Source organism: Cavia porcellus, unplaced genomic scaffold (assembly GCF_034190915.1).
Source record: "Cavia porcellus strain 051 isolate PalLab524CR breed Dunkin Hartley unplaced genomic scaffold, mCavPor4.1 scaffold_12, whole genome shotgun sequence".
NCBI classification, from domain to species: Eukaryota; Metazoa; Chordata; class Mammalia; order Rodentia; family Caviidae; genus Cavia; species Cavia porcellus.
The window spans coordinates 81,574,717-82,147,316 of NW_026947495.1; the positions used below are offsets into that span (position 1 = coordinate 81,574,717).

At 48.3% G+C, this 572,600-nt stretch overlaps 4 protein-coding genes and 6 long non-coding RNA genes across 19 annotated transcripts in view; 6 read left to right on the forward strand and 4 right to left on the reverse strand.

Annotated features, from left to right (window-relative positions):
• Positions 1-1,392: 1,392 nt before the first annotated feature.
• Positions 1,393-49,677, reverse strand: Rftn2 (raftlin family member 2). The gene is made up of 9 exons (XM_003463362.5): positions 49,099-49,677; positions 23,179-23,362; positions 21,907-22,021; positions 19,156-19,450; positions 16,267-16,470; positions 10,822-10,943; positions 10,020-10,123; positions 4,443-4,521; positions 1,393-2,792 (listed from the first exon to the last, which is right to left on the reverse strand). The coding sequence occupies exons 1-9, from the start codon at positions 49,235-49,237 to the stop codon at positions 2,532-2,534; spliced, it is 1,503 nt and encodes a 500-aa protein (XP_003463410.1). The 5' UTR covers positions 49,238-49,677; the 3' UTR covers positions 1,393-2,531.
• Positions 49,678-59,259: 9,582 nt separating this feature from the next.
• Mars2 (methionyl-tRNA synthetase 2, mitochondrial) lies at positions 59,260-100,106 on the forward strand. Of its 5 annotated transcripts, XR_010050958.1 has the most exons (3): positions 59,260-61,391; positions 64,902-64,943; positions 97,284-100,106. XR_010050958.1 is itself a non-coding variant. In XM_005000715.4 (2 exons), exon 1 carries the CDS (start codon positions 59,275-59,277, stop codon positions 61,186-61,188), a length of 1,914 nt encoding a protein of 637 aa, XP_005000772.3. In that variant the 5' UTR covers positions 59,260-59,274; the 3' UTR covers positions 61,189-61,212; positions 97,284-100,106. The 5 variants fall into 5 exon arrangements, 1 of the variants encoding a protein (XP_005000772.3); XR_010050955.1 differs by having other exon boundaries at positions 59,260-64,943; XR_010050957.1 differs by lacking the exon at positions 64,902-64,943.
• On the reverse strand, positions 66,881-110,427 carry Boll (boule homolog, RNA binding protein). The gene is made up of 11 exons (XM_063259506.1): positions 110,313-110,427; positions 107,203-107,340; positions 105,302-105,393; positions 103,494-103,548; positions 101,773-101,848; positions 96,672-96,799; positions 92,792-92,863; positions 89,542-89,589; positions 88,546-88,674; positions 79,442-79,540; positions 66,881-72,430 (listed from the first exon to the last, which is right to left on the reverse strand). The coding sequence occupies exons 1-11, from the start codon at positions 110,319-110,321 to the stop codon at positions 72,407-72,409; spliced, it is 870 nt and encodes a 289-aa protein (XP_063115576.1). The 5' UTR covers positions 110,322-110,427; the 3' UTR covers positions 66,881-72,406.
• A 16,681-nt stretch (positions 110,428-127,108) lies between these two features.
• On the forward strand, positions 127,109-366,358 carry Plcl1 (phospholipase C like 1 (inactive)). Of its 3 annotated transcripts, none has more exons than XM_063259513.1 (7): positions 127,881-127,901; positions 322,707-325,181; positions 327,256-327,459; positions 335,821-335,896; positions 337,454-337,563; positions 364,437-364,505; positions 364,879-366,358. In XM_063259513.1, exons 1-7 carry the CDS (start codon positions 127,896-127,898, stop codon positions 365,059-365,061), a joined length of 3,123 nt encoding a protein of 1,040 aa, XP_063115583.1. In that variant the 5' UTR covers positions 127,881-127,895; the 3' UTR covers positions 365,062-366,358. The 3 variants fall into 3 exon arrangements, with proteins under 3 accessions (XP_063115581.1, XP_063115583.1, XP_063115582.1); XM_063259512.1 differs by lacking the exon at positions 127,881-127,901 and adding an exon at positions 205,861-206,266; XM_063259511.1 differs by lacking the exons at positions 127,881-127,901; positions 364,437-364,505 and adding an exon at positions 127,109-127,436.
• LOC134478351 (uncharacterized) lies at positions 314,461-317,977 on the reverse strand. Its single transcript, XR_010050960.1, has 3 exons — positions 317,496-317,977; positions 316,957-317,150; positions 314,461-315,794 (listed from the first exon to the last, which is right to left on the reverse strand). It is a non-coding gene; the product is annotated as an uncharacterized LOC134478351 (long non-coding RNA).
• A 100,492-nt stretch (positions 366,359-466,850) lies between the features above and the next one.
• Positions 466,851-471,876, forward strand: LOC134478352 (uncharacterized). Its single transcript, XR_010050961.1, has 2 exons — positions 466,851-467,005; positions 469,987-471,876. It is a non-coding gene; the product is annotated as an uncharacterized LOC134478352 (long non-coding RNA).
• A 19,732-nt stretch (positions 471,877-491,608) lies between these two features.
• On the forward strand, positions 491,609-498,248 carry LOC134478354 (uncharacterized). 2 transcript variants are annotated; one of them, XR_010050966.1, is made up of 3 exons: positions 491,609-492,280; positions 493,047-493,709; positions 494,606-498,248. It is a non-coding gene; the product is annotated as an uncharacterized LOC134478354 (long non-coding RNA). The 2 variants fall into 2 exon arrangements; XR_010050965.1 differs by having other exon boundaries at positions 493,047-493,158.
• A 10,344-nt stretch (positions 498,249-508,592) lies between these two features.
• Positions 508,593-558,749, forward strand: LOC134478356 (uncharacterized). The gene is made up of 2 exons (XR_010050968.1): positions 508,593-508,708; positions 558,154-558,749. It is a non-coding gene; the product is annotated as an uncharacterized LOC134478356 (long non-coding RNA).
• On the forward strand, positions 518,027-541,142 carry LOC134478355 (uncharacterized). Its single transcript, XR_010050967.1, has 3 exons — positions 518,027-518,235; positions 538,226-538,309; positions 540,837-541,142. It is a non-coding gene; the product is annotated as an uncharacterized LOC134478355 (long non-coding RNA).
• Positions 521,053-572,600, reverse strand: part of LOC134478353 (uncharacterized) — a 54,738-nt gene continuing 3,190 nt past the window's right edge. The window contains exons 2-4 of one of the 3 annotated variants that reach the window (XR_010050964.1): positions 570,181-570,267; positions 543,008-543,381; positions 521,053-528,486 (exon numbers count right to left, since the gene is read on the reverse strand). This is a non-coding gene — a long non-coding RNA (uncharacterized LOC134478353). Of the gene's footprint in view, positions 537,216-543,007; positions 543,382-570,180; positions 570,268-572,600 lie in introns of all 3 variants that reach the window. The other 2 variants (XR_010050962.1, XR_010050963.1) reach the window with 2 other exon arrangements.

Consider the following 572,600-nt stretch of genomic DNA (forward strand, 5'->3'; position numbering starts at 1 on the left):
CCCGCTGTTCACAAGGTGCAGTAGGGCCCTGGAGTGACTCAGCCTCCCTCCCCCTGGCTGGCCCACCACCTGAGTCCTTCCTCACCTCTGCCCGGTGGGGGAGGTGGGGACCATGGTGGCAGCCCCCATAGTCCATGAGGAAGCAGCAGCTGAACGACTAAGTGAGACCTTGTCTCAAAAATAAAGAGGCCTGACAGCTAGCTTAGGTCCTTGCCTTTAGTGACAATGGAAATTAAAACAAAAGCCCAGGGTTGCAAGCGGAGCTTTCACTGGGAGGTGAGGGCTCCTCTGATGGGGTAGCAGGAGGGGTGTGCCTGGCTCAGCCTGCAGGGGCTGCTGCTGGGTGGAGGGTCCCTCTGACTGGGCGCCAGGGCCTTGGTGCCTGGAACAGAACTGGACAAGACATGAAAAAGGCTCAGAAGTATCCATCTGCAGAAGGCAGAGCCAGCCAGGCATGGGAAGACACCCCAGCCCCCAGGGGCGGGAAATGGGTCTTTTGAACCTAAAATCCCTAGGTCATCTCCTCATGCAAATGAGGCAAGGGGACACTGTCCAGTCAGACACTGGCTTGGTGCTACAGCGTGTAAAGCACCCACCAAAAAGCTTGCTTGGCTTCACAGGAGGCGGACTCAGAGTGCCTTCTGATTGGTTGTGCCCATGTGCAGAAGAAGAAGTAAGTGAAAGGTCTTGGGCACAGCGCCAGCGAAAATGGGGAAGCTGAGGCAGAACCATCGCCAAGTTCAAGGCCAGTCTGGGCAGTTTTGTGAGGTGGTTGCTCTGAATAAAAAGGGCGGAGGCCATCCCTCAGCAAGCAAAGCTCGGGGTTCAGGCTCTGATGCCACACACACAAGGCATCCCGGAGATCCTTCATGAAATTCGACCTTCTCTCTTTTTCCTGACCAACAGGACCATAAAGGATACTCTGCGCCTGCTATCAGCACGGGGAAGCTGATCTTTCTGGGTCTCCTCCTTTTGTTTCAAAGTGTCGTGGTGAGTTTTGTGGACTCTGGAAGTAATGGTCATTTTTATCCCCAAAATGAAGTCTTCAGTGTAGAATTCAAGTTTGTCTAAAAGTCACAAAAAATTTCTCAAATATTGGTAACTATTTTCAGAGTAAGAGTGAACAGAAAGTCCTTAAGGTCCCTTAAGTTGTAAAGGTGACATCTTTGAAGGACCAGAATTGGTCCAGTTACTCCCACCCAGAGTCCCCTTGAGAGCAGGTCAGCGTGATTACACCATACACTCCATGACACGTGTGCCACGCCTGTGTGAGGATTGTTTCCATAACATGGTGTGTGTCACATGTACACACACATGAAGATCAGTCTCCATAATGTGTCTGTCACATGCACACCACTCGTATGTGAGGATTCTTGTTGCATAAAATGGCAGTGCAATAACAAATGACATTTTATTATTCCAAAAATCTTACAATGTCAACATCAATGCTAATAAAAATATATAACGGGACCAGCTGTCGTTCACGGGAAGGGGCTGCTCTGCCAATCAAGCCTTCCGGACATCTCAGGAAAGGTGTTGCTGCATCCCGTCAGACCAGATGAGGCTGGGCTTCTGTGGACAGGCCTGGGAGAACACTGTCCTCACCTTGAGGGGGACTGAGACATTCCCTCCCAGGACTCGAATCCCGGACCTCTGTCACTAGGTGTTAGCAAATCCAAAGAGAGGCCGGCACACATCTAGGTGGAAGAGGAGACTCAAGTTTCCCCTTTGCAGTGTTCATGGTTTAAAAGAGGAAGTCAAATCCTTCTGTGGACCGCAGTCTTTACGTCTGTCTGTAAGGCTTGGGCTCTGTGCGGTGTGGGCTGTGTTCCTGGTCCTGCGGCTTGAACCAGGGCTTTGCACAGAGCTCTGCCCGCAGCCCTTTTGAAAATGTCTGTAGGGTGCGCTTTGCACACAGATGTGCCTTGTGGGCACTGTGCCACCGAGGCTGGCACCATGGACGCACAGCATGTCAGCATCGGGTTGCACACAGAATGACCCTTACAATCCAAGGCACACAAAAAAGATTCTGGCTCAAAGAATATTTTAACAAATCAGGGCTTGCTTTGTACATACATGCCATCATCAAAGGCAAAATCTGGGCTGTTATGTTCAGAGAATAGTTATTTACTTTCACTAATCATCAGTGTGTGTGTGACAGAGATGGGGAGGTGGGGGGCGGAGGAGGAATGATTCACTTTTAGCTTAGGACGGGCTCATCCACGCTCTCATGGGTGGAAGGCTGTCCAGAGCAGCCCGGTTGGGATGTTCAGTCTTCTTAGTAGGGTGAGGAAGCACGTTGCGGGTGGACCCGGTGAGAACCGGAGAGGTTACTGCTGCCCCCAGTGGGTCTCCTGCTGGACGTTTTAGTTGGCGGAGTGTAAACGTGATTCTAAACATACGAACACCTTGGCTATTCCTCTTTTCCTGGGAGCTCAAGCCCCAGCTTACACGGACTGGAGGAAGGACCTGGCGAGGCCGCCGGCAGAGCCCACAGGTCCCGGGAGGCCCAGCCCTGTCCCACATCCCTGTCACATGCAGGTGACCTGCATCAGTCCATCCTCAGGGTCACCCTGGCTGTCGTCCAGCTCCCGGAGGGCACTGTGGCCCTGGCCGGGGCTCCTCTCCTTGGCCCAGTCCTCCCCAGACAGGGATGGTGACAGGGATGAGGGCTGAAGGCCACCCTGGGCGGGGGACCTGCCCTCTTGTGGTGGCTGTGTGCACCCCTTGGAGCCAGGGCTCCCGCTGCAGGCCTGGTTTTGGTTCTCGCCTCTCAGGATCCGGCCTTCACCCTGCAACACAGGTGACAGTGAAGTTAGGACACAGCCATCTGACACAGCGACAAGGGGGCAGGGGTGTGGCCTGGCGGGGGGCCACGTGCTCAGGTGTCCAGGGCTTGGAGCCACTGTGACGCAGGCACGGAGAATTCAGCCTGGTGTGCCCCTCTGCACCAGCAATCCCCTGCCCGCTCTCTGACAGCCTGCTCTGCTCACGGCCACCTGGCCAGGCCCCAGCTCAAGCATTACCCAGGGCTGGCAGTGGCCCTGGGGCAGAGGCAGGGCTAAAAGCCTGGTCTCCGCCAGGGGACTGTGCCACTGTGGACTTCCCTGAGCTCAGAAGGGAGGACGAGCAGCCCCTGTGGGGTCACAGACTCCCAAGTGACCTCGCCGCGTACGGCCTACACAGCAGATGAGACCCCACATGCTGGAGTAGGGCCATGTGCTCTCGGGCACAGATGTGTTTTGTCTTTTTGAGACCGAGGTCTCGCTATGCAGTTCAGGCTGGCCTTGAGCTCACTTTGCAGCCCAGGCTGGTCTCCCAACAATCCTCCTGCCTCAGCCTCCCAAGGGTGGGACTACAGGCGTGCGTCACCACACCCTATCAGTTCACTTCTTGTTGAGCATTCCTAAGTGAACAGCCGCCTGTGGTAGACGTTAGATCACAGGACATTTAGCCCTGCTGCCCTGGAGAATTTCCTACCAAGTACACACACACACTGTATTCTCTTACCCTGTGATACTAAATTTAATAAATACCTCGTGAGCGCTGCTGCTGCTTCTTCCACCCACCCGCATCCCAGGGAGTGACAGCTCTCCCAGCACGCAGTTTGCCTTGTCCTTGGGACTACGCTTCGGCTGGGTCGGTAGCACTCCGACTCTGGGAGGCCGTGGCCATCAGCCGGGTCTGGAGGAAGCCAGGGCTTGTCCAAGTCATGGCACTGGCCCGACCCCTCACTCTTTCCCCACATACAAGAAGACAGATTTGTGCTAAGTGATTGTGTTTCCTGAATAAAACTGTCTTTCAATTACAAAAATAACACATAGAAGACTCGGTAAGCCAGGCATGGTGGCACACACCTGTAACTCCAGGACCCGGAGGCTGAGGCAGGAGGATGGCCGTGAGTTTGAAGCCAGCCCAAACTGCAGAGTGAGACCCTGTCACAAAACAAACACCACCCCCATCCTCACCCCAAAAGAAAAGAAAACCTGGTAAAAAAGCAGAGAAAAAAGCAAAACTCATCTGTATTCCCGTCTCCTGGAAAGTCAGTATTAAAATCTTGATATAGTTTCTCCAGGGCTCTTCTGTAAATGTGCACGTGTTTGCATGCACACGAGGGCAGGGACGCTAAAGCAAAGGCTGGACAGCTCACGCTGGCACTGGGCACACCGTGGACTCCTCTGTGGGCCAGTCCCAGCCGTGTGCGCTCGGCCAGGGAGGGTGCTGGCCCACCGTCTACAGCTTGAGACCCCTCCCCAAAGGGACAGCAGTTTTGTGACCTGGCCGCTTACACCCGGTCACTCACAGCTGTGTGCAGGTGCCCAGTGGCGGCCCCTGCTCAAGTCGCCAGCTGCTCAGTCGCCAGCTTCCTCCCCACTCCCAGCGGTGAGAGTTTAGGTTAGCGATTTGGGCCTGACCAATTCACAAAGGGAGTGGACACTCACCTCCAGGCTCCGGGCCACCGAGCTGCGCAGTGCTGGCCTCTGCAGGAAGACGACCTGCTTCGTAGCCAGGTTCCCGTCCCTGCAGGTAGAGGGCAGCGTCAGCATCTGTGAATCGCGAGCAGCCACCTCGGCTTGCAGGCACCCTGGCCCCCCAAGCTGTTTGCAAAAGACTCCTTGCGCCCCGAACTATTTATGGAATAGGACCACCGCAAGCTGCAGCTGGAGATGGGGAAAATCCTCATTATGAGGGAAAACAACCCACCACGCTCATGTAACTCAGCTTCCTTTGGGGTGCTGGGGACAGAGCCTGGTGCCTGCACGCTGGCAAGCGCCCCACACTGTGCCCTGCCTGTCTTCACCCTCGTCCCCTGCTGGGTTCCGCCACCTGGCATGCATTCCCAGTCTGTGTAGCCAGGGCCTCATCTACGGCCAGCAGTGGCTTCCAGAAAATCCTCAGCAGGCAGCCGGGGCAGGGGCCGGGCTCCCGCAGATCCACGCCTGAGTTGAGGGGTGGGAGGGGACAGGAAATCCAGGCTCTGCACCCCCAAACCCTACAGGTGGAGGGCGGAGGAGACTTCACGAGTGACTTTTGGCTCTCCTCCTCCTGCCCCTCCTCCTCTTTGCTATTCTGACACAGGGACTGACCCCGGCCCCACTGAGCTGCATCCTGGCCTTCAGCATTTTCCTTGGCGGCAGGGTCTCCCTAAAGTGCCCGGTCACTAATCGCCCCAGGGGGATGGAACCTCTCCATCCTCCTGCCTCAGCCTCCAGAGTACAGGATGACAGGCATACCACTCTTAAACCACCCGTCTCACCCCACCTGACCAAGGACTCCAAGTAAGTGAGGCGACAGCAGCCTTGGGGGGCTGCAGGGACTCCCTGCTTTCACCATCTCTAGGATCAAGAGCCAGGCTGAGCTCCCCAAAACCACCTCCCTGGTGCAGGGAGCAGAGCCCCACCGAGCTCCCCGGGATGAGTCCCTCCCCACAATGGTATCCCTCTGAGCCAGAGCGATTGCCTCACAGGCCCTACTGTCCCTGAGGCTGAGGACCCCGTTAGGGCCGGGACCAGGACCGGGACCAGGACCGGGCACATGGAACCACCACCACTGACCAAGCTGCTGCCCGGGCCTTGGGGAGCTCAGGGCGAACCCCCTTCTGATGCTCCTCCAGCCCTCTGTCTGCCTCCAGCCCCGCCCACACCTCTCATGGCCCGCCCTGCATTCTTCCTCCACTGTGAGTCCCCAGCAGCCTCTGTGGGCCGGTTGGGGCCCCTCCTCTTTGCGGGCCTCCGTGGACTCTGTCCAGTGACAGTGCCGCTCCGCATCCCCCTTTCTCGATTTCAACCCCGGGCTGAGCTGGGCTGCAGCCCAGTCTGTGTTTGCTTCAGTGACTCTCCTGGAACCTGCTTTCTTGAGCTGCACACACACTTTTTGTGGCTGTATAATATACTAGGCAGTGATGCACCAAGGGTTTCCTTTACTTCTGAGAACATAGGTTGTTCCTGGCTTCCTGCTGGTTAGGATCCTGCTGTTATAGAAGCTTGCCTGGTCTCCCTCTTATGGGTTACTTCTTAGGAGCAGAGTTATTGGGTAAAGTCAGTTAGTTATTGGCAGGCACTGTAGGTTTGCCTTAGCAAGAAACAAAACAGCAGAAAAATAAGAGACCGAGTGGGCTCCGCGCGGGCAGAGCTGTGCGCATGTTCCCAGGTGGGACCCTGTCACTCCCAGCCATCTCTGCGGCCGCCCAGTGTCCCTGCGGGTGAGGGCAGCGAGACCGGGCTCTGCTTCCCAGGAAACCCCTGGCACCAGGGCCATGGGAATGGCTGTGGCCAGTGTTGCTGAGTAACGACTTTTGTTATGCAAAGAGCCTCCAGGAAACCACAGCCCTGCCCACGGAGCTCTGCTCAGACTCTGCCTGAGTGGTTGCCATCCCACTCGCACCATGGAAAACCCAAGGCCACGATGCCAGGGAGTTCTGAGAATATCGTGTCTATCCCTGAAGTGGGAACAGGAAACGGCTTCTATTTTATTTCTTTTTGAGGAAGGGTCTTGCTATGTAGTCCCGGGCGGCTTTGAACTCACTGTCATCCAGGTTGGCACTAAACTCTGGTGATCCTCCTGCCTCAGCCTCCTGGTACTTTTATTTTCAAACACTCCTGTATCTCCTTCATTGTGTATGACGTGTAATGTGACCCTGGGGACAGCTGTCTCCAGTGCCTGTGGCTGGATGAGCAGCGGGGAGACACTGGGAGAGCAGTGACTACAGAGCCGGGAATCCCTGGGTGCAGCCCGGCTCTGGGGAGCACTAGAGCCCACACTGTGGGTCTCTGGCTCATTCTTCTATTGGGGAGCTTTGGAGAGAAACAAGTCTCTGTCCGTGGTGGCGGTGCCCCTCCACCCCTGCGCCTGCTGGAATGGTCCAGTACCCCCTTCTCTGTCCAGCCTCCAGTTAGTGGACCACGGGGAAGACAGGTCAGAATAAGGGCTGTTGGGGCGGAGCCCGTGAGGGCTAGGGGAGGAGCTGGGGGAGGGGCGGTTCCGGCCCTGCTCAGTAGAGAACCAGAGCCGCCTCAGCCTAGGGCTATCCAAAGATAGGGCTGGGGCGGACTGATTCCTGGACAGACCGGAAAGGCAGCCAGGCTGGCTTGGCGATGCACACAGGTGTTCCCAGCGCTGTGGGAGGCTGAGGCAGGAGGAGTGCAAGTTCTAGCTCCAGCTAAACTTATCGAGACCCTGTTTCAACCCCAAAACTAACAGAAACGGCAGGGACGTAGCTGGTGTGAGGCCCTTGGGGATTAGGAAAGCAGGAATGTCCCCACGGCCCCAGGAGTTTTATGCCAACTTTCGCCTTGACTTCTTGTGGGGAGCAGGATGGCCCCGCTGGCAGCACTGCGGATGACAGGGGAGGAAGGCACCTGGCACCAGCTCCTGCTGAGAGCAGTCACCCTGGGTAGGCAGAGAGGCGGGACTGTGCACCTGATGTTTCCACGGCAACCGGTTCAACCTTGGAGACGCCTAGGCCTAGGGACAGGGATCAGCACCCTGCACCCAGAGATGCACTGGGCACAGGCCAGGGCACCGTGGTGACAGGACGCGTGTGAGTGACAGGCGGGCCCACCGCACAGACCCTGCCAGGAGGCCCACTGAGACCACGCTGTGCCCATGGGGCGAGCTTGGAAAGGAGGGCGTTTGCTCCAGCCCAGGTTCCGGTGGCTCGGGCTCCAACTCGGGCTCATCTTCCAGGCCCAGCACACATCTGTGCGAGGTCCTTATTTCCTTCTGTGGCTTTCTCGTCTTCTCATCCCCAGCTGATTAGGTACCCAGTGCCCGGGCTCAGGGCACCTCGGCTTAGGACAGACTCAGCGACTATGCCAGAATGACAGCCTCCAGCTTTCTAGGGATTCTGGTTCTGCTGAGGGACGGGCCCCCGCCCACCCCCATCACAGCCTGCACCCACTACCCTAACAGCTCTGTGTGGGCAGCACTTTCCCACAGTCACTCACTCAATCAATCAAAATGACAGTCCATGAAGCTTGGTGTTACCGCCTCACACCCCAGAGAGGAGACTGAGGCACACAGAGTTGTCCAAAGCCGCGCCGCCAACACAGTGGAGCAGAGTTGCCATGAGATGAGACCTGTTCAGGTCCAAGGCCGAGCTTGCGGCTCCTCTGGCCTTGGAGAAATTCCTCACTGTCTTCCCCCTTGGCTAAGGTCAGCTGGAATTTCTTTCCTTTAAAGATGACCTGACTGCCAGCAGTGACCCCTGTCTGGACAGGGCAGTGTGACAGTGAGCAGGACAGTACAGTAGGGCGAGAGCAGGCAGGCAGCCGACTGACAGTCGTCTTCACCAACAATCCACCTCGGCAGGTGGCGACACAGACCTCAGACTCCGGTCCACTCAGGCAAAGGGACAGAGGACGGTCAGCGCCGCAGGGGGCCAGGCTGCCTAAGGCCATTTCTGTCCAAATGCGTTTTGCACTCTCAATACTCCAGGCTCCTAGCTGATGTGGAAGCAGGGATCTGCCACTCGGTGCCTCCGCCCTCTGCTCGCCCAGTGCCTGCAGGTCCTTTCCGTGTGACGGCGTCATCTGCGAACATCTCTGCGCACTTTCAAGGGTGCGTTGGTCCCAGAGCTGCCCGCTGAGACAGCACTTTTGAGACCTGATGGACAGCCCCGAACCTGTGCTTTCGTCTTCTGGATCACTTTTCCGCGGTGATGTTCTTGGACCTACTGCAGTGGCTGACAGAGCCTGACACAGCCCCCGGGCAACCGGCAGAGGGACAGAGCCCCAGGTGGCCTGAGGGACAGGCCTGGCCCTGCCATGGGGACAGAGCAGGACTCTTCCCCTTCACGACACCCGCGAACCTTCCGCAAGAGTGATGTGTTTTAGGAGCTGTGACAGCACAGGCCCCAGCCCCTCCAGCCTGTGACCGTGTCCCCTGGGGTGGCCAGAGCTGACCGTGTCCTGCTGGGATCTCTCAGCACTGGCTGCCTGGCTCCAGACCCTGTCTCAGAAGCACCACTGGGTGCCATTTGACAGGGAGCTCCGGGGGGCAGCACTGGGCAGCAGCACGAGGGATCAATTGGGCACCGTGAGGACGGTTTGTGTAGAAGGGGACCCAGGAGTCACCTGGTCTCCCTCACCTCGGTCCCTGGGACTGGGCTGCTATGTGCTGCACCTCCCCAGGGAGCTGGGGCTTGAGTCCAGGTGTGGAGGAGACACGGCCCATATGGATGCATTAACCCACGGATTGTTAGGAAGCAGGCTGCGGGTCACTGTGGGCGTGTTTGTGGGGTGCACCTTGTCCCCGCCGTGCCAATCCCCTCTCTGCTTCCTTCCTGCAAAGAGCTGAGCAGCTATGCCCACCACACCGTTCCCATGACGTCCACCCTGCCTCAGCCTACAGCCACAGAGCCGCCCATCATGAAACTGTAAGCCCAAATAGCGACTTCCTCCTCCAGTCCCCTTTCTCAGGCATCCAGTCACTGATGCAGAGCTGCCCACCACCCTGGGATGCTGACAGGGCTGGGCCACCACTCAGGGATGGCAGGGAGGCGGCAGGGACAGGTGGGCTGTCTGCCTGTCACCCTGATAGCAGTGCCGGTCATTTCCCGGTCCCACAGAGGATGAGAGCACGTCCAGGCCGAGGGGAGGGCAGAGCCGTTACATAGAGGGTTAATTGGCTTCTTTAAAAACTGAGTAACTATGCCAGGTGTGGTGGTGCAGCCTGTAATCCCAGCCCTTGGGAGGCTGAAGCGGGAGGTTCACTGCTGGGCTACTAGAACAGAAAGAAAATAATAGCAGGTAACACACAGGGCGAGAGGTTTTCCTTCCTAGGAAAGTTAGTGCAGGGAGAAAAGGAACCAGAAGTCAGGCGTGAAGCATTGGTGTCGGCGCTAAGGTAGTGTTTGCCATGGTGCAGGCTGCAGGCAAGTCGGTGCCCCAAGGGAAACTGAGGCAGGCACTGTGGAGGCGGAACCGGGCTGCTGCTCCCCACCCAGGGTCCCTGTCCCCAGCCCGCCTGAGTTCTGAGTGCACCTTGAGCAGCGGAGGCCACGCGGTCCTTGGCCTTACCTGTCCTGTCTCAGCACAGGCGTGGGCAGCACGCTGGTCAGCAGCCATCCAAACTCTGCCAGGGTGTGCAGCAGGGGGCCATAGTCTGCCTTCACTGAGGCGCCCTGCGGGACAAGGCGTGGGCTCGTGGGTGGAGGCAGGGGTGACCGGTGGGGGACCGGCTAGAGGGCAGCAGACAGCCCAAGAGAGGACAGCTGCCCCTCCTCCCTGGGGACCTGAGCCCAGGGCCCGAGGGCAGCGAGGTGGAGAAGCTGTCAACCTACTTTCACCTGGAACTTCACTTCTCCCCAAACCCCTCCCTGCCCTTCTTCAGGCTGGTCACCTCTCCTGTCCACTGCAGGCCAGCGAGGCACAGGACAGCCTGCAAGGCCCTAAATCCCATGGTGAAGACACCAGCATCAGCTCGACCATCCCCCCTCCCACCCCTGGGCTGTCCACGGGTGACTACGCAGCAGTGGTGTCTTCTCTGGTGGCAGAGGACAGTGCCAGTGCTCACATCAGGCCAAAGGTGGCTCAGTGAGCCTGGGGGAGGGGGCGGGTGGTCAGTGGAGGACCGAGCAGGACCGGAACTCAGCATTACCCTCACTGCTGGGTCTTGGGCAGGGATTTGGAATCTCCGTGCCGGGGACTGTGCTTGGGGCTGGGGTCCTGAGCTCTCCCGGAACCCGCACAGACAGGAAACGTGTGTTCTCCCGCATCAGGAAGGAGCTGTAGCTCACCAGGGCAAGTCCAGCCCTGACCGTGTGTGGGCAAGGGTGCTGCAGGCTGGGTCCCAGACCCACAGTGTCCCCTCGTGGCTCACCTCGATGACGGTCCACTGCTCCACCACAATGGCGTCGTGTCCCCTCCTGGGAGCTCCCGGAACCCCGGAGCCCTCCTCCTCGTAGATGAAAAACCCCTCCAGAGACTTCGGCAAGGGATCCCCTGCGAGGAAGAGAGGGGGTCAAGGAGGCCATGGCTCGGGTCTTTCTAAAGATCAGGATCAGACTCAGACACCCAAAGAGGAGGCTGGGAGAGGACACCTCATCCAGACATGGGCTCTGCCTGGGCGTGACACCAGCCTCACCCCAAAAGGTTTCTTTCCCTTTAGATGGCAAACCAGGATGTCAGGCTGCCCGTGGGCAGGCAAACACTGCAGGAACAAGACTGCCATGAAGGACACGACTCAGTGAGAGGAGTAGGTGGGAACCCAAGAAGCTCCGCGAGCCACTCTTTAGCTGGAATCAAAGTCTGGTTTCTGTTCTGTGTGAAAATGTTAATTAAATCATTAAGGGAAACAACATAATAAATGTTTAATCTTTAGCCAGAGGTGGCGGCGCACGCTTGTCATCCCAGTGCTCAGGAGGCTGAGGCAGGAGGACCACCTTGGGTTGGAGACCAGGCAGCTACATAGTGAGTTCAGGGCCAGCCTGAACTGCACCATGAGACCCTGTCTCAAAACAAAACCAGCAAGTTCCATCCTTGGAGTTCCAGGTGGGCGGTTACAGTCAGTGGGAGGTAAGGTTTGTAAACAGCAGTTCTTTCTCTGAGATGCACTTTACCTCCAGCCCCCATGAACAGTTTCAGGAAAATCCTAAACTGATGTCATTGTCTGGAGAATTCCTGCAGGAAGGAAGTTTTAGGGGCAGCGGGGCCTCTGGGGCTCTTTCTGGAGTAGCTGACAATTGCCAGCCAGGCCACATGGCATCCATTTGTGGAAACTCTTTTGTCTTCTCTGTCCAACGAGAACATTCTTTCCCATGGTCACGGTGACACATCTTTTATGTAGTACAATGTGACTTCAAAGTTTCTGAGGCTGCGGTTCTCTAAGTAACAAAGGCCCGGGAAGTTGCAGAACCATGTTTTACGCTGAAGAATTACAAAAGACAAACGTAATTTCAATGTACCTTTCGGTTTTAATTTTTATTTGTAGGCTATGAAGTCCTGCTTGTTATGTTAGGCGAGTGTTCAGGCCCTGGGCTGCAGCAGCTGTTAGCCAGCTGTTTGACTTAGGGACACGCGCATGCTGAGCTGCCCAGCCGGCCTCGAGCCTGTGATCCTCTTGGTTTGGCCTAAGAGGACAGACGCCCAACGCCACACTCGCAGAGTGTGAAGTTAAGCGCAAATCATTTCTACCATCTTTTTGTTGACGTCTCTGGTCTTCAGGGTAGGACATCACAGAGAGCAGATAGCTTTTGGTGTGGCTCCGAGGACAGTGACCTTGGGCTGCTGCTGGCCCTGGTTCCCTGCTCTGGGCACAGCCTTCGCCTCCTTTAGACGTGCTTTTTCCTGTGGCTCCAATGACGGAGACAAATCCTGCACCAGCTTTAAGACCATCTGCACCACAAGTCGGTGAGTGTGTCAACAACAACTGGCCAGTGCCACCGTGCCACGCCGTGCTCTCCAGGTTCTGGGACATGGAGGCCACAGGTGCCGTGCCCTGGGCTGCATCCCTGTCCAGGCCTCAGCGTTGCTGGCTGCCTCACCTTGGTGGTGTGAAGGCAGGAATGCATGGCAAATTCACACACAGGGTCAGAGGCCCACTGATGAGAAGCCACGGTGGCAAAGGAGCCGGCCAGCCACGGACACGGGGTGCAGGCCTGGGGCAGGTGGTGTGGTCAGGGCCGCCAGACCAGCTCCATGAGGCTGGTGGGCAGACATGGAGCCCAAAGTTTGTCCTGCTTGCTGTGTGGAAGTGGACCTCAGTCCTCTCACAGATTCTCCCTCCTTGCTGGGCTCTCAGAAGCTTTTGAGGTCTGACCAGGCGCGGAGGCAGGTATCCTTGTGTCTTTGGAACGTCCTCCTCACAGAGGTGACAGCCAGGGAGGGGCCAGGGAAGGCCTGTGGCCAAGTAACCAGGCGGTGCTTAGCAGTTAGCCTTTGAGGTCAGGGGTGAGGTGAGCACAGTGGGCCATTGCCCAGGAACTGTCCCTCTGTTGTCACCTCTGATTGCTGCACGATCAGGGCTTCCCAGCCATGGTGCCTGGGGTCTGTGTACAGAGACCAGGCCTGGCCACACTGAGATGGGGAAGTCCTCCTGCCGACCACCTTGTCCCAGCACCAGGCCCAAGAGGGCATGCTGTGTGGTGACCTAGGACAGAGTGCGGCCTGATCCTTCATCCTGACAGTGTTGGGGCTGAACCCCAACAGCAAAGCCAGCACACCTTTACCCCCAAGACGAGCTCCAGGGCAGGAGAGCGGCTCCTTCAAAACAGATGCGCTGTGTGATGCTTCTCTCAGGACCTGGCACAGATGCTGATGACCCAGGCAAGGCATTGCAGGAATCCCCAGCACGCATGGCACAGACGTGTGTGGTAACGGGTTCTCCTCCAAGTGAAATCCAAGCGCTCGGAGAGACCACAACCCGACACGGCCCCTGCTACTAAGTTTATATGCTGGTGTGGCGGTTCCAAAATGGGTGGTCAGTTTAACACCACCAAACTGCACTGGCGTGGTGCTGAGCGTGGATGGCCCACCTGAGGATGCTGCCAGCCTAAGGAGGAGACCTGGAGAGGAGGAGTAGCCTGTGGGTTCTCCTAAGTGGTGTTTGGAGCCCTTGTCATGCTGGCTCCCCTAATACAAACTCAGCTGCTATCATTGGAGGCACTCAGGACCTCACTGTCACTGAGGGTGGTTTTGGGGGGAGCCTGCTCCTTATTTTGAGCATTGCTTCCTGGCTCCAGAGCAGAACCCCCAACCTGTTGGCACAGCTCCTTCACCCTGCTGGCACAGACTTTCTAGCTTCTACTGCTGACCTTTGGGCCTTCCCAGTGCAGATCCATGAATAGATTTGCGTGAGTCATTGTTGTGGGCTCTAGGCCCCCAGTTGGACTCATGGGAGGCAGTGTCACGGGCTCTAGGTCTTCAGCTGGACTCATGCAGGACACTGCTGTGGGACCCAGGCCCCTGGCTGGATTCTCTAGATCTTTGGGTGTGGACAGATTTCCTGCATTTTCTTTGTATTTGAGTTCTTGGGTGGCCATGATAAATAACACTATAAATTACGCGTCTTATAAATGTTATAGTTCTCCTTGCAACCCCTGACCACGACTGCTGGGAAATGTTTTCATTACACGTACACAATGAAGGTATCAGACACTTTCACTGTGATCATGTGAAAAGTGTGAGTGCGTAGATTTTCCTAGTTTTCAATTCTATGAAAACGCGTGTGGGCGTTGTCAGCGCACGATGGCCACACAGGCATGTGTGTGCTTCACCTGTCTCTCTGTGCATCACGGTCCGGTCAGCTCGAGGCTCTTGACACAGGTGACAAACTCTGTTGACAGCCAGTTCCAGGGCCCACAGCTTAGCCAGGAGCATACTTGTCCCTCTCCCGCCTGCATTCCCACCACCTGCTCCGTCCTGAGGGTCACTGGAGCGGGCAGGGATGAGCCCAGCTCTGGGTGTCCCTCTGTTGTGAAGCTCGGGCTCCTTGGAGGCAACTGCTCAGGTAGGGGCTGTCACCTGGTCTCTGCCACACACCTGCTCTCAACACGCACCTTGGCAGCCCACTCTGCTCGTAACTCTGTGCACTCTCTCTCTCTGGCCCGCAGCAAGAGCAACGTCCCATGTCCCAGGTCCTAAAAGGGACAGGGAGGAGCCGGAGCACAGGCTGGCATGCGATTTGCCATCTCCTGCCTGGTTTCCTCTTAGGAGAAGGGAGCAGTCGCACCGCCACCCAGGGCTGCTTTGGGACGGAGGAGGCTGGGTGCAGGCCCAGGGCGCAGCATCGTGGGGTCCTGATCGTATGCCAGCCCCGGCCGGGCTCTGTGGGTCTCTCCCTGTCCCTGACCTGCCAGGCTGCTGCCAGGGACAGCACCTGGCTGTCAGCGACTGGGACCTGCGGCCTCCTGGGCCAGCACCAGTGACCCCTGCCATGTGGGAGCTGCTGCCTTTCAGGGGCTCCCTCCTGGACTGTGGCCCGTGGGTGAGGCACAGCTGCGATTCTGAAGCTCTCCCAGCCAGGCCACTGGCTCCTCAGCACCCAAGGGTGGGCAGACACCTGCGTCACTCACAGGGCGATCCCCTCGGCACCCGCCAGGAGAGCCTTAAATGACACACCCAAAGCTTACCCACGGACCAGCTGCTCCTGGGGGCCCGGTGACGGTGGCAAGGGTCCGGGGGACACATACACAGAGTCCCTGGCTTATCACAGGCCAGGCCTGTCTTTCATCGACTCCTTCATAGGCTAAGATTCACCAAAGTGAGGACATGGCGCCCAGAGCACAGAGTCACCAAGCAGTGTGGCAGGGAAGAGCACCCTCGGCTCTGGGAGCTCCTCTCTCGGGTCCCAGCCCCGAGGCCCCCTCTTCCCTTTAACCCTCGCTGCTTCCAAGGCGCACTCGGAAAACATTTCTGATGCCCCACGTCCTGAGAAGGGACCACCAGGACCACCCCAGGCCACCGTGCCTGGAGCTCGGTCCCCTCGCTGGGCAGCAGCACACAAGGGCACACACACGTCCTGACTGTGGCCATCAGTAAGGGACGGTGCCGGTGGACACCAGGAAGGTGCTCCGAGACCTCGGCTCTTCTGTCCTCCGCCTTCAGGGTTCGGGTCCTTAGGTTCCTGCTTTCATCACCCCTCTCCTCGTGTATTTTTGTCCTCTAGTTTCCTTACTATCTCTTTTCTTTCCTTTAAATTTTCCCCTGGCCTTTTTTCTTTTTTGTCTTTTTGAGACAGGGTCTCTCTGTGCAGTTCAGGCTGTCCTTGAATTCATTTTGTAGCCCAGGTTGGCCTTGAACTCACAACAATCCTCCTTCCTCAGCCTCCTGAGTACTAAGATTATAGGTGTGCACCACCAGGCCTAACAAACAGCTTTTCTTTTAATACTAATCTTTCTTTTTTAAAAAGCAAATATTTCTCCTATAAAGGCATTTTTGGGACATTTTTGTCATTTTTCTGAGAGACAAGAATTGAGTATGTATTCAGCTGCAAGTGAAGGAGAAGGCTGGAGAGAAACAGACCAGACCACCAGGCAGCAGCACCTCCTGGACCTGAGATCCCCACTGCAAAGCTGTGGTGGTGGCCGTGACCGTACTGTGCAAACCTCAGCGGAGAGATGAATGTGGACGTGGGCTCAGGGCGCTTGCTGCGTCCCACAGGTTCTGTGGGTCCGTTTGCCTCGCTGCCTGCTCCCAACCAGGCATTGCATCTCTGGGTGTCCCTTCCCTCAGCAGGACTCAGCTGCAGCCTGAAGCCGTGAGCTAAGTGACCACTGAGCGGTGCCCTCGTCCTCGGGGCTCAGAGGGCAGCTCACACCACGCTTACCTCTGGGCGGGTCCCAGCACACAAAGGCGTCCGTCAGGGAGAAGCCTTGCTTGTAGTAGAAGGTGGTCAGCTCCAGCCAGTCGGCGTCCAGCGAGCTGACGACGGCCCCCTTCCTGGTCACCTTCATGGACAGGGCGCCCTCCTGGTAGCTCCAGCAGCCTGCATCGTCCTCGAAGGCGTTGAAGGCCGCGTACAGCCTGGGGTCTGGAGGCAGCATGGGGAGGCGAGTTAGGACCGGAGGCCAGGGGCTCCGGACGCTGGGAGGATCACTCAGGTGACGGAGAGGGCCTCGGAAGCACCCGGCGCCCCAACCCCGCGGCCACCTCATGCCATTCACAGAGCTAGGGCCACGGAGGTGACAGTGCAGAATCCTAGCAAATGCGGTGGCAGTTAGTGTCTAAAGCTGCTGCCGACTGGTTTCATGAAAACTGTGACTCTGTTTATTTATTTGTTTTTTAAGACAGTTCAGGCTGGCCTTGAACTCACTTTGTACCCAGGCTGGTCTCAGTCTCCCAAGTGCTGGGATTACAAAAAACTGTGATTCTTTAATACACATTGTGCACCCAGATATAACACATACTGTTTTGCGTTCTATTAGTATCATGTTCTTATGCATCAATTTATAAATTAATTTTTTTTGGATGGTGCTGGGTTTTGAACCCAGGGCCTCAAGCATGCTATATAAACACTACCACTGAGCTGTCCCATGGGCCCTATAAATTGGGTTTTTTGTTTAAAGTTATGCCTTTGAGATCTAAGTAGTTATATAGATCTTACTCATTTATTTCAAGGACTGCATGGTACTACAGTTAATTGTTCCCCTTTTGATAGACATTTGATAGTCATTTCTAGATTTATTTACTATTGGTTTTCTGAAACAGAGTCTCTCTCTGCAGTCCAGGATGGTACTGAACTTGAAGGGATCCGCCTGCCTCAGCCTCCTGAGTGCCAGGGGACTGTGGGTGTGAGCCACCTCACCTGGTTTGCTTCCATTTTTTTGCAAATTATTTTTCATGTCTCCCTGGAATGTGTGCGAGGACACTGGAACCACACATGGACATGGAAACGCCAGGCAGTATCTTCTGCTTGGCTGGAAATTGGTGAATTCTCACCCTAGGGGCCAGGGACCCGCGGCCGTGACTGTTCCGGGAAGCAGGCTCAGCAGCGTCACAGACAGAGTACCCAGGACCTGTGAGCTTCAGCATCCCGGGTCTCCCTCCTCCATCCCGGGGTGGGGGCGGTTCCGCTGCGAGAAAGTCACTACCAAGCAGGTAACTTAAGCAGTCAGCACCACAGCTTGAGCCTGAGGAGAGGGGATCGCCTTGCTGACTGGGCCTTGGGGCTCAGGGACATTGAGGGGGGCCAGACCCACAGGCCACCAGGGCTCTGCCCTGCATTGGGAGGCTAAGTCAGGAGGATTGCTGTGAGTAGAGGCCAGCCTGGGCTATGTAGTGAGACCCTGACTCAAAAACAAACAAACAAACAAACCAACAAACACTGTAAAGGTGTCAGAAAACCTGAATGGCCCCAAATAAACCAGTAACTACTCTCAATGGGGCCCTGAGGAAACCTGCACCTAGGCAACCAAGAGCCAAGCCACTGTCTGAGTTACTTCCTGCTCCTGTGGCTGGGATAACTGCTGCCCTCGAGTTCCGCCTCATACTCTTGCTGAGGGCAAAGAAAGCCAGTTAATCTCCCAGGTGCAAATGATCCAGGGGCTGGGACACCCACACAGCTTCCGGGACAGGGCAGGGTGCCCGGAGGAGATGCCTGGCTGTGACACTGCTCCAAGGGGCCGGGACTCCTGGAGAATCAACCTTCCGCCCTGGAGACCAACAGTGACCTCCAGTTAGAGGAAGATTAAACAGGATTTACCAAAAGATCCTCATGAAAGAAGGTAACAGTTCAAAAGCCAAAACCACAGTCATGTTTGCTGATAGGACAAAGGAGAATTCAACGCTGAATTCTTTCTTTCTGTCTTGTTCTTCTTGTAATTCACAAATGAGTCCCCAAGCCTGAGTTCAAAAAATGAGGCAAAAACATATTTTAAAAAAGCAGTGCTGATTTATTTTATCCTGGGCCCAGCGACACAGGGCAGCTGGAGACTGCCAAAGCTGTGCGTTACTTGCCGCTTTTAAGTATATATCACAATTTACAAAGTAAGGGGGTTGTGGGCGTGGGTCAGGAAAATTGTTAATGAGGAAGACCTTTGTTTTCCTTAGGAGAGCATGGAGCAGTCTACAGTAATTAACAACCCCTGTTAACTCATTTTAGCAGCACATCTGTTATTTGTAGAGGGCAACAATGGTTAACATATCATTTAGGTAAGATTTTACAATTCTTTACAGAGGAGAGCATTGATTAACATATCAATTAGGTCACCCAGAGGGAGAAAGAAAACACATACACAGTAAGGCCAGGTTACAGGTATTTTGGTATAATACAAACATAATAAAGGTCTCTTTTCTAGTGTACAACAGTTCTGAGGTGGGGTCTCACCCTGTTCCCCAGACTGGCCTCAACTGATCCTCCTGCCTCAGCCTCAATCCAGTTTCAAAACGTGGAGAGCCCTGTGGGACCCACTAGTGTGGACTGCAGTCTGAAACTTTTCAGATCGCCTCCTGTTGTGGTGATCTTAAAATTAAGCACAATTTGGATTAATTCATTAAATCTTCATAATCTTTAGCCATTTGCTTTGAGAACACCTTCAAAAATGTATTTTGCTAAATTGAAATTAGAACCATATTCTCTTGTTTGTTTTGTTCCTGAGACAGGGTCTTCCTGTGTGGCCCAGGCTACGCTAGAACTCAGGGTGACCCTCCTGCCTCGGCCTCCTGAGGGCATCTGCCACCACACCAGCCCTGTGTTCCCCACCCAGCACAGGCTTACCTTCTCCCTTCCTTGGCTTGGTGGGGCTGGGGCTGCCCTCAGGCTCCCCCTGGGCCCGGCTGCCCTCCTGGTGGGGCTCTTCCCCGGTGCCTCCTTCCAACACTGGCCCGCTGCCACTGCCCGGTCTCTTGTCTGTGCTCCTCCAGCTGTCGTCGGAGCCTGGCCTCGCACCCGCATCTGCGGGCTCCATCCCGACACCCTGGCCAGTCTCGGTCCCGTTGCAGCATCTGGGCGGTGGGCAAAGCTGCGGGACGAAGCCGATGAACCTCATGCCTGCCCGAGCCGCGGCGTTGACCTGCGGTATAAAGCAAGATCAGAGCACGTGTGGCTCGGCCACTGCAGGTCCCTGTGCTGTGTGGAGATCCTTCCCCTTCCCGGGGTCCTGGGGGAGTGAGGTGCAGACTTCTTGGGGCAGGAGCTCACTTGAGCTGGGCCGGCAGACAGGCTTGGCCTTAGTTGAAAGCTGTCGCCTGAGAGGTGACAAACACAGCCCCGGTGTTTTCTGGGTTCCAGGCTGGAGATTCTAGACTGACGACCATGAGGGGGAGCCTTACTTTATTATTATTATTATTTTTTTTTTTTTGTCTTTTTCCTTTTTATCTGTACCAGGGATCGAACTCACGACTGCCTGCTTGCAAGGCAGGCGCTTATGCCGCTGAGCTAAATCCCCAGGCCCCTTACTTTATTATTTTAGTTTACTTTTTAGTACTGGGAATCAAACTCATGACCTCACACTGCCAGGCAGCTGCTGCCCCGCTGAGCTGCCTCCCGCCCTGGTGAACCTGAGTTTAAAAACAGCCCTGGGAGCCTCGGGGGCAGCTCAGGGGGCAGCGGGGCCACCTCAGTGAGCGCCCGACATCCAGGCTGTGCTTCCTGTGGCCACACCCGCCCGTGGAAGAGCCTGTCCCTCTGCCTGCTGAAATAACGGTGCTTTCCTGTTTGGTGGATGTCTCACCAGGTCCAGGAAGCCGGATGCCGGACAGGGCTCTGCAGGTGACCTCTAGCACTAAGTGAGCAGCTGTGTTTGTTCTTTTGCAAAGAAGCTTTCTGGACTGAATGCATCGAAAAACATCGCAGCTCCCAAAACAGTGGGGGCGAGCAGGGCCTCAAAGGCAGATCTGATCCTGCTCGGGCCACGGCTCTGTCGAAGCCGGGAAGTGTCCTTGGCAGCTCTGACACGAACCTCAGCTAATCTCACGCGCAGGGTTATTAGAAGTCCAGCAGCAACAGCAGACACCAGCGAACAAGTCTCACGGTGTCTTACCTGGCAGGAAATACCAGGTTCTAGGCTGCAGCCTTTCATAAAGCTCCAGGTGCCAATACAAATAAACCCAAATGGAAACAAACAAAAGCCTCCCTGTAAAACCCATCCTCCTGGGCTGTTGGTGAATATCCCATTTTCCTGCTTTGATTTAGTCTATACACAGCGTCCAGCTTTAGGTCCCAGCTGACTTCTGCTGGACTGACTTCTGCTGGACTGACTTCTGCTGGACAGCTCTTGGCTGTCAATCAGCTCTTGTGCTGAACACTCGCACAATTTTTGATTATACTGATGACCACTGTCTCTTTCAAAGACTCCAGTTACTGGAGACTTGGTTTATTATTCACTGTTTTTTTTTTTTATTCACGGTTGACGGAGTATCTCTCTATAACAATAACCTTGTCTCTTTTTATGTTATTTTTGGGAACAGACTGCTAGAGAGGAGATTGCTAGGTTACAAAACTACCGGGGACCGACCGGGATCTGTCTCAATCGGCACCAGGAGCCTGTGCTGTGTGTCATGAGGCCAGCCGCAGCATGCATGGCAATGTACCTTGAAGCTTTGGATTTAATGATTTCAGTTTTATTTCCTGGGTTAACAGTGGAGAGGCGTTAATTCCGTTTCATTTACTTTAAAAACTACAGGGCCTGCTATCTCCTTAGCAGGTGTTCTTTTTGTACCTGCCGTCCAGGCCTCCACTGTTTAGGGCTGGACACTGCAATCCTGTCTCTCTATTCATTTTCTGTGTGTTCCCTGCAGATGCCTCCGCCCCTTCTTTAAATTTATTTTTCTAGTGCACGATTTATGTTTCTATCCTCAGTTGCCTTGACTTACTCATAATTCAATATGCTCACTGCTCCGTTTTCCCTTGGATCCCTTACAGTTCAAAAAATTATCTCCACACTCTCTGAACCGTGTGGAGCCCGATGTGTTTCCTGGAGAACAAGTGGCCACTTTCCCCACAGTGTTTGTTAAGTAATGGTTATTCCTCCATTTTGTCTTATCAGGGTGGCTATTAAACTTTCTCTACGTGGCCATCTCCATCCTGTTTCCTTGGCCAGCTTTTCTCGTGTGTGTGTGTGTGTGTGTGTGTGTTAGTGTGTTCTGAGACACGGTCTTGCTACGTAGTCCAGGCTGTATCCTCCTGCCTCAGCCTCCAGAGTGCTGGGATTACAGGTGTGTGCCACCATGCCTGGCTCTGTTTTTGTTTTAATATTTATAGGCATGAGCCACCACACCGGGCTTCAATTGTTTTTCTGTTTCTAAAGCTGTACAATTTGGGACAAGTGTTTCTGTGTTCTAAAGCTGGGTGGAATAATTCACCTATTGCTTTCTTATGCCCTTCTTTTTGGTATCAGGAATCACACTCAGCACCTTACCCTTGCCAGGCGGGCACTTGTGCCACCCAGCTACACCCCTGGCCCCTCCTTATTCTTTTTAAAGAAAAACAAGAGCTCATTTCTTGGTCACCCCGGAAGCAAGCAGGTACCTTCTCCATCAGCTCCTTCGCGATGTCGCTGGTCTGTGCATCCCCGGGCACTGGACACTCCTCGATGACCAGTCGCTGGCACCTCTGTGTGCTGGGCACTGCCTGCTGCTTGGGGCTGCAACAGAGAGCATATTCACGCGTGCGGCTCCTCTGTGACAAGGTCACGGGGAGGGGTGAGCATGGAGCCAGGACCAGGGAATCTTTTTTTTTTGTCTTTTTGAGACAAGGTCTTGTTATATAGTCCCGCTGGCCTTTAACTCAGTAGCCCAGCCTGGCATTGAATTCACAGCGATCCTCCTGCCTCAGCCCCGGAGGGACAACATGCCTGGCTCACTTAGATTTTTCTCCTCCTCCTCCTCCCCTCTGTTTTTGCATGGTGCTGGGGCTCAAACCCGGGCCCTTGGGCCACTGCGCCACAGCCCCAGCCACACCTGTGATTCTTTTTCGCTGCCCTTCCTAATCCTCCAATTTGCCTATTTTCTCACTCTTTTCCACTTAGTTCATCGTCTTCTCCCTTTCACAGTTAAAGTCGTTGACCCATCACTGCGGAGGTGGAGATGAACAGTTTGCACCTGCTCTCTGGGATGGTTTGGGAGAGATTAAAGCTTCGTTTCAACTGTTTTCATTCCCTGCTGGAAAGGGCCAGGCCTTTTACCATAAAAGCTGCCAAAGGTGTGGTCTGGGCGTACAGGGGTATTTGCAGTGCTGTTTAGAAAAGCAGCTATTAATTTTAAAAAGCTGCTCAAGGGGGAGCTGGGCATGGGGCCCACGCGGTGACCTCAGCTCTAGGAGGCAGAGGCGCAGGGTTGAAGGGTCCAGGCTGTGTCACAGGAGGGCTGCGTGTGTGGCCGGCTGGGCGAAGGTGGGAGGCTGAGGGCTGCCGAGATGCCCTCGGGGTTCTGACCCCCATCACAGCTGGGCTGCTGTGATGCACTCTGGGGAGAGGTGGACGTGGGTCTGTGCAGTGTGGGAGCCCAGCTGTCTGCTGCCCACGTCTGAGGGCGCAGTGCTTTCGCAGTGTCTCGGGCTCCTGAGGGTGATGCTCTGCCCTCAGCTGCTGGGCTGTACCGGCCCCACCGGCCTCAAGTGCTGTCCCTCGTCTCCAACCCCTGCCACCCTCGCCCGGCCCGGGTCCACAGGGAGCGTCCATGCTCACAGAGCAGGAATCAGCTTCTGCTGCCCGCTGCCCACTGAGGCGCAGCCGCGACCCCCATCCTCTGTCCCTCCCACCTGTCCCCCCATCCCTGCCTGACACAGCCGCCCGCAGCTCACCTGGCTCTTGGCCGCAGCAGTACCGCTCGGTACAGGTGGCTTGCAGGCAGGGGCGCCCGGGGTCCCGCGGGGTGCAGGATGGGGTGCAGAGCCCCCACCACGTAGCCCTGGAGGTAGTAGGCCTCCACCTGGGCAGGGATGTCGGTGACCGAGTGTATCCGGATCACTTCTGGGTGGGGCAAGGCTGAGAGCAAAAGCAAAGAGAGGGTCACACGTGTGCACATCACCGCGCGTGACTGCCCCTGTGATCCCCACCCCGCCCAGCGAATCCCTGAGCCAGGTCTCAGACCCCCCACGCTAGCCTGTGTGGTATCTTCTGGGGGGATCGAAGCCAGGGCCACGTCAAAGGAGCTCGCTGGGCACTGGGACTGACCCACATCCCCAACCCTTTTGGTTTTATTATTTTGAGACAGGGTCTCACTCAGTGGCTGAGGCGATCCTCCTGCCTCAGCCTCATGAACTGCACATGTGCAATATTACCAGTGTCCTCAAAGCGGAAACACAAAGCTTTTATGCTTTTTTTTCCCAAGTCAGGCAGTTTTAAAGATTCTGAGGATATTTAGGATTTTCACTAAAATAGACTGAAGACACAGGAAAGAAACAATCTGCAGAGCCAACTGTGTGTATGACGAGATGCACAAGTCCTTAAAAAGGAAACCGATACAGTGAAAAAGTAGGAATGATTTGGAGAAGCGGCCTTCGTGAGGCCGCAATTATCACGTGCTCTAACGGGTCTTCAGAACCACCCTGTTTTAAGTTTCTTCTGAAAGCTTAAAGTATGCTTCTCACGGTACGAATATAAATGCAGGAAAGGAATTGAGACAGGGAGGTTATCCAGGAGTCCTTTTTAATAAACAAAAATTCTAGGCGGAGGCGAAGTTTAAATGGGAAATCAGTGTGCAGTTGAGCCAGGCCATGAAGGAGACTGCCGGAACACAGAATCCAGGGTTTGTGCACAATGGGAAGAGAAAGCGATGTGCTCGCTAAGGAAATATTATTGATTTCTAGAGTATTAATTTAAAGAACTATTTTCCGTGGCAATTTTTGTTTTTCACTTAATGAGAAACAATCAAGAATTATTATCTAGCTGGGTGTGGTGGTGCATGCCTGTGATCCCAGCCCTCAGGAGGCTGAGGCAGGATGATCCCCATGAGTTTAAGGCCAGCCTGAACTACACTGTGAGACCTTGTCTAAAAAACACAAAAAACAAAAAATCAAACCAGGTCTTTTTGTTTTTTGTAAGGGGATTGAACTCACAACCGTGTGCTTGGCAGGCAGGCTCTGTGCCACTGAGCTACATCCTCAGCCAAAAAAAATTCCAAACCAAGCAAACAGAAGGAGTGATCATCTAGAGCAGGCTGGAACCCCATCGTGGCTGGAGTAAGGGGTGTGCTCAGCGCCCGCCTGGCCGGGCGGGGGTCCCCAGCAGATCTTGTGCCCTGCACCTCATGCTGGCAGCCAGCAGGGGTCCACCAAGTATCTGCCAGCACCTGGGCCTGGTCCTCCCGCCTGGAAATGACACGAGGCGGCCAACCTGGGCCTGGGAGCTCCCGGTCAGGCTGCTGGGCTGTCTTTCCATCCATGACACCTTCAGCATTGTCTCCGTGGCTCTTGGCCTCCAACCCTGCGTTCTCCTTTGCTCTGCGCGGCCCAAGTTCCCGAGGCACCGAGCCGACTTCACCCTCCCAGAGCACTGTCCACCCCCGTGCTGCCGTGGGCCATGCAGGTCACGCACCTCTGAGCTCACCCCTACTTCCCCAGCCTCCAAGATTCCTTTTAGTTTCAAGCAACCTAAAGTCACTCCAAAACAATCGTCATCACTCCTACAACCCAGAGGCAGACTCCTTCACCGTGCAGCGTCTTACAAATAAACGACCCGAAGAAAACTGCGCAGGTCCACTCACTGCAGGCTTGTGTTTTTTGGCTCGCTGTTGAAAATGGACCCTGGCGCACAGAGGTGTGACAGAGGCGTGAAGCTTTTTCACTGCAAAGGGAAGGGGTCTGCAGGGGGCCAGAAAGGTGGCCTTTCTGCCCCACACGCACCTCCTAACTCCCTGTGTGCACGGCCTCAGACACCGCTTGCCCAGGGCCGAGCCACCTGGGGGGCTGGTTATGGGTAGCAAGAGAAATGTCCATGCAGGGCACACCCATGCAAGAGAGCTCCAGATGTTATTAATATTTTTCCAAATCCATTTTATTTCAAGGATAAAAAGAAAGAAAGAAGCTGGGCGTGGTAACTCACACCTGCAATCTCAGCACTTGGAAGGCTGAGGCAGGAGGACTGTTTTGAGTTGGAGACCAGCCTGGGCTACAAATGGAGCTCAAGGCCAGCCTGAACTGCATAGCAAGACCCTGTCTCAAAAAGACAAAAAGACAGGAAGGAAGGAAGAAAGGAAGGAAGAAAGGAAGGAAGGAAGGAAGGAAGGAAGGAAGGAAGGAAAGAAGGAAGGAGGAGAAGAAGAAACTACAACAAAATTTCACAACACATCAATCAGGGATCAACAGTGGTGCACAGACTGCCATCCAGACGTATAAATCACACCAGAGAACCCCAGAAGCTCTAAAGGAGAAACAATCAACGGCCTCCGCACTGTTTGAGCACACATGGGTGCAAAGGTCGCATCCTTAGGGCCTCTGAGACTCCTCTACACCGACCCCACCCGTCTGCATTCTTTCAAAGGTAACAGTTAAAATAGAAGTAATAAAAGGTTGTTCTTTCAGAATAAAAAAGTTTACTTCCTGGGCCTGTGTCTGATACACATTCAGGCCCTGCGGCAGCGCCCCCTGGAGGGCAGCGGCAAACTGGACCAAGGTGAGCGGATCCAGGTGAGGGTCCCAGCCCCAACTGCCGCCCTGCAAGCCTCTGCTCTGAGGCTCGGTCTCTGCAGCTGCACAGTGAGCAACTAGAGGCGTCCTCCCTAACGTGCAGTCAGGGACAGCACCTCAGGAGGAGCCTGGCTGTCGCAGGTCGCCCTCCCGCAGTGCATCTTGGCTGTCAGAGTAAAGCATTCTCTACACCACCTGTCCAGCCCTGCTGCACCACCTTCCAGCAGTGTGACTTAGAGAAGCCCCTGCACCCCTCTCTCTGAACCTCGGCATTAACCCCGCAGACGTGCCAGGGTGGTGGTTACAGGCGGGAGTCTGGGCCTGCCGCTTAGCAATGGATGCCAGTGACATGCTTGTCCCTAGGTGTGTGACTCTGGGGACAGAGTTGAAAGTGCCATTTGCGCCAAGAGGAAAGGCATTGTGGGTCTGAAAAGTCTCCAGGGATTCTGGTGTGGAAGCACACATTGTAACTGAAAGAGTTTTGGCCCAGACAGGACACTGTAGCCGGTAAAGCCTCAGGTGGAACCAAGAAGCTCCATCTTCCCCACCCCTAGGAATTTGTCCCTGGTGCCAAAGAATACCAATGGGCTACCTGTGCATCCCTAATGCCCCTCAGGCTCCACCTCCAACCTAAGCTACATGTATGCCCCCACTCCACGTGTTTCATGGGGAGATCGCTGACCGGGGAGGGGGGGGATGCTGCATCCCTGGGGATTGGGGGTCTCTCCCCACATTCTTAAAATAAAGATCATTTATATTTCATACTTATCTTTTCAGCCACCGCCCCCACAGTTCTATCATATGGTTCCCTGACCGGGAACGGCAGACGAGAGACTCCTGGGATCCTCCTGTCTGAGTCCCCTGACGTTCAGGACCGGACTGCATCCTGGATGGTTCCCTAATTCCTCACTTCTACACCTGGGAGCTGTAAACTTGTCGCTGCTGGCTCACAAACAACACCGGCCCATTTTATCACAGGTGAGCAAACTCTGGAGAATTCTTCGGCGCTGGGCCAGGCCCCACGTGAATTTTCTCCCCCTTTCCGTGGGTTCTCGTGACACTCTCACGCCCTTAGACAGCCCAAGGCAGAGTTTTTCTGGACCAACCTGGGTTTACACTGAGGAACTCTCACATCCTTTAGAGCTTTTTAAGTTCTCATGGGCAGAGCTGTTACTAAAACCCATGATAAATCCACTCGTGGATCTCAGTGATCACTGAGAAATACGAGATTTGGAACCGTAATTGCCATTTGTTCCAAAGGACGGGTGATGGCTCAACCTTTGGACCACAGTCCATTTCTCACCTGAGATTTAGCCATAAAAAAAATACCTTTTCTACTTCCCAAAAGATCACACCTTTGCTATGGTTGATTTCTAATCTGAGTACTCTTAAAATTAAAAAAAAAAACAACATACCTATCTATAGCTTATCATACTGACGACAAGTTTACAAAACTCTTTATCTTTAAGCCTTTGTTTTGGGAATGTGCGTCCTTTCCCCCTCTTCCAGGATCCCTACCCCTCCCCCCACTTAGAGAGATAATAGTGTCTTTCTCTGCAGCCTTTCGGAGCTTTCTCAGAGTCTCCTTTCCTCCCTGCTTCCCCTGCGCACTGACCCATTCCCTGCCGAGATGGGAGAGGTGTGCCCAGTGTTGAGAGATACTGCTGCTTTAAGCCTTCACGCCGTGCCCCAACTCCGCGCAGTGTCTCAGCTCTCATGCCGCGCTCCAGCTCCATGTGGGTCCAGCTCTAACGCTGGGCCCTAATCCACGTGCCCTGTGAGCAGTTCCGGCTCCACGTGGCGGCTCAGCTCTGCGTCGGTCTGGCTACCCACCATGCCTCTCGAGCAGCCCCAGCTTCACGGGGTGCCCCAGCCCCGCGCAGGGTCCCAGTGTGCAGGATCCCAGCACACCGCGTCCCAGCTCTGCCTCCCAGCTCTGCCCCCCATGCTCCACGTGCCCACCATCACTGCGCCAATGCCTCCCCCCGCCTTGCATGCGTTTCCAGGGCAGTTCCAGCCTGACCGTCTGGGCGCTTGCCCCGCCTCCACTCTGCGTGTCCAGCCCCCACGCTGGGCATGCTCTATCCACCTGCCGCGATAGTCCCCAACCCCCAAGCACAAGCGCCGCTCTGACCACAAACACAGAAAAACACAGATAAACCTCCTCGGCTCAGAGATGCTATTTTTTACATTCTCAAACCACTTAATCAAGGTTAAATAAGCCGACAATAGACAAGACTTTGGCTGATAAACGGGGAAGTGGCCACCTGATAATTTTACCAGCCTTATTTATCAATTAAAGCCTTCAACAATTTCCTAAATGTTTAACAACCAAAATTAAGAGGTAATTATAAATTCCTTTTGCTGTAAACCACTAGTAATGTTTGATATTAAGCTCACTGCCTATATTGTACTGTACTGTTAAAATTAAAAAATAATTATAAATTCCTTTCACTAGGAACCACTAGCTTTTTTCCAAAACAAGGGTTACATGATATATGCAAAACAACAAGACCAACACTGCAGCAGAAGCCAACTTAAACCTTTCCCAGCCTGTCTGCCTGCCCTGGCTCAGCCCTCCACCGAGCCATAATTAACTATATTCAACTGATATTAAATAACACTGTAGCTGATTTCTCTCCTAAATAAAAAGGTAAAAATTAATTAAACAGGCCATTCTCTAAAAATCAGATGGCATTAAACATTTTAACAACATAAAGAGATACTTATATATGACATAAATTACATGTCAGTTCCTAAAATTCTCTGGACTTGTCCTCCTTATGGGAAGCCATTACTAAAGTCATAAATACCCTGTTGATTATATTTGACTCCTGCATATTTACTTAATTCTACAGATACCTTCTACTGTATACCAAATCCCAAACAAAAAGGCAAAACTTGACCTTCAAACTCCACAGAGACCTTCTTAATATGGCTTTTCATGTTTTCAACAACAGAGATAACAGTGACACTTGGAGTTCTGAGACAGGTAAACCAACACAAGGTGGAGCTCCCCCCCCCCCCCCACTGTGGACCATGCCTCAAATGCAGCAAAAGACATTGGGCAAGAGAGTGCCCCATCCTGGCGTTCCTATGAGACCTTACCCCAGGGCTACTGGACTGTCCTAGCCAACAGAGTGGGTAAGCCATCCTAACTTCCAGCCCTCACAGGAAAAGCCAACACTGCCAGATTCATCACCAACAGATCTGCTTAAACTTGCTGCTGAAGACTGACTGGGCTCAGGGCCAATAGCAGCCCACTTGGACTCTGTCTCAGAGTCCAAGTCCCACTAAAAGTCTCAGGTAAGACATTCTCTATACTTCTGGACATAGAGGCCATATTTACAGAGTTCTTCCTAAGTTTTCAGGCTGCTATAGTAAGTCCTCAATCTCTATGATGGGATATTGAGGGTCAACCTATGGCATTTATAAACAGGGCCTATTTTGTGCAGGTCCCAGACTGCTTCTTCCCAATCCACCCAGTGGTGCCAAATCTTCCCTCCACCACTCACTCTCCAGTCCTAAATCTTAAAAATGCTTTTTATTCCCTTGTGTTTATACAGGCTGACCCAGACACTGAGGCCTCAACAGCTTAACACCTGTTATCGCTAGTAAACCTCTCCTCAGTGATATAAACCACCCCCTTCCTTATTCACCAATTTCTCAGGAAACCTGGTAAGGCTGACAGATAAATTTTGCCTTCTCACCTTTGTCTATACTTTTTCAGGATACATAAAAGCCTTTCACACAACCAGGGAGACTGCTGATATACTTGCTAAAGTCCTGTTACAGCAAATCATTCCAAGGACTACAACCAGGTAACAGCGACCCATACCTGATATTCTTGGCACCCTCACAGTGATCAGAGTTGCTAGACTGCCATCCTGGTTTCACATCACTCAGGCTAAGTGGTGCCCTTCCAGCCCGAGATCTAACCATCCTGTTGCCTACTCATCTCTGCCTTACCAAGCCCTCGCAGCCACAGTTCACAGGCTAAGTCATGTTTTGTTATCCAGTTTGGTTTCTAATTTCTTATTCTTTTTACAGCAAGACTCTTAACAGTATTTCCAAAAGACTCCAATGTCATGCATACCAGAGACTAGCCTTACCTACCTACCGTCTTAACTTTTACCCTTTCAGATGGGGGAGTAATCACCTCTCATAACTTCACTCCTCCTAACCCCACATTTATTTTTCAGAATTCTGCCTTACCATGGAAATGTTTCTATCTCAACATGGTCCTGATATAATGACATATCAAAATCAAAAGCACCTTTCCTTCTACCTCACCTGGGGCCTTAAATATGACAGTGCCATGCCTCCTCATAACATCTTGTCTCTTTGTTTTTCCAGTCTAACATACATGCATTCACCAGTGACGTTGTCCTGGCTAAAACACCTGGCACCAGCTTCTACATGGGCATCAATTGTCATCCTGTCAACTCCCCTAGACCCCAGTACAGCGCCCCCTTCCAGCAGGAAGCAGTAAAAAAAGAAATTTTCACCTCTTTTCATAATAATAATCATAAGATGGGATATGAAAGAGTTTTGGCCCAGACAGGACACTGTAGGCGGTAAAGCCTCAGGCGGAACCAAGGAGTTCCATCTTCCCCACCTCTAGGAATTTGTCCCAGGTGCCAAAAGAATACCAATGGGCTACCTGTGCATCCCTAATGCCCCTCAGACACCACCCCCAACCTAAGCTACATGTATGCCTCCACTGCACGTGTTCCACGGGGAGATGGCTGACCCCAGGGGGAGATGCCACACCCCAGGAGATTGGGGGTCTCTCCCCGCATTCTTAAAATAAAGGTCATTTATATATCATACTTCTTATCTTTTCAGCCACTGTCCCTCACAATTCTATCAGTAACCCCAGCACTTGGGAGGCTGAGGCAGGAGGATGGTGGCTCTTGAAGAAAAACAAAACACACATTTCCTGTAAAAGCTGATGGCAGGGATTTGGGTCTATTCCCAAAACAAGCCAACCCAAGGACTCTAGGTGAGGATCCTGACCCAGGTTCCCAGCTCACCACTCTACCATGTCATGTCTGAGAGGCCAGGCTGATACAAGGAAGGGAGCTCCCCACACGCCCTAGGGACGCTCAGAGAGCACGGGACTAGTCCCGGGGTGTAGTCAGCAATGCTCAGACTCCCCTATTACAGCTTAAATATGCAGTGACCCCAAAGACCCACCTCCTGAGGCAAGGTCCTGGGTGCAGCAGGGCTCTGCAGTGCCTGGACCTTGAGGGTACCGACCTGACCAACTTCGGAGCCAATGGGAGGTGACCCAAGTGAGGAGGGAGCTGTCTTTCCGTGAGGGTCCAGCATGGCCTGGCACCCCCTCACACTCCCACTCCATCTCTTCCTGCTTCCTGGCTGCTCTGAGCTGCTTCCCTACCCCAAGCCCTTCCAGAAGGACATTTCTGCCTCACTACTGGCCTGTGCAGCCCGGAGACCATTGACTGAACCTCTGAAACCGTCAGCCACAATAAATCTTTCTTCCCTGAAGAGATCAGGTGTTTGTCCCCGTGACAGACAGAAAACTGACAAGTGCACCTCTCCCCCAACCTAGATCCTTCTGTAATGGTTCCCAGTTACTAAAAATGTTAACAAACTGAGGCTTTTCAGCACTGTCCACTCTGAGCAAGCCCTGTCCGAAGGCTGACGCAGCCTGTTTCTCACTGGTTTGTGACTTCACCTTGGACCACCCTAAGGATTCTCTGGGTCAGAACCTGCTCGGGTCCAGGCTGGCCACCTAGGTCACGGTGTGATCCTTCCTCGCTAGTGGGGTGGTGGTGGTGAGGGGGTGGAGGCTGGTGGCTCATCAGTTGTCCTCACTGGGACTTGGGTGACACAAGACCATGGGCCTTGCAGAAACACACCACTGATGTGAAGCAAGGCGAGCTGGCAGGGATCTAGGCCACGGCCTGGGCTGGGAAGCCCCTCTGTGTAACCCCAGCTCTAGTGTTGGTAGAAGCCGTGCTCAAGTGAGACCGGAAGTGGGTCAGCAGCATCCGAGAGGTGCTGGGACAGAGCCGTGCTCCCCAGGGAGAGCCTGCGTCTGGCAGCAGTGCTGGTGCAGCCGGCTTGGCCCTGTATCCCCACCCTGGCGCCCAGCACCAGCAGCTCAGCTCCCCCCCAGCATGGGGAGTCTGTGGGGTTGTGGGGCTCGGGCTGGAGTCCAGCAGCTGCGAGCCTCCTGCCCCGCTCTGGGTTCTTTGAGACATGGAACAAATGGTGCTGTTTACAGCTCTGATGGCTATGGCTGGTTACTCTTACATCAATGCTCCCGAGATTTGTAGACGCTTTAGTGTATCTTCCAGGGCTATTGTTAGGAACCGGGAAAGAATCTGCAATTGCCTTGACAACTATACAAATGCAAAGTGGGTTTTTATTATTAAAATGGAATGTGTCAAAGGTTAAGCAACAGTTGTTCATTCATTTTTATAGTCTCTAAAAACAATATCCACAGATTTAAATTTGTTTTTGTTTTGCCTTGTACCTCCTTTAATGTAGAATTTTTTACTTAAAATCTGTATTAGAACGTGTTTGCAGTACACGATTGCATTCTTTGTGTGGAGCTGGCATCTGCAGGCTGTGCCGCGGCTCCATTCCTCTCCCAGCCCCCTTTCCATTTTATTGATTACGCGTGTTTGTGATGCAGACAGCGGTGTCTGTTTTGGGGACTGCACGTGCACGTAGCAGTGTGGACCATTTTCAGCCTCTTTCCCTTCCTCTCCTTTTCCTCTCGCCTTTCCCATCTCCAGAGTCCGGCTGCTCAGTCCTATTACCCTCCTCTAGCTTAGATTTCTCATGTAAGAGAAAATGCAATTCTTAATGTTCTGAGTCTGGGTTACTTTGCTGAGCACGGTGGTCTTGCGTGCGCCCGCTTCCCTGCAGGTGACATGACTGCACTTCTCTCTGCAGTGCAGAAGAACCCAAGGTCCCCATTTCCAGGCGTCTGCTGGCAGGCACTGAGGTCACCTGCAGAGCTCAGCTGTTTTGAGTGGTAGTGCCTGCTGGAAACGTGGGCATGCACGTGTGCTGGTAGTAGCAGCCTTTAACTCCTGCAAGGACACACTCAGGAGCGGAATAGGGGGTCAGGTGGGGTTTCAGTGTCAGGGTCTTGAGAGGCCCCATGCTGATTTCAGTAGGGCTGCACTAGCTGGCATTCCCACCACCAATGCCGGAGGGGTCTCTCCCCTGAATTCCTGTGTTTCTTGGTCTTTCGTGTTCTGAGTGAAAGCATGAGATGGAATCTTACTTTTGATTTTCATTTTTCTAATGGCTAAAGATGCCAACTATTTTTGCATCTAATTATTGCTTCTTCGTACTTTTTTTGACACGTGTCTACTCAGTTCATTTACTCGTTGTTTTTGACTCAGTCATTGGTTTTTTTGGGGGTTAATTTTTTGAGTTCTTTACATGTCCTGGATAGTTGTCATCTTATCGGAAGAGTGGTTGGTAAAAATTAGCTCCCATTTTTTTAGTTTTTTTTCACATTATTGATATGATTTCCTCTGTTTTAAGAAGTTTTGTAATTTGACATAACCTCCTGTGTTGACTTGATAATTTTTCTTGCACTTTTGGAGACCTATTTGCAGAATCTTTGCCTGTACTTCTGGCTTCAAGTGTTTCTCCTGGTGTCTCCAGTGATTTTAAAGATTCTGTTTTTATATCTGATTAGATTTTAGAATAGAGAAAGAGGCAGGAGCCCCACTTTGGTTTGCAGATGGATACCCAGTTTCCCAGCACCACGTGCTCGTGAGGCTGTCTTCTCTCCATCATATGTTTTTGGCCCCTTTGCCAAAATCATAGCCATGGGTGTCTTGGTTACTTTATTCTTATCATGGAGACAAAATAGCCAACACCCAAATTAAGGAAAGACAGGTTTATTTAGCTCACTGTTCGCGGAGGTTTCCGTCCATAATCAGCTGGCTCTAAGACTTGGTGCAGGCTCATGGCAACAGTTCAAGACAGCAGAAGACAGCAAAAGCAGCCAGAGCAAAAGGGGGGACCCGCAAGCCTCTTTTCCTCCCTTACATTGTTAGCAGGCTAACTGCTTCCCCCAGGGCTGGTGTAGCACTCATACATCTCCTGTTCTCCTTTTGCACAGGATGAGGATGTTTACAAAGTGAGGGCCCTGGCTCCCTGCAGAGTTGCTTAAACTGCTACATTTCTCATTGACACAATGTATCAACCATAACAATTCACCCTTTGTCAAAGGTATCTTGGCAACCAGACACATTCCAGGTTTCCAGATATAAAAACATCCTTCTTATTCTTACCATTTCACAACTTGAACATTGTAACACAGGCTTAACAATTCTTAAGAACCAGTATTAAATCTATCAACATTGTATTATATATTAGAATCATAATATTCTTCCTAAAGACTCATGCACATCCCTTTACACAGAAGGGATTTGGTCCATCTGCAAGAGTTGCCAAAGTTCTAACAGTTTCATCATTGCTGAAAAATCCAAGTCCCAAGTCTCCAAGTTGCAAGGCAAAGTCTTAGCTGTGAGCCCCTGTGCAAATGAAAAGTTAAACACTTCCAACATTCAATGGCACAAGATAAACATTTTCATTCCAAAAGTTACAAAAAGGTGGGTACAGAGGATTGGAACCAAAGCAAGACCAAAATCCAGCAGGGGCCCTAAACATTAAGTCCTGTAGTTCCAAGCCCAGCACCTGAAGCGATCTGTGGCAAAGTGTGAGCTCCAAAGGGCTTGAGTGACTCCACCCCATGGCACTCCTGGTGGCTGTGGCTCTCTTCTTTTTTTGTCAGTCCCAGGGATCAAACTCACAACTGTGCACTTGCAAGGCAGGCACTTATGCCGCTGAGCTAAATCCCCAGCCCCTCCATGGCTTCTTTCTTAGGGGCCCACTTTGCTTTCTCCTTGCAACTTTCCTTAAATGATCCAGGATCCTGGCTTTTCCAAACTTCTGGGGACACCACTGCACCTTTGGCTTCACACTCACAGCTCACACCCTGCCCTCTCAGGGGCACATTCCTGGGCTCCCAGGCCTTCTGAAATCGGGGTGGAGGCCTTCTTAACCTCATCACTCTTGCATTCTGCATGCATCTACAACCAGCGCCATGTGGGTGATGCCAAGGTCTGCTGCCAGCTAGAGCAGAAGCCAGGCTTTCTTCTCTCTTGGCTGTGGGAGTTGAGTGCCTGGATTACTGGGCACTCTGAATCCAATTCTGAGGAACACATTCTCTACAGTGCTGCCGTTCTGAAACACGGCACATTGCAGCTTTCTCCTTGAACCAACGTCTTTCAGTTTTGAGGCTGCAAAGAGAGGAGACTTGTTTTTTGTGTTTCCCACGTGCCATCATGTCTATTCTCCTGTTCCTCCTCAGCAACCGAGATCTCCTCAGCTCTGTCTTTGCAGCCCACAGATTTACTGGAGCTTCCTTTTTGATCAAACTCACGATGTTTTATATCATCTTGCTGGGCTCTTTGCTCTTGATTCACAACATAAATCTGGCTAAAAGCCCCCAACAATAGCTATGCCATAGCCTTAACATAAGACTGCCTTGAAATTTCTTCAGCCAGATTAATTAGCATGCCACCCTTAATCCTAGTCTTAAACAAAGTCTCTGAGCAAAATTTAGGAAACCTTTTGCAAAGCCAAAACACACATCGGGAGTCCAGCACTCCTTCCCACCAGAAACCTCCAGATGGTTTTCACCAGCAGGATTTCCGTCAGCCTTCTGGTCTTCTGAACACTGACCAGAATCTCCACACAGAACAGGTAAGGCAATTCCAGAGCTACTCCTTCAGGCAACATCTCCAAACTTTTCAAAACTCTTCCCACAAACCATTCCCAAAGGCTCTTGAGCCATATGGTCAGGTATATTCACAGCGATGATCCCACTTCTCTGGTACCAAATTCTGTCTTGGTTACTTTCTCTTGTTGCTGAGACAAAATATCTGACCCCCAAAATGAAGGAAGGAAAGGTTTATTTAGCTCACAGTTTGTGGAAGTTTCAGTGTATAATCAGCTGGTTCCAAGGCAGAGTGACATGGCATAGCGGCAACAGTCCAAGGTGACAGAAGACGGCAAAAGCAGCCAGAGCAAAAGAGGGAAGCCAAGTCCCTTGTCATCCCTCAATGTTATAAGCAGGCTACTCCCCACTCCAAGGTGGGGGCAGCGCTCACACCATCTCCTGCCCTTTTCCTGCACAGACTGAGGATGTTTACAAAGTGAGGACCCTGGCTCCCTGCTAACTTAGTTAAACGTCTAAACTTCTCAAATTGACACAATGTATCAACCCTAACAGTGGGAGTATGGCGGTTGTTCTTTGGTTTTTGTTCTGTTCCTTTGGTCTGCATGTCTGTTTCTGTGCCAGTTTCATGTTGCTCTTGTTACTGTGGCTTTGTGGTATGATTTGGAGCCAGCCCAGTGTTAGGGTGCCTCCAGCTTTGCTCGAGATTGCTCTGTTCATTCTGGGTCTGTTTTGATTTTTAGTTCTGTGGAGAATGTTGTTCATATTTTAATAGGGATTGCATCACTTTTGGTGGTGATATCACTATTTTCATAGTATTAATACTGGTGGTCCCAGACAAAGGAGTCTAGGGCAGCCCACTGGGGACCCCTTCTGTCTCTCTCTCAGACAGAAGCTTTCTTTCTTTCTCTCAATAAATATTTCTGCTCTAAAACAAAAAAGACGAAGGAGGCTTTCCATTTTCTAATGACCCATTCAACTTCTTTCTTTGGAGTTCTATATTTTTCATTATAGACGACTTTCATCTCCTTGGTTAAATTAATTGCTAGATATCTAAAATTTTTGGATAATATTGTGAATGAAACTTCTCCTGATTTCTTTCTCAGTGGGTTCATTTTCACCGTATAGGGATGCTATTGATTGACGCGTGTTGATTTTGTATCCTACCACTTTTCTCAAATTGCCAGGCCTAAAAGTCTTCTGGTGGATTTTTTGGGCTTCTATCTACAGCATCATTTTATCCATAACTATGAGACTTTGGTTGCAGGGGATTTAGCTCAGCGGCATAAGCATCTGCCTGGCTAAACATGGTCGTGAGTTCAATCCCTGGTACCAAATCAACAAATGAATAAAAAATCATAATTTGACTTATTTTCCTGTTTGTATCTGTTTTGTTCTTTCTTTAGCCTGGTTGCTCTGGCTGAAGTTTTGAGGGTTTTTTTTTTTTTTTTTTGCTTTTTCGTTTTTACCAGTACCAGGGATCGAACTCACGACTGCCTGCTTTCAAGCCAGGTGCTTATGCTGCTGAGCTAAATCCCCAGCCCCCTGAAATTTTGAGTTTTGAACATGGGTGGTAACAGTGGACAGCTTCATCTCATTCCTGATTAGAGGGATGCTTTTGGTTTTCCTCATTCAGTGTATGTAGGCTCTGGGTCTGTCATATATGCCTTTTATCAGTTTGAGGTTAAAGACTTCTATACCTGTTTTTTCTTTCCTCTTTCTCCTCCTCCTGTTTTCCTTCTCCTCCTTCTTCTCCTTCTCCTTCTCCTTCTTCTTCTTCTTTTGAGACAAGGTCTTGCCCTGTAGTGCAGGCTGGCCTAGAACCCACAAGCACCCTCCTGCCTCAGCCTCTCACCTACTGAGAGTATGGGCATGTGCCCCCACATCAGGCCCCATACCTATTTTCATCATTTTTTAAAATCAAGGGTTGTTGGATTTTGTCAAAGACACATCTTTTTTGTCCTTGATTCTGTTTATTCAGTAAATTACTGTTACTGATTTAGGTATGTTGAACCATCCTTGCATACTTGGGATGAGATAGTGCTGTATGGTTTTTTTCTTTTTTTTTTTTTTTTTGGTACTGGAAATTGAACTCAGGACCTCGTGCTTGCCAGGCAGGTACTGTGTCATTGAGCTGTATCACCGGCTGTGTGATGTTTCTAATGAGTTGTTGAATTCTGTTTGCAAGGACCTATTCAGGATTTTTTACATGCATGTTCATCAAAGATATTGGCCTGTAGTTTCCTTTTATTCGTGGATTCGCCTACCTTTGGCATCAGGGTAATGCTGGCCTCACAGATGGTTCTGGGACACTTTTTCCGTGTTACACAGAGGAGCTTGAGGAGCAGTGACGTCAGCTCTTCTGTAAAGACCTGGGAGAACCTGGGTAAAGCTTATCTTGGCCTGGGCTTTTCTTGGTTGGTAGAGTTTTTATTGCTATATAAACTTCATTGCTTGTTATCGATCTGTTTAGATTTTTTTTTGTCTTTTTGAGACAGGGTCTCTCTGTGCTTTTCAGGCTGGCCATGAGCTCACTTTGTAGCCCAAGCTGACCTCAAACTCATAACAATCCTCTTGCCTCAGCCTCCCAAGTGCTAGGATTACAGGCGTGCACCACTATGTACAGAAGATCTGTTTAGAGTTTTATACCTTAACTCAATTTTGGTAGTTTGCATATATCTACAGGTATAGCATTCCTTCAAGATTCCCCAATTTACTGGAATATAAGTTTTCAAAAATAATTTCTAATAATTCTGTGGATTTCAGTGATGTCTGTTGTGACTGCACTTTTTTTTTAATCTCTAATTCTGTTAATTTGTGCTCTGTTATGTATTAGAAACTGGTGGTCAACTTAACAGCAGCTGAATTAAATCAGCATGGTGCTGAGGGTAGATGGTCCACCTGAGGAAAGCTGCCAGCATAAATAGAGATGTGGAGACGCTGAGTGAGGTGTTGTGGGCGTCTCTAAGTGTTGCTGTTTGAGCCGTTGGTTCTCTTGGAGCTGCTTCTCTGGGAGGAGCTTGTCATGATGGACTTCCCCAGTGTGAGTTTAACCATTGTCATCAGAGGAGCTCAGGACCTTGTTGGTGAGAGTGGCTGAGGTCCACTTTGGGGGAGCCCTGGTTCTTACTTTGAGCATCGTTCCTTGGCTCCAGAGGGGAAGATGTGAGCTATTTAATCTGCAGCAGGAACTCGTCACGCTGGCTTCCTGGCATGTACTCAACTGTTCTTATTGTCGGAGGAGCTCAGGGCCTCCGTGTCACTGAGGATGGCTGTGGTGCTTTTCAGGGCAGCCCTGGTCCTTATTTTGAGTGTGACTTCTCAGCTCCCATCATCACAGCTCCCTCCCCCTGCTGGCACAGACTTTCTGGCTTCCATCACTGACCTTTGGGCATTCCCAGCACAGATCCATAGAACAGACTGGCGTGAGTCCTTGTCATGGGCTCTAGACTTCCCGGTGGACTCATGGGAGCCCACTGTCCTGGGCTCCAGGTCTTCATCTGGACTCACCTAGGCCAGTGCTGTGGGATCCAGGCCCTGGGCTAAATAGTCTGGGTCTTTAGTGTTATGGACAGATTTCCTGCACTTTTTCCGTTTAACTGGGTGATCATCATAAAATAATATTACAAGTTCTGTGTCCTGATTCTAATTGTTCTCCACACAACAGAAATTGGTACCGAGAGGGCGGGGTCCTTGCTGTTCTGTTGCCTGGCCACGTGACTCAAGAGCCTTGGAAATTAGTTTGGAGAGTTTTTGAGAGACTGGCCGAAAGACAGCCCCTGTATGCTGTGACCTATGTTTGAGACTCTGGTCGGAGCCTGGAAAGTCAGTACAATGGAAACACTGCCGGTTAAGATGAAGCTCGGGAGGCTTCTGTCGAGAAGGACTGCAGCGGCTGCTGGAGTCCAGGTAGGATACTGTGCTTCGGCCTTCATTTTGATTGTCTTTAGAGATACTACCTGGTGGCAGGACAATTTCAGTGCAGGCTACTGGGGGGACGGTAGCACAGTTACTTCTGAGGGCTTTTGACCAGATCTGTGTTGGAAATTGAGAGCAAAGAGTCAGTAGAATAATTTAAAACACTTGGCCAAGAAGAAGGCTCCTTGGAACTGTGGGTTGCAAAGATGAAACAGGCAAATATAGTTATTTAGAAGAACAGGGCAATGGAAAAATGAAGAGTACATTTGAATTGCAGGAGATCCTTATATGCCATGTTAAAAGTTAATGGGAAGGGGCTGGGATTTAGCTCAGCGGCATAAGCGCCTGCCTTGCAAGCAGGCAGTTGTGAGTTCGATCCCCGGTACCGATAAAAAGAAAAAAGACAAAAAAAAAAGTTAATGGGAAGCAAGAACCGTGATTGTTCTTTTAGTGTAATTTCAATGCTTTTATATGTTTGTAACCAGGTTAATTAATCAAAGTATTGTGTTTTAATGTTGAACCTTGGTCACCCTTTAAATGTTTTGCTTTTGGTGCAGGAATAAAAATAGTACATAATTGTTGCAGCAATGTAAATCTGAATAGACTAAGATGTGTTAACTTTTACAAATCTGCCACTAAAGATTGGTTTAAGGATATACATGTGGGTATTGAGTTGACCGGGAGTGGATTATTATGGATTAAAAACTGGTGGTCAATTTAACAGCAGCTGAATTAGGTCAGCATAGTGCTGAGCATAGATGTTCCACCTGAGGAAAGTTGCCAGCATAATTCAGACTTGGAGGAGGTGAGTGAGGCACTGTGGGCTTCTCTAAGTGTTGCTGTTTGAGCCGTTGGTTCTCCTGAAGGAGCTCGTCGTGACTAGCTTCCCCAGTGTGAGTTCAATCATTGTCATCAGAGGAGCTCAGGACCTTGTTGGTGAGAGTGGCTGTGGTTCACTTTGGGGCACTCTGGTCCTTACACTGAGCATCACGTCCTGGCTCCAGAGGGGAAGACGTGTGCTGTTTAATCTCCAGGAGGAACTCGTCACGCTGGCTTTCTGGCATATACTCAGCTGTTCTCATTGTTGGAAGAGCTCAGGACCTCTTTGTTGCTGAAGAAGGCTGTGGTATTTTTCAGGACATCCCTGGTCCTTATTATGAGCGTGACATCTTGGCTCCCATGTAGAACCCTCAACCTCTTCACAGCTCCTTCACCCCATGGCATAGACTTTCTAGCTTCCACTACTGACCTTTGGGCCTTCCCAGCACAGACCCATAGAACAGACTGGCGTAAGTCCTTTTTGTGGGCTCTAGACCTCCCAGTGGACCCGTGGGAGGCACTGTCATGGGCTTTGGGTCTTCAGCTGGACTCACGCAGGACATTGCTGTGGGATCCAGGCCCTTGGCTGAACATTCTGGGTCTTTAGTGTTGGGGACAGATTTCCTGCCCTTTCTTGTGTTTAACTCTGGGTGACCATCATAAAACAATACTCTAAATTCTGTGTCCTGACTATAATCATTCTCCTCACAGCCCCTGACTACAACAGACCCTGTTTATTTCTTTTGGTAAGTCTGGCTGAGGGTTCATTGTGTTTAGTTTTTCAAAGAAAAACTAATTCATTGATCCTTTGTATTTTTAGTTTCAATTTTATTTCCACTCTAATTTTTATTCATTTTTCTACCACTTTTGGGATTAATTGTCCTTGTTTTCCAGGTTTGAGATAATCGAGCTATTTATTTGGGATTGATGTTTTAATGGTGTAGACACTCATGGTTATAACTCCCCTCTCAGAGCTGCTTTTATTGTGGCCCACACAGCCCGATATGCTGTTTCCATTATCATCTGATCCTAGAAATTATTCTTCCACTTTATTTTAATGACTCACCGATGGTTCAAGAATGAATTATCAATCCATGAGCTTGTGTAGTTCCTGTGGTTATTTTTGCTATCGGTTTCTAGTTTCATTCCATTATGATCTAATAGGACGCCTGAGAGTATTTGAGTTCTTTTGTATTTGACGCTTGCTCTGTGGTCTGAAATATGGTCTACAGTGCTACCTTGGTTCACAAACACTTCTGTTTGCACACCGAATTATTTGCAACCAGAAGCATCTGGCAAAATTTTACTTTGGTTTGTGAACTCTGAATTGGGTGACAAATACAAGCATGTCCACAACTATGGTCTTCTTCTCCAAATTTATTCCAAAAGGAATAAATTAAGTCTGTGATAAATTAAGTCTGAAGTACCATTGTGTTTTGGAGAAAGTTCCCTGAGCTGCTGAGAAAGTATGTGTATTCTGCTGTTGTTGGGTGAAACACCCTATCAACATCTGTCAAACCTATTTCATCTATTTGTAGTTTAATGCTGGTGTTTCTTCACTGATCTTTTGTCTGGCTAACTTGTCTATTTGTGACAATGCGGTGTTAACTGTGTTGGGGCTTATCTGTCCTTTTATGTCAAGCATTATTTGCTTTATGAAATTGTACCACTGTTTGGTGCACGTGTTTATAATTGTTGTCTCCTCTTGGTGGATTGTTCCTTTCTATATGTTGCAAATTTCCTTGTTTCTTCTGATTAGCCATTGCTGAAGCCAATTTTTGCTACTCCTGCCTGCTTTTGGGCTCCAGCTGCCTGGAGTATTATTTTCTATCGTTTCTCCTTCAGGCCATGTTTGGGCCTTTGCAGACAAGTCGTGTCTCTCTTGCTGGGAATGAATGCATTGATGGCCTTGGTTTTGATTTAGTTTGCCAGGCTGTGTCTTCCTTGGAGAGCTGAGACTATTTACATTAAATGTTACTATTGAAAAGTATGTACTGATTCTTGTCACTTTGCTTGACCTTGGGCTGTGCACGGAGCCTGTGTGGCCAGGCCTGCAGTGGGCTCTGGGCCCACAGAGTGTGGAGACCCAGCCGGCTGGCCTGGCTGCTGTCCTAACCTCAGTGCCCCGGCAGACCCAAGGGGCAGGAGCAGGGACAGGGTCTGGGTGGGCACCAAACTCCTCCCACTACAGCACCCTATGTAGCCGAGCTTGTGGCCCCATGCAGACAACCCACCACTGCCCTCCAAGTCTGTGTCCTGGGTCCCGTGAGCTGGGGTTGACGTCGCCTCCCGATCTCATGGTTTTGGTTGTAGCTGGGCTCATGCTTTTGGGGGAGGGTCCACTTCGCCCTGTGTCATGATGTGTTGGAGTTACAGGACAGTTGGGACTTCTGTGCCTTGGTGGAGGGCTGAGTCGGGAAGGTCTCCCGGCCTGCTTCCAGCCCAGTCTGTCTCCTGACCATTCCACAGAGGCAGAGGGCACTCCTTCATTCAGTGGGAAGTTTTACTCCACTGACCAGCTCTGAGGATCAGGCCAAGAGGTGCTGTTTCTCACCCTTGAAGACGGGTGTGTATTTTTGCAATATTTATCAACCACTGTTCCCCAAAACCAAAGTAAAACATGCAAACCCTAGCAACTAATTTTGTCACATGTCACATGTCACATGGAAGCTGACGGTTACCCCGCTATTTATCCACCGACGGCAAGAGCAGTGCATAACATCTGGTGTGTCCCATGTGCGCCCCGTTCGAGGGCTTGGCGCCCAATTCTTAATGTCATGAAGACTCAGCCGGGGCAGGGATTACCATGACTTTCCTGTGCGCACACTCGGGGGGAGAGGGGTGAGGTAATCTGCCAGCGTTGGTCCCAGACCAAAGGACACTCCGGTGCCCACAGGAAAGTGGAACCTCGTCGTACGGGTCGCCCTGTGCCAGGATTTGTGCCAATTCAGATGCGAGACAGGCAGAGCTTTCAGACTGGGACAGACCGCCGAGCGCTTCACGGCGTGGGCACCTGAGGGGAGGAGGATCCGATCTGCTCTCCTGTCTAAGTGACCTGGAACACAAAGGACAGGACAAGGAGCGTCTCGCAGTGTTTTTGTTCTCAGGGGAGCTGCATCCTCTGTGGGGGCTTGTGGTGTGTTTTCCTGAAGAAACATCGCTGCGGTTCTAAGGAAGCTCCACGACTCACGTGGGTCCTTGTGCAGGTGGGCATGGTCGCCTGTGTTGGTTCCAGCCCAGAGCCTCGGTCTCCTGCCTCCTCCCTCGAGTGCTCCACGCTGTCCACGCCTCCACCGCCCGAGTCCCACGCAGTGTCCAGGCGGAGCAGAGCCCCCTACCCCTGGGCTCCAAACCCAGCAGACAACACTCCCTTCCTGTTCCTGATCTCAACCTTTCCTTTTGGGGAGGAGGAAACGTCACGCACAAAAAGGAAGAAAACACACAAACAAAACTACCGACCCTCAGTGACAATCACTTGTCCTGAAATGAGGCGGACGCCGTACGCAGAGTCCAGGCTGCTGGTTTGGCCCTGCAGAGTCGATCCCCAGCACCACCACCTCCAAGCCTCACTGCCGCCGTGTCTGCTGAGCCCTGAGCTTTGTGTGGAGGCACTGCCATCGGTGTGCACTTGGGTGTGTCCTCAGGTGACGTGCATGTGGGTCCGCCTTGTACGTGTGCAGCTGTGTGGTGCGTCTGTGCTGGTCCTGTGCCGTGTGTGGCCGTGTCGGGTTGGAGTGGGCCGGCCAGCCTTTCCAGAGCCCAGTGCTGATTCTGCGCCTCTCTGAGTTCACCACAAGCTACTTTTCCTTGTCCTTGGAGCTCTGGGCAGGGTGTACTCAGGTGTGCAAACATGCACACGTTCTTTTGAGTGGCTCTTCTGCCGAGTCAAGGGCGCCATGTGGTTTCCCCAGAGTGGGTGCCTCGATGGAGCCTGGGGGACAGTCCTTTGACCTTTAAGCATGTCCCATGACCTGCAGTAGCTCCTTGCTGTGCTCTTCACGTGTGCTTCCTTGTTTGCTTGTGAGCTGGACACAGTGTCATGCATCTCTGTCCCCTGGGCTTCCTGTCCCTCCTATCCACGCCTCGTCCCTGCTCTGGCTGGGTTTCCATCTCCTGGCTGACCTGGGGTTGTGTCCTGCATGCTCTGGACACTGCCTTTGTCTGAATGTCCTACACCCTCTCCGTCCTGCTGGAGAGCCTGCCGTGCAGGTCCGGCCGTGCTTCTTTGGCCTCTGGAATGGTGGCCGGTGGGAACAAGGGTTCCTGGGTGTGCTGTTGGTCTTGTGTCCTAGCTCTCTGTGCTGGGCACAGCAAGCATTCACTCAGGAAAAGACAGATGTCTCCTAGAGAGTCGGGGCAGCAGGGGCCACCTCTCCAGGGTGGACAGAGGGGGCAGGAGCTCATATGTAGTGGTTTTTACATCAGTGTTTTTAAAAAGCCGCTATTAGAAGTTGCTTTCTCTCAGCTCAGAATGGTGTTTCTTTCCCACCACCGTCTGGATTTGTAATTTTTCTCAGCAAAATATCTCACGCTTTCCAACCTAAGGGACTTCCTGTCCCCCGGGGGCGCAGTGGGCGCAGCACGGCAGCGGGGTTCGTGGGTACGTAAATACATCCAGATGTTTTTACTGATTTCTTGGCGTGTGGTGCCTTACGCTGGGGCTTCCTCCTTCCTTTCCCCCTAACCCCACTTCTGCTCCGTTATTTGTCTCTCCGTGATGTTTAAGTACATTCTCTCTAGTGCTTTGTCTTTCTTCCTCTTGAATGTTCCCTAAAATTATCCACAACTTGTGTTTCAAAACCCCCCCTTCCTATGTTCACCACAGCACCAGCCTTTCTCTCTAACATGTTTGTGGGGTTTTTTTGTTTTGTTTTGTTTTTTGTCTTTTTCCTTTTTATCCGTACTGGGGATCGAACTCACGACTGCCTGCTTGCAAGGCAGGCACTTATGCCACTGAGCTAAATCCCCAGCCCTGGTTTTTTTTTTTTTTTTTTTTTTTTGTCTCTCTTTTAAAAAAATGATACGAGGTCTCACTGTGTCATCCAGTCTGGCCTCGTTGACCTTGGCCTCCCACTCGGTGATCCTGTCTCAGCCTCCCAAGACTGGGGTTGCAGGTGTGCACCACCTCGCTGGGCAGTTCATCGGGCTGCGTCCTTTATGGCGGTGCCCAAACCTTCACCAGGACACTGAGCACTGTGCTCAGCCCGTGTTCTTTCTCTTAAAGACAAAGCAGATGCACTTACGCATCCTCAGCCACTCTGACAGGGACGTTCTGGCCACCCCACCACCAGCCTGCAGCTGAGCTGCTCTGGCCACCCAGAGGTCAGGGCCTCGAGATTCCTGCAGTCCCTGGGGCCCTTCCTGCCTGGCCCCCACAGCTGGCTCCGCCTCAGGGACACCTGTTTCCCTCCTCTGCACCCCCTCTCCACTGTACCCCATGCGGCCTTCTTCAAACAACTTTGCCCCCTACCTCTTTGTTCAAAAAGCCCTCGTCATTTATTCTTTGCAGACTGCATCTCAACCCTTCACCTCTCCTGAGTCTTCTGCTCCACAGGTTCCCAGCCGCACTGCCCCCTCCCCAGCCCCTGCCCTCCCCGCCGGGTCCAGGCCTCACGCGCCCTCCCCGTCCATGCTCCTCTTCAAGGTCATTAGAGCCCACTGGGTCCTCCTCGACACTTGGGTTCATCTGGTTCCCCGTGCGCCTTGCCTCGTGGTTGGGCCCCCTCCCCACACCCGTCCCCTCCCTGGCTTGGCTGGCTCTGCTGGCCACGTGGTCAGCGGGTCCCTGCCCCAGAACTTGGGGCCAAAGCTGTCCTTTTCCTCGCTGCATTTCCAGTGTGAATCGGTGCACAGAGGTTCATGCTGCTGCCCACAGAAGTAGCGAAAGACACACAGTTCCTTCTCAGAACACTGAAGCAAGGCACGGAACCAGCAGAGTCCTGCTCAGCTATCCGTATGTGATTGTGCCAAAAATTCAAATCAAAGCTACCACCTGCCCTTCCGGTGGGCGCCAGGGCTGCAGGCCTCCTTGGAAAACCACGGAGGCGGGCCACCCTCGGGCTGCTTTCTGCGGCTGTGTAAGAAGATGTGACCTTGGATTGTTTATGGAGCTAACATAGCTTTCTGTTGAGGGACTATTATCTCACTCTAACCCTACACCCATCGGGCACACACTGAGGCACACGTGGGCGGCATCTTGGGATAACTTCCCGTTCTCATTGAGCCAGTGAATTGCTGCCTGACCACGATGTGGTGAGAGGGGTCTGAACAGTAATCCAGAGAACGTTGCCCAAACTGCCCCGAACCCTCTAGCACGTGGTGGACTTGTGTGAAGCCCAGGAAACTGCAGCCTGATGGACGGGGCTTCAGGGTTCCCGAGGGAAGCAGCCATAGTCTCAGTTTCTGCCAGGGTGCTCGAGACGCTCACCACAGCCCTGTGCACAGCACCCTCCATCCAGTTGCAGGACACAGAAGAGGACCTGCGGCCGAGTTGGGGAGCGGGGCACAAACCCCAAAGACAGGAGGTTGGCCACCGATAGCTGTCATAGGCGGAGGAGCCTGAAGGGAGCAGAAAGGGCCCCAGGGCTGCAGACCGTGGGACTCCCCGGGGAGAGGACAGCAGCCACCTTGCCCGGGGGAAGGCCGGGGAGACGGGTGACGCATCTGCGCTGGGTGAGGCTCAGCTCGTTGCCTTTGGGTGGAGCAGCACTGCCCTTTCGTACGACCTGTAAGTTTCGTGCCACACAATCCGAGGCACACTTGTGGCACTGTGCTCGGGGGAGACAGTGTGGGGCTGGAGGGAAAACAACACACTCAGGATAAAGGGGACCATCCAACGTGCACCTCCACAGGCCCTGTTGTCTGTCTGGCACAGAGGAGACCAGTGACAGGATTAGAGGGGAAACACGCTGTCACCAGGAGCTGCCAGCAGGCCCTGCTCCTCCCAGTGATGCAGGAGCTGCCTGGGTCCCCCAGGATGCCAGGTGCAGGCCATAGTTACCCCAGGGCGCCAAGTACAGGCAGATGGACCTGGGCCGTGGGAAGAGGCTGGAGCTGGGAGCTGGGCAGCCTGTGGGGCAGGCAGGTGAGCAAAGCCTGGAGCAGAGCTTCGGGGAGGCCAGGCAGCCCCGCCACCTGGGGGCCTGTCAGCTCCGAGGACCAAGCCTGCCCTGTCGCACACCCCCTGCATACCTCTACCAGTGCAGCCCCACAGCCCCCATGGTCCCGGGGCCCCGGCTGGAGGGCGCTGGAGAGGCTGCCCGCTGTCCCCACCCAGGACACCTGGCACACACACCTGTTCCAGCTGCTGGAAAGAAACAAGCTAGGAAGACTTCGGTCCCCAAAATCCATGGCCCTAGGGTGGTGGCCTGGCCAGGGTGGCTCAGCCTAGATTCCAGGGCTGGGCCAGGGTTCCAGGTTAGAGTTCCTGAAGTGGGACAGACTTTTGGAAAAAGTGCAGGAAAAATTCATGACTTTGGTTGCTTCTCCTGCTATAACCACTATCTTAACTCAGTTCAGACTTTGGATTGGAAAGAAAATTGAGGATCTTAGCGTTGTTTCTTAGCTTAGAGGGTACGTGGGGTCGTGTGGACGTGTGGTCCTGTGGGCGGCAGATGTGTGGCCCGAGAGGGTCCCGGGGAGGAGCCATGTGCCGCCGGCTCAGTGTTTGACAAAGAAAAATGGGTGGTGCTGGCTCGCACAAAGATGCACTGTCTCCACAGCAGGGCAACCAGGAGAGAGGGAAGGGGAGAGCCGGGGAGGAGGAGGAGGAATAAGACAGAATGAGTGTTCACGCCGGGAAAGCGTCCAGACCCTCCCCAGCATGACGGTTCCATCAGTGTCCTGGCCCAGGGCGAGACTTGGGAGTTAAAACTGTCCCCTCGCAGTAGTGCTTAAAATCCTGGGAGTGGACACTGGGCAGCAGGCGAGCCCTCTAAACTGCGTTCTTAGCACACAAGGGGCGCCGTGGTCCTCCCTGAAAGGGGTTTTGTCCGCGCAGCGTCCACTCACAGTTTCCAGAGGAAGCCAGCCGAGGTCTGTGGCCATCTGGACTTGTTTATGTGCCGCCCAACTTTCTGGGACAGAGCTCCTCGGTGAGGGACGGCGCCGAGCAGCGGCTGCGCCTGGAGCAGGCTGCCTCCCCTGTTCTTCCCGAGCCAGAGTTTTGGGCTGAAGTTTAGATCGGTCCAAAGTATCACAAAACCCCGCGGGCTGTGGTCACCAGAGACCCGCCCCGCGGCTCCTGAGTTTGGCACCAGGGGCCCAGCCGCCTCCACCACCGCTTTGTGCCTTTTGAACCTTTTTTCAGTCACAAGCTGTCACCGAGGCCGGTGCCCTTCGGCCTGCAAACCAAGCATCCTACAAATCCTCCCCCTGACCGCTTGCTTTTGGAACGAAACAAGCTCCCGAGAGATTTTCCTAAGTGTGTAAAATGCCCACGAGCCGTGGCACAAAACAAAACCCCTGCCCACTCGTAGAGGAACAAAGCGTGTGTCAGATGGGCTTTCCAATCCGATCCGGACAGGAGGGCAGCTGGGGGCTCAGGCAGCACCTACAGAAACAAGCGGCTCCTGACTGTGGGAGCAATTAGCACATCAAAGGGGCACCGTTACCTTGCAGGCAGAAGTCCAGCAGCAAGTACTCGTACGCCGTGTCCGTCTTTGTCTCCACTTGCGGTCTCTTGAGGGTGGAGAAGATTTTCCCAGGACTGCTGTCCTCGGGGTCCGAGAGCTTCCTGAGCCCGCACCCCATGGCCACGTCTGCGGGGCTAAGCGGCCGGGGAGGGGACCAGGAGCCGCGGGTCCCCCTGCTGCAGCCGGGCGAGCAGAGGCACGGACTGGGTGGCCGGGACTTGGCGTCCAGCTACACCGTGGACAGGAGGAAGAGCACGCCGGGGTCCAGAGACAGGGGCTGGGGGCCTTTCCTGTCCATCTTCCTGCCCAGCCTCCGTGCCCATGCTGCACCCAGCAGGGGCTGGGTGGGACCCGGAGCTGCCACCGGTGCCACGTCGTCCCCGGGGCCAATGCCCGGCCCGGGAGCGTCTGGGGAGGACGCGGGGCCGGTCCACGAGTGGGAGCCCGGGCGCCCGTGGACAGCCTGCTCCGTCCTCTCTGTCCTGTGCCCGTGTCCCCTCCTCCCGGCCAATGCGGGACCCAGGAGGGGGAGCGGGAGGGGCGGGGGGAGGCTGAAAAGGAGGGATCCTCGCCCAGCTGGAAACGAAAGTCCCTTCCAAAAAGGTCGCTCCTCCTCCGGAGCTGGTCCCCAAAGAACACAGTAAACAAAACTGCTGCAAGACCGTGTAACTCTTTAAGTTTGAAAATTTCCTTCCACACAGTGTCTGTCTTGTTTTTTTCCTGGAGAAAAATAGATTTTTAATGTAAATCTTATGCTGCCTAAAACCTTCAGGTCTGAGAATTACTTCAGTCTCTGCGTGTGCCGCTTGATTAGGGACACAGAATGTGTCCAGCCAGCAAAGCGCACCGCGGAGTCTCAGACGTGAACCTCGCTAACCTGCTGCTACTTGAAATGGAACCTTCTCTCTCGCCACTGCTGCTTCCCAAAATGGCTAGTTCTTAGCATACGGATCATAAAATGGCCTTTTCTACTCAGAAATAGTAATCAGAGAGGAAGGCCGTGCTTTCAACTGTTCCCTTTCCTGGAGGTGCCAGCCGTCAGACCCAGGGCTAGACCAGATAGGCCCTGAGCTTTTCACAGATAGCAAGTTATTTAACGTTTAAAATCCTTTAGTTTAAAATTCTTTTCTAAGATGAAATAAAATGTTATGACCAGAAAAAAAGAGTTTGATTAATTTTTTTTTGGTCTTTTTGAGACCGGGTCTCCCTATGCAGTTTGGGTTGGACTTGAGCTTGCTTTAATAGCTCAGGCTGGTCTAAACCTTGCAAGGATCCTCCTGCCTCAGCCTCGTGAGTGCTGGGATTATAGGCACGAGCCACTACAACCCGGTTGAGTTTGTTTAATTGCCAAGGAACGGAAAGCACGCAGACGATAAGCTTCTCCAGCACCTTAGTTAAAACACAGTGCTTTTCCAGCTGCCGCAGGCTCCAAAGTACCCTTCCTTAGACAGGCAGAGACACAAACGAACAGAGTCACCCAAATGAGGGAAACCGGCCATCTGACGCCTTTGAGCTCCTAAGTTGCCCTCAGTGGGGGTCAGGCTCAGCTCCCCAAGACTGCAGGGTGTAGTAAGGGGGGCAGGTACTTGCTGGAGTCTTGCATGGTCAGCTCAGAAGCAGTTCAATCCCGTTCCTGGACTGCAGACCTGACTCAGGTGATTCATGGACCCTCCCGTTTCCATGTCCTCTGCTCTGAGGTAGTGACAGTGCTTCTCGTAGGCCCACTCTGAAGGCCAGGCATCTCTGCCTGGACACCAGGGCTGGGGGGGACACAGCACAGCTGGCTGGTGCTTTGGCCTTGCAGGTTATTTTTGGTTTGTTTGTTTTTTCTTTTTCTGAGGCAGACTGGCCTTCAACTTGAGAGCTTCCTGCCTCAGCCTCCCAAGTAGTGGAGATTACAGCCCTGCACCACTGTGGCCAAACGCAGGAGTATTTCACACAGGACAATCCTAGTCCTCGTGTCCCAGAATGAGTGCGGCTGGTGGTGACCAATTTTGGAGAGAACCTGGTCCTCAAGGTAGCAGACCTACCAGGCGGCTCTGATTTCTGAGCTTCAGGCCGTCGGTTCTCGTCCTCTGTTGTGGGTCTCTGGGCTGTGTACTCCTGTGTGGCTCAAGCAGGGCCTGCTCAGGGGACAGTTATTTATTAGTCATTCATCACGCCCTCTCCTTCACTTCTGCTGTGCTCCAGCGCCCAGCCAGAGGCTTGATGAGAACCTTAGAGTTTCAGTGAAATGCAGCAAACTTCAGAGAATGATTCACAACACATGTTATTGTTTTTAAGTTAAAAATTCTTATTTTATTTGCCGGAGTCTGCTGTATATAATGACCCCAGGCCTGCTGGATGTCGGCAGGGACAGGACCATCACCTTGACCTCGTCCTCCCTCTCTGCTTGGCCACCTGCCTTCCTCACCCTCAGCTTCCTCGGACCAGCCTCCTCCTGGGGGAGAAACCCAGCCCTGTTCCGGCTGTCTGACCCAAAGACCTGGAGTGGCCGTGGGGACCTGTGGGACCAGTGTCCAGCTGGTGCTCACAGGCACGGGGATAGGACAGGGTGGCCAAGGGCAGCTGAGAACCAGGCATGGGACAGGAAGGCAGTGCTGAGCCCTGGCTCCTGGAACCTTGGGATCTCACATTGGGGACCCCCAGGTGCTCCTTAGCCAGCAAGAGTGGCCAGTGGGGAGGGAAAGCCCTCAAGAGCCATCCACTTGGCCGGGCAATGCGGTGTATTCTGGACTCCCACTCTCTGGGAGACTGAGGCAGGAGGGTCTCAAGTTCTATCCCAGCCCCTACAACTTAATGACGGAGACTCTGTCTCACAACTAAAACAGATACAAATTTAAAAGACCTAGGGGAATAGCTTGGTGCAAGGGCCTGGGTTCAATCAGTACTAAGAAACACAAGAGGTGCTGGTGGCTGCAGGGATGAACTGTTTTATCTTCGATAAAAGGAGCCGAGGTCTCTCCAGTCCACAGTTTAATAATCACTGGAGTGATTTTCTTTCCTAAATTTAAACATGATAAAAGCTCGCCTGACCTCAGGTGTATTCCAAAACCACACTGTCTCTCAGTGGGACAAGCTTCTGCTTAGCTGCTGCTGCTGGTTCTCCTCTGCAAGGAGGAAACATTGCACCTGCATTGATTATGTGTACTAGCTAGCTAGCTTGCTCTCTCTCTCATTTGGGTTTTTGAGACAGAATCTCTATGTAGAACTGGCAGCGATCTTCCTGCCTCAGCCTCCTGAGTGCTGGGGTTACAGGCGTGAGCCACCGTGTCTTACCAGATTTTTGCGTGTTATTTTTCTCTGAATGACACAATACACAAGCTATTTACACAGCTCTTATCAGTGATAAGAGCCTGCAGTGGCGGGGAGGGCTCCGCAGGTCGTGTCCAAGCCCTGCACTGGGACGTGCGTGGGCCTGAGCACCCCTGAATTCCGGCATCTGCGGGTCCTGAAGCTGCCCCCTGCCCCTAGGGTCCACATGCTGGGTATTCCCTTGCATTCAAGCAACACTTAACAAGAACACTTTGGTTATTTTCACGCTTTTACTATGAGATTGTTGTAAAGATTGCCCTCTGTTCCCCGCTTGGGGTTATCTCCTACATGCTTGGGTTCTACGCTAAATGGTCAGAGAGCTTACACACAGGGAATCCACTGGTCAGTGATGAGCGGGGAAAATGCATCTCATCTCTTACTGGGCCACGTCTGCTGCTGTAGTGAATGCAAGGCTCGTGGGGAGCTGATGCAGGCACCCCACGACCCAGACCTTGCTGAGAAAATGCATCCCAGCGATAGCTCCTCCCCCAGCAGGTGTCTGAAGGGCTAAGCCCGCATAGTTTGGGATGGTGTTGGCTGTTTCCCATCTTACTGTGTAGTTTTTTTTTTTTTTTTTTTTTTGCCTTGTCGAGACCCTGTGTCTCAAAAAGCACAGTTCAGGCTGCCTTGAGCTCACTTTATAGCCCAGGTTGGTCTTAAACTCACAACAGTCCTCCTGCCTCAGCTTCCTGAGAATTATTGCATACTTCTTAATGCCCATATATTTTTTATTAAGTTTACTGGTACATTTAGATGCACATAATCAGCACGTTAATCATTGGGAATTTGTACCTGTACACGACATAACTTGATCTTTTACGCTACTTTCCTCCCCTCCTGTCCACCCTTCTTCCTTTCCTTATTTACAAAAGCTTTGTGTTGCTGAGCCAAAATCCCCCACAGTCCACGTTAAGAGAGCAGAGGCGTGTTTGGCTCCGAGTGTGCAGAGGTTTCAGCCCACAGCTCCGAGGCTGGGTGCGTGGAGAGGGAGGACGGCCCCTCTCCCCTTACCTTGTTGGCATAGCCTCACACCCGCGATCGCAGCACTGAACCAGGAGTCGGTCACAACCTCCGCACTCGGCCACCCCGAGGATTCCGCCCTCCCGGTGACGGCACTCAGCTCTGGGCCTCCAGACACAGCGCGGGCACTGTCCCGCCTTCCCGTCTTCTCATTTGCCTTTCTTTTCCCTTTTTCCCCTTACCCTTCCTCCTCCCTAGTTCCTCTTCTCATTTGAATATTTTCCTCCTATTTTGCAACATACATTTTGGTCCTTATTTACAGCTTTGGTTTCTCACACCAGAGACAGTGTGGTGTTTACACGTGTGTGTCTGACCTACTTCACTGAAGAGTGTGGTCTCAAGGTGCATCCATTTAGCTAGAAATGCATGTCCTTCTTTATGGCTGAGTAGTACTCCACAGCAAGGACCGCCCCCCTTCTTTACCCATCACCACAATGCCCACATATTCTTATACAAACACTTTCAGTCAAAGATTTTTCAGTCTTCATTTTGTCTCCAGTAAGAGTTCGCATTTCGGGGCTGGTGGTTTGGCTTAGCAGTGTAAGTGCCTGCCTCGCAAGGGTGAGGTTGTGAATTTGATCCCCAGCACCAAAAAAAAAAAGCAAAAAACCTAAAAAAACCTCTTGCTGGTATTCAAATCATAATTTAGGGGCTGGGGATTTAGCTCAGCAGCATGAATTCCCTCTTGGCAAGTGTAAGGTCATGAGTTTGATCCCCGGTACCAAAAAAAAAAAAAAAAAAAAAAAAAGAATTTAATACGTTAGAGCTGGGTGTGATGTGATGCACTCCTATAATCCTAGCACTTGGGAGGCTGAGGCAGGAGGGTCATTGTAAGTTCAAGACCAATCTGGGCTACAAAGTGAGCCCAAGGCCAGCCTGAACTGCATAGTGAAACCCTGTCTCAAAAAGACAGAAAAAAAAAAAAAAAAGAAAAGTGCTTGCATTTTTTCAACAGTGTATCTTTCCATTTGGAACAAATGCTGTGTTTTCTGCTTTTTAAAAACCTTATTGAGAGGCACAGCCTTGTTCCGCTTCTCGGGCTGGCTTTGCTCTCCTGGCCTCAGGGGACCCTCCTCTGTCTCAGTAGCTGAGCTTTGCCCGAGCTGCTCAGCTTTGTTTCTTCCCTTAGTTTAAAGAAATTAGTAAGCTTTACGGTTGTGGAGCAGTTTTGTGCTCCCAGGGAAGTGGAGCAGGAGCACAGAGATGTTATCAGCTGGTGACCCCAGCCTCACCCAAGCGTCCACCTGGAACCCGGAGCCGCAGTTAGCTCAGCCCGTGGGGTGCAGCACGGCTTCCCCACTCAGATCCTCTGCGACCAGCCTGTGTGACCTCGGCAGCTGCAGTCGGAAAGGTCAGACAGGAATCCCGGGGGTTTCCCACTGGGGATCATGACCATGGGGGAGCTGTCACCAGCACTGCTTACCGAGAAAGTGCTTCTCTGCCTTGGGATTGGAAATGCTATATCCTTGGTTATGGTTTAAATGAAGTTTGCCACAAAGAGAGGCATACATCGGGGGTGCATACGCCGTTCCCACCAACAGGTCGACCCCTGAGGAGCTTGTGGCCCGTGGGCCGTTAGGAGGTTTGCTCCCGCTCCTGTGGGGCAAGAAGGTCGCTGGGGTGCCTTGGAGGGTGGCGCCTTTCTCCATGTCTTCCTCCCTTTCTCTGGGCTTCCTGGCTGCCAGCAGTCTCCTCTGCCCTGGAGTCAGCAGACCACGGACCAAGACGTCTGGAGCCGAGAGCCAAAAGGAACCTTTAAGCCTCTGAACTGCCATCTCAGCAGCAGAAGTGACTAATACACTCTTCATGCCCTTAACAGTCACATGAGTTACCCTTGGCCTGCTTTCCTCTGGTGGCCTGGCTTCACAGCAGTACACACTGAAACATCTTTATGGCTTTGTAAGTTTCCAGCGTCTCCTCACTTACTGGTCTTTTTTTTCTTTTTGGGCGTGGGAGATCGGACCCAGGGCCTGTGGTGCTCCGCCTGGCTCTCCTCTGAGCTGACCCAGCTCAGTAGCCTCTTTATTCTTCTAGGTCAGCAGCTCTGAGCTGTGTGTGGCACGGCCCTCTAGCTCTAAAGCAGTGTGAACTCTGGGGAGAGAGAGGAGCTCTGGTCTCCGAGGGGGCCAGGCAGGCAGGGCTCTGGGGACCCCCACCTCTCTCCTAGCAGGTGACTTAGCTGTTATTGGTTCCGTACAACAGAAACAAACCCACGATCTTCAGAAAATGATGCCATTTACAACACTGTAAATGAACTTCTGTACGTGGTTTCCAGTAGTAAACTTAGGGAACTATTATGCCAGACTGATGTGTAGAAAGTTATAAACTTTACTGAACAACACCCAATGAGATCCAGGGAAGTGGAAGGACGTTCGTAGCTGCTTCGGAACAGCCAGCACGGTGGGCGCACCACCCTGCTGGCCCTCGGTTCTGGCACAGCTGTGGGTTTAATCCGATAGTGACCAACAAGCCTTTCACCTGGAACCTGTCGGGTTGGTGTTAATGGTTTTATGTAGCAGATGGAGGGCTAAGAGAGATGATTTCTCTGTGTACTGAGTGTAAAGCTGTAGGAATCAAGGTTTTTAGCAAAGTGCAAATAGGCCGGCGTAGCAGACTAGAGAGCGCAGCAGCGGACGTGGTGTGCGGTGGTTCACCGCGTCGTGCAGGGGGAAGGGGAACTGGACAGCTGCTTGGTCACTCGGGGAAAACCAGATCCCGACCTGACACAGAAAAAGTCAGTTCTAGGGCTGGGCTGGATCAGCGCACAGAGAGAGCTTCCCTAGCTTGGGTAACACCCTGGTTTCATTTCTGTTCTCAGAAATGAAAGAATGTTTTTAAGACAAAAATGACAATCTTAAATGATGATAAATTCTACTGCACTAAAGTTAAAATCTACTTATTAAGATTTCTGAAAGTGGAGCCAGGTGGGGTGGTGCCTGCTTGTAATCCCAGCACTCTGGAAGGCTGAAGCAGGAGGGCGATTACAAGTTCAAATCCAGCCTGGGAATCTTAGTGGGATGTTGGAGACCACTACGCGGCAGCTCTGAGCAGGATTTAAATTTACTAACTGGCTTCTATGTTTAACTGTGAGTCTGTCCTAGGCTTAGGCCCCTCGCCTGGCTGCGGGAGCAGATTCATAGTAAGTGAACCTCTATGTCCTTGCTGGGGCCTGTAGTGGCCTGTGAGGCCAGAGATACCTCAAAGGGCAAGATAAGGCCACAGCTGTGGACACTCTGGCTCCAACCCCAATTAACTAGGGAGAGATTGCAGCTATAACAATTACTCCTACAGTCTCACTTCTACCATGTCTTCGTGATAAGACAGTGCTACTGAATTGACTTGATTCATGACTTGGGAGACGTCCTGGAAGTGACTCCCAAGGTCCTGCTCATTGCCTGCGCTTTCCTCAGTTTCTCTGCCCTTTGTCCTTGGTCCTTATGTAGTGGACTGACCCAGAAAATCCTTTGTCTTTACCCTCAAAGCTTCAAGCTTAATTAAAGGGTTTTGAGCCTCCCAGAGCCCTAAAAATCATACAATTTGTCTCTTTTTATTTAACCTCCACCGTACACTTGTTTTGGAGATCAGGGATCTAGGACAAACCTGATAGTGTGGGATGCTGTCTCAAAATAAAAATTTAAAAGGGCTGGAGATATAACTCATTGCAAAGGCCCTGGGTTCAATCCTACCCCGTCCAATTCTACCTCTGAGGCTTTTGGGGAACATTGTATATCCAAGGCATAAAACATATGTACAGTTCACTGATACAGGAAGAGATGCCCAATTTTACTCATACTTAGAGGAGTGCAAATCAAGACAATAGTGAAATACCATTTTTAAAGAACTGTGGCAAAATATAAAAAATATAAAATTTCCCAGTTGAGGTATTTTAGAGTACAATTTAGTGAGATTAGGTACATTCCCTATGTTGCACAATAATCATCATCACTTAGGTCCAGAATCTTTTTGTTACTTAAAGAAGGAGCTCCAGACCCATCAAGCATTCACCCTCCATTCCCTGGTGTCTGGCTTCTTCTATTTAACGTAACATTTTATGTACGCATATGGTAGCATTCTGTTCCATAAGGCTTTCAGCTTGCAGGGAGTGTTACGTACCTGGCCTCTCACATCTTAGCTACCCTTTCCCTGCCCTTCTCAAGCTGCCCCACCAAGCAGAGCCCATCCACTAAACACACTCGGTGGATGTTTGTTTTCCATGTGCCTTCTGTGCCAATTGGCCCATCTGTGTCACCACAGAGTCATTTGCCTTCGTCATACACTACACAGCAGCCAAAATGAGAGCATGGTTACCCACGACAGAATGATGACCTTGGTCACAAAATGTTGAACGAAGAAGGATAACTTGAAGGAGAAACAAAGTGTCACACCCTTTTTGAGAAGGTTCAAATACAGGTGAAAGTAAGCAACATGTTACTGGGATGGAGCAGGAGCAGGGGACTGAGGATGCACAAGTCCTCAGGTCCACAAACTTCAGGTCGGCGATCACCTCTGAGAGAAGACAGATGGAAAAACCAGCCCACACAACGGAATCCCTGCTAATTGCTCTGTTCAGTGGTCCTTATACTTCATTGTGATCAGAATCACTTGGAGAGCTGCTTAGAGCCTACATTCTGGGGCCAATCTCAGATTTCTGTCTCAGTAGGTGACACACGGGATCTAAGAATGTGTGTACTGTTCTGGGCACCACACTTTGAAAACGTCTATTTGCACTAGGACTGTTGTGGATTCACAAGGGCTCCACCCCATTATATCTGCATTGATTTTTCTTTTTTTTTTGGGGGGGGGAGGTCAACTGTAGATCAAAGATGAGAGTGAGATATGAGCCAGGGATTATTAGTAATCCAGTTCTAAGCTCCTGGGTTCTCTCCCTGAAAGTCAGACTTCTGCTCTGAAAGAAAACTTAAAAATAACAGTTTTGGAAGAATTTCAAGACCATTTAAAAAAGAAAAAGAACGTGATTGCAGAGTGTTGTGGTGCACATCTGAATTCCAGCATTGTGGAAGACTGATGCAGGAGGATTACAAATTACAACTCACAACTCAGCCTAGGCAATTTGGCGATTTAGTAGGAACTCAATTTAAAAAAACGTATATATTAACAGTTGCTTTTTTTTGGTTCGGTGGTATTGCGATCAAATTCAGGGCCTCTGCACTAAGACACACCCCAGTTGTTTACACAATTTTTTTTTCTGAGATATGCTAATTCACTAAATCGCCCAGGCTGGGCTAGAATTTGTGACACTTCTGCCTCAGCTTTACAGAGTGCTGGGATTACTTGTGTGTGTTACTACTGCTGGTTTAACAACTGCTTTTAAGAGATGTCTAACAAAAAATAATTCTCCCTTTGTGCATCTCCCTGAATATCATTAACCTTTAGGAAGGGCTTGGCAGATCACAAATCTACTTTTGTGGATTCAGCACAAATTGTATTCAGATAAAACATCCTTCCCACTTTGGTTCTCAGCCTTCCCTTAAGTGGTCTAGGTAATTATCTTTCTTCCTCCCCACCTGATCTGGTTGAGATAACACAGAGGACCAATGTAGAGGTCACATTCTACAGTCTGTAGTGTGCCGTCCACCCACGGAATTCTGCGACCTGGTTATCATCGCACACAAGCAGCTGGTACCCACAAGCAGCTGAACGCAGAAGAAACGCCCTCAGCCACAGCCACAACTCCAGGGCGGAAGTTTGTCTTGCCAGAGCCTCCTAGCTTCCCCTAGTGCGGCCCCTGGGACTTCCGCCAGCAGCATTCCCGCGGCCGGAAGCAGCGAAGGAAAGTGCCGGAAGTCACCGCCCAGCAGGATGCCATTGGCTGTCTGCCGGAAGCTGGGCGTGCCGGAAGCTGGGCGTGCCGGGAGCTGGGCGTGCCCCCTGCGCATGCGCTGTTCCCACGTGCTTCCGAGACGCCATGGACCTCTGCTGAGACCGGTGAGCACCATGCTGCGAATCTCTGTCTTTCAGGCTCTGAGGCTCCTGGCGGCCTCTAGGGTCCCTCTTTTGGGGGGCCCCGGCGCGCGCTGTTACGGCTCGGGTGGCCCGACTGTCGGCAGCAACGCGGCCCACCCGCACGACTTCTTCACCACGCCTATCTTCTATGTGAACGCGGCGCCGCACATCGGGCACCTGTACTCGGCGCTGCTCGGCGACGCCCTGTGTCGCCACCGCAGCCTTCGGGCTCCCAGCGGAGCCGCCGCGCGCCTGTCCACCGGCACTGATGAGCACGGCCTGAAGATCCAGCAGGCGGCGGCCGCCGCGGGCCTGGCCCCGCGCGTGCTGTGCGACCGCGTCTCCGCGCAGTTCCGCCGGCTGTTCCGGGACGCGGGCGTCGCCGCCACCGACTTCTTCCGCACCACCGAGGCGCGGCACCAGGAGGCCGTGCAACACTTCTGGGAGGTGCTGGCGGCCCGGGGTCTGCTTTACAAAGGGCTCTACGAAGGCTGGTACTGCTCCTCCGACGAGTGCTTCCTGCCCGAAGCCAAGGTCACCCGACAGCCGGGCCCTTCAGGGGAGTCGTGTCCTGTGTCCCTCGAGAGCGGGCACCCCGTCTCCTGGACTGAGGAGGAAAACTACATTTTCAGGCTGTCCCAGTTCCGAGAACCTGTCCAGCGGTGGCTACGAAGCAACCCGCGGGCCATTGTCCCCGAGCCTTTCCATCGTTTGGTCTTGCAGTGGCTGGAGGAGGAGCTGCCTGACCTCTCAGTGTCTCGCAGGAGCAGCCACCTGCACTGGGGCATTCCTGTCCCTGGAGACGATTCGCAGACCATTTACGTGTGGTTGGACGCGCTGGTCAGCTACCTCACTGTCATTGGCTACCCGAACGCAGAGTTCAGATCTTGGTGGCCGGCATCCCAAGTCATAGGTAAGGACATTCTCAAGTTCCATGCCATCTATTGGCCTGCCCTCCTCCTTGGAGCTGGATTGAACCCTCCACGTCGCATCTACGTCCACTCCCACTGGACAGTGTGTGGCCAGAAGATGTCCAAGAGCTTGGGCAACGTGGTGGATCCTGTGGCCTGTCTGGATCGCTATACTGTGGATGGCTTCCGCTACTTTCTCCTCCGGCAGGGCGTTCCCAACTGGGACTGTGACTACAACGACGAGAAGGTGGTTAAGCTGCTGGACTCCGAGCTGGCGGATGCGCTGGGGGGCCTTCTGAACCGGTGCACCGCCGGCAGAATCAATCCCTCTGGCACCTACCCGGCTTTCTGCACTGCCTGCTTCCCGACTGAGCCAGGGTCGCAGGGGCCGGCAGTTCGCGCGCAGGCAGAGGACTATGCTCTTTTGAATGCAGTGGCTGCTTTGCCTGAGCAAGTGGCCAACTACTATGATAACTTTCAAATCTATAAAGCCCTGGAGGCGGTGTCCAGCTGTGTTCGGCAGACCAACGGTTTTGTCCAAAGGCATGCTCCGTGGAAGTTGAGTTGGGAGAGCCCAAGGGACGCTCCTTGGTTGGGGACAGTACTTCATGTGGCCTTCGAGTGTTTGCGAGTCTTTGGCACTTTGCTTCAGCCGGTTACCCCAAGCCTAGCTGATAAACTGCTGTCCAGGCTGGGGGTGTCTGCCGCAGAGAGGGGCCTTCAGCAGCTCTTTTTCCTCCCTCGGTTCTATGGACGACAGTGCCCTTTTGAAGGGAGGCGGCTGGGTCCTGAAACTGGGCTTTTGTTTCCAAGGCTGGACCAGTCCAGGGTTCGGATGGTGAAAGCTCAGGGGACATAGAGACTCAGTTCTTCCTGGTTTGTGGTAAAATTCAAATGTTTTTCCTTTTAGGAAAGTTTTACTCGTGTTTTCTAAAGTGTTGCATCAGATGAGCACACAAGCTGTGTGTTTCCCTGTGACAGGGCCTCCAAGCACCTGCCCTGGTTCATTTCTCTTTGGCCATTAACAACTGGCTTTGTCCCACAAGTCTGCAGGAAAGATGGGTAAGAGATGGGGGTGCTGATACTGTTCCTCTCATTGTACCCTTTTCCAGCCAGCGATTTGTGCAGTCTACCTCGTAGGGTGTCCGCTTGTCAGGCTAATTAGTACAGTGACATCCTTGTGAGTAGGGTTTGGAGGTCCCCAGCCCTAGCTTCTGCCTACTTTGGTAGATGGTTAACCCTACTTTGTTATGTGTAACTGGGTCTCCTGTTAAAAAGGAATTCTTTTACTTAAACTTGAAAACCTTGTGTCCTAGACGAGATGAGTTTTGCTTACGTTCATCCCTATTTAAATTCCTGCAGCCAGGACACTCTTAGTCCAACAGTCCTGGTCTAACTAGTAGGTGGCTGTGGTCGCACACAGTTAAGATTGAGGTTTCAGAATATTTAAAATAAATTAGTTTCTGCTTCTTCACCTCTTGGGTCTTTCACTTATTTTAAGGGGTAACTGCAACCACTGTTGTTTTAACAGAAAGCAATAAAGTAGAATTTTCAGTTTCTTAAAGACTACTGAAAAATGACACTTGCTACTATGCTAGTGTTTCACATTGTTTATGTGATAAACTATGAAACTTGAGGCACTTGATGTTAAAAATTTCCAACTTTAATAACAAGTATGACTAATTTGTAGACTTCAAAAGAGCAATACTCTATTTGTTCTTAATTTTGTTATTCACACACATAATTTACCTCATGATTCCTTTTGGTCAATTGAGATGTCATGTAGAAATTGTGTAATAGTTGCTGAAAATATTAATACTTGAATTCAAGTTTTTTCTGATTGTTTTGCTCTTTTAATTTATTAAAGTTTAAAGGTTCTGAGTGCCTTTTTTAGATCTGTTCTGGAGAATTTGTTGAGGTGAGGGTGGAGGGAAGAACTGATCAGTGCTCCAGGAGTCTCCGACTGAACTTGGAGATCTCTCCACGGCTCCCCAGGAGAACCTCCCAGAGGAGATTTTTAAGTTATTAGTTTATACAATGGCTCAACCTAGGAAACCAGAATGATGTAGGTGACTGTAGCTGTGAGGAATCAAATGCAACTTCCCTCAGAAAATCAGAAGTGTGGTAGCAGGCAAAAAGTGTGTTAGCAGTTCCCCTGGAATCAGCAAGGCAAAGGGATTCCTAGTTGCTGGGAAAATAATGCCTAGAGGCATTCTGACGTAGAAGGACCATTTCTGAAAACTGGTCCTCTGGGCTGGCTGGCACCCTGTTGGTTACTGGGGGCTTTCATATGACGCACGGTGTTACAGGGATGGGCAAAGCAGGAAGCGTCTCCCAGGGCTGGAAGGAGCAGAGGCTGGTGAAGATGGCAAGTGTGAATACAAAGGAAGGGACACATTTGGACAAGTAGTGAGGCCATGACCTCTGTGTCCTTACAGCTGCAAGACAGTTCCTGCCAGGGCTGGAGACACAGTGTCTTTCCCTTGAAACTTTCTGTGGCTTGCAGTGGTCATGCACAGGTGCGTGGCTTGCTGATGGATGTGAGTGGAGTTCGTTTTGTGCAGCCTGTCACAGGTGCAGGACTTAGCTGGCCTCTTGGATGTGTGGTTAAGGTACTCAGAAACACCCAAAACAGACAGCGCAGTTATCCCAGAAGACGGGATGCTCTGAGCAGAGCCATTGTCGAATCTGGTTGTGATCATCAGTTGGTTGTAAACACGCTGCTCTGGACCAGCTGGACACATTGGACCTGACTTTGTGGTGCTATGAACAGTGACCCAGGTTCTCTGGAGTGCCAAAGCACAGCATGGAAAACAAATATTTTTTTAAAAAAACTTGTTTTATAAAATGCTAATGCTAGAGTTATTCAAGCTTGACAGCTGAGATCATCCTTCCTGTGTTGGGGATGGGAGCAGGGGGCCTTGTGCTGGACAGGTGCTCTACCACTGAGCCATATCGCCAGCCCAGCAGCAAGGTTTCCCTAAAGTTAAAAGGGCCTAAAAAACACATCTTTGGTCCCTTGGATCATTAATCCACACTTTTCCATCACATTTTCTGACCTTTTTTCTCCAAGGCTTAGAACTGTGGGGATAGTCATTGGTGTAGCCTCTGCTTTTAGGTATCTGGGGCCACATTCTCAAGCCAGCAATTTTAGAGGAACAGTCTAAAGAACAAATGAATGATGCGTGTTATCTACATTCCGGACATGAGGTTAGAAATCTGCTTGGCAGCGTTAGGAAGTTTTCCACTTGGTTCCAAACTTGGAGAAATACATTTTGGAAGATGAATTGGCTGTCTATGGTGGTTCTGTTTATAGCCTCCTATTCCTTGAGCCCCTTGACTGGAGCTTTTCAGTTACATTTAATTATATGTATGGAGGTTGTAACTTCTTGATAACAAGAGACTGATAATCCTAAAAAATGCCCTCTGCAGTATACAGTGGATCCTTGACTTGGAAACTCAATGCATTTCTGTGGGCTGGCCATAACTCCTGTTGGGGATTAAAGTCTCCTGTACACAGGCAGACCTTAATGTCCATTCAAACACTGGTCCAGAATTTCTCACTCCACACAGGAAAGGAGGTTGTAATGTTCCTTCCAGACCTCTTTAAGGGTTAAACCTGGATCTGAGACCATCTGGATGGACAGGCAGCCTGCATTGAGCTCATAGCTCAAGTCTCTCAGTCGTAAGCTAAAACAAATCCTGGTCATAACCCAAGTTGTTCGTATGTTAGGCAGGATGTAACTCAATGGTCCACTGTATTTTAGAATAGCTTTAAAAGTCACCTAGGAATTTTAAAGGGTCTTTGGTTACATTTTTCTTATTACTGAGATAAAATACCTGACACCCAACATTAAGAAGGAAAGGTTTATTTAGCTCACAGTTTGTGGAGGTTTCTGTTCATAATCGCTAGCTCCCAGGCAGGATGGCATGGCACAAAGGCAACTAACTGTTTATGACGGTGGCAGATACGAAAAGCGGCAAGAACAAAAAGGCAAAAGAGGGAAGCACGCCTCTTGCCCTCATATGTATGCCAGCTCCCTGCCCCAGGTGGGTACAGCACTCACACTAGACAACAAACCAATCACAGAAGCTAGATTCAGCCATCTTTGAAAGGCTTACTGCCCATGACCGTATGAGGCTTTGGGGAGACATTTAGACAGAAGCCATAACTGCCTTTGAAGTAAAGAATTTAATAAATTGGATTAAGTTGCTATAAAACTTAGCAGAAACTCTATGTAGGTTATATAAGAAGCAGAACTTGTAGCACTGAGCTTTTTTTGTCAGTGCTGGGCATTGAACCTAGGGCCTTGTGTTAGGTAATTGCTGTACCACTGAGTTACATCCCCAGCCCAGGTTTTACTTCATTCCTAGAATGCAGTTAAGTAAAATTATAATGCATAAGAATCCTATTTTAATACTATAGAAGAAAACTACTGACATAAAGTTCAGTGTTAAAAGTATGTATGAGTAACATGAAAGCTGACAGCTGGGTTTTCTTTTTTTTGTTTTGTCTTTTTCCTTTTTATCGGTACTGGGGATCGAACTCACAACTACCTGCTTTCAAGGCAGGCGCTTATGCCACTGAGCAACAGCTGGATTTTCATGCCAGTCGTAAGTATTGGAAGGAGTACTTTTTTGCTTGGCTGTGAAGTACTTTTAACATTCATTATAACATTGTATGACCTAGCTGGGCATGGTGGCACATGCCTATAGTCTCAACACTTGAGAGACTGAGGTAGGAGGATCCCTAGGAGTTTGAAGCCAGCCTGTGCTACTTGTTGAGTTCAAGGCCATTGTGTACTACATAGTAAGACCCTGTCTCAAAAACAAGTAACATTGTATTACCTAGTATAAAAAAGTGATTAATCCTCAAAGTCCAGGATATATTTTTTAATCAAGGAATTTGTCTTGATGTAGATTGGTTCTTTGTTATAGGTTTTAAGTCTACATAAGTGTATAAAATATGATTTAATTCAGTACTTTCAGTGTTCTGGCTAAGATTTAATTCCCTTTAAAAAATAAAATATGTAACTGAACATTCCAAGTCTGTGGGCCAACTATTTCCTATGGCTGGGTAAAATAGTTATCCAAGATTCTAATCAGCAGAGGAAGGTACAATAAGAATTGAATCCTCACAGGCTGGGTGTGGTGATGTATACCTATAGTCCTAGCATTTGGGAGGCTGAGGCAGGGGGATCTTCATGAATTTTTGAGGCCAGCCTGGGCTACAAAAGTGCATTCAAGGCCAGCCTGCACTAGGGAGTTATAGTGCAGTTAACAAACAAAAAAACCAAAACCAAAAATACACTGCTGTGAAATCTTTTTTAGGTGCTAGAATACTGAGGTTTCAAACCTATAAATGAAAGTTGAGAAAAGCTCACAGACTGTAACCTGGGTTCCTGTTAAAAGATTTAAAGAAAGTTAAGGTTTAATGTATTTTAAATGGTTTTAATTTTATAATTATTTAAGGGAAAGATTTAAAAACAAAAAGATTCTTAAGTGGGCCTGGATTCAAAGGGGAAAAGATGTGTTAGCAAGTGATCACGATATAAACAGCAGGTTACTTTGGGACTTGTTACTGGATAGGAAGGCATCCTAAGCCTATAAAAGAGGCCCATTAGGGGGGCTGAGAAAAGCCATATTCAATGATAGCCTTCTGAATTACCAGTTTTGCTGTTTTTATCTTATCCCTACTCTGACAAAAGATAGAAGTTACATAGTATCAAATGTAACATCAGAATCCAGTCCTATTGGTAGGAAAGCAACTATTGAGACAGAATCCGGGAACTGTGAGTGTGCCGCACCACAAACTATGAGTGATCCTGTACCCTGCTACGATTTCAGAGGGGCTGGGGATTTAGCTCAGTGGCCTAAGTGCCTGCCGGCAAGCGTGAGGTTGTGAATTGGATCCCCGGTACCAAAACACAAAACAAAACAGTGATACTGTACGTTGCTGCGGAGTACAGCATCCAGGGACGCTGCTGCAGCCCGGGTTTCCACTCACCTGCTGGTGAACACTAGCACTGCAGGATGCACCCCTGGTGGCGCCTGGTGGCCCTCCCACGCCCACTTCACCGGGTCACTGGGAGCTCCTGAGCTTTCCCCTGAAGTCTCATCCCTTGTTCTGCTTACTTTAAATGATTTGAGTGAATACTGTGATTCAAGAAGACTGAAAGTATCAAGAAGGCACAGTGTGTCCTAATGCTGAATTATTTTGAAACTGGGTATAGACGTTTTTATTAGTTCTTTTAAACTCTTAAGAAGTTAAGAGTTAAGAAAAATGAACTACGGTGTCTTAAGATTAAAAAGCGAAACTTTAGGGGCTGGGGATTTAGCTCAGCGGCATAAGCGCCTGCCTTGTAAGCAGGCGGTCGTGAGTTCGATCCCTGGTACTGATAAAAAGAAAAAGACAAAAAAAAAAAAAAAAAAAGCGAAACTTTAGAGAAGCCCGCTTGTGATTTCCTTGGTAACGAACAGGCAGTGCTAAAACAGGTCAGTGTCAAGAGTAAGCCATAAAAACAAAGAGTAATTTTTGAAATGGGTACATCAGATTTAGTTGCTTCTAGAGTTAACAGTGTTTCAAACTTCAATGAACCAGACAGTGTTACTACCACTTCAGGATACTTTGTTAAGTTACAAAAGTCTTCTGTCTCAAAAGGAAACACTATCAGTACTGTAATCATTAAAGACAGTTTATTGAAATCAGTGTTGTGAGAAAATTGTGACAGGTTATATTTAGCCTTAGTCACTTACAATTTTTGAGCTAAGACATAAGTAGACAATTATGATAATGACCACTGTATTTTAGAATTGCATCAATTATACAAAATAAACTGACATTGATATCTATATATCTATATATCTATTTCTTGAATAATCCCTGCCAAAAGTAGCAAATGTTACATAAATTCTATACAAAGATGGATAAATGCCTACATTGTAGCTATGAAGCAAGAATGGAGAACAAATACATTTTTGTTGGACTTTGATTTTGAAAACACATAAATATGCCGTGTTCCCAAGATTAAACAGCACAGGCTATAGACATCTTTTGCTATTGAGGGTATTACAAGTTCCTGAGGTACATGAGAAGCTCTTTTTTCTCACTTTATGTTCCATAGATTTCTCAGAATGCTTGACTTGCTCAGTGGTTTTAAGGAAGAATTTCCGTGGGCAATCTATAAATTTAAATTCTGTATTTCCACAATATGATTAAGGAACTGGCTTATTCTTAGGTTATTGATAAACATGTAATTAAATGTTTTCATGCTTATTATAATGTTTCCTTATTTTAGAACTGAAATATTTTCTGATTCAGACTTCCACTACTTAAGAGATTGGACATTTTTGTTTAGTTACTAAAATGTCTACATTTATTGGTGAACACAAATTATTTTCACAAAGTACTGTTTTTAAACTCTTATCTCTCATCCCACCCCTACTTCCTGAGAGCCTGTGCCTCCTTCCTTACAGGTGATCAGCTGTTAGTGGTAGAGGTTTGATCTATTAGTTACACGTGGGGACTTAGCAGTTGCTTGTTACTTTTTACAAAGCATAACAGCTGTTGGAGCTGCGAAGATCCATTTGCTAAAAGCCGAGCACATGTCTCAAGGACATGTCTCGCCTGAGTGCTCCAGCCCGGACACCTGGCAGTGGTGCACATGGCTTGCTAATGAGGCATGGCACCGTTTTAACGGGCGGTTCTGATTTATGTCCACTTGCTTGCTCTATTTTTATACATGCATGCATGCACACGCATATATGTGTATGATAAAAGTTCTATCAGCCAGGCATTTCTATAAATGGTCTTCATTGTAGATAACCACAGAGCCTACTTTCAGGTGATCCAGACTATATTCAAATGGATGTAACAGAACAAAACAATGGTACAGTGGAGTGTCTGACAATCAAACAGTGTAAGATAATGAGCCTAGAAATTTTTTATTTAAAATGTGTCATGAGTGAAAGCTGATTAAATACCACAGGGCCCAGACAGAGAATATACTTGGCTAACTCTCGGCTGTGACAGACCCAGTCCTCCCAAACACACGCCTATCCAAGAACAGCATGAAATGTCTGAATTTCATCATTAGCTAGGGTTGTAGCTGTGACAGCCTTTAGAGGAAACATGACAGCTCTTTTAAACTAAAAATACACAAAAATTATGTAAACAGTCTTCCTAATTCCACTAGTTTTTAGGGTTTAATCACAAAAAATACTTTTCTGCCTGTCACCTTTCAAATTTATCTCAATATATAATCTATAGAGCAAAATTAACTGAGGATTAAAGGCTATCGTATGAACTCATGTTCAAGCAAACGTGGCTTGGTTCTCTTCCATACTTCCAAAATGCTGCTGCCATTATTAGAAACCATCGTGGACATACTTGAAGGTTTAGCATCAATGGGTTCAGAAATGGAAGCAGCAGCAAGAAGCTGTTCACTCAGAGTGGTATTCTGAAGTCTGAATTAGAAGCATTGAAGCTGAGTGAATTAAGCCAAAATCTCTGCCCATATTGCCTGCGGTTTATCATGTTACCTTATAGTGTGAAATTCTATCAAATGGGATTAAATCTTTTGGGTAACGATATGGTTTTGAATCATTTTTTTAGGGAAGCTGTGCAGGGTAAGATACTTTTTCTCTTGCTTTTGAGAAACTTTCCAAATTAGAATTCTATTTATATAGCTCAATATCAGCATTTTTTTTCCCATAGAGAGACCCTGGGAATTTCAACGCCATTTGTACTATGGTTGGAATTGGGTAAAGCGCTTACAAAATTAAGCATTCCTAATTGCAATTTTTAGCTTAATGCTTTATTTGAAAATGAAAGCAGAAATGGGTATATAGTAAGTATCTTTAAACCCTATCAGTTTTCAACTGAGGTTAACTGAACTTGGTGAATGAGAAAAGTCTAGAGTGATAGGGAGGTGATTACAGAACGTTGAGTGCATGTATGAATCTGAAAAAATGGAACTCGTTAATCTGCATAACTAATATCCACTAACAAAAACGTGCCAAAAAGTTGTTTTTTGAAAAATCGAGAAATCCTATCAAAACTGAAAACAGATCCCTCAGAATGCTAGTAACCAGAAATGAAATCCCGAATGAAGGGGAGGCCTATCTAAATGTCAGCACATTCAGATATTTATATATTTTTTCCAACTGATCCGAACTAGGGGGAGGTATGTAGAGAACAAGCTGAAGAGGAGATAGGCGGGTAGGTAGGAAATGTCCCCAGCTGAAAGAGCCGACTAGTAGGCTCAGGGGTTTATGAAACAGAAGGTAAATACGTAGTTTCATTTCTATTTTGAAACTGCCAATGGGAAAATGCCTTTCCAAGAACCAAAACTCATCAGTGACAAGGATCTAGATGGAATGCCATAAAATTTGTCAGTGTAAGTCATGGGAGAAAATAAATGCTAAGACATTTGGGAAACTTATTTTGAAGCCTGTGTACTTCAGGAAAGAAACTTGACTCTTTTTAACAGAACAAAATAATACAAAAACTACCATCTCCTAAGATTTCCCCCTAGTAGAGATGTTTTATCATCACTATTCCACAAAGAAAGGAATGGAGAGGAACCTAAAAATCCCCTAAATTTTTTCTGGTGAGCCACCAAGTAAAGGAGCTGATCTGGGAAGACTGGTAGAAGAGGACGGAGGGGCTTTGGTCTCTAAGTGTACCCTGCTTTCCAAAGAGAAGAAGCACACCAAAAAGATATTTATGACCAGTAACACCTTTATAGAAATACTAAATGACAGTTATCTATAGGTACACACCTTGATAGAAACGCAAACCTGGGATTGACATACTAGCTTCACTCAGAAAATTATCAACAAAACATCAAATCATCAAGTTCTGGGTTCTGTTCACTAAGAAATACATTATCAATGAGGAAAACAGACAAATCAACAGATGGAAAATCTATAAATTGGATGTTTTTAAAAAAGATGTAAGTATGGTATCACTTACTAGTGATATCTTAAATAAAATGTCTTATCTATTTAGTCTGTTACTGTGCACTTTAATTATAATCAGGTTTGGTATTACATTAATTGATACTATCTTAAGCGGCATGCTTAAAAAGAATGATAAAATTGCAAATCCATAATTTATTAGTTTACTAGTTTGAAGTTTTGTGTACTAAGTAAAAGCTTTTCAAAATTACTGATTGAAGATACACTACAAAATAGAAAAAATAAAATGGGTTACACTTCTTACATGTAAGGAAAAATTTTTTTTCTAAATTTATCTTGTTTGTACTATCAAACCAGGCCATAAAGAAATAGATATTACCCACACATTCAGATTGTCAATAAATCCAGTTTTATGAGCTAAACTCTAAAAGTACACGTGTGAATTATACGTATATATAATGTATATAGAATACACATATAATCTATATATGTGTGCATATACATAATATAAATGTGTGAATGCATATAATCTATGTAACTGTGGAATAAACACACTTCAGTATTAATTATTATCAAAAATCCTTGCCCAATAATACATCACTTTTATTAACACTTCAGGATTTGTTTAGCATCATGTTGAATATCTGAATATCAAAACAATCAACTTTTTTATTTTCAAGGATATTGCTTTTAAAAGATGATCTCTAACATCTGTGGTTAATAATTTTTTTTAACTTACAGAACGAAAACTTGAAATTTCATTGTGGGACTTAGTCTATTTATAGTTCGATAAATGAAAATAATTAATGCACATGAGGTTCTTGTATATGCTAGTATACATCTACAGGTTCCTGCCATTCTCATGAAACCATCTGACTGGCAGATGGGCTCATGGTTTCAAAGGAAAACACCCTATCTGACACATTTGGAAAACCTCTGGGGCCTATGTCCTGTTTCGGCTGCTGCTGCTGAGTAGGGAACACATCTGCAGTTTGAACAGGAGAGGGAAAAGAGATTTATTAAAGTAATGCCAGTGGGGGATTTCCCTCTCTTCTAAAAGTTAGTGGAAGAACTGCAAATGATTAAAAAGGGGTATTTCTGCTACCACAGAAATCTTAGTAATTAAAAGCTCTTATTGGTTTGTTCTGCATCTTCTGAACAACAGTTCTGCCATTTTCCAATTTTATAATGTGGATTGGCTTTAGAATCAGAATCTTTTTCCTTTGGTATAAGAAATAATTTTGCATTTTATAAAAACAATTATATTTTTAACAATCAGTCAGATATGTAATTCAATATACTGGTAAAAAAATAAGGGAAGGCTGAAAGATGAAAGCATTCCAGGCACCCTACTACAGTGGAATGTCAGTTAATGTTATGGGATCGTATCAGAGGAAAGCCCTTTTACTAAAATTCCACGAGGTAGCTCTATATTATATAAAAATAGTACCAAATGTATGATATTGTAGGTTATGTTACTGTTAGCATTAGAGAAAAATTTAATAATAGTCAAAATTAATCACATGAAGAAACAAATATGTTGATCATGTGTGATATTTTTCATATTTGGAAGATATAAAATATAAATACTATCTAAAGTCTAGTAACTGGCAGAAATAAAATTAAGTAGCAATAATGAATAAATAAAAGATTAAACAAAAGCATATTCAATGACAAAATAGCAAACCAGTAACAGTAAATCATTAGGGCTAAATAATATACTCTAAAAGGTACAGAAATATTAAAAATTCTATTAGAGTTGAAATGATTCTTATCCAAAATATTAAAATAAAAAAGAATATGAAACATAGTATTTAAAAGTTAAGAACACAAAGCAGAGAAAATAAAAGACACCTCACTATTCCCAATGTGGTTGTTATTTAGGAATGGATAAAACATGTAAAAAATGTCACTACAGTTAGGTTAACACATAAAAAATCAACATGCCACATCTACCTAAATAATTTTTGTAAAACAGCTGAAAAAGCAAATTTCATAAAATTTGAGACAGCTTACAGTGGAATAAGTATGCTGAGGCATTAACTAATCCTAAATTTCACAATGGGCAGCTTCTAGCCAGTCCCTTGCAGCAGGATCTTGGTCATTCAAGGATCACTGGACAAGAAATCAGTTGAGCTGGATTAGAGCCACCATTCTTAATAATGAATGCTCCACACTGTCTGTTAAGCAAAGAGAAAATACAGATCAAAAAGAGAAAAGGAAAAAACAAAGTAAGAGTAGATAAGCATACAACATTAGTCAACATTTACTAAATATTTGCAGAATGTGGTATAATTAGAGTGCTATGAAGTGGGAGGCTAGCAATTAGGAGGGGCCCAGAATGCAAGAAAGGCTTGTTCTCTGATTTCTGAGAGCTTAAAATCTGTATTACACAATCTCTCATGTCCTAGTGTTAAGTGTTCAGTACATAAAAGCATAAAAGGAAGACTATGCCAGTAGGAACTACAAATGAGTCACAATATTTTCTTCTAGGTGGGTTTAAAAAAAATTTTTTTTTTGTCTTTTTCCTTTTTATCAGTACCGGGGATCAAACTCATGACTGCCTGCTTGCAAGGCAGGCGCTTATGCCGCTGAGCTAAATCCTTTTTAAAAGGGGAATGAAGTTTGGTAAAAGACTATTTAGAAATGTCTAAAACCCCCAAAGTACCCTTTGAGTTGGCCTCAGCGGAGGCATAGGTACTCATGCTGTGTAATCTAGAGGGTTTCCATACACCTATGCCGTCCTGGAACTTTTCTGAAACTATTACTAGTTGGATGCTGACCTGGACATATTGCTCAAGCAAGATCCCATGTAAGGTGTACCCAAACAGAATCATTAAGACAATAATGAACTTGATTTTAAGTTACAATTAAGTAGAGAAGCTACACAGCATCAAGAGGTCAGAAACATCATTGGTAGTGTTTTCATTTTAGAAGAGCTAAATGGGGAAACTAGTGAGGGTTCTGAAAAGAAAGTGTAAGAAACTGTATACACACAACTGTCTGAGGAGGTTGTGACCATTCAGAGGATAATGTTTTAGAATTATGTTAGGAAGCAAATTAAGGCACTGGCATCAAATTCAAACACTGTAAAAATAAAAGTGATAGGGGCTGGGGATTTAGCTCAGTGGTGTAAGCGCCTGCCTGGCAAGCATAAGGTTGTGAGTTCAATCTCCGGCACCCGTCTATACCCCCCAAAATAAAGAAAACTGGAAAACAGCGCAGTGGGCAAAGAGAACTGTGCGTATCAGCAGTTGTTAATGAGGAGGAAATATATTTCTGACAGTAATGCTGAACGTTCAAACTGAATGCAAGGAAAAGGAGCCACATCCTAGGATTAATGAAACTGGAGGACAAGCAAGCTGGCAGAATTGAGTAAAGAGAATCTACAAGATGAGGACCAGCACTAGACCTAGGGACTTAAAGAACCCTTGGGATAAGAAGGTACTGGATCTTGGCAATATTCTTCAATGAGTACAGTTGTCCTACCTTATCTGCAGTGTAATGCCTGGTTTTTTCTTTCCTTTTCCACTGAACTTCATGTCTGTTTTTGTGTCAGCATTATGCTATCTTATCAACGAAGCTCTGTAATGTAACTTCAACTTCAGGACTGTGCTCTGCTCTTTACCTTAGACTGTGCTTGCTATCCTGAATCTCTTTTGATTCTGTATGAAACTTGTGCAGTTCTGTGAAGAACGCTGACGGTATTCTGATTGTGACATTAAATCTGTGCATCAGTTTTGCAAGTATGGCCATTTGAATTACGCTGGTTCTGCCTAACCAGGATTAGGGGATGTCTTTTTCATTTTCTGGTGTTCTCTTTGATGTTTAGTTTTCACTGTAGAGGACTTTCCCTGTAGAGGAGCTAGGTTAATTCCTAAGTATTTAAATTTTTCTTGGTGCTATTGTGAATGACAATTTTACCTAATTTCTCAGTGGATTCATTATTAGTGAACAGAAGTGCTACTGATTTTTGTGTGCTTTGTATCATGCTACATTACTGAATCTGATTATTAATACTAAGAATCTTTGGGTGGATTCTGAATCTTTTATGTGGTGAATAATGCCATCTGCAAATGGTAATTTGACTTCTTTCCTATACTTACTTTTTTCTTGCCTTTAATTGCTCTTGCTAATGTTCAAGTACTATGTTGAGCAGAGGTGACGATAGTGGGAATTTTTCTGTTCTTCCTGACTTTAGAGGGAAATCTTTCAGTTTTTCCCCATTTTGATGTTGGCAATAGGTCTGTCATAAATAGCTTTTATCAGACTGAGATAAGGTCCTTCTATATGTATTTTCATTTTTTTAATCATGAAAAGATGTTGGATATTGTCAAAGAACTTTCCTGCATTAAAAATGATCATGTAGGGGCTGGGGATTTAGCTCAGCGGCATAAGCACCTGCCTTGCAAGCAGGCAGTTGTGAGTTTGATCCCCAGTACCGATAAAAAGGAAAAGGAAAAAAAAAAAAAGAAGATCATGTGACTTTTGTCCTTCCTTCTGTATTATATGGTATATTTATGGATTTGCATGTGTTGAACCATCTTTACATTTCTGGAATGATGTATGATGTTTTTGATAATATGTTGCATTGTTTGCCAGTATCTTGTTGAGGATTTTAATATCTGTATTTATTAATGAAATTGGTCTGTAGTTCACTTTTTTATTGGACCTTTGTCTGGTTTTCAAATTAGAGTTATACTAGCTTTCAGGACTGACCTCAGGAATTTCTTTCAATGTAAGCGAGCTTGAGGAGGTGTTAGATCTTCCCTGATGTTTTTGTAGACTTTAGCAATAAATCCATCCAAATCTGGCCTTTTCTCAGTGTGGGTTTTCTATTACTGTTTCAGTTTCATTGTGTGTTATTGTATTATTGAGGGTTCAGTTTTGGTAATTCATATGTATGTACAAATCTGTTTTTTTTTCTGTATTCTGAAATTTACTGGTGCACAAAGTAGTGCTAATAATCTGACTTTGGCACTGTCATCTGTGATTTCACCTTTTTAATTTCTTATTACTTTGTGTTTTCTCTCCTTTTTTTGGTTAGACTGGCTAAGGGTTTGCCTATTTTGCTTATTCTTTCAAAGAACCAATTCTTTGATTCACTGACCATATATGCTTTTTGTCTCTGTTTCACTGCTTTATGCTCAATCTTTTTTTTTTTTTTTTGTGCCAGGAATAAAACTCAGGATCTTGCACTTGCCAGGTAGGCTCTTCTGCCACTGAACTATATCCCTGGCCATCTGCTCTAATCTCTATCTTTATTAGTTTTGAGTTTGGACTGTTCTTGTTTTTCTAGGACCTTGAGAATTGTTAGGTTATATATTCGAGCTTGCTCTGTTTTGTGACATGGGCATTCATAGCTATAAACTTTCCTCTTAGAACTGCTTTCATTGTCTCTCATAAGTCCTCGTGTGTTGTACTGGCATTATCATTTGGTTCTAGAAATTGTTTTCTTTCTTCTTTGATTTCTTCTGTAACCCACTGTTTATTGAAAGTATACTGTTTAGTTTCCATGCATTTGCATAATTACTGTATTTTGTTGTTAAAATTCTAGTTTCATTGTGCTATATGATGTGATAATATGTACCATACAATTTCAATTCTTTTACGTTTACTTAATTTTGCTTTCTTGGCTATTTTGAACAAAGTCCCATGGGCTGCTGAGAAAAACGTGTACTCTGTTGGGCAGAACCCTCTGTAGAGATCTATTAAGTTCATTTGCTCAAGGACTGTATTCAACTCTGGTACTTTTTGTCTAGTTGACCTATTTGTGACAGTAGGTTACTGTGGGCCCTCCACTATAATTGTGCTTATTTGCTCTTTTAAGCTCAGTAATATTCATTTTATGGAGTTGGTGTACCATTTTTTTGGTAAATACATGTTAACAGTTGTAATCTCTTCCTTTTGGATTGTTCCCTTGACCAATATGTAGTGACCTTCTTTGCCTCTTACAATCAGTTTTGCCTTGAAGTCCACATTTGCTGAATATAGGATAAACTACACTTGCTTTTTTTATAGGTTTCCACTGAATGGAATACTGTTCTTCCATCCTTTGGTTTTAATGTATGAGCTTCTTTGGGGTTGAATGTGTTTCTTCTATATAAAGAACATTGATCCATTCTGCCAGGGATTGTACCTTTCAATTGGGGAATTGAGACCATTCACATTGACAGTTATTCCTGACAGGTAGTGACTTATTCCTCTTACTGCCTTATTTTCCTGTTGCTAGTTCTGTATGTCTCCCTTCTACTTAACTGCTCACCCTACCTGGCAGACCTTCTATGAGACCTTTTGTCATTTTTAGCTTGTCTTTTTTTCCTTTTGGTACTAGGGATTGAACTCAGGACTTCCACTTACCAGGCAGGCGCTGTGCTGCTCAGCTGTATCCCCAGCCCCACTGTCTTTTTCTATGATATCCTTCAGAAGTTTATGGAGTGCTGATTCAGTGCTCATGGATTTATTTAGGTGTTCTTTATCATGAAAATATCTTTTCCATTAATTCTGAAAGGTAGTCTTGTGGGTTATATCAGCCTGAGGTGGAAATTATTTTCTTTTTGGGCTTGAAACACTTCACGTCTATCTCTGCTGGCCTTAAATGTTTGTGTTGAAATGTATCTTATAATTTTATGATGGTAAACTTTTTTTTTGGGTACTGGAGGGTCGAACTCATGACCTTGCACTTGCCAGGCAAGTGCTTATGCTGCTGAGTTAAATCTCCAGCCCCTCTTATAATTGCAATAAGTTTACCTTTATAAGTAATTCATTGCTTTTCTTTAACCACTTTAAAAGATTCTGTTCTTGTGGACTTTTGACAATCATGACATGGAGAAGTTTTTTCTAATTCCGTGCTTCATTTATCTGTATATTAAATTCTTTTTCTTTACTTGGAAAGTTTTTTGCTGTTATTTCAGTAAACAGATTTTTATTCTATTTGTGCTGTCTTCTGATTTTTCACTAACTTCAATTAACCTTAGTTTTCTTTGCATCAGCTAGGAGCTTTTGGATTCATTTTTCATGTTCTCTTGTCACGATGAAGGTTCCTCTCATTAATCATTCATGGACAACAGCTATATCTTACAGTTCTGATACACTTTTATGACATTGTTCACATATGCTGCCCAAACTTTTTGACACAGGTTTTAGTCTCTGAATTTCTACTTGGAGAATTTTTATGGACTTTTAATTCTATTCTATGCTGGTCATTCATGTTTTGCATTGGTTTAGGTCTGCTAGCTTTTTTTAGTGCCTTCTGTAAACTCAGTGATTGTTTTATTTGGCCCAATATCTTATTACTTACATCTTTTGTGAGGCTGCCAAATGCCTTATTGATTTGTTTTGTTATCTCCCTTGATGTTATTTCAAATAATTTGCATTGTATGGCTTTTGGTTTCCCCCTGTGGATCAGTTGGAAGCGTTCTGTTGGCTTGTCTTTTCATGCTTCTACTTTTGTTTTCAGGGTTGCAGGCTGACTGTAGTAGAAAGCTTGGTTTCTAGTATGGAGAGCTCTTTAGTTAATATTTACTTTTTAGTGGTATCCTCTGGTTGTGGCTAACTACTGGCCTTTGCCTCTGTCCCAGGACCAAGCCAACTACATTTACCTGGGATGGGAGTCTGCAATATATTTGACATGGTACTTAGTTCTACAGGAATGGACTACAGTACTGCTGATGACTCCAAGGCAAACCAGATGCTGGCATCTACAGAAAATCAATTAATAGCAACAGCTATGTCATCTTTCTGATAAAATCAGCATTGATTATAGCATCAAGCACAGACTGAGTACCTTAAGGGTGGTATATTATTGGTCCTTAAGTTTGTAAGTACTCAGTTTGTGTTTGATGCTATAACTGACAGTATACAATATAGAAAAGGGATCTTTTTTCTATACTCTTAAACTGGAACAATTAAAATTATAAGTTAAGAATGCTCAACATTCTCCTCATCTATACTACCTACCATTCTATTCTCTTACTTGTATTTTTCAATGAGTATATTTTCATTTATTTGTGATTCTCTTTCTTACTAAAAATACTCCGTAGCCATTTATTACACCATAGCAACATCACCTATCTCTACAGATATGTATTTGGAGAAAATGTTAACAGCAGAGGAACACTTAAAAAATTTTTGTAACAATGCTCAAATATGAAGTCTCTACAAATAAGGTTTAACAAAAATCTGGACTGATATGAGTCCAAAAGCACAGTTTTAATTTGTGTTTACACTGTGGTGGTGGAGAATAAAGAGATGCAGTGTGTGGACTGGGTGTGGGCACAGTCACAACAGTAAGTGTGGACTGGGTGAGGGGAGGCTCAGTGTGGACTATCTTGGTTCTACACATATGAGTTCTACACATATGACGGGTCAGAAGTACGAATATCAGCAAGAAACAGCTCATCTCTGTCATTTTGTTGCAAAAAGTATGCCTCCTTGCCTTGTCAAACTACAATGCATGTGAAAATTATGTTACCATCTCAATAGTTAATCTCAAGTTTTTTGTAGGTAGTCTGTATCCCAAAAGTGATGATACAAAGATTTCACTAAGAAACTTAATAAAGGGATAAGAGGTACCTTGTTATACTGTAACAGCCAAATTATATATACACACAGACCTAAGTACAGTAGTTCACCATTCTTTGACCTAAATCTGATTTAGGGAGCCTGGACACATTCGTAATTAGAAAGAGCAACTCATTACCTGTTTTCATCTCCCCATAAATGTGACATCAACAAAGACAGTCAGAATCTGAGCATATAAAATATGTATGTAGAATAGAAAAATTCAGAGAGACTGGAAGCAGACTAAAGGTAATTAAGGACTAGGGGGATGATGAAAAGATGATTTACAGCTTAATGAAAACAGTTTTTGTTTAGGTGATGGAAAAAATTTGGAAGTGGTGATTATCTGTACACTCATTGTGAGTGTAATTAATGCCAATGAATTGTATACTCAATATGGTGAAACTGATAAACTTTAAATTTATATTTATTTTATCATAACAAAAAAATTTGGCCACATATGATTCACAATGTCTTTAATAGGAATTATAATTAATTTGGAAGTGAATGAATTGTGTACTTCTGATAAAAAATGCGATAAAATACCATTTCTCTTTCCAGAAAAGAAATCTGGAAAACTGACACACAACTCAAGAAAAACAGAAAAAGAATCAACATAAACTTCTTACTTTAATTGCTTCAGTCTGCATCACAGGTGCGGGCATAGCAAAGGCACTTGGAGCATAAACCTGGTGATATGTTGCTTGAACTCCATGATCAGAATAAGGCTATTATAAAAGGGAAGAAGGGTGGGGGTAAAAAGAGAGTGAGGGAGAGACATATTATTTTCATTTATTAATTTAAAATAGTTATTAGTATTATATTGTGCTAATCATTCTGCTACACAATGAAGAGAAGCATAAAACTGCATTATCTCTAACATATAGCCTGATCAAGAAACGGAAAGTAGTCAAATTACCCTATGTCCTACGAGACACGTATATGATGCATGGGAGAGAAGTATTTTTTAGTGTAGTTATCTCAGCTATCACACACACACACACACACACACACACACACACACACACACACACACACACAGAGTTTCCTTAGGGAGGAGTGTTGTCAAAATCACAGAAGGAAGCAAGAATACACCTCATCTGGGAGATCTGCAGATTGAAAGAAAGATCCCACACTTCAAGACAGCTGGAAGGGGTGAAATGGAACAAGACAGGGAAAAGAATATGTAAATCAGATGTTTCACTTGCCTAAGATGAGGCACCACTCATTGGAACACAGGAAAGTCTGATATTTATATAAACCAAATGTAAAGGGGCTGGAGAGGAGCTTGGCTTTTGACATGCACAATTTAGGGTATTTGTAGACATTCTAGTAAATGTGTACTGTCCAAAAGAAATGTAATGTGAATTACATATGTAACGTGAAATTTCCCAGGAGCCATGTTAGAAAAGAGTAACAGATGAAATTACTTTTTAGTAATATATTTTATTTAAACCAAAAGGTTCAAAATATTATATCAAAATAATAAACAATATTAAAGTACTGAGCTTTAACTTTTCTAGGGGCATACTATGTCATAAAAACCTGGTTTGTATCTCACATGTATGCAACATCTCGATTTGATCCTGCCACAATCAAGTGCTTATGGCCACACATGGTGAGTGGCTCTGGTACTGGATAGGCAGTCTGAAATTCAAGAGGGAGGCTGGTATGAATGACAGCATAGGAGTAAATATGGAGGGTGAAAGAATGGAGAGCCAAACATGAAATCATGGTGAGCAAAAGATTACTTTACAAGGGAAAAATAGAGAAAGGAATCTCAGAAAAGAGCAGTATCATGAGAATCAGAGGGAGACAAAGCCTCAACAGATACGTCTTTGAGAGGTCAAGTAAGATTAAAGAGGAAGAATGATTTGACAAAAGGAAGTCTCTGAGGACCCTTTTTAAAGGAGCTTTGGCCGAAGGTGATGAAGCAGACTCAGCAGGTGCAGAATCAGTGGATAGTAGAGTAGTTAAGAATACTGAGTGTAGAGGGCTGGGGATTTAGCTCAGCAGCATAAGCACCTGCCTTGCAAGCAGGCGGTGGTGAGTTCGATCCCCAGTACTGATAAGAAGTTTAAAAAAAAAAAAAAAGAATACTGAGTGTAGACAACTTGTTCAAGAATCTTAGCTTTGACAGGCAGAGGAGAGACCATGGGAAGACTGTGTTGCAGGATAATAAATGCCTTTCACAAGGTGCCATGCATTAAACAATGAAGTTTGTATACAATATTTCCTAATGTTTATATTAATTCTGAAAAGCACATTATCCTTATTTTACAAATAAGGAAATTATGAAAGCAAGACTGTGAGGATTAACTCCTGAGTAACACAGTAAGTGGTGAAGCTGTGGACCAATGGAGGGGAAAGAGTTAAAATACAAGAGGAATAGAAGGGTAACAGATGGAATAGAAAGGACCTGAAAATATCCACAGCATAAGTCAGAAATAAACTTGGACAAGACTCAGTGTTACTAAATACAAGCTAAAGAAGAGTTGGGATTTGTTTTCAGACTGAGTTGTTTTGCATAAATTGGTTTCTACTTTATAAAAGAGAAAGTAAAGTTTTCTCAAAGAGTGAAAGAGGAATTGGTAGTACTAAACACTTGGTAAGGGTTTAAAATGATCACTAAATGAGAAAAGATACTAACTTTTTAAAAAGGAAACTTGACTAACACCTTGCAGTTTCTAATTTTAGGGAAATCCCATTTAAGCTATTCATTAAATTATATAGAAGTTAGACTATATCTTCTATCAGAGGAATATTACAATACAATCATACAACTATCATTCTCTGTGTGGAAATACCAGGCAAAATACAAGTTATATTATTAAAATCTCATTAGATTCCAATACAAGTAACCTGGTATTTAAAGAACACATTATATAGAAAATAGGATACTATTCAGCCTAAAAAAGCAGAAATCCTGTCATCTGTGACATCACAGACGAAACCAGAGGAAACTAATATAAAGTCAGTCAGGCACAGATAAGACAGACAGACCCTGCATGCTGTCACTCAGACGTGGACTCTGAAAAATCAAGCTCATCAAAGCACAGAGTAAAATGATGGTTGGGAAGAAGGATGTGGAGATGTTGGCCAGAGGGAACAGAGTCTGTCAACATGAGTATGCTTGGAATAGTTACTGTACAGCATGGTGACTACAGTTAGTAATAATGTGCTATTTTACTCAAAAGTTGAGAGTAGCTGTTAAAACTGTTCTTACTGCAAGTGAACAAGAATAACTGATAGGGTAGTGGATTGGCTTGACGTTGTACTCATTTCAGAATGTACATATACATCAAAATATCTATAGCACATTCTTATTCACCAATTATACCTCAGGCAAAACTGGAAAAAAGCAATCATAAACAAGGATGAGACAAAGAAGGGAAGATAGTAAATATAAAGATACAACTGTTGAAATTATTTATTTAGAGAAAAAAAGCAAAACAGAAAAAAGTGTAGAAATACAGAATTAAAAAAATAACACTAAGAAATCACTGGGTGATAAATTATCATCTTAGAAATAGTTTAAGTTACAAAATCAAAGCATTAAAAAGTGAACAATCAAACAATGACAGTGCAAACCATTGTTTCATGATCCAACAAAAACTTAGTACTATGGTTATCTATTTTATACACTTAAACATACGTACAGTTATATCCTTTAGAGCACTTTCCTTCCCTTTCATTTTTATAATTTTATATCTATTATACATTTTGGATCTTATTTTGTTTTTATGTTTTACACTAGAAAGATAATGTGATATTTACAAATATGAGTCTTATTTCACTTATAAGGAGAGTCTTAAGTTGCCTCCATTTACCTATAAAAGCCTCAAGATCATCCTTTTTTATAGCTGAGTATTATTCCATTGTATAACAATACATCTTTTTCATCCACTCTGCAGTTGGTGGGCATCTTGGGTGTTTCCATGATTTAGCTATTACAAATTGTGCTGTTATAAACATGGGTGCATATATATCTTTGTGACACGACCTTTTCAATTTTTCTGGGAAAATCTGCAGGACAGGCGTAACTGGATTGAATGGAACTTCCAATCCTAGTTTGTTGAGGAATCGCCATACTGATTTCCACAGTGGCTGCACCAGTCTACCCTCCTACCAACAGTAGAGCAGTGTTCCTTTTTCCCCGCAGCCTCACCAACATTTGTTATCAGATAGTTGATTTCTTGATGGCAGTCATTTTTTCTGGAGTGAGATGAAATCTCAGTTCTGTTTTAATTTGCATTTATCAAATGACCAGTGATGGTGAACATATTTTCATGCATGTATTTGCCATTTGTGTATGTTCATCTGATGTGTGTTCATCTCAGATGCCCATTTTTAGAGAGGGTCTTTGAATTTAGGGGGCTTGATGCTTTTCAATTCTTTATATGTTCTGGATATAAGTCCTTTGAGGGATTTCTGGCTAAAATTCTTTCCCATTCTGTGAGTTCTCTTTTCACTTTGTTGCTTTCTTTTGAAGTGCAAAAACTTTTTAACAAAATGAGATCCCAGTTATTCTTTGAAGTATTCCCTATGTGGTTTGTGTTTTATTTGTGAATTCTCTGCCTACCTTTATGGCTCCAAGATTTCTACCTAGTCTTCCAGGAAATTTAGTGTTCCTGTTTTAATATTTAGGTCTTTGATCCACTTAGTTTTGTGCATGGTGATACGTATGGATCTAGTTTCAGTCTCTGGCATGTGGAAAGCCAATTTTTCCAACAGCATTTATTAAAGAGGCTATCCTTTTTCCAGTGAACATGTTTAGCCACTTTGTCAAATATAAGATGGCTGAGTGTCTTTGTAATTGTGTTTGCATCTTCCAACCTGTTCCACTGATAATCAGGTCTATTTATTTGTCAGTACCATGTTGACTTTATCACTATAGCTTTGTAGTATAGTTTTAAGTCAGGAATTGAGATGCCTCCTGCTTTGCCTTTGTTGCCCCGAAACATCTCTGCTATTCTAGGTTTCTTGTGTTCCCAAATGAATTTCAGGAGTTTCTCTAGATCTGTAAGGTATGTTAATAGTATTCTGATTGGGATTGCATTAAACCTGTGTAACAGTTTTAGGAGTATGGCCATTTTCACAATGTTGGTTTTTCCTAACCAAGAACAAGGAGTATCCTTCCATTTTCTAATATCCTTTTGAATCTCCTTTTTAATAGTAGTGTAACTGTCAGCATATAGGTCTTTTACATTCTTGGTTAGGTTGATTCCTAAGTAGTTCATTTTTTAGATGCTATTGTGAAAAATGCTATTTCCACAATTTCTCAGTGAGTTGCTATTGATTTTTGAGTGTTGACTTTGTATCCAGCTACACTGCTGAATTTATTATCTCTAGTAGTCTTTTAATGGAGCTTTTGGGTCTTCTATATAAAGTATCATGTCATTTGTAAATAGTGGTAATTTAACTTCTCTGCTATCTCTATTCCTTTTATTTCTCTCTCTCATCTGATTGCTCTGGCTAATATTTCCAGAACTATATTGAATAGGAATGGTGATAGTGGACAATCCTTGTCTTGTTACTGATTTTAGAGTGAAAAGTTTCAGTTTTTGTCCATTTACTATAATGTTGGCTGTTGGTTTGTCATAGATGGTTTTTATGAGATTGAGGTAGATACCATTTATTCTGAGTGTCTCAGGGTTTTTACCATGAACAAAAGTTGGACCTTATCAAAAGCTTTTTCTGTGTCTACTGAGATGATCATATGGTTTTTGTTTTTGGCTCTGTTAATTTGGTATTACATTTATTGATTTGCATATGTTAAACCATCCCTGCATTCCTGGAACAAATCCCACTTGTCCATGATGTATAATCTTCTTGATGATTTGCTCCATTCTATTTGCCAGTATTTTACTGAGAATCTTTACATCAATGTTCACTAGTGAGACTGGCCTATAGTTCTCCTTTTTAATTGGCGCTTTCTCTGGTTTTGGTATCAGAGTAATACTTGCCTCCAGGAATGATTTATGGAGGATTGCTTCTCTTTCAATTTCATTAGAGTTTAAGGAGTTTTGGCATCAAATCTTCTCTAAATTTCTTGTAGAATTTAGCTGTGAATCCATCAGGACCTGGGCTTTTGTTTGTTGGTAAGTTTTTAATCATGGTTTCAATTTCAATAGCTGATATTGGGTTATTCAAAATTGTTCATTTTCTTGATTGAGCTTTCGTAGTTCATGTTTCTAGAAATCTGTCCATTTTCTCTGTGCTTTCCACCCTATGTGAGTAGAGATTTGTAAAGTAGGTATTCAAGATCTTTTGAATTTCCATGGGATCTGTAGTAATTTCTCTTTTCAGTCCTTACTGTATGAACTTGAGTTTTTCTTTTTCTTGATAAGGTTGGCTAGAGGTTTATCAATTTTGTTTATTCTCTCAAAAAACCGGCTCTTTGATTCATTAATTCTTTGTATTTTTTTAGTTTCAACTGCATTAATTTATACTCTGATTGTTACAATTTCCTCTCTTTTATCAGCTTTGGGTTTTACTTGCTCTTTTTCTAGAAGCTTGAGATGTAGCATTACATTGTTTATTTGTGCTCATTCTGTTTTCTTTTTTTAAATTTTTTTTTTATCGGTACCAGGGATTGAACTCATGACTGCCTGCGTGCAAGGCAGGTGCTTATGCCACTGAGCTAAATCCACAGCCTTCATTCTGTTTTCTTAATATGATAATTTATTGCTATTTCCCTCTTAAGACCGTTTTCACTGCATCCCACAGGTTATGGTACATTGTATTCACATTGTACCACAATGAATTGTAGCTATTGATTTATTTCTTCTTTAATTTCATCTGTAACCCACTGGTTGTTCAGAAAAATTTAATTTCCATGTATTTATGCAGGTTTTGCAATTTCTTTTGTCATTAATTTCCAGTTTCAGTGCACTATGGTCAGGTAATATGCATGGGATAATTTCAATCCCTTTGCATTTACTTACGAATGTTTCATGGGTTAATATATGGTCTATTTTGGAGAATGTCCCATGTGCAGCTAAGAAGAATGTATGTACTGATGTCGTTGGGTGCAATACTCTGTAAACATCTACAAAGTCCATCTGCTCACAGGTTTGATTCAGTTCTATTAGTCTGCTGTGATTCTAATGAGCTTTCCTTGGTAAGTGAGTTGTGTATTTTCTCTAACAGCTTTTAGTATTGTTTTTATACTGTATGTCTGGAATCTTAGTATATTTCTGGGTGTAGATTTATGTTGGTTGTGACTGTTTGGCGTTCTCTATGCCTCACTTGTATGTATACTGGATTTTTTCCCCCATGTTTGGGATATTTTCTACTATTACTTCGTGAATAGTTTACTGATATCATTTGCGTTGACTCCTCCATCTTCATTGATGCTTATTAGTCTCATATTGTTTCTCATGGTATCATCTTGAAGCTGCTGAATTGTCATTTCATTCTGCTTTGTTATTTTTTAAAAATTCTATCCTTTCATGATTGCTAACTGCAATCCTGTCTTCAAGGTCTGAAATTCTATCCTCAGCTTCATTTAAATGGTTTTGCCAGCTTTCAATAGAATCTTTTGTTTCTTGCATATCTCTATGAATTTGTTTCAAGGATTCTGCTTGTTTTCTATATGTTCATTCAAGGTTTCAGTTTCCCATGCTCCTACATTTTTGTCTATTTCTTCTCTAGCTACGCTGAGCAACTCCTTTACTAAGGTTGTTATTTCTGTCTTTATGTGAGAAACTATTGCTAATTTGATTTCCTCTAGTCTCATAGATTTGTTTCATTTCACTTGCTATCTTTTCAGAGATTTCAGGTATATGACTTTTAAAGTCCTCTATTTCAATGTATCCTGTACTTGCTCCTGATGGACTAGATGTTTGAGTTTGCCTTTTGCTTTTTTGTCATTTTCACCTTTCAGGCTAATATGGGGTCTTTCAATTCCACTAGTCTCAACTGTTGATAGTGCATATATGGCTCCTACTGTGTGGTTGATGTTTATCCAATTGCTGGGTACCACAATGAAGAGGTGGGCCAGCCACCTGAATTCCTCCTGCAGCCCTGTTGGCTGAGTCCCATATTCTTTCTAGGCTGACTAGCCTAGTAATATTGATGTAAGTCAACCCTTAGTTCCTGCTATACTATGTCTTCAGGTTGTTCCAGGTCAGCAGATCTCCCTGTTTACAGTATTTTTCTTGGCTGGGACCCTACTGTGTCACTGGGTGTCTCTTAAGCCCTTTTAATTTCTCCAGATTAGAGGAGGCCTTCTTGGGGCCCTCCTCAACCAACCTGATGTTCTCTGTGTGGAGGAAGGACTCGCCCACACTCTTGCCAAGCTCGCCAAGATCTTATAGCTGGAAGGAGCTTCACTACTGCTCCTGTTTACCCACTGAAGACCTCTATTTTAGAGGTGTTTAGTGGGTATTCCTGTTTACCCACTGTTATTCCTGTTTATCCACTGAAGACCTCTATTTTAGGGATCTTTATTGTATTCACCACACTGATAGAAGCCTACTGGGGTCTTCTTTTTGGATGTGAGAATACTGAGCCTCCCATCAACCCAACATGGTTAATCCACTACAGTCCAAGGTTCTGGGAGGAGGAGTGGGAGCTGAAGATCAACGGCCATACCTAGGTTGAGGAAGTGGGGGGTTCCCTGAGATGGCATGGAAGCAGTGTAGCCCAGCCCAGCCCTGGGTGCTGGTGGAGGTCCAGGGCAGCGGGGATGTGGAAGCGGTACGGCCTGGCCCTGCATGCCAGTGGAGCTCTGGGGGCCCAAGGTGGTATGGCAGCAGGGTGTGGAAGCTGTGCAGCCCACATCGTTGAAATTATTGTTCCAGAACAAAAATTATAGTGTTATAAAGCTTAGCAATAAAAGTATGCACTCGAACCAGGAGGTAGATGCTTATTTATAATTTTTACAACACTCATTTAAAATATACCATGCCTAATTCCTATCACATAGATGGCAAGGCTATTGATGACACAAATACAATTCAAAAATACAATCTGAAGACACAGAAGATGGTAATTTGTAGTAAACTATAAAATAAACTATATACAGAGAGAGAGAGAGAGAGAGAGAGAGAGAGAGAGAGAGAGAAAACACATGTATGAGAGCAAGCAAGAGTGAGAACATGAGCCTTTTTGAGACAGGGTCTCGCTATGCAGTTCAGGCTGGCCTTGAACTCACTTTGTAGCCCAGGCTGGCATCAAACTTGCAGTGATCTTCCTGCCTCAGCCACTCAAGTGCTGGGATTACAGGTGTGCACCACACTGCCTGGCCTTGAGTTATATATTTTAAGGAAGATTTTTTTTAGGCACTTTTTTTTACTGCCTTAATGATTATGTTTCTAACTGACTGAATATGAGCAATAATACAGATCTGACAGGCAAAATGATAATGCAAAACATCTGATATCTTATTATTTTCAACATGATTAAGTCAGAGATTAGCTTAGTGCAGCTAAGAGTTGATGAGGAATGATCAGAACTAGTTAGTAAAATCCCAGACGAAGCATTCTTATATACAAAAATAGAGAAAACATAAATCAAAGATGAGCAATTTCAATGAGGATCTTGAACAAATTTTTTAAAAAGAGAAAAAGTAGCAGCTAAAGATGAGTTACTTTACTATTAATATAGGGGTGTAGTGCTGGAGATGTAGCTCAGTTGTAGAGTCCTTGCTTAGCATGTGCAAGACCCTATTCCATCCCAAGCACTGCCTAAAATTAAAAACCAAAAAAATAAAAAGAGCCACAAATACCTCTGGAACAGAAGCTTCCATCAGAGACAGTGGAGGAGGAACACATCCACCATCTTGTGCAATCTCCATGGGTTGATAAATTACTTCAGAAGGTTGTAGGTATAAGAATGGAGTAGAAGAGGCAGGAGACTAAAACACAAAAGCAATTTCAAACTCAAATATGATTAATTATCTCCATTAGACAAATGACGGGAGACCTTTCAGAGTTTCAATTATACAGTTGTCTGTGGCACTTGTGTCACAGGTTCACCACCAATGACTTATCCAAAAAATGAGAGAGATACTTGTTTCATCTTTCCTTAAACTACTTTTTAGAATTTCTTAGCAACAGAATTATCTTAGCAATAGATTAGGAACTCTGGGATTTTATAAATTCCAACTGCACAGATGGCAGTAAACAACAATCACTATAAATACCAACTTATTAGTGCCTCAGGATCTTACATGTCAATTCAGATAATAACTATGGTTATATTGAATATCTCTGAAGTCTCAGATTTTAGGGCATCTTGAATTTCAGATTAGGGATGTTCAAACAGTAAAACCTATATAAATATTCCAAAATGTAAAAAACTTCAGAAGTATGTAATAATTTTTCTCCCAAGGATTTAAGATAAGGTATCAAACTTGTATTTATTAAGGAGGGTAACTCAAACTTAAGCAAAATTGAAAGTGAAACTAGACAAATGCTAAAATTTCTAATAATACCAATCGTAAAAAGAAATAATTTTAAAGTTTATATAACATTCATTTACTTACAAAATGCTTTCATTTATATATCTCATTTATCTTCACAAATATGTAAGGAAACTTACAAAAGTATAGAATCATTACATCCACTTTTACAAATGAAGTGAGAATATAGTGATTAAATGAACTATTAAAGGAATCACAGTAAACAGAAGAGGAGGTCTGAAAGGTTGTTTTCCTGACATTAGTCTCCACAAGAATACAGAGTTCATATATTTAAGTTAGATACTGATTGTTAATATTTACCTGAGGGACACCCCATTGCCACTGTCCCGGAAGACACTGTGCTGGGGCCTAAAATGAGAAATGACAAACAAAAACCATCTGGGTTATACATACAAGACAGCACCAGGCGAACAATGAAGCTGGGCCTGTCAGCTACTTATAAAAATTAACTCAAAATGGATCAAAGACAGAAATGTAAAAGCTAAAATGATGAAACACTTAGCAAAATGTGTAAAGCTTTGATACTGAATTAGGCAATGTTTTAAAAATGACAAAAGCTTAAACAAAGAACATCTACACAGAGGTGTATTTTTAATATAAATTAATATTGGATTTTATCGAAGAGTTTTTGCCTTGAAATTGGCATGATTTGATATATTACTCTTAGGCACTTTTCTACAATGTATTTAACATCGTTTTCTAAAATGTTCATGTTAAAAATCAATTTTCTTTATATATTAAAAAATAAAATTCTGACACCAAAACACACATAACAATAATCAGAGGAACAAAAGAAAAAGAAACAGGTAAAATGGATCTCATCAAAACTTTAATGCTGCAAACGTCACAACAAGATTGAAAACACAACACATGCTATGGAAGAAAGTATAAGTCATATATTTGATAAGGAAATTATATGAAAAACATGTAAAGAATTTTTTTTTTTTTTGTGGTACTGGGAATTGAACTTAGAACCTCATGCTTGCTAGGCAGGTGCAGGGCTGCTGTGCCATACCTCCGGCTGAAGAACTCTTAAAACTCAAAATAAAAATACAAGTAACCCAACTTATGAATGAGTGAATGATACAATAGGCTTTCCACCAAGAAGAATATAAAAAGACAGATATATATGGCTAATAAAATATACATATCTATACAGTGTTATTTTTGTCACAAACGATTCTTTTTCCAATTTTGGTCACAAACTCAGTTGGATGAGAACTGAATCAAATTAAATGGCAAGGCTCAATGTTGTCCTTATAGGGAAATTTGGTTGATTTCTCATCCAGTTCAGGTCGTGACCAGAATCATGGAGAGAGTTGAATTTGTGAACCCTGGCACCACTCTTATGAGATTTACATAAATAAGACCAATAAGCACATATAAAAAGAAAGTGTTTAATATCATTAGCCTGAGTGGGAATACAACTGAAATCCATGATGTGCTACCAGCTCACATTCAGGACAGCTATAATCAGAAGTATACCTGAGAACAAGTGTTAGTGGAGCAAGCTAGAAGCCTCATACGTTGGCAGTGGGACTATAATATGGTGCAGCATTTCTGCAAAGCAACATGACACTTCTTTAAAAAGTTAAGTATATATATTCTTCTCTAGGTGTGAAACCTAAGAAAATGTAAATGTGTGTCCCATGAAACCTTATTGATTACAACATTATTTGCAACAGTCAAAAAGCAGAGATGATCCAGGAGTCTATCATCCGATGAATGAAAATTTTGGTGGATCCACACCAAGGGATTTTATTGTGAGATGAGATACAGATACCTGCAACCATATGAGTAAATCTTTACACTGAGTGAACAAAGCTAGTCATGAAATATCCTGCACTTTATGACTTTTGTTTTTTTACATAAAATGTCCAGAAGAGGCAAATCTATGAAGACAGAGATGATTACTGGCTGCCTAGTTAGAACGGGGAATGGGGAACAGGAGGGACTGCTAATGGGTAAGATTTACGGGAGCACGTGGTTTTATAATAATCTAAAGTTGACTTTGATGTGGTTGCATAACAATGAATTTATTAAAAATTTATACTTTTGTTAGGTGAATTTTACAGCACATGAATTATATCTAAATAAACCTGTTAATAAAGCACAGGCTGGGCCAGGTACAGTGGCACACACCTGTAATCCCAGGTACTTGACAGGCTGAGGTAGGAAAAGCACATTCCCAGTCTTTTTCTCTGTCTTTGCCACTGGATTTGTTTTTGGGATATTTTTTTCAGAAGAGGTTGCGTTGGAGCGGAAGGACACCCCACTCCCAACACTCTCTTGTTTAAAAAAGCCTTGTAATGTATCTTCCTTCTAAGGTGGGCAGTGAGGTAAGGATCTCAAAACTGCGTTCACAACTTTTCAGCCAGTCATTAAATGATATGGCACCTAATCATCTGTCTTTGGGGCCTCTGCTGAAATTCTGTGACAATCTAGGAAAAGTCTTGCTATATAATGTGCTTTAAGTAAATGCCATTAAACTACTTTAGCTTTTAAAAAGAGGTAATATATTTAGTATAGTAATAGAATTAAAATTTGATTTTCCCAAAAATCTAATAGTGAAAAGATTTTGAACATTTTTGTTACTTTGAGATAGAGCCTCACTATATACCCCAGGCTAGCCTCAGATGCATGGTAATCTTCTTGCCTAAGTCTCCTGAATTCTGGGATTACAGGCAAAAGTCACTATACCTGGCTCGATCCTACAATGTTAATTTAACATTTCATGTAAGTCTGTTTTAGAAGTTGAAAAAGTAGCAGAAATATAAAGTTCTTCCACTGCCCCAGAAGTATGAAAAATGTGATTTTGTAAAATGGAAATGTTATAAATCAGAGATTGACAAATATTTTCTGCAAAGGACTAGACAGTAAATACTTTTAAGATTTGCAGGCCATATGATCTTTGTTAAAACTACTCAGCTCTTTCATGCTAGCACAAAAGCAGCCTTAGGTATACAAAAACAAATGTGGCTAGGTTCTAGTAATGCTTTATCTACAAATGCAGGCTGTTGGCTTGGTCTGGTCTAGAATGATGGTTTGATGCCTCTGCTGTGAACCAAACGGTCTAGCATCGTAATTCACTTACTCCCAATTTCTTACCACAGTTAATTAAAAGAGTCATGGTTAACTAAAAGAGGCTGTCATTACACAATAGGTAATAAACCACAAGTTGTTTATTTAAAAAAATATATATATCACATGAAATACACATAACATTAGCAGTAACATAAAATATCAACTTGTGGTCCAAGACTTGTATCTGACTTGAGGAATTATTGCTAAAGGTGGTTTAGAAGTAAATTTTAGCCAGGGGAACAAAACTGACCTCATTACATTTGCTAAAATGAAGCACAGTCCATCTTCTTATATAACATGGTTTAATTCCCTCATAAAAAAAGAAAAAATACTGCTGTCAAGGCTTAAGCATCTCCTTTTTATCAGTAGAGTATTTGCATGAGAAATAAAAAAATGAAAGTTATCTCAAAAAAGGCTGAAAGTATCAGACAGGGCTTGAATTGTAATTTAATAATTTAATATCTACCTGATAGTGATATGTAGGTTGCTGATAAACAGGCTGAGCTACCATCACAGGAGAACTAGATACGGAACGTGACTATATGAAGAGAAGAAAAATAGAACTGTTTTAGACAAAATTCTTTAAAATAGTTTATAATAAAACATTTCAAATTGTTGCATAAACTTGAACTTTTCATTAATGATTAAAAATGATTTTTTCTATTTAATGACATCACCACCAACTCTACTAGTCTATTTAAATAATCATCAGAATATGCCTATTTACATGTGCTTCACTTCCATAATAATACTGTACTAAAACAACAACAGTACCAGAAAACTTGCTTTTAGTCTTAAATGTATCACTTTCAAAGATTATCAAAACACGTCAAAGATAATGTTCACAGAAAAATGGCATTTGAACTTAAGAGTACACTGCCTCTTTCAATTGTGGAAACTAGAAGCAAGTAATGTTTATAACAGCATTTAAGACTGAATTAATAATATCTGTTTTCCCAATGATTTAGCATTAAAGTAACATTCATTTCTTTGTTACATATTGATTTAAGAGCAAATACATTATTTACTGAAACATCTGTCAAATTCTTTTAGTAATGATACTTAAGTTAATTACCCAATAAACTTGTGATACATCTATATCTGAAGTACAAGCCACACTTGACTTTTCAACAAGAGTAAGCTCTCAAATAGATTTGATGCCAAATCATTAATAAAGAAGCATGCTGTATTTCAAGACAGATAAAAATCACTTTAATTGTAGTGAATAAAATTTAGATTCTAACATGGGAACTTACTTATTGTCTTATACCCCCTAAACTGAAGAAAAGTATTACTTTGTAAGATATAGTTATTTTTATATGCTAATAAAATTATACTACAGATTAACATTAGAAAATAAAAATATGCAGTAGATTAAAAGAAAAAATAATAGTCTCAGCAGCTACAGAAAATTATTTTAAAAGTTTTCTTTTTAGAATAAAACCTTGTAGCAAACAGAATATAAAATAACTTCCTAAATTGTTTTAGGGCACCAGCTTTCACTATGGGTGATTGTGCCACATAGAAACCGTCTGGCAATGCTGGAAAATGTTCTTGGTTTTCATAACTATGAGATAGGTGGAGATAATTCTAAACATCCTACAATGCATAGAACAGGTCTCTCCAACAAAGAAATCATTTGGTTCAAAAAAGCAAGAGTGCCAAGGCTGTGAGACTCTGATAATGAATATTTTCAAAAGCCTACAGAGAGACAGACAAAAGTTTAATCGTGAATCAATAATGAACTTGTTTTTTTAATCAAAAATAAGATGTTGAAGTTATTACATCAATTCTGTAGCAGGGACACTGCCAGAATGACTCAAGGAGTTGGGGAAGAAGGAGAACAACATGATACAATGAAAAAGACCTTTATATAGAGAGGTATCATGTTCATGAGTAGGGAGATTCAGTATTAGAAAATACTACATGTCCCAAATTAACCTATATATTACATGTAAGATTCAAATAAAACCGCAAGAGGACTTTTTTCAGAATGAAACGAGCTGAGTTATAAAATTTGTACGTATAAAAGCAAAGACTTGTGACAGACAAGAGACTTCTGAAGTATAAAGTGAGAGCCTGTTCTATCAGATTTTAGGACCTAGGATAAAGCCATAGTAATGAAAGAGAATTGGGCAGAGCAGTCAAGTATACCACGGGAACAGAACAGACCTGCACAGAGCAAGCTGGTGTGTAAATGACAACTTATTTCCAACAGGAAAAGGATAGATTAGTTAAAGCTGAAATCATAAAGGAAAACATTAATACACTTGTCAACATTAAATTACACAAAAAGTGTAACTATTTATAGGGGGAAATCTTGAAACCATGTTAAATGGACTAGCCACAAATTAGAAAGAGGCATTTACAATGCACAAAACTTACGTAATAACCAATAAAAAGCCAAATCACCCTTGTAGAAAATTGGGCAAAAATATGAACAGGTAGTTCATAGAAGACGCTGAATTGCCCAATAAATATATGAAAAATTCACTCTTGCTGGTAATTAGACAAACTAAAAACAGAACGAAGTAACATTAATAAGGACCTTGGCAAAAATGCAAGAATCTGCTGACTGTGGAATGACCAATAAATATATGAAAAGTTCACTCTTGTTGGTAATTACACAAATTAAAAACAGAACCAAGTAACAATAATAATCTTGGCAAAAATGTAAGGATCTGCTAGCTCTAAAGATTGGTACAACATGAAGAACTTGGAAGTGTCACACACCGCTGGCTAGAGTTTATAAACAGGTACACTTTCTAAAGCTTTTAGTCAACATTTAGTCAAAGATGCATGTGGATTTCAATTCTATGCATGTATCAGAGTATGTTAGGGGACTACAAAATTTTCCAGTGACTCAAAAGCATGAATAACTGCAATGTTCAGAGCCTAAACTTGATCTATTTGTGAATATTTCTGTAGTCTCTGGATTCCTCTTTTCAAAATTCCCCTTTTACTCACTTCTTTCTCTAATGCATACTTCTCATTCTGAATGTTACTATACTGCTTTGTCCTGAAATGTAAATACCATCAGTGTATCAAACAAATACACAATTCAAGAAGGTAATGCCCAGAGAAATATGAATTAAAAAGAGCTTGTACAAGAAACATTAAAGAGGAGATGATATCTTATTTCATCCAGGAAAAATAACTAAGCAGATGCTCACAGCATATAAACTCTTCTATCTGAGTTTAAAATAAAGTCAAGATCTTATAATAGTTTTATGAGAGTAGCTTTGCTAAATGAACTGTAGAGCAGACATTTTCAATTACTAAAATAAGTACAAGGTTTTAATAAAAATTCACTTACAGCAAATTTGTACTATATCATATGCCTAAACTATTTAAACTTACAAATTTCAGGTATCACCTTAAAATGAGTGTAATTTTTCAAAAAAATTGGACAAAACCTTTGAAAATCACAGCCCTGAAAACATTCACATAATATATATAAGATCTAGATGCTCAATACAGCCTTCATTGTAAAAAAAGTTTAAATGTCCATGAATAAAGGAATCTAAAAAGTTGTAGTACATTCATATAGTGAAATAATATAAAATATTAAAGTGAACTAGATATATAGAGATTAACAGGGTATAATAAAAGGATCAACACAGTTTTAATTTAAAAAAACATAGCATTGAGTAAAAACTCAGAATTAGACAGTATTTAAGAACCACTTAGCTAGAGATGTGGTATAATCCAAAAAGGGATCTGCACAGTTTAATCTCAAAAACATAGCACTAACTAAAAATCTAGATTTATTCAGTGTTTAAAAGCCACTTCACTGGGGATGTGGCTCAGTGGTAGAGTTCTTGTGTGCACAAGACCCTGGATTTGATCTCTAGCAGCACAAAAAAGAACCCCAAAAACACCCCAAAACCACTTGGTCAAGCATGGTGGAATACACTTGTAATCACAGCATTTGGGAGGCTGAGGGAGGAGTCTGAGCCAGCCTGGGCCACATGCTGAATTCAAGGCTAGCCTGAACTATAGAGTGAGACCCTCTCTCAAAAAACAAACCACCCAAAACAATATTATATGTTGTTTAAGGATACATACACCTGCAGTAAAAACATACAAAACTGATGGGAAACATACTCTAGAAGGAAAGATGGTAAGAACAGAGATAAGGAGAATTTTACGTGAATCTCCCCTTTAAGCTAAATTTTATTCTCCCCTTTAAAATAAGTTAATATGGCAAAATATTAACATCTATTAAACTTGGGTGAGCAGGACATGAGTGCTATATTATTTGTTTGAAAAAAATTCAGAAATAAAGCAATTACTTATAATATTTGATTTCAATGGGTGAAAACTCTTTAAATGAAGTTACTTACAGGCCAAGCTGGTGGGACAGAAGTTACCTCTGGAGTATGAAAATAAGCCACACCATTATGGTAAGTGTAAGGATATCCAGTTGAAGTGGTTAGATACATTGTTCCAGCAGCTGGCATTACACTAGAACCTAAAGCAAAGATTAAACAATTGAGAGCATTCAACTTTTAAATATGTAATTTCTGAACACTTGGAGAAATATTTAATGCAACTAAAAAAGTATAGTAAAGTATTCTAAGTATGTTTCAAAATTCCATATATCAAACTATCTTTGAAGCATGTATTGTCAAACTCATTACCTTATAACTTTTATTGGCTAAAGGTAAAAAAAATCTACCAATTTAGATTCTAATGCCAGTATAATGAAACACAGAACTTAACAATAAACATTATCAGCTATCATTTTTATAAACAACTTAAGAGTTACTGAGAAAACTGCAGACACTAAAGTTCCTCAGATCTGAGACCTAATTTACAAAGTTTAAAGTTGATCGAGGCAGGGGAGAGGGTGAAGATTCCACTTTCCTGAAGACTTCTGGCTTGTACTGTACTACTTGTTTGGGTTTACTGCCAGCAGGCATGCATACATACTATGATTCTCTTTTTGTCTCCAGTCCCCCTCCGGGTGCCACAGACTTGTTGCCGTGGGCCACGGGCCGCAGCCCAGAGTGACTGGGCGTCCACCGGCTGGCCCTGCTCCTGACTCCGCCGCAGCCACTGACCAGAGGGGAAGCAGTGCAAGGTCTGCTGTTGCCGCTGCCACTGCCCGGAGGAAAGGTGAGGCAAAGTAATACAGTGCAGGCCACAGCGCTTGACTGATCCAGAGGGGAGGGGCTAGCATATGCTGTCCCTGTCTGCAACTCACTAGCACACTGCAGTGTGAAGGGTCACCTAGCCAGCACACTTCAAAGGATTGTAACCAACAAAGAAAGTAACTGGGGCCTCCTGGAAGAAGCAAAAAAGATGGGAAGGGGAAACAACAAGAAAAAATCCCCAGGTCCCAACCCTGAGAACACTGACGCAGGACAGGTAAATACAAAGGAGAATGAGAACAGCAAACATGCAATATCAGACTCAGCACCAGTGGATATAGAGAGATATATTTGGGACCTCATAGACGAGTTCAAAAGTAAAATATTTAGCCAAATAAAGTAAGAAATAAGAAAATTAAAGAGATACTAAGCATCCCTCAAGCAGACACAGATGGAAGGGAGGAACTCAAACAAAGGAGAGAACCATTTGATGAATATAAAAAAATATAGAAGGGGCTGGGGATTTAGCTCAGCGGCATAAACACCTGCCTAGTGGCAGGCAGTCGTGAGTTCAATCCCTGGTACCGATAAAAACGAAAAAGACCACAAAAAAAATATATAGAGTACATAAAGCAGATTCAAAGAGATCACTATGAAATTAAAAACTCTATGGAAAGATGGCAAATCAGCTTGAAAGAAACTTAAGGATAGATTATCCAAACTGGAGGACAATTTTGCAATGTGGGAGTATGAAAGGGAAAATTTTTAAAAATAACAAGGAAACAAGCATTAACAATACAAAGGCTAGAAGATGACAAAAGGATCTATAACGAGAATAAAGAATGTGAATGAAGAAGCTGGGGTACAAACAAAGGAACTACAAAGGTTATTCACAGAAATAATTAAGGAAAACTTCCCAAACATAGGAAAAAGAAATGATATTCTGATATATGATTCATACAGAACTCTAGCCACGTACAACCAAAACAGAGCTATACCCAGGCATATAATAATCAAGATCCCAGAAATTCAATATAAGAACAGAATATTAAAAGCTGTTGAGATGAGAAACAGATAACCTACAGAGGAAGGCCCATCAGAATAACGGCAGACTTCTCCACACAAACCATCAAGTCAAGAAGAGTCTGGAGCGAAATATTCCAAGCCCTCAAAGAAAATAACCTCCAACCCAGATTGATATATCCTGATAAACTGTCTTTAGAAATTAATGGAGAAACAAGATGCTTCCAAGACAAAGAGGAACTTGGGAAATTGGCAACCACCAATCCAAGTCTACAGAGATACTGCAGGACATTCTAGAGAAAGAGAAAAGTACTAGGATTCCAGGAACAGTGGCAGAGAGGCCTCAATGAATGGAGCAGAAAACACAATGAAGAAGATAAGCAAACAACTGATGGCAAACAAGAGCATAACAGAAATGAGGCAGAGAAGATTTTATTCAAAACTGATATGATTGATAGTATCAAGTCTGAGGGTATAGGCAACTACACTGAAGATGACAAGACTCTATGATACACACTCTGGTTTGATAACTGCCTGTTTTTGAAGTTCTATTCTATATACAAAGTTGTGTTTTTATTAACACTGTTATGTACTGATATATTCAATTATACTATGTCTGATGATATAGCCAACTCTATTGGAGATAACAAGAGACAACACAGGAACCGTGGTAAATCTCTTTGTACAACAGTCTTATATGTTTATTTCATTTCATGTGTTTATAGGAATGTTTTGTTTTGCCATGCTGTGTTTTGTTTCTCCCTCTAATATAGAAAGGATAGAAAAACATGTTAAGACTCATACATGTATAGAATCTATAAACAGCTTCATGAGAACAGATCTTATGACACATGATGAAATGAAGAGATACTTTGAAGAAAAAGACACACTAAAATACCCAGTGCTGATCCTGGAGTATCATAATGTGAAATCCAGCAATAGTATTATTCTTTGTTCAGAGTGATATTAGCCTGCTTGGGTTTATTCAATAACAACATAATTTAAGATATGGATAACTGCATGTATGTTTAAGTGTATAGGATTGATAACCATATTTCTAAGTTTTTGTTGGATAGTTGAACAGAACTTGTTGCCATCTCACTGTTTGAATTCCCACTTTATATACTCCACTTTAGTATCTTGAATAACTATTTGTAAGAAGACAATCTGTAATCATCAACTAGTGATTTCTTACTGTTTATTTTTTCTTTGATATTATGTATTATTTCTACCCATTTTGTTTATTCCTACTTTAAATTAAATTAAAAAAAGGCACTACACTACCCAGTGCTGATCAGAGTGTCATGATGTGAAATCCAGCAATACTATTATTCTTTGTTCAGAATGTTTCTAACCTGCTTTAGTTTGTTTAATCTAAACATAAATGAAGATATGGATAACTGCATATATGTTTAAGTGTATAGGATTGACAACTATGTTACTAAGTTTTTGTTGGACAGTTGAACAGAACTGTTTGCAGTCTCGCTGTTTGAATTCCCACTTTATATATTCTACTCTTGTACCTTGAACAACTATTTGTAAAACAATATGTAAACATCAACTTGTGATTTCTTATTGTTTTTTTCTCTGACCGTATGTATTATTTCTACCAATTTTCTGTTTTGCTTAGTCTTTCTTTAAATAAAATTTTAAATAAAATGACCTGTCTTTGTGTAGCTAGTCTAGAGGTCCAAAGTCCCCAACTCTTTTTTCCAAGCTAGGTTCCCCTGACCAAGAAAAAAAATCAACAGGGCATGAGAGCATGCAACTTTAATCCCAGCTCTCTGAGAGGCTGAGGCAGAAGGATTGCAAAATCGAGCCCAGCCTAGGTAACTCACTGACTCACCAAATCTTGTCTTAAAAACATAAAAAAGAGCTGGGGACATAGCTCTAGTATATCCTGAGTTCAGTACTGCCAAATCCAAACATAAAGATACAACCACAAATCAAATTACATACACTGTTTTGTTATACAGGAGACTTGAAAAGTCACAAACTGGACCAGCAAGGTTTTATAAATGACTGGAACTGAGAATAGTCCTTCAACTATACCTGTGCTTCTCAAAATTTAACATACACTAGTCATGTAGACAGTTTATTAAAATGCAAATCCCAGGGACCCATCACCAGACCTCTTGAGCAAGGGCCTGGAATCTGTTGTTTGAACATCTCCATTCAGACTGAAGCTGTCTGCAAACTACACTCAGTTCCGCTGGCCCACTACTATAAGCAGCATTACTATTTCTCAGATTTTATATTTTCATTGCATTTGATCTAGTATTATATCATTTACTTCAGTGTTTTTTAAACCTTATTCTTTTGATGGTCTGTGGCTGGAGATACAGCTCAGTGGCACAGTGCCTGCCTGGAAAGCAACGTCATTAGTTTGATTTCTGGGACCAAAAAAAAAAAAAGGACAAAAAGAGAATCTGATGAGACCCATGGACATTTTCTCAGGGACATATATATTTTTCAAGTAAAATTTCACACAGTGTAAGAGGTTCATAAACTAGGTCCTGGAGACACAGCAAACCCTTTTTAAAAAACCAGACACGGCATAGCTTCTATGAACATAGAGATTAGGTTCTGGTATGAAAAATAGTTGTTAGCTAATTACACAATCAATTACGATTTTGATAAACACATGAAGAGGTACTATAGGATATGGTACCAGATAATGCAGAGTACTGCAGTGATTATTTATACTATTTTACACACAGAAAACATTAAAGTGGCAAGAGTAAGGAACAGAAAGCACTGCAGCAATGTGAGGCAGGCATACACCCTAGAGCTTTTGAGGACCACCCCGTTGGGTGACTATGGCACCCGTAGGTGGGGACAGCACACACTATGAAGGCAGTTTCTGCTATCAGTTCTGCATTCTCACTTTCAGTATTTTTAGAAATTTTAATTAACTGTTCTAATTAGAATTTTAACTAGTACTTCCAAGTTACTAGGTTACTTTTTTTTTTTTTTTTTGGTACTGGGGATGGAACTCGGGACTTTGCACTTGCCAAGCAGGTGCTTCTGCAGTTGAGCTATATCCCTGGCACTAAACTAGTTCTAATTAAGTTTGCTTTTTTCAAGTATTTCCATTATAAAGGATTTTTGCTTCAAAGATATAACTATATGGAATATGCTTAGGTACCATTGTTTATGTATATCTTTCCCTAATCAAAAAACTAAGACAAATCAATTTGTGATAAAAATCCCTATATACAAACTTTGCTAATTTTATTACATGAAAGAAACATGGTGTCTTAATAAAAACTGGTATTTCACAAAGGACCATGCAAAAATATATAATTCATTAGTTCTCAATACATACGAGAGATCCCTACTTGTTGTTTTCTTATTGCTGGACCAATGTTCAGTTTCTTGTCTTTATAATTAAGTTTTTCAGCCTAAAATAAAAATAAATTATTTTTATCATTTTGGCACTGTATAAATACAAAACAATACAGAACATCTAACAGATTTTTTGGTCCAGGCTGGCCTTGGGCTCACTTTGTAGCCCAGGCTGGTCTTGAACTTGGAACAATCCACCTCCCTCAGACTCCTGACTGCTGGGATTACAGGAGTGCGCCACCATGCCATGCTTTTTTTTTTTTTGGTCTTTTTGAGACAGGGTCTCACTATGCAGTTCAGACTGGCCTTGAATGTACTTTGTAGCATAAGCTGGCCTTGAACTCACAGTGATCCTCCTGCCTCAGCCTCCCAAATGCTACGTGTCAATTGTGAGCCACCACGTCTAGCATGAATAGATATTTTTAAATATTGAGATTATAAATCATTGAAAGCAACAGGACACAGTGGAAGAGCAGGTTTTTGGATTCAGGTAACCTGAATACCAATCTTGCTTCTGATGCTGGGACCCTAACACCCTGTCTGCAGTACAGTCTATCCTATATTTACTGATTCTGTATCTGTGACTCTCTAGAATTGGTACTTCTGGTGATGTGGAGGCTATTGTGGACATGCACAGAATGGTCAAATGTTTGAGTAATTACACATGCAGGTTCCTAGCCACACAGTGATACTTCCTGTTTAAGCATACACTTTAAAAAAGCGTTACCCTATTTTTGCTAGTAATTCTGTTAGGTAAATGCCTTTAAGTTTGGTGCTGAATCCTGGCTGTGTTCCTGAGCCCAGGAAGACTGTCTGAGGGTAATGGAGAAAACAGGTGTTGGAGGTGAATTGAGGCATGAATCATGGTGCTGCTCATCATGAATTCAATGTTAATAAATCACCAATTTATTGGACATCTTTAAATAGAAATACACGTAAAACAAGGTTACGTGTGGACTAGTTGATGGTACAGGAGCTCTTGGGAACCTGACTTTGCTATTTGCAGTGAGAAAAGCAGTGTAGTCTTCACTGATTCAGTACTCTTGGTGATGTTAAGGTTCTAACTACCATCACTAACAAGAGTTGACTGATTTTAATAATACACAATTCAAACTCTTAAATTTTTCTAAAAACCTGAATGTTCCATTTGCTACGACTTAAAGCTATTACACTTAACTGCAGGCTATGGATTTTTTCTAAGAATGCTCCTGGGTTTACATGGAGCACTGGCAGTGAGTATCCAAACTGCAAACCTAAACCCACTTATTTATCACAAAATGTCAACCCTGCAATTAAACCTGAATACTGAAGTTTCGGTTTAGGAAAAACCTTTAAAGGAAAAACACAGTATAAGAGAGCTTTCAATGATACAAACAGTTTGCTGTGGCACACATGACATAGGTGTGCCACTATTGACAGTTTTTCATAGGAGGTAAACAATCTCAGATAAGGTTATAAAAAGATACATCCTCCAGTTATTCATTAAGCAAAAAGACTGAAAACTTTTGATCTCACAATCACACTCAATGATTTTGAATCTGTTTTTCTACAGACAGTTTCTTGGAGATCAATGGTCATTTTAAGATGCATGTAAAGTGTCTTTTTTTCTTTTTAAAGCAACTAATTACTACTTCAAATATCTTATAAGGCTAATTTTAAAGAAAGATCCAAAATGAAGTTAAATATACCAAAAGATCTTACCTCTTGTAAAATTTTTTGTGCATCTTCTTGTGTTTCGAAAGTGACAAAACCATACCTAAATAAATGCATTAATTATTACCAATTATTTTCTTAGAACATTTCATGAGTTAGTTTTTAATTTGTGCTGCTAAGAATCAACCCAGGATCTTATGCACTTTGGCAAATCTTTGTACCATTTAGCTACACCCATACCTCTGAACTAAAATTTTTAAAAATTCTGTTAAGAATAGGCCATTGTAGGAGCCTCTTTCTATGCCACACAAACATGTGGATGTTAGAAGAATCATTCACAGCTGAACACTGTCACCTTCTCTTTCCAAAGTCAGGGGACTGAAAGAAAAAAGAAACCTGAGCTTCACATAAGGAAGAAAAGCATGAGAGATTCATGTTTTGACTTAAAAATTGAGACACAATGAATTTCAATCCAGAGCTGTAATATCCTTCTAAAGTAATAGGCTTAAATACAGTAATCAAAGTAAATAAAGGAACTTTAGAAAATTAAAATTTCCAACAGTAAAAGTGTATTGATAAAATTGTATTTTATTATTAGCACAATCAATAGTACATTTCTCAAATATCAACCAGAAATGTACACAACCTAGATTTTAGATCTGCTTTCCGTATGTGATTGGTACCTTCAAGTACAGCTTATATAATGTTCAAGATATAAAAACATGCCATGTCCAAAAAATCAAACTAGAAAAAGGAAACTAAAAAGCCTGTCTACTAAAGTACATCTTTTGTTTGGAAAACAAAAACTCTTGACTAATGATAAAAATCCTGACTTGCAGGTTTTCAATTCATAATTATTGTACCATATATAAAGTTTCTTTTTAAACAAAGGAATGTTTCTATCTTTTTTCCTAAACATTAAACAAATTATTTTTATACTGCAGCTTTTAGTAGAACACAGGCATCACCTAATGGAAAATGCACAAAATACACGTATATGTATTTCAATGTGTGTTTTTCAGTGATGAAAAGTAGATATTATCAAACGAATTCAAAATCTGCTAAACAAATCAGTGTAATATTAATTAATTTTAATATTTTTAGAAGTCTGTGGAAGGAAGGATTTCACATTTAATCTCGCTGTGGGTTCTTTCCTCTTCAATCTGTCACACTTACCTGTCGTTTCCCTTGTACTGTGTCTGTAATTATGTATGTTCCACCGCTCTTCAGTAGAATAATATCTTACTGACAGCCTCTATCTTATCTGTTTTTTCTTCTGCAGTGTAACTCCAGAAGTGAATGCACTAGGCAAACTTCTTTTTTCTTTTGCCCACAGCAATTTACTTAAACAGTGCTTGATAAATTCCCGACATTTTATTGCTTCTTTTTAAATTTTTATTCTGAGATGAGAAAACCATTCTCATTAGAGTTGTATTTCTCATATTAGTGCCCTAATTTGTCCTGAGACACAACCTACAGATCTTCCATGGGGTCAGCTGTTTTCAAATGAAGCTCTCTGTAGTCTGAAATGGGGATACAGTTCCAAAAGTATTGACCTTTTAATTTCTGATTAGTTCCATTACACTTTGTCTATCAACATTAAGTGCTTGCCACCTGATACTAAATGGCCCTCAGTCCACACAACAAAAAATTCCCAAGAAATTAAAAGATATTTTAGTGTTTCCCCTCCACCAACACACACACATGTACAAACATACATGGAGATCAAAAGGAAAGAGGAAAAAAGGGCATGAAATTCTCTCAAAAAATGGAACAGAAGAAATTAGCACATAATATCTAGCAGCCCAATAAAAATTCAACTGTTAATTCTCTGTACAAATTGCGGTGATACTAACCCTTTAGATACTCCGGCTCTGTCATTTACAATCTTCACTTCTTTTACAGACCCATACTGGGAAAAAAATTTTCTTAAATCATTTTCATTTGTCTAATGGCATAAAAAGAAAAAAGTAATAAAAGATGAAACAACTTATGTTTATGTTAGAGACAAAAAATGTTATGAATAACATGGTTAAATGTCTTTCATTAAAATAGTGCATTAAAACACATTATTAAAATACACCTTATTTATTTTTTAGCTGTGTTGTTAAACTATTATGTAAATCAAAAACATGTAAGCTGAATTATATATTCTCAAACTATAAATAAGCTTCACTATTTAAAAAAATTTTAGTGAAGCCTGCTAATCTGAAAGATGACAAATAGAGAGTCAATGTAATAATAAGTGACTGTTTTATTCCAATAAACACGAAATGAAATCAATGCTAGAATAAGAACTGCTATTGGAGCTAGGCATGGTGGCACACATCTGTAATCCCAGCACTCAGGAAGCTGAGGCAGGAGGGTCACCATGAGTTTGAGGCCAACCTGGACTACACAGTGAGACACTGTCTCAAAACTTACTCCCTAAAAGGAAAGGATTGCTGTTAGAATTTAAAAACACATTAATCCAAGCTATAACCTAAGAGTAAGAGTTTTAAAAAGTCTAAGACTGCTTGGTACTAGAGTGAACTATTTCCTTGCTGGAAGTTATCTATGGTCTTGGAAAAAAATGGAATCAAAAGGAAGAAACCCTTGTAGTTACTGGAAAGCTATGGCTGTACAGTAACAACGGCCTCCAAATTCATACTGTAGGCTTTGGTAATTTTAGAGAAACTTGTCCATAGCAATATTTGTGTTTATTGATGACTTATTTTTAATATATACTAAGTTGTATGAATTCTGAACAGGAATGCCCACACTGAATACTTCTGATGAGCCATTTTTTCCCCACAGACACAGAAAATCTTTTAGAAACTAATCATTTTCTAAGAAATTATTTTTAATGAAAGTCATATACATAAGACTTGTTATTTTGGCAAATATACTAAATTATACTAAAGTGTAAGATATTTTAAGTAGGAAAAAAGTAATTCTATTCAAATAGTGACAGACTGATTATATGATTATATGGAAACAAAAAGCTATAAATGTCAAATACTGAACCTAATAGCACAAAGATTTTTCTTTCTTGTTAAAAGATATGCTCCCTGTGATTTCTAATGCATGATACAAAACCTTAGGAATCCTTCTATATATCCATTTTGAAGCTTGGGTGCTTGACTTCAGATACTCACATGTGCCTTTCTTGAAGGTGCCTACCACCTTTCATCTAGGGTGCTGCCAATCACCTCATCTATGATTCTCTTCAGGAGTGAAACCGTCAGTTATCCAACATAAAGTACACTATGGTCAAGATGCTCTATTCTGACAATGTCACTGAGCTTTTTTGGTGATCAAATTCTCAATACCACTACAGAGAGTTATTTGGAAAACTGAAGTTTTGGGGGTTGGACCTCAGATAAAGGTTGAGAGCGGATTTTTCTTGAGTCTTCCTCTGAAATTTTAATCAAACATTATTTGGGTAATGGCATACTATACAAGAAAATACAGTGTGGCATGGTGACACCAAGAGCATGGAATTCAAATCAGAAAAGTAGGTTTCTAGTCTTGATTTGTCACTAAATAGCTAGGAGCCTACGGCATGCGAATGAGCTTGTTTCCTTGCATATGTAACAAAACAATTATACTGGTCTTAACCTTCGGAGTCTTTATATAAGCACAATCTGAAACCTATTAATATGCAAATACATTATGTATTTCTATAGTTGTACAGACCACCTCAGAAATATCTTCTAATGCAAAACACTATTTAAAAAATGTCCTACTGTTCTATGTTGTATGCATAAATAGGTACCTTAAAGTCAATTCCTCCTACAAAGATGCGATTGGGTATCACAGTTCCATATCTTGGGGCACTTGTTGGGTTATTCAAAGGCACTGGTGACACTGGATTAGGGGATGGAGAATCTGTTTGTGTCTGATTTGATGTTTGCTGTAAAACAAAATTAAACTTTCAGCACTTTTATGTTTTTTTTTTTTCGGTGCCAGGGCTTGAACTCATGACCTTATGCTTGCCAGGCAGGCGCTTACGCTACTGAGCTAAATCCCTAGCCCTATATGACTTTTAATAGAGGCTGTAAATGTGTATTTTACTAAAAGATGGGTCATTTAGGCAAACTTTAGTATTACAAACTTGACTTTTAGTCTACTAGTAAGAGGATTATAATTACAGCCAGTAGCTTTTGGGGGCAACAAAAAATAAACCACAGACTACCACAGGAACATTCTTAAGCTATTAAATGTATAACTTAAATATATTTCCAGTTATTATTTCCAGTTAACTTAAATATATTTCCAGTTAAATATATGTAGTTGTTAAGGAAAAATATTAAGCTCATACAGAACAGAAACTGAAAGCTGGCACAATCAACTAGGTCCACCTGGGTGTTATCAGCAGTTGGCCTTTGATCACAGCTAGGCTATGGTGTTGTCTTGTTAAAACCATCAGATAGCTCACTCCATGATTAAAGGATCAAGATAACAACATAGCCAGACATCGTGGCACATTCCTGTAACCTAGCACTCTGGAGGCTGAGGCAGGAGATCACTGTGAGTTGGGACGCTAGCCTGGCCTGCACAGCAAGGTCCTATCTCAAAATAAAACCGAGGCTTGAGATTTAGCTCAGCGGCATAAGCGCTTGCCTTGCAAGTGCGCAGTTGTGAGTTTGATCCCTGGTACCAATAATAAAACCAAAAAAACAAAACCAAAAAAACCAAACAAACCCAAGATCACTCCATCACCTGGTGTGCAAACTGACAAAAACAAAAATGTTGCCCAAACCTAAGAATGACCAAACATCTTTCTGGAAAATGTGTGATTGATCCTTCTTTAGCAATCACAACTTTAGCTTTGATCTTTGAGAACATCCACACAATCATACAAATATTCTCATTTCCTGACAATGTGTATTCCAGAATAAAGCCTGTTTTTCCTCAAACATTAAAAATTACTTACATCCTACAGAAAGATCTTTTTAACATTTCTGAGAGGCCACATGGTGTATCGTCTTCCTCGTTCCACACAACCCAACTTTATTAAGCCACAGGTGTCTTCCTGGTACCCTTTGGCTAACAGTCATTGACAAATTAATAATCAAGTTTACCCTTTTCAGAAAGTCAAATTTTTAAATGCACTTATGCGCTACAAAACTGGAGTACATACCTATAGCTTGTAGACAAATCTTTATACAGAGAATTGAGCTCAGTACCTATCCACACATTCACAGCTGTACATCAGAGGATCTCCTACACATTTCATAAGTACCTATAAAAGTATAAGGCTTTTTACAATGGCAGGCTAACAGACTTCTAAGGTAAAACTAAAAAAAAGCCTTGAAAACAGAATTTTGCAAAGAAACCTATTAAAATATTTACTAATTACTTTCCTCCGGGGAACACTATACAGACTCCTGACACAGTTTTACAACCATGAAAAGCAAAGCACCTGCCTGGCAAGCACCAGGTCGAGAGTTCAATTCCTGGTACAAAATAAAAATAAAAACAATGAAGTTCATAATTCCAACTAACTGAGAAATATATACATGGAAATTAACTTTCGATTTTGGTAATAGAGTTATTAATTTCTTCCAATAAATGCAACCATAATCCCTAACAATCTGCGCAAGACGCTGAGAAGCAAGTGTGCCAGCGGGAGTGCGGGGCCTTCTGGAATCTCCCCGAGGGCTGGGGCGGGGGCGCATCTGCCTCTCACAAGGAGTGCACAGGCTCCTCTTCTAAATTACAAAAACCAGCGCATCCCACGATCCCTGGGTCCTGACTTCCCGAGGAGGGGCCCCGGGAGCGCCTCGGTCCGGTCGGTTTGTTGACGCAGAGCTCACGGTCTGCCCCCCTGCACACACTGCGTCCCATGCGCTCCTTCGTTTTCACACTTGTTGCCACAGAAAACAAAGGGCGCCCGTCTTCGTCTTCGGTCAGGGGCAGGGTTCCCGAGGGCGACCAGGCTCCCGAGCCCCCCTCTCCTGCCCCTGCCCCAGCCCCACGCCCGCTCCTCTCACACCCCGTCCGCACGCCGGGACGGAGGCGTGAGTCTGTCTTGTCACCGTGGACCCCCAGCCTTCGGGCCAGCAGTGGCGCCCCCGCCCCCAGGGCCGAGACCACTTCCGGGGCGCCAGGGCACAAGCGCCGGCCGGCGAGGGCGGGATAACCGTCGCCACCGCGGGCGCCGCCGCCCACCTCCTCGGGCCCTCGCAGGCCGTCGAGCGTCGGGCCAGGGACGCGAGCTGTCGCCCCCTCCCCGCCACCGTGCGGGAGGGAAAAAAAGGCCAGCCAACGGGAAATGGTGCCGGGCGAGCCCGCCTCAGCGGGGGCGGGAACCTCAACGGCTGCGACCGCCGCCGGCCTCGTGTGCCGCGGCCACGTGCGCCGTCAGCGTGGGCCGATTGGCTGCCGGCCAAGTGCGGAGTCCGGCGCCGCGACACGTGACCGAGGGCCTGGCGCCTGAGGGGCCCCGCTTCCCGCCCGTGGACAGGGGCGCTCACGTGGCGCGCGCTGATTGGCTGCGCGCCTCACACTGGGGGCCCGGCCTTCTGCCCCACCAGCCTTCAGGGCCGACCGCACCCACCCCTGGCGTCCCGGGGGGTCTCTCAGGCGCCAGCTGTGCCAGCTGCGGACCGGCTGCTCCAACTGCCCGTCGCTCCTCCTGGCCGGGACTGCTGGCCGGGGCCCCTCCTGGCCGGCGGGAACCAGCGCTGGGGAAACCAGGCCAGTTTCGGCGGGAAAACACTTCGTGCGACGCCCCTGAGCCGCCCCGCCAGCTGGGCCTTGCTGACGACGCCTAAAGTGTCCCCACAGGTCCCCTAAACCGTCTGGTCCTGCCCCAGCCGGCCTCGTCCTCCCTGTCTCGCCCCTCCTTCCCCGGGGGGCGCGGGGTCCCAGCAGACTCACCGCCTCCATCTCCCTCCCGGAAGGCGGGGTCACGCTGCGCCGTCACCCAGACGCCACGCGGACGTCAAGGGACGCACCCCCTGCCGGCGACGGCGTGGACCCCGTGTGGGGGCGGGGCCAGCGGTGGGCGGGGGCCTGAAGGGCGGGGCTCGGGGTTCACACCTCTGAGATGGTGTCTTTGATGCCCGGCAGCCCTGCAAATCGCGCTTTTTCATGGTGTGTGACAGTGTGGTCGACCACGGAGGACACGCGAGGTGCCAGCCAGAAGTGAGCAGGTTGAAATTTGAAAATGGTTTGCGGCAGCGAAAGCCATTGCCTCCAGCCTTCTCCAGAGCCTCTCCTCGCTGCGGCGGCACCCTGGTCCCTTGGCCCTGGGGCTCCCGGCAGCAGCTCTGTGGTGCCCTTTTGTGAGGCTCTGGGCGTGCTGCCCACGTGGCCGCTTGAGCCCTGGAAAACGGTCGCCTTTGGGGGTAGGCTTGACTTGGGGGAGGAGCCAGGAGTCTCACCATACCTGGCAAGGAAGGCGGATGAGGATGATGTTTTTATTTGACAGAGGTTGTTGTGCACGTTTGAGCCACGAGGGATGAGCAACAAATAGTGAATATTTAACTTTAAAATGTTTGCTACTGTAAAAGACTCATTTTCTTAAGTTTTAGTTTGTGTGGAAATAAAACAGAAACCTATTCAACTTAAAACTCGTATTCTAGAGCACAGTAATTTTACTGTTCAATACCATGAAAACTGACCTTCTTGGAATCTACCATAATCTACCTTATACCGAAAAGAGTTCCTAACGTTTTGAACACATCCCATCATTCTTGGCAAGGTTTCTTTTCCTGTAGTAAATTTTCTTAAATTGAAGTATTTCACCACCTATGTTGATCACCCTTTGTATGTTAAGATGGTTGTTGCTCCAGTTGCTATCCCTTCGAGGCACAGCGCTTTATGATCATTTCATTATCTTAGCAGCCCTCAGATAAATTCTATTATGTCACAATCATGAATGCAGAAGTTTGGAGAGAATTTGGTTAAGATCTGAAGCGCTAGGACATTTAACCCTTGGGTATATCTAACCCAAGTCCTTGACCTTAATAGGCCCCTATTTTTAAAGAGTCAGCACCTGTTAAAAGTTGTATTTCGTGGCAATTTTGTAACCGTTTATTATAGTTTGGCACTGTATGATTTTACTTTCAAAGTGGGTTAAAAATTAAGCAGAGTGACCACAGTAATTTTAATCCATTCAAAGATTACTCATATCCTTTGCCAAAAATAGAAATCATTTTTATTTTAGCTGAAGCATTTTTAAGTTGATAAACATTTTCAACTCATTAAGTTTCAGTTTGTGTGGAAATACAATAGAAACCCATTCAACTTAAAACTTGTATTCTAGAGCACAGTAATTTTACTGTTCAATGCCATGAAAACTGACCTCCTTGGAGTGAGGAAATGGCTCAGTGGTAAAGCACATGCTTAGCAGGCCAAAGCCCAGGGCTCCACGCTCAGCCTTGCAAAAACACAAGCAAGAAAAGCAATCTTTGAACATTTTTTCCCCAACAGTAATGATGGGTTTGAGTACATATTGTTACTGTCTTTTGCCCAAAAAACCAACTAAAAATATTTACTTTTAATTAGCATACTAATTATACACAATAATGGGTGACATTTTCAAACCGATATGTAACAAACTTTAATTGTGTCTACCATTTGTTATCCTGTCCTCTCTTCCCGTCCTTCCCGTCCTGGAAACACTTTTTTCTACTAGCTCCTCTTCTATTCTTTACTTTCGAGTTATCTTTGTTTTCCCTCACTGCCTTCCACATGTGAGAGAAAACATGCGGCCCTTGAGTCTGGCTTGCTTCACTTGATGGGATAACCTCCAGTTCTACCCATTTTCCAGCAGGTGACATCATTCCATTCATTTTTAATGACCAAGTATACTCCATTGTGTATATGTACCACATTTTCTTTCCCCATTCATAAACATGCTAATTATGTGACTTTGCTGTTGCGAGTTGTGCTGCAATAAAATTGAGGACACATGCATCTCCACAGTCTTAATTAAAAATCATTATTCACTCATTATTGAGTCTGACACAAATTAACACAATTCCATGGATGGCAACTGTAGTCCAAGGCCTATGGCAGGTGCCAAGGAGATAGAATTCTTACATCAAAAAAAGTTTTTTATGTCAGTACTTGGATACATCACATAAAACAGTACAACTCAACCCAAATTAATAAACATTTATAGAGTTCTTGTTATGTACAATTGTCATGGAATGGAGTATGGGAGACACAAAGATGAGTATTAAACTTTTGCTTTTAAGGCATTTAATTTATTAATTTATCTATTTGGTATTGGGGATTGAACTCATGACCTGATGCTTGCTAGGCGGGCGCTTATGCCACTGGTCTACAACCTGAGCCCTAAGTGGTTTAAATACAGAGTGTAAGAACAGATTACACAAAATAGAATCTGTTGGGTTTTTCCCATGCGCTCCACCCCATCTCAAAACCAAATAAAAGCACACAGTTTTCTTTGTCTCCCGCAGAGGGTACTTGTGTCTCTTTGGCAGCCCTCCTGTACTGGCAAGAAAGGCCTCTTTTCTTTCTTTCTCTATTTTTTCTCCTTTTGTCTTTCTCTTGCATTGAAGGACCGAAGAGTTTTTATACCTAAATATGCTTATACTAAATGCAGTACAAGCAGAAGATCCATGATACCCTTAAAGAGGTAAAAGTGACTCTTGACACATTGCTACTTTGGATGTAGTTTTCAAAACTTAGATATATGGCTGGGAAGTAACTTCATGGTAGAGCACTTGCCTAGCATGCCCAAGGCCCCCAGCAAAAAGGAAAAAAAATTCTATTTGACCCCATTGCCCCTGTGCCACGCCTCCAGTGTTATTCACACCATGGCCACACGAGTTAGAATTTATTCCGGAAGCCTTTGCAAATTAGGAGTCACTGAAGATCACTGAAGCAGGACATTGCATAATCAAAACTAAGTTTAGGAATATATTCTCGGATTAGAGAAGAGGTTTTGAGGGACAGAAACTGGAAACCATTGAATTAGAAGAAAACAGCTCAAATAAAATGGCTTCTGTTCCTGCCAGAAAGGTGGCAGGATGAGCAGAAAACGTTGGGAAGGGCTTGAGGAGACGGCTGGGGCTGCGGAGCATGGGCAGTGATGGAGAGGGAAGCGTCTGGACCAGTCAGAAGCCTGGCTTTCAGAAACTGGAGATGCTGTTCACAGAGAGAGATTAAAAAGTGGGGTCCACTGGTTAGTCCATGAGCTCTTTTGCTCAGCTTTTTTACTGACAATAATTTTACATATTTGTGGAGTAGAATGTGAATTTTTTTTTTTTTTGTCTTTTTGAGACACGTCTAACCATGTAGTTCAGGCTGGCCTTGAGCTCACTATGTGGTCCAGGCTCGTCTTAAACTTGCAATGATCCTCTTGCCTCAGCCTCCCGAGTGGCTGGGATTACATGCACAGATACCATCATACCCAGTTCCCCTTCTGTTTTCTTCAAGTAGATTTATAGTTTCAGGCCTTAATCCATTTTGAGTTGATTTTGGCGTATGGTTTCCAATAAAGATCACTTTCATTCTTCTCTTTTCCTGAAGCCATTTACCGAAAAGACTATTCTTTGCACCTTTGTTGAAAAATCAGCTGAGTTAGACTGTGCACATTTACCTTTGGACTTTGTGTTCTATTCCATTGGTCCATGTGTCTGCTTTTATGCCAATACCATGCTATTTTGACTGCAGAGTTTTAATCTGTTTTTAAACCAGAGAAAGGTAACTCCAGGTTTGTGCTTTTTGCCCAAGATTGTTTTGGCTATTTGGTTTTTGGTATGTCCCATATGAATTTCAGGATTTTTTTCTGTTTCTGTATAAAATTTCTTTGGTATTTTGATAAATGTTACATTTGAACATGTAGATTGTTTTGGGCAGTATGGATATTTTAACAGTATTTATTCTAAATCATAAACACAGGATATCATTCCATTCATTTCTATTGTCTAATTTTCTTTTTTAAAAATAATAAAAATGATGATATAGATTCAAAAAATAGGAAATTAACACTGGTTAATATAGTGCATATTGTTGTCTTCAAAGTAGTTGTTCAGATTACAAGATACAGGCATGAAAGAATGATCAAACAATAGAACAATGAAAACACAAACTTCTTTTTGATGAACTAAGAGATTAGTAATATAGTTATCTATCTTGTATATGAATATATATATACACACATAATCTTTTTCCTTCTTTTTTCCTTTCCCCATCCTAGCTTTTCTTTCCTTTCAAGCAGTTTCTTTCCCCTTCTCTTTCACCATATCTATTCTACATTTTAGATCTTATTTACTTTCATTTTTTTATGTTAGGGGACAATATGATATTTACACATGTGAATCTGATTTGTTTCACTTATGAGCATGGTCTCAAGTTGCATTCATTTACCTAAAAAACCTTCAGTCTATCCTTTTTTATAGCTGAGTAACACTCCATTGTATAAAAATACCACATCTTTTTATCCATTCCTTAGTTGATGGGCATCTTGAGTGTTTCCAAGATTTAGCTATTACAGATTGTGCTGTTATAAACATGGGTGCACACATATTGCTATGGTCATCTAATTTTCTTTCATCAATGTTTTTGATTTTTAGGAGAAGACCTTTATGTTTGGAAATATCTTACCTGTAGAAGTTTTTGCAATATCAATGATCAGATATTTCCATAAGAGCGCATAAAACTGCTCCAAATAAAATATAAGACCTATAACAAGAGAGAGAGTGACCCAGAATGTGCTGATTGTCTACGGCGCAGTCCTGTGCTGTGTGCTCAGCCTACATCTTTGTCCTAAATGTTCTCATTTCTTGACCCCTACTTTTGTGGCTGTTTTTAACCCCTTTCCTGGTCATGATACACGAAGTGTTTTTGGAGACATCATGATACTTTTTAGTTCATATTTCTCGTACCCTTGGGCATCTTGGTAATGTGTTCCATCCCCAGGGTCTTTCTGTTCCCAGCATTTGTAATGCTTGTGTATAAACATTTGGCCACTCTATTCCAGCAACTCCATTGTTCTTGAGTAGTGGGCGGCTGATACACTCTGGACTTCTGTGCGGGAGCCAGACCATCACCTGCCCTCATGCAGATTAGAAATGCACGAGGGTGTTTGGTCAAAGGAGCCAGGAGGCTGACATCCGTCTTTGCTGTTCTACTCACAGAATGACGTGGCCCTGGAGCCGTGTCCTTCCACAGGGACGCTGTTCTTTTATTCGACAGCAGCACTGTGCGGGCTATGGCAGGCCTGCCTACACAGAACTCCTGCTCCACTAAACGGTTTCGGGAAATCCGGTTAGTACTTACACACTCTCAGACGGCAGGAACTGCTTGGCATTCAGAATTTTTTTGTCATTGTGATGCCACATGTTAGGCTCCTTAGGAGACAGATAGGGTTTCCTGCAGGGGCATTTTGTTTTGTCTTTGAAGGCGAGCTCAGGAGCAGCACCTGAGAGCAATGAGGGACACAGGACTGGTGACAGTGGACCTGTGATGTGCCTGCAGCAAGGGCCTTAGTCCTAACGTGGTCCTTCCGGCTTGGCTTCTGGGGCCGGCAGTTCTGCCTTTCCTAACTTTCCCGCCATGCCCTTCGGTCACCATCTGCAGTCCCTGGGTTCCGGCTGCTCTTCGGGAAGAGGACCTTGGACTGGATGGTGCTGTTCCCTGATGGAAGTTTCTGGAAGGGGACTTAGCTGAGAGCAGCCAGCACCCAGCATCTGGCTCAGTACTGAAGGAAGGGTCTGGGCAGCATCCTCAAAGATATGCAGAAGTGAGTTCCTAACCATCCAATGACTGTTCCTCCACAGTGGGTTAAGCAGATTACTACGGCTTGCTTTTGGTTCAAGGAAAAATGTAATCGAAATGGAATCACTCCAGGAATGATTCAGACTTTTTTTTTTCTTTAGAAAGAGTACCTTGGAGATTACAGGATTTGAATACTGATGATATGGACCTGGTTACCTAAGACTATGACACTGAAGCCCAGATGGCACATCATATTTGATGACTGAAGGCTTGAAAACACATTTCCATGAGCTTGTCCTCTGTTGGTTACCTATATTGGCATTTGTTGGAGAAGTTTGATTAAAAACCAAAATGTTCTCCCAACCCAGAAAATCACAGAGGTAGTAGAGACAGGAAAAGGATTTATAACTGAGTAAGATTTGCCCTAGAATGGATGTGGATCACAGGGAAACTGCTAGAGATTGCAAAAAACGGAGCGCTCATCCCCGATATAGGCAAGCAGCTGGTGTCCACTGCATTGCACACAACGCATCCTGACTTTGCCAGGGATGGAGTGGCCACCTGCCTGTTGGGAATCAGCTCCGAGACACAAAATGTTAGTGTAGATAATAAAGCACTTAGATATTTTGCTTCTGCAAGCACGGGCGGCAGGCATGCGGCCACAGGATGTTACCCCTTTTATCTGTAGCTCAGAAGCAGCTGATCTTTAAAGTCACTGGCTAAATCTGAAGCCTTACAATTTATCGCTGTTGAGTAACTCGAGTGAGGGGAGGGAGGGTTGGTGATTGCTGAGTAAGTTAGGGGTGGGGTGGGGTTTCCAATGACAAGTCCTTAGTTCTTATCTTAGAACTGGCTGTGTTTGGGGAAAAAAATACAAAGTCACCATCTTGGAGCTCAGGATATTAGTGGGGTGTGGGGATGGATAGTGAGTAGATGGCCAGGCCATTTAAACCCCAAATGGAGTTGCTTTGATTGTGTGCTTTGACAGGAAAGAGAAAGCCAATGCCTTAGGTGATAGGCTATGTCCAGAGGAAGGTGTTTGCAAAGTGCCCGCCACAGTTAGGCTCTGGCCCGGCCACTGAAGCAAGGACACGGGGTAGCTGTATTCTTTGATGTGGGCTCCCAGGTTCTTCAGAGAGCATTCAGAGTTGTGAGACCAGCAAGAAGCTGATTAGCTCTCGATATGGTATTAAGAGATATATAACTTGGGAAAACACTGAGAAATAGTGGAAGTACGAGCATGTGAGGAGAAGCATGTCTTTCTCTCTTTCTTGCATTCTTTGTTTCTTTCTTTTTCCTTCCTTTTTGTAGGTAAAGCTAGCCTGGAACTCACTCTGGACGCACGCTGGCCACAAGCTCATGGTCCTTCTGCTTCATCCTCCCGAGTGCAAGTGTTGGGATTATGCGTAGGTACCACCACACTGGCTCTTCCTTTGCTTTTAATAGGGAGAATTAGGACTTTTACATTTTATTTGTGTTTATTTTTGGTTTATATTATATATCAACATTCGTGAGATCGACTCTCCTTGAAACACTAGAATTTTAGAAGAGCCTAAAATTCAGAGCCATTCCTGGCAATCGCCTGTCGGTAATCTTGGCGAGGCTGGGCTGAGCAGGTGAGCGTCAGGCAGCCTGGGTTCTCTGTCTGCCCTGTGTGTGAGGGAGCAGTGTAGCCCGTGTTCCCCAGCCCCTGGGGATGCTAGTCGCTCTCTCCCAGGGCTGCAATAGGAGCAAATGAGAGAGTGTGTGTACATCAGCCAGTGGGCACTAATTCTTTTTTTTTCTTCCTGAAATCTATTTCCCCATAAGAATGGCACAAACTTACCTATTGCCAACAATACTGTATTGAAGACTTAAAAAATTTCCTGTCGGATTGGTCTCATGTTAAGTGTTTTTAAGAGTATAAAATCAAAATAATAAAGTCAAATAAAGTCAAGCATGGTGAGATGTGTCTATAATTCCAGTTCAACGGGAGGCTGAGGAAGGAGGGCTGCAGGTTCAGGGGCAGCCAGGGCAGCTGAGTGACGTAGCAACATCCTGTCTAAAACAAGAACAAGAGCTGAAATATAGCTCAGTGCAAAGGCCGTGGGCTCAGTTTTTAGTACGACAAAGAAAGGAAGAAAAATGAATACCCAATATGTACATAGAGTCAAATCATATAAAAATAAATTTCGAAAAAATAGTAAAATTTGATTCGCCAAGGTGCTGCCTTTGCTTGCAGTACAGACATATCACAGAAACCTCGACTTCTCGAGACTTCCTGTGGTACTCAGTTACTTTTCTTTGGCTGGGTGGATTTATTAACTCGGCTGGTAATTTTTAATTATTGATTCATATTTTTGATTTGGCTTATTTTGCCCGTGTCTGGGTTGTTTAGTAACTTACTGGGTGTGCAGTTGAGCCTCCGGCTTGCCTTTAGCTGGCCCGCCCTCAGAGAGCGGCATGGTGGGCACGACTGGGCACTGTGAAAGCTGAGTCTGCGCCCACCCCCGGCGGCTGGTGGCCCTGCTGCCGGTCCCGGCGCGGTCCGGTTCTGTGCTCGGTGTTTACTGTGCTCCTGTTTAACCAGCCAGCCTTCCCCTGCGCGTTCTTCCCCACTGAGCTGCTCCTCGCTGTGCCCGTCACCCGGGCGTGAGCACCGCACAGCCTCCTCTGCCTGCCTGGTAACATGTGGGCAGACCCTGGAGACCTGGCTGTTCCGTGGCAGTTTCCACTGTTTGCTCACACCGTCTTTCTGGATTTTGAGGATATACATACTTTATATTTGTCTGTTACATACATGCTTCTGTCTACCAGTATCTGTACATGTCAGAAAACCTGAACCAAAGAGTTTTAAAGCCAGCCATAGTGGTGCACACCTGAAATCCCAGCAGTCAGGAGGCCGAGGTAGAAAGGTCACCAGGGTGACTTTAAGGCCAGCCTGAACTGCACAGGGACCCCTATCTCAAAGAAACGAAACAAAAAACAAAAGAGAGAGTCCTAAGAACATGAAACATTACTTTAAAATATCTTGCTAGCAGTAATGGTGTATAACATTATTTGCCACTGTCTGAAGGAAACAGTATTCATCTAGAATGCATGCACACCTACAGGACGTCACCTCAGGGGCCGATTGCGGTCGGCACCATCATCGCTGTCACTGTGCGCTGAGGAGAGTGTGAGCAGGAGGAGGGCCAGCTCTGCTACTGCCTAAACACTCATTACTGTTATCTTTGACTCACGCTGCTTTCCAGCGATGTTTAAGCCATTCACCCATTTTTTTTTTTTTCGTTTTTTGTCGGTACCAGGGATCAAACTCACGACCGCCTGCTTGCAAGGCAGGCACTTATGCCATTGAGCTAAATCCCCAGCCCCAATTTTGGGTTATTTTAAACTATGGGATATAAGTTTGAGTTCATTTCGGTGGTCTTACAGTGAGTTGGAGCTGCCAGCTTCCCGTGATCTGCTGATCTAGCATCCTGCAGAACATCCCTTTTGGCCTGCACCAGGTAACCAGGTGAGGGTACCAGCAGAACCCACAAGGATGCTGTGCGTGGATGGAACTCCATGTGCTTCTTAGTCCATGTGAATCAATATAAATGTGTTTTGATATTTCTCCACTGTATTTCTCAAGTGGGAAGAGGAGGGAGAGGAAAAGAGGGAGGAAAAAGGGGGTAAAAAAGGAATTAAGATGTGCTACACACATGTACGAACTCCACCCAAGGAACGGGAGCACTGTGTACTGTACATACGCACCAATAAACCGAAAAAACGAGAAGATTGGCAGAAGGCAACAAGAGCTGCAGTGCCCATTAAGATGAAATGTGGAGTGTCCTAGCTCTCTGGGAAAGCTAGCTTATCTATTAATGTTAAAAATACATGTACCGTGGGACTGCACAGCTCTTACTCCTGAGGATAAATAAGACCACTGATTCCTAACAATGTACATAAATGATTCCTACAGCCTTGTTAGCACTGTTGAAATGCTGGAAATGAATATGCGAAGTAGGAACTTCCTGAAGGAATCTATTGCATCTACTCCATGCAATATTGTGCCTGTATTTAAAAGAACAAATTGGTAGAAAAATTGCGGATGAGTCAGCAGGATTTTGCTAGCTGCTTTTGAGTGAGAAAATCAAGATGTGAAAGAGTATGTATAAAATTAACATCCTCTTTTTTGTGAATAAAAATACGACAAACCCTGCATGTCTGAATGCTAACTTGAGTCACCATGCAAAGGGTGGCAGAGCTGAGTCGGGTGGAAGAGGAAAGATCTGTGCGGGCCGTGCGTAGGGTCTCACTGACACTGATTTCTCTGCGCAGTAAGAAAGGTGCTCTCAGGGGCTTAATGTAGCTTGCAGCAAAGAAATAAATGAGAAAAATAAGTCACAGAAAAGGAAATAACTTCCTGCAGTGTTACTGGATGTTTAAAAGTTTTTATTTATTACTGTTCTAGTGGGCGCCAGGTCCATTCCTCTTTATCTCTGAGTTGCAGTGCGCCCCTATGTGGCTGTGGGACTGACCTGGCTGTCAGGAATGCTGAGTGTGTATCCAGCACCAGCACCGGCCTGTGTCACTCAGGAGAGGCCCGGACTTGCTAAGCCCCCAAGGGACTTAGAAGACAGGTCTCTCTCTTGCTCCTGTCCTAGCCACTGTGGACTGCCTTCAGCTGTGTTCTGAGCCACTCCACTTGGGATTCAGCGCTCATCTGATGAGTGATGCATCTCATGCCAGAAAAAATGAAATCACGACTAAGTTTTTGCTGCCTCTTTATGAGTTCATTGTTCACAGCAGGTCACATGGCCAAGCCTGTTGCCAGCGGGAAGCAGATGTGTGAATCCAGGGTGCCAAGGTGGGTCAGGGGTGACCCCCTGCTCTAGTGTGAACATCTCGTTTGTGGTAGAGTGTTATTACAGGTTCCCATGGGATCACACTAGCGAGTGTTCATGATTGGTGTGTCAGAGAATTCAGAAGAGCAATAATATAATGTGTGTGCTATTTTTGATAAATAATGCTATTTTTCTCATTGATGGTGTTGGGATAAGAGACATAACTTTCAATCACAGATCAAAGACCATCTTTTTTGCATTTTTAGAAACTAAAACCATTTATTTGTTTATGAAAAATTGAAGTGAATTCTATTGCATTCATATTTTTTTTCTAAAATCTAGAAGTCACTTTAAGGTGTTGAGATAATATAGTGACCATCAAAACCCAGAAAATCAATTCCTTCCTTTAGAAATAAGAATCTAATAGTGTTATGTATTTTGCCCAGACTTTAAGTATGCACTCTTCAAAGAATCTTGCAAGTAAGTTTTACTTGCAGCTATTGGTTAGTTTTTAAAGTCTTATTTTGGGTAGGGGCAAACGTGAAGGAAAGCCATGCTGCTTTTATTAAATGTAGTATCGCACAATGCTTGCTGGTTCTTAGCCCATTTCACAGGTGAAATTTCTGTCTCTTGCTGCTACTTGATGTTTCAGATGTTTCCTGTAATGTGCTTCTTTTTAACCTTTCAAAAACTACCTAAACCGTTTCACCGTGTACAATTTATAGAGAACAGAGAATGACAAAAGTCCCAAGTGTGGTTCAACAGCTGTCCTCACCGCAGGGCTAAGGGGAGAGCCGGCTGTATCCATGGTAACCTAGATGACCCAGTCAGGGTGGGAACTGCAGGATTCTTAGCAGGGTGAGTGACAGGGCGGCAGCTGGCCATCCAGCTTTCCCCAGGCATTTGACTTCAGAGGGGACTTTCTCTTACAGAAAGACTTGTTTTTACAGTTCCTCATTTTGTGAAGCAGATGAACTTCCACTGTGGTTACAAAAGACGCTATGTGCCTGAAAATGTGGAGCAGAAAAGGGCTCGCAAAAGAAACCACACTTCATTCTTGTTTTATATTTGCATTTAAAACATGCTTTGTTCTGTAGTGTTACGTTCAATTTTATTATACCTGATGATATAGGCAATTGTTTTTAAGGTAGCAAGGGGCATTATGGTAATCATTGTTGATTACCTTGTATTCTGTTTTTACATCAGGTACTATGTCTATCCTTTGTTTCGACCGACTCTGCTTTGTTTTGTCACATTTGGTTTTATTCTCTTCCAAAAAAAGTAATAAGAACTGTGGGAGTAACAAAACCCAAAATGTGTAATTGTTATTGTAAAAAAGAGAGGAAAAGAAAGTGCTCTAAAGAACACAACTGCAAGTGTGTTTAGGTGTGTAAGATGACCATATTACTAAGTTTTTGTTGGATCATTGAACACAACTGTTAGCAGTTTCATTGTTTGAATGTCTACTTTGTATGCTTAATTTTGTAACTTGATCAACTATTCCTAAGACGACGATATGTAATTTATTAACTAGTAATTTCTTACTGTTTATTTTTTTTGAAATTCTGTATTACTTGTACCCTTTTACTGTTTCGTTTTCTCTTTAAATAAAAAAACATGCATTACGATTTCATGTTTATTTAAGGATTACACTGTTTCCTTCTTCCAAAATTTCAGAGGTGTGTGCTTTGCAGAAAAGTATGCTGGTAAGAGTTCCAAGACAGGTGAATAAAGAAAGGGGTATTTTTGTAACAGAAATGACTGTATTGCTTGCAAGTCCCAGAGTGCTGAAAGGTGTGAATAACGTCGTGTCCTTGTCACTGGTTGGAGGAGACCCCCAAGCATACAGATGAAACAGATGTGGGAGGGTTTGTGACATGTGCTTGTGGGAGTAGGGGACCATTGTGTATCTGAGAGCATCAAGTCAGATACATGGTGGACTGGAAAAGCTTTCTATCAGAGCTTTATACCTGGAAAGATCCCAGTTGTCAAGTCAGATACTTGACGTACTTGATTTCTAATGAGAGAAATAAGGGTTTTGTTTTCAAGAAAAAGCTCTGAATTCTAACAGAGCATGTTTAAGTTTTGCTTAACTTTTATTGACTTTGAAAGTATACACTCTACTATTACACTACAAATTACCCTACAAATTCTGTGTCTTTTTTTTTTTTATTGGTACCGGAGATCAAACTCACGACCACGTACTTGCAAGGCAGATGCTTATGCCGCTGAGCTAAATTCCCAGCCACAAATTCTGTACCTTTGAAATACCAAGTTGAATAGTTATAACGTGTATTAGATAGGGTTATTACTCAGTAAAAAATATATGTGACACAACTGAGAATGCTGTATTTATCTTTGGTCACAGTCCTTGAACTCTCAGAAGAAATGGCCCTGATATCAAAAGATCTTCCCCACATGGAGGTGGAGGAGAGTGTGACTGTGTTTCCCCATGCACTAACACATCATTTACGCAGTCCACACTGAAGACATTGGTACTGCGTTGTTTGGCTTCCTACTGCTGTGAAAAGAAAATACCTGAGACAAATCAGCTTGGGAAGACAAAAGGTTCACCGTGGCTGCCAGCTTTGGCTGTTTGGCCTCTGTCTGCCTGGTTCGGCGGGTCAGGGCTGTGGTGGCAGTAAGTGGAGGTGGCAGTAAGTGGAGGGGCAGTAAGTGACAGTGGCGAACAGTGAGGGGCCAGAGTCCTGCAGTTCCCAGAGGGCACAGCCCCTCAGTGGCTAATTGGGAGGCTGCACAGCTCCTAGCAGCGTCAGGCTGAGGACTAAGCGATGAATGTGGGGCCCCCGGGCACGTCAGGTCATGCTGCAGCGGACTCAACTGGCACTAAGAGCAGAGGTCCTGGTGGCGGATGTGAGGGTCTGAGCCTGATGCAGGTGACTTCCCATCTCCAGGACAGTTGTGCTGGGCATGGGCTGCTGTGAATTTCACGTGACAGGCTTTAAAGTTACCCGCCAGGGCTCAGAGGGTTCTGTCCCCTCTTAGTTGGCTCTAACTTTGACCAGGCTACTTGAAACTTATGATCTTTCTTTTCTTTACCTGCAAAATGGAGGGGGTGAGGTCAGAATACTTCCCAGAGGACTGGACGTGACCCTTCTTCCTGCTGTGATAGGATTTGGAAAGTCTTCCTGTTCTTCCTGGAGCTGCATTGCTCTTTCCCCTTTCTTTCTCTCTCTCTCTTTGTGTGTGTGTGTGTTTTTGAGACAAGGTCTTGCTGTGAAGTTCAGGCTGGCCTTGACCTTACTTTGTAGCCTGGGCTGTCCTCAAACTTGTGATGATCCTCCTGCCTCAGCGTCCCAAGTGCTGGGATTACAGGAGTGTGCCACCAAGCCCAGCTCACTGGAGTTTTCTTTAGCCTACAATTCTGGGTGATTTCTTAAACTGGAAGGACCACATTGACAGTCCATTTATTTGGGCTGGGTGCTTTCAATTCGCTAGACCTTGCTAGGATCCTACCCATGGTTAGTCTATTTCCAGATTTCTAGTCACTTCCAATTTGGGAGTGCCATGGTAGTTTTGTGGCTGCTTGCTGGACCCCGTCTGGTTTCTGTTCTGAAATGGAATTGTAGAGTGTGTGAGGATGAGTTTTACTGCGTGGGAAGTGACAGACCATTTTTATTTATCAGAATGACAATTGTATCTAACTGGAAGATCGGTCCTCTCTACAAATATTACAGAGCACTTGCTCTGTGCCAGGCCTGGATCTGGAACATGTACAGCAGACATCATTGACGTGGTCTTTCTGCATATGAAAATTACCCCTGCTTTTCAATGAGGCAGAGATAGGGAGTCACTGTGGCAGAATATTTGATAAACATTTCCACAGATGGGACAGTTCATTCATGGCGATAAAGTCCTGTAAGAAAAGACAGCAGAATAACGACATTCTGTGTGTGGGGTGTTAAAGGAGAGACTTGAAATTTTGGTTGGAGAAAGCCTCTCGGAGTTGGTGACATTTGCTTCACCAGCTCTCTGCTCTCTTCATCTACCGCCTCCTCCACCTCTGCACACTCCCAGCTCCAATCTGCAGACCCAGCGACTGCCAGGGAGATTGCATGAGAGGACAGGAGGCAGGAGCTGCACACGACAGTGACAGTTAATGGGGGGGGGTAGATGTGAGGTCACCACTGCTAGTTTAACCAAGCCTGTTGTTTCTCTCAGTCTTTGAAGCAGGGCCACAGAGCCAGATTCTTCCCTGGCCAGGCACAGGTGCACAGGAAGGGCTTTTTTTTTTTCCTTTAAATGTTTTGAAATAACAGATATGAGATAGGGAAGCCTTCTGCAGATATGCTAGAAGATCCAGGAACAGAAGGCTTTCTAGATCAAAGATCAACTGTTTTCTCAAAGCAGAGTGAAGTGCACAACAACCTGTATACACAGACACACAGCACGAGGGATTTGGAGAAGTGTGTGTGTGTGTGTGTGTGTCCTCACAGAAAGATGAGAGATAGGCTGCAGAGGCAGGGAGGAGGTAGACGTCCAGCTAGACACTGAACTGTGTGCTGTACCTACTGATTTCTCCTTGTTTGAAGATTACTGATCTTAAGTGTTATGAGGTGATGCTAAATGTTAATTATTTAAAAACTAAGATGCCAAAATGACCCACAGTCCTGGGGGATAGTAAATCCTGGCACATGCTGTGAATAGCATAGAATAAAATAATAAGGGGTCGAGATTATCATTTCTTAGAGGAAAATCCAGGAGTGGGGTTTTTAGTAGAGTAATGAAAACAAAGTGTCAATAACTGTAAAAGACAAAAGTCCGATACAGTAATAGTTCAGTATCAAAGACCAGCCTAAAATAAGTTGTTTGTGAGGCTAGAACAACAGATATTTCCTGTACAAAATGCATGAGAATTCACTGCACCCCGTGTATATAAATGCACACACACGCATATATGTTATTTCCTCTTCCTTACTTCCTGTTGTCTGGTGGTTGGTTAGAGCCTGAAATTTGCCTTCCGTGTCCTTTACGTGTGGAGGAGGAAAAGTTTTGCTGTTACAGACGCGCTTTGCAGAATCTCACTAGAGGGCGGTGTTGGTTTTAAAACCAGAGGTCGCCGCTAATCTTACAGTTCATTCATTTCTGGGCTGCGTTTATACTTAAAGAAAAAGGTAAAGTCAGGCAGTCTCTGTCTTCCCCAAAAGTCTGTGAATGTCAAACCCGGAGCCTTCTCGGGGCCCGCCCAGACAGAAGCCAGATAAAATAGGAGATTAGGGAGGAGCCGCGTGGCCGATTCCAGCTCAGCTCCGGCACTGTCTGGTGGACAGGGCTCCCTGGGCCTTTATCTCATCGGCTAAATAAAAAGGTCACTTTCGATGATCTCTAAATCCCCAGTGCATTTCGAAACTCTGACATTCTCACAAAATTCTGGCTCTAAAGGCGGAAGACTTTCCGGTGTTCTTGGTTGGACTAGGGAGAAGCAAAATCTTAAATTAGTAAACTATCAGCCACACGCAATTTAGCGCTGCAGGAAGCGTTTAGTATAGATTGAAGTTTCCTGCCCCTCGACCCATTGTCTGGCCTCGTTCGCACTGGCGGGTTCCGTGGTCGGTTTGGGCGGCTTAAAGCACCCCCGAAGATCGCTCCCCTTGAGTAAACACATTATCTAAAGAAAGGAGCTCGAAGCTTGTCCAACAGGAATGTCCACCCTGCTAGCTTCAGCTCAGTCCCCTCCGATCTGTCTTTGTTAGCGGCATCTCCAGCGGGATTTAGACGGCGCAGTTTCATTTTCCCCGGCCTCCGTGCCCCAGGTCCCTTCCCTTGCCATCTTCCCTCGCCTTGTCGAGCGAAGGGAGAATCCTTTCGCAGACCTTGAAGCTAACTGCGTAACTCCATGGTCCGGGTAACCCCCGGTGCCTCTGCGGCCGGACAGCCCGCAGGGAGCCCAGGCGGTGCCACGCTCCGCTCGGCCACCAGCGCCGGAACGCGCCGACACTGAGCTCAGCACCGCTCGCCTGCAAACCGCTTTGTTCTGCAGAGCACGGCGGGCTGCAGCTCCGGGCTGCCGGTGCGATGTGAACTTCCCGGCGTGCGCACCCAGCGCCAAGGACGCACGCGCGCCCCCGCGCGCCCTCCCCCTCCGCCCTCCCTCCGGCCCCTCCCCCGCCTCCCGCCGCCTGTCTCCTCCCCTCTCCCCCGCCCTCCGCCGGGCTGGTCCCCGGGCGGCCGGCCCGGCTGTCACCGCGCGCCTCTCGTGGATCGTCCCGCGCGCCCCGCCCGCGCGCACCCGTGCCAGGCCGCGCCCCCGCGAGGATGTCTGCGCCCCCCGAAGTCGCGGCGGCGGCGGGGCGCTGAGTCGGTGCGGGGTGCGGCGCGGTCGGAGCCCCGAGCCATGGCCGAGGGGGCCGCGGCCGCCGGGGACGAGGGCACGCGGGAGCGCGGGCGCGGGGCGGCGGCGCTCGGGGGCGGCCCCGGGGACGGCGAGGCCCTGCTGGAGGCGGCGCGCGCGACCCCGCGGCGGAGCAGCATCATCAAGGTGGGTAAGCGCGGGGCCGGGCGGGGCCGGCGGGCCGGCGGGGCGGTGGCTCCAGACCGCTCGCGGCCTCGGGCGGGCGGGCGCAGGAATGACTTTCCCGGCCGCGGGGGAAAAGTTGCGCCGCGGCGCAGCGATCCGGGCCGCGGAGCAGGAAGGGGCCCCGGCGGCCGCGCAGGACGAGCGCCCTTGCTTTGCGGTGACCCTGCGCGGCCGCGGTCCGGGGCGCAGAACTTCTCGGGGGGCTCAGCGCTAGCCGCGCCCGGTCCGGGTCCCCCTCGCCCGGGAGTGCGCCCTGGCCCCGCGGCCCCTCAGGCAGGGAACGCGTGCACCTCGGCCCGCTCTGTCAGCCTTTTTCTCGGGGCCAGCTTTCCTCTGCTAGAGATTTCATCTTTTGGGGTCACGACTTTGGGGGACTTTGGGCTGAGGACCCGCGCTGTGGCTGTTGGCTTCTTAGCATAAATGCAGGTGGGATCGATGTTACAGCGCGGCCCCCCAGGTGACAGGAAGGACGGCTGTCTAGTTTAAGGGACTCCGGCGGCTGACACCCTCCGCGCTAGGCAGGCTACGCGGTGCGGCCGGGGCGCAGGGCTGGTCCGTGTCCCGACCCCCGGCGCCCGGTGCGCGTCCGGCACCGCCAGCTCTAGGCAGAGACGCTGGAAACTTAGAACCCAACCGGAGGTCTCTATATTAACAAAGGAGTGGGTGGCAACCGCAGTTAACTTGGAGTGGTTGGTTCTGTTGTGGCTTTGCGATGCTGTCAAAAGGAGTGTAGGATTCTAGGTGTGAATTTGGATAAAAGGGAAATGACTTTTTTAAACCTACAAGTCCAAAAAAAAAAAAAAATGTACTGTTTTGAAAGTTAAAAAAACCGTACTTAAGAAACAGGTCTATTTTTAGATTCTAAGATATTGATACTCAAACAAACTGCAGGATACTTTATAAAGTACAGGAGGACTGTCTGCGCTTTCAGATTGGGCGCTGTTGATTCACATTCTCTGGGTAATGATGTCTCTTTTGTTTTGAAATTTCTTTTTATGTCGGAAAAGGAGCCAGCAGAGTACTAACTCCATCTTTTCCCTACTTAACAGTAAGTGTAATAAGCACTTAGTAAGTGGCCTTTAAGATGAAAGATACTATAAAATGAAGTGAATTATTTTAAATTAGATTTAGTGGAAAAAATAAAGTCATGTGATTTTAAAAAAATGAAATGCGGCAAGCCACTCCGCGTCCCACCTTATGCGTCTTTCCAAAGCTGTGCACTCATGTGGGAGCATCTTCCCGTGTGTTCCCATGTGTGTTCCTGATGTCCTGTGTGTGTTCCTGATGCACTTCTGATTTATACCATGAAGTCTGACTGGTGTTTTACAGGCCTCATAGCTTCAGATTTGGTCCATATATTTTTGGTGCCAAGAGAGTTGTCTGGGGTCACTGTGCCGAGCACCTCCATCTTCAGGGGCCAGCCGGTGGGTCTCGGTGGCCAGCAGGTGCTGGGCCTGTTCCCAGAGGCTGGTGGTCCTTTCCTGGCGGGCTTGGTTCTGCTCACTCTGGGATCAGAAACCTTTCTGTGGACATCCTGAATCTGGCATTCTGTGGTTTGTTTGCATGGCAACAATGAGAATGTGGACCACGTGAGAAGTCTGTAGCACGGTTCCCTATGTACAGAGAATGCATGCTTCGCATTGGGCCAAGAGTTTTTTCTACTTGGTGCTGAAGCCCCGACCCCCAGACAAGGCTGTAGTACATTTTCTATGAAAAACTATTAAATACAGCTCCACTTAGCTTTAGTGCAATAATAATTGATAGTCATCATCATCCTACCTCGAAGCCTGAAATATTGTGAATCATCAAATATAAATTCTTTTCAGTTTGATTTAGGCATTGTTTCTAATTTTAATGCTAATTCTCTATTAACTAGAATGCTAGATAAATCAGAATAATGTGTTCCTCTTTTCTGCCAGAAAACAGACTGCCTTGTGTATTAGTACAAGGAACGTTTTTGGTAAATTTGCCCTTCTTAATTTGAAAACATGTGTGCAGTTGAGAAAACAGTTTCCTTCCGAGCTAGTGAAGACAATAGCATAGATTTGTACACATCTTTGGGAAGTCTTTCTACCACCATGTGTTTCTTTCCCCATAGGCCCTATCATAGGTTTAAAAAAATTTGATGCAGGAATTAGACTCTGTTCTCTTTAATTCATCCTTTTTTTTCCCCCCTGTGTGATTATTTTCAACAGCAGTTGGCAATAATATATGCTGTGGGTTTTGGTAAGTGCGTTGTAGTATGCTACAATAATTCTGTCCAGTCTGTGTTATTGGCGTAAGTGACAGGTTAAGAGTGTACCAGGAGTTAGGTAATATCTAACGCTTAGGTACTATTTGCATTTGAATATATTTCTAGTTAAGGAATTACCTGGTACTTGATGTCAGCTTTACATTTGTAAAAATATTTAATATTTTAAGCTGTAGTTAATAGCGTTAATAGGGCCATGACTCAGATGTTGTGGGATAGAAAGCAGTATGATAGCTGGGCACTGAGATACATCAGGGTTTTAAAAGCTAGCAGTTGTGTTTCTTTCAGTGTACGTCACAGACTGATGAGTTCTACTGTATCTTTTGTGTCTATTGCAGTATGAATTCTCTAGTCCCAGAAGAGTGGAAATTGGCCCTCAGCTTCCAGGGCTTGGGGTGTGGGTGAAGACAGGAGAGGGAAATAAGGTGTGTTTAGAGCAGTGACGAGCTCGGGTGCCGTCCACACTCACTGCTGTGTCATCACGGCCCGGCACACTCTTCTGGGTTTCGGAGCTTCGGCTCCAAAGATGTGCTTGGGTACCAGCTAACTCATGGCGAAGTTATCACTCCCAGAGCGGTCAGGTACTGTTGTGGGTCGTGTTCTGAACCAGGAGCTTTTGTGCATTGCATGCTGGCTCCCCGCAGCGTGTCTGCCAAGGTAGGACTCAGTGCCTTGTTTGGTGTGCGCTCACGGCCACTTCTCAGGTCAGGAAGTTTAGTCTTCAGCGCTTCTGGGTTAGAAGCAGCCTCAACACACATGAGAGTGTTGGAAGAATCTGGATCTTAGGCCCCAAGCTGTTGTAGGGAATGAGCCTTTCTTCCTTCCTCTCCCCAGTGCAGAGTATCTGGAGCTCAATGACTCAGAAAGGGGATTGCAGTCTTTCCTGGCTTTGGGCATTTTCTTAGGCTCATGGTGATTCTGAAAAGGTGGAAGAGTTTGGCAGGTGTCAACACATGGTACTTATGGTACTTCTTGTGTGAACAGATGACACTCACACCCGTTGTTCACACCAGGCCCTCTTCCCCTGTGTCCTTGTCCACAGTGGGCCTTGGGCAGGGTTGGATTCTCTTTTAGAGTGTTATCCAGACAAATTGCCAGAAATGAGGAATGTGTGCTATTCTAGGGGGAAATAGGGGAGAAAATAGAGGATCTCCAGTTGGAGCTCTGGAAGCCTTTTCCTAGGGAAATGAAATGTGATTGCAAAACAATTGGCAATTTTAGGCTTTTATAGATTGACCTAGGAGTTAACTAGCATTTTCAGACTTTTATTGGATAACTAAAAATTAAGGTGCAAAATAAACTTTGGGGTGAACTACAGAAACAAACAAATAAAATAACACAACTTGGTGGCTCAGTGGCCATGCCAGCCTTTGTCACATGGGGGGCTCCCTGGGTGGCTTCAGGAGGTAGCTTTGGTGTCACTGAGCGTGTTTACTTTCTCTAGAATTGCTATAGCAGTGCAGTCGCATTTCCTCTGAGAAGTGGTCGTTGGTCATGGTCATTACGGTGCCCTTTCTGATGTGACTTCTTATATATATCACCTCCTGAGAGAGTGAGGAATAAACTCGGGGAAAAGGCTTGTCATACTTGATGAAAGATCTTGTAAGTACCTATTAGCTGTGTTTGTCACTGCAGTTAGAATTTATGCTCTCTGTTTTCCTTTTTGGAGAATATGCTGAGGCTGAAAAACTGTAAGTCAGTTCCAGGCAGTAAGAGGTTAAACACACATTGTGTTGTTGTCCTCACTTTACCCTTTCACCACGCAGAAAACAGGCAATTAAATTTCGCAGTTTTAAAATGTCAGCTGAACATTTACTGCTGCATAACCCGCAGGCACAGCAGGGCATTATGAAAGACATCAGGACACAGCTGACTTTACCTTGCTGGGGCTGCATAAACAGCCCGCAAGCTGCTTCCCAGTAATGCTGGGGCCCTGGCTCAGGCAGGGCAGGGTGGCTCAGGGAACAGACTGAGATGCCATCCCTGCCCTCCTGTCGCTTCTGCTCAGCTTTTACTGTGAGTGCTAGTGAGTGCATAGAGGAAGCGTGGTATTTGCACACAAGGGAGGCCACTATGCCTTAAGAAAGGTGAGCCTGAGGCAGATAAATGCACCTCGATACCACAGTGTTAAGACAGACTTAAAGATCACATGAGCTCTCTTATACAAGAAATCCAAAATATAAATGAAGAGCAAGATAAAAGATAGATCATAGGAGGTAGAGAGATGGATCTTTTTCAAATAGGAAGGGGACCAAGAGATAGAGGGAAGAGGGAAGGAAGGAGAAGAGGGTGAAAAAGGAATTAAGATGTACCTGTACTGGCTCCACACAATGAATGCAAATATTATGTACTGCAGACTTGTACTAATAAAAAAATATAGAGCAATTAAAAGATTATTCTGCACTCAAGGGTAGTGTCCAAACTGACATATTTATATCATTGTACATCTAAAAAATGATCCCACCTTAAATGACCAAAGAGACTTGAGAAGAGATCCTTGGGTATCTCAGCACCAGCCTATGAGCCATTAGGTTTAAAATGTGGGGAGTGGAGTTTCAATCTAAATCTAAATCAGTAAACCTGATGGTGATGAAACCTGCTTAGTTCTGCAAAATCTGGTGTTCTGATAAGTGTTTTAATAATGCAAAATGTTTATTTGTAGTTTTGTTGAATCTAACTCATTTCAGGTCTCGTTTATATCTGTATCCCAGTTCTTACAACAGCACGCAATAATTGTTTATTATGATTAATGATTATGTAAACTAATAATAACAAGTAGGAGAAACAGCCAATTTCTGTAACAACAGCACTCTGTCTTGTCTTAGGTATTGACTGGTATATTGTGTTTCAACTAAGATCAATGGCAACCAACTCATGTATGCAAAGGACTGGAGTCATCTCTTGGATTTAAAATTGGTTTGATATGCAGTTCTGTTTGTGACGTGGCATGTGGGTATGTTGGTGAGAGATATAATCTAGTTTATTTTGAACAGTGCCATTTTAACTCACCTTGTTTGTAATAAGTCTAGCGTTACTTTGAGAGAAGGATTATACACATGAAGTAGAAAAGAGCCATTATTTGTATTATCATTATCACTGCAGGAAGAATGATTTTGAAAGCATCCAAAGCAAAGCGAAGGAAAACTGAACTTACCAAGTAAATATATTTTGTTTCTCTATATTCTCAGTGTGCGTTTGTGCATTTGTCAAAGTGCGTAGCTATTATAGGCAACGATGGTCTGTTTGTCCTTAACCGTTTGACTTGGTGTTCGAAAGTTCAAAATACCTTTGAGAGATAATATCTGCTTTGTTCATTCTTTCGTGCTGACCTTTCTTAAGGCCAAAAAGATGCTTATTCTGGGGGAAGCGCAGACAGAGCCAGGCAGTACGCGCAAGCTGGCAGACTACATTATTTGCATGGCACAGTGTCCTGGGGAGGTCTGGTGGGGTTGTGACACTACTAGGCCTCGGGGGGAAGTGAGATGCTCAGTTTTGCACCAGCCTTCCTGTGAGACACCGAAGGTGATCAATACATAAAGGCAAAAAGGGACAAAGGATTCTTTAGGCCTCTGGGACCCTGATCATAATGCACCACTTGAAGGCCAAACGGGACCAGTTTCCCCTGAGGCTGAAGTGACTTCAAACCCCAGACCCTGTCACCCACGTGAGAGCCCTGCTGGCGTGCAGTGCAGTGCCAGCCTGCTTGGGCCAGAGAAGAGAGAATCGGAGCCAGGGTCAACGGGGCCTCCCTTGGACTGGGGCTTTGGAGGGGTCCCTGTCCTTCTCCCTGTCAGGTCTGCCTGAATGTGGGGTTGAGGAATGTGGGAGACCCCAGGCTGCGTACTCTTCTTTCTCCTTTGAAAGCTTCACCCCATAGAACAGTCCCAGTCAAGGAATTGAACTCAGGGCCTCGGGCTTGCCAGGCAGGCACCATGCTGCTGAGCTGAACCGGCCCCCATGCCATTGGTTTTGAACCTGCAGTTCCTTTATCATTGACCAGCAGGATTAGTTTGGGGGCCGGTAGGGTGGGGGTGGGTAGTCAGAGAACCCTGGGCTCCCCCTAGAGGCTGACATACAAGATGCACAGTCATCTTCAGCATTTAGTGATGCCCAGTGTTAGAATATTTTGGAATTATTGATTCCATACTATAATGAAGTTTTATATATTTAGAAATGCTATTAATAATTAAAACCTTCTTTTTGTGTTCAATATAATAGAGAAAATGTACCACTGTATGGGGAAATACACAGCAGTGTAAAGGGGTTTTCCTGAGGAATTTCTGAGTCTGGTATTACTCTAAGCCCTGCATGTGTATTAAATCATTTAATCCTCACATACCATATGAAATGGGCATTATTACTATCTGAGATTTCACAGATGGGGCAGTGATAAGTGCCGCGCCCAAGGTCACGCTCAGCTCGTACGTGCAGAGCCGGTGAGGGGCTCCAGAGTGGCCTCACTCTTCATGCGTGTGTGCCCTTAATGTGACTGGCTTCAGCCTTAGCTGGTAGATGAGACCACAGAGGTTTTGTTACCTTATGCATTAAGTTCAGCTAAAAAACAAAAGAGAAGTAATTCTGCAGATAATTTTGGGAAATTTTCTCAAGGACATTTGAATGTATTTCCTCCTTGAATTTCATACAAATATTGATGAATTTACATTATCATTGCATTCCACTTTTCCTTGAGAAGTTTGGGACCCCTGATAGTATATTATTTCCTCTTCTTCTTCTTTTTCTCATCTTCCTCTTCCTCCTCCTCCTTCTTTTATTTATTTATTTATTGGGGCAGGTTTTTGAGACAAGGGCTCCCCTTGTAGTTCAGGGTAGCCCTAAAGCCTAAAGCCACTGTGTGGCCCATGCACTTGTGTGTCAGACTGAATGATCTTTCTGCGGTTATGTTAAATTACCAAAGACTGTAGGTTCCCCCCCCCCCCACTGCAGCATTTGCACAGTAAAGCATCCTATTACATTCTCTTAAAGTGGGTTTTGTTTTGGTCAGGAAGGCGTCCCCCGAATATCTGAAACTTAAAAAGAACTTTTTTTCTCACCTGTGGTTGTTACTGGGTCAAGTTAGTTTCATGAAAAATGCGGTGGTGTTTGCTAAACACACCGGAAGTCAGGGCCTCCATAGTGGGTAACCTTTGATTGCTAGGTTTCACCCTCTAGCTGGGATGGTGGCTTTTCTCCAAAGCCATGTTCACTGCATGCACTGGGAGACAGCACACCCAGGAGGTCAGCACTTAATGGAAGGAAGAGGGCTCAATGGAGCTGGCGAGAAACAAAGTTGGATACCTAATTCATAGACTGACCAACGCCATTAATTTGTTTTAGTGTTCGCTTCTTCTGGAGAGCCTTTTCATGATGGGCACCTCTCACTTATGTAACAGGCAACCGAAGACACAGAGCTCCTCGAGCCTAGAGATTCCTGCGAAGGGCTGAGGGACCATTGGCTGAGCTGTTGTGGGGATCTTGGCAGGAACCGTAAATGTTGTCTGCTTTGCTGTTTTTCCAGTGCCAGCCCTGGGAAAGTCTAAGGGGTTCTTCCTGGGGGCACCTTCAGGAGGACCTGTAGTCAGTACAGAAGGGTTTCTGACGAAAAGCTGGCACGGTGCTAGTAATGGGATGGGAATAGGTGCAAGAGCTGGAATTGATCATCCCAGTGCAGAGCGAAAGGCTCCAAGCAGTGTCGTGTAATCGGGACTGTGAACACTCCTGTCCCTCCTCCATGGCTGTCCTTGCCCAGCCCCGCCCCCAGCCTAAATCGGGAGGACAGGCAGGGAGAAGCTGGCTGTGGATGGAGTATGTTCCCGGGCGGAGTCTGTTTCTTCCTCTTTTCTCCTTGTGAGAAAAAGAACCACAACCCTTCCCGAGGCTGGAAGAGACGGGAATCAAGAGATGATTCTGGAGGATAAGACTGGGCAGCTAATGGTGGTGGACCTGTGGCAGTCCTTCTCCACCAGGCTCCCTGGACTGGGCTTGGTGCTCACCTCTTCTTTGGAAGATGCCGAGTTACTGGGCAGCCGAAGCCTGGATGCAGTGCCATTGTGGGTGTGGAGAAAGGGGTCACTGGAGAAGGTGGCCAGGCCTCAGCTCCAGCTGAAGAGAGGCCACTTGGGTGAGGGAACTGCGGCCCAGGCTGGGCAGGGGCTGGCTAAGGCATGAAGGGAGCAGGAAGGTGCAGGAAGGGGGCGCTGGGGGCAGCAAGTGACTGGTGGAGAGCCAGGATATGGAGGTCAGTTCAGAGTGTGAGGGGACCTGCGGCATCCCCAAGGGCCCATCCTCTGGGGAGCCCTCGCCTCCCCTGCCCTTAAGGAAGTGCGCAGGAAGAGACGGGGAGATGAGGGGAGGGTAGACCATCCCTGGCACAGCCGCTACCATCGCCCTCTTGGCTTGCGGTGGAGGTCAGGAGGTAAAGACCTTGAGCCAAACCTGGGCTGAAGTTGTAAGTGAACAGGGCTGAGTTTTTGAGGGCTAGAAAACACTTCTAGTGACCAAAAGAGACACATTAAGGCATGTGAGTGAGCTATTAGTTGTAACTGGAGTGACCAGGGCAAAGAGGACCCGAGGTGTGCTCTTAGGTGAAAAATAACATACAACAACGCCCAACTCTCCAGCTATGTCATATGGCACTGGGGAGCTGGACAGGAGCTTAGAGGCCACCCCTAGGCCGGCCCTAGCTTTCACCGCGCATGACTGTCTCCAGCTCCTCTGTTCTCCCCGGGAGCCATTCAATCAGATTATCTGTGAGAACTGAACAACTGAATTAAATTTGCTTGTGATGTCATAGGTAGGTGGTGGAGGTTTATTTATACCATGAATAATCATGGCGCTAATGTTGTTAAGCTCTTATGTCACTGTCCATGCGTGTAACAGCTGACCGCCGTGTAGTTCTTGGTGTAATTTCTGCCTTGTAGATGAGGAGGTCGGGGTGCTGACAGGTAAGGGAACTTGCATGAGGTCTCACAGTGACTAAGTGTGTGTGGTGAGGTGGCGGGAAGGCAGAGTTTTACTGTCCTTTTTCTTTTTTGGACTGGGGGTTGAACTGATGGTTGCATTGAGCTATACCCCAAGTCCTTTAAAAATGTTTTCAGTTTTGACACAGAGTCTCACAAAATCAGTAAGCTGCCCAGAGATGGGCTGAAGCTTGTGATCTTCCCACCTCAGAGAATGGGGATTGCAAATGTGGGGCTCACGCCTGGCTTTATTACCCACTTGCTTGTGTCCTACAAAACCTTCAATGCTGGTATCTTAAATTTTCAAAACCAAAACAAACAAACAAGGAAACAGTGGTTTTAGGACATATTGACTTGGCCGGAATGGAGCTGACTCACATTTGCATTGTTCTGTCATAAAAACAGCGGCTCTGTAGAGCTGGGTATCTATATGTTTAAACTGAAAGTCACCAAGAGTCTGAGATGTCACTCCTGGATTCAAGGTTTGGGTTTCTCACTCCTGAAATTCTTCGTATTCCAAGAGTCAGAAACCTCATGTCTCAGTTCTCCATTACTGCTGTAACGTGTCCTTGCAAACTTTGTGGTTTAAAACAACATGTTTTATCTCACAGCTTTGGGGTCCTTATTATGACCCACCTGTGTGCATTGTCACTACAATGTGCTTTTCAGCCTGCATGGCGATGTGGGATGTTAGAACATGGTAAAGCCCAGTGGCCTGTGTAAAAGCTGTCATTTCCACGTGAGCGAACATTCTGGAGAGTCGGTTGCTATTTGGCTTTAGGGTAATGAGACCAGCTTGTGGAATGCCTCTCCCTGTACCAAGCTTCTTAAAAGCCGAAAAGGAGAAACAGCATTTTCCACGGACACTGGAGATGATCCATTGAGAATGCAGGGAGCTAGGTGGCATTCGATCAGATCCAAAGTTGGAGTTGCAAGCTGTAGACCTCAGGCTTTATTCATGTGAAATAAAGATTCTGCACAGGATGCTTTTGCTGTACTGCAGGTCGTGAAACACCTGGAGAGAGCCAACTGTGGTTTACGGTGCCTGATACTTTCTTTTCTTGTTTAGAAATTGGTTTTATACAGGATATAGGAACATTATGCTGAGGTTTCATGGGGGCATAAAGCTTGGCTGTCTTTATCTGATTATTTTAAATCTTTCAATACATTACTAGCAGTTTACATTTTGATATTTAGTTTTTTACACCTGAACATGACTCTCACACTTTGTAGATCAGGTAGACAGTTAAGACAGGTTATTTTTCTTATTATTGAAAGGATTGTGCTACCAAACTCATGAGAGACTGTGTTGTTTTTTTCAGGTGCTTTTCCCCCTGATCTTTTGTATCTTTTCCTTTTATCCTGGTTCCAGCTTTCAGGAAGTATAACAAGGTACTATTTACTTCAGATTGTCAGCTTGATCTACGTCTGAATTTAACATTTCAAAAAATCTTTCTTAAAGATGAAATTGAGCTGAGAATATTTACATAGCTTTGGACATGAAGGGATTCACTTTCTGTATTTATGAAGATTGAATTTTTTTTTTGTCTTTTTCCTTTTTATCGGTACCGGGGATCGAACTCACGACTGCCTGCTTGGAAGGCAGGTGCTTATGTCGCTGAGGTAAATCCCCAGCCCCAAAGATTGAATTTTTAAAAGTTTAAATCACTCCAAAACAGACAGATCCTAACATCCAGTGGTTCACACAAGAGAAAACTTGATTTCTATAGACGTGACAGTGGGCAGGTTATTCCAACCAGGCAGGTGGCTCTGCTCTGAAAAGCACTTCAGGGATCCAGGTCCTTTTTCAGGGACAGCAGTATTTCTTGGGATGTTCCTTTGTCAAACTGGCCCAACTCCACCTCTCTCTCTTCTCCCTTATAATGAGGAAGAGAAAGTGGAGACCTAGTAGTGTCCTCCTGAGGCAGTGACTGTAAGTTGCGCATATCCCGCGGGTTCTTTGGTTGCATGGCCATGCCCAGCTGCAGAGGTTGGAAAATGTGCCATCCGCTTGATCCCATCTGCCTGACTGTGTCCTCAGTAAATGTTTGTTCGTGTTAAAGACTTGTCTGTGGACCAGACATTGACTTGGGGAGCGAGTGAATGTGTTTTGTGTTATGAGGGGCCACACATTGCCCTTTTATGGTTTGGGTTCATATTGCTGGGCCTGGGTGGAGCAGTTGACCAGAACGTGGCTACTTGGTCCTGTCTTGGAATTGTGCCACTCACATAGGTACTGCACTATTTACTTTGACCTGAAATTGGCAAGTTGTATACAGCTGGTACATTGTAAAGAAAGCCCAAGCAAGGACAACGTAAGATGCCCTGAGTGACGACCTTGAGCCACCTGCCGTGTGTAAGAATCAGTGGTGACCCCTTAGCAGAGCCTCCGGAGGCCATTTGCCATTAGTTCCGCCACCATTGGAAGCCGTTAGATGTCCGGAATTGGCTTCCACTTTGCGGGGAGCGCCTGCTCTCCTCAGGGAGCCAGTTCCATTTCCAGGCTCCTTTTGTTGTCTGAAAAATTTCGTATGTTGAGCCCAAATCAAGATCTGCAGTGACACGTTGCCTACTCAGTCCTATTTCTACCTTCAGGAGCTATAAAGAGCCGGTTTAAGTCCCTGTGACAGCCCTGGCATCTGCAGAGGGAGTCCCGGGGGTGTCTCCTCCCACTTGCCGGTCATGGTGATAACCTGGCCGCTTACTGAGTGCTTCCAGGTTCCTCGTGGAGCTGGACATGTGGCTGGCTGATGGTATCCCATCCCAGCACGGTGATGTGTAAGACCATTGTACTGTTTTTGGAATGGAGAATTAATTATTAAAATAATACTTAAAAAGGCAGACTTTATTCACTGTGAGAAACACTAACAAATTAGAGATGAGTATGCCTAGAAGTTTCTAGAATTAGGTGCTCGATCCAAGAGGTGGAACAGCACTGCCATGAAGACCCTAGGACTGGACTCCTGGAGTTGGAGGCTTCTTCGCCCGGCTGTGTGGTCCTGCGAGGTGACCGGCTCTCTTGGTGCCTGTGTTTCATCACTGGGGTGAACCAGCCTCATGGGGTTGTTGGGAGGAGTAAATGGGAGAATTCCTGTAGGTGCTTTGCTAAGTCCCTGACACACAGTAGACAGTCAGTAAGTGATAACTGTTATTACTTGGAGGTAGAAAAGATAAAATGTGAGAATCATTTTGAAGGAAGGAACATCAGGACTTTTAGGAAGAGCAAAATGAAAGAAAATACCGTGAAGTAGAGAGATAGATGCTTCTGAGATGAAAAGGGGGTGGGGAGGGGGTGGGAGCGGGAGGAAGGGAGCAGGAAAGGGCTGGGCTGTGTGGCACGCACACCCCGACCCCCCACGAGGGATTTCAACATCGTGTGTTGGGCACATAGGAATGCAAAGGAAAAAGCAGCGCATGTAGCCCTGAAGGGTTTGGTAAGGAAGACTTAGGTCCGGGGTTATCTGGGGGACTCAGAGCATATGTCCTTAGCTCTTAGGTGCAGCCTGGCTGGGTGCAATGGTCACCTCCAGTGAGGTAGGGAACCTCACCATCTACTGGTGGTCTCTGCAGCTGTGGGAACTGGTTGTCATGGTTTTTCTTTGATGTCTTGAAACATTATGAAGAAAAAAGCCCAGACAATTTGAGTTGATATACATAGTTACTGCTATTTAAAAGGAAAGCTTTGCGTTCCTTCCAAGAAGGTTTTGGACCAAGTCGACAGTATCGGTAGTTGTTACGCTCTCTGCAGCTTCTTGGCAAATGACTGTACAGTTTCTACTGGGGGGTCAGGTTTGTTCAAGGTGGTTTCCAGCTTCCTCCAGTTCTACAGGAAAGGTTGAAGTACATGCGAATTTATTGTAATTCCGTTTAGATTTTCAGGTTCTTGTACATTTTACGGTGTGCTGTGCTTGGCTTTGATCATTCATCTTAATGAACAGTGCATAATACTTCTTTCCTTGCTTCAAGTTGATCAAAAGTTTAGAAAAGCTCCCATAACCCTCACCTGCCATGCTGTCAGCCTTAAGGGACACTTAGACCTCGGAAGTGTCTGAGAGCCTCCTTGTTAATTTAGCTGAGCCATCTCACAGCTAACTCAACTGCGGTCTGGAGTTTTGCTTTGTGCTGAACAAAATGCCTCTTCCAGCTAAAGACTTCAGACTCCTTTCCTTCCTCTAAGTTATGGACAGTTTGGTAAAATTTGTAGCCATATACACAAATATGGATGAAAGCTTAGTTGTTAAAAAAATCATGTCTGATTCTAGCTCAGCTTTTCAGAGTGTTTAAGAGTCTCTTTTCCTTGGTGGATGTAAAGTCCACAAGACACAGAACTCTCTAACTGCTTGGTTTTGTGATTCTTCCAAGGGCAGACCGAGGCTCTGTAAAGGCAGGGGTAGATAAATAATGATTGATCTAGGGAATGAACCATAAAATTGGCAGCCACCACTCTGCTTGTATACATAATAATACAGTTAAGAGGCAGCTCCGACTTTTTCTTGCAGACCTTTTCACCAAGGCTGTCTATTGTTGTCTGAGGTATTTGCTGCCCACCAGGTCCTTGTGGATCAGGTGCTGGCCAGTGGCTGGAAGAGGGTCTAAAGTACGTGGTATTTTCCTTTGTCTGTCTCTGTTTGTCTGTCTGTCTGTCTCTCCTTCCCCACACACATACATGCACACTTTACATTTAAGCACAATTTCCATGAGGAAGGCATCCTGAAAGAATTGGAAACTCGACGTCTTTATGCAAACCAATCATGGATTTAATCTGAAAAGTTGTAATAAGAACTGGGAGTAATTATCCTGGGCCTGCACGACACTGACTCAGCCCTGTCATGCCAAAATAAACTTAGTCTGGGGACCCGTGTTCCCGGGAGTCCTCCCATGGAAGGTGTAGGCGGCGTCCCGTCAGCTCGTCCGCTGGAGCCTTGACCTTCTGCCCAAGCCCACTGAGGGGTTCTGTGTTGTTTTTGTTAGTTCTGGCTGGGTTAGACCATGTCATGCATCTTGTCTATTCCGACTAAGTGTTGGGTGTTGGCTTCCCCTTTCCCACCCCACAGCTGGCCCAAGAGGGGTCCTCCTCCTGTGCTGTCCCCACGGCTCACTAGCCCTGGGTTGATGCCCTCCACCAGGGCTGGGCTTGCGTTCTGTAACAGGAGCTCCAGTCCTGGGAGACCACCTGGGCAGGCAAAAGGACACAAAATCCCACCTTTGCTGCTTACTAACTGTGCTTGAGAATGTTTTTGAGCTTCAGTTTCTTCTTCGGTACAATGAAACTATAACTTTTGTCCTGTGAGTTTGCTTGCAGCTGCGGGGTAAGTGTGAAGAAATGGTTTAGGTGTATTTTAGGCCGTCCTGAAAAGGAGAAGCCTTGACAACCCATGTACTTGGCAGCTCCTCCTAGAAAAATACCATCTATTGGCCACTATGGCAAAGGCTGTAATTCTGTAACTTTTATGGCAGGGTTTATCTACCTACCCAGGAGCTGTGGGCAATGTTTCCTCCCAGGCAGCTCTTCCACCAGCCTCAAGGCAGTGTATCAGTGCTGCTGGCTGCAACGCTCTCTTAACCAACCAGGTGTGGCATATTCAGTCTGATCAGCTTCAGTTCCCTGAAGAAGCCAGGCCCGCGGTACCCTAAGCGCGTGTGGCGAACCCGGACACTACCCATCCCTCACTCCAGGAGGCAGCTAGAATGAAGACGGCGCCACCGCTTTAGGCAATGATGCCTCGAGGACTTTCTTAGGAATGACGGGCTTGAGTCTCATTCAGATGTTGGAAACTGAGTCGACATTAAGTTGTATATATGCCAGAGTGAGGAGACCGTGAGCTTCTCTCTTGTTAATCAATATTTCATATTAAATCTATAAATGCATATTTAATATCTCTGTCGTGAAGCCAAGGCCATTGAAATCTGACTCTACTAGCAGCCGGTTTGGCAACTGTAATCAGTCATTTTCACGGAGCGATGTTTTTCAGCAGAATTGCTTGTAATGACCGCCTCACTGGCCCACATGTGCACTGGTGCTTCTGATATTTATGGCCAGACTGTTCTGCAATACGTTGATTCAAAGTTGACAGAAATGCTCCCTGAGTACTCAGTATATTACAGCTATAAGGCCAGATGGGAAATAGGCGCTGTAACAGAGGTCGGTGCCCGAGCTCCAAATGTGTGCGTGTGTGAAGGTGCTTGTGAAGGACCGTCACTGCCATGTGTGTCTGGAAGTAAGATGCACTTGAAAAACAAATTCAGGTGTGACTTTAGAAGAGACCTCCCCTGCAAATGAGCCCTGAGCCTCTCCAGGTCCCCATGTCCTCCCTCTCCTGTGTTCTTGGTCTCATCATAGCACCCCCAGCCCCAGTTCCTGTCGCCAGCCATGTGGGTGCGATCTTTGGTCCTCTCATCTCTCCAACTCTGTCACCGTGTTGTCTGGGTTCTGCTCCCGAGGCAGCCTACCTCTGTGCTTGGCCTCTAACACCTTAGCAGAGAGTGGTCTTTCTGCTTCTTGCCAACTTCTTTTTCCTAACTCATCCTCCAGACTAACAGCTTGAGTAGTGCACCACTTTCTAGCTTAGAAATCTTTTCTTTTGGTACTCAGAATTGAACTCAGGGCCTCACACTTGCCAGGCAGGTGCTGTGCCACTGAGCTGAACTTGGGCCCACTGGTTTAAAATTCTGATGACTTCTCAGCACCCTGGGACTGAGGTTGACACTCCCGTGTGTGCAGTGACACTGTACAGAGCGCAGTGTCCTGCCCACAGGTGTTCACCAGGGGCTCGCGGTTCAGGTTTCTCTCGGTGTCCTGCTCAGAGGGGACACCGCTGGGAGGTGAGGATGCCTTAGGAGCGTCACACAGAGCGGGCCGGGGGAAGGGAGAGGTCAGAGCTGACAGGGGGTGTCCGGGAAGGCAGGCGCCAGCAACTAATCAGGTATCATGAGGGATTTAAAAAGTTATTCAGTCTGTTGAACTTGAAAACTAGTTTTTGTGTTGCTTGTGAAAAATAATTCATTGTGGCACACACAAAAAGACTTTGTAGACTCTGAATTACCATTTCCTGAGACAGGATCTAGCTTAGAAAAGTCACCAGATGCTCACTTTTCAAGATTCACATTGTTGTCCAGCCTTCCCCCAGTAGTCAGGGCACTGTTGTGCGGTGTCCAGTTGGCCACAGAATTTCCTTAAATTGTGATTTTCAGTCAATGGAATATGATGACTCAGAGAGAATGTGGCTGTTTTCTGTTTTAGCTTTCTGATCTTTATCTTTACATGGCTAAAAAAAAATCTACTCTTTAAATTAGTAAATGTGTCTTTTTATAAGGAAGGAGATAAAACTGAATTTTATATCATTGTAATTTGGGTTCACAGATCTATTTTCATTAGTTTGGAGTAAATACAGCTTGTGAAAAGAACCAGCATTTCACTCACATCCCTATGGCTTTGGAGTGGTATTAGTACCGCCCAGAGGGCTTCCTTACATTGTTGAGATGTTTGGGTGGTCCAGATCAGTTGGAGTGCAAACCTTAAGTTTTACCGACAGTAGAAAAGCACAGAGAAGTTTATTTATTTTCTTGGTAGTTTTAAATTGGATTCAGAGTTTTAATTTTTGATAATTCAGTGTATTTGACTGTAGAATTGTTACCTAACATAGACTTTAAAAAATTTTTATTCTTGGATAATTATAATTTAAAAATCAAAAGCATGGATTTTGAAAAAAAATTCAGTAATGCTAATTTGGAAAGTTAGACCAACTCTATTAAAAACATGTAGTTTTGCAAAATCAAGTGCTGCTTTATAAAAGCATCCACATAGCCCTGTGGAGTACACTTGTATGGGAGAAAATTGTTGCCTGTGATCAGTTTCATAACTGTATACCTAATCCCGTACGTAGTCAGTTACTCTGATCACTGCCATTTGGGTAAAAGCAGCCACTGAAACCTTTTATGTCCCCTTAAGAAATGCATCAAGAACAAATGGAAACACAGTGTCTTTAATTGTCCTGAAACAATTCCATAAATGGTTACCACTTTCTTTCAAAAGTTAAGAATCCTATTAAGCCCATTACAGTCCTTTCCGTGTGTCATATAGCACAAACCATGACTTACGATGTGAGTGTTATTGTGTGCTTGCCAAATAGAAGAATCAGAAACAGTGAGATAGTGTTAGCAGAAGTGCTGGAGGTGGGGAGGGGGGCAGGAAGAATACAGGACATGCATATCTGTGTTCTTGATAAGCAGTCCATCAGGTTTTAGTGTAAATATTTCCTGTGCAGATGTTACAGTTTGTCTGAAGTTCAAATTTAACTGTGTATCCTGTATTTTTTTGGTACCACTGTGAATTCACTACTGCGCACTTGCAAGGCTAAATCCCCAGCCTCTGTATTTTTATTTGTTAGATCTGGCGACCTTAGCTGTCAGTAGTCAGTAGAATATAAGTAACAGTGAAGGACCAGGTTTCTCTCATGGAACAGCATATTCCCCTGAAGTTCTTCCAGGACAAATAAAGAGTATCTTGATCACCCAGATGTTAGTGACACCAGAGCTGGAACCCAAGCCCCGGGACTGGTCCTCAGGCATCCACACCTAACTGCCTTTGTACTTGGGTGCTTGTGCTTGGTCAGATTCATCCCGTTGTTTTACCCTATTTTATCCTGTACTGTTTTAAATGTTTGCGTCATTAAAATCATCAAAAGGCATTTTTTACTTTAAGGAATTAGCTTAGTTAATACAGAGATTATTTTTCCTTTGCTAAAATTTGATATTTTTGGCTTGGAAATTTTTGAAGAATATGCAGATTTTTTGCCGTACTGATTTAAGTGGTGTTTGTTCAGTTAACTGTCTTCATTTGCTGCGTGATTAATAGTGATTCGCTTTTAATGTTCTTGTTAAGACTGGATCGCTTCGCCTGTGCCCTGCGTCTGGGCAGGCGCGGCTTTGTAGATGCTCACTAGGGCCCTGCCAGCCCGACCTGTCGGCCACAGCCATCGGTCACCACCACTCTTCGTGGGCTTGGGAGCCACGTCTCCCCAGGAGTTGCAGTGCTTCTCTTTATGACTTCACTCCCATTAATAATTAGACGGCTGTAACATATGAGCTCTTACTGTAATTCAGGACCTGCGATCATTCATTTATAAATGTAAATGTGTAAAATCTAAGTCACAGAAAATCCTTGAAACTGGGATGTCTCAAATGTAAGATAAAAACATCACCTGTTCCCCTAGTTTAAAATATAATCTTGAGAATGGTTGAAATGACTTTGATTTATATAAAGACCTTCCCATGTTTTCTGCTCTAGGGGAAGCTTTCCTTGTAGGAGCACTCAGTGATACCAATCTGGAAAAATCAAGAGCAGAGAAGTAGCTGGTCAGGGTGATGCACGCCGGCAAACCCAGCCCGTAAGGAGGCTGAGACAGGAGGACTGAGGTTCTAGCTCAGGCAGAATAACTTAGTGACATAGAAAGACTGTCACAAAATAAAAACTAAGGGGCGGGGGTGTGGTGGGGAATGTAGCTTATCGCCAGGACCTTGGGTTCAATTCCCAGCACTGGGTGGGGGTATCAGAAGAAACCTCTTGATTAAGAAAATTAGAAAGATGGCAGGGGCAGATAGTAGTAAATTTACTACTAATTTATTTACTAATTATTCACTAAAGATACTGATAGTAGACCCTAGGGATAAGTGGATTACATCAGTTGATTCTGTGCTGTAAATTTTTTGTTGGGAGAAAAGACTCGTTGAAAGACTCTAATGAGATCTTAGTGAATGGCGTGAAAAGTATCAGGTACAAAGATAAATTTTCCATTTAAAATGTTTATCATTATTTCAGTCTGTAGCTTCGAATGTTCTTGAGATTTCTCACAATGGTAATGATGTAACTGATTTTAAAGTCTTCTAAATTTTAAATTAAAATTATGAAATTTGCAGGAAAACAACTAAATGGATGACACTGAAAGTCATTTAAAAATTGTGATAAAATATACATAACATAAAATTTATTGTTTTAACTTTGTTTTTAAGGGTACTGGGGATAGAACACGGAGCTACATCCCCAGCTCTTTTTATTTTGAGACAAGGTCTTGCTAAGTCTCTAAGTTGCCCAGGCTGGACTTGAACTTGTGATCCTCCTGCTCGGTCTCCAGGGTGCTGGGATTATAAGTGTGCACCCCACACCTGGCTCGTTGTGACCACTTCTAAGTGTATGGTTCAGTGGCAGTCAGTACCTTCACGCCAACCCCTCTGTACATCTCTGGTGTGGAGTGTTATCATTTCCAGCAGAAGCTCTGTTCTTGTTAAATAATTCCACCTTTCTAAATCACCCCAAATTAAATCTTTCAATAACTCCTCTTATCTGCCTTCCTACTTTACCTCTGGCAAACAGTTTTGCACTTCTGTCTCTCCGTATTTGTGAAGGTCATTTTAATATTGCTAAAGCGGTATCCACTACTAATTAATATGGGCAGTGAGATGGAGTGGGAAGAGCTTGCACCTGGAGTCAAACCCTTTTTTCCATTTTCCCGCTTGCAATCTGGGCCAAATTGTTTGAGTTTTTGAGTCTCAATTTCTCACCTCTAAGAGGGAACTGGAAATTTATTGTGCTACTAGGAAGATGACATGAGATGTTTGAAGTGTGTGACTTACGCCAGACATTTAATAAATGATGTTATTTTAAATGTGGAATGTTCTCAAAATATATACTTTTTTTTCTGTTAGACAAACTTTTAATGGTTTCTGTAGGAACCTGCAAACCTACTAGAGTTTAGTGGTAGGTCACTGTGAATTTGAATCTTATTTGTCACGATGGTCTGCAATACGTTACACATGAAAAAAATTTTTTTACTGTGGAATGTCAAAATTGAAGATATTCCATTTTTAAAACTCAAGTTCAAACAGTGTCTTGGTATCTCTACAGAATTATTTTTTTCTTTGCTGTTGACAAAAGAAAAGTAGTGATTTAACTTTTGAATTTAATTTTTGGTCAGTGTTTTTTAAACATTCTCTAATTTTCCTATCAAATGAGCCTATTTGTAAACAACCCATGTTCTTTTGTCAGATTCACAGTTACTTCCATTCTAGGGTAGAAGTAAGAAATAATAAGGATTAAAAACTTTTTTATTTTAAGGAGAATAAATCCAAGAAAAACAAAACAGAATAAAGCCAATCAAAACATACCAGTGTGATACCGGGTTTCAAGATGATAATAGGAAGTCAACAGTGGCTAGCATAATGCCTCTTGTTGTCTTCAAAATAGCTGTCCAGACCATCAGATATAGGAAAATCAAACAAAACTGAGCAGAATAGAATCAATAAAAACAAAACAATGAACACAACACAGGACTTCAAAGCAAGATAATAGTAAATCCAAAATAGTATCCAATAGTAAATCCAAAAAATACCATAATGTATCTTGTTATCTTTGAAATAGCTGCTCATGCCATCAGATATAACAAAATCAAACAAGACAAAACAATCAAACCAAACCAAACAAAACAGTGACAATGATGCAGGACTTTAAAACTAGCTAATAGGGAATTAACAATGTCTACCACCTTCAGGAGATTCCCTCGTAGACACTATATTGGGTATTGCCATCCTCTGAATAGATGATCAGACTACTGCCTTTAGCCCTGCAAAGTCAGTGAAACACTAAACACCATAAGCATTAAGTTGTGTTTCACTTCAGTAGCCACCATCTCAGCCCGTGCTTGTCATGGATGGCAACCTTGGCTCTTCTGTCTCCCAGCCTGTGCGCTGAGTGGGGCTGGCATCTGGTTCTCCTCCCGTGGCCCACACACACACTGACTCACAGGAAGGGGCTGCTTCTTGTTCTCCTCCCTGAGGCCTGTGAATGGTGCCGACTCACAGGAAGTGGCTGGCTTTTGAAAGAATAAGAAATTTGACTTACGTTTGCCTATTTTTCTTGGCTCTGGTAGAATCAAGAAGTGTGTTAAGCCACGCTTAACTGTGAGCTTTGTTTGGCTCACGGTTTCAGAGAGTTCTTTCTGTGGTCCAGTCCATGGCTCCAGGGCAGGAAGGGCATGGTAAAAGGGTATGGTGGAGGAGAAGCAGAGAAAAGGGAGGAGCCAGGGACTAGAGTGTACCCTTCCCAGTCACACCCTCAGCGCCCCAGCTCCACCCAGGATCCCCCTCCAGATAGTACACTCAGCTCTGCACTTATCAGTGGACTCTTCCACTGAGGAGGACAGTGCCTGCCAAAGCCAGGCTGCTAGACACGTGAAGACTTTTGTGGATGCTCAGATCTAAGGCACAGTATCAATTTGTCAAGCTCAGGCAACTTCAGGCCACATATCTTTACCACTTACTTCAGATGGATGGATGCCAGCAGTCCAGCGTGGCTGCGCTAAGGATAGAAACTGAAGACTGGGGAGAGCCAAGACTGGGAGGGGCCGCGGGAAAGGCGTCTTGCAATGTCTGGAGGGTGAGCCACTGAATCTGCTTAGTGGACAGAGAGTGCTTGAGTACATAGAGTGTAACAGTGCTGGGCAAGATTAAGTTTCTGAAAAAATCATAGGACTTTATTCCAAAAGTTGTGGCCGTCCTGAATTATCAGGCGTCCCTTGGTCTGTAGTGGAATGGAGGAAGACAGCACCTGCTCAGAGCATCGTGCCACCCACATCACCTACGAAAAGGAGCACAGTAGCTGTGTTAGTGTTCCAAGGCGAGGCTCCTTTTTCTAATTATGTTTTCCAGATACCACTATAATACACGTTGATTTTTAAGGACAAAAATTATTGGTATATTGAGTTCAGCTGTTTCATAATTTTTGTTTTTGGTCTTTTTGAGATAGGAGCTCACTGTGCAGATCAGGTTGGCCTTCAACTCACTTTGTAGCCAGGCTGGCCTTGAGCTTGCAGTGATTCACCTGTCTCAGCCTCCTGAGTGCTGGGATTACAGGTGTGTGCCACCACGTCCAGCCTTGTTTCATAATCCTTGCATTGTTGAATCTGCAGGTGATGCATAGTTTCTTTCCTCCATAACCTGAAATTGACAGGTGAGTTAAGTATGAAAAAACCCAGCATCTGCCCTGGTGTGACAGAGGAAGTGAAGCCCACAGTGGAGCTGTAAATTCTTCTTTCACCCTGTCTTCCTTGTTTTTTTTCTTTGTTTCTTTTTTTGGTGGTTTTGGGTGATTTTTAATAGGATATTTTGGTACAAGAATAAATATTTTCATCTTGCGTTCTGTGCAGGTGGTGGTAGCTAAGCGCTCTCAAAGAGGCCAGTGTGAGGGGCTGGGGATTTAGCTCGGTGGCACGGCGCCTGCTGCCAAGCATGAGGTCATCAGAGGCGGTGTGATCATATCCACGCTTCCCTCCCTTAGGAGGGCCCATGCCCGTCTACTTTTGCTTCTCCAAAAAAGGCATGTAAGCCAGCTTCTCAACAAAGGGATCATCAGATGGCTAATCATTTGCGTGGTTAATGTTAAGGTTTACTCTACAGTGGCTGAAAATCATAGAGTGGTTATTGGTTTTGGTGTTGGAGAAGAAGGATAAACCTGGGGTTTTCAGGAAATCTGACCAGAGTTGAAAAGCCTTGCATCACACACAACTTGCAGCCTCCTCTCAGTGTCCTTTAGCATAAAAGTCGTGGATTGAAACAGTCTTACAGCATATACAGCATATGCAGCATACTGCATACTTCATATGCTGGGTGCACCTGCACCCTCGGCATTCAGGGTTGGGACGCTGCTGGGAGGCAACATAAGCATGGACGTCACAGCAGATGTTGGATTTAAGGGGTGAATGTCAGTGCGGGGGGGGGGGGAGTCGTGTGCTCCAAAGAAGCAGGGGCCACTTGGTCCTACCCAGGTGGTGGCTCCTGGGTAACCGAGCCAGGCATGATTTGCACCTCAATTCCCCAGAAGAGGCCACTTTGACCGTTCTCATGGGAGTCCAGTGTTTCTGGAAAATGTGGCCACTGATAAAACGGTGAAGACCAGCCCCTCACTTTCTGCAAACCCATCTGAGTCGCTGGCACACGGGGGACAGGTACTTCCGGATGGGCCCCCCCAGGGAGTATTTGAGTCCCTCGTGTTGTTGTTGACATTTATAAAGCAGAATTTAATGCCACATTATTTCTTCCTACAATCAAATTTTCAAAAGCAGTTTTCTCAATTCTACCTAAATCCTTGAAGAGAAAAACATTTCACGAAGAGTTGGTATTTATCTGCCTGTCAACGGTGTACAAAGTGGCTTTATAAAAACTTTGAAAACACTCTTTAGAAAGGGTCCAGACTCACAGTTCCTGTCAAACATATACTCTTAAATAATAGTTCTGGGAAGCTGTTTTAATGTGCAGTACAAGAAAGTGGTATTTGATGATAGAATAAAACACCGTTTAGAGACACAGGCTTTACTTTCATTTCTCCAGGGAGTCCTTAAAGCCAGTTAGATAATTCAGGAAAATTACTCATACATTATTTTCTTAAAGACTACGTGAGTGTGTTCCAAAGGTGTCTTTACATTTCTCTGGTGGCTTCAACCTTAGGAGAACACAATTAGAAACACCTACTAGAGATGAATTCTAGGAAAATGAATGTGCACAGAAATTCAGACTGAATTTGTTTTTCTTCTCTACAGGCATTGTTTAAACCTGGCAGGGGAAGGCCGTTCTCTTGTGTATAGAGCGTTATGGCAGAAAGTGCAAGGTCATCTCTAAACACAAAGGCCTCTGGGTTTCCCAGCAGAAGTGTATCTTAAGGAGGATAAGTGAAATAGTTGGCTGGAAGGGAAGGGAAATTTCCTTATTTCACCCTGAGACTTGGCAGCGATTTGGAGAAGAATGAAAGATAGCTGGCCTCCTGTTCTTCGGCAGCTCTCTCGCACACAAACTGCTTTCCCACCTCTGCCAAGAAGCGACTTGTCTTCAGAGCCTGGGGAGAGCTGTCTTGGTCAAAATGCAAATCTGGGCTCCCTTTGGGTGAGACAGTATTTCCAGAGTCGGTGACTTTAGAGATCTATCTATGCAAACCACAGGTGACTTGATACACTGGTCTGGATCTGGATTTTCCCGTGGACCCATTGCCTAAGCTCAGAAGCCTCCTTTCGCACTGCCTGGCTTTGGGTACTGCGGGAAGACAGGAGTGAGCGGTTTGGGCTTGTTGATTTATTTCTCCCAGGTCTTGCTGTGAGGGCAGGTCCTACTCCCGGCACCCCCTTGACAGGGCTGGTCGGGGGAAGAAGCTCTCCTGAAGGGCATGCGCAGGGAGGAAGGACAGGGACAGGCCATGTTCTGCTGCAGCTGAAGGTGTGTGGCCCAGGGACTGTCATTTGTGGAACCAAGGGACCAGAATGTGTGAGCTTCCTTCTCCAGCCGCTGGGGTGATTTTATAAGCCAGGGGAGATGGTTTGCTTCTTTGTCATTGAGTGAACAGAAATGATCATCTTTTGGGAATTAGCTCTTCCTATAGCCACTGAAATAGGTTTCAAAATTTAGTTAAAATAAGAAATGAACATCGATGGTAGTTAACATCTCAGGAATAATGTTTTATAAATGAACAGATTTTTTTTTTTTAACAACACCCTCAGGTCTACAGAAAATTTGGGCAGAAGTACATGGAATTCCCTTACACCCCTCACTGAGCCCTTGCCCGTTTTCCTTTATGGTCTCTGCCTTCCGCTGATGTGGTGCCTTCGTAATAACTGAGGAGCCGGTGTCAGCGCGTCCCCACTGAGGGCCGAGGTCTACAGTGAAGTTCACTCTTTCCTTGTCCATTCTGTGGGCTCGGGCAAATGTGTAATGCATCGTTCTGCGATAGTTTCACTGCCTGCGAAGTCCCCTGTGCTTTGCCTGTCTTTTCCTTTCCCTCCTCCAAACCTCTGGTCATTGCTGTTTTGTTTTTTAAAAATGCCTGCATAGCTTTGCCTCTTCCCAGAATGACATATTGTTGGAATCATATGATGTAGCCTTTTCCAACTGGCTTCTTTTACTTAGCAATTTGCATTTAATATTTCTCCATGTCTTTTTGTGGTTTAATAGTTCATTCATTTCTTTTCTTTTCTTTTTTTGAGGGGGGGGGTACCAGGAATTGAACTCACAACCTTGTGCTTTCCAGGCAGGCACTCACGCCCCAGAGCTGTGTCTCAGCCCTCATTCATTTCTTTTTATCGCTGAATAATGTCCCTTTATATAGAGGTAGCGCAGTTGGTTTACCCACTCGTATGTTGAAAGACATCTTGGTCACTTCTGCATGAAGAAAGCTGCTATCAACATTTGTGTGGACGCAGTTTTTAGCCCATTTGGGTAAATACCAAGGAGCATAGCTGCTGGATCAAGTGGAAGGGACATATTTAGTTTGTGAGAAGCTTTAAGGATAAGCTTTCCTCTGAGTACTTGTTGATCTGAAGGGAAAACAAAAGAGCAGATGTGGTGTTGCTTTCAAGAACCTGGACGGTGGCTGTGTTGCTCAGTGCGTGGGCTCTGTCTCACTGCAGGCCCGTGGGGACACCTCCCTCTCCCCCTGGGATCCTCAAATGCTAAAGCATGTGTTACTCAGACCGGGGAAAAGCGAACCTCAGTGAATCCAAGAGGCCACTTGCTCAGGGGGCCCAATGCTGGCTGTGAGGGCTGAGACACAGGGGTGAGACACACGGGATGAGGAGGGGGTAAAAGTGACCGCTGGGGAAGCATTAGGGGACAGGTAGGCTGTGGTTTTAGTGAAGAGAGAAGATAAAATAAAAAGGCCAGGGTGAAGGGATTTAGCTATGTGGTCAAGCAACTAATGTCTTTAGACCTGTAACCTCAGCATTTGGGAGACTGAGGCAGGAGGATCACCATGATTCGAGGCCAGCCTGGGCTGTGTAGTGAGTTCAAAGCCGGCCTTCACTACACAGCGAGGCTGTTTCAGGTGCAAAAACCCAGGCACCCACACAGGTGGTATTCAGCACTGAGCTTTATGCGCTAAACACTAAGGAAACCGGGCCTTCCGGATGTGTGGATGCAGCGTTCAGGCCTCTGTGATTTCACTGTGGGATAAGCGTCCACATTTTCATCCCATTTCTCTGTTGCAGGCTCGCTCCCCTCCTCCAGCCCAGAAACATTAGTTCGTTCTTTCCCATGCTGACTTCTCCAGCAGTGTTTCCTGTGAGGCTTGGAGACGATCCCATCGCACGTGATGGTTCTGATTCATGGGCTACACTCACGGGGAGGTCTGTATAGAGGCCCCCAAGCGTCAGGGTGAGCTCAGCAGAGAGACCGCAGGGCCAGCCTGGGTATCCGCCGGGGTGCAGGGCACGAGGGGCTGCGCGGTGACTCGTCGGCGGGGCGTTGCTGGGCACTGGCCCCGCGTTTCCTGCTGTGTGTTCTCTGTGAGCAGATTCTGCCTCCTCAAGGCTCAGGTCAGTTTCTAATTAAAGCGTACTTCTTGTTCCCCTTGTGTCTTTTCTGTAGACTACGGTATCACCTCAGACACCTCCCCTGCTAAGGGTAGTGTAGTGTGGCGTGCATGTGCCCCTTTTCCTGTGATAGAATATATTCCTCACAGGGAGAGGCACTTTTCAATTACCTTGTGTTGCTTTGCATGATATCTGATCGATCGTATAAGCAGATTTTTTTTTTTGATAGCAGGAATTGAACTCAGGACCTCACGCTTGCCAGGCAGGCACAGTGCCACTGGGCAGCATCCCCAGCCGGATCAGTACATATTTGTTAGGTAAATGAAAGAGACAGTTAATGTTTTTCTTCTCCCCATTCCATTAGGTTAACAGATTATTCTCTAAGGACAGGAGATGAGTTTTTTGATGTCAATGTTTGTACTGCTCTGTCCTTTGAAGAATGATCTCAGACTAACCTTTGGAGGATTAGAGGCCCACAGACTAAAGGTGAGGACCAGATTCGGGGGGCAGAAGTGGAGACCCAGTCAGGTAGACAGGCTGGCGGGATGGAAGCCCAGAGAGAAAGGCAGGTACAGATGGGGCTCCCTGTGGGCAGCCGTGTGGGTTCGAGGTGTGCTGGGCAGGGCAAAGGCCAGGATAGACCCGCAGAGGCATCTGTCCACCTGGCCTTTGCTGCTGTGGGTTGTGATTGTGATGACAGAAACTCGCTTTTAGTATAAATAGCTGAGTCAGAGCCAAGGGACATTCGCATCAGCCCTGGGCTTTCACTCAGGTTTGTCAGCTTTTTGCTAGGCGATTCGGTGCCCTGGTTAAAACATAAACTCTTCTTTTGGGGAATATGCATTGGTTGTGCTGTTATTTTTGTCCATATTTAGTTTCATGCAATTAGAAGTCAGTCCAAGAGTTTTGTACCCATTTTTTAATTTTAAAAACAAAACAACAAAAGGGTTAGAAACGATACAGAATTTCAAAAAAAATTAACAATAGTTAATATATTGCATGTTGTTATCTATACACATGTAATATCTATATATGTACATATACATGTTATCTATATACATACATACTATCCCTTCTTCCTTTCTTCCTCTCCTATCCCAGTTGCTCTTTCTTTGTGAGCACTGTCTTTCCCTTTCATTTTCCTAATATCTGTTTGTACCCATTTTCTTCAGAAGAACTGCTTCATTAAAATGAAGCTTTTCAGTATTATTGTAATTGGATGAGTAACACACACACACACACACACACACACACACACACACACACACAGAGGCACGGATCTCATGTGAACAATTTGGTGGGTTTTCTAAGAGTGAAAACAGCACTGTGTGGCCAGTACCAGGCCAACAAGTGGAACAGCATGGCCCTCAGGGCCTGCCTCTCCTCTCCTCACGGTGACTCCTGCGTGGCTCCTGGTGCTGTGGGTGGGACAGAGCGTGCTCTGCCTCTGCTGTCATGGCATCCTGTCGGTTGTGTTCTTACATCTGTCCTTTAGCACATTTGTGAGCTGGACCTGTGATTATGTGTGAAGCAAATGTGTTTATCTTTATGGTTTTAGTATGCCTTCCAGGAAACATCCTGCATTGTGTATTTTAAACAGCCCACTAAGACGGGCTAGAGTTTGAAGGAGTTAAGTCTGAAAATGTCTAAGGCCCTGTGTGTGTGTATGTGTGTGTGTGTGTGCGTGCTTGTGTTATTTAACCTAGTCATTGTTTCTGTCAATCTGCTCCATGGAAATTGTGCCCCAGGGCTTTTCATACAGGCTGTATAGACTTGGGGGCCTGTCTGAGCTTCCTGGACACGGATTGTGAAACACAAGGGCTTTCGAGAGGCTTCTCAGGTGAATACTGTCTGGAAAATCCCAGTTTGTCAGGAGCAAGCTCTGTGCTCCTCACATTGCTTCCTACGTGGTTTTCATGGGAATGACCGGCAGGCTGCTCTGTGTCCCCAGGGAGGTCACTGAGCCATCGAGAACTGCCGTTCATTCAGAACAGGAACCCTCGATGGCGCTTTCCCATCAGGATGACGGTGTGGGGATCAGACTTCGACCCTAGATTCGTCAGTTTCCTGTCACTGTTGTGGAACACCTGACATAGACTACGGATGACATGAAGGTTCTTTTGGCTTGTGGTCTAGTATTGTCAGTACTCCCTTGAGACCTGGGTCCCTCCTGCTGGGGCCACCTCTTTAGGGTCCACGGCTTCTCAGTGTGGCTGCCCTGGCCCCTGAGGCTTTGCGTATGAACCTTTTGGAGACACTTAACTTATCCCTGTGACATTCATCTCAAGGCAGGTACTGTGGTGCTTCGGTGACGTGCATGGTGGTGCTGTGTACTCTGGCTGTGGTAGATTAATAAGCTGTAAATTTAACCTTACTGCTGTGTTTTCAGATGTGAATCAATGAATATTTGTAGAACATCAATAAGGCCTAAAAAATCAAGGAGTAGGGAAGAAAATGAGCGAGGAGCTCTAGAGTCCCACCTTTGAGGATTGCTACATGATAGACCAAAGAGTGGGTGTTACTAATGTAAACGTCTTGTACCCTATGTATGGTAAGTGTGTTTGCTTGGGGAAGGGAAGGCGCAAAGGCTGGAGAGCTTTTCCCATAAGTAGCCTCGGGGGAGGTAGGAGCTTGAGCTAGACTTGAGAGTATGGGAGATGAGATAAATGAACAGAGATGCGTTTAGTCACGAAGGGGGGGGAAGCCTTGTGCGTGGAAGAGCAACTGACGGAGCCTGGTGAGAAAAGAGGATTCGGTGGTGTGGAAGGAGAGGACGCGAGGGCACGTTCGACCTTTCCTTGGAAATCTGAATTAGTATTCTGGGCTGCAGAATGCCAGAGCAGTGCTTCTCAACGTTCACAGCCCACGTCTCCAGTGATCCACGTACGAACATGGTTGTCACAGCTCAACTCATCACGGCTACGTCTTGGAAACGACCTGTATGTCCACTGACAGGTGAATGGATAAAAGAAAATGTGATATTTACCCGCCGACGAGTAAGGCTGTGCAGTAAAGAAGGATAAATAACTCATTTGTAGGGAAATGAATGCAGCTTGAGACCATAATGCTAAGCAAAAGGGATCAGATGCAGGTTAGATATTGCGGTTTCTCTTATATGAGAACCCCAGATTATAAATGATTTAAACAACAGAGCGAGGTACCTGGAAGAAGCTCAAGTCAGGAAGGGAAGATCTGGGTCTCTTATTTGTATAACCAGCATTCATAGCGAGCCTTCCAGAAGTTTCAGCCCCACCCTGATTGAAACGGGCACTGCCAGGGTTTTGGTCTAGGCGGGCTCCCTTTTGTGTACAGGCCCCACTTGCTTTGGTGTTCCTGTAAAACAGGAAAGCAAAATGGTAGGAAACAGGGAGGTGTAGGCCCTTTGCAGCCAGGGAATCTAGGGATGGAGAGAGGAGAAAGGGAGGACTAAGATGTGATGTGTATATGCACAACAAAAATACTGTACGTTTTATATCCACGCCTCTCCGTGTTTCCTGGAGATAAACATCTGTCTTTCCCACACCATGCTTAAGTTCTTATACCACTGCCCCGTCACGAGTAAGTGGCGATGTTTTCTACCTCTCCAGGTATTTGAAAGATTATACGTCTACAGGCACTTTTTTTGGTGGTTTATTATTATTATTATTTTGTCTTCTTGAGACAGGGTCTCACGGTGTTGCCCAGGCTGGCCCCGAGCTCTCTCTGGTCCTCTTGTCTCAGCCTTGCGAATATAGATTCACGCCCCACCCCCACTCTCAGCAGGCCCTTGGGAGAGGAAGGAACCGATTAATTAAGAGGAAACAAATTAGATAGATTTGTAGGTGATTTATACACAAATTTTTATAGTTGTGAAGACAAATTATGTTTGAGGGATGCTGTGTAGAGTAGGGAGTGGTCAACCAAATGCCTGGGACGCTCCTCTGAAGTGGCAGAGGAGCACGCATTTGAGTTTCTCCGGGACTGTTTTGATGACCGGAAGTGTAGAATCTTAGAATAAATCTCAGCGTGTGTATTTGTAGTCCACAAGGTGATGCTTTAGACGTTAAAATGTTACTAAAATGAGTCAGATTAACATTGTCTTTTATCTTACATTGCTATGGTCCTGTCAAGAGCAGTTACAACATATTTATTAACAATCGATTAGGTTATTTAGTCTTTTGTCACAATAGATGTAGAGCTGGGGGATGTCAGCCCAGTGGCAGAAGCCAGATGCAAGGACACCTGCCGTCCAATCTCACTTCCATGTGGGGGAAAAAAGAGCTCAAATACACAGAGATAAACAATGGATGGGGAGGAAGTAGGGAAGGGCACGCAGGGAGCAGTCTGCAGGGAGCTAGAGTACCAGTGAGCACCATGGTTGGCAGCCTGTATCGGGAGAGAGAGCATGGGCATCGGAGAGGAGGCGCCCTTGTGAGGAGGAGGAGGAATTCTGCACTGGAAAACCCGCTTGTGGTGTGCTGTGCGCTGAGTCCTGGGGCTAAACAGAGAAGGATGGAATCTCCCAGGCCTCGAGAGCCTGGCAAGTCCAATAAAGAGCCCCCAACCAAAAACCTTTAAGATAAGTAGGATCGGGCTGGGGATTTAGCTCAGCGGCATAAGCGCCTGCCTTGCAAGCAGGTGGTCGTGAGTTTGATCCTCGGTACCGATAAAAATGAAAAAGACAAAAAAAAAAGTAGAATGAAAGATTTTGAGCCCACTTTATGCATGTATATATATTTGCGTAGTGATGGAAGAATGCCTCAATGTCTGGCTGTTTATGGAGCCATTATCTGTAAATTTAATTTGACACAGGCAAGAAGCAGTAGTGTGAGTGTCTGGGCCGGGGGTGGGGAGGGAGAGGAGCTGAGCGTGCCCTGGCCCGACGGCACCTGCTGGCCAGGCAGAACTGTCAGGGTCCAGCCCATAGGTGAGGGCCAGTGGGTCCATTCTTCAGGGGCAGCCTGGGGCGTTGCCTGCCGCGTGGCTGAGCCGAGACTCGAGGTTTCTTTCCCACATTTTCTGGCCATGAAGCAGCAGGGTTGGGTCGTGGAGCAGTGTATGTTCTCCGCTCTGCACGAATGGTATGTACTTAGAATCTCAAAATAGAACTCTGGTTTATTTTCTCAGGAGTCTCCGTGAAAACCACTATATTTCTTAAATACGGTCAGCGGGGCCGCGGGGGAGGAGCGATTGCCACAGGAACCTGGCCTGCCTGTGGGCCCTGGGAAGTATGCTCCCACCCCGCCAGGGGCTGATCTCATCTCCAACCTGAGCAGCCTCCGAGGCACTTCATTTCTTAGAGCTTATTTTAGTAAAAACAACAAGCCAGAAAGTCACAGCAGCGTAAACCAGAAGAGAGAGCGGTGATAAATACTGAAGCCCAGGTCCTCGGCACCCCGGAGGCAGCGCTGTGAATGGTTCTCGGTTCTCGGGGTTCTGGGGTTCTCGGGTCTGGGTCTCAGCTCTCACTGTCTCTCAGGGATGGATGTTTGTATTTCCCCAGTGAGTTGCGCCTAGTTCACCTCCAGAAGAGTAGCCGAGATCTCCTGCCCTTCTCAGTCACAAATGATCCCCCCCTTTTCCAAACAGTCCCTGGGGCGTGAATTTGAGGGGCAGGGTTAAGCACCCATGGAGTTTTGGGTTTTGGTATAGACCATGTCCCTGCCGATGCCGACGTTTGTATGAAGTAGTGTTAATGGCTTTCCTCTTCTCGCCGAGATGTGGATCTTCCACGTGTTGGCTCCAGTTGTGCATCTGCTTTATATTTGGTATGGCGCGAGGGGACTCATGCCCGTCGTGGTGTCTGTGCCGGGCCGGGGTGTTGGCAGCCTCCCTCGAGGAGCAGGCTCTCACCGAGTAGCTCCAAACACCTTTGCCGTTTGGGTTATATTTTGACAGTTGCTAGGTAGCGAGAGTCCAGCTGTGCAGTCTAAGATAGTTTTCCCAGCCCAAACCTCTAAGGAGAGCTAAGTTAAGTAAAACTGTAATCAGATTTTTTCTTTTTAGTATTGAAGTTATCCAAACTATTTAGAAGCCACATCATAAAACAGAATGGATGTATTTTGCTTGACGCACAACTAGACCAAAGTTTATCGATGAGTTTTAAGTCAGATGAGGCTGGGTTGGCTGGCTGGGAACTGGCAGGCGGAACCCTGGTCGGGAATGGGCAGAGCCATGGGCAGGGGTAGTTGGTCCTCGTTTACCTACTGTGTTCTGGCCCGAGGAGCCACGGCAAAAGCCTGGGATGTCTGAAAAAGAGTGTAGAAACTCACCTGGTGAAAGGGAACACTAGGATTTAGAAACAGGTTTTAGCATAAGGAAAATAAAGATGCTTTACCCCCTGGGCTCCTATCCCTGAGAGCTTTGCTTGACGTTAGAAGTGTGAATGTACTTCTTCCTGCAGATGGGAAGAGGCCAGGTGTGTTTGATGTAAGTGTGGACAGTCACAGGTTAGGGACTCTAAGGACCACTGGCTGGGAGAAACCATTGTGAACCAACAAGACAGGGTGTGAAAACACAGGGAGACTTGTGGAAACGTTACCCCAGGCGGATCCTGCAGAAGGGCGGATGGCAAAGACAGCTGGGCCGGGGCTCCGGTGATGCACGACGTCACACCTTTCCCTCACATCAGCCCGAGGCGGCTGCTTGCTACCTGCGGATTGGTTGGATGTTGGTGTCTGCACTAGACTTTTACCGGGAGAAACGCATGGGAATGAGAGAAGAGGAGGATAAAGGGTAAGGAGGGAGAGCTCCTGGGGAAGTGGAGAGGAGAGTCCTCCCCCTAACCGCAGCTCGGTCCCTGCGCCCCGCGCAGGGATGATTCCAGCAGCTCAGGTGCTGTGGGTGTGACGCTGGGGGCTGTGCCCGAGGGCAGGGCTCATGACTATGACCTGCTCCTCACCTCCCTGGGTCCCAGGGGATGGAGGCAGTGGGTTGGGAGCAGCAGAGGAGGAGCAGAAGGTTCCCAGAACTCTGGGCATACTGCTGTCCTATGTGTCACTTAAAGATCATGCCAGAATAAGAATAGAAAAGAAAATGGGCTTAGAGGCGGAGATCTTTCTTAATCTTTGCCTTGAATTTTGAAGGCACATTTACCAATGTAGGTGATCAAAGCAGTTGATATGCGATAATGGAAATGAATATATCAGTATTGCTTTTTTCCCTGGTTACAGAAGTAGTTCAAACTCAAAGCAAGACGTCTGGAGAAATATGAAAGTGCAAGTGGCCTTCTCAGATCCCCTTGGAATATTCTTTTCTTGAAATACTCAGTGCTGGGTGTGGGTGAGGGATGAGGGGAAGGAACTTGGAGGGAGTCCGAGGGCTTCCAGAGCAATCAAGAGGCCTGGACACATCTCCCTCAGCAAGTACAGAGCTGGCTTTCGATCAGTCCAGCAGGAGGTGGAGGCCTGGACAGGAGGTGGCCTCAGGATGGTCACTAATGTGAGAGTAGACGATCGTGTGAGCCCAAGGGTCAGGTTGACCCCAGTGCGACTGACTGTGGAAACCCCTCCTGGCCCTCCTGGCGTTGCCTGAGGACAAGTTACAGTGCAGAGGTCAAACACAGGCACACACGTACGCACACGGGGATTTGTACAAGTGTTCACACACATCTGTAGCAGCCAGGAAGCCTGACTCAGGCACCTTCCTGAGATTTGTCCCTTCATTAGTAATGTGATAAGACCGAACTGGATTTTCTCCACGGTCCCCTCCGGCTCTAACCCTTGGTTCTAGATCATTGATCTCATTCTCTTCCTCGGTCTCAGCCCATCTCCCCTCGCCCCAAGGTAATGAAACCATTTTCAGTTCAGACAGTGAGCTAAGTGTCTTTCCTGACACACAAACGCAAAGAATGCAGGGAAGCTGGATGTGGTGGCACATGCCTGTGACCCTAGCACTCTGGAGACTGATTTGGGATTGCAGGTTTAAGCCAGGCCTGGGTTACTTAGTGACTGAGCCCCACACTGCCTCAAAATAAAAAATAAAAAATGGGCTGGCGTGTAGCTCTGTGTGAAGGCCCTGGGTTTAATCTCCAGTAATAGGAAAAAAAAAAAAAAAAAAGAAAGAAAAAAGAAAAAGAAAAGAAAAAGGAAAAAAAGAATGCAGGGATGCTTCGGGAAGGTGTGACTCTTTCTTGGGAATCTCTAGTATGGGATTTCTAAAAGTATCTTGGTAAACATAGGAGGTGTATAGGAAATTTTAGTAATGCTTGCAGTGTTTAGTAATGCTTGGAGTTAGAAAAATTAGGATCATGAGGTACTTAATGGTAAGGTGGGTTTCATAAAGAGAAAGCCTGGAAGCTGCGTACACTCCGGGACAATTACCTACGTCTTTCCCCTATTTCCCTTCTGACCGTGTAGAGGACTGGCCACACCAGGCTCAGCGCTGTGGCTCCCTGTTCATCTGAGCGGCAGCCCATTGGGCAAACACTAGACTGGCGGGACGTTTTCTTTCTTTGTGCCGCGGAGGGCAAACCTGGGGCCCTGCCCTGCTAAGCGAGCGCTCCATGGCTAACCTGCACCCCCAACCCCAGTACAGATCACTTTGGCATGAAGACGTTTGAGGTTCAATGGGTACAGAAGGAAGATGTCCTGGACTCCCCTTATGTGAGCAGAAGCAGTGACTTCTGGGAATGCGGCTGCCGTGGGTCCCCTCTGCAGGGGAATGTTGCGGCTACGGAGGAGACAGAAAGACAGTTCACTTACACCTCCATAAACCAGAACCACCAAAAGGGCTTTTATCCTGTTTGCTCTGGGAAGAACTTCTTTGTACTTTCAAAGGGAACCTATTCCTTCTTCCTGTGCAGATGATTTCCTACAGGTGTGTATGTTCTCCATTCTAACCCCTTTGAGTTATTCATCAGTGAGCACTGCCTGTGCAAATGAAGTTCTTTTTCCCGTACTACTCTATTATTTTGAATTTAATTCACACCCCCCCAGCAACTTAACATTAGACAGTAGAGGACATTTGTTTTTTCCTACCTGGCATCTGTGTGTGTGAAGGCATTTTTTTGGTTGTTTGTTTTGGGGTGCTGGAGATCCAACGCAGGACCTCACACTTGCTGGGCACGTGAAAAGGCAATTTTTGTTGCATTCTGGGAACTTGAGGCTGAGACTTCTACATCGGGAGATCTGTAGAAAAAGTAAAACAGTAAGAGGTTTGGAAATGAAGTGGCTTATTACTGTCAAGCCACAGCCGCCTTAGACCTTGCGGATTTTTCTGCTGCGCTGTGGGAAGTGCAGCCTCGCTGGTGTGGCAGAAAGTGTGCCGTGAGAGAGGGTGCTGAGAGCTGGTGAGCGCCTGATGTCTGCGGGAAGGTGTGTGTGGCTTTGGGTCTCCGTGGTTACCCTGCTGCCCTGGGGAGCGGTTCCTGTGAGCCAAGTGATAGTAAGGACTCATCCAGGAATACCCGAACCTGGGGACATGTGATGGGGAGAGCAGAGCATGAACCAGGGACGGGAGTACAGGCAGCAGGGGTGCTGGGGACAAGACGGTCGCCCCTCCCGAAACAGGCTCAGGTGGGGAGACTGAAGCAGGCAGCTTTGGAGGAGGCGCAGGGACCTTTCACCTTGCACAGGGTGAGCTGGAGTTGGCGGAGCAGGCACCTGCTCATTCCCCTGAGCTCACCCCAGGCCCTCACAGTCACACGTTAACACCGAGTCTGCAGGCGCCCAGGGCTGCATGAGCCACGCTGTGGCCTGGCGGAGAAGGCGAGTGTGGAGCAGCTTCCAAACGACTCCTGTCTCACAAAAATCAGGGCCAGGCGTTTGCTTTGCTGGGTGGTTGACGGCTGCAGCAGATGCCAGGACTGGTTCACAGCAGCTCTGGCCGTGTTTTAGTGAGTGGGTTGTGTCAAGTGGAGAGAGGACCGATGTGAGGGCTTGTGACCGAGGGCTGAATGTCACGCCAGGCGGTGTGCTGGTTTCTGTGTGTGGTGTGGGGGGGTGAGAGGCCGTGGAAGATGGTGCCTCGAGCCAGCTGCCCCCGGCCCATCCTGACGCAGGGCTGTGATGACAGGTTGATCTCCACTGTGTGATGTGTGTGATGCCACACATGGGCTGTCACCACCGGGTAGCATTTACTTGTTTGCTGTGTCTTTTAGAAAGACCCTTGTATATCTGGAATGGTGTGGCAGCGATGAGAGAGAAACAGGAATCCTTAGCATGCTCACTGTTCGCGTTTGTCCCTGTGGGTGTAGGGAGGGATGAAAGTCTAGAACTATTCATTAAAATCGCTTTGCTCTCAGGATCCATGCATCACTGCTTCTTCCACGTAACATTGCGTGCTGATTGATCTGTCTCCAGCGTTCAGATGTGTCCGGAGCTGCTGACAGCTGCTGACAGACGCCAGGCCTGGGCGGTGGTGGTGGCGGTGGAGGTTTCAGGGTGGAGAGGTTGCTGGGAGCCTTGGCCGGGGCCCTTTCCTTCAAGCTCTTGTTGGGGCTGAGGTGACCCCAGCCATTCCTCGAGGAAACACAGCTGGACTTGAACTCTACAGCCACTCTGGTGTGTGTGTGTTCTTTTTCCTGTTCACTACACTTAACATAAAATTGACAGTTTTGTTCTCGTTGAGTGTGCACTGGGTGTGGTGTTTCCCCCCACAGAGTCCTCCTGCTGTCACCACCACCGTCTCCAGATGTCCCCATCTTCCCCAAGCACAGCTTGGTACCTGCTGAATGCTAATCCCTTCCCCCACCCTTCAGGCCCTTTGGCCACTGCTCTGCTTTCTGTCCCCGGGACTCTGTATCATGACTCCCTGCCCATGGCACCCACAGTGTGCAGCCTCTCTTCCTGCCGTGTTCCCTTTAGTGTAATGTCTTTAAGGTCATCCTTGTCTAGAGCAGGTGTCAGACTTTGCATCCTGTGTGCCACATCTTATTCCTCTGCCCTCTGGGGACCGGTACTTGGTGGCATCCACCTTTGGCTCTTGTGAAGAATGACCCCGTGGATGTGGTGCACAGACAGCTTCTGCAGTCCTTGCTTGGGTCTCATGGTGTCGCTCAGAAGCAGACCAGCCAGGCCATGTAGTCGCTTGATGTTTATTCTTCTGAGGGACTGTCCTGCTGTTTTCTGTAACACGTTTCCCTCTCTCTGAGGCTCGTTTTCCTCACCTGTGAAGTAGGGGAGTCCTTTAGTGAGAAGTGGGCTCTCACCCGAGCCTGGGAGGTGACACTGCAGGGTGACACTGTGTCATGGAGGGGTGGCCACGCAACTGTAGTTTCTGCTCACAGTTTGCTATTTCTCACACCTGTGTCTGCTCCACTGTCTTCCATGTGACCCCCCTGTCTGGCGACTCCCTCCTCCTTGTCCCGAGCTCCCCCCACCCCCGGGTGTAGGTGGTGCTTCCTGCTCTGCCTGAGCGGCTTCCACACCCCTTCATGCGTGTGTGTGGTTCCTCTGTGGTTACACCCATGTCATCTTCATTCCCCCAGTTCCTGACGTGGAGCCCATCATGCCATGTGCCTGGTGTCCGACCCCCAGGCAACTCGGACTTCTTGCACAGAATCTGTTTGCAGGGGCCCTGCGTGGGGCTCACGAGTAACCTGAATCACTCCATGTGCATGCTCTGGGGAGCCTCTGCAGACCTGGGCCTGAGGTTTAAGCTTATCCTTGGGTGGGTCCACCCACTGTCTGGACATTGGCCAGAGACCCCAGGAGGGCAGGGCCAGGTCCTCAGCCTGAGTTTCTGGCAGGAGGCAGCTGCACCCAAAGTAGGCATCAGAAAAGATGGAGAGGAACGCTCTGTCCAGACGGACTCTCAACGGCCCAGCAGCAGGAGCCGCTGCAGTGACCACCCCCAACCCAGACATAAAATCCAGACAAGGGTTGGCTTCCTGCTGATCGGAGCTCATCTCTGCTCCGCCTGTCTTTAGGTTTCCTAAGGGGAAGAAATGGGGCATTTTTATCTTAAATTACTTCATGTTATTGCTTCATACTAATTCATACTAAGCTGAAGTCTTCATGCTTCTTTAGTTTCCAAGGAAAACTTTTTGATGGGCTTGTATTTAGAGTTAAAACACTGGTTTTAAAAGGTAAATGGTGCAAGAATTTCAAGCCACGCTTTCTGCATTTCATGATTTACGTTAGCATTTATAAAAATATGCGTACACTATTGTGAGACCTGTGTACAGGATGCATTTGTATGTTTGTATATGAGGACTTGTGTACTGCATTTTACCTCGAACTGCAGAAGGGACGAGTCCACTTTTGAGCCTTCGTGTGAAGGAGAAAAGGCCGGTCTTGATGACTGGATCCAGGTCAGTTACCTTCCAGGAGCTCTGGGGACCGGCTTGTCTCTTTTTTGGGTACAAAAGCACCATGCTTCCTCACCTCTCCTTTTGCTTCTTGATTTAGAGGTTAAACTAAATGTCCTTTTGGAAATGACTTGTGTGTACAATAAAGGCAGGGTTTTTGCAGCGGGTCCTGCAGGCGTTGTGCCTGGTGCTCTGGGTAATCGCGTTGGTCAGTCACTAGGATAAATCGCCCTGTGTCCGTGGAGACCTCTTTCAGTTAATATTCTGGGAACAAGTAACTTAATAAAGCTCATAAATATTCAGGTCAGTAAACTGATTTCCTCATTTAGCTGGAGGAAAATGGCGAAGGAGTTTTGATTCATGGAGCCCTGGGCTGCGGGAGTAGGGCTGTCCTTGCTGTGTTGTCACAGACGCCTGGCCACGTCCTGCTCCTCTGAGCTGAGGTGCCTCCCGACGTGCCCATCTGTCTAAGTCCCTGTCTTCGTAGGAGTCGTCTCTCTTCCCCAGCACCTGGCTATGTTTTCCGGGCTGAGGCCTCCTAATCCCCTCCCAGCGGTCCTGCCATGCCTTCGGTGCTGGTGCCAGTCTTGTTCGGAGAGGCTCAGGCTGCTGCTGCCCATGGCACATTAACCCTTGGCTGGCTGTGCTGTGGCCGTGGCCACGGCTGCTCATACAGTGTCTCCTTGTTTCTTGTGACCCATCTTCCGACGGCACTTTCTTTCCCCTGGAGCCCCGGCCCTGGCTCTGGGCTCCTCCCTGGCTTCTCTAGTCTGCTCTGGACCAGCCTCCCAGCAGGTGTCCCAGCACCCAGAGCCTGGCTGCTGACCTCTCTGTGGTTCTGCTCGTTGCCTCTTGAGGGCTGGCTGCTTGGTGCCTTCACTGCTGTCTGTCGCCTCCTGACCCCGGGGTGCCCTTTGCGTCCTGCCGAGCCCTGCGTGGATGACCAGATATGACACCTGTGCTTTCGTCCTGGTGCACTCTGCTGCTTCTCTGGTGTTTGCTGCACAGTGCAGGGTCACCCGGGTTTCACTAAAGAGGACGTGCGTCCTAGCAGGGCTGCCTCTTTTTGACCTTTTTGAGTTCAGCTGTCTCAAGGGCAAGAGTTCTTACCCAGTTCCCTCCCATCACCTGAGCCTTTCCTTGTGAGGTGATTGTAAACTGAATTTTAGGCAATTGTGATATATTTGTTCATTGTGCTTTTTATGGTATGTGATCCTAAAGAACCGTAGACACACAATACTTTGTTTGCTAATCCAAGGAGTCCATGAACTCCGGAGAGCTCCCCCGGCCCAGTATCACGGCTGTAAGGAGACTGCAGAATTCTCTCAGCACTGCATGGCTGCTTAGGCTTGTGACAATTGGTTTGCTGTTCTGCAGTGATAGTTTTATAAAGGTTGCTTAAAAAAAACCTCCCAAAAGCTAGGTGTGCATGAGATAAACTTGAAAAGTTAAGAAAATCATTTATTTTTAACACTGTTATTGTCAAAACACTTTTCACTTAATATATTATGCAATTATAAATTATATAAAGATGAGTTTTAGAGTTTTAGCTAGCAACCAAACACCATATTTTATTCTGATAAAGGAGAATCTTTTGGAATTTTATTAAAATTCAAATCTGGATTATTTTACTTGGGAGTTGAAGAAATGCAGCTACTTGTGTGTTTATATAATGGATGAGATATGAAAACCACTTTAAAAGACATTTTTCATTGTTTCGTTGCCAAGTTTTTACAGCCAATGCCTAGCTAAAGATGAAACAGTCATTATTTTGCCACTAACTGCAACATTTGTGAGTTGGCAGTTTTTACCTGCATTATTCTTCATTACTTTATTCTGTTGTTCTGAAATTAGTCTTTGAAATACATTTTGATGTGGGTTTTTAAAGTTTCTTCTGGTTTGAGTGAAGTGTGTGTTTTAATTTCCCGTACTTTAAATATACGTATTGGGAAGTAAACATTTAAAAAACCCCTCCCTTTGCTCAGGATGGTGGAGGGGTCAGCAGGCCCTGGGACTTTGCAGGTGAAGCTACCTGTGGGGTCTTCAGTCCCCAGCCTCAGAGGGAGGCCCAGACCTGCCCCGGGATTCCTGTGGTGCTGGTGCCCTCCAGGGCCGCCTCTGTGCAGAGCCTGTGTGATTTCCCCAGCAGCCTCGTTTTTTCCCCAAGGTGAAGCCTTCCCTGGCGGGATATGGTGAGCTGACCCTGGACAGGCCTCTTGACCGTCACGCTGAGCAGTGCTCCAGGATCAGGTGAGCAGCGAGGTGAAGAGCTAGGGGCTCCTGGCAGACAAAAGAGCTCACCTCAAAGTTCGAGGAGGAGCAGCCTGGCTGGGATGTCACAGTCCCAAGCTGCTGGCTTTCCAGTGAGAGTCACTGGTGAGGAGAGGGTGGCTGTGGGTGTCGTCCATGAACCCAGAGTGATTAATTAGAAATTACAAAAGCCTGGCCTCGCCCTGGGCTCTTCTGCGTAGCCAACCTTGGACCCGTGCTCTAAAGGGACGGGGCTGGAGGAGGCTGGAGGTGCCAGGGAAGGAAGGGCACAGCCAGAGAGCCCGGTGCTCTGACGGCGTGTGGCCTTGCCCGTGGGGAAGCTGGAGTGTGGGGAAGGGGTCCTGAGACCCCTGTCAGTGAGCAGGATCCTGGCAGAGGGCACTGTCTGTCACTGCTCCTGCGACTGGACAGTGTGCCATCTCTGTGGGGATGCGCTCCGGCTGTGCCTTCAGTGGGTGTAAAATGTGGTGTCGAGTAGATGACCAGGTAAAAAGGAAAATAGGTCCTCTGTGCTTGGAAACAGTGTTTCAAAGAGCACATGTTCTTGGAAAAGGGAACCGAAGTTAAACCCTCTTTTTTATTTTGTTTTTATCTTTAAACTTTTTAGTCCATGTTTGCAGCGCATGACGATTCCATGTATCACCGTGAGGGGCGGTTGGTGCAGGTGTGGAACACATTTGAGTTCTTTTCACATCCTTTTCTCCTTCTGTGCCCTCTGTCTCTTGGTCCCTTCTCTTCTGCAAATCCCAAGTCTTGACCACACCGTTCATGTGACCTAGGAGAAGTGACGTCCTTCAGCGCTGTAGTTCCTCTGTGTAATGGGGCAGCGGGTTGCTGCTGATTCCTGGTGGAGCTCAGTGATTGTCGTGTCCTGGGGGCGCAGCGCCAACTGCTGTCTCCTGTCTCACACCATCCCGTTGAGCGGGGCAGGACCGGAAAGGCCATGGCTGTTTGGAGCTTTAGCATTGTGTATATTCTTTCCCTTCCTGTGTGTCATCTTGCATTATTTCCTTGTTTTTGTATTATGTGTACTATTTTTCCTTAAGAGAGCTCCACAAGTCACATGTTTTGTGCCTCAAAACCTCTGACTTAAAGCTTCTTACCCAGTGAAGCACCACAGTCATTGTTTATTGCCAAATAGCACTCCGAAGTTGGAGGCTTTCCAACGACGATGACAGCTGTTTTATTTGCTCGTGACCTGGGCATGATCTGGTGCCTCCTCTGCTGTGTGGCCCAGGAAGCCTGCAGGGCCTGGTGGCCTAGGAAGCCCAACTCACCTCTCTGGCCCTGAGCCGTGCAGCGGGGGTCTCTTGTGTTTCGGCACCTAGGGGCCTCTGCAGGGGACCGGGCAGAGGGCTTGCCTGGTGCAGTGTCCCCAGCAGGGAGAGTGCCAGCTGCACAGGTCTTGAGAGCCAGCAGCTCTGCTCTGCTCTGTTGTCAAAGCAGGTCTCAAGGGCAGACTGTGCTGGTAGAGCGCTGGGAGGAGGAATCCACCCTGAGCTCGGTGCTGGGAACGGGACTCCTGTGAGAGGTGGGCTTCCTCTGTGCCTTCCTCTTCCTACTCTGCCTCCTAATTCGGCTGAGGTTAAGTAGACAAGGATGGAAGAGAGGCTTCCATGGAAGGGGAGCAAAACCACACATAAGTAAGGCTTCTGCAGACGTGTCTGACATTCATTTCATATTCTTAATCTTTTGTTTAAGTTAGATTCAATTTGTAGCCCACTGATGCCTTTTTAAAGAATGCTAAACATTTGATGCTATTTTAATAAAACAACTTTATGAGACATTAAAATGCATACCTAGGCAACCATTCAGGACCCCGCCTGTCTCTCAGGAGCTATTCCTGTTCTCCGTTTGTAGCCCCAATAAATTTTCTTCCTCTATAAAAAAATCCAGCCTTACCTTTACCTAGTGATGTCCTGAAGAGTTTGCTGAAGAACACTTGCTCTTGAAAGAAAGTGAACTAGCTAATCTCTGCAAGTGCAGCAGAAGAAATATTGTTAACAGTTTGTTAACGAGGGCTCATCGCGTTCTTTCTAGGTTAGTGGCGTCTGTACATGTCTTAATGACCACACAATAAGCAAATTTGTGGGTTTTTCCTCTTTAAGTGCTAATTACTTGTCCACTAATTGAACAATTAAATTAATCGGCTTAAAGATGGGTGCATTGTGGGCTGTGTTTAGTGATTTAGATGCTACCGGCAACTTTTAACAGCCTGCGCACAGGGCTGACAGCCAAGCAGGTCCTCCCGGTGACGCCAGGTCATACTAATCATTTGGAGAATTAGTTTGAAACACTTAACTGCTATGTCATCGGCGATAACAAAAATTTTTTTTCTGAATACTTGTGGGACTTTGTGGTAAGAATGGTGAGCAGAAGGAGACACAGAACGAGGGGGAGAGGAAGCCAGCTGTTGGCTGACTTTAGTTTCTTTCTGCTAAGCGCTGATTTACTAGTCAGGACTCTGAGTTGCAAAAGTTTAGCAAATGCAGCATGGGAAGTCCTGGCCTGCACAAGGAGATGCTCTCCTTGGCTGGGTCCCAGCCCTGTTGGGTATCGGGACCGGTCCTTTCTCTCTGCTTCATGAGTCTTTTGGATCGGTGCCGGTCTAGGCTGAGAGGGGACTGCTTGGCTGTCATGGTGAAAGTCCTTGCACCCTGACTGGTCTGGAGGCAGCGAGAGCAGGAGGATGGAGTGTGGCTGTCGCCCGCGCCCTCTGCAGCGGGGTCGGGCCCTCCTGACCGCAGCCTGAGTCTGGGGAAGGACGCACTGCCCAGGTTGGGGGCTCAAACAGCAGGGCCTGGCTCCCTCGGTGGCCGACAGGGCAGGGGCGGTTCCAGGGGCAGCGTGTGTGTCCAGCAGGCAGTGCGTGACCAGTAGTGTGTCTAGAGTTAGGGCTAGGGACAGGATATTTAGGGACTTTCTCTATGCAGTCTTCTGAGGATTTTGTTGTTGTTGTTGCTGTTTTTGAGATGGGGTCTCCCTATGCAGTTCAGGCTGCTCACTTTGTAGCCCGCGCTGGTCTCAAACTCACAATGATCCTCCTGCCGCCTCCTGAGTGTTGGGATTACAGGTGTGAGCCACCATGCCTGGGCTTTTTTTGGCTTTGTAGAGTAGGTAGAAAAGGGTGATTTTTGTGGTTTTGGCTGTGCTCTGCAGAGTTGCTTTCCCTGAAGTTTTTTGGGGTCCACCCCTGGAAAGCCGGCCCAAGACCCTCTCCCAGTATCCCTCCCCTGCAGGGTGGTTATGACGTGTGAAAACTCTCCTCAGACCTTGGCAGATGAAAGAGGTATAGGGTTGTTTTGATTTTTATTTACTTCATTTTTGGTGAGGGAAGTACTTTCTTATGTTAAGGGCCAATCTGTATTTCTTTTTTTCTGAGAAATGCTTCTATGGAGGCATTGCATTGGAGACGTGTGTTATTTTCAACCTAATAATTTTTCATGTATTAAGAAGTTTTCTATCCTACCTGGGCAACTGCTACTCCATTTAACATTTGCCTTTCATTTTAGGGGATGTTTTAAAAATAAACATTTAAAGTTTTTAAATGTAGTCAAATCAGCCGCACTGAACAGGCATGTTGGAGTGGCAGCAGGTGGCTGAGCTGGTGGAGTCGTTCCTGGGGCCCTGCGTCTTGTGTTCCCTCTGACCGAGGTGCTCGAGTCCCCGGAGAGCCCCTCACTGTTATTTTTTTTTTTTCTAGACAGTGTCTCACTATGCAGTTCAGGCCGGCCTTGAACTCACAGCAGTCTCCTGCCTCAACCTCCAGAGTGCTGGGATTACAGGCGTGCACCACCATGCCCTGTCCTTCACCCTTCCTTATAGATTTTATATATGTTAGATTCTAGTAGTTTTGGTTCAGTTATTATTCCTTAAAATGTTAAGAAACTATGTCTCTGTTAAAGCTTAAGTTGTTACACTTAAGAGTGAGTTTGGGTCACATTTTATTTAAAAATCTGGCAGCGGCTGTGCCAGAAGGAAGCCTCTAGCCGCCTGCCAGCCAAGAGCCCAGTGCCTGTGGTGCCCACCATGTCCTCTGCCTCAGTCTTCTCCCTTCACGGCCAGCTTGAGATGGACTTCGTCACTGTCATAGAGTAAGAGCCCACCGAGGTGCAGGCCGGGGGAAATGATTTCCCTGAGGCCGATCGCCTCTGTGCTTTCTGAATTTACATTTGTGTCGCTGCCCGGGGTGGAGATGCAGAGATCCTGGCGGTTGGGATTTGCGTGCGTGCCCTCTGGCCCTGCGCTTGTTTAGTGTTGAGTCCTGTCTGCGGCCTCATGCTGGTCCAGACTGACTCGGGCAGCCTGACTCTTGCCCTGCAGGTGTTTGTGGCAGGTGTCTGTGTGTGTGTGGGACAGCTGAGTCCTTTTCAAGGTCATCATGACAACTTCCCTGGGCAGGTGGTGGTGAGAGAGGACAGCTAGTTATGGGAGAAGAATTTCTCTGCTGAGCTGTCCCTGAGGCCAGCATTGCTCCACTGGGGACAGACACAGCCACAGAAGTTTTGATGCAATCCAGCATTTGCTTTTAATCCCAGCCCTGGGATTATGTATTTTTTCTGTCTCGTGGAATCAGGTTGTAACCCATAGCAGAAGGCTCACGTGACAGTGAGTCTCACGGTAAGACTGCGTGTATGGTCAGGGATCAGGTGAAGGAGAACTGCATTATTTTGAACTTCTTACTTGATTTAGAAAAAAGATTCAAGCATACTTTTTTCCTTGGGTGTTGTTTATTAGAAATCACAAATAGTAGAAACTAAACTTTACCAATCATGAAGGGTGATAAAAATTCCAGTGTGGCCAGGAGGCTGTAAAGCATCCTGGAGTTTGGGGGTTTTCTCTGGAGTTAGCTGGTGTTAGTATTTCTGCTGCACTTTAGCTGAAGTGAGTTTTAAAAAAGGTTTAGAGTTGGCTCCGCCATGAGTAGAAGCGGCAGAAGCACACTGAAGTCAGAGTGGCTCCAGGAACATCTTCCTGTCCTCGGGGCGCTTGGCTTGGTGTGGCTTCTGATCTGGTTGCTCGTGTTACCATCCCCTCGGCTCCCAGAGGCACCCAGGTGGCACTGGCCCCTGTGGCCTGGTGCGGCCATACATCTTGTTGCACCAGGACCGCCTCATTCTGATTCTGGCCTGTGGTGTAGAGTGGTGGCCTTGCACAGCTGTCATCCTCGGTTTCCTTCTCCAGCTCAGACCCATGGAGTTGGACGCCGAGGCGCTGGGCCTGGACGTCTGCACCTTGGGCCCCAGGAGAGTGCGTTCAAGTGTGAGGACCTTTGCAGAAGCCTGTGAGGTGGTGGACTCTTCTGATACATGGCAGCCCACAGTCTCACACAGCCTTAAAAAGTGCAGAACTTGGGACGTCCTTGCTCTGCTAGCCAAGCCTCCAAGTCCAGCCACCTCCACTGGCTGGAGCCCCTTGAAGATCTGTATTTTCCTTGAGCTCCAGTCCTGCTCTGCTCCTCGGTGTGGGGCCAATGAGGGAGACAGGAGCGGCCCTCTTGCTGAGCAGTCTTGGACAGCCTGGGGCTTTAGTGGGTGGAGGTCAGGCTGCCCCAGCACTTGTCCACCCTCAATGTGGTCTTCCTGACTGTCCATTTGGAACCTGTGATTGGCGCACGTGTCTGTAGGTAGAAGAAAATGTGTTTGTGTAAATTCCTGTTCGGGCGGAGTTAGAGGAGGGGGGTGCCTTTGGGGGCCTCGGTACTAAGCGGAGAGGCTGCTGGAGCAGGACGGGGAGAAACATGGGAGATGGGGCCCAACTCATGCTCTGCTGAGCCAGTTGAGGGCAGAAAGGCACGGGAGCTGTAGCACATCCTTGGGGCCTGAAGGCAGCCTGTCCTGCGCTGGGCGAGCCTGTCCTGCATCCTGCACTGGGCGAGTCCAGGTTTCCCTGTGAACTGGTCCCAGGCTGAGGCCCAAGGCAAGGTACAGGGCGGCTCCTGGAGGTAGAAAGTCAAGGGCACGGCAGGGTCTGTGCCCATGAGCCTGGAACTATGGGGGACACCGCCTGTGCCCACGTTAGATTCCCAGTGCTGCCCCAGCACAGGTAGCTTCAGTGGATAGTGACGTTTTCAGTTTTGGGGTGCGGAAGTCTGCAATCAGGTGTTAGGCGGCGACCCCTGCTGGGGTCTCTGAGGGAAGGTTAGTTCATGCCCCTTCCTGGGCTGGGTGCTGTGGCTGCCCTTGACTGTAGGTCCCTGTGCCATCTGTAGACTCAGCCTGCGTGCTGTGTCCTCTTCCTCTTCCTGGGCTCCAGCCATGGACTCAGGGTCTGACCTCGAGATCCTGGTATCAGGCCAGGTCACACCTGTGGGCCTGGAGGACGGGTCTTTTGGAGGTCATAGTTCAGCCCACTGACGGTTTGGGTGACACTTGCTTTGAAGCCAGCTGCTCCCATGTTTCTGGCCCATGGGTCTCACGTGGGAACTTTGGGAAGTGCTGGCCGGGCTGTGCTGGTCCCTGGGTAGCTCAGGTTGGGTTCCTCACAAATACCTGAAAAAGTGGGTCACCGTTCGTCTTTTGTCACAGGATCACCAAGGTGCAAGCTTTGCTCAGTGCTCTCCATAGTGCCGTGGAGGGAAGGGGACTGCCATAGTCACACGGTGAGCGGCGGGTAGTGGATTTGAATCCCAGCCTGCAGAGAGCCCAGGTAGAACATGACACTCACTGACACCGTCACAGTCACCGGCTGTCTCCAGACACAGGCAGAGTCCTCACATTCCAGCCTGACTGCAAACAGGTCCAACAGGAGGACACCAAATGCTCTTAGCTGGGTTTGTGAGCTTCCCCAGGTCCCTGCTGACTGGTCAGCTTGGTGACACCAGGGCTGGGGCAACCCTTGGCTCACATAGCCCATCTCCCAGGTCCCTAGGTTACCCTGTAAATTCAGGGGCTGCCCAGCTCTCTTGGCCCTCTCAGTGGCTCCCGAGGTGCGCTTCAGGAAGAGGTGGGACGGTTCCTGGACTTCTGCCCGTCCCTGGCTGTGGTAACTGCTGGCAGTGGCTCACTGCTGCAGACGCCCTGCTCCAATCTGTGTTCAAAACATGCCAGCGTTTACATTGCAGGCAGCCGTCAGAGATGTCAGCCAGTTTGTCAGGTTTCTTCCCCTGGCCTGGTCGGAGCTTTCTGCTCTGCTCAGCAGCTCCTTCAGCACCTTTTGTGGTAGCAGCAGACTTCCCGCTCTGCGCAGGTGGAATGGAATGCACCAATGCCAGCCGCATCTGTCACCTGTCTCATTGATTCCCTCGTCTCTGAGTCAGGAAGGCACGTAGGGTCTGCAGTCCCCGCTTGCTGCCTCCTCTCTCGCTCATTCGTTCTCTGTCAGTCTTGCCCGCTGTTTACCTCCTCTGATTGTTGGTGGACGTAAGCTCAGCCATGAGTTTCATAGGACCCACGATCACTGGCTCTGCAGGCGGCCCCGTGTCCTGATGGGAGGGTGGCGCCGCGGACCTGCTTTGGCCTCCCCCAGATTGGTCTGAGCTTCAGGCACCCTTCTGAAAGCTGGGGAGGGGATGGCGACACCTACTTTATCGAGTAATTGAAATAATTAGATGAGGTAGTTGTTATAAAAAAAGTCAAAGTCTCCGTTTTGCAATTCCCATTTTTATGGTAGTTGTTGTTTTTTTTAATTGTTGTTATTTTTGTCCACACTGCTTCCTGTATTGTGTTTTGTTTAAAATGCATGTAAGACAGACCTAAAGGAAAGACTTCTCGGAGTAGAGAAGCCAGGCGCTACTGGACAACAGGTGGGGAACAGCATTTGCACGATCACCTTTGCAGATTCTGTAGTGCTTAGCAGATGTTAGCACCATTCCAGACATCTCACCTGCATGGTCTCAGCTCATCCTCGTGGCACTGGTCTCAGGGGTGACACTGAAGCCCAGAAACTTGTTCAGAGCTTTTCAGGGTCCCCAGTGGAGACTCAGGTCAGACAAATTCCAGCTCCACCAAATCATGCATTACAGATAAATTCAGCCACAAGTAAATTCAACTGAGCTGCATAGAGCTTTTTTTGCTTGTAGCAGCTTTTATTTATTTATTTATTTTTATTTTAAATTTTTTTTGGTATTTTTCATTTTTATTGGTACCAGGGATCGAACTCACGATCGCCTGCTTGCAAGGCAGGTGCTTATGCCACTGAGCTAAATCCCCAGCCCTGTAGCAGCTTTTAAAGCTGGGCTGTGCTATAGATTCCCATTATAAATGTTTAAATGAACTTAAATGTTCCAAAGAAGCAAAGCCCACGTGTAACTTCATACCAAAACAAGCAGTCTCCTAAAGTGAACATGTTTAGAACACATCTTCAGATCTTCTCTTCTTTTCCAGGTTTAGTACATGACTTCCTGTGTGTAAACAGAAGCCTAATCAAATTTTAGTAATGAGGCCTCATTTTAGAAAACCATAATAGTGTTAGAACCTAATGCAGAAATAGAGTTTTGCATTTGTTGATAGATGTATCCTGGCATCTCTAATCATACCCAGGGAGGTGGTCCTCTAAAATATTTTACAATCACCAGTAGTTAGCATACAGATCATTCTTTAAATTCTCTTCTTCATGGTGAAATGCCTTGGAAAAATAAATGAAAGTTCAAGTGGGAGAAAGTAGAGAGTTAACGATAAAGCAAGAAGAAAAAGACTTGTGAGGGCCACTGCTTATCCACAGATGTGAAAGTTGATCACACCATTTAAAACAGTACGTGCAACGGAACACAGTGACCCAGCTCACATGGTAGCTGTAGAAAATGTCTTTTGGAAGTGACTCTCTTACGTTTTATCATTTCTCTGTGTCACCTATGTATTTGCAACCACTCAATAATAAGAAAGAAAAAAAGCACTTATAAGTGGTTCAGGGTAAAAAAGGTATGCAAGATATGATAAAAATATGGTGAATATTTAAATTAAATTTATTGTAGTAAAATATGCGTGCCACTAATCCCGTCATTCTCGCTACTTTCTGAAGCAGCTCTCGAGACCTCTTTCCTGCATGGCTTTAGTTGTGCTGTGATGGCTGCCTCGATGTCCTCGGTCGAATCATAGCTCTGACCTTTTATAGTCATCTGGATTTCAGGGAAGAGCCAGAAGTTGCACGGTGCCAGCTCCCAGATCTGGGGAATGAGGTGGGTGAGGATGTGCTGTGACATTTTTAAGAGCCTGCCTTTCCATCAGCAGCAGCGTGTACCATATTTTTGATCATGCCTCGTGAAGACACTCAGGAAGGAGGACTTCCCAGATTGACTCAGACAGTGGCAATAGCGATGGGCAAGTGTGGTGTGGAGGGGAGTGCCCAGGGGCATTAATGCAACATACGTTCTCCTGCAAAGCTTTCTGAAAGCTTAAACACCGCATATTTTGATCACAGCATCTACATTTGAGCGAGTGAATTTGCACTCATTCTTAGCCAGTGTGGTCACTTAATAATCTCCCAGGCCTGGCTGGTTTAAAAACGTTTGCAATTTTAAAATACGAATGATTACTTAAATATATACAACCAAGAAGGAAACCGTCGCAGAGCGCTGCCCTAATGTCTCGGACTATGTGCTGATACAAATGTTTCCTGGGAGCTTAGAAAAGTGAAGTTATGCAGCTTTACAGGGGAGTTCTTAGTTAGGGGCCCTTAGATGGACTTCAGGGACCCTGAGCCCCCAAAATCATGTGCGCTGAGTGGCAAATTAAAGCAGTTTTCCAGGAGAATGTGCTCTGCTTGTATTCAGTTCTTACAGAGTTAGGAGCTGTTGCTGGAGTCAGCGGGTGGTGGTACGTTAAGTCGGAGATAGTGGGTAAATAGTTGGCAGCTGTAACAAGCCTTGAACTATGTCTGTGTTTATAGTAACAAAGATAAAAGGAACTTACATTTCTGGGAAGGCAATAAAATGGTATCTGTGTTATCACAGTGTGTGCATCGCGTACTTTATTCTTTTGGTCAAGATGCAAAACTTTTATTTTCCTCTCTGCCGTTCACCCGCTCTGCAGATGGACGGCGAGTGGTGACATTCTCCCTCTCGGAGCTGCATGCCAGTCCCAATCAGGCTTGGAGTTTGTGCTCCTCGGTTCCCACACTTGGCTCGCACCAGTCACAGACTGAGGCATGAGAGGGGCCGCTGGCCTGGAAGCCGAGAGCCTCTGACTTGTCACAGAACGTGGGCCTGCTGGGCTGTGGCAGGGTTGTTTCAAAGCCTGCAGAGATCTTTGCAGCTCAGTCCACTTGCTTTTTGGGAAGAGCAAAGGCAGCTGTGATTAAGGTCAGCCTGTGTTTCGCATTGTAAATGTTTTAAGTGGATTTCCATTTTCTGGTGTACACAAGCAACATGTGTCTTCTCGCAGGGGTGGAAGTACTCCAAACAGTGTTTGTGGTCACGTGTGTGTGCGTGCGCACATGCGTGTATTAAGGTCATTGGAAAAAGCGCGGTGGAAAAGTGGTCTCACTTAGGCTCAGCCTGGCCTCCACGCGTGCCTCATTCTCCCGACTCCCCGCTCACGACGGTCTCCCACATGCTGCGTTGGAAAGTCCAGGAAATGTTTTACTCCTCTCGTTCTCTGTAGTTTTCCCGAGAGCTCACACTGGCAGTCCGCTGGCTGAATCCCACCCACAGACATGTTTTATTTGGCCCATGTAGTGCTTTCAAAATGTTTGTGCCAACATTTTAATAGGAAAATTTCACATCCTCGTCTGCATCTCTGGCCTGTCTTGAGAAGTCAGAAGATGCAGACACAGCTGTCTGGAGCCGACGGACACTGTTCTCTCTCTGTGTCACAGCTTAGCTTCCTTCTGCAGCTGGGTCACTGTCTCCACAGTATCCCCAGGAACGCCTGCACTTCTGGTCCCTGTGCGATTGTTTACCCGTGTGGTTTCCAGGGGCATGTGACCCGAGACTACTCTAAAGCTACCTTTGAGTTGTCCCTCAGTCTTCTGATTAATAAATACCCTTCTTACCTTCTTATTCCCTGAGGTTTATTTTTCACAGAGACCTCTGGCCATTGGCTCTAGTGATTCTCAGGCTCAAAGGGTTTGGAACCCCTGTTTGGTGGTGAGTCTAGAGCACGAGGGCACAGATGGCGCAGGCTCATTGTCCTCCCGAGCATCCAGTTTGTGTTGCTGTTGTTTGCTGGAGCCGGCCTGAAGCTCTAACTTCAGAGGTGCTGCGGAGAAATTGTGCTGGCTGCTTCTAGAGTCGGATGATGAAATACAGATTTCTTTGGCTATAAGAAAAATGGTTGATTGGATTAAAGGGCATTAATACACGTAGACTCCTCGGACACTTTGATTTGTTCATGTTTGACACACAGTGAACCCAATATTTATTTTATTTTATTTTTGAGACAGGGTCTCTGTTCAGTGCCGGCTGGCCTTAAAGTCACTATGTAGCCCAGGCTGGCCTCAAATGTATGGTAAGCCTCCTGCCTCAGCCTCCCCAGTGCTGGGATTACAGGCATGCACCACCACGCCTGGCTAGTGGACCAAATCCTAAAGAAAATGAATGATTTTGGGTTGCCTCTTTAATTCATGAGTCTGAAAATTTCTAATTTTTAAGTGTTCAGCTGGTGTGGTCGGGACAGAGGCTGTGACAGTTCCCACACCTTCTCTTCCCCGTTCCCCCCAACCATAGTCTGGTGGAGGTGGAGAATCTTCTGGACCCCAGTCAGAAAGTCAGTGCTGCATAATGACTGTTTGTCAGCCACAGGCCACCTGGATAGCAGTGGCCCCAAGGTCAAACGGAGCTGAAAAGTTCTGTCACCTACTGCCTTTGCTGTGCCTTCTCTGGGTGCACAGATACCCAGCGTGTTCCAGTCAGTCACCTTGAGGTCTTTGTCCTATCACAGGTCTGCAGCCTCGCAGCAATGGGTTTTTGTGAGTACACTCTGGTATCTGCTGTGATGACCCAGCTTGGTGACGGTGTCTCAGAAAGAGTCCTGCTGCCCAGCAGGGGATTGGCTGTCCCAGCTGGCTGTCCAAATCTGTCCCACCCATGTTGCAGGTTAGTTAAGAGACAGAAGCGGAGACAAGAGCTGCTTCATAAAATGAATGTGAAGATGATTAGTGTTTAACTTTTTTTCTCTTTTGTCTTTTTGAGTTGGGATCTCCCTATGCAGTTCAGGCTGGCCTCGAGCTCACTTTGTAGCCCAGCCTGGTCTCGAACTCGCAATGGTCCTCCTGTCTCAGCCTCCTGAGTGCTGGGATTACAGGCATGCATGACCATGTCCAGCTAGTATTTAACTTTTAAAGAAAAAAATCAGAATTTTCCCAGTCTGCTAACTTGGAGCAACTATATTTCTTTCAAAACAGCTTTTGCAGCTTTCCCAGACCACTGAGCTAGCAGTGGGAGCCTGCGGAAAAGCTCTGCGATTCAGATACGGGAATAGATAAATGTTTTGTGGTCAGGCGAAGAATCACTGCCCAGCCCTATGTACCGCAGCTCCACAGATTGTGAGCAGCCGAATCAATCACAGTTTTTATTTCATGAATCACTGCTGCTTTATGAATAGCGAAGTGATCTAGTCATTAGGATATTAGATGTCTTTCTTTTTTTCCCTTTTCTCACAGAGGTGGCCAAAGGACCTTGAGTGAACTACAGTGTGTTGAGTTTCTCCCAGCAGTGAGATTTTTGGAAATATATTTAAATCTTCTTAAGCACAGATTTTGTATTTCTGTGATTTTTTTTCAGCCAGACCAGAAGAGAAACCTATTTTATGTAGAAAGTACAAGTGAGATATGTTAAAGAGATTTTTATCACTGAATTTAAAAGTAATTTTGTTTTACTTGCTTTCAGATATTCTAGCATAGAAAACACAAGGAAAGATAAACTCATTTCCTAGTTCATATGAGGAGAAGCTATTGTCTCCAAAAGAACTAAAGCTGTTTAAGATTTTATCCAGCACATTTAGAGTTTAGGATGAAACGTACTATGCATAGGAGATGAATGGGACATTTATAGGTTATGAATCTTCAAAGAGCCGAGATCTCCTGAAAAGCCATTCAGATAGCTCCAAGTATGGGAAAAACCTCCCATAGCGCAGTTTCAAGGAATTGGACAAGAATGGGACAACAGCATTCTTTAAGTCTGTAAAACTGCAGGGAACCCGGATGTTCATTAGCATAGAATGGATGAGAGGAGTACAATACAGCAACAAAAAATAACCAGCCGTGGCTATTTGCAGTAGTATGGGTGAGTTTCATACACTTCCTCCAGGCAGTGCAGGTGGAAGGTTCACTCCTGCACGGCTCCGTGCCCAGCAGGTTCAGCACTGGCACCGTGGGCGGCGAGGAGAGCGGGAGGTTGGGAGAGGTGGGGAGAGGATTCCGGCTCCCCTCATCCTGCCTCTTGGTGTGGGTGCTGGCTTCTTCTTGCACACTTCCTTTTTGCCCTTGCTGCTGTGCTGTCTTCTGCTGCCTTGAAGTGTTGCCCCTGTGCCATGCCCCCCTGCCTTGGAGCCAGCTGAGGATGGACTGAAACTCCACAAACAGTGCGCTAAATAAACTTCTCCTTCCTTCTTTTGGGTGTCAGGTGTTTTATCTGAGCAACAACAGAAAAGTAACCAACCCAAGGCTTTATAGATGAGATGTACCACACTGTACCAAGAAATAAAGATGGGTTGTAAGTCCAAGTGGAAGGTCCTAAGTCCAGACAGTTGTCCTCCATGGGTAGGTTGTTAAATGAATATCGATACCTTGGTTTCTGACTCCAGGCCAAAGAATAAGCCTAGTGTTTCTCCCCTGGGTCTCAGTTTTATTTGAATGTTATCTTACAATCTGAGCAACTTCTTTGAAGATGACAATACTCAATATATTAGCCATTGTTAATTCCCTATTATATTATTATGAAATTCTATATCATTGCTTTTGTTGTTTTTTTTCTTTTTGAAATTAAAAAAAGTTTTTCTATCACAAAAAGTACAGATGTAATAACCAGGTGAGGGCCTTTTGGAACACCTTCTAGGTCCCTGGAGGAATGAACTCAGGCTCTTGAACGTTAGAGGTGATTTGATAAAGAGGTTCGAGAAGGTCTGCTTAAAGCTCTGAGCACGTAGGTGGATATTTGCCTTTTAACGGAGAATGCTTCAGTCCACTAGGAGCGTCTTTTGAGGAACTGTGCTTTCTGGGTTGCACTGGAAATGGTGGGTGCTGGAATAGAGAACATCTTCCTGACGTGTTCGTGATGAAGCCCTGCCCAGAGTGTCTTAGGTGTACGCGCACCCTTTGATTGCACACTCTTTTTTAACAGACTTTATTTTGTCTACTTGGATTGACACGTCAACTGGTTTTGCATATAAGCATGCAGAGTATTAAACTTTCAAATAACATTACATTTAAAAATAACCTAAATGCAAGTCCTTCTTCCACTTGAGACTCCGGAAACCTCAGCTTCCATCTCTAAAAGGGAATTTGTTGGGGTTCTTTCCAGAAATTTTCATTACCTTGTCAGCTCAGCTCTCAGGGAATCCGTTTTTCATATATACACATGGAACACACGGGCACACTGTTTTGCTTGTCTGCTTGTAAAGGGTGGTGTTGTACACCGGAGTGTCATGTTTTGTTGTAAGGTACCCAGCATGAGTTACTGCTGGCAGGTGGGTATTTGGATTATCGTCAGTATTTTGCTGTAACAGCTGATGTGTTTAGAAATGTCCTTTAAATCGTGGATATCATTTTTCCCTTTGTCCTAGAAAACAAGCAAATAAATTGCTAGGAGTAAAATTGCTGTGTTGAAGGCTGTATGTTTTTAGCTCTGCTAAATAATGTAAGATTGCCAGAGAGAGAGAGGAGGTTACGAGTTCAAGCCCCACCTGGAAAACGTAGTGACCTCATGAGACCCTGTCTCAACCCACAGAAAGTAAAATGGGCAGTGGATGTAGCTCTGTGCAGAGGCACTGGGGTCGCCGGTGAGGTTTTACCCAGGGCGTCAGGGCATCAGGGCGTCAGGGCGTCCTCCCCGTCACGTACGAGAGCAGCTCTCCTCAGCCGTGGTCAGTGCACACAGGTGCAAAAGGCTATGTGAAGAGGAGAGCGAAAGGAAAGAGACTTCTTCCTTGCAGTTATTTAACTGACTGCGGTTGAGCTTTTCCCACATGTTTCTGACCTCCTTTGCATGGAATTTTTTGTAAATTCTGGTCATATTTCTCTTCTTGTTTTCTGTTGAGTGGTTGCTCTTTCCTTTTTGTTTTAATTTCTAAGAACTCATCTGATGTGAAGGTTAGGAAATTAAGCTTTCTGTCATATGTGTTTGTCCCAGTTGATTGTTTCTGGTGTTTATAAGCAAGCATGGACCATAAAGTGGGGGAGCACACTGAGGATTTATAAAGTGGCAGCGTGGGACGGTTGGGGGGGGCTGTTCGGAGCAGGGGTGCTGTCTAGGCCTGTGACCTGGGCACATGTCTTCTGGTGTGAACCTGGGGACCTCATTTTCCTCCCCTGGAGGATGGTGATTGATTATGACCCTTCCCCATGGAGTCACGGAGATTTGGAGACATCACACCAATACCTCTGTTGCCTTAGTTACTTGGTTACAAATACTGAACACCCACAAGTTAACAGAGGAAAGTTTTATTTAGTTTACAGTCTGTAGAGGGTTCAGTCCGTAGTCAGCTGGCTCAGAGGCCGTATGGTGAAGCGTATGGGTATCACAGAAAGCCGTTCATGGTGGGCAGAAGACAGCAGAGCCACAAGAGACAACCACGTCTCTTTCTGTCCCTTATACCTCGTCCAGGCTACTCAGAATGGGCGTCACCCACGCCTTTACTCCTGCAGCCTTTGAGCCTTGCCCTGCACCATGACAGTGCTGGTCAGTCATGACGTGACTGGCCTCGCCCACTCTGGATCCCGACATCTCTGGAAAAGCCCCACCTATGACTGCATGAGACTTTGGGGGACACCTCGACACAAGCCATAACATCTGTACATAGTACTGAATAAATATGCATTTTTAGTACTATTTTATTTTATTTTAGGGTAGTAGGAATTGAACTCAGCACCTCATGCTTGCCAAGCAGATACTGTGCCATTGAGCTAAATCCCAGGCCCTTCTTCACTATTTTAATAGCTGAACCATTATGTACACTGGCAAACAGTACTTTGGGAAATTGAAGTTTCATCTTTGAGTTACTTTTTGGAAAACAAAACTAATTATTCATTTTCAGGTTTTTTCCCCTGGCCCTGGGGATTGAATCCATGGCCTTCAGACTGAGCTCCATTCCTAGTCCTCCAGTGCTTTAAAAATTATTGTTACCATTTAATTTGAGATAGGGCCCATGAAGTCTTTACCCTAACTGCTAATGTTTGGAAATACAAGCTGAGGGACTAGAAAAAAAGGGGGATGGGAATGGGTGAATAATGCTAATGATGATGCTAATAGTGAGAAGTAAAATACTTACTTTATATCTTCTTTGTCTACAGTTTCAGTTTGCTAAAATGCACTTCTCTCAGTTGCAGTTTTGGTGACTTACAAGAATCGCATGTGTGCAGTTTTGCGTACGTGTAGAGATTGTGCAGTTAAAGCCTTCGGGAATTTTGGTCTGGAAAGAACCTAGACACCGTCTCTCGCGGGCCCGTTTTCACAGCTGAGGAAGGAAGAGGTTCTGAGAAGCCGGGGAACTGGCGAGATTGCGCAGTCTCTGCAGAGTGAAAGGAAGGTCCGTCTCCCGGCCTCTAGCGCAGCCCCTTCCCCAGGCTGTGCCATTTTGGATGCACGGCTTATGCTTCTGTGAGCTGCAGGCCTGTGCCGGTAGCCAGGCTCCCAAACCCGTGAGCCCGGGGACAGTAAGTTGCAGCACATTTTGTTCAAGCAAAGAGATGGTTTTGAGCAAGACTTAAAAAAAGGATTTATAAGACTGCAGCACTTCACTGTACGCTGCGTGTTGAGAGTCTAGTAAGAAAGTTCTGTTTAGTTACTGCAGGTTTTCAAGCAATGAAGACATTTTGGGAGAACCTAAGCAGAAGGCACACTCCAGTTATTAAGCTATGACAATACAGATTTTTGTGATGGTATTATTCAAGCGTAATGTGTAGTTAAAGCATTTAAACTTGATCCAGACTGTAATAAAACCCTAACTGTGACTAACAAAGTTATTTGTTTTTTTCTGTACAGATTTTATTTTTTTAAATCAAATGTTGACATCAATAAAAATGACATTAGTTGACATATTTTTCAAATTGTTGGAGGTAAAAGTGTTAACTTTAGTAGTGTTTCTCCAAACCATCTTGACTTTGTGTGATGTTAGGTGAAATGAAATGGCTTGTAGGTTTTCCTCGTATTCATAGAAAAAAGTATGGTGTATCCTTCTATCTCTGTATCCTTTTATCTCTGCTATGGTTCATATTTAGACAACCCTTCAAAGTGGCTGTGGAGAGGTGCTGGGGTCATGGGCTGTGCAGGTTGAGAGTGAAGCCTGGTGGAGGAGGTGACGGTGGGTGTGCCTGGAAGGGCCCGCTCCCTCCTCCTTCCTTGATCCCTCACCGCCTCCTACCACCATGCCATGAGCTGTTCCTCCTCCACCTCCTCTGTGGAAGGACATGAGGTTGAAAGCTGATTTTTACAACTGAAAAAACAGACAACAGTTGGTTTATGCTGAGACTAATTGATCATCTCGTCGACATGGAGCTGTATCTTCCCACTGGGAAGCGTAGGTATTATTAGGAAAGTACTACCAAATGAGGTATTAAAGAGTATTTAAATGCTTTTCTGAATCCCAGCAGGGAGAGCCATTTCCTCGTCTCGCTTTTCTTAGCCCTGTGACAGCATCCCTGGCCTTGGGTCACAGCCACCTTTGAACACCCCATCTTTGAAAGTAATAAGTGAAAACCATCATTTCCATAATGCTCATTCTATAAACATTAAAAATTGGAAGAGTTCAAAATATGCAAAAATTATACATTTTAATTGTAAAATTATAGATAATAATTATAAAGAAAAGCATAAATACCCTTCATAGTCTCACACATGGATAAGGCCATGGGATTTTGGTGTAAATTCATTTGCGAGGTGCAGGTTTACTGTATGCGTTCCAGCTCCTTCCAATCAGTGGATGATTAGTGTTACCCTTTGTAATGAGTGCACAGCATTTCACTGAATGGTTCTCCTGTAATTCTTCTAGGTGGTTTCCAAATAATAAAAGTTTCTTTTTTTCTAGTATGAGTAATTCTGCAGATACTGAGCCCTTTCTTTGCTGAGGAAGTGCTTGATGTTGGGGGTACAGGATGCATGGTGCATGTTTCTTGCATTTAGGGAAACACATGTGGGGACATGTCCTCATCATGCTGTGTGAGGTGGACAATGGGCCAGGCTGGTGCTCAGGACAGATTGTCACCTGATGCTTGGATACAGTGAAGAATTTGCCTGAAGACGAGAGAAATGGTATGAAAGCTCCAGCCACTGTGTCCCAGTAGTCTCCTGGGAAAGCTGGTTCAGGTCCCTCTTCCCAGTTCTGTCCCCTGAGAGCAGGAAAAGGGAGGGCCACACTGTCTTGTGGTGGGTGGTCTGTCTCTATAGTTGGAGACCCTGGCCTGGAGCATGTGGGGGTCATGCAGGGGACCTGAATTGGAAGGGGTTGCTGCCAGATGATAGAGGCCCAACACTCCCAATCTGGGGCTTAAGACCTTATTTGGTCTGTGACAGGAAGTCATTGAGGGGCTGAGTGTCATTAGAAGTGGATTGCAGAGCAGCTAGTCTGACAGGCAAAGTATGTTGGAAATGTTACCAGCTTCTTGGGCAGCATGCTGGTCCCAGTGTGTGCAGGGTCCCAGCCGGGGTTCGGGGGAGGCTGCACACTAGGTGAAGCCCTGCCATGCTTCACTCGGGAGTGTGCTGTGATCCTAGGACTCTGTGCACTCCTGCTGTGCACTCCTGCCATGCCCCGTTAGGGGCGTGGCTCCAGCCAAGTCACATGTCACTCAGCCCCCTCTCTGCAGGTCACTTCCTGTTTACTCACCAAATATGATGTGGAAGCTCCATGCAGAGCCAACCAATTGCCATGTAACTCAGGACTGATTTTCTAGTTAAATCTTATGCTTTCTCAGTGAACTGGGAAATGCTATAGAGAAGGAAGTGTTTTCCTGGAGCGAGAGGTTTGAATTGGTTAACTTCTGAGTCATAAAGTATTGCTTATTTCTTAATATATTGCTTACTTCTTAATATAGTTGCTCCTTAATCAAATTTGGTGAAATTTGCCAGGAGATGAGCTAAAAGGTCAGACTTGGAGTGTCTCGGGCTTTCGATTTGAACTAGATACATGCTGTCATTCATAAGACTTGAGTCTTCTGGTTCAGATAGGTGCTATGCATTGGCTGGAGCGATGCATAAGGATTTCATAGGCAGAAGAAGCCTCTCCAGCTTCACGTCTTCAGCAAGCTCTGATGTAGTGTGTTGTTATGTTGTGTATAACTGTCTCTTCAAAGCCTTGTGCAGTTACAGGTGGGGCTTTTTCAGAGGTAGCTGGATCTCGAGTGTGTGACACTGGGTCGGATTCATGGAGCAGGGCTAGGCTCAAGGGCACCGGGACTAAAGGTGTGAGTGCTGCGTGCCCCGAGTAGCCTGGATAAGGTGTAAGGGCAGAAAGAGCTGGGTCGTCCCAGGCTGCTTTCCTGCCTTCTGCCTGCCATGCGCCATTTCCCTCTGCCATGCCTGGCCTTCCAGCCTGCCGTGGATCCAGCTGATTACGGACTGAAACCTCTACAGATGAGTGCTAAATAAACCTTTCTTCCTGTAACTCAAAGTGTTAGGTATTTTGTCTCAGCAGCAAGAAAAGTAACTAAGACACACGTTTTCTCTGTGATTTCAGGGTGGCACAGCTGGCAATAAAGCACACAGAGAAGGCACAGGCTGTGCGAGGAGCTCAGAGCCTGTACGTCTGTGTGGCCCCCGAGGTCCATGCAGACCATTGTCACCTGACCATTGTCACCATCATTTCAGGGAGGTGGGCCAACAGTGTCATCTCTATTACAGAGTGGGAAGCCTGAGGCCCTGAGGGGTGAAAACATCTGTCGGAAGTCAAAAGTGAGAGGAACTGGGGATATGGCTTATCTTTGGTGCCTGCCTGGCAAGCGTGAGGTTCTGAGTTTGATTCCTGGTACCCCTAAACAAACAAAACCAAAACACAAGCCATTGTCAGCGCCTTGCCTAGAGTCCTGCCTGTTTCCCCATTCAGCACCCAGGACACACAGCCAGTCAGGTCAGGCTGCTGGGTGCTGTGGGCTTGTGTGGGTGCCTGTCCGCCTCTACGAGTATCCCTCACTAGAATGGCTTGGTGACAGATGACGTTAAGTAGCTCCGAGAGAAGGGCTAACACATGCGTATGAGTGGGAGCTGGAGGTTGGCAGAGGCCGGGTGGCTTTGCCACTCAGACACTCAGGCTCTGAGTTTGCTCCACTTTGAACTCACTATGGAGCCCAGGCTGGCCTTCACTTCGCAGTGATCCTTCTGCCTCAGCCTCCTGTGTGCTGGGACTACAGGTGAGTGACACCACGCCCAGCTGGGTCCCCTCAGTCTCGGATCAGTGGCAGGACGCTGGCAGCCAGGGGAGGATATGTGTGCAGCAGGGACGGGAGGGTTTGCTAGCTGTGTGTCCTTATCAGGAACAGAAAGCCACCTGGATGCCCGATGCTCAGCTCGTTGACCAGGGTGAACCCTGTGCCCTCGGCCGTCCCTGGCAGTGGGTGTGGAGCGAGCCACGGATCTGTCACCTCTCTTGCAGTTCTGTCTGGGTCAGGCAGCACTGAGTAAGCATGTGTGAGCATCCCTGTCACCAGGAGGCGGGCCACAAGTGCTCCCTGGCTGGGTCTCTCTGAGCACTTCTCGGGGAGACCGGTAATCCTCGTTCCTTTGGTTTCAGTGCCAGGAGCCCGGGAGGAGGCCTGCGGTGTTCTTGCTTTGTTCTCTGCACATGTGTGACACTCCTTAGCTGTGTGCTGGTCACACACCCACTTCAAACCCACTTCGTGCACGCTCGCTGAAGTACAGCTCGGGCCCTCGGAGTGGGTGTTGTGCCAGGAGCTCAGGAAGAGGTCTGGGTCTCCTCAATCAGCTGCTCTCCGCTGTGCCCAAGCATGGCAGGGGCCAGGCCTCCTCCCGGGCAGTGGGCAGGGGCAGGGGCAGGTTTTGGGGTGGACTCGTGTTTGAGCCTGGGTCCCCTCCAGAGCTCCATCCCCTGCCCCGTGAGGCTGGGGGCTCCCAGAGGCTGGGGAGTGGGTGTCCCCTTGTCGCGCCCCTTCCTCTGTGCCCTTGGACAGCCTGGCTTGTTGAACTTGGACACTGCTTATCAAGTTCCCTTGATCAAAGGTTTTGTTTTGGTTTCTTACCCAGAGGGGAAGTAATTTAGAAATTCTGGCCCGGCGGACTTCCCTTCTGATCACATACACGGTGGCCTTGTCTCAGATGGGAAGGACAGTGCCGGGCAGATGACAAACTAGCAACGTGAAGCAAAGGCCCTGTCTGCAGGACAAGCTGCTGGCTCAGTGTGGAGCCGTCGCTGGGCCCCAGCCTCTGCCCATCCCTGTCCAATCAGCGAGCAAGCTGGGCGTTTGGGGTCATTTTGAAAGGAAAATACTAATTTGGATGCATGACCCTAACAAAATTTCAGTAAGCCAAAGTCCAGTTAGATTTTTCTTTTTCTTAAATTTGGATTTAAGCAAAATCCCTGAGTTACAACCTGCCTCACGTGTGGGTTACAATCAGAATTTTAGGTTTCACTTACACCAGTGTCTTACGTTAGGACCCAAACGTGGCCTACTCCTGCAGATGTCAGCAAAGGCTTGAGGCAGGAAGAGTGGAGGTGCAGGGACGCAGTGGCCTGTGCTCAGGTGCGCGTGATTGTGGATGTGATTTTCTAAGTGCTATGAGTACTGCTATCAAAATGCCTAGGAAAAGCTAGAAAAGAAGCTACGGAAGGAAGGCACGGTAAAGAATCACAATTGAAAAGGGGGAGGAAATTGTGGAGAAATATAAGGGTGGTGCTCACATGTCCCGTGTTGCTAATAGTGTACCAATCCACCCTCTCCACAGTCTTGCACCAGAGAGATTTGTATAAGGAAGCCCCTGTTCCTACAGCTGGTGCTCAAATTAGTAAGTCACAAGCAGCAGTGTCAGAGGAGGTAAGAAGACTGTTATTAGTGTGGCCGCACTGAAGGCGGGTGGCAGGTTATGCCTAGTCTATAATTTGTGAAAAAGCTAGGGGTGTCTACAAATGCAGAGCTCATAAAGGACAATCTGTCAGCAACCGATAATCATGAAACATTTCATGCCAGTAAGGGGTGGTTTCACAATTTTAAGGTGAGAATTGGGGCTCATAGCTGTGTAGTCAAGGGTTGCAAGGAGAACCATTACATAAGAACACAGAATTTATAGTACAATTTACCATGGTCACCCAAGGAGTCAGATACAAAGAAAGTACAGGAAATCTGTCCACACAGTAAAGACCTAGAGAGTCCAGCTGAGGGCCTGGATCCCACAGCAGTGTCCTGCATGAGCCCAGCTAAAGACCTAGAACCCGTGACAGTGCCTCCCACGAGTCCAACTGGGGGCCTAGAGCACATGATAATGACTCATGCAAATCTGTCCTACGGATCTGCACTGGGGAGGCCCAAAGGTCAGTGGTGGAAGCTGGAAGAAAGTCTGCCAGTGGGGTGAAGGATCTGTGCCAGCAGGCTGAGGGTTCTACACTGGAGCCGAGAAGCAGTGCTCAAAATAAGGACCAGGGCTCCCTCTAAAAATACCACAGCCATCCTCCATGACAGTGAGGTCCTGAGCTCCTCTGATGATGAGAACAGCTGAGTCCGTATCAGGAAGCCAGTGTGACAAGCTTCTCCTGGAGATTGAACAGTGCACATCTTCCCCTCTGGAGCCAGGAAGTGATGCTCAAAGTAAGGACCAGAGCTCCCCAAAGTGAACCACAGCCACCCTCAGCAACAAGAATCCCGATCCCCTCTGATGGGAACAGCCGGGTTCATAACAGGGGAGCCAGCATGCCGAACTCCTCCAGAAGAACCAACAACAATGCTTAGAGAGCCTGCCAGCTGCTGTCTTTCTCACCACCTCCCCCTTGTGCTGGCAGCTTTCCCCAGGTGGGCCACTTACACCAGCACCATGCTGATTTCATTCAGCTGCTGTTAAGGTGCCCACCAGCTTTTAATCTAAGCATGGTGAAGAAGTCAGTGCTGATAAAAGGGCTGCTGAAAATCACACCACTTTGAAACGATGACACGGAGAAATGGCTTTTGCCCACAGTTCTCAACCATGACGAAACTGGTTTTTTCTGAAAGAAAATGTCCAGAAGATACATTACCCAGGAAGAGGAGAAAATGCCAGGCCACAAGCCTGCAAAGGCCAGGTTAAGCTTACTGCTGTGTGCCAACGTGCATGGTAAGCTCAAGATAAAGCCTCTTGGTTTACCACTCTGAGACCCCTGCAGAGTTCAGAAAACATAAAATCATGAAGAACAGGCCAGGGGTCATGTGGAGATCTAACACAAAAGTATGGCTAACGAGTGCTTTTGCTTGAGTGAATCAGGGAGACTTTCTGTCCTACTTTAAGAAATATCTAGAGGACAAAGATTTGCCTCTCCAGGCTCTCCTCATCATGGACAGTGCTCCTGCTCACTCACGAGATTTGGAGGAAGACTTGGCTGAAAAATTCCCAGGCTCTCAGCCAAGTGCCTCCCACCTAGTACACCTCCTCTCCTGCAGTGTATGGACCATCGGGTCAGAACTATGTACTAAGGAACTGTTTCTGAAGTGCTTCCAGAGGGTCTCAGACACAGGTTTAACCCTTAAAGAGCTCAGGAAGGAGCATTACAGCATCCTTTCCTGTGTGGGGTTGATTGACAAGTCCTGGGCCAGTGTCTCTCTAAGGACACTGAGATCTGCCTGGAGGAGTGTGTGGCCAAGAATTATACAGGGGCGGGACTCTGGGGACTGTGTAGAGGAGCCCTAGCCTTCAGCTGGCCCTGTGGCTGATGGCACTGTCACTGTAGCAGTCCACAGGCTGGTAGGTGGACAGCGGTGATACTGAGGAACTCAGAGGAGCTGTCTGCAGAGGAAGCCCAGCGGCTTCTGGCTGAGCCACAGAGAGTGGCAGCTGAGGAGCTCTCTGAAGAGGAGAGAGATAATCAACAGTCGGTGCAGTGAAGTTCTTCTGAAATAAAGGAAATCTGAAAATTGAGAGCTGCAAACATTTGTGGAGAAGACGCGACCGGACAGAAGCCAATCGTTGCACTAGTTCACCTAATGACAGTGTCATGTCACACTACAGAGCAGTGTTAAAGACAAGACAGAAACGGGCAACCTTAGACCAGCTTTTAGTCCTGAAAACACTGAGACCTAGTGGTCAGGTCCCAGCGGGCTCCAGATTCTCCCCAGGAGAGGGAGGACTCCCAAAGACCCGATTCCTGATGATCTTATGGAATGATCTTATGGAGGGGGACTCCTTCCAAACAATAACCACCTTCCATTCATCCTCCCTTTCTGCAGGCCAAGTTTTCCCATGTAGAAATTCAGGCAGTTGTTAACAAGGCCAATCAGAGTTACTTTCTTATAGAGCTGGCTTTTAAAGCTGGCTTTTAAAGCAGTGTACTGCTACCTGTTTGGTTTGCTAGTTCCAGTGAGAAGTGCAGAAGATTTAACTTTATGTACCGTGAGCATTTTAATTTTTGCACAGATTAGGTACACAGCCAAAAGGCAGTTGAGTGATAAGTTGGATCTCAGCAGACAAGGGCTGTTTGTGGAAGCAAATCCTGGAATTTTGAGGTTCAGTGTCATCAAGGTGAATATGTGAAGGGGGGACCATGGGTGGGTAGGCCTGCAGAGACTGAGGCACTGCAGAGAGCACCAGGCGGGAACTCAGAAGCTTCCAGGACCACGTCCTGCAGTTCCTGTCGGTGATAGCATTACTTGTAATAATGAACTTTGTTGTAGCCGTCCTTACTCGAGGTTGTAAGTCATCTGTGGTTTTATGGGCTGACAGGTGTGTTGATGGGCTAGCGGAGGTCAGAATTACAGATCTCAGGGCAGAAGGAAGCAAACTGTGCCTTAACAGACTCAAACCTCTGGGTACTCCGGTGTCCACAGAGCTAAGTGAAGCAGATTACAGACTCTGCGCTGTTTAGTGGAGGCATCGGCTGTGCTGGGATTTTAAGTCATTGGCCTGGATTGTTGTTACACTACTAGATCCGCACCTAAATTCTCAAAAACGCCTCCAAAGCTTTTCTTAAGAAACTTAAATCCAGATGTGTCAGACTCGTGAACGAATAAGTAGAATAGATAAAGAAACGAGGGGGTCAGGTAACAAACCCTTCACCCTCTGCTGTCTCCAACCCAGCTCGCTCAGACCCAGTCAGTTCATCCCGAGCATCTCAGTGTGTCCTCTCAGGGCCAGCGGCCGTCCCCAGTGTGACCGTGGGGCTTTGTGCTGTGGCGGGAGCCTCAGATGTGCGGCTGGCGTGGCCCCAGGCGTGGCGACTGCAGGGCCGTGCGGGTTCCGCACTTCCGCTTGTGTCCCGCCCACTCTCCTTGCACACCTGTGTTGCTGCTTCAAGTTGCTCTGCTGACAGAGCGTCGCTGCTGTCTTTGTTTAAAAACAGCCTCGTGTTCATTTTCCCTTCACTGGTGACTTTTTTCTAGGTGGAAAGTTTTGTGTCCACCGAGAAGCCCGTCTCCGATTTACCTGGAAGCAGTCTCTGTCCGTGTGACGCTGATGTCTCTCCATCTGTGCTTTGTGTCTTGGGTCCGCCCCTGTATCAGCAGATACAGGGAAGGAGGGAGACAGGAGGGCTGGAGGGGAGGGGAGCTAAAAATGATAGAGATGCGATGTGTGTCCGTACCACCTCCCAAGACGACGTAATTGTCTGTATCCCATGTACCAGACAGCACAGATGTAGGTTTGTATTGCGAACCTGAACGTAGACTGCTTTTACTTGAATGTTCCGTAGTGACCCTCTCTCTTTTCCTTTGGTGAGCTGTTACATGTCATGCCTGGTTGTGTCGGATTACAGCATTTGATTTGACCTGAGTGGATTTGCAGATTAATGTGTAAGGGCGTACAGTATGATGAATTTTTGTTTTTATGGAGGAAGATGGAAACGATAGAGAACCTGTACAGTTCTGAGTGTGGTTTTTGGGTCAGATTGCCAGGGTTTGATTACTTCCTTCATTGACAGTAGCATGTGGCCTTGGCCAAATCATGTAACTTCTCAAAGCCTCCTTTCCTGATATTATCATTGTGTTAATGTAATATTCTAAATAATGGGGAAGGTTATTCATTCCTGGGGGGTTGACATATTCAGGGACAGCAGAACACACGGGGCCCAGACCTGGGGACAGCTGCCTCCCTGCGGGCCTACAGACCCGTCCTGGACCCTGTGAACTCCTGCTGCTGTTCTCAGTGTGTTTTGTTTTATTTTTGTCAGGTTGGCATTTCACACCCCAGAGATGCTCAATGTGTCATCTGCAAACTTTGAAACATCAGATTACTCAGCCTCGCCTGGTCCATTTATAAAATGTGCACTGAGGGTGCTCTTGGGTGGCTCCCAAGAGAACATGTGCGCTCTGCCCTCATCTGTCGAAGCCGCGGCTGTCACCCACGCGGTGTGCTTTGTCCCTAAGTTCCGTGACCCTGAAAGGGCACCCCTGACACTGTGATTCCTCGGCTCTACCACTCTGAGTTCAGAGGTGAGCTTGACCTCCACAGTTTGGTTTGTCCCCCTCAGCCTGTTTCGTAGCTGTAACTAAGGATGAGATACTGCTGGCTCCGTAGGCTCCTTCCACACTGTGGGCCGTGCTTAGCGCTGTCCACACAGTGACTGCCTTCCAGAAAGGACTCACTAAATATTTCAAGTTGCGTTTTTGTCATCTCTATGCCAGCATGTCCCCTCTTTGACCATGGAGACAGTGTGTTTCCCTCTCCTTTCTAGAACCTGCCCGCGTGCCCCTCAATGTCTATTGAGTGTCCAGCGGATGCTCAAGTGCTGGGCTCAAGACATTTGGGGCAGATGTGAAGCAAAACAGAGCCTGTGCTGTGTCCCGGTAGGCAAGTGGACATTCACATGTGCGGTGGTGGGGCTGTGAGTGTGGTGCATTCTGGAACATGTGTGTTGTAACTTCTGTGCATGTGGGTTACCGTTTCATGCACTTGGACAAGGGCTGAGGGTGAGAAGGAGATTTGGAGGTGCCAAATCACCACCCCCCAAGTCATCTTCCTTCCGGGGCTCTTAGAGCCAGGAAGCGGATTATCCATGTGTCCATGTGTCCTGTAGCAGCTCCTGCTGGTTACCAGCAGTGACTCATTCTGGGGAATGAGTCTGGATTGTTTTGTGTGGCGTAGGACAGCTCCTATTGGAAAGAAGTAGAAAGTTGATGCACCTTAACTGATGAATCTCAGCTGTTGTAGTCTGATGGCCACAGCAGTTTCCTAGTTACTCACCTCTTCCTTGACCTGCCAGGCATTGCCTCAGGGTCGGGCACCGATCTCAGCTCTCCCAGCATGCACCTCTTCCAGACTTGACGCTTCCAGCATGCACCTCTTCCAGACCTGACTCTCCCAGCATGCACCTCTTCCAGACCTGACTCTCCCAGCATGCACCTCTTCCAGACCTCATAAGGTTTGTTGCTTGGCCTCCAACCTGGCACTTGAACAGCACCCTCGCCCCAGAACTTTCTATCCCAAGTCCTTGACACACATGTGCTGCTTAGGTTTTCTGGGCTGAAAGCAGGCTGGCCAAGAGCAAGGCTTCTGCGTGCTGACCACAACTGTTTCGTGCATGTAGAACAGTGAGCTGCACTTAGAAAGCGGTCAGTAAATACTGACCGAAGGAATAAACCTGCCTAGAAGAGCGCCCTGACTTTACAGCAGGGCCCTTCAGAAGGCACCAAGCAGGATCAGAAATCAGGTTCAGGTGAACTGGAGTAGAAGGTCACGGCAGCTTTCTTGAGAGGGAGGAGGAAGGAATGATTAACATTATATCTGGTGGACTCCCTGGAGGGAATAAAATAAATCTTAGCTGGGAAAACAAAGAAAAAATAAACAAAAGGAGCAGGATAAGCCATTTAATGTTAATATTATTTCAATATATGGCCCAAGGGTATAAATACTGGCATGTAAATATCCAGACATCTTGTTCTCCGGGTGCATATGCTGCTGTATGAGAGAGAATGCTGCAGGCTTGGGGTGACGCCAGCCACAGTCTTTGGAACCCCTTGGCTTCGCATTTTAGTTTCCAGGACCACCTCTGAGTCTTGTGCCCTCACTTGTAAGTTATTTTCACTCAACTAATATCTATTGCTTGTTTACAACATTTGTCATAAATAAATTTTCTTTTCAAAACAAGAAAAAGAATCTAATATCGAAAAACCAGTAAAACCTGAGGACACTTCCAGAAGGCTTTTTGCCGAAAATCCCGAGAAAATCGGCTGAAGTGCAGATCATGGTTCTGCCCCACAGGTTCCAGAGTCACAGTAACTTTTTTCTCCAAACACAGTGAACTGTAAAAGTAAGTCTCCACGGTCAGTCTCTGTCTTATTTTACTTTCCTAGCTGGATTTTGAACCGAGTTTATAAATTAGAGAAACAGCAATCTGCATTAGGTTCATATGGATTGAAAAGGGATGGATCTCTTTTAAGGTTGAGTCTGACTAGTTAATAAGTTACTCTGTAATAAAGATACTTGTTTCTAAAGTGTACCACTTCCACAATAGATACTAGGGATAAAAGTTTAGTTTTTACAGTTCTGCATACTGGTGCATGTCCGTAATCCCTGTACTCTGAGGGGATCACAAGTTCTATCCCAGCTTGGGTAATTTAGTGCCTTAGTGAGACCCTGTGTCTCAAACAAAACAAAACAAAACAAAACAAAACAAAACAAAACAAAACAGTACAACAAACCTAGGAATGTAGCTTAGCATGGAGGCCTTTGATTCAACCCTGCGGGTACACACGTGCATATGCACGCACACACACAAGGAATTATATATTTGATAAATGCTTAACTTGGAAAATTATTTTTAGCATGGAGGTCTTTGGGGGATTTTAACTTTTTCCAGGAAAAAACATTTGGAGCAGAAATCAGAGGGGCTGAGTTCTAGTTTCCTGGAAGATAATTTCCAGCGTTTCCTCAGGAGAACCTAGAGAAGTTTAGCTTTCACTAATCAGGATCTGGAATCAGTACATGAGGAGACTTTTGATCTGTTTTATTATTAGTGCTTGTTACGTGTAGGACATTGTGAGATATATGAAGTTGAGTTATGCATGAGGAGTTTGCAACCTAGCAGGAAGGCTATCCGCACCCTCCAAGTCCGTGCATAATACACAGGTAAGATGAAGACAGGTGAGATGCACAAAGGGCCTCTCCCAGGGAAGGTTCTGAGGTGCAGGAGGCACAGGATCTGAGCAAACCTTTCGGAGGATGTGGAGCGCCAGCCCCCCACGCACAGAGGCCCAGAGGTAGGAGACACGCATCGCTTGGAGATCACTGAGTGTCCAGCAAGACGGAAGCCAGGAGCCAGTGGTGATTCCAACTGAGAGAGAGAAGCAGAGGCCCTGAGGGTACCAGCTCAGAGCTGTCAAAGGTGGGAGGAGAGGAGATCTTTCCATAGCATGGAGATCATTAGATTAGATGTCGGGATGGAAGTCGTCTTTAGATTACTTATTGTAAGGAATTTGCTTCAGGGATTCATCTTTAGAGGTCAGATGCCTTTTTGAGATGACAGTTTGATACAGCTCCCAGCTCTTCTGGCTTTTATTTCAAGAGTTCTTTCTGGGCAAATGTCAAAATCTCCTGAGACCTGAACACTTAAAAATAACTTTCCAATTTGAGCACTTCACATCCAATAAATAACTTTGATCTCTGCACACGATAATATAGTTTATAAAATAATCAAATGAATCCTTATAGCATCTCCTTTTCCAGAAGGAAGAAGGGGATTTGCTGCTTTCCAGGGAAATAATACAGCCGGAACGCTAAGTATCAAACAAGGCCCTGGTGGCTCCATTGACCCAGGGACACTGCGCAGCCCTCTTTTCTTTATTCTGATGCTGCCTTTGTGGGCCTGGCCCCCATCACCTGGACGGCCAGGAAGGGGTCTGTGTGGTGGTCTGTACCCTCTGAAGAGGCTAGTCCCAACCAGCACGTCAGCTCTGGTTGATGTTAGTGGTTTGGTAGAAATGGAAGTGAGATACTCCAAAATGCTTTTAGCTGTGAAGCCACTTGGTCATCGAGGATGGGGTGTGTGCTGGTGGTCAGTTTGTGGTTTGGAGGTGTCCGTCTCAAGTGCAGATCAGTGGGATCAGGGCATCTCTAGAGTTAGGTTCTAGAAAACCAAATCTGGGCAAACATTTTACCCTATTCTTACCACTGGCTGCAGAAGCCCCCAGCAGTTCCATAAGCAGAAGCACTGTTCGCATAGAGATAGAAGTGGACTGTCTGTGTGAGTGTAAGGACAGACCGATGGCCCCTGGCCATGAGAAGTGGTGGCAGTAAGCTCTGCTCCAGGGACACCACCGGCTTTTCTGGTTGTGAGTGCAGACTCTTCACAATGGGACTGTCTGAGGTCTCTGAGATCTTTTTGCCAGATCCGAGTTAAGAGTTGGTTCCAGAGACCAGCATCAGCATCCAGGCAGGAGACAGCTGGCCCTGCCCTTGTGTCACTGTGGAGGGAAGGGAAGCTGTGCTTTGCATAAAACAGAGGAGTAAGATCTGTGGACGGAGCTCAAGGGACTTGACAGACTGTGGGAAGTTAACCTCAGCAGGACATTTATGGAAAGTACAAAAGAGATCATGGCTTATTAGCAGAGCAATTGGCGTTAGCTTGAGGCTCCCGTTTTTCCTGTTATGTCAGTCTTCATCAGTAGGGAGACCACAGCAGTTCTGTAGCCCAGGGATGGGAGACTTTTCTTAAAGGTCAGATGGTAAATATTTCAGGATTTATCTGCATCTGGTCTCCATTACAACCACTAACACTAGCTCCTGTTGTAGCCACAGAACAGAGCAGCCGTGCACAAGTGACTGAGCCTGCTGTGTTCCAATAAAGCTTTATTTATATAGACAACAGGTAGGCGGGGTGGTATTGTACAGACAATTGAATGCTGATGTCTTGTGCTTTGGGTGAATGATCAGGGAATGACAATGTGCAGTGTATGTACCATTGCTGCTTCCCACTGGCCTGTTTTGAAATTTTGTAGAAGTTTTTTTTCTTCTTATTTTTATCCTTGAAATGAAGTGGATGTGTGGTGGAGGTGAGCCAGGGTTTCCTCATCCCTGCTCTGGTCCATGCCTGGATTTTCGTGAAGTCCAGGGGAGATTCTGGCATCAGGGTACACAGTGGCAGGCTTGGGACAGAAATCAGCTTCACTAAAAAATCTTCAAGAATTGTTTTATTGAATAAGTAGAAGAGAACCCGCAGGAGGCAGGAGGAAAGTGTGAAGAATGCAGTGAACTCCTGGTGGCCATGAGGCGGTCACTTCCTTAGAAGCTCTCTGTGTGCCCTGCATGGCCCCCTCCCTGGCCCTCCCTACCCCACAGGAGATCCCTTACCTGAACCTGGGATTTTCATTCCATTGATTTCCTTCATGAATTCACTCCATCTACTGGTGTTCTCTCTCCAGGGTTTAAAAAGTGCTTGTTAGATCTCGTTCTAACCCTGGAAGAGAGAAAAGTGGACTTACTCTGTCTCCCTAAGCCTGGAGGGCTTAGGAGAAGGTAGATTGGGCTTGGTGGACAGTGGCTCACTCTGTGCCGGAGGGGAGAAGTCCAGGGACAGGGCAGAGCCCACAGTGTCCGGCTCCAGCTCCTGGGTTTTGTGTGACAGTGCCGAGGGCGTGAGGCTGACAGGCAAGAGTGGGGCGTGAGTGGCTTCCTCCTGGCAGCCCCTGTGAAGGAAATCGTGGTCAGTCGAGGCTCCGGGCAGGAGTGGCAAGCTTTTCTGGTCTGGCTGTGATTTTATCTTTGAACTAAAAGCATATTAGAGTGACATAACTTTTCCAAGTTATATTAATTGGAGAACTCTTTTAAAAGAAAAATTTTGTTTGAGCTATCTAATAAAAAGGTCACTTCAGGCTTAATATTTGCTCAATAAAGCAAATACTTCTACTATTTGTGAACATTAGATATGTAAATATTAGATATTAAGATATGACTTAAAGGCACATATTTCCTTGTTTTCTAGGCACCAAAAAATGTTTAGAATCTGTTTTCAGGACACGCTTTTGGTGACTTAGCATTTGCCGTCTGTGTACCCAGATGCTCCATTTCACCCGTGGGTATAATTTGTTTAACTCGCTGCAGGTCGTTTGCCAGGGACAAGGAGAAGCTTGGGCTGGTCCCTGCACATCCCACCCCGTCCCTCCTTGCAGTGCTGGGTGGGGCTGTGATCCTGACGGTGGGGTTCTGGGGAGAGCTGGGGTTTTGCCTTCAGAGGTCAGCCCCATTTGGTCACATCTTCCTCAATGATCTCAGAATAATTTTGAAATTCCCACCCTGACTGTAACTTCTCCACCCCTCCACTTCCTGTGCGATCACCTCAGTCAGATGCCATCCTGTCACTGCCTGTCTCCCTGATTGCCTGTGTGTTTTAAAACACCACTGCCTGGTCCACTGCACCCAGGCGGGACAGCGCGGGGCACCAGTGTGGACCACAGGTGAAGTCTCCCCAGGCCACTGTTGTGAGCAGCACAGGGGACAGTTGGACTGGGTTAGAACCCACCCTCTGAGGAGGGTGTTGGAAAGGGAGAAGTGGGTGTTCAGGGGGCAGGAGCGTGCTCGGCACAAGACGGAGTGCGGGCAGGTGTCCCTGAGGCTTTGGGCATGAGTGGTGGATGGGCGAAAGTGCCACCACGGAGATCACAGGAACAGTGTGGTACTTCGGGAGAAAACACTGAGTCCATTTCCGACTCGAGAAGCCCACAGTGTGTCCATTTGGGATGAGACTGGCTGCAGACCCGAGGGCTGGCCACAGGAGCATTAGCCAGGCATGGCAACGCACGCCTGTCATCCCAGCACTTGGGAGGCTGAGGCAGGGGGATTGTTGTGAGTTCGAGACCACCCTGGGCCAGCCTGAACTGCATAGGGAGACCCTGTCTCAAAAAGACAAAAACAAAACAAGAGTAGGGATTTCTTCTGCACTGTTAACATACCGTGCAAACCCTGCCTGCCGCCCATCAGCTCCTGTTTGCCGGTGTCCAGCCATGGAGACTGGGAGCCTGCTGGATCCGGAGAAGGAGACAGCAGAGCGGTGCTGCCCAGCTCTGACCCGCTCAGCCTGCACCGGGCCCTATCCAGTGTTTCCCACCCTTGGAGCTGGTCCCACTTTTCTTCCTATGCAGCAGGGTTCTAGCTTCCTCAGGGAACTCACGTGGGGCTGTGTTGGCCTCCGGTCCACGGACACCAGCTCCTCCCGGGGGAAGGTGGCGTCACTGGACCTGGTGATCTGTCTCCTCAACGGGAGCAAGGGCATAGATGCTTCCCGACATCTTTAAGGACATTAAATTTCCTAATTTAAAAACTGAATTTGCAGTAGGGGACTGGTGATATTCTTCTCTGAAACAGCGCTTTTCTCTCTATGGATCACTATATTTTTAAAAATCTTAACTTTACAGATAGAAACTTTTTACACTGTGAAAGCCATAGGTTCAATCTCTAGAACGATGATCTTGGTATAATCAAACAGTTGATTGCTTTGTCTTAAGTTGAAGACAGTGGTCCCTGAAAAGTATATAAAACCTTGGCCACTCAGACCCGCACTCAGGAGGCGGCCTGGCTTTCTGCGGCGCCTACACACACGTGCAGATCTGAGCTCCTCCTGTCTCTTCTGTCAGCTGCTGCTTTGGGCTCTAGGTGTGCTGCTGAGGGCCCGATTCATGTATCTGAGGAGTGGAGTCCTTGCGTGTGCTCAGCAGGGCCAGGGTCCTGGCCTCCTGGGGAAGCCTCGGCTGCCCATCTGGCTCCTGGCTGGCGGATATGGTGGACTGGGCTCCTTTGGCCGGGGAGCAAGGGCACTGCGGGTCCCGCGTGGCAGTGGAGAGCTGGCCTTGTTGTGTGTCCCAGTGCCCTGGATTGACGGGGCCCTCTCTGCTCATGGCCTGGGCACTGTGGGCAGGGCTTGTAGCGATGGATCGAGGCCTTGCTGAGTTCCTGGGCATGAGTTCCCTCTGTGGTGGGATCTGTGTTCCTGGACACCCTAACCCATAGAGGGGGTGCTTGGGATCAGGGCTGGTGGCCTGGGCTGTGGGAGTGTGCTCTCGGGGTTCGCAGCGGTGTGGGCCACACTGTGCCTCCATGCCTGGAGGGCACGTGGTGTGGTGGGTTCTCTGTCATCTGGGAAGCAGGCTGAGGGCTCCTTCCCCCTGAGCACCTACTTGGGGGTCTGCATGCAGGGATGACTCTTGGACTCTGAAGGCCTGGTCCTCTGTGCAGTCAGCGCAGTGGGAAACGGGCTCTTTGGGACACAGGCGTCAGTCCGCACCGTGTAGATTCGGAGCTGCAGGACTCTGGTTCTGCCTGGCTCTGCTCGCTGTCCCAGGTGCCTGCTGTGGGGCTGTGCCCTGCTCCTCCCAGGCAGCAGTCTCGTGGCCGTGTCCACACAGTCCCGTCTCCGTGGAGCTTCCCCAGGCCTGTGGTGCCTCCCAGACAGCTGCCCTCTCGGAGCTCGCCTGGCTGTCCTCTGCTCAGTTTACCTACGCAAGTGTGACGGACTCCACCGGGTCCTCAGGTGGCTTCCCTTCTCCGCCTGACGGCTGGTCAGCGGAAGTGTTCACACCCGACTCCCGTAGCCTGGGACAGTCCTGACCCTCCGGTTCCCTTATCTTTGAATTCCAGGAGCTGGGTGTGTTAGTGCGCACCTGTAACCCCGCTGTGTAGGGAGCTGAGGCAGGAGGATCACAAGCTCAAGCCCAGCCTAGAGAAGGGCTGGCGTGTGGCTCGGCAGGAAGGCCCGTCTCCGCCTCAGGTGGCCCTGAGTTAATGACGAGTGAGCGTCTCTTTTCAGTGTAATGACGTGCTTCCTTCCGGGTTGTTCCTTCAAAGTCTAGTAACCATGTTCCCATGGCTGCTCTATAAGGCGACAACAAAGAAGAAAGAATCCCGGGTGGAGTGTCTGGAAGAGCCCTAGACACTGGTCCCAGAGAGCCGTGGGTTCCTTTTGACAGAGGACAGCCTGGGCGAGGTAGGCGGAGCTGAGAGTGACCTCACTGCGTTCCTCTGCCAGGTTACCCTGAAATCGGACTGGTCAGATTCCCTGACATGCGGAAGTGTTTTACATGCTTTTAGGTAAGTGTGTAAGTGTGTGTTAAAGAACTTGTTTTAAAAACCGGAGTAGCTCTCTGGTGATCTGGGAAGACATGCTTGGCCACACACACTGCCTGACAGGTTGGGGGCATCTGGCCGTGTGGTGGGGAGCACTCAGCTCACACCCCTGGCGTCTCCAGGCAGTGGCTGGGGTGGTTTGGGGACCAGTCTGGCACTTGTGGTAGAAGTGATATTTCCGCTGCCCTTTGTGAAGGGCAGGAGTCTCTGTAATAGTTTTTAATCAGTGCACCTAACCTGGATACTGCTATTTTGCCATTTTGCACATCTACCCTTTGAAGTAACAAACCATTAGCAAGGAGAATGTTTCTGTGTTCATTATGTGCAGAGGTAAAGCCGCGGGTCGCGGTGCAGAGGGCTGAAGTGTCGGCAGCAGCCAGGGCATGTGCACCCTGATGAATGCCAGCACTGTCCTCAGAGTGTGGGTGCCCAGGAAGGCAGCTGAGCTGCTTTAACGCGGTCCCAGCCAGGTATCCGTAACTTAGAGGCATCCGAGGAGGAGCTGCAAGTGCACAGCACCTCTGACTTGCGTGCTGGTGACCACTGTGGGTGCTACCTGCTTTCCAGGTTGTATTTTTTATAAAACTCAGTACACAAAAGAGATTCTGTGAAATGGCTAAGAATACAGTATCTCAGGGTGATCTGCTAAATTAGTAAATGAAATAAGCATTTATTGAGCACAGGTGGTCTGCGGGGGAGTACAAGAGTGAGCTTGTTTCCTCTGAAGTCACAGGGAACAGCGCTCATCATGCTGGAATTAGGAGTTGGGTGAGGCGCACCTGTTTCAGATGTCGTCAGGGACACCAAACCTTCTGAGGGGACAGAGCACTGTGTAGAGGCCCAGAGATGCTGAATCCTTGCTGCAGCTGCCAGCAGTTAGGGTAAGAACGATCCCATCTTCTAAGTGAGTCAGTTAATAAGCGTGGGGCTCAAGAGGAAACAGCCTGCAAATAGTTACCTGCAAACCCGGTGACTTCCTGTAATGTTTGGAAGCAGTAATCCACTTGATGAAAGCTGGTCCAGTTGCAAAAGAAGTGTCAATAATGCAAGCTAAAGTACAGTGGTGGGTTGTATGTAAGCACTTCCGATTTACAGGAAGCCACGTCTACATCTTCTCTACCCGTGTTCTGATGAGGAGTGGTTTCTGCTGGAATTTCCATGTCAAGTGTGAGGGAGAGAGAAGGAGACAGAAGATTCCATCTCCAAGAACTCTGTGAATAAAGGGAGGTTTTCACCTAAACCTAAAACTTTACTTTCCAGAAGGAGATTGAAATAAAAAGTCCCAGTGATGGCAGGACCTGCAGGCCCCCGTTTCTTGGTGAAGGTGGCCCTTTCACAGTGAGGGTGTCTTTGGCCAGTGAGCTGCAGTCACGCCGTGTTCCCTTCTGGAGGGCTGATGACCTCTCCCTGCTGACAGAGCCGTGGCTCCTCTTCCATCTCAGCCCAGCTCCAGCACCGGAGGACAAGGAGTCCTTGTTTCCTGGGGACAGATTGGTCCCAGGACACTGGGGTGGGTGGGGAGCAATGACTCCATAGTTTGAGAGTGTGGGAGCCCAGGCCCGTGGCTGCGTGTGGCGTTTCCGCTGTGACCTGGAAGTGCTGAGAACTTCCCTTGTCCCACGCTTTTCATGCTGGAGTGATGACTGCCCACTTCTCCCTACCTTCCTTGGTGGCGGTACATTTTCGGCATTAAGAGAGCCTGATTTTGACTTAGACATTACCTGGGGGAGATGAGAGCTGTTGCTGGCCTGTTTCGTGGGCAGTGATGATCCCCTCCACCCTGCTGTTTTATTTTTTGAAAATAACTTATTAGTTGTCTCTAATGAAGTACTTAAACAACTTCTAGGTTCTTGGTAGTGTGGATATTCTTAGGATATCTTAGGATTGAAAATCTTAGGATTTGGGCTCAGATTCTCTGGTGTTGGGACCCAGACAGCTCTTGAGGTTCCTGGGGTGCAGGACCACAAGAGGATAAGGAAATAAAGAAGGGACAATGGTGGGGTCAGGTGAAGCCCTTGCTGTTCTGATGGGAGGAAAGGAACTGGCCTCTCACTGCAGGGGCCTTTATTTGTACGTTTAGCAACTTAATGTCACATGACACCCTGTTGTCCTAGCAACCCACTGTTGAGATTGTCTTGGAGCTAGGTGTTCTTTGGGCTGAAGCATCTTCTTCATGTGGCTTGCCCTGGGCACTTTTTGTTCTTGGGATAGCCATGCCCTGGCCCTGCATGTGTGGTCAATTTCCAACTTCAACTCTGGATTCTACAGTGCTGTGGTTGCTTGTTGGCTAACCATACATGAGCCAGATTCTTCGGGAGACAGTGTGGCAGTTCCTTACAGAGCTAAAAACACTTCTGCAGCCCAGCACTGCCCAGAGGTATGTGCCAAAGTGATTAAAAAGTTGTCAGGATAAAAACCTGGGAACACTTGTGGCCATTTTATGCATAATCACCCCAAACTGGAAGCAACTGAGATCTCCCAGCAGGTGAGTAACTGGTACATCCATGTAATTAAGTATTTTATTCAGTGATAAAAAGAAATGCTCTGTTAGACCACAGGAAGATATAAATGAACCTGAGATGCACATTGCTGAGTATCCTATGTTGTTCGATTCTAAGGATGTATCATCCCCGAAAGGTAAGGCTGCAGTGTGTGTGAAACCTCCTGTTGGTGGGGACATGGAGGCAGGGTTGAACAGGTGAGGCACAGAGGGGTTTTGTTAGGTTGATGAGTTTATTTTGTATGAAATTATAATTGTGGGCTGTTGGATACTATGCGTTTGTTGAAACCCATTTAGCGTTCACAGCACTGAGTGGACCTTACGGTATATAAATTTAAGAAATCATTAAGGAAGTCAGAAAATTCCCAGATAGAGTGCAGCAGGTGATGGTGCTGTCTGTGTTATCCATGTGTGGGACAGTTTTACTGAAGGGAATGAGAGAAAAACGTGCTGATCTGAATGACTTGGGGGATGAACGGGGTCCGAGAGACCAAAGGCAGAAGAAGCGGCTTAGGTGAGTGTCCAGCTGGAAGTTGCTTCCCAGTGGTGTGGGTGAAGTCTGGGGTGCAGTCCACGCGTGCCAGAACTGAATGAGTGATGGGAGCTGTGTGCCCCCGCACCCCTCACTGTTGCCAGGAGCGTTGATGGTGATTTGGGGAGGGGCTGGAAGGGTCCATGCAGCCGAGGGCTGGAGCAGCAGTCTGATGCCTCTCCGGCCTCATGTACACAGAGACAGTTGTCCCTGGAAACGCTCATAGGTGTGTTTCTTACATGAGTTGTTATGCACACACCAATGTCCTTGCTTTGTCCCCTGGGCGGGCCTAGAGATGATGGGGCTTCAGTCTCAGGAAGCACACCCGTGCCAGGCCTGGCTTTTTTTGCTCAGCAAAACCCGAGCGATTCTAAGAGCAAGCAGGAAGTGCCCGACATGGGCCTGTGTATCTTGTGGTCCCAGAAAGTGGGGAAGTGCTCAGCACAAAACAAGAACAACAAAAACAAAAACAAAATCGCAGTCCTGTGGGTCACGTCCAACTCAGGAGCTAATGGAAAGAGCTTGCAACAACCGAAAACGGAACTTTTGGGGCCAGAAAGTAAAGGAGCATTTACAGTCCTCAATCTAAAATCAGTACCCAGAGACCTTACTGATGGGGTGCATGTGGAAAGGGGGTTAAAAATGATTTACAGTGGAGAAACTGACAGGAAGCAGGCGGTGGTGAGGGTGGCCGTGGACTCGGCTCGAGGTGTGTAATCCGGGTAGATGTGCACAGACCGGCCCTGTGTCCCCTCCCAAGACCTGTGAGCCCACCTGCTCCTGAGGCAGCTCCCGAGTGAAGGCTTTCTACAAACTCCATCAGGGCGCTGGAGACCGTCCATGTCGCCAGACTGTCTCCTGGCCGAGAGCAGTGCAGAAGCTGGGCCAGCGGCCCGAAATGGGGGTTCCGCATGGGAAAAAGGACGTTAGGTGAGAACCGAGGAGCTCTGAGAAAGGCGCTGAAGACCACGTGTCAGTCGTGGTTCATAGACGTGAAAAATGTAGCATAGAAAAGAGGGTAAAAGGGAACCCTGCCCTATCATCATAATTTGCTAGACTCTGTTCTAAAAATTAAGATTTATTCTGAAATTAATGGTCAAGCTAAAAATAATTTTAAAAAGGTCAAATTACGGCTCTCACGGATGTGAAAAACGTCTACAGAGTTGATGTTTACTTAACAGATGCTGTGGGAACTTGGCAGACCTGATAACTGGTTTCAAGACCTCTAAGGCTGGCTGTGTCACACAGGTCACAACGTTCCTGGGGTTCCTGGCTTCCCCGTGAGGAAGTGCCAGCCGGGGTGGCCTCCACAGACGGTCACCTTGAAGCCTGCACACTGTAAAGTGTCTCCTGCAGGATCAGAGGGGAGGCAGGGGCTGCTTTCCAGGAAGCATACGCTTTGCTGCCGGAGCGCAGAGATTCACGGCACACACATGCAGTGGGGATATTTCACCATCACAAAACAAACCAGGACGTTCTTGGAAGCCTCACTGCCTTGCCAGCTCTGATGTTCTTTTTGCCTCTGAAACCCCATTCATCGATTGCCTTTCTGATTGTCATTAGTTCTGGCTGAAATATTTCAGCTTCTCTGCTTTCCTGGTACACAGAAGATGCTGGCTGCCCTGAGTGTAGATGAGGAGCAGCAGTGAGGAAGACGGCGTGTGGCTCAGTGCTCCTCTGGGGAGTCCTCAGTGCTGCAGGGAGACTTGCCTGATTTCCATTTCTTTTCTGGGTCCCGGGAATTGAACTCAGGACGTTGTGCTTGCTAGGCAGGTGCTTATGCTGCTGAGCTGTATCCCCAGGCCCCGCCTTTTTCCTTTTCCTGCCTTCAAGAGCGAGGCTGTGTGTGCCCAGATTGGAGCTTTGTGTGCCTGATCCTCTCAGGGACCAGGTGAGCGGAGTGTCTTTTCCGGGTCCATTCTCTCCGGACACCGGTGAGAACTAAGTGTAGCTGGGTTAAAGTCAGGGAAGAAACATGGTGAAGTTGTTAAGCTGCATGATGGGGTGGAATCCAGGATACACCACGGACGAGGGCAGGTCCCCGAGCCCCTCTGTGCTTTGATTGTTCATTTGGAAAATTAAGGTAATAATAATGTGGCCACCATAGGATCACTGTAACATTAAATAATATATTACACTGTCCCTTGGCATAAAGTCAATTACCATTGGGTCCTTGTTCATCTGTCAGACTTTTTGGCATGGTTTTCTGTAATTAAATAAAAATTTGTCAGTGGTTCCTCATACTGGACGCCTGGATATAATCCATTAAGTGCAGTGGCTTTCCGAGCGACATGTCTGTGCCGTGGAGGGGGGTCACAGGGACACTGTTCCCACACTGTGTCAGCGTGCTCCCTGCAAGAGTGGCTCATGTCGTCTTTCTGTCTTGTGGTTTTGCCGTTGCGTGCCTGTGAGACATGAGGAAAGCAGACCCTACCGTGAGGGGTGAGATGCTTGGTCCCTGGCAGGCAGGGGTGAGGCTGGGAAGACCGAGGTTCTTTCTTGGCGTTGGGAGTCTTTACTCCTTGTCTCCGTCACTTTCTTGCTGTTGTGACACTGCCTGCTGCCCACACCATAAAGGAGGAGCGGTTTCCTTTGGCTCACAGTTTGTACCGGTTCCGGGCAGCATCACTGAGGGGCCTGGTGGAGGAGAGTGCTCCCCACACTGAGGACAGGATGCAGCAGGGTGGCGGGGGAGGAAGCAGGAAGGGAGAGGGACTCTTCAGGCCACACCTCCACTGAGCCTCCTCTGCCCACCAGACCTACACCCTGCAGCAGTTTAGACCAGCACCCCACCTTTCTTTTTTTTTTTTTTTCTTTTTTCTTTTTTGTCTTTTTCGTTTTTATCAGTACCAGGGATCGAACTCACGACTGCCTGCTTGCAAGGCAGGCGCTTATGCCGCTGAGCTAAATCCCCAGCCCCCGGTGGTCACCTTTCAAAAGCCCCACCTCGGAGCCCAGGAGGCTCTGGGGGTGGTGGTGGTGGTGGGGACAACCAAATGTAAACCGTAACACTCAGAAATGGGAGTTGCCTCTTATCTGCATTATTAATCAAATGACTTCTCATCTCATTACAACACTGTGTTCCGGGAGGAGAATTGAATTGGTGGACCGATTGCGAGATAGAGCCATTGTGGGGTAAACTGTGACAAAGTGGGTCAGGCTGCTCCTGCAGGACCGCCTCCCGCAGGTATCTCAGCGCTGCAGGGAGTGTAAAGGGTACCCACTGGAGTCTGGGCTCCCTGGAGGGACGGGACGGGCTGGCGTGGTTTCCTATAATTTATGGCAGCTGTTTTCTCAGAGCAGGCAGATATCCAGCATTATTTGCAAGCCAATTTATTATTCTTTGCAAACCAAAGCACAAAAGCCTTTGTATTTTGATTCATGAGCGGTTTAATTTCCCAGCTCAATGAGAAAGGATGTGGAGATAAACCTGAGGTATATTTATGCCTTCAGTATCTAGCGAGTACATTTTTTCTAAAAATAGGTTCATATGGAATGATAAGCAAAGCGTTTGTTCGGGTTATATTTGTCACCAGTTGGTGGCTGAGGTTACGATGACACAGCCTGTGAAACAGGAAAACAGGCACTTTTGAGGTCCTTTTCACAGTTTGGGGGAAAACTTACTAGCTGTGGTGAAAACGCACGCCTTGATTATAATACTGGCTTGCGAAAAGTCCAGCTCCTAATTCTGACAGTGTGATTTAATTAAGCAGATAAAAGCTAAAGATACATAAATGGGGTTTTAATAAATAAATAAATAAGCATCCCTTCCCTGTCGCTTAGGGAGTGTACCTGTAATTACCCCCACGGTCTCTGTTTCCATTCCTTAATTTCTCTCCTGACTTACTCTTATTCCAGCCTCTGTGCTGCAGCCTCCCTGTGCCTGGCACCTGAGACACACTTTTAGGGTCCAGAGAGTCGCGTGTCTTTCTCAGGGCACCAGCCGCCCGCTGGCTCTGTCCTGAGCTCTCTCCCAGTGGAACACTCGCAGACGCTGTGGTCGGCGTGTCACATGGAACACTGATCGTGCAGCCCTGTGTCTTTCTAGCCCATGTTTCTGAATTCTTTTCCTTTTGCCTTGGGCTGTGACCTATGAGGAAAGCACCCATCTGCCAGAATTCTGGGCACAGACAGAGACAAATACAGATTGATGGGTGGTGAACTCTTAGTTGCTGGGGAATTAAAAGCAGTTGTCACAATACACAGACATGTTTTCAGGCATGAATCTTCCCTTGGTATTGACAATAGTGGATAGGGTTCACCTTGAGGTTTGAGTTAATTTGGGTTGCGGGCAGAGCTGATAACCACCATGACAATGATTGGATAAGAAAAAAATACATATCATAAATGTATTTGTATATTTTTTTTTGCCTACTCAGCACCAAAACAAATCCCACCATCCCTTGTCAACTACATAAATAGGATGGAAAGGGCAGGCTTTTCACACCCCCAAAGGTGCTGGAATCAAACCCAGGCCTCGTGCCTGTGAGGCCAGTGAGCTGTGTCCCCGGCCCTGGAAATGTGTTTTTATATTTTACCTCCTGTTGGCCTGTATGTTCGGTTAACCTGAAGTGTGTCTCATGTTTTGAAAAGAGGGCACAGAACGTGTGGAGGTCATCATTCGATACAAAGCAAGCCACCCGAGACTTAGGGGCTTTATAAAGCTTTTTAGTGTTCAGGTGGAGCATTTGAGGAGGGCTGCGTGGGTCCTGTGAACTCCTGCGGGCTCTGATGTCCAAGGAGGTCCTAACCCCATTGCTGTCAGTGGAGATGTCCGGCTGTTCAGTCCCGACTCAGAGAACAGGGCGAACAGCACAGAGTTCTGGCCATCTTTCGGCTGCCTGCCAACTACTGTCAGAGAGGTGCTGAGGCGAGGACCAAATTTAGCCGTGCTCGGTTATGCAATCGGGACTGGAAGGGAAGCGAAAGGGGAATGGCTTTCTTGCTGTGGGATTCTGTGCTGCTTTGTTCTGCCCCCATTCATCCCCCCAGCTCATCCTGGTGCTGCGGGGTGCCCTCTTCCTCCCCTGTCTAGCTTCTGGCCTTTGGGGGTCCAGGAGCATGACGGGGAGTCCTCGGGTCCTGTCGAGGGTCACCTTCTGCTTTTTGCTGATGCTGGAAGTGCACAGGAGGAGGGAGGAGAGCCAGGAGCAGCTCTGTAAAATTAACAGATTTAGTCTTTTCAAGGTGAAGGTTGAGGATTATATAATCCAGCTTGCAGGACATGTTTGCAAGAATTCCGGAGAAGGGGCCATGCTGGTTTCCAGATGGAGAAACCCCTCTGGCTTTCTTGGAAGAATTCTTGGTGGGGACCTTTCTCGGGCTGGGCTGCTGCTCTGGTTTGGGTGGGCGAGAGACTCACCTTGGCCTGTGGCTTGGATGGTGTGGCTGTCTGTGTCTCTGAGGCCAGTGAGTTTCCTCGCTGGGGTGTGGCACGAAACATCCGAGGTTATGTGGTTTGTCAGGAATGACCCGAGCAGCCAGGGTGCTTACGGTTCGCGAGGTCACTGCCCGATCACATGAAATGGACAAACCAAAGGGTGTCACTGTTTCCTCTTTCAGAAAAAGAACAAAGACCTGTTTTGTGAGAAACATACTCAGGGTCACATTTATTGGAATTTGATGGTAGGAAATTTGGGGGGGTGGGTTTATTGCTTTATATGTACGTCTAGTCATCTGTGGCCCCTGAAACTTGCCTTCATGCCGGAGTTAATTTTCCGTTAGCACTGCTCCATACATTGTGTTGTAGAAAATGTGGAAGACTTCTCTTTGGACAGGAAATTTCTTCCAAGTTTTGGTATCACTCAGCCTAAATGACTTCCCTGTCAAGGCTAAACCTCTTTGGCTCAGTCCTAAGTGGCATTAAACGTGTAAATGTTGCTTGATTTTTGCTAACTACCGACTATGAAGAGCTGTTAGGAGCTTCTAGACAGTGACTGATGCTAAAACTGTCTCTTGACTTAATGATATTTCAAGAAACGAGATCAGTCCTGGGCAGCGCTGGGCATCTGTTTTATACAGACATACCTGCTGTGCTGCGTGGAGCCCATGCCAACATTATTGGCGCTGGCGGATTTTAGGTTTGAAGATTTGTGCGATTAATTATTTTTAAATTCTAAGTGCACTTAAAGAACTTACTGTCTTTTTTTGTTTTGGTACCAGGGATCAAACTCACGACCTCGTGCTTGCCAAGCAGGAGCTTATGCTGCTGAGCTAAATCCCCAGCTCAGAACTTTCTTTCCTAACTTACACCAGATCCCACAGTTTGAAAAGTATTCATGAAGAGTAAAGACGAAATGTTAATGAAGGGGTGTATCTTTTTTAAATCGCTGATGAGTCATTGTACTTATTTTGCCTAATTCCATGGTTAAACTTAGTCACAGCATAATATTTGTAAACAGCCCTAATGACTTGAATTAGACTGTAGGATAGTAAAGAACGCAGCGGATCCACAATTAGGTGCACATCTGGGCAAACCGTGGGACGCTTACTCCGCCTAGAAGAGGTTGGTAGAGGTGTGCCAGCCTGGCAGTGGTGCTCCTCTTGCTGTATTTGGGGGTACCTTCTCCCTCGGTGACTTTTTCTTTCCATGGTACTTTGTGACTTTCTGCAGTGTGTGCACTGAGCCTGGCCTGTGTCTCAGCCAGCTGGGCTCCTGTGCCGGCTGTCCTGTGGGCTTCAGGGAAGTGTTAGTTTTTGGATTACTCTTGTCAATAAACAATGGCAATTTCTTGGCCATCCATTGTTGGGCTTGTTGTGAACGGTGACGTTTGTCATATCCACCCTCACTGTTGGGACGTCTGCCTCTGCAGGCCTGGCAGCGTCGCCCTGCAGTGAGCAGCAGGGAAGCTGTGTCCGCCCTGCTCGGCGTGGCGGCCGGATGGCTCCTGGCTTTCCCCGGAGCAGAGCAGCAGAGCGGAGTGGACAGCCGCTCTTACTAGCAGGCCAGCAGGGGCTGCCGGGCCCAGCTCTGTGACTCACAGTGACTCATGAAATCCTCAGCAGAAGCTCCTTCCCGTGCTCCTGTCAGCGAGGGAGCCCCGGGAGGCTGCCTGAGGGACAGGACGAGGCAGGGTGACAGACGGCTGCCTCCTCGGCTTCTGTTTTTGTCTTCCATTCTTTGTCCCAGCCCCTCATGTTTGTCACTGTCAGATGCGGCACAGTGGAAGGAGCAGCCCAGTGTACTAGGGCGGCTTATTCCTGCTCCCGCATGGCCCAAGGTCATTCTCTGCCACCTTTTTTCCCCCGTCCTGCACAGACGTCTCCGCGAGCATCAAACGGCCAGGGGGGCAGAGTCCGTTCTCACGGGAGAAGCTGCCTGGGGTAGCTGGCAGCAAATTGTGCAAATGGCGACGGGTCCCAGGCCTTCCAAAGTGGGAGGAGCCCACCTGTCCCCGCTGCCAGGCTATGAGCAGTCCCACGGGGGGAATGGCCGGGGATGGACGGGGTTCAGGGCGGGTCTTGGACTAGCTCACTGTTTCATGGGGAGACAGCGACCTTTAGCAGGCAAGTGGAGGCGCTTTGAAAGTGTCAGCCCGAGAGCTCTGGGCCCCGCCTGATTGAAGCAGGCACACGGCTTTGCCACCTTAGAATCCCTGCCGGAGCAGAGCTGCTCTCTGCACAACGCAGCAGTGCCCGTGATGGTTGGGATCACCTCAGAGGAGCTGCTGGCTGAAGCACCTTGAGAGAAATGCCGGGAGCTTTTCTATTTGATGACTTTAAGTGCATGAAAATTAAGGAGCTAGAAATAAAACCAAATTGCCAGGTCCTTTTAAAAAATTAATAGTTTATTGTGTGGAGGCCACATTTTCCCACTGTGCCTCATTTTTGATCCTTTTCATGTCCCCGGAGTTTAGAAGAGGGTGGGCGCCCACAGACGCCAGTGCTGGTCGTGCACTTGTTCTTACAGCTGCGTGCTCAGGCCTGCTGAGCGACGGAGGCCGGGTGTCAGGGGGACTGTGATCTAGGTCATTTGCTTCCCAGTCTTCAGGGGTCCATCTCGCTTCTTCCAGGACACGTCTTGAGGGGTGCATTTGCAGTTTTAGGGTGTGCATTTTTAATTCGTGTGAGTGGCCCTAGAAGGAGGAGGAGGCCAGCACTGCCCGGGTTGTTGCTGCCTGAGAAGAGTCTGGTTTATTGTGCCATCTGCTGTCTCTGGCTTTACTAAGGTGATGGACAGAGTTGCTTCTTCTAACATCCAGGCTGTGTGGACTCCAGGCTCTGGATGAGCAGATACCCAGCATGTGGGCCCTGAAAGAGCAGTCAGCTGCAGGGCACAGGGGCCACACACTGTGCTCACTCTGGGTTCCCAGCGAAGCTCAGCCGCCTACCATGACGTCCAAGGCCACCCAGCCTGGGTGTTCTGTAAGGGAGTCGCCCCTTTCTCCATCCACAGCCCAGGCGGGAGATTGGAACTCGCTATGGGGGCTGCAATATCTGCACCGTGGGGAGGGTCACTAATAGGGTGCTGCAGCTGGCTTCCTGTCCGGTGGGGTCTGCTTGGGGGAGGCCATGGTGGGTGGGCCTGGCTCTGCCCTGGACTCCCTCGGCTTCCTGCTCTCTGTGAGGTGAGCCCTGGCCTCCGCCAGCCCCTGTGCCCTGCTGTTTCTCCTTAGAGAGAAACCATGGACAGAAGCCTGAGCCAAAGTGAACCTCCCTCCTGGGCTCGTGGCTGTCAGGACTGTGTGTCAGCAGCAAGGAGGTGAGGGAGACACTGCCTCCGTGAGGCGCGGCTGTTTTGGAGATTATTCTGAATCAGGGAGGAGTAAGACGCGTGACCAAGGGACGTGGAGAATTGCTTCTCTGCCTTGGGCTTCTGTGACTGCCCGCTGGTCCTCGTGTGGGTGGCAGGGTCGGTGGCCCCAGCACCTCTGACTGCTGTGGGCTTGGGCTCTGTGGAAGGGGCTACCCTGGGATGCGGTCAGCAGGGGCTCCTGAGTCCCCGTCGCTCTGCAGCACACTGACCCCGTCTCAGTCCTGTCTGGTGCTCCGGGAGCTGGGGCAGCAGGTGTGGCCTGTGGTCAGGGCCTCCCTGCCTCGTCCCAGGGTGGCGGGGGTCAGACGGCGAGGCCAGCAAGGACTGAGAGGGCTGCCGTCCCGGCCTCCTGGGTCCATATCGGCTCCAGATGAACCGGGGGCTAAGTTCCCAGTGCTTGGACTTGCTGCTTCTCGTGGTCCACGTCTGCGGCACCCGATGATCACACCCCTCGGGTGGGGGTGAGTGTGCACAGAACACATTTTCATTCCTTTCCACCCCTTCTCCTCCTCCCCTGCTCCACCCCTTCCCATTCGCAAAAGATCTATCTCCCTATTCCTTATCATCTATCTTTTATTTTGCTCTTTATGTGTCGGGTTTTTCATATAAGAGAAAATGTGATATTTAAAACTGTATGTCTGAGCCAGGCAGGGTGGCACATGCCTGTAATCCTAGCACTTGGGAGGCTGAGGCAGGAGGATTGCTGCAAAGTGAGTTAAGACCTGTCTGAATTGCATAGTGAAACCCTGTCTCAAAAAGACAAAAAGTAAACAAAACAAACAAGCAGAAAACAAAAAACCCACCTTTGTGTCTGATTTATTTCACTTATTATGGTCTCAAGGTACATTTCTTTGCCTGCAAATGACTCAGGCTTATCCTTCTTTGTGGCAGTGTAGTACTCCATTGCCAAAACTTGACTTGTGTGTAGACAGAGGCAGGCCATGGTGCACAGGACTTCCTGTTTCTGAATGTGTCACCCTCTTGAATGTGTGTAGAGAACTGTTCTCAGCTTAGAGCAATTCTGGAGTTACTCCTTTGCTCCTGCCATAAGCAGGACACTGCCCTTAGTGTTGCTGGGTTCCAGGGTATGTGAGCTGCAAGGTGTGACGGGGTGGGGGGGTCAGAATGGTGAAGGGAAAGAGTGTTGGTGTCCTTCGCTGTGAGTGTGAGAAGGGGGCGGGGCACCCAGATTTGCTCAGTTCTGGGGCGGTGTTTCTCCTTGCCTTCCTTCCTCGAGGCTTGATTATCCTGTAGCTCAGTGTCCTGCGGGAGAATCAGCGGGGTCACCCTTCTCTCCTGCTGTCTTTCTCTCGGCCTTGGTGTGGCTTCTGTTACCGTTTGCTCTGGAGCTGGTGGAGAGGGCAGGAAGAAGAGCAGGAGGCCAAGAGTGGCCCTCAGGTCCTTTCCTGGGCTGCTCAGGGACGGGGCTGAGCCCGCTGGCAAAGCAGGAGAAGCGGGAGGCGTCTCTGTCCTGGTCCAGGATCCTCCAGGGCAGCCAGCGGCCGGCCAGGAGCACTGAGCGGGGCAGGTCCAGCTGGGGTCCGGCTCACGCTTCCTCCTGAGCGACTGTATGAGATTTTGTGAAGTGCTTGACACTTTTCTGTGGATGTTTCTGAGGTATTCATTTAAATTTCTGAGCCTAAAATAACTTCCTGGGAGAAGAAGCTGGGTTAAAATGGTTCCACTGCAGAACTTAGGAAAAGCTTCCAGAAGCCTGGAGGGCATGCGCCATGGCGCCTTGACTCAATACCGTGAACTCTCAGGCAGCTCAGCCGAGAGGGCTCAGGCGAGCCGTTGTAGCTAAGAGAGGAATGCGCTCAACTGAGTGAGTTCAGGCTTCCTTCTCTTGTCTCAGAAAGAACGGTGTGGTTTGCCAGCGGTCAGTTTTGGGTTGGGTTTCCGTCCAGGCAGGACAGTCTGCAGTGGGCAGGACGCTGCCTTCTAGGGGATGAGCATGAGGTCACACAGTGGGACAAGACACCCAGGGCCCCCAACCCCATGCCTGGCGCGGCAGCAGGGTGTCATTGGAGCCCGAAAGCCAGCCCTGGCCTGGTCTCGACTCCTGAAGGCTGTGAGCATCCACCCCGGCCTGCTGTAGCCACAGCAACAGGCAGGCGCCTCTTCCCTGCCTCTGCTTGGAGGACCGAGCTGTTTGCAGGAGTGCCTTCAGATGACAGAGGTGAAGGTTAAGTCCTGCCCTCTGCAGGGAATATTTTTTTAAAAATCAAGGTGTAGCTGACAAATACAAGCCGTATGTATTTAATGATGATTGATGGGTGGCTGCATGGTGCCGTGATTACACCAGACTGATTAGCGTAGCTGTCGCCCCATCGGCTTGTAATTCTGTGTTGTGAGAACAGAAAGGACCTGCTCCTAGCAGTTGTCAGACACACAGTGCAGCCTTTCCAGCTGCCGCCACCGCGCTGCAGCGGCTGTCTCCGGGCTTGTCTTGTCCAGCTGAATCCTGTACCCTGGGCCCACGTCTCCCTCCCTGCCTCCTCCCCACCGGAGCTGTGCTCCGCCCTCTGCCGCCTGCCCCTGGGTTAGAGTGGAGGAGACCCTCCTTTTGTCCCTGGCTCTTCACATTACACCAAGTCAGTGTTTCTGTTTGTACTTCTTGTGAAGCCTGCATGCTGGCTGCCATGGCAGTGCCACCAATTTCCCGTCTACTGCCCGCACACAAGGCTGCTCCGTGCGGTTGGGGCCTCGGTGCCCTGGGTTGATGGAGCCACTGGCTCTGTAGAGAGGTGGTGGAATCCTTGGAAGGTGTGGCCTAGTGGAAGGGGATGTTAGGGCTCCACTGCTCCTCTCCCTCTCTTTGCCTCCTGGCCACCCTGGGGTGCTCAGGCCTCCTTGCCCTGTGCTCGCACGGTGGTGGCCTGCACAGCCTCAGACTGAGAACCACAGCCCGGAGCCTGCTATGCTGTGAGTGGAGTAAACCTTTCCTCTTTTTAAGTTGATTAACTCAGATATTTTGTTACAGTAGTGGAGGCTAACGCTTCTCTTTTGTTTCTTAATAGTAGTTGAACAGGCCTAAGGCGCTATCTTGCTGTGTTTTGTTTCTGTCTTCCTGACAGTTAGTGATGGTCAGCTTTTGTTCATATACTTGTGGGCCATTTACAGTGGTCCTTTGGTTCCTGAGTGCCTTTGCTTGTGAATAATATGGTTCACAGACAGAACTGATGGCAAAATTTTGTGATTGTTTGTAAACTCTGCACTGGGTGACAGACACAATCATGGCCATTTTCCCATATGAACACCAACATGGCCATCTTTTCCGAAATCATAGAACAAATTAAGTCTGTGAATGGAGGTACCACTGCATATTAGCTCTTCTTTTTCCCTGTGTCCTGTATCCTGTGTCCCTCCCTTCTTTCCTTCCTTCCTAAGTCCTGGGAGTTGAACGGACAACCTTTATATTGAGCTATGCCCCCACCCCCGGCTCTGCTTTTTTTAGATAGGATCTCTTGACGTCACTAAGGTCACCAGGCTGGGCCCAAACCTGCAACCCTCCTGCCTCAGCCTCCCAGAATATAGGTATGACAGTTGTGCACCACTGTGCCTGGCTCTGTATGTCTTCTGTTCATGTGTGTTTCTCGTTTTATAACTGGACTTCCTTGCTTTCTTGCTATTGAGTTACTGGATTCCTTAGTAGATTTTGGGTATTAGCCTCTCACCGGGGATGGTTGCAAATGTCTGCTCCCATTCCCTGGTTGTTCCCTTGCTGTTTTAGTTTGATGTGGTCTTGTCTGTTTGTGCTCTTGTTACCTATGCCTTTAGGCTCACACTAAAACTCACAACCCCGTGTCCTGGAGATTAGAACTTTTCTTCCAGTCCTTTCATAGCTTGAGGTCTGACATCTACGTCACTTGTCCATTTCAAACTGGGTTTTGCGTTTGGTGTGAGATGAATCCAGTTTCATTCTGCCAGTGTAGGTATCTGGCTTTCCCCACATCAAATGGCTTCCCTTCCCCAGGTGTGTTCTTGGCACTGTTGTTGAAGATTCACTGAACGGAAGTGTGTGGATTTTTCCAGACTTTCTGTTCTGCTCCTCTGGTTTATATCTCCTACTTTATGTGATGTCCTGTGTACTGCTGTTCTCCAGGACGCTTTGAAATCAGAAAGTGGGAGGCCTCCAGCTTTGTTCAAGTTGTTGTGGCTATTTGAGTCCTTTAACGTTCAACATGGCCTGTAATCTCAGTACTCAGGGAGGCTGAGGCAGGAGGATCACAAGCTCCAGTTTAGTCTGGGCAATTTAACAAGACCCTTTCTCAAAATAAAAGATGCCAAACTAAACAAGGCTGCAGCTGTAGCTCAATGCAGAGGCTGGGGGTTCAATCCCCCCAGTACTGCCAAAAAAAAAAAAAAAAAAAAGGTAAAAAGATTCCATGTAAATTTTAGGACTTTCTTCTGTGAAAAATGTCATTAGAATTTTGCTAGGAATTGCACTGACTCTACACAGAATTTTGATTAATAAAAATATTTTAACGGATTTCTTCCAATCGTGTGGGTATCTTTCCCTTTATTTGCATCTTCTTCAGCCTCTTTCATCATTGTTTTATGATTTTCACAGTACGAAGAATTGATTGAATTTATTGGTAAGAGTGCTATGTTTTTGAAGTTAGTGTAAGAGGCAGAAGGCTTTGAAAGAAACATTAAGCTTCACAGTTACAGTGAAACATTAAATGCAAATCAGGATGAAAGAAATTAGCCTATCAGCCCTGAAGAGAAAAGTCTATCAAATATAACCAAGGGAGGATGGGAAGAGTAATAATTACCTGCAGAGAAATGGCTGGCTTGGGCCGGTCTTGGCACTCAGCTTTTTCTGATGTTGCAGGTCCTGAAGGTGCTTGTGCCTGGGCGGGTACTGTGACCTCCTTTGGGGGTCCTCACCAAAGCAGAGAGAGGTACCCCCAAGTCTAAACTCTGTCCCTGCGGCTTAGTGGCAACATTAGCAAGTGTCTTACTGCAACAGCAAACAGGGGACAGACAGGTGGCAGGTGACGCCAGAGTCAGGATGTCCCAGGCAGTGAACACTCAGGAAGCCCTGATTCTGGCCTGCAGCTGTGCTCTTGGGACCAGGATTCTGGGTGGGACCTGGCCGGCTCCCTCGGGGGCTTTGACAAAGTGGTCTCAACAACACAAGTTTATTTTCTCGGGTTCTAGAGCCCGAAGTCCCAGGTTGAGTGCTTCTCTTCCCGACTGGCCTTTTTCTCCTGTTTGTCTACACAGCTGTCCCTCTGTGGCCATCCGTGTCCCGCCGGTCTCTTCCTATTAGGACCCCGTCACACTCAGTGACTGTAGTGACCTTGTTTCTTGTCTACTCAAGCTCTCATACAGAGGGACTGGGCATCAGGACTCCATTGTGTGGATTGGGGTGACCCTTTGGCCATAACAGGGCCACAGCGTGATATTTGAGAACGCTTAGACGTCCCGGTCACTGCCCGGAGCTCTGGGCCCTGTCCTCGCTGTGGACTCACTGGGGCAGTGGAACAGATGCTCAGACCCCCTGGCCACACCCTTGAGGTCGGATCGGAGTGCTGTGAGAGGGATTTGCTTAGTCTTGCAGTGCCTTTCAGTGTGGCCAGGTGGGAACATCGATGTCTTCAGGTTTGTTTCTTAACTGTACAGGACGCAGATCAGGGACCCAGCCGAGATCCCCATCTGCCTGTATGAGGGGTACGGAGAAGGATTAAGTGAGATACAGAGGCAAATTTAGTAACGCAGATGGGGGCTTCGAGGTCAGCGCCTCAGGACGGGCAGAGACCCAGATCCTCCAAACCAGCCGCTCTTTATGGGGAGCGGACAGTGCAGGGGGTGTGTGCGGTGACCGGAGGGGAGAGCAGAGGGCTCAGAGGTCAGTGACACTGCAGGCACCAAATAACCCCGGGTGACTAAAGAGGTGGAGATGACCTTACGCTAAGCAGGACCCTGCTCCAGGCTTCTTTTTCATCTCTGTGTCTCAGTGTGCTCTCAGTGGGCGGGAGAGGATGGCCCATCCCAAGCGCTAAGGGAAGGCTCAGAAGGGCGATCCTGTACCCCCAGTCCCCCTCTGTCCTTCAGGGAAGTGTGCAGAACCAGCCATTGTGACTTCCTGGTGCCCACTGAAAGCCTATTTCCTTTCCTTCCTCCAAATTTTCATCTTTGGAAATCCTTACGACATTTAGGGCATTTTTATGAACTGTGTCAGCCGTCAGGCCTAGGAAGCCAGCTCAGACTTCTGTGGCGAAGGTGTGGCTTTCGTGATGTGATCCTGGATGCAGGATTCCTTCTGCAGAGTGAGGACCCATCAAGGGATCTGGGTGTGCCACGCAGAGAGCAGGTGACGTGAAGCGGCTGCCACTTTCACGACGGAGGTAGCTCGAGGGTTACACGGTGTGGTGAGGGGAGCTCTCCATGAAAGGAGCAGAGGCTGGGCTTTCTCCCCGGGGATGCCACGGCTTGATCTGACTCCCTGTTCCATCAGGCTGCGCTCTGGGTTTGGAAGTTCATCCACATACCTGGCCGTTTTCATTCCGTCCCCAGCTGGCGGTGTCCTGAACTCTGCACGGTGCTGGGCCGTGACATCAGGCCTGGTCTCCTCCCTCGGGATTGGCTTAAGCCAATTTGGGGTGCATTTCTTCACCCGGGCTTAGGAGAAGGCTGTGCTTGGGAGGAAACAGCGTTATCATTTCAGTGACAGAAACTCATTTCTGACGCACTGTGTCAGACAGACACACTGCCTTGCCCATGTGCCTTGCGAGTTTCTTCTGTGGTTTGTTTTGAAAAGTTAGCTTTAAACACTGTGGTCTGTGTTTTGACTGAATTCGGTGGCTTTACTCGGCTGATTTAGAAGCAGTGTGTAAGCCAGACAGGCACCATCTCACCCAGGTGTAGAGTCTGTGACTCCAGGAGAGAAGCTGATTTTATTTGGCCTTTGTCCCTGTTGATTTTGGAGCAGAGATGTGCTGATGTGGGCTTCTAGGTTTTAAAACAGCCTGCAGTAAATAATCACTTCCTAAAGTTGTGAGATGTACATGCTCAAAGTGCTACGAGGATTCCAAGGGCTGGAATTAAACTAGACCTAAGTACCGGTTCACTGTGTAGAGACCCTGTTTAAAGCCACCGTGGAGGGCGCCTTGGAAGTCCACCAGCGAAGCGCAAGCAGAGCTGAGCCGGGACTCTCATTTCCTTTCCATCAAGGCGAGGACTGGGCTGAGGCGCAAGTCTGTGGGAGACTGTGGTAATGACTTTATCAGTGAATGGAGCTACTTTCGTTTGAAAATGGACTGAAAAAAAGGATCAGGAGTTTGGAGTGGTGGTGCAGGCCCGTAATCCCAACACTCCGGGAGGCTGAAGCAGGATGATTGCAAATTTGAGCTCAGACTGGGCAATCTAGTGAAACCCTGTTTCAAACAGGCTGGGGTGCAGCTCAGCGTGAAGGCCCTGGGTTTAATCTACAGGCCCCCCCCTCCCCCGCAATAGAAGAAGACAGAAAAGACAGGAAAAGGAAGACAGAGGTCTGTCATGGAGCAGAGTCAGGTCAGCCTCGTGGTGCCCGTCATCCTGGTTGCCCAGCAGCTTCGCCCTGGCTGTTCCAGGCGGTGAGACAGATGTCCGGCTTCCCAGTCCTCTTCTTTTCTGCTTCTTGGAGCCTCTGACTCCCACCGCCGCCGTGTGCAGTGTCCATCGCCCAGGAGTGCCCGCCGCCGTGTGCAGTGTCCGTCGCCCAGGAGTGCCCACCGCCCTGTGCAGTGTCCGTCGCCCAGGAGTGCCCGCCGCCGTGTGCAGTGTCCGTCGCCCAGGAGTGCCCACCGCCTCTCTCCCGTGCTTCGTAACTGTCCCACTGTGTTGGTTCATTCCTAGGTTCTGGGATTCACGTCTTGTGTTTTGAACAAGGTGCTTGGAAAATGCATTCTTGAGATCATCCTATTACGGGATGTTCAGACAAGTCGGGGAGGTTTTGCCTTGGGGGCCCTCCAGAATATCCCTGTACATCAGTTTTCACTCTTGAGTAGTTGAGCTTCCTCAGAGAAGAGCCCCCCTTCCCCGGCCAGGAAAAGGCCCCCCAAGTGCTGATGAGCTCTGTGTACAGCTTGGCACTCGGTCTCTCTCTTCCCAGCACCGAAGCTTTCCCTCGTCCTTTGTGAGGCCTGACCCTTGGTTTCCAGCGGGTGGTGAAGGTGTGGGCACTGGTCAGTGCCCCTGGCAGCTTTCTGCAGGAATGGAGAGCAGTGTTGGGATTTGTAGTGCCTGCTGACATCTGGAGTGTGGACCTTCCCATCCGGACTGATCTCCAGGTGATAGTGGAGTTGGAAACGGTTGCAGCCCAGAGGCCAGCCAGCTGCTGACCAGTGAAGGCCAGCCTTTATTCTCCAGATTTCCAGGCCTCCCTTCCCAGGGCAAATTCCCTTGCTTCTGTAGGCACTGGTTTAACTTTTTTCCTCTCTGCTAAAATGTTTCCTTCCCAATTCCGGACGTCAGATTACAATGGTTTCTCCGTTGCATCTGTGTTTGTTTCCTGTCATCTTTGTGGCTATGGAATTTCGAGGGAAGGAAGGAGTGAAAATACCTTTCCTTTGCCAATCATGAAACTGAAGATTCTCCTAGACGAAAACTAGAGTTATAAAATGGCATGTTTTATTGTTAACGATAGTCTTTTCAGTTATCTGGCCTAACCCTCTAAAATGGGATCTGGCATAAGGTCTTGAGAATTGATGTTTGCTTTGCTGTGTAGACCAAGTTGTGTATCGTAACTTTGCTGCTCACAGACTGCAGGCCAGGCTGGGCCTGGAAATCACAGTCATTCATGGTGGGATGTTGGATTTCAAAGATGGGGCAAGTACACCATGTGAAGGAGGCCGCACCCCTGCGGCACCGTGTGCCAGGGCCTCAGGTCTTTATGGATTTTGTTGTCAAAAGCATTGAGTTCCAGGTAGGGGTACGGTTTGGGGATGTAGGCAGGGGTGGAGATGGTGGAGCATCCGGTGCTCTTGCTCTGCTGTCTGCTGTGTTCTTTGCGACTTCCTGCAGTGGGGCGGGCTTGGGATTGGAAGTGCTTTAGTCCCGGGTGTGACTGCCCACCAGTGGTGGGGCCGTGGCAAGTTCTCTGTGTCTTGGTGGCTCAGTGTTCTCCCGTGGGCAGCATGAAGGTGGGGCAGAACTCCACGCAGGCCCGAGTGGAGGTTTAAATGAGGGAACCCTCAAGCCTCATCCTCAGACAAAGTGCTTGCAGCTTGCCATGTATCACTGTGCTGCAGGGGTCCGCACTGCTGTTGCTGGCCCTGAGCAAAACCAAGTTGGTATTGGTTGACTCTCGATGACTCATTGGAATCGATGCCAACACACCTCTAGGATGCACACTTTATTGCAATTTGCTGCAGAGGGTGAGCCCTGCTCATCTGTAGCTTCTTCACTCTTCTAAGTTAACAAACATCAATAAGTGTCGCCCAGTCTCACTCCGCTAAATGCTGAGGCCACAGTTTCCAGATGGACTTAAATTTGGAAAGAAATAAAGCTGGTGAGGTCAGCGCTCTTCAACAAAATGAGGTCCAAAGGGGCGAAGGCCGTCACCATAAAAAGGCATAGAAGTGCGGGGAGGAGATCTGGGTCAGTGGAGAAGGCTCTTCTATTAACACGCACATCAGAATCCAGAAAGGAGAGATTGCTTCATGTGACTGAATGAGCCTGTGACCTCTGTCTGAGGCAGAAATCACCACAGCAAAATCAAGTGCGAAGCACAAACTGGGAAAAATAATGCCGGCACACATGACAGACGTCACCTGGGGAATGACAAGCAGCCTGCAAGGAAGCCAGGGTGGCAGTCGCCCCCAAAATGGAAAACGATGATCAGCAGAGGTCCTCGTTAACCCGAGAGGACCTGGGGTGAAACGCTGGCCCCTTTTGTTACTGGGAAGTGGCAGAGGAGGAGGCTGGTGACCACCTCGCGGAGTGGGGACTGTCCCCCGGGGGGGGACGACATTGTTGCTTTCTTCCTCGATGTCTGTGTCATGGTGTCTGCGTTCCTCAGGTGGCCTTGGTACCTGTGCACGCTGCGTCTTCGCTCCTGTTTTCAACCCTTTCCCTCCCTCGCTGGGTCCCTTCCCCGTTCACAGAGATGCATTTCCCTGCTTCTCATTTTCTCCTTTTATTTCGCTTGTTATGCCTTGGATTTCATGCATAAGACAAACCATGGCTGTCTCCACTGGGCGTCCACTGTATTTCCCCTCATGTAGTTGTGGACTCTGCCCCGAGTGTCCCCCAGGGCCCTGCTGTTGAGCTGCTCTCCGGAGCGCAGAGTCCTGTCCTGGACCAGGGCCTGGCGCCCGCCTGCGCTCCCCGAGGCGCTGGTGAGCAGCCTCCTTCCCACAGGGCTGCATTCGTGTCGGGACAGTCCCGGGACCTCTGACACCACTTTCGGGGATCTGCCACCTTAGATTCTATGCGAGGCATGTTGGGGCTCGAGAGGAAAAGAAACCCCAAAACTGACCTCTGCGCCCTAGGGCAGTGGGGGCTGGCCTGGTTTCCGGGTTTGTTCATTCATTGCTGCTTGTTGCGTGCTGACTGCGTGGACACTGCCCTAAATGCCGCGCCGCTGACGGGTGAGGCGGTGAGCGCGAGGATAGGTTTTCCTGGAGCGCATGTAGAGGCAGGTGACAGATCGTTGAAAAATAAGCATGTAGGAGGGCAGCTCGGAGGTAACAAAGAGCAGAGGAGTGGAGGTGCTCGGATAATTACACACACACTTTATATATGTAAAACAGTTTATCTCGAACTTTTAAACATCAAAGAAACTTACTAGCATAAGTTTGCAGTGCATAAGGATTGCACCCAGCGTGGCTCCCCAGTGCAGGGTGCAGCCTGGCTCCGGTCCTCAGGCAGGGCGGAGTAGCTGCCTTACCGCCCCAGCCTGGGTTCTGCTGTGAGTCTCAGGGAACTGCTGGTGCCGGGCGGGACGGCCCTGCAGGAGGTGACCGTTGGGCAGAGGTGACCAGCAGGGTGTGGGGTGTGAAGATCAGCAGTGGGCTGGCCCAGTGCACAGCCAGCTACTTCTCTATGTGCGTGCTCGAAAAGCTCCGTTTCACCCAGCAGTTGCCCTTCCAGGAATCTCCCCAGAGGAGTTAAAGACCTGGCGTTACAGTGATCCTTGCACGCCTGTTTACAGCAGCACAGCTCATAACAGCTACGTTTTGGAAGGGGCTCGTATCCCTGTTGACAGGTGAACGGGTAAAAGGAAACGTGATATTTGTAAGCAGTGGAGCGCTACTCTGCTATAAAGAATGATAAACTTGGGACATTTGGAGGAAAATGAATGGAGGTACTTTGAGATTGTAATGTTAAGTGAAATAAATCAGACACACAACCTTAAGTATCGCGCAGTTTCTCTTATATGAGGAACTAAAAAAAAATTTTTTTTTTTGGTATCAGGAATCAAACCCAGCGCCCCATACCCGCCAGGCAGGTCCTGTGCCGCTGAATGACATCCCTGGCCCCTCAAAAAATATTAAAGAGCAAGATACAAGATAGAATACAAGAAACAGGGAGAGCTTTTGCAGATGGGAAGGGGACCAGGAGATGGAAGGGAACACGGAGAAGGGGGATGTGAAAAGGATGAGACGCAGTATGCATAGGCACCAGCTCCCCGAGGTTAACGTGATCATGATACGCTGCAAATGTGGGCTAATAAAAAGTTTAAAAGTTGATCAATTAAAAACAATCAAAGCAACACCAGAGCGCATGCCTGGAGGGCTGGATGCATGGCCTGGGTGGTGGTTGGGCATTCTGCGGGCTGCCGAGGCTGAGCGTGATAGGTACAGGCTCCGAGCCTTGGGAAGTTGGCTCTTCTTCGAGGCAGGAGGAGCCTTTGGAGAGCTGTAAGCACTTGGAGGGGGTAACAGGGTCAGTTCCCAGCTGCGCCCTGGGGGGTGGATTTTGTAAGGAATTAAGAATTATCAAAGAGACAGTTTAGAAAATGTTTCAGTTGTCCAGGTTAAAGTGCTATTGGCTTGGTTTGGGGTCAGTGGTGGGCCGATTAGAAAGGGGGCCCAGGATGCTGGATGGGATTTTGGAGGACAGACAGACAGAGCTCATGGACTGAATGGATCTGAGAAGAGAGAGCAGACTCAAGGAGGACCCACCTGGGCCAGTGGTGACCCCGTTCACTGGGACACTCGGGCGCTGGAGACAGGTTTGCAGAAGCTGGAGAGGTTCTGTTTAAGAGACGCTGACTCAGTGATGGCCATGGGGTTAGTTGGGAAGCAGGTTGTCGCAGGAGAGGGGCTAGGATCGAGGGTGGACAGATACCTTGCTCCCTTGACTGACCCATTGAAATAGCTGGGAAGGATAGGATTGTTCCTCCTATGGGCTTCACATCCATTTTGGAATAAAGTGGCTTTGCCACTGGTGAGTACCCGGGGCAGGGCCTCTCTGTAAATCCCATGTGCCAGCTGACGCCGGGCGCAGGCACTCAGTGTGCCTCTGGTGAGCGAGCGGTGAGCTCACTGTGTGTGTTGGGCCCTGTCACAGTGGTGCAGATGTGAAAGCAGGACCCCTGCTCAGAGGACGTCACAGGCCAGCAGTTCCAAGCTGCGTCTCAGACCACCGCAAAGGACTTAACTGGTGAAGTGGGCCAGTGGAAGGCAAAGGAGCCGAGGGCTGGGGTGTGAGCTGCGTGTGTCCCATGTGTTATCCGGGGCGCAGGGGCAGTCAGCAGGGCCCAGCATGCCTCGGTTTCTGGTCCACTGTCTCAGCGACTCATCTGTTCCTTCTGAGAAACAAGTGCTATCTGGTGATCTTAGCAGAACCAGAGTGCCCTTGGAACCTGACTGCACGACAAGGCTTCTTCCTTCTGTGCCTGGGGGGGCCTCTAGGCCGCAATGGGAGAAAGCTCAGGGTTTGGGCCGAGAGGTGCAGCTTGGTGCAGTGTGAAATATTCTAGCTGAGATTTCTGAGATTAGAGGACGATAACCATCTGATGATGAATGCCTTCTCGTGAACCGAGAGCCAGAATTTGTTTTACAGAGTTCAGTTTTACAAGTAGAGAGACAGAATGCTACTGATAATCGTGTCCAAACTCTTTGGAGTCCAGATTTGGGGTGAGGTTCCCCCTGTCTGGCCACTGTCGTGAGACTGGGGATGAGGAGAAATCTGCATCCGTTTCCCCTCGGTGGCTGGGTCAGGGAACAGTGACTCTGCTTCTGTTGTCTGCTGGGCTAAGAAGTTAGATCCCTGACCCAGGGAGGAAGGCTGTGTTTGTGAAGACACCTGGCTAATTCCCCTGGGCCTGCAGAGGACACATGGGAGGCTGGGCCCAAGGTGATAGGAGCACAGCTGGCTGGCACCTGGATGCAAGGTGGGGACTCCTTGTCCTCTGTGGCTGGGAAGAGCCTGGGGGAGGGGACGCTGGATAGCGGTGGACAGCGCAGATGACTTAAGAGGAGGGGGTCTAGTGTTTGGATGGACACGGTTTTCCTGTGGGCATGATGCCTTGGGTGAGAGGTACAGGTAGGGACCCCAGAGAGGCAGAGCTCTGTGCCCAGTAGGACGGTGGTGAGCAGAGGCCGTGTGAGCAGGGGCCGACCTGCTGTGTGTTTAATGTTACACGCTGCACACGACACACACCCTGGGAATGCCTAGACAGGGTTCTCTGGGCAGGTCTATGGCCTGAGACCCCAAATGGCCCTGAATTGCAAAATTTTGGACTTGCAAAATTCAGAGTTCTATGGACTGAATGTAGAGTTCTGACTTCTCTGTGGCCCCACTCTCTGTCCCTCAGCCCCTGAGCTACTGCCCCGAGACCAGGCTTGCTCCAGCGGGCCCTGTTCCCTGTGTCAGGGCTCCTTTGCCCACTCCTGTTCTTAGCTCCTTGGCGAGGTCTGCTGCACCCCATCAGCACCCAAACCTGCCAGACCCTGCTTGTCCAGGAACCGATGTCCTGGGGGCTGCTTTGCTGGCTCCAGCCTGGCTGGATCGTTTGCATTTTAGAGGTACCCATGACATGAATTTAAACAAAAAGGATTAATGGCACGTGGATTGATACTGAAAGATCATCTCATTAAGGAGAAGACGAAGACAACAAAGATTCACTGCTTGCTAAATCATAATTCCCAGCACCAGTTCCTTAAAAGTGCTCTGTATCCTGAAAACATCAAAGTCAGCACAGGAACGCTCAGATAGTAGAGAATTTGCAAATACAGCAGTATTTTTACAGAGTATTCTGCTGCTTCAGAGTTTGCTAAATTGACATAGGCAGGGTTGCAAGGCAGGAGGTAGTTTCTGTGGGGCTGCTGACCTTTTGACTTCTTTAGGAATTGGTTAATATTCCCATACAGTAACAAAGTTGTTTGCAGTAATAAAATTGGATTGCGAAAACTTATTAGCTTATCTGAGAACAAAATTAGAAGAGCAAGAAAATCATTCCTGCCCCAGGCTGCTGCAGGCAGGTGAAATCATCAAGCCGGTTCCCTCCTGGAAACATTGCTGCCCGGGCAGTGGAAGCCGTGGGCAGAGCAGGTGGAGAGGCCGCGTGGGTGCCCGCGTGGCTGCCTCTCGCAGTGTTGGCCATGGCTGCTCTCACGCCAGCGGGGCTTCGGCGTAAACCACAGGGGTGGATCCTTCCCGGTCCACTCAGCCCCAGCCCAGCCCTTTGGAAGCAGCGCCAGCCTTCCTTGGGACCTGCAAGCCCCCCGGCCTTGCCCCATCCCTGTGCCTGTCTCGCCTGTTCTCTTGGCCGGGATGCAGGAGACTGGCCGCCTTTCCCTGGAAGTGTGTAAGTCTGTTGGGAAACTGCCCACACCTGTGGAGGTGGCCAGGTCTGCAGCCCCCTGCCTCCCGAGGGGGCGAGGGAGCCAGGCTGCGGTGAGGAGGGAGGAGTGGGGAGAATGGGCTATTTCAGCTGGAGGGTCAGTCCCTAAACAGGACCCTTCAGCATTTTTCTTCCTGGCAGGCACAGGAGAGGAGCTTGTAGAAAGCCTGAAGGCTGTTGTCACCCAGGTAGCCCGAGGCTTCTAGCATTCTGCGCTGCTGGGTCCTGGGACCACAGTCCTCGTCACGTGGTGACTGTGGAGTGACCGTAGGTTGGAATGTCAGCCTGGAAGTGGGGGCGCTGCAGCCCCAGCTGATGGGAGGTGGTTTCCAGGGCTGGGTTGAAGACCTTCTTGGGATAGAGCAGGGACCACACACGGTGTCTCAGCTGTCCTGGGGTGGGGACAGCCTCAGTTTGGTTTGCCAGGAGCTGAAGAGATGTCACCTCCATCTTGTCTGCACCTCCGTGGTTTCCTCACGAGCATCCTCTTTGTGGGTGCAGGGAGCTCGGCAGTGGCTCACACTCACATGGTCTGTCCCATGAGAGAGAGAGAGTGTGTGTGTGTGTGTGTGTGTGTGTGTGTGTGTTTCAGGGCTGTTTGCTGCGTGGCTGTGACCAGAAGAGAGGCGCTTTGACTGTGCCTGCAGCCACGGGCTTCTATGAAATTCACATTTCAGCTGGTGAGTGCCGGCTCGGGGCTGGCATCTGGATGGGCGCTGCTTGGCCTGTCCTCTCCTGAGTACTGGTGAAGGAGCCTTTGACAGCACCCAGGAACCAACCATCCTTGCAAATGATGGAAAACATTTAAGAAATGTTTTGAAGACGGTGTGTGGAAATACATGGGAATGGTATGTGGTGACCTGACTTGTTGGAATTTGGACTGCTTTCTAATAGCAGTGGGCATGATGTGTTTTCATTTTTAGACAGCATAACTGCCAGTTTGTACCAGAACGTTCCACACTGTAGGAACAGGTGTCTCTTCATTAATCTGTTCCTTCCTATCCCACCACCATTACCTAACTGAGGCGTTTATTGCTACTCCTCTGGATTATGGTAGGAGTTTCCCAACTTTTCTCCTGGCTCCTACACTTTCCTCTTTCTTTCCTTTTTTTTTTTTTTTTTTGCGGGGGTTTACTGGGAATCAAGCTGAGGACCTCACGTTTGCCAGGCAGGCCCTGTGCCACTGGGCTAAGTGCCCAGCCCCGACTCTTTTGGAGGTTTTGGAGATGCCAGAAGGTCGGGCCCAGGTGTGACGGGATTGAAGCCTTCAGTGGCTTCTGCTGCCTGAGGAACAGAGCGTGAACCCTGGACTTGGGAGGGAAGGTGCTGCCCCCGCAGTGCCACCAGCCTTGGCCCCGGGCGGCAGCTCTCCAGCAGGGACTCTGAGCCCTGCTGATTTGCCTGCTGGCTTTCCTGTCCCTCTCGCCCTCCCTCCACAGGCACTGGCTCTGGCTCTCTGTGCAGCGCCCTCCTTCCTCTAACCTCTTGCCTCCCTCCGCCCCTTCCAGTCCCTTGTACCAGCGATCCTCCTCCTGGCTTTGCTCAGACACTGAAACTTGGCACCTTAATTGTTCCTTTGTGTTTCTGTGCTTTGTGCATCCGTCCGTTCCCTGTGTGCTGTATCCTTTTACTAGATTACCGTTAGCAGGGCGGGGCTGAGTCTCTTTGGTTAGGTTTCTTCCTCTTTGAACAGTGACTCACACAGGATTGGCCTTTACCATTCATTGCTCTCGGCTGGGCTGCAGGTGAAGGTTTTGGGGAGGCCCCTTCTCTGGGAAGGCAGCTTCTCTCAGTCATGGTGTCTTTCTTGAATCCAGAAATCCATCAGGACCAGAAGTCGGCGAGTGTTGTGAGGTGCTGGCATGTGTTGATGAGTTAGTTTGCCCTTAGCTGTGAGGTTGTAACCCCGGTATTCCAGCCCTGGGTCTAGTTCTGAGGTTGTTGACCTCTCACACGTTTCCAGCCCCATCGCCGACAGCAAGTGGCCGGCCCACTCCCAGACCCTGAGTCCCTGCAGGGTGAGCCCTGCCGCAGAGCCCCTGTCTCGCTGCAAAGCTGACACAGACGCATGCTGCGTTTTAGGCCAAAAGCCCTTTTTTCTTAGTCCAAAGTCAGCTTCTGACTTTACGGGTCTCTCTTATTCTTTTTGTACTTCAATTCTTAATTATGTCACTTCAGATCTGCAGAGGATTTCCCGTGCCCCGAGCTGCCCACAGGCAGATTCGCTGTGTTTATGTGCTACTTTTAACCTTCTCAAGTTCAAACACAGAGCGGCTCCAAGTTTATATCCAGCTCCCAGGGATGCACAAGACCCCGTGTCTGGTCGCTCTGAAGTTTCTAGGACTTTCCTTCACTTCTGTGTTTGTGCAGTTCCCGCCTGCTCCCTACTGACAGCACTCTGGTGGACACCGGAGCGATAACAGGATGAAAGATGAGTAATTGGACTTTTTGTGGGGACGGGCAGGACTTCAGTATTCCTGTGTCCATGTTATCTCTGGCTTCCTTTTGTAACTATCTTGTGTCCTTCTTTAGATGTCATGAGCGTTTCTGAAAAGACTACCGCTTCAAAGCCATTAGTTAGTGTGCAAGTTTGAACTCAACAAATATTTGCATGTGTTTTATGGCAACATCTGAGCAAGGACCTTGAGGGCTAAGGCATAAATAAGACAGCCACCATCCCACAGAGGGAGAGAGGAGCACTCAAGTGCACTGCAGAAGGACCCTAACCCCAACCACGTTTCTCAAGGTTCATTTACATCCCAGGTCTGCTTACAGTGGGTGCTGTTACCCCACAAAGTCAGCGACTGCAGCATCCCCGCTAATCACATGTTCAGATCTCTCTCTGCAGAGACCAGAGCGATTACACACATATCACCAAACTATAAAGAATTTGTGCACAGCAGCTAACCACAGTGAACTTTGCTTTAGAAAGTGTTTCCAGCTCCTAGAGTGCTGTTGAGATGGTCGCACTGGGTGCCAGTCAGCCCGATGTTCAGGTGTGCTGGACACCTGTGGCTGGAGCCTGGGAACAGTGGCCTTTGCACGCTGGGTGCCGATGGGGTGTAGGTGTGTGTACCCCTATACCACTCAGTCTTTCCATATGCAAGCTGGAAGGGGGAAGTCCCCTCACATGGGTAGGTAGTGCTGGAGTTGGGCTTAAATCCAGACAATTTAGCTTTGGGATCTGTGTCCTTAACCAGTAACCCGCATTGCCTCTCAGCCACTCCAGTGTTCTCAAACTCCTGTGTGCGAAAAGTCACCTAGAAGAGCTGCCATGCTGTAGGTGCTTAGGCCCTAACCACGGAGGGCCACCTCGGGAGACCGGGAGCCAGGCTTAGGGATCACAGGCACGTTTCCCTGCTCACCACTGGAGTTCCACGCTGCACTCTGAGGAGGTGTGGTGTCGCAGGTGTGTGTAAGGGATGTGTACACACCACACCGACACACCCAGAGGGTGCCGCCCTCCCCTCCAGTCCCTCTGTTCCTGGCCAGTGCAACAGTGTGGGAGACAGGGAAGGGCTGACCTAAAGGAGTCCTGACTTTGGCCAGATCCCTTGTGTCCTCGAGAGACGCAGAGCTGTGAGAGGTGCTGTTCCTGGACCTAGAAGGGGTCCCTTACTGGCATTGGCTGCTGTTTCTGTAAGGCCTGATGAGTTCAGGTGGGTGGGTGGGGGCCCCAGGAGCAGAAGCATCTGACATCTGACTTCTAGGTCCCCTGGGCTGAGGCTTCTTGCTCTTTTCAGGCTCTCAGGCCGTTAGACTTGTCCTGTCCCGCATTAGGAGCAGAGCAGTCTGGCTGCCTAGCGTTTCCTGGTGTGAATGCAGTGCTCATCTAAGAACGCCCTCCACGCCGATGTGGGATAACTCACAGTCCCTCCCTCGGGTGTCACAGGGAAAGTCCCAGGGCCGGACCCGCAGGCGAGGGGCCAGGTGCCTGTAACCTATGAGAGAGGCACTGGATGGTGATGGTGACCACGCTCTGACAGTCGGCGGTCGCGGTCTAGCTCCCAACAGTTGTCCTGGTGCTTGGTGTGCTCTTAAAATTTTGCTTACGGGGAGTTGCCAGTAAATTCTACAGGAGAATCTGGATCTCTGGTTTCTTGAAGAAATGGATGAGCTGGCAGTATTGTGTGGTACAGGAATGCCCACCGGGGAGGGGATTGCAGCCTCCGGGTCCCTGCTGCTGCCCACTGCCACTCACTTGGTCCACTGGCTGCAGGCACAGGAGCTTCTGACCCTGGCCTGCCAGCCCCAGGCGCAGGTATCAGCTCTGCCATGTGGATTACTATCGACAGAGTTTGCGTGTTGATGGGAGTTGCTCAGGGGTCCAGGGCCTGCCTGGTGTGCGCGATGCCCTGCAGGGAAGAAGGTGAAAAGAATCCTGGAGAGCGAGGTCTCACAGCGAGTGGGCTGGAGGGAGAGCAGTTCCTCAGCTTTCCCGGAGCCGGCTTCCCCCTGGGCCCGGGACCCTCACTCACCCTTCGCGTTAACCTTTTCTGGTGGGTAGAAATAGAAGCCGTGAGCAATGGCTGTGGGTTCACAAAGTGGGGTCCCGGTCAGGAGGCGGGAGGAGCACTGGTGTCAGAAGAGACCTGCTCATCTGGGGTGCAGGTCAGTGGGTGCAGGGTGCGGAGCTGTCCCCAGTGCCCGGGTTCCCTTTCCTGTGATCAGGCTGGTTCGGGAAGGCACTGCAGCCAGGACAGGGCTTCCGTTCTGTGATGGGAAAGCCTTCCTGCGAGGACCGAGCAGGGATCCCCAGGGCACGCTCGGACAAAGGGGTGGTGGTAGGACCACACCGCAAGTAGACTTGGATGGGAGACTGGGGAAGAAAAGTGAGAGCCGGGGCTCTGAGCGGCTGAGAAAAGTGGGAGGGGGAGGCTGCGGCGACAGGCTCGGAGGACTGCGCAGTCCAGCTTGCATGTCAGCACACTGTGACTTTTCTTTTTTTCCAACAAACTTTATGTGAGTGGCCTTCGAGACCTTGAATATTAATTCCGTCAGGCATTTGGTTTGCAGACGTGCTCTGTTTTTGTATGTAAAAAATGCACCGAGATGGCTGGCGTTATTACGGTTTCTCTAGAAGTCGTCTTTCGTAAGAGCGGCTCGGGAATGCCAGAGTCTCTGTCAGCTTCTTGGCAAGCCGTGTTTGATTATAAATTCCTGCTCCGTTGGACACACCGCTACAGACACACCCTGGAATGCGTCCAGATTTTGTCTGGAGCTGGCGTTTGGTTACTGTTTAATAATCTCAGTCAGTGATAGTTTATAACAGCCTGAGTGCCTCAGGTTGAAATAGCTGCTGTATTCCATTTTGCCAAGAATGTTTTTGCTGTTCCCTTTCCCAGAGTGGCTATTTTTTCTGAAAAGTTTAAATTTTTTTTGATTCTTTCATTCCTGTAGATAAATTATATGATATTTATCCAGGGGTGGTGGGGAGCACACACAGGTTTCATTATCTAGTGGTAGATTTGTGCTTGAGAGGTGTGTGGTTTCTTCTAGGTTTTCCATTCTTAGACTGATTCCAGAATTTTCTCTTTCTTTTAATTTTGTGCATATTAATGGCATCATTAACTTTGCAGTTGTTTATTTTCTTCTTGAGTAGCTTTGTAGGTTTCTTTTATTCTTTTTACTTCTTTCTTACTGGAATGTTTGCAGTGTGTGATGTTTGCCTGGTTTGTGGGAATTGGTGCACATATTTAACAGACCTTAATCCTATTTTTAAATGCACCCTGTTTGTTTATACCCTGTTTCCTTTAAGTCAGAGGAAGAGAAGTACTATACTCCGCAGAAGTTTCGTGCTTCCAACGTGTTTGGAGTGATGGTGGGGTGTCACTCACAGTGCTCTTGGGAGGTTAGGAACTTGGCTCAGGGACAAAATAAGCTTCCCAAGGCCTCGCAGTGAACGTCTTCTCCTCTGCTGGGAGAACGGGCTCTGTGTGAGATGGTTCTGGAAATAAACTTTAGACCCTGGGGGTGATTTCTGGCCTGCAGGGAGGGTGGCAGAGGCACTGTCACTCTGAGCCGAGGCTGAGCCGTTTCCTGCCTCTGCCTTTCAGGTGACAAAGTGTGGAAGGAAGCAAGAAACACGTGTGTTGTGGAAAATCACATCCACAGCGTGGAGGAAGTCTGTTTCTGTTTGAAGTAGGGGTTCTAATTAGAAACACGGATAATTTGTATTAGAGCAACAGAAATGCGCGGACTGACCTTGTCATTGATGTGGTGTAACGAACAGCACGTTTTTTACATGAGGGGAAAATGAATTGCGAAGGACACTGTGTCCCTGGAATGGCTTGCAGGTTTGTTCACTGCTCCTGTGTCTTCATTCTGGTTCTCCTTTCTCTGTAAACACTCACAGATGCTGAAGGCCCGGCAGTGCCTGCACTCGTGGGCTCTCTGGGTGTCAGCGCAGAGCCACGAAGTGACCTCCTGCACAGACTCCTACTGCCCAGAGTCGCCATGTATCCTTTGGGATGGGGAACAATGCAAACGCCATGTCTTGTGTGACCCTTGATTAGTTTGTAACCCTGGTTACCCCGGGTCAGGGGATGTGTGGAGTGTGCCCAGCGACTCCTGACACTGGCCCTTGAGAGTGGGCAAGTTTGGGGCAGAACCAAACAGAGAAGCATGGGTGAGGGGTGGGGGCAGAGCAGCAGCCGGAGACCACTTCCCTGTGGCTGTGGACAAGTCTCTACAGCATGGTGGAGGGCTGCAGGCCCTTTCTGCGCGCTGTGGATGATGACTTCTGTCCGGTGCCTGGACATCTAAACGGGCAGAGCGGATATGATGATGCACCCTAAGGTGGGGGTTTCCGTCCATCCCGGGGGACTTGTTGCTCAGGGTGGGCGGGCGTTTCCTCAGTGACTCCATCATCTGCCTGTGACGTGTTATTTGCCTGGTGTTAAAAAGTTGACGAGAAAAATTGTATCTGCCTCAAGGCCCTAAATGAAAAGGTAAGAAATCCAGAGGAAGATCCGGTCTTCTCTGCTTAGTGTTGGTGCGATGTCCGTGCTTTTAAACGCTAGACTTTACAAGGCACCAGCACTGGGAATTATTTTGCTTGGAAGAGAAGCATGGGAAGAAATTACATGCTTCTTCATGTAACTCAAAGGCCTGATCCATCAAAGCTGGAAGTGCTGTAGTCCTTTGGGGTGACTTTTGGTTTCTCTCGTGTTCCTGGCACACTGTTCTCTTTCGTGCCCTATTTGTCTCTCGTCTCCCCTGGGGTGCAGCCGATGGAGCAGCGTCCAGAGATCGCAGCCATTATTGGGCTTCATTGTCTCCTCTTCCACTGATATTTTATCACCCTGAGAAAATTTGCAAGTCTAATTTACCTAGGGGCCTATTGCTTTTGTGAATTACAATATATTTTAGGATTCCAAGGTTCTGAGGCTGTTTTCTGCTTTTAATGGCCCTCCAAATCAAGCTATTTTCTCTAATTGTCACAAAGAGATAAGATTCATATGGGTGAAACTTTATTCTTGGCATGGTTAAACCCAAGTGGTCACAAAAATCCAGAAACTGGAGAGGTCCTGAGAGGTAAATCCAGAAGTCCCAGCACCATGGAATGATAATAACAAAAGTAATTGTCATATTTGGGGTGCCTTCTTGTTTGTGAAATCCTTATAGAAATTGTCTTAAGATAACCAACTGGGAAGGTAGTAATACGGTTCAGAATCCCTTTCTGTGCCTCAGGGCTTCCAGCATTCCCCTGTGCTAGTACAGTTTTCTGGGATTGGCTGCACTACTGAAAATATTTCACATGGTCAGAATGGCTTTACTGAGATGTAAATCACGGAATCACACTATCTTCCCGTTTAAAGCATTCAGTTTAGTTTGTAGTATATTCACAGATCTGTAACCATCACCCCAGTCAGTTTCAAAACATCCTTATGACTCCTCCCCAAAACCCCATGACTGTAAGCAGTGGCCCCCTTCTCCCCTCCCTGCACCTCCCACACCCGCTTATCTACTGTTGGTTTGTAGGGATTTGCCTACTCTTGACTTTAGATAAATGAAACCATGGGAGTGGTCTTTTGTGACTGGATTATTTCACTTAGCATAATGTTTCCAAGGTTTTTCCATGGCCTGGGATTTACTTATTTTATGTCTGCATTTTATTGTATCACGTGCCACATGTTGTTCACCCACTTATCAGTTGGTGGGCATCTGGGTGGTTTGGGGCAGTGCTAAGCTGTTTCCCATCAGTGGTGTATGAGACGTTGCCTGTCTTCCCTCTGGATGGTAGACTTATGAGTGGCTGTGAAGTGCGATCTCACTGTGGTTTGTGATTTCACTGCCCTGATAACTAACGTTGAACATCTTTCCATGTGCTTGTGGGCCATTTGTGCATGTTCCTTGGAGAAATATTTATTCAAATCTCTTGCCCCTTTAAATTAGATATTCCTGTTTCTATTGATTTGTTGAGTTCTTCATGTAATCCAGAGAAAAGCTTGCTATTCATCATAGGAATTGCAGTATTTTCTCTGCTACTGTGAGCTGTCTTTCCACATGTTTAACGCTAACCTCTGAAGCACAAGTTTTTAATTTTAGTAAAGTCCAATTTATTTCCTTTTTTGTTGCATCTGTTTCTGTTGCATAATCTAAATTTACAAAGATTTGCCTGTTTTCTTCTAAGGGTTTTCTGATATTAGCTCATCTAGTATTTACAGCCTTCGTCCATTTTGAGTTACTTTTTGCATATGGGGTGAGGGAGGAGTCCAAGTTATTAGTTTGTTGTTGGCTTCTTTCTTTCCTTTTGTTTTTTTGGAGGCTTGAACTTTCTATATTGTACTTGAGCTCAGAGTCCAGGTAACGGGGACCTTTCACGCCTCGCCAGCTTGGCTTTTCCCATGTGAATGCTTAACTATTACAGCGCACAGCTTGCGGTTCTGAACTTTCACTTCTTCCCAGAATGCTTTTCTGCTTGCTTGGCCATTGGATTTAAGTCAGCTCACCTGCCTGCTCTGAGACATCATTCGACCTCCGAAACTCCTTTACCTCCACCGTTTCATGGCTGTGTGACTTTTCTTCCTCGAGAGCTGAGGACAGGGAACTGCTTGTATGACCCTTGACCATCTCATTCTGATGTTTAAGTTCTTATGATGTTACTGCACTTGAGGGACCGGAGGTGACATCGTTTCATGGCGCTGTTCTACAATTCTTATAACCCGACTAACAAGTATGTTAGGTGAATTAAAAATCCTAGTGTCTACTGTGTTTCTAAAAGAACCATATTTACTGACGTTCATATAAGAGATTTAGTGAACAATTGCCTAACATTTGGTCTTTGCATGAAAGATATTGGGACAAGCTTTTATCACCTTGAGGAAGATTGACAGAACAAGATGCGTCTTTGGTAACACAGTGCACTAGTGGGCATCTTTCCGGTTACTGTTGCTGTTTTCTGAATTGTGCTTTAATGCCTCTGCCCCTTCCAGGATACACGGAGCGTGCTGACCCTGCCTGAGGGTGGGGGCTGCCCTGGATGAGAAGCACGGTCAGTTGCTTTGCTCACTTCGTGGGCTCCCTTTGATGACTGACAGGAGGGGATCCGTCCTGGGCAGTGTCTGGAAGATCAGCAGAGCTTTTACAAGGCGTAGATGGTCTTTTCTCTGGAGTTGATGCTGCTGAGGCCCCACTCGTGCAGATGTGGGGTGACAGTCTGACTTCTGGTTTTTATTAAGTGTTCTCCAGAAGGTGACAGTCATCAGTTTGACATCCCTTGAGACGCTAACAATCTCACAACTCTGTAATACAGAAAATACTTTTAAATGTAGCCAGCACTTCTCTTTAAAAGTTCAGTAAAGCTCGAAAGGGGAAAGGAAAAGGCCTCTCAACAGCACAGTCTCTCGGGACCACTCGGGACACTGCCTAGGGTGCTGAACGTGGTCCAGGTGAACTGCAGCATTTCTAGCTCTGCTGGGGGCTTCTGGAACATTCTAAGTGAGTGAGTCACTGCAGGTCTCCACCCAGCCCTCTTCTCAGCCCTCAGGATGTCCGAATGATCCCGCAGCTGGATCAGAGGTAGCCGTCTCACCAGTTCACACAGAATCCCCTTGAAGTGCACGCGTGAGTCTGGTGTATACTGCAGGGTGTGTGCCTGCCGAGTGAGCGCACGGCAGCGTGTGGTCTGCAGCCGGGATGAGTTCTGAAGACTGACCCTGATTCACTCAGTGGGACTGCCCTTCAGACAAGCAGGGTGGTTCAGGGCGCTGCCCGGGTTCTCTGGTGCAGGAAGTGGCCGTGCTCTCCTGTGGGCTTCCTCTCTCTTTTATCTGTGCCTTACTCAGGGCTTTTCTCCTCCCACCCTGTGCTGTGGCTCCAACTATCTCTCTCCTTATCTCCCTTCTCGATTTTCACGTGGCTGGCCTCTCGGTGGTTGCTGAATATTTATGGTAATCGCTGGTGTTGTACAGCGATTATTTACCACTCAGCTTTCTGGGCAGCGATAAGATTGCATTTCCCACTGTTTCTAGCTCATGACTTGCTTTGGCCAGTGAAAAGGAGCAGAGCGACCAGATCACTCTGGAGTGGAAGCGTTTAATAGGCCGGGCTCAGCTCCTGCCTCTCTCCGTGAGCATGATGTGATTGATGGTGGAGCCCGAGTCCCCGAACGACTGTTGATAGTCCAAGGCCATTGCCAACTTGCAGGATACTTGCAATTTATGTAAGGAACCCACTTTGACCTTGGGAGCTTCTGTACACAGCACAGCTGGCCCGCCCTGACAGATACACTGCGCCTCCCGCCCATTTCCAGCACACGCGGCCCCTGAGCTCTGGGAATAGAGCTTGTGAAGACGTGTGAAGTACACAGTGGGTTTTGGAGATTTCACCGTGACAAAGGCATATCTCACCAATAATTTTGAATGTTGATATGAACATATTTTTGATTAGCTAAAATATGGCATTAAATTGATCTTACCAGCTTCTATCTATAAGAATTACACGTTGCTTGCATTATTTTTTATGGTACAGTGGTACACTAAATTATGAGTTTATTGAAGGCAGGAGCTGCATTTGTTTCGTACTCTTTTTCCCAAAGCATCTAATACTATCTGGTATATGGGTCTTAAATAAATGTAATTTTAACTGGTGAATTGTCACGTTGCCATTCATTTGTAGTTTAACATTTAAAAATAATGCAGTATTCAACTGAAGCTTATTTGTATTTTTATGTCGAACAATACTTTCTTTCTTTCCTTTTTAATTGTTTTGGTCTTTTTGAAACAAGGTCTCCCTATGCAGCTCAGGCTGACCTTGAACTCACTTTGCAGCCCAGGCTGGCTTCCAACTCAGAGGGATCCTCCTGCTTTAGCTCCCTGAGTGGTAGGATTATAGGTGTGCACCACCTCGCCTGGTTTAACAATACGTTCTTTTAGTTCGTGTAGAGAATAACAGCTCTCATCTTTTTAAACCATCTGAAAATTGAGTGTTGTGTTCATATGTTATGTTGATGTTATACTAATGTTCTATAAATGTTACACACTGCAGAAATTCTGCCTATAAAATCCTTGCCCCGATCCTGTCTTAAAAGTCTTACAGTTAGTGATCTCTTAGTTTTGTAAAAATAACCAAGCGCCTCTGTTTGTTGAGCTGTGTTTGCAGCCTTTTGCCTGCAGCTCCCCACTTTTGCTGTGTGTTAATTTCTCCAGCCCTTTGAATGCGACCTGGTGCTTCAAACCTCCAGGGCATCAAGAAACAAGTGAGTCCACACTGTCAGCCCCACGTGGGTCTCTGTGGGCATAGTGCTTGGCCTGTCGGGCGAGAAGCAGTAGAACAGGCCAGAGCCGCAGAGGAGCCCCAGAAGCACTCACGGGGGAGGAAGGTGCAAGGTCGATGCCCGCTCCAGACACTGTGGAAGTAGCCAACACTTGGCCCCAAAACAACTCGTTCCAGTTTCCTTGTATAAAATCACGTAGGCCTGTGTGCTCCAGCAAGACAAAGATGGTTACCGAGTGTTGGTAGTAAGCCTCTCTCTGGGTGGGGCTGAATGTCGCATGATTTTAATTTTTTTTTCTGTACTTGTGCATTTTCCCCCAGTGAACATTTATCATTTGCGTACTCAGTAAATAATCTGCCTTTGCATTTATGAGTAACATCAGGAGAGTTTATGAATCCAGCCAGTTAAAGGATGTTTATGTTGTTTGTGTTCTAGTGAAAGCAAGTTGTATTGAAAAGTCCTGTTATGGTAAGAGAAGAAGTAATTTGAAATGTTCTACACCAGCACATCGTTTGTGAGGGGACGTTTTAAATGTGCATTTTTGCAGGATGTGCTAGGCTAGCACTGAGTTTCTACCTCACAAAGGAAAATAGCTGGTTCAAGTTCATGGAAGCGTCTTATCTCGAAGTGAAGGCTTCTTTGGAAAGAAAAAACCTGCTTTTGTAAGATTGTGGAGGACGTGGGATGCTGCCACGTGGGCACCTGCCGAACAATGTGTTTTTGAGGCAGGCTGCCAAGTTTTTGTCAAAGACAGGCAAGTATAGGGCTTGTTTTGTAATGTCTGGAAGACTTGAAACTGATTTCTTGGAAAATCTTTCTAAGATAAAGTCTGTGTGAAGATGTTTTAACCCCCCCCCCCGTTACATGTAGCAAGAAAAAGGAGAAACAGAATGTAATTTGTGAGATGAGAAAAGATGTGAGGTGTTAGGGTTAGCACACGCCGCGCAGCTCAGGGAGAGCGAGAGGGTCCTCGTAAGCTGAAAACCACTGAGTCCCCAGCAGGGGCAAAGTAACTCACCAGCCCTCGCCGCCAATGCGCTTATCTTCATCTTACAAGTGTCCAGAGGTAAGTTGTTGTGTACCCCAAACATCCTGCGTTGCTGGGGGACCTTAAATAAGTCATTTCCTTTTCCTCCTGTGTCTCATCTATAGGCTTTACAGCGTGAGAACTGCCAAAGATCTCTCCTAGCCTTTACAGTCAAAAATGAAACAAGCTATTTTGTTATGTTTAACAGACAGTATTTGTACTGTTGGATACATATCAGCGAAGAAAAAATTTGTAATGAAGATCTAATTCTTGCAGTGGTGTGCAAAGCACACTCAGCTCTTGGACTGGGCCTCTATCTGGCCTGCAGGCTGGTGGGAGGGAGTCTGGCTGGCTCTTGAGCCACCTGTGGATTGCAGATGGCTTCTGGGTGACCTGAGACCCGATTCTTTACACTGTCTGAACCCTTAGCTGTTGTCCTAGCCTCTGGTCTTGGAGACCTTTGGCCTCTGGAGCTTTAGAACTTAACTCCTGCCACCTTGGTCCTCTTGGGCACAGCTGCACCCTCCCGGCCAAGTGACCCAGGCCTAGTGGCCATGCTCTGTGCTGTCTCCTGCAGAGGGGCTTTGTCCTTGCCGAATCTGCTCCCACCCTGTCCAGTGTCTTGGTGCAGCCCCTTCCCCATGCAGATATCTGGCCACTTATGCTTGGAATTTTTGGGCTGCTGGCCTCAGGCCCTGGTCCCACGTCCTGTCTCTCTCATTCTGCAAATCTCCACTGCTGCCTTTTCTACTCTTGCTGTCACATGCACGACAGCAGCAAAGTCAGAAACCTGTACAGCATGGAGAATGTGGCAGTGTACTTTGTGGTCCACTCGGTGTCCGTGGTCAGGTACCTCTGTGCTCCAGCAGTTCCAGCAGGACCTGGACCCTCCCAGTCTCTCCCTGGGGCAGGGCAGATGCTGCAGTTCCAGGAACTCTCAGGTCAGGACTCAGGAGAGAACCTGGCCTGCCTGGTCACACCCCACGTCAAACCACACTGCAGCCTTTCTGGCCCGGCACTGTCTCCTAGGTAACGAGCTCCCAGCGGTCCCCACTGGGACCAATTTGTGTCCTAGTCATCCAGCCGCTCCCTTCCCCGTCTCCTTTTCCTTCTCTGCTCTTTTCTTGCTGTAAAAATTTCTCCCACATCCATCGGCACTACTCTCCTAACTCCCACCTGGGAGGACTCCCAGCAGTGGGTCACCTTGTGCCCACCTGTCCCTCCCACCCCCACCAGCACTGTCGTCCTGAGCCAGGTGCCCAGCAGCCTGCCCTGAGGTTCTAGTGGTGCTGTGTGGCATCAGACGCCGAGGTGACCTGGCTGGTCATAAAGTTCAAATTGTATCTCTGTCATTGCCTTCCTGCACACAGTGCGTGGGCGGACCGGGGTCCTCCTCGGCTTTGTCTCCTTTGAAGAGGACTTGAGCCTGCTCTGCTCTGCAGAGGAAGCTGCTCACCACGTGTGCGCTTGGAGGTCTAACTCCAGTGGCGCGTCTTTCAAATGCTTTGCTGATGGTTTGCATTCCTAGCAAGAAAGGACAATCTTTCCTGATTCTGAAGTAAAACCTCGGAGGGTCGTCTCTGTGTGATTGTTTTTATGGACATCACTGTGGATGACTCTGTAGTACAGCTTGCAGATTTTCCCACTAACCTTTGAACATTTCCTGAAGTGCTTGATGTTTGGTTTTTCAGCTGTTGTTTGGACTTTTCTTTCTTTTTCCTGACCTGTGCTCCTCCCAAAGTTCATAGAGTCTGTTTCGTGCTTAGAGGACTTCCGGCTTTGGGGTCTCTTGGGGCTGTTTACCATTTTTTTTTTTTTTGCCTGGAAGAAGCCCAACTACTGTAACTGGAGTCATTCCCCTGGGTGTGAAGTTCACTTTGTATAAGGTTGTTTGTGTCTTTTCAGTTTTAATGCAGCGTTAAATTTGGTTAAGGAATATGGCCTAAGACAGTTAAGCAAGCATCACTAAGTCAATATTGAGGTGCCCAGTTTTGCTGACGTAATCGTTCTCTGGGTAACAGGACTCTAAAACACTGGCTCGCTCCTCTGTGCTCTGCCCTCTGCCCCTCCCCGTCACCATCTCACCCCACTGGGGTCTGCAGCCGCTCTGCAGATGTCACGCCTCTGCCGTACAGGTCCAGGTGTGAGACCTCCAAGTCCCTCTAGACCCGTGCCCAGCTGCTCTCCCCGGGGTCCTCTCTTGCTATGACTGTGCCCACCACACTGAGTGTTCCGTGGCACCCAGAAAAGCCCGTGCTCTGCCGCTTCCTGTCACGCTCAGCCGTCCCTCCACTGTGGTGCCTTGTATGTTCCTTTTCTGTTTCCATGCTGCCCATCATTCACGCATTGACATCTGTGTGATAAAAAAATGCTGGGGATTCCATGGCCTAGAGTTTGGTGGTCCCCAACACTGGGGTCCCACTGGGAAGGAAGATGGTGCTGGGGGACGGAGGTCACATCCTGAGGTTCCAGTCCTTAGAGTGAGCAGAGGCCCGCGGTCCCTGACTCCCAAGGACGACATAGAGGGTCATGAGGACGTGGGTGGAGACAGGAAGCAGAAGTAGGAAGCAGGTCCAGGGCGCAGGGCAGTGGGCGTGGGGCACGTGGAGTGGGAGCGATGGGCCCAGTGGGACACGGGTGGGGAGCTCAAGAGGAAGCCGAGGCTGTGCTCACTGCGGGGAAAGCCCAGTGAACTAATAGTTGATGTCCACAGGCGTTCAAACTCGCCGGGCACTCTCGAATGATCTTGTCGCCTCCACGCTGTCCTGTGGCGTGGTTATCTGTGGATATGCCTGCCTCCTCCACGGGACACTCCCTCAGGACCTGTCGCGTTGCTCGCACATCAGCATTTAATTTCAAGTGAGAGTGGGTCTGCACATTCGTTCATGGGAGAGAGGAGCATGTGATTGTTTTATTTAATAAATGGTTTGTTAAGCACCTTCTGCTTGTTGGGTGGTGAAAGCCATGGAGGGGGGCAGTGACCAAGTGGGTACGCTCGATAGTGTTGGATAATAAAGCCGAAAGTCGCTCATACAGGGAGCTCATCTTGTGTGTCAGGCCTGGGCTCTGCGCGTAGCGTGGGCTTTGGGTTTTAACCCTGCAGGGCAGGTGGTAGTGGATTCTCAGAGGTGGGGCAGGGTTACCAGGTGGTGAGAGGCGGGGTTCCTTTGCTGGAACTCTTGGAGAAGATTCTGGGACTACAGGGTGAGCCGTGGAGGAGCCAGCCACAGACCGAGGAAGGGGACACAGCTCCCCATCTGGGTGGGAGGCTGGCATGCACAGGCCAATTTAAAAAAACCCATCCTCTTTCTTTTAAAACAAGAATATTTTCTTTTTTGTTGTTACTGGGGATTGAACTCATGACTTGGCACTTTTCAGGGAGGCATTTTGAGCTAAACCCCTGGCAAAACCGAGAATCTTTTCTGAAGCAATGCCAGTTGGATTCTCCACACCTCCAACCGCCTGCACGCACACCAGCAGGGGTTCCTTGTAAACTCTCAGGTTAGGCACACAGACACCTCTTAGCTCAGGTGGGCAGGGCTTGGGGTTCTACTGCATTTCTAATCACCAGTGCAAGCTGAAGATCATCAAGAAAATGAGCAGAAACACAAACATAAGAATGGTCTAGAGGCTAAGGAGAGTACGTGTGAAACGGACCAACAGCGAGACTCTCAGTGCTGCTCCTGTGTGTTCTGCGTGCCTGCTGGGGTAGTGTTTTCACTGTGCCGCCTTTTACAGATCAGCTTATGGTTATACAGAATCACAGGTGTCACTGTGACTTATCACAGTGCTTCCGTCTTATCTTACCCCCCTGATCCTGGTCCCCTTTTTCTCCTCTGATTGACAGAATTCTTAATGAAACACCTTAGAAAGGGAGCAATTCTGAGCCATTCCTTTATATTCATTTCCCCCTTTTCTGTGGGCAGTTTGCAAGTAAAGCTATAGACATAGGTTTACTCCTCCTTAACCAGCTGGGGCTATTATGGACACCAGCAAAGTTAGAATTTTACCTCTTGCTCTTAAATTGAGTTTCAGTTGATGATGCTGGTTAAGAGGACAGAGGAAGTAAACTGGGAACTGAGAAACCTGTATCTTCTGCAAAGGAGCCTTTACCTTCCAGGATGAGTTTACCACTGCAGTGAGCAAAAGAAGCCCACATAGAAAGATCCTTCAAACCAAGAGCATGGTGGGAGCACTGCAGAGAAGGAGCTGAAAAGGCTCAGTGTTGGGTCCAAAGCTTCAAACCCTCACCCTAACCCTAACCCTGGCAGGGTTGGTTCTGGGTAGCACTGCCTGATACTCTCATCCTAAGGTGTTAATCATTTTAATTTAGACAGAAGGCTTTGTAATATCAGTTACATCTTTAAACACAATTATAACTCCAGCAGCCAATGGAAGAATCTACCTACCAGTAACCAGCTCTGGTCGGGAGGCAGCAGCTGGCCCTGTCGCTGCATGCACTCCAGCAGCCCTAGGGATGCTGACACCCCAGGCCAGCATCGGTGGAAAAGCAGCAGCCGGCCCTGCCCCAGCACACCCAGTGGCCACCACTGGACACCCGCAGCCAACACTGGCCAGAAGAACCAGTTACGCTCTGGAGAAAGTGTAGCCAACTGGGAAGTGCCTGGGACCCCACTACCTGCTTGTTTGGAAGAACCCAAGAAAATGTCAAGATAAAGAAGCAAAAGGCAGGCTTTGGCCTCCAATCCAAGCAGTGCGAGTCCAGGAGATGTAAACATGGAAGAAATCAGGAGCCGCACACCTGAAGTTTCTGAAGTGATGGCAACTGAAGTAAAGAGACAACTTCATGAGGCTACAGAAGAAATTAGAACACAACTACTATCTCAGGTAAAAGAAGAAATGGAAAGCATAATAAAAGAATTGCTAAGCATCTCTAAAAAAAACATAGATGGAAGAATAGAGGAGCACAGGAAAATGGGAGACCTTGAGTGAACAATATTAGAGAGATTTAGAATGCATGAAACTGATTCAAAGAGGTATTCAGGAAAGTAAAAACTCCACTGAAAGCTGGCAAAACCGCTTGAAAGAAATTGAAAATAGACTTTCAGACCTTGAAGACAGTTGTGCAGCTTGTGATCGTGAAAGGAAAGATCTCTTGAAAATAATAAGGACCCAGGAAGTAACAATTCAATGACTGCAACACGATGCAAAACGTAACTTAAGAAAAATAGGTGTGAGTGAAAAAGCAGGGGTCAACATAAATGACAGTAAAATCCCATTTACAGAAGTAATAGCGGAAAACTTCCCAAACATGGGAAAAGGACGTGATATTCAGGTAAGAGAGGCATATAGGACTCCAGCTAGCCAGAACCAAAGGAAATCTACACCCAGACATAAATAATTAAGATTCCAGAAATTCAACCCAAGAATAGAATATTAAAAGCTGTTAGAGAAAAGAAACAGAACACCTATAAAAGAAAACCCATCAGAATCACGACAGACTTCTCAACACAAACCATCAGGTCAAGAAGAGCTTGGAGTGAAGCATTTCAAGTTCTTAAAGGAAACAACTTCCAACCGAGATTGATGTACCCTGCAAAACTATCTTTCAAAATTAATGGAGAAACAAGATGCTTCCATGACAGAGAGCAACTGGAGGAATTCATGACCACCAAACCAACCCTGAAGGACATTCTATAGAGAGATAAAGACCCCAGTTCCAGGAACAGCAGCAGAGGGGGATCACTGAGAGGGGCAGACAACTGAGTGGAGGGGAAAAGTCGGCAGCCAAGGGCAGGAAAATAGCGTAGCAGAGACGAGCCAGTGCATGTTGGCCATAACCATTAATGTAGAGGCCTCAATTCACCAATAAAAGAAACAGGCAGAGTGGATCAGGGGACAGATCCATCAATGTGCTTTATACAAGAAACACATTTAATTCAAAGGGAAATTCATAGACTAAAAGCCAAAGGGGAGAGAACGATGCTCCTCTGTGTGGGTATGGGTAGCCCATACTGCAGCCCATCAGCTGCAGAGTGGATAAGAAAGACCTGGCATTTCTGTACAGTGGAAAACTACTCAGGTATGAAGAAGGATAACCTTGAGGCTCTTGTAGGTAAACAATACAACTTGAGATCATGCTCTTGGGTGAAGTGGTTCAGACTCACATGGGTGACCATCGTGCTGCCCCCTTCGTATAAAAAACGAAAGGAGTTGGTGGAATCCAAAAGGCACAATCCAAGTTGTGAAGTGAAAGGGGAGGGGATGTCTAGAGGGGGAAGACTGGCCATTGTTAATCTGTATCCTGTTTTGAAACCCTGTATTGTTTTCATTGTTCTGTTTAGCTTGGTTTTATTGTTTTGTTTCATCGGTTCCTATTTGATGGCATGGATAGCTATTTCAAAAATAACAAAATGTATTTTGAAGCCATTATTGCCATCTCAACTTATCTTGTTTTGAAACCTTGTATTGCTAAACTTGTTTTCTTTTGATTGATTTTATTCTATTTTGTTTTGTTTGATTTTTTGTATAAGCAGCCACTTTGAAGATAACAAGATGTGTTATGGTAACTGCTGTTGTAGTTTTATTGTCTTGTTTTGAAGTCCTGTTTGGCTTTCATTGTTTTGTTTGGATTGGTTTCATTCCATTTGGTTTTGATTTTATTGTGCCTGATGGTGCAGGAAGTTATTTGGAAGAGAATAAAAGACTTCATGGTAGCCATTGTTGGTTTCTTTTTATCTTGAAGTGTTGTGTCACATTCATTGTTGTTTTGCTTGTCTCTATTTATTTCTTTGTTTTATTCTCTTCAAAATAAAAAGACCACAATTATGTTCTATTAGGAAGCGGTGATTTCACTGAGGTAGGTGGTTTGTGTTTAGCGGTGGGAAGGTGCATTATTTGTGAATTCCAGCGTGTTGCTGGGATTTGGTTAAAGGGCTGGGCTTGAACCAAGGAATCTGCACACGTGTAGAACTCAAGTCAGAGGAGCAGTGCCCTGTATGGGCCCGTGTGTCTCTCTGGCTTCCTGTTTGGCACTGTTTCCTCTCCTGTTCTGCCTGCCTTCTCCGTTCCTGTGTCACCGCGGAGATCAGTTAGAGACTTGCAGAGGAGCAGAAAGGAAAGCGTCCGCCCCGTGCTTTCTAGGAAACCAGGCCCTCCTCTCATTTCTTCTTCCTCCTGCTTCATCTGGTGCCAGGCCAGTGGCCATCATTCCTCCTCAGTTTCATCCAGATTTTGTTTCTAGGATTTGATGGTCTCGCAAGTTCGACTGTTACTGACCATTCTGGGCAATGACCAGTGACGGGGATTTGTGTGTATATAAACTGTAGCCTGCCATTCTGGATCTGAAATGGGCCTTACGTGGTTTTCGTTTCTTCTGTGTAAACACAAGGTTGGATCCGAAGTCCCAGCCTCCAAGTGATGAGATTATGGGGAGCATTTCCTGGCAGATTTACATGCTTGCATTCTTTGGTTGTTGTTTTGTTGGGAATCAAACCCAGAACTTCACAGACTTTAAGCAAGCCCTTTCCCGAGCTGTGCCCCTGGCCCTGCACTCTTCCCTGAAGATTTCTTTTTAATGTATAAAGAGCCCTTCATCACAGTTACCATGAAGCTGAGCTTCTGGAGGATGCAACCCAGCGGTGTGGGAGGGGGCTTCCCAGGCCCTCTCCCTCCACCTCAGCCCCAAGTCTGAAAGCTGAGTCTCACGCATTTGTTGATCCAAGCCTTTTAAATATCAGTGTTTTGGGCTGGGGTGTGGCACAGTGCCTGCCTAGCAAGTGCAAGGTCCTGAGTTTGATTCCCTGCATCAAAACAAAACAAAAAACAACCCCCACAAGTCAGTGTTTTTTCAGGCTAGTGCTTTTACGTATCTAACTTTTAAGTTTATATCATTTTCTTAGCTAAATGACCATTTGCTTAATTTAAAATGAAAATCAGCTTACGAATGAACTGTTTTGCTCAGAGGCATTTGAGCTCCTCCTTTGGCTCCGTCCCTTTGTGCCTGTTTTCTGGTGGAATGGCCCAGCTCCCCGGATAATTGTACTGGTGCCACCAGGGAGGTCCTGCAAGCCCAAACCCCTCATTCCACTCAAAGTAGGGCTTACACACGTGTGATTTGGTGCATTTGTTAATTCACTTAAATATTAGTGCGTACTTAAGTGAGTAACAGGTTGTTTTGAGGAGCAGATAAACATTTTCCACAAAAGGCGTTTGTTGGCCCAGGTGCTGGCGGATGGAGTTTATGTTGTTGTTAGCACCAGGCCCGAACTCGGTCCTGAAGACAGAAAGGGATAGGGGGGGTCAGAGGGATCCGAGCCTGGCTGTGGGGCCTGGACGGCGCTAGCTGTTCTCTGAAGATGGAATTTTAGCTGCCATGTAGGTTGGACCTGAGGCTTCTGCAGCATCTACTGCAGCTCGATGCATCTATTTGTTGATGTAACACACGATGCACTCAGGGTCCCAGCAGGAGGAGTAAAGCGGGGTGCTTTTATCACAGCAGACTCAACACTGAGCCTCTCTAGTTCAAGCAGCTCTGGCTGAAGGTGGAGTGCACGCGGGTTTTTTATTTTACTTCCTCACTTATACCTCCCGTCCCCCCGGAGGGAGGAATCGTGCATTGAGCTTGATTTCGTGCAGCCAAGGCGAACCTTTCCGAGAGTCCAGGGATAGCGAGCAGCCTGCGTGCTGTAGGGTCACCACCCTGATGCAGTGTGCAATCAGAGCACAGATCTCCCGTCCAGAGAACTTCAGGGATTAGCTTTTGTTAGTGTAGTGATTAGGCAGATCTGTGGAAAATGGTGCTTTCCAGTTTCTTGAAAATCTAAACATGCTTAAATGGTTTGTTTCAACATGTTTTACTTTCTGTGCTCCAGTAGCTAGCGGCATATTCCTGATTAGGAGACAAAGAGAGTCTTCAGTACTTCTATTAATTATACGTTTATCCCTTAGGGAAATCTGTAATGAGAGAACTCTGGTTATCTTAAAAACGTTGAGAACTAATTTATGTTTTTAGCACCATACATGGTGATGTTCCTGTGCAGAGCAAAGCCTTCAGCGCTCACAGGCTATGGAAGGAGGGAAGTGGAAAATAAATTTTAAAAATGCTTTCAGTATTAAGAAAATACATTTTAAATTGCTCATTTAAATATGCTACACTAGATCTTCAATAGGATCAGTATTATGCTCACAATTTCTTCCTGTTGAATATTTGCATTTGTAGATAACAGGCTGTTTCCTCTTCAGAGTTGTCTCCGGTGGCCCCTAACATGGACTTCACTAAAACTGCAAAACAGACTTGTATTTCACATGTGAGTGCGAGAAGATGCTATTTCTACTGATACTGTTTGTACTGAGGAGACGCCGTGAAGCACCAGAAAAACTCTATCTTTCCAAAGAAAAGGCCATTGCATTGGAAATGTTTCTGTTGCTGCTTCCTAGTGTTTGCAAGTAGAATTTTTTAGGCCTAATTGAAAATAAAAGAATAGTGAATGGAATTTAGTTCTGTTCTTTCTTTTTAAGAATAATTCATTTAAGCTAATTGTTAAAAAAATAGTTCTTTAATGAACATAACTTACTGAAAGTTTTATGGGCAGTGTCTCAGAGGACCTCCTGGAGTTTTAGAGGCACTTAGGAGTCCCTCATGGTGCAGGGGACAGGCCAGGTCAGAGTAGCCCGGGGTGCACCTGGCTTTGTCCTGGACCAGCTTTTGAACTTGGAGCCGGTGGGTTAAACTGCTAAGCCCTCAGGTTCCTCCCTGGGGAAATGGGGAAGCAGTTGGCTGGCAGGTAGCTTTGAGCAGGAGGTGCCAGGCATCTCATGGAGTTTTATTAGTTATTTTGTGGGCATCGCTGTCATAAATAGCTCTCCAGTAACACTGCAGGATCGGGCCACACTGGAGCAGCTACATCACGCAGAGGAAGTGCATAGTTCCACAGGGTGGCCTCTCCCTGTCTGGGTGGTTAGGCTGCCCTGCAGGATGCTCTGGTGCTGTCCTGGGCTGCCCTCAAGGTACCTTGGTGGAGCAGGGTGGCCCAGCTGCCAAGGCTCCTGTGCCCTACAGCTGTCACCACCTGGCTCTTTTCAGGAAAAGCTTGGTGAGCCTAAGCTCCTCCCAGAGAGCTGCTCCCCTGGTGCTGTGGCCATCATGGTTCATGCACGTGGGGGATCCTTTCAGGTGAGTGTAGGGTGGGCCTGAACCTTGTGTGGCTGTTGTAGGGTTGATCCAAGAAGTCCAGGATGTCTGTGATTGGTGGTGAGACTGCTCGACACCATTGGGAGTCACAGATCTGAGCGCTACAGAAAGGGACTTGGCCAGGGCCAGGGACGGGGCTTCTTGTGGCTGGAGGCCCCTGTATCAGCGTGTAGCTGGGAGCTTCCTTGGAATTTCTGTTACCGGATATGGGTTTGGTCCTTCTTTGTAGCTTTGTGAAGCATCCTGAGTTCTGGGGTAAAATATGGCAACCAGCTCTTTTTATCTAGGGGCTCTAGCTGGGATGGATTTTACCTGGTTATTGCTAGATAAGACTGTGTATACACTACACATTGTTGGGGTTTGAATCCATCTTGCACTTAATGTGATAAACTTGATAGATTCAATGTCAGAGTCAGTGTTGACCCCTACTGGGAGTTCTGGGACTATTCGCTCTCTTTTTTTCTGATAGGTGGTATTCTGCCATCCCAAAGCCTGACTTCTCCTCAACTGACCTCTGGGGAGGTGGCCAGTCCGATCATATTCCTGAGAACCACTGGTATTTTAGGGCTTACAAAGTGCTTCCGTTTACACAGTTTCATTCAGATGCCACAACTGCCTTACAGGTTAGAAGAGCTGGAATTATCCCTGTTTTATTACAGAAAATAAAACTTGATGTTCCAAGAAGCGAGGCCCTTGCCCAAGGCCATGCGGCGTTCAGGGTGAAGGGGAGGTTGAATTTGCCTTCTTTCTTCATACTGTCCGTTGTCGCTGTTATGTCATTTCACCTGGTGCTTTCTGTCTGCTGTGTTTATGGAAAAATAGGCAAATTACGACATCTCATTAGTTTATCAAATAAACACTGGAGAAAAACAATCAGAGAACCTCCCATTAGGAAACAAGTAGGGGTCACCTAATGTCATCTGGCCTGCAGGTGTGTTTGGCTGGGCTTCCCTAACACGGGCCTACAAATGGTTTAGTTAAGAAGTAAAATGGACTTCATTATTAATAACATCACTGTCTGCAGACCGGTCAGCCCCACTGGACCTGCACTTGTACAGGGCAGGGCGCTGGGTCTGGCCATAGCTGTCTCCTCTGGAATGCAACGCTTGCTTTCTGGTTTCTGCCAGTCTCTGCCGTCTCCCAAGTTGCAACCAAGGTTGTGACTTCCAGGCAGCAGGGAGAGCGGGACAGGTGGGGTGGTGGAACTCACTGGGAAGGGTCTGACCCCCAGAGTAGGAAATTGTGTTTTACCTGGATGGTTCCCATGCCGACTCACACACGTACAGCTTTGGGGAAGGAATGGCGGCCAGCAGAGTTTGCTGTGGACCTTGGTGACTTGAGTGTTTGCTGTGCTCAGCCTTCCTGAGCAGGAGCATCCACCCGACTCACCCGGAGTGGCTTGGAGATGCTTTGAGGCAAAGCTGGGGCACTGGTGGCAGGGGCTAGCTGGAAAAGCCTGTCTCGCTAAAGGTAGCATTTAGTCTGTGGGGCTTTATTTTCAGCCTCTGTGTGTACTGTGAGAGGACTTGGCATCCGCTCCCTCCAGGGTCTCTCACGTTACAGGCCCTTTTCCAGTCACCTCGTTTTCACGTGGTAAAGCACTCTTTGGATAGGTGCACCAAGCAGTCCAGGCAATGCTGGCTTATTTGCTTGTAACAATGTGCTCACGCGATAAGTCCAGAAAGTAGGCGCAGACACTGAACGTGGTTTCTGTGATTTTCCTGGGGTCGGGAGTTTGCAGTGCAGGTGCTGTGTAGTTTTAGATGCCCTTTAAGCAGTGCCTGGGACTATCTATGTGAATGTCACAGTGTGCACTTTTGGACAGAAGGAAAGTAATTCTAGCCAAATACAACTCGGAATTCATAACTTATATTGCATTTTCCAATGAGAGAAGAGTCAATGTTTCTCTAAAAAATTAGACAAATGAGAAGACATGATTTCGAGGGGAGGGGGAAGTGATGATGTAAACTGTAGGTAGAAATGGGAAGTTTTTATAAAGTTGTTCCAGAGAATGGACAGTATTCCAAGACGAGTTTAGCATGGAGCAAGCCTGGCTGGGGTGACGGTGAGTGTTCATGTGTTGATGGAGGGGCGGCCACAGGGTGATTGCATGTTGCTTCCTTGTGTGTGTGAGGGTGACCCAGGATGGGACTGTGTTCCAGTTGGTGGGTTTGGGCGGCACTTTCTCCTCTAATGTGGGTACGCCCGAGCCAGTGCGTGGCATAGAACGAGAGCAGCAGCAGCAGTCAGGACACAGCTCGAGGCCGAGGCAGGAGGCGCCGGCCGCTTGCTTCCTGCCTCTCTGTGGCCCTGTGCACCCTCAGGCTGGGACCTGCAGGCTCGGCTGGACCCCACGTCAGTTTTGGGGGCCTGATGTGCACTGTGTAGGTCATAGATCCTCTCAGCTCCTGCATGGCACAGTTTAATTGTGGTCCCCCACTTTTGTTCTTTAAACGTGTTCTGTTCTATTTGTTCTTAGACCTCGTGTCTCGGAGGTCGGCTCCCCTCGCAGGCGCAGGGCTGTGGCAGGGGGCTCTGTCCCTTCAGTCAGCGCTCTGCTCCCTGTGCCCAGCTGCCCACCGCAGCCCATTGGGACGGAGCCTGGGGTGATCCCAGAGGAAGGGCGGAAGCACTGGCCTTGTTCTGCGCTCTGGGCTCCTGAGCCTCTCTGCTGCAGTGTCCTGGCTCCTTCCTTACGCAGCTTTGCTCAGTCCTCAGTATTTTTCAAATTGTGGGCATCTACGTATATAAGTCACAGAATGGACCATTTGGAGTGTTGTAGGGTGAGTTCTGTGGTTTTCGTTGTTGTGTGACCTTTGCCACCATCTGTCTCTCTCCCCAGGCTGAGGCTCAGTGCCCGTTGAACAAAAACCCTGTTCTCCTCCCGCCTGCGCTGGCCACTGCCATCCCGTGTCCCGTCTCTGTGCAGTGCTGTGCACGGCATGACTCATAGCCTGCGTTTCACGACTGACTTCCTCCGTGCAGCGGAGAGTCTGTAAGCCCAGCCGTGCCGCCGCGTGTGTCAGAACTGCCGCTGTGCCAGGCCCAGTCACGTCTGTGTCATTGTGTGTGTTTGTGCCCCCAAGTGCCTGGGTCGCCTTGGTTGCTGAGGACCTGGGTGATGGGGTGAGCTCTCTGGCTGAGCTGCTGTCCAGCTCCCGGGCTCCCTCTGCAGGGTTCTGGTTACTGCTATCTCTTTGCCTGATTTTTCCGTCCGTGTGGACCCCCAAGTGGCATTGCTGGGTCATGTGGTGATGTTGCGTTTATCTTCCGAGGAATTCCCACACTGTCTGCCGCGGTGGTGACATTTTATGCTTCCACAGCAAGTGACAGAACTCAGGTTTCTCCCCGCCTTGCCAGCTTGCTCTTTTCCTTTGCCCTGTTCCCTCCTCCCTGTGCTCCTCTTCCTCTCCCCCTGCTCTGAAAGAGCCCCCCTATGGACGGAGCTCCCCCTGGGTTTCCACTCGCATCTTCCCAGTGACCGTGGCGTCCAGTGTCTTTGCTGCCCTGTATTGGCCGGGTGCAGATTTTCTCTGGAGATGCGTCGCCTCAAGCCCTCTGTCCACTCTCCAGTTTGGTCATTTGTGTTCTTGTTGCTGTGGGCCAGCATTTCCAGAGAGGACCTGGGTGGCACTGTAGTGGCCCTGTGTGCTCTGCTCTCCGGACCTGGGGAGGACACAGCCTGCAGAGGAGTCTGCAGGGGCACTGCGCATAGAAGTATGGGGGCTGGGGGCACCTCAGTTCTGGGCCCTGGGGAAGGAACAGGGCTGGTGATGGACTGGAGAGGCAGGTGCGTTGGGGGTGAGCACCACCCTGGTCCCGCCTTCCACCCCACCTGCTGCAGGTGCCCACGCTGGCCTGGCTGGAGCTCTGTGCAGGTCTCCTTGATTTCGAACTCCAGCTCCTTGCTGCCTGTGCCCTGGGTACAGTGAGGAGAGAGGGTAAGAGAGGAAGGAGGACACTGTGGTCTCACACCTCCTGAATTGAGTGCTGGGGCCCAGGACTCGGCAGAGCGCAGCTGTGTTTAACGCCCCGTTAAACACAGGCATCACCCCAGCCCACTTCCCTGCCTGTGTGCATCTGCCAAGTCATGGGGTGAGGGGCTGGAGGATGAGACTGCTTTCTGTTGGAGGATGTAAGATAAGCTTTCTTGGAAGCTTTTCCAGGGTAGAAACACCGGCCAATTAGAACTCTTGATTCCCATGAAATTATCCACATATTACTTAACTTCAGACAGCTCAAACCTAGGGCCCGGGATGTAGCTCGGCAGCCTGGTGCCTGCCTGGCAAGCATGAGGGCCTGAGTTCATCACCTGATTACCACCCCACCTCCCAAATTAGACAGCTAAAGCCTAAATTAATGAAAATATTTCTCAATTGGTAAGAGTGCCTGAACAAAAGGTGACCTTTGTACTACACATTCTTGTTGGAGTCCAGGTAAGCTCAATAGAGTATCTTCCTTGGGATAAATAATTTCACACCTCATTTGATAAACCTGTTTTAATTATAAGGGCCAGATAGCCGAATCTCTCTTGGAATAAGCTTTGAGCCTTTTGCCTTCTGGAGGATGTCATGTCTGCTGGCTCTCTCCCTCTCTATCTTATCCCTGAGATAATGAACTTGGTGAAGGAAAAGGCTCCTTTTGGCTCACAGGTTTGGGAATCCCAGACACTGGGAAATCCTCTTCCTTTTGGGCCTAGGGTCAGGGGCGTCTCATGACCTGGCAGAAAAGAGAGTGAAGTGGGGTCAGGGCTCACAGTGCCCTGGGTGGTCACGACCTACCGTGACCGGATCTTTCTCCAATCCCACCTCTGAACAGCTCCCCACAAATGCAGCTCCCTGGCCTTAGACTTGGGCGGCATTCAGGACTCCTAGGGCTGGTGTGGCTCTTGAAGCAGAGGTGTTCTGAGAATCATCTTTTATTTTTAAATTTGATCAAGGAACCTGTGCAGAACGAGGATCTTGTCCTGTGAGTCCCTGGGCCATCTAATGCACCCTTCTGATGTCTGTCCCGGAATTTTCAGGTTGGAAATGTGGTTCATGGAATTCTGCAGCCTGAATTCGTGATGTGCACTCAGGAGTGCAATGCATTACAGGTGCCAGCCTGTCCTATCTGCTGCAGACATGCTGTCATTTTGCTTTCTCCTACAGTGTGGCCCCACCTGTGTCACTCAAGTGGTTTGCATGATACCACTTTGGGCAGAGCCACTGTCTCGCCGCTGTCCTCGTCCTCAGTGGACTCGCTCCACTGTGTGCTTCCCTGGCTTTCTCCCCCACTTCCGGAAGTACTGACAGAGACAGGTTGCCCCGCACTGTGCCAGGCACTGGCGAGTCTGGAATGAAGGGCAGCGTGCCACCTGCCAGCACCCACAGTGTTGGTGTTGTCCAGGGAATGGGACAGAGGTGACTTTGCCTGGTACTTGGGAACAAATCACTTGCTATGCCCCTGGCGGTGCCTTGTGTATGTGTCTCTGCCCGCTGTGCCCTTTGCTGCCGGGTTACACACACGGCCTTAGGTGCATGGGGAGAATGGTCATCTTAAGAGACAGAAATTGCATGAGGTAAAGGGACCAGGTACGGGACAGGAGCGGGAGGCAGGTGGAAGAGATGATGAGCCCTGTGGAGTCTGAGGTGCTGGCTGGCAGGTGCATGGGTTTCCGGACTGCGGAGGGCCATGAGGAAGGCACGGGTCCTGCAGCAGGGAGACTGAGAGCATGGGTGAGGCCGAGCAGCAGAGCTCGCTGGGCTCAGAGGGTTGAGGAACCACTGCAGAGAGGCCAGGAAGGATGGCGGGAGAGGGAAGTGGGGAACAGGAGAAAGTCGTCTCGGGAGCCAAGAAAAGAGGTGCAGATTAAAACCATTAATGTGGCTGAGGAATCCAGTATGATAAGCAGTGAGAAGCAGCAGTGGACTGGGAAGCCAGAGGGCGTTTGGTGGCGCTGGTGCAGACGGAGGGGCAGAGGACCTACTGCGTGGGAGGAGAGTGGCTGGCACAGAGGAAGCTGGGAAGAGGAGAATTAGGAGGGAACCGAATGGCAGGAGAGCGCGGGGTAAGAGTGGGCAGTGGTTTTCTTTTAAACTGAGAGAGACTTGCCTGTGCCTGTGACGACTATGAATTTGCAGCAGTGGCTGGTCTGGTGTGAGTACCCTAATCGCTGTCACATGTTGATGCCCTCTGTGCCAGCCGTGTGTCCTGGGCCGTTCACATGCATCTCTCATTGGCCTGCCCACGGGCCCCATTTGCAGACAAGGGCGCTGGGCCTGGAGGATTGCTGAGGCCCCACCGCTGGGGGTTTGCTGGGAAGATGCTCTGTCTGTGACCTGGCAGCCTGTTGGTCCTCAGCCCCTGAACACTGGGTGTGGAATGTGGTCTTACCGCTCGGCCAGCAGCCGTGCTCCTGGGCATTTATTCAAGGGAGCGGAAAGTTTCTGTCCATGCAGAAGACACGGAGGAAGCAAATGTATCGTTAGGTGAGAAATGCCTTCATACGCTCTGGTTCCTCATCATAGGTGGTGTTCTGGAAAACGGGCAGTAGGAGGCCTCAGATATGCCTGTGGTGGGTGGAGGGACAGACGGCAGCCGGCACGGATGATGAAGTCTGGGTTCCTTTAACTCAGTGGAGCCGTTCTGAGCACTCCCCGGGGCACGGTGGCAGAAGGCCGCCCTGTGCTGGCCAAAGCCTGAAGAATAACAGTGCCACACCAAGAGGCCCGGGATAATCACAGGCCTGGAGACTACCAGTGCTGGCTCATTGTGGCACTACAGCCCGAGAGGACAGCGCAGTCGGTTAAAGGAAACTGGATGGCCGGAGAGAGGAGCTGGGACTTTTTGTTTAGGTGGAATTTTTCTGTAAACCTGAAGCTGCTCTAAAACATGAAGTCTGCTAAAAAGTTGCCGGTCAGAAGCAGGTACAGTTTTGTTTTTTAGATTTTCCTTGGTGAGTTGCTGTTTCAGGGTTACATAATACAGAAAGAAAGAAAAATAACACTCTTCCTGGAGAGAAATAATCAGCTCACCAAATCGGTAGTTGCTAGATTGCAGGCTGTGGCACATCCTGTTTTTCTAACCTCTCTAATTATTAGAGAGGTAACCCAGATTTCAGAGGGCAAGGACGGGGGTCGCTTTTAAGATCATCCTAATACTGCCAGGATCACATTAGTGCATGGAGGAGAGTCCGTCACTGAGTGGAGAGGAGAGGAGAGGAGGCAGGAGGGGCAGGGTGCCGGGAGCCACCATGTGCCCGGTGGATGCTAGAAGGCTTTTCAGGGCACTGTGGTGCTGCTGTGGGGAGGCAGGGGCCAGCAGGTAAAGTGGCACCGTGCCTGTGTCCCACGTATGGGCTGTCCACCTGGGCCACCCTCACTGCCTTCTCTAGGCCTGGGGGAGGCCCAGGTCACAGCTGACTGGTTTTCTGTGGTTGACCAAGGTTGCCTCGGGTTCCTCAAAGGGACGGGGACAGACCTGCAGTGCGGTCTTCTCAGCTAACACACATCTTCCTAGCTGATGCCGGGTTCCTGGAGACCTCCTCATTGTACATGTGTGTGAGTGCATGCAAGTGCGTGTGCGTGTATAGGGAGGTGGTGATGCGTTCCTGAGATGTTACACTTCTTGGTCTGTGCCCTCTTACGTAGAGATGTATCTGTCGTCCCCCCAGCACCCTCCCACCCCGTCCTGAGACTGGCTGTAGTTGTGACAATGTAGGAAGTCAAGACTGTGGGTGGTGCTGGTCCTCCGCGTGGCTAAGCCTGCCAGGGAGCTGGCTGCACAGCACCTCCAGTGGCTTCCAGGAAGCCTGACCTGTGTCTCAGCCCTCACGCTCACCAGGCAACCTCGGTGCTTGGCTCTTGTACTTCTGCCTCCATGTCCTCTGTCACACAGAGACCGACTCAATGAATGGTGGCTAGTCACCCAGGGACTGGGCACAGAAGGAGGACAGTCACCCCAGGCCCACAGAGGCTGGAGGCTGGAGGCGATTATTCTTGGAGCTCCTGAGAGCCGTGACAAGGGCTGGTCCACTGAGAGCTGCAGCCACTTTTGAGATGTGACTTGGCCGGGAGAGATCGGGAGGAATTAGTCCTGGTCTTTCTCTGGTCAGCAGATCTTGCCTGCTGGTGGAACCCCAAGAGAAACAGAAGGACAGGGTGGAGAATATTACTTCCTGGCACCCAGAGCAGGGCCAGGAAGGGCAGTGGTTCGGGAGGGCAGCTGGTACCAGCTAGTTTCTGAGCACGCAGGCATCAGCTGCCAGGACTGAACATATTGACCCAAGTCAGCCTGGTGCCATCTCCCAGGGAGGACACGGCTGAGTTGGTCAGTTTGGTGTTCATGAACATGTTAGCTATGGCACACCTACGTGGCTCACTCTGTCCCCTAAGAGTCAGCATCCGTCTCCTATGTCAGCATTGTGGTAGAACAGGGAAGCACCTGCGCTGGCTCTGTCAGACCCGCAGGCGAGTGTGGAGCCCGGGCCTCTGTAACTTGGAGGCAGGGGAAAGAGCAAAGTGGGGATTTCGTCATTTGTGCTCACTGTGCAGAATTACCTATCGGCTGCGTAGGGCACTGCAGCCCTGAAGGGTACCAACAAGACAGACACACACCTGAGCTGCTCCTTTTCCTGCCTAGAACAGACCTGGAAAGAAAGGGCGAGAACATGGGTTTTGCATGTACAGGTGTGGCTGTGGAGACTGTGTGGAATCCCCTGCCCGTGTGTGTGTGTGTGTGTGTGTGTGTGTGTGTGTGTGCGCGCATCCATACAGCGTGTGAGTTTGAACAAACAAATGTAGATTCATAAGTAATTCAGCCACAGTCTGAAGGCCCAGCAAGCTGGTAACTAGAAATTTGCAGTGAATTATTAAGCGTATGGATTGCTGTTTTCACTGTAAAATTCCCCAAATGCTTGTCTCCCACACCCGCTGCTCTGTGGGCACTGACGAGCCTGCTGTACTGGAAGTGGACTGGTCTTCCTTGTCCACTCGCGCTGCATTCCAGGTGAGCTGAGATGGGCCAGGACACAAAGGACAGAGGCTCAGCTTTGCCCAGGTCAGAGCTGTGCGCCAGCCTCGAGGGCTCAGAGGAGTCTACAGAGCTGCGGATTTCAGAAGAAACCATGAGTGAGGTTCACTTCCCCCGGGACGCTTGCTTTCCCAGGCTGAGTAGCGAGCCCCAGTGCTGCTGGGGGTACGCGGGCCATCTCTTGGAGTAGCCTGCTTTCATGTGTCTGTTGAGGTCTCGGGTGGCCATGGAGGCCAAGACCCCTGGGAGGGATAGTGGAGTAACCTTCCCCCAGACCTTGTGTGGCCACAGAAGCCGAGAGACTCCCGTGAGGTCGCAGCACTGGTGAGCTGGACAATAACCAGCTGCCACTTAACTGCTTTCCATCTTTATTCTGGAGACTTTTATTAAAAGGAGCCGCTCCACGTTGTATGGACTTTGAGTGTTCTAATCTGGCTGTTGACCAGAAAATAAACTCTTATTTGGCTCTGGGCACTGAGCTGGTACAGTCCTGCGCGGGTGATGAAAGCCAAGCGTGCTGGAGCCATCCATTGCTCCGCGGGTTTACCCTGTCGTGATGTGAATGAGCGTAGTCAGGTCCTTGTGGGTGCTCACTGCATGCCATGCTTTGTGTCACAGGAGCTTGTCCTTCACACAGGCGGCTCGTATAATTAACACCCCTGAATACGCCGCTGCACCGGCCACACGGGTCAGGTTGTCTCACTCAGACCGCAGGCATGGGGAGAGGAGCGTGAGACCCAGTAGCTTCTACTCTCCAAACACTGTTGGGTTGAAAGATGACTGGTTGTGCAGAGATTTAACTAGTTAGGCTAGTACTCACCTAAGGCGCTAAAAGATTAAATGGCTTAGGTTTTATTAGGGAAAAACGGGCTGTGAAGGTTGGATGCAAAGTCTGGGGCGTGGTCTTTGAGTTTACCTCGTGGAGGAAGAGTAGCCTCTTCTGGGGCTGTTTGGAGGAGGAGAGGAGGCGCCTGCTGGGAAGCGTGAGGTGTTTACGCCCTTCCTGCACCTGGAGATGCTGCAGGGCAACCCGTGTACCGCGCAGGGTTGTGTTTCCCTCCAAATGCAGGGGAAACAGCTCTGGAAACGTGGAAGCATCTTTGCAGCATCGTTTGTCAGGAGAGATTTTTAGTTTATTTGGTTATTTTAATGTAAGATTTCTGTTGCAGTAGAATACACACTGGGAAAGCCACATACAGCATTGGTGTAAACCCTACACCTTTTCACCAAGTGGCCACATTGTGTGGCACAGAGCCTCTGCAAAGGCTGCTGGCACCTTTCCGTCACCTCCTTGCTGCGGGGACAGTTAGCTGGGGTTCTGAGGCCACAGTTTTCCTTGTTTGGAACTTGTTTTGCACGGCGTCCCATGTACTGTCCTCCTCCAGACCTCACGGTTTGGCAGGGGATCTGCTGTGTGTCCTGCCGTTCTTGCTCTAGGCTGTTTTGTGGTACAGATATTCTGCATAACTGCTGTGTGCATGCATTTTTGGCTTTTGTGAATAGTGCTACTGTGACCTTCCCTACGTGTGTCTGTCGAGGACACAGGTGTGCATTTTACACGTGTGCTTTGCCCTGAAATTGCTGGGTGATGGGGGTGTATGTTTGTTTGATGTTTATCTTAGTTACTTTTCTCACTGGTGAGACAAAGTACCCAACACCCAAAGATGAAGGAAAAAAGGTTTAGTTGGCTCACAGTTTGTAGAGGTTCCAGTCTGTAATTGGCTGGATCGTAGGCAGGTGGCATGCCAGAGAGACGTCACAGAGGAGAAACAGTCCATGGCAGGCAGAAGACAGCAAGAGCAAGCGAGGGACAAGCCTCTTTCTGTCCCTATATTGTTACAGCTCCTGGGTGAGGGCAGTGCCAAACCAATCAGGGGCTGATTTAATAATCACCCACCTTCACCCCAAAGCCCTTAATCCTAGCATTGCATCACTAATCAATCACGCACTAGATTCAGCACGTCTGAAAAGGGCCCGCCTATGACTGACCTCATGAGGCTTTGAAGGGACATCCAGACACAAACCATAACGACTCTACTAGATGCAGATAATTTTCAAGCAATTGTCCTGATTTATTACATATTCACAAATGGAATATTTTTTTTAAAAATCCATTTTATTTCAAAGAGAAAACAAGAAGAAAGAAAACAGAATTTCAAAAAACGTCACTCAGAGGGCAACAACAGTGCATACATTGCACACTGTCATCCCTAAACCTTTCACGCAGAGCACAGGACAGCTGCATTGGATTGTCCAAATGACACAGCACAGATCTTTCTCTTCAGTGAACTCAGAGAAATCAGTGGTGTAAGTGTCTTAACTAGTTTTTATGTTGTTTCTTTCCGTTTCTCACACTACTGAGACAGTACGATGTTTACACATGTGTGTCTGATTTATTTCACGTATGAGTATAGTCTCATGTTGTATCCGTACAAACAGAAAATATGTTTGAATATCCGTGAACATGCAAAAACACGACTTCAGTCCCATGAAAAATGGGGTCTGGTTTTCTCTGTGGTCAGCATTCTAGCCTTGCGCCACTACCTTGGCTGGAAGGGCGGAGGGCTGCCACGGGGAAGAGTCATGTGCACGTGGGGCTGGAAGAGGGGCTGTGTGTCTTGGAAAGGCCAGAAATGGGGCAGGGGATAGAGGCGCCAAGGCTGGGGTGCCTTTCCCCTCCCTGAGGCCTGAGGCCTGAGGCTGGGCCCTCGGGGGCTGCCTGTGCTGAGCAGGTGCTGCGGGGCACTGCTGGCCACAGCTGTTCTAGCCGGTCAGTACCTGCCTTGGTCCTTGCTTTTCCGCCAGGTGCTGTGTTGAACTTTTGCCATAACCTTCTGAGGGGAGCCGCTTGGCAGCCACCTGTCAGAACTCCCTGCCTTCTGTGTGACCTAAGCTCCTGCCCTGGAAGCTGCTGGCTCCCATGAGTTCCCAGGGAGAGAGCGTGTACAGCTCGCCCACTAGACTTGGAAGCTCTGATTAATTTAGATGCTATACAGATTGCACAGGATCATGTAAGTCAGAAAATTTTAGTGGCCATGGCTTTGAATTAAAAATGTGAAGTGGATGTCAGGCGTGGTGTGCATGCCTGTGATCCCAGCACTTGGGAGGCTGAGGCAGGAGGATCATTGTGAGTTTGAGACCAGCTTGGGCTACAAAGTGAGCTCAAGGCCAGCTGAACTGCATAGTGAGACCCTGTCTCCAAAAGACCAAAAAAAAAATGAAGTGGGATTAAAAGAAAACACCAGAAGACACCTAATGTTCAATGTAAATCAGAACACTCACAAATTGTTGTGCTTCTTTACATCTTAAACAAGGAGCACAGGTTGACACTTTGTTCTGATTTGGTCTACATCAATTCAGGCAGCTCTGTGCTCGTGGGTGAATTGGGAATAAGAGACACCCCTCATGGAACCAGCAGAATAATGCTTTTTGGAGCTACCATACCTTGGAGCAACTTGCTGGATCTTTTTACACATTCTGAGGGTTTAGTGTAATTTGTGAAGTGATATACAGGAATTTATATTCTTGTTTCTAGCTCTTGGATCGTCTGCTCAGAACAGATGTATTTTACTGCATCCACCTTCTATTATAGATAATTTCCTCTGAGTACTTATTTGACCCAACTTATGCTTAGAATTTCTAGCTGAAGCCCACACCATCATCATCTGAGTGGTTTGCAGAAGGATCTGCATTCTCTGTAGAATACGTGGCCTGTGCAAATAACTTCCTACTGTGTATTCTGTGGACAAATATTTCCATAAGGTTTCTGAACCTGGGATGGACCTGTAATAAAGTGTTATGGTTGGAGAGGTTTGGGCATCTGATGATTTGAAATTGTTTGTTTTTTTCACCTCAGGTGCAGAAATAAGACCCAATTTGAAAACCTATTAAAAAGGACTTAACCCAGTCTGCGCCTTCATTTACACATGTGATGCGTTTCTGGCAGTGGTGAAGTGGTGAATGTTAGTCAACGCATGCACAACACCAGACATTCTTGGTCTAAGAAATTAATCGACTTACAGGGTAATTAAAAACTAGAACCGGACTGTCATTTCACTACTGTATTTCTGTAAGTGAAATTAAACTTTCAGCATTATGCAAGGCTGCAATGTAACATATTTAGCAGCTTTTAAAAAAAGCCAGTCTGAGAGCTTTTCTTACTTCTATAAATGTTTTGCTTGGGAGCTAGCCTTTTGTGGAAACTCAGTGGATTTTAAAATGAACACTTGGTTCATTTAATTTACTCTTTTTTCTTTCAGGAAAGATTGAGGAGGGAAGTTTAGTGGATTAGTCATTCCGTTCCTCGATGGATCATTCACGTTCTTAATGCCAGGGAACGTTTAACTGATTAAAATGTTCTGAATGAATTTGTCACTGGAGGGTGCTGTCTGAAAGGACCTCTTTATTACACTGGTGTGTCCTCCTGATATTACTTAGGCTCTCTTCCAGCATCAGTTCATAAGGATCTCTGGCCAACTAAGCCATGGAATACATGCCTCGTCTAGTTCTTGATAGATTGAGTTGAAAAATCCTTATGGCCTTGATGGAATTTAGCAGTCAGTGCTCTTTAAAAAGTCCAGAGTGGCCCTGTTCAGATGGTAAATCCAACAATGAGACGATTGTCGTCACATTTTAGGGCGGGACATAGGAGACTAGATTCTTAGAAAATACTCCAACATTAAAACTTGAGCTCCCAAACATTTGTCTCATATACACAAAAATGAAACATGCAACATTGCTCGTCACCATAAATGTGTATACGTTCTTTTGAACAAGAATTTTCTTGAATGAGGATAGATTTACCAGATCAGATCGATCATTTCAAATTTAAGTTGTTTCCAATTTCATCTTCTTAAGAAGGTTCAACTTGGCCGATGAACATGAACGTGCTTATTGCCAATTTAGCTCCTGCAGCAGAACATGAAAGAAGTCACGAGGCCATTGACACATCTGGAAATAGTCATTTTCTAGCTTTCCATTCCTAAGATAGCTGAGTGAAAATAAAATATTCAGGCAGGGCAAGGCAGGGAGGTGAGTTTGCAAATGCTTTTCTTGTCGAATTTCCCTTCCTGCTGCCTTCTCTCGTCACCGCCGTGCCCCTTCCGGGCTTTTGGAGCTGCGGGGTGGGGCAGGGAATTGCTCACTGCACCCCTGCACGTGCAGTGCTGAGAAGGCTGGGAGATGACGCAGGTGCACCCCTGAATTGCTGAGATGAAAGCAGCTTCCAGGGTGCCCTGCAGCCACTGGGAACTTGCCACCCTGCGCGTGGGGAAGGAAGGACCTCCTTGAGAGGCCGAGATGGAAACTGCATTTCGTTCTCACCCCAAGAAGTCTCGCATCTAATGCTCAGAAGGGACTTTCTTTCCTGATTTCCCACCTGCTATGTTTCATGTTTAGATGTCCCCCAAACCCTCATGCACTCATAGCTGGGGCTCTGGGTGGTGACTGGGTCATGGCGTGCGATGCTTGTTGGTGGATTAGTCTGCTGATGAGTTTATAGCCAAACGTGATGCTGGGGGAGGAGGTCTGGCTGAGAAGCTGGTCTGTGAGGGCGTATCTCCCCCCTCCCTTCATCTCTCTCTGTCTCCTGATGCCCTGCTGAGGGCTGTTTCTCCTCTGTTGTGTCCTTCTGCCAAGGAGCAGCTGACAGTGGACTGAAACCTCTACAAACCATGAGCCAAAATAAACCTATCCTCCTTTAATTTGTGGGTGTTGAGTGTTGTGTCCCAGGGATGTAAAAAGTAACTGTGAGAGGCTGCTACATCCTGAAGTTTGTCCCACAGAGAGATGCAGTCTTGAGGGGGAGGCAGGCGTTAAAGACAGAAAATGTGATTTTCCCTTGCTGTCTTTAGCAGGTGGTTCTAGGACTCCTGCATGTACCCAAATTTGTGGTTTCAGCCCTCAAGTAAATGGTGCATGTAGTATTTGCATGTAGCTCATATACACCCTCCCATATATACTTTAAATCATTCATAAACTACTTAATGTACTTACACAATGTGAATGTTATGTAATAGTTGTTACGCCGTATATTTAGGGAATAATGGCAAGGAAAAAGCTTCGTAGATGGTTGGTGTGGACACAAGTTTCTCCCCATCTATTTTGATCCAGAGTTGTGTGAACTCGTGCTGTGGAGCCTGCACTGCTTTGGGTTCACTGTGTTGACGACAGGATGGAGAGTGTGGTGCCTGGAGTTGTGTGACGGGAGTGGGGCGTGGGCAGGGGAGCCGAAGCCGGGTAGTTGGGTGAAGAGTGGGGAAGTGAAGCCTGACAACCCTGGAGGAGGGAGTGTGGGGCTGGTGGCTCTGCGGGCAGCTAGGGACAGTGAAGCTCAGTGACACCCACACTCCCAACAACAATAGATGCAAGGGGTGAGCGGCAGGGCACGTTTTCTTCACCCGAGCTGTACCTTTTCTGATGAAAGGGGGATCATCTCCACACTGTGACAGTTCCTGTGTAACGGTGGCTTAATACACACTCTTGCAAAAGAGCCTTATGGCGTAGATCTAGAATGTTCCCCTAAAGCCTCATGTGTTCAGAGGTGATTATATCGTGGGGGTGCTGTGCCCATCAGGGGTCAGTCCATCAATGAATCCAAACCTGGGTGTGCTGTTAGGGAGCGGGCCTGCTCTGAAGAGGTGGTCCCTGGGGTGTGACGAGAAGGGCTCATGTCCCTCCACAGCTCCTCCGTTCTCTCTCTGCTTCCTGCCCACCATGACACGAGCAGCTCTCCTCCCCCAGACTCTTCCAGCATGCTGCTCTCCCTTGGGCCCAGCCTTCCACCGACTGAAGCTGGGAGCCAAAATGAACCCTCCCTTAATTGCTGGGTGTATTTTGTACTAGCAGCAAGACTGGTTGAGACCAGGAGTACTGATTAAGGCCCTCCAGCTGGCAATTGAAGGGTGCTTAATGTATTCGGAATGATTCCTGGGTGGTTAGAAAAGAATGTTTTAAACAGAGAGAAGATAGTTGTTATGGCTTGTATCTAGACATCCCCCAAAGCCACATGTGGTCATAGGTGAGGAGCATCAAATGTGGCTGGATTAGGGAGTGTAAGTGTGGATTAAGGGAGCGATTCTGGGATTAGGGATGTGGCTGGCAGAAGCCCGTCTAGGTAAGGCCGAGTGGGATGAAAGGGAGGTAGGTTTGCCGCCGCCGCTGCTGTTTCCCTGTCTCGGCCTGCCTGCCGTGGGCTGTTTCTCCTCTGTGATGCCCCTCTGCCATGCCACGCTGCCCTGGAGCCAGCTGACCGTGGACTGAAACCTCCACCAACTTGGAGCTGAAATAAACCTTTTCTTCTTGAACTTTGAGTGTCTGGGTATTTCATCTCAGCAATGAGAAAGTAATCAAGACAGTTTTTCCTCTTCAAGGAAAGCAACATAGAGAGACCAGGGTGCTAAAAGCAGGGGTGAGAAAATGAAATTTGTAATGTTCTGATTCAGAAGTAAGGTGTCATCATTGGTAAGTGTGAAAGTGGCGTTGATTTTCTGGGAAAGAGTGGTCTTTTCCCCTATTAAATATCGGAGTGTGTGTCTGTGTGTGTCCATGTCTGTTTGCATGCTTGGGAAAATGTGGTAGAGTTGCTGTATTTAATGGGAAAAAGCAAAACACCTTAGGTAAATTTGAATTTCAGGTAAACAAAAAATAAGGTTTTGATACACAGATGCTCTCTGAGGACTCTAGGCGAGTTGCCCCATCACCCCTTCTTATTAACCATTGCCTACTAGTAATATTTATTCCCAGTTTATCACTGCTACGTACATTTTTAAAGTCTGATTTTTGCTAAGTCTGGGGCTTCGGTGAGTACACAGTCACACAGGGGAGCACTCCCTTCCTGGGGAGCATACTGATGTATTGCTGAGATTCTACTTCCTTGCTCTGGGTTTTGATCTTTCTAGAATTCAAGAAAGAAAGTGGAGCATTTTGCTAAGCTTGGTGCCCTTTGGAACAGTGAACCAGAGCACATAGCCCGAGGTTACTGTCACAGCCGTCTGTAAGTTCAGGAGTGCGGAGCGTGTTTACACGTTGCACACATCATCTCTAGAGCCCCTGTAGTTTGCAGCATCGAAACTCTAGACTCATCCAGACCCCCCCCCCCCGTTTTCTTCTCACGCTAATATCTTCTGTTTTCTGCTTCCAGGAATTTCACTGTGTGAGATGTGAAATTTAAGTCCTATACTACTCAGTTTTACTTTTATGACTGGCTTATGTCACTTAGAATACTGTCCTGAAAGTTCATTCATGTAGCACATGACAGAATTTCCTTCCTTATAGAGGTGGCACCGTATTTGCTGTATGTAGGTACGGGTCACATTTCGTTCATCATCCACCGGGTGGGTGGACTAGGGGCTGGTTCTACCTCTTGGCTTTGTGAATAAAACCTCGGTAACCTGAGTGCACAGATCAATTCAAAATCCTGCTCCAAGTCTTTCTGAGTGTATACCCGGAGGTAGGGTTGCTGGGTGATACGGTAGTTCTGTTTTAATTTTTGTTAAGGAATTTCCCTGGTATTTGCCATGATGACAGTGCATTTTACATGCCTGCTAACGAACCACATGGATTCTACCTTGTCTACACCATCATCACGATGGCAAGGGACATAGGAAGGCGTCTGGGCCGGGTCTCCTGTGCTTCGTTTGTTCTAAATGAATCATTCACGGCCCGGCCCAAACGCACACGTAGATGAGCCCTTGTTCACTCCCCATCGGCGGCTGTGTGACCGCTGTGTTGAGGTGCCCGGTCTCGGGGAGCACAAGGGTGTTTTACTGGTGCCTACTGGTTTCCTGCTCGCGTCCTTCAGTGTGAAAGTGCAGCTGCTCACAGCTCCCCTCTCGCTCCCCAAGGTTTTGAGCGGTGGAGCGAGCCTTACTGCTTTCTCCTAGTGGATTTGTTTTACTGTCTCAGAGCTTATTGCAGGCTGTACCCTTGGCACGCACCTGAGGGAGAAAGCCACCTGAATGAAAATTTGATTTCCGCTCCACTGCCGGCAGACTGCTTTCTTTTCATTTCGTAGTCTGAAGCCTTGGGAAAATTAAAGTTCCATCCTGGTCCTTTACTGCTCCTGTCTGTCTGTCTGTCTACATACCTGTCATTCTGCTGTAGATCTTCAAGTGATGATCTTGTTTTAGGGAGCCAAGAGAGGAGTTTAAGGCAACTCCAAAAGCAGGGTACAGAATGTCACTGGGAGATATATTTATGAAAGTAAGTATAAAAATTGAAAGCAAAAGTGCCTTATCACATAAAATGTGATTTTTCCCAATCTAAAAGGTCATTGGTTCGATGGTTTGTAGTAAATCCTGCTGGTGATGGTTTTGAGCCATGCAGATGCGTAGTAACAGGTCACCGTGTTTCTGGGTGTAGAGGGCACTCCTGTGTCGCAGATGTGTGCCCATCAGGCTGGAGGCCTCCCTGAGCCCGGCAGTGTCCCTGGTGAGTCAGCTGGGAGGTAAAGGAGGCCCTGAGTTAGCCACAGGAGCGCGTGCTGATGTGTGGGGGCACTGTGGGCCACGCCCAGTAGGGACTCGGAGCTCTGTAGTCCTGCTGGGTGTCACTGTGGGTCGTGAGACGCTGTGGGAGCCAAGACTTAGAGACCTGTCTCCAAGTACTTTTCATGGTCACGGCACCCTGGGTGATACATGCCTACCTCCCTGTGGGTAAGCTCAGGTGGGGAATGAGCTGATAAAGTACAGTGGCTCGGAGCCCCCATGGGGACGCACATGTGGACTCCCAGCTCTGGGGAGGCTGAGGCAGAAGGATCACTGCTAGTTCAAGTCTATGTAGTGAGTTCAAGGCAATCATGGACTCTATAGCGAATCCTTGTCTCAGGAAAACAAAACGAAACATTAATAAAGTAGGAAAATAACTACGATGCATTTATGTGTCAAAAAACATTCCTATAAAACATCCAGTGAGTCTGACACGGAGTCCTCCTTGTCCGTGGATCCTCCAGCCCCCGCTTGGTCGGCTTCTGCTGTGGGATGCTGAGGATGACTTCAAACTCCACACCGATGATGTGGTGCTGCAGAGCCCGGTGCCACGTGCTTGGGGTGCTCTTCCTCAATGTCTCACCCGCATTTGGTGAGCACCTTGAGGGCAGGCGACACTGCCCGCTGCTCTTTGTCCCCTTGCACTGGGCAGAGTTTGCAGCTCTTCTGGGATGTTTTTCTGAGTCCTACGGAGCAGGGCCCTAGGGGGCATGAGATGCATTCTTCTTGCTCTCATGCGGGCTCTGCAGAGGCGGTAATGGGGAATGGGGTGTCGACACACAAAGCCACCTCCAAGGTCGTGAGAACAGTCAGGGGACTTAGCCGTGCTGATGGCGTGATGATCGAGCAGAGCCCATCGCCTGGTGTATTTTACTGTGCACAGAACTCACCTTGTGGGCTGCCCCCCTGAAGGTGCCCTGTACCACTCATTCGTTCTCACGAGGACAGCAGCATGGGCCACCACATCAGGCTCTGCTCAGCTTAAACATGGACTTTGTCCTGCGAGGGCCTGGAGTTATTTCATTGGTTCAGCCTGCGGCCGGGCTAAGTAGCAGATCTGGTTTAGACACAGTTCAGGGTGACTGTGCATGTGGGCAGCCGTCCCCTTGTCCCCAGGCCGTGTGGAAGGTGGGGGCTTCCATGAAGCAGGCACACGATACACAGTTAAGGAATAAAAGGCGGAAAGGCAGAAAAGAGAGATCCTCCTTCCGTGTTTTTATCTGACTCTGAGATCTCTGAGCAGAGGTCTGCCTTCTTCTAGCATGGTACACACGGCTTACTGGTCTCTGCTTTGGGGTCTCTCTCCTTTATTTTTAGGGATTGCTTTAGTTTTTTTTCATTTTTTAATGATCTAAAATTTGTACTTAGTTCCCAAATTAAGGAAGATACCAAAAAAGGTACACTTGGAGAATCCATCTTTCTCCATCCTCTATCCCTATTTAAAAATGTAATTGTAAAAATTATTTTATTTTTTAAAGTGTAAACACACATGTGATCCTATCCATACGTGTAAACATGTGATGTCCATGCATGTACTTACGCACGAATACCTTCGCCTTCTTACAGAAATGCTGCACTCGAGACCCAGCCCCAGGCCCACGGCCCCCGAGGGTCTATCTCCTCTGTTTCCTGCTGCACGGGCAGCACCTCGTGCTCAGGCTGCCTGACTCACGGGCCTGGGATCACATCAGAGGCCACTGCATCCCAGGTGGGAAGGAGATGAGCTGGTGACCCAACCCACATCTGTCCCATGAGTGGTGGTGTCCGGCCCCTGTGCGGCCCACAGAATTTCATGTGACCCTTTCATTTTGGGCACAAGTATGTGGGAGACGGTGGTGCCCAGACTTTTGCATCTGGTGAGATGTGCTGGTCAGCCTTCTGCCCTCGCGATCAGATCCTTGTGACACTGACTTAGGAGCCATGTGTGCTGGTCACAGCTCTGCAGGTTACAGTCCATGCTGGTCTGTTGCCTTCCTGGAAACAGGCAAAGGGAAGGGGCTGGGCCCCACTGCTTCCCTGAGGTAAGTCCCTGCCTGCCCCACAGGTGGCCTGGAGAACTCGTAGGCAACCTCGTGAGTCCAAGATGGGGTGTCTGAAGAGTGGTGAGCATCACTTTGGATTCTCTTTTTCTGAAAATGTGTGACTGGGAATTTTTAAAAATGTGTGACTGGGAATTTTAAAGACAGCCATTATGAAACTGTTTAGGCACCTTACTAACTGTTTAGGAGCTATGGGGCTGAAGGTTTTGTTCAAGTGGAGAAGGAGATGTAATCATATTTGTGATATGGTTGTCAGTTGCTGCTTTGTAAGTTTGGCTGCAAAGCTAACTTTAGAGAGTTTTTAAAAGTTACATTTTAAGTTTCTGGGGGCAGAGGCACAGGGTGCAGCCCATGGGCTCTGTGGAGCAGGCTCAAGGCTTCCTGTTTATGGAGTCTGCTGATCATGGGGTGTGTTTTGGGACGTTGGGTGGACGGTGAGATCTCTCAGAGCTGGGACCGATTCAGAGAGCCAGAGAGAGTGAAGTCAGCTGAGCAGGACTCTTGTGGTCATCACAGCGGGGAGACCGGGTCCAGCCTGAGGCCCGACTGTCAGAGCCGAAGGTGCATTTTCAGGTGGCAAATTAGAGCCATCACTGTATTTAACAAGTTGAAAAAATCTGAGAAGAGTTTAGTAATTTGCTTAAAAATATCAAAGTATATTAAGAAACTCAAGGAATTCACTAGAAAGAAAATACCTGATTTTAAAATGGGGAAAGGTATCTGAACAAATATTCAAAAGAATATTTGGATCTCTGGTGGACCAGAGAGGATTCGTGAGAGAGAGGTCACCAGCACAGTCAGGAAGCATAGCACTCAAAGTGTGAGTGATGTGAACGAGTGATCACGCTGTGCAAGTTTCTTACAGAATTAAAGCCGTATCTACCAATCTTCAGCAACCCCGCAGCTGACTAGACACCCCAAAAGAATGAAATCAGCTGGTCAAGGAGACCTCGACACCCCAGCTTTCAGGTAGCACTGTTCACTCCAGCCAGGACGGAAGTCCACCCGAGTCCATCAGTGGGGAGTGGGGATTAAGACTGTGGTACGTCTGTGCACAGTGGGGTAGGATGCAGGCTTCAGGAAGGAGGACTGCGTGGCGGGCCTTGAGGAGGAGTGAATCATCAGGTCTGCCCCAGCACGGTGTTCACAGCAGTGTGTGACACTCGTGAACACGCGGATTCTAGGTGTGCCACCACAGAACAAGACAGACTGCTGTGCCTGCTGCAGAATTTACCTAATCTCATCTGTGCTTTCTAAAAAAGTGTGCACAGCGAGCCCTTCGCCCTGGGAGGCAGTGCAGGCCGTGTGCACAGAGCATCTTCATCGTCTGTGCTTCCTCCCCCCGCCCCCTGCCTGCGACTCCCAGGCCCCTCCCATTTGCAAGAGGTCCGCCTCCATGTCTGGTTGTCTGTCCTTTACTTCGCTCTTATGTATACTTCGGGTTCCTTGTCTAAGAAGAGCCATGCGGTGTTAGCTCGTGCCTCTGATTTGTTTTATTGCAGAGTCTCAAGGTGCGTCCCATTTCCTACAGGCGACTGCTTTATTCTTATCACAAGGATCTGATCGCCAGGGCAGAAGGCCGACCTTTATTCTTTTTTCTGGCAGAGTGGTGCTCCACATTTTCTTTATCGTTAGATCTTTTAATCAGGGCTCTTTTTTCTTTAAAGAGTGAAGCATTTTCCAGGCCTGTGCCCCTTGTGGGTGGCACTGGTTGTAATGACCTCGTGTGGGAGGTCTGGACGTGGGCAGTGTGTGTGGCACAGTCAGTGGCTTCAGAGTCCTGGCTCCACCCCCAGCTGGGACAGTTTATCCCACTTCCAGTTCAGTGGGGAGAAGGAATGATCTCAGCTTTCAGATGGTTCTTCTTCTTGGGAATCCATATTTCTTAAATTGCTTTCCCTGACAAGAGTGAAACTGGTTTTCACCCATGAGACCTGGAAGAGGGGTCAGTTCTGTTGACAGCAATCTCCTGGGTCACCTCCCTGTGATGGGGGGGAGGATGACGGCGAGGACGTGGAGGAGGAGGATGAGGAGGACGCCCCTCGACTGCCTTCTGCTGGGCTCTGCTGCCCGAGTTCAGAGCTGTGGTTCAGGTGAACCCCAAGCTGGGGGTGTTCTTTGGCCTTTGAGAGAATGACACATTTTTAAGTCTGAGGAGAAGACATTCCAAACAGGCACACTGTGCTTTTCCCACCTCCTGATGGCCAACTGCATGGACTCCTGAAGTGGACAAGGGAGTGGACGCTGTGGGCTCCAGGCAGAGAGAGGACGGAGCAGGCTCCTTCTCCACGAGCAGCGCGGTCAGGGTCCCGCAGGCTTCCCAGCACTGAAGAGGTGATCCCGTGTGAGGAGCATCTCCGTGCCTCTGTTTGCTTGGCTGGCCGGCTGCCTCGCTTCAGGTGCGGATCCAGCGCTGAGCCTCAGCTTCCCCTCTGTGGCTGCACTGAGGTGTGATTCTGAGATCCGTGCTGTGCATTTTGCACTCAATATTTTCTTTTTCTGTCAGTCCACTGAGACGTCACGGGGGTCCTGCCTGTGCGTGGTGCACCCGCTGCTGCTTTTCCCCCAGTCACCCCCTTCAGCCCCTCGTCCCCTGCTGATGACAGAGCTATGCTTCCCCCTTGTCCCTTCTTGTCCCCCCTTTCCATTCCTCTCCCCTCCTTCTTCCCCTTCTCATGTGACCTCACTTTTCTCCAGGCTGTCATGTGTCCCTGCAGCCTTCTGTCCCGGCTGTCACCACCTTGGTGGCAGCGGATGCCTGTGTGCATTGCTGTGGCTGGGCGTCTGTCCAGGTGGCTGGCGCAGCTGGCATCTGAGCCCTCTGCCCAGGGCAGGCTGTCAGCCTCCCGCCATCCTCCCTTCCTGTCCCCTTGGTCCTCACTGGACTTGAGCGTCAACCGCCAGTGAGGACGGCCTGGTGATGGTGTGGCTGCCTCAGGCTGTCCCCGAAGTCACCTGTAAGGTTTTTCTCAAGTGATGAGAGAGGCTTGGCGATGGCACCAGCGTGGCTACCCAGTGTGTGTGCCCCTGAGCCACACTCCGGCGTGGAGCAGGGTCTTGGTTTGGGGCGCATGTGCGGTGGCCTCACACTCCTGGCTGTGGGGTGTGTCCTTAGCTGCTGCCCCTGGGCTCGGAGAGTGACCTAGTGCTCGACACCGTCCTATGTCACAGAGGCGGGATTCCAGGCGCAGGGCTGTGACCGTGCTGTCGCTCGTGGAGTGGGAGGCATGGTGAGCACCTGGCTGAGAACATGGGCTGTGTGTGTGTGTATGTGTGTGTGTGTGTGGGGGGGGGGACTTGGCTCCAGACTTCAGTGTTGTTTTATTTTATGTTTGGTTTAAAACCTCAACATTGATCAGCTTAATGAAAATATCAGTTCTTTGGTAAGGTCCCTTAACGCCTGTTTGAGTAAGAGCCCGCATCTCATGCCTTAATGATGTAATGACACATAAATGTCTTTTACTTTTTATGGTTACATCATTACTGAATTTTTAAAAAATACAATTTGATTTTAGCACAATAAATCAGATGAAGTGATTTAGGGGTTGGCTCAGCTCCTAGGTGCTGTTCTCAGAATCTTTGGTGGAATTCAGTGTTTTACTTTATAACATTTGAGGATTATAATTAGCTGCCTATGAAGCATAATATCTACTTCCTTTAGGAAGAGTGGTGCTAGAGGAAAGGATGGAGCTATATATTTATGTCTATCAACTGTACGGATGGCCATTGGGTGGGGACTTGCCTTTGTGTCTCTTCTTAGCATTGCTGTTGGTCTTGTGTCATTGTTTGCCTGGTTCCTCCAAATGTTCGTTACTGTGACTCTGGCACCTGTAAACACGCTGAGGGCCACGTAAGAATCAGACGGCCACTGTTCTAGCAAAATAGTTTGAGAGCACGAATCCTGCAGTACTGGCACGGAGGACGGACCTGCCTGCTCAGGCGGCCCGTGGCTGGCTGTGAGGTGGAGCCTGCAGGACCCCGAGAGAGCAGAGCTCCTTCCTGCCCGTGTGTTTAGAGAGACATAGACTACTGATTCTTCTCGGAGACAGAGAAAAGTTAGTGACTGAAATCTCTTTGTGGGCTCTGTGACAGTTTTATCACCCATCTCTAAAAAGAAAAACGAATCATTTTCTAAGAACAAATCTGTCTGTGTGCTAACAGACTGTGAAAACCTATCAGTTTCGTTTCGTTTCTTTTTTTTTAACCGAAAGTCAAAAGAAGCCAGTCTTTCAATATTTGGACGTTTTTCTCTGAGACAGGCTATGCTCAGCAAACACACTGGCACTGACATTTCTAAAGCAGGCTCATAATAAATGATAATTTAAAAAAAGAACTCCCTCCGGTCTCCGTGTTAATTGCCATTTTAATTAAAGCCTCTGTGTGTCCCTAGTGACAGGCGATTGCCTTGCGGAGATAAAGGGAGACTCTGTCTTCGGTTTCTGGAAAGGCAGGGGCCTTGCTGCAGGAAAGCTTGTGGCCAGACACACGGTCGGTCGTGCTGTTCTGTTACACCAGACAATGTGCAGGGGTGGAGTGAAGCTGGTGAGCGTCACTCGCCTTCTTAGGTGGTCCCTGTCCCAGTGTAGACGCTGGGGGACTGACTTCCTGGTTAGGGACTCAGCCTCGTACGCGGTAGACTCCTCTTCCAAAGGCTGTTTTGTGGAGGTGAAAGTTACTGCTCGCCGTGGCTTCTGATTGGAAATTTTGTCTATTGAGTCTCCACCAAGGCTGTGTGACGGGAGAACATACCTGACAGAGCTCTGTGGACTGTGAAATAGGACTTGTTATCACTGCAGTTCATTATTTACTAACCTGGACTGTGGTGGGGGCTCTGCCCCAGTCACTCTGTTAGCAAACTGGGACCTTTGGAGAAGGGGGGACAGTGTAGCTGCTGACAGCTAAGAGCTGAGGCTGGGGCTTGCTGCTCGGGGGTCCCCAGCTCTGTTTCCAAAAGCTTTCAAAATCAAATGAAAATAAGGCCTTTGGGAAACCCAGAAAGAGCAAGCAGTGTCCTGCTTCCTACCGGTGTCCTGCGAAGTGACACCCCGCTTGCTGTGGCAGGGGTGAGGCTGGATTGCTGTGCGTAAGAACGGCAGCAGTGTTTGGGTGACGCGGACCAACCTGGACTCCGAGCCACAAAGACAACGAGTCCTGGCGCACCGGGACCCACTGCTCAGGGCAGGAGATGCAGGCGGGCACCAGGAGCGAGCTTCCTCTCGGAGGAGGCCTCGACCCTCCAGCCGCGCTGGGCTGGGTGATGACAGGACCGACCGTCCTGCACCTGTGAGGGACTTGGAACTACCTGCTGCTCTCAGTCTGCCGGACAGACTTTCCTGGTGGTTCGTGCCTGGCTCAGGACTCACAGCGTCCTGGGGTGCAGCGAGTTCCTGCCCAGCACCTCCTCTTCCCCAGCTGGCCACTGCTGCTTGCTTCCTTCTCAACCCTGTCCCCTTCCCTGGAGCTTCGGTGCTGCCCCCAGCCTCCTTCTGGTCCCTTTGAGGCTGTGTGTTTGCATTCTGTTCTATTCTTTCTTTTTCGGTTTTTACTGAAATGTTTATAAATTTATAAAGCCCCTTTATACTTCAGTGTGTGTTTGAAAACACAAGATTTCCTTGGCTGATCATGCTCACCAAAACAAGAAGCCGAGCATCGGTGTTGCACCATCTAGCCTGGCAGCTTTCTTCAGAAGTCGCTGGTGGCCCCGTTAATGTCCTTCAGAGCAAACAGCAGACCCAGCTGTGGCCGAGGAAGTCAATCCAGGATAACACGCGGTATTTGCTGTCATGTTTTTTAGTCTCTTCTCCTTGAGAACAGTTCTTTAGTGTTTGCTTTTCATGGCCTTGACATTTTTGCAGTGCACAGGCTGGTTATTTTGGGTTCCTTTGATACTGCCTAATGATTAGACTCAGCTTATATATTTTCAGCAAGGGACACCGTGGAAGGGCCGTCGCATCCTTTGGAAGGCTCATGCTTGGAGGCATGTGCGAGCCTCCGGGGCTGTCATTGGTGCGCAGTAACTGTGGTGTCTGTCCTTTCTGTACCGTGACATTGCTGTTTCTCCTTTGGATTCATTCTTGTGGAGAGACCATTTGAGATCAGGGGAGTAAACATGTTAAGGGTAATGAAGGTCAGGGAGAGGAGGGAAGATGGGCAGAGAGGAGCAGAGCCCAGCCTTGTGTTGTGGGCGGAGCCAGCGCTCTCATGTGGGCGTGAACCCGGGTCCCTGTCCTGTGGAGATGTGTGCCTTAGCCATCGCCTGGCATCTTTCCCCCTTCTGGCTCTGTCGTGTGAAAAGATGAAGAAGCAGTGAGAATGTAGCTACTCAAACAAGTGGAGCTATTACCGCCATCTCCATTTCTCAGCGCCGTTCTCCGGCCAGGCCTCGTCTTCTGCTGGGCCAGGAGAGGACGAGGTCAGCATGGAGCAGTGTGATCTGCCGGCTCCGGGGCTCCGAGGAGCGCGGTGGGAGCGGCAGGGTGCACACAGGCGGTGCAGGCGGAGGCGCCACCACAGGTACAGATTGCGCCACGCAGGGGCAGATCTCAGCCAGAGCAAGAAGCTCATAGTCCATGTTGCTGTAAATCAGTTCACAGACGAGTATGGAACAAGGAAAGCAGGGAAATACCGAGCGAAGGCTGAGGGGCCATCCAGTGGACTCCCGCGTAGTGGTGCTGTGGGACGAGCCAGTGGCTTCTTCTCGCTTCTGATCGCAGGAGTCGTGCCTTTCCTGCCTCCTCCCTTCACAGTTTGCTAGAAGCATCTTTCCTCACCAGCCAACAGGAGTGATGTTTGCACATGCTATTGGTGAACTCTGGATAGGTAAGAGGGCTTTCGGCCCGGCAGCAGATAAAGCCAGGGCAGACCCAATCCGGTGTTGTTCTGTGTCATAGAATGCAGACACCTTCTTCTGTCTTCAAGAGAAATACGAGGAACTAAGATGGTTGGGCTTAGTGTATTTTTGTCTCTTTGCTTGGATTTTCTTTTATCTTGGTTCTTAATTCAGATGAGTTACCAGTGTTAACACCTGAACTCTTGTTACTACATTGTATTGCAGACCACTCAGACTAAAGCCTGCCAAGCACAGGGACATTTACTAAAAACATTAGCAAGGAAGCAAAAGCACGATCCACGCTGCTTGTTCTCTGATGAGGCAGGCCAGGCAGCAGCTCAGGGCAGTCTCTTGTCCTTGTCATAGGCACCAGGCAGGGCTGCTTCTTCGTAACCCAGTGGGTGGAAACCAAGCTCAGGCCTCTGCCTGGGAGCGCCGTTGGGAACCCACGCGGTCCGTTCACACCGGAACACAGACTTCCTTTTAGAGACTTTCTCTTCTCTACGTGTGCTTCGCTATTTTCAGCTTTACTCGTGGGCGCTCATTTCTAGGTTCTTCATGTCAGTAAGCCACCAGGTTCCGCAGTTTACGTCCACTGCTAACGTTCCTGGTGAGAGTCTCCCTCCGTTTCAGGTGTGGGTGCCCATGTGGACCGGAGTGTGCAGAGCCGTCGTTTGTCAGTCCTGCCTTTCTGGGACATCACGGGCTGAGTGTGCAGGGTGGGCATCCTGCTGCTCCAGGAGGCTCGAACTTAGCACCTCGGTGCTCCCGCGGAAGTTTTAAACTGAAAAGTACATTACGCAGGTAGTAGTGGACCTGGGGGAAGAAAAACTGGTTAGAGTACAGCCCATGCCTGGGGATTTCAGTCCCGTGAAGCTCTTCGTGAAACTGAGTCCTTGACAAGTCCACTGGCCAAACTTGCGCACAGTAGGATCCTCACAGTAAGACACAGGCCCATTAATCACTTGGAGGCTGTGTCCTCCACACAGGAGCTTCTGTAACATTTCACAGAAACATTTCAATTCTGTAACATTTCATTTCTGGGGCTTAGGTGGCCACTTTGTTTCCATTGTACCCTTAAAAGTAGGTTTCCCCAGGGATGAGTGGTGCTTTAGATGGTGCTGCTTGGGAAGTGGTAGGCACAGCCACGCAACTGGTGCTCGGCGCCCCCTGCCTGACCGTCGGACCGGCGGCCTCCATAACACCACTGAATTGTGTGCTCACAAAGAGTCAATTGAGATGTTTCCAAAACTTATTTATTTCATTTGTACTTGTAATTACAATTACATAACCTAATTAAATATTACATAATCCTGTGACTTTTGAGTACAAATATAAAGAGTTATTGTTTCCTTGAAAAATAAATCAAATGCTTTGGAAAGACTCGCTAGAGGAGAATTGCTGACAGTTATTAAATTAGACGAGGGTAGAATAACTATTAAAAAGTTGGGGGGAAATGCTAAAAGAAGTATTTTTTGCACGAGCTGCTTGGCAAGTATGTTTTGAGTTATTATGAATTTTAAAGAAACTGAAACCTATCATCATTTAATAAAGAGCCGGAGGTAACGAGTGAGGAGGGCCATCCTGCAAGTCTCACCGTTACCCGAAATGGTTAAGGTTCATGTATACCGATTTTTATTATTTTCGGATTTGACTGGATTTTTTGTTTAAGCAGCTGGTTGTGGATTTGACTGAATGTTTCGATTGGGTGACGGGTTATAGATCCTGTGACTGTCAGACAAAACGGCTTTGTTCCCGAGAGAAAATTCAGGCAGTACCTTCGCCCAGGCGGCTGGATAGATGAAAGGTAAACTAAATACTCTAAAATACTCCGCATGGCTTTTGTCCATGTCTCACCAAACCAGGCCCACGGCTTGGTCTTCAAAACCTTTGCCATCCTGCTTCTGTTGCTTTCAGCGTTTAGACCTCACTGGAAGCCCATGGGATTGCCTAGCGCCTGGTCAGGAAGCAAGAATTCAAGTCATTGCTTTCCCCCGGGAGTGGTCTGCACATGTACACAGCCACAGCCCCTTGGGTCCAGTCCCCTGTGATGGACTTCATGGTTGGGAATGAATTTTATTTATTGCCAACTTTGTTTTTTCAGTGTTATTTTGTGGTGAAAATTTTTGGAAAAATGTGCAATAAACAATGTTTGATTTCTATCTGGGCTTCAAGTGGCCTGTGATTTAAGGTTTAAGGTTAAGGTTATGTTGTAGTTAAGAATTTTTAGCCTCTGTACTCATATGCACTGTCTAAACAAAACAATTACTCTATTATGGACCAATTTTTTTTGAAATGCACAATATAGCCACAATTTCTTGGGTTTAATTGACTGTACAGAGGTCTGTAGTTTATGTAGAGATGAGGCAAAGATATGCTTTTATTATACACAAAATAGAACAAAAAGAGAAATATACTGCCTGGATCCTCTTATTAAAAGGAAAAACAAAGACAGATACTCTTAGCAAATTGGAATTTCTCTGGTTTTTTTAACTTACATTTTTCATAAACACCAGAAAACAGTCCTAAAACAGCCATTTGTCAAACTACCTCATAAGCTGCATTTGAATATGAAAGGGATATTTCTACCCAGAGCAGTGTTAATTTTTGGAACCATTTAAAAGCTTTCACGTTAGGGTGGTAATCAAGGGGGAGGGCTCTGGGAGCAGCCTGTGTGCTTAGGGGTCCCTGGCCCACCCTCTGGGGCTCAGCCTGCCCTGGGAGGGGCCTGGCTCCTCATGCTCCGGTGGAGACGTTGGCTGGGGTTTTTCAAGGCCTGCTTTGAGGTTATTCTGGAGTCAACACAGAAAATGCAGCCTCTCGGCCCACACTCTGTGATAAGCCGCAGTACACTTGCAGATACTGCCTGAGCCTTCTTCATCGTGTGGGGAAATCTTATTGCTATGGTTACCCACGTATGTGTCTTCCAAACCACGTGGTGGAAGGGATGCACACGCACATCTCAGAGTTTTCTGTTTTGTAGTAAGGAAGTCCCTTGCTTCCCTTATGCCCACGTGGACCATGTGCTCTGTTTGCTTGGTCATGTTAAGGAGGGGTGAGTTCTGTTTTGTGTTACTGTTGATCTCTGCTTGGACTCGTACTTACGTTCTTCTTTATGTCAATTTAACCTCTTTAAAATTTTAATTTTTTTTTGAGATGGGGTCTCGTTATTAGTGTCGGCTGGCCTTGAGTTCATGGCAGTCATCCTGCCTCAGTCTCCCTAATGTGCTCAGCTTTCAGTCAATTTAGAAGGTCACCATCGTGACCTTTCAGAAATTGGAGGAAGCTTTTTATTTTAAGCTATTCACAAGAGTAGGCAAATTTTATTTTATTTTATTTTTTTTTAAATTTTATTTTGAAAGTATACAACAGAACAAGACAGAATAAAGCCAACTAAGATCGTACAGTGAAATTGGTACAGAACTTCACAGCAGGTTACCAGGATAACAGTAATAGGTATCACAGTATATTTTGTTATCTTTATAATAGTTGTTCTTTCAATCACGTATATCAAAATGAGATGAAATATAGAACACTATAGAACTTATTAAAACAGAATATTGAATAGAGCAGTAAATCAGAAAAGAGCAAAATAGTAATAAAAATATTAGCCTTCAAAGAGATGGTAGAAGGAAGTCCCCCTTATTTGCTATGACAACCTCCCAGGAGATGCTCAGATTTCTGGTTCCCATTTGCTAATGGGCGGGGAGAAGGGGAATAGGGGAATCAGATATTTGGCTCTAGGCCGTGCATCAGCATCAGTAGCTTCACTGTTGCTTAGCAAGGAGACAGGCTGGTTGTTTGGTTTCACAGCGTCCTAAGTTCCAACATGGGGCGGATCTCAGGAGCTGGTGCTGGTTCTCCCCCTGGAAGGGCCGCAGTTTAAGAGTAGGCAAATTTTAAAGTACAATGACATCATTCTTCCTTAAATGACAGATAACTCTTAAGAGCTAGAGCTATTAAGAGAGATGAGATTATCTTCTGAAAGACTGCTCACTTCTTTTCTATACAATATGTGGTACCGTGGGAAAACCTGCGGCCGGAGGCACGGGTAGGAGGAGATGAACATGTCTCCTGACCTACCTGAAAACCTCGGGGTTGAGGCTGGAGTTAAGGAGCGGGACTGGAGCAGGTGTGGACACCTTGTCCAGCTAGAGCAATCAGTTGTAGTTAAACACTTCGCATCACCTAAATCCAAAAGTCAAATGGTGGCAGGGAATTTCTTTCAAATGTGCTTCCTCTTTGAATCTTGCTTTGTTGTGCAGGACACAGAATGTGCAGAGGGTGACTCAGGGACAGTATGGGCAGAGCAGGGCATTAGCTTAGCTCTGGGGCTTTGCAGTGTGGACAGTCACACGAGGGCTCTTAAAAAGTGACCATCTTTTGCTCCCCCAGGACTGTCAGGTGATGCGATGAGACATGAAAGCGGGGAAGGAAGGGGGACCCTCCAAGACCCGTCATGGGGTCAGGAGACCCAGAGACGTGCCCGGCAGCAGACACAGGAGCCCAGCCTGCCTCTTCCTGGGTGGAATTTCCCCTCTTGACAGTGACCTGAAGAGGTCCAGGAACTTCCTTGTGAGCTGCCCTTTCCCCCCAACTTCTCCAAGGTCCTCGCAGGCAGCCCCGGGAGGAAGCTGATGTCCAGGCTTGCTATTCCGTGGGCTGTGGGCCCCTTGTGCTGAGCGGTGAGGCTGCAGGTTTCTGAGGTGAGAAAGCAGAGTCCTACCCGTGGTCGGGGAGCTGGGGGAAGCGTCTGAGATCATCGGTCAGAGGAGCCGCCGTCTGCTCCGTGCCACACGGTAGCTGATGTAGGAAAAGCCTCCATATCCGGACCACCCGGACCACAGAGCTGTGTGACCATGGCATCCGGGCGTCTGCTCAGGAAACGGGGCCAGGAGAGGGCGAGCAGCAGTCACAGGACCGGCTGGGGCAGCTGAGGCTCTTGCATAAGTCTGTGCTGTGTGAAATCCTCGCCCAGCTCCAAAGCGGCTCACGGCTGAGGTTGGCAGGTTTAGGCTGAGCGCTCTTAATCTGGTCTTGATCGATCGGATCTCTCCAGAGTCAGCCGCCAGGCTTTTTTCTGCCTGCCTTGCAGGGAATGGATTAAGAGGGGGAGCCCTTAGATCTGGACCGTTTGAAAACTGCTTCTCTACGTGACAAATTCGAATTTTAGTTAGCTCTGCTAGCCTGTTTCCCTTTCTCAGTGGAAATGGGATTAAATTTTGCTATTAAAGTGCAGATAGCCTTGTATCCTTTTCTGTTGCTCCGGCAGAGAATCTGTAAGACAGTATACAAGTGGGTGCAACTACTGCCATCGAATATTGTCTTCCTAGGAACCTGGATGTGAACATTTCTTCAAAATCACATTTTGTGTAGCTCCTTATATGCCTAGACCCTTTGATTTTGTTCAAATTATATCATTTTCTGGCATCTTTTATGTTTCCTTTAGGTGGGGGATACTATTTTTTAAAACTAGGACAAAGATCTTTTGAAACTCCTATTTAATTTTTGGGAAAATAAACCCTTGACATTTGTAGAAGGTATACCCTAAGTTTATGGATCTCTTATACTACTGTTGTATTTGATTCCTCAGATTTAAAGGCTTCCAAAGTCACAAGAGAAACAATGGTTGGTCAGGCTTATGAGCTAGTCTAGGGAATAGTTACCCCTGAGTATGTGTTGAACTTGGCAGCTTGGGAAAACCAAGTTACCATGTCCTGGAGACTCAGAGCTCCTGGCTGAGGCAAAAATCTCAAGTATTAACTATGTGAATGCTAAGGGCTTTTTTCTGTTTTAGATCAACTAGTGAGAAGAAATTAGTTCAATTCATAGTGTTTGACGTCTATACTTGTATGCACCTCTTTAAACTTTTAGATCACTATAGGTGGTTCATTTTTAAAGAATAAAATTTATATAAGATAAAAAAATAAAGTGCAGATAGAATCATAGTTATTTTCTTGTCTCGTGCAGTGTATTTTGTCCCAAATGTGTAGATAATGTGCTGTTTGAAAGTTCCAACCGCAGTGTTTTTCACATTTAGCAATTTGTATATTGTTTTTTCTAAGCAATTCTAGGATTTTCCCGACAGCCACTAATTCACTAAGCACATATATTTATTTTCAGCACTGAGGCATGGGCTCTGGGTCTCCTGGCTCCATGACAGGTCTTGGAGGCTCCTTTCCCCACATCACCTGACAGTCCTAGGGCAGCAAGAGAGAAATCGGAGGCACGGATCGGGGCTTTCTGTAGGTCACAGCGTGTGGAGGTACGACACCAAGCCCTCAAGGAGCCACAGCTGCCACCTGAGTGTGCTCCCCCGAGCGCCTGTGGTCAATGCTGGGTGTGGGAGCACAGTGGCCAGAAGTGAGGTTCCTTCAGGAAGGAAGTCAGGGCGCACCAGGATGGGATGTGCCTTCCAGTCAGTGGCTGCAGCAGAGCCGTGGAAGAGAAAGGAGGGCTGGGGACGGCCTCGGTGACGGACGAAGGGATGAGGTGGAGTGGGTCTGGCCAGTCTTCGCTAAGTGACCTTGCTCCTGCGCCTTCTCCAGGGACGGATCCCTGATTTGCTCTCCACCATCTGCCACCTGTTTCCCAGATCCCTTTGCAGCCGGGGTGGGTCCCTGACCTCGTTCCGGCTGAGCTGAGGAGGCTGGGGCATTTATGAAGTATTTCCTCCTGGGTGAAGAGTGGGAGCCCCTGTCCCCCTGCTCCCGCCTTGCACAGAAGGGACTGTCTTGGCCTCTGGAACCCGCATTCGGGGCGCACCAACCACAGATGCTTGCTGCTGGGTGCTCCTGTGGGAAGAGCAGCCTCTGCCCTTGCAGAGCCTCTGTGTGGAGGTGTGGGTATGCTCATTGTTTTGGAAGCTCAATCCCCTGCAGCACAGGTGACCCGGACAGGGGTCGGCAGACAGCCTTGTGGGGAGAGGGACAGTGCAGGAGGCCCTTGTCCTGGAGAAGAAGCCAGTGAGTTCTGCAGAGAAAGACAGTCTGGTGACGGAGGACACCTGTGGTTTCTAAGGGAGCATTCCAAGTGGGGGAAGAAGAAGCCAGGTAGCCCGAAGTTCCTAAGGGGGAAGAAGTGGAGTTGTCCAGGGTTGAAGGTGAAGGTGGCTTCTGCTTCCAGGCAGCTTGGTTCGGAGATGATGGAGGCACACTGGGGGGCGCCCCAGGGAAACGTGCTGCCCTCGGTGGGAGGTGAGTCTCTGGGGTGCTGTGGTCAGGTACCCAGAAAAGCACTGAATAGTGGCTCTCAATTGAGTTGAACAGAACCGAAGAGGTCAGTTACATAAACAGGGAGGGAGACAGAGAGCAAAGTCACCCAGAGTTAGAGGACTGAACAGAGGCAGCGTCCGTCACCAAGGCAAAGGGCTCTCGAGGGCGTCAGTGGATGCGGGCGGCAGGATGAATGAGTCGTCACCAGGGTCCATGCACTGGACAGACGAGGAAGGTGAAGGTTCCTGGTGGACAAGGGACACGGGTGTTGGGTTCTAAGAGCAGGCAGCCCATTTCCCAGAGGAGGATGGGGTAGGATGAAGGGAGGGAAGGGCGCATGGGCTCATGAAGGTGGAGGGAAATCATTCTTCACTTCTGGCAGGAGTAGCAGGCCAGGCAGAAGATGGCTTGGCAAAGACCGAAAGCTTAGAGGGAAGAGGTCAGTGAAAAGCTCCAGCATCAAGCTGGGACTAGGGTGGAAACATCCGGAAATGAAGGAATGGGGCAGTGTTGGAGGAAGACGGTTCTAGGTGAGTTTAGCTCTTCTGAATCAGATGCAAAGGTGACAAGGAGCTCAGGAGATAAATAAACCGAAGCCAAGACCCGACCGTGTGTCAGGAGATGGCCCAGTGGCGGGGAGACTCGGAAGGGGCTGGGGAGGGGCTGCCCATGTGGCTGTGTGAGGGCCCAGTGGGCTCCATCAGGCAGGCACGGAGGGGACCCAGCGCTCAGCCTGGGAGCTCAGGGGAGGGAAGCCACAGTGAGGAGTCCAGAGTACCTAGGAAAGGGCAGAATTCTCTAAGTGGAAGGTATGAATTGGATGCTGTGGCCGGGGAGGGTGAGGAAAGAGGCCGAGTGGAGTGACCTGAGCTCACTGACAGCAAGACCTCAGAGCCGAGGCTTCCTGTGGAGCAGGACCTGTAGCTGCCAAGACGCTGTGGCTGTTACAGAGAAGTTTAATTCCGCTTCTTAGCTTTTCTTTTCTTTTTGAGAAAAACCTAGTCAAAGTTACACACCATGCATTCAGCATACACTGGTGCATGGTTTACAGACACGCAGTTCGGGCGGAGTGTAAGTCAGAGACAGATCTAAGGAGTCTTCTCTCACATTGGTGAGATTTAAATCCAGCCACGGAGCTCCCTGCAGTGTTCCACCTTGGTAATGCTCTTCCCTGTCTCTCACTCAGGGACACTTTGCTGAGCCAGCCTCGGGCTTCCTGTCGTGCTGGGGGACCCACTGCCCTTCCTTGGCATTTCCTAGTGCTGGCTGCAAAGCTGAGAGTTTGAAAACTTCCTAAAAAAGCAAACCACTCTAACGAGGTGGCAGATGGTGTGATGATGGCTTCCTCACTGATGTTGTTTCCACTGCAGTGAACTAAATAAAGAACTTTGCTCTCAACTCGGCAGGAATCCTGTGAAACCCAAGTTTATGTTAACTTGCAGAGGAATAGATTCTGTGCATTGGGTGGGGATGATTTTATTAATGTGCCTTACAGAACCAGCTTGATTGCGTAAGAGTGGTTTTGCTTTATTATGATTTATACTGTGTTGTTTTCAGGAATGACTCCATCTAAAATCTTAGTTTTATGCCTTAGTTTTATGAGCACGACTATGTATTTACAGGCCTCAATAGAGAAGTTAATTTTAGGTGGCGAATCCTGTGATGTCGTCAGATTATTTTGTTTTTAGATTTGTATATGTTTTTGCATTATGTTTTCTAAAGGAACTCAGATGTCCATAATAAGGCATCCACCGGCTAGTCAGGCCACACCGGCCCTCCTCTCGTGGTGCTTATGCAGTCTTATTTAATACTGTCATTTCAGGAGGGCTGTGAATCGTAGGAGTGGAGGTAATAGGAAACAGCTTGCATTATTTTAGGCGGGGAGTTAAGCTGTGATTTGGGGGTGTTGTCATCATTTTCATTACATAGGGTATTTTACTGTTTCACTGGAAATAACTAGGCATGGCCTTTCATCCTGCTCCACAGAATTCCCATTTTGAAATTGACAATGAAAAGGATGATTGTTTTGCATTAATTTACATTTAACGGAAGCACTGGAGAGGTAGTGCGGCAGAGGAGGGAGACCTTCACCACCTGTGTTCCGGGGTAATGAATTTTAATTGCCAGAAGTCAGCAGGCTGGACAGAGGTTGAAAAGTTAACCTTCGCTAGACAGACATTTACTTAAGAATGGATTTCTGTGGGCTCAGATGAAACTTAGGCCACTGAGGATTGTCAGTAAGGGCGCAGCACTAACTGCCCCTTAGAGCTTAGCTATTTCTATTTTTAGAATAAAGCCCTCTGGGATATGAAGTAGGATATGAGGACCCCGAGGTCTTGGGAGGAACCCTGCCAGGATACAAGGCAGGGATCTGCATCGCATTTATCTTACAATGCTTCACTTCTGTTTAACAAGTAGCCAAAAACTACTTGTTGAGTTTGAATTAAAAGGGGGACTGGTAGAGCACAGTCTGTTCATTGTCTCTTTGGATGTTTTCATGGTTTAAGTTCAAGGTTGCCAGCAGGCTGGCAGGCAAGGCGGCTTGCTGTCCACTTTTGTCATTAGTTTTATGGGGCTGTAGGTGTGCTCATTCTCTGATCCACTGCTCATTGGCACTTTCCTGCTTCAGAGGCAGAGCTGTGCTGCTTTGACAGAGACTGTACGGGCTGCAAAGCCTAAAATACTTCTAGCTCTTAGTGCAAAACCCTAACTATATAGTTAAACCTTTCTTCTATAGGATTCGCTAAACCTAATGGAAAACAGTACATGTTGGTTTGGAACCAGATTGCCAAGATGCCAGTGGAGGTGTTCCTTAGTGATGAGGAGAGTCCTAGCTTCCAACAGAGGAGGGCTTCAGCTCTGTGTGGATGTGGCTGTCACAGAGCGAGGAGACTGGAATCAGAGAGCTGCTGAATAGCTCCTCTGTGTGGTGGGAGGGAGGTGCCTTAAGAAACCTTGACAGGAGAACCTATTTGTCACCTCAGGTCTACTACGGAATTTTGTGGGGTGATAAGAAAGGAGAGGTCCTGGTGGTGGCTTGGGTCAGCTGGGAAAGCTCGGTGGAGACTGTTGGCTTTGATCTGATATCAGTTGCTGAGTAAAGTGTGAAGTTGATTTGATGGAGAAATAGGCCCTGGGATTTCAGTGATGTCCTAGTCCTCTGGGCGCTCTAACAAAACCCTTTAATGGGTGATTTATGAATTACAGAATTGGAGACTGAGGAGACCAAGATCAAGGTGCCAGCAGGTTGGCATGTGATGAGCGTCCATTGCTCCTAGATGGTGCCTGTCACGTGTGCTTGCGTAACCCAAGCAACACCTCAGGCTCTTTGGGGGAGTGTCCTCCTGTTCACCTTCAGGATGCTCCCACCTCCCAACCTCTGTACACTGGGGGTGCAGTTCCCACAGAAATTTAACAGGATCACAGGTGTTTAGATCACATGGTTTGGGTGGGGAAGAGCTTGCTCGAGGTGACTGATTTATGCCTCAGTAGTGTCCTGGTCACTCTCCTCATCACCAGGACAAGCACCTGATGCTCACAACTGAGCGGAGGTGAGGTTCATCTTGGCCCATGGTTCTGGTTCATGGTTGGCTGACACCTAGGCAGGAGAGACCTGGCTGAGGGCGTAGGGAGGAATAGCTGCTCCCATCATGGTGGTTGGGAGGCAGAGAGGAGGGAGGAGCCATGCGGGAGGAGTCCTGATTCCAGATCACACCCACAGTGACCACCCGTCCCACCAAACCCACGCCCAACACCGAGTGAGCTCTTCTGACTCAGCCCCTTCCCCACACCTGCCACGGGTGCACGAGGCCTTGGGGGCTTTTCCATCCAGACTGTCACAGGAAGCCTGGCCGAGTGGCGGGGTGGGCAGGGGGAGGTGGGGCCAGGGTGGTGGAGGAGGATAGACACGTGCTGTGATTGACTGGATGCGAGGGTGTCTGGAGAGGTCAGCCAGCACTGCATCTCCACCTGGTGTGGGAATCCCCAGGACGGCTTTGCTCTGCCTCTGCTTCTAACTGAATCCGATTCTGGAGGAAGGAACTCCGAGGGGGCAGGACACAGTGGAAATCCTCGCTTAGTGGACACCACCAGAAGCCTTGGGCCCTCTGCTAAAAACCTTTCATGGTGGAACTTAGGATGCTAATAGGAACTAAAATTCTCTTCTGATTTTACTGAACTACTGAGTTAGCTGGGAATCTCCTTTTGAGAGCGGGCACGGAGACAGAGAAGCGGGGAGCTAAGATAGCACCTCATCTCTCGCTTCTCCCAAGGGCCTTCCTAGTGAGAGCTGCTCTCCACTGGAGGGACGGACAGCACATTCTGAATGCAGTTTCATCATAAATTCTGCTCCTTGGGTCGGGGTGGCCAGACCCAGACCCTCTGGGGACTGACACTGGAGCTGGCAGAGGCCGCAGAGGCCTCAGGTGTGTATAGCTCCAGAAATCTCCCGCTCACCAGGCCTTCTCCAAATAATAAAATTTTCCACACCTTTTGAGTGAAACCTGGCACCTGCAGCTTATCCTCTGTGGTGTCACACTGTCCTTCCTCTCTGGGATTGGTAATAGATGGCACCTTCCATGGAACAATGAAACCAGGCGGGTCCGTGCCAACGATGATGGATTAGGGGATAGGAGGGTTCTGGAGCTGGTGCCAGGGGAGCCTCGTGGTCTGTGACTACAGAGCGGTGAACACAGAGGCTGACGGTGTAGCCACCGCCATAGTGACTTGCGTCCCAGAAGAGCTTTGACAAGGACATGACCCCAGAGGGCTGGAGGGGGCAGGGGAGGGGCTGAAGGGAGGCTTCCCAGGGTGCAGCCAGTGCAAGAAGTGCCCAGCTCTCTCTGGCCTGGACGGGCTGGGCCGTGGGACTGGCTCAGGCTGAAGGTCGGGATGCCCATTCTGCCAATCCTCTCCTCTCCTTCCTTCCTTCCTTCCTTCCTTCGTTTTTCTCTTTTGGGATACTTTCTAGTTTTATTTTTCAGTGTCCAACTATATCAGAGTGATAATTTTATTATGATAATAAGAATAAAGCCTTTTTCTTACGAGGTGCATGCAATTTAGGGTTAAGTGTTACAATGTAGACAATTGATTCACATAATTTGGCACTGCCTATATAATACCTGTGTCTTCTAAAATATATCTTAGTATCTCTTTCTAGCTCTAAGTTATTTATTTTCAGGTTTTTATGTTTGTTAGTACATGTTTGTAGTCCATAGCGATGCGGTTCATCATAGGAGTTTACCTCTTTGTGCATCTCCTCTTTCCTTTCTCCCTCCCCTCCTCTCTCTTCCCCTCCGTACCTCTCCCCGCCCTTCCCTGCTGTCTCTTCTCTATGGTGGGACTTAGTGTATGTAGACAGTGCTCTATGAGATTCTGAAGAAATAACAGATGAGCAAAACAGACTCCATCAAAGCAGTCAGAGTAACTCCTTGCAGTGCCCGGGAGCAGGACTAATCACAGATGCCCGTGACCTTGTATCTGCGCCAACCTTGTCTCAGGGAGGCGGGGGCGGGGAGGGAACAGAGGAGGAGAAAGAAACAAATGAAGGGCAGGAACAGGGCCTTTTGAGTATAGAAGAGAGGTGGTAAGCTATCATTTTTCGACCCTTGGGAGGCTGGAAAGGAGGAGGGGGTACAGAGTTTGGTCAGCTGGCAGGAAGTTCAGTTAGATCTGCAGGTTCCGCTGCACTGGGAGGGGCTGCGGGTGCCGCTGTATTGAGATTTCAAGGTAGCAGGGAGAGAATTTTCATAAAGAAATAAACATCTAAATGTATGAGACCATAGAGCCGCAAAATACCTTATTTTGACTATTACATAATGTATGTGTGCATTGAAACAGCACCGTATAACTGTGCACACTTACTGTGTCAGTTAAAAGTGAAATAAATGAATTTAAAAAGAAGAGATGCAGGTACTTCTGGGAAATGCTTGTAGCTCAGAGCTGGATGCCCGGCCACTGTTTTATCTAATGCATGGCAGCAGGAGACCGTAGCGCCCCTTGGTCCCAGATGACCAAGGGTAAGACTTGCACACACCTGATGTTACTCAGTCAGCGAGTCGACTGAGCTTGTTCAGAATGAAAAGTCACTCGCACTAACTCTCGAGACCCTTTCCCGCTCTCCTGTCTCCTCATCCTCTTTCCCAGTTCTTTATTTTCTCCCTGCACCGAAGAGCTCTGGCAGCAGGCGCCGCAGGGGCCCCGCGGGCCAGGCGCCCCCGGTCCACACCTCTGGGAGCTGTCCCTGATGCTCTGAGATTGGCTTTCCACAGAGTCGCGTTTGAGAAGGCTACGAAGTGTCCCAGTTGGAAGGAAAACAGTTTTAAGAGGGCACAACCACAGTGTAGAACATGGAAGTGAAGCTGACTAGTTCGGTCTATTTCAGGTTTAAATTGCTGGATTTTCCTGGCTTGACCACAAAAGGAAATCAAATGAAAGGTTCAAAAAGTTAGGAAAGAAACTGAAATGAATGGAAATGAAGGGATGGCAGGCTTAGAGAGCAGAGGCGTAGGCACCCTCGGGTGGCTCCGGAGGGACCACCGTAGGGGACCCCGTTGCCATAGCCATGTGCAGGCTGTAGACACAGTGGATCCCATGCAAATAAATGTTAAATTTTGCTATCGTTTTAGATTAATAGAAAGCTTGCCAAGATAGCACAGATAGTTTCTGTATAAACTTTTGCCTCTTCTAATGTTTGCATCTTGTAGACTTACCTTGTTACTGCCTGTGGTAAATGTGAAGTGTGTGGATGGTAGATGTCACCGTTGTCTTTACTGAAAAAAAATTAGAACTGTGCATTTTCTGCTCGCCTCTTTATGTGCTTGTGTACACTTAGGGCTGTGTAGTGTCCTCTGCAGATCCGGGGCCCTGAGGTGTGGCAGGTGTGCTTCGGGGAGGGGAAACACGCTTTCCAGAACGCTGCCGCCAGCCTTTCTGTACGAAGGTGGAGGGACAGCTGGGTGTGGTGGCGCACACCTGTGATCCCAGCACTCAGGAGGCTGAGGCAGGAGGGTTGTTGTGAGTTCAAGAGCAGCCTGGGCTACAAAGTCAGCTCAAAGCCAGGCAGAACTACATAACGAGACTTTGTCTCAAAAAGACAGAAAATAAAGACGGAGAGACTGCTCTGTGGCCCGGCTGCCTCTTTCTCACCTTTGCTCCCCTCCAGTAGAACCCCGGTTCTTAACCTCTCTCCTTTCATCGGTTAAAACTCACTCTAGAAGACTCCAGATTCTTACTTACCTACTTTTATTTATTTTATGGTGCTGAGAATCGAACCCAGGGCCTTTTGCATGCAAGCCAAGAGCTCTAGCACTGAGCACCTCCCCAGCCTCCCCCGCTGCATTCTTAGCAAGAAGAAAACACAACAAAACAAAACCCTGACAGCAGCCCACAGAAACTGTCCCTCTCTGTTTCCTTTCTGATGAGGATGCAAAGCATCATACCAGGCTTCTTGGAGGTAGGAACGCTGGTAAGGCACTTCGGCCTGGAAAACACTAACTGCAGCTTTCCCTGGCAGGTGTCACTGTTTTTATAATCAGATACTCACGGAATGATTGTGGGGCAGACGGTAAAATGTGTGCATTTTTAGGATAAAATTTATCTGGAAATGGGGCTCCGGTGATTGCTGGCCGTGGGCGGACCGCAGTGGTAAGGATTTGCTCGGTGTCGCACATATGGCTAATTTTACATTTAAAGATACAGAAAGACCATGTTTCATGCTGATGGACACAGACTTTGGAAACGATGTTTTCGAATCAGCCGAAACAGGTTCCCTCTGCTTTGTAATCCCTCTTCCTCGTGATGCCCATGAGACAGATATTACCCCTCCACGCAGGGTCTGATGACCTCTCCCTGACTGCAGGTCACTGGATGTGCACCTCGCAGCACGTGGTAACCATGCGTTACACTGAAGGATGAGTGAACAGATGGGCCACGGTTGGGGAACGAGGGGCCTGCCTTGTGTTTCCAGAGCCCCTGCAGGGAAGCACTGACCTATTCCAGATAGGCCAGGCCCCGCTGGACAGTCCTGTGTGTTCTGGACTTGCCCTAGGATGGCAGGAAGAACTGAGTTCTCCAGACAAGATGGGGGGCTTCCTGGATGAGGTGAGGTGCCTCTGTCTTCCTCCCAGGCTGGAGCCTGGAGGTCAGAGCTGCAGCGTCTGCTCAGCATTCGGAAGTAGTCGTGTGCCCTGTGCTGTGACAGTGGCAATCGAGCTGGAGAGCCTCTGGCAAGAAAAGGCTGCAGTGATTTGGGAGAGATCGGGTTTGAGGTCTGTGTGATCTTGGCCCAGGTCTGGTCCTTACCCTTGACTTCCTGGTTTGTACAATGGGCATCGCCTATGAGCTGTGGCTGGAGCTGGCGGTGCTGCCCATGTCCACCTGTAACTGTGGCTGGCTCTGCGTGCTCTGAGCCATCAGGCCAGTGCCTTCCCTGTCTTTGTGGCTGCAGCGTCCACTCTGCAGACTGATGTCGCAGCTCTGTTTTGCAGCCGGTGCCAGCCAGTGAAGGACCTGGTGAGAGGGCACAGTAGTGTGTGCGGGACAGGCCCCTGGCTTCTGATTCCTTCTGTGACTCTGGGTGCTGGACGTGTCGCCACTACCATGTCCTGTGTCCCTCCTGCCCAGGCATTGTGGGAGCTCTTGCTGATCTCTGGCAGCCTTGCTGTCTTCTTGTCTCTTTGGCTCCTGCATGTCCAGTGACTTGTATAGAAACCCCTCTCTTTGAGTACGAGGATGGTCCTTCTTGTCCCTGGCTCCTCACTGATATGGTGCCCGTCAGCGATCCAGCCATGAGCCAGGGCTGCTCTGCACACTGGCGGGGATGGGAATTGGACAGAGGTGTTGCTGGAGGAGACGGAGCAGTGACCGAGTGGAGGGACAAGGCAGGCAGGCAGGGCCTTGGCGTGCAGCAGCCCAGGCAGGCAGACTCTGGTGTCCCTGGGTCGTGGCCTTTGCCTCTCCCCTTTGGCACCTCGGTTAGTTGCCTGCTGTCTTGGGGGAGGTGAGAGAAAGAACAGAGAGGACTGCAGGGGTGGCCCAGAAAGGAAAGCCCTCCGGTGCCCTGGACCATAGCTCTGCAGGGCCATGGACACCAGCCTGCATCAGTAAACCCTGAGGGGCAGGCTGGGCGCCAGCTGACCAGGACCCATTGTGCTGGGTGGCAGCTGCTCCCCGAAGGGTCAGAACTGGGCAGGCTGTTCCTCCCAGGGGTGACGTAAGCAAGAGGAGCGGGGGGCGGGGGGAGATCGACGTGCAGAGACCTTTGGGGCCAGCGTTTATTTGCAAACCAGCAGACCCTTGAGATCTGGATGTCCCCGTGGGTTAGGAGGTCACCAGCACCCAGCGGCCTGGAGCCCACTTCCTCAATGATTTCCTAGAGAGATAAATGATTCTGCACCTCTGGGGACAACATCTAGATACAGTGGGACTCGACCCAGAGGGGAAACAAACACGACTGTTTTGGCAAACCAGAGAGAGCTGTCACTAAGTTTTATGTACGTGTTGGGAAAGAGGGGAAGAGCCTAGAGGATGAAGACAAACAGGAAGCCCGCCCCAAACTCCCTTCCCAGATACTTGCAGTCACGTTGTCCAGGTCGAAGGTTCTGGGAAGAAACAGCCAGTTCTCTGACCTGCCTTCTGCAAATATACCGTTTCCTGTTTTCAGGAACTTGGCCGAAACACGCACAAACCAATCACTTAAACTCTTCAACTCGTGATATCCACAGACCTCAGAGTCCTGGTGAGCATCTGTGTGAGGGAGAGAGAGAGACAGACAGAGAGAGGGAGAGAGAAGGAGAGAGAGACACACAGAGGGAGAGAAGGAGGGAGAGAGAGGAGGAGAGAGATATAGAGGAGAGAGAGATCCGATTGGGAGAGGGACAGTCTATTCCAGATGTCCTTGAAGTGTCACATTATATCTAACATTCAGATAATATCCACTCAGTGGAGTAATTGGTTCATGGGATTTAAATAGGTCAGTATTCTATAGTTTGTCCACCTTTTCTTGTGTGTTTTGGACTGAATGAATCGGGTTTGTTCGAGTTTGTTCTGCTGTCCTCTGGGTGGCCCAGGCTCTCCTGGCTTCCTCCATAAGGCTTTGTGGATCTCACGAATCTAATGGAGTCCCTGACGTGTATATCTTCCCCTCGGGCCTTAGAAAGCACTCACCCACCCATACCTTGGAGAGCACCGCAGGGCCAGCAGGCGAGGGACCTGGTAGCCCAGGTTCTGGGCAGTGCTGGGCGGAGGAGAGGAGGATGTGACCAGGACTTGCGCCTGAGTGTGGGGGAAGAGATGGGGAGAAACCACGTTTATATTTCTGGGTATATTGTCTTGATTCTCTGCTGTGAAAGACCGGTCGTCTAAGATTATATAGTGACTAGAAAAATGGTATTCCAAGAAGAAAAACACCAATTTCAGTGGCCGTTGTATTTTGTGAAAACCCTCCAAGATGCACTTGAACCTTGTGTGCTTCTGTTACACATGCTGCACTCTGTAAAAACAGACACCGAGTCCTGCCTCTCGTGTCTGTGCTCTTTTCTCCCCTGTGCTGCCCCAGACACACACGATGGATGGAGCTCAGGAGGCTCGCAGTGCTCCTTGGACAGCGCTGCCCTGGGTCGCCAGAGACAGTGCCGTCCCTTCAGCTGCTCCTGGCCCTGACAGAGCTGTGCATTGCCGGGGGCTGAGCCTCGCAGGGAAGTGTGGACTCAGGCTGTGTTAGGGGTAGAAGGTGGTTCCAGAGTGCGGAGAGCTTGCTGCAGCGCTGTTCAGTTACCACACTGCTTGGTTTCTATGAACGTTTAAAAATTATTTTAAAAGAAATGGTTTATAACATTGAGAATCATAAGGTGTTTTAATTGTGCTGTATATGAGCACATTGTTCTGTTTCCCTTACTGATACCACAGCAATATGAAAAAGAGTTGTCTTACGTATCCAAATCTCTGTTTTATAGTTCAGCTTTTAATTCCTACTTTTTTGATCTTAGTGATCAAAGCACACGATTATGCTGTTATTTTATTCTACTTCGTTTCATTCTAGTCCATCCTGTTATTATTTTATGGTCTCCCATCAGGTAGGATATTATATAAATACATGCAATATATATGTTCATGTATATATATTCATGCAAAATCAGACAATGGAGCAGGAAATGACTTTCTTTTTTTGTTTTTTTCTTAAATATTTCTAAGGCATTCATAAGACAGTGGGCGCTGTCTCTCTGTGGGCATCATTAATCTGTGCTCTTTTCCCACACGTGCCCCAGCATGTGCTGTGCTCCAGCTGAGTACAGTATCCCTGGGTCCTGCTCTCCCGGGTCATCAGGTCCCCGCTCACAGCGCTGTCCCCCTTGCTTGAATTTATTCATTGGAAACCAGTGAGGCTTCCCAGCTGCAGCGGGCGGGTTCTCCATACAGCATTGAGGGTAGGCAACGTGCCCAGTCAAGTCGTCCTTGTCATGGGTGATTGTAGGTCTGAAGTCAGGGGAGGCTGCCCCTGCTCACCTGGTGACCACGGTCAGGATGATGGCCTGGCTTCAGCTCTGAGCAGAAAGCTCCTGAGTACGTGGCCATGGCTGCAAGCCGAAGCTGTATCTGTGGGAGTGACACATGGACAAACCCGGCCTGGGTGCCTGGTCCTGCACCCTTTTGCTCACCCGCTTCAGGGTGACTTGGAGCCTTTCAGCCCTGCAGGGCAGCTGCACAGTGTCAGCTCATCCAGGAAGGCATTTTCCGGGAATGCAAGCACATGCATCCTTGCTCTCAAAGTTTTGACGGATTCTTTCCTTTCCTCCCTTCCTCCCTTCCTTCCTTCCCACCCCACCCCATCCCCAAACTTTAGCACAGAGCTTTATGATCGCAACATTTCACATTTACGGTTTGTGAACAGTCAGTGGAGCTGGGCTTCCTACTCTCACATTAATGTTCTTTTTAAGAATAATTTCGAATGCTTTGTTACAAGATAGTGTGCATTTTGTTTCCTCAGGTGACTTGAAAGACACTGTCTTGGTTACTTTTCTCTCATTGCTGGGACAAAACACCTGACATCCAAAATGAAGAAAGTTTATTAGCTTACTGTTTGTGGAGGTTTCAGTCCATAATCAGCTGGCGTCAAGGCAGGGAGGCGTGGCACAGGGGCACCACTTCAAGGCAGCAGCCAGAGCAAAAGGGCCACCTGCCTCCAGGGCAGGTGTATGCAGCACTCACACCACCTCCAAGCCCTCCTGTTGCACAGGAAGAGGATGTTTACAAAGTAAGGACCTGGCTCCCTGCTGAGGCTCTCAGTTAAACTTTAAACTTCCCAAGTTGACACAATGCATCAACCATAACAGACACCTTTCACATGTCACTTTCCTCTAAAGTATCATGAAGTAAAAGGAACACAGAGGCTGTCACCAGGATTCTGTCCCGTCCACCTGCTGACGTCCATTTATCAAAAGCATTGGCTATGAGCATGAAGTCTGTACCAGCCCTGGGGAGTCAGCAACTCAGTGGAGCTTACACAGAAACTTCCTCAGTAAGCTACTTTTGGGGTGAACATTCTCAGGGAGAAGAGGAGACTGAGATTCAGCCCAGCCGAGGGTAAAGATTGGCATCGGAAGTGTCCCACTGTGGGACTCCAGCCCCATCTGCTCGGAAGAAGACACCGCGTGGTTATAATTAGGAATTCAGACTTGGCAGAGGATTAGAGGAAAGAGGCTGCTGGAAGCCCGGGTCACAGTGGGGACGGTGAGGAAGGGGAGCTGCATCTTGTTAATTTGCCACCTTCGATACCTGCAGGGCGAGTTCCTGCCGTTTCTGAGCACAGCAGTGTTTGGGTCTCGGGCACTGACAGTGGCATGGTTTGTGCTGCCCCTGCTCTAAAGGGGGCCTCACCGTTCTGATGGGGAAGGGCAGGCGGAGAGGGGCTGGGACCGAGCAGGCTGGGAAGGGAGAGGCAGCCTTTCCTCTCCCACCCACACCCGCTGCGTGACACTAGACCCCACACCTCTGGACACGGAGCTTGGCAGTGGCCAGGCACTTGTAAGGGGCAGCCTTCCTCATCACCCACGTCCGTGGGACAGCTGGGGTCTGTCCCCGAGTGTGGATGGAAGGACAGCAGAGCTGCTCAGAACCAGCCTTTCACATTGTTTATTTACCCCTCTTAGGTGTCACTGTTGGTTTTTTTTTTTTTAATGATGAAGATGATTCTTTCTGATAAGTTTTATTAAAAATAAAACAAGTCTTGGCTACAGGAGGAGAGCTTCAGGTTCAAATGACCATCATGATGGATTCTTTCTTCAGGGAGGAAATCCTTTACGAGATAAACAGAGCTCTATTAGCGTCTCGGTGGCGAATGGATATTGAATTTTCCTGCGGGTCGCCTCAGATGGCACAGAACTGTATTCATCTTCATCACCCTGGAATCAGCTCTCTAAAACTGCTTATGCAAAGCAGTATTCTTAATACTTTAAACCTGGGGATGCTCTGTTATTTTTCTTAATTTTTGGGATATTTTCATTTTTTCTCTTGAACTAACGATAAAATTAAAATGAAAGTGCTGAAAAAGATATGGATTCAACTCTGCATCTATTGTTTGGATAATGCACCATGTTGAATGCTCTGATTTGGACTGTGTCCACGTTTCCCTGACGATATGGATCACCTGAGGTGACCAGGGTTTTTTTTTTTAAAAGTACATATTCCCTTGCCCGCCTCTGCCTACTGAGTCAGACGGGGCAGGACCTGGAAAGACATGGTTTTAGTACACTGTTCCGCATGTTTATGACTGGGGCCACTCTGCTGTGCTGTGAAACCTCACGATGCTTTAGAATCACCCTCATCCTGTGCACCCCAGCTTTCTGACCCCGCCCCAAGATTTGGTGGTCCAGGGTGGAGCCTGTGATTCTTAAGGTTCCCGGGGCCCACTGACGGAGGGAGGAACACAGATCAGATCACGCTGTCTGTCTCTAGTTCCTCCGGGAAGCTGTGTTACAGGTATTCTGCCAACCTGAGTGTTTTTCTTGTTACTAATTTTTTTCACATATACTTAAATAAATTCATAGGAAAATAGGGCTATATTACGCTCATGAGCTAAGAAATCTAGAGTTTTTTTAGACGGGTGATTCTGACAATTTCGGAGCGGGTGTTGCTGCTTCCAGTGCTCCCTAGGGATGAAAGTCACCCGAGACAGCTTCTTCCAGGTCCTGCCTGGCTGGCTTGCTTGGTTGTTTGGAGGGAGCCCTGGAGAACGCAGTATACCAGCGGCGCGGTGAGCACTGCACTGGGTGATTATGCAGGAGCTGTGGCAAGTGAGAAGCAGAAGTGGGAAGGACAGACTGACAGGAAGGACAGACTGACGCCCAGGAAGTCGTGACTGTCCGACGGTGTGATTTGCTGGGGTAAGTCTCAGAGAAAGCATCTGCCTGGAGACAGCGCAGGAGCAGAGTGAATTTATTAAAAGTCACGCTCAGCCCTGTGAGAAGAGAAAGGTCGCTTGCTCGTCTGAGCAGGAGAACATCGATTGATCTGAATGCGTTGCCTGAATCATGACTTGAGATTCTGAAAGTTCAGAGAGCAAAGGAAGCAAGGTAATGTTGAGATGGAGAATCCCACGTCCAGCTCGGATGAGGTCACTGCTACTGCCCTTCTCATACGCAGGACTGATGCAATGTCCATGAAGAAAGAAATACAACTACACATTTAGGTTCAGAACTATCTACCTTGATCCATTAGATTTTCATGGAAGTCAGACGCTTTAAGAAATCTCATTTTTCCCCTCCTACTTTAGGCATAAAAGCCAATCTGGGTTAAAAAATCTAGCACCACATAGAAGTCCTAGATTATATGCGCTATTGTTCTCATGTGAAGCGGGAGAGCCCGCGAGGTGGAAGCTCTGGGTTCTAATCTTGCTTCCATCTCTTGGAGCCCTGAATTCGGATCTGGGCTGCGGGAGTGTTTAGGAATCCAGCAGTAATTACAGAATGTAACTTTTATCCTAAAGCACTGTGTATTTGTAGACCTGGGCGCCGGGGACATTGCTTCTCAGGGAGGCCTAGAGACCGGCACTCCACACCCTATGGGTAGAAAGTTAATGTACCCAGACCCAGGATTAAAGAGTGAGCAGCTAGCAAAACGATGCCACTCCCTTCCCCACGTTTTAGCACAGAGCTTTACATTCAGGTTCTTGTTCTGAGGCTCCTTCCAAGAAACGTGTGACTTAGATTTCCTGGAGAGAGTCAGACTTCTGCTTTCACTTTCAGAGCAGGCTCTAATTCAGTGACTTAACAGAGTTACTTTGGAATTTTAAAAAAGTTCATTTCTGTCCTCATTTAAGCATAAATAGATTTCCTGCGCATGACCTGTTTATAGAACAGTAAACTTTTATTTTGTTTGATATGCTTGTACTTGAAAACACATGAATGTTGATTTCATATTTTCAATTAAAATATCAATGTTTATATTTTCTTAGATATGCTATTGTTTGTAATTTAATAATTTTCATTTTGTTGATAGATTGACTATAAAATGTAGGAAACTATTGAGTCCCACTAACCTCACCATTTTTTATGGCCTTCCTGTGTTTGAAAAGTTCAGTATAATTTGTTTCTTGGGCCAAAGGAGAGCCCAGTTTTCTCCTTGCCGTGGTTGCACTGATTATGGACCATGGCTATTATGACTTTTTCCTTCTCTGAGACTGTACCTGATTTAAAGCACACACTGCATGACTGTGTGTTTTGTGGCAGGAGAGCATGCCTGTGTCCTCAGGGGACAGATCTGGATGCATTGTTTGCTGTAGCACAGACTGTGGAGGCAGGGACATGACCCGCTGGGAGAGACCCCGTTCTGTGACACAGAGCACATCCAAACACTGCACCTGCCCTGAGCTCTGTGCACTCAGATGGCGTTTAGCATTTGCATCATATTTTAGATGGACGGGTTTGCCTATAGCCTTGAGAGCCCAAGATGTCCCCGTACCAGGGGCAGAAATAGGATGGCGCTCGTAAGAAAGCCCAGGACTCAGGAGGAAGAGGAAAGCAGTAGGATTGCGGAGTGTAAAATAGGTCTGCAGGGCAGTAGAGATTTAGCCTTCAAGAACACAGATGATGTGGTGCACACATGCGCACACGCACACACATGAACACAGACACCAGACACACGTGCACACGTATCTGATCCACACACTGGACGCATGCACTAGACCCGCAGACCCCAGATGCACCCCTGCTCTGTAGGTGCTGTATCATAGAGAATGAGCGCCCTGCCCAGCATCCTGAGATTAGAACACAGAGACCTTCAGTATTCACCGTGATGTAGGGTATGGTACAGGAGGGGAAATATGAAAAGACTTTATCTCCCAATGTTAGAAGTCTGATATGCCAAGTTTGTGTTCTCTAAAAATCAAAGAATGAATTTAGGAACAACAGAGGTTAAGAGTAGGAAATATTTATTGAGAGGGAGAGATAAAACTCCGGAGAGGCAGATTTTATAGAGTGATACCCACGTGGGTACCACATGGGTTAGAGCTGTGATTAACCAATAAGAGACAAGCATGGTCACCCAGTGGTCCAGCAGTGGTCCAGTGGGAAACAAGTCATGTAACAAGGGGGCGCGGAAGAACAAAGATCACTTCTGGGAAATGACGAGTCCAGAGGTCTTGGTCACCCCCTGGGGTGACCGATGTCTATTTAGGCTTCACGAGGCCTGACGTTTGTCCTTGAAGGAAGTACACAGGCCTGGTCGTCTCGTCTTTATCTTGAGGCCCGGTCTCCAACAGCTGTGTCTCCAGCCATCGTGCAGATGTGCTTGGTCTGGCTTTCTCGAGGGCCTAGCTCTGTCTGACTGCCTAGCTTAGCTGTCTGAATGATGGGAAGGAATGAGGAAGTTTAGGAACTCATAATAATGTAAAGAGAAATTTCGCCTCTTCTGTATTGGTAGTCCTTTCTGAATTGGCTTAGGTGTCACCTTGCCAGGAAACTTTAGGAAATTTTACCAGAAAATTTCGTTCATTGGTTCAGAAAACTTCTGTATACCAGAGTACTCTCAGCCCCGTTCGGGTAAACTAGGCACTTTTCTGGTCCAAACAAATACAAAAGATTTCGGTGCAAATCTGGATCATGTAATGCTTCCCACAGTATTTTCTCCAACAATTACCTGATAATGTTGACTCACTGAAGTGACTTCTGCAGTTAGAATCGTGGCAGAAAAGTTTTCTTCCGTATCCTCTGAAGAGTTTCTTATTCACAGGTCTCCATGGATTTGGCGTGTCGGTGATCCATGAGCTCGGCTCCCTGCTTGCCTGGGTTTCCTTTGTGTTCACAACAGGGATGGATTTTTGGTTTTATAGAAAGATGCTGATAGAGCACCTGCAAATGCTTTGTTGACATTGAAAGAGGGGAGAGAAAATGACTGGTTTTACCAACAATAGATGACCGCGTCTGTCTGTGGCTGTTAAACAGTCCAAGAGCATTTACAGGGCCTGTTTTCCTCTGATTAGACCACGAGTGAAAATCAGCTTCTGCCTCATCTTGGACACCAACGCAGAAGAAAGACATCTTTTTAATTTACCGTTTGCCCATTTAGGCCCTGAATGATTTTATAATATGCCCTTGTTTCTTTAGACTCGAGACAAAAGAAGACATTGTTATAAGCAACCTTGTTTTTAAATAGCTTGTTCATTTTTATCACATAATAATAGTGATTCAGACAAATTGCTAATTATGCCACGTGTCAGAGACTTACACATTATGACTGAAAATTGCAAAGAATATGAGATCCGAGTGGAGAGTCTGGGAGCCCGGATGTCACCATAGAATCATGACAGAAGGCAGCTACGGGGACGTGCGTGCTCACTTGTCCAGAGAGTCCCTCCCCAGCAGTCCTCTGGGATTGAGTTGCCTTGTTTCTGGCAAATGGCTGCAAACTTGCGCTGTCTCAGGCAGAAGTGGGCCTGGCTCAGTAGCTGATGCCCCAGGAGGGCAGGGCGGCAAGCAACCACCAGCATCCTTTGCTTTTCGTCCCTCAGCTGCTCTCTGCTGCTTCTCCCTATGGCTGTGGACTCGTCCCTTCCATCTCAGGCGGCCCAGAGGAAGCCCCGTCCCTGGGGCCACTTTTCCCAGCGTCTGCTGGGACTGGGTTGTGCAGGGGCAGCAGATACTGTGGCTGACCAGGCCTGGGCCAGGGCTGCCCAGAGTCCAGGTGTGTGTGGGAGCCATCCAGGAGGGGGAGGCAGCGAAGGCCCCTGTCCACCTCATCCCAAGGTCAAGGTCACAGACTGAGGGTGGGGAAGGTGATTCCCCCGGGGAAACAGCAGACACCCCACTGCTGTCAAACCCCACTTTCCCTACCTCCTCCCTTCTCTACCCCAACCAACAACTTCGCCTGGCTTTTTAAAGAGCTAGTCAAAAGGTGGGACTCCCCCTCCATTCACTGCTGTCACCTCTTAATCCTGTGGTCATCTTCCTGCTTCTCCTGGCCGTTGAGAGGAGACAGCGGAGGTCAGAGCTGGCGAGTCCCGGATCTCCTTGCAGTCTGGTCAGTTAGCTCCTCTGTGTCTTTAATTGCTTCCTTTTTCCTTCTCTTTAGGGTACAGCAAAGGCAGGCAAGCACCTCCTGTTGAATTCCATCCCTCCCATCTTGCTCCCCCTGTTCGCTCTCCCCCTCAGCCCAGCTGCTGGAAAGTGTTGTTAGGTCCACTTCCTCCTGCCCCTGGCACCACCACGGCCCTCCACCAGTCCCACTCTGTGTGAGGTCACAAGAGCGTGCACCATGGCACAGCTAGTGGACACCTCTTTTCATCCCCTGGGTTTTAGCCGGCGTGCATAGCACGGGGCACCCTTTCCCCAGGGCAACCTGTCATGAGGCGGTCGCATGTGTCTCCTGTTGCTCCAGCCTACATGGCCTGTTCTCCTAGGTAAACTCGGAGCTCAGTGCGAGACACTCTTCTCTTTTCACACTGCTTCCTCTGCTTCGGGCATCCGTTCCAAGGGTTCCCATCCTGCTGAGAACCTGACCGTCCCTAAGGCCCGCATTTACCTCTGGAACCCAGATGTCTCTCCAAGAGCAAGTTGCTCATTTGCATTGCATTCTGAGTACTTCAGAGCTGCTCCGGAAGCTGCCTCTCCTCAGGCTTCTCCAGGGCTGCGTGTGGTATCTCCAGATCTATCTCAACTGCTGCAACCAGGATGGCCTGGGGACATTATGCTCAGTCCCTCCTGCCTCTCGCAGTGCCCCAGCTCATCAGGAGGTCCTCAGCCCACCCATCTCCCCTTCCTTCAGTTTGCACTGCTCTCTCTTGCAGTCCCTAAGCGGTCTCCTCTTTAACAATTTCATTTCGTTTCTCCCTAGGGCTGCAACCCCTAGCACCAGGCACAGATTGGCCTGTTAGGACGCTGGCCACTCAGCAGAAGGGAGCAGCAGTGGGGAGCAGCAGTGAGGGCCCCCATCTGTGTTCACAGCTGCTCCTGAGGCCCAGGGCAGTAGGGCTTCAGGTTCTGTCTCACAGGAGCTGGGGTCTCACTGTGATCTGTGCCTGTGAGCACCCCGAGGCTCTTCACGCCCTTGAGTGATCCCCAAACCTTGTTCCCCACCCAAGGAAAAGTGACCTTCCATGCAGCCAGTCCCTGGTGTCAGAACGTTGGTGACTGCTGCCAGGGAGCACCCATGAACCTTTGCCCAATCCCAGCTCCCCTCTCCCTGGTGCCCTGTGTTTTCCTTCAGAGCAGTCCCCACCCCTGTGATGGGAGGGCCTTGCCTGTCTGGGGGGTGACCTCCAATGTGTCTCTCCCGCCCCGGGGCCGTTATGTGCCTCTACTCTGTACCCAGCTCACTGCCAGCTCCGTGGCCGTGACTCTCTAAATGTGGCTAGAAAGGGTTTGCTGGTCGTGGGGGTTTCCCATAATGCATCCTCTTTTGAGGGCACACTTCTGCCAAGTGTTGTAGTACTGTTAGGAAGACATTAACGGAGTGACAGCTTCTTTTATTCAACATTTAGCGAGGGGAAATAGCAGTAGCTGTGAAGTTGCATTTCTTACCTGAAGAGTGAGAAGATACACAGCAACTAGAAAAGTGACACAGTACGGTGCTGAGATCATGAGGGCTTGTCGAAAGGAATTCAGCAGGAGGAGGACCACATGGGTTTGACGTCCGCTGACCTTGTGTGTCAGCACATTATTCAGTCTCCAAAGGTCTTGGGTTTTGTCATCTTTAAAATCTTACCGAGATCTCAGGAGAACACAAATGTAGACACCCTCTGAAAGGTACAGGATTTCTTAGAATATGAGGTGCTCTTACCCTTCTGGCTTTGACATTATTTATGAACATAAAGTGCTTTTCCTTGGAGGTTCCTGAAACAATTATAAACATAGACAGGGCGAACTGTCACCTTCTGTCAGCTCATGCGCACTGTTAATAAGAAACCTCGTGATGTGCTAGTGAGTATGGTGAATTCACTCCGGTTCCCCTTTGAGCCTTCCCAGCCTGCCCGACAGCAATGCTAAGCAGGTTTAACTCTGATGAGGTGTCAAGGGTCTTTTTCTAAGAGATTAATTAGAGATTAGTCTCTAAGCTATTTGTGAATTACTGTACTTTTTCATTGTAAAGTGTTTAGTGGAAATTCAGTTTTAGGAAAACGATGACAGATTATACATGGTTTCATTAAGTGCTTTATTTTCCTGTCATTCGACCAGTTCTGGAGTAATGAATGACTTTAATATTTTTTGCTGATAATTTAAATGAGATCTAGAAGATGAAACATCATTTTGAAACAAGTTTAATTTAATTGACACAGTATGGCTTGGAATCCACGCAGCCCGTGATCCTTTTATGATTAAGTACCAAAGACGAGTCTGTAACGTGAGTGTTTTTCATTTCTACCCCGCAGGATTTACAGTCCCTGGGAAAAGGGTCTGATCCTTTCAGAGGATATTCAGGGATGGTTAGAAATTCATCCTTTCAAGGGATGGGTCTGTCAGTTTCATCAGAAATGGAAATTCGAAGCCCGTTATTACAACTGATGACCTCATGAAGCAACAAAGCCCCACGCAACTCCGATTTTGTGTTAAATATCTTTGTTCCAGAAAATCTCTAGCCTAGAGATGAGAATGTGTTCATTTAGATTTCTGAAAAAGCCTGCAATTGTCACCTCATTTTAAAAACTGCTAAGATAAGCACATGTAACTATTGCAGGTTTCACAGGGTGTTGGAAACTTCTCGCAGTGTGGAGAACACAAGCCACCTGGCAGTTTGTTACAAAGTGAGGGGAGGTAGGAGCTGAACCAGACTCCAAGGCTGGTATTGCAGCTGGTTGGCTCTGATTTCCGTGGGCACGACTGCATTCTCAGTCTAGCTACCATTTCTTGTTCCCGGCTGTGATTCCAGCCTCATGCTGAAGATTATGGTCTGATGGCGGGAGAATCCTGCTGGGAGTTGAGTGGATTCAGTTTGTTTCAGTTTGTCAACAATCACTGTTTTTCCTGAGAGTGCAAACGTGTTTGAGAAATTATGTGCAATTTTGAGTAACATTTCAGGAGGAATATGGGACTGTCCTAAGATTCAGAGTTAGAGGTGGAGAGTTAAACATGTGGCAGCGGTGCACAGAAATTATTTTGCAGGTTTAGATAAGGAACCCTATTCAAGGAGGGAATCTGGGACCATCCTCAAAGAAATAAAAGAGCATAGGTTAGGAGGAGACAGTGAAGGACATCACTCACGCGTTACGATGTATTTTTTGAAGACTTGGAATGAGCGCAAAGGCAGATTCCCGGTCCTCCAGGTGGAGACGCAGACGTGAACATGATGGTGTTGCTGGGGCAGCCGGGCGGAAAGCTGTTAGGGCTGTGTTTGAAGACTGTGGTTGCAAACTTAATACTTAGGATGTGTACTCTGAAAGGCTGAAGATCCACAACCTAGGTGGAATTCTTGCTGAGTCCCCTTTCCTTGAGACCTATTGAAGTCCTGATTTAGTACAGCAGATTTGAATCTCATTGTCTGTGGAGTGCATTTAATTGAAATCAAATTTTTTTTAAACAACTAGTGAGGAAATCTCAGCTTAAGCCTTCTTGCTTCCCCCAGGAACAGTCCCCCCTTCCCTCCACTCTCAGAGCTTGCAGTAGGAAGTGTGTGACTCGGAGGCAATCGTTGGAGCTGGTTAAGTGTTCCCAAGACTAACTGTACAGGTACCTTAGAAAAACGAATCATGCTTTGGGCCTTCTTTGCACTAAGGCTGCCTAAAATCAGGAGTCCTAAAGTGTGAGATTCTGAATGATTGCCATTTGTCATGATTCTTAAAAGGCATTTTGCCCTACTGTAGTGGGGGTACATTGGGCTGTTCCTAGGAACAATAAACATTCTTAAAATTTGTATTTAAAAAATTCAACATAATAAAAAATTCTTTTAATAAAAACTGGCCCATGTGCTTTGAAATTTAATTTCTTAGTTATGCCTCAAATCATAGAAATGCAGATATTATACGTTATCTCCATGAGGTTCATCTCTCTGATAATTGATGATGTAATTATAGGGCTTTTTATAGGGCTGTTTTTAATTAGCTTTAACATGGAAATAGCTTTCATATGTTTTCTCATAATATATGGTAATATATGCTAATTTAAAATAATTTGCACAACATAGTGAAAGCAAATTCCATCATTTTGCTTCCTTTTCCCTAGAGATAAACATTATTACCAGTTGGGACTTACCCTCTCAGGCTTGCCATGTATAAATAATGATCTTTCATGTCATAGGTATTCTTTTGTCGCCTGCTTTTTAAGTCCACACACACACACACATGCACACATGTATCCAGTTTAAGGTGTGTCCATCTATGTCAGGTCTTACAAGGCATACACAGATTTCTATTTTATAGATCTATAGATAATTTACTTTGCCAGTCCTTACTAGTTAATTAGTTTATTCCTGTTTTTTTTTTAACAGAGTAGTAGCGAGCATCTTGTACTTGTTCCTTTGTCCATTTGTTCAGATATTTTCCTAAAATTTTATTCAGTTCTCAGAAATGATTTTGCTGGATCAAAGTGCAAGGTGGGATTAAAATCCGTGGTGAATGTTTAAACCAAAAGACGTATGAGAGTGAAACAGTGCTCCCAGCCTGTGCTGGCACCAGGAACTGGTTTCATGTAGGACAGTTTTTTTCCTGATGGACGGGTTTGGGTTGGCGGTATGGTTTTGGGGTGATTCAAAGCAGCATGGGACCTAGGGCCCGTCACTCTGTGAGCCTCTGAGACCTGGCTGACCTGACAGGAGGCGGCTGTGATGGGGGGCAGTCATATTGCAGGGGAGGCCTCGGTGCCTGCCCCTCCCACCTGCTGCAGGGTCTGGTGGCTGGAGGACCCCGTGGTGCTGGTCCGCAGGGCTGGGGCTCCCGCGGTGAAAGGTGCCTCGCCATCACCCTTTCCGGAGTTCACAGTGTTCTCTCTCACTTCGGGCACCCTTGCCCTGCAGTCCTGCGCAGCGCGTCGTAAGGTGTATGTTTGGTTCCAGCCGAGCATTCACTGTATGTTCCATTCGCCCCTTGTAGATGCATCTTTAACACCCTCAGACTGCTTCACCTCCTCTTCCAGAGAGGTTGCTCCCGCTTTGTTCACCATGACACTGTTTAAAAATTCTCAGTGTTCTACAACCTCATATTTTTAAACATCAATAAAAGTAATGGTTTTATTTGTGCATGTGTATTTATATGTATATAATTAGTGAACATCTTTTAATATAATTTCTAAACCATTACATAATTTTTTGAATTTGTCTTTTCTAGAATTGGTTTGTACTTTTTGTAAATTAAAGAACATATATCAAATATCTTCCTGTATAAGATTTTTAAAAAATAATTTTATGGTACATTTAGGTGTGAACATCGATCGCGTTCATCACAGGGAATTTGGAGCTGTGCATGACATACCTTGATTCTTCTTTCTTTCCCATTCTCCTCTCCTCCCTTCAACCTCCTTCCCCTCCTTATTTACAAAGGTTTTAAAAAAATACATTTGGACAGTTTCAAGTGTTTATGTGTTCTGGTCTATCTAGATGCTGATTCTCATGTATTTGTTAAGAAAAAGTCATGTCCCAAAACTATACAAATTTATTCTTACATTTTTCTAGTACTTCTAAATGTTATTTAATCTTTATGTAAATTTTTTTTCTGACATGCAACACAAATCTAGTTTTTGATTCAACTGAATAGTAATTTTTTCCATAGTCAATTAAAAACTACATGGTTTCCTTTGCTAGTTAAAATTCCTCTTGTACTTCTATCTCTTGAAGCAATCTCATTGGGATGTGCATTACAATTTTATTGTATTTCTCTGTCATTAGTGGAGTCTTTGAATTTTGCCAATTTAATACCGCTAGTAATTTTTAATGTCTCACTTAATGAAGCCCTCCTTTCGAACGTGACATGAAATAAACTTCTATATATACGTTTTATACATAGCTCCTTAAGTTCTGCGATATCGGTTGTTAATTTGAATGTAGTTCTCTTCCCCACTTACCCCTGCTACTATGTTTGAGAAAAGATTCGTATATAAGGTGACTATTAATTTTCTTTCTTTTTTTTGTCTTTTTCCTTTTTACCGGTACCAGGGATCGAACTCACGACTGCTTGCTTGCAAGGCAGTCGCTTATGCCACTGAGCTAAATCCCCAGCCCAACTATTAATTTTCTTATATTATGTTGTATTTTGCCACTATTGTTTTAATTCTAATAGTTTTATCACTTGATTTTTTTACTTTCTAGATACAATTGTGTATCTCTTTTACAATATTTTACACTAGTTTTCTTATCTTTTGATTTGGCTTATCTATATTAATTCATGTTCAAATCTAGAGAGAATAAATAATAGTCTTTTTTATTGTAGCAAGAATGCTTCTAAGTCTTAAAGAATTGTAGAGTGTTTTCTCTGAGATTTGGAAGTTTTTGATTATGTTAAGGAGATTGTCCTCTTTTACCAGCTTACTGGGAGTTTTGTTGGGAACTAGGGTTATCTTACTGACTGTCTTCAAAGAAGCTAGTTACTAGAAAACTGAGCTGTTTGGCCTGTTTTTCTGTTTTTATCTACTTACTGAATTTTGCTTACGAACTGTCTAATGTTGACCAGTCTTACATTCCTGGAATAAACCTTACTGTCTGAAGAATTTATTGCTTTTTAAATACATTGCTTATATTTTGTTCCATTCATGAGTAACTCACTATTTTGGAACTGCATGAAGACGATGGTCTGCGATTTTCTAAACACTTTAGCAGGCTTCGTTCCCTTTTATCCTTGATGCTGGTCTCTGAATTAGGCCAGGAAATACATTGTTTTTAACAAATACAAGTGAAGGACATAAAATTTTGTGTGACACGAATCACACACATAGTGGTGATGGTGCATAAAATTCGTTAACCTCTAATCCAATTTAGGGGAGAAGGAATTTAATTACCTCAGGATTTTTATCAGTACTGTAGTTACGGACTGTGACTTTTAGCATAAGTAAAAGCTGTTCTTACATAGTTTCCTTTTGCATATTTCTAAATGAAGAAATGAGGTGCCCCCCATCTCCCATGGCCATGGTGCATTCCCCGAGCCTCACTGGGGCGGGGAGCTCACGCTGCAGGCGTCCCCGCAGGGAGGACGCACTCTGAGCCTGCCATCTGTCCTGCACACAGACAGATGCCGATGGGGAGTTAATCAGGGGTAATGCAATCGGGATTAGTGTCGGGTGCCTCTCTCTCATCCCGGAAGTGATGGTAAAGCCTGCACCCTTTAATCAGATCATCTTGATGTTCATGTCCATTGACCACTGACACAGAGCTTTTGTCCTCCCTGGTAGCCGGCCCCAGGGGGCGTCTTCTGTTATCATCAGGGAAGGAGGAAATAGAAGACTGCTTCCACACAGCACTGGGGTCTCTTCACAGAAGGCTCTGGGAGCCACGGAAGGGTCAGAGGTTGCTCTTAGGGAGTTAGTGTGGCAGGAGTGTTGGACTGGGGAGTTTAATTTACTGTTAAGGTGGATACCTGCCCTTTTCTCCCCACGTTGGGGATGGAGCCCAGGGCTTTGCGCCCACTTGGTGAGGGTCCTGTCGCTGGCTGAAGCTTCTGCTGTGGACTCCGGCATCATTGCTAAATAGAATTAGGTTTTTATGTCACTGAAATTGAGTCTGCTCATCCCACGTCACAAATATTTACAACATACTTTCTAACAGTAAACATATCCTTCCTTTACAAATATTCTGTGAGTTTTTCTAAATGAGCGCCTATGTGTCTTGCTACCCACATCTACCTGTGTCTGCTTCTCAAATAGCACTGCCTCTGGCTCTGCCCCAGCACTGGTGTTCCGAGTCTCATGCCCCTGATTGGCATCTTTACTGATGCACGGAGTTTGGAATCTTGTCCTTAGGGGACATTGCACGGAAAACCACGAAATTCTGGAAGTCAACTATTTTTCAGACTGTTTTCATTAGTGCAGACTTTAAGCTTTGAAGTAAAGCTGACTATGCCTCTCTTATTTCCACTTAAACCAGTGTAACTGTATGTGATTTCCTTATCACATCTGGTTCTGCAACTCAGCTCCTGTGGCACCTATGAGACCAAACGGTAGAAGTTGAATAGTTGTTTTTTTTTAAAAAAATATATTGAACATTTTGTTTTTAGTTTTAAATATGCTTTATTCAAATTTAGATGACCAGAGAATAGGTTTCAACTCCAAAGGGATGAAAGGCAATGTAAATAATATATTGACATTTCTTTTTTTAAAAGAGAAAATGTCACCATTAAACATTGAAGAGTCACAATGAAGGAGAAATTGTTCTGTAAACAGGCAGTTTAGCACATAAAGGGGAATGGGAAGTTGTCAGGAACATTTGTAAAATAAACTTTATGTAATGTTCCATTCCTGTTGATATTTAATTTTTAAATGAAAGGCTTTACATAAATGTGAAATATTGGAAGGAAATGACAGATATTTATAAACACCTACCTAGTAATGCATCAATTTCTGGGGAGGGGCCCTAATTAGACATCATGCAATATGGAATAGTTGGGACATTACATTTAATATCTATAATAATACCTGAATGACCCAGTATCAGTGATGGAGATATGAAAGATGTACATTTAGAACTCTGTCATGGAGGCCTCTCCTTCTGAAGAGACGGGACACTGCATTGTGGACATGCAGCACCTTCAGGTAACCCTCACCTAGAGACAGCAGAGCTGGTGGCACAAATGCTGCAGGGTTCCCAGGCGGTTCTCCTTGAGAGGGACACGATCCTGTCTTCTGTCCAAGCCCGCTTGGTTCTTGGCACCTCTGCTACCCGCTGCAGCACTCCCCGTGAATTTCAGTGGGGTGTGTGTGTGTGTGTGTGTGTGTGTGTGTGTGTGTGTACCAGGCAGATGTCTGTTCAGATGCACAGGGCTGAGAGCAGCGAGCCATTCTTCAGAGGCCTCCAGAACTCTCCTGGTGTCCGCTTCATGTTGTTCTCGGTGGCACCACCAATGCACAATGCTCGCAGGGCGGTGCCTCCCAGGTATCAGCTGGATGAGTGAGACAGGTCGTGCTGTCACCTAGCAAGCGAGGGTGTGCACATCACTCAGTGTTTACTAGCAAAGCAGCACAAGAAATAGGAATGGCTAAGCAGTGACAGGATTGGCTTAGGATGGCCAGCCCAGAGTCAACGAGGAGGCGGGCAGAAGGTGTCTGCACAGCGGGAAGCGGAGGATTCAGCACAAGGTCTGGAGCTCACTGAAGTGTCCCGCGCGACTCCATTGACAAGAGGCCGAAGGGTCTGTGCTGAAGCCGGGAGATGACGTGCAGGCTGCAGGTGAAGACGTGAGCTCCTCTGAAGAACAGAAGCAGGCGCCTTCCTCTTCCCTCTGTACACCATCCAGGTCACCAGCCGCCCTAGGATGGGTCTTCTGCCCCCTAGGCTGTGACATTGCTGAGGAGGCCAGGAGAGAAAGCCCATCGGTCGGGGAGGCTTCTCCATAAGCAACTGCAGGGCCTGTGGCAGGAATTGGCAGGACAGAATAAATTACACATCTGGGATCATCGAAGGCCATCGTCTACCTGTCCCCTCTAGAAAGGTTTCCTGAGTCTCCTCTACAGAGCCTAAGCCAGTAACCCTTTGAGTTTTGGGTGTCCAGTACTTTGTCTCAGCAGTGAGGAAAGTAGCTAAGACAGCTTCCTCTGGTCAATTTCTCTAAATGCATCACCTTTCATGAATGAAATATGAGACACTTAATTTGTCGGGAGATTGTGTGTGTGTATGTGTGTGTGTGTGTGTGTGTGTGTGTGTGTGTGTGTGCATGCACTTAGCTCTGCCTCCTGTTGATCTCTGAGGTGCAGTAGACGAACCAGTTGTTTGTGGAGTGAACTGTGGGGAGAGCTCGTGGCTCACAGAGCTTGGTGGCTGTCAGGCCTCTGTGTTCCTGCATCACATGGTAACACGGGCTGGGTCACATGCAGTTAACTGTAAACAAGTTGCATTTCCTCTGTGACCGTGTGGTAAATAATTGAGTTGGTTGTGGAAACAGCTTTGGGAATGTCGGTGGAAGTTCGTGTCTGCCTCTTTCCTTCCTTGACCTGCAGTGATTGTCCAGCTCCCTCCCTCCTTGATGTTCATGCAAAGAGTTGGGTCCAGTGCAGGGAACAGTTTTCCCCGGATCACCTGACAGTGAAATGTGGGCTCAGGCACCATGCACATGTGTGTGTGCCTCACAGCTGGCTTGCTTTGCTCAACCCTACCCTCTGTCACAGAGCCCAGATTTTAAGGTACATGTCATAGTTAGGGGTTGTGCAGAGAACAATTAGAATCAAGATGTGGAGTTTATGATATTTTTATAGTGGTCACCGGGATTTAACATAAGAAAATGCAGGAAATCTATCTGCAACACCAAAAACAGAATATTTAGTCAAGGGCCTGAATCCCACAGCATTGTCCCACATGAGTCCAGATGAAGACCCAGAGCTCATGACAATGCCTCCCACGAGTCCAACTAGAAGTCCAGAGCCCACAAGAAGGACTCAACGCCAGTCTCTTTTATGGATCCGTGCCAGGAAGGCCCAAAGGCCAGTAGTGGAAACCAGAAAGTCCATCCAGCGAGGTGAAGGAGCTGTGCTGGTGGGATGAGGCTTCTATGCTGGAGCTGAGAAGTCACACTTACAACAAAGACCAGGGCTGTCCTGAAAGGCACCACAGCCTCCTCGGCGACACGAAGGCCCCGAACTCCTCCAATGACAAGCACAGTGGGGTACATGCCAGAAGGCCAGCGTGACAAGTTCATCCTGGAGACCAAGCAGCACATGTCTTCCCCTCCGGAGCCAGGAAGTGATGCTCGATGTGAGGACCAGAGCTTCTCTAGGAGAATCAAAGGTTCAAACAGGAACTCATAGGAGAACCCACAATGCCTCAACGCCTCAATGCAATAATGCATTAATGCCTCCCTCCTCCTTCTCCACCTCTCTATTTATGCTGGCAACATTCCTCAGGTGGAGCATCTTCGCTCAGTGCCATGCTGATGTAATCCAGCTGGCATTAAGTTGACCACCAGTCCTTAATCCACAACATACGCCTTCCCCTGGCTGATCACCTTCTGCCTCTGCCTGTTGCCTGGTCTCACGGGGCTGCTCGCCCCCGTAACCATCCTGGCTTCAGCCCCACCTTAAGCTGTGCTCTCTGCCCACCTCCCGCCTCAGCTCTTACACGTAGCTCTTCACATGGCTGCAAGTCAGCTTCCCTGCTCCCTTCTGTCCTCGCCTCCCGAAGGGAATAGAAGACATTTTCTTGGCAAAGTTAGCAGTTCGCTGCTGCTCCAGGAAATTCTCCCGAGACCTGCTCTCCTGGTCTTGGCTTCCACAGGAGCACTGGCTTGTGGCCTCTTGGCTCTGCGTTTCCCTGGTGAGTGTCTCCTCCTCTGCCCCTCCCTAAGTGTGGGCATAGTCCCCTGCTGTGCCTCAGCGTGATTCTGCTTCAGAGCGGAGCCTCCCAGCTCTGCACCTGGAGCCAGATTTCTCCGGGGGTTCCACGCAAACCTGGGCCCAGTTTTCCCCCATGTCTTCACCCACGTGGCCCAGAGCAAGTGCAGCCTGGCGGCCGCCTCGGATGCTACCACTCTCGATGGACTGCCTGGCTTGGAGATACTTCCACTCACCTCTCCCTCACACCAGCAACCTGGCCCCTCCCACATTCCCTGGCTTCTGGTCCTCCCTGCTCTCATCCCTCTCTTTGGGACTGTGCATCAGCTCCTCAGGGTCTTCGCTCCTGGTGTGCGGCGGCCCTTGCGTTGCCTGAGTTCGGTCTGCATCTGCTCTACAGAATATTGTGCTTTTGATGAAACTCAGACCTTAGGATTCCTCAGCTCTGCAGGGTGCTAACCCCCAACAGACGTAGGGAGTATTATTCCCCAAGTGATTGGAGACTGAGGCCTCTCGTGGTCAGGGCTGGAGCTCCTCTGGAGTCTAGACTCTGCTGCACACAGCTTTCAAGGGTTTCACCGAGCTTTTTGCTTCCGAGTTTGATTTGGAAGTTCCTGAAAGCAGAATGAATGTCAGTAGTGTCCTGTCCTGATTTACAGCCCTGTGTTGATAAGGCTCATGTGTCTGTATTTGTGTTTGTCTTTTAGTTATAACTTACTAAATTTTCTTGAGACATTTTAATGAGCCTTCTTTTAAAATAAGGTTTATTCCCATCTCTTACACTAAAAGAGAACGTCACCTTCATGTGCTGGATTTATGGAGCTGGATTTCTGCTTCATGAAACAAAGATTACTTGTAATCATAGTTCAACAACTGGTGTTTTGATTCCTGTTCTTGAGGCTTTCTAAATTTGTTCTGGTTTAACAAAACTTGTGTAAGAATTGTTTACTTAAAAACAACTTGCCAAAAAAGCAAAGGGGTATGCGATGGTGTCCAGGATGTTAAACATGTTCATCGGCAGAGGCAGGAGAACTTGGCAGGACATTTTCTTTTGCTTACCTTGAGTCTTTATGTAATGCTTCACTATACTGTGTGTGTGTGTGTGTGTGTGTGTGTTAAAACATACATAGCATAACATTTACCATTTATCCCTTTTATGCATGCACAGTTCTACAGCATTAATTGCATTCACATTTTTGAGTTACTGTAGTATACTTTGCTCTGCAATTATTATATTGAAATAATTTAATATTTTCATGAATGAGAGCCAAGGCTGTGCTTGCACCAAGTAAGCAGATTTTCCCTAGCCTATGAGTGTGTTGTAAAGCAAATGATTTGTTTGTTGATTTTGCTAAGGAATTTGGATTACTTTTTTTTTTTTTTTGGTACCGGTGATTGAACTCACAATCTTGTGCTTGCCAGGTGGATGCTTATACCACTGAGCTAAATCCCTGGCTGGAATTTGGAGTATATCTAATCTTGTGCTTGGAGAGAAGCATGTTAGGAGGGATTAATAGAAACTGGTTTCTTCATTTAGCTTATGTGAGTAAATTTTTGCAGTTTTAGTTTAATAAAGTGTCTAAGGAGCTAAAACATTTTACTGTTGCATAAGAAAGAGCCTCATTTAATTATTATTGGTCACTGTTCCTGACAGTGGACAAGTGACAGTGTTGTGGCAGATAGTGAAGAAAATCCCCAACATTGGGCCATTTCTGCCTTATATTTCCAAATAAATTCTAAGATTAAAAATGAGCCCATCACATGAGATAGGATAGAAATTGTCTTTGCGATCTGGATACTTTAGAAATGGTATTGTTAGGTAAAACAATGTCTTGAGTCATTTTAATACAAGAATAAAATATGTATCTCTTATTTTACTGATTTATGAAATTGTTCTTGACCCTGGTGATTAAATGTTTTATAAATTATTTGTTTAATTTAGAACATAGTAGAACAAACTGTGAAATGTTGCCTGCAATGTTCAGGATCCTTCGAGCTCCACTTGGTTTACTTAGTTTATTTTAGCTTGTCTCAATGTTTGGGGAACGTTCCTTTGGAGACTTGAGCATGGAGTGGTAGGACTTGGAAAGGCTGGGCTCCATACCCGAGTAACCCTTGCACCACACAGGACAGGAGGATGACCGTGGACTTTGGGGACAGGCATCACAGCGCGCTGCTCAGCCCAGGGACTGGGACTTGCTTTGTTGCTCTGTTCCAAGAGGAACACAAAAGATGGGGTGAGGGGCAGGGGATGGTCTTCAGCTTCTTACCTTTGTTCAGAGTAAGGAGATGGAGCTTTGAAAACTGAAAGACCTACTTTATAAAAATCAGCTCGATGTTAGGACCATCGTTGGCTGTGCAGTTGCCTGCTTGGCCAGCGGCTGAGCTGACGATAAACCTGGCTTCTCCTGGTGCACGCCCAGGGCACCTGCCTCTCCGGTCCACGGGCTGCACGGAACGCGGCAGTGGGTGGCTCCTGTTTCTTCCTCACCGTTTCGTGTTTATCAACAAGGGACACCTGTAACCGATTCTTGAATTCTTTTCAGCCTATTTACCTTAACTGATCTTCTCTCTCTGCAAAGCAGCCAAGATCCCCAAGAGGGCACGGGTGTGGGGCCAGGGTTCTGGGGAACAGATCATGGCCATGAAGAAGGGACCCTCCGTGTCCCCTGAACCCCATCTTCACCTCCCTCCCAGACTCCCAAAGCCGGTGGGTAGCTTAAGTGTGGAAAAGAGATTTTCCTTTACTGTGGCAGAGCTATAGGAACGCTGGAGTCCTGAACCCTTTCCAGAATATTTTAATATAAAGCAGTCTTGGCAGTCGGCATCAGCAGACAAGCTAATTACTTGTTCACACATGCTTTGGCCAGGTTTTCGCTCATTTGGGGCCTTGTAATAGCTTTCGATGTTGTTTTTTGAGACAACAACTTAAGAATTGTGTCTTTCCCCCAGATCCCAGGTTTTAAGGCATTTTGGGATAGTTTTTTCAATCATGTAGAAATTGCAGGGCAAAGCAGGATATAAGCATTGTAGCACAGGTAGATTCTTTTGCGGGCTTCATAAAAAAAATGTGTCTCTCAGTTGAAGGCTTCTCTTCCTAGGAGAAGCCTTGGTTGAAGAAGGCATCATCACAGAGCAGAGGGGTGAGGGGAATGCTATCGCTGGTGCCACAGGACCCTCACTCCCATTTGAGGCTTGTGAGGAGCTGTTGGGGGTTTCACGGCTCTGCCGACAAGAACTCTGGACCGAGATCTTCTTCCACAGAGATAGCTTTTAATGTGAGAGCTCACGGCGTAAAAGGCAAGTCTGAGGGCTTGGAGTTGAAGCCTCAGTGACCGTCACGTTTCCGTCTCCCCCTTTATTTTACTTGGGGGATGAGCCCCGTTCCAGCCTGGGTGTTAGGTGCCTGGCTTGGGGGTGTGCGAGAATGTACATGACATGAGACTTCTCCATGTGTGGTCATGACGGATTTAAATGGGCTTTAATAGAGCATATACGCACAGCCAGCTGAGAAGCTATGGTTGTTTTTTAACTTAAGGGTGAGGAAATTAAAAATAGCAATTCTCTGAGTGGAAGCTATGTTGCCAAATGCCAGGGAACAGAGAAGCAATATTCTGTACTCTTAATTGGGTAATTTATATCTTTGTCACTTGGGGATCTGATACACATTTGAGTCAATGAATCATCCACCAGACCTCAGAACTAAAGCAAATTTTGTTTCCTTTCACAGGCAGGATTTTAGCCAATTAAGTAATAAATCACTTCACTTTCCCCTAATCGTAGTACAGGAAGGCCTGGCTCAACAGGCCTCGGAGAGGAGAGGCTGCCCCAAGTGAAGAGGACCAGCGGTGCTGTACTGGCCCTGTGTCACTGATGATTTGTCCTCAGTGTGCAGAGGTGGCTCCCTGGACGCTGGGCAGCGTCTGCCCATGGGCTCCCAGTGATGGGTCCAGGCCTGGGACGGACTCTTCTTCTGCCTCAAGAGTAGCCTGGCACACACTTAACTTTACAAGGAACAGGCAGGAACATTTTCTCTTGAGTTGCACAAGAATAGTGTATTGTACATACAGGTTACTAATTCCTGTTTGAGAAGCCGAGACTGAGATTCAGGGACGTTAAGTGGCTTCCCAAGGCCGTGGTTCTGGTGTGTGGAATAGTAGCACAGGAACTATTTCTTCTTGACTGAGTGCGTGTTAGTCATGCGGAGCGGTGGGTTTGTTTTGGCGAGTTCCTGCGTGCATGTAACACACTCAGATCTCTCCACCTGTCTCCTCACCCCTCCCTGACTCCCTTCTTCGAGACTCATTATTTTTGACCTAAATACAATGCCCTTTGTAGGCCGTGTGCTGCTGCTTTGGAATGCTGATAAAATCAGGTGCTCAAAGAGTACATTAAGATGCCTTGGGGAAATTTGTTTGTGGGAGAATAATTTAAATTGATAATGTGGTTGGGCACATTATTAAATCGAGTAAAAGATCTAAAGAAATATGCAGCTTGAAGTGGCTTCTGTCAGATGTCCAGTGAAAAGGAGTGGACACTACCAAATACGGTGGGCAGTCCAAGGCCAAGAGGAGTATTTTGAGCATTCAGAAGACCAGGCCTGGATTTTGGAAGGCAGTGAGTGAGAGGCCCCCATTCACTCAGGAAGCACACTGCCACCTGCCGTGTTTCAGCTGCATACGATCTGTTGGTCTCAATGGGTGACATTTGATGTCCCATAGGAAGGGCTCCTGAGAAGTCCCCTGGAAGAAACGAAGACCCCTGATGCATGCTTACTGCTTTCTTTTCATTGAAAGAACACACGGACACTTGCAAAACAAGTTTCTTTCCCAATACATCTGTTAGTGGTGCCTCTTTTTTCAGTGAAGGCTGAATTTTAGGCTGGCTGCTGTTCCCATAGCCACACGCTCACAGGAGTGTCTCGGGGGTCCCTAGAGTGTTTCTGCATGTGTTCATTTCCTCAGAGAGCCTGATTCATTGTTTGCCAATTACTTTCCAGGATCCTTCAAACCAGAAATGCGGCGGGAGGAAGAAGACGGTGTCGTTCAGCAGCATGCCCTCAGAGAAGAAGATCAGCAGCGCCCAGGACTGCATCAGCTTCATGCAGGCCGGCTGCGAGCTGAAGAAGGTGCGGCCCAACGCACGCATCTACAACCGCTTCTTCACCCTGGACCCCGACCTCCAGGCGCTCCGCTGGGAGCCCTCCAAGAAGGACCAGGAGAAGGCCAAGCTGGACATCGCGGCCATCAAGGAGATCCGGCTGGGGAAGAACACAGAAACGTTCAGGAGCAATGGGCTCGCTGACCAGATCTGCGAGGACTGCGCCTTCTCCATCCTCCACGGGGAAAACTATGAGTCTCTGGACCTGGTGGCCAACTCCGCGGATGTTGCCAACATCTGGGTGTCTGGACTTCGGTACCTGGTGTCTCGCAGTAAACAGCCCCTGGACTGCATGGAGGGCAGCCAGGACACCCCGCGGTTCTTGTGGTTGAAGACAATGTTCGAAGCTGCAGATGTCGACGGGAATGGGATCATGTTGGAAGACACAGCTGTCGAGTTAATAAAGCAACTCGACCCTACCCTGAAGGAATCCAAGATCAGGTTAAAGTTTAAAGAAATCCAGAAGAGCAAAGAAAAACTAACCACCCGAGTGACCGAAGAGGAGTTCTGCGAAGCTTTTTGTGAACTTTGTACTCGGCCAGAAGTGTACTTCTTACTTGTACAGATATCGAAAAACAAGGAGTACTTGGACGCCGATGACCTCATGCTGTTTCTGGAGGCGGAGCAGGGAGTCGGCCACATCACGGAGGAGACGTGCTTGGACATCATCAGGAGGTTCGAGCTCTCTGAGGAAGGGCGTCAGAAGGGGTTTCTTGCCATCGATGGCTTTACTCAGTACTTACTGTCGCCAGAATGTGACATTTTTGATCCTGAGCAAAAGAAGGTGGCCCAAGACATGGGCCAGCCCTTGTCACACTACTACATCAGCGCCTCCCATAACACCTACCTAACGGAAGACCAGTTCCGGGGCCCAGCTGACGTCAGCGGCTACGTCAGAGCTTTGAAGATGGGCTGTCGGAGCGTGGAACTGGATGTGAGCGATGGTCCAGATAATGAGCCAATCCTTTGCAATCGGAATAACATGAGCACGCCCCTGTCCTTTCAGAGCGTCCTGGAGGTGATTCATAAGTTTGCCTTCGTTGCTTCCGAGTACCCACTCATCCTCTGCCTGGGGAACCACTGCTCCCTGTCCCAGCAGAAGGTTATGGCCCAACACATGGAGAAAGTCTTCGGCGATCAGCTCTACACAGAAGCCCCCTTGCTGTCCGAATCCTACCTCCCGTCACCAGAGAAGTTGAAAAGGAAGATCATCGTGAAAGGAAAGAAACTGCCCTCCGATTCCGACGCGCTGGAAGGAGAAGTCACAGATGAAGATGAGGAAGCCGACATGTCTCGCAGGATGTCTGTCGATGACAGCGGTGAGCAGAAACAGATACAACTCTGTCGCGAGCTGTCCGATTTGGTATCCATTTGTAAATCCGTTCAGTGCAGGGATTTTGAACTGTCCATGAAAAGCCAGAACTATTGGGAAATTTGTTCGTTTAGTGAGACAGAGGCCAGCCGGATTGCGAATGAATACCCAGAGGACTTTGTCAATTATAACAAGAAGTTTTTATCAAGGGTCTACCCAAGTGCCATGCGGATCGATTCCAGTAATTTGAACCCGCAGGACTTTTGGAACTGTGGCTGCCAGATCGTGGCGATGAATTTCCAGACTCCGGGTCCGATGATGGACCTGCACACGGGCTGGTTCCTGCAGAACGGGGGCTGTGGCTACGTCCTGCGGCCATCCGTCATGCGAGATGAGATTTCTTACTTCAGCGCCAACACAAAGGGTGTCGTGCCTGGCGTGTCCCCTCTGGCCCTGCACATCAAGATCATCAGCGGCCAGAATTTCCCAAAGCCCAAGGGGGCGTGTGCCAAAGGGGATGTCATCGACCCCTACGTTTGCGTGGAAATACACGGGATCCCGGCCGACTGCGCGGAGCAAAGAACTAAAACTGTACAGCAAAACAGTGATAACCCCATTTTTGATGAGACTTTTGAGTTCCAAGTGAACCTTCCCGAGCTGGCCATGATCCGCTTTGTGGTTCTGGATGATGACTACATCGGGGACGAGTTTATCGGGCAGTACACCATCCCGTTCGAATGCCTGCAGCCCGGATACCGGCACGTCCCCCTGCGCTCATTTGTGGGCGACGTCATGGAGCATGTGACCCTGTTTGTCCACATAGCGATAACGAACCGGAGCGGCGGAGGGAAGGGGCAGAAGCGCAGCCTGTCGGTGAGGATGGGAAAGAAAGTCCGGGAGTACACCATGCTCAGGAACATCGGTCTCAAAACCATCGACGACGTCTTCAAAGTAGCGGTGCATCCCTTACGAGAAGCCATAGAGATGAGAGAGAACATGCAGGTAGGCGAACCAGCCCTGCCCGCCAGGGCGCGTGGTGTCCTGTGAGCTTTGCAGGACACACTCGCACGGGCTGTGTCTGGTGCTGCCCCTGACCCAGTAGGAGTGTTTTGTTTCTGACGGTGCACACGACGGTTAGCTGGGCCTCATTAAGCCAGTTAAATGGAGAGTCAGTGCAGTAAAACGCTGTACGTCCACTCACCTCCCTTAGCACACAGCGGAGCTGGTGCGTGTGCACATGGACGGAGCGATGTGTAGTAGAGGGAAAATGTGTGTAACACACAGTGCGTGCTCGGACCTAATAAGGACAGGTGTACGTGTAAATATTTGGAGATGCAAATAGGAAGGGCACTTTGACATCAAAACACATGGAACAGCTGTTAAGTTTATTCTTTAGTTGTTTAGGTGTATAATAAAAAATTAGGACCCATGAGAACAGGTGAAATGAAACAAACATCCACAGTTAGATTTGCTGAAAATGACCCAGCCTTCTCTTATAAGTGAGGGTGAGTTGAAGGAACGCAGGTTCTGGGTTCAGTTCGGCTGTCTGTGTTCTGGAGTCAGTGAATGCCGATCCCGATCACATCTGTGTGCCCCATGTAAGGTAGGAGGAGCAGGTACGTTTACATGTCAGGGTCAGTGCATGAGCCCATGTGGATGTGGCCTGCTTGCTGCGCACAAGTCCGGGGGCCATGCCTTTCTGTCCATGGATTTCTGTGTCTGTGCTGATGCTTTCTCACAGGCGCAGGCTGGGGTTGCTGAGAAGTGGTCAGTACTGACCCCATCTTTGTATCGTGCAAAGTGAACACTCCGGTTTACTGTGTTCCTGTAGCTAATGTGTTTTGCGGGAGGGTCTTCCTCAAAAATCCCTACCTTCAAGACCCCAGGTAAACTTGTGGTTCAGTCATTTGTCAGACTCCAGAGGAACCTAACACAAGGCCACCTGCTTGTCACATGGTGCAGAATCCATGGCTTGTGGACAACTTTTTGTTATATCGCTTTAACAGAGAAATACTGGAGTAAGCTTAAAGTAGATTTTAAATAGCCCAAATGGTGGAGCACAGCCGTGTACGTAAATCACAGCTGGGTTTTCACTACTTGCTTTGAGGTATGTTATCTTAACTGCTACTTTAAAATAGGCTCCAAACGCCAGCATCCTCTATGTGACATTTTCTGATACCGTTTTTGCACAACTGTACACCCTTAGACATCATTTGTATGTGTAACTTTACATAGTACACTTTGTATAGTTCTATATATTTCTTTAAATAGACTATATCACTTACATATTTAGAATATATATGAAGAAGGGCTGGTTGTAAAGTTTCCCCTGTTATACATCTTCCATTGAATTTTTTTTTTGATTTGTTTAAATCGGTACTGAGGATCGAACTAATGACCGCCTGCTTGCAAGGCAGGTGCTTATGCCACTGAGCTAAATCCCCAGCCCTTCTGTTATACATCTTAACAGAAAGTATTTTGGGCTAAGGATAATTTGGAGTCTAATCATTGGAAAAGTGAATGCAATCACTGTCATTAAATTAATGAGGGCTTAGGAGTTGGATACTGTTCACTGATAATAAGGTGGAAAGCAGTTGTAATTCCTACCGAAAATGGCTTCTTACACTGTAGCACAGACAAATGCAGCTCCACATGAGATGCATTTTCAGTGTGTGTGTGTGTAGAGTTTCAGGGGTACTGCGCCCATCGGTGGGCAGGGACACCGAAGGGGGGCAGCTGCAGCCCCTTGCGGGCAGTGTCCGAGGGAGGAGGCGTCTCCAGGGCAGTACCTGCCCGGTGGAGGTGCCGTGCCGCTGCTGTCTGCTCTGCTCCTGCAGCTCCGTGCAGTGGCCTTATCTCCACCGCTTTGCTCTGTGTGTGTCAGCAGCAGCCGCTGACACTCGAGCAGGGTGGAGTCGTAGGGTCACCACCATGGTCTTGAGGGTCCCCCAACCCGCACCTTGCGTGGCCGGGATCCCGCAGGCTCCTCTGATAGACGGCTTCACTTGGGCTCTGCCTGTGTGCCGGGTGGGTGCCGGGCTGTGTGCAGCCGTGTGACACTGCTCTCTGCCCCCAGAATGCCATCGTGTCTGTGAAGGAGCTGTGCGGGCTGCCGCCCATCGCCAGCCTGAAGCAGTGCCTGCTCACGCTGTCCTCCAGGCTCATCACCGGCGACAACAGCCCCTCCGTCTCACTGGTGATGAGAGACACCTTCCCATACCTGGAGCCTCTGGGCACCATTCCGGACGTGCAGAAGAGGATGCTGGCTGCTTACGACCTGGTAGGAAGTGTGGCCTGTGGGTGTGTCTGTGTGTGTGCACCGTCCCGGGCGAGGCCCTGGGGTGCAGCAACTGCCACCTGCTATCAGAAGAAAGATGAGGGCTCTTCTGTCCATTGCATGTGACAAAACACAGCTGTTCATGAGTGGCGAGTTTAGTTCTTGCATAGAGAACTGGAGAGTGTCACTGGCAGAGTGCTTCGGAAGCCAGGCTCCTTGCCCTCTGCTTCCCCATCTGCGGCGTAACCCTGATGCTCGTGGCTCATGGCTCATGGCTCATGCTAGCTGCCCAGGCTCCAGTCGTAACATCTGCGTTTCGACCATCCGAAACCTTGAGGAGGGGGAGGAGACCATTTTGCTTTAGGGATGCTTCTCTGAGTGAACTTTCATACTTCACCATCGTGGATTGGTGCATCACCATGCTTAGTTACAGTGAGGTGGAGGTGTCCTGTCGAGGAGCTCTGTGCTCCGAGTTGTGCCTTCTGCTCCTGGGACTTAGAGAAGGGACGGGACCCGGACAGGTGTGCTCGGGAGGAGACCAGGCAGTTCACCCCTCCCCACCCCGCTCAGAAAACATAAACACGCAGAACACATTCACTCTAGAAGAGGTGTTTGCTTGGGGAGAGAGGCAGCGTGCTGCGCTGGAGCGCATCCCGCCTGACCTCAGCCTCGTGGCTGGGCTCGGCCTGTCTCTAACAGAGCTCAGAGAGAGACGGATGTGTGAAACCCTGCCCTTCCAGCACACCGCACACGGCTGCCTTTGCCTAGGAAATGAGGTTGCTCTGACGCGGGTTTCGGGGAAGGAGCGTTCTCCTCCACACTCCCCCAGTGGGAAAACAAGTGGATACGTGTGTGTGTGTGTGTGTGTGTGTGTGTGTGTGTGTGTGTGGATATATACATGGTTTTTAGAGAAAATGTTAACAATATAGGTTAAAATGTTTATTAATTGCCTCTGTGTATTTTCTTTCTTAGGACTTATTCTAAGACAACAGAGATGTGACTATGTATTTTTAATAATGTCAACATAAAGGAGTCAAGTGTAGTAATCTATATATTCCTTGAAGTCACACGGACAGCATCGGAGGGGCATGTAGTGGACAGAGGGACACCGCAGTGTGCTCTATGACAGGGCTGTGATCCGGGCCCGGGGTGCAGTGTAATGACCTTGTGTCCCTTTTGTGTCTGCCACTCGAGCTGGGCACCCACGCTGTTCCTGATGCGGAGAGGCAGCGCCCGTGTTTCTGCTCCTCTGTTTTCTCTGTGCTCGCCAAGCTCTTCACAAGGAATCTGCCAATCCTGTGCATAATAACAGATGCTAGGGAAGGAAAGCTAATACACCATTAAGAGCTCTCTGGAAAGTGTGGGGCAAATGCCCCCAGGCGAGCTTCCCCAGGGCCTGGGTCCACCTCAGGCCGAGTCTCAATTTTCATGAAATCAATTTTTTCATCATAAAAGCAGGCATTGAAAGCTGTTCAGTGAATAGGTGTAATTGCCACCTCAGAGGAGAAATTAGGGTCCTAGTTGCCATAGAGACAGACAGCCGAAATCACTTGTTCGTCGTGTGCTGAGAAGGGACCCGCTGGTGGCTGCCGTGACGAGCACCTGGGTACGGTGTCTGCTCACGCTCGCCCGCAGTGCTTTGTCCTCTGCTGACGGCTGACAATGAAGCCGTAGCCCCTTTGTCTCGTCTGTGTTGTTCACTGCTCTGTGCAGACTGATGCTGTCTTCCAGGATTTAAAACAGGCTGCTGCAGGCGGTGGAAATGCTCCCAAGGAGGCCTGGGTTTGAGCTCACCATACAAGCAGGGAAGGGGCGGGGCGGGGCGGGGGGACTGTCCCTGGACACGACACTGGTCCTGCTGCCGTGTACTCCTCTGGGATGGGTCCTGGGTGACCGCCCGAGGGGGATCTTCACGTTCACAGTCCAGGGGCTGCAGGGTATTCCTCCTTAGTGCTCATGGTGAATCGGTGTTGATTTTAAAGGTGTCTCCAAAGTTGCTCTGCAGATCCAGGGACCCTGTCACTGTCCTCTCACCAGTGGGCACTGTCATCATCAAGAAACCAGATAATAACGAGTGCAGGCGGGGTACCAGGCAGGGGGACCTTCTGCACCCGTGGTGTTATGTGAACTGGCGCAACCATTGTGGAGACATCTCAGAACCCTAAAACTGAAACTCCATTCAGTCCAGCTCTCCCGTCCTATAGGCGTCTTCCTGAAAGGCTCAAGGTCCCCTTATCACGCTGATGCACACCCATGTTTGTAGCAGCACAACTCGTAATAGACAAATCTTGGAAGTGTTCTATATGTCCATCAGCAAAAAACGTGGTATTCCCACACAGTGGAGCACTACTGTGCCCTAAAGAAGGATAAATGTAAGTCATTTGCAGGCAGTCTGCTGACCACAGCCGAGAAGTCAGTCATCGTCAGGAGCTCAGCACTGGGGTGGTGACTCAGTGGACACAGAGAGGCCGTGCAGGGACTCTACACGGTGCTGTAGTGGGCATGTGTTTCTTCACACACTTATTGTTACACTTGTCAGGACTCCCAGAATCCACCCTGATGCATACTGTGGACTCAGCTAGCAGTGCTATGGCAGCGCTGTCTGGCGGCCTGTGGTGAGCACTGTCCATCATAGGACGGGCAGTGGAGGGACAGGCCCTGGGGAAGCTCTGTGTTGCTGCCCACCTTCTGTGTCACTTTGAATGTCTCATAAGTGCAGTGTAAAGACGCCAACAGTTTTATTGTTCATCTGGGGGAATGGGACAGAAGGACACCTGGGCTCGGTGCCTGGTGGGGGGACAGGGGACCCTCCCAGCGCACAGCTTCTCAGACGCAGCCTCTGAAAAGCAGCGGCCTCTGTTTAGCAAAATGACGCCAGAGCCTTTCTGAGTGGGGAGCTGGGCTCGCTCCGGGGCCACAGAAGCGGCTCTGGTGAACCCGATGACGCCTGTGCTCGCCTGAAGTGGCACCGCGCCGCTCGCGACAGAGGAGGACACGCTCTTGGAAATACCGATTCCAGCTTGTCCTGCAGATCTTTTGTGAGTGACCACAGGGAGCTGCTGCCAGACACTGCTCAGCCCAGAGCTGGAGTTTCTTCCCGCCTTAAAGCTCACTCTGACCTTAGCGCGCAGTGTTAGTTCTGCCCAGCAGGCCGTGTTGATGTCAGTGGTAACCTGGTGTTTTGTGGCAGACTGGACGGTTTATGTGGTTCAGCCTGAGACCCTGGAGGACACAGTCTGCTCACCCCCCGCACAGCTGTGCCTCCAACCTGTCCGTTCCTGGCTCCTTGGAATTTCAAACTTGTGACCAGGTCCTTCAGGTCCAGACTTTTTATCTTTTTAATGCGATAACTCTCTGGGCCACAGTGCTCAGCTCGCACTTCATTCAGGCTTCTGTATGGACTGAGTGGAGTCCGTTTCCCGGGCTCTTCCTGCTCAGGGACACAGGGTCCCCAGGGCTGGGTGAGGCAGGCAGAGTGTTTGGGAGTAGCCCTGTCCCCGGTGCCCACAGTGCCAGGAGCGGGCTGTGTCCTGTTTAGGGCAACGACTGAAGAGACGGCCTCTGTGGCAGGGCACAGTGTCTCCTCGTGGCTGAGGTGGCCATGTGTGGAACCTCCCCAGGGCCCAGCCCAGGCTACAGCTGCAGCCAGGGGCGCAGAGGCGCTCTGGGGACCCCAGACTGCTGGCCCTAGGGGCATCAGGACACTTCTTCAGGACTTCAGGACTGGACCATCATTGGAAACACAGGGCCATTTCTGACTTCCGCTCACCACAAGCTCACTTTCTCTAGAAAAATCCCCACAGCACGGAGAGAAGCAGAGAGCCATTGTCTCTACCTTCAGTGCCAAGTAATTATAGACCTCACATAAAAGTAAGAGCATTTGTTTAGGGTTAGTTTTAGTTTGGGGGCCGTTTAGAATAGGTGATTGTAGAAGTCTCCCCATGGCCACGCCGAGATGCTTGGTCCTCTTCTTCTGCCTGGGGTTTTTAGTGTGGGAACAGAGAGCGGCAAGGTGTGGTGTTTAATTTTAGAGGGACTTGGGGACCCCTGTGTCCCTGCTGTCCGCTGGCCCTGTGGTCCCCGAGCTTGCAGGCACAGAGGCACCTGCCAAGGCTGTGGCCAGAGACTGCAGCGAGGGTCCCTCTGTGGCACACAGTAGTGACCGTGGGCAGTGCTTTGCCATTTCAGTGGGACACTCACAGTTAGCTGGCAGGTGTGTAACTTTTCTCACCCTGCACTAGTGCGTTAGTCATGCAGCTTTAGTTGTGTTTTCAAAACACATCTTTCACCCCGGTCCTGACGGTTAACTCTAATTACATTTCTGCACCAGGGGGCCGGGCACTGTCACACCACCTTCATGCCTCAGGGACAAATGAATTTAACGGGACACAAGCTGAGTGGTCTTTTTATATCCAGGTGCCACTCAGCCTTCTGAGCATGGCAGAAGATCATGCCAGCAGCCCGTGGCCCTCCGGGCCTCCTCAGTCCTCCTCTCTTAACTCCGCCCGTGTCTTTCGATGCCCAGTCAGTGCCGGTAGAGCCGGCTTCTCCCCGTGGCCACGCCGAGATGCTTGGTCCTCTTCTTCTGCCTGGGGTTTTTATGATCTGAGACCTCTTCACGTGGTCCTACCTCTGTCTAACGCAACAACTGGAGCGACTACCTGGTTTTATTATAGAGATACAGGTGACACATAAGGATTCTGTGCATTCAAAGTGTGGGATGTGATGCTTTGTGATGCGCTGAGTGCTGTGGGATGCTGACCACAGCCTCTGCCCCGGGGACGGCGCCAGCCCCTCGGTCACACACATCCCCTCTCCACTGCCCTCTCTGTGCCGTCTTTTGTCTGCTCCCGCCACTCCCCCTGGGCACCTCCCTCGCTTCTGCCACTTGCCATCAGTTAAGCACAGACTTCTGTCCTATGCGCTCTCAAAAGTGACCTTATTCACAAAACACTCGCATACGGACTTCCCACGGTGCGTGTTCACTCCACTCACACCGTGGGGAAGGAGCCCTCCTCGCTGTATTCAGGGTGAGATAGATAAGCGGAGACTGCAGGTTGCTGGGATGGAACTCGGAATGTTCTGTGTCTTGAGAGAAGCAGGCGGAGGAGGCGGAGAGGTAAGGTGACCACCAGGCCTTCCACTGAAGGAACGTGTTTGGATGCATGTCACGTGTCAGGCATCACGTCAGTTACCTGGCAAAGAAATGGCTGGAAGTGAACTTTCTGTCCCCAGGGCCGGGGGACCCTGATAGGAAGGCAGCACAGGGAAGGAGCCAGGTGACAAGCCTGTCCTGAGCTGCTTCAGGACCTGCAGTCCTAGGGGAGCCATCGCGGTGGTTTGTACCACACCCCCCTCCCACCTGGAGCCAAGCAGAATTTTATTTGCAGGTAGTTTTGCAAGAAAAGTATGCTTTACCTTTGTACATTTTTTTTTCTCCAGGTAGGTAGGTTTGTGCTCTTTTAATGCCTAATTTTTCTGTGCACAGTGAAGAAATATTTGCCTAACATATTTAATCATTTGAGTGTTTTAAATTCCTGTGAGAACTTTCAGGCAGGTGTGCTCTGAATATATCATCTAGAGGTGGAGTTGTACAGGTCCCTGAGGCTGTGAAAAATGGACCCAGAGCATTCGTCAAAGGTGACTCAACATTAACATAAAGCTAAAGGTTTACTCTGGGAAGGGCAGCGGGCTTTCTGAAGATAAAATGAAATCAAGGAAGGAGAGATGACCAGGCCACTGGAGGGTCAGTATGGCATTCTGCTACTGCTTTTATTTGCTATGTTTAAGAGATAATTCGTGCAGAAGAGAAGAGGCCAGGGGAGAGGCAGAACTTGTTGAAGAAGGAAAGAAAGAAGAGGCTTTAGGACCAGATCCCCAAGAAATGCAGGGGGAGGAGATGCAGGTTTACATGGAGAGTCCGCTTTGGCTAACTTCCTCGCTGTCTTTGCATGGGGGCTTTGAGATTTGTAGATGCAAGGAGTGTGTTCCTCGTGCGCTGTGCACTGAGCGGGCATCGAGGCAGTAAAATACTGTAAATAAACAGCCACGAATCAATCAATAAAGGCTTTTAGTGGAGCACAGTGTCATTTTCTCTTCTGAGAGCAAAACCAAGAGAAGCAAACAGCAGCTCGGTGCAGATGTTATCAAAGGAAATTATCCATCATCCTCTGTAAAGACGGGCACGGGTCTGGTTCAGACAGATCGGTTACGTGCACGTCTGAAAGTCTGTTCCAGTGGACCCCACCAGGTCACTTTGCAGTGCTTGGTTTCAGCTTGTGTGTGCAGCTTCTCATGGGCCACCACGAGGCCAGATAAGATCAGAGAGGTAGCATTTTACCATGGAAATAGGCTGGATGCCAGGCAACTGGGATGCTAATTCCAGCTTGGCCACTAATTCCACTCATTGGACAGGAATTTTAATCTCTCTTGGTTTCAACAAACTGAAGGAAGTGATTATAACAACTAAGATTCCATCAGCCTTAAAGTCCAGACTTTTAAAGATGTGTCTGTAGGGTTTCCATTCTTATAATTCTTGAAATAACTAACTTATAAAAAGCAAAGTCCATTTGTCCATGGTGTCGGGGTTCCAGTCCATGGTCATTTGGGTCCATTGATCACGGTGAGTGTCAGGTGGTCATGGCAGGGAGAACGTGGCAGACTGTTTCCCTCGTGGTGGGAAGAGGGAGAGGAGGGGCCAGAGTGAGGGCACAAAGACTGAACACACCCCTCTTCCTGATTTTGGTGCTCCCTTGAGGACCAAGCCCTTAACACAGAAGCTCTGGGGGACATTTAGGGTACGAGGTAGAGCTGCGGTCTCTTTTATGTCAGGACGCGTGCATAGAACGTGTCTGTTCTTTGGAGATGTTTCTCCTGCCTGAACTTCAGGAGAACCTTTTATCTGCTCCGTGGCTAACTGTAATATCCGATCACTTTGGAAAAGATTCCATAGATGTTGCATGTGTGGATGTTGGAGCAAACTAAATCCGATTGCCATCCTGTTTAATTTTCTTCTGGCTCTTCAGTATTTTTAATCTGGAGGCCACCACAACTCAGGCTACTGCTTCCTTCACTTCCCCTTGGGAGCTCAAAGAGTTGGTGCAGCTCAGAAGTCTCGGTGTAGACCTTCCCGGGTACCCAGTTGTATGGTCTTGATAGTCTCGGTGTAGACCTTCCCGGGTACCCAGTTGGATGGTCTTGATAGTCAGCGTAACTCTCGCTGCTGGCAGAGACGGTGAGTACTTGCCCTTTGGTTAAGTTGATATCCATTCCGTTCACTCACTCAAGTGGACTTCTCTGCTGGGCTGTGAGCTCCGGGGAGGTGCAGGGGTGTGTGTTCCCCCCTCAGTGCATTTTCGCGTTTACCGATTGAACCCATAGTGGCTGCTTGGTGGGTATTTGTTAAATGAACAAGGGCTGTGATTAGTCCTGTGGCATTGTTAGGGCACTCAGAAGTTGTACCTCCGTATCTCTGTCTGTCAGACGTTTGTAGAAATCATCCTTGATACACTCAAAAGATGACAGCGTGTTCATCAGCATCTGTCACGAGCGCAGGAAATGTCTGACTCGAGACCTGTCATGTCCCCTTTGGATTCTGCCCTGGGTCCCTCAGATCATCCCTGTGGACTGTCCAGACGACAGGCCAAGGCTTCTGAGTGGCTGGAAACTCAGAAACTGACACCAGTTGGCTGCCTTTCTTCAGTCACTTCCTGCATTTCCCAGGAGCCCTAAGCCTTTTCCAATCACGGCTTTGTATCCGTGACCGGCTTTACACCGCCGTCACCTTCTGTGTCACACACAGCCTCTTCTTTTCTCTGGTAGCAGTAGTCTTTTGCCCCCTCTTGGGCCTTTTGCTTTCTACCCAGAGGTAGAGCAAAGCACAGGAATCCGCGCCACTGTCCGGAGCTCCGCCGAGTCCTCATTCCTGCCAGTCCAGCCCTGCTGAACCAGGAGCCAGGACTCCCTGTCTCTGCCACCAGCGTCAAGCTGCCAACTTATCCAACTGTTTGGTGGCCCTGAAGCTCGTCCCTGGGTGACTCTCCATTGGAATTGTAGTAGTCTTTAGGCCACACAGAGAGCAGAGGTGCTCGTGAGCGGGAGCTGGGAATTAGGAGCACGTGCCCATGTACTCAGTGATTATTCATCTGTGCCCGCTGTGTGTATGGCGTGTGACCAGGGAGCCGTGGTGAGGATAGGCAGGGGCCGGGCGGAGATGGCCTTCTCTGTCCCGTCTCTTCTCTGTCCGTCCAGCCCTGGCTCCTGCTCCTGTGTGTCTCTGTGGTCTCTCCCAATGTCACCTTCCTGAATACCCAGCTTGAGAGTTTCTGACAACCACTCTTTTGATGTTTGTTTGTTTTGTGACAGATGATTCAAGAGAGCCGGTTTCTCATAGAGATGGCAGACGGAGTTCAGGAAAAGATTGTCCAGTGTCAGAAAGCAGGTAATTGTTTGTTTTATTTAAAAACTGTTGGGATAATTCTTTGCAGACTTTTAAAAAGGTCTTGTTCTTTCTCCTGTAGTATCTTACGGTGTTTTTTTTTTTTTTTTTTTTTTTTAACTGTGCTTTAAGTTACCGAGGTCTTTGTTGAGCACCAAAGATCTCCGGATGGTAGCAGTGGCTGGATTTGTGCACATGGGAGGGGTGGGGGTGTCTAAAGATGTCCCTGCTGTCGGGGCTCCTGACTCTACTTTGGAGAGTTTGGAGCTTCCACATCTTTCCTATGGCTTGGAAGCTGTGGTTTTTCATGCTCCCTAACCCCACTCATCCTTACAGTTTGAGTCATGACCTTAATTAATTGTCCACGTTTTGGCCCCATTTCGTGGTCTTCGTGGTAGACCAGGGATGAGAAGGTCCCCTGTCTGCTGGAAGGCACCTCTGGCCCAGTACGCTGCCCTGCCTCAGCTGTGCGCTGCGGCGGGGAAGATGGAGGTGGTGGCATTGCCTTGTGAGCGTGACGTGACACTGAGCATACTCCATCCCCTACAGCTCCGCAGTGGGGTCTTGTGCTATCTGGCTTCAGGAGGCTGCAGCTGAGCACCTGAGTGGCAGAGTCCCTGACCCAAGGTCCCTGCCAGCCCACTGTGCCGACAGGAGGCACACTCTGATGACACCCATAGGTGGTGCCGTGCCAGGTCCCCACCCTGCTGGATGCTGCACCCGGGGCGCTGCAGTGGCCCTGCCTGGGTGCCGTCCTTAAAGGAGAGTCGCTGGAGGCTGAGTCATGTCGGATGCTTGACCCAGATGCTTGAGGGGGTGTCCCATACCCTTCCCTCAAATACCGAGGGGCCGAGGGGCTGTACTGTGGAGAAGGGATGGGACCTTGCCTGACGGTGCTGCTGGAAGGAGAAACTCTCGAGAGGACATTGGCCTGCATCAGCCCTGGGCAGCGAACTGTCCTCAGGAGGCTGTTCTGTCCTCAGAGGCTGCTCCATCCTGGGAGGCAAGTGACATGTGCAGAGACAGATGCTGTTGCCGTCTCGTGGCTTTCCAGGCCCAGACGTGGCAGAGCCGTTCCCAGGGCTGCACACTTGGGTATTTCTCAGGATTATTTTTGAAAGTCTTTTTATTTTTAGTCCACATTTACTAATTCCTGATGGTTAACCATAAGGGCTTCAGGGCAGCAGTTGAAGCCACAGGGCCGGGTCATAGCAGAAGGAAGCCTCATGTACCCTCCCCTGGGCCACCCTTCCCTGCATCACCTTCCTGCACCCACCTTTCCCCGTGACTCCCCGAGACAGGTGGGGTGGGAGCTGCTGGTCCATCCTCATCGCTGGCTCCTGGCCACCAGAGGTAACGTCACCCATGCTGATTCCTGCTGGTTTCCCCGTGGACAGCTGAGGTGAATTAATGGGGTGAATAAAATGAGGAGAACTCAGTTCAGGGGTGTAGATGGCATAGAGGACATGGATGGGACTTATTTTACTGATATCACTTTTACAACAAAATGCCATTTTTCTGAAGTTTGTGCCAGGGTTTCTTGGTGTTCCTCTTTTGAAGGGATGGGCTTCCACGAAGAGCTGCACAACCTGGCGGCGAAGGAGGGCTTGAAAGGGAGGAAACTCAACAAGGCGGCCGAGAGCTTCGCTTGGAACATCACGGTGCTGAAGGTAATGCAGGGCACGGGGCCTTCGCTCCTCTCCCTCCAGGGAAGGTACTGCGTGTTCCACGCACTGCTGGGGTCTTGACCTGGTGCGTGGCCTGGTCACCATGTGCTGCTCAGAGAGGGGAGGTGCACCCTGGGAAGGACCCACTTTTAGCCACAATGCAGCAGAGGCAGAGGACGCACCTGTGCAAGGCCCAGTTCCCTCACTGGGGAGCGTGTGTACACACATACATGTATGTGTGTCCTGCTCAGGTGGCGATAGCTCCCCCATTCTGCAGAAGGAATGGTGACACCCAGGGCTGCCAGGAAGGTTCCAGCAGAAGCGATTGGGGAGAAACTCACACTATGAACTGTTTGGGGCCACTTAAGATTTTTGCTTTCAAAACAATCCCTAAGCTGTCTGTGAAGAAAAGAAATGCATCTTTTTTTGCAGATAGCTTTGGGACATTATGATTTGCTAGGTTTGGAAATTAATTCCGGGACTTTGGAGTAAAGATGCCAGCTTTTATGTCTTCTTACTTGAAAGAAGAAACAATTTAGGTACTCAAATAATTTGGATTTTGTGATGGGCGCAAAGTAGCCACAAACCTGGCTGCTGACATTTTAAGCTCACCTTCAAGAGATTTATGTGAATTAGCTGCCTAATACTAGCAGTGCCCACACCGTTCACATTGTCATTTTACAGATGAGAAAACTGAGGCATCGAAAGCTTTCAGGTGTCACTCAACTAGTGAATGGTGGGGCTGGGGCTTGAACCCAGGCAGCCTGGCTCCAAAGCCCTGGGCAGCGATGTTGTGTGTGTCCGTGTGAGTTCCGGCTGAACTGCACAGATGGTGTGCCTGTCTCTTGCAGATTCAGTCCACGGGTGTTTGTTAATCTGTGTAGATGTTGAGGGTGCACGAGAACCGGAGCGATCCGGGTCCTGACCTTGGGAAGTCGGTGGTGTGCGGATGTGGGGGAAGACAGAGATGAGCGAAGGCTGCAGCACTGACCGGGAGCTGATCACGGCTCTCGAGCATCCCGTGGCCGCCTGGCCTGAGCCACCACTCTCAGTTCAGCAGACGTTTATTGGAGTTTGTCGCTGTGCCAGTCAAGGAGAATGTGCTAGGCTTTAGTGTCAAGATGCCCCGGGCCCGGGGACTGGCTCAAGGGGACAGATGTAGAGCCAGTACTGGCCGTCAGTTACCGGCCACTCGGTGTGTGACCTGCACCAAAGGTGGGGCCCTCCTCCCTGCTTCCTCATCACCGCCGTGTGACTCTGAGTCGCTGATCTCAGTAGAACGCTCACGCTCCTACAGGTGAGGAAGTTGAGGCTGGGGCCTTTTAGTGTCTGGCCTGCACGCGCATAGCTGGTACGTGGCAGAGCTGAGATTCTACTGTGCCCATGGTGACAAACCCTGCCCCGCCCCCACCTCCTCCTATTAGTCAAGTTTCCTGTTGCCGGGACACAATACCCACGATTGATTCAGAGGAGGAAAGGTTTAATTTAGCTCATTGTTTCAGGAGATTCAATGAATGGCCAGCTGGCTGCAAGGCAGAAGGACGAGGTGCAGGAGAGCCACTGAGGAGCTTGGAAGCAGAGTGAGGGCACAGTGCCAGAGAGGAGGGACCGCACATAGTACCCGAGAGCACACCCACGACCCATGCAAACACGCAGGAGGGCTGCTCTACCAATCCAGACTTCTCTCAATCTAATGCAGTGGGCACCAAACTAGCAGTTGTGATCCACCCACTATAGACTTCGTGGCCTAACACATCTGTCTCAGCCATGCTTAATCACCACATACAGACAAGAAAGAATTCATAATGTGACACCACTGCCCTGCATATAATGGAGAATGCAATAATACTTTACCAAAGTCTCAACAGGTCCATTGTTTTTCAGAAATCCAATGCTCTCCTGAGATTCAAGGCAAACCCTTAGCTGCAGACTTCTGTAGAAAATATGAACAACAGTAACAGCAACAAAAACGTAATCCCAAGAGACAATGGCACAGGATAAACATTCCCATTCCAAAGGGGAGGGATAGAGGCATAGGAAAGAATCAGACCAACTCGAGACCAAAGCCCAGCATGGCAAATGTTATTTCTTACTCCTCCATGTCTGGCACTTAGGACAAATGGTTGTAAAATGTGAGTTCTGTACGGCTGGGCGGCCAGTGGAGTCCTTGTTCCAAAATAAAAGGTCCTTAGCTGGCCTTTGTTATCTGTATTCCTCTCAGCATTCTGGTCTTCTGAGCTCCAGACTCATCTGTCAGACCCTGTTTACAGATTCTAGAACTTCTCCAGCTGCCTACTCCAAACCTTTCCAAACTCCTTGTGCAGACCAGTTCCAAAGGTTTGTGAACCACGTGACAAGGTACAGACCCCGCAGCGGCCCACTTCTCTGGTAAACTATGTGACCTTAGAGCAATACTTGGTATGACTTCCCCCACCTTAATTACTTCCTTGTCACTGAGACTCTATCCAACACTCACAGCTTGAAGGCTGTTTTGGCCCATGGTTTGCAGTGAGTTTAGTCTGTAGTTGGCTGGCTGCAAGGCAGGTCAGCACCGGGGACATGGAGGAGAAAAGCTGCTCAGGGCGTGGCCTTCAGGAAACAGAGTGAATCGGGGAGTGGGGAGGCCGCACCCACAGTGACCTGAGTCTTCTGAGCAGACCCCACCTAACAGCAAGTCAGCTGAAGGCCCCCATAGTCCATTCAACTTCTAGAAGCCCCTCCCATGAGGGGGGCTTTAGGGGGACATCCAGATGTAGAGCAGAGCTCTCCCCGTCTCAGAGGTCGTCGAGGCTTTGAGATGTTTGAGTTTCTTGGACTCGCACAGCCAGCACATGATTTTAAACTCGTGCCCATCGCTGGCACCCAGTGCACTGCCTTGTCTAAGATTCTGTGTTCAGGAAGCCCAGTGCAGGCTGAGGGCAGAGAGGGGTGAGGCTTTAGCCAAAGCTTATATTCTGTTCATGGTAGTAATGTCTAAATCCTGGGTTTTACAAAGAATTAAATGGGAGGACATATAGAAGTCAAAGTCATGTGCACACGGCCAGACAGGACGTCTTCTTGCTGTGTCCTTTTGTTCGTTTGCCCCTCACATGGCTAAGATGCGTGCTGCTGTTCTTGTTCCTTTGCTGACTTGACATAAGCCCACGGGGCATTTTCCGGAGTGTTTTTTATGTGTGTGTTTGGTTGGTGACAGCAGCTGACTGCTGCATGTGGCTGAGCAAATGTGGTGCAACTTTTTCCAGACAGAGTTTTTAAACACCACCGAGCTTCCGTTGTCGTAGGGTAACTTTTCAGCTTGAGCACTGGGCTCGTAGGCAGGAAGAGGGACGTTTCCAAACTCCCAGTATTTTGTTTCTTTTCCCATGGGTTTGATGGACCTGATAATCAGGCATCTCTTCCCCCAGAGCTTAACAAATTCCACCTTGGACTATGAGCCAAGAGAAGACCTTCTCAGGGGAGATGCCCCCTGTCGAAAGTGCTCCAGTGTGCTGCTCGGAGGAGACCCCTGCGCAGGAAGCCCGCCTTCAATCTCTGTCCTCCTTCCACAGAGGAGGTTCTCCAGCTTGCTGTTACTCTAGAGCTCCTCAAAAAGTCTTTTAGCAATGCACGCTTGCGGTTTAAAGCTTACTAGAATCAGTTTGCTCTGGCTATAATGTGTTAAATAGAGCGTAATCAGCCCATAACACGCACTTACTGAATTAACAAATACAGCAGGGCTCACTCACAAACTTCCTGTTTCCTACCAAAAATGTTTCCTCGTACAGGGTTTAGACAGGTGTCCTCCTGTCTAGAGCAGGGATGGCGAGCCTGTGAGAGACGATGCCCACCCACACTGTGTCCCCACACCCGGCTACGGGGTGCTCACTTCCAACACTGCCATTGAACCGAAATACTTCAGTCTGAGTTTAGGAAAAACAACCATGGTCGATGCTCGGCTGCTTGGGTGACTTGGCTTGCACGCAGGCGGAGAGGAGACCCAAGTGCCCTGCGTTCGCCACTGCTGGTCTAGGGCAGGGAGCGGGAGTTTACCCGTACTCATTCAATACGTGTTCTAAAAGTGTGTAATTCTGGTGTAGTTTCCAGTGAGTAGGGAAGGGTGGGAAAAACGGAATGTGCTCTCAGGGACGCAGTGGTTGGCCCTGTGGGATGATGGCCTGAGAGCCAACCGAGCAGAGCCTCAGAAGCAGATTCTTCAGTTTCTGTCTCCTTCAGTTTGGAATTATGATAACCTAATACTTACAGGTGATAGGAAGCTTAGAGAACAGTTTGCAGAAAGATAGATGGCTCTACAGTATAATGAATAAATTGTAATTTTTCCCAGCGGTCAGGTCTTGGAATCCAGCATGGAGGCTAATCAGGATGGACCCTGCAAGTTCCTGTACACATGTTTTTGTGAATTCACGCTCTGGGCCCACGTGTTCCCAGTGCAGGGCTTGCTCTGCATCTCCCCACACTCTGCCCACTGGGACAGACGTTCTGCTCTCCTTTCCTTGTGTTTGGCTGTCACACATGACACTGACCTCCTGGGACAGCCATGCCACTTGGAGTGATGCTGGCAGTGTACATTCCAGGACCTTCTCGGGATGCCCGCTGGGGCAAGACCACTCACCCCACTTCCCTCGCACTCCTTAACCTGCTCCAGGATGTCCTTTGGAAGCGAGTTTTGAGTCTTACTCTGTCTGTGCTGCTATAACAAAACACCTGAGGTTGAGGAACTTATAATCAAATCTATTTCTCGAGGTTCTGGAGGGTAACGAGCCCAAGATCAGGGCATTGCAGGCTTGGTGTGTGGTTCCAAGATGACACCTTCTCCCTGACTGTGCCCTGCACGGGCAGGGCCTCAAAAAACAGGGTGGCAGGGCCTTACTGTGGTTCTCCGCTTTCCCTTTTAGGGCATGAGTCCCGTCCTCAAGGCCTACTCATGCCACCTTGGTTACTTTTCTCGTTGCTGAAGTAAAATACCTGACACCCAAAGTTAAAGTTCATGGAGGTTTCAGTCCATAGTCAGCTGGCTCCAAGGCAGAGTGGCCTACAGACAGGATCCCAGAGGAGAGGCGGTTCATGGCCCACAGGTCAGCAAAAGCAATGAGTCCTGTCCCTGACGAGTCCTGTCCCTGACATTGTGTGCAGGCTGCCCGCCCTAGGGTGGGGGTGGCATTCGAACCCTTAACCCCAGCCAGAACTGCGCCAAACCAGGCGGTGAACGGATTCAGCGATCACACACACTGGACCCTCGCACCACACACTCTAGGCCCAGCCACCTCTGAAGAAGTCCTATGACTGTGTGGGGCTTTGAGGGGACATCTAGACTTGGGTCACAGCGCCCCCAAAAGCCCTGCCTCTTCCTGTGGTGGCCTTGAGAACTGAGTGTGGCCTGAATTCTGGCGTGGACACAGCACTGCAGCCACAGCCCTTCAGTTATGAACACAGTGCCAGCCTCTCATGGTGGAGCTTTTCTCGTCTTTAGGGTCTGGAAGAAGATACTGCAGATTCCCCCACCCGGCCAGAATTTTAGGGTAAATCCTTCCAATTCTGCAAGTGGTTTCAAATCCACCCAGACCATTTGACTCTTAAGTACAAAAGGAACTTTCTCGTGAGGTTATCACATCCATAAAACTGAAGTTAGCGTCTGAGAGTTGAATTTGAGTGAGTTTTCCCAGCCTACATTTTTCTAAGTTGGCCTGTCAACTATTTTACCGAGTAAAAGTCCATTATCTTCCATTTTTAACAATTTAGGAAGAAAATCAATTTAACAAGCTTGAAAAGTATGAAGTAAGGATCTCCAAAACTAATGAGGTAATACAATTAGTAAGCATAAAGAAGAATCTGGCTAGGCATGGTGGCACATGCCTGTAACCCCAACACTTGGGAGGCTGAGGCAGGAGGATCACTGTGAGTTTGTAAGTTTGAGGCCAGCCTGAATTACATAGTGACACCCTGTCTCAGAAAACCAATGATGATAATAATAATCATCATCTATAACGTAGACAATTGCTAGAGAGTTAGGGAAAAATAAAGGAGTAAAGAGCGGCTGCCTTCTTATTTAGGGATTTCATTGATTACCAGCTGAGTGACATGGAGTCAATAACAAAATGAATAAAACTATTACTTTGTCAATAGTTATTCCTATTAAATATGTTTTTATTTTTTCCCCTGGACGGAGTTCCGGCTTCTAATCTAATGCATTCCAGTGTGTGCCATAAAGCCAGGCCTCTTTTACAGATTTATGTTCAGGGGTTGTGACTAATCTTTCCCACTAACTTTTTGGCTTTCTGTCACAGCAAAGTCTGTACTCCTCCAGCTTTTATCTTGAGAGTATTTTCATGTCCCCTGGGAAGAGCAGGGGCCAGCGTGTCGCTCCCGGCCTGGCTTCCTGGGTCCAGCAGGCAGATTCCCTCCCCAGGCCTGGCTTTAGGCCCTCGCAGCTCTGGGAATCTTGCAAGGCACGTGCTGGGTTGTGAGTCGGCTGCTCTCTGACAGTTCACGCACATTTCTGCCATTGCTGGGGGACAGGAGAGGTGGGAAAGCAGAAGATGGGAGGAGGGGAGAGATGCCAGGGGACCGCAGGTCCGAAGTGGTCACAGAGACTTTAGGTCACCCTGGGCGACTCCAAGGGAGCAGGAAGGGGTGCGCATCCAGGGCCTGCAGCGTCGCTCCTGGAGAGTGCTTGCTCCGGGTCTCCAGCAGGGGCTGGCATCCTTGCAGGGTCCGGGAGGAGGGCTGAGTGCCTCCTGAGCCCCCATCTGCAGCACAGCTGTGTAGGATGCCTAGAAGGGGAGCCCCAAGTCATGGCAGTGCATTAATAATTGTTTTAATACTGAAGATGGAACACGGACCTTTGCAATGAGTTACATCTCCGGCCCCTTTTCAAAAATTTATGTATTTATTTACTTTCAATACTGTGAGGCAGGATCTTGTGGAGTTCCTAAATTGTCCAGGCAGGGCTTGAATGTGGGATCCTCCTCCTGCCTCAGCCTCCGAGTGATGGGGTTACAGATGCGCTAGTAAGCTGTTCTTCCTGTTGGTATTAATATCGGTGATTGAGAAACATAAAGCAAATAACCAGATGCTGTGCACCTGTGTGCTGGTGCGAAGCCGTCCTGGGTCTCTGCTTCGGGATCAGCTTGGATACGTGCGCTTACACCAAGGTAGCAACAGGTGGAAGCTCCCGAAGGCTCGAGGCCAGGTTTACGTCCTTCCTGTCTGTGCTGCACACCCACCCCAGCTCAGGATGGGCCCTCAGGCAGGGCTCACGGAGACCCCATCCTGATACGTGGCTCTGCCTCCCAGGGCAGCCGGACAGAGGACAAGCCGGCTTTGCCAGCCGCTGCCTGGTGCGTCCTCTCCACTGCACTCCGCTGGCACAGCTCGGCAGATGGTGTCGTCCTACTTCCTGGGGTGGGACTGTGACTTACAGGCTCCCAGCCTCCTCCCTGAGGGGCTCCTTTCTTTTGCAGGCCCCTGTGAGGAGCCTCAGGGACTGGCTTCACCTCTTTGTTGTAGCTCTGTTCTGTTACTCGAAGAAGCAGCCCAGAAGCCTGTTGCCCGAGCCCAGCTGACCTGGGATACATGAGGGCATTTCCTGACACTGTCATACTAGCAGAACACGCTCTTGGCTGTAGATGCCCTCTGTGTTATCTTCACATGACCTGAGAGGTGGGACATAGAGGCAGTCAAACAGTGTGTTCATTGGGCCACACAGGGGTACTTCTGTTCAGGAACTTGATTCTTTGCATGGTTTTGGTCACAAACCAAATTGGACAAGAACTGAAATCACATTCAGGTAGGTTCAGTGTTGACCTTACATGGAAATTTGATTCTCTTCTGATCCAATTCAGTTTGCAACCAGAATGGTGGAGGAATAGAGTTTGTGAAGTGAGGCTCCAGTGTAACACCAGAACCTGCATTACAACCATGACCATGAATAGAAACGTAACTGTAAGCCTCTGTAGAACCGTTCACAAGGGTCTTTTCTTCTCCAGGGCTTGGTTTTAGCTTAGCATGAAAGTGGACTCCATGATTCCTATAGTCCCTACAGCTGTCTATTTATGATTAGATAACGGCCCGTCTCTTACGCCTGGTGCTCATCTCTTGGGTTACTTAGAATCCCCACCAGAGGCTTGTTGGCCCAGTGTCCGTTCTGTTCTGAGCCCTCCCACAGCTGTGTTCTCTCCAGCCTTACCCTACCTTCCCAAATGGGAAGCTGCAGTCCTGTTGGGAAGTTTTGCAGACAGAATGATCTTTCTGCTTTCACTCTGCAAGGCTGCCCTGCACCGAGCATACTCAGACCGTCTCGCACAAGTTCTGATGATCAAATTCAGTTTGCAGCTCAGTGAAGTTTTTCATCCTGGAAATACAGATTATAGTTTGTTAAACTTCACGGGGTTAGTGGAGTGTAAGTAATGACTACTTAGGACACACCTGCTCGTCTGTTTACCTGTCTCACCAGCGAGCTGTCTATCCATCTGCTCAAAACTTCACCATCAGCCTACAGAATTTCTAGTATCATTAGCTTAGTGGTGCCAAATAGCTAGGGCAAGCAGTGTGGCATCTTGGTCTAGCCTGCAGCTTCTGTAGGCTACATTTATTTTTAAATTGTTTACTTTAAATAAATCAATTTTAATTTTTTTCTTGCTCTTTTCAAGTGTTTAAAAACTATTGTTGGAATTTGAGCATGCAGCTGTGCCCTCTGTCCTGCCTGAAGTGGCTGGTGAGTGCAGATGGAGGAGCGGGGTAGCGATGAGGCCAAGCCTGCAGCCTGGCTCAGGGCCGCCGGTTTAGTCTCTCTCTGCCCAGCAAGCCCAGGACTCACCTGAGGCCTCCGCCAGTGCCTACAGTGCCCCTCACGGATCACCAGGAAGAAGCGGGTGGTGGAACAAAGAGCTCGGCTGGGTCACGTGCAGAAGAAGTCTGAATCCGTGTGCCAGCCCCCTTCTCTGTACGTGTGAGGGGAATAGGAGGCTGGGGGAAGCTGAGAGCAAGGCTGGGCAGATGTGGCCTCCGCTCTGGGGACTTCCTCAGCCCCGTGTGATGACTGGCCTGGGCTCGTGCTTCGGGCCCTGGTAATGCTGGCTCACTTGTGCAGACCAAGAAGCCTTCTCTACCACCTCAAGAAACTGACTTATTTCCACTGTGATACTTGTAAATAGGGGGTGTGGGTGGTACAAAGCCTAAGAGAGGCTTCTAATCCATAAATTAGCAAATAATAATTTTGCAAAGTTTTATTTTGGGTGAAACCACATTTACCCATACAACCAGCACAGCCGGAAGCCCCTGCCAGGCGGCTTGCTGCAGCGTGGCCCCGCAGCCAGGAGGTTTGTTGGAGTGCGAGTCCTGCTGAGGGGAGAGTGCTGCTGGGTGCTCCGCTCCACGCTGGGGAGAGCCGGTCTCCAGAGCTGCAGGCCTGTGGGGAAGCTTCCCAGCTGATCACACAGTGTGTGGTAAATGTGTGACACTGAGTGCCTTGAAGAGAGGTGGTGTGGCACCTTGAGAAGGAAGGACGGGCCCCGACCGTGTGGGGAGGTCGGGGGAGGTTTCCGTGAGGAGGTACAGGTGAGCCGAGGGGCAGCAGCGTGGAGCCCCACCGCAGATCTTCTGTGTGTCTGTGGTTGCCAAAACACTCTGAGAATAATGGTGGAGACAAAGCAAATCGGATCAGGATGTACTGGAACTCCTGGGCATGAGCTGCGGGCTTCTAGGGTTCTGCCTGCCTCATTTAATTACCACTCATGGCCTCCTAGTTAATTCGTTACTCTAGCAGCTCTGGGCCTGAGTCATATTGTTAATTACAAGTGAATCTGATCACCTACCTCCTAAAAATAATCTGTAGCAACGGCTTATGTGAATCCGTAAAAATTCATTTGACAGCTTGTATTTGTGGGGGAGGAGATTATAAGGTTGGTTTTGCAGATTTCTGTAGCTTAAAGCCAGATGGATGTGGGGCAGGGAGATTTGTGTGATGTTAGTGTTAGAAAAGGGTAAATTCTTTTGAAATTACAATGAATGCGTCTCCCATAATACGAGTCCCGAGCTTAGAGCGCGGTATCCGGCGGGCTCGCCCACCAGTGCAGGGTGGTTTGCGGGACCTCGCAGGCTCCTCCTCCGCAATGAGCAGCCTGGCTTCTGGTGCCCTGACTCCTTCCCGGGTGGTGGGCCCAGCTGGGCTGCCCTGGAGCCCGGCAGACATGAAAGCAGGCTGCCGTGTGATGATGGCTACTTGCGCCACTGTATTTCCAGGAGAATAAATTTAGTCTCTTGGAGGTACGCGCTTATTTTTCAGATGAAAGGGGCATTTTAGAATGATTCTGAATAATTCAGGAGTGGCAGGATCCTAATGAAGAAGCTTCCTAGCCCCAGGACTTGGCTGTGCTTGTGAGGGTGTGGAAAGCCCCTGTTTCTTACAGGAAATCTTTCTGTACAGCAAATCTGTTCTTCACACATTGGCTGTTAGGTTGGAGTTTAGCTAAGGTGAGCTGGGGGTCTCACCTCTGTTAATTATTTCCTACAGTGATACAAGCGGAAAGAAAACACGGATAACAAAATCATTTCTGTGCTAGTTCCTTAGGACCCTGTTAGGTTGTACGGACACGAGCTCCTCTCCATCTGTGTAATTTCCTTACTAGCCAAATCTGAGCAGCGTGAGCTCAGCTTGCTGGGTGCCTGTGTCTGTGATACACACACGTGTGCACATACACAGTAAAGTAGGACAGTCCAGAGGGAGGTGGAGACTTTCCTGGGAAGGAACGTGGCAAGAAGGGAGGGACCATTGCAGCAGGGGCTCCTCACCCGGAGGACGGCAGCCGGGAGGCTTGGGGAAGGGCTGTGTGCGGGAGAGCCGCTGGTGCCGTCTCACCGTGAACACGCAGCCGGGGAAGGGCTCTGCTGTGTTCAGTCTTCCTGGGAGAGGCTATTAGGAGGTGCATGTGGGGTGCTGGTGCTGCCTGGCACGTCGGTCCGAGAGCAAGGGCCTGGGAGGAGGAGGAGGCGGAAGCGGAGGCTGACCGAGGCAGGGCAGTGGGTGTCTCGTCTCACTAGTGGGGATCAGTCAGGAGACAAGAAGGGGGATTGGGAACCCGTCTACCTGCATGGGAGCCCGGCAGTAACTGGGACCCCCGAAGCTGCACCCCGCGGGGGTGGATTTCCTCCCCGTCCCTGTTTTCCAAGGTCCCAGAGCCCATAGCTCCTCGTGTCAGCATGCGTGTGTACGCGCACCTGCGCCTCGGAGGGAAGACAGGTTGAGGATGGTGAGCTCAGATGTGATTCTTTTAAAGCCATAAAGACTATGCTAGATGTCCTAGGGTCATTCATGTCCTCATGCAAGGAAGTTTCCCGTTTAGACTTCTCTTACTGCAGGAGGTTAGGGAGACCCAGGGGACTGAAATACACAGCATACTTCAGCTTACGGATTCACGTAGCAGGCTGTGGGATGAACCTCTTCATCCTCCCTTCTCATAAAACAACTTTGTTATTAACTATTCTCCAGATACTGTGGGTATTTTAAGCATTTGTAGTAAACAGAGATACCTATCTACCAAAGCAGATTAGGAACTGAAGTTTCCTTTTAAAGAAAAATTCATAGCATTATAAGATAATTCTGAAATAAGATTATTCTGAGACAGAAATCTCAGACTTTAGGAAAAGTAAGTTCAGATTCTTAAAAACTGTTGCATGTAACTGTCTAGAAGGGTATTTAAGTAAGGTGAGAAACATATAATCTTATAATCGTCATCTTAATGTCTTGAAAGAAGGTCCCTTCTGGAGTAAAAGGCCGCAGTGTGTCACAAACCCTTGTTTCAGGCTTGAACCTCAGAGGGCTGCATCTTGCTGGGATTTCAGGGGCAGGCGTCAGTGCCCAGGCTGAGGACACAGAGAGAGTTTGGGCTGCTGACTCGCCAGAGAGGCTACCGATCCACAGAGCTCGTGGTGCCCTCGTGGCGAGACAGCTGCGTGTCCTGAGAGCAGTGCATCCCTGCATGTGCTTATTCACAAGACCCTGTTCCTGGGAGTGTTGAGTTAGCTCTCCTCGGGGACAGGAGGTTCTCAGATGGTGTCACGCTATGTTCCAGGATAAAGCGACCGCTCCCATGTCTCTCCAAGGTGTCCCTTCCTCAGCTGGATGCTGCAGCCCTGTGCTGCCCCCGGCTGGCCGTGGGATCCAGCTGGACTAGAAGTGCTGTGGATGCTTTTGTCAGGGACGTGGCATCCATCTCTGGGGTCCAGGAGAGGGTCCAGATCCATTACCAATAGGTCAGTCCCGGGAAGTTCTGCTTCTTCTCCAAAGCACGTGCTGAGGGACGCATTTCTCTTATGCCTTGAACTTGGGCTCCTGTGGTGGTTAAGACCACGCATGCATGCGCTCAGGGAAGGCTTGGAGCCGGCTGTGACACTGCTGGCTGGTGGCAGGGCCTTGAGGGCTGTGCCCTGGATGGAGGGTAGAGACCCTGGGCGCTAGCAAAGGAGCAGCAGCTGCCCTCCTGCCACGTGTCCTGTGGACTGCAGAACAGTGGGGCTGGAGGACGATGGGCTGAGACCATGACCTAAATAACCCTGTCTGTGTTCTGTATTCCTGAGGACTGAACCTGCGTCTCCATACTGGCTCCGTCCCCAGCCCCCTTTTATGTTTCATTTTGAGACTAGGGCTCTGTAAATGGCCCAGGCTGGGTCTGACCTTGTGATTCCCCTGCCTCAGCCTTCCCAGGTGCTGGGGTTATAGCATGGGCCCCCACACATGGCATTGTGTCACCTAGACTGCAAGCCGACTATCACAGACACACCCTACGCAGGTGGCCTGGGCTCAGCAAGTGTCTGTTCCCTTTGTTCAGAAACACAGGTCTGTGCCGTTGTGATTTTCTATTTTCCCAGCTTTAACTGAGCTTCATTTTTTTCTTCCTAAATCAAGAAGGGTGAGGTGAAATGTCCTAGGGTCATTCATGTCCTCTGGCTGTGTGTTATGGGGACTTCCTTCTTCTAGGCTGCTGAGCAGGGCTGCGCATATGCAGGAGCCACCCCAAGGAGTGACTTGGGACTGCTCAGGAGGAGGCCAGTGTGAGAACTCGCACGTGTGCAGCAGTGTGTGTCCAAATGCCCAGCCCAAAAGATCCTCCCCAGGGTGTCGTCCTGTGTGGCCTGAATGGGCTCCTGGGGCCTTCCCTGAAGTCCGAGAGCACAGAGGGGAAACAGCCACTGCCTGCTGCCCTTCACCTCCGTCCTCTCCTCTCAGCTTGGGGAAGGCAGGCGCCGCAGGAAGTGACCATCTCGTGGCCGTATCGGTTGTGTCCCTGTGTGCGTTAGAGTCTCGTGGTAAACAGTGGTTTGTTAACCTTCTTGCTGTGGGTCCGTGACAGTAGCACAGATCACAGGTCTCCAAAAGCGACCTTTTCCCCTGGGTCTGTTGGTCATCTAACTCTGGTCTCAGCTGTCCCTGAAGATCATAAGCAGGCGTGAACAATGCAGTACTACAGACAGCGCCAAGGTAGAAATTCTACTTCCAAATCAGGGAAAATATTCTTTGCTACTAAATCACAGCTCCATGAACGCACCGAGTCAGCTCCCAGAGCCTCTGCTTAGTAATAATCGCTACGTTAAAAGCCTCCGGGCCTACAGCAGGAAGTGAGTTTTTCTGGAAGTTTTTGTGTTGCTTTGTTCCTGTTTGTTTCTCCTACTAAACTCAGCTCCTTTGGGGGGGGGGGGTCTGAGCCCCAGCAGGTGCCTTCATTGGTCCTAAAAGGATGTTACCAATAATCCATGTGGCTGAGCTTGAAGGTTTTTAGGAAACACGCTCTCTAAAGCGTCTGGGTAACCTGGGCCTTTGTGCTCTTCCCTCGCTCGGTGATGTCACCGTGGGCACCGTTACAGTTGGTCTCTGTCCAGGGACCATGGTGCATCTTGTGCTTCGAGAAACCGTGCCTTTTCCTAGGATTCACTTAGGCCCCAAACTGGGGAGCGTCCCCCTTTGGTCACAGATGCACTTTTAGAATAACCCTTTCCCCCTGGGGTCATCGTCCTTGCTTTGATCTCACAACTTGGAGAATTACAGAGAAACACTGAGCACACCGGAAAGAAATGGGAAACCTCAGAAGCTCTCAGCATATTCTCCCCGGAAACCTGGAGAGGGGCCACGACCGACTGCAGTGATGAGTTTTGTTCTCTTTTTGAAGGTATTTTAATGTATAATATTCTTATTTTAACAGGAAATATTAGCTATAAAATAATCATTCCTTCTAGACAGTGTTCCAAGCACAGTGTAGTTAATAAATCATTTTGTTCTAATAGAGACCGTGTGATGTTATGTATGAGAATTCCAAGGGTCAGCTGGCCAAGCAGGACAGGGCTGGGCCTGAGCTCTTGATGGGGCTGGAGCTGGTAGTTTGTGCAGAGTGTGACAGGAGTGCCCACCTCCCCTGACTCCATCGTGGACCACAGGGAAGGCAGGCTGGGGTGGTGAGGCTGTCGGATAGGCCGTCGGGCATCTGTGCTTCCTCCTGATTGTTGGCTGGAAAGTCCCGTGTAGTTAGGGCGCGCTTTTATGTGAAGTGGGGAGACACTGGCCACGTGGCCTCGCCTGGTGTGGTCAGACAGGACCGTGGTGGGGGATGAAAGGAACTCCACCACCTGCCTGGGCCAGCCCTGCTCCCAGTGGAACCCTGCCACATGTCCCCATCGCCTCCAGCTGACCTCACTGCTGGCTAGCATGGTGGCTGGTCCCTTTGGAGGGCACAGACAAGGTGAGGCATTGGCGAACGGAGAACCTGGAAGTTGAGAATTTTCTGAGGGTGCGTGACAGTGTCCGGGGGCATCCTAGGTATTCAGTGGTGCCCAATCTGTTCTTTTCTCTGATGAGGACAGCCTTACTTGGGGCTGGCTGCAAAGGGGACAGAGGGGTGGCACTGCCCATGGGTGGGGTGTGTCCCAGCGGGAGCTGCATGTGCCAAGGGCCAGTGAAGAGCCCGAGGGGAGGGCAGCAGGCGTTCACTTGGGCACCAGGTTGCAGCAAGGGCACAGGGACTCCTCACACACATGTGCTTGCAGCACGCATGTTTTAACTCACTTGGTAAAACACATTTTAGAGGACATATTTTTAGGTCCCCATTTTTCTCTGCTCCCCAGATTGGGAAAGCAAATGGAAATGGGGCATGTGCTCTGCCCTTTGGAGAGGCAGGAGGATTTCAGATTTTGCTAAGAAAGGTACTTTCCGACTGAACTGTGTGTACATAGTGTGTGCTCTTCTAATTTGGCGGTGTATTTAAACCGGCTGATCCTGCCCCATAGTTTTTGATGACTCTGTAAGCTCTCAGAATTTATTCAGAGTCACATTTGCGTTTTTAGAATAATCGGAGTGCAAGCCAGGACTAACCCCAGTGGTTTTAGGGGACTTTGGAGCTTGTTCACCCTGGAAACACTCCTGCCCTAAACCCGGATCTGCAGCGCCACCTGCTGGGAATCCTGAAAAGTCTTCCTGTTCGAGCCGGCTGTGCATGTGCAGGACAGGAAATCCCCGCTGCTTGATGTAGGTACAGGTAGAGTCACATGGTGGCATGCTTTGTGTTTGTGTTTGGTGGCTGATTTTCCACTCCACCCGAGTCTAGTCTAGCGGCTCTGAGACGAGGGGAAAAGAGCCTCGGGTGCCGTGAACATTGAGGCTGAAGGTCACTGTGTCCTACAAGTAGGCCCCGTGGGTTTTTCCTCTTCAGATCTCGCCATGTTCACTTCACAGTTCCCTGCTCAGCCTCGCTGAATGTGTGTAGAATCCGGATGTATAGCAGGGGCTGTAACACGAGCCCCAGCCCCCTCGGGCTCCCCGCCTTTCCCTGCCTCTGTGTCCACACCGCTGGCCACTCACCAGGGCTTGTGCTCACTGGATCCACTTTGTCCCCAACCTGCTGCCCGCCTCAGCTGCCTGTCTCACCCACCTGCTCTGGAGGCGCCGGTCCTCCTGGTCGTGAAGCACCCCACCTGCCTCACCCCCTGCCCGCTGTCCCCACAGGGCTTCAGGTCTTGCCTGGGGCCACGCGTCACTGCAGTCTGCTTATCTCCAGAGGACGCCGCTTCCAGACCTGCACACCTTCACACCGGCCACCCCCAGCACCTCTCCGGGGACTCTGTCCCTCTCTGACGAGGGATGACAGACAGCGCAGAGTCACCCTGCACCTGGCCTCTGTCTCTGCTGTGAGATGTCCTCCTCCCTGCCACCAGCCAGTGTGGCCCTGTCTCCTGATGGGACTCAGCTGTGACCTTGGCAGAGCACTGGGCCTGCCTCAGCCCACTGGGACCCCACGGCCTCCCATAAGTAGCTCTATGGCCCGCTGCCCCCCTTCCCTCCTCTCCCTGCTCCTCCTGACTGCGCTCTCGCGCCCTGGCAGGGGGTCCCAGGGTGCTCCCTGTGGTCCCTCAGGCTTCAGCCCTGCCTTAGCCACTGTTCCGTGTGCACTGTGGTCTACACCATGTGTGTCTAGTGCGGTGGTCAGGTGCTGCGTCTGTGTGGTACCCTTGCCGTCACCACCCGCATTCCCTGGGTGACCTCACAGGGTTGGGGTCCTGCATGCTTTCCCTAGGACCCTGGTCTCCACCACCGCTCCTTCTCTCCTTTATTTTAAGTAGTGCATGTTTGCTGTGTGTATTGGTCCCATGGCGGGGTGGTGGGTCCATGTACAGAACAGAGCCTGATTCTTTCTCCTTCCCTCGTCCGCCCCTCCTAGGTGGATCTTTGTAGATGGGGAGGAAGAAGTGCGGGGGGGGGGGGCTGAGGGGGCCAGAGCGCTAAGGTGTGTTCCCTGTGTGCACCAGTGCCCACGGCGAGGGCTTCACTGGGCCTTGCACATGCAGACTGGGATCCAAGTGCAGAAGGATAAGGGGAAACCCGAAGCTCGCCCTGCTTCTGCCCTGCCCAGTTCCAGCCTCTTACTTAGCACCAGATATTCTGGATCCTAACCCAGCAGCTGTGAGCCCAGCCCTGAGCCTTGAGCCCTGGGGTGTGAGGTGACCTCAGAGGAGCACTCAGTGCCCCTGTGTTGTGGCGCAGGGAGCTGCAACACCCCCCTCCCCAACATTGGAGCCAGGGCTTCCCGGGCCACGCAGCTGGCACCTTATTCCCCAGTCCTCCTCCCGAAACACATCTGCCTCTGCCCCGAGGCTTCTGTCCTGACAGCAGCCGGCTCCTCTGGAGGATGCCGGAGAGACTCGGCTGGCGTGAAGGCCTGCTTTGCACTCTCCGTCCTCTGTGACTGACCTCTCAGATGGCACGGCTGACGCTGTCATGGCTTGTCATGAACTTTCTTAACAGTTCTCTTGTAAAATATATTTTTTCCTTGCTTGGGAGACTGGGGACAGAGCCTGTCAGGATCCTGTAGGTGACACTCCAGTGCCACTGTGGGACACCTGTCCCTGGGGTGTGTAGGGAGCCAGTGAAGCTGGAGACTGATCACAGGTGTGGGGCTAACGCAAGGCCAGCGCTGAAAACACAGAGCCCAGAACAAGCCAGGCAAACAAGCTGCTCCACTCCACAAAGGCAGGGGCCAGGCCAGCCAGGCGGAGGAGCTGCTAGGCAGCGGGTGACACTGACGTCCCCCTCCTGAGTGCGTAAATAAACCTGCACAAGGGTGGAGCAGCTCCTTCTCCACGAGGAGAGTAAAGGCTCCCCAACCCCGCTTTGTTTCGATTTCATTTTTCACCGTCCTTCCCCCCAGGAACACCGAGAACTGCGGCCTGTCACTGCAGGGTGGGAGATGATGTGGGTCACACAGGCGCTGGGGACGGTGGTGCCTTGTCCTCCTCCTCGGACCCAGTGCCCCATGGATGTCACGCTGAGGCTGTGGCCAGTCAGGGCCTGCGCTTTTCTCTCCTCTGATATTCCCAGACCCTCTGCCTCCGACAATGGGTGCAGTCCTAGAATTTCCCAGGCCACTCCTTCCTGGCCTGAGGCCACCTCGTTGGCCACGTGTGAAGGTGACAGCAGAGGTCGGCTTGAGGTCAGCTGGGGGCCACCTCCTCCCGCTCTCTGTGGCCAAGGAAGGCATCATCTGGACTCAGCAGAGGCAGTTCTGGATCTTCTCGGTGGTGGCTTGGGGGATGGGTCCTGAGTACTGAGCCCAGGGAGCACTGAGCTGCATCCCCAGCCCCCACCCACCTTTTGAGACAGGGTCTTGCTAAGTGACCCACAGTGGCTGGCCTCTATCTTGGGATGCTTCTGCCTCGGCCTCCCAAGCAACCACGATAACAGACACCCTCATGTCCAGTTCACATGGTAATGATTCAGAGTTCTTCCAGAAATCTTATTTTTGGCTTTTTGATTCACATATCCCAGTTCTGTGGAGCCCTACGCATGAATGTCCTCTCCCCCGGCCTCCGATAGTTCCCTTAGTGCAGCGATCTATTCTGGGAGGAATTTGAAGCCCGGTAGGACAAGGGATGAGGGGGCGTCAGCATGACACTCCGGGCTGAGTGGGTTTGGTGAAGTTTTTCAGGCGCACGTATTTATGAAGTTGGTCTAAAATTAGCGGCAGCGTGATGGCAGCTGACATTTAGAGAAGCTGCTGACGAGCGGATGTGGGGCGGGAGTGGACACAGCCCCGGAACCCTGGAGAAACACAGGTGTCAGCCTGTCACTGTGAATGAACAGATGCTGGAGCAGACAGGCTCCAGCCCTGTGGGGTTGCGGATGATGCGGGTTTGAGGTCGGCGATCTGAGGGAGACTCCGATTCGGGCGGTCAGGTGTGGACAGTTGTGTGCAGTGGCCATTGGTCTGGAGTTGAACAAATGGCACCCGACCCCAGCTGCCATCCCGGAGGAAGCCAGTTTGGCTACATCCACTTACAACTCTCAAGTAGCGCATTTCGTTACGCTGCTTCAGCCCATTCATAAAGCGGCTCAGTGGGCAGAGGTCAGAGCGGTGCCCTCAGCAGGGCACTGCTAAAGTCTGCTGCAATGCCACCACACTGCAACCCAGGCTGGCACAAGCCCGTGCTGCCAAGCGTCGTCCTCACAGGGATGAATTCTCACAGGGACAAGGGCCAACTGAAAACTACCATGGTTTTGCCAACAATAAAGCAAAAATGACCTCGGTGAAAACACATGTCCAGACCAGACGTGGCACTGTCATGGGGCTGTGGGGTGGAGGCCACGCGAGTGGGAGGCCGTGTGACACAGGCCTGGATTTGGGCACCTGGGCCTAGGTGTCCTCTCGCCCTTGCTGAGTGGTGGGGGGCAGTGGTGTGGCATCACCCACTTATTTGCGGAATCAGATTTTGGATGGATCCAGTAATCCACAGCTTGAGCCACACAACTGGACATTTCTTAACAGGAAACCAGACCCAGCCGTTTGTAAGGCGCATTCTAATGTTGGCGTCTGCAGCCTTTGCCTGCTCTGTGGCTGGTAGTCCTACATCCCCCAGGCTGCTGGGGGTGCTCCCCGGGAAGGGGGAGTGTCACCGGACCTGGCTGGGCCTGGGTTTGTCTTGAGGCTTGAGTGGGGCAGCGTGCGTCCAGGTCAAGCCATGTGTTACACAGAGAGTGCGTGGCTGTGCTCACCCGTTAGTTAAGTGTCATTTGAAATGCTGGTACCTTTGTCACCTTGGAAGAGGTGGACATTAACCTTCAGTCTGGTCTCACTAGGTCTTTCCCACAGAGACAGGGACTCCCACCATGGAAGGAAGAGTGTGGGGCAGGGGCGTCCATCGTCCTGTTGGGTTCTTTTGTCAGAATGACTGTGAGAGAATCCTGGGGGTCTTGGTGCGGGCACATACCTGAGTGAGGACAGCCTGGGTTGGGCCGTGCTTTCAAGGTTCCTCTCGGAGTGCTGTGGTGTAGCTCACTGGTGTGCACGAAGTTTTGTTGACATTTTCCATAAGCGGATTAGGCTGCAGCCATCTGCCTGCAGTGGAGAGGTGGCTCCCAGGCGAGCCCCAGGGGAGCCCATGTAGGGCGGCTTCAGGTCCATAACGAGTCTGTCACGAGAGAGCAGGGCTGTCACTAATTGCTTTTGGAGACAGCTGACTTCAGTTCAGTTTTACTTCTCATCTGACCTAACTGACATGGGTGCTTTTTAAGTGTTTATTCCAGGATCGATCAGCACTGATGTTTTGTACTAATCGGTGTTACAGCCTTTAACTTACAAAGATGCAAAGAAGCTTCTGGAAGTGAGAGGGTGATGCATTCTGGGGTCCTCGAGGGAGTTTCCAACTGAGCACAACTGTCGTTTCCTCAATGTTTCAAGTAGTATGAAGTCTCTCATAGGATGACAAGGTGACATTCTACTTCTGTACCAGTGTGTCTTTGCCAGGGGGCCTCTTTGAATTTCAAGGTGTAAGAACTTTATAGGGCAGGGGACAGCAGGCTTATGTGTCACGCTGCCACAGTGATAGCACGGCATTCTGTGCTGCTGAGACGGCACATTAACGGTGTCCTCTGAGCTGTCCCTCCGGTGGTTCTAATGAATTGGATTCTTTAATCACCTCTCTGGATGTGATCTCTGGGGGCTTGTGAAGACACATCTAAGGTGATCCATTTTCTCCAGCAGTCCACTCACTCACGAATCTGTCACCATTGCTTTCATATTTCAGTTTTCTGAAAGTTTGACTCAGATCGAAAGCATTGAATGTTGCCAGACCTCATACTTACATTAAGGACAAAGACCACAAATCAAAGTGCCAACATACATATGGCGTATCGGTCAGTGTTTACTAGAGACACAGATAGAAGCCAAAACATACAGACGGATAAGACATTGTTAGATTGGCCCTCGGAGGCCACCCACAGCTGGGTGAGGAAGAGTGCAGAGGCTGTCTGCACCCTGGAGGCCGAGGATTCAGCCCAAGGTCTGGACTCCTGCAGCAGCATCCTGTAGGGTCCGTATCAGGAGGCTGACGGTTTTGCAGTGGAAGCCAGGAGATGACGTCCAAGGTGAAGGCAAAGGCAGGAGCTCCTCTGAAGAAACAGAAGCAGATCTTTCCTTCCTCTCTTCCCTTTGGTACCATCCAAGCAACAAGCCTGTCCTAGGCTGGGTCTCCCACACCCTGGGTGTGGAACTGCTAAGCCGATGTAGTTAAGCTTCCCTTACTCAAGCGGACACAATCAATCGCCATCACAGGTAGGACTGACATCTGGGACTGAATTAGTTAGCTTTTTGTTGCTGTGGTGCGTGACAGCCACAATTTAAAGGAGGAAATGGTTTAATTTGCCTCCTGGTTTCAGGGGCTTCAGTCTAGCTCCAAGACAGAAATGTTACATGACACGTACAGTATATCATGTAATGTACCTGTATTAGTCTGTTTTCCATTGCTGTAGCAAAAGGCCCAAGGCTGGGTACTTTACAAGGAAAAAGTCTATTCGGGGTATGTTTTCTGTGGTCTTGGAGGATGGCCACAGCTCTAGCTAGGACCTCCCTGCCTGCTCCCATCATGGCGCTTGGTATCACTGCAGGAAAGTTTGTTCAGTGGTGAGATCATACGGCAGGACTGGAAGCCAGGGTGGCTGGATGGGGCTAGTGCTGCTTGTTTATGGGAACTCTCTCTTAAGAACCGGAAGGGTTCCCTGGGAACTACACTGAACCCTTCCAATAGCACATCCCCGGGGACCCGAATAGACCCACCGCCTCCGCTGCACAGCTGAGACCCGGAAACACAGCGCAGAGATGGAAACGCACAGCAGCTTGGCCAGCGGAGCTGCTGGCTGTTCCCTTCATACTTACTTCCGTGTGATGTGGGTCGTGTATTTCTTTGGCTTTCTTGGGTCCATTTCTTCATCTGCAAAGTTTTGAAAGCACTAGATCTGCCTTGCTGTCTCAGACATTAGAAATCATTAGCAGGAGCTCCGGCCAAGTGAGAACACCGCTGTGCGGGTTATCACTTCTGCTTCAGTGCTCCTTTCAGCCGTGAATGGCAGATGAGCAGAATGAAGTCCAAGCAGGGAAAATAAAGGAAAATGGGCTGTATCAGGCGGTTTTGGTGCTGGACTAGGCAGGCACCTGGTTCTGGCACCTTCTCCATCGTGAGTGTTGCTGCTCGTCGGCCGTGTGCTCTGCACCGTCGCTGAGTGCCCAGGAAGATGTGCAGGGTGCCCCGGATGACACGTCCTCAGCCCCACACACTCCTTTTCCTTGAGAGCTCAGCTTGGGTCGGACATGACTCTGCTTTTGTGGTTATTTGGTGGCCCCTAGTTCTGCAGTGTGGGTGCCTTGTCTGTGCCCTCCCTGCACCCCAGAGTGCAGCCCTGTGACTCTGAGTGGGTGGGTCACGGTCCTCAGGGAGTGCAAGGGGACGCTGTGGTGGCCACAGGAGGGCTCCTGCCTGTGGCAGGCTGAGGAAGGCCCCTGTGACCTGCAGGGCTTCCTCATGCACAGCCCGGCTGAGCACCCTCAAGCTCGAGCTGGAGTTCTTTACGTTACCATCACTGTGATTTTACCAGAAGACAACGAAGGGCCTGGTGCATCAGGACAAGTCAGCTCCTAGGGAGGCAGCTTCCCAGGGGCTTCCCAGGGGCTGACTAATCCCCTCCCTCTCATTGCTCTGTCCAGTGCCTGTGCCTTCGGTGTGGTGTCTACTGACACAAACAGGAGGAGACAGAGCAGCTTGTCTTTGACACTCTGTTACAGAGCCCCTGGGGTGAAGGCGGTCCTGCCAACCACAGGACACTGTTCCCCGAGCAGCCTCACTGGTGGGTGAGTGACCTGAGTCTCTGCCAGCTGCTCCTCCACGGCCAGAGCCCGCACCCTGCCTGCCTTCATGGAGTTATGGCCTTCTCCTTTCATCACGTGCAGGGGTGTCAGGCCCGTGAGCAGCGTCCGTTTCCTGCGAGGCCCTGGTGTGGGCTGGCATCCGGGCCCCCGTCCCTCTCCACGCCTTGGTGCATCCCTGCTCCCGTGGGCACATTGCTGCGCTGGGACGTGCTTGGGCTTTTGAGTCCCGCACGCGCTATTTCAAATGGCTTCCACCTCTGCTTCACAACTGTGTTTTCCTAATGAGTAAGTGGATTATGTTAGCTATCGATTGCATTTTAGGTGGATACAAGGAACCTGAAAAGCATTTATTTTAAAGGGCCTTGGTTTAGGCATGGTTGAGGTTCACAGGCCAAAGAAAAAGTGTACTTACATAGTTACTGCTTAGTAAATAACTGTTTGATGTGTGGGTGAACAGAGCAGAAATTGAAGGCTAACTTTCCACAGAGCTGAGAAACTGCACTGTCCCGAAGTACAGGGAGGAGCTGGGTGTGTCTCTGCTCGCACGCAGCCTGCCTGGGGCAGAGAGGGCAAACCTTTCAGAGCTTCCAATGGCAGCAAGACCACCTAGGGCGGCTCGCGTGCCACAGGCTTGCCACTACTGGCCTGGGGCAAAACATGCTGGGGGGGAAGGGGGAGACCAGACCAAGCCCAGCACTGGTCGATATGTAATTTCAGTGCCCTGGGCTTTACTGAAGGATTCAGATGCAAGCCATCACTGCGAGTATTGTCAGAAAGTTAGTGATCGTGTTATAATACTACTCATGTGTGGCATCTAAATAATGCTAAACTGGGGCTGGGGATTTAGCTCAGCAGCATAAGCGCCTGCCTTGCAAGCAGGCAGTCGTAAGTTCCATCCCTGGTACCGATAAAAAGAAAAAAAGAAAAAAAATAATGCTAAACTACTCCATTTATGTGGACTTAAAAATGGGCCTGGTGTTTTAGAAGCTAGCTGTCTTTAAAAAAATACAGATAATACAAATTTTCCGCTGGAAATGCAGTTAATGACCCTCTGGAAGTTGCCAAGGCCCTTTATGCCTTCAAGTTAGCCAAGGTTTCCTCTTGAGAAAGATGTGATTATTTGAGAAAGAAATGTGGGTAAGAAGATTTTCCATATTTAACTTTCAAGTTTAATTTTCATTATCGTTGAATGCTAATGGTATAATTTTATATTTTCTGCAGCCTTTTCTACAGTTGTATTTATTAAACTCATCCGCTCCATTCTGTTATTTTCCGTGGACACTTTGTCCCTAAGGAATTCTTAAAATATCTTCCACGCTTTGTGCTTTTCCTTGAGCGTGGAGTGTCAGGTATTAAAAAGACTCATTTAAATTCTATTTCTGTAGTCTTCAGAAATATTTTATTACCTAGAGCTAATAACTAATTCTAAAATGTAACAGCCACTAAACTTATTTTTAAAAGTGAACTGTATCTAAAATTTCAAAATCCCTATGGCTCAAGTGAGTATGCCCAACAGCAGAATCATGTTTATTTTCTTACAAAACTTATATTGTGTAGTCGCATTATATCATAAAGAGTTCTGTTGTGGTTCTGTGGCTTGAACTCAGGACTCTGCACTGAGCTGTGTCCCTAGCCATTTTTTAATTTTTAGTCTGAAACAGGATCTCTTGCCTAGGCCGAGCTCAAACTTGCCATCTTCCTGCCCTGGCCTGCTGTAGTGCTGGGGTTACAGATCTCCATGCCTGTTTGTGGAATAAAGATTTTAAAAGCAGTGTTTTATTTGTCTGGGGCAGCGGACAGAGCTCTGTCAAACAGACTGTTGGTCCAGGCTACTCTATTAGCAATCATCCATATTGCTTGATGATTCTTAGAGTAAAAGTTGAGCTTTTGAAGTGGCCGATAGAAAGCACTGGAGATTTCCAGTAGCAAGATGTTAAAAGCTGTAAATCTGGGCCCTTGATAACTCAAGGCAGGGGACGCCTCCATCTCCGTGCAGCTTGGTATTTCTTATGTGATGTGCAAGCGGGACTCCTCGCACCCTGTGACCCTTGCTCACTTGGGTGACCCCGCACACTGTGCGCTGCATTGGGGGAGCGCAGGGCCCAGGCCCCCCACATGCCCAGCAGCAAAGTGCCAGTCAGAGGAAACACTGTCATGATGCCACATGCCTTTGCTCTGCTGTTTTAATTTCTCAGTGGTCGTTTCTGCTTCTTTGGGGCAAAGCCTTTATGCTCTGAACTGATACAGTGGTTCTTAAGACACAAGGCTTTGCACTGGAGGGGCAGTGGTTGTGCGGCCCCCCAGGGTGTGGCCAGCACAGGGGACCTGGAGCAGATAAACCACTGCCCGGCTGCTCCTCGCCGCCCCTCACCACGGGCGGAGCCTGCTCTCTGGCGAGCTTTGGGGAGCTCGGTGGGCAGGGAGTGTGTGCGTGGGGACGGAGCTGCATTTGTTTATGTGCGTAGCTGGGTCTGGGTAAGGCTCGCTGCATTCCCAGAGTCCCAGTGGGCTGCTTCCAGTACCTGTGGCACAGGGAGGAGGCCCCCGCATTTCCTGCACAGGACAAGGACACAGACACGGGACACGACGTCCTGCTGTTGCAGGCACTCGCACCACAAGTGCAGACAGAGCCAGGCCTGCGGAAGGTGGCTGAGAAGCAGCCCCGAGGCCTCTGGTGAGGTAGGCAGCGAGACTGTCACCCAAACGCTTTTCAAATGGGAGGAGGGACTGCGTTTTTTTTTTTTTTTTTTTTTTTTAGCAAGAATAGAAATAATGGAAGTCCCCAAACCTCTTCTGCTGGGCTGTGAAACATGCAGGAAGTGAGCAGTTTGGGTTCGGGTGGCGGCCCCTTGTGGTTGTGCCCGATGCGTGGGCTTGGTGCACCGCATCTTCAGCCCACGCAGCTGCCGTTGGGTGCTGTGATAGCATTTTATCGCCGGTGGCTAATGCGGTGGGCACTGTGGCCGTGTGGTAGCCGTGTGGCTTACGGTTTAACGTGTACCAGGTCTTTCCTGATTTCTAGGCAGCGCACTTTAATGGAGTTGGAAGGATTTGGCAAAGGAAGCTTCATGTTTGTGTTTTCAAATATTAATCAATAATGTTTGGGTGCAGATTTCTGTGACTCTTGGTGGCTTCCCCGATGGCAGTGTTACTCTCTGGATGCGGTGAAATTGCTGTGGATCCCTCTCAGCTGCGGGCCACCCGGGGCCGCCTGGGCCCACATTTCCCTTTGGTGGACGTGGCTTTACCCCCTTTTCTTGCAGCTCCGAACTCCTGTGAGTCTAGAAAGCCAGCAGCAGCTTGACATTTCTCTCCAGTCTGCTGTTCTGTGGTCTAACTGTACGTTAATTTTGCATTCCAAGCTATGCTGGGCAGTCCAAGCTGCCCGGATTGATTTTTACATACGAGATGTGTTTCAGTTTGTATACCACCAAGTAAAATGACCCCTCTGGCTTCTCTCTTTCTCTTCTAAGATCTCTGGAAAACAATTTAAAACATACTTAAGACTGCCCTGTAATCTCATCAATTTGGGAGGCTGAAGCAGGAGGATAATAAATTTGAGCCCCATCTAGACAGCTTAGTGACTTAATAAATTCCTGTCTCAAAATAAAATAAAATAAAATAAAATGGCTGGGAATGTAGCTCAGTGTGAAGGCCCTACACAGAAAAGGAAAAAAAAACAACACAAGTCTCAGAGTATGCCTAAATGCACGCGACTACTTTACCTTGGGTGAAATGGCCCGTGGGTCGAGCTCTCAGAGGGAGGTGCGGCATGGGTGGCTTGTTGAGTGTTCATGACAGTGGACAGAGAGGTTGCTTGATGGCTGGAGGAAGTGGATGCCCAGGGGACGAGAGGAGACAGCAGTACAGCGCAGGGCCGGGCTGGCTGCACTTTCCTGGCTCTGGTGTCCAGGTGGGGAACCACAGTGTGTGATTCCATGAGCCAGGGGACAGCAAGGTCCTCCCATTCCCCTTCTTAAAACACATAAAAACCAAAACTGTACACGGAGGTCTCACTGTGAGCTCTTCCATGCGGTTCACGTGTTGCCTCTGCCGTGTGTTAAGTTTCACGTCTGAGCTCTCCGGGCGGACGTGTTTCCTGTCCGTGTTGTGCAGCTGGCCCGGGCTGTCGCCGGTTAGAAGAGATGATGGGGTGGCGTCTGGTGCACTGGTACCAACCGTTTCCTGCAGTTGGCCATTGTTTTCCAGAGAGACTGGCTTCTGTGTGCTGAGCAGGTACCATCTGGCGGTCAGCACGGGTGCCACGTCTCAGAGCAGGCGAGGTGTCATTTTGGCTGTGGCAGTGCGTTTAGTGACGGCCTTGGGTACCAGTGGAAGGAACTGGATATTTCTGTGGGTTCCCTGGTCTCTTGCAGCCTTTAAAATGCCTGACGATAATTTCAAAACTAGGTGAAAGGAGAGCGCTTAGCAGCATTGCTCGAGCGTGACGTGAGAGTGGGCACACGGGGCTTCTCCTGGCCTCGGCCGCACGGGGCACAGAGCCGCACCAGTGTGGGGGGACAGAGCCACATCGGGGGTGACAGAACCATGCCCGTGGGGGGGGGGACTGAGCCACGTCAGTGGGGGACAGAGCCACGTCACAGGCCACAGAGGCCACTCACCTTCCCGTTGTCCGTGTCGCCCGTTGCAGGGACAGGGAGACCTGCTGAAGAGCGCCAAGAATGAGGCCCTGGAGAACATGAAGCAGGTGCAGCTGGCCTGCCTGGCCTGCGGGCTGAGCAGGGCGCCCGGCGGCGGGGCCGAGCCCAAGGGCAAGCGCAGCCTGGAGGCCATCGCGGAGAAGGAGGGCAGCGAGGACGGCGGGCGCCCCTGACCGCCCACCACACCGCTCTCTGCACGTTGCCGGGATTCACGCGAGGCGTGGGACAGCAGGGCGCTTTCACCGTGTCAGTATTTCAGTGTAGCTATTTATCTACGTCCAAGCCTACGGGAGCAGCGTTTTAAACCCTGAGCTGTGCGCTCACCCCAGTGTGTGTGTGAGAGAGAGACAGTACCTAAACCCATTCCGTGTTGCATTACTCATAGTGTTCATTTAGTAAATTATTCTTTTGTCCTTATCGTCATTTTGGAACACAGTGCCCATCTGAAATTCTAACCAGCACATCCCGCCGTAACCAGGCGCTGTGCTGTGTTTCACGTCTCTGCCTCTGTCGTCACTTTGGAGACTTAGCTAGCTTAGCATTGAAGAAAGCCAAACTGCCAAAGCGTAGGTGTTTTGATAGATTAAGTATAGATTAAACATTCTTAAGAATCACAGTAGCAATTTTAAAAAACAAAAGATTAAACAAATGTTCAGAAGTACTGGAAAGATTAACAGAGTTGTTTAGCAAACTCTTTAACATGTTCAATAAAATCAATGTGTAGGAAGTTTCCTGTAGTCATTTACTGAACATGCAACTCCAGCGGTCATAAGTGACTTTATAAGTGACTGGTGAGTGCTCAGAAACACTCGGAAAGTGCGACACTAGCAGGGTTTTGATGTGATAGTGACATTCTGCGGTGGAGCTTCAGGATTTGTAGGAAGGTTTCATTTCTCCCAGGTGGGAGTCCTGTACTGATTTCCTACAGTGGACACCGACACCCGGGGGTCTTGGCTTTGATGCAGGTTGATGCAGGCAGTGGTTACCTCTAAGCTCGCTCAGACAGTGCTGTGTTGTCAGTATCATCACAGAAAACCGGTATAGATTCTGTGGTCCATTAACATCTTCGTGATGTTTTCAAAACCGAATACGAAACATCTGTAATTATAACACATACAGAAATCCACATGCAAAAAGGCACAAGCGACTAATTAGGGTACATATAGAATTCCATCTAGATCGCTTTTACCCTAATGTCTTGATGAAGTATTGGAGTAGAATCACCTCCAACAGAACTAAATGTTCTATGGTTATAAAAGAATGTATTTATTTACAACATTGCTTTTATTTTGAAAAGCTTCTTAATTAATTTGATTAACAAATATGCTAATTGGGGGGAGTCTAGAGAAGATTATTGTTGAAATTTTGCAAATATAAACCTCTTATTTGGATACTGTGTTGTTTCTGCCTTCTTAACACTATTATGTTCATGTTTGCACATTACCGAGAGAGTAAAGATAGTGAAAAGCACTTTTCTCGTTCTCTTTCATTGTGAGTTAACTGGAAAAGGATACAGAATGAAAATGGGTTATGAGATGAAAAATACCTTTAAGCCAGCATGGTGGTGCACACCTGCAATCCCAGCACTCTGGGAGGCTGAGGCAGGAGGATTGCAAGCCTGAGCAACATAGCAGACCCTGTCTCAAAATTAAAAATATAAAAGGGCTGGGGATATAGCTCAACACAAAAGGGTTCAGTACCCTGCACAAAAGGAAAAGAAGAGGAGAGAAATGTTGAAAACATCTTGAAGGTTAGTCCCATAGGCTGGCCAGCTGCCCTGAAATGACCCTGCCGTGTAGACCTCCGCCCCAGAGCCCACCAAGCTCCCGCAGTTCCACCGTGTCTGGAAGACAGTTCTGTACCCTCGCTAGCTTCCCTGCGGGGAGGCAGTTGAGTCCCTGTGCTGAGAAAGATTGGATACATAGACGGACAGAGATCCCAGCCCCCCGGGCACCTGTCCTCCTGATTCCTGGGGCTCAGCTGGGGCTCAGCTGCCGCAGCTGGGAAGACAAGCTGGAGGGCGCTGTCCTTGGCAGGCCCCTCTGCCCCCTGTGTCCCATCTGTAGCCCCCGGGGACCCTGAGGCCGTTCGGCTTCTGCCCCTCTCGGGTGGCAGGGCGGGAGACAGAGGCCGTCAGTACTTGTCCTTCCGACTCCTCAGACTGCAGCGGGGTGGTGACTCAGCATCTCCCTAACATCAGTCCGCAGCTGGGCACGGGGAGCCTCTGAGAAGTGGGAACTGAGGGGCATTCAGTCTGTGTCATGTGTGCCCAAGAGTTCACTCAGCCATTTTTGTTCGCACAATTTCAAATAAGACCATGAATCCTTTTCCATATAAGCACAAAGAGATGTATTTTTGTGACATAAAATATTAATGCTCTGTAGAAAAATGTAAAACTACCTAGGTGGTGGCACACTCCTGTAATCCCAGTGATCCTCCTGTAAACGGGAGGCTGAGGCAGGAGGACCACTGCAAATCTGAGGCCAGCCTGGGCTCCATAGTGAGTTTAAGACCAGCCTGAACTACACAGTGGGACCATGTCTCAGAAAGACCAAAAGAAAAAAAGTATAATAGAAATAAAAGCTGTCTACTATTAACATAGCTTGTCCTTATATGTAAATTGACTTTAATTTTTAATAAAAATGACTTCCTGTGGTATAAACTGTTTATAAGAGGAGTTTTAAAACTTTAACAGTTTCTCACAGATAACCATGTCAGTGAGAATAAATGTACATTGGAGCTCCCAGATTTTCTGCTGGATTTTAGTGCACATTTGTACATTTGGCCACTGAGTCTTCTTTTAAAATATTGCAGCAAACTGTGCAGTGGCTCATGCCTGTAATCCCAGCACTCAGGAGGCTGAGACAGGAGAGTCCCTGTGAGGTTGAGGCCAGCCTGGGCTACAAAGTGAGTTCAAGGTCAGCCTGAACTGCACAGTGAAACTTTGCCTCAAAAAAAGGACAAATAAATAAAATATTGATGCAGCAGACAACTTTTGAAAATCAATCAGTTCCATGAAAATTCAGTATCTTTTGACACTGGGTCTATTTTGGCAGCCGAAGGTATTCTGGCTTCTCCATCACCAGTCTGTGGCTGCATCTGCTCTCTGGGGACGTCTGCTGCCGGGGTTCCCCAGTCTTCCCTCATTACATACGTCTGGTGGCAGTGGACTTCTCAGGGTGGTGAACCCCGATCTCTCAGGAGCTGTGAAAGGGCTCAGATCATCACTAATGATGCAGTTAGTGTTCAGATTTTCATCTTCTCAAATCTACTCGGTTAAAAGCCATGTTGCTCCTTACTGTTAATCTCCAGTGAGACTGAACACATATCGACATGGTCTCAGGCTATAAATCAGCTCACCAAAATTAGCTTTTGTGCTCAAAGGGCACTGTCAAGACAATGAAAGATTCAGGTTTACAAGTCACGGCTTGATGAGAGCCCGGGACCCATGATGTGTAGAAATCTATTACACTCGCAACAGCACGATTTTGTAAAACTACAAAGGCTCTGAATTCTCCAAGGAACTTTGCAGGGTTCCAGGCACTTGGGGAGGTACTGGGTGCCAGTCTCCACTGGGGGCGCTCAGATCCTGCTGTGGTGGGGTCCCCTGGTCCCCAGCCTGGCTTAGGGAGATGCTGTGGGCTGCGGGAGGGAAGGCAGTGCTCACCACTCCGGACAGGAAGTGGGGCAGCTGGTTCAGAAGAGACCTTGGTGCTTCCTCGAAAGCTTAACCCAGTTAGGGCGTGATCCCGCCATTCTCCTGGAACTGCACTCAGGGAAGGGCAAACCTGTGTCCTCACGAAAACCTGTATACAAATGTCCACAGCAGAGCTATTCACAGGCAAAATGTAGAAGCCACCCGGATGTCCATCGGCTTATGAGAGGATCACGGAAACGTGTGTATCGGTGCAGTGGGGTGTCCCACAGTAAACAGAGCTGCAGTAGGACACATGCAATGCTATGAGGCTCGAGAACATTCGGCCAGGCACCCAGTTTTTATTCAGTGTCCAAAACGGGTCTAAGCAGGCAGAAAGCAGACTAAAGTTTGCCCGTGCACGGCGGAGGGTGGACACGCTGGCACTGGGAGGAGTTCTCTTGTGGGTGACGGAAGAGTTCTGAGTCAGACAACGAGGGAGTCATGACTGGGGACGTGTTGCAGGCCACCGAGTTACACCCTTTACAAGGGTGACTTTTAGGGCACGCGAGTGATATCTCAGAAAAAGGACTGTTAACAAGGCAGCAGAAGTGGGATGGACATCACGGGCAGTGTCCAGGCCCTGTGAACTGACCTTCAGGAGTCCGTTATGTGTGAAGCTGGAGAGAGAGGAGGAAAGGGAAAACAGGTGAGGGGACAACGCTGAAGTGTCCTCATTTCTATAAGAAGTGTAAACCTACACATCCAAGAATCTGTAAACATCTGTAAACAGGAAATGAGCAAAATCACCGCTAGTGTCTCAGGGCTCCACAGGACCCACAGGCCTCCTGAAAGCAGCAGAAGCAAGCACTGTAGATAGGAAGACAAGGAGAGGAAATCAGACAGCAGGTGGGGGGGGGCAGTCTCTACACCATTAACAAAAACACGCAGGCATTGTAATCGGAGAACTCTGTGCCCGGAGAAAGAACACTCAAAAATGAACATCAAGAAATCCAACAGGACATCTACAAGGAATCTACAGGAAAACGCTTTGGGCCGAAGGAAAGTAATGTCAGGTCAAAGCAGGGATCTATCCAAAGAGGTGACGGGACTTGAAATAGTAACTGGGGTGAAACTGTGTGGTTAACATTGTGTGCTTAATGCCCTTAAAGATAGTTTGTAAACAAAATTAGCAATGTGAAATTAGCAATGTGGAGTTCCTTGCCTGTACCGTAAAATAAAATGCAGGCTAAAAGCTCCTCACTTGCTGTGACTAGAGGAAGCCTGCAGTCAGTTAAGGATCGTACTCTTGAGTCTGTGGCTGAAGCAACAAAGCAAAGAGATGTAAGTCACCGACCAGTGCGGGGAGCAAAGTTAAATCGTAATAGGAAATGTACTCAGTTAATCCCAAGTAAGGAAGAGGGAGAGAACAAAGGGAATATACAAATGGGAAAATTAAAAAAAACCAAGGTGATTGTTTTAAAAAATCATCAATAATCACATCACTTGTTATTTATTTTTATTTTTTGTTTTTTAAAAAATATTTTAAAGAAAGAAAAAAGACAATTTAAAAACAAAATAGAAAAAACGAGAAAAAAGTATACAGAGTACAAAAAAATTAACATCATAATATTGCTAGTTGATACAGTGCATATTGTCATCTTAACAATAGGTGTTAAAGTTACAAAATCAAAGCATAAAAAGTGGCTAGACACTCAAACATTGACAGTGCAATCTCTTCTGTTCAATGATCTAATAGAAATTTAGTAACATGGTCATCTATCTTACATACTATAAGTATCGTTATATCCTTTAGAGCACTTTCTTTCCCTTTCACTTTTACAGTATTTATTATTCTTTTTGGATCACATTACACTGTCAGTTCTTACTATTTTTATACTAGAGAGACCAGGTAATATTTTCTAATGTGAGTCTTATTTATTTCACTAATGAGTATATTCTCAAGGTGCCTCCATTTAACTATAAAGGCCTCAAGATCTCCTTTTCATAGCTGAATAAGTACTCTATTGTATAAAAATACCACATTTTCTTCATCCGCTCTGTGGTTGATGGGCATTTTGGTTGTTTCCAAGATTTAGCTATCACAAATTGTGCTGCTAAGAATACGGGTGAACATACATCGCTGTGACTTGACCTTTTCAATTTTTCTGGGAAAATACCCAGGAGGGGAATAGCTTCATTGAATGGAACTTCCAATCCTAGTTTTTTGAGGAATCGCTATACTGATTTCCACAGTGGTTACACCAGCCTGAACTCCCACAAACAGTGGAGAAGCATTCCTTTTCCCCTGCATCCTCGCCAACATTTGTTATCAGTTGTTTTTTTTAAGTTTTATTTAAAAGAAAAAGAGAAAAAACAAAACAAAACAAAGCGGTGTAAGGGTACAAGTAATACAGAACTACAAAAAAAAAAAAAAAAAAACCCAGTAAGAAATCACCAGTTAATAGATTACATATTATCATCTTAGAGATAGTTGCTCAAGTCACAGAATCAAAGCATACAAAGTGGACATTCAAACAGAGAGATTGCAAACAGTTGTGTTCAATGATCCAACCAAAGACATTAATATGGTCAGCTATTCTAGCATACCTAAACACACTTGCAGTTGTATCCTTTAGAGCACTTTTTCCCCTCTCTTTTTTACAACAAAATTTACACATTTTGGGTTTTATTACTCATTAGTTCTTATTACTTTTTTTGGAAGAGAATAAAGTCAAATATGGCAAAACAAAGCTGTCAGTCAAAACCAAGGATAGACATAGTACATGATGTAAAAACAGAGTACAAGGTTATCAACAATGGTTACCATAATCCCTCTTGCTTCCTTAAAAAGAATTGTCTATCTCATTAGGTATTATAAAGTTGAACAAAACAGTAGAGAACAAGACCAATAAAACTTAAACATTGTAAACATTACAGGACTTCCAAAGGAGAAAATGGTCAAACCAGAATGGGCATCATAGTGAATCTTACTGCCTTCAAAGTAGTTGCCTATACCCTCAAACTTGATACTATCATACAGAATGGAACAGAGTCTAATCAGTCAAAACAAAATAGTGGGAGTATTACAGGACTTCAAGTTAATAGGAAATCAAAAAAAGTTACTATTATATATCCTGCTAATTTTTAAAATTTTTCCCCTTAATTAAAAAAAAACATAAAAAATAACTAAATAATTTTTTAATGAATAGGGGAGAGATTGAGATAAAAGAGAACATAACAACATAACAATACAGGTCAAAGCATGATTGTTTCAGCAACCTAGTGCTTCACCACCAAATAACCCGACTTAATAGTAGTTCCATAATGTCTGCCTTTTTCCTTGAAATATTTGAATATAACTTCATATACTATAGCTTCAAATATTTCCATATCAAGAAGCCCAGAATAAAGCCATTCCAATTAATAAGTGAAAACTTTATAAGGCTTCAAAGCCACATAATGGGGAATCATGATTACCACATACTTTTATATATTTGAATCATTACTTACATTAGGGAAACTATTCAGTATTCACACATGCGAGATTGATTTATTTCACTTATGAGTTTGGTCTCAAGCTGCGCCCATTTATTGATAAATATCTCAATATGATCCTTCTTTATAGTTGAGTAATACTCCATTGTATAGAAATACCACAACTTTTTTATCCATTCCTCAATTGATGGACACTAGGGTTGTTTCCAAGATCTGGCAATTACAAATTGTGCTGCTAAAAACATATATCACATATATCACTGTGGTGCACATATATCACTGTGGTATGATGCTTTCAGTTCTTCTGGGAATATGCCTAGAAGTGGAATAGCTGGAATAAATGGGACTTCCAATCCTAGCTGTTTGAGAAATCTCCAGACTGACCTCCACAAAGGTTGTACCAGTCTACACTCCCACCAGCAGTGCAGGAGAGTTCCTTTTTCCCCACAGCCTCTCCAGCATTTGTTGTTGTTGGTTTTCTTGATCCTGGCCATTCTTTCAGGAGTGAGATGGAATCTCAGTGTGGTTTTAATTTGCATTTCTCTAATGACCAATGATGATGAACATTTTTTCATGTATTTATTTGTCATTTGTATTTCTTCATCTGAGAAGTGTGTATTTATCTCAGATGCCCATTTTTGGATTGGATCTTTCAATTTTGGGGGTCTGAGTTTTTTTAATTCTTTATTTGTTTTAGACAAGAGTCCCTTGTCTGAGAGGGAGTTCACCAAAATCTTTTCCCAGTTTGTGGGTTTTCTTTTCACTATGCTGGAGATTTCTTTTGACATGCAGAAACTTTTTAATAACAAGTGGTCCCAGTTATTGATTCTGGAAAGTATTTCCTGTGCAGTTTGAGTCCTGTTCATGAATTCTCTACCTACCCCTATGTCTTCAAGGTTTCTACCCAATTTGTCTTCCAATAGATTTAGTATTTCTGTTTTAATATTCAGATTCTTTGACCCATTTAGTACATGGTGATAGGCATGGGTCTAGCTTTAGTTTTCGGCAAATGGAGAGCCAGTTTTTCCAGCACCATTTATTAAAGACACTGTCACTGTTCCAGTGAAACTGCTTGGCTCCTTTATCAAAGATAAGATGGTTGAGTGTGTTTGTAGTTGTGGTTGTATCTTCTAATCTATTCCATTGATCTTTGTCTCTGTTTTGATTCCAGTACTGCCATGGTTTATATCTGTGTCCCTCAGGCCTCATGAGTTTGCATTGTGCATTTGTGATGGTTCATTATCTAGTGCTTGTATTGATGGTGTCAGTGCTCCACCCACATAGGGGTGGAGCCAGGATGTGATGTAATGGCAGGAAGAAGGTATGTTTTTCTATTTGCTGGTTCAAGCTTGCTGTCGGTGGCTGCCATGAACTGCGGTCCAGCCATGCCCGTCTTATCTTGGAGCCAACTGAGTGTGGACTGAAACCTCCAAAAACTGTAAGAAATCAACCTTTCCTTTCCCAACTTTGGGCTTCAGGTATTTTGTCTCAGCAATGAGTAAAAAGTAACTAAGACAAGTACCATGTTGATTTTACTACTGTTGCTTTATAGTATAACTTCAAGTCAGGGATTGTGATGCCTCCTGCCTTGCCTTTGCTGCTTAGACTTGCCTTTGGTATTCTAGGCTCTTCTGGTTCCAGATGAATTTTAGGAGTGATTTCTCTAGATTTATAAGGTATGTTGATGGTATTTTTTATTGGGATTGCATTGAATCTGTATAACAGTTTTGGGAGAATGGCCACTTTCACAATGTTTGTTCTTCCTATCCATGAGCAAGGCTTGTCTTTCCATTTTCTGAGATCATCTTCAGTTTCTTTTTTCAGTGTATTATAATTTTCCCTGTATAGGTCTTTCACTTATTTCGTAAGAGTAATTCCTAAATATTTCATTTTTTTGCTTGCTAGTGTGAAGAGTGTGGTTTCCATATTTCCCTCTCTGTGATTTTGTTGTTAGTGTATAGGAATGCTATTGATTTCTGAGTATTGATTTTGTATCCAGCTATATTACTAAATTTATTTATTATATCTAAGAGTCTTTCAATGGAGTTTAGGGGGTCTTCTATGTAGAGTATCATGTCACCTGCAAACAATGATAATTTAACTTCTTCTTTTCCTATCTTTACTCCTTTTATTTCTCTCTCTTGTCTAATTGCTCTGGCTAGTACTTCCAGTACTATATTAAATAGGAACAGTGATAAAGGACATCCTTGTCTTGTGCCTGATTTTAAAGTAAAGGCTTTCAATTTTTGGCCATTTAATATGATGCTGGCTATTGGTTTGTCATAAATGGCCTTTATTATATTGAGGTAAAGACCATCTATTCCAATTTTCTGTAAAGTTCTTATCATGAATGAATGTTGGACCTTATCAAAGGCTTTTTCTGCATCTATGGAAATGATCATGTGATTCTTACTTTTGGCTTAATTGATATGGTGGATTACATTTGTTGATTTACGTATGTTGAACCATCCCTGCCTTCCTGGGATGAATCCCACTTAATCATGGTGTATAATCTTCTTGATGATTTGTTGCATCCTATTTGCCAATATTTTACTGAGGATTTTTGCATCTGTGTTCATTAGGAAGATTGGTCTATAGTTCTCTTTTTTAGTTGGGTCTTTCTCAGGTTTTGGTACTAGAGTAATATTTGCTTCCAGGAATGACTTAGGAAGGATTGCTTCCCTTTCAATTTCATTGAATAGTTTGAGGAGTGTCAGCATTAGGTCTTCTTTGTATTTCTTGTAGAATTCTGCAATGAATACATCTGGGCCTGGGCTCTTCTTTGTAGGTAAGGACTTAATTACATTTTCAATTTCATTAACAGAGATTGGGTTATTCAGCAGTTTTACATCCTCTTGATCTAGCTTTGGTACTTCATATGTTTCTAAGAATCTGTCTATTTCTTCTGTGTTATCAAACCTTTGAGAATAGAGGTTTTCGAAATAGGTGTTGATGATCTGTATTTCTGTAGAGTCTGTAAAGATTTCACTTTTTTCATTTCTTATTGCATGAATTTGAGCTTTTTCTTCCCTTTTTAAAAATAAGGTTGGCTAGGGGCTTATCGATTTTATTTATTCTTTCAAAGAACCAACTCTTTGATTCGTTGATTCTTTGGATTATTTTCTTAGTCTCTATTGCACTGATTTATGCTCTGATTTTTATAATTTCCTCTCTTCTTTTGGCTTTGGGCTTGACTTGCTCTTCTTTTTCTAGCTGTTTGAGGTGTAGCATCAGGTTATTTATTTGTATTCGTTCTCTTTTCCTGATGTGGGAACTTAGTGCAATAAATTTTCCTCTGAGGATGGCTTTCATTGCATCCCACAGATTCCGGTAAGTTGTATCTGCATTTTCATTTTCTTTTAGGTATTGTTTAATTTCTTCTTTAATTTCTTCTGTGACCCACTGATTACTCAAGAGTGTGTTATTCAGTTTCCATGTGTTTGTGGGATTTTTGCAGTATCTTTTATCATTAATTTCTAATTTCAGAGCGCTATGATCTGATAACATGCTAGGGATGATTTCAACTCTTTTACATTTGTTTAAATATGTTCTGTGAGCTAGTATATGGTCTATTTTAGAGAATGATCCATGTACTGCTGAGAAGAATGTGTATTCTGATGCTGTTGGGTGGAACATTCTGTATACGTCTATCAAGTCCATTTGTTCTCAGGTGTGATTCAGTTCTGTTATTTCTTTACTCATTTTCTGTCTAGTTGATCTGTCCCTTGGTGTCAATGGCGTATCGAGGTCCCCTGTTACAATTGTGTTACTGATAATTTGAGTTTTCATTTCTGTTAATAGTTGTTTTATATAACTGGGTGCTCTGGAGTTTGGTGCATATATATTTAAGATAGTTATCTCTTCCTCTTGGAGTTTTCCCCTAACGAGTGTGTAGTGACCTTCTTTGTCCTTTATGGTCATTGTTGGTTTAAAGTTCATGTTGTCTGCAAACAGAATGGCTATTCCTGCTTTTTTTGGATTCCTGCTGCATGAAGTATTGTTTTCCATCCTTTGACTTTCAGTCTGTGAGTATCCTTCTGGGTTAGATGGGTTTCCTGTAAACAGCATATGGTTGGATTTTGTTTCTTGATCCATTCTGCTAGTCTGTTTCTTTTGATTAGTGCATTGAGACCATTTACATTAATAGTTATAATTGTTAAATGCTGGTTTATTGTTGACATGTTATCTCTCTGCTGTTGCATCTTTATCTTTCTGTTCTGTTTAATTATCTGCTTTGCTTAGTGGTTTTTTCCTTTGTGTATCTAAACTGTCTTTCAATATTTTTTGCAGGGTTTGCGTGGTGTTCATGAAGTTCTTGAGCTGTTCTTTGTCATGGAAGTATCATATTTCACCATTAATTTTGAATGCTAGTTTTGCAGGGTACATCAGTCTAGGTTGGAAATCATTTTGCTTTAGGATCTGGAATACTTCATGTTCTTCTTGACTTTATTGTTTGTGCTGAGAAGTCTGCTGTGATTCTGATAGGTTTTCCTTTATAAGTGATATGTCTTTTCTCTCTGACAGCTTTTAATAATCTATTCTTGTGTTGGATTTCTGGGATGGTGATTATTATATGTCTGGGTGTAGTTTTATTTTGGTTATAACTATTTGGAGTTCTATAGGCTTCACTGAACCTGATGTCGGTTCCTGATCTCATGCTTGGGAAATTTTCAGCTATTACTTCTCTAATATCCTCTTGACATCCTTTATGTTGTCCCCTTCTTTTTCATTAATCCCTATCAATCTTCTGTTATTTTTCTTTGCATCATCTTGCAGTTGTTGAATTGTTATTTCCTGATTCCTTGTTATTTTTAAAAGATCTTTCCTTTCCTGTTCACTAGCTGCAATCCTGTCTTCAAGATCTGAAATTCTATCTTCACTTTCATTGAGGTGGTTTTTACAACGTTCAGTGGAGTTTTTTATTTCCTGTAATATCTCTGTGTATCTGCATTATGTATTCTGTTTGTTTCTTACATTGCTCATCTAGGGATTCTATCTTTTTGTTTAGTTCCTCCAATTTTTTAACTGTTTTTTCTTTAGATATATTCAGAATCTCTTTCATTTCTTTTATCATTTCTTCTTTTACCTGGGAGATTATTTCAAGTTTGAATTCCTTTAAAGCTTCCTGGAGTTGCTTGTTAATTTCAGTAGCTATTGTGTCCGATATTTGAGGTGAATGGCATATATTTTCTTCTATATACATTGCTCCTAGGGTTTCTTGAGATGGGCTGGAGGTTTGAGGTTGTAATTTGGTCTTTCATTTTGTCATTTTCCTATATTTCTGTGTTTCAAGTGTTATTTGAAAGCTTCCTCAGGGTCTGTTGGACATCCACTTCTATGTTCGCAGCTCCTGGGACTCTGGCACCCAGTTCCCCCAAGCCACTGGGCCTCTAGAACCAATGGCCCTCTTCTGCCTGTTTAGAACTCCGTAGTTCCAGATAAGCTGGGCTCCTGGGACACTGTCCGCCCACCTGCTTGCTGGGAGCTCCACAGTTCTCCAAGCGCAGCCAGAATGGGGAGGCGGATGTAGATGCCTCAAACCCACTTATCCACTTCACTGTGGCGGGAAGCCTGGAGTCCGCCAGGCGGGAAGTCCTGAACAGTCTGGGTTTGGGGCAGAGTGCACTGAGCACTTAACGCAGGCCGTGGGGCCTCTGGAACTGGTGATGATCACCTGCTTGCTGAGATATCCACAGTCCTCCAGACACATGGGGAGGTGGATGCAGGTGCCCCAGATCCGCCCAGCCCTTCCTCTGCACCCACATGGTGCGGTGCAGGAGTCCCAAATAGGCTGGGCTCCTGGGATAGTGTGCACATGCCTGCTTGCTAGAAATTCCATAGTTCTCCAAGCACAGCCGGAATGGGGAGGCGGATGTAGATGCCTCAAACCCACTTATCCACTTTACTGCGGCAGGAAGCCTGGAGGGTCCCGAACAGTCTGGGCTTGGGGCAGAGTGCACTGATCACTTACCGCAGGCCGCAGGGGCCTCTGGAACCTGCAATCTCACTTGTTATTTATATACACACTGCTCTTAAATGGCAGAAGCTTCAGACTGGATCAAATGAAAGGATGAACAGTAAGCCACTTACCAGTAGCACAATTCAAATGTAAGAACACGAAACAGGTTCAAAGTAAGCAGCCACCTGCAGGAGCAGTGGCTGTGTTAACATCAGAGAAACTACCAGAGGTGAAGAACGCTATGTGAAATGATGTGGTGGTCTGGTAACTGGTGGTCAACTTAACACCAGCCGAACTGCATCGGTGTGGTGCTGAGCATGGATGGCCCACCTGAGGATGCTGCCAGCCTAAGAAGGAGACCTGCAGAGGAGGAGTAGCCTGTGGGTTCTCCTAAGTGGTGTTTGGAGCCCTTGGTTCTCCTGGAGGAGCTCATCAGGCTGGCTCTCCTGATGCGAACTTGGCTGTTATCATCAGAGGAGTTCAGGACCTTGTCACTGAGAGTTACTGTAGTTCCTTTTGAGGGAGCCCTGGTTCTTTGAGTATCACTTCCTGGCTCTGGAGAGGAAGATGTGTGCTGTTCAGTCTCCAAGCTGGCTTCCTGATATGGGCTTGGCTGTTTTCATCGTTGGAGGAGCCCAGGACCCCATTGTCACTGAGTATGGCTGTGGTACTTTCTGGGGAAGCCCTGGTCCTCACTTGGAGCATTGCTTCCTGTCCCCAGCACAGAACCCTCAGCCCGCTGGCACAAACCCGTCCTCCCATGGGCACAGACTTTCTAGCTTCCATCATTGACCTCTGGGCCTTCGCAGTGCAGACCCATGAAACAGACTTGCATGAGTCATTGTTGTGGGCTCTGGGCCTCCATCTGGACTTGTGGGTGGCACTGTCATGGACTCCAGGTCTTCAGCTGAATTCATGCAGGTTATTGCCAAGGGATTCAGGCCTCGGCTGGATTTTCTAGGTCTTCAGTGTGTGGTTAGATTTCCTGCACTACTTGTATTTGATTCCTTCGGTGACCATTATAAATAATACTATAAATTTGTGTCCTGTACGTAAGTAACTGTTCTCCTTGCAACCTCTGACTGCAACAAATGATTAAGGTGCTGGTTCTTCAGGGAAGTGTAACAACCCTAAATATGCATGCCGCTCACTGCAGAGCTTCCAAACACATCAACCAGTAGCAAAACTGACAGATTCGCTAGGAGAAACATAGAAACACACAAATACATGGGTACAGTCAGAGTTTTAATTGACCTTTCTCAATAATCAATAAGACAACTAGAAAGATCATTAGTGCTATGAAAGATTTAAATACTATGATCAAAATGCTGGACACACTTGATATTTATAGAACACTGTACCCAGCAACAGCAGAATGCATATCATTTTTCAAGTGCACTAGGAGTTATCAAGATAGACCACGTTCTGGGTCAGAAAAGGAGTTCCAGGAAGTTTTAAGAGGGTTACAGTTGCATATAAAGCGTGTTCTGAAGTTGTAAGGGAATTACAGATTCATAACAGGAAAATCTTCGGAAAATCTTCAAATGCTTGAAAACTAAATAACTAGAGTCAAAGAAAAAACAAAAAAAAGTAGTATTTTAAGCTTACATGTCAAAAATGTCATGTTTGTGGGAAGGAAAACCCTAATTTAGAAGAACATTCTAGCAGTCCACACCTGCATTAGAGAAGAAAGTTCTCAAATCAGCAAAATCCTCTTGAGAAACTATAAAAAGTTAAATTTGAAACAAAAAGGAAATGATAAAGATCAGAGCAGAAATCAATGAAAATGTTTACAGGAAAATGGGCAAGAAAATCAGTAATACCTGAGGCCTCTTCTTCAGGAAGATCAATGCAATTAATAACTCACACAGCCAGGGAGAGGGAAGTGGGCTGCAGTGCCGGGTGAGAGGGGGCCGCCTGTGGATCACCAGCTCCCAGCCGCAAGGGAGGATTTAGGAAGCGTCTGTGTCCACACTCGCTACAGCTTCACCCGAACCCTGGAAAGACACCAACTGCCTGATCTGAACACGGTTACCCCAAGCCAAAAACCCAGAGGAAAAGAGCGAACCATGTGGCTGGAACACACACACCAGCAAGTGCAGACTAATGAGTGGTGACAGGAAGCAGACGGGTGGCCGCCGGGAGCCGGATGGGACAGGGAGGTGAGGTGACAGCCCCAGGGCGCCCGCGGACACACTGCCCCTTAGCTTGGCTGTGTGTGGTCGCTGACCCACCCGATTCACGCCCTGGACAAGCTGTGTGTTCTACACACTTAGCGCTTCCTGTGCGAATCCTACTCCTGTTATAAAGGTCCTGTAGGATGCTCTCCTCCTTTATGTTACAAAAATGTTTTCACGAGGTCCAGTCTGCTTTTCTTTCCTGATTACTCTTACACTGTTTTATTCAAATCTGTTTTAAGAAAAAAAGTAATAGCATGAGCTCATTCTTGTTAGATTTCGCTCTTCCAGCTTGGATGTTGCTAAAAGTCTTTTTTAAAATTGAAGTGAAGAGGTGACTCTCTGGTCGCAAGCTGCAGGGTTTGAGGTTATTCCTTTGATAAACTTCTTGTCTTAGGCAAAGTAGTCCTACGTGTTCCAGGTCCTGGTAAAGAAACAGCTTTGTGCTCTGAAAAAGGGACGGTTTTTATAGTTTTGATTAATTTCATTCCTAAGTAAGTGATAGAGTGCTTTGTTTTGCAGCATTCTTGTGTATTATGACAGGTTTTGTAATCCTCATTCTGGATCTTGCGGAAACCAAGGGGTTTTTCACTGTCTGCTGGCCCAGAAGTGAAGCTTACTGGCTCGTACTTTGGAGATCTTTCATTCCTCACAGGAATTCTAGCTGTATCTTGTTAACAAGACAAAAGGCACTGGAACAGTAAGTCATTCAAAACATGTTTTTTGTCACAGTTGATGTAAGCTTGGAGAAGCTTGCTGAAGTCCCAGCATGCAGCCACGGACTTTTGCATTCTTACCTTTGTTTATCGTGGTGAGTGTTCACTGCCAGCCTTGGATGGATCTGTAGGCTCTAAATTCTAACTCCTTTCAATTTTTACAGACTTTGCAGCACAGATATTGGAATATATATTTCTATGACTACATATAGGAATGTGCACATGAATACATAAGCGAGAGACAGCTTGTCTGTTGTTGAGTAACTTGGGTGCTGCTTGCCTTTTGGGCCTGAATTTATCCGTCTCCAGATATGCCTCATCCATATCATTATATTGTCTATACAATCTCTTCAAAAACACGGTCAATTAATGTTTCGGCTTAGGATTGCTACAACAGGCACCCTGCTCCTGCGCACTGCTCAGAAGCCCTTCTCTCTGGTTTTTCTGTGTCACTGCAAGCTTTCCAGCAAGGAATTCAGTTACTTGACTGGTAGAACCAACCATGGCTGCTGGAGAGGATACCAAGAGCTCTCACGGGAGTATTGTACAGCACCTTTTATCTCTAAGGGGAGTAACAACACACAGGTAAGTGGGAGAGAGTTATTCATGCACGATCCCAAGGGCCTTGGAACTGCCAGGTGAAGCCATCCTTTGCTCCCTAACTGCTGTTAGTGGCCTGTGTCCTGAATGCTCTCTTTCTTGGCTTTACTTACAAGATACGGCTGTGGCCAGGCAGCCCGCAGCAGCAGTTTGACCTGCAAGCTGGAGTCAGGCTTTCGATTTTCTCATCCGTCCATCTATATTTGAGACCCCATGAGTTCTGCATTTTCCTGCCTAGAACACAATCCTGCTAGACATGACCAGGGGCGTACATAAACCTCTGTGCTCAGGTAAGGAGGATTTGCGGTGTGGGTTTGGGCCAAGTTTCAGTGGCCGGTGCCCACTGGTGCCTGTGGCCTTGGGCACAGCCTCGTGTGGGGAAAGGCCCGGCTCAGGGTTAGGGGCGCCCTGCCCTTGCTGGTGAAGACGAAGGGCTTTTGTCCTGAAGCTGCATGTGGTGATAATCACTGAATCAGGGCATTTTTATTTCCTTTCCTCCTCTTTTGGTCAAAATATCACAATGGATGTTGCTTTTGTCCCCCTTAGGTTTCTCTGTATCATGAATTTACTTTACTTTGAGGACAAAGCCAACCAGGCCACTTAACACATTTTAATTCTGCTATTTTAAAAGTAAAACGGTAAGAGAAAACACTGATAAAATTGATTTCTCTATCTGTACTTTGTTGACAGTGTCAGATTTTACCCCAACATTGTAACAGAACATTATGGCACTTTCAGTTTAAAATACATTTCTGGATAAGAAAATACTCATTGGTGAATCCTGTCCTTGATCGGTTTCTAAATCACCGTGGAAAACACGCGTCCAGAGAGGACAGTTCTGGTTGCATTTCGAGCTCCTCCGTCCCTGGCGGTGCGGTGTGCAGAGATGCGATGGCTCGATGGCCGTTCTCTGTGGTCTCCATGGTAACGCTTTGTGTGTGACGTTACAATCAGCCCGCAGCATTCTCTGCCACCGTGGCCAGCACAGTTCAACATCAAATCATCCTGTGGAAACGTCTTCCCGCCTCCTCTTGCCCTAACCCAGCCTTTCTTCTAAACAGCATCTTGTGGCCACAGAACCTCATTCAGAGCCCTGGGAGCTGTCACCTGCCCCTTCCCCGTCCCCCACACCAGCCCGTTCCCAGCCCCTGTCCCAGATCCTCCAGATTCAGCAGCAGTCTTCCCGCTGCCCCATCTTAGCTCTCAACTAAAAATGCATCCATCTCATTTTCTCCATGATTGTCAGAGATGAAAAAATACATATTTGTACTTGTGTTTCTCTGTCTACTGTGTCTGTGCGCCCACATGGTTGTAAGATGCTTCTCCTTAAAACCCCCAGACATCCTCTGATTGCACCCAAACCCAAATGTGCAGGTGTGGTGACACCTGGGGCCCATGAGCGCTGGCCCAGCCCTCTCGCTGTCCAATTTTCTGCAGGCCCCTCGGCCACTAGAGCTCCAGCCTCTACCTGACGCCACCAAGCTCGTCCCGCCTCCCCCTCCGCGTGACTTCTCCAGCCAGTGCTGTCCACTCCCAGTCCTGCTCCCACCTATTCTCTGGTCCACGCCGGTTTCATTTCCCTGGAGACTGAGCTCCCCATTTACAGGCAGCCTCCCAGCCAGAGGTACCCGCCGTGAGCGCGGAGGCCTTGTCCGCGGTGTTCAACTCCTGGCTGCCAGCGGGGTGACCACAGGCTCTAGGAAGCACCCTACAAATGCCATCCGCCATCCGCATACACCGTGAAGTGACAGGCGTAAGTTAGTGAGTGGAGCTGCACTGGGCGGGGCTTACACACTTGATTCAGAAAATCTTTGACTTTCAGTGGAGGGTTTATTCTGGAATTCTTTCATTTCTACCATGATATTTTTCTGGGTTTGGTAATTCCACATTTTAAAATTGAACTTCATCCTGACTTCATGTGCATTTGATCTCTGTAAAGAGTCACGATTCGGTCCAAGCTCAGGTCAATAGGTGGCCCTGCTTCCTCTCGAGCAGACCTTTTCCAAGTTTACATTCTCAAAATAATAGGGTCTCCTTTCTCTGCTTCTCATGCTGCTGCCTTGAAATAACAGCTAAGCTCAGCAAGTGAATTTCCTGCCTTAGGCGGTAAGAGTCAGGTCTACAGCCAGCGTGTGAGAGTGAATAATAACACTCCTGTGAAAAGCAATGTAGTGGTTCATAAGCAGAGAAAAATGTTCACACCTTTGAGCCAAGCAAGAGTCTCTAAGAACATCACTCAGAGTTAACAGCTGAGTTGAAGCTGTGTGCTGGGGACATTTACTATACACATATCTATCATGAGGAACCAGTGCCATGCTGGGTATCGCATTTCATTGATCTAAGACACCATAAATTATCATATTCATTTTATAATTTTATGTACCAGCATTGGTTCAACAAGCATATAGCACCCACTACCCGGACCACTCTGATTATACCCGAAGAACAGTATTGAGGGTGGAAGGGGTTGAGGAGCTCACCCTCAAGCAGGAGAAGCATAGCTGTTAGGAAACAAAGTTCCAGGACAGTCTGACAATGCAACAACAAAAATATACACTCAGTCTGCACCCTGGTATCAGAAGTTTTCTGGAATGAAGGCAATTTTTCTCCTACAGAAAACAAGTTTTCTTGGTTAAAAAAAAATGAAGAAACAAACATTTCAAGGCAAACGAACTCAGTATTGCAAAATGGAACGCAGAGGTTTGACGGTTTCCTTTCTTTTTTTTTGTATTAGGAATCAAACTCACGACCTCACACTTGCCAGGCAGGCACTGTGGCACCAAACCGTATCCCTGGCTCCTGCATGAGGTTTCAGTGAGGTAGAGAAAAGAGGGCGGAGGGGCTGGGGATTTAGCTTAGAGCCATAAGTACCTGCCTTGCAAGCAGGCGGTTGTGAGTTCGATCCTGGTACCGATTAAAAAAAAAAAAAGAAAAGAGGGCGGACAGCTGCTTTGGGCAGGCAGGAGCCACGTCCAGGGATGCAGTTGGTTCCTGAAAAAGGATTGTGATTTTTCAGTGGAAAAACTACACACATACACACACACGTGCATGCGTACACACAAGCTTACACGGATGCACACACAAATGCGCCTACACTCAAGGCCTGATCAAAGTTACAGCATGTTTAAATCAAAACATTTATCACAGTAAAAGACACACTCTCATGGATCTTCCTCTAGATTCCCCACCCCTTTCAATGCTCTCAGAAGCAGCTCCAAAAAGTCCACTTTCCAAGAGCGTCCCTCCCTACAGGGTAGCCTGAAAAATTCAGCAAGGGCTGCTCCGAGCGCCCTCCAGTGGAGAGGGGGGTTGTCAAATACTACTGTGGCCCCTCCTGCGCCTTCTCCACCAAATCTGGCGCTGCGTGGTTTCTGGCTCTTCCCTAAAGTCAAAATGACCACGGAAGGAAAATGTTCGGAATCCATCCATCCATCTAGGCAGCCAGGACAGCGCGACGAAAGACTCTCAGGAGAGAGCACGCCAGAGCTGCTGCAGACAGCGCGAGGACCGTGGGACGAGTGTGTGTGCAGCTACGGGAGGACTTCAGGGGGATTAAAAGCAGCGTGTGTTTACTCTAATAAATGTCTTCTTATTTCAACATTTGGCATTTTGGGGAGAGGTCAGATAAAACACACATATGGGTCTTTAAAATTATAGTCATATACGTAATGTGAACGACAAGGCTCAGAGCAGTTCTTGTGAAATCCGTGGTAAAATTAGAGCATAACATTAACTGTGTCTCCGAGGACGGGTTTGTATAGAGAACAACACACTTTGCAGCCCAGGTGGTTCTGATATGGCTTGATACTGAAACAGAGATGACTGTAGGGAAGAGCCAGAAACCACCGTGCCGGGTTCGGAGGAGAAGATGCAGGAGGGTGCGGTGTAATGTTTACAAGCCCCCCTCCCCATGGTGGTGCCTGGTAATCCCTGCACTTAAGAGGCTGAGGCAAGAGGACCACTGCAAACTGGAGACCAGCCTGGGCTACAAAGTGAATTCAAGGTCAGCCTGAACTGCATAGCAAAACAAAAAAAAGAAATAGAGGCATGGAGGGAGGTGCTGAGTGTGCGTGTCCGGTGCTCCCTGGAACACTACTTTGGGCGCCTTGGCATTGCACTGGTCTCAGCCGTGGGACCGCAGGTCTGCACTCCCTGGGTGCAGCTCATTCTGTGGGAAACTCTCCACAGGGCAGGTGAGGCCACCTTCAGTCTCCTGATGCTGCCACATGGGTGTGGGTTTTTAGGGAAGTTCATCCTCCAGTTCTCGGTGTGAGGGCTCACAGCTTGTAAATCAGTGCTTCCATCTCTAGTTCCTCTAGCAGAATTCAGGGGCACTTTGCACATTGCCCGGGGTCCTGGTGAAGCCCAGCCCTGGTTCAGTGCCCTGACGCCCCTACACTGTTGGTCATCTTGTGCTGTCCTTTCTCTTCCTCCTCCCCGCTGGAATCAGGCTCTCCACAAACTGCCCACATGTGTGCTGTGCTCAGGCATTAGCATTGGGAGCCACGCTGCAGAGCAGGGGAGGCTCGAGATGGCCCACTCCTAGCCACCACACACAGCCCCAGGCAACCAGCCCAGGTGGAAGGGATGATTTCCGTGCACACCCGTGGCAGCTGACATCCTTGGCCGACTCAGCCCGGGAGATGAGGGTGGGGCGCAGGCAAAGGAGTCACCCATTGAATCCCCTGAGCTCTCGGGGTCAGCAAGAGCAGCCCTGTTCCCCGGAGAGCCCTGGACGCACAACCCAAGGCAGACGCCCTGGGAGACGGGGCCTGGCCTTCTGCTCCCCTCACCTCAGCCCTCCCTCCAGCCCAGCAAGGAGACCTTGGCTGCACCATTCTGGAGTCCACGTCCGTCCCCAAGGTGAGTCAGGGCTCAGCCCCAGGGAGAGACTTGGCCAGCTGAGGCCTCACCCTCCCCGCAGAGTCAGGCACAGGGTAAGGCATGGTTCCTAGCACGGTGCCTGGCACAGTTAACGCTCAACATCTTTCAAAAATTTGAAAAGTTTTTATTAGTCCGTGTTTGCATTACCTAAAAATGACATTTATCACAGCGAGTCGTATGTGGACATAACACATCTCAGTGTTCTCCCCTCGCCTGGACTCCCTCTCAGCAGTGACCCCTCCTGTTTGCAAGGCTCTACTGCTGTGTTTTCCCCTTTGAGTTTTTTTTCCATTCTCCTTTCTTTCCTCTCCCCCATCTCTTGTTCCCCTTTTCATTTGAAGATCTCTCTATGTCCTTTAGCTGTGTTTTATTTTGCTCTTTATATTTTGGGTTTCTCATGTAAGAGGAATCATGATAGTTCAGCATGGGTCTGATTTATTGCATACTGTGGTCTCCAGGTGCATCCACTTTTCTACTCAAGTTCAGCCTTCTTTGTGGCAGCGTAGTGCTCTGCTGTGTGTAAATGCCGCCCTCCTTTGCCTGTTCCTCTGCTGATGGACGTGTGGGCCCCTCCCGTGATCCAGTGGTTGGGAATGGTGCTGCTGCAAACACGGGTTTACACGCACCCCTGTAATATGATGTCCTTCCTCTTACTGGAAAATACCTAAAGGGGAGCAGGTAAAAATTTATACAAATATAAGGCTAAATTCCTTTAGCCGGGTTAGACCTGGACTGGTGACACAACTACATTTACACAGGTTTAAATAGCTTTTAAAGCACTAGTATCAGGCATATATGTTCAATATCTGCATTCAGAGTGGAATCTTGCAAAAGTATTTTGGGTCAGCTCTAAGAACTTGCCATTTTAATAACTGAAATAGCTGAAGGTTGGCAATTTCTTGTTTTTAACCTAATACCCAGAAAGTGGAATGAACATCTTGGGGTGTGGGCTTCTGGGGTGTGGATGGGCGGGCCCTGGCCCTGGGGGTGGGGGGTGGGTGCAAGGTGACCTTGCCAAGCAGGCCAACCTCTCTCTGGGCTTCCTGACCTGTCGCCTGGGAAGGTGCGGGGCAGCGGGCCAGCAAGTCCCTGTTTGGGCTTGTGCTGCCACAGAGCCGTCCAGGGGTCCTGCGGGTTTCTCCTTGACTCCGGGCTGAGATGAAGCACCCACGAGCAGCTGCCCACAGGCCTGAAGACTCCGGCTGCTGAGTGGGTGCTCTGTCTCAGAGGAGAAGAGACATCTTGTGGGGGGGGGGTGTCTTCAGCAGGAGTCATGTTGTTCTGTGTGTTATTTTTCGGGGTTTAATGGAAATAAAATTTATGCAGTCTGCTGTTGTTTTCTCTCATCATGCTTCTTTGCAGCTTGTAGATCATACAGGTAAACATGCATTTCTCAAGTAGAATCTTGCAGTGCCGGAGTCACACAACTGATCCCTTACCTCGGCCTGTTTGCTTAGGTTTCCTTCCCCGCAGTTTCACCAGGAAGAGGCAGGAAGGTGGGCTTTGCGTCTCAGCAGCTGCCTTCACTTAGCTCATGTGGTCCCAGGAAATGGCTCCCAGTCTTTGCATTCATTCCCATGGCAACAGGAGGCCCCACCACCTACGACCCTGGCCGCTTCTCTCCTGGAGCTGGGTTGCACTACATTTGAGATTCAAAGTTGTTTTCTCTCCTAATATTTATTTTTGGATGCACTGGGACTACAGAAATGACATTTGTCACATAGGCTTGAGAGACAAAGGCAATCAGTGCCTCTTCACCAGGGAAACGGAACGCAGCTCACACTGTGCCGGCCTTGCAAAGCTGCCTTACAGAACGTCTTCGTGGCCAGGTGCAGGAAAGGCTTCGCAGCGAGGAGAGATAGGAGATGACAAATTAGGCATTGCTACCTGCAAATAAACACTCTTTACCCACCTGCATGCACACTCAGTCTAACAGCTAAGCAGAGGAGACTCTGCAGACCTCACCCCGATGAGGAAGGAAGGCTTTGTCTTCAGCCATGGCCAAGGTGACGCAGTGGTGTCCACAAGGGCCCGCATCGGCCGCGTCTTCCCCACCGTGGGCTGTGAGGGAGGGATCAGAAGCTCACGCTGTCCGCCTTTGATTGTACTTTCCGTGATGTAACATCAAGGAAGCAAATCATGGAGGCACCGCTGGCAGCATCTGTGAAAGGCAGCAGGGCTGGTGAAGGGGACCCAAATGGTGAAGTCTGCACCCAGGAGCCACTCAGCTTTCCCAGACTCCTCCCCCGCCCCAGCCGCGATGTTAGGGTGAGGCCGGATGTGTGGAGCCAGGGCTCCCGGGAGACCTGAGCTTAGCTAGCTCGATGAGTGTTTTTTCTGTGCCACCAAAGGACGCTTACGGCCTATATCCCAGCACTGGTCAAGGTACACAAAGTCGTTTTTAAATGTCTCAAGACTCCTGGTCTTCCAGGAAATGACCTGGATCAGCTCACTCATGGGCAATGTCTTCTTCCCCTGCACAGAGAGCCAAAATGGGTAGGTGTCATGTGACACAGTGACCCTGCCACATGCGTGGGGCTCCTGAAGACCTGGGGCTGATGTTCTTCATTATGGTTCCCACCCCTTCTCCACATCTGTCAAGCTGAGTCCACGCCATAAAACTAGCAGTGAACCCTGAGCAGGGGTGAGGGGTGGGCACGGTGGCCTGCAGCCGACAGGTGTGGGCGCAGAAAGGCTGATGACTCCTAAGCTGCTGGAGCACAGCACTGCCGTCCGGGGGTTGAGGGTGACGGAGTCATTCCTGCATGGTGCTGGGGGCAGGACGCTGGACCTCAGGCCTCCCAGCAGGCCTTGCACGCTCAGCCTGCAGCCGCACCTCCCTGTCTTGTCTCCGTCTTCCCATTGCTGCAGCCTTTCCAGCTTTTCTGTACCTCTGTTCCAAGTTTCCCAGCAGGTCACTGGATTTAGCATAGGTCCGAGGTGGTTTTGTCTCAAGATTCTATGCTAACACTACCCCAATTCCAGTAGTCACCTTCTGAGCTTCCATGTGGACATGCATTTTGGGGATGCACTATTCAACCCCCTCCCCTGCTTTGCCTGAGGCACTGAAGACTCTGGTCCTCCCGCAGGAGGAAGCTCTGCTTCTGTAGTGTGGTGAGAGACTGACCGGGGTGGGAGGAGTGTGGAGGCCAGAGACTGGGTGCAGCCCTCGCAGGAGCCCTGGGGATGCAGGCAGGTCCTGGGGGACATCTCTGCAGGACCCCAGGGGCACAGGAGCTCTGGAGACTGTGTGTCCGCCAGGAGCTGGTCACCGACACTGTGGGTAGGAAGGCTGCCTTCCTCTTTGTCCCCGTGTCCTGACACAACCGATGGCTCTGGGCTTCTGGTTTCGAGGCATTAAACAAGGCTGAGGCAGTACGGGAAAGCTATGCTCTGTCCTGGAGAGGAGGCAAGCTGCTCTCCCGCCAGAGGAGCCGGAAGGGGATGGGGAAGCCACTGACTTGTCAGCTGACTGCATGGGTGTTCAGCAACACAGGTGATTCCCACAGCAAACAGGCCAAGACTTGCGCCAGACAAGAATCAGCATCAAGGAGTGTTGGGGCCTCAACTCCATGGTTACAGAAGTCCCTTCCGGTCAGCGATTTAGCTCAGTGGTACAGCGCCTGCCTGGCGAGCACAAGGTCCCAGGTTCGATTTCTGGTACCAGAAAAAGACTTTCCTGCTCAAGGATGAGGAGGAGAAGGGAAGTGCTTGGTTTATGTGACACAGAGGGTTGCATGGTGTTAACAGGACAGGGCGTTGTTGCTGTCCCTGCTGGGAGAGTGACCCGCACAGTGGCTGTGCAAGGTGCTGGCACAGAGTGGTGATTGCCTTGGCTTCCTGGAGACCACGTCTGACACAGGACTGAGGCCCACAGAGACCAATCTCATCCCTGGCCAGGCAGAGCCAAGCAACAGACAGCAGGAGCCGGGCCACCAGGAGAGCCCAGTCACCCTCGGTGTTAGTGTCCCGTGCCTGCTGCCCTGCCATGGAAAGAGGTGAGCACACGCGATTCTGTCCTGCAGGACTGCTTGCTGAGTCACATTAATTTTGCTTATTCAAATTTTTAGATGAAAAATACATTTTCCCCAGAAACATCTCATTTTTGCTTTTGCTTTATCCGAATGCTTTAGAAGGATCACACACGTGAGTGCTGCTCTGGTTTGGAATGGAGAGAGGCTATGGTCATGAGGGCCATGAAGGTCACTGCAGGTGTCAGGCAGGGTGACAATCGGGGGCAGAGCCCAGCACAGAGGGCAGAACCGATGCCACCAGGGCCACTGTCCATGAGAGGCCACGGAGGGACGTGTAGCCCAGAAGACAATACCAGAAGCTCATGTGTGCCTGGGTCACGTGCTCTGTAGCCCTGACACATTCAGGAGCCTCGTGATCGCTCTCCACTGTATAATTCCTTTCATTGACAGCCAACTTTCTCTTTGTCATTTTCTGGAACTTTCTCCGACTTTCTTTTTGTCATTTTCTGGAACTTTCTGTAACGGGATGCGTGGTCTTTTGTCTGCCTTTGTTTCCTGGCATAATTACGTTGCGATCACTTACGTCATGTGTGTCCAATATTCATTCCTCCTTAGCCCTGAAATTCCGTCGTGCGGATTTACTGTAATGTATTTATCCATTTGCTCACTGCAGGATGTCGGGGTTGTTCGTGGTTTTTTCAATCATGGAGGAGGCCAATGGGCTCACTTACCTAATCTTGTGTTTAGATTACTGAGCCTGTGGAGTGTGGCTGTAATTTAAGTTACAATAATAAAATAATACTGTTTGATGGCTTTGCTAATTTTAGCACCTATGTGACTTCTGAGTCAATTTTCATTAATCCACTTTCTCCTCCTCGTGGCTCATACTCCTCCCCAGGGGGCGTCTTTGGATTGGATCCTAGATGTGGTTTGTTTGACTTTGGTGGGCACTTTAGTCCTTTAAATATCCTGGAATATCTCCCATGTAGCTAAGTTTCTTGCAAGCAGATTGATCCTTTCACATGAGGAGAGTGTTTGGTCAGAGGTTAAATTTTCCCCTCGATGTAGTCAGGAGACCTCTCAGTTTTCTCTCGGGTTCTCCACAAATGAAGAGGTTTTCTGGGTGTTGTGGGTGCATCTGTGAGTGTGGTCTTTGGGCTGTGTCCTCTCCAGTCCTTTGCAGCCTCACAAGGACCCTCGAATGTGCGTGGGCCAAGCCCAAGGGAGTGTGTGGGGACGCTCTGCAGATCTGTGGCTGTGTGTGGCTGTCACCGCTCTGTCCCCTGCCCTTGGCATCATAACCAGGTCTCTGGTGGGAGGAGAGAGCGAGGTTCCACAGGGTCTCCCGCTATCTGCCTCATGGCCGGATGCTTCAGGTAGTGAAGCGAGCTGGGCACCGGATTCCTCTCCCTGGCTCAGGGATTCTCCAGAGATGACTCCGCTCTGGCCAGCCTGCGACATCACACAAGGTGTCCTTTGGTACATCCTGCTGAGGGCTAGCAGGATGACCTGGTTTCTGTTCGCTGGTCCTGGTCCCCTGTTGGGGATGAGGGTCTGCACTGCTCGTCCCTGCCTTGTTCTCATTTTTCAGCTTCATTTCTTGACTCCTGTTGTCTCCCAGCAGTGAGATTGTGGCTTTTGTGGAAGCTGCCCCCATGGAGAACGGCATCTGGCTGAATCCTAAGGTCCGCCCTTGGTGAGGGCTGATCCTTTAGTGGCTTATGCTTTGGGTTCTAACCTTGACCTTGAGCTGCACCACCTGAGCGGACGCTGGGCTGCAGTCCTGGCTGCCAGGCTGATCTGGGGGGGGTGGGGTGCTGCTGCTTCCTGGTGGCCTGGAAGTGAGCAGGCTCCAGTTGGCCATCATCTGTCAATTATTTATCGGGATGCAAAGTTCTGCCTTCTATTTCCATGTCAATATTTAAATAATGCTTACTGTGTAGATTACTCCAGGGCACCCTGACTTGGCTATGATATGTTTCAAAAACTGCAGGAATAAATTTTGTAAAAGTTGGTTACAGTAGTCCCAGCTGGAGTTTCGAGTAGGAACACTGCTGTCCCTGGGTACGAGGCAGTGACCCTAAACTCTGGCCTTATGGCTGACCCCAGTGGCCAAGCGTCCCTCCTCCCCAGACCCTAACTCAGGTCCTCCCTAGTGGACACTGCTTCTCACTCAGGGCTCAGGACTTGGTCCTAACTTCTGCTACAGGTCAGAGCCTCGGGTGCCCATCAGGCCACAGTCACTGCAGAGCTCCGGCAAAACACCACGGTATAAGGGGGCAGAGAAGGAAACAAGGGTGTCCATGAAGCATCGTCCAGTGCGAAGGTGACAAACACAGACCTGGCCGTTGCTCTGAGCACAGGTTCAGGCTGCCCTGGTGTGGCCATGACGTTTCTCTAGGAAATGTCATTCCCTTCCTGGGGTCCTCGTTTCTTTGCACAGGAAACGGGGTGTGTGAACCCACTTCGGTGGGAGGAGCTTTCTGTTTGCTTGCTAGCTGGGCTTCTTCCCTGCTGACTGATTTGAGAGGCGGAGGCTTTCAGACTTTGCATCCTTTGGCCCTGGACCTCATCACCATCAGAGGGGTTTCCCTCTATGGCTTAGCACTTGAAGCCTAAAGCGTGTTTGACTTTTATTCCACTGCTCATGATTTAAAAAGTAAGAAAAATGAAAAGTTGTGGCAGCTTTTTTAGTTTTACCCAGCCTCAGCCTCTCTTCTCCAGGTCGTTCTGGTCTAACACGTGTACCCCGCTGCTGGTGCTGGGGTCACAGAGAGATGTAGGTTGCATAGTGGAAACCCAAGTCCTCAGAGTCCTGGAGGCTGGACGCCCAGGATGGACTGTGGGCAGGCGCCGGGGCTGCCCTGCCTGTTACGTGGGTGGCCACCAGAGGCTGTGTCCCCTGGAGGGCAGGGTGGAGACACAGGAGCTGGGGCACCACAGGCTCAGCCCTGGTGACTGAAGGTGGATCACTGTCACCCTCACTGACATCATCGTGGAGATCTCTTTGCCTTTGCGTTATGCTGAACACTGTCCCAGCAGAAGAATGAGGAGAATGCTATCGAGGATAGAGGGACTTGGATTAAGTTGGACAGAAAGTCTGCCGAAAGGTGTCTGATGAGGACAAGAAGGCCCAGAGGCAAACAAGAGGAATGGTCTTTGCTTCATTTTTTAATTTGCAGAGCAACGAAGGCCTCCTTGGCAGTGGGCTAGTTAATCTCCCCTCCTTTATGCGGGACAGAATGGTACTACACATCTGGACCTAAACTGGCAGCTTAGGAGATGAAACCAGCAGAAATAGCTTTCATGGTTCAGTCCCTGGGCTCAGAGCAACCTCAGAGGGAAATATGGGGACTCAGGAGAAAATGAACAAAATAAGGCCTTAGTATGGGCCCACTTTCCCACCGACAGATGCAAACACCGATGTACGCAGCTTAAAGGAAAGGCTGATTTGGCTCATGGTTATTGGGGTTTCAGTTCATGGTCGGCTGGATCCAAGACAAGAACCTCATGGCAGAAGGGAGCGGTGGATCAAAGTTGCTTAACTCATGGCAGGCAGGAAGCCGAGTAGGGGGAGATCGTAGAGAAGACGGGGCCAGTACGGTCCCCAGGACCGTCCTCCATGGACCACTCAGACACACCCAGATGTGTCCGGTTTTAGCCTTCCCAGGCGATCAAGTTGACAGTCAAGAGTCAGCATTAGCGGCCGTTGGGGATGAAGGTGCTTTTGTGTCTGGCAGGTGCTCACTGTGCCTCTAATAGATTCTTCTCCCTCTGGCTGCTCAACGTGTAAATCAGCAGGAGCTAAGGTTGTCCAAATTCCAAGGCTGAAGACTGTAAAATCCTTTCTCAACAATCCAATATTTCACATCTGGCTATTAAACAGCACTTGATTTTTGTCAACTAACACTTAAGTTTATTTTCTTACATTTAAGCTTCAATAGGCGTGTGTGCTCACAATAGGGCATAATTCAGGGCAAAGCCCAGATGGCCTCCTTTCTGAGCATCTCTCCCCTGCTGACCACCTTGCTCTGCGTGGACACCCCTGCAGAGGGCTCCTTCTCTGTTCCTCTGGCCCTTGCAGCAGGGCTCTTTCTTGATGGAACCTGAACTTCCTGGGAACTTGGAGGACTGTGGGATGGGGTCTGGAATTGGGCTGCCCGGGTTTCCGTGCTAGCTTGGTGGCTGGCTGGCGCTGACGGCTACAGACTGAGCATGCCTGGCTGCAGGACTCTGTTTGGCCCTCGTCTGTATCAGTGTGAAGAGTGATCGCTCCATGGGATACAGCTGACATGCAGCAGGGGCTCAACTGATGATGCCGGTGGTGACTGTGTGGGTGCTCTGACTGTGCCCGTGGTGTCACACACAGTCTGTCTTCCAGGAAGCCAGTTGTATTTTCTCTCTTCTTCTCCCTTTTTCTCTCCTTTCCTTTTTCTTCTTCACTCCCATCCATTGTTCTTGAATCTCAGTAGGTACGATTTATATCTATTAGATGCTACTTATATCTCAGGCGTCACAGTAAATGCTATTGATACCTGAATAAAACATCCCCAGTCCATGAAAACATATGCTGAACAAGGCAATCTGGTGGTTTGGGGGCTGTCTTTCTAGATGGGGTACCGGGTGAGCTAAGCACAGAACAACCAGAATTTAGATCGAAGTCACTTAAAAGTCCTAATCATTTTGCAATAATGGTTTAAAAGATACAGTTAGCATGCAGGAATAAAAGGAAATATAAATGTTTTAAAACAGCACGGGTCTCTAAAAGAGTCTAGCATGCTTGTAATTTAAGACTCACTGGCTCTGACTGTGTGCTAGGAATTTATTTTAATCCTGCTTAAAACTGACCAAACTCTGTTGACACAAAGACAAAACAGCTCCAGTTTCCGTCCTTCCTCCTCTTGTCCCTGCCCTGCGTCTTTGCTGTCCCGCCTACCTCTCACTTTTCTTTAGCCAAGTATTTTTTGAAATCTTCAGAAAATAGATTTTGCATTCAGGAGTTCTCAGTAATTACTAAATTTAAAAAAAAAATTTATTTAAAGAGAAAAAGAAACAGAAAAAGGGTACAAGTAATACAGAATTCAAAAAATAAACAGTAAGAAATCACTGGTTAATAGATTACATATTGTCATCTTAGAAATAGTTGTTCAAGTTACAAAATTAAAGCATATAGAGTGGATATTCAAACAGTGAGACTGCAAACAGTTCTGTTCAATGATCCAACACAAGCTTAGTAATATGGTCTTCTGTCTTACACACCTAAACCCACTTGCTGTTGTATCCTTTAGAGCACTTTCTTTTCCTCTCTTTTTTACAATAACAATTACACATTTTGGGTTTTATTACTCCCACAGTTCTTATTACCTTTTTTTTGTAAGAGAATAAAACAAATGTGACAAAACAGAGCAGTCAGTCAAAACAAAGGATGGACATAGTACATGATGTAAAAACAGAATACAAGGTAATCAACAATGGTTACCATAATGCCTCTTGTTACCTTAAAAAGAATTGACTATATCATCAGGTATAATAAAATTGAACAAAACAGTACAGAACAAAACCAATAAAACCAAAACATTGGAGACATTACAGGACTTCAAAAGAAGATAATATTCAAACCAGAATGGGCATCATAGTGAATCTTACTGTCTTCAAAGTAGCTGCTTATATCCTCAAACGATACTATCAAGCAAAACAGAATAGAGTAAAATCAGTCAAAACAAGATGGGAAGAGCAATACAGGGCTTCAAATCAAGTTAATAAGAAATCAAAATGGTTACTAATATATATCCTGCTATTTTAAAATTTATTTTTCACCTTAATTAAAAAAATAAAAAATATAAATAAACAAATAAATAAATAAAGGAAATTGAGATAAAAGAGGACATAACACAACAGTACAGGTCAGAACAGAACAATTTAAGCAACATAGTGTTTCACCACAAGATAACCCGACATAATAGTAGCTATCATAGTATCTCTTTCCTTGAAATATTTGAGTATAACTTCGTATACTATAGTATCAAACATATCAAGACAGTGTGAAGCCATTCAAGAGAATGAAAGTATTACAGGGTATTTAGAACCAACTAACAGAAAATGAACAATGGTTTCTATATTATCTCCTTGTCCATAAAAATTTTTGTTTGTACTATCACATATAATAAAATCCAATAAGATACAACATGATAAGACCGATGGAGACAGAAGAACAAAAGCTTGATTGGACTTCAAAACAAGATGATATTAAATCAGCACTAGCTATTATGATGTCTTGTTTTCATTCATTAGTTGGAATGGTTTTATTCTGGGTTGTTTGATTTTATTGTCTGTGATGGTATGAACAGCTATTTTGAAGAAAACAAGACATCATAATTACTAAATTACTAATGATCCCTACCTTTAATTTTCCTATTTTTGCTCTTCGCTGCTCTTAGCTGAATGTTCCTGTCCCTCCCAAACTCACGTGTTAGTTTCCTAAGTGTGACGCTGTCAGAGGAAGGACTGAGGGAGGTCAGTAGGCCGTGGAGGGGTGCCCTCTCCAATGGGCTCCGAGTCCTCGGGGAAAGACAGCGCCTCTCTGTGTCCCCGCCCCTCCCTTCCTTGCGAGGACATGGAAGATGCATATCTGCAGGCCCAGAAGCAGCCACACCGGACACTGGATCTGATGGCTCGGGTCTTAGACTCCCATCTCCAGAACTGCCAGTGATGAATGTCCACTGTTCCTGTCACCGGGACTGTGGGATTTTCATCACAGCAGCTGGAAGTGACTAATACATCATCTAGTCTTCCTTATGACTCAGGGTCTCCTACAGGTTGGTAAAAGCACTGCTGAGCCATTGTCTCTGCCAGGAGTCAGCCAATCTGGCCGTCAGTTAACCCACCTCTCAGCTAGGGTTACAGTGTTTGAAAATCAAAGCTAATCACATTCACCCTCTGTAATTAGCTTTTCAGAGTAGAGAATCTTTTCATACACACGAAGTGCCCCTGCTGGATGGGAAAGCTGAGACACTGTCTGTGGAGAGCTCACTAAGATAGTTCAGGATGGTGATACCAGCTGTGGGTTTTTTCTAAACAGATAACTAACTTTTATTAACACACATCTTCTCTGGCCTCATTCTGACCTCCCTTCTTCCCAGCAGGCTGGACTAATATTTTTAGAAAAATCTGGAGACCGACTTGGAGGAGAGGAGGGGCGGACATTTGTGACAGCTCTGGGGTTCTCTCCTGAGGGTCAGGCTGTGAGTTTGCTCTGCCATCACCTCTGCTTCCCTTTGGTGAGCCTTGTGGGGTGGGTGGTCCTCTTACCTCTCACCCCGTTAGGGCGTGGGGTGCATGTGAAGAGTGACTGGGCTTCATGTGCACACAGAGTGCTTAAGGGACTCTGCGTGACAGGTGGGCACTGAGAACGGCCCCTCCCCAGCGTGGAGTCCCTGACCCCCTCCCCGGCAAGGCTGGCAGTGCTGTGTGCGGGTGATCAGAGCCAGAAGGAAGAAAAGCCAGCCCGAGTCCCTTGCTGTCTTTCTTTTCTGCTAAAAGGTTTCAGGAAGAGCAAGAACTGGAGGAGATGAATGGCAAGGTGTCTTAGTTACTTTTTACTCCTTGCTTAGACAAAATACGTGATGCCCAAAGTTGGGAAAGGAAAGGGTTATTTCTTACAGTTTTTGGAGGTTTCAGTCCATACTCGGCTGGCTCCAAGGCCGGGTGGCATGGCAGGGACGCAGTTCATGGCGGCTGCAAACAGCAAGGTAGAAACAGGCAAGAGAGTGAGACACACCTTTTTCCTGCCATTACATTGTATGCTGGCTCCACCCCTGTGTGGGTGTAGCACTGACACCATCAATGCAAGCCCTAGACAATGAGCCAATCACAGATGCATAACGTAAACACATGAGGCCTGGGGACCACCCATAAACCTAAACCATGACACGAGGTGCCTGAGAGGCTATTCCAGGGCCATGGCTAGGGATTTAAAGAGGAAGAAATGAGAACCGTGAACCGGCTGCTGAGAGAAGCGGACAGAGTCTCCCTGTACCTCAGCCCCGGGGCTCCCTCGCCCTCGAGTGTGTGCAGGAGGCAGGAAGTCTGCTTTCTGAGATCAAACCTCACTGGTGCAGGTGACCCAGTGAACGCCGTTTGCCATTCTCACATAAATCGTTGCTAGCAATGGTGTACAGCAGGCCGTGACTGTCCCTGATACCACCCTGCGTCAGTGTGTTTCACAGGGTTACCGATGGTGCAGGTCTGCAGCAGGCATGACGTCACGCTACTGTGCTAACAGGGAGTGGCGGAAGTCAAAGTTCATGATGTGTCTAAGAAGCAGAACAACATTCCCAAGGTGGGAACTGAGCATGAGGAGCTGTCACGGGGGCCAGGACTGGACACACAGCAAAGGACAGGGACAGGGGCCGGACAGACGGCAGAGGACAGGGACAGGGGCCGGACAGACGGCAGAGGACAGGGACAGGCCGGGACTACCAGAAATATCATGTATGGTGGTCTGCGGTGTGGTGGGAGTTCATTACTACACACACAGATACACAGGCCCTAGAGAGGTCCAGGGTTAACCCCTGCTTCCCTTTGAAATGCAGGTTTTAAAATTTGTTCATTTAATAGACAATGGGCAAATACATTTGAAATACAGAGGAATTCAGAGTTCTACTCTAAGGGCATAGGGAGGACAAACCTGGAGAGATGCCCTGACGAACACCTGTGCTTGGATGCAAAGTAAAATTTGGCCAAATGCTGTCTCTGGGGCTTAGGTTTGTGTGCTGATATTATGGGGAGCACCCAGGAGGAAAGGCTGGTGCTCCCTGAAGCTCTCCAGCCGCCAGCTGGGAGTCCTGCAGCCCACAGGGCTTGGCAGGTGCGCGCTGTCCTAGGGTGTGGCCTCCCCGTCCCAGGAGCTAAGGAACTGAGGCTGGTATCTTAATACACTAGGAGTAAGTTTGAGATGAGGTTTTATGACAGGCAGGCTCATGTGTGTGCGTGCGTGTGTGTGTGTGTGTGTGTGTGTGTGTGTGTGTGTGTACAAGCACATGTTTACACTGTCGGTGATGTCTAAAGAAATCTAGCACACAAGCCACGGATCCCTCACTGGCAGTATTTGGAATTGATGCATCGTGGGGTCCACATTTTTTAAAAGTCTGAGTATTCATGAAGTTTTTCCTGGCTGAGTGTTCCCGGTCTCAAAGTGTGAAATCTGAAACGCTCTTAAGTCAGTGTTTGGAGCATCAGGGTAACACTCAAAAATGTATGGATTTTGGAACATTTTGCCTTGGGGTTTTCAGCTTGGGATCTATCAGAACCTCACCTAACCTACGGGTTCTATAGAAAAGTATAATGTTAGAATCACAGATTTACTTTTGAAACGATGTGATTTTATATGTTCATAAAAATATCTGAAAAGTTAAGTCGGATTTACTCCATCATAAGTTTACTTTATTAGCGTTTCAAGAGTCAGCCGATTTTGCTGCTGGGTTTTTTTCTGGCTTTCCCAGAATTGACTGTGTGATCTGCCTGAGAAAACCAGGGGTGTTGTATTTACAAACACCATTATGATGGGAAGAATGTTGAGTTAATTTTCATAATTTATCACTGATGAAAAGTGAAACTTTAATTGCTTAAAGAACCTGACGTGTTAAATTTAACACTTTGACACACTAAATTTCAAGAATTGAGCAACGCTCAAAAGCAGAATAGATGCAGAGAGCTCCACTCCGCGGAAGAGGCAGCGAGATGAAGAGAACAGGATGCAGAGCACAGAAACAGCGCTGGCCCAGAGCCGGCTTTTGTCTTAAATGGACAGGGTTTGATGACTGATTGCCTGTGACTGTTGGAGCTTGGATGTTTATCATCGGCTGGAGTTGGGATGCCTGTTATTGGCTGGAGTTGGGATGCCTGTGATTGGCTGGAGTTGGGATGCCTGTGTTTGGCTGGAGTTGGGATATTTGTGATTGGCTGGAATTGGGATGACTGTGATTGGCTGAGGTTCAGCCATTTGTTCTTTTGAGGATTTATGTTTCTGTGCTAAGTTTGATTGTGGTTCCTTTCGCAGAATGTTTTGAAGTAATGATTACTTTAGCTCTATGGCTTCCTGCTTATTTAATTTAACAATATCAAGTTATTGGATCCATGTAAAGATTATAGGAAAATGAAAGGCTCAGGATAGTAAGACTTGTCATGCGCACATTAAAAAGTTCTCTCCCATGAGTTCTCCCTGCAGAGGCGCCCGCAGCAGTGGCTGGCTCTCTCCCACCTGTTTCCCCTGGACCTTTGGAGCAGGCCAGCCAGCAGGCCGTGCGGGGACCCGGGGCACAGGGGCACTGAATGGTGCTCCAAACCTGCCCAGCCCTCTCTCCCCTGGGTTCCTGCGCCCCCGTACAGCGCCTTCCTGCTCCTGGACCCGAGTGGGCTGCACCCTTCCCCACCACGCTTCGGGCTTGGTATCTGCATAGTAGTAACAGTGTGCCACAAATGTGCTCAGCCTCTGTTTAAATTTCTCATTCGCAAAAAGAAAAAAACACGTTTCTCACTTGCACTGTCCTATGTGTACTGATAGCACTGTGGTTTAATAATGTAGAAGTGAGATCTCGCAGTAGGCGAACTTCTGGTCTTGCTGTTGTCATCTAGTGTAATTTCCTGCAGATTCAAACAAGCTGTTTTGTTGCTTTTTTACTTTCTATGGCCATGTAATACTCCATAGCATGAATGTCCCATAGTTTAACCATTCAACTGCTGAAAGCCATCTGGGTTATTTCAGTTTTTGTCCACTAGAAGTAAAGCTACTATAGGGTTCTTTTATAGTTTTTGCATGGGCCTCATTTTCACATATTTCTGAGATTCAGTAAATTGCCCAAGAATGTGACTGATGTATAGTAGTTACACATTTAGTTTTATACGTTTCATAAGAAACCTAGTGCTCCATTGTACATCCCCATTAGCACTGTTTTCCTGGATCCTCCTCAGCATTTGATTTTGACATTATCTTTTATTGAACCCATTTTGAGAGGTGTGTGGTGTGCTCTCACTGTGGTTTTGTGTTTGGATTAACACAGAATAAGCTTCTACTGGTACTGAGCATCTTTTACTTGCTTGCTATAGCAAATCCTTCTTAGTGAAATGCCAGCTTGTTTCTTTGCTTATTCTTTAAAATTTACTTACTTTCTTTTAATGTTGAATCACAATCAGAACAGATTTTGAAATTTTTATTTTGCCTGTCTGTATTTTTATGAGATAGTTTTTTTCTGTATTCCAAAAATAAATTTTAAAAGATTCTGATCTTGTTTATCAGGGTTTCGATAGACTTCATTATCTTCCTAAGATTATTAGTCATAAAGGAGTTTTTAAGGAGATTCATTTGCATTTAAGGAGTTTCTTCTGACATATGCATTGGTTTTGTATCTTTCTGCTCTCTCTCTCTCTTTCTTTCTATCTGATTTTTGTTCCTTTCAGACGGTGTCTTCACTTCCCATCTGAGGCTTTCCTAACTGTCTGGTGGGTAATGGTTCAGGTCTGCTCCTGCATTTGGCGGCCACCACAAGCCTGAATGGTGGCCTGAGTGCCGTAGACCTAATGCTTGGAGATTATGACTGAAGCTAACAGACCGTGTCATCCTCCTGCCTGGATCAGCGAGCATCCAAAACAGTATCCAGAGTAACGGTAATGATGATAAACTTGCATGAAACTATTTGAATGAGCGGAAACCATCAGAACATCAGAGACAACCGAATTCAAATATTGCAGTGTCCTCGCAGGCGCTCAGTTGTGTGGGTTTAGTAGGTCTGGGTGGAGCCCAGGAACATGGCCTTACAGAAGGAAAGTTTTCATAGAATGTAATTTCTCCTCCAAGATCAGTACATGCATGAAGCAGAGGTCTGTAGACACACAAGCCTTGGAGGACCCTTTCCAGACTGCTGACTGGGCTACTTTGAAATGCAGCTGGCTCTGACCTGTGGGGCCCACACCTGCAGGTTCCAGGGTCCACAGGCCCAGGCCAGAAGAATATTTTAAAGGGCGTCTGTACTCAACTGTATAGAACTTTTGTTAGAAGTTCTGTGTAACCACCACTTACATGGTGTGTGTGTTGCACCAGATATTGTAAGTAATCAAGAGAGAAGTTAAAGCACAGGGGTGTTTGTACACCATCACACCAAGTTATTAAGGACCTGAGCACCCAGGGTGTCCCAGGACACCCTCTGACACCCAAGGAACAGCTGTACTGAGGTTCTAAATTCAGCAAGATTTCTCATCTCTGGTGCTGATGGCTCTGAGATGGTAAAGCTGTAATAAATTTTTTATCAAAGATCAGAGCTGAAATAACCTCAAGAACTTACAGTTTGTTTCGAATTTAGGAGAAAAATCGAGGCCTTGTGTTTTGCATGTATAAATAGGCGCTCTTGCAATGAGCTGAAAAGTGATTTCTGATGATTTGAAACCGGTTGTTGATTTCCTATTCAGTGTAATTTGAGGATCTTCTGTATTGGAGCTGAACGTCCACTGTCTCCAGAAAAAGAACGGAAAGGCGCGATCCATACCTCCTGCCGAATCCCTTCTGTCTTCAGAGTTTCAGTGCAGTCCCATCCTGGCCATCATCAGGAGTGACAGTTCCTGACCCAGACACACAGCCAGGGAAGGACATAAGGCGCTGCCTGGTGTCTGCTGCTGGACAGCTCTAAAGTCACAAAAGCAAGATTTATGGCTTGCAGTTGTTGAGAGCAGCCACCACACAGGAGTCCTCCTTTCCCAATTTCATTTCTGTCACCACCATTACCTGTTGGTGTCAGATTCCCGAATGTGGAAAGTCCTTGGGACACGACCAGAAGAGGCAAGGAAAACACCTGCCGGGCTTCTGGAGGTGACTGCAGTTCAGATTCCGCGTCTTCAGGGAGAGATGGAGGAGGACGCAGAGGAGCAGCTGTGCCCCTCATCCTCCCTCCTCCTTCCCAGCCCTGAGCTGGGCACCATGGTGTGACCTTAACCCCCCACCCCTGTGCATGCTGGCGCCCACGCATGTGCTGCCCCCTGACCCTCTGCCCGCTAGCTAGGCAGTGTCATGAGCTCCGTCTCTGGGCAGCAGCTCCTAGGGCAGATGCTGCTCTGGAACTCAGGAGTCGTTACACGGCTGCGAAGCACGTAGCAGGTTTCACACCAGCTCCTGAGGAAGGTAAGATTTCCCCAAGTTCTTAAAGTTCTTAAAGAGGTTTCTTGTGCAGCATGAGTCCTAATCCTGGGGTCCAGGGGGACGTTATCCCCCCGGGTGCAACAGGCCCACTCTGCAGGGCTCCTCTGGGGTTCGAAGCTGTTGAGGATCAGGTGGCCACTGATAGGCAGGTTTTTCGTTCTCAAGTTCAGCATTTAACCTTGAAAACAGACAACAAAGCCACGCTGTTAGGGCTCAGCGTTCCCCTCTCGCCTCCTAGAGCAGTGAGAAGACGTAAGGAGAACAGGGCCTGCTTCCCGCTCCGTCCCTGGGCACAGCTGGCTGGAGATCAGAGGTGGAGGTCAGCTGTGCCCTGCTTGTCGCAGGCGTGGGATCTGTGGCAGTAGACAGAGTGCTGTCGCCTCTCCCAGGAGGCTCCATTCCTGGCATTCCTGTCCTTGCTCTGAGTTCCAGGGACAATCCTGGCCCAGTCGACCGGACCAGAGCATGCTGAGTCTGCGAAGCTGAGTGCCTGCTGTGCAACCAGCACAACTAGACTTGGCTGTTTCCAGCTGGAAGGTGCTTCAGGACATAGGTGGGGTGTGGCTGAGGCAGGGGGATCTCAAGTTCAAGTCCTGCCTTGGCAACTTAGGAAGACTTGTCTAAAGAATGCATGCATAGGGGCTGGGGAAATGGCTCAGTGACAGAGCAGCCACTGTTTATTCCCTAGAACCTGGTGTACCACACATGCATGCACTCGCACGTGTACTATCTGGGCTGGGGCACAGCACACATCCAGCGAGCAGGAACCCTGCCCCAGTGCTTGCTGCAGGGGCTGCTAAGAAGTTTCCTCAGAGCCCTCTCACAATCCAGTTAGTTCTGTACAAGCTAAAGTAAAACTAGACGGAGAAAATGTCTTCAATTTTAGCTAAGACTATAAAGTAAAACAAAAATAAACAGAACATGATTCAAGGCTTCCCTGGAGGTGCCTGCAAGTCTTGCACCCGGCGTATTAGTCTAAATAAAGTCCTGTTTGTGCCTGGTGCCGTGGCCAGGTTATATTTCTCAGCACTGTGTACACAGAGGTAGTAGATGATACTATTGCATGTTTACTTAAAAGCACATTATGTTTTACACCACTGGCCATGGAACATGCTAGACATTAACATCTTATTTTTAGCAAAAGAGAAAAGAAGCCAGAGCACTGCTCACCCTGCTATGGTGATGCAGATCCTGACAAGTCCTGGCCACGGCAGGTCTTCCAAGATAGACCATGGGTAGAAAGGGAACAGAACTTCTCGGCTCAGTTTGGGTGGAAATGGGTTTATCCAAGGGTAGCTGGAGGCACAGAATTGTTGGGAAGATTAAAGACTGAGCCTTCAAGAGCTGCTTTACTGGCCCAAGGCCAGTGAGAAGCTACTGCAAGGGGAAGCTGCTGGTCCCAGAACCAAGCTGCCCAGGCCCTGGGATCAGGAAGCCCCCTCGACAGGCAAGGACAGTGCATACGGCAGCCTCCGTGCTTGCAAAGGGTTCTGGGAAATGTTAGCCTTCTAGCTAGAATCGGCAATACACATCCACCACCATTTGCACATCTGCTTTCCCAGCACGGATGTCAAGGTTGCTCACTGTCTGCTGCATACACTACCGTGAAGATTCTTCCAGACAGCCGCATACGTCCCCAACAGTGAGGTGGGAGCCACAGGGGATACACACGCTTGTGACTTAATATTGTCAGAATGGCTTCAATGGATTAACTCCCAAAAGTTTTGCAAAAATAATTTTATATTTATATATTCATTACAAAATATGCATAAATTCAGCTTTCATGGGAGAGTCAATTCCTATTTAAAAGCCAACACCAATGTTTTTTGTTTGTTGAACATTGAACTTCTGTAGGTAGAATGTAAATCCGTAGTCTAACAGAGTTATTATTTTCTTTCATACAAATGGGTAGAAGGAAGGACAGCGAGAGCCCAGGACTGGAGGAAGGAGGGGATGGGTGTGGTGTAAAGCCTAGAGTTTGAGTTTTGCAAGATGAGAAAGTTTTGGAGAGCCCTTGCACAGCGCTGGGTGTTCTTGATATCCACATTGATGGTACAGTCAGATGGCTCAGATGTTAAATACAGGTTTGTGGGGTTTTTTTTTTTTAATTACAAATAAAAAAGTAGGACTCCTAGGCACTGGCTATTTCTGGGGTATTTTAGAATTCCCCACATTGCTGTTTCCTTCTTCCTTGGGATAATCCTCGATCTGTGTTTCACCTTAATTTTGTGACAGGTATTAACTGACTGCTTATTATTCAGAATGTAAATGATAAAAAAAAGAAAGTATGAAATATGCTTGTACAATAATATGAGGTCATCTTGCAAAAAGCTGTGCCCTCTGGCTCCTTTAAGAATTCCGTATTAACAGAATGGCTCAAAGTAAAACAAATTATGCAGGAAACCAGCGAAAACATTTAATTAGGTTTCCAGGACACAATGAGATTTTCTTGGTTGAAACCCAGTGTGGTGAGCCAGGTGTCTCAGCCGCACTGCCGGCTGGAGCCTGTCCCTGCCTTGGGGCTCGAGAACTTTCACAGCGAATGTCCCATTCCTGGATACTGGTGGGGGCAAGGGAGGGGACGTGGCTGTGTTAGCTTTAAATATACCTCATCTAGATTTGCCTTTCGCAGACGCCAGGCAAGCTGGACTGCATTTGGATCAGTCCAGGCAGAAGAGAAACGGATGAGGCGGTCCCACTGCCCCTCCTAACTCTCCCCAGCTTGAGGAAGCTGGGCTGTTGTTGGTCCGCATCTCATCCCCTGGGTGCACCCCTCCCCCTTTCTGGTTACATCACAAATGGAGGTCAGAACCAGCTGCCGGGCCCTCTCTGCCTTCACAGAGAAGCCTTGGTGCTCAGTTCCCACTGACTGTGGGACAGCACTTCTCTGTGGCTCTGCCTCTTGCATTCTATCCTTCAGACCCTTCATTAATTTCAGACCCCTTAAGTTTTTTTTGTCTTTTGGAGACAGGGTCTCACTATGCAGTTCAGGCTGGACTTGGGCTCACTTCGTAGCCCAGGCTGCTCTCAAACTCACAACAACCCCCCTGCTTCAGCCTCCTGAGTGCTAGAATTATAGGCCTGTGGCCAGCTAATTAGTATTTTCCTGAAAATTATCTGAATCTCTTGCAAGCTTACTGTACTGCTATAAAATCAAGAGATTCCGGTCTTTTTGGAACTCTGATACATTTTAAATGTTTTTGAGGTTAACAGAAAAATTACTCATTCTCACATAGTATTCATAGCAAATATCAGTGTGTCACCTCGTAAATCTTCATGGTGCTGTAGACAGAAAGTAAAAAGCATCAGTCTCCCTTCTGTGCCAAGCCCTGGGCTTTCAACCAGACAATCAGCTTCTCCTTGAGGGATTTGCAACCCATATGGAGAATAAGAGGTGTGTTATGGCTGATCCATTGTGCCAACTTGAAAGTTTAACTGAGAGACTCAGCAGGGAGCCGGGATCCTCACTTTGTAAATGCCCTCTTCCTGTGCAGGTGGAGGGCAGAGGTTCTGTGAGGCTGCACCTGCCCGGGGGTGGGGTGGCCTGTGTGCAGGGTAAGGGGGTGGGGGGAGAGCCTTGCTTCCCCCCTTTTGCCCTTGTTGCTTTGCTGGCTGCTGCCTTGAGGTGCTGCCTGGTGCCAGGCCACCCTGCCTTGGGGCAGCTGCGCGTGGACGGGAACCTCCACAAACTGTGAGCTAAATAAACCTTTCCTTCCTTCATTTTGGTATTGGGCAGTTTGTCCCGGCAACGAGAGAAAAGTAACCATGACAAGATGACACTGGGGAATGTGTAAACAGATATTAATGTAAACAAGGGTCAGCTAGGTGATTGTAACTGTAAGAGGTTTTCCCTGTAGCTTACATTTCCACTACCATCTTGTTTCCTTTTTCTAAAACAGAGAAGTTCTAAACACTTAAAATCACGTCATTTTGAAGTATCAGGCTTTCATATTTTAATGACCATCCTTCTGTGCGTCTCTGTATATTTACTTTCGCACATTTATAATTTACCTGCATGTGATTCTATCGTCCCTTTATTGGTCATAGTTTAAATATGCTTTCTCCGTATGTGTGCTTTTCTTCTTCCTCCGGGTAACGAGTATGTTCACCCTTCCAGTTCTTTTACTCACATTCAGATATGTAATTAAAGACTTGTTAGAAAAACTCATGTCGCCTTTCATGCTTTTCTCACCAAGCAGAGCTGCGCAGAGCTGTGTGCTGGGCGGCCGGTGTGGATGGATGCGCTGTTCTCAAGGCTGTGGTGCGGGCCTGCGATGGTTCCCCAAGCCCCAGGAGCGACGCTGTGAGGGTTCCTGTCTGTGTCATTCGGGGCTTCAGAGTGCGGCCCCTGGGCCACCGCCCCTCAGAACAGAAGCACAGAGGGAAGTAAGCATCTGCGCTCATGAACTGAAATCAGTGAGTGAGCCCCTCGCCCTTAAATCCAGAAACAAAAGGAAGCCAAAAGAAGAGAGGAACTGATACAGGTAAAACCACGAAATAGTGAAATTTGGTAAGCAAAAAGGGAGTGCTGAAGAAGAAGTCCAAACTCTGGCTGTGTGGGTAAAAACAAAACAGGCAGCCACTGCCCAAACCAATGAATAAAGAGAAAACCCCACTATGCAGCTTAGAAGTAAGGAAGTTCGCAAGAGAAAAAGCTTTTGACATTGTAAGAAGCCCCATGCCTGAGATTCCAGCACTCAGGAGGCTGAGGCAGGAGAATTGCTTGAATTTGAGCAGCCTGGGCTACAAAGTGAGCTCAAGGCCAGCCTGAATTGCATAGGGAGACCCTGTTTCAAAAAGACAAAAATAAATAAATAAGCTTATAAGAAACTATTTTGTACAACTTGCTGAAAATAAATTTGAAGTAAATGATTTTACACTCTGATATAATTTGGCAGACTCCAAATATACCATTTGGCAGAGAACAGAAGGAAAATCCAGGAGCATTACACTGCGAGGTCCAGGTGGCCACTGCGGACTATTCCAATTGTACATGGATCTTCCTGAAATGTACGTGGATTTCAGTCTGCAAGGTAAATTGATCCCCAAACTTGACAAAATTAGCTCCAAAAAGTAAGACTGTGAGTCCCACGCTCTGTTTTATTCCATTTGAGCTGCTATCACAAGAGACCTTGGGCTAGAGATTTATAAATAGCAGAATTTATTGCTTAGTTCTGGAGGGCAGGAAGTTTAAGGTCAGCCCTGATGGACCTGGTGTCTGGTGAGGGACGGTTCCTCGAGGCTAGGACCTTCCTACTGGGTTCCCACATGGTGTAAGGACAATCCAGGAGCCTGGGCCACTGAGTCGGCAGCCTGGCTGCAGGACACTGCTGCTGGGCTGGGGTCTTGTCCAGAATCTTACGTCCAAAGAGAGAACTGAATGGGGCACCTAAGGGTAGCAGCAGCCTCGGTGACTTATTAGAAAGAAGAAAGACAGGATCCATGCCACAGGGTGGGCGCAGGCCAGTGAGAAGATCTGATTTGTGGGTGCTGGAGCAGGGTGCCAAAGGCAGGCAGTATGCCCATCCTGGCCTTTCAACAAGTCATCAGTCAGAGCTTGTCATGGTTTGTGTCTGTGTCCCCCAGGCCTCATGAGTTTGCATTGTTCATTTGTGATAGTTCATTGTATAGTGCTTGGATTGATGGTGTCAGTGCTCCACCCACATAGGGGTGGAGCCAGGATGTGATATAATGGCAGGAAGAAGGTGTGTCTTGCTTTTTGCCTGTTCCCATTTGCTGTTTGCAGCTGCCATGAATGGCGGCCCAGCCATGCCCGCCTGCCTGGGAGCCAACTGAGTGTGGACTGAAACCTCCAAAAACTGTAAGAAATAAACCTTTCCTTTCCCAAGTTGGGCATCAGGTATTTTGTCTCAGCAATGAGCATAAAGTAACTAAGACAGAAATTGGTACCAGGAGTGGGGTTGTTTGCTGTGACTATACCTGGCCATGTTTTTCAAGAGGCTTTGGAAATGGCTTGTGGGCAGAATTTGGAAAGGTTCGGACATGTTGCCTGGATGTGTAGAGCTGGAGAAGCTTAGGCTGTTCTGTAGAGGAGACTCGTCAGAGCTCAGGAGACCAGAAGGCTGATAGAAAGCCTCATGGTAAAGACCAGGCTTGGGAGGTTTCTGCTGGGAAGAAGGATTTCATTGGTTTTTGGACTCCACATGATGTGTGTTCTGGCTTGGCAGAAAGTTTGTCTGCAATTTGTTCATGCCAGAGACTTTGCCTGGGACTGAGACAAAGGGCAATGGACTGATTAATCTTGAAAAGGAAATTAAAAAGCAATCAAATATTGAGTCTGTGGCATGGCTATTGTTGGGGGCTTTTAGCCAGCTTTATGCAAATCAAGAGATAAAAGCCCAGCAGGACAATTTGCAATACTGTGAGTCTGGCCAGAAGGAAAATTCCAGGAAGGCTGTGGATTGTAAAGACAGAGTTGAGATTTTGATTCCTGAGGAGAAAGAGAGATAGGAAAGATGGCCCCTGGGCATCCCAGGAAGCGGGTCCCCACCCTGTGCAGCCTCACTACGAAGGTGAAAGAATTGCTCAGAGGGAAAAGCTGCAGAGCACCATGTTCCAGAATGGCAACAGCGGCCATGTTCCAGAATGGTGGCAACATAGAGAAGCTTTTTCTCACAATCAGGTAAACAGAGCCCTGCAATTCAGGCAACTGACCCCTACAGCCAAGAGAGAGAAAAGCCTGGCTACTGCTCCAGCTAGCAGCAAACCTTGGTGGCATCCACAAGGTGCTGATTTTAGGTACAAGGAAAATGCACAAATTCTGAGGGTAAGACGGCTTCCACCTCGATTGCAAAGGGCTTGGCAGGCCAAGCAGCGTGCCCCTGAGAGGGCTATTTGTGAAGATGTAAGTGTGAAGCTGAAGGTGCAGTGGAGACTCCAGAAGTTTGGAAAAGACAGGAAGGAATGTGGGTGATCCAAGGAAAGCTGCAAAAAACGAGCAGAGAGGATTTAAGAGAGAACCTGCCAGAGCTGATATCTCTGGAAGTGCCATGGGGGTGGAATCACCGAAGCCTTTTGGAGCTTGCAATCAGATTGCTTCAGATGCTGAGTGCAGAACTCTAGGACTTAAAGTTTGTCCTAGTGGATGTTGGATTTGCTTTGTTTCCAATACTTTATGTTCCCCTGTTTGTAACTTTTGGAATGGTAATGTTACCTTGTGCCTTTGCATTTCAGAAATGTTTAACCTTGTTTCATTTGTACAGGGGCTTACAGTTAAGAGTTTGCCATAGATCTTGGAGGAGACTTGGGACTTGGACTTTTCAGCAATGCTGAAGCTCTTAGGACTTTGGCAACTCTTGGAGGTACACTAAATGTCTTTTGTATAAAGGATGTACATGAGTCCTGGGGGCCAGGGGTGGAATGTCATGGTTTATGTCTGTGTCCCCCAGGCCTCATGAGTTTGCATTGTTCATTTGTGATAGTTCATTGTATAGTGCTTGGATTGATGGTGTCAGGGCTTCACCCACAAAGGGGTGGAGGCAGGATGTGATGTAATGGCAGGAAGAAGGTGTGTCTTTCTCTTTTTGCTGGTTCCCGTTTGCTGTTTGCAGCTGCCATGAATGGCAGCCCAGCCATGCCCGCCTGCCTGAGAGCCAACTGAGTGTGGACTGAAACCTCCAAAAACTGTAAGAAATAAACCTTTCCTTTCCCAAGTTGGGCATCAGGTATTTTGTCTCAGCAATGAGCATAAAGTAACTAAGACAGAGCTGATGCCAGCTGGATGCTGACCTAAATCACCACGGCGGAGGTGACCCCTGGACAGGTCAGGCTAAGCAGTGCGCTGTCCACCACCATCTCCTGACTCTCTAGTTCCCCGATGAGGTTGACCCAGACCCATCAACCAGTCTCCTGGTGCCTAGTGCTTGAGTGCCTTTTATTTTTATCCTTAAGCAATGTTTTCTTTTTTTTTTTTTTTTTTTTACGGATACCAAGGACCGAACTCGCGACCACACGCTTGCAAGGCAGGCGCTTGTGCTGCTGAGCTAAATCCGCAGCCCCAAGCGATGGTTTCTGACAGCATTTCTTCCCTATCTCCAAGGGGCTTTTGCTTACTGCTCCTTTTTCCCATCAAACACTGCAGTTACAGAACCCACCCTTGCTTCTCTTCAAAAATAAATATAACCCGCACCTCCGGGGCTCCAGGACAGTGAGGAGGATGAGGAGCGAGTTCGTGAAGACGCGGAGCAGAGGCATGAGGCTCGCACCTTTGTTTCATCCGTGCGGTGCAGGCAGAGCTCCCACAGCGGAGAACATGAGAAAAAGAAAATTCTAGAGTTTTCTGAAAGAGACCCGAGCCTTCCTGACTCCTGTAATGTCACCTGGAAGGGAAAAGGGTTTGGGAGACACAAATATCTCAGCTGAAACCCAAGTATCTAAAAACAATATAATTGTCAAAAAAGAAAAAAAAAAAAAAAAAAAAAAAAAAAGGAAAAGAGAAAGAAAGAAAGAGAAGGCTTAAGGAGAAAGGATAGCCAGAGCTTTGCCTCCTCAAGGTTCTGTAAAGGAGATTTTAAAACTTCCCGCCCGGCAGTATCTTGAGAGCAGGAAAGGTGGGCCCAGCCCGTGTAGACTCAGCCAGCCTTGAGATCCCCACGACAGCTGCGATTGTGAGGCGGACCTCACTCAGCCTGAAAACGCACTTGATGTGCTAACTCCCTTCACGGACGGACTGGCTCAGTGGAAGACCATGACTGGTTCTACCTGTTCCTGAGCCCTGACCTTCCCGCTCTGTGCTGTCCTTCAGCCCGGAACAAGTCTGCTGACCACGTACGACCCAGCCTGTGTGACCCGTTATAAAACAACCACCCAGTCTTTGTGCTTCCTGCCTGAGACATAGGTGTCTGTCCACCCCCAAGGCGGGGCAGGTGATGTGGACCTCAGTCTCCCCGGCCTGCCAGTCCTTGTGCCTGGGTGTCTTCCATCTGATTCTGGCTTGGTTTTTGCTAACTGTTCTAGGAAGTTGATATAGAAGCTGAAAAGAAACGCTCTTGTACCAGGAAGAGATTTTGCTGTAAAAGGATGGCTTCAGTGCTCCCTGGCTCTGGGGAAGTGAGAGCAGCCAGGAAGGGTCAGCCCCCATCCCGACACTTTGCACGGGGCGCAGCTGCAGAGGCAGGCTTCTGGGTACCGCAGACTCGAGCCTTGGGCTCCTGGCTCACACCTCATCACCGCACTCCTGAAGTCCTAACACGTTGCTGAGTTCCCCCCGCACTCACCTCCAACTTGTCAGTGTGTAGACCACTGCCCGCGGTCACCTGAGACCCCCTTTCTGGCCTGCAGCTCCCTGTGCCTCTCTGCCCCCTCCCCTCCCTGTGCACATGTCCCCCAGAATCGAAGCCCGGCACGTCCTGGGTGACCCCCTAAGCTCACTTGGAGTCTGTCAGGATCTTTTGATTTGCACAGTCATATCTGGCGCAGACTCCAAGCTTATTTTCTTGTTATTCTGTGGCAATGGTGACTTAGGTGTGAAGGGGCTTGTGGCCCTGTCCTGACCGTGACCGTGACATGGCGCCTCTGAAACCCAGTGGGTGCCTGGTCGGGCAAGGGAAGGGGAAGAGGCAGGAGAAAGGAGAGTTCCTGCCCAGGAGCTCGGAGTGCAGAGGTGAAGCAGGTGGTGACATGCAAAGGATATGGTACGGGGCAGGGCTGGCGCTGGTGCCATGGAGCAGGGGTCCTCACCTGCGACAGCCAGGACTCTTTGCTGGAGGGAACATTTAAACTGGAACCCAAGATGCCCTGTTCCTGTCTCCACCACTGAAGTGAAGGAAGGGACAGTTGTTAAAAACAAGATGGGCTAAGGCCGCAGGGTCCCTGCCGTTTCTGTTTGTCCCTGGGTGTCTACACTGCAGCTACACGGCTCACCATGAACTGAACTAAAAATTAACAAGGCTGCATAAGCCAGACCTCGATGGGGACGAGGGTGAAGTGGTTTGCCGCCTTCACCTCTGCCCTGCACTCTGCATAGGGAAAGAACCCACCAAGGGTCCAGCTGCAGGCTGGATAGAGCTGGTTTCCTTCAACCCTACTTCTGGGCAGCGGAGATACTTAAGCAAAATGGCTTTCTCAGTGTCTGGGGTTAACGACCGGAAATTCTATTTCATCTTAGCTTCAGGCAAGAGAGGCGGGGTGTCTGTGCTGCCGTTGCCAGTGGAGACTCCTGTGTGGATCACTGAGAAACGCTGCCGAAGCTAGAGCTCAGAGGACGCCAGTCCCAGCTCGGCTGTAGCTGACGAGCACTTGGAGCCGTGGGTGAACCCTTCCACCCCAGATGGATTGACTCACAATGTCTACGGCATGAGCTTCTGGGACTGGTATTTAAGAAAAGCTTCCTTGGCTTTTTAATGGGCAGTCAAGGCTGACACACAGTTAGTCTGCCAGGAAAACCGGCTCGCAGGCCTCCCAGTCTCTCAGCTTCTGCACTGGGGATGCATTGCTGTTGTTCACAGTTACATAAATCTGCTAGACAGGCACGTGGCGGGCTGCAGAGAGTTTGAATGGCAAAAGAGAGCTTGCTTAGGGCACCCTGTCCTGGCCCCCCTGCCCACAGTACCATGGGGCACTAGGGGACGACTGTCTCTGTCTGCAGAGCCCTCCTGATGCATGCCTTTGTATGCAGTGAGCATTTGTGTATGCTTCATGCACACTGAAGGGATCTGTGTACATCGGGGTCTTTCTGTTAATGCTAACAGCAGCTAATAGTAGCACAAGAAAGGCTTGTCGGTGCTTATAAACGCTCCACCATGAAGAAGCCATTTTGTGTCTCATGATGGATGGTAGGTGGGTTGAGTCGCCACCTAGGTGGCACAGGCCCAGGGAAGAGAAGATTCTGGCAAAGCAGCAGTGATTTGTTGACTGACCAAAAGTTTGTATTTTACTTTTTTTTTTTTTAAAATAACATAATTCTTTAAAACACCATGAAATCTTTATGAAAAAAACTTTAGTTTGCATTTCGCATGCCAGTAAAACCAGCATCACATGGGTGATGCCAGCATCTTCTGTCAGTTGAAGCAGCAGGCAGCCTCCTTGGGTCACAGCTGCGGTAACCTTCGAGTACCTGGATGTCTGAGTGTGGTAGATGAATCCCAGTGAACCACTTCCTTAGGAGGCCCTTCCAGAGCAGGCGTCCCACGACCCTCCATGAAGAGTTTACATTTTTGTATTTTTGAGTTCACTGGACAGGGTCTTGCTGAATTCTCAAATGTCCTCAAAGGATCTTTCTTTGAGACCGTGTACAAAGCACTTAGTTTCTTTCTAATAGTACAATCTCAGCAGCTGCACACTTCCTTTGGCTCCAACATGGTTCTTTTTGGGTCAAAATGTAGTGTTTCAAAAATTTTTGCTCTGCATTTTTGCTTCTAATTCTCATTAAAAAAATTGGCTAGAAGTATCAAGAATTACTTAGGCCACAAACACGGGGCTGCTTGGAAATTCTACCCAGCAGATGAAGTATTCTACATCCTCCATTTAATCCTCTTGAAAAGTAACACAAGTGATGGGCAAAACACTGAAAACCAGCAGGGCAAGTTTCCTGCCCAGTCAGCACACGTGACCCTGAGAGGCTCAGTGGGTCCCTGTTCCCAGCCGACTCCTCCAGATCCTGGTGTTTGTTTTCTGTACTCCTGTCAGCGTTCCAGTCTTCTGTGCTCTGACCAGAGTTACTCATCAGGCTTTGCTTCCTGCTCCGTAAGAATTTTCTAGCCTGGATCTCTAGGCTCCTCCCACAAGCCAGTTTCAAAGGCAAAAGCCATACATTCAGACCCAGTCACACGAGGACCCCACTCTTGGTACCATTTGTCTTTATGATTCAGCTTTCCCAAAGCTGGGCACAATACCCAGAGAGGGGTACTTTGGGTCAGGTTTGAAGAGGGTTCAGTTCACGACCAGCTGGATCCAAGATAGAGACCTCAGAGCAGGAGGGTGGGGCAAAGCTGTTTAGTTCACAAGCACCTGGAAGCAGAGCAGGAGAACAGAGCCAGAGAAGAAGGGGAGAGGGACCTGGTGTAGACTCCAAGGTCATGCCTCCCTACGCCCTAACTACGGGTTACAGCTATGGGTCACATCTGCGTAACCATCCATAACCACCCGGACACACCCAGAAATCTGGGCCACCACTCCCCTGGACAGCTTCCAAGCCAGTAACGTTGATATATCAATTAGGCTTGATTGTATATCTATGTATATGTATATATATGGCTTTATTTATCAGTCCATATATATGAAATAGTATGTGTAATGCAATGAGGAAAAATTACAAAATACAATTAAAAATAAAAAACTATTACAGATGAGAGACACCACCCTTCTGTGCAAGGGAACTTCTGAGAGGTGCGGTCACCCACACATTCCTTCATCCACCAGAGCTCTGCCCCAGCCGTGACCTGTCTGCAGTGGGTTCCATTCCTCGCTCTGCTCTGCAGAGGAGTGCATGGTGACTCCTGCAGAGAATGTTTTCTCCCTCCTGTCCCCCCTTTCATCTGGCTCCCATTAAGATCTGCCAGTGGGAGGTGGTGGTTAGGAGGCTGGAGGAGTGGCCGAGGTGAGAAGCTGGGGAAGTCTGTCTCTCACGCCTGCCTGCAGGGATGCCTAGGTTCTTTGCTGATCTCGGCCTTTCGGTTCCACGGGCAGCACCATCCCACGGTCCCTGCAGCCTGGGGCTGGGGTAGTAACTTCGTAGTAATCTCATTCTGTCCTCCTCCTGTTTTTCAGCTCATCAGTGGCTCACATTGCTCTCTGATTTAAATTCCTGCTGTTTGAATGCAAGTGTGGTTCCTGTGCTACTGGCTGAACCCTGCTCCCACGGGTTCTCAGTGATGTATAAGAGAAAATTTGACAGTGCCTAGGAGCCATCAGAGCTGATTGTTGCCTTTAATCGCAGCTGCCTCTAGGGGACTGAGCAGATGATGGACCCTGAACTCCGGCTCTTACCAGCGCTAACTGAAGCTCTAATCATGAGTTGGGAGGCTTGTTTACATGCCAGGGGAGCCGTTCTGTCATGTGGGCAGGGCAGCATCTCAGTGCTAAATTAGCGTACTGATGTGAAGACCCCCTTTTAGCATCTAAAGCACTTCTTTTTCTTCCTTAGCAACTACCAGTGATGTCTGCCTGGTTTCAGTCTCCCTGTCTGGCAATGTAATAGGCATACATAGTTTTAAAACTCTGGTAGTCTGTTTTGTTTGACACTACATAGAACGTTTTTTTCCCCAATACAACATTTCTTGAAAATCTTACCAGCTCAAGTGTACCCATAACATTCCAATTCCATTTTCCATAGTCCCCTGATAGGTATTTAGTTTCTAAATTATTTAGTTTCTGTGATTAATACCCTTAACCAGCTGAAAATGTTTCCAGTTATTTTCTTCAAACCGTAAATTTATGTGCAGCTCTTCAGTGTCTTTTCCAAGCGATTTCTCAGTTGAGATTCGAGCTGTAGAGAAAGCACGAGCTCATGAAGAAGCTAGATAAATCAGCAGAAGTGGACCTCTCGGCCGTCTTCCCGGGTCGGGTCTTGCCAGCCCTCTGGGTTCAGGTGTCTGCCCCAGTCCACGCAGCCACCTTCCTCAGTGCTGACTGTACCTGGGGGTGGGCTCCCGGGAAGCAGAGACTGTTCCGGGATTCCCACGCTACTCCGGGTTTGTCAAGAGGCTTCAAGCAAAGTTTGGCTGGGGCTGAGGGGAAAGTTCACCCTTCCTTATCTGGGAATTGCTGTCTTCCTGTGGATGTGGGGGGTGTTTGGTGGTGTGTGGGGAAAGCAGTGTAGTCACATAGGAAGCTGCACCCCAAAAGGGAGAAGGGCGGGGACCCCGAGCTGGAGCAGGAGGCGATGTCCACTGTGAGACCTGCTGGTCTTCTAGTCCAGCTTTTTAAACTAGGAAATGGTCTACTGGTGAGGGCAGGTTGATTTAGGTTTTTAAATTATTTCTAGCACAAAGCATCATAATTTATATGACAAATTAGCAAAATGATAGAATTTCTTCTATTAATATCTATTGATATAATTAATATCTATTACTCCACTCCTTGTCAACTTGATAACCAACCACACTTAATCTCCAAATCCAATAGAAGGTTCATAATTACACCCAGCATGATACAACCTTACCCTGTGGACAAAGGGAAACACACTATTGCCTGCCCAGGCTAGAAGGCCACGTTTATCTTGGGTGACACTTTACTTTCTCTCTGTTGTTCATAACTTAAATGCTATCATATAGATTTATCAGTACTTCAGCAGTGATGATAAATCTGTCAACGTTTTGTCACAAAGGAAGAAGACAAGGGTACCTGTTTAATACATGTCTGTATTAAGCATATTAACACCATGCTCATGACTGTTACAGTCCTCATTTCTGTAGCGGATCATGGTCATAGCTGGAGTTTAGAGCGACCTCTTCCACTGCCCCTTCCGTGTCCCTTGGCCTTCAGCCAGCACCTTACAGGACTTGGTTTTCCTGGGTAGATGGGCCCATCCTTCATTCCTGAAAGTTCTGGGTCATTTATCATCCTGCCTGGATGGGTTGTTGTAGCTCCCTCTGACCCTAATAACAGGGTGCAGTGGCATTGAGAGGTGCCCTAAGGGACTTCCTGTGCCCCAGACATATTCTTCTTCCCCTCCCCTGGGGAGCAGGGGTCCCTTTTTCCTCTTGGTGGTCTGATCAGTCACCCACCAATTCTGTAATTCTTGTTTTGTTGATTCAGAGGCCTGAGGAACCCCCAGTGGTCGGTAGGAAGTCTTAGCTTCTAGCCCAGTGGAATTATTGTCGTGCCTCCTGAAGATGCCCCCCACCTCAGGAACCGAGCCACCTAGGCCAGCAGAGCTTGCAGTCACGGGAACAGGAAGCAGAAACTTTGCGTGTGGGTTTCCAGGGGCCATGGAGAGTGGAACCATCCCTGTTTTCACCCCTTGACTCCCAGACCCCCAAATCCTGGCTATGGAGACTCACTGCTGTGGAGTGGGCGCTTGATGGGAGCAGGGTGTTGACACATTAGAGGTAACAACCACACCTCCTAGAGCATAGTCTGCCAACGTGTAAACATGTTTACATCTAACCAGTTGCCTGATCAAAAGAACCTGGAGGCTGATTATTTTAGGAACAATTTTTTTTAAAAATTACTTATGACATCAATGTTTGTTGCTATTTTTGTTTTAGTAAACTGAGAATGAAATAACTGTGATGGTGAAACTTCCCTGGTTCTTGATGAGATGAGACCTATTTGCTGAGGTGGAGAACAGTTTCAGGATCCTGGAAGAATGCTAATATTTTTTGTGCTCCCCACGTTTTAACGGCTGCAGTGTATTATAGCATGCTTTTAAATTGGAGGTGATTTAATAGTGTCTTCATCATTCGTTATGTTTAGGCCACAGGTCAACAAGTGATGGCCTGTCCCGCCTGTTTATTTAAATAAAATTGTTCTGAGATGAAGTCCAGGTGTCCTCTGTCCTGTCTGTCACAGCAGAGGCCTCAGGAGTATGGGAAACAGTCAGGCCCACCGCACCTGGAGTCCCCACGGCCTCCGATCCACAGGGAGCCAGCCACCCTGGCATCTCCACAGTCCGCTCCATGGCTTTCTGCGTCGTGACCGTGGCTGAGCTCAGGCTTCAGTGCGAGCCTGCTGAGGCTGGGTGCACAGTCATGGTGGTTCCAAATGCCCCCGAGTGTAGAAGGTGCGACAGTCAGGGAGGGACAAGTTTCACGTGTCTGCGGCATCCCCTGGCCCTCTGCCTGTGTCTCTTTGGCCATTATAATTTTGTGTGAGCCTAAGTATCAGCTCTTCCCACTCTGGAAATCTCAATCACTATGTTTAACTGTTCTCAGCAAAGCGAGGTCAAGTGGATGAATTCATTTACAACCACATCTGACTAGGAACTAGTCAATTTGGAGGAGGCTCAGGTCCCAGTGATCTTCACTGTGTTCAGGAGAGAAGCTTCTGATGGGCCGTGCTGTGGGACACAGGGACCCCGAGGCCTCAAAGGAGAGCTGTTGGCTGCCAGCGGGAATCCGCTATCCTCCAGTGCACAGGTCCCTGGTGGCATCGGGAAACTGGGTTTAGGATCCCTAGGGAAGGCAGCGGCACTTTCCAAATCTGAGTCCTCTGGGTCAACCCTCTGGCTCTGGGCTGAATTCACTGCGCTGAATTCAGTGCTTTGTGCCTCTGCCGGCTTCGGGGAGCTGCGAGGACGAGGGTGGGGAGCACAGTTACCACGGAGCACACCATGTCCCAGCGCTGTTTATGAGGACATAGACCTGCCAAGTCGCAGCTCTGGGACCTGCTCCAGGGGACTGTCACGGGGTGCCAGGTGGGCAGCCCCTGCAGCCTCAGTGTTTACAGACGGGAAGTCATGACTTGCCCAGTTTCAGTGACATCACTGGGGCTATCAGCCTCTTTCTGAGCCCAGCAGAAGCCACACCTCCTGGGTTAGTGTCCTGCACTGTCACTTGCCTGTCGCTCCACTGTCCCCATCACCAGTGCGTTCCTGGGTAGAGCCCAGGGCGCTGGGCAGGCTGTGGCCGGGGGAAGGCAGAGAAATCTCAGCCCCGCTGTGTCTGCTTCCGAGGCGGTCGCTCTCCATCGGCTGCACGCTCGCATTTTACTATTTAACAGCTGTGACCTTCCTGCACTGTTTTCTTCTTTTCCTCCCTTCACTGGTTTCTGAATAAACACTCGCAAACTCTGGCTGCTCTGGGCCAGGCTGCAGCAGGTGTGGCTCACCACACGTTAAGGCGAGATGGTGCCGAGGCTGTGAGCAGAGCCTGCTGTTAATCGTCCCGGGATTTCTACCCTGAGTCCCAATCACGGAGAGCAGGGCACAGTTAAAACCACTTCCCGGGCTGTAGCCCGGACCGCTGCATCAGAACCTGTGGACAGAGCACCTTCTGTCAAATAATCCACAGCTTCCCTGTGGCCTCCAGCAAAGTCTTCTTGGGCTCCTGCAGTTTTGGAAGACACTTCTTGACAGGACATTTCTCACAGCACAAGACACCTCCTGATGGGACATTTCTCACAGCACAAGACACCTCTTGATGGGACATTTCTCACAGCACGGGATCCCTAATGCAAAGGAGGCTGAGCAACAGCTATGCTATTAGTGCTGCTGGTTGTTTTCAATGCCTGTGCAGATCCCAGTGTGCGGAGAACCCCCCAGGACTTCTTCTGCTGTGGTCTTGGCAGTGACAGGACAGACTCGTTTGTGGCACAGGGTCACTGGGGTCAAGTGCAAAATTGCTGAGCCCAGGCCTACTGGGAGCCAATGAAGCTGGAGACTGATCCGTGTTGTGGGGCTAGAGCAAGGCCAGCCCTGAAAACACAGAGCCCAGAACAAGCCAGGCAAACAAGCTGCTCCACTCCAAGAAGGCAGGGCCCAACTCAGCCAGGCGGAGGAGCTGCTAGGCAGCTGGGCGACACTGACGTCCTCCTCCTGAGTGTGTAAATAAACCTGCGGCAGTGGTGGGGCAGCTCCTTTCCTAAGGGCTCCCCCTGACCCCTGCTTTGTCTCTTCTTCACTTTCTCATCGTCTTGCTGTCCTTCACCCCAAGATTCCACAGCTGCACGGGGTGCAGCACAGGCCTGTTCAGCTGATGGGACGGGAGGCGGCGTCTCGGGATGAGCTGCAGATGCAGCTGCTCCTGATGGGTGCTGTGGGTCCCCGAGGCAGGCACCCTGGCCCGGCTCCTCTGCAGCAGATGGCCTGCTTCAGCAACAGCACACCAGGTGCAGACTTTTACAAAAGGCCTCTTTGGCCAGGGAGAGTCAGAGCACAGACATGGGAAATAAACACCACCACGACTTACCCAGCTTGTGCTTCAGGACTGCTATCTGCTCCCATCGCCCTGAGAATCTCTCCAAGATGCTAGGGGGCCTAAAGCTTGGTTTCCATAAATACTTCAAGATCAGAAAGAGTCGAAAGCTATTCACAAATCAGTATCATGTTGCCAAAAAGCAAAACCGGACAACATCAAGACACACTGGTCCCGTCAGTCCTGTTCTGGATGGGCAGTCACCGCTCTAGCGCCTGCTGTAGCGGAATCTGTCACTTCGCCAAGCTCTCCTGCACGAGCGCTATAGTGTTCATGTCCCACTTCTTGCTTGTTGGGATTATGTGACCCCTCTTTCCACCGCTGCCGACTTCCTGATGTTTTAGCATAAACACTTCGATTCAAAACTGAAAAGCCTCCTTGTCCGTCTGCCAATGGAAAATCAGCTGCTGCAGGGAAAGCGTGTGTTGGAGCCAGCAGGAAAGAACTTGGACTCCAAGACGGCTCTAAAGTGACTGCCAGCTGCTCTCAAACTTTTCCAGGCCCAGCCGGTGGAAAAGACGTGCTCGTGTGTCCGGCTGATGAGCTTTGCAGTGTAATCTCCATACCCCAAGCTGCCTCCGAGCCCTGGAGGAGCATCCAGGGGCACGGAGCAGTCGTCACAGCTGTTTGCTCCCACAGACCCTCTTCACCCCCCACTTTACTAAGATGGCGAGCCAGCTGTCCCAAGCACAGAGAGCTTCGGAAAACTGTGCTGCACCTCTTCTTGGCTGTGCCTCAAACCCAGGGCTTGTGAGCGTCAGGCAAATGCTCTACCACCGCGCTGAAGCCCGCGCTGAAACCAACAGTTTCCAGGAAGCTCGTCTGAACAAGCTGCGTGCCTCAGTCTTCCAGGGCTGCCAGCAAAACCCCTGCAGGTTGGGAGGCCTAAATGACAGAAATGCAGTTCAGGGCTCTGAGGGTAGAGGCCAAGGAGCTGCGATGGCTCCTCCCACTGCCCCCTCAATGAGGCTTCCTGCGGTGAGGCGCCCCCTCTCTCCCTCTCTCTCTGAATTTCCTTTTCTGTCTAAGAGCACCAGCCTGGTAGGATTAGAGCTCACACTGCCCTCATTTTAACTAAATCACCTTGAAGCCTCTATCTGCAAACATGTCCACTTTCCAGAGGGTGGGGTGGGGGACGGGCTTCATGAATTAAGGGGAAAGCACTAATCACGTGGATGATTAGCCACTCACGAAGGGCCCTCCCCAGCCTGTCCTAGGTCTCACCCCTCTCTTCAGACTGCACACTCTGACACCCTGACCCCTGATACTTGCTGGTCACCTGACCCCGGAATCCCTGCTGGTTCTGAGCCCCAGGACCCTGTGCTACTTCCTGCATTGCTGCTGAGACCCAGTTCCTGAAACCCCCAATTTAAAGGAGAAAAGTGTTATTTTGGCTCACAGGTTGCAGAGCTGGCTCCAAGGCGGGGGTGGGGGTGGGTGGAGTGAGGGGGGCAGGCCCCGGAAGAAGCAGCCTTGGAGAGAGGGAGGATACAGTCCCGGCCACACCTGCAGTGATATCCCTCTCCCCACCAGGTGCCATTTCCTGGCATCACAGCTGCTAGAGACCATCAGTGCCCTGATCTATGCCTCACACCTCTGATCCAGCAGCACACCTGCGCCCTAGTCACCTTGAGAGCTGCAAAAGGTACACAACTGGCTCATCTCCTCTCAGCTGAGAGCCTTAGGGTGCTACACAGAATCGTGCCCCCTCCCTAACGGTGCTCAAGTCCTGATTGCTAGAACTATAAATATAGACGCTGGTGACTCCGAAATCCCAGCCCATCCTGGGTGTCAGATGCACTCCAAGCACAGGGGGTCTTTGGGACAGCAAGGGAGGAGGTTCAGATCCAGAGAAGGCATGTGAGTGCAGAGGCAAAGCTGGGGAGCTAAGGAGGTGGCAGAGGAGAGAGACCGAGAGGGACAGAGACAGAGAGAGACTTGAAGAGCCCTTGCTGCTGGCTCTGAGGAGGAGGAAGGGATCCGCACAATACAGTGACACCGGTGGCCCAGGACGCAGCCCCTCCCTGCAGAGGAAACACCTGCTTACACCACAGAACCAGCGTTGGGCACGGCATCCGGCGCTGCCAGATGATAAGTCACCATGTATGTGACCGCTTGTTACAGCTCCAACAGGAAACCAAAATGTGAGACAAATCTCAAATTACCACTCAGTGCCGTCTCCCGATCATGCTAAGCCGCTGGGAATGCTTGCTGCTCTACCCTGCAGGGCGGATGTTCCAGGGACAGTTTTCCCAAATCTCCTGTACCACACGTCCCTACCTTAGTAGCTCCCGTCACCTCACATTCCCTTGAAAACACAGGCGCTTTCTAGGGACTGTCACCCCGCCACCAGCACGGTAGCTCCCTGTTCGCGTCATCTGGAGTTGTAATGGTTCCCAACCCCCTGTAAGAAACATCCCTCTCCGGGTCGGGACTCGCTCCCTCATCCCTTCTGAAGGCTTCTTCTCTCTCTAGTGTTACCGTCTCCCTCCTTCCTAGAGGGTCTCTTCCTTTAGCATAAAAATATACTTTAATACTTCCAAGTCAAAAAGCCTTCCCTTCCCTTGTATTGTCCTCTAAATTACTTTATATCTGAAGGGAATCAAGACTCATTTCCGCTTAATGTAATTAAACTTCAGAATGGGACACAATTTCTCTTTTGAGTTTGGTTGAGAGAATAGCCTAGATATAAAACGTTTAAACACTTTTAAACTTTCAGAGAAGTTGCAAGAAGAGTGTGAAGATCGCACATGTGCCCTTTCCCACGGTCCCCGTGTTGAGACTGTCGCTTCTCTCTTCCTTATCATATTTCCTTAGGATGAAACATCTGGAGCGAGCGTAGGCATCAGGCCGGCCACTCCCAAACAGCCCAGCACGCATCTCCCCTCATAAAGGCCCCGCGCACCTGCGGGCAGCATGGACAGGTGCGCTCCCAGCTCCGGCCTTCTTCCTGCTGGACCCCTGCTAAGGCTCAAGTGCTTCCAGCCGGTGCCTGGACGTCTTCTTGCGATGAGACAGCTGGCGTAGCTGCAATGACATCAGCTTCCTCTAATGGGTGACTGCAGTGAGACCCTGAATTGTGGCCACAAATTTCTGAGAACCACGAATCATCTGCTTATGGGACAGTCCAACTAAAATGATGTTTAGAAGTGTTGAGATCCAATAAAACCTGCCATCAGTTGGGCATTTGAGCCCAGTCACCACCCATCTGGTGAGGATGGGCCGGGCGCGGACCTTTCCTGGCATGTCATGGAGTTCTGTCTGGTGAGGAGGTCACTGTTATGGTTTGTGTCTAGATGTCCCCAAAGCCTCTTGTGGTCATAGAGTTGTTTTCGGAGGTGGCTGAATCTAGAGTGCGTGATTGATTCTTGCTGCAGTGCTGGGATTAAGGGTGTGAGTGCTCCAGCTGCCCTAGGGCGGCAGCCTGCATTCCAGAGAAGGGATGGAAAGGGGTCTTTCTCTCTCTCTGTCTCTCTGTCTCTCTCTGTCTCTCTCTGTCTCTCTCTGTCTCTCTCTCTCTGTCTCTCTCTGTCTCTCTCTGTTGTTGCTTTTGCTGTCCTCTACTCCCATGAACTGTTATTGCTCTCTTCCATGAGCCACCCTGCCTGGAGCCACCGATTATAACTGAAATCTCCACAAACTGTGAGCTGAATAAATCTTCCTCTTTTAGCTTTGGGTGTTGGGTATTTTTGTCTCAACAACAGAAATGTAACTAAGACAGGCACTTAGGTGATCTGAGGTTTCCTTGGAAAGCGAATACCCTTGCAAGTGCAATGACTCAAGCAGTTGAAAGACAAGAGAGCATTGGAGCCCACGGGGCTGGTGGGGACGCTGGTTAGAGCTGATGTTTTATTGCTCCCTAGTAGAGATCAGAAATGGAGATCAACAAGCAGTGACAATGTAAGTGGGAGCCAGAGGGTGTTGGGTAGTTTGCAAGGATGTCTTTATCTTCTGGTACCGTCTTCAGGAGAACAGAAGGAAGAAGAGAAAAGCCAGGATCTTACTTTCGCATGGCGGTGAGTATCTTCTTGGATGTTATCTTGCTTGTAATGATTAGAAGCTGAAGTCTCTTCACGCATGCCAAAGCACGTCCGTTTCATTTTCAAGTGGGCCGTCCCCAGCCAAAGGCTGCCCTCCCAGCTTTTGCTTGGCTGTGTTTGGTTTGGTGTAATACTCTTCCTGAAGGTGTTGCTACACACATAGCTGTAACTAAAGACTAATCCGTCACTGGAGCTCTACCAAAATGACAAGCACAGCCCTCCTCTACACTTGATACCTGTTACCTTAATTCTGGTTGCTTTTAACCATAGATTTTAAAAATGTAAACTTTTGTATGGAGAAACTAGACATAAATGTATCTGTGTAGTAATGCCTTGAAAAGTAATTGTACATGGCTGCCAAGCCCCATCCAGGTTGCAAGAGAGTAACTTGGAAGTAACCTACTTTTGGCGGAGTTAATCACGTTTTGAAATTGGTGTTAACAACTTCCGCACCTGTCTTCCCAGTTTCCCCTCTTGTCCAGTCCACTGAGACGGCCTCGAATGAAGCCTACAGTTTCACTGTCGCGTGCCATCCTATTGAGGGCTATAGGTCACAGGACCGGGTACGAGTGGATGGATTCCTACACGGCCCGCTGTGTAGTTCGACACTGGGCGGCAGAGGGAGACCGGGCCTTGCACGCAAAGGGAATTATTGCCGTCATTAGATGAAGACTCCCAGAGAGCCTGGACCTGGCGCCAGTGTGTCTAAAAGTTTATGAGGGCCGCTTTGGGAAGGGCCGTGGCAAGCAGTCAGCTGGTCTTCAGGAACACGAGCTTTCGGCCGCTGGGGGCTTTGCCAGGGTGTGCGGCCAGGCTTTCCATCACGTTTTGTAAGCCTCCTTGAAGGTGACTTTTAAAGTCGGGGTGCTGTCCAGACACCAGGCAGTCCTTGCACTCTGCATTCGCACCCCGCGGGTTCCAGCCTCTCTCACACTCACGTGTCCGCTGCCCTGGGCCTCCCCATCAACTTTCCGCAGAAAGCGACCGGCAGGTGCTATCAGCAGTGACTGCTGACTCTTCAAATGCACATAAATGGAGTCAGTGTGTACTTTCTTGTCTGGCTTCAACAGTGAAATCTTGATTAATTTACAATGAAATCACAAAAGCACAATGGCCACAGTGTCAGTTATTTAAATATGTCACATTTCAGAGATTTTAATTAGAATTGTAAACACATATACTGCAAAGGAAGAACGGGTTGGCTGAGTTTGATCTGTGACTTGCTGACCTCCACGGGGCTGTGTCAGTGCCACGCTGAGCTGTGTTATCTCAGTGTTCATGTGAAACACTCCAACCCTTCCGGTGTTCAGAGCTGGCATCCTTGGAACGTGAACAGTGTAGATGAGATCTTAGGGTGGGACCTTCACGAAGAGTTTAGAGCCCTGGTAGGAGGAGATAGCAGACAGCTCGCACCCCTCTGAGCCAGTGTGAGGACCCTGGAGACAGCAGCCACCTGCAAGCCACAAAGAGGCCTCGCCAGGAACCTTGATCTTGGACACATTTGCTTCCAGTGTGGCAGATGTAAACATTTGTTGTTAAAACTGTTTAGTTTATGGTACTTGGTATAGCACTCTCAGGAAACTAATAGAGTTAGAAACTGTTTTCTCACCAGCGTGGACCATATGAAATGACCCGTGGAGAAATGTGTATTTGGAATTACTTCTCATAGAACAAATGGCCTCTAATGGGAGGAGTGACACAGCACTTCCCTTTCAACGTCTTGATCACACTGGAACCTCTCTGAGCACCTGCAGAAGGGTGATCCCAGAGGAGGGGACAGTAAGCCAGCTTTTGGGGAGCCCCTTCCCTTTGTGGGTGACTGCGGGGGGGGGGGGCATGGACACAGAGGTCCAAGAGGAGGCTGTTTCTGGAGTTCAGAGTGTGACGGCAGCGTGGCCCGAGGCAGATGACTGCTGCTTGATCTGACAAATTCTTTCCAGAAGTAAAAACAGAAGTGGAGTTGCCAAGGACAGGTGAACTGATTTTTAGAATTTCAGAAAAAAGACAACCTGGAAGTTCTTTTGATCCTAAAAGACAAACAAATCTAATGAGCCACTGAGTTCCAAAGGGACAGTGCACGGGAACGTCCCTCCAGGGGTTTGGGGAAGGGGGGAGGCTGGTTTCTAGAACAACTGTCAGGGACCATGAGGCTCGGGTGAGCGTCCCTGGGTGGGCGGAGGTGACCAGAGCGCACGCTCAGAGCTCCCAAACCACGACCATTTAAAAAAGTCTGCATTAGCCCGGTCAGCTCTTACAGGTACCAGAAGTTGTGGGTGGATTTGGAAGATGGTTACGGATACCATCTTCTTTTCCACTTTCCAGTGAGCTATCTTGAGTTTTGCTTCCTAGGTACATGAGAAAATGACAAAGAACACAGATTACATTACGGGCATCCGCATGGAGTCAGGCAGGGAGCTCTGTGTTCACATTTCCCATCAAAGTAGCACAAGTTTCCAGGGAACAGTCAATCACATGCTAACCCCAGGTTAAGGTAGGCAGCTCATGGCCACGAGTTGACGGCCAGTTACACTTAAAGTTTCTGTTTTGGTTTATCTGGACTCTGTCAACTTCCCCTTCCTTTCTTGGGTATAAATCCTTGGCTGGCGGAGGGCTTCTCTCAGCACTTTGTGAATGTCGTCACCCGCCGTCGCCTCCAGGACTCCTGATCAGAGATCTGCTGTTCATCCTACAGAGCTTACTGTGGGCCGATGAGTCGATGAGTCACCTTCCGCCTGATGCTTTCAGCATTCTCTGCGTTTGCCTTTTGACAGTTTGAGCACCATTAAAAGAAAAACCCTAGACAAACTTAATAGAGTTTAATGGAGCAAAACAAGATTTATGAATTGGGCAGCTGGTCAGACCCAGGAGAGACAGAGAGCCTGGTGCAGGCGGTGAGCAGGAAGCATTTATGGACCGGAAATCAAAGTGAGGTGCAGATGCCCAGGCCTGATGGCCTGTCCTGGCAATTTGCTTTATTGGAGCCTGGTCTGCTGTTGCTAGGCTGTGATTGGCTGCAGTTTGGCTGCGTGTGATTGGCTGAGGCGCAGCCAGTTGTTACAAAAGGTATATATACTTGGAAGTAGGGGTTCAGTTTGTTTATTCCAAGTGCTTTGCAGTTCTTTATGTGGGATCCCAAGATATGGAAACAGATTCAGGCCACGGTTGATTTAATGAAGCAGCATACTGTATCTGGGTGTGGACCTCTTTGAGTTTCTTCTACTTGGGGGTTTTTAAGTTTCATGGGTGTAAGACTGGTTTGGGATTGTTTTTAAAGACAAAATCTCCCTGCATAGCCCAGGCTGGCCTTGAACTTGTGGTGACTCTCCTGCCTCAGCTTCCCCAGTGCTGGGATTACAGGTACGCTTGTCACCACACCCGGCTGATTTGGGAAGTTTTGACCATTATGTTTTCAATATTCTTTATCCATGTTTTCCTCCTCCAGGACCGCTCAGGATGCAAACATTGGCTGAGAGATGGTGTCTCACCAACCTATAGAGCTCTATACATGCTTCTGTACTATTTTTCCCTAAGAGTCTTTCATCTGGGTAATCTTAAAGATTACTGAAATTTTTTTCCTGTGAGTCTAGTGAATTTTTCATTGCAGTTATTTTGTTATACTTACTGTTATTTTTCTGTAATCTGGGTTATAATCTAGGAACGTTTAATGTCAGAAAGTGTAGAGCTGTGTGTGGGTGGAGAGTTGGAGTGCACAGGTCCGGAGGCCATGGTCCCCCAGCCTGCCCCGAATAGCCAGCAGTGGCCAGCCTGATTCCTGGGGATGGAACAGAGCTGTCACTGTTAGGCCTGTCACAAAGGGCCACAGGCGAGAAAGGGTGAGACATTCTAGCCCTCATCAAGGTCTAAGGATGCCCTCTGCTCCCCGGAGCTGGCAGTGCTTGTGTGAGTGAAGTGGCCGTACCTACTGCCCTGAAGGGCAGCCCAGGCAGCCCATTGGAAGTCAGTTACTGCAACATGTGGTCCGGATCCCACACATTTCTCAAAGTCTTGGGGGCTCCTGAAAGTCAGGGGCTTCTGTCCGGTTTCTGTTCTCCAGTCTGCCCTGAAGAAGCTACTATCTGTCCCTCTCCCTCTTATTTTGTTCGTTGGTTTTAGTGTCTCCCTGTCTACAGGTGTCTGTTTACACAGGAATCCGATGTCTTCACACCAGCTCCCAGCAGTTCTTCAGCAGGGCAACCTGGAGGTTCCAAAGGAGGAAGAAACTTTGTCATCAGAGACCCAAGCGGCCCTGTGACACCTGACCCATAGTCTCTCCATGATTCCTGAGGCCAGCAGCAGCTTTGCGGGCTTTGGCATCGTCCCCAGAGACCAAGAGCGAGTGCTTGCTTTTGCTTCTGTAGCTAAGGCAGCCATGCTGTCACATCCAAGAACAAAGACATGACAAGTCTCAGAAGAACGCTACAGTTCCTGGATCTTTCGACATGGGATGAGTCTGGAGGTTTTAAACCGTCAGTTTTTGGTTTCTTCACAGCTTCCATCCACAGAATTTTGAAATTCCCAAGGATCTGGTTTTAAAGGGATCAGCTTGCCTCCCACAAACTATTTTCAAAAGGTTAATTAACCACACTGGACCACAAGAATAGTGTGACCGTGGCTGAAGATGAAATACGCAGTTTGTATTGTCAACAACCGAAAGGCAACCGCTTGTGAGGCATTGATTTAAGAGGAGAGGATATCCCGTGCCCTGACTCCTGTGTGGGAGGAATTAGTATTCCCCATGCCCGTAAATTCCAGGGTGAGTGTTTGTTATCACAGAGACCTAAGAGCTGATGGGGGGAGACAGCAGGCTGAGCTTGAGGCTGTAGGAGGCTTTGCTATCATCAGGGCTCGCGGGGAGCACAGGACAGGGGTGCTGCCCGGCTGCAGCTCCTCCTCCTGGGCACACAGAGCCCACTCCTTTTATGGGAAGCAGCAGGATTGCCAGCACTTACGCCTTGGACTCCTCTCTTCCATCCCTGCAGGCTCTGCTGCGTCTGTGACAGAGCTGTGCCCGTGGTACCTGGTGACATCCAGTGACGCCCAGTGACCATTTCTCACTGCGGCATGGAGATGAAGACCTGCTGTCCAAGCACGGGAAGTCACATGGAGAAGGCAGAGATACGGGACTCTTGGAGCGGTTGCTTTGTTTTCTGGGACATTTCGGTTTTCTGAACCAAGGAAGTGAAACACACCCCACAGGCAGTTGTCACAATTGCCACAGTGATGAGTGCTAAAGACCATCTGCTGGGAGAGCGGGAACTACCGTCACATCAGCGCAGTCCTGCCCGTGGTTGGAACGCACACGGAATTCAGATAGGACACTTTCTTCAATAAAGCACACGCCTCCCCCAGAGACAGCAGAGCCCGCCCTCCAGAAATGGCTTCCTGTCTGCAGAGAACTCTGCAAGATCAAACGTGTCCCTGGTCTTTGCTGTCAGAGGACCGACAGGGGAGTACTCAGGAGATCTGGGAGGACCTGCTTCTGGGACCGAACACCTGATTTTCTAGGAAGATACCAGGAGCTGTCTAAAGGATCTAACCTGGGATGAAGCTGGGCTGCCAGAGTGCCCCCCACCAGGGGACTTGCCTTCCATGGGGCACATTGGGTGAGGGTCACATAGGTGGTAGGGTCAGAGGGGGTGCTGAATTACTCCGCCATGGGAACAAGGGTCACCTTATGTCCCGAGTGGTGACAGCGTCATGTTGGAGAAGTATTTAAGAACTAACATGAACAGAGTAAATTTCACACACAGATGGAAGGAGAAGGGTTTTGGGATGGTTTTCAGTATCGATAGGGCAAATCCCCCGTGGAACTGTCTTCAAATCTCACATTACCCTAATGACAGACAGGGTTGTTTTGTGGCTTTTGTGTGGTTCTCCAGAGTCAACCAACTCCAGGTATCTCAATAATCGTTAGATTCCATCCTCTAGTCTTCCAGCCCTGGCTTTTTCCTGCCACAGGGTCTTTGCACATGACCTTCCCTCATTAGCATTCTCTTCCCGTCCCCTTTCACTTAATTTACTGCAAAGTGAAGGCTTATTTGTATTTTAAAAAGCCTTTTTACAATTCCCGGATGATCTTATAGTGGAGAACATTCCTCTTCCCATCATAGCTATGTTGCATTTGTGGGTTGTTAATATCCAACTCCCTGTTAGCTTCTCTACATCCCATAGCAGCAGGAATGATGTATGCTTTCACTTCCATTGTAGTACTTGGAGCGAGACCTTTATTGATCAAGGAGGACACAATTAACTCTTCTTGGAAGCCGGCGAGAGATGCAGTGATAGGAAAGAGGACACAGATAGCTCCTCAGGGGCGCGGGGTCTGTTGGATAAGGAAGGTCGTCCAGCTGTGGGAGCTGCACGTGGGCGGTGGAAACACAGTGCCTTCAGGAGCCAGACCTCGGGCTCATCAGGGTGTGATGCTTCCCAGGTGGCGAGGAGCCTTTTGAAAACCACCAAGTAGTAGAATGACACAGTCCCATCTGTGTTGCAGATAAAGCCCTGGCAGCAGTGTGGGAAGAGAGGAACTAAAAATAGGATGATAAGTAACGTGCTCATCCCTTGCCCCTGCTTGCACGGTAACCCGGTTGTTAGCCTGAACTTCCATCCCATTGTGCAGGAAAATTCCTAAGTGGAGAGTGGGGCCTCACAGGACCACAGTAGAGTTTGTTATGCCACCACCAGCTGTCCCATCACGTCACAAGCCAGCGAGCATCACGTCGTGAAATCATTTAACAAATCGTTTTACTTGGGAATATGGGTATTGGTCAGAAGTTCTCACAGAGTGACCTTTCTCAAACACTGCAGAGGAACAGCCTAGGGAATCCGTGTTATAAACCTTCTGTCAAGTTCCAGCTCAGCAGAAGTCAACTAAGTCTGAGAAGGAAGTTGGTAGATTGCTGGATGCAGCAGCAATGGAACCTGGCTTGGCAGATGTTAATGGACGTGGTGCCCTGGGTGGATGCCAGGGACATGGCCATGGAGATGCCACTGTGTCCGAGGCTGCTGTGTCTTCACACCTCGAGCCTTGGGATGCGCACCACCTTTGGGGAACCTTCATCAGATGCATTTCACAACCAGGAAAGAGAGGCTCACAGGGATAGATTCTGGCCAGGCAACTCACCCCGCATCCCTGATGCCTGGGGAGATCCCCCCATTTACATCAGCTCACCATCTCCCAGCCTTTATTTATTTATTTTTTTATTTAAGGAGAAAAAGAAAAAAACAGAAAAAGGGTATAAGTAATACAAAATTTAAAAAATAAACAGTAAGAAATCACTAGTTAATAGATTACATATTCTCATCTTAGAAATAGTTGTTCAAGTTACAAAATTGAAGCATATAAAGTGGACTTTCAAACAGTGAGAATGCAAACAGTTTTGTTCAGTGATCCAAAAAAAACTCAGTAATATGGTTATCTATCTTATACACTTACACATATATGCAGTTATAACCTTTAGAGCACTTTCTTTTCTTTTGCACAATGACAATTACACATTTTGGGTTTTATTACTCCCACAGTTCTTATTACTTTTTTTGAAGAGAGTAAAATCAGATGCGACATATCAGAACAGAGTCAGTCAAATCAAAAGGATGGACATAATACATAATGTAAAAACAAAATACAAGGTGATCAACAATGGTTACCATACTGCCTCTTGCTATTTTAAGAAGAATTGGCAGTTATAATAAAATTGAACAAAACAGTAAAGAATAAAACCAAAGCATTGGAGACATTACAGGACTTTAAAAGAAGATAATAGTCAACCAGAATGGGCGTCATAATGAATCTTATTGTCTTCACAGTTTTGTCTATACTTTCGAACGTGGTACTATCAAGCAAAGCAGAACAGGGGAAAATCAGTCAAAACAAGATGGTTAGGGCAATACAGAATTTCAAATCAAGTTAATAGGAAATCAAAGTAGGTTACTATAATGTATCCTGCTATTTTTTATTTGTTTTTCCCTTAATTAAAAAGATAAAAAGAAAAAAGTAAATAATTTAAAAAAAGAGATTGAGATAAAAGAGGGCATAACAACAGAACAGTGCAGGTCAAAACATAACCATTTAAGCAAAATAGTATTTCACCACAAGATATCCTGACATAAAAATAGTTACCATAGTGTCTCTTTCCTTGAAATCTTTTAGTATAACTTCGTATACTGTAGCACCAAACATATCACAACACTACAAAACCATTCAAGAGAATGACATTATTACAGGGTATTTAGAACCAATTAACAGAAAATGAACAATGGTTTCTGTATAATCTCCTTGTCTATAAAAGTTTTTACTTATATTATCATATATAATAAAATCCAATAAGATACCACCTTTTAAGACCGATGGAGACATAAGAATACAAGTTTGATGGGACTTCAAAACAAGATGATACTAAATCAGCACTAGCTATTATGATGTCTTGTTTTCTCCAAAATAGCTGTTCCTGCCTTCTGATCTTCTCTGCCTCATTTCTGTTGAGCTCTTTTCCTGTCGTTTGTTGTCAGTTTGTCTTCTTCATTTCACTTTCTGCTCCATTCATTGTGGCCTCTCTGCCACTGTTTCTGGAATCTTGGTATTTTCCTTTTTTAGAATATCCTGCAGTATTCTCTGTAGAGTTGAATTGGTGGTTGCAAATTCCCCTAGTTCCTCCTTATCCTGGAAGCACCTTGTTTTTCCATCAATTTCCAGGGATAGTTGTGCAGGATATATCAATCTTGGCTGGAGGTTATTATCTTTCAAAGCTTGAATTATTTCCCCCCACGCTCTTCGTGATTTGATGGTTTGTGCCAAGAAGTCTGCTGTAATTCTGATGGGTGTTCCCTTGTAAGTGATCTGTTTCTTGTCTCTGACGGCTTTTAATATTCTGTTCTTGTATTGGATTTCTGGAATTTTGATTATTATATGCCTGGGTGTAGCTCTGTTTGGGTTGTAGGTGGCTGGGATCCTATATGCCTCGTACATCTGAGTATCTTTACGATTTGCTAAATTAGGGAAATTCTCTTGGATTATTTCTGTGAATAGCTTTTGAAGTCCATTTGTTTGTGTCCCTACTTCTTCTTTTATGTTCTTAATTCTTAAGTTACAGATCCTCTTATCATCTTCTAGCCTTTGTATTGTTGCTGTTTGTTTTTTTGTTATTTTTAAGAAGTTTTTCATTTCAGGCTCCTAAATTACAAATCTGCCCTCCAGTTCAGATAATCTATCCTTAGTTTCTTTCAAGCTGTTATGCCAGTTTTAGATAGAGTTTTTAGTTTCCTGGTAATCTCTTTGAACCTGCGTCATGTATTCTATGTTTTCTCTATTTTCTCCATCAAACAATTCTCCCCTTTTTTTTCTGTTCTTCCATTCCACCATCTGTTTTTTCTTGGGCGGTGCTTAGCATTTCTCTAACTATTCTACTTATGTCTTGCTTCAGGTCATTAATAACTTCATTCCTGAACTTGTCTATGAGGCTCTGGAGATAGCGCTTTATGTCTATTGGTGCCGTGTCTGATATTGCATGTTTCTCAGAACTGGGGGCCGAGGACCCTTTCTTGTTGCTCCCTCTTCCCATATTTTTTGTTCCTTTTATACAAGCGTATATAGGAGGCCCAGTTTCTTTCTTTGTCGGTTACAGTTTGTTTGAATTGAGCCGGCTAGACGTTCCCACCCACTGCAGTCTACTAGGGAGATACAGACCTGGGCAGCCTCTGCTGGGCCCATCCCTCCAGGTCAACCTACCGAAGGCTTTACTGCTAGGGTGCACCTCCAGGCACTGGGATCTGGTTTGGGCTAGTTTACTGGGTCTTAGTCAGCAGCGTCACACAGGCCAGGCACTCCCCACCAATCCCGCTTGAGAGGGGGACGTGTGACTGAAGTCACTGCAGTCCTGTTCCGGCTAGTCCACCCGGTCCCAGTATGTCCTTTGTTGAAGGCTCCTTCTCTATGGAAGGGTCCCCAATCTGCTCACTCACAGCAGGTCGATGGAGGGCTCCCAGCCAGTCCCGCTCTCAACTCCATCCACCCCTTCCCCCCTCAGAGCTTTTGCGCCTCTCTCCTTGTTGTGCCAATTTGGGCGCAACAGCGGCTGCAGGAAATTCAAATCACAGCTTCCAGTGGTAAGGGGTCCAGCTTCCGTGCGGAGACCTTATCTGTTCCTGTTATATCACCGGGATTGCGTCTCCAGTTGGTTTCTCTAAGTTTAGTTCGTTCCTGGGTCGGCAAAGTATATCTCCCCTTGCTTAGGATTTCTCACCCGGCACCATTCCTGGATTTTAAGTGCAGTTTCTCAGAGAGCCTCCAAAGCTGCTGCTATCTATCTGCCATGTTCTCCTGGAAGTCATGACGTCACTTTGGAAGGAATGCCAGTAGTGAGGGTTAGTCCAATAGATGAGAATGTTCTTGCACTTGCAGCTTTCTTTAGCCAGGCTGGAGTCTCCAGAGCAAAACAATTTGATTTTGTACTTAATTTAAATCCTTTTCATTTACAGGGGCAAAGGTGGCTTTGCAGAATTTAATCTGTATTTCAAGCAGCTGCAGGTCTTCACGTTGCTTAGCTAGCTCTTCCCATCGGTTTGCTTTCCGTCTCCCGCTGTTTCGGTGCATTTTCTTTTTCCTCTTTCACTCAGTTCCTTGTCCAGCCTTTATTTTTTTCAATTAAAGTAAAAGCATCAAGCAAACCAAGCTGACATTTAACTGTCTTTAACTTTTCATAAAAACACAGGGGCTTTTGCTTAGAAAGTCTGTGTGCACAGTTGGTCTCGGTGGTGCTCATTTTAGACATTGGTTCTGGCTGGAAACAGACTGCTGGGAGCCGGACCCACCCGGTGTCCACAGGGGTGCCTGTCCCCAGCCCTGTGGTCCTGCCTTGGGGAGTGGGATGCTCAGAGTGGGTCAAGTCATCCTGGATAATCAGTTTTAGGAGACAGCACACAACAAGTTCTTTTCCAGCACCTTATTCTGAGAATTTACAGCATTCAACCAAAGCAGAAGTCTATGTTTCCCTGTGCTTCCTGCTGCCCCACTCACCTCTCGGGTCTCCCTGGTGACAGCTGTGTCTGAACTGGGTCTCACTCAGTATTTGTTCTTGGTGTTTGGCTGCACCATTCCCAGACCCATTCTGATGATCCTCACAGGCTTGATTCAGCACTGTTCAGGTATCATGATAAAGTAAAAGCAAGTGTGAACATCGAGAGGCATGAGCTGGTTTGATTGAGCCATATAAGTTCAGGAATTGAAAGACCTGAAACTGTTCCATATTAATAATAGTGATTAAAATGTCCCCTGGTGATACTCTCCTGATGGTGACAGCCGCCTCACTGTATGCCTTAGTTGACTAAGTGACTAAGTGGAGTTTGAAGAACTCCATAGAAACTGCTTGAATTCATTGTGCTTTAAGTTAGAGACTTGCAGCCTCTCAGAGGTGACATATAAATCCCCCACCCCAGTCAGATACAGGGACACTTTAGGGTTTTAGACTCAGATCAGTGCCTGTGGGCTTGGGAACCAGATAGAAATGAGAACAGAGGCCCAGAGACCCTTCTCTCCTCTTTCTCAAAGCCAGTGTGGCTCATCTCTAGTTTGTTTCTACTTTTAACAGAAAGCACATGGTCTGCACCTTGGTGCTGTAAAAGTCCCACCTTCATGGCACTGCTGTGCACTGCCCCCTGCCAGCAGCCTTCTCAGCCAGATGTCCTTGTAGGTTAGATCCCCACTCCTGATACTAAAGTCTGGGTCACTTTGAGTGCTCTGAGCTGCAAGTCACACAACATTCTATTGAAGGGCTTGTCCATGAAGGAGTTCCCTGGCTTATGACTGTTACAGAGGTGCAGTGGGAGCCCATCTCTGGCTGAGGTTCTTCTGGCCCTGCCCCTTGTATGCCAATTCAGGCAGCCACAGGACACCATCACACCCAGGGAAGGCAGGCAAGGGCCTCCTTTCATCCCAGGTGTGGAAGAGAGGAATGGGAAGAGATACTGCCATCAGGATGAGGCTATGATATGCCAACCCTGGAGCTGGGGGTCAGGCCAGTCCGCTGAACTCTGGCTGCTCCTTGGCTGGGAACAAGGAAAAAGGATGCCGAAGAGCACTTGGCTTCATGGTCCCCCCAGATCAAATCCAGAGAGAATAAAAATAGTCATAGGATCCACTTACTGGGCTATTTAGGCCAGGAGGCTCTCACCCTACTTGGGGACTTGATTTGTAGGATCCTCTGTGACCCTTGACTAATTGCAATGGGCAAAACTTGGTCATCTGTCCGTTTCACCAGCCTGTTATAAGGACACCACCCTTCCTTCTGTATCATGTGGCTTGGGGAGGGCATTTCTCCACAGAGAGACGAAGGCTCATGGGTGGAAACATCAGGCTCTCCCAGCAGTGATGTCACATCCAAAGGCATTGATTGTAAAGACAGGGTCATAATGTGACCCTGGTGTATTTTTAAAATGCTATGAGGATAACATATGAAATTTATGTTGAAATGTACTTAATGAATAATATTGTTTGGCTATGAATTAGTCAGTTTTCCCATTGCTGGACACAATACATGACACCTATGTGCTTGGCTCATGGTTTTGGAAGGGTTCAGTCCATGGTGAGCTGGCTCCAAGTCTGGAACATGGCGGGAAGGCCTAGCAGCATAAAGCTGCTTAGTTTATAGAAACTAGGAAGCAGAGCAGAGGAACAGCCCCAGAGAAGAAGGGACCAGGGACCAGCCACAGACACCAAGGCCAGGCCTCCACAGCCCACTGGACACACCCTGAAGAGCCCTCCTCATGGTGGAGCCCAACCATTCAAGTCAGCACTCCATCCCAGCCACCACGTGAGCTTAGCCGGGATATAATTTGACCATCTTATAATGCACGTCTTTCTTAACATATGTCAAAGGCTTGTGTTATCACAATGTTCTACTCCACTCTTCCTCCTTCCCCATTAGCAGAGGACAAAGAACTCATCAGAGTCAGTAGGAGAAGCTGGCATCTCAGCACCCCTCTGAGAACTTTCCTCCGCTTGGAAGGAAGGATGATCACCATGCAGGCTCTAACCACTGCTCACCTGTGCCAAACCCCAGAGATCCTTGATGTGTGGGTTTGGGGTGGGGCCTTGGGATGTGTGGTTTGTGGAAAGCTCCCCAGGTTAGTGGTTGATACATTGTGTCAACTTGAGAAGTTTAGAAGTTTAATGAAGTGTCTCAGCAAGGAGCCAGGGACCTCACTTCGTAAACATCTTCACCCTGTGTAAGAGGAGGGCAGGGAGATGGTGTAGAGCTTCACCTGCTCTAGGGGTAGCCTGCTTACAACATAAGGGAGGGAAAGAGGCCTGCTCTCTCCGATTTGCTCTTGCTGCTGTGCTGTCTTCTGCTGCCCTGAAGTGTTGCCCCTGTGCCATGCCACCCTGCCTTGGAGCCAGCTGAGTATGGACTGAAACCTCCACAAACTGTGAGCTAAATAAACTTTTCCTTCCTTAGTTTGAGTGTTGAGTATTTTGTCCCAGAAAGGAAAGAAAAGTAACCAAGACGCCAGGTAATGTCGGTAATTAGCTACCTGGGGAAATGTCTGAAAAGAGATGCTGAGCTTCTAATTCAGTGGACCAGCTGACAACAGAGAGGATCTCCTCTCCTGCATCCTCTTCCCCACACAGGTCAGGCCTGCCTGCAGGAGGAGCCTGTGACTTCAGCTAATTTCCTGTCTAACCTTCTCATGTTACTTAGGAATCACGCTCATTTGCTTTTCACATTTCTAAAAAAGGAAGCCTGTCCAGCGGCTTCAGTGGAGTGATGGGTGTCGTGGGCACAGTGTCCCCCCACAGGAGAAATGAAAGGCGTCGGAACGAGAGCAACTCCCCCTCCTCACTGGGAGTGGTGTCCAGGGCCCTGTGCTTGTGCAGACTCAGCCCACATCACGGCCACCTCTGCCCCCAGCGCTTGCCGGGCCAGGCAGGGCCTGTGAGAGTTGAGACAGTTCCACCTCCGGGGAGCACCGGGCTGCAGGGTCCTACAGAGATTCAGCGTGAGCCATGCCTGTGTGTCCCAGAGGCAATTTCATGGTCTCTGACACTCACTTTAGGAAAGCAAGCAGGCCAGCTGAGGTGTTGAACTGGACAGGGGTTGAGAAAGCACAGTCTGTCTTTATTTTTTTAGTAACTTGCTTCACTTTGACTTAAGGGGAAGACAGGTGGCCAACCTCTGTCAGATGCTGAGACGGAGCCCCAGGGTCACCATGGAAGCAGGGTGACAGGCTGCGCACTGCTGCTGGGTTCCGCAGTGAAGATCAATCACTGTGCAGCTCAGAGTGCGAGCCGGAAATGTGAGTCACCTCTTTGTCACTTGCAATGTGAAGGCTGGCAAAGCTTTGTTTTTATAAATAATGTTTGAATTGCTGGAGATCCGGCCCCATTTGAAATGTGGTGTGTTTGTGTTACTGGGCACAATTAGCTAAAATTACTTGTTTTCAGCCAAAACTGGCATTGAAGCTTATTTATTAAGGATTTAAATTGGCACCCAAACTAGAAAAACCAGTGTCTCTGCACAGCTAAGAAAAAAAGCACAGCTTTGTGTGCAATATTAACTCCATCTTGGTGGTTTTGGTGGTAAATTACCTAGGTCTGTTGCACTTAGAAATATATGTGAAAAAATTCCAAAGGCAACGTCCACTAAGACTGAGCTACTGTGAGACTGAGTCAAGCATCGAAAAACTGAAATAAAGTTAACTTGGCAAAAACGGCGATGTTTTCAAATGTTGCTGAAAATGAACCTAAACCATCATCACCAGCTTCACGAAGGAAGTGGTGGTATAAAAATGTTAGATGCTTCCTAGATCGCGTCAAAGTTTCTCCTGTGCCAGGGAGGGACACACGCTTACGGCCCAGGCTGAAGAGTGCTTGTGAGGCAGGATGAGAGGAAATCCATCCCCGGGACTTGGCGTGACTGAATTTCCCGCGTGTGTTTTAGCTGCTGTCCTACTCTGGGAAGTTTGGGGTGGGTAATAAATCTGAAATAAGAACAAGGTTAAAGAAGCGATGTATGACAGGTTCCCCAGGGATGGCATGACTAGAGGAGCACCGTTTCCTTGTGCCTTGGTCCCTTGCAGTGTTGAGCAGCCGCCCCCTCTGACAGCTGCAGCTCCGGTTCCAGGCTGAGTCTGTGACACTCCGGGCCTGAGGGACCCCATCTGTGAGGCTGGGGTTGGGAAGTGTTTCCTGAGCAGAAGCGGGAGGCTGTGCCCTTACTTCCCTGTCCGGGTCCTGGTACAGACGGGTGTGTGGACACAGAGAGCAGCTTCTCTCTGTGGAAAGGCACTTTCTCTTCCCATCCATCAGCTTCCTCAAGCATCCCATGGGCCAGGAGCCACGGCAGGTTCCGGAGGGAGGAGGAGGAGCGAGGTGACATCCTGGCTGAGACGCCCCCAGGCTTGGTGGGTGTAAACAGACAGGTCACCGCTACACGGTGATGCAAAGGGCACATTTTATACAGCCAGCATTGCCCTGTTCTCACAGATACACTCTCAGGTGGGAAGAGTACTGTCCTCAATATCCCGAAACTATGCTGTGTTGGTTTCTATGAGTTGACAGCTGAAAGAAGGTGGGAACCGGAGGAGTTTCCCCCAGGTGGGGAGAGGGGTGACGCAGGCCTCAGACGGTTCTGAAGGCAGGCGGCATTTTAAGGAGGCTGAGCGTCACTGGGGTGACAGGCAGCACAATGGACAGGAGGAGCCCGGAGGTGCGATTCTAACTCAGATCAGCCTCCACTGCGACTTTTTCTTTGTTTTTCTCCCACGTGCTCCCCAAGCACAAAGCAAAGCTTCACAGAGTTGGGAAGCAGGGAGCGGGGCTCTCCTGTCTGCATGGGGCTGGCAGGGGGTGTGCAGACTCGGGGCCCATCGGGCGATGGGGAGAGGAGCCAGGTCCCGCTCACAGTGGAGACAGACTGGTAAGGACAGGAAGAGGATTAGCGCTTGTCTGGGCTTCCTGGCATGAGCTGTTTCAGGGGACTCGAATGGCAGTGGCAGATAAGGGAAAGGTTCCCTGTATTCCATTAATGTGTGCAGAAGGAGAATAGCAGGGGAGATACAAACCACCGTGCCTGCCCTCCTGCAGTGCCCGGCCCCTCACGACCAGCCAGTGGCCAGCGGCAGACAGCCATACCATTCATTGGTGCTAATGCAGAGGGCGTGAAAACCAGACCCCAGGCGCCTCTGCCTCTGCAGGACACAGCACAGATTATCACAGGGATTGTGATAATCTTCGAATGTTCAAAAAAGTAAAAAAACAAAACAAAAAACAACAAAAGTATTCTCATATTTTTCATTCTGGAGCTTCAGGTCATTCGTGGGCTGAAAATGCAGTTTACACTTAATTACAGCCAGCAGATGTTCCCGGTCCTGGGTTCCTGGGTTTTCGGCCCTCAGCTCCCGTGAGCAGCAGTCGCTGATGCGGTTTGAGCACGGGATGCGCGCTGGAGGCAGTGACGGAGGAGCGGTGGTGACTTGGAGGAAGGAAGGCTTCTTTACCGCTCAGGAGTACGCAGTCTGGCCCCTGGGACCTGGGCTGCCTAGTAGCTCCTGGTTGCCAGCACCCACAGGTGGTCCTTTGCGCCCATCTCCTACTGCTGTCTGCCCATCTACATGACTGACCAGCTGGGGGAGAGGGAGGAAGGGTACAATGGCCTTTTGCTGGCGCCCCAGGCAGCCTTTTCTTGGCCACTCTTCTTGTCTCTAAGACACGACACCTGGCACTGAAAGACAAGAGGTTTTACTCCGGCTTTTGCGTGCCGGGGCTTCAGTCCCTGGTGGGCAGCTCCAGGCAGGAAGGGCCTAGAGCGGTGATAGGTAACCTGTGGGCACTCACACAGCCCACGCACGCTAGGTTCGCCACCACTGCTCAGGGCACGGTGGCCAGGAAGCAGAGAAGGAGGGGGATGTGCCTTCCTAGCCAGACCTCAGAGAGCCGTCTCTGATCACGCCTGCCACAATGGCAATCCATGAGATGCCCTCCACTCCCCAAGTCCCTGCTTCTGAGCACACGAGTTTTAGGGGTCATTTTTGATTAAACCGTGACAAGCCTTCGGAGAAGTTCCACAAGGGCTTCAGCTTACGTCTCTGACTATGGATCACCCCAACTGTGCCCAGACACAGGGAGGGCCAGACCAGCAGCTTCTATGGGGTGCGTTTCAAAGCCAATGAAGAGGGGATGCTGGTGCACAGAGGGGACACACAGAATGGGGATCTCGATCAGTGCAGAAAACAGACCTTTTAAGATTCCAATTACCAGTCAAGTAATTTCATTCCTGCCGAGGTGCTACGAGGCCGGACATGCTACCAAGAGACCTAGTTTTGTGACTGTATTTTGTGTTATTTTTAAACAGCGAACCAGATTATGTGATTAAGAGTGTGAATGTGTTGTGTGTTGGATTTTAAATGTGTTGGGGGAAGAAGGGCTACCCCAGGTACCCCTTGTCTGTGTGCTGCTCTCATCGTGATGGCTTTAGGGTTCATTATTTTGCGACAGACTCTAGGGCGATCTGATAGGATTCGTGTTGAGACTCCAGGAACATTACATTTCCCACTCTGCCTCTGCCTTCCTGGGGGAAGCGTGGACGGGGAGGTCAGGACACTGCCTAGCGTTGGGACAGGCAGGTGTCGCCCGTGAGGATGAGGGGACTGACCGCACCTGAGGTCAGTGAGAAGTCCTGGAGGGGTTTTAAAGGGAGTGACATCATCGGGCGGCAGGCTAACCTTCCGCCTTGCTCCGTTTTCCCTTTCTTCAGGAGTTTCGGCCTCCTGGCCGTGCGTGTCTTCCGGCCTTAGGAGTCTGGTGGGGTGGACGTGGACCAGCTGCCGCAGGACCACAGGGGTCTCCAGTTCTGTGAAAGCAAAGCTCCCGGAGAGCCGGCACCCTCTGTCGTACAGCAGAGGGGGGAGCGGGGAGGCCTGGGGGAGAGAGCGATGTGTCCCAGTCTGGGGGAGCTGAGACCAGAGCACCTGGGAGCAGCAGAGACACACTGTGGGCTGCACCCCAAAGAAGCCGCAAGGCCTTTGTGTGACTCCGGGGCAGGCCGAGCGACACTCGTGACTGTGGTCAGCTTTTCCAAGATATGTCCGCCTGTGGGCTGAGGGAGAAATCTCAGCTTCCCTTGGACATAAGATCCTTCGTGTCCATCTGAGTGGAGGGCCAGAAGCTTGTGCAGGTCATGTTCAGTGCTTCGGGGTCTCTGCCAAAACTCCGCTGCAGCAAAAGGAGCGGCCAGGGTGGTAGTGTTGCCAGGGTGACCCAGTCCTGAGCACTGTGCCCGATGGACTGGAAATGCCCTCAGGGGACTGAGGGCATGGCCTCCTCTTGGTCCTGTGAGGCTGTCGGAAGTCCTCACCAGACACCAGGCTTCCCAGCCTCTGGGATCACGCGCCAAATCAACTTCTGTTGTTGGTGACTTGTCCAGTCGGTGGCATTCTGTGACATGGGAAAGGGCGGAGATGTGGTGAGCCTGTGGTGAGATGGTCCCCATGGTGATGTGCGGTGCAGGAGGCCAGTGCGGGGCTCAGGGTGGCCGAAGCCTGCGTGTCACCTGGTTTCATCTCCACACACCGAGAATTAAAGACACGGCTGTTCGCTTGTCCCGTGGAATTTTCCACCCTGTGCTTGGTCTTTCCGCCACATTAGAGCGATGACTGTTGATAATGTTAGTTTTGAAGGCTATAAATCCACAGGGAAGGAGATCTGTAGTGTAATTTGTGTGAAGTAGACCTTTTTACATTGATTATGTCATCTTTTACTGGGCAGCTTAAAATTTTGAGAAGAAAACCGCTCTGACAAACGAAGGGAGCCGGGAAGAGAACCGCAGAGGAGGAATTGTCAGGTGGGATTAGCTCGGGGCGGCAGACGGCAGGATGCCCCCACCTGCCCGCTGATCGCCACAGCCCCGGCCACCTTCTGATGCCCACGAAACTGTGTGAGGCGGCCTCTTGCCCAGCCCTCACCTTCTCCGGCTCCAGTCGCCCACCAGGGCCCTTGTCCTCCTGGTTCCTTCCCACACGGCTCTCTGTCCCCGGTTCTGGGTTCCTTTGTCTCCGCCCAGGATATCATGCCCTTTCTTTCCTGTTTTCCACCATGCAGACTCTTCGCAGCCCAGGGACAAAAGGGGACCCGGGCTGGGGAGCCTGCTCAGTCACTTAGCGCAGGGGCTTTGGTCCTGGTTCTGTCCCTTGCGAGCCGGTCAGTCAGGCAGCTCTGCATCGGCCTGGCTCCCACTTTGAAGGACGGCATTGCAATTGGACAGGCTGAGGAGGGCCTGGCCGGGCCATCTGCAAAATCAGGGCCGACTCTGAGTGAGGCACAGGCGGCAGCACAGCTGCTTCCCAGGCTCAGAGCCTGTGGCCCCCGCGGCATGAGAGGAGGAGCGGGGTGATTGCACAGGTGTGTGGGTCCCTGCTGGGACTCCCCGGGGCTCTGACTCCAGGATGGCTCAGAGCCTGTGGCCCCCGCGGCATGAGAGGAGGGGCGGGGTGATTGCACAGGTGTGTGGGTCCCTGCTGGGACTCCCCGGGGCTCTGACTCCAGGATGGCTCAGAGCCTGTGGCCCCCGCGGCATGAGAGGAGGGGCGGGGTGATTGCACAGGTGTGTGGGTCCCTGCTGGGACTCCCCGGGGCTCTGACTCCAGGATGGCTCAGAGCCTGTGGCCCCCGAGGCATGAGAGGAGGAGCGGGGTGATTGCACAGGTGTGTGGGTCCCTGCTGGGACTCCCCGGGGCTCTGACTCCAGGATGGCTCAGAGCCTGTGGCCCCCGAGGCATGAGAGGAGGGGCGGGGTGATTGCACAGGTGTGTGGGTCCCTGCTGGGACTCCCCGGGGCTCTGACTCCAGGATGGCTCAGAGCCTGTGGCCCCCGAGGCATGAGAGGAGGAGCGGGGTGATTGCACAGGTGTGTGGGTCCCTGCTGGGACTCCCCGGGGCTCTGACTCCAGGATGGCTCAGAGCCTGTGGCCCCCGAGGCATGAGAGGAGGAGCGGGGTGATTGCACAGGTGTGTGGGTCCCTGCTGGGACTCCCCGGGGCTCTGACTCCAGGATGGCTTTCCCCGGCACGGGGTGTCACAGAAGGAAGCAGGTGCCACGGAGGCCTCTCAGTGAGCCACAGTCTCTGTGCTCAGCTTCCCTGTCCCTCTGGGCAGGTGTGAAGTGACGTGGTGAGAAGTGGGTGCAAGGCTTGCGTAGGAAAGTCACCAACGTGCTTGTTACCTCCCTAGGCATTTCATTATGAGCTACTCCTTCCTCGGCATGGCTGACAAGTGCTTGTCGTAGTGAACACAGTCAATCACCGTGAGCAGCTGGTGGGGACAATGCTCTGGGTGGGGACGTGGTAGCTCCCAGGTGAGTGACGCTGGGGAATGAGACGGGTCATCCTGGTGTTGATGATGTTATGGATACAGAGCACATCCTTACCTCTGCCAGGCTGTAGGCTCCTCAGGACGGGGAGGTCCCTCTCGGCTCTCGGTAACAGGCCAGAAACCAGAAGAGCAGGAGTAGAGTGGACCTAACAACTTCATCTTCACGTGTGATTGTTCTTGCCGTAGGAGCCGCCCTCTTACCTCCAGCTAAGCTTGGCTACGTCAGTGATTTTCTTACCCAAACTGAAGGCAGGCTCCATCCTCCGGGCTGCTCTTCTCTCTCTTATGCTCCCGAAAGGGAGGGGCTTCTGGGTCACTGTTGGCAGGGAGGACTTTTGGGCCCCACAGTCCTCTGGGTCCTCCACCAGCTTCTGGCAGCACAAATGGCTGGGGAGGTCAGCGCAACCCCCACCTGCGGAGGCAGCCGTGTCCCCCTTGAGCCTGCCCCACACTGTCCCCTTGACACTTGGGCTGAGTCTCGCCTCAGTGTCCATGGCCCCTCCCCAACAAGGCAGGGCCAGGTCCACCCCACAGCTTCCTCTGTGCTGCCCAGATGATGGGGAGCGATCGGTTGCCTCTCCCCACCCTGTCAGTCACAGGGAGGGAAACAGGGGGCACGCACGGGGACTTTGCAGGTAGCTCTATGCCACCATCTTCCCTGGGTGGCACCAGGGAGAGGGTTCCGTTCCCCTGATTTCCCGCAGGAAGCAAATTGAGGCCTTGATGTCATCTGAGATGCTCCTCTTCTGGCGCACCTGGCCTCGCTGACAGTTGCACCCAGCACCCAGATTGGACACACCGTGTGTGGTGCCAGGCTGGTCCGGTTTGTCCCTAGCTCCCTCCAGCCTTCCTCTATGGCAGGAGCTCGGAGCCTAACGTCCTTTATCTCCGCAGCCTCCTAGCTTGCGGCACACTGGGTCTTGTGACCAAGTCTTGGCTCGCAGCAGGATCACTGCTGGTCACGAGGCGGTCGGCCGGGGAGGAAGGTATACGGACAGAAGGGCTTTTCTCCTTGGCCCGGGGTTCCGCCTTTGCAGCAGTCTTCGCCCGGCTCTGCGGTTCCGTGGGGTAGGTGTGCAGTCAGTGTACATCCTCTGTGATCTCAGAAGGCTGCCATACGACTGATCAAGTGTACGGCCTCGCACTCCTACCCTGCCACAGGGCATAGTACCCAGACCTGGACTGGCCATCAGCGTGGTTTCTAACACAGACCCGTGGCTGTTTGTGTTTCCTACGATGCAGTGAACCCCTGCCAGTCCGCCACCTGAATCAGCACAATTGCAGGTCCTCCTCTGTCACCCCGTCACCCTGCATCTCCAGCAACAGAGGCCTCGCATGGCCATCATTGAGGCTGATCATTTCCTCTGTTTCGTTGTACTCATTTGGAATCCCAATAATTAGATTTTACCTTTATAAAGAGTATCACAGCCTGAGTGAGTGTCGGGGCTCGCTTTCCCCCCGCTGCCCACACCCACCTGCGGAGAGACCCCTTTTCCCTCCTTGCCACCTCCAGCGAGTGACTGCTGGATTCCCCTTCTGTTGTTTGCCATGTGAGCAGTGCCACAGTGCACAGCCTCAGATCCCTGCTACCGGAATCAAGCACCTTCCCCGGAGGACCCTCGTCACCATTTAACAGGCACATACGGAGTCCGAGCTGCTCACACCTTCTCCACACCCCCCTGCCGCCGCCATCAGATACCCGATTTCCTTCCCAGCCAGGCCATCTCAGAGTTCTGTGTGCAGCGCCTCTGCTGCCTCAGTTTCCTCTTCTCCTCAGCTTCTGCACCCGACACTCCCCCCCCTGGCGCTTCTGCTCTGCTCCGTGATTTCCACACCGCCGCGGGCAGAGGGCCTTTCCCTGCAGACTCATCGCCACGGCTGAGTCAGGGAGTGTCCCCCCCCCCCACTTCATCCTTCTGGCTGCCCTGCCCCGATCTTCTCTTGGATTTTCTTTCTTTCCATCAGCATTTTAGCTCTTTCTCCCCCACTCACTGTTTCAAGGTCTGCATTGGAGTTTGCTGGAGGTGAGCCCCACGTCTCTTGTCCCTCCTGCTCCCCCACAGGTGTCCCTGCTGTGAAGTGTGGCTGCAGGGACATTCTCAGTGGGGCCAGCCTCAAGCTCAGAGGCACCCCAGTGAGGGTGACAGGTCTTCCACCCTCCTGCTTAGACCCAGGGGCTTGCACTTCACCCGCGGCTTCCAGTGCCAGAGCCTCCACCCATCACCTTTCCTTCATGCTCAAGCATTTCTCAAACTGGACGTCCGCTGTCCTTTGGTGACCCATGTTCCAACATCTCGGTCTCAGTCCTGCTCCAGCTTCAGAACCGGGGGTGCTGGCTTGCACGCCTGCTTTTGCTGTCTGTTTGGCTGGAATCTCCCCATGCCTCAGCCCATCACCTCTGAGACCCGTTGCTCCCAGCTCTATCATGGCACATAATGTCAAAGCCACTGTCCCTGGTGCCAAGGCTCTTAGTGGGCTCCCGGCTCCTCCTCTTCCCCAGCTCTCTCAGCCTGGCCATTCTCTAGGCCTGGCACTCTAGAAACACGGGTCAGCCCCACTGCCTGCTGGGAACCCTCTGTGGCTCACCATAGCCCACAGAGTAAGGCCGCCCTGCCCTGTCTCTGGTCACTGCTGGGGGTCAGCCCAGGTCCTTCTGCTGCTTTGCACCTACGTCTCTGACCTCTGCTGACAGCTATCTGTGTCTTGGTTCCCAGGGTCCTCCTTTCCACCAGTGCCACCCCTGACTGGGCTGAGGCTTTCTTGCTCCATAGGCTCAGTTTGCAAATCACTTCTGCTCAAATACGGCGTCCTTTGGTGGTGTGGTAGGAGTGGGGTTTAACCTTCTTTTCAGCTCCACAGTGATACAATTTATTAATTAAGTTAGGACAGGCAGATACAGCAAAAACATCAATCACCACCTCACTCAGGGGTGAATACGGTTAATGTCTTTCCGGAGCTTTTCTCTGTGACCAACCACAGCTGCCAGTTGCTTCCATGGCCACAGATCCTGTCCCAGTGGGAGTCCTTCTGTGTCCCCCGTGTTACATGTGACCCACACCCAGTCTCTCCTTTGTGACCTTGCGACATCTCTGGGGCTCCTTGGCTGCTGGAAATGGTTCTGCAGGTGGTGTCTCACAAAGGAATTCTGCAGTCCCGACGTCTTGACCTCCTCATGCTCGTCTCTGGTGTCCACTCAGGTACGGGCCAGCTCCCCGTCCCTCCTGGGCTTCCTCCTATCACAGAAGAGCACGGCACGCGCTTAAGACATCTTTGACCTCGGGACTCTCTAGACACTTTCCTCATCTAGAGACTGCCTCGCTGTCCAGGCAGGAGGCCAGTGCCACATGCCGTGACTTCTGCTAGCAAGCACCTTGGTGTCTGCTCTGTGTCTGGGCATTTTGCTGCCCTTTCTCAGTTTCCACATGAGGCCGCTCGCTCGAGTGTCATTTGGAGCATCAGGCTGGAGAGAGGCCTGCCCCTCCTGCAGTGTCGGGAACTGGAGATGCTTTGTATTCCCCGCCCCAGGTGGTGCCACCAGATATTTACTGCTTAAAAATATCTTTGCTTTGTTCACTTAAACTCCAGCAGGGAGCATCCCCTCTCTGAGGATGCGTGTGACAGTGGCAAACAGTGAGCAAGGGCATCCTCCCCGGACCAGAGGAGACCGAGGCGCCTGCCCAGCTCCCAGGAGGGCGGTCCTTGGCTGCAGGCAGCTGGACCTGTGCACGTATGCGACAGTGTGACCCACGGTGGCGGCACTTACCTGGCTTGGGTAAGGAGCAGCGAGCAAATGCTTCACTGGAAACCTATGGGAGGTAATTCTGGACGTTTACCCAGCTGTTCAATTGGTGCTTAGAATCAGCTCGCTTTACTTATTAAGTAGCACATTTCGGCTGCAGGGCAGCTTCGGGAGTGCTCCTTGGCCCTGGCTGACGTGAGCAGCCGTGAGCTTCTCGCGACATTTTTATAGGCGGTTCAGATAGCAATTTGGCCATTCAGGAATTAATACAGAGTCATCTTGCCTTGTCCTCCCAAATATCTAGTATAAAATTCTCAATCAGAGGGTTTTCTAAGTAATTGAAATGGATTTGGCTCGGTGTATACACTGTATATAGTTGGACATTTTTTTCCAAACCTTCCCCTTGTGTGTATCATGACTATCGTACACATATACATAGGCCTCCAGGTGGCGAAAGCCTGGAGCCCGTGCGCTTCCTCAGGTGCTTCCTGAGGCGCTGTCCGCAGCTGCACAGAAGTCCCCAGAGGACACAGAAGAATTTTCCCTCCTGGCCACTCATTTTCTGGTGCTGTTTCTCAGAGTTAGCTTGGACAAGATGTAGAAATAGAGATTTAGAAGAATGTTTACTCACCAGCGAGCAGCCCTTGCCTCTAAACAAAAAGAATGCAGGTTTTCAGAATTGTCCCCTTGCAGATAAATAACTTCAGGAGGCCCAGGGGGACCCACCAGACAGGCATCATTTCTGAAGTGGGGTGATTGTTCACGTGCCCCTGGGCATTGCTTTTCTATGCATCTTTACTGGACAGAGCAGGACAGAATAATGCGCTCTGGGAAGGATCACCAAGAAATATGCCTGCCTTCTCATCGGTAGCTGGAGGAGAGGAAACCCACACAAAGACACCTGCACTGCTCAGCCAGGCTGATGTCACCCCGAGCAGGTCGGGAGGGTGGGACAGGCGTTCCGTTTCCCAGGCAGATGTCACACAAGGACTGCCAGCCCCGCCTCGGCACCGGAGAGGTCCACCTGCTCCAACAGAGCGCGTCTGTGTGACTGAGACCGAGAGCATGCCGGCCTGGGGCTGGGGGACGCGGCTCTGCGTGTCGGGGAGAGGGGCACGCAGGTCAGGGACCCTTCACCCAAAACCCCCAGCGCCCCAATCTGACCGGCGTCAGGCCACACCGGGAGAGTCCATGCCTGGCTGCTGTGGACTACAAACAGTTTGAGTTTACCGCTGAACCGACCAGAGCAGTGGCCCACGGTGATGTCACCGTCGTCTTGCAGCGAATACATGTGCAGCACTGGGCGGACGGCTTCGGCTGACATTTACCTCCCTGGGTGCAGAACGGCGCGGCAAATGACAGCGAGGTTTCTTCTCCCCAACAACTGGCGGTTAAGATTACGTGTCCTCTGGACGGTACATTGTAAGGTAACAGAGCACAGACACCTTTAAAGGAGGCACTTTTGCTTTAGTCGTTGTCCCGGGTGGAGCCAGGGCCTAGGCGGGTCAGCAGCCACAGCGCTGCAGCCCAGGCCGATGCACTGTCGCCTGACTGGCCCCCCTTTTAGGCTCGTGTTCAAGTAATCAGCAGGTCACCAACTGAGTTGCCCAAACAGGGTTTAAAAGCAACGTCGAGAGCTCGGTTCGAGGGAAGGTGGGAGACGTCCACATCTTTCCTCCTTGTGATTCCTGCTCCAGGGACCGTCCTGGAGGGACCAGTGACAGGGACCGTGTTCACACAGCAGAAGAGCACGGGAGCTGCGGGAGTCGCCGAGCAGACGCGGTGGCCTGCAGGCTGCGTGGCGCCTGGGTCCTCGAGTACCCATGTGAGTCTTGGCTCGCCCTGCTCCTGGTGGCAGGGACCTTCGGTCGGAAGCGTCTTTCTTACTGCCGCTGTCTCTCTTTGGGGCTGATCAAAACTAAGGTGAATGTTGAATTAAACAGTGGTTATAGCTGGGCTATAACTCGGTGGTGCAGCCCCTGCTCAGCAAGTGTGAGGTCCTGAGTTCGATTCCCGGTACCTCCCCCCATAGAGTATTACAGTAAAGAACACAGCCATCAAGGCCCTCAAAATACCCCCCATCGGTCTTGCTGCTTTCTGAAGCAGTTCTCTTTCCTGAGTGTCTTCACAAGATGAGATAAAAAATACGGTGAATGCTGCAGCTCAGCGCCGTCCGGTCCAGTGGCTCCGGGTCCTCACTGACCCGATTCACGGGGCGACTTCCGCCCTTCATCACAAAGTCGGAGTAGCATTTTTAAAACATCTTTTGGAGATAAGGTTTTGCTGTGCAGCTCAGGCTGGCCGAGGACTCACTCTGTAGCCCTAGCCGGCCGTGATCTCATGGCCATCCTCCTGCCTCAGCCTCCTGAGTGCTGGGATCACAGGCACGAGCTACAACACTTGGCAAAAGATAAATGTTTTGAATCAGTTCAGGACATCCAAGCAGCCAAGAGGGTACAGCTAAAGACACTCAGGAGGAGGACCCCAGAGCTGCCCGGAGAGTGGGGACGAGCGTGTTCAAAGGCGGGAGGCTTCTGAGGGGGTTCACGGAAACGTAGCTTTACCACATCCATTCATTCAACAGAAGTCTGAACAGTAACACTGGCGCCCTCACATTTGTTCACACACACTCCAGAAGTCCCACAAAGGCATTTTTAAGGTGCGTGACTCTGAGAAGAGAGATGTCCCAGTCCCTTTCCCCTCACTGAGATGCCACCCCCAACACCACCACTTAGAGGGGGGCAGTTTACTGTGGTTGCAGTCCACAGTCAGTGACTCAAATGCAGACGTGGTGTGGGGTGGGCAGAGCTGCTCGCCACAAGGCCAGGAAGCCGAGGGGAAGGGAGGACCAGGGAGCAGGGGACCTCGTGGTCACACTCCAGGGCTGCTCTCCCAGCCAGGCCCTGCCACCGGGGCCACACTGAGGGCTGAGCCCCCCTGTGTGTAAACCCCTGGGGAGTGTGGCACTATCCCAGCTCCTTTCAAAAGCCTGAACTCTGCAGCTGGGCGTGGGAGTGCAGGCCTGTGATCCCAACACTGGGGAGGCTGAGGCAGGGAGATGCCAGATGCCCTGAGTTTGAGGCCGGCCCGGGCCACTTCAGGGGACATTTAGATCCAAATCATAAGGGCTGGTTACCCTCCCTCTGCAATGCGCCTGGGGCCACCCACCAGCTGACGTCATCAGGTTGCAGGACAGCAAGGACGGCTCTTCCCTGGAGGAGGAAGGCCGTCTGCCTCAGGGTCCTGGAGTCCAGTGGCCTGGGATCTTCCCAGGCAGGTGCTGGATTTGTGTCCTCCACAGCCTGGGGAGCCGACTCAGGTGTGTGCTATGCATCTAGCGGGCTCCCAGGTCACACGGGGTCGGTCCCAGTAAGCCCTCGGTGAGTGGATGATCTCCCCAGTTAAAGGGGAGCATACATAACCCCCTCCCCATCCCTAAGCTCCCCACAGGGAACAGCCTACCCTGTGCCGGGCTTGGCCTTGGCTGGGGTCCCTGGAGGTGGCCTGTCTCACGTCACCCAGGAAGCTGGGACATGAGGGATAGGCAGTGGTCTTTGCTTTCATCCTGTCTCATTTCCTGACTCAGGGTACTGAGAACAAGCTTTACACACACACACAGACACACACACAGACACATGCACACACAGATACACACACACAGACAGACACACACATAGAAACACACAGACTCACACACACAGACAGAGACACAGACACAGACACAGATATACACACAGACACACACACACAGACACATGCACACACAGACACACGCAGACATACAGAGAGACACAGACACAGACACATACAGAGATACAGACACACACACACAGACACATGCACACACAGACACACACACACAGACACATGCACACACAGACACACACGCAGACATACAGAGAGACACAGACACAGACACATACAGAGATACAGACACACACACACAGACACATGCACACACAGACACACACACACACAGACACATGCACACACAGACACACACACAGACATACAGAGAGACACAGACATGCACGCACACAGACACACACACAGATATACACACACAGACACAGATGCACACAGACACACAGACACAGACATGCACACACACAGACACAGACATGCACACACACAGACACACACACACACATGCATGCGCACCTTGGCTAGAGGCCTAAATGGAATAAAACAGCACAGAACCAATAGTGGGTTAAGTTACCAACAAACCCAAGTGTTCGCGTGGGGAAACAGCTCGCAGCAGCTTTGCAGGGGACGACACTGCAGGCGGCAGAGCTGAACACGTCTGCTAACCCAGCTCCTCTGGAGGCTGAAGCAGGAAGACTACCTTTGAAGTCAGCCTGGAAAACGCCAGGAGACCTTGTTTCAGCATCAAAAGGTAAAAAGGGCTGGCGATGCGGCTCCCTGAGGTCCGAGTGGCCCCAGGTTCCACCCCCAGGACCATTAGAAACCCTGCAAGTGGCAGTGAGAGTTTCGGAGGATTCTGCCTTTTGGATAAATATGGGCAGTTTGGGACTGAGAGGACATGCAGGCTCCTGCTTTGGGGTCCCCTCATTACGCTGCTGGGTTCTCCGGGGCTTCCCAGCTCTTCCCCGCCGCCGCAGGCCTGCGGGGCCCTGTAGGTTCCCAAGGCCTAGGTCCAGGGTCCAGGACGGCAGCGCACAGCGCTCACCGGGGACCTCCAGCGGAGACGCCTAGGCTCCCGGGCAAAGGAGCGGCAGGGCGGGACCACCCGGCTGCTGCCCCTGGCGGCCACACTGCGGCCGCGCCCGCTTTCAGCTTCCCTGGGCGGGGCCTGCGTCCCGGTGGTCTCCTTTCTCCCGACCCCCTTCTTCCTCCCGCTTCTTTCTTTCTCACTGTCTGTCTCTCCACAGGTTCTTGCTAAGTTTCTCCAAGTGGCCCCGACTTGTGATCCTCCTGCCTCAGCCTCCCAGAGGGCGGGGATTACAGCCACGCATCACCACCTCTGCCTCTGCTGTTGACAGTGAGTCTCCCTCCCCTTCAGCCACCGCCCCAGTTTGTCACTAAGGAGAGAGGGGAGGATGGGGACCTGCCCAGCCCTGGTCACCATGAGGAAGGCTGCCTGGCACCCGAGGAGGCCTGGCCATCGGGTCCGGCCAGGTCCTAGAGCAGCCCCTGCTCAGGAGGGCCAGGCAGAGCTTCGGTGCTGGCTACTGTGAGGGGCGGGGCAGGGCGGGCAGCACCGGGGTCCCTGCATCTGCAGAGGGGCGCCTGGGCCTGGCTGGGGCACGTGGTCCTGCCTGTGGCTGCAAAGCCCGGCTCAAGGCTCCTGGCTTCCTCCTGCTCTCCCGAAGCCAAGCTGAGTCCCAGCTGTAGGTGCAGCCCTGGTCCCCAGGGGAGAAAAGGCGCCCTCTGCCAGGGCCAGCAGTGCAGGATGCGCTGGGCTTGCTCCTGGTGGACAGTGTCTCTGCGTCACCGCGCCTGCAGAGCATGGGCTCTGTGACTTTGTCCACTGCCGCTCCCTCCCTTTTCTCCTGAAGAATCCAAGCCAGTCCCCGGCCTTGGTCTTTCTCCAGTGATCAGGAATCCCAAGAATGCATGGAGATGAAGGAGGATGGGCAGCAGCTCTATGGCACAGCTTCCACCAACTCCTGAGACCCGGGAACCGTGGGTGCCCGGGTGGACGCGGGCCCCGGAGTCCAGAGGAGCTGGGTGCCTGCAGTCCAGCGTTGCTCCTTCTCCACTTTGTTCTGCTCTGGTCTGCAACTGTTTGGGTGAGGCCCACCGCACCAGAGAGGGCACTGGTGCCACCAGCCTTGTATGGGGGTTGGCTCATCCCAGTAGAGGCTGTGGCCTGGGCAGGTTGACAGCAGAGTCAGCAATGGCAGGGGTGCATCTGGCGGGGCTGCAGGTAGTGCCTGCTGTGCGCCCAGCGCCCCAGTCCTGTTCTGCACCTGCAGCTCTCTAACCTGTGGGCAGGGGTGCGGGTAGCCGAGGAGACAGGACTGGTGACTTCCTTCTCCAGCCTGGGTCCCAGGTGAAAAGCTGTGGGTCAGAGTGGGTGTGGACTCACACGCAGGCCATGGTGGCTGAGGGCCGGACCGGGCATTCCCCAGAGCAAAGGGCTGGGCCCAGTGGGGAGGACGAGGCAGGAGGGTGCTGTCCGGGCTGGCTGGAGGCTAAGGCAAGGAGGCCCTGGAGGAACCTGGATGAGGCTGGGTCACTCACATATTGAAGTCCAGGCCTGGCTCTGGTCCCCTGCAGTCCCCAGTGTGGAGCTGGGAGACAGGAGCTCGGCTCCTCCCGTGCAGCCTGGAATACAAGGACAGATGCAGCCCGTGCTTCTCCGGGACAGAGGACACAGCGGCCAGGCCTCCACAGGGCATGGGTGCTGCTGTGAGCTTTCAGCCACACTACTGCCCTGCTCTCCACGGAGCCACCCTCCTGGGATCCGTGTCACCCCTGGAGGAGCTACCTGTGCTCACCCTGCGTCTGACCCCACCCCCCACTGTAGCCTCTGACTGCTTAAATCCCGTTACACCGTTTTTGGTCTTCACAACTAGAAAGTATTGTTGCCAATTTATTTTCTATAAATGGAGAACAAGTGATAAAACCAGCTACAAATTCCACAGCAACAGCCCAGTTTCCTGGACATTGGCTTGCTGGAAGGGACTCTTCACTGAAGGGCTGGTGCCACAGCAGCACTGTTAGGGGCCACTTGGTGCTGTACTGTTTTGCATGAGAGCTTTCAGCCTCACTGCTTTCTGGGCTCAGCAGGACTCGGGTCCTGTTCTAAGCAGTATCCAGTCCACGGAGGCACGCTGACGGCTTTCAGCTCTAGCCCCCTCTAACCCAAGGCCCTCGAGTTGCCCTTCCTACTTACTGTCCTAACAGGTATTGATTAGCAAAGCGCCGGGACTGGACTCGGGGAGGACTGTCCTGGGATGGCAGCGCGTGGGCTGTGATGTGTGAGGCCCAGCCAGCTTACCCAGGACCTTGCCTCTCCAGGAGCCCCGAGGTCACGGTGCGCCCTGCCTGACCTGTGCCCAAGGACTGCGGCTCTGCCCTGGGCGTGGGATGAACCGAGGAGGACGGGCTCCCCCGCGTGGTCACTTTGGGAAGCGCTCTGATCAGCTTTCCTCCTCACAAAGGTTCAGCGTGTGGGAACTGAGGCGACTGGAGCCCATGCTTTAAATCCTACATAAATTCCTGGGGACGTTTGAATAGCAGTGCACGATTAACCACAGCTCTCAGCGTGTGCTTAAAGGCTGGGAAACCTCGAGACCCAGACCCGCTCCACCTTCCCGGGCACGAATGTGCCCAGTGCTGTCACTGCAGAGTGGCGAGGGTCCCTGGGCCTCGGGTCCTGTGGACTCCTGAGGCTAAGATCCCGGTCTCTGAAGACCCTGCACAGAGCCAGGGCGTGGTGTGGGACCGCTTGTCCTGGCCAGGGGCTCTGTGCTGGCGCCCCGATGACCACCCCACAGGGTCCTTCCTGCAAGGCTCCGTGACATGCGGCATGCAAAGGTGCTGGTTCTGGGGTTCCATGTCGTCTCCACGGAGAAGGCATCCTGTGGGCTTGGCATGGTGGAGCACAGGACTGAGGTCCCAGAGCTCGGAGGAGCCACGCCTGGCCACATGGAGGACCCGGGGTGACGGTGCGTCTCTGGCTCACTGTCTCCGGCCCCATGTCGGGCTTCTCCGCAGCCGGGTGCCAGTTGCCAGCCACCTGCAATGATGTCCCTACTGTCACAGCTGGCCAGGACCCTGCCTGGGGACAGCGCTCTGTTTCTTTGCTATTCAGCTTATTCACTACAGAGTCTTGTGTCCTTGCTGTCCCTCATGTCCCTCCTGACCCAGCACACGAGTCCTGTACATGTCTTTATAAATTAGCATGGCTGCAAAATGCAGGCGTGCACCTGTTCACCATGCACTGGGCAGTGAGAGGCCTGGGCTGGACGCGGAGGTCTCTTACAGGGCGGAAGCCAGGATGGAAGTAACTGCTACCTTCCTCCTACCTTTGTGTGACAAATTCCCTCTTGTGAGATTTTTGTTTAACTTTGTCTCCAGAATTTGAATTTGAACTCAATTTTGTATGGATCAAAACATTCCAGTGGACCACTAACCTGATAATGATGGCCTTGGCTAATATTTGAACTCTCACAGCTCGTGTGTGTGTGTGTGTGTGTGTGTGTGTGTGTGTGTGTGTGTCCCTGACTTCTTTTCTGTCCCTGTTGCTCCTCCGTCCCCTGCCTGGGCTGCAGTCCCCAGCCAGCAGTGTCTCTGTCCACCACGGCTCTGTCCTCCCTCCTGAGCCTTAGTGGCCGTCTCTCCAGCTGTCTTACTGGTGGGATGTGAACCCCAGGTCTCCAAAAACCGCTTTCCCCGGTCCACGGAAGCCAGACACGAGTTCCCCTGTGCATGGGGCTGCAGTGCTCTGAGGCTGCCCCGGGTGTGGTCCTCAGGGTCTGCAGGGAAACAGCTTAATACAGGACACATACTTTACAGAATTATTTTGCAATATTCACTCAAAGTGTCAAATACAGAAAAGTGCAGGAAATTTGTCCACACATAAAAACCCAAAGAATCCAGCCGAGGCTGGATCCCACGGCAGTGTCTGCAAGTTTAGCTGGAGGCCTAGAGCCTATGACAGTGACTCATGCAAGTCTGTGTCACAGATCTGCACTGGGAAGGCCAGAGGACAGTGGTGGAAGCTAGGAAGTCTGTGCCAGCGGGGTGAAGGATCTGTGCCAGCAGGCTGGGGTTCTGCACTGGAGCCAGGAAGCAACGCTCAAAGTGAGGAACAGAGCTTCTCCTGGAAGGACCACAGCCATCCTCAGCGACAAGGTCCAGATCTCCTCTGACGAGAACAGCTGAGTTCATTTCAGGAAGCCAGCGTGCCATGCTCGTCCTGGAGAACTAAAGCTCCAGGAGAACCCACACCTCCACGCTTCCCTGTCCCCTTCTCCTTTTATGCTGCTGGCAGCCACCGTCAGGCGGGCCCTTCCCACCCGGCACCAGGCCCACTCAGTTCAGCCGGGTGTCCCAAGTTGGCCAGCCGTTGCTGTCCACCACAGGAGGGGAGTCCAGTGAGGGAACCCGCGCTGGGCCGCAGTAGGAGGCTGGTGGAGGAGACTGCAGTTGCTGGGTTTGAGGGCCGCTGAAGGCTGAGCGGCTAAGCATCTGGTGTCTTCGGGAACTCACACGATGAGCATGCAGGTGATGCACACTCTGTCATGTAAAACAAATCTGGGGGACTAAACTTTGAGATTTTCAACCTAGTGCACATTAACTGTCACCTTGGTCAGCCACGTGGATGGGGGGACAGCATTTGGGTCATGTCCTGGGGAGGCTGGCGACCCTCCGGCTCCCAGCTGCACCTTGGCCCTTCCTGTGGTGCTCCGTTACTGCTGAAGGGGGCTCCCCACATCGCCTCCTTGTAGGAGTGTCCAGGTCTTTGGCCCCTGGCGCTGGATCTGCCGATGGCAGTGGGCCTGGAGAGCCTTCCTGTCTTGAGCAGGGGTTTGGCAGGAGGAAGCTCCTGCTCAGTGAGGGGCCCCCAGCTCTGTGGGTGCTGCCCCAGCTCTGCGTCCTGGCCCTGGGCACTGCACTCACCTGACCAGCACCCCACCCCGAGCTGCTGGGCAGACGCGCCCAGTCTCTGCAGGGCCCGCTCTTTTTGGTAACTCCTGGTCAGCAAAGTGGTCCTTGTGGGTTTCCCCTTGGCTACCCCCGTCCCAGCCGACCTCCTCCTGGTTCGGCCTGGCTGCTGTTCATTTAAGAGACAAGGAAATGTATTCCGTATGCACCGTATTCCATAAATTTAGCTAATAGCAACGCTGTTTCGTAAGAATCCTTTGAAGTCCAAGAAAACTTTGGAATTGTTTTTACGAGACTCTAAAGATCTTTTTTCTTAGGGGCAGGAAGTTATATTTTGCCAAGAATAAATGAATTCAAATGGTGGAAGGACGGGGCCGATGGCCCGCCCGGCGTGTGCTGTTCAGAGGCTGCCGAGCGTGGCCAGGCGATCTCCCGAGAGCCAGGCTGCAAGACCGCGCGCTCCAGACCAGCATTTTATTAATTATAAATAATTGTTTTAGTATGCCAGTTGTTCTTAATATAAAAAGTTTGTTTTCTTTTCTTTTTTTTGAACTGCTTTGATTCTACAGTCAAGGAGAAAGAGATTATTGATTTTACAAATCATTGTTCTTATTAGGATTTGTTACAATTACCTGGAAAAATTTGAATTTAATTTCCTCTTTGGTGTTTTCTGAATGTTCTTTCTCCCTCCCTATTAACTTGAGATAATGTGATTTTTAAAAGCCTCATGACCACGTTCCAAAGAATGCTCTAGGATTGTTCCCTGAGAGGGAGACCAGGACACAACATAATTAACGTTGGCAGCCGTGAAAGCCCCATGGAAACTTCAAAGGAATCATCCTGCTATGTTATGAGAGGGCTCTTCATTCCGAAAGATGCTTTTCTAAATACAATTAATGGCAACTTCTGCTGTCATTTGCAGGCAGGTTGTGATTTACAAACAAACCCGCTCCACCTGTCACCTGTCTCCTCTGGCTGGACCGTCTCCCCGTCGAAGACCATCTGCTTCTTTGCTGTCTGTTCCTGCTGTCTCGCAGGTGCCCTGTGATGTGTTAGGTCAGCGGTTTGGGACAGCACACTTCTGGGTGCGCTGTGGGTGTGTCCGGGGATGATTGATGTACAGACCAGCACACTGCCGGGAGCACCCACCCCAGATGTGATGGTGTCAACCAATAGGATTGCAGCTCAGATAGAAGAAGCTGGAAGGAGGAGGTTGGTTCTGCTGAAGCTGGTGTGTCTTCTGCTGCCCTCACCGGGGCACGTCGGACTCAGTGTCGTCAGCCGTCAGAGGCTCACACCAGAGACTCTCCAGGGAGCTCCAGCCTTCGGCCTGGGGCTGCAGCTGCATTCGGGTCCCTCTCGTTTTTCGGCCTCCAGCTTCTTGGGCTGAGTGGCTCCGCATCCCCTGGCTCTGCAGTGTGCAGGCGGTGGCTGTGGCCTCGCCTGCCTGTGACCCTGGAAACCACCACAGAAATCTGTATATATCCTCTGTCCCTTGGACACGCAAGGCTCCCCGTCTGTGGCAATCCGTCCTCTCTCCCAGCCATGTGTTTCAGCCCAGCACACTGCATGGCCACTGCCTTCCTGGGGCCTCTGCGCCTGGTCACTGGCTCTGGTCTCCTAACCTCCTCTAAAGGAACCATAGCAGAGCTCTAGTGAGGGATACCAAGACGGACACTCATTGTCCTCCAGCAGCAGGGCAGGAGCTGGTACCCAGGCGCCCACTGTCCCATCCACCTCTGCTGGTGGATGCAACGGAGGAATCACAGGCACAGCTGGGCTTGGTGACAGCAGCTTTTGCCACTTAAGATTTAGGCACTTGAGGGGAGAAAGCTTCCCAGTCACAGATCCAGGTACACTCCCTGGGGGGACGAGCAACATCCACCATGGAGCTGGAAGAAACCTCCCTAAATTCATGTGGAGGCACGGAAGGCCCCAAAGAGCCAGAGCTACCCCAGGAAGAGGAACAAAGCCGGAGGTAACCCTGTTCTGATTTCAAGATGCGCCAGGCCCAGCGGCACAGTCCTGGTGGAAAGCAACACACAGACCAGAGGAGCTGGCTGGGGACCCCAGGAATGAACTCCACAGACTGGCGGCCGAGTCCTGACAGAAGTGTACCAATTCCTACGGAACAGTGGCCTCTCCTGAGGAAGACTAGATGGCACACTTGGGAGGGGGGCAGGTCCCCTCGTGTGCACCTCACACAAATAGCAGCTCCCACGCATCACGGCCCTAAACATAAGACCCCAGATCAGAGGCAGAGGACAAACGTCAGGACTCCACTGTACTGGGTGGTTTTGGGTGGGACCCCAAAAGCAGGCAACAGAAGCAAAGATAAAAACGGGCTGCATCAGTCTCAGGGGATCTGCACAGCAGGGCCTGCGATCCGGATGGGAGGAGATGTTCGCCAACCGTTCCTCTGGGCAGGCATTGACACCCGGAATACAGGAGGATCCAAACACTTACAGAACCAAGAACCCAGCTAAGTGGGGGTGGGTGAGGTGGGGTCGAGTGGACATTTCTGAGAAGAAGAAATGAAAATGCTAACAGACACATGAACACACGCAGAGGCTTTGCCATCAGGGAGACTACAGTGATGATTGTAATCGAGATTGTAATCGAGATTACAGTGATGGTCAGCTCTGTCAGACAGGCGGCAGCCAAGGCAAAATACGCCCAAGGGAAATGAAATCAGAGACCCCTGAAGGCCACAGTGCTACCCATAATCATCAAGATGGGCAGCCTCGGTGTCCACAGGGACGAACCTCAGGGAGGTTGTGGCTTCTGTACGCCATGGAGTGGAGTATTACTCAGCCACAGAAAACAGGACATCGTGTCCTCTGCAGCAAAAGGAATGGAACAGACGACACTGCGTTACAGCCGGACATGGGAAGACCGACCGGCTCTGGTCTTTGCCCAGTCGCAGTGGTGACACCAGAGGTTGGGATGGGCGGAGGACTGGGCTGGTGTTTTCGGAAGCGTGTGAGGAGAGCTCTGCACCTGAGATCGTGGAGGAATCACAGGAGACGGGAGGCTGTGCCAGGTCCTCAGCCATGCTGAAAGGGCAGAGGCAGCCCCCAGGAGTCTGGGAATCTGCCGGCCAAAAGGTCAGAATCGCAGGGCCGTTGAGGGCACCGCAGTAACGGCGTAGCAGGGTTCACGTGGCCCAGCCTCTGCACGCGCGTCCGACTCACCCAGAGAGGGTGTGAAGCGCTCTGGGGAGCACGGATGGGCAGATGCGGCACTGTGCTGCTCTGAGTGGGGGATTCGGAGCAGGGACCCGCAGGGATCCTGACGCCCAGCCCCATGGCACCCAGGGCAACTGCGTTCATATTTTAAAACTCCAGTGATATAGCTCTCCTGTCATCTTGGCACGCTGAGAGGCTGAGGCAGGGCGATTGCCTGTTCAAGCCCCACCATGGCGACTTAGTGAGACCTGATTTAAATGAAAAAAATTTTTTTAAAAAAGGGGCTGGGGGTGCAGCTCAGCGTGAAGGCCATGGGTTTGACTGCAGTGCCCTCGCCCCCAGGGAAGTGGTGACAGGAGGAGTCTCAACACGGCCCAGGAGGCTGAGGCAGGCAGGTTGTACCCTGGCTCCTCTGGGAAGTGGGGAAGCTGCACTGGTGGTGAGGATTCTGGGGTCCGGTAGGGGGCAAGGGTTGGGGGAGCCCACAAGTCAGCACCACTTCCGCCCCAGCAGAGAGTGGGCTTGGTGGCCAGAAGCCAGTCTCCTCCCAACCCTGGCTCTCGCAACCCATGCCAGGGGTACCCAGCATCTGATGGTGAGATGCCTGCAGGATGCAGTTATAGGCATCACGTGTGTAAAGCCACACAAAACTCACATAGGTGTGAACATCACTGTCCCACAGAGGAGCACAACCAAGAGTATGTGTGTGGACAGAGGACGGGGAGAGGACTTACTTAAGGTCAGCTCCTGCCATGGAGGATGCTGGCCACAAACCCTGCCTGCTGGGTGCCCCATCTTCTTGTCCCCAACTCCTGTGTGGAGGCCGCCCGAGAGGCCCCATGACACTTGCTGGCCTCAGTGTCCTTTATTTGGAAGGTGAAGGGTTTAGTGTTAGAATCTGCAGTGGAAAGCTTTGGAATGGGGGGAGGATGTAATACTGAGTCCTTTTATTTTGGTGCCCTAAAATGTGGCTTACACACTGAGCAGGGGCATCCGTGGAAGAGCATATGTGTGTCACAGAGCTTGGTGTCCTCGGATTGGGAGCACTGTGTGCACACACATGTGTGAGTGCACACGCAGAGGAGCGACCCAGGCCTGCTCCTCCTGGAGAAGAGTCGTCCTCTGAAGTTCAGACACTGGTTCTTCTAGACGACGGCTTTTGTTTTCAGTTTCATGGTGACTCTGGAGTCTGAGGAATGAGATGTTTTTCGAGGCTGAGGGGTGGCTTCCCGCCAGCCCGGCGGCAAACACAGACACCACAGGCATCGTGCCCCGTGCCCCCTGCAGAGCTGTGTCCTGTGTCATCCCTTGGGTGGTTCATGGGGTCGGCGCCCGAGCTCCTGGAGGGCTGGGGACTGCGCTCGACTCTGCTTGCTCGAGGCCTGGTCCAGCACCCCCTGCCCAGTGCTCTTACCCAGCTCCGTGACCACACCTGTGGAGTCCAGCCAGCTCTGGGCCCACGGCTGTCACTCCTCGTGGCTTGCATGTTATTTCTGCTGCCTGCTTGGCTTTCTTTATCTCTGCACGCTCCTGACACAGCCCTTACTGGTGAATTCACCAGTCCTGCTTCAGAGCTGAGTTTGGTGAGTTCCCATGGGCCCTTTCACGCCCACCAAAGAGGAACAGGCCTGGGCCCTGCTGCGTGTCACTAAGTGTTTGAGAACGGTACAAATGCAGAGGGGAGGTTAGGTTCTGATGTGCAATACTTGGACTAATTTCAGAAACGAGCGCTCGGGATAGGCTCGGATGGCTTGTGATAGAAATGCCGATCCATGTTTTATGAAAGCTACATCACATATGGGAACAGCTGAGGCGGTGCCCTGTTAGATCTGAACTGGGGAATGAACTAGTGTGCAGAGCGACCTTTCGTGCTGTAGTTACCGACGCACTGCACCAGCCTGCACAAGGTTACCTTTCGCCATTTTGCCTCTATTCATTCATCTTTTTGTTGGGAGGAGCAACAGTGGCATTAACAACTGGTGTCTCTGGCAAAATAGAAACATCTGGTCATTGCCTGGAACAAGCTGTGTGGTTTGATTTGCAAAAATACAGTATGTATTTTTCTGTACAAATTGGAACAAAATTTTTTTAACAATTAGCTGGGAAGAGAGACATTGTAGGACTAAAATTTTAGGCATTCACACATCAATGTACCGATGAACAGAGAGGAAACAGCTTTTGGCTCCCGGAATCTGCAGAAAGGTCAGCTGCAAAATCCAGGTGGTCAGAGTGCCTAGAACTGGGATTTGAAACGCTGAAACCCAACATATGTTTTAACAAATCAATGCTTTTCCAGCTGGTGTAGTTCACGTGGAGAAAGGAGTCTGTCGTACCTTCTGCAATTTTCAGGGGTTGAAAGAGAAACCGGCCAGGGAGCTGCTGATTTGCAAAACGGACCTTTCCCCAAGTGGACTCTAGAGGGCGCCAAGCACACGGGAGCGGACGGATTGTTAATGGGCGGAATAAACCCTGGCGCTCAGAAATGAAGCCATGTTTATTTTATTCTGAGTAATACATTATGCACCTGCTTGTTTTATTTTTTAGACTGATTTGTGTCAAATGACTTTCCAGAAATATGACATGTGTACTGGATCCAGGCAGAACTAATCTTTCAATGTAGAGAAGTACTATTTTGTTCAAACTGTGTTTCCTGATATAATGAAGTTCTACTTTGTTGGACTGGCTCTGCAGGGAGTTAGCAGAGTGTAACAAGTTGGCACGCACTTTTGCAAGTGTTTTGTCTCTGTAACTCGCTGGGAAGTAGTTTTGGTCACGGCCTGTCACACATGCACACACGCTCACACACGCTCCTTGCAAAGGGTGGCAACTCTGGGTCCAGAGGGCTTGGGCCTGAGCCAGGCTTTGGCTCCTGGGAAGGGGAGGATAAAGAGCAGCACCAGAGGGGCTCGGCCCATGGATTCTGGCCGGCACTGCCCTCTGCCTGGGCCAGCAGAGCAAAGGGCCGCGGCCTGGGCGGCTGCAGCAGTAGCAGGAGCACCCCGGCAGGTCTCCTGAGGCCTTCTCCTCCTGCACTGGGTTGTTCCCCTGTGTCCCAGGGGACCACACAAGTGACCGCACGGCCCTAGTGACTACTTGTGCGTCGGGATTCTCTCCTCTTAGGGACACAAGGCCCCATCTTGGAGGCCCGAATGTAACTGAACCTGAACCGTCTCACTGAGACCCTCAGGCCAAGAGAGTCAGCTGGGCCTAGAGGTCAGGGCTGTGGCAGAACCCGGGGATAGCAGGGGTGATGGCTGGTTCCCTGCATCTGGGTGCCTTTGTTGACTGATTTCTGATGAAACCGCCACCATGGCCTAGCCACGCACTGTGCTCTCTGAGGAGGGAAGGTGCAGGCTCCTCTTCAGAGGAGCTACAGGCTCGGTGGGTTCCTCTCAGCTGCCTGGAATCTGACAGGTAGTAATTAACTGTTGGAAGAAAGGTGTAAATACTTCCTTTCCAGCACTGACATTATGTCCGTCTGGGGAAAGAGAGGGGGAGAGGTACAGAGAGAGAGTTTAGGAAACTCAAATTTCTTTGAAATAATTTCATTGAAAATTAACAAGTTGATGATTGGGAAAACAGATCCCAATTTACACATAATGGCCAATCATCTAGTGTTCCTGGCCTTGGATGAAGTCCTTCCTCCCCAGAGCGATGGGCTCTCTACCCCGTCATCATGGTTATTAAGGGCTTCGGAGGTTAATTTGCCTTTCAGACTCCGGCGGCTCGAAGATCAAGCGCGTAACCCAGTTAGAAGCGACCCCGCCTTCCTGCGTACTTTCTTCTGCCTGGCAGCCCCGCCATGAAGTTCTCCTGTGGTGCTCACCTTTGGTGTGTGTGTGTGTGTGTGTGTGTGTGTGTGTGTGTGTGTGTGTGTGTGCAACAACTTGGTTCCTCCCAACCTGACAGCTTGCAGTGGGGGTCGCTGCAAACCAGGGCTCCCTGTCCGGTCCTGTTCCAGGAGTGCCTCTGGGGCTTGGGGAAGCATTTGTGACCACGTGGGGGACAAGGACTGGTCCTTGGCGTGCTGGCACTGCAAGGCTGTCCCTCCCTGGGAGCATGTTTCTGTTTCTCCAGATGCTCACTTTCTATTACTTTTTAATTTTTACTTCATTAGTTTTTAAACAGATTTATTTTCATCAGTCCATGTTTGCAAGACATAGTGATCTCGCTCCTCGTGGGCGCTGGGCTGGCCGCTGGGCTGGGCACGGAAGCCTCTACACTGCCTTTCAGTCCGCTTCCCCCTTGCAAAAGCTCTCTCCCTGCCTCCTGCCTCTACTGGTCTTTCAAACCTGCAGGTTCATCGGGCCAAGGGCTGACGGCAGGGAAAGCCTCTGGGCTGGGAGTCTGTGCTGCCTGCTTCGGGCCTGTGTCCACCTTCTCCTGCCCCCAGAGACACCGCGGTCCCCTTTCCCAGAGGATGGCCCCTTGCAGGCTACCGCAATCGAGTTCTTGATACTTTCTTTCTCCCAAGCCTTTCTGAAAATCCTTTCTGTTGGCAGGGAATTAACTCATGAATAAATGGATAATAATAACGGCTGACATTTCTGGAGCGCTGTTTGGCAGGCGCCGAGCGAGGGATTTGCTCGCATTATCTCACTTGATCCTCTCGGCGGCTTTGTGAGAAAGCCCACTTCACAAAGGAAGAGCGAAAGCCGGGGGAGGAAGGAGCTCGTCCTCGTCCTCGGTGGCTCGCAGAAGCAGGGAGCAGACGCGTGACACAGGCGCAGGCGAACGGGCGTGGGGCGGCAGGAAGCCGGGGCGAGACACAGGCGGGGTGAGGTCAAGAGCCAAGGCCACCACTCAGGGGCGAGCAGGGCCCCGCCAGCGGGGTGCTCTAGGCGGCCCAGGGCCCCTCTGCTCTGCAGCTGCACCCTCGGGGACCCGTGAGCGCGTTCACGTGTGCAGGGACGGCAGGCCCGCTGGGCTGGGGTGCTGTGTTTCCAGGGTGCGCTCTGACCCGGGCATCCGGGCTTCTGGGAAGTCCCCAGGGACTCTGTGGACCCTGGTCTGGGACCCCCTGCACTGCGGGGCTTCTCAGCAGCCTGGGCCCCCGAGGACAGGGCAGCTGCAGCTGCGCTCCATGGGGCTCTGCTCCCTTTCTGGTGTGGAGCGCAGACTCCTGGATGGCAAAGCTCCCAGGTGCCTCTCCTGGGGTCCCCTCCCCGCCCAGCCCCTCCTCTGCAAAATTTTGTTCTCCTTTTTCACTGGTTTCTTTTTTTGCTTGCTTACAGTCTCTCAGCATTTGCTAGGCCTCGCCTGTCACTCATCTACCGCCCTGAGTAAAATCTGATGGGCTCCGACCTAAAGGAAAAAAAAAAAAAAAAAAAAAAATATATATATATATATATATATTTCTTTTTTTTTAGAAGAACAAAGGCTCACAGCCCTGGGTGCACTCCTCCGCCCGGGAATTTGCTCCTGTCCTCCCCTCCGTCCTGTAAAAACCTGCATGGTCAGTGGGAGCCATTCGCCCGGCCCTCGCTGGGCCTGCTCTGTCCTACCTGTGTCCCACGTCCCTCTGGCCAGCCAGCCACCCACGGCCCGGCCGGCCCTGTTCCGTGGAAGCCTGAAAGCCGTGCTGGAGGCAGAATCCCGTCCGTGTCACCGTGACTGCACATGGTGTGTAGCTGTGCAGAGCACACTGAGAGGCTGAGAGAGACTTCACTATTTCGGTTATTTATCTGTCGCCGAATGTACCGGCAAGCTGGGGCTTTCCTTCCAGGGGTCGCCTACAGCAGACAGGGTTTCCGGCGAGAGAGGCTTGCAGAGCAATTGCAGTCGTGCATTTACATTTTACAAATTGTTGAATTTTACATATTTGGAAAATATTAGAAAATATAATGGTGGTTTAGACCGTGAGGAGTCAGTTAAAGGAAAAGAGGAGGTAGGAAAGGAGAAGGGAATTAAAATATGAAACGAATTCCAGATGTGCAGCTCGGGGCTCCGGGGCGGGGAAAGGGGGCGCACAGCTGAGGGGCGCAGCGCCAGCGGGGCGCAGGGAGCGGGCAGAGCAGGCCAGGGTGCTGGGCACCTAAGGTGAAAGGGGGGCGGGCTGGAAGCCGAGCCCGTGGGACGCCGCATCAGAGTCCCTCTAGGTGTCCCCGCCCTGGCCCCCACGGCCCCCAGCACCCCTGCTGCCCCCGACCCTGCGGGAAGGCCGCGCGGCCGCGGACCGGGGTTTGCAGCAGGCGGGCACGCGGAGCGCTCGCTGGCGCGGCTCCACCCGGCGCCGGCAGGTGGCGCTGTTGCCGGCGTCTCGCTCGAGCCCTGCAGAGCTCGCGGTGCCCTGCGGAGATCAGAGCAGCTCAGTGCAAGCGTGTGCAAGCGCGTGCAAATCGGCAAAGACCAGACTCGGTGGCGCTCGGACGCCGGCCTGCGCTTGCGTGACCGGCGGGGTCTCGCGGGGCTCGGTTTGGGCTGGGTTTGCTGTATGCTTGAGGAAAAGTCATAGAATAATTTCAACACGCTGTCGCGCGGGTGCTATTGGAAGGGCCTGAAGTATTGCGTTGCCTCCTCTCTGGATGTGAGGAGCCGCTCCCGGTTAGACAGCCTGCTTCCCAGCTGTGGTTCTGACTCACGGCTGGGTGAATTTATCCACATCAGCTTCAGACAGGGAACGCAGGAAGAGAAACATTTCGGTCCTATCAGAGTAAATCTGAAACAAAGCCTGTCTCACACTTAAAATGCCTGGGCATGAACACATTTTTTGGTTGGTTCTTTCCAAAATTTTAAAAATTTTGATGAGTATCTAGCAAGTTCAGCTGGAGGAGTAATTCCCAGGCCCGGAAGGAAAACAGCTGTGCACGCAAGTGTGTTGTGTGGACCGGTGGGGCTGAGGCCAAGGTCCGGGAGGGAGGGGGCGTTAGCTGTAATTACAGACTGAAGATCACTCTGCCTTGCTGTTTAAAAACCTGCATTTGGATCCTAATAGGATTTAACAAATTCTTAATTCCCCCGCACTTATCCTCCCAGGTGAATGCATTTCATACCAACCACATATGACTGAGACTCCTAAACAGTGGAAACCTGACATTTTTGGATAATAATTATTTCAGTAACATCTCCCGAGCATCTTTTCTATCCTGGATTCTGATTCAGCTCTTCTGGATTCTGTAATAACAGATGGATGGCGAGATTGTTTACTGCTGCTTCCCACAACTTCTTCTTTGTAAATACTATATTATTTGTGAATCAGAAAAGTTTTAGGGAAGCCTCCTGACTGATTGCTGCTTGCTGATGAATATGCATCAGAGGAGCTTTCAGTCTAATCATACCAGGTTTTTTTTTTTTTTTTAAAATAAAGAACTGTTGTCATTTCCAAACCTGAATTTGTCAACTGGCTGCACCTCTTGTGTGCAGAGACCGCGACAGGCGGATGGCAATGACTCTGTCCCAGGCGCAGGTGACACGGACTCGATTGCTCTGAAAGAGTAGCCTGAGAATCAGAAGCATTTTACAGCCTGCATGAGTATGCCAGATACTCTCAGATATGGTTAAAATGTGCCCTAGAAAATTACATTCATCTTTGTGGAAACCTGATATCTATTGTTCTGCAGTAATCTAGTAAATGGACTTTATAGACATTTTTGGTCACCGAACGTGACATTTATAAATGTTGATTTGAGTGTCTTACAGGAATAAACGCGGAAAAGAATGACACTAAAATGTACCTCTTTAAGGTTTATTTGATCTGGCCTGATTTTACAATTTACTTTAGCAATTCAAGCAACTTTCCTCTCTCTCTTTCTCTCGTAGGCACAAAGATAGTCATGCAGACAGGCTTTTAATTAGGCACAAGAAAAGACAAGACAAAACCAAAGCAAACAAAACAGAAGTCCCCACTAAAATCAGCCCTGCACAGGATGCTGGCCCTGGTTCCCACCCCCTGCACTAGGGAGTGGCGGGCAGCGCCACCGTGATTCACCCGCCCTCGCTGGAGTCCTAACGTGTTTACAAGGACATGGCGTCAGGTGCAATTGTTTTGGAGCTGAATCCTAGCTAGTTATGTCTGTGTCTGTGTGAGACAGGCCCGGTTATGTCACCAAAGCTGTAATGGTTGGTGTGCCGTGAGCCGGCCTGTCCTCTTCCTGCCCCTGGATGCTGTTTCCCCAGCGTGGACCCTTGCTGCAGAGCCCCTGGGTGCCCAGCCTAGCCAGGACGGCATGGGTGAGAGATGCTGCCACAGGTTCTCTTGTGGAATACGAGCGTCTGGCAAACTGAATTCCAGCAGCCTTAGCCCACCAGCAAGTGACCGGAAGTGACCCACGAGTGCAGATAGCACGCAGGACTGGAAGGCCAAGGCCAAGGCCTTGCTCCAAGCCCTGGCTCTGGTGCAGTTTCCCCACTCAAAGCCTGTGCCCTTGCCACTTGCTGGTGGCCTCTTCCCGGGCAGGCCAGTCCTGGAGAGAATGCTGACTGTGTATATCCCTCTCTTCCCGCCACGTTCCGGGGCTCCAGAGCCACTGCAAGTGCTTCAGAATAAAGAAATCAACACTTGGGATGAAAATGTGTTTGAAACAATTCTAAACAAAAACGAAAACAAAACCAGAACACTGTTTTTCAGAGCAAGTTTTTTTTTTTTTTTTTACTCTCAAAGTAAAACAAAGTTTCAACGTTTAAGCTTTTAGGTATATTTACAGTTAAATTACTACTTTAAAAAAATTACCTTGCTACCTAAAATATATTTATGAAAGATAATAAGCTTTAGATTAAAATCTAACAGACACGTATGTATATTCTGATGTACAGCATCAGCTTCTAAATGGAAATTACTATTTCCATCCATAAATAATTTTATAGTACTCATACATTTGCTTTAATAAGGCTTTCACAATATACCTAATTTTATGTAAATGTTATTCACATTTTCATCCAAGAGTTTTGTAGGGGAGGTTAAAGGGTGTTTGTCTTGATTCGTTAAAATGTACCATTAAAATTAAGCAGAGATAAATATTATGACTTTTTAAAATTGTTTTAAATGGCTGTATTTGTTTATAAGATTTGTGTCGATGTGCAATATTTTAACTCTTTAAATGTAACCTAATTTGATGAATTGTTCATATAGGAGCTGTGATCAGAAAAGAGATCTAGTAATTTCACGAATTCAACAATTAGCTTGTATTCTTAGTAATTCCCTCTTTATGAGGACTCAGTGAAATAAAATGCTGTATGCAATACTTAAAAACCAATGAGAGTGAACATACAAAAAGAAAGTTAGAGATTTTATTTTCTAAAATACTAATTTGCATGCAACTATCATGATGCTTTGTGCTTAAAGTGTGTTTTTGTGCACAAAATTTTAATGTTTAAGGAGGCCATATATTTATTTAGAATAATTATAGTAAGAATAAATGTTTATTTAGAATAATTATAATAAGAATAAATGCAAATTGACAAAGAATATTTCATCATTTCATTTCAGTTTGTTTAAAAATACTTCTGAAAATGATATTTTAAAAAGCAAAGAGCCCAGAAATGTCTCCCCATCAGCACGGAACTATTATATTCTTACATGTTACTTATTAAAAGTAATCAGCAAGGCTAGAGCGTAGATAAGGCAGGGCTCTAAATGAAACCTTAGCCGAAAATTCAAAAGTGCATTTCAGAATCAAGTATTAATAGAATAAACTTAATTTTAGTTTCTCATAAGTGCAGCTGCATTTTCTATTTAATTACGGGTTTTCAACAGTAGTAATTTTTCCTTGACCTACTCAATCTCAAAAGTCAGAAAATTGCTTCTTTTTAAAAACTAACAATAGCACGGTATGTTTCCAAAGGAAAAAAAAAGGACAAATTACAGAAAACCATTAGTTTAAGCATATTTAAATAGCCAGGAAAAAGTTCTAACAAAAAACTTGGTGAAATAGGAGTAAAAGTTATGAGTTGTTTTTATTTCATGGTGTAGCGTGGATGTTAAGATGTTATGTTATTATTTGCTTTTTTCCTCTGAAGGTAAAATTAAAATGTGCTGAATAATTATAAAAAGCCCAGGGCATTAAAGTGCATTGTTTTTTATTCACTGGTAGAAGTGTTTAACTTGAAAGCTGTAAATTTGTAAATTTTACAGATCTCATCTGCAGCTTGCTTAGTAAGTGAACAGAAAACAAGGTTTTAAGAGTGAAAAATTTAGCTTTGAAAAACTGAGAAATAAGATAGATAAGGGGAGAACAGAGCACTGGCCTTTGAAAACAGAGATCAAAGTCAGAATTTCCAGACAAATGCAGAGAAAAAATATTTTCTCTTAAAAATTGTTAAATGATAGTGAAGTGTAAACAGGTTTCTCAGAACAAAAAGCAAAATAATCTTCCTGATTTAACAAAGTGGGCTCCTTGACCACAGAGGAGAAGGGATAGGTTTTTTTGTTCATTTGATAAGGATTTCATAGAATATGCTTTTATTGAAATGTTAGCTGGCCTCCCTTGTGGTCTGTGAATAATTTGTGGGTTAGTCTTCTGATCACTGACTGATTACAGAAAGAAAAATTTAATCATCAGTGGATAATTATTCACTGTTCGATTTTCTTTTATCATATTCAAAAACTTTTGCGTGAGTATTGAGATTTCTGATTCTTAGATTTAAGAGCAATTTGCACAGAAGTCAGTGAAACCTGGCAGAAGAATATTCTTCCTAAATCTTAGTTATTAATAATTTTCTTTTCATCTTTTGTGGGCCCAGTACAAATGATGTCACCACCATTGGAACATGGTTTCAATGCTCGGCTTAATCAACAGGGCCAGGTGACAGATTCTGAGCTGTGGGTACTGCCCGGCTCTCTTGGGAATGGTCCACCCAGCCAGGAAGTCCAGGGAAGGTTTTAATAGAAATCAGGGCTGCCAAGACTTTGAGGGCTTTGATCTCTGCTAATTTTGATAGAGTTGATATCAATTGAATGAACCAGAACCTCTTTCCAAGTGCAAAAAGCCGGGTTGCCTGGAATGGGCAGCTCGGGTTACTGTAAACTCCACATGGGATCCTGCTGGCGCTGAGCTGCGCCCCCAGCCCAGAGGGGCGTTCTATTTTGTAATTTAGTCAGCGAAGCATCGCCCTTACAATCGGCTGCTGCCAGTGCCCGCGGCTTGGGCACGTGGCCCCGGGAAGGTGGCAGTCGGGTCCTGACAGCTCCTTCAGAGGCTCTGAATTAAAACAACCCTCGTGGGGCGAAGGAAGAGGCTCGCAGGCTGAGCGGGAGGCGGGCTTCGGTCGGAGGCCGGTGGTGAGTCTGAGACAGGCAGTTACGGCCTCATTCCAGGAATAAAAATGCACATAAAAAGGGTTCTTTAGAGTAAAAGAGACCGTGAAAATCTAAGTGAAAAATAAATACACATTTACACCCAAATTCTTGTAAATTATCAACCTGTAAGAGGCTGACCCGATGTGTCACCGGGACCACAAACGTTGGTCCCAGGTTGGTCCCAGTGGATGACAATGCTCCGCATTGTTCTCCTGGGCAGTGGAGCCATAAAAGGGACGCACGATGACTTGAGGCGCTCTTTTTATGGTGTCAGGAATGGCATCTGGGAAGCCCTCCCAAAGCCAGCAGCCCCAGCTCTAACGCGGTAGTGTTTACCTCTTCCTTTGCCGAGCTCTAATGAAGTTAAAGGTGAAAAGAAGCCACCTGTCTACCAGAGCGGGACGGGGACACAGATGAGGGTTTGGAGCCGCCCGAGCTCTGCATGGCTCAGTGTGGCGCCTGGGGCGGAGGTGCCCTCTGGGTCCAGGGTGCTCCCAAGCCCCATGTCTCTGGAGTGCGGTGAAAATGCCCTTCAACTTGGCTCTTTGTTGAGGAAGCCTCCAGCTCCCAGGGGACTGGGATTCGAGATCAGCAGCACATGCTCGGCTTGGGAGACACCTGGAGACGCATGCTCCGGGAGTCAGCGAAAGGCCACCGGAGCAGGAGCAGCAGTGTGGCTTGGACGGAGCCCGAGGTGTCCGCAGGAGGACAGGGAGAAGCCGCACCGCACTGCTCTCTGCTCAGCCCCTGCGGAAACAGGCATGGAGGAGAAAGAAACAGAGAAGGGAGGGTGTCTGTGTGGTGGGGGAGCTCTGCTGGGGTCCACCGCGAGCAAGGGCTTCTCAATCTGCTGTGTCCTCTGATTTACAACCAGTAAAATGGCATCAGCACCCTCTTAACACAGAGGGCAGTGAAGTCAGAGCTCGAGGTCAGAGAGCCAGGCAGTGCGGCCCAGTGGTTAGGTCAGAGCATGTTAGAGCCAGCCCAAGAACAAGGCAGGAGGCATAGAGGACACAGGGGAGCAGGGCCCGGCCCGATGTGGGAATGGCACAGGGGTCGTCACAGGTCCTCCCTTCCTAGCGGAGACCTCCACTGCTGCACTCCTGTTCCCTTTGCAACGAATGAAGTCCACCGTGGCCAGGAAACCCTTTCTGAGCCCAGGGCCTCAGTCCTGCCGTGGCCTCTGTACTCCCATGCTGACCTCTGATACCTGAAGCTCCCGCACCATCCCGGAGCCCAGGGCAGCCGGGCCAAGTAGACCTGGGCCTGGGCAGCCTGCTTCCCTGCTTCCCATCCTGGAAGCACGGCTGTCGCTGGCATGCTAAAAGATCGGGTGGCCAAGGGCAGCTCAGTGGGGGCCCAGGCCCTGCACCAGGGGTCACCAGTGTGTGCTTCCCCGACTCAGCCCAGGAAGGATGCTCTGATAAAGGGTGTGTGTTTGCTGTCTGACAGAGGCACAGCAGGAGCCAGAGGCAGAGAACTTCACAGTCAGCAGCAGGGCCTTGGCCCCCCCAGATGGTGGCCAGCAGGTCCGGGCTTGCTCTGGACATGGCCAGACGTGGGGAGAAGGGGTCAGTGGCCAGCCTCAGGCTCTGTTCCCGAAGGGGTAATTTCAAAGGTGAACCGTGTGCCTCCAGAGCCCGCCGCTTTAGGAACAGCCAGGGCTGCTGTCTTTACTGGTATTAGGTTAGCGTCTCTCTTGATGTAACCGGGTCAGAGCTGCTTCTTACAGAAGCAGATCAGAGTTTGGGGAGAATCTCTGAGCCATGAGGAGTATTTCCATTTTGAATTCTTATGCATTTTGTCTAAACTCTACCCTGCTTTGAAAAACCAGGAGCAGATGCTACTCGCTCCCGCTCTCCCTCCCAGCCCTGTCCTGTCCTCTCCTGAAGTCCCCGTCCAGCCGTGGCTGCGGGCGAGGCTTTGCCTGCTGGCTGCGTGCCTGGGGGTGACGGCCGGCCTCTGCCTCGCTCCAGGCCCTCGATTTGGTTCCTCCTTGTCAGCTGGAGTTCAAAATGTATTTTATTGTAGCGTGTCTCTTAGACAGGCACTGGGGTTCATGTTCTGGGAGGGGAGGAAAAGATATTACACTTTGGATGTCAGATGTTTGTAAATTAGGTCTTGCCTTCCCGTTTGAAGTATAATTAAAAAAAAATTCTTTAGGTTCATTTCAAGTGTTTTCTTTCAGAGTAAAAAATTCCCAAATGCTAAGCTTTTCCATTCTTCTCTCAAACCCATCATCCTGAGCTTGGATTGCTGATGGATAAACTGTACCACCAGGGACACCTGAAGAAGGCAGCTGTCACCTGGGAGCCAAGTTATTTGGTTCTTATCACGTGAAATTTTACAGTGTGTGACACCTTATTATCAGATATAGTGGCTTTCTTGCATTTTCACACTTTTATATATTAGCTTAATTTTTTATTAAAAATCATGAGGCAAAGAACAATTTTATTTTTTATATTATCCAAATATTTGTAGAGCAATCAGGATGTAAAGAGAATAATTTTTTAAAGAACTGTTCGATGAGTCATAGTGTGTTCATGAACTAACCTATCTCCCATGTCACACTGACCTCGGAAATGGGGTTTGGGGTGTCCTCAATGAATCCTTCCCAACAGTAAAATAGTCATTAGAAACATAATAAATCGCTTTTAGCAGCGTGAGCCGTTTCTGGTTTCCTTCAGTTGACAAAGCTTCTGCTGTAGAGGCCAAGCCGCTCTGTTTACGCCGAGATCATCTTCAATGTTCCTGAGATGAACTTTTAACAAATCTATAAAAGCTTGCTAAAAATAGCCATAAATATTTCTTTGAAATCGAGTGAACTTCCTGTAGAATTTGTATCCATGTCGAGTTTTTGTAAGTGTAGAAGCAGGACACAAGCAGTATTTCTGGACTTTGTTCCTAATTTGCAGGTTAGCCTTCTGTGCACAGAATGGGCATTGGCAGAACTCAGCGGGGGCCCAGGAGGGAGCCAGCAGTGCACCGAACCGGGGCCTCGGAGTGGGGCCATATTAGAACTGCTGCTCTCGTCTTAGCGATGGACTTTACCTCCTGTGAAATTGGATGCGCCCCTTTGTTTTCTAAAGCATTAGTCACCGGAGATAAGGAGAAAATGGTCCTAGAATAAACTCCGAAGCTCGGTTCCTTCTCTCTGATAAATCGACTCTCGGGAGCGAGAGAAGTGGTCCAGAGACCTCTCGCTGTGAAGCTTCTCAACATATTGCTGCCTGTTATATTGTACCGAACACATGCACTTCTGTTTAGTAATATTTTGGGGAGCTGAGATTTAGGGAAGAAAAGACTGCAGTATTTTTTTCAAGGAATTCTAAAGTTTTAAGGGGTTATTTATTTATTGATACTGTGATGAACATGCATCATTTGTAATAACATTTTCAGTTTAGCATTCCTTTTTTATTTAACTCTGATTTTTAGACCTTCGAGTTTTTCTTTGCTTTAGCTTGGGAAAACCAAATAAGTGCAAGTTTCCTCCAAGACACCTCATGAAAACATTTTTTTAAATAAAATCAAGAGTGAAATGAGTCTATATTTATTTGGAAGATCATCTGACTACTGCTAAATGGAGTATCTCAATCTGAAAGTGAAATCTGTTTCACTGCTAAAAATTGCCAAGAGTTTTTTAACTGAGATTTGAGAATCTGCAGAAAATGTAAAAGTTTTTTTTTTTCTACAATAATCTGTTCAGTGAACAAGCTGTGAAAAATAGTTCTGGATTTTGTGCATGTGACGCAGCAGACGGTAAATTTCCATTTTAAAGAACGATATGAGTAGCTTCTGGCGCCCATCTCTGCTGCCTTACTCGAGTCTACTTACACTGAGTTACAACAATGCTCTTTATTATTTCTCCAGAGCAAAAATCCCAAGGAGCTGTGTCCCTCGATCTGGGGTTAGGAATGCGAGGGCACTCTGAAGCCTTGTCAAACGGGGCTTAAAATACCACAATTATATTAAGAAGATACGATTTCCCTGCCTTTAATGCTTTGCATTTGGAGAGCTTTAGAAATAATTTACAATTTCTTTGTGAGCGTATTATTTGGAGGTAGGTGGCCCCATAGTGAACAGTTACATAAATTGTTACAGGATAATTTTTTAGAAAGATATAATTGTGATTCTCATACAAACATAAAACAAACGTGTTAAACATTTTGTTTAATTCATTAATTAATGAGGGAAACAGTAATATGTTACAACCTGCTCAAAGGAGAATTTAAATTCACATGCACACAGGCAGATGAAGAATCTACAGAAATGGCTTTTATGTGAGACCCTCAGCTGGTCAGGTTGCCTTCGAGGGGCCACATCTTTTTGTTTTTCTATGGACCAGAATAATCTACATGATTGTTAACTTTCTGTGTTTTACAGAGCTGTGCAATAATACAAGATATGAGAGGCCCGGGTGGCCTGGGAAGCTGTGCTGGACAAGGCCACTGAATGACCTGGTTCATTTCAAAGTCTTTCAAAACTTATAACCCAAAGATCCAATACAAAGCGACTTGTGCATTTCTCCTCAGAGCCATCAGTGTTGCTTGCTAGGGCCCGCAACAGGGTCTGAACGAGGCAGGGAGTCCACACAACTCCCGACAGTGTTCCTGCATCCTGAGGAGCACTTCTCAAGGAGCCCAGCAGAGCGCACGCGTGGTCTTTCATTCTAAGTCTCCGGAACATCAGGGAGATCCTGAAAGAAGCTTGGGTTGGCCTTCGAGGCCTTGCTGCAAAGCTTCTCAGCCTTCGGTCTTTTCCCAGGCAGGGATGTATCCGAGAAAGCATGAGATGAACGAATGCACCAGGAGCCAAACGTTCACCGTGTTTCTGGTCCCCATGACGAACAAAGTCAGCATCACCCTGTCTGCCGAGTGCGTGGCCTCCGAGGGCAGAAGATTCCCCATCCTGGGGACCCTCGTGCACCACGCTGGCTTCTGACCACCCCAGATCCTACGCAGGTCACCCTTTGGGTTTTGACAGTGTGAGGTTGTCCTGGGATTTATTTTTATTCAGCCTTAACTTCTCCCAGTGGGGTGACCTGGGGGTACGGGAAGCTCCCAGAGGCTCCGAGGCCCCAGCCGCCTTGTCTCCTTCTGGGTCTGACGCCCCAATCCTTGCTTGCTCCTTCCTGCCTTGGGCTCGTCGGTTGAAGCGGCCTCTGTGCTGCCCTGACACCTTTCCTCGGGCGCGGCAGTGGCTCCTGTTGCTCTCAGAGTTCCACGCGTGTTGGGGAGGAAGATTAAAGACCAAGATTTTCACTTGGAAATGGAAGTGTCAGATGATGGGTCACTCATGGCAAGGCAAGGTCTGGAGAGGACCACGTGAGGTGCAGCTCAGCTTCTTGCCCAGACCCTGGGGACTGGCCCCCTTCCTGATGATGTCTCCAGTAGCCTGTCACACTTGGCAGGGCATTTTCCTGTGTACCATCTCCATCTTTTGTTCAATAACCCACCAGTTCCTAGCTGTGCAAAGTGAATTTTGACTGCAAAAGTGATTTTTCCTACTTAAGGCAGCTTTTCTGTGGGAAGCAAAGGAGGCCAGTGAGTCCGTGCCCGCCAGCCGAGAGCTGAGGTTGCCCCACATTATCCGTGTCGTGGTAGCCGTGGCCGCGGGAGAACAGTAAGTGTAGCGGGGCTGCAGGCCCACAGCCGGCTCGTCTGCTGTTTATAGGTGGGGCTTGCAATTTCCTTCCTCCTGTGAAAATTAGTTCTATAAACACGGAAAGTCCACTAACTGTCCCTTTGTGCTTTGTCACCCAACATTTTCAGATACAATAAAACTGAACGAGGAAACCTTGGGATCTAAGTTCCCTGTTGTTTTCCTGTCTGACTCTCTTTCTGAAGAAAAAAGAATAATATTTCAGTTTAGGGTTGCTGGAGTTGAGAAGGCTGGGAATGGTGAAGTGCTCTTAGTTAAAAAGTGTTATTTAAATTTAAACATGGAGCATTATTACAATGAAAAGTAATTAAGGATATGAATTATGTATTATGAATATATAATATGAATTATTTTATGTGATTAAGTTTGCCTTTCAAATTTTAAACATGGAAGGCCCAAGAGATGTGTACTTACACACCCTTTTGTGTGTGCCTATATATCATTTTGCTGTCTATGCCAAAAGCCATTTTGCATGGATTTTTATTAAATGAACGAATAAGTAAATTTCATTCTGGAACTGAGATGGCCTTATTCTTTATAGATTAGCAGACAGTTTCGGTGACTTTGGGGGGCTCTGGCTATGGGGAGAAATACTTCCTTAAATGGCAGTGAATTCGAATCCTTAAGCAGTGACTAAACTTCTGCTTGAAAATCTTTGTCTTCACGTATTTGGAAGTACTTTCCCTCCTCTCTTATTCGTCCTTACATTTTTAGTTTAGAGTTTGTTTTATAGCGAGTTGAATTTGTCCATTTTTGGCTGTCCAGAGCCTCTGCCATGCCTTCTTTCCTGTCCTCTCGGGAAATGGCATCTCAGGAGTGCTGTCCCTCTGTACTCTCCCTTGGGGGGTTGTCAGGAGGGACTCAGGAGGCCGTTCTTGGGTCTGTCCGGTCCTGAGGCGCTAACAAGACTGTACAGCAGCATGGCGGACGTGGTGGTGGTGGGTTCCCGGCCGCAGTTCCAACTAAGCTGAGTATAATGCTTCCCACTGCCTCTGTCTCGCCTTTGGTGTATGTTTGGTCCCTGCCACCCCTGTGCCTAAGCTTCCAGCTTCGCTGACTCTGCGAGCTCCATGGAGGTCCTCTTAAACTAGTTGAGTGGGTTGCTTGCACCCAAGAATCCAGACCAAATCTGTGAATTTGTGGAGAGGGATGATAAGAAGGCAGCCACAAGCAATACTTGGTCCTGGGGACCCCTGAGGCCTGGCCACCTCTGTCACCACACTTTCCTTAGCACTAGTGTGTGCAACCCTGATGGCTTGACTTGCTGGGCTCACAGACAAGACTGCATGAGTATGACCGGTTTACACGATGCACTTGATCCCACCCAAGACTCGAAACCAAGGGAGAAAGAAGCGCAGGAGAAGAGGGTGCGGGAGGAGCAGCGACAGCACACTGTGTGCACGTCCAAGGTGGCAGCATGCAGCCCACGCGGCCCTACGGCCTTGTGCATAAATAAAATGTGGGAGAAAAGAAGGATCCGGTATCACAAATTGTGCGCTACAAACATGGATGCACATGTACACTGTCGTGTGATGTTTTCGTTCTTCTAGGATATGCCTGCAGGTGGAATAGCCGGGTCAATTTGTAAGAGCCCGATCCTGGAAACAACCTAAGTGTCTGTCAACTGAGGAGTGGATGAAAAAGTTGTGGTATTTTTATATACATGGAGTACTACTCAGCTACTAAGAATGATCACACTGAGATATTTATAAATAAATAGGTGCAACTTGAGACCATGCTCATAAGTGAAGTAAGTCAAACTCACATGCATAAATGCCGCATAGCCTCCCTAGTGTAAGAAAAGGTAAGAATACATAAGATTTTACGGTAATCATGGTTCCCCATTACATTGCTTTGAAGCCTTATATTGTTTCATTCATTAGTTGGAATGGTTTTATTCTGTCTTGCTTGATTTTATTATGTGTGATGGTATGAACAGCTGCTCTGAAGAAAACAAGACATTATGGCAGCCACTGCTGATTTAATATCATCTTGCTTTGAAGTCCTACCATGGTTTTGTTCTGTTTCCATTGGTTCTATCGTGTTGTACCTTATTGGATTTTTTTTTTTTATCGGTACCGGGGATCGAACTCACGACCGCCTGCTTGCAAGGCAGGCGCTTATGCCGCTGATCTGTATCCCCAGCCCCCTCCACTTTTTTTTTTACCTTATTGGGTTTTAATATATGTGATAGTATACACAAATTTTTTATTGAAAATGAGATAATATAGTAGCCATTGTTTGCTTTCTGTTATTTGGTTCTGAATGCCTTGCAATACTTTCATTCTCTTGAGTGGTTTCTATTTTGTTGTGTTTGATACTATTGTATGGGAAGGTATGCTCAACTAATTCAAAGAAAGAGACATTATGGAAACTACTGTTAATATCTGGTTGTCTTTTGGTGAAGTGCTGTGTTGCTTACATGGTTTTGTTCTGATCTGCTTTGTTCTGTTCTTGTTTATCTTAATCTCTTAAAAAAAAAAAAAGAGCCGGGAAAGGTGGAAAGTTTTGACTAAAGAAAAAAGAGAATCTGTGTTAGCCGTTTTTACTTCTAGCTCAATGCTTGGAATATAGTGAGTATTAAAGAAATATTTACTAGTTAGAGAAAAAGAGGTTAATGTTGACAGTGTCAAGCATATATTACAACAAATTGTATCAATTCAGTGTGTTTGATTCATTGTGCCTTATCAAGTTGCTACAAGAAACAGAAAAATACATGTTTTGTGTTTTCGCCCTTCTACTTTTAATACATTTATAATTTTATCAGGGAGGAGGGATGAAATAAGAAACTCATGGTTATCTCAATCCTCCACGTGAATATTTTTTATGGTGTTTGTATATAATATTGTGGAATAAATTTATCTCTGCCCTTATGACTAGTTCCTCTCAAGCAGAAGTATGACTTAATGCAGGTATGTTAAAATTGATCACAGAACCAAAATGTGCATAATTTATGACGTTATCTGGTGGTTTCCTTTAGAATAACGTCCCCTCCATGATCAGAGGTAATCCAGATTTTACGGGGTCTAATTGAGACTCTGGTCTTAACTGATTTCACTGAAAGTCATGTTCTGCATTTTGTGTGCTGTGCTGGAAACTTATTTTATCAGTAAATGATCATGCCCTGTGAGGTCATCTGTAACGTACCTGTAAAATCAAATGGGATGGGAGCCGAGCTGAGTATCAGGCACTGAAGCTCCACGCACCTGAGAGCCGCGGTGTGCTCTGCACCGTAAGCATGGCCGGCAGAGGAGAGCAGGCCGGGCGTGGGCCCGTCCCCGGCCTCCCTGCGGCCCGCTGACTTCACAGTGTCTCCCAGGAGACAAGTCTCCCAGGCCGTGGCGACCCTGCAGCTCAGGACCCACGCACGGGTCGGGGTGCAGGTCCACCAGTGGGCCTCCCGAGGGTGGACCTGCACTCACTCTGTCTACCAATTGTTTTTTGTCTGCCCAAGACGAGAAACGCTTCAGAATGTAAATCATCTTTATCACCAAACATACTGCTAGGTTCAGTGGACTTTTGTTCACTTTGTAGGGAGACTTTATTGGCGAGGAAGCTGTGCCGTGATTTATGGTCTGACACGGGCTCCTTCTCAGAGCAGACGGCAAACAAACCCTCACCTGGCAGGCACTGCAGGTGGCACCGGCTGCCCCAGCAGCCCCCAGAGGGCCCATAGAAATGCAGTCCTAGGGCCAAAGCAAATACCTGCTGGGTAAGGTATTTGGGGAGAGGAGTCCCTAGAAATCTCCTTCTATGCATTTAAAAATTTGAGTACAATTATTACATAGTGTTTTCAGAGTACTCAAAAGACGAGGGACAACATCTATTTTTTAATTTCCAAAAATGAGAAATGATGCTTTTTTGCAGATTTCTATTCAAATGGGAGATCTAGTTGATCTCCGAAGGGAACATCATTGCCTTATCATTTCAGTTGCATTTTCCAGGTTTGTGATATACATATTGGATTCAAATAGCAAAACTATGTAGATAATACATTAATTTAGCTTTCCTAAATTGTAGGGGAACTCCTACATGCTCTCATGCCTTACTTTAATTCAAAATAGGACCTCTCCTCCCTAAACTAGGGGGCAAAGAATGAGTCTACATGCGATTTGTATAAAAGCTGGGTTTGAGCAGGATAAAGAGTTTTCTCTAACTTCGAGACTATACTGAGGGGCATGATTTTATTAAAAAACAAAGCAATGCTTCAAAACGAGTCTCAGTTTGTCTTCTCTGAGAGTCAACCTGTCTTGGCTCTGGGGATGGATGAAGCTTGACCCGTGTCAGCCTGGTGTGATTTGGGAAGGTCCTTCCATTTGGGGACGTTGTGAAGACGGCTGGAGGTCCGAGAGTCCCCAGGAGAGCTCTTCGGGGCTTTGGAAGGCAGACGAGGATGGAAACTGCATTCCCTGCTGGCCAGGCAGAGACTGGAGAAGCAGGTAAGATCTTTTATGTGAAACTGAGTGACTTCTTCCCTTTCCTGAAGACTGGAGGTGTGGGGAGAAGGCAGGTGTAGGGGAAGACGGCTAGACCCACGTGGGGCCTGCAAGATGTTAGAAAACGTTGTTATTTTTAATAGCCAACTATGTCTTCTATAGAGAAGGAGCTTTGATGATTTTGATTCCTTTGAGGGGTGTCTCTGATTCTTCTCTCCTCCTGGGAACAAGGAAGGCGACCCGTGTTGGAGCCTTGTGACTAAGGGTGACACGTGACTTGTGAGCTTAGTCTGTCAGTGAAGGAATGTCACCTGCAGCAGGGTGTGGAAGGTTAGGTGTGACGTCTCCCTGTGCTCCTTCTCCTGCATCAGAAGGAACCTCCTCTGATGAAGGCAGCCGTGTAAAATCAAAAAGCAACGTAGATTCCTCAGGCGACTGTAGAGAATGTGGTTCCTCCTGGTGTGGCCGGAGGGCAGGACAGAAGTTTTCCCAAAGGAGAAATAAAGCTTGTGGCTGAGCCACTGAGCTTGTGGGCCTATTTGTTACCCCTGCACAGCCTGGTTTAACTCACAAGTGAGGTACTCAGTGGACAGCCTAAGCTGGCTTGGTTCCTTAGGTACTTGAAGTAATTATGATCATGGAAAGTTTGGGTAAGTCATTGGAGACCAACTTTTCTTGCATTTACTGATAAATTTAGTCAGCCACCCAGCAAAAAGGGAGCTTGGGCTCTGTACTCACCCTGTGCAGGTCAGAGGGGTTTGACGTCACGGGCAGCAGCCCTGCGCTCTGAGATCTTGAGCCGGAGTCCTGGTGCCGTCATGTGTGAGCTGTGTGATGACTGTAATGTTCATGACCTCTTCGTGTCTGGTTTCTTTATTTTTCACTCGCGAATCAGCAACCACAAAAAGGCCTGGCTGACAGAGTTCTGTGAAGATGAAAGGGAACAAGACAGGCAGAGCATTTGGCATTGTGATTCCTGAAGTAACGGCTCAGCACACACTGGATATTATTACCTGATGTTCCTTGTAATCCACCAGCTCCTCCTCCGGCTGTGAAAATCACAATGTAGGAGTGAAACCCATTTCTATTAGTAATTCCAGCGTTGGCTTTTTATGACTGTCCTAACAAATTACTATGCTCTTCCTATGCAGGCCAAGCAAATGTCTCAGCTCACAGCTGTGGAGTCAGGAGTTGGGGCGGCAGGCTGGCTGCTCTGTCTGGTTTCACAGGCTGAAGCCCCGGTTGCCGGGGGAGCTCGTGGAGTCCCTTAGAGGACCCTGCTCCAGGCTTATTCAGGATGCTGGCCCCTTGCAGCTGGAAGGATGGACATTACCGTGTCCTTGTTGGTTGTCCGCCGCGGGACATTCTTTACTCCCAGAGCGCTGGCACTGTCATTCCAGACCTGGGGACAGGTTTAGCCTCCCTCATCCTCAATTCCCTCTGACTCTGATTCTCCCTTCAGCTGGAGAAAGTTCTCTGACTCACAGGGATCATGGGATTAGGCTGGGTTCACCAAGTGATCCGGGATCATGTCCTTGTTTTAAGGTTGTTAACCCTATATCCACAAAAATCCCTTTGGCTCTGTACTACAGTGATTTCACAGACTCCAGCACTGGGCAAAGCCATCTTCCAGGGATCCTAATTTGGCCCACAGTTCTCCTGGCCATCACCTCCCTTTCCTGTTCTTAATAACTGGGATCACTGAGTGCCTTCTTGTGGCGGGTATCCTGCCACATCCCGTCTCTCTAACTTCCTAATTTCCCTGTCCACTTTACCGGGCTGGAAACGGAAGCTGAGAGAGCTTTTGTAATTGAAGGTCTTGCATCTACAAACTTAGTAACCCTGGAATTTGAACTAAGCCTTAGTGCTCCCTTATATTTCAAAGATTGCCAAGAAATCACTGTGCCGAGATTCTAGTGGTTATGCTAGGGCTATTTGCCCTTCCTTTTGTGCTCTGTCCTCTAACTAAACCGATGTCCAGCATCCACTGCCTGGACCGGGGCTGGTGCTCTTGACTAAGGGTGGTGAGGTGGTCAACCTGACGCGGAGGCCTTCTCTCTGGACTAGCAGGAGGCTTTGGCGTTCCAGGTCCTCTCAGGGTGGGAGAAAATGAGCCCTGTGTGTGGGACAGCCTGGGTTCCCTTACTATGCTGCAGAGAGACCTTGTCTCTCTACTGTCCTGGCACTGCATGTAGCAGAGACCTCAGATGCCCCGACCCCACCCTCCAGCCCCACTTGGGATCAGACATTTCAGTGCCATCATGAGCACCTCCTCTTCCTCTCCAGACTGGGGGGCTGAGTGTCTGCGTCTCTGACCTTCCCCCCTTTCCTTTTCAAAAGTGGTGACATGGAAAAGCGTATTCCTGAGTGTCTATGGGTGTTTTTATTCATTCATTTATTTTTTGTTCTGTTGTAGGCTCTTTCCACAAGTATCTTGAAGGCATGGTCTTACGTATGTGACTGTTGTAATATGCTTTTGAAGAAAGTTGTTAAGGAGCGATAAAGCGTGTGTGTGTGTGTGTGTGTGTGTGTGTGTGTGTGTGTGTATGTGTGGCTGCCACACAAAAAGCTTTTGGCTGCATATTAGTTGAACTGAAGAGGAGATTACATGTTTTTGGACTTATATTCTAAGAAAGAAGGTGTGCAGATGTGTTAGGAAGAAGGCCACCTCCTGCACGGCTGTTCCAGGCACTACTGAATTTGGTACTCCAACCTCAGAAGGATGTGCATTATGAGGACAATGACAAATGTGGTCAGAAGGACAGAACTGACGGGGTTTTTGTGCTGCAGAGGAGACCTGCCCGGGCGATGGCAGGGTGACCCGAGACTCTGTGGTGGTTTTGTCAAGTCACACTCGACACGGTCAGAGAAAAAGCAGACAAGTCCATGTCGTTACACACACTGTGTCCCTCGGCAAAGATGTTTTAACGTAACACTGAGATTTAACTTAGTCCTGAAACTTAACAACGCCGATCCAAATGCATTCCTAATTATTGGGCTAGAAGCACATACATGCTACCACTCTCTTTACTTGCTTTTTTCTTTAAAAGCTAAACATAACTTACAAAATACATTGTGTAAGCCTGCATTTTCCTGCCTTTCATCTGAACTGCAGAACCTTCATTCTGAGAGTTTCTCGTAGCTGAAGCTGATATTCCTTAACATCTTGCAGAAATCTTTGAGCTGCAAATTGACAGTGATCTTAAAAGGTTTTATTCATTTTCATTCATTTCAAAGAAAACTCTCTGTGATAGAAAAGTGTTCCATAAGCCCCTGCCAATTAAAAACACACCAACAAATCATCCTGGATCTTCTAGCGCTGCGATGCTCTGCGGTGGGACGTCACGGGGGGAATTCTGATGAGGCCGTGGAGAGAGAGTGACTTCCACCTCTGACTGCCTGGCAGATGCGGCCCCAGGTCTCTGGCTGCAAACGCACCTTCTGGTTCCGTTCCACAGTGAGAAATGCTCCTCTGATTTTGGAAACATCTCGCTTGACCATAAACCCTCCCTTATCTGGTCATCGTGGTGCTGCCAAGGATACTTTTTCTTTTCTAACTTTTTATATGGATTAATTAGAACAAGGCGGGACTGTGGTCACGCCCCACCGGACCGCTTACTGGTTTGGTTATTTAAATATGGGATGACCAAACATTGCAAAAATTTTGGTAAGATGATTTTTGTAAGATGATAAAGGAAATGTAAAAATGATGATTTTATTAACTTTGTTCAATAATTTTTCTGGGTATGGTAATTTCTTCCAACACTCCACACCTGCCTGCGTGATGCCACCTGGGATGGGCGGGAGCAAAGTGCCCTATCTTCAGGGTGAGCTGGGAAGTGGAGGGTGCACTCCTGGGGGGGTGCAGCAAGTCTGGGTGCTTCCTCGGCTTCCAGGTTTGATGAGCGATTGCTCAGTCCTGCTGCACGTGCGGAGGGAGCGGGAGGCTGAAGCGGAGCGGCTCCTTGGTTGCAGCTTGAGCACAGCGCTGGGTTTGGATGCTGTTTTGGGCCCTAAACACCTCCCTGAAGGAACCTTGAAGAACCAGAAAGTGACTCAGTAAGTTTTTTGAGTCAAAATCCTCCTTGTTCACTTTTAACGTATTTTTTAGCTCCATAATTTAATACAGCACCAACTACTTATCACTTAATGACTTAACATTGTATGAAAGATTGGTAGCTGGCCGCAATGCCAATAAGGGAAACCTATCCGTCCCACCGGTAACCCTTGTGCAAAGCCCTGGCTGAGTCCTGGTGACGGACGCAGGGACACTCGGAGCAGACAGCTCTGTGCTGTCGTGGAGCTGCAGGCAGAGGAAGCAGCCTTCGGTCTTCCTGGGAAGCACTTTCCACCCTCCCGCCAGCAGCCATTCTGAAAATAAAACCTACAGTTGTAAGATAAACTCAGCTGACTTCAAGCTATGGTACAGTTTTGAGATGCCAAATACGCACCAGTAATAGTCACACACTGCTATTTATTTTATTTACTTTTACTGGAATTTAAAAAAAGAACAGATGATCATAAAGCGCCATGCATTGTGTCTGAGTACAGCTTCCCGTTGCTGCCGTCTTCCCAGCGGAAGGAGCCCTTGCAAGAGACAAAGTCGGGCCTCAGCCCTGTCTTCCTCTCACACTCACAGGGGAAGTGTGAGCCAGATGTCAGGGCTTCCTCCTGCCATCCTGGCATGGGGTCACTCTCTGAAGGACTCGCCCATCTCAGTGACCAGCGTCGTCACCAGCTCACAGGTACACTCACCTGCTGGTAAACCACCTCTGCCTTTGTTACGAGCTCTGTGTTGCGCTGAGCGGTGCACACAGTTATCACGATGCACTTTTAGGGAACCTGGAGGACATGGTTGTCCTCAGTCCCATTTTGCAGATGAGAAAATGGAGCATCAAGAAGCCACGTGAGCAAACTCATAAAGTCGGAAGATGGCAGAGAAGGATTTAGACTCCAGCAGCAATGCTCACAATCGCCAAGACTGAGAAAGTTTCTTGGAGAAAATTCTGTTTTTGTAAACATTAAAATTTTGGAATTTGGGGACCTAGCTAGGGCACCCAAAAGAGGAGTAAATGTGTGTCTCTGAGCAGGAGACCTGTGGTCCTGGGAGGGGGGAGTCCAAGAATTGGGGAAATTCTCTCGCCTGCTGAAGCCGTTGCTTCTAGTGTCCTATAGGAAGTCACGTTAGGGTTCTTTCCTCACGCACTGCAGCTACCGCAGATCAAGCAAGTCCACAGTTCAGTGCACCAAACTTTGGAATCAGAAATTTTGAAACAGCGGAAGCTAATACAACCATGGTCCTTACAGTCTTGGGCTGTAGCCTGAGGTGACATACCCAGTGCTACCAGCTTTCACAGGTAGAAAGAAAAGAAAGCCTATGGAAAACCACTCAAAAAGCAACAACAAATTTCTCCTGCATGGCTAACATAGCCACCGTGAATATTCACAAGGTAATAATAGCAATCACCACAATTCTGACATCTTTGGTTACTTCTCTGTCCCTCTGCAAACCCTTAGCTGACTTCTAACCCCACCCGCTTTGGTGCCCGCCACAGTCCTGTGCCTAAAACAGTGGCTCAGGTCTTTGTGCTGTGACAGTGGAAAGTGAACCAGGATTTCCTTCATGGGAGTTTTGTAATAGTATGAGAATGTGACAGCCTTGACAAGGAGGTCTCTTCTCGATTTCCATAAGCCGTATTTGTGAGAAGCATGCTGGTGGGCCAGGGGTGTAGCTCAGCGGCACAGCGCCTGGCTGGCAAGTGCAAAGTCCTGAGTTCAGTTCCTGGTACAAAAAACAAATCAGGAGCACACTGGCTCCATTTGCTGCAAGGGTGTGATTGACGATAATGGCACGATGCATTGTGACTTTGGCTATGAAGAGGAAAAGCCAGCTGCGGTGTGTCACAGCCTGAGCCTGGAGCTCTGCCTTTGGAGTCCTGTCACCTGCACTGGTGAGCACATTACGGACCAGAAGAAGCCATCAGAAGTTAGATGTGTGGAGAGCGGATGGAGGCGTCTCTTCCCAGGTTTTATTCTTTCTTGCTTTCCGGTGAAGCAGGAAGCATTTCAGCAGTGGTGCTCTGGCCCTCTTTTGTCCTGGCCAGATCCTGCAGAGGGAACAAGGTGAGGCGGATGCCATGTGTGACTCAGGCGGCCATCACCTCGGAACTCACAGTGGCAGTGCTGAAGACCTGCACGTTCCAAGGTGCAGTTTACCCTGCAGATTTAAGCTTGGAGGCCTCGGAGGGCCCAGGATGGGTGCTGATCACTACCGATGCCTGAAGATGCCAGGCTCACTTCCCTCGTAGAGAGAAGAGCTGCACTGGATTAGATGTCATCGGGGGTGTGCTCACAGCGCAGGGTTCCGGGTCAGCTGGGACCCCAGCCCCACTGGTGTCCCGTGGCCCGGAAGAGGCCCTCGGGCTGGTGGTTCGTTGACTCCCTTGCCAGCAACTTGAACTTCTGCATGGCTGCAGCTCCCTGTCTCACTCTGCACCAAACTGGGCACATACTAGTATCAGACTGTTTAAACAGAGCAATAAACAGCAGCTAGTTCTTTAACTAAACCCGCTTGCAGGCTAATCTTAAGGCAGCCCTGCTGGAGGATTCACGTACATTAATTAACTCTAATAGCAAGGACGGAAGGGAAAGGAAAAAAGGTGAAAGGCATTGTTTAAAAGAGAGAGAGAGAGAGAATCCGTGCTCAATTTCTTTCTGCCTTTTTTCTAGGAGTTTAACACTTGGACAATTTGGTCAAATTATGGGCAGGGTAGCAGGAGAAGCCGGTCAGCTTTGAAAGACGGAGAGCGAGTGAGACAGGACATGATTACTTTGCTGAATCCCCACTTTTTTTCTTCCAAAAGAGACAAAAGGACATACTTAAGAACCAATAGTGAGGCAAGGAGGCAATCATCGAGTTGCAGGGTACCTTTGTCTCTGGGGGGCACGCCGTAATTTTTACATGTCTGCCACTGAGTGTCAAACCTTCCCTTTTCTTCTTCTTTCCATTCTGGACAGCCAAACTGATTATCTAAAATAGAAAATTAGCACACAATGGGTTTACTCTGCGATACCCCTTATGCAACTAATGGCAAAGCTTGTTAATTGGTTGTAAATGCCAGCAGGTTGCCAGGATAATACTTCAGAAATAAGCGGGTATTCTGATAATTACAGCAATCTTCATCTATAAAAGCTTAAGTAGATGAAGTAGTGGCTGGCTTAAAACCAAGATTTATCCCGCTGCACTCACATTAAAAGAAAAAATAAGATGAAAACAATAATGTAACAAAACAATTATATAGCAGGAAGCTTTGTAGGTTTTAGAGATTGTGAAAACTCAGAAAGTAAAACAGTGCTGTAATAACCAGTTATGGAAAAATAGGCCATTTACATTTGTGTATAATTAAATAGTAGGCTATGCAATTTCACTTTTTAAAGTAAACTGCCTTTTCCTTTTTTTATAGGGCGACGTCGCCATAATTGCTGCATTAAAGCTTTAATGAAAGAAAAAAGCCGCGGATGAGGGTGACACGGAACGTCTACATCTGCACCGTGGCGCTCTGCTCGTTTAGTAATGGGAAGCTACTGAGGAGATTAAAATTGCAGAATTCTTCATAGTTTGCTCTAAAATTGCTATAGGAAGATCATTCAGGGTCTAAAATATACACAATTTATTTTTCTACCTTCAATCTGCAAGAATTTAATGGCTTTCACAACTAGTAGGTGGTTGAAGCTACATTTTATATTAAAGAGAGGACCACTTTGGATCATGGAAATTACCCAAAGGGACGGATCAGAATTCAGAGCCCGAGGGACGCTGCAGTGCGCCGTGACATTGTCCCGCATGGTCTAAGCAGTCGGTGTTTAATTGGGGCGGTGGAAGACGCTCTCCCTCTCTCAGCAGCAACAGGTTGGGGTGTAGGGAGTCGCTTTTGTGCATTTTGCAATTTCTTCAACCCCGGAAAAGCAGCAGTAGCCAGTGAGAAGGCAGCCAGCCCTCAGGTGGGTGTCTGGCCGCACCCCCTAAATTTGCAGTACTCTTCGGAGGTTCTGCTGCTCGTGGGTTGGCTGTTTCCTGTGAAGGTCTCTGTGGAGGCAGCAGCAGAGACTGGAAACCTGCGCTGTGGGTCCCAGCTCCAAGCAGAAGGCGGGCCACGTGCGAAAAGCAAGCCGGGCCTGGCGGGGAGGACATCAGCGCCATGGCTGCAGGGACAAGAAGCGGCCTTTAGAGACGCTGGAGGCAGCGCCCTTCTCGCCTGCCAGCCTGGGCGGAGGCCCGGAGGGGCACTGAAGCCTGAACCCTGGCTACACTCGGGGAGGGAAAAAGGTTTTGAAAAGATAAAAACAAAACTTAAAAAATCAAATGAATTAAGAGAAAGCAAGGGCACATAGAATAATTTTTGCCAGTGTGAGGACTTGTGGAAATTACTTATCTAATATACTTTTACTTTCTTTTCTTTCTTTTTTTTTTTTTTGTCTTTTTGAGACATGCAGTTCAGGCTGGCCTTGAGCTTGCAGCAATTCTGCTGCCTCGGCCATGCCGGGCCCTTCTTCATCTTCTTCTTTTTCTAAAGCAGCTAACTGAAGTTGCTCTGATGCTTGGTTGAAAGCCTTGGTGACTTAGTGGCACGGCCCGGGTCTCATCGGGAGTGAAGCAGCTGTGTGACCTGGAGGACAGAAGATTCCAGAGGCCGCAGGTCCCAGCGCGGCAGTCGGCTGCCAGGTGCCGTGGTGGGAGTCGTTCTCGAGGGGCTTCTGATGGCTGATACTCGTGACCTCTGTGGGAGATTTTCGATGCCCTGTAATGTCCACACCCAGTAAACGTACCTCCTCGTTTCTTCGTGGCCCGTTTTTTGGTCTCTCCCTGTTCCCTATGCTGCAGTGAAGTGATTGTCACGCAGGCAGGCATGTGAGCCAGATCTGTGAATGGGTTCTTTTCAAACAGAGAGGAACACACTTGCTTCTTCCCCAGGTCTGGTGCTGAACGCACGCCCTGGATGAGTGTTCCCAGAACCATCCCCAGGTCAGCCGGGGCCTCCAGTCTGAAGGCCCAGTGTGGGCGGAGTTTGCTCCCCGTCCTGTCCTGTCCACTCTGGAGGCAGGTGTGCCATGGCCACAGCGTCCTGGGGGAGGGAGGAGGCACTGCTCTGTTTCCTGTGAGCTGTCACTGATCAGGCCTGCATCTGGCATGGGCGCTGTCATCTTGGCAGTGGGGCTTGGGATGCGTGCGGATGTGTAGGAGTTTGTGGCACCCTCTGTCCTCAGGGAAGCCCCTGCGTATGTCCTGCCACCTCTCCAGCGGCAGCGACTGTGCTTGCTGAGAAGGGACAGGGTGCTTCCTCCCCTCTGTGGGGTTTTGGGAAAGTGTGCACAAATAGTAACAACTTGTCTCTCTTGCCCCAGACAGGGCAAGTACACTGTTTGTGTACATGAAAATTCATGCTGCTATTCATTTTAATTTTGCCATTTTTTGTGGTTTTGATTTTCAGGTTTGAAGAGGCTTAAACAATAGCTTTCAATTTCATCTTGATTGGTTTCAAAAGACTCTCAAAGCCTGCCTGGGGAAGGAAGCCCTGCACCCTTAGGAGCTGCAAGGCACAGGTAGCTCGGAGTGTGGGTGCGTGCACGCCTGCTGGGTGCCGGGTGGGAGCCACGCTCCTCCACGGCCTTCACAGCAGGCGCAGTGGGCAGCAGAGCCCTCGTCCTGCTGGGTCTCCCCAGGGTGCTGGCACTGAGCTCCAGCAGTCAGAAACTTGGTGACAGCTATGACCGGCATGTACTCCATCAGATGTCACCAAAAATGACCAGGGGGACACAGAGGGAGGGGCTTTTGGGCCAGCAAGGTCTGGGTTTGGGTCCAGCCTTTGGCACTGAGGAGTTCAGGTGAGGACCTCGCCTTTCACGTAGGTTCCTGCGTTGTTGTTTGCCGCACAGTAGGTGCTCTGAGCACTGCGTCCTTCAGGCTCCTTGTTCCTTTGTGATCTCAGAGAAGAGAAACTCCACAGCTCTTTCTAAAGAAGAGCCAGTCTGATTTTTTAAAGGTAAACTAAATCTTCAGTAGATAGGTTCCTGGACCCGCAGACGTTAGCTGTCTGGCTGAGACATCCCGGATTCGTGCCAGTGACGAGCCGCTCCAAGGAACCAGTTAGCTGGTATACATGTTTTATATATGCTCCTTTTTTCTGGTCAGCAAATATGTTACTTTAAAATTGTTTAACCTCTTTATGATTACTGAGAGGGTGAGGTGAACTCCAAGCCCTGAGGGCTGGTTTCCAACTATTGGCAGGGCTCTCCTGGGGTGGAGTCAGGGCTGTTTAACAGCACGGAATTCAGGCTCCATGACGAAGGGAAGTGAAGGAGAGAATTCTCCAGGGGTCTGTTCATCGTTCCTCCGTGGGCCCTGATCCGGACTGCAGGGTGGGGTGACTCCTGTCTGGGACACGGACCCACGGGTGCCACTGTGCGTGGGTGATGTTGAGGAAAAGCCCCTGGTCCCCGGAGAGTGTGGGAGTGGTGTTGCTGGCTGACTCCACAGTGAGGTGTCCCTGGGGCCAGCCCCTGCAGCATCTGTTCCTGACACCATCGTCTTCCCCGTGACCCCGAGGTCCCTACACGCAAGGACGTGTGGACCCTGCGGGATCTGGAGGAGGACGAGTGTGTTTCTTTTCCCTTCCATATGAAGTGGCTTCTTTTTCTGTTTGCATCTTCATGTGAACATTCTGGATGGCGAGACTGACAGATTATTGGCTCAGATGCAATTTGCCTTACACATAACCTCACTGCCAATTTCACTTAAAAAAAGATGTCTTCCTTCATGGAAGAAATAAGCAGAACTTTGTTGTAGTAAAAAAAAAAAAAACCCACACACACACGCAAAAAACCACACACACATGTACACACACGCAAAAAAAAAAAAAAAAAAAAACCTGTTCTGTGAACTGAAATCGCTCACTGAGGCAGACCTGCCTGATTTGGGCTGAGTCCCACATGCAGCCTCGCGGTGACCTGCATCTCATCGGAGCCTCTCGTACATTGATTGTCATTTCAGGAGATCTCAGGGCGGTCTCTGGTCTAACATGAGAGTGTTCTCCCGGGCGTGATGATGATGGGGATGGTGATGGCCGTAGTCATAGCAATGCTACGGTCACATCTTCTTAAATGTCCCTGGCCCGTCTTCAGCTGGAGCAGCACTAGATGATGCCGGGGACTATCACACGACTACTGTGCACACCCCTCATCGCTCCTCAAAGGGCTTGTCTACCTCGATCCTCGAGAAGACGCGAATAAAGGTGATTAATGATTTGCAGAGACCTCACAGTAGACAAATGAAGAATCTTAATTTGTGTGGTTTCAACAAATTCTCGTTTTCAACAAATAATTGCGAAGAAGCCTTTTCGAACCTCAGAATCCACTTGCATAGAAAAGAAATGTTAATTAAATTTCTGGGTTATTTAAACAGTTTTAAGGAGAAAATGAAAAAAACTAGTTTATTCATGATTAATGGAAGATGGGGTGAATAATAATGGTTTTGTCATACAGCTATCGTTCTCAGAGGTTAATTGGGTTTCGATAGAAAATGAGGCTGACGTTCTGTAATGGGTTCCAAACCCCCGAGGGTGACTTCTACTTTATAACCCACTGTGCCCTTCATCTGACTTTTATCATGGGGACGATGTGCTGTCCCCCGACAGACAGCTCTGTGTATACACACGCAACTGAACGGTTTAGGGTCTCATGCCAGTTCTGTTAAATCTATGCAAAAACTTCAGCTAAAAATTTCATCCTAAGGTTTAAAGACATCTTTTCTCCCGTGGCGACTACCAATACTTCAATCAATAATCAGGTTAAACACTGGAAAGTATTAGCCCAGCTGCGCTGCTGGGGAGCTGGCACGATGGATGTCAGGCAGCACTACGGAGAGCGTTTTCCCGCAGCCTTAGCTGCACTGTTTAGGTCACCTTAGCAAGATCGGGGAGGTATCTGGGATGGAAGGGACGTTTAGCTTCAGGTGGTGGTCACTGTCCGTGCCGTACAAACTCAGCGTCTCAAGCAATCGTACAGAACATAGTGTGCCCCTGTTGTCCTGTAGATGGTGTCAAAGCTGCTGTGTCATTGCAGATTCTCATGGCCTCCCTGTAACATGAAACAGGTTATTGTGGAGGACACGTGTGCCTACAGACTCTGCAAGGTGCCACACACACAGAAGGCCCCCAAAGTGTCCTGCTCAAGGCATTGGGGTGCAGTGCGAGGCTCTGAGGGGCAGTGTGTTTCTTTAAGGCACACAGCCTGTGAGGGGTTTGAGATTCTGAAGTCATTAATTAATAACAGGCTGTGTTAATCAATACAATAGGTATCCACTGTAATGGCTTAGAACATGATGGCTTTTAATGGCTCAAGTATAAATGTTAATTGATCTACAGTAAAGGGAAATTTCTGTCTATTGGGTCAATAGTTTATGGATTATGACTACCTTTTAGCTCGGGATTGCTAACAAATGAGCCTTCTTCTTCCCCTGCTGCCTGGTCTGTTCTCTGCTTTAATCAGAAATGCCTGTAAAGCAGGTACATTAGACCAATTATTGGTGTAGAATCCAGTAACGCTCACAAAGCCCCAGAGGTCCTTTGGGATGCCACAGGGGGACCTCAGTGTCCAGCCTACAGCATGGTGCATGTGTGCGCCTTGGAAAAGGTGCTCACGCTTCTTTCAGGATTTTATGGTGTGTGCATAGCCTACAAGTGAGCAAACATTCGCTAGATCGTCAAGAATTTCATGTCCTAAGTGCTTAATGTATGCAAAATTGAGAGATATGTAGCAAATGTGTCATCTGCCAGAATAAGTAGCCTCTGATAAAATCATGTTGTTTATTCTCACATCTGCAGGGAAAAGCAGGCACATTTAGAACGAGCTTAACACCAAAGCAAGAGCCGGCAGGTGGGCTCTCCCTAGGAGACTCCTATGGCAGCCTGGGCCTTGCTTAGTGATGTTCCCGAGACGAGACTCGGGAGTTGGTTACTCCATTGGGCAATGTGCAGACGATGGTTGGACAGACGGACGCACAGACACTGGTTCCTTCTCCACCAGGTGGCGGGTGACACTGCCTCCCCTTCCTCGGTGCGGCCCCTCTTCAGTGCTCCACCCTGGAGTCTGCTTTGGAATGGTGCCAGTTATCATGTTTATTTAGGCAAATTCAACATCAGAAGGCTGATTCTGTGATATTTGAGGAGACTGTGAGTTTGGCACTGCGTCTTGGGCAGTTGTGACACACCTGCACGTGAAGTCACGGAAGTCAGAGTGAGCGATCCGGGGACAATGGCTCTTCTCGCTGAACTTTTTGTCCCTGGGGTCACCTCCTCGGCCTGGTTTGCAGTTTTCAGTACTATCTGCCGATTTCTTTGCAGGGAGGACAGGAATTGATAGACCTTCTCCTCCCGGCACCCTTCCTAGGAGGACTCTTCCACCGTGAACGCCTTCGAAGTTTCAGAGTTTGCCCTTCTCTCCCTCATCCGTCTCTCGGTGCATTCAGACACCTTAGATCATCCCTCCGAGGACAGCAGGGAAAGCCGGGCAAGAACGCTCTTTTCCCAGTGGCAGTGTGTGTGTGTGTGTGTGTGTGTGTGGCAGGCTGGGGGAACTGATGAGAAGGACGGATCAGCAGAGAGACAGGAGACACTGAGAAGAGAATGGAAGATCTAAGAGGAAACCAGGAGGGATGCGCAGGAGACTGTGTGGAAAGCCCCAGAAGAATCAACTCAGACGTCTACCCAGCACGCCTCAGAGCAGCTGCTAGCGTTCGGGTTTCCAAAGCCTGAATGCAGAGAGACACAGCAAGCAACTTCGGAGTGCTCACTGAGCAACTTGGCTCTCAAGGAAGCGAGATGGAGGAGCATTCAGCAACAGCTGGATGGAGACAAAAGATTACACTCGGGTTTCCTTTTTCGTGATGTGGTAGATGTAGCACGCTTCGGGACGAAGGTGTGAAGTGACCGATCAGTGTTTTCTCGTCCCACCCCTTTGGCTGCATCTGTAGTCTAAGGACAATGATGCACCCTTTGATATTGTCCTTTACGGTGTCTACGGCTGGAGGAGTTGTCTTCGTCTGCACACCCCTGCACGAGCACACACACACAGAGGAGCCCCCTGTGCACGCGGGCACGGGGCGTGAACACGGCCCCCCCACCCTTCTCAGAGCCCTCTAGGTCCTGCTGGGCTTTGCGCTTCCTCTCACCTCCTTAGCTTTTTGTTGATCTTCGCTAAGGAGAATCTTCTCTATTCTTGCTCTTTGGCCGGATTTATCTGTCTGTCTGCCTGCTGCTTTTATTTCTTTCAAACCCACAGCTCTATCGTGTGTTGACTAACTCCGTCACACCATAAAACTGCTGTTACTATTCAGATTGCACGCATATCCAGACATTCTGCAGCAGAGAGAGACTCCCTCTGGGTGAGTAACCTATTCTGGGACGTATTTTAGTACGACTGTCACCAGAAACACCACGATCTTAAACAACATGTGGACTCAGCACCACAGATGAGCAGACCTTTTATGTGCCCGGAATTGAACCTGGACACGGAGGCGTTTGGGGCTAAACTTCACTTGCACATTGCATTCTGTCTGCTTCTCGATTTGCTTTTTAAAAATGACTTTGCTCAGCCAGAGCACCAAGGGTTGATTATTAAATGGGCATGAAAACAAATGGCTGATTCCAATTCTGTGTCAGTGAAAACAGTTGGCTACACGTAGGCTTTGAGGGCACAAGCTGATATAGTTCTCCTCTATTTATTTGTCCACTTATTCATTACACAAACTTTCCCTGAGGATCCACTATGGCCCAAAGCTATGCCAGAGGCTTCCCTGTCTTCATGGAGGGTTCAGTCCTGTAAGAGACAGGCATTTCAATGTGCCCCCAGAGTATCACATGGCAAGGGCAGGGGACGGTTGTCACAGGTGGCAGGACCCCAGGACGCCGGTGGCTAGTATTTGCTTCCAGCACAGTGAACAGGCAACTCAAGCACCGTTTTGGGGGATACAACTGGCAGCTTGGAGAATGAGAGGAAGTGGGAGCCGGGCCGAGGAGGTGTGGAAGCTCCCGGCTAAGCATGAGGAGGCCTGGTGCACGGTCAGCAGCCAGCTTTGGTGTTGCCGAGTTAGGAGTGGGGGAAAGGGAGCAGGCGGGAACCCGGTGTGGCAACGCAGGCCCCGGGTCCTCACAGGCCTTTAGAAAGGGTGTTGGCAGAGCTGGAGGATTCGCAGAAGGGGTTTTGAGTCAGTCACCTAATGCATTAGTATTTCAGAAACACCGGGCAGTAGCAGAGGCTCAGAACCAGGCAGGTTTGGGGGCACCGGAAGCTGGCTGAGGAGCTGCCCTGGCCTGGGCTCACACAATGGACAAAGACGAACTGGAGCAACGAAGAGAGTCACACTCAGCAGAGTCCCTTGAGCGCGGTGACAGATTTGGAGTAACACGGAGGAGAGAGGCGACATGGGAAGTAGCACAGTGGCTTCTCTCAGAGCCGATTTCTGGGATGAGCTGTGTGGTGGCTGTAACAGCTGATCTATGCACAGGGGAGCACAGCTCTAAATATCTCTGTGTAGCTCTCTCTGTCCATCTATCTATCACCTATTTATCTATTATTTAAGAAATTTTAATGAGTGTCCAATGGGCTAAAATTTCTTGACTCTGCAGAGTTTTCAAGTTTGTGTTTTCTTGTCTCACACCTTTAACCCTGCACTCTAACTAGATGAACAATCCTCGGTCTCCACCTATGTTCTTTAACTGGTCGTTAACCAGGTTCAGGCACTTCTGAACTCTGAGATAAATTTGCTTGTCTTGTGTGCAGAAAGCTTTCCGTGTTCACGGACACTCCACTCCAGGTTTCAGAAAACTGTGCTGCGGGCGTGCTGATGTGAGTGCACCTGCCGGGTGCTTCCCTTCTTTCCCCAGCTGTGATATTTGCTCCTAAAATTTGAAAGTTTTCATACATTGCGACGATGTGAATACTTTGAATTATGCCCCGTAATCTAAAGAACCTCACTGTGTACACTTCAGACAACTGACCCTGGCACCCTAAAAATGGAACAAATTAATTGTGCTTCGCTTCTGAGTGAATTTCTAAATTTTAAGGGGAACAGTGTATATGTTTTTACTTGCCAACTTAATAAATGCTCCCTAGTATGTGATAGCGCAACAGAAGATGGAAAAGTAGGAACCAAAAGTGCCTGGCGGTCTGCACAGCTTCCACCACAGGGACCGTCACTCAGATTTAGGGTGTGTCTTCCAAACACACAAATGTAATTTTCCCACTGGGACCACATTATGCGTAGTTTCCCATAATCTGTTTTTCTCAACAATATGTTACGGTATCTTCCCATGCAAATAGACAGAGCTAAGCTTTGTGTTTCATTTGCGATACGGACAGTTTATTTAGTTAGCCTTACTGGTGCCTTTCCCCAGGTTTCCCACTGACGAACGCTGTCGCTGTGAGTGTCCTTGAGTAGTCTCTGTGCTTTTCCCTGTCTTTCACTATGATCAGTTCCCGTCACGGGGCACTGAGTCAAAGGCTGCGTGTGTTTCAGAGTTGCAGTGCTCCACCTGCATCTGCAGGCCGTGCTCCAGGACCTCCCTGACACCCTGCTGGCGGGTGCTGCGGCCCCTGTGGAAGACGGCACAGTATTTGCCCAGCCTCTGCGCACCCTCCTGCATGATTTAACTCACACAGATGACATAGAACAGCTCACACTGGGTACTCAGGGTGTAACTATTGTTGGACTGCGTGTTTAGGGGGTAACGACAAGGAAAAATTCTCTGTGCTTGTTTAGTATAAGCACAAGGTTGTTTCCAGATATTTTTGGTCTGGGGTTCACTGAAAGCCTCAGAGTGCTAAGTGTATGTTCTGCTGGCATGCAGAGGTGACACTAGCATGTAAGTGTGAGAGCACACGTCCCCACACACTGACCTCCCGTGTTACAGTTAATCTGATGTTTCTTTTTCTATGAGATGGAAAGGATAGGATTGCTTGGGTGTGGATTTTTCAGATACTTTATGCTTACTGCCATTTACATAATTTACATTTCCCTTTTAAAAATTACCTGTTAGAGTCCTCTGCTGATTTCCCCACTCTTGTATATCATCTGTTCATTGCTTACAAAGAGCTCTTCACATATTAAAGTCAAACCTATTTCTGGCAATTTATGTTTTACAGATTTGCTGAGAACCCTCCACCCTATCTCTCAGGTATATATAGAGTAACTCTGAATAAATAAACAACCCCTAGGAGTAAAAACCAAATTAAAAGTTAAAAATAATTAGAGAGCATACTGAGGAACACAACAGCACGGCAGGTTGCTCTCCGAAGCAGGAGGGTCAGGAGGAGAATGCGAATCGCCCGAGGGCGGCTGGCACATCCTCTCCCGCCGCGGTGCCCGGAATGCAGACGCTGCCCGGTTACGTCTCTGCACTTGGTGAGCCTGTGAACACACCCAGGCTCGCAGCGCACGAGCACGCGGAGACGGGAGGCAGGGCGTCTGCAGGTGCAGTGCGGGGCAGAGCTCCGAGCTCTGCATGCCTTTCCCTGTCCAGGGCCGCTGCTAATTTACATCCCAAAGTCCTTTTGTTTACTGAGATTTTTCCTGCCTGAAGGCCCCCAAGGCTCCTGTGTGTGAGGACAGTAAGTCTGTGCATTTTATAAATTGTTGTGTTACTCATGGAGCAGGTAAGCCCGGAGGACCAGGATTAAAAAGGACTCATGGTACACGACAGGGAAAGGAGGGTCAGGGTTGATGCGAGGACAGTGTTAATAGTATCACTATAATTTCAGATTTATCTGCAGATGAATGGCAAAAGACACACTGGAATCGCCCTTATTGGGGATTGCTGAGTAACCCCATTGTCTACAATATTCTCAAGTGTCTTTGGAGAAGTATAGCAGATAAAGAATCAACATATATTTTACAAAGGCAGAAGGAAGAATGCTTTGCTATTTTAATTTTAACCAACTCTTTGGTTATTTAAATATTATAAATATACATATTCCTAATTTCTGTTTTCTAACTTATGAAAAAAATACAATAATCTTCCCTTTTTTATAATTTAGATTTTTTTTGCATGATTGAATATAGCTCTTTATAAGCTGTGTTCTCTTTTTTCCTGAAAGAATAATTTTTTTATTAGCATAATAGCTAATTTTGCTTCTATGTGACACAAACCCCTTTAACTTTATATGGGGTTTTAAATAGTAATGTTTATTTCCTATACAAACTCTCTAGGATGTTTTATTTGTTTTATATCCCATTGAATTCTCCCTGAAACTGCACTAGTTTACAATAATTTTATTACTTTATTAATTAAACGTTTTCCAACAAGCTAGCTATGGCATTTCTTATCATCAAGGGTTCCATTAGTTTTTAATGGTGTGAGACAAAATTACCATTTACCCACATGCAATTTAAGAAGCATCATTAACACAGGAAAAGCACCAGGTGGGATTTCTAATAGTTACTGTTTCTCATTTTTGTTTTTATTTAAAAGGAATAACTGGTTTTGAGATTTTTCCCCCCTGCAATATTGCCAACTCTTCTCTTGGATTTTACGATCGAGATAATTTAAAATAATGTCCTTCTATTTCTGTAGGCGGCACTCAACCATATTTCACTCGGGCACACTGTGCCAGTCTAGGACTTCTGCTACACAGTCGTGTGAGTGTGGGCTGCAAAGACGGCAGAACAAAGAGGGATCCCCGTGGCCCCAGCAGGGTCACTGCCAAGGCTGCAGCAGAGTCGGTGGCCTGGCTGTAGACCTGTCCCTGTCACCAGAGCAGCAGGGGCGATGGCACCCCAAGGTCTGGGGTCCTGGGAACCACGGAAGTTCTAGGACCCTTGCGAGACGGATACTCATGAATGTTTTCCCACAGCTTGCAAGAACTCTTGAAAAGGTGTCTCTGTCACCTTGAGGGAGGCCTTTCCTCCCAGAGGACGGGAGACACTTGTCTGCCTGAAGTGAAAATGAGACCAATCAGAAATGCCCAGTCAGGGAAGTTTGCAGCAGTGCAGATACTCGTAGAAGACAGGGAAAGTGCAAATCCCCCCCCTCTCGCCCCCCGTGCCCACCCGTGGAGCACAGCAACCTGCAGCCCCTGCCGACCCCGAGGGGGAGGGGTGGCACCCACGGCTGGCACGAGACAAAGAGAGCAAAACCAGCCACATAAGTCGGGGTGTCACACAGCTGGTTTGCACACTTGTTCAAGGTTTGATTGTTACTGGACAATTACTATTCTGATATATGAAATAGAATAGCAGAGGGAAATCAGAGTCAAGGTTTGGAAACTTTTTATACAAAGTAGATTAAAATGAACCAATATTCCAAGATTATTTTTATACAAGGGTAGGATGTATTAAAAAATATTTGACTCCCCTGCCTCTGGAAAGGCAGACAGATTAAAACCTCCTAGAAAATGATCTGTGGATTCTGTGATACCAGACAAGGCTGAAAATCGGAGGGAACCGGTCGGCCTGATAGCCGGGCCTCACACACAGCCTCTCCTGCGCGCTGGTTAGTTCCCAAGGCACGGGTGGGCGTTCTGAACAGCAACACCTGCAGGGGTGTGCGGCTGCAGACCGGGTGGGTGGTCCAAAATGCTACATGCAAGTCAACTCGGTGTCTATTTATTGATCACTTACTATGAATTCATTAAATGATAAATACTATAGTTTGGTTAGCATACCATATTACACGAGAAATGTTTGCTTCCTTTCCTAGGGATAGCTATACCACAGTTTTTGGGGGGCGGTGTGTGTGTGCGTGTAGGGAAGGGCCCCTCACACCGAGCTATAGATCTTCTCTTTTTATCTCTTTTGTCTTCTTTTTTGTATTTTGGGAGAGAGTCTTGCCAAGACCCTAAGTTACTTTGCCCAGGCTGAGCTCGAACTTGTGGCCCTCCAGTCTTAGGCTCCTGAGTGCTAGGATACAGGTATGCACCACCACACCTGGCCATTACAGAGGAGTTTTACTCGAAAGGCAGAGGGGAAAAATATAAATGCAATAGCATCTTCTAATTGTGAAAGTTTTAAAACATTGATTACAAAACTAAATTTTATATCCAGCCCACCACTGTGTACTTCCTTTGCATGCCAGTCTACAATGTTAGCTCATTTCCCAATGGCTGTAGGTCTGTCTGCATACAGAAAATGCCACAGCTTACCCACGGCAGGGCTGTACGTTTGGCTACTTCTCTTTGTCTGCACACCTAAATGCTAGCTGCTCTTCTGACTGGTGTATCAATTCTGTGTTTGTCCTGACTACAAAACACGAAGTCCTGCAGCTGGAGAACCTGGAACACTCTCCCTAGAGTGTTCCTCCAGTTCACCTTCGATCTGTATGAGTTTCTAAGTTCTGAGTGAGGATTTACTTGCCCAGGTTCTTCCCAGAGTCGCTATTCCAGGAGCGTCACTCTCTAACTCCTTCTCTGGGACAAGAAATCATTACACAGTTCACGGACTAGCTCAGGTTTTGTTTTGGCCGCCACGTAGGCACACTCACTGTGGGGACCCAGCAAGCCTTTCCCCCGGTGCGGCGCCCTTCCTCGCGTTCCTTCTGTCTTACTCAGTATGCTTTTATCGTGCTGGAAGCTGACAGAAAATTGCTATAGCCAATCACCAAAAAGTGCTTATTTTTTATGATGTTTTATTTTCATTGCTCAACATTAACATAATGAAACTTTAGATTTTTCTATTAAAACAGTGCCATACATGTGAGGTGTCATGATGGATGACACTCTCGTGTGATGTACATTTTGGTGCTTGTAAAATAAAGATTGACATGAGAGCTCACGGGGTGGGTCCTCTCCGATTTTATTCAGAGGCTGTGTGAAAAGCAGCGCATGTCTCTCTCTCTCTCTCTCTCTCACACACACACACACACACACACACACACACACACACACACACACACCCTGACCCACGCACACGATTAAGTACTATCCTCGCCAAGAGAAAGATTACGAGACACTTATTAGAGCGTGATAGTTGTCATTGAGCAGCTTTGCAAAGCTCCCCGTGCTGGGAGGAATCCAAGGGGCATGGGCCGTGCTTTCCAGAGTGCAGGGACCCCTCTGAGCGGGTGTGACACTGTCACAGTGCCAGCGTTGATTCTCAAAGGCAGCACACGTGGTGTGGGGTTTCTTGGGAAGCAGCGAGCCATTTAAAAGGTATTAATGTTCATCTGTGCGGATAGCGGAAGGCGACAGACTTACGTTCTGGAGTTTACCTATAATGAGCTTCAGCTACTTCTGCTTGGCATCGTTTTGGATGAAATGACACTGAGTTACATATACACTAGCGACACGGCTAGCCAGGAAGCAACGAGTCTGAAACTGAGATCCAGACTTTGTGCAGTGCATGTGCTGTGTCAGATTCGTGGCAGACGCCGGAGGTCCGGGTCCCCAGGGCCTCAGGAAAAGAGAAGCTGGGGGTGCAGGGCCTGCGGCCTTCGCTGCTCTGTTCCTGTCAAGTGTTTGGGGTGCACATAGTCAGGGACCTGACCGTGGATGCCCCAGGCCTGCTCACTGTAGAGAAGGGAAACCCGAAGTGGTTTCTCAGGAAAAGCTGAGGGTCGGTGGCCTCTGTTTCCTGTCTTACCCTGCGTCTGTCTCTGGGGGTACTAGGCTAATCACTCTTCAGACTAGCGTTGTCATAAGGAGCAAGTGGGACCAGGCTGTGGAAACTCCTATTCCGGTATTGGTGGTCACTCTTCTGTAGCTCACTTTGGGGCTGCTTCTCTCAGCAAACCTGTTAAGTGGCTTTGCTTGTGGTGTGCATTTATTTGTTGAATTTAATTAAGTAAGCAAGATTTCATTGGTTAAAGGCACTATTCTTGAAAATAAAAGGTAACATTGATTGACTTATTACCATGTTCCTGGCTTATTACTGAGCGTGTGTGTCTTGGTGTGGATAGTGAGTGTGCATGCACACACAGTTGTGTCATTCTCTATGAGCACCCAGGTGCTAGGCATGACCTTTGTCACTGTGTTAGGGGTAAGAAGGCGGGGACCAGGAGACTGATTCTCCTGTACAGCGCCTCCCCTGCTCAGGGACCGCAGGTCGCAATGGCCTTCAAGACGGTGCAAACTCAGCTCTAGAAATAAAGCTACAGACTGCACCACATGAATGCAAGTAACCCGGTGCTGGGTCACTGAGAAAGAGGAGGCAGAGGCAGAAGAAGAAAGGGGGAAGGTGGCACTTGGGCTGTGAGAAGGAAAGGCGGCCTGTGGCAGGAGCAGGCTGCAGAGCTGTCATTTTTTTTTGCTTTGGTAAGGAATTAAAGTTTGTCTACTCTCTGCTGGAAATGGCTTGCTGGGCTCTGCGCGCACTGAGGTGCCATCTCTGGTTCTGCCGCAGGCTCCCACGACCTCTTAGCCGCAGCCCCTATTTCTGCCCATGTGTGGCTCAGCGCTTGGCTGATCCTTGGTTAGCCCTGGCCGCCGCTCAGGGCTGTAAGTTGGTGACTGACTCAGCTTTGAAGACATTAAGGGGAGTTTGGTGGTTGGAGGAGGGGAGGGGAAGGGACAGGGAACATGGTGTCCCTCGGCAGTCGTGGGAGTGGGTGTTGATACATGTTGGCAAAGCTCTCATGTGCAAACTCCTCTACGACCGCACAACAGAGGAATCCATCCATGGACATGGACTCTGGTCACATTGGCACTTCTAGGCCAGTGACCTGACTCCCCCTCCCATGCTTGGGTTTGGGGCTATGGAGGAACAAAGGCTGGGTTCACATGGGGTCTTTGAGCCCATTTGAAAGGCTAGGGTGAGTTTTGTTCCAGAAGGTGGCACTCAGAATCAGGGCTTCTGAAGAAGCCTGTTTTTTCCGTTTACCAGCAACTCTAGGAGTGGCACATGGAGGTATTTTATTTTGCTTGGTGCCACATGAGATAGCGTCGCAGGGACCAGGCATGTTCACTGCAGTCGGGCCAGGGATGTGGCCAAGTGGATCAAGAGTCACACGACCTGTAGTTCTGGGTTTGGTCCCAGCCATCTGCAAGCTGAGTGCAACATGGCGGCACGTCCTGCCGCGGGCCATGAGGGGCCACGCGTGGCCATGGACCGCCCTGAGGAGTGTCTCAGCACCGTCCTCGAAGTGTGAATTGTTCTGAGGGCTTCCTCCTGGCAGGGTTTGCTCAAAAGCACTCTCACAGCAGTAATGGCACAGTTACTAAAATAAGATCCATCAAAAGCAAAGTAAGTGTCCGGAGAGAGCTACGGGAGTAAATAGCTAAACAAAGGGAGTGCCCCGGAATTTAAGTGCTGGAGGGCCAGAAGACCCTGAAAAGGAGAGTAAAAAAGAAGCCAACCAAGGCAGCTTTCGGTATCCGCCGTCATCCTAAACTTTTAGTGGCTTGCTTGGCAATGCGAAGAGGGAACTGATTAATGGAATTTTGAAAAATAGAAACTTAGAAAAAATTACTCCAGAGAATGTTAGAATTTTAAATGCCTGCTTAACGATATGTACTTAGTCCAATTACATGAGTGTTACTCTCTTTACGGTGGAATTCTTGTATCTTCTTTGTACCTTGGCTTATGCACCTGGATAAAAGGCAGGCAAATATGTTAGCTCATCTTATCAGTGAACTTCGCCGGCCAAGTGCCTCCCATAAAGCCAAAGCGAGGCCGTCACGGCTGGACAGCTGCAGTCCTTTGTGGGATCTGCTATGGTGGACTGTGTGTCTCTTTGTTGGTGTGGATGTCCTGGAAGTCATCCTGTCCCCTACTCAGCAGGCCTATAGCACCCCTTGGCTGTGACAAGACCAAAATGTCCTTAGCTACTGATAGTGCCCTTGCTGGGGCAAAACTGTCCATATTTGAGACTCACTGTTTCCCAGTGATTTCTGACAGCCTTTAGTTTCGGAGCTCAGAATTCAGAAAGTTCTGGACAGTACAATTAGTCAGAGATGGGTAATGTGTCTAGAGGGAGCCAGCGGGTGTGTACTTTGTGTTCCTGACACATCCCTTTCTTGTGCTTTCTAGCTTTCTCCCTTTGATTTGGGTTACGACTCCCCTCATAGTGAGAAGAACAAGCTTCCAGGCACAGGTTGTATTCTGAGGGTCTCTGCATGGCTCTCCCTCCTGCATGTCTGCAGCCCCGCGCATGTCCATCTGTGTGCTGGGTCTCAGTACTACGTGCTCATGGAGGCTGCCGAGGCGGACAGAGGCACAGCGCTCCCTACTGGTTCCGGCACCTGGGCATGCTTAGATCCGCAGAGGGCATCCTGCCCTCGCAGCTGCACCCCAGCTCGGTTCTCTGTCTTTGCTGCCAGCTCTCATCTGCTGGGCATCCTTTTGGGTCAACTTTATTGTCTTCCTTAGTTTCCTCTGTGAATCAGTTACCAAATCTTACCACATCCAGCTCTGCACTGTCTCCTGTTTCACGATGTATCTCAGACACTCCAAGACGCCCCCAGGGGCAGCCTTTTTTCATTGGTGAACTGTCACCACTGTCCACCTGGCCTGCCTGCCTCAGTCTTTCTATGGGAGCTGATTTATGTGAATTCCCCTGTTCACATCCCCAGAGCAGCCCTCTCCAACCATGCTTTTAGCCCTGTGTAGACTGGATCTGGCTTTTTCAACTATTTTCCAATACTGGAAAAACAATGGCTTCTTTATAATTTTTACCCTGAGAAGTCCCAGCTCGTCAGGATTTTATCTACTTTTTACAAGTAGTTTTTTTTCACTTCCAACATTTTTTTTGTTTCTGTGTTTTTGATAGTTTTTATTAAAGAAATACAGATTTCCTTTAAGATATGAGCATACACAAGAATCTGAAGCTCTACGTCTACTCGAGTACTCTGAAGTTACTTGGAGGATTATTATAGAGAACTGCACCACGCAGCCCAGCCGGCTGTGAGACCCTTCGCGTGGGATTCACGCATCCTTGAGGTGGATGCTGTTTATTTTCCTTGTTGGAATTCAGCACACATCAGACCTTCTTTACCTCCTTTTCCTTACCGTGGGACATGAATGTGTAAATTTAGTTTCTGTATTTTGAAAAGATGGCACATAAATCTTAATCTGCATTCCACTTCCCTGGGTACTGGAAACCCTTGCTCGGGGAGGCGGATCCTACTCAGCTGCAGCATGGTGAGGACATGGAGAATGGGAAGAGCCGTGGTGAGTTAGTGGCATTCATTGTCATGCCACTGTGTCATGCCACTCACGGGAGGGGTGTGGACACATGCTGAAGCAGGTCCGTGGGGGCCTGCTGGAGCCCAGGCTGGTGGTAAACAGGAGCTCTTACCAGCTGATGGGTTGTGTGAACCGAGTCAGTGGTCTCAGTCTGGTTGTTAGCAGACAGGTGCCTACATCTCTAAACATCCTGACAGTGGGCTCTAACTGGCCCCTGTGCTGGCAATCTCAGCAGAGGGGCAGGGGGAGTGGAGGAGGGGACTTCGCTGTTGGCACAGATGAAGAGGTCTTTAGTACGGCTGCAAGAACAGCAGCTTTGGAAGATCTAGACGTTTCCAACGTGGAAATTCACGTCCAGCTATTCTTCCTCCCTCTCTCCCTCTCACATTCCTTTCTTGGTGGTTTAGCACTGGCCTGTAGAACTGGACTTTGTCCTTTCGAAGGCACAAGAGCCCTGAGAAAGACCCTGAGCTTGAGTATCCATCACTTCCTTCTCTCTGCTCAACCCCAGCCTTCTTCCTGTCCCAGGTGTCCTCCGGGGGAGGACACTCGGTGTGCTTGCACATTTCTCCGCCACCTGTCCAGGCCTGTCTTCAGTGGTGCACATGGTTTGCTCGTGCTGGGTGCATTCTGTGCCATCCCAGTGTCTTGCCCCTGTCCTGAGGCCTTTTGGATGGGGCCTCTGCTGAGGTCCCTTGAGCATGCTGGCAGCACGCACTGGGCACTCTCCCGTGAACAAGAGCAAGCAGGAATGAATGAATCTGGCTTTCTGAGCCTGTGGGAGACAGATAGCTGCCTCTCCGAGTGACAGGAGGGACCACCACGAGAGACCCAGATTCTAGGAGGCTGGGGGCAGGAATGTGTAATCCGTTCCACTTGGCGCCTTTGAAATTCTCCCCCTCTGTTTTGAATGGCTCCTTAGCGTTCCAATCCATGCAGGCAGCCGCGCGCAGTTTGTGATGGGCACAACTTAGCTTTCTAACTGCAAGCTCGTTCCGCTGTGGGCTTGGAAGGGCAGGCTCTGTGCTCAGTCCGTGTTTAGAATCTCGCCGCTGCCCAGCCAGTGTTTTTCAGCTCTCAGGGATAATATAAGGAATGCGATTTTGGTGATCTTAACCAGTACAATTATTTAAGACAAAGGGGAGAATTTCATAAATATGAAAAGCCACAACTATATTTTGATTCTGCAAATAAATGTATTAGACCTATGTTACTCACGTATATATTAGAACTGAGTGAAGGTTTCTGTTTTGCTACTTTTCAAATTATAATTTATCATGAAAATTTTAAAAAGTACTATTGTAAAGTTATAGATCTAAAATTAACTGGCAAAAATATGTCTAAAAGATAGGTTAATCGGGTCCTTATTTTGATTATTTAATTGAATAGTTGCTAATGTTCAAAATTAGGCTAGTAGATGTAGCAAATGGTAAACACGAGTTAGTATACAGTGACAAAAATGGGATAAATGAACCATCATGCAGTTTGAAAATTCTAAAGTTATCTGTTAAGGGTTTTGACTGGTAAAATGCTCCCTCCTGTTCGGTCTATGATTTTTGACTAGGGTATTTCTCTAGATTTATTCTGAGGGAAGAAAAAGTATTACCTGAATATTGATCAGAAACAATTTCCCAAATGTGCCAATTTCCATGTCATTTGCCAAGATGCGTTTCTTTATTTCATGTTTGTTTTGCGTGCTAGACTAGCAAGTAAATACACAGCAAATGTTTGAAACTCCTTTTAGTATCAGAACCAAACTCCTCTCACACCCACTGTCAGGAATACGCTGCGTATTACTAGATGCCCGCTGCGGAGTATTTTTCAAGGTGATGGAAAATCCAGTTTGTAGTAGGAGACCCCGGTGTTTGAAACAAAGTAGATCAGCTCAGAGATTGCAGTCTTTAACAGGAAGACAGGAAGCACAGACATGTCACTGTACCTCTTCGTTCTTTAATTTTATAAGTAATTTACAATAGCTTGATTTTTGAAGTGTATGGGAAGTGGTGTACATCGGGTGGGATTATTACCGAGATCACAGCCTAGTGCAGAGCTTACATGCATATTAGTGCTGGCAGGTAATTCAGATGCTTTTCAAGCAGCCAGTTTCTTTTAAGCACCCTCCAGGCATTGTTTTCGGTAAAGCATACAACGTGGAAGATCTAACATAGACTTTGTACCCACAATAATGGATTTGTGAGCCGGTCCATGTGGGGCTCCCTACCCCCTGCACCTCAGTAGGTTTTGCTTTGGTGTGTCTTGTTCTTACCGCTGGAGACTCTTTAGATCCCTTTCCCTGATGCTCTCTGCAGAAGTCTCTAGAATGCACAGCTCACAGAATGGTTTTAAATTTACCCCCTAATGCAGCTGATGGGGCCTCCCCCCAAAGCTTTCGCATTCCCTTAAGACGGATTTGTGTTCCTCTTTCTGTTTGATGAAGTTGTAATTAGTCCTGGGGAGCACTTGTTTCCAATTAAGCAGGAGGAGGAAATAACAACCGAAGTTTTATAACAAATCATTAGACATTCTGATATCAGGTCAGTATGTTAGGATTTTTGTGATAAAAATCTGTGTGTCAAAAGTAATTCTGCCCATCCTTATGTATTTGTTAACATTATATTTCATACCTACTGGTATTTCCTAAGAAGATAAATATCTTTCCTCAGATCTCCAGAAAGCTAGAATTTCTACCGTGCTTATCCACAGTATTTTGCTGTTACTTTATATCACACAGACAATAAAATGCAAAATATTCCTTCTAACATGATAGCTTGTGCCAAATGATCACAGAAGTGAGAGGCATTTTAAATGGAGAAAATCAAAGTTCTCTTTTAAAACAGACAAGGAGAGTGATATGTTAGCGAAGCAAGTATTTGACTTAATTGATCACTTTGTGTTATACGTTTGAATAGTGGTGGTCTCTGCCCGTAACTAACTTTAAAAAAATAATGTTTTACCATTTTTAAAGTTTTAGACCCTAACATTTAAAACTGTGATGTTTAACTTTGTGTGTTACCCACTCTACAAAAGAAAAATAGCTCAATGTAGACGTCAAAATACCCAAGAGCTAAGAATGTGCAAAAATGCCTCTTTAGTAAATGTAGACTCTTCAAAGGGAAGAAAAATGAAACCTGCTGTTTAATATGAAATAGCTTTTGGTTAGATAGCTCAGGGTTTTCACATTAACTTCTGTTCTTACACTGGTTAGAAACAGACACCCACCCCTGAGCGGACATGGACAGTGTCTTCGGAGTGCAGCCCTGGTTGCTTGGTGCTACAGAGCAGGCTGGTACAGTGATGAGTGAAAGGTGCCCCGAGAGCTTTTAAAATTCTGGCTGAAGATGGAGAAGGAGTTCATGTTTGTTTGACCTTAGATGCCCGTTCTGACTTTTGCAGGCCCCACATCAGCACTAGTAATGAAAACCTACTGGTATACTTTATCGGTAGGGATGCATTTTTCATATTGAGGTTCCAAGTAATTGCTGAGCACTCTTTGATTGAGAAAATGGGTATGCGCTGCACATTTGATAGAATATTGTAAGCTAGGCCAAAAATGTACTTTGGCATTTGGAAGCCAAATAAAAAGTTTTCCTGGGTCCCCTACTCTGTGTGTGTGTGTGTGTAAGAGTGTTATTAGTCAACTGTTTTCTGCCACATACCTATAGGATTAAACATTTGTATGTAGAATGTTACACTGCTTTTCAAATAAATTTTCCTTCTAGATACAGCAAAAAGAAAGTTTGCTTGGTGTCTAATCAAGCAACACTGCCTCTCTGGGTTTTAAGGAGAACTCAGAAAGTTAGTTTTTTATTCTTCTTCATTTGAGTATTATTTTTTAATTGCAGCATATTAAACATAAAATCTGGTACAATCTTTAAAAATAAATAGGACCTAACTATAAATGGGCCCTGTTGTGTTTTTATCTTTGACAAGCAAGTAATTGCTTCTCAAATTTATCAGTTTGTTTATGCAAAAACCATTTACCAAGCCTAGCTCAAAAGCATCAATTTCATCATTATCATCTTATTAATTTAGCCAAGCTATAACACAGCTGATTATTCCTGAGTAATATCCTCTGCAGCACATCATGTGTGGCAAAACCATCTGTACAGTACCTATTTAATAAATAAACCCTCGGCTAAATGTCTCTGTTTATTGAGAACTAATGTTTATAGAAAATATAATGGAACTCAATAAATAACTCAGCTTCATCAACCTGCATATGAATCAGTGCGAAGAATGCTGACATCACCACCTTTCAAGTACCAGAGAAAGCAAAATTACCCAAAAGAGCTATAGAGCCAATATTAAGGCATTAAAGCTGCAATGAAGGCATATTAATGCTTAAAACTTCATTGTTGGCAGTGGAATTGGCACAATGGACATATTTTATAACTCTAGGAATACTTAGGCTTTATGACCGCTTCTTTGTTGACTGCCTTGCACTTAATGTAGCTTTCCACTTTAAATAAGAAAAAAAAACCCGCAAGATCTTTAAAAAAAAAAACCCAGGAAAATTGCTGATTCTAAGCATTCATTTTTAAAATAATGCAAAGTGCTGATTCCAATTGTTCAGATTGAAGGGGAAAAAGCCAACTTCTTTAACTCCATGCTTCCTGAGCTCGTATTAGTAGCAACTGGATATTTTGAGGCAAAGGTCTCAAAGCAAAAAGGAAAATCACAGCGCTCTTTTCTGTTTTTCAAAGAGATTATTTTGAATGACATCATTAGTAGGAGAGTGTGAGATCGATCTAATTGTTTTACAAAGAAAAGCCGCGGAGCCCGCCAGGAACCCTATTAATGTCACACCCCGTGTTAAAGGTGCACAGTTGTCTCCACATCCATGTGGATTCTCACCACCGAGTGTCTACACGTTTCAGGTTAATACTAGGACAAATCTCATGCGGCAAAGGGACTGTTTTGAAATAAATGAGGAAAATGGGTCCATTTCTTGCAACTTCTTTTAAAGTGTATCTACCCCAAAATAAAAGTTGACTGAAAAGAGCGAGACATCGTTTTGATTCGTGTGCGTAGCCCTGGCCGAGGGTGGACAAGACAAGGGGACATCAGGTCTTACCATTTTGAGACCAGAAATCACAATCCCAATTTCCTCTAATTCTGGGTGCCACCCCAAGCCCCTCGCCTAGCAGCTTTCCATCTTCCCACCTCCTGGCACCCACGGGACTTCAGAGGTCCACCAAGTACAGGCCAGATGTGGTTTGATGTTTGAGAGGTGGAAGGCGCCAACCTGTTGCTGGAGACTCGGCCTCTTCTCCGCCTGGCTTCTGGGGCTCCTCACCCAGCTCTGGGGCTTCCTTACTGGCACGCTCTTTTCAGGTGGGCACTCTTAAACTCACACTTGGAGGACACTTGCCCAGGGCCAAGAGATCCTTACAGAATTTAAATATCAGAGCACAGAGTTGCTGCTGATAATTCCCCAAAGCCAGCCTAAAGACAGGGTTTTTTTTTTTGTTTTCTTTGGTGCCGTTATTGTTCAAAACATTTATTCTAAAATCTCACCAGAGAAAAGTGTCCCAAGCCAAGAAGGGCAAGGTCCCATAATCTGTCTACATCAGCTTTCTTCCCTCTGTGCGGGCTTCATTATGCTGGCTGCACAGTTCTGGGTTTTGTTTTGCTTTTTCATGTTTCAGTTTATGCCCCGGGCTCTGTGGTCACAGGCCCCTCACTCGCTAACCCGGGAGGGCTCCGGTAACCCTAACACAATCCCATTCCTCCTAAATCAGGCAGATGCCTCAGACGGAATGGAAACCACATCAAGAGAGCAGGAGGAGCGGGCAATGGTGCCAGTAATTGCCCTGTGGGGCCACTCTGCTTAAACAATCCGGAGCCTGCTGGCTCGGCACCCACACGGCCCAGAGGGGCGCAGTGCTCTGCTCGAGGTTGGCTGAAATTGCAAACCAGGGAGCCCACCACATCGAACCCCCGTCTGGAGCCTGAGCATGCCCTGTGCCCTGCCACGTGTCCCCAAGGACATCTGAGTCCAGCGTGTCAGCACTTTGGAACAGCTTGGGTTTGGTGGCCAATGTCAGCCTCCCACATACTGTCCGAGTTGGCCCAGACCAGTGCCAAGGCTGCCCGGCTGACTGGCTGGGCCACCTCCCGTCCACAGCTGTGGCTCAGGAGCAGGGAAGCAGGAGGAAGCGGGCGGAGCAGCCATACACTGACAAGTGGCTCCCCGATGACCCCGGGATGACTGAGGAAAGCCGTGTCTGTTTCTTGGGAGTTGACAACAGTGTCTGGTCTGCCATCGAGAGATCCATTAAGTCACTCTCATCCCAACTTAAGAAATCCATTTCAGATATTTCTGCCGAGAGAGGTGACATCAGACCTTACCATTCTGAGACAAGAACTCAAAATCCCTATTTCAGCACTCCTGAGACGGGCACCAGTGAGCCCACGGAGAGTCGGGTGCGCCTCCCGTAAAACACGGTCATTTGGGTAGTTTTGAATTCATTTGCCTGACACAGCCCTAAGCAAATTCCCCTGGGGCCTTTCCTACAGGACAGCAGTTTAGTGTCAGGTGCCAAGAAGCAGACAAAGACACCACTGAGGGTGGCGGGTCTTATCCAAGGTCGTGTTAATGTCACCGCCACCAGCACAAGGCAAGTGTCTTGCATTGGCTCCACATATTCCCGAGAAATGCAGACACTGGCCAATCGGATGCACACCTGTGGATGAATTTTGGAGGGACAAAGGGAAAAATTATAAAGTAGGCGGCACATTTCATTTTATGGTGGAAGCATTTTTACAAAGAATACAATAATTTATAATTTCAAAAATGTCACGATGAATGCCAGTTGGATGGAAAATGGTAGTGTTATTTGGGCAATGTCAGCCACTGTTCATTCATTTTAATATGGAGCTGTTTATGAGGTGCCTCCATGGCACTAAGCACTGGGGCACCTTGTGAGCTCTGCCGTAAGAAAGGCCATGAACACAGAACAAGACAGAGGTATTGACTCTGTTTTAAGACTGCGCCTTAAAACACCCATGGCGGGAGAGACCATGGCCCAGGCCAAGGACTGAAAGAGTATCACCCCCGCCAGTAGCTGGCACGGAGCTCTGGTGAGACATGAACCTGGAATAGTTAGCCGGGTTTGACGTCTGCAGCTTTGATGGTCAGGGCAATGTTACGGTCAATCCATGGTGTCCATGGATTGGATCCTGTTCTTGGTTTGGGAACTTTCTACTGAGTCCCTTGGCAGAAAATATTTTCAATCATGGAGCATTAGAATACAGAGTCCACCAAAGAACTGTCTCCATGCTTTAATAGTCGGCACATTAATAAGTGTCTGCAAGCTGACGGCCCCCGCTTTGAGTTCATCTTGTCAGTGTAGAGGCCTACGGTAACTTGTGTTTGTTTTAGGACGTCTCAATACACTTAGTATTAAAGTACGCACACAAGGTTTCCCGATGTACAGTTTTTGGTGGAGGCTGATAATTTATTAAATGTCTACTCCACACACCCAGTGGGACCTGGAAAAACAGCGACCCACCACTGCGTAGGCACAACCTTTGCAGCGATCCGAGGACAAACTCCAAACAAACAGGAATAAACTTTGGGAAGTTGGTTGTGGCCTAGGAAGTCAGAACTCTTAAACATAACTTCGTGAAGAGCCCGCCCATCTTATAAAGTTTCCCTCACACTCCAGACCGCTTACTTTCTAGAGGCTACTGATTGCCTTAAGATGTCTTTGTCCACACGGCTGAGTTGAGCAACATGCAAGCCACTTTTTGTGCAGAAAGGAGAAAGATAAGGTGTACAAATATTTTCTGACTTTTTAAAAATTTACAGTGCAGTTTAGTTCAAGGAGGCAATTTCTACTTACCACATTTTAAATTATCTGTGTTTATTTTAACCTCTTTCCAACACACCTGTGGTCCCTGTGCAAGCTTGGTCATGGGCTTCCCAACGCTGCCACTCAGGCAGGGGCAGGGGTGCAGCATACGGATGAGGCTGAGCTGGGGCACTCCCAGGGGTCCCTATTATTCTGCTGTCCTCTCTGCCCCCTCTTTCAGATTCTGTGCTTGGTGTGTCCGATCTGAAGACTGAGCACCGACAGTTCCCGAGTGTGCAACAGGAGGCTCTGTCAGGGCCTCTGCTCCCCTCCAGTACATCAGTGCGGGGCAGCGGCTTGGAGATTTTACAGTCAGGATCGTTCTACTAAAAAAAGTCTGGAGGATTGTTATTGCATGTGTGCGTGTGTGTGGTTCTGGGGACTGAAGCCGGGGAGCACCGAGCTACGGCCCCAACTCTATTTCTGAATTTTGAGACAGGGTCTTGCTAAGCTGCCAGTCTGACCTCGGACTTGCTATGTCCCTGCCTCAGCCTCCTGTGAAGCTGGACTTGCAGTGTGTGGCACCGTACTAGGCTCATTCCTGCTTCTCAGCAGCCCGAGGCTGGTTCCCATTGCTTTAACCATGTCCTTCAGCTATAAGATGAAGACTGTGCCTGTCGTGGGGTAAATCTCGCCTACTTTTTAAAAGAATGTTTTGTTGGCTTCTTTTTGAATGGAGGGGTTTAGGTGACATAGCTGCCTTACGGTGGGCGGCTCAATTGCTTTAAGAAAGGAACTTAGTGAATGGTCACCGTCTACTGGATCATAGGGTAAGTGCCAGCCTAACCAGCGTAGCCGCCGAGCCTGGTCCTTGTGGTCCTCTGTGTTGCTTCAGGCACTGCATTAAGCTGCAGGTCACTAATGCTGCATCCGACGTCACCTGGGGAACAGATGGAGAAAAGGGAGCTCCCAGCCCAGCCAGGAGGCCACTGGCAGAATTACAGTAATGCTTTCAGGGGTGTGTTTTGTATTAAATAAATGCATTAAATAAATAAATGTCTGGTCAGCGCTAAGGGAGTCTTCAAGACACTGTTAAGGTTTCACCAGCTCAGTGGTTTGCAGCCGTTTTGGGCCCTTTTAATAATGCATCCTTCGTGGTGTCTACATGAAACTCGCGGCTAATGCCTACTAATGTCCATCATTAAGCCATGCGCACTGTACCACGGGAGAAATAATGTAAAAAGAAAGCATGTAATAGAATCCTGGCTACATAACCAGCAAGTGCTCTGGGAGAGCTATTTTTATCAAACAGAGTAAGAAGTCCACTGGGGCCTTGGGTGGGCGCCACCCCCCTGGGAATGGTCCTGGTGGCCAGGGTTTGCAAGGTCCCTGACAAACGTGCTCTACCCTCTGCCCTGTGCCGGGCCCCAGGCGCGGTGTTTTATGGATTAAATGCCTTACAAATATTTACGTCTTGAGTTTAAACAGTGAGGAAGAAGGGAGGAAACGGACCTTGTCCGGGCTGGTGGCAGGTCGGGTTAGGGGCCTGAGAAGACAGGGTGACCTCAGCCCCTGCCCTGGAATGCATGCACTCGGGCTGGGCTCTGGGTCTCCACCTGCGTTGCAGTGTGCAGAGATAAATTCCCGGGACAGTGCTGATGAGCCTCGTTCTAGGCCACCCGGGCAGGAGTGGATGGAGAGCCTCCTGCATTCCCGGTAAGAGGCTTCGGGCTTCGGAAAATGAATGCCAACCCTGCTGTGGTGAATCTTGAGAATCTTATTTGCTTTATAAACAAGGTGAATGCAAAAGACGACTGTGCATATTTTTAGAACTTCATTTATAAGCCATGCTGTTTATAAAGCATTATTGTTTTAACATTCGTGTGACAAAATGATCTTGATTATAGGTGCTCCAATTGTATTTGTTTTCTTTTGCGAGGATTGCAAATTAGAACGTATTGAGAACGGAAATACACTGAGGAGGAAGAAGTGTTTCTGCCAGGCAAGATGAATTATTTTTAGTTTGGGGCTGAACTCTTTAAATATCTAATATTGAGTTTTGTGATTTCTGTTCCTGCTCCCTGCTATCTTTTAAAAAAGCTATTGTGACTTAAATTGTGCTGGGAATAATGTAATAAAACAAATTAATTATATCCTTCACCGGAAACATGAAAAGCTGTCTTACTACCATTATCTTCTACTAAAATTATTTCCAGGCATTTTAAAAAATTTGCCTTGCAATTTTTTAAGTTTTAAGATTATTCACCAAAATTGTTTGCAATTTTTTCATTAGATTTATTTTTATATGCTGTGCTTGAAGTTTTCAACCATAATTAAAATCCTAATGTGTCTTGTGCTCTGTGCCCTTTCAGGAGTGTACATCTGACAAGATTTTAAATATAGAGTAGCTATCCTGGTTACAGACAGCACGGACTTCCCGGTGTACCCAAGACTAATACAGGTTTTCTGAGTTTATATATTTACATTTACTTTCTAAAGGGGTAGTTGAGGAGAAGCAGAATAAAAGACTCCCCACGTTTTATTTTAATATATTGCATGGCTCGTTGCTTTGAGGGGGAAAAGACAGGTATTCTCACACACAAAGACCCCCAGCTGTGGGTGACCCTGTACTTCTTTCTCTGACTAAGGACCTCACTCCATAGCCAGTAAGTCCTCTAGTCTCGGCCTTACGAAAATGGATCGGCCAGCCAAGCGAGCAGCAGAACCCCCGCGCAAGTCAGGGAGCAGCAGCATTGCTTAGGTGACCACGGATTCCACGATGGGTTCATAGCTCAGTTAGTACCTCCACCTGCAGGATGCTAAACGAGGGGTTTTGTTCATTTTTCAAGCTGATTTGTTCTCTTAACTGCTTTTAGTGCTGTAATACCAATGTTTTCTTTTTTTAAAAAAAATGAGAGACTTTGCAAGTCCCTGAGGATTCTTTCTTTCTTTTAGAGTTAATGATTTTCTTAGCACATTTGAAGTAAACAGAATGATTGAGAAAACAAACCCTCCTTCGTGTTTTCAGCTTGGGGTGATAAGAAGCTTGCCTTTTGCTTCCCAGCAGTATTCAATCCTACAGGTTAAAAGAGTGGACTGTGCGTTGCATTCCACAGAAAGGTTTCCAAAGGCAGAAACCTCCCGTTCGGGTGTGCTGTTTTGTGGGGCATAAATCCAGCTGGACACAGAATCATTCGAACCAACTTTGGATTTTTAGTGTGATTTCTTTGCTTTATTTTATATGTGACCCCGGCAAAGCCACAGCACAGCTCCTGATTTAATTTCCCTGCAGACCCCTTCTGAGGCTCGCAGGTGAGCAAAGGTCAGGCGGGAGGGCCTTCTCTCCCAAGTGTTCTCAGCATGTGCAAATGGCCCTGCTCCTTGTGTCCACAGAGAGGAGAGCCTCGCCCTGTGGGGACTACCGGAGACTTTCTGATGCCCGGGGACAGTAGAGTCACAGGCAGTCTGCAGAAAGCCTGGTACTGACCCAACAGAGCTGTGAAACTAGAAGCATGTGACAAGTGTGTGTGACAGTTGTGGCCGCAGCTACCCAGACCCAGTGCCACCCCGCGGTGGGGAGTGCGGGGCTGTCGCCCGGTGTTGCTCTGGGAGTCCAAGACAGTCTGGCAAGGGACCCTGTAGTGCTGTCCAGAGAATCCCAAACTGTCCCCCACAGAACTCAGCTCTGCGTTTCCGGCCCAGACGACACTCCGATTAAATTCAGGGTGTGTTTCTCATTTTAGAAAGCTGTGCGTGTGCTGCCATGGTCTTTTCTTAGATAAAAACATAGCCACACTCCTTCCCTACAAAGCGAAACCAAACACATTTAGAACACATGTGGGCCATTTCTCTATGGGAAAGGCCATTTGCGGTTAACACAGAAAGTATTTATGGTTTCACTGTTAATTGTGGTTTCTTTGTATTAGCCAAAAAAGGTAGCGTTTTTCATTGTAGGAAGAGTAAGAAAGCAATTGCCTTTCTAAAAACTGTCTGTGTTTTCTGGAGGAAGTAACTGAATTTATGATCCGTCTAATACCAAAGGAGTTTATACAACTAAAACTGTGTTTCCAGCTTGAATGGAAGTTTACTTAAATTGTCTTAATTGTACTTTGGTACATTGCCATGAGTCAAAAGGCATAATCAATATATATATATATGATATAGGAACAGTTTATTTTTTATTCATATTTGTTATCTAGGGCTATTAAATGTCTCTTCTGGACGAATGCTTTTGAAAACTGATACTTTCATTTTTGAGAAATTGTTAATTTTACAATTTCTTAATTTGTAAATGCTAATTCATTCACCCAAGTCAGTGGGCTAGCTGCCTGGGTCACTTGTTTTATTCTCTTTGTCTTATCTATTTCTAATTTCCTTTCTCTTTTTGAATTAAAAATTGTATAATTGTTAGAGCATTGAAATATTTTATTTCATAGTTTAAAATATGTTTATATTAAACCATTAAAATAGTTTAATATAATTTCCTTTCTCTTTTTGAATTAAAAATTGTATAATTGTTAGAGCATTGAAATATTTTATTTCATAGTTTAAAATGTTTTAATTTTAAGTTACATTTTTCAAGGAGTCTGTAATGTGAGTGAATGAATTTAAAAGGTTAACTAAATATGAATGTACATTTGTAGAGTCTGTACACTAATTTTTTTAGCAAGCAATTCCACAAATACTGGTTGTTAAGATCTGAAAAGTTCACATACATAGTAGAAGGTGCGAAGGAGACAGCTGGGAATATTAGGTCAATAACACAAACACTAAGAGATTAATATGTCAAGCAATATTTCTAAGTATATTGGCTTTCATTACCTACAAAGAAGAATAAATTTTATAATATCATTACTATGCAATTTTAAGAATTATAAGCAAAATATATATATGTAGTGTTATACTTTATTAAATTTCATAAGAAAAACAAATCAAGCCAGGAACTAATCTCTAATTTCTGTGTGTGAAAAACATTCTTTATGAAAAGGCTTGTAAGTATAATTTATCAATTTAATCACATACATTTATGTGTATCTCATGAATGTATGTGGAATTGAGTCTAAATGAATATTTAATGATGTTAAAAGTAGTTTTCCAAAGATCTGCATTTATTCAAAGTTCATGTAAAGGCTGTTAATTTAGATAAATACTGTTCTGTCCATTGTTAAACATTCATGTAATTCTGGGTTTTAATTTAATAGCTGCAGACACCAAAAACTGTAGTACATTTAAACTGGTCAAATATTAGCATTCAAAACCACTCCAATAAAATATTTAGAGATTTTGATACATATTTTGCCACATCTTTGACTTACCGACGGAAAATGAAACTCGAATTTATCATTATACACAGAATTTTAAAGCTTTGATTAGCTGACACACTGTAAAAATTTCTGTCTCAGTAAAATGCATTTCATACAATGAATAATACTAAACATCAGCGTGGTCATATTGTTTGATATATGCCTATATAAACTTATGGGTTATTTTAAAATTTATTGATAACTGTAAGAAATGATTTTCATGCCTTCTAGTGATTTTTATGTTTAAAATTCTTAACAGTTTTAGCGATGGAGTTTTATAAAATGGAATAAATGATCTTCTGCCTACAACTCACCTAACTTCATTTTAATGAATATATTGCATTTTCTTTTTTCTTTACGTTGCTAACACATCAGATGCAAATCACTTCTGGCCCTGGGTACCCTGGGTACAGGTGTTTTTTTGCATAGCAGAACAAATGTACTTGTTTTTACTGTTATTTTCATGTACATTCAAATGGTGGTGTGGAGCAGACTCACAGCAAAAGCAGATTTTGCTAAAACCGAGATGCTTTCGCCAGGGGAGGCAGTAGGTGGTGGTGGTGGGGTGCAGGTGACGCCATGCCAGGTTCCGGCCTCCTGGGCCAGGCCGGACGGGGCAGCAAGCTGGGCCCGCGCCTACTTCTCCTGCACACCTTGGTCCGCTGCGTCGCCGCCGGCCGCCTGTAGAGGGCACTGCTCAGCTGCCACAAAGAAACCCTAGTTAGGCGTCTTTTCTGCGGCTCTGAGATGTAGTTAATATTCATTATTTCTGCAAAGCATTCGGTTTAAAAAAGAATTCATAGTTCATCTTTAAAAAACGTAGAGGCATAATTGAGACAGAAGAAATCCCTCTTAGGTATCACGCGGACTTTCGGATTCCTGAGGATGTTAATAAAAAGGCACAAACCGCACTGTGCAAGGCCCTGCTAGTCCGCCCTCTTCCTCCCCTCCTGTGCTTCTGGAGCTGGGGTGCATTTGCAGCACCCAGATTTCATGACTGTGCCCAAGCCTGGCTGTCCCTTTGCCTCTAGGGCTCCCAGAGAGCAGGGTGTGGAGGGTGATTACGTTTGGGGAGAGGAACCGCAGAGCTTGGAATTCTGTGCCCACCCCAGAGCTTGTAAACAGCTTATCTCTAATGGGGGTGAAGACTGCATGTGAGGTTGTGTGTGGCCCGCTCTCGCCCGCCCCATGGGAGAGCCTCCTGGGTGGCAGGTGGGGCTGTGGCCTGGGGGCCCCGGGGCCCTGCGGCCTGGCACAGCCCCCGTCCACCCCGGGGGCTCCCCCTCTTCCCGCAGAGCTGCCCTCCCACCGGGTCTGCTGTCTCTTTGCCCCTGGTGCTCTCTACCCGAAAGGGTCTCTGGCTGTGCTTGTGCAGGGGGACTTCAGCCCCTCTCCTCTCCAGATCTCAGTGCCACCCACACTCTGAGAAACCTCTGTGCACGCTCAGCTTCCTTCCCCACCAGACATGGGCCTGCGGACCTCCTCAGTAGCCGCCACCCCACCAACCCCTCACATCAGGTTGCCCTGCTAGGAAGGGGGTTTTCTCAGGCCAACGCTTTGGTTCAGAAGACACGGGAGCCTCTGTCACCACTTGGCCGGTCATCCTTCCCCTTCACTTACACCTGGACATCAGACCGGCCACAGTCAAGTGACAGCCCGCTCAGAGCTCACCCCGTCCGCGTCTCAGCATGAGAGCCCCAGCCGCTCAGGGGCCCCGAGACTCCTCCCGGCTGGTCCCTGGCTCTCTGCTTGGACACAGATCGTGTCCAGTCTCCTGTGCCTTGAAGATGTTTTCTGGTGTGAACTCGCTCCTCGGTCATCTCACACCTGGCCTCGGTGTTCGCTTTAACAGATTCTGCGCACACTGGTGTCTCGACTGTTCCTAAACACCCGGTGCGAGGTTTGCTGGACAGTGAGCAAGTCTGTTTGTTGTGAGATTGGTAGTGTCTGGGGCTGACGGGAGTCGGGTCTCAGGAGAGGATGCTGAGCCCTCTCCGCCTCGGCGAGAGGCAGATAAAGCACCGCCGACTTGAGTGGACTTTCTTGAACCGGAACAAATTTTACTCTGAGTAGGAAAAATCTGTAAAAGTCTTATTTGGTGGGAGATTTGGGGTGCTTGCAGCAGTGGCTGGTCACAGCCCCGTCCCTTCCGCTCTCCTCTGCCTTCCCGTCTGTCCGGATTAGACGTGTGTCAGGGATGCGGTGTGGCCGCCAGCGCAGCCGAGGTGCCTGTGTCGTCCTGTGAACAGTGATGCTGCTCCGCCTAAGCACCAGAGAAGCCGAGGAGACAGAGACCAAGACTCCCGATGGCGGAAGACTGCCTTCACACGCCTCTGTGTGTTTACTTGTCCCATTTCACAGATAAGGCGACTGCGATTTGCAGAGGCTGTGTAACTTTTCCAATATCTTACACCCAAGAAGTTAGGGCCCTGGGCTCGGAGATTTGCTGTTCCCTGATCTTGTACTCTCCGAACACCTTCTGCCCGTTGTCAGCTCGGCTGAGTGCTGAGCTGCTCCCTGCGGCCAGGCTCAGGGTGTGTGCTCTCTGCTGGCCCCGGCCAAGTCCAGAGTCGTGCGGCAGAGCTGGAACCGTCGTTACCGTGCTGCCTCCTCTGCTGATCTTCTGTAGAGGACTGCTCATCCCCACGGCTCTAAAGCCGCGGGATACTTAACCACTACTTGGCAGAAGCTGCGAGAAGCCAGGGCTTTTTTCTGGATGACAGGACTGGTGCCTAGGACAATAAATCAGAGTTTTATGTATTTTATTCTTTCCTTTTATTTAGGTGGTAGTTCGGTGCTGTCCTAACTTTTCTTTAAAACCTATCACCACTGGTACAGGTCTGCTTTTTACTTGCTGTCTGCCTTTTCCAGCTAAAACGCAGGCTGTGTGACAGGAAGAATGATGCCAGGTTTCTGTTGTGCCTGTGACACTAGGAGATGCCCAAGTACTCAGATGAGCGGCAGCGGTCAATCGAAGCGTCTGAAATTGGGTTATCGGGGTGGCGTGGCGTGGTGGAACCGATCAGGAGCCTCCGAGTCACAGAGCCATCGAGTGAGGAGCGGCACAGAACAGAACAGCAGAGTGTGAGGGCTCCGCCTCCCGAAAACAGACCTCGTGACACGGAAAGCAAACTCGTGCTCGCACGCCAGCCGTGCAGCTTTTAGAATAGGGCAGTAGACTTTTGTGTCAGGGAGCACGAGCCGGTTTCTCAGCATCTGTTTAGGGATAAAGTGGGGCTTCAGTGGAGACGGGTTAGAGCTGGGCGTACTGTGGTTGGGAGGGAACGGGCTGCTTCGTTAGAGAAAGTTTTAGTTGTAGTGTTAATCTAAGATAATATAAGCTGTTAATGAGTTAAAAATACATCTAGGCCTTCATTCAAAGACAATGGAGTATTTTTCTTAGTTTTTAAGCAGTTGCAGAAAACGACCAGTTCATAGGAAAGAACAGAAAGCTTGCTATTGACATATTGCTTTGGGGTTTTGGTAAGCTACTTTGGTCATGATTTCCTCCCTATATGTAGGGTAGAGGAGTGGATTTGAATTCGACCCATCATGATAGCAGAGCAGGGGTTGAAGGCACCAGATTTTCTCCGTCCTCATGCTGAGCTCCTCTGATGGTTCTTAATCCTATTCTCCTTTATGTTCTTCCTTCAAAATCAATAACAATGTTCTTAATAGTAATGTGAGTGTCGATAGTCACTCAACAGGCAGACATGGTGGTGCACGCCTATAATCTCAGCACTTGGGAGGCTGAGGCAGGAGGATCCTTTGAGTCTGAGACCAGTCTGGGCTACAAAGTGAGCTCAAGGACAGACTGCACTGTATAGTGAGACCCTGTCCCAAAAAGACCAAAATAAATAAATAAATAAATAAATAAATAAATAAATAAAGTCACTCAACTCTTCCTGAGTACTTACTATGTGCCCGGTGCTACTCTAAGTATTTTGTGGAACCTCGTTCCCTCAGTAATTCTACGAGGTGGGCACAGTCACACTCACCCTGCAGAAGTAGTGAGAGCACAGAGACAGTGAGTAATGTGCTCAAGGTCACACAGCTGACGTGTGGCTCAGAGAGATGACCACGCCTTCAGGGGGCTGCCAGGGCTGTACTCTGAATTACGTACGAGGCCCCTCTTCCTGTTCAGCTCATGCCATTTTCACTGAGCTTAGCAGTTTTGAAATTTGGTGGGAATGGTGCTTTTCTGTGTGTCACCCTGCATGGCTGCCCAGTGACGCTGGCCAGGTCCTCGCCGACCCCGGCCGGAGGGAACTGCCCTCTCCTGGTACATCAGGAGCCCCTGGAGGCCTGGCTGTGGCTGGCCATTGTCACTTCATCATTTGGCAGCACTGGCAGAGGCAGCTTCTGGGAGCAGAGTTGGGGTTCTGGTGGTGTGATTCCCACCACAGGTGGAGGAGGGAGGGAGGCTGGGGCGGGGCCTCGAAGTGGGGGGGACTTGGAGGTGCAGCCAGGGCTCGGCACGCCCCTGCTGAGAGCTGCGGATTCCAGAAGCCTGGGTGCACTGGGCGACAGTGGAAGAATCACAAGAAAACAATGAAATCAGAGTTCTTAGAGACGGAACAAAGCGCCTGACCCATGTCAGAGGGTACATTTCAGACCGCAGTGGGAGGTTTGCAGTATCAAAGGATTAAATGGTAGGGGGAAATGTACCCAAACCACATCAATCACAGCCGGTCATCGTCCATCTGTCCATCCGCCCATCTCCAACCCCCTCATCCATCTGGTCACAGTCTGTACACTTGGGACCTGGAATCGGGACTGGGAGCCATGGGCTGATCAGAAATGACATGGCAGACATCCTGTGAATCATTTACTTTAACAGGATTAAAAAGACATTTATTGGAAATACAATTTTCAATACCGTTATAATGAAATGTAAGCGGATGCTCTCCTATGTGCCTTTGTCTAGGTTTGCAGTCTCATAGGAAGCCTCAGCCCCTCTCTGCTTCCCATGCTCAGTACTGACAGCCTGCAGACTGGGGCACTTTTTGAGAGGTGGAGGACACCCTGATTTTTCGGACACCCCACCTGAGGGTTGACGATAGCGTGAGCACTCCCTTATGCTTATAAACATTGCGTGTGTGGCCTGCCTGGGCTGAAGACTTGTGCTTGGTGGTCGGTTTCTCTTCCCACCGATTCCTCTCTGGCTGCAGAAAACCTTTGAGGAACATGGAGAGACGTCTCTGAAATCCATGCCCCAGTGGTGGCGTGGGGCCATGAAGCTGAGGCCAGTCCCCTCTGCCGGGACCGAGCGCCTGACTGACAGTGTCTCCGTGGGCGCACAGATCCAGCATGCAGCAGGAAGTGGCTACTTGTCCACAGTTTGATAGTTTGATGGGAAGACACGGACAGGGGTGGGGGTCCTGCTCAGTGGGAGAGCACCATGCGGGAGGCCCTGGCTCCCATCGCCAGCCCGAATGAATACGCAGAGCGCTTTGCCCACATCAGAACAAGTATTCACATGCTGCGTGCTTGCAGACCGGCTTGGGGGACACTGGGGTCCTTGATGCTACTGGCCCACTCCGCCTCTGCCTCTGCCTCTGCCTCCTGCGCCGCTCCCAGAGCACCTTCTCTGCTGGCCGAGTGGCAGCTGCAGTGCTCAGCTCCTTCAAGGCACTGGGGTCAGGACGGCGGACTCAGTGGGCTTGAGTTTCTGCGTGTGGAGAAGCCTTTCCTTCCCTTGATTGCCGGTTTTTCCAGGAGCACCTGGACGGGCAGGGTCGGGGGTGAGCAGCTTCTAGGCAGCACGCAGCCCAGGGTAAGGGAAGGGTCTCCAGCCGGGGCTCCAGTGGTGGATTTTCATTTCATTCCCATGAATGTTTTCGTGCTCAGGCAGCATCTGCACACTGTCACCCACCCAAGGCGCAGGCTGCTTCAGTTTGCTTGGCTTTAGGGAACCGTGATGAAAGTGTGTTACATCTGACTGCAGGACCGGAATGTGACAGGAGTTTTTCCTGCTTAGAAAACTGTCGCCTTCTCTCTGATGCTCACTGTGTGAAAGGCGGACACCTCTAACACGGCGTTTGTCTGGATTTGGTTGGCAGCTGATCAAAAATAAAGAGCCAATGAGCTGATCACGTCGACATACTCATCTAGAATGACAGTGCGCTTCGGATGGGAGAGGAGAGCAGGTGTCAGAGGACCTAACCACGGCAAGAGGAGAGGGGGCCGCCCCAGGAGGAGCGCAGTGTGTGGCGTGTCCCGGGTGGCCGGCGGCTGGCTCTAGAGAGGGCAGCTGCTGTGCTCCCCGCTGTGAACCCCTGAGCTAAGCCAGTGGGCGGGAGCCATGGTAGAGAGGGTAGAGAACACTTGGGAACAAAGCCCTGGCCTGGAGTGGCGCCGGTCTGCAGCAGCTGTGTCCCTGGGTGAGGTCCGGTCTGTGGGCCGAGCGGGGCTGATGGCTGAGCAGAAAGCTGGAGAGACAAGAGAGTGGCCAGCTCGGCAAACAGAAGCTGGGATCCAAGCACAGATGTGAGTCGGAAGCGAGACCGGACACCGAGGACGCCAAGGCCAGTGGCCTCAGCCGCTCACCTGCTGCCCGCGGGCCAGGCAGAGGGCCGGACCCAGGGCTGGTTTGGGAGAGGACGCGGCGCTGCGGTGAATCCTCATGCTTTCAGGAAATCACGTCAGCATTCCTCAGTCCGCGCTATTCGGAAATGCAGATTGCAAATTTAATTTGTTAATTCACAAGCCTATTTTTTACCTGTTCAATTTAATACCATTCAAATTTGCCAACAAGTGATATGCCAGTTTCCTGCCAGACCACTCGAGACGAAATGGGAACCATCAGTGGCTAAATAGCTTTTCTTGACGTTGAGTGAATTTCCAGTTTCCTATTTAGCAATGATGCATGAATATAACTGACTTTAATAGGAAAATAAGGCCTTTCTACACTTTATCTAACCCAGGTCTCACAGCATTCTGCTCACTAAGGCCTCGGCGTGTAAGCACAGCTTGCTCTGTGAAAGCGTGCAGATCTACAAATAACACACCCATGGGTGTGCACAGTAACCAACCCGCTGTTTTATTTAACATCAATTTGCTTTATGTGGCAAATATACAGGCACAGCAAACATACTTTATTTAATTCTTCTAACAGTAGAAAAGGTTGTGAGAGGTTAAGTCACTTTATATAAATCGCTAATCCACATCTTCTCACACAAAAGCTTCTGCTCCCGCTCCCGCTGGCCCCCAGTGTGTGGCTTTCACGACTGCACCTTTTTCTCGGTGAAAGATGGTCACTGCTTTCCTGTCCCACCCTTTTGACCCTGAAGCTGGGGGGTGTGCTAAACTTGTGGCCAGACACATTAATTATATTTGACGCCCCATTTCGAATGCCCGGGACTGAATCCCGGGCAGGAACCTCGGAAGGCGCATGGATAACGCACACTAGGGATTTATTCCTAAGGGTACCAAAACTTTGGGATTACTTCTTGATAACCACATCAAACACAATTCTTGAGGCTTGGGAAGACAAAAATACTCCTTGGAAAAACAAAAGAAAATTAGCAAGAATTAGTCTGGACACAAAAACACCACAAGAAAAACTGTATAACTATAAGCCCATAAATATATGTTAATAAATTTAGCAACAAAAATATACAGTACCTCACAATGTGACTCGCTGGAAAGGAACGTCACCGCGTACCGGGCAGTGACAGCATGCGAATGCCTGCTCCACGGTGACAGTCAGTGTGCCAGGGAGCCTTTCTTTAGACCGAGTATTAGGGAAGAAAATTGCATACTTGATGTCTGGTGGTTTCTAGTATGCTGTTTTTGTTTACGGGTTGGGGAAATGCCAGTGGTTTCAACAAAATAAGAATAGAAATTGTACATTATTATGAAGTTATTTTAAAAACAACAGATGCAAGGCAGGTCATGGAATTTTTTTTTTGATTGGTAGGCCGGAGAAGGGAATCAGATTCTAAGACGTTCTTGAAGGACCAGGACATGGTTGTTATCTGGATGTCCCTAGCATTCATACTATGACTATCTCCCCTGATGCACACGTCATGGAAACATCTGGGATCCTGGGGTCGTGGTCCTGGTAAGCTCCTGAAGGCTCAGCAGGTTTCTCTCACATGCACCAGGGCTTGTGTGTTTCAGAAATCTCCATGGCGCTAGAATGCAATCCACAAATCTGGTGTTTTCCTTCTGAGCTTTTCTCCCGCTAACGCTGCTCACTGGGCTGATTCTGTTGCCTTCATGCGGGGAGCTTCTTGACTCGTCTGGCTAAGACCTTCAGAGTCTCTGGTAACCCTCAGTATTTCACCTCCCCAATTCTGAGAGAAAACAACTGTAGTCTGCGGGAGGGAGGAATCCCAGCAGTTATGTGCAGGAGGATGCTCTTTGCTTCAAACCCTTGGCACACGTGGCACGCACTGCTTTATGGGCCACATAGGGGACTTAGAGGGTAAGCAGGGGTCATAGATGATGGTGTGGCCACCAGGGAGTCTTAGAATATATATATAAATACATATTTATATAATATATAATACATAATATATAGATATATATTACATATAATATATAGATAATATATATATAATATTTAAGATATAAAAATAATAGACCAAACAGTGACTCACTGCTGTTTCTCAAGAAGCTGTTGCCTAACTGGTTTAAGTAATTTCTCAAGTAGTCTGCTTACTGTAAAGATTGCCTGTAATGACTGAAGGGTAAAAGGCAGCCGTCTCCAAGTGGACATGGCTGTTACCATTTCTCTCATTTTGAACAGTTTCTAGACCACTATATGGTCCTTCTCAATCCCACCTATAAAGTCAGACATCTAACATTTTCATCGTCACAGTTTGGTGGCTCGCTGTGACGGCCGATGGTGCATGTCTGGTGGGGTCACACATGTGAACACACTGACTTCTCCCTCTGTGATCCGCCTGTGCCATCTTGGCTTTTCAGTGACAGCAAAGGACAGGGGCTGTGCCACACGGTGGGTGCAGGTCAGGCCGGGGTGTCCGGTTCACTCATTCTGCCCAGGCCCAAAGGACCGGCTTCGATGCTCCCAGTCGCCCTGGGTTGGGCCACTGTCCGGGCCATCCCCACTGTGGTGGGGACGGGGACTCTCCTCCTCTGTGCCGCTCTCGGCGAGAGGAGCGCTGAGGCTGGCAGGCCCTGACGGGAGAGTGTTGGAGCTATTTCCTCTGGCTCCTTCCTTCCCAGGTGCGCACCTGCTGAGCGCAGATGGTTCTCACGCCAGCCACGACGCTGCACCTGCTGCCGCCCCTCCCCCCAGGATGCCCGCCCTTCCTGGTGGGGTTCGCTCATCGGCCTGGGCACTTTCCACAGGCCTGGTGCTCTCTTGGGGATGTGAGAGCTCTGCTCAGGACTTCCACTTGGGTTACAGTAAAGTCTGAACACCAGTGATAAATGCAGCCCAAGGTGCTTGAGAAAGCCGAAGCCGAGGAGAATTGGGGGGCCAAACAGGGTATCCAGATCCGAGGCAGAGGGAGAGTACTGTGCCCCTTGCAGTGATTCCTGAGAACATCTGTTTGTGAATTCACGTCCCAGAACAGAGCAGTAGTTAAGTTCCTTTGGGACATATCCATTTCTGGTGTCAAGGTGTGCATAGAAGTTTAGGGTATTTTTCCATTCTTTCTGCTGGGCCTTCTCAGGGGCAGGGGACACTGACCTTCCTGGAGGTGGCCTTGGCCTCGGAAGCTTCTCTCTCAGTCTCTGCTGCTGCAGCCACACAATGAGAAGGAACCAGGCACGGCCGGACCAAGCATGTCTTCCAACGGCTGACGGATCCCGCACGACCAATGTTTGATCATGAAGAACTAATGTGCTATGGCAGTGAATGTGTAACAATGATACTTTGTAAAAAACTGGTTATCTGAATGTCAGCTATGCACTAGAAACTTAATATACATGCACTCCATGCTTTTGGCTTTCATGTAAGAATTGGCTTGTCAATAATCTTATCCAAAATAAAAGAGCACTAACGAAAAATCACTTGACAGAAACATAAATAATGGTACAATTACAAATAAATGCTAAAATAAATTTATATTTTTAAACATGTAGGTCAAGTTACATATGGAAAAGCATAAACAAATAGACATTATTACTTCATTGTCCATAATTATTTCCAGTCTATTAGATTATAAATTCCAGATTCTTTTTTTTATTTCACAGCATAACATGATGTGAACAAATACCTGTTTTTCAGAAGAAAAACAGTGCCCTGTGGGTACGGCCGAAAGATGCACGCATCTCTGTAATTTTGGTGCTGCTTTTTGCTAGCCATGTAATTTTGCTTTGATAAATAACACATGGAGCTCTTGGCCTTGCCGGCTGACCACCCCAAAGAAGATGCCTAAAGACACTGTAATATTTGCAAATGAGTTGGGTCAATGACCACAGACAATGCCTGCTCCAAAGCAAATAAACATGCAGAAGGGGGTGGTGGGTGCAGCCCCTGGAGAGCGGCGGGCAGAGGGCAGAGAGAGGGACAGCAGAGGGCCAGGCGGTCAGCTCTGGAGTCAGGGCTTCAGAGCGGGTGAGCTCTGCCTCCTGGACTTCGCCTTCTGCCTACTGGGACCCGCTTTGTTCTGGTTCGGATGGAAAGATACCGAAGAAGTGTTAATACAAAAACCAAGGCACAGCTCTCCACCCAGATCCTCATTTTCCCGCTGTCTAGCTCTTCGATCTTGGGTTTGCCTTTTCTATTCCTTGACTTCCTCATGTGACAAATGTGATAAAACCTGGATTTTAGAGTTGAAAGATACAATCTGTCCAGTAGGACCAGGACTCGGCACAGTACCTGTTGTGTGGTAGGCAGTCTACCAAAGTTAGAAGTCACGCGTCTTTCCACTTACCGTGCTTTTATGGAGTAACTGTTGGTGGCAGGTCCTGCTCTGGGCTCTGAGAGGGCCTTCCCTCTGGGGTACAGTTTCTGCCTCATGCTCACCGTTATGGTTACCACGCTTCCAGGTCCCACCAAACAGGTGCGCACAGCGTCTCAGGCATAGTCAGGAGCTTTGACTGTGCTCCTTGCCGATGGTGAGCACTCTGATGTCCTGGTCCTCTTCTGGCCTCTCTGGCTTCTTGCAGCTTTTGCTGTACTCTTTTCTAAGCTCGCCTGGTTCATGGTGTCTTCCAAGACCACATACAAGGAGCTACTTGCATGGGTGCAGTCAGTGGTCCTTAAACTTGCATCAGACTTGTGTAGCACTCTGATTAACGATGTGTGTCCACTGTGTCTCTGGCTCATTCAAATGTTTCTCCTGTTTCACGGAATGCAGTGTGTAGAACACGTGTCCTTCAGGTCCTGGGGCCCAGCGGCTACTCAGGCAGCGGGCCTGGGGAGTGACAGTGGCCGCCAGCGACCTTGCTTCACTCCTGACCTTTGGATGCATCCCAACAGGGAGTGGGTGCTTGTGGAGGCCACACGCTGGCCTCCTTCCACTTACACCACATTGTCCTCTGCCTCAGGGATGCCCACACCAGCAAAGCTTGAATTTAGCTTCCCGCAGCGTCTGTGGCAGCCCGGCTCCCATTAATGGCTGTGGTGGAAACATGGCCTGATACCACTAATTCATTTTTCATCTGTGATGTTAAATGATAATCAAACACTAAATGGCCTGCTTACAAAGAAAGTATAAACCTCTCGAGCGTCTGGTTTCACGTGCCAAACGTATACATCATGAGATATAACTCAAGGTCGCCAGCCAGAGGGCTTGGAAGAAAAGTCATAATTTAAGAAGTTAAAACAAAGCATGGTTACATTTTACAATTACTTGAAGGTAGAAACTTGTCTTTCCCTTATGCCTGTCAGAGAACAGGGTCAGGGCAGGCCATTCAGAAGAAGCAAAAGCCCCTCTAGGAACCACAGCGCCACACTCACTAACCTTCTAGAGAACCTGCTGGGGAGCTGTCCCTTCCTGTACTGTCGCCAACGGAGTTAAATCAAGTTAAATTAACGGAGGGTCTCACAATCCGCAGAGAACACTTACACTTTGCTGTTTTAAACAGGCAGTACGGAAGTTGCTGAAAACTTGGTCAGCTTCAACGGAAGAAATGGGGATTTCCTGGTACTTCACGCTCATATAAAGGAGATAGGAGGGAAAAGCCAAAGTTGATATAAATCATCGCACTGTTGGGTGGCACAGGCACAGCATGCATGCAGTGAGGACAGTGAAGACAGAGTGGGGCCCAGCACACAGGACCGGTCCTGCCCTGGACTTGCGGGCACTGCCGTGAGCAGCCTGGCCCAGCTGCGAGGCGAGCAAAGACTGACAGTGAATGAGCGGGTGCTGGCCTGGGCTCTCAGAAATGTTCAGATAATTGACTTATTCTCAAAGCAGACCTATGAGAATTTGGAGGCAAAAAACCAGGAGGTGGGAAGGATGGGAAAGAAAGGGAATGTTTAGCAAAGAAAATTCAAAAGTTGTTAAAATGGTTTTTAAATTTCTGTCTTTTGCATTACACATGTCAGGTGATTTGGTCAATGAGAAGGAGATCTACCTAACACTATTGTAAGGGAGATTCATTACCTGGCAATGTCAGAGGAAGCATCTGAGTTACATTAGGTAAATTCAGTACCATCGGAAACTTTGTCCTCGTTATGACTTGTGTCTCAGTGTCCCCCAAAGCCTCGTGTGCTCACAGATGGGGCCTTTTGGAGATGGCTGGATCCATGGTGTGACCCTGAGACTAAGGGTGCTTGGATAGGGTGTAAGGGTGTGTGACAGCTACATTAGTGCCCTGACTCGTCGAGCATGGTCCTGGCAAGGCCCACAGCGGGTGCGGGTGGTACCGCCCAGTAGGCTTGCTGTTAACTGGCTCACTGGGCTTCGTGGTCATCTTGAGAGCACAGAGGTGAGTTCATGATGCAGGGACAGAGATGGGAACACTCACAGCAGCCAGGGAAAGGGACAGAGGGGCCACTGTGCTGGTGCTGGACCACTCATCTCTGATCTTGCTTCTATGTGGAGGAAGTAAGTCCCTGCTCTAATGCTCTTACTTGGATTTTCTATTAAAGATAGCTCAGCTTAATCCCCCGTGGAAACAAATGTGAGTAAGTGATTCCTCAGAAGCCTACCTAAGTGAGAAAGAAAGGTGTTCTCTGCCGACTGCAGTTCTGGTGGCAGGAGAGACTCCACACACCTGACACTGCCCACACGCATCTGTCCCAGCAATGGCATGAGCAAGAAGACTTTCCAGGAGGACTCAGACCAGGTGTTGACATCCCCAAGTGGGGCATGATGCCATTTGCAAGGGCTGGGACAGGGAAGAAAGAAAACTGCATTTGGAAAAGCTGATGTGAGAATGTGATGCCCTGAGTGTGTTCCCACCACTGCTGACCTGGCTTGGACACATGGATTGAAGTCTGCAAAAATGTTCCCAAATATTAACGGCAGCTATCACAGGGAGGTGGGGTTTTAGAATCTTTTTTGCCCTCCTCCTTAGAGTTTAATTTATTGAATGTTTTAAAAAAATTACTGCATATTTTATGCAGTCAGAAAAATAGTTTTATCACTGTGAAAATCAAAGAAAGAAAAGCGAATAAGAAGAAAGGTAGCCGGGATGCTACAGAGAGACACAGAGAAGGGGCGAGGGGAAGTCTGGTTAGAATGGGGGCCATGAAGAGGGCTTCACGGCCCACGAAACGGTCTGCAGAGGGCAGAGTTTGAAGATTCAGATGAGAGAGGGGATATGGGAGGGAGGAAGGCCCAGCAAAGGGGAGACAGGAGAGGGTGGATCCGGAACTGTGTGCAAAGCTGGATCCTGGTGAGCAGGACTCATCCTGACCTCAGTGAAGGAGGCTGAGAGTGGTGAGAGGGATCAGGGGAGAGTGGAAGGATCCCCAGTGGGAGTTTGTGGTTTCTCAGGAAGCTGAGGTGTCTAGGAGCACCTTGGAGGGGCCGCAGTGCACACTCACAGGGGCAGGCAGGAGATGAACTCCCTGGCTAACGTACAATTGGCTGGCCCGGGGGAAGCCTGGCAGTGTTCAGCAGCAGAGCCCACAAAAGGTGTCCAGGTCTGCCCCATATTGGGTGTGAGCTGGAACAAGAATTCTCCACTGGGCGGAACGTGGATGACAGGATAGCTCTTGTGTAACACTTCTATTGTGGTAGAAATCTCGGAAAGTGGAAGCAAAACACAGTCAGTGATACGGGCGTGGAAACCAACCCAGGGTGATCCGTACTGAGCACTTTTTAGAAGTGCAGAATGTGGGAAATAAAAGTGGCTACAATGTAGCTGTTTCCCATCAAGACACTTAGAAGGGAGTCGGGCACGTGCTGTGTGAGCCTGAGTTTGCCCTGGAAATCAGAGATTATAGACTCACCTTGAGATGTGCAGCCGAAGGAAAGGGGCTCAGTGCCTTTTTAAATCCACCAGTGAGGCACTGGCACTTGGCACTCGGCGAAGACTCGGTGGATGATGAGATGACTGCACAGAGAGGCCACAGATACCCAAATAAGCAGGAGGCTTTTGGAGCTACTCTGGCTGTAGCAGTGGGAGCTCCCCTTGAAGGAGGTGCAGTTCTCCGAAGCGGGAGAGAGAAGGCACCCTATGTCCTGGAGCCGGGTGGGTGGGCTGGGGACCAGGCAGAGAGGAGCGCGGTGAGCACTGCGTTGGGAGAGTGGCTGCAGTGGCCTGTGACCCAGGACAGGTCAGCTGGGGTGTGCAGGACATGAGAAAGGCATAGGCATCTTCAGTGCAAGAAACGTGGGCATCACAATTAGTTCTGATGAGAAGGAAGTGGCAGGCTCGTGGGGTGAGGGTGGCACCCAGCAAGGGCACCCAGCACCCTTGCAGACGGTTCTTGCACAGCGGGAGGGGAAAGTGGGAAGCCAGGTGGCACAGTTGGCTAACACACGCTCAATCCAGAGGGCTTCTGTGCCCCTCAGTGCCCTCCTGTCTGCCCCTCAGCCTTGCAGATGATGTGGTGTCTTGGTTTGTGTGCCATCTGGTGCTGGGGCAGTCATCGGCACCAACGGTCTTCAGACTGTGGCCCTGTCCCTCACCGCCTGCAGCCAGGCAGTCCTGGGGGCGTCTCTCCTGTCCCACCCTGATGCAGGAACCATGTCCTCTTTAGTTCAGCAATATTGTTCCTTATTGCTTATCTACGCAGTAAGGTCAACATGTGATGTTTGAGGCATTTGTAGGCAGCAATGCGGTTTTCCACGAGATGCTTTTGTTTTGGTCCTGGAGATGGAACTCACAACCTTATGCTACCAGCAAGTGCTTGCACTGCTGAGCTAAATTCCCAGCCCTCGGTGAGGTGCATTTTATGCAGCGTAGGCTTGCCCCGCCGCCAATGTTCCTTTTGCCCTGAGACTTCTGCATGCTATTCCCAAACCTGCCCCAGGAGCTTTGCTTAAACAGATTTATAACCCCAGCAAGTGTACCCTGGGGGAGAAGAGAGACACTGTTAATTAGTATCTACCAGACCCCATGGGTGACTTATATTTTTCCTTATATTCTCTTGGAACGGTATCCGTTAGTTTCTTACTGTAGCTGTAACAACTTGTCCCAAAGTTAATGACATGCAGCCCCACAAAGGGATCCGCTTGCCTCTCTGGGAGCAGAGTTCTGAAGTGAATCTCGCAGAGGGTGGAGGGGTGGGCAGGCTGGTCCCAAGGCCTCACTCCCACGAATCCCTCCCAGGTCAAGCCGAGCTCAGGGTACAGCTGATCATCCCGTCTTTGTGGCCTGAGCTCGCCGCCCTGGCTGGTCTCGCCTCACGGCTCTCCCTCCCCTCCTGCACGTCAAGGAAGCCTGGATGTGTTTATCCCCGGGACAGCTTCCAGCTCTCTTCCTTCTCTTCTCAGCCCTCTTCCTGTACCCTGCTCCCCTATATATGTACAGATGCACCTGCGAACACCCAGGTGTGCATGCACACACTCACACACCTGTTCCCTTACCACTGCCACATCCCAGCTTCATCCTGAGGTCCCAGCTGAGGCGGCCCCCCATCGACTGGGCATGTTTGTCATGCACTGCTATTGTGACCTGCCCATCCCCTCAACATGGCAACACTCCTTCACTATCATTATTAAATCTGTTCCAAGCCGAAAGCTTGGCTAGGGAACTTGTGCGCAGCCTTGGGCACAGCACGGCTGTCCTTGTGCAGAAGAGCCTCAGCAGCGTGTACTGACTGATGCCCTGTGATGAGGAGTCTCATTTTGGGGATGGAGAGTGAAGACATATCTCTCCTGAAACATAACTTTCAAGAGGATGGGCAACTTTTTCTATGCACACCAGCAAGAACCTGTCTTCTCTCAGAGTACTCTTGGGTTGTGCCTCTGAATTCCAGAAATTTAAAGAAATCTAATCATGGCCCAGGGTTATCGTAGAATACCAGAGAATGCTGGGGCTTGCTTCTTTGTTTTACGGGCTTTGGTGATTTTCATCCACAGAAACTTACAGACACAGAGCCATGAATTCACAACGGGACCTCACTAAGCATCTCTTTGACCTACAGGGAGGGCCGCTGGCCCCAGGTGAGTGGAGGGCTCATCTTACACCTTTGATGTATTATGCCTTCAAAGAAGGCTGGTATTTCTCTTCCCACTAAGTGTTGACCCTGACCTCCTACTAACAAGTATTTCTTTTGTCTGTTCACAAAGTGTTTTCTCTTTCATTACACAAATTTCATTCTGCCGCTGTGTTAAATATGTGTGCTTTTGCTATAGTCGCCCACACCGGGCATGTGCTAGTATCACATCTCCCTTTCTAGTAGATAGTTCTTTAAACATAGAAGACTATTCATTCTTAGCTCACGGAGACTCTAACAAGGGTCTATTCTGCTTCCTGAACCTTCCTGAGCTGAACAATGTGCGCCATATGGCCTCAACAAACACTCCTTTGCAGTGCCTAATTTTTTTGCAGCCAGCTTTCCCTCTTGAATGTATGTGCTCATGTGATTTTGCATATGCTTCTTTTATATAAGATCCAGATTCTTTGCTCTTCTGTTATGTTCTTTCATCACTGCTTCAAGGTCTTTAGCTAAAGTAAAAGATGACAGTGTCATCTACATATTTGAGATGTCTCTGGTCCTTGAGTCCTTCTCTTTATTTGTAGAAACCTTGAAAGTTTCCTCAAAGCAGGGGGTAAAGAGTCTTAGTGAGATACCACCTATTAATTCCACACTGCACACTGACCTTTACCACCTAATTTTCGAGTTAAATGTGACGGTATCACTTGTGAAGCCACGTTTGGGGGCACTTACCATGTGGCTCCTCCATTGCTTCTTTGCAGGGTTCCTAACAAAGCGTTCATTTCCATTAAGTTCAAATTCTTTTCAAATCCCACAAAAGCCATACAAAACAACTTGTTTGTTGTCTATGGTTCACCCTGCTCTGCAGTTTGAAAGCAGATAAAAAATAATGCCCCACTTCAACTACCCACACAGGCTGGGTTACCTGGGTTGCTACACACTGTTTATTATCTGTAAAAAAACAGGTCTCTCTAACCGAACTTGCAGTCCACAGAGAACGTCAATCATAATATTAATCAAATGATTACTAAAGAAGCTGCAGGACTGAGCGAATGAACACCGACTGGCACACGGCTGCACTTCCAAGTCAGTTCAGCCGGCCCCGGCACCCAATTCAAAATGCAAGTGAGAAAACAGAAAAGAAATCCAAACTGCACGGGTGTCAGAATCACCCGGCACACCCGGGAATGCAGACACAAGCGTCGGTCACTCCCGCGGTGTCCGCACCGGACACGCTCCTCCCCGTGGCTGGCCGGGCGCTGGCCGTATGCTCTCCCTCGCTGCCTCCCCGCTCCCTGCCTCAGTCTCTCCCCCTCAGCAAGGCTTGTCTATGCAATGGATTCCACGATAAAATGGCTGTGCGTGGTGGTTCCAGCTGACGACTAGCAGGCGGAGGCTGGAGCGCTGTAGGAAGATGTTTTATTTGCTCCCTGTGGCTGAGTAAGGCATCACTCCAAAATAGCCGCTTAAAACAACAAATATTTATGGCCTCGCAGTCTTGGGGGTCAGGAACCCGGGTGTAACTTAGCTGGGAGGTTTTGACTCAGTTCTCTTCTGAGCTGGGGCCGAGGTCTGCTCTGAGGCTCCCTGGGGCGGGGCAGGAGAAGCACTTTGGGGTTCACTCGCTGGCTGCTGGCCATGGTGGCTTCCAGTGTTGGGCGATGTCAGGAGGTGGGGACTTGGGGGTATTTTAGGGGCCACCTACTGCAAGTTCCAAAGGTGATTCTTGCCTCCTCTCCTGCCCTTAGCATTTACATTTTGCTTATTTTCTGCAGCGAAGCATAGAAGTGATCACTTATTCCTGTTCTGGCACATTGGTAGTGTGGGAATCCTCATGAATGAATGGCTTTCTCTTCCCAATCCCTGCCCCACTCCGCATGTCCTTATTGAAATCCAAATTAGCCCCACTGTGACCCCTCTGCCTACCTCCAGGGATGCCAGTGTATCCCTGGAAGGCAGAGGGTCACGTGCCCAACTGACCCTCTGACATTTCTCAGGTACACAAAATACACCACCTCCTCGGAGAGCCATCACCCCTTGTCCTGAGTTCTCTCTCATACCACCCTCTGTGCACTTGGAGAGGCAGTGTAGTCAGATGCTCAGTCCTGCGTCACTGGGACCAAAGCTCCCCGTATGTACAGCTTCAATGAGAGGCTTTAATTTTTGCTCACGGTTTCAGAGAACTCAGTCCATGGTTGGCTGCTGAGGGAGGAACCCTCTGCTGAAGGTGTGGGGAGCAGGACCGCTGAGTTCACGGTGGCGGTAAGCAGAGTGGGGAGCAGCGGCAGAGAGCGAGGGGCGAGGGAGCAGCCCTAGACCCCGTGGTGGCACTCCATGACCCCCCAGGAGTTGCTCCACCATGCCCCCCAAGACAATGAGGATGACAGTCAACTTAGTCATCGCAGCCTGCAAAGCTCAGAATTGCACATTCGTAAAGCTGACACTCGCTGTTACGTACTTGATTACTTTTCATTATGTAAGCGTTTCTGGTTGTTATTCTCTTTCTTCTTCTCTTACACGTTGCGCATCAGTGTTGTTTGTGGGACACGTCAGGACAATGTCGGTGGAATTGCTCATCTGCTCCCTTCCCACCCTGTGACTTCCTTCAACCTGAAATCCCGTCTGATTCCTCGTGGGCTCCTCCAGTGCAGGACCGACACGCATCACTTTTTAACACAGACTTTTGGACTTCAGACCAAGTCTGAGTACGAATGGTGGCTTATGTTTTCAGTTTTTCTTTTACCTCTCAAGAGTCTAGGAGCACAATGCCTCTTGTGAAAATGCTCAACATTTTAATTTTGACTTAACTTGAATAAAGTAGCCATCCGGACCCCCTACTGTTGCCTAACTGTGACTTTTTCCTCATTTTTATGTGGATATGCATAAGAAATCTGGACCTTCTGCCATACAGGTCAAGACGAGCCTGCCTAAATAAGAGTGGACCCAGCCTGTCAACCTTAGCCCAGTCCTAATTTTCCTTAGAGCATCTTCTGTTCTCCTGTGACCTCAGGGATGCATTTTTACCCTTATATTAAAAAAATACACAATTGTTTTTTAAAAGCACAAGTAATAATGCCTAAATATTAGTAAAGATGATAATAAATTATGGAAATGTTGCTTCAGACAAATAACAAAAAGGTGAGGAGATACTAAAATTTTTCACAACAGGGTTTCTCTGAATCTTTTTTCTTTCCATGCAAAATTATTCCAAACCTATGCTTGGAGAATGAGAACCTCGGTGCATGCTGTCTGGCTTGGTTATGCATATAAGGTAAAATATGGAGGATTCAAAAATATAACAAGGAATAAAATCAGAAAACCTCCAATGATTATTTTTGATGTTTTAAAATGAAAAGAGAAAATGGCGGCTAAATAAAAACTAAGTTTTTCATTGCGTTGAAAGTACACAAACTAAAGAGCAGGGCTCCGTGCCACATTTAGAAATTGTTTAGAAGTTGAATTCATTAAAATATTTTATAGTTCAGTTAGTGTTGTTTCAGAAGGGAGTTCCAAGGAGAATTCAAACAAGAGACATGCCTAGGTGTTCAAGAAAATATGGGACCGGTTTTAAAATAACTTAGTTTACTAAAATGTAAAGTATAAATTCTCATTTGGAGTCAGTTTCTACCAGCTGTCTTGCAAGTATTTATGATTACAGCATAAAGCAATCTAGAAATGAATAAAGGAGTGTGACTCACTTTCTATAACATAGCTCAAAGCTGGTGGATTTGCACTCGAGGTCTGTGTTAGAGACACATTTCCCTGTGATCATCCTGCAGGCTGAGAATTGCAGTGCTGGACAACACTGCTGATGGGAGAAGGTAGGAAGACATACAGCAGGATGTCTCCTTCCGAGCGCTGCGGAGAGTGCATCCTTCCAAGCTCTCGCATGTACAAGCACACTCTGTGCTGTCAGTGTCCCGAGACCACATCATGTCCCCACGGGAAGGGTCAGCCTGAGGTGACGGCTCCTGTGTCCCTGAGTCTACTATGGTGACCCTCAACCCCAAGCAGTGGAAGAAAGCAGGACCCTGAAACCTTCCAGAAAATATAAGGCAGGAGTGAGATGTTGAATGCAGTAGCCACTAATTGAGATGGTTGCAGAGAGGCTGGAGAAGCTGGCCGATGGACGGGCAGGCCAGGAGGGACCCGGAGCTGGAGCTGTGCGTGGTTGGCTGATACAGACAACAGCAGTGGACCAGGGATTTTGAAAATTTAGCAGCAGGAATTGGAATGTTTTCACCATAAAGAAGTGATGTTTGAGAAGTCAGACATGGTACCCTGAGTTAAACATCACATGATGCACTGAAACATCACCTGGTACCCCATAAACACCCGCCACCTTTATGTTTTTATGAATTAGTTAAATTAGGAGAGAAACAGTAAAACCCCCAGAGAGAGAGAGAGAGAGAGAGAGACAGAGACAGAGACAGAGACAGAGAGACTGGTAAGAGAAAGAGCAAAATTGCCAGCGCCTGCAGTTGGTCTTCAGCTCCAGTGTTAAGCGAGCCGGGAGTGTTTACCGTCTTTTAAAGCACTGCTCCTGGAGTCTGATGCTCTTGGTCTGTCTCCTGGAGGTTTGCTGATGCCACAGTGAGCCTCCCATCAAAGTGACCCTTGCCTCCTCTCCCGGAGACAGCCCAGCACTAATTGAAGGGTTCTAGAAAGGCTCCACCTTAGAGCCTTAGAAACACATACTTACCTGTGACGCTGGACCTGAGGCAGGAGGATCAGAAGTTCAACCCCAGCCTGGGCAATGTAGTGAGATCCTGTCTCAAAAAAATGGAGGAGTTTGGTGCATAGCTCAGAGTGAAGGTCCCGGGTTCAGTCTCAGGATCGCAGACAAAAAATAAATATAAAGAAAGCAAAAGGTGGGGCTGGAGATTTAGCTCAGCGGCATAAGTGCCTGCCTTGCAAGCAGGCAGTCGTGAGTTCGATCCCCGGTACGGATAAAAAGGAAAAAGACCAAAAAAAAGCAAAAGGTGATTCCTGCTGGACATTTCTACCCCTCACCATCAGGACTGAAGGAGTCTTCCTCTATTTCCCCAGGTTCCGGGAGACTTTTCTGTCTCAGCCCTGTTGAAGGAGAAGGTCAGAAATGATAAAATTTGGGGTCTTGGAAAAATTACATATTTGCAGTTTTAGAAAGGAATTTGTAGTTTTTGTGTTGTACTGAGGTAGGACGTTACTGAGCACTGTTCCTCTCAGTCCGAAGGTGCTGATTTTAGGTAATTTAGTAGGATCGATAATTCAATATTGTTTATTGGACTATTTAAGTCCACTTGATATAGGAAATATAATCCAAATGTGCTTCAAATGCAGCATGTGGCTTTAACTTCTCGCCCTCCGTCTTGTTTTCCACCTGAATCTTTCGTGTATGTTATGTGAGCGCCGTGAACCGTACTTCGGAGCGGAGTGCAGCCTCGGGCCGGCTGCAGTACGGGGCAGCCAGCGGGGAGCAGATTTTTGAAGAGAAAACCTTTCCATTCTCATTACCAGGCTGAGGCTGTCACCAGGGTGTCATGGCCTGCGAGAGGACAGGCTGCCGGGCGCTCGTCCCCAAAGGCTGCACCTGGACTTGCAGTTTCCTTCTGCTTGGAACCCAGAAGGGGCAGGAACATGGGTTTCTTTTGGGGCCTGTTTTGGTTACTGTAGAAATGGCAGTTTTCCTGGTCAGGCTGTCCTGTTTATCAGCTTCACGTAAGGGCTACTGTAGGCGGGAACTGGGTAGAAGGGTGCCAGGGGTGTCGTCTTGCATGACCTCGTGGTCACCCTTTTCTTTATGGGCTCCCAGATGCGGAGACCAAAAGGACACAGCCTTGCTTCTTGCTCTGTTGGGGTCGGACTCTTGACCTGGACCCTGTGATAAGCACTGCTGATGGCACTGGCAGGTGGCATCAGCGTGGAGTGTCCTACCATATGCAGGGTGAGGGATGGGTACAGAGGTGGGCGTGGGGATGGGGTTAGGGGTGAAGGATAGGTATGGAGGTGGGGGTGTGGATGGAGTGAAGGTGGGGATGGGGGTGGGGATGGGGATGGACTGGGGGATGGAGGCGAAGGAAGGACTCCAGTATGGACTCTTGTGGCCAGTGGCCAGGGCGCATAGCTCAGGGCCTCCTTGCGGGAGGGAGCCACTGGTGGGTAGCAACTGTCCAGCCCAGGCTTAGCTGGTGACAGAGGAGCTCTGCTCTCCTTTCCCGAAGCGCACCTCCCCATGAACTCTGATTGCAGGTCTTTTTGGAAAATATAACTATTTTTCTCCTGATCTTAAAGATGTTTTCGTTTTTCATATTAATATCTAAAAAAACTCAAAACAAATAAAAATGGAAAGTAAAGAGTACTCCCAATTTCTCCGCTCCTCTGTACCACCTTTTGTTAGTTTTCCTTCAGATCTGCTTCTTTTGCCTACACGCGTGTGTGTCTGAACCTCTGCCTGTGAATCGGTATGTGGACAGGTGTGCATTTATACAGCTGCGTACCTACAGAGGAGCATGTTTACAAATAAAAGACCAGGAGTGGTTACAGATTGCTCTGTTTCATAGCGTTTGCACTTAACACTTTGCTGTGACTGTTCACAAAGCCGGCTCGCACTGGCCAGCCCCGTGTCAGGGACAAAGCTGGCCTGTCCTCCCCTCTGCCTTGTTGGAGATATCGGTCCCGTGTCGTGGCCAGAGTCACCGCCAAGTACCGCTCACGCCTGCCTCCAGGGACTGCTCTGGTGCCTCCAAAGGGAGCCTCAAGGGCACTTGCTGGGTCAGAAGAAGTGGAGCTCTTCTGGAACTGGAAATCTGCCTCCCACAGGCAAACACTGCATCGGCTTGCAGAATCATCAGTCTCCTTCCCCCAAGCGTCCACTGACATATGGTATTTTAAATAAATTTAAAAATCTGATGGTGACTGTGGGTGGAAGCATAATTTTTTAGGTGAAAAATGTGGTGTCTTTTTTTGTGAATCCACTATTAGTTTGGAAAAGATGTTTAATTTGTTTTATAATTTGATTCTTTTTATTATATTAGTTCCTTAGATTTCTAGAGGGAAATCTGGACACTCAGTTTCACCAAATACTTGTTTGTCCTTTATTATTTTCTCTTCTTTTACTTAAAAAAATAAATGTTAATATGTTCTTGCAGATATGAAATCTATTTAAACTGCACAGCCGTAGATGTACTCTGGTTCCTTAAGGGTCCTGAACAGTTGGGGACTTAGGAAAGGGAGTTCTTACTTATCAGATTTCAGCTTTATTCTCTGAATATTCAAATACATTTGTCAACTTCTTTCAGAGGAGAAACTGAGACTGGGGAAGGATGATGGTAAATCTGGAAATATAATTCTAATCTTTTGAAATCTAAAATGGCGACCCAGAGCGATGGCCTGGGGCTCTCGGTGGAGACCTAGGGAGCTGGGTAGGGGTGAGAAGCCCCTGCATCCACTCCCAAGCTGAGGGCCAGGGCTGTCCCCAAGGCTCCCAGGAGACGCGAGGGGATAGTTAAGGCCGAGAAGTGTCAAGGCAATGGGATTCAGGTTCCAACCCACGGTCTCCCTACTCCACTGTGGCACCTCAGGCAAATCCTACAAAATGCCCAGGCCTTGGGGGAGGCCAGGGAGGACAGAGCTGGACCGTCCAGCCTCTCTGTGGCGAGCAGGGTTCCTCCCACGGGCCACAGCATCCCAGGTACACAGCGATGGGTTTGATGGAGCAGAGATGTGTGGTTTATATACAGAATATATCATTTGAAATTAAAATAGAGGGAGTTTTAAGTGATTTCACTTCAGGGTCCTTGCTAAAGGCCGGGTAACGCTGCCAGTTCTTCTGTGAGAATTACAGATTAGCAAAGTGAGATTTGTAGCAGTTTGGCTGTAAAGATATTAAAAAGTCTAGTAAGTTTAAGTTATTTTCACTCCAGGAAACTATAATCATTTGAAAGATCAAAGAACAAGAGTGAAATTTAAAATAAGATCCCACATTCGGCGAGCACCATGTTGCTGGTGAGAGGGGGCCGCCTGTGTACCTGCGTGATGTTGTTCTAACCGGCGAATCTTCTTACTGAAAGCTTGCAGTAGCTGCTGTGCTGCTTTCAACCTGAAAGACTGGAAAACCTGCTGGCACATATTTTTGTTGCTGTTGTTGTTGTAAGGAAATCATCACAAATCATTCCTCCATGGAAATGTGGGTGTGTTGCTGGCCATCAATATTAAAATGTCACTGACCCCCTTTCCTGTCCGCCTCTCAAGCGCTGGGTAAATGCTATTATTTCTTCAAGGGGCCATTTGCACAAGAAGTCTAGAATTAAGAGCTTGCTGATCAAATCACTCCAAAGAAAATATTTTAACGTAGCCTTTCGAAGTGGAGTCTTAAACAAAGACGGGCACCTAAGAAGTGTGCCGGCTGAGCTTATCAGGGCTGACGTAAATCGACGTGAATGCCATGGCCTTGTGATTGAATCTTGGTTGATGTGCATCAGTATTAACTTTTCATGCACCAACTGTCCCCTGCAGAGTGTGACAGTGGAGGGCCGGAGGGCAGGGGTAGCCCGCGGATTTCTGGCCCAGCTCTTTCAGGGCGGCTGGTGGAGAAGGCAGCATGAAAGATGGAAGAACCAGCTTCCTCATGAAATTTAAATTGTCGAAATTCATCAGCTAAAGTCACTGCTTTTAGCTCCCCTGTCTTACCGGTATATTTTTCTAAACTAGGGCAAGTAAACTAAAATTCATAATTTATAAACAATCTGTGGAAAAATTAGTGAATTATTTACAACACTTTTGAAAAATGTGTTTGTATCCTACACCAAAAAAATTAGCTACTCTGTTAATCACTGTAGTGCCACAAATGTGCTGGAAATTAGGACTTGCAGAATGAGTTTGGATAAAGCGGTCCTGTAACTCAGGCTTCGGCTGGAAAGCCACGCCGGTCCTGATGGTCTATTTAAACAAGTGCCACTTATTGAATAATTCTCTGACCTAAACAGAAAGTTATTGTATATGGAAAGGTTTTTTTTCCCATAGAGTTCTTTCTTCCAGATGCCCTTTTAAATTGTTTTTAATTCTCTGTGGGCAGTAGATAACCAAACCTACAGAACCAGGAATGGCAGGGAGGAAGCAAGCACGCTGGCCACTTCTCCTTCAGAGCCGTGGCGGGGCGTCTGTTCTATATGAACTGCAGTCTGGGAGGACTTTGACAGTCCATAGACCAGGCCTAATTTATTAAACTAAGTTTCTAATATAAACAGTAATTTGTTTCAGGCACTGACACTGCAGGTCTGGATTATGTGAACCCAGTAGAAAGAGCTGTATTTCCTTTCTGCAAAGAGTGCGCCTTTGGAGCACTGGGGGAAATAATCTAATATGTCATGATAGGAAACACGATGGGCTCAGCCGCGCCTGAGCAGGCGCTGATTCGCGCCATGCTTTCTAAATTTTCCAGGAGTTTCTTTAAAGGACCGAAGCGTGGTTTGTGAGCTGGAATGTGTATCTGTGCATCGTGCTGGATAGGGCGGGAAGGAGGGGAGATTACTGGGGTAAGTTCAGGCTTTGGTTGGTGCGCAGATGGTTTAGGATGTTCGTGAAAACACCCTCGCTCTGAGGTCAGTCGCTGGGTTATGAAAATGTGACGACCCCTTATCAGTTGGGTTATTTTACAGTGTTTAGTGGAACAAGCATTCATACACTTACGTTATTAGTGTAGTACTGGCACTTAAATTTAAATACGCTAAATGTAGATCTCTTTCAGTACTTAGGAAGGTCTGTGTCAATCAGGCCAAACAACATGTGGCTAGATGTTTAAGTGGCTGAATCCTCTGTGTTTTGTGAAGGCCCGGAGATGATGGATACTTGCACACACCCAGTACCTAATATTGACTCATTTATGTGCTGCTGATTTCTGTGGAAGTCTGTGCTTTTCCAGGTTAGGCTGTGGCTGATGGGTGGCACGTTAGCTTGAATGACTCTGTCCACATTTGGCTGTGTTTTAGCCCACTTCCACCGCATAGCATGACATCGCTCTCATCTTCAAAGGTGACTAAGATACCAAGGGCATTTTACCTTGTACAACAAGAAGTGCGACAGGAGGCGGGCACTTCCACAGCGGGCTGCTGGTGGCCTCCTGCTTAGGTCTCACTCGACATCACCCAAAGCGGAGACCGAGTGTACTTCTGTGGCTTGCCTTTGTCTGGGGAAGACACGTCCCAAAACCCAGAATTTATCAAGTGTTTCTGTAGGCTCACTGGCCGGCACCTGGGTGGTAGAGCTGTGCCTTCATTAACTGTGGCAGGACGGAGGTGCCCTATGGGCTTACACTAAGAAACGCATCGGCCTCTGCTCTGCAGGACGTGCTTTTGGACACCTGAAGGAGCTCAGGTTGCACACGACCAGGAAGAAGGGGCAACTGGCATGAGGTGAGCAACCAGGTGTGTCTGCCAAAAGATAGCAGCGGGAGTAAGGAGCAGCGTTACCGGTAGCTGCTGAGCGGTAGATGTCAGGAATGTAAGGCGACTCTACACAGGGTTCTTCTATCACGTGCACTGGGGAGAATGGCGAGAGTGTCTTTCCCTGACACACCCTGTGTAACATGAATGCAAGTGTTTGTAGCGTGACAGTGGACACAGTGTCTTGCTGGTTGACTCAGGCTTGGAGCTCGATTGGAGAAGTGTGTGGGTTAGCCACAATGTGGATCTTCTCTTCAAGCCCTTTTGGCTTATGTAACCCCAAGGTGACAGGTAATAGACTAAAATACCACCAGCTGGTAGGTGGCTTTCATGCTTCAGAGACACGATCTGACTTTCTCTTCAGTCCAGGTGCTGACTGGTCACAAGTAAGGTCCTTAGGGTGTGGGGAAAGAGGCAGAGCTGGGCGGGGAGGAGATGGAGTGACCAGGGCATCATTTAGGGTTCCTTTCGTTTACTCTGTTGAGGTGTAGGTGTTTCTATTCTTGCTTGTAGCAAAACTTACTGAAATAACTTTTTAGTCAGACTCTTTATCACTCCAACTCAATATTCTGTGAAAGACAGTCTTAAAATGCGCTAGCTCACTGGATCAAGGGCCCACTCACTGATGACGGCAGGATCTACTTGAAGGAATCCTTTGGGTCTTAAAAGAATAGTTTCCAAAGCCAGTTTCTTCACCTAACAACTCCCCACATCCTGCTTGAATGACAAATACTGATCCTAAGTATTTCTGACTACAGCACAAGGATTCTATACCCCTAATCTTCAAACACATTTGAAAGGGATAATAGAGATTCAGAAATAAAAAAAGAAAAACCACTCTAATCAGTAGCACACTAATTCCCAGCGCGCCTTTAAATAGAGAGATGATATCATGCAGAATATCTACAGCAGTTTCCCCCAACTATCTCTGAAAAAGCCCGGGCCCTCCTGCTAGACGTGGACGATGTCCATGAGACACGAGGTTGAGAAAGCAGAAATGGAAAAACCTGCAGACAACAGTAGGCACAAACTCAGTCTTGTTGTATAACCGCACAGGTGCGGGGATTTGGATGTGCTGTTTACACACGCACAGTCAGGAGATGACACCTTCGCGGCATCCTGACGTGTAGTTCTTGAGACCAAGATTTGCTTGAAAGAGCCGTTAGTGCCTTTCTGCTCCTAGCAACTTGTTTTCTTTCAAGTCTGACTTAACCATTGTCTTCGTGCTGAAAAACTTTGGCTTAACAGTGTGAATCGGCATCTGAATCAGTCAGGAGCTCACATTAAACTGAAATCATGTGCAAAGTCAGATGGCCTCTCTATTCTCTTTCTCCTCCAAAAAGAAGAACTTTTCTTCGGGAAACAGGGACAGTCCCATTCTGCTGCTCCCCCGCTTCCTGTGTTGCTGGGCTGATCTCATTCAGCTGTTTTGGATTCATGCATTTTGATCAACATTTTGGACAAGACAGTTTGCTTTGGTAAAACCACATGGTTTTGAGAGGCTTGGATTCTTGTTTACGCCGATGACGTCTGTTCTGCACAATGGTCCCCAGGCACTAGGCGGGGTTTCCAGGGCAGGGATCACCGCTCTAGACTCTGTAGCTGAGGGGCTAAGAAGGTAGCTCAGCAAAGACAAGGCTGCCCGTCCATCGGCTGAGGACCCTGCCTGGAATGGAGGGTTTTCAGTAGAAGGGTAACTTCTTTGAAACACAGATTTTCTGGAACCCTGAGAAATTGCAGATGCAAAAATCACACCTGCAAGAATTTTTTTTAATTTGAACATTTTCTGTGCATGTGTTTAGCAGTGAATTTGGTTAAAAATAAAGTAAATTCTATAAATTCATTATGGTTTTCTTATATTAGAATGCTTTAATCTGTGTCTCTCTTTGCTCTAGTGTTATTTCTGGTTTCAGTGTAAAACTTCCAAAGGAATTTTAAAAGTTTGGTGTTTGCATTGCTTGCTTCCTTTGAGAATGGCAAAAGCAAAAAGTGTCGATTTTTTTTAAGATTATAGAAAAATCAGTTCTTTCTAAGTTAAGTAAGCCTTTAACATGTATAAGCTTTTGAAAAGTATTCATTTGGTATTTAAAAGAATTTGCATCTATTAATTTTCAGACATTCTTTTTAAGTAAAATATTAAATATTAGATATAAGATAAGCCACACATAAAGGTGCATGCTTATAGTCTCAGCACTCATGAGGCTAAGGTAAGAAGACTGTCATGAGTTTGAGATCAGCCTGGGCTACATAGTGAGTTCAAAGCACTACAAAGCAAGATCATGCCTCAAAAAAAAAAAGATATGATATCTAATACATATTAGATACAAGTAGCTCCTCTCACCATGTTTCATATAAAGTAAGAAATCTTTACTAATTGTTGCTTGAACATGCAGTCAATTCAACACAATATGACTTTAAATTTGTGATTTTGTTCAACCTAGGTGGGATCTTGTTGGATGGTAATTTAAATTTTTTTTTTTTTTTGGTCTTTTTCCTTTTTATTGGTACCGGGGATTGAACTCACGACTGCCTGCTTGCAAGGCAGGCGCTTATGCCGCTGAGCTAAATCCCCAGCCCCGGTAATTTTAATTTTGATTATTAACTTTTCAATAGGGCATAGGAAGCAGGCATAGTAACAATAAAGCAAGTTATTTGATTTTACTTATTCATAATTTGATTTTGTGTGTAGACGTTTGCAGCTCATCAGTTGCATCAAAGAAGCTCACAGGTTCTAAGGCGGAGCAGAGGGCTCGTCCAGCTGCATGGAGAAGATCAAGTCTGCTGGGTTAAATTTCTTAAATGCATTTTTAGAACTTGTCTTCAGTGAAACGTTGACTCTGTTTTCTCTGATCTTTGCTTTCATTAGTGCTCTGGTTGGGATAATCTGCTTAATCTTCAAAATAAACTGTACTTTCCCATAAATCTACTGTCCTTATAGCACACATTTCTTACCATTGGCCATGGTTTATCAACTGTGAGAGTATCTAAACATCAGGAGGCTGAATTCGGTGTCACATTCTGTGTGCAGCACCGTTGTCACTGAGCAGGGGACCAGTCACACCAGTGTGCAGGGCAGGGAGCTGCGAGGTGCTCGCCGGTGGCCAGGGTCCAGCAGTTGACCCAGTAGATTGCCACACACAGGTGAGGGTTCCAGTGCCCCCGTGTCTCTGCCTCCTGTGGGGTTTGGGCTGACAGCTGAACTGTTCCTTTGGAAACCCCGTGCCAGGACCTGGCAGGAGCGGGCCTTCCCTGCTTTATGAAGTTCCTGTTACTCTACCTGCATCTGCCCATCCACGTGGGATGCCGAGGGGTATTTCTGCCTCTTACCTACAGGGAGTTGCTCTCATGCGCTGGACCGAGCCTCCTGAGCACGGGGCGCTCCCTCCGTGCACACTGAGTCCACTGTGGCTACGGATGTAAGATGGGGAAAAGCAGGGACCGCCGCAGGGTGCTTCCCTGCTTGGCATGAGAGCTGGGCGGCACCAAAGCACAGAAAGTCTCAGTTCCCGCCGCTGCCTTGAACACGGGGGACCCTGCTTTCTGCCAGCAAGACTTCCTAGACCCCTGCTGCCACATTGTACCTCTGTGACTGCAGCAGAGACCTCGCCACGTTTAGACCACAGCCACTCTCTCTTGTGCTGCCTGACGTTTGGCAGTGGCAGATTCAGATGTCTCCAAGGGCCCACCTGTTAACCAGTCAAGTGAGTTGGTACAGAGCAGCCCCCCGGGGAGCCCCAGTCCCTTCTCAATCTAACCAGATATCCTGTCTCCTAGAGAAACCGCCACTCGAGGTTTTCATCAAAAAGATGGGCTTTTTACTGTGAAAACTGGACTGAATTTAAAAAGGAAAAGAGCCCACCTATGGAGTAGTGGACCGGAGAAGTGGCTTTGCTGGCTCACGTACGGGCACTGTCCAGCTGCTGTTGGAGCCCTTCGCATCCTTCCCAGAGGAAGCAATGCATGCAGGAAAGCCACCCGGTGCCTAGGAGCACTCCTGTACCGTTTGTGTGTCCGTGAAAGCGGAGACTGTGGCCCAATGTTTCCAGATGTTTCAATATCTGCAGTCAGCAACACTTCATAGCTTTTCGTATCCTGGTATATATTTACAGACGTTGGAAATATCAGTATTTTTGTTAGGCTAACCCTGTTATTTTGGTATTAGAACTCTGAAACTTTAAACAGTAACCTTCTAAAGCATACTCAGAATAAAAATGTTGGAATCAAAGCTTAGGGAGCACTTTTGCTTCAGTGGGCTTTATACAAAAATAAAATTATCTTTTGCAGCAAAAGTTGTAGAGATGTATGCTTCTTAGACTTTACGTGCATGAAGTATGTAGCCACGTTAAAATTATACAAGTAACACTGCATCCCAAACTCTGCGTAAGATGTTAAGGCCACTGATTATAAAATTAGACTGGAGATGCTTTGTCTTGGAGCTGTGTAACACCGTGTTATGATAAATTTCTGCAGCAGCACTACAGCACAGGTATTTTAGCAGTAAATCTCTATCTTTTTTCTCTGCTCTGAGGCCACTGTGGGCAGTGGACACACAGATACAAACTGAAGGAGTCAGGTTTAACAAGATGCACTCACAGGATGATATTTCTCCTTATTTATCTTTGGTTATCTTTTGGATACTCACATTATTCACTTCTTAAATAAGCTCACATATTTTGCTGAAGTGATTTGCTCAAGATCACTTAAGATCAGTACTCTTGTTCTCTTCCTTAGACTCACACTGCATTTTACAAATTGTATTTTCCTAGGCGCTTTCCCACGACCTGCCACTGAATCACTGAAACGTGTCTAAGGCCGATTTCCGCGTGGATGTGTTCTAAATCTCCACCAGTCGTTTTTCCTCTTCTGTTAGTAACACAAAATTGTCATCCTCTCTCCCCCCCAAAAAAAGCTTTTAGAAGCTATTTCAGGTAGGAGAACAAGAGACGATACCAAAAGTGCTAATTTGCTTTGTGACAAAGAAATGAACACAAGGAAGGATGCTCTGGAAAGATCGATTGGCCTATGAGGGGACGGCTCACTTGGGTGGGGGCGGCAGCTTGCAGCCCTTCTGGATGTCACTCGGCACCGCCTTTTCTGAACTGTGGAGTTGGACACAGCAGCTTTCGCCCACCACGCAGCTCTAGGACACTGGAGAGGAGAGCAGCTCGTGCCGAAGGGGTGGGGTGGCTGGTATTTCCAAACAGATGTGCTTGGCTGTGCTTTCACGGAGGCTAGTGGATTTTGTCATATACTTTATGCATCTGCAATAGGTCATTTGTCTTAAAAAATAGCATTGTTTACAGCTGAAGTGGAAAAACTGAGGTAAAACAAACAGCTCTTGATAAATAGAATACATAGAGCTACTACTGTGATATTTGCTCAAACCTGAAAAATCAGAGCTACTGCTAGATTTTCAGAGCAAAAGGGATACTGAATGGGAACTAGGGACTGCAAGAAATGCAGCTTCTCAGTGCTTGGGAGGTAAATTAAGGTAGGAGAAGGGTTTAACAGAGGTAACCTGAATACACTGGGTTCAACTACTGATTACCCTGAAATATACACACGAATAAAACACGATCGCAACTAGGCTGACCTCCTGCTCACGTGCAAACAGCCTTTGGAGCGAGTTATTTAAAATCTACAGTGATTCGTAGGAGCAGCTTCCATGGCCTCACCCTTCCGGACCATGGGACAATGTCTGACGGACAGCAGCGGAGGACAGAGCGGCGGACTTCAGGGGAAGCAGGGAGTTGTGTGTCACACACCCAGTCCTCCCCCGTGCAGGCTGAGTTTGTTCTGGAAACCCGCACAGAGTACTTCATAGTATTTACAAATGGTTTCTTTGACCCAAGTTGTTCAGTAACACTGAAACAAGCCTGTAGTTGTTGGGCAGCATTGAAAAATCAGACCGTGGACGGGTCAGTTTGTGTGTGCTGCTGGGAATCTACCGGCTTTGACATGCACGGGCACGGCGTCCACTCAGGATCACACACAGCCTGTGGGGGACAGCTGTGCTCGCGGGAAGAGGTGGGCAGCATCTTCTCAGAGGCTGAGGCGAAAGTGGCTGTCTTTACAAATGGATGCAAAGCGCTTGCCTATCCTCAAATGACGGTAAAACGAAAAAGGTCGCTTTATGAATGCAGTAGTTTCCAGCCATGCGTGTCCAATCCCCTGAGCTCAGGCACGGGAAAATAAATCCGGGGATTTGGAGTAACAATAATGCTCTTTTAAAAATTTTTATGGGGAACAAATAAAATAAAACTTCAAAACAAAATAACAGAAGGCTAGCAATAATTAACACAGTGTGTATTGTTGTCTTCAAAAAGGTTACTCAGAGTATGAGATATGGGTGTGAAAACTCTCCAAATCATGGGACCGCTCCTTCCATGAACTTAGCTCCCTGAAAGCTCCTGCCGGGGCTGCTGACACTGGTCTCGGCGGAGGGTAAGAGTGACTCTGAGGCCACCCATGTCTCCAGATGCGGCCTGACAGCTGCAGGCCAGAACTTGGCGCCCTCTCTTCCCCACGTGGCCTGCCAGCTTCTGCTGCGTCTCACCCTCCCTCTGAAGCCTGGAGACTCCTCCTACAGCCTTGAAGTAAAACCCGGGCTTGCAAATACCTGGGTGTCTGTCAGGTCCAAACCAGGATGTCCTTCCTTCCATCCGCATAGCCGAGGTTGTTTTGGGGTGGTCTCTCTGATCCCTGGAGTGAGGTGGCACACCAGCAGGACGCTTCCCTCTTGGCCCCGCAGGGGGCCCACTGCGCCCCACCTCCTGCTCTGTGCACCTGGGGCGGGGTCTCCTTCCTTCTTTCCTGCAGACACATCACCCTCGGGACCCTTCTTTACGTTTTCACCTGAGGAAGGATTTAATCTAAAGCACATTTGTCTATGTGGAAGATTTTTAGAACAAGACTGAGATGTCTAAATTTTCACATGACCGGTAGAGTACGATGCATTTCCTTGTGAAGGGATAATAGGGTGTCATAAGCATCACCTGTGTATTTCCAGCAAGCTGGGATTTACAAGCATCTTTGGAGAAGTCAAGAAGGCTGAATGTTCCTTTAACTGACAACTAGCACCTTTAATACTTTCAGTGAAAAATGGAAGGTTCGAATTAGAGAAGATATAACTAACTGAAATCAGAAACAGTGCTGATGCATTTCCCTACAACGGAACACAGTTTTAAAATTCGACACCTGCCTTTTCGGTGGGAGCCCTGAGCGGAGAACAGAGCCAGGCATGGAGAGATGTGGAGCACAGCCGAGCTGAGGAGCCCCTGGCCACAGGACTTCTCAGGGAACGAGGGCGACTGTTTCTTTTCTCTCCCTTCATAACCTTTTGTGAGCAGATTTCAGCAGTCATTCTGGAGATGCAGGTTAGGATGCAAGATACAGTCATGGAACTGACTTAGAAATAAGCAGTGTGGAGGGCTGGAGATTTAGCTCAGCGGCATAAGCGCCTTCCTTGCAAGTGTGCAGTCGTGAGTTTGATCCCTGGTACCGATAAAAACGAAAAGACAAAAAAAAAAAAAAAAGAAAGAAAGAAAGAAAGAAGCGGTGTGGGGCTTGCTGGGAGGTATCGCACGTCTGAGCCTCAGCAAGGGGGCGCACAGGACATAAGCTGCTTGCTTTAAGGACTATTTCCTTTTAGACACTTGGCCAGGAGGAAGTACAACGCGCTTAGATTTTTGGGGCCAAAGTGTCGCAGTGGCCACCAGGGATCATCCTCCTGCCCCTGGAGTTGGTGGCCTCTGTGCATTTCGGGCGGGTGGCAGGATAGACCTGCTGTCACACCACGCACAAGCTGGGTGCTGGGATCACCACGCTGAGCTCAGAGTCCTCTACCTTTTTTCTATCATTGGGCCTTTCTATTATTGGGCCTCCAAACTTTGGTTTCTTGATTTGTAAGAATGAGACAATCTGTATTTTCCCAATGTTCCAGGATTGCCATCAGGCTATAATGAATTTTCTTCTTTGAAAACTGTAAAATTCTGTGTAGGGACAAAAGTAATGATGAAGAAATTTGCGTCGATTTCTCCCTGCGTTTTGAGTCTGCTTTTAGAAAAAATAAATCCAGGCGTTAAAGGGACATTACAGTTCAGAACAGCAAACCAACACACACTTTTAACCTGGGGATCTATGATTTCTACTCCTGTTCTAATGTTTTTCCCCTGGGGCAGGGCTGGCCAGCCTCAGAGGAGGAGTGGCTGGGCTAGGAGTATGGCCCGAGGGGTCCCTGGTGCAGGAAAGGGCTGCGTTCCAGCCCTTCTGTCCTTAGAGAGGCTGAGGGAGAAGAAGGGAGCTCAGGTCGGGCCGGAGGGAAAAAATCACAGGTAAAATCCTTGCCTCTCTGCCTGGAAGCTTAGTTTTGGGGCAGGGCAGAGAGCCCTAGAATAATTTAGACACCCTTTCTTCTTAGTCTTATTTTTTTCTATTTTTCAGACTGGGGATTGAACCAGGACCTTGCACTGAGCGAAACCCTCAGTCCTTTAGTTTTTATTGAGACGGGGTTTCACTGAGTTTCCTGGGCTCTCCCGGGATTTGTGACCCTCCTCCCCAGCCTTCCCAGCAGCCGGGTTATGCAGCCGTCTGTGCTGTGCTGTGACAGCAGCGAGAGATCCAGCCTATGAATATCTGACCACCGTCCCCAGCTGTCTGCAGGAGCAGGCAGTTTATGTGGGAAGAGATGGAATTCAGTCACAGGGCGGGTTTTGCATGATCTCCATCGCCACCACTTAACACAGCTGAGGCCTTAGGAGAAAAGAGGGGTGAAGGAGTCACGTGGAAACATTTCCCTTCCAGACGCAGGTGGCTCATTCTCCTTGTCTTCTGTCCTCCTGTCAGGGTCACTGTTAGTGAGACTTGCATAGTGTTGGCTGTGTGCTGGGCACTCTGGTAAGTGCTGACCCATCCGATCCTTACTGTCCCCGGGAGTCTGACTGTGGTGCCCACTGAGCACAAAACCAGCCAGGGAGAAAGCAGCGGCGCTTGCGTCCTGCCATGGGAGCCCCAGCCCAGCACACCCGCCCCCCTCACCCTCTGCTCTCTGCCCAAGCTCTGGAGTCACTTCAAGTTTCACCCCTCGGCATTCCAAAGACAGGCAGATCGATTTTAGCGTCACACAGTTTGATCTGGACCTGTGGCTGGAGTTGTGCTTCCTGTGGTCTCAGGCCTACAACTCTATTATAAGTGCAGATAGCATAAAATATTTGTCCCCGAAGGTCAGGTGGTAGCCAGTCGGTGGTTAACATAATGTCCCACCTATTAAAAGCCATTTGTTACATTCTAATAAAAATGTACATGAGTTATGGGACTTTCAAGCAGTTGTAAGTTTTTGTTGATTTTTTAAAACCAAAGTTTTGTCTTGATTTCATTATTTCCTTAGAAGTTCCCCGAGATTCACAAAGCATGTTTTTGTATTCCACAGATCAGTGTGGAGGGGCAGCAGAAGGCCGTTTCTCCAGGGGAAGAGCCGTTCTCGAGGAGGAAATGTGTGTCACAGCACAAGTGAGGGAGAGTTCACGTCTCACCTCAACCCTGTGACCAGCTGCACATAAGAATTCAAGACAATTTGTGACCATAATTACTTATCAGGCTGCATAAAAACACCGAGTTACAGAAGAGCTGAAAACGGTCTTTAAATATAACTCGCAAGCTTGCTGCCTGTCTGCTTAGTCAGAGAAGAGCAATATTTTGTTCACAAATATGAAACATGTAGGGATATTTTGATAGCCTCTTGGCTCTTCATGGGTGCTTTTGCCAGGATTAGCGACGTTGTCCGCAAAGCCAGCAACCCGACCTCCCAGCCCTGCGCCTTCCCGGGAAGTGGCTGCGTACTTCCCTTGCCACCTGAGGAAGTGGTGGGTCCTTGTTCTACGACAGCACCGCCTGGCACCTGCAGAGACCTGGGTGACTCACCCGTGCTGCCTTTCCTTTGTGTTTGCACTTCATTTTGAAGTATGACACTAATAAACCATAGCAGTATGAAGTATTAAACCCACACACGAAGGCAAATTGATCTGATACACAGCATTCATTATTTGCCTGTTACATACTAATTTCTTCTTTTTTTCTCAGTTGGCTTCTTTTTAGCTTCTGTTAATTAGATAAGGCACTTACTTGGGTACTAATCCCTAATAACAATAATTATTCCATGGATGAACCGTAGGTAGACGGGCTCGAATGTATAATTTCCCTGTAACTTGCGGGAATAAATGAAGGCTGAGTCGTCACTGTAAGTGATATAAAGGAGAAGGATTATCAGTAGAAAGACTCAGTGGTTCTGGAAAGATCAGCGAGTTCAGCAGGAAGCACTATTCTACTCCCTGGGACAGAGGACCCAGCTGGCAGAGGCGCCCCTCCCTCACAGGGAGGATGCACCAGCTCTTGGGGTGCATGGAAGGGCGTGTGAGGTCCTGGGGAGGGAGCTGCTGGCACCCGCTGTCTGCCCTGTGAGGCCCTTCCCTTCTGCAACATGAGCAGGGGTGACGGGGAGCCACGTTTGGCCTCGGGCTTCGCTTCTCACCTGCAGGCGCTTTGCAGGCTTCGCTGGAGCTCTGAGAAGGACAGGTCCTCCTCACCCTAGTGTACTCGGAGAGGACGGGAGGGACAGGAAGTGGTCACCTGCACTGCTAGGCCGCCCAGGGGGCTGCAGTGCTCCAGGGCTGGGCAGCCACACGCTGTCCCAGACCAGCTCCTTCTTTGGAGTCCAGGTGTCAGAGAATGTGGGCACTGATCCTCTCTTTCTAGAGGGCCAGGCGGAGTGAAGGTGTGGAGACCGGGGGTGTGGCTGGGGTTCCGGGGCTGGTTGGTGGCTGGAGGTCACTTGGGACATCCCGGGGATGGCAGACTGACTGTGTTCTTGGGAGGATCCTAGGTCCCGTCCATCAGAGCATCCACTTGAGTGATTGTGACACAGAATAAGTAAGGTGCCATAAATGCCAAAGAGACACCTGGAGGCCATCATGTCTCGGGCCACACGGAGGAAGTGGGGGACACAGCAGCTGAAGAGCAGCTGTCCCGGAGACACGTGTCAGGAGGCTCAGTGGAGCAATCTTTCAGTAGGTGAAGCTGAAACTGACCGAGATGAGCTCCATGTACGCACCCGCTGCTGGAGATGAAGAGAATCGTGAACCATCTTGGGCCTGTGTTTTAAAAACAGTCTCTATATAAACCTTAAGAATGCTTTCAAGCCTCTAAGCATCAGAAAAATAAATTCCATCTTGTTTACTCACATAAGAAAAATGGGGAAGTGGAGAGCAGGGTGTCGGCACAGAGGATCGTTCTGGACGGGACAGCGGGCCTCGGGCCTGAACTGGTGGCAGCTAATGACCAGAAACAGAGACAGAGAAGGCAGAGGCCGTCAGATGTTTCCGGTGGCATTGCTCCTCGATGCCCTGCTCTGAGGCGTGCCTTTGTCCCCCTCTTCTAAATCAAGGTGCTGAATGTCCTTCCGATCCACTGGGCTCTGTTTGCAGATGTCTGCGGTCCTGTGTCTCCGGCTCTGTATCGCAGGTACTAGCCAGAGCGAGGCTTGAGAATAAATAAGCCACTCTGCAGAGCTGGGGCTGGTGCTTGCTGTGTGTTGTGGAAGCAGGTTATACACTGTAGTGCTACCACTTAAGGAAGTCATTAACGCTTGTTATAAATCACTCGCTGTCCTCCGGTTTCTTCCTGTCTTCTTTGCAATGAAAACCAGCCTGTAGCTCATTCCTGGGGCACAGGACGAATGGGTGTGCGGGAGAGGTGAGCAGGCGGGGTGCAAAGCGGCCAAGTCACGAGGCTTCCCGGGGCCCTGAGAGCTTTCCACCCTCTGCAGGGGTCGGTGCTCGTGGCTCTTTCTGTCTCTCCACCCTGGTAACCTTTTCCTCTGTCTGTCTGTCTCGTGCATGTTTCTTTCTTCCTGTCTGTCTGTGTCTTTCTGTTTGTCTTATTTACCTTTTCCTTCCTTCCTCTGCTGCATGTTGGCCCTGAGGAATCCCGAGTCCCCAATATTTTTAGAGAGGACGCTGTGGTCAGGACAAGTGATCCCCAGAGGCCCCTGTGACCTCGTGGTGTCTACTTGGGGCTCCAGGGAGCAGCGTTGCCTTTGCAACGGGGGGCTGCTGGGCACCTTCTGGACTCTGAGTGTTCCTTGAAGGGGAGACAATGGTCCTGCCCTCACCGTGCCTCACGCTCTGTCACGTCCTGGCCAGGAAGGAGAGCCGTACTGGGCACGCCTGCCACCCTGGCTGCCCCTGCAGGCTCCAAGGCCGTGGGGTGCTGGCCGAGGGCTGGGCCTATGTGATGGGGGCCAAAGTCAGCATTCTCTCTTAGGTCCATTTCCTTAGGCAGCTGACGCAGTCACAGAAAGTGACAAAACAGGCACCACGTATTTCTTCACTATGTACACATTTCAGTGAGAGTCTTTGATTTCAAACATTTACTAAGTACCTTAAATAATATGCAATGTGACTTATTATAATGGCACGATAAAATGACAGCTTTAAAATGTTTTAAAATGACAAAAATTACATGCTAATGTGGATGGCCTACTGAACTTAATCCAATAACATCTCAAGGGGAAATCACACTTAAGCGAAGTTTAAGACAATCAACTGTGGACAGAGATCACGTAGTCTTTTTGGAGATCGTGGAAGCCAGGCCTCCCTCTCAGAATCGTGCATTCTTGCTGTTCGGCCCACCACGGCCCTGGCTCGCCCCTGGGGTTTGTTCCACGCACATCTCCAGGTCCTGCCTCTGGCTCTGCTGCCCTGCTGGAGCCCAGCACCACCCTTTACCCACACTGCCCACACCTGCTTCCCCTGCAGCAGGCATGAGGGTTCATCAGTTGACCTCACGGATGTCATGTAGGGTTACTCAGTCCCAGTGGGACATGGTCTTCTGGAGTTTTACTCTATCTTATCTTATAATCAGATTAAATTTCCAAATTTAGTTAAAAAACCAGAACATCCTTCTTGGTGTTCTACAACACACAGCGTGTGACTTCTCCTTTTCAGACGCTGTCCTTTGATCCTGTCTGCTCTCCGGGGTCTATCTTTTTAGTACAAAGGCCACCAACTGATAACTAAAAATATAGATCGGTACTGGTGTAAGTTAGGATATGAAACAATTTTATGTGTGCAGCCAGAAAAACAAATGCAATTTGGAAATATGAAGGGTCCCTAGTAGCCTGTGATGTGAACAAATAAACCAGACAAATGTGTGTCGTCCTCTTTGATCATCGGTGCTTATGTCATGGAAGCAGTAGCAACGGGAGTGTTTCAGGGACCAAAGTGTTCCACGCTGTCATCCGAGGAGCCAGGAACTGGGGATGGACCTTACCTGGCTTTTCATGAGAGTGCCGCTAAATAAAAGTTCTGAAATTTGGTTTCTGGGACAAGAAAAGTTTTATAATAACTCAGACATACCCAGAATGAACAAGTTTACTGCCTCGCATGGATTTTTAAGAATTTAAAAACAAAATCAAGAAGGCAGAAGCCTGGACATTTCCCCTCTGGAGGATGCATGGTGACTTGGTGAGAGTGCATAACTCAGGATCTAGGTTCTCCTCCCTCTTTGGGTCACTTCCTGTGTAGCTCAGAACAATGATTTTATTGACCACCTTCGTGACAGGAATGACCACTGTCCTCACAGTTGGACAGAAGTACGCTGTTTTCCCACATGTCATCGCTTTAGTACTGAGGAAGAAGATCTACAAAAATTAAGGGCATTTTGCAAAATTAGATGAGCGACCTTTAGGTTCATCAGGTAAGCTCAGAGTCACACGTCACCCAGCTTCAAGATTTTTGAACAAATAGGAATTGTAAGTGACACGGAGGAAGACGATGCCTTGCGTTCATGGTGCAGGCGGTTTAAAACCTGCTGCTTCGCGACGGCGTCCTCCCCGCCCCTCACCGCGCTGCCCCGGTTCCAAGGTGTCCCCTAGCATCTCCTCGTCCATTAGGCAGCTACTTCCAAATGTTCCAGGATAAAGAATGAACATTTTTAACAGCTTTTACCTAAATTACCATGACAGGTACCACAGTGCAGTGTTGTTAATCTTTTCCTAAAAGCTTAATGTTGCTATTTAGTTGTTTACTAATAAATCAAAGAAAACGGGTCCTGTCATTTTAACTTAGACATAGATGGATAAATCCTCAGTGTCTTTGGAGATGGAGAAAAGGTCCCACAGGGAAAGAAATGGTCCTTCACCTTGAAAAAGGTACGCACACACAGAGTAACACACACACACACACACACACACACAGACACACACACACACACTCACACACCCTCTGCTGTTCCTCCCAGGCTTAATGAGGTGAAAAATGGCACTTTTACGTGTTTGTTTAAAACTGTACGCCTAGCTTTAGTTTCCCGAACATTTCTTGGTTTTTTAAAATAAAATGTTTGGTGCTGATAATCTGGTACTGCAGGCTATAGGAGATATGACAATGTGCACATTTAGTAAGAAAGAACCGAAAATTTTGCTGTTTTGAATTATGAGATGTCACAATGTATCTAACTTGGATTTTCTGAGTCCTCAATAGAATTTCTTGTTTTTATTGTGGAAGAGATGACAAATTAATAATATAATATCTACACTACATCAGAAAATTTGTGCAAGTCAATTTTTTAAACTACACACACACACAAACCAACACAAAAAGAAAATAACATAAAATTGAAAAGCTGATTAAAGGAAAAAAATTTCGGTAAAGCTCAGGTTAAGCTCTATTTTTCCTAAGAAGTGAATTTTTGGGTTGGTCTTGTAGGGTCATAGACTGTAAAGTTTTGGCCTAATAATTACATAATAACTTATTAAATTTTTAGAGTCACTTTCCATGCTTATTGAGCTTCATAAAATGTTAATGTTTGTTATGAACTATTCAAAACCTCCAGGAATTTCAGGATTTTTCTAATATTCAAGGATCAAGATTTAAAAAGTAAACATGTTAACAACAAATAATAACAGAATTAAGCCCTTTATCATTTCAGGGCTTGTTGTCATTGTTCCTAACAACTGGTGACAACCTTTTTGTTTGGTTCTTGTCTCATTTTGCATATCTTCCTGTTCTGAAGGCCTTTTGAGTAATGGATAATCATGTGCTAACTAACTGTGGTTATTTGGTGTTTATTGCCACTTACTACATTTAACACATGGATCCTTTGTGGTTTTGGTTGGATTTGTCTTAGTTTATGTTTTCTGTTTGGGATATCTCATTAGGAATTTTATTTTTTCCCCTCCAAAATGGACCACAAAGAATTTGAGATTTGCTTTATGAAGAATTTTATTCTAGATTTAATTTCAAAAGAGAGATTAGAGACAGCATTTCAAGCTGACAGAACAGCTCGAGCAAAGGGAGACAGAGGCTGAGACAGCACAGCGTGGCCACATGATAAATCAGCAGAGACGCAAGGACCTGCACAGGTGGCTGAGAAGCCACAGGGAGGAGCTTGTACTTGTGGTGTCCATGGCCCTTGGAAAGTGGGCTAAGCAAACCTGCATTCCAGGGGTACACGCGGCTGTGAGGTGAAGAGTGGATTGACTATGTGAAAACTCAGGAGTGAAAAACCATGCAAAAGCCTCTTGTGGTGCATGACTAAGATCCAGTGAACTGACCAAGAAGGACAGCTGGGTTTGAAGGCCACGTGGCAGAGGGGTGACCCTTACAAGCATACAGATATAGCTGAGGAAAAATTTGACGGTCAGCCCTGACAATAAGTTTGCCCTGTTGGGCCCTGAATAGATGAGATAGACCAAGCTCTATCAAATTGGGCCCTGAGCATGTGGTCACTGCAAAAGTTGCGGACAAACCTGTGACTTTCCTGGTAGACAATGGGACAGAACTCTCTGCTTCAAAAGTTCCTTCTGTCCAAGTTAGCATTCCTGCGGACAGTGGAACTCTCGCATCTCGCCCCTTTGGCCAGGCATGGGCTTGTAGCCTTTGTACCAAGCCCGTCAGTTTGCCTCCCCTTTGACCCTGTACTTCCAACTTTAACTGTTTCCTGAGAGGAAGGTGACTCCTGCGTCAGCCTGAGACAGACACCACGGTTCTAAAAACTCAGAGGTTTGGACTAACGCCTGTCCTCCATGTCTGGTCACCAACTGTGCTGCCTCACCAAGGCCCCTGCTCCTGTCAGATGTCCCGGGAAACACAAGCAGGCATCCAGCCGCAGGCAAGCCACCCTGAGGACCTCTCTGAGCCGTCAGCATGCGGCCACGAGGGCCTGGGAACTTGCCCACTCTGACGACAGACTGGCTGCTCTAAGACGGCTCATGTCTCTGTCCAGTTCCCCCATTCTGTCTCTGTCCCCTGAGCCCTGAGATTGGGCCATCGGCCACCTGCTTCTGTTTGTAAAACTCCATCCTAGGACAACCTCCACCTTCATCAAACAGTATCCCATGCCACGAGAGACTCAGCTGGAAAGTCAACCACACATCCGGAAGTTTCACTACCACAAATGTTTAAAGATGGCGAAGATGCTGCAGTGCACCGCTCCTGACTTTGAAGCCAGTCCATCTTCCAGCTGCCAGTGCCACTGCAACGGCCCTCTGCATGGGCTGCCTGTCTTCTGCCACCTGTAGCCTGCCGCTGTGCCTGCCTGGACCTGAAGAACGCTCTTGTCTGTCATCGCTTGGTTCCAGTCAGCCCACCCCTCACTGCCTTTAAATGGAAAGACTCCCGTTCTGGACTCCAAAGCCAGCTGACCTGAATGCATCCCTCCAGGGGATGCAAAGCTTGTTTACTCTTCCTGCTGGGAAGACACAAAATCTGGCAGAAACTGCTTACAGGAAAAATCTCCACAAATTTCTTGGAACTGCTGGCTTCTATAAAATCTGGATCCTTCAGTTCATAAAAACAATGATGCTTAGTCAGACTGTTAGCTCCTGGGAGCGGCTATAGCCCACCTGAGCAGTTACTTGGATCCAGTCTCTAACGGCTGCCTCCTATTCATCCCTGTGATCTAATAGCCACTGTCCTGATCAAAAGAGCTCACAGGCTCACCTTAGGCCAAGACCTAACTGTCCAGGTGCCACATGCTGTCGGTACCTCACCCAGTACCAAGGTCTAAAGCAAAAATCCTTGCCAGACTCTTGTGGCAGTAAAACCATTAAATCCTGCCAGGTACCTGCCCACAAGCTGGGCCAACAGACCATGACTGCCTGGCACTGTCCGAAAAACTTCTCCAGCCAACCAGACTTAAAAAGGAAACTCCTTGACAGGTGCTGAGTACGCCTTGTGTACGGATGAAGTAGCTCGTTAGGACAGGCTAAAGATGCTATAGTCACACTGAACGAAGTTATTCTGGCCAAAGCCCTCCTGCTACTGATCCTGCCGCTGTTTGGGAATCTGCCAATGACGCAGAGCCGGACCTGTCTCCGTTGTGTGTTCTGCAAGCTCAAGCCACAGCGCTGGCACCGTCCACTGATACCCAGTTCACGCCTCGTGTCTGTGCCCCTGGCCTGACCTGTACGTACAGTGACCTCTACACAGAAATAAATCCAAAGCATTTCGTACCCAAGCTGAGAGGACAATAAAAATTTGTAGACTTCTACTGTAAAAAATCATTCCTAGAGCTTGATCATTGGCAATGACAATGGGCCTGCAGTTGTAGCAGGTAACTAAAAAACCAGACTAAATAAAAATTACATACAGCATGCAGGCCATGAACCTCTGAAAAAGTTACAAAAACAAAATCAGTTTGTGACCAGTTGAAAGACCAGTTATATCTACATACACATATAACCCAGGTTCAGATTTAACTATCTCCAGGAGTTTCAGAAATCCAACATTAGATCTGCTGGAAAGTTTACCTGGACAGTTTCTCCAGGCTCTCTCTGAAGAGACAATGGTCTCAGAGCCCGGCTCTGGTCACTCCGGATGCTGACCAGTCCACGTATGGCTGAAGCCTTAGGACGTCGTTCCCAGGACTGCTCCGTGATTTCCATGTCTGCTCACCCCAGTCCTCCCCTCCTTGCACCCTGCTGGCTGTGGCTTTTGCCTTGAACTCTATGGAAGATCGCCCCAAGGGATTAGACTCAAACACCTGAAGATCTGATGAGTGTCCAAGACACACAGGACGCTCTCCTAGGTCAGCTTAACTCCCTCACGGCCTTACAGAGGGGCCTGAATCATGTCTCTTCCTAAGGACAACTCAGGGGAAACTCAGTAATAAGCCAGTCTTGGGGAACTAGGCCAGGACCCAGCCTAGGGTCCCTGACAACCCTAATGTTATTGCTTCTAGTCGGGTCTTGTCTCAGAGGATCACGTGTAACACGTCCAGCAAAGGCTTGCCAAGGAAACTAAAAGGAGGGGAAATGTAGCAGAAAAGACCTCCCTGGCCCGTCCATATCCTGTTCCGGTTCCCGCTGATCCTGTCTCCCGGAAACGGCTGCTCACTGTGATGCACACTGTCAGAACCAATCCCAACTGTCAAGCCACTCTGCCTCTGTCCTTCCTGCTTGCTTATCTCATAGAAGCCCTCGGCCACCAGAGACCAGGGCCTGGTGTTCTGGGAATGATTTGATCAGTGGATCTGCCTCCAAATGCTTGTGTTGTTTTGGTGTTTCTGCTCACCATTGCAAGAGCAGCACAGAGAATCTGAGTGGAATGGAAACAGAAAAGATATTTCAGCTTTGCAATGATGGCACGGTGGAAACTGCACTAATGGTCACCTCTGTGAGGTGTGGTCGGAGCCAGGTTGCAGGACGAGGCTCCTGAGGACTTTGGGCCCTGCCCTGGCCTGCCTGCGCTCGTGGTCGTGGTTTGGCAATCGACTTTTCTTGTATTCCAAAACGCCATTGGTAAGTGTTTTCTTCCTGTTCTCTAGTGTTATTTTGGCAAACAAATAACTCAGTGTCTTTTTGCTTAACTCCCAGGACAGAGTCCGGGGTGTTGTGGAGCTCTGTGGTGGACCCTTTGGCCAGGGCTGCCCAGTGAGCCGTTCTGCAGGAGGAGGCCTACCTCCGCTCATGCTCTGTGGATCCTGGGAGTGAGGTCAGCGATCAGCTTGATCGCTGTCCTGAATGTGGCTTGGTATAACCTAGGTGCGAGCCTGTAAAACCACCTAGTTTAGGGGAGCGTCCCTGATGGCACCGATCACGTTACTGAAAATTCTTGAAGGCTGCGATCCGGCCTTCTGTGAGAGCACTGAGGGGTCACGAAGAAAGAGGCCACATCCAAAAAGCTGGGCCCTGTCTTTATAAATCATTTGAACAGATCTTCCCCTGGTGTGGTGTGTGCACACAAGTGTGTGCATGAGTGTTGGTGTGTGCACACGTGAGTGTGAGTGTGCATGGAAGTGTGTTACCGTCTGCCCTGGCACTCGAGGCGGGGCCTCCTGTTTTTGCTCTGTGCTCAGAGTTGTGCTCAGTCACATGCACTCCTCTGCTCCCCACAAACCCCTGAGACACCTGCTTTGTGGCCTCGCAGACACTGACACGGGCACCAGCAGGTCCTTGGAAGCAGAGAATAACCGCGGGGGCCGGGTGTTGTGGCCCTGCGCACAGTGTGGAGAGATCACTCTGGGTCCCTGTGCTGCCCACCGGTCAGCGCGGTTCCAAGACGCCTAGAGGGCAGGAGCTTGGAAGCCGGCCTAGGAGGAGGCCCCGTGCTATGGGCAAAAGCCCTTCACAGGATCCTGAAGTTCTTTAGACACTGTGCGAACTGAAATATTAATTCCCAAATATCTTCACACACTGACTACAGCCTAGACTAGGGTATTCACTGGGATGTCTATTCTTTCTTTGTTAATTAATAGCCAAACTTTGATTTTTAGCTGGACACATGAACATCTGAAAAAACACATATTTTCAATCCTCTTACATTTAGGTGTGATCCTGTGACAGTATTCTGACCATTAAGATGTAAGTGAGGGTAGTTGTTGAGACTTGGGAAAGCAAACAGGATCTATCTCAGTTGAAAAGCCCCAACCCAGGGCCTTTCTTTCTCTCTCATGCTGTTTGTAACCCTGGTGTGACGGCAGGAGCTTCAGTTACCATCTTGGACTCTGAGGTCTCCAGAAAACAGTCTGAAACCAGAATGCTGGTGCTGATGGATTGCTGCCCAGCTCCCTGATGGGGACCGGCTGCTAATCTCTGGGCCTGCTTAAATAAGAAAGAAATAAAACTCGTGTCTTGTACAATTTTCACTTATTTTAGGACTTTATATAAAAGTGTCCAAATCTAACACTAACCGGTACAAGCGTTATTTAAAACATTTTGCTTCAATCCCCTCATGACACAGAAAATATAGACCCTCCAAGTCCTCTGACAGCAATGACTCGCACTTTAATTTCTCGGTGGCTAACAGAAGCGGATAGAGACACTGCCATTCTCCAGATTCCTCCTGCTTCCTGCTGCCAAAAGAGCACAATGAAAGGTCTCGTTCTAGAACTTCGACAGCCCTGGAAGAGGCTACACCGCAGGGAAGTCGAGGCTCAGCTCGGCCCTGCATTGCCCCGTGATTCCGAGGGCTCCCCGCTGGCTGCAGGAGGGCCTCAGCGGCTGTGACCAGGAGATGACTCAGTGCAGTGGCCAGCAGCACTGCACATTCTCGGCCCCCCTTCCTTTCTCCAGAACAAGCAAGGGGACATCGGGAGATACCGGGCGGCGGGGGAGAAGTAAATGCAGGCTCTGCAGAGGCGCGGCTGGGGTGTCTCTGCTGACATGGGCTGGGCTCACTGCCGGGGGCAGACCTGTGACCCTCACTCAGCCCTGGCCTCCTTGTCGGTGCTGCGCGGTGGGCCGAGGTTTAGCAGTCATTAATAGCACACCTCTGCCTTAATCCTGGGGCACAGATGAGCCACCCACCCCGCCTCCTTCTCCTTCTGAGTCCACAGCGCTGCAGTGTTGTGCGGGGAGGGTTAACACTGATCACTGCTTTTAACTGGCTCCTCATCTGCGTCCATCTGGGATTGTAAAGGGAACAGCTGATTTATCGGTATTCAATTTTAAATAATGTATATTATGTTCCTGTGAAATTTTAATTCCGATCTTATGGCAGTCCAAATTTTGTAATTCTAATGCAAACATACACAGTGTCTTTTTAGATGTATTTCCAGGAGTGTACAGAAGTACACATTTTTCTGAAGATTTTAAGATTCATATGGCTGTCAATATATGCCAGGTGGCAGTGGAGGAGACAGCGATCCTAAATTTATTATTTTCATCATATATATAATATTTTGAAATTAATTAATTTTTATAAGTAAGGGAAGTGGAGCAGCGTTTGGTACCGATTAGGAAAATAGAGGCTAATAGGAATAATTAACATATGGGTTTAGAAAAGCCCTTCATTAATCATTAGCAACTGTTATAAATATTTAAATTTTTATTAAACATCTGATGCCAAACATTTTATAATTTGCATGCTGAGGAAGGAGAGTTTGGTGCTGCGGAAATGTTTTGTAAAATAAATCCAGAATCGGCTGGAACTGCGAAGTGAACCTGGGGAGTTTGCTCACTTACTCAGGAGTGGGAATCCAGCCGGAACCGCGCGCCCGAGCGCACATCGCCCCGAAGCTCCGCTGTTTCCGTGCTGTGTGTGCCGCGGACCTGCGTGGAATGTAGATCAACGTGGCACACAGACACTCGGATGCTGGCCGCGAGACCTAAGCTCCACACCGACTGTGAGAAGTAAGGCGCTGTGAAGAAAAGCTCCACCCAGCCTGGACGGGAGGAACCGGGCGCACTGCTGGGGAGGGCTCCCCACTGGCCTGGAGCCTTCTCCCCCTGCGCAGCTGCTGCCCCTCCGACCTTCCTCCCTTCTCTGGGCTCCCTTCTGCCGCCCACAGTCCTGCTCCCCCCTGCTCCACCCAGAGTGGGCCGGGCGCGGCCGCTCCTCCCCTGGGCCACTGCCTGTCAATGCTGCCTGGCCCCCATCGCCTGGTCCCCTCTGGTACCCGGCGCCGCCTGTGAGAGCCCCGAGCTGAAACCGCCCTCCCCACGCTGCTGGGCAGAGATCGCACCGGAGGCAGGTGGGTCACGCGTGGGGTTGTCCCCAACAAAGAGCTAACGGGTATTGTGTGAGTGCTGCTACGCCCGCCGATTGCTCCCAGCCCCTGGCCTCCTGCCGCCAGGCCCGTGACCATCTGAGCTGTGGCTCACGGTGCGGGGTGAGGGCACCCCGAGTGGGGCAGGGTGCTGAGCGAGCCACATTGCTCAGGGTCACACACACAGCAGGCAGAGAAACACCGGGCCGGAAGCCGGGGCAGCGAGCCGTCCTCAGCTCGAATCCTGCGCGCTTGGGGTCGCTCTGACCACACTCATTTCCCGTCACTGAACTGGACTGCAGCCCAGCCAACTGGGTCGCCACCGGCCACCACTGAGAACACAGGCAGGCCACCGCTTGATTTCTTTGGTTCCGGCTGTGGTGCCAATTGTGGGGGTGCCCGTGGTGGTCAGAATGACATCTGGGTGGACGTGCTTTGCCCTCCTCCTGCTTAGATAGCTGAAAACGAAGATGCTCTGGTTTCCAGTCACAACTTACCAAGGTAAGGTAGCCCACTACTTCCATTCCAAGCACTGACTCAAAGAATTCCAAAAAGCCTTCTGTGGCGATACTACCAGCAGAACAACTCGTGTGGTTTAAAAATTTAAGTTAAAAAAAACCCCTAAACCCAGCATCACCTTCATGTTTTATTTCGGATTTACAGATGCTGAATTGCTCTTTAAATAAAGCTGAGGTAAATACGGGAGGCCAAACACATCACAGAGAAACTGCTAGACTTTCAAAGTCTAGAGCGGCTTTTCTGTCCTGTCCATGTTTATCCTCCAACAGTAATAATCAAATAGCTGGACAGCAGAACCCTGTAATCACTCCTGCGCGGTTCCACGCAAGTGGCCCATCCTCCAGGGCTGTCCCCAGCCCAGAAGCAGGCTGGGCACATTTTCAGGAGCCAGACAGGCAGGTGGCAAGGCCACCCAAGGTGACTCTTGTGTCCAGGGTGTAAAATCTGCAGATGTGACCCATGCCTCCCAGGCTGCTCTGAGTTTGCTGAGAACTTTGGTGACAGTGCTTTGTCCCCTGATTCTGACTCTATTTCCTTCTCCCCTTTGCTCCCCCCGACTCTGCCCAGCTCATCTCCAGTGCATTTTCTGACCCCTGCCCTTTGCCCAAAATGAGTCTCACCCACAGAATACTACTGCTCTTGAGGGAGGGAGGTAGCACTCCTGCCTTCCAGAATAATAAGCCAAGATCCGTCGTGCGTGCCGGTGACGATAGTTTATGTACTGTGCACTTAGAAATTTCATGTTTAGATGTTAGGAGTTTTCACTTTGAGGTAAAGGTGCACATGCGACAATGCGTGGTCCTTCGGTGGCACTGAGCGTGCGTGCACACAGAATGGGCACTGAAAAGTTCACAAGGTCTCTAAGAAAAAAGTGCAGAACAACCTGCCTGCCGTGGGTTGCAGAGTGCACAACACAGCTCACTGCCAGGAGATTTCAGGATGGTTTCTGAAAACAGAAAGAACCTGTCCAGGAAAGGGATCCTTGCCTGACCACAGTGAGATTCCTGTGGATTCAGCTGGGGCTGAATGAGGAGGGGACAGTGGCACTGCCTGAGGAAGCCAGCACACTGGGCACGGTGCTGAGGGCCTGGGATGGGGAGGAGGGAGAGGTGGCCAGGCCGGGCCTCGCCTTGCTGGGATGCACTGAGGACAGCTCCCGCCCCCCAGCCCATGCACATGGCGCTCAGCTGACTCAGGCTGGACATCTGTCCCTGTTGGTGCACAGCCAAGATGCCTGCTCGCTGCCTCCCAAAGGACCTCCTCCCCCAGGGCCACGTTCCCTGTGTGACCACACCTGTCCAGACTCTGGCTCCTCAGCTGCCCAGGACAGCGGCAGTGGAGGAGGCCAGAGGGAAAAGGAAGAAGAGAGGGCCAGGA

What these genes read in the sequence shown, in the direction of transcription:
- Rftn2 (XM_003463362.5), bottom strand. Translation starts at nt 49,237, where the DNA reads ATGGGGTGCGGGCTCAGGAAGCTCTCGGACCCCGAGGACAGCAGTCCT. An exon ending in GCTGGACTTCTGCCTGCAAG is followed by an intron (nt 23,363 to 49,098) that starts GTAACGGTGCCC and finishes TTTTGCTCTCAG; the next exon opens with CCTTGCCCCACCCAGAAGTG. An exon ending in CGAAGGAGCTGATGGAGAAG is followed by an intron (nt 19,451 to 21,906) that starts GTACCTGCTTGC and finishes TTTATACCGCAG; the next exon opens with GTCAACGCCGCGGCTCGGGC.
- Mars2 (XM_005000715.4), top strand. Translation starts at nt 59,275, where the DNA reads ATGCCATTGGCTGTCTGCCGGAAGCTGGGCGTGCCGGAAGCTGGGCGT.
- Boll (XM_063259506.1), bottom strand. An exon ending in AGAGCCGGAGTATCTAAAGG is followed by an intron (nt 103,549 to 105,301) that starts GTTAGTATCACC and finishes GCATTTATTTAG; the next exon opens with GTATGGTTTTGTCACTTTCG. An exon ending in GGCAATGGGGTGTCCCTCAG is followed by an intron (nt 88,675 to 89,541) that starts GTAAATATTAAC and finishes TTTGTGTTTTAG; the next exon opens with TCTCCTGCCTCTTCTACTCC.
- Plcl1 (XM_063259511.1), top strand. Translation starts at nt 127,293, where the DNA reads ATGGCCGAGGGGGCCGCGGCCGCCGGGGACGAGGGCACGCGGGAGCGC. An exon ending in GGCGGAGCAGCATCATCAAG is followed by an intron (nt 127,437 to 322,706) that starts GTGGGTAAGCGC and finishes ATTACTTTCCAG; the next exon opens with GATCCTTCAAACCAGAAATG. An exon ending in TGCTGGCTGCTTACGACCTG is followed by an intron (nt 327,460 to 335,820) that starts GTAGGAAGTGTG and finishes GTTTTGTGACAG; the next exon opens with ATGATTCAAGAGAGCCGGTT.